The sequence below is a fragment of the Cryptomeria japonica genome, chromosome 5, assembly GCF_030272615.1.
Source record: "Cryptomeria japonica chromosome 5, Sugi_1.0, whole genome shotgun sequence".
NCBI classification, from domain to species: Eukaryota; Viridiplantae; Streptophyta; class Pinopsida; order Cupressales; family Cupressaceae; genus Cryptomeria; species Cryptomeria japonica.
In genome coordinates, this window is record NC_081409.1 from 354,737,588 (window position 1) to 355,314,303 (window position 576,716).

General features: G+C 37.8%; 1 protein-coding gene across 5 annotated transcripts; it reads left to right on the top strand.

Annotated features, from left to right (window-relative positions):
- Window positions 1-61,713: 61,713 nt before the first annotated feature.
- On the top strand, window positions 61,714-369,976 carry LOC131034286 (DNA ligase 4). Of its 5 annotated transcripts, none has more exons than XM_057965734.2 (27): window positions 61,728-62,226; window positions 124,687-124,778; window positions 133,641-133,726; window positions 133,934-134,070; window positions 183,826-183,900; window positions 184,140-184,231; window positions 245,627-245,698; window positions 246,459-246,538; window positions 246,641-246,678; window positions 246,802-246,808; window positions 249,207-249,362; window positions 249,653-249,728; window positions 278,482-278,606; window positions 278,774-278,808; window positions 278,936-278,994; window positions 279,387-279,470; window positions 283,849-283,941; window positions 284,047-284,098; window positions 284,298-284,385; window positions 284,512-284,715; window positions 284,983-285,108; window positions 285,236-285,335; window positions 285,483-285,588; window positions 314,327-314,466; window positions 314,662-314,823; window positions 368,677-368,838; window positions 368,923-369,976. In XM_057965734.2, exons 1-27 carry the CDS (start codon window positions 61,891-61,893, stop codon window positions 369,680-369,682), a joined length of 3,543 nt encoding a protein of 1,180 aa, XP_057821717.2. In that variant the 5' UTR covers window positions 61,728-61,890; the 3' UTR covers window positions 369,683-369,976. The 5 variants fall into 5 exon arrangements, 3 of the variants coding, with proteins under 3 accessions (XP_057821736.2, XP_057821717.2, XP_057821725.2); XM_057965742.2 differs by having other exon boundaries at window positions 284,050-284,098; XR_009103768.2 differs by lacking the exon at window positions 368,923-369,976 and having other exon boundaries at window positions 61,714-62,226; window positions 314,670-314,823; window positions 368,677-368,811.
- The last annotated feature ends 206,740 nt before the right edge of the window (window positions 369,977-576,716 follow it).

Here is a 576,716-nt window from a genome sequence, read left to right on the forward strand (position 1 = left end):
AGCACCTTCTTGAGTTTACAAACCATATTTGGATCTTCTGACAACTTGAATCCATTTGATTGTTCAATGTATAGTTCTTCTTCAAGTTCTCCATTGAATCCATTTGGTTGTTGAATGTATAGTTATTCTTCAAGTTCTCCATTCAAGAATTCTGACTTGACATTCATCTGATATACTTTAAATTTCTTGTGAGCGATAAATGTAGGAGACATCCTTGTAGCCTCCATTCTTTCAACTGGAGAAAAAGTCTCCTCAAAATATATGCCTTCAACTTGTGGATAACCCTTACACAATAATCTTGCCTTAGTCCTTGTAAATTTTCTATCATCATTCAACTTGTTCCAAAATACCCACTTAGTTCCAATCTCATTCTTATCCACTAGTCTAGGTACTGGTTCCCATGTTTGATTCTTTTTTATTTGATTCAACTCTTCTATTGCTTTAATCCAAGTTTCATCCTCGCTAGCTTCTACATAGGTTTTGGGTTCCACTTGAGAAAGAAACAAGAGTTTGCTTGTTCACTAATTTCAACAAGTCTTCTTCTTATCTGAACTCTTATATCCTTATCTCCAATAATCTGTTCCTATAAGTGTTCTTTCACATATACTTTATTGGCGTCTTAGGAGTTTGTTTAGGTTCCTTTTCTTCTACACTTGTCTCATCTTTCTCTTTTGTAGCCACCGAAATAGATTTTATCTCAGTCTCAAATTCAGATACAATCTCAATCTAATTTCATTCTTCATTAAATTTGACATTTTCACTCTCAAAAATCTTATTCAACCTCTTGTTGTAACATCAGTATACTTTTCTCTTTGTATAGTACCCCAAGAATATGACTTCATATATTTTTTCATCAAACTTTCTTAGATATTCCTCATCTCTCCTTTTGTAGCACTTGCTTCCAAAGATTCTAAAATACTTAATTGTAGGAGGTCTTCCATTCCATATCTCATAAGGTTTATTTGTTTGATTCACTCATCTTAATCTTATTAATAATGTAAACAAAACTATGCACAACCTCTTTCCAATACACATTAGGCAGGTTAGCATCCTTCATCATACTTCTAGCCATTCTAACAATAGTCATGTTCTTTCTTTTAATAACTCCATTTTGTTGAGGGGTCTTAGGAGCAATAAAATGTCTTCTAATACCATACTCTTCATAGAATCTATCAAACTCATTTGAAGTAAATTCTTCTCCTCTATTAGATCTTAAACATTTGACCTTAGCATTAATATGACTCTCAACCATAGACTTGAATATTTTAAACTTTTCTAAAGCTTTATATTTTTCTCTCAAAAAAATTTTCCATGTCATTCTAGAGTAATCATAAATAAGAAACATAAAATACCTTTCACCATTTAGTCCTCTTGTCCTTGTAGGTCCACATAGATCTGTATGCACCATCTCCAAAGTTTTTGTAGTAGAATACTCTTTGTTCTTTATTCTCCTCCTTGTTTGCTTTCTTAACTAACATTCACTGCACACAATATCATCAAGTTTGATAATATTTCATAAATCCCCTACAACATGAGTAGAACTAATATTCATGACATTGTCAAAGTTGATATGTCCCATCCTTTTGTGCCACGACTAACATGCATTGCTCTATGCCAACATACAATTGATTCCACTATTATCCTTCACATAGTAAACATTGCCATTAGTTTTTATACCTTTTTCAACTAATCTTCTATAACTTCCTTTTTTGGTCTCGCATCTGGACCCATGAAATATAAGCTTATAGCCTTTGCTACACATCTAACTCACACTGAAAATATCATCAATCATATGTTTACCATCAATTGAAATCGCACCTTTACCACAAATAGGTGTAACTTCCTCACATGCAAATTTTACAAGTCCACGATGTCATACTTCTCAAAATATCATATGATTTGAATATTTAGAGTCAATTATCCATCCCTTAGGCTCTACTTTCACATGCAATGCAATCTTCACATTCACTAGTTTTCACTATTCTCCACATCTTATGGATTATAGGATATTTCATCATTCTTCTCCTCTATAGCTAAGAACAATGAATCTTCATTTGTATCACTACCATATTCTTCTTTAGATGATTAGGTCTCCATTAAACATAAGTTCTTCTTAGTTTTGTCTCTGTCATCTATTCTCTTGTTTCTATTATTCCATCTGTGATTGTATCTTCCCTTGTTATCATCATTAGTTCTTCTACCAAAGTCTTCTCTATAAGTACATCTAGAATCATAATGATCGATTCTTCCATAATTGAAACACTTGAAGGCTAACTTACCTTTATATTTTCCAAATCCTTTCTTCATTCTTCTCAAAAAAATTGCCTCTATCTCATCTTTGTCGTCACTTGCTTCAAGTTTATCTTCAATATTTTTGGTAGCTTTGAATGCCACTTATTTTTTCTCTTTCTAAAAATCATCTAGCTTAACAATATCAAAGTCAAAGAGTGATCCATACAACTGATCCAAGGTGCATTTGTTCGTATCATGATTGTTCTTTAATCTCCTCCTTGTTCACTTTCCCATCTGACAATCACTGCACACAATATCAACAAGTTTGATAATCTTTTGTAAATCCCTTAGAACATGAGTAGAAATAATTTTCACCACATTATCAAAGTTTCTATTTCCCATCCTTTTGTGCCACAACAAACATTCACTACTCTATGCTAGCATACAACGGCTTCCACTATTATCCTTCACATAGTAAACATCGACATTGGTTCTTATACCTTTTGCAACTAATATTCTATAACTTTCTTTTCTGATCTCACATTTGGACCCATTAAATATAAGCTTATAGCCTTTGCTACACATCTAACTCAAACTCAAAAGATTATGTCTCAAACCCTTAACATAATAAACATCATTAGTCTTATGCTTACCATCAATTGAAATGGTACCTTTACCATAAATAGGTGCAACTTCCTCACATGCAAATTTTTTAAATCCACCATCATGTAATTCTCAAAATATCATATGATTTGAATATTTAGAGTCAATTGTCCATGCCTTAGGCTATACTTTCACATGCAGTGTAATCTTCACATTCACTAGTTTTCACCATTCTCCACATCTTTTGGATTACTGAATCTTTCATCACTCTTCTCCTCTATAGCTAAGAACAATGAATCTTCATTTGAGTCACTACCATCTTCTTCTTCATATGAATCTATGTCTCCATTAAATAAAAGTTCTTCTTAGTTTTGTTTCTACCATCTATTCTCTTGTTTCTATTATTCCATCTATGATTGCCTCTTCCCTTGTTATCATCATTAGTTCTTCTACCAAATTATTCTCTATAAGTACATATAGAATCATAATGACCAATTATTCCACAATTGAAACACCTGAAGGGTAACTTACCTTTGTATTTTCTAGATCATTTCTTCATTCTTTTCACAATGTTTTCTTCCATCTCATCCATGTCATCACTTGCTTTAGGTTTATCTTCAATCTTATTGGTAGCTTTGAATGCCACTTCTTTCTTCTCTTTCTACAAATCAACTAGCTGAACAATCTCAAAGGCAATGAGTGAGCCATACAATTGATCCAAGGTACATTTGTCCATATCACAACTTCTTCAATTTAGCATACTTCTTAGGTTCGTATCATTTAGGTAGTGTCAACATTACTTTTCTCACTTCAATTTCTTCTAATTTACCACCAATACCCCTAATTTCACTCACAACCTCATTCACTTGATGTAGATAACCTTCAATATTCTCATCTTCATACATCTTTAGGTTCTTTAACCCATGCTTTATATTTGTTAGCTTAACATTCTTTGTCTTCAGATCACCTTCATATATACTACTCAACTTCTCCCATATCTCTTTAGTTGACTTCAACCATATAACTTTAGTAAATACTGAATCATTTAAATAGCTAATAATTACAAATTTATCCTTCACATTGTTCTCATGTGCCTTAATCTCATTCAGAGTTTGAGGACTATTTATTAGAGCAGTATACCCTTCTGGATACTCTCTCATATTCTAGTCTATAGAGATTCCAAATGACATTCCATCCCTTCCTTCCAATAAGTGTAACTTGTGTCATCAAACTTTGGTGCTTTGAAATTAACTTCCTATGTCATTCTGGATCTTCCTCAAGCAGTTAAGCTTCCCTAAAAGGAACCACGATTTGATACCAATTCTTGAACACACCACAGGATTGAGAGGGGGGTGAATCAATCTGGACCTCTAAATATTTTACTTTTAATTTATCAAACCTTAAACAACACTTAACTTATTATTACAACTATGAAACATGAAAGCACATGAACACAAAATTTACGTGGAAAACCTTAGACAAGGAAAAACCATGGTGAGAATCACACTCACAATATGAATAATTGATTACAATGTTTAGGCTCAAGGCCAAGGAGCTCACCCCTTGAAGAACTTAAAATACTAAGGCATACAACCTTAGGGAAAGATACAAAGGGTTGGACAAACTGCCAAAAGGAACACACCTTCTTTTGGTAGGTGTAGAGGATCAATGAGCTAAAATGAACAACATCTCCTGATCATGAAATTATCCTTAAACCATTGTGTCAAGCAACCAATATCATGGAAAACACATTTGACTTCAAACATTATCTTAAAGCTCTTCACAAACTATCTTTTTCACTTCCACTATACCAAATATTCTTGTGCATCATTCATATCCACTTCACATCAATTCACATTCATCCCATTACCCAACTCATACATCTACACTCCTATATATACAAGATAATTTATTGAAACCCTAGTTGAGGGTCTACCACAGAGAAAATTGACAATATTACATAAATTCGGCCACTCGAACCTATAACATCCATTGTGGTCCATTATAGGAGATGAAGGGGACCCAAACACATCTCAACACATGCTTTCCATCATTCCAACAAAATGCACATGCTATCACATCCTCCAAGTCAGCATCAAATAAAATGTGTAGATAAACAATGTAGCATGCTAAACAATCAGCCCAAAAACAATGTCCAATGTACAAAACACAGTAAAAATATACACACACTATGGTGAAACCCATATCAACATCCAAACTCAACCACCATCAAATATCCAAACCAAAAAGACATGATCCATTTAGGATACACCACCTCAGTCAACTGAAAATCAATCTAGTTGATAACATTGAACTAAAACCAACATAACTTCACTTGCCAATCAAACCATCATTAGAAAAATGAACTGGAACACCGCACAAATCAAATAAACATGTTCTCCAAGCTGCAACACTGAAAAACTACAAATCAAAGAATCGTCAAGCATTCTCCAAACAAGTTCTGGTAGACACCCTACTTTCAGAAACAACAACATCTAACTCAACTATATGAGCAACTGAGGACCTATAAACTTGATAACATATTATACACGGATCATAAACATTATATCCAAAATTTCACTCCATAATCTTCTCATACTGGAGGAATGCAAAGCATTCTTCCACTGGGACATTAAAATCTTTCTTACATAATTATTGTTTTCTGCATATTGAGACTTCCACTACATCAACCTTCTAGAAACACCTCAAACTTACTCAATATCACTACAAAACCACACAAAAAAATTCAAAAAACTCATTTCCATGCCATCTGCAATACATGGTGATATCAATAACGACACATGATAGGTTGACATCATTGCCAACACAACACGACAACTCAAGTTTCAAACAAAAAGTCTAGCCCTAATTTTGACACCTTGATCCTTGAAACTCTATAAACACCTTAAGTAGTGTATTGTCTCAACCAAATCTTGAAAGATTTTCTTGTTTCAAATTACTAATGCACCTTCAAGGTGTAGAAGATTCTCCTCCAGCTTATTTGTGCTACCTTTCTCTATCCAAGAATCTTTTTTTTAATTAATTTTCCGCATTTTATTTTTAGGATTGAATCTTGTTTTCCCATCTAATAATAGAAAACACATGAAAGGATTAGTCATTAACATTCCTAATTCTTAGAATAGTTTCCTTTGACTCGTTATATTTTATTAGAGATGTATTTGACTTGAAAAAACATTTTTTATTCAAGAATTGGGTTATTATTTCCAATAACCTTGATCCAAGTCTCTAACATTTATTGATCAGATATTATTAAGGGAATAAATCTACAAAGGTATTCATTCAAATATTCCTTGACTTTAAAAAAATTATTATTTAATTAGACTCTATCAAGTCTAAAGTAGATTCTGTTCACTGGACATTGGTCATTTAACTAGTTAAAACAAATGTTGCTCTCTTCTTCCTTTGATTTTCTAGAGGATCCTTGATATTCAAAATCCTTTTCGTTTTTTACTAGAAAAAAATCTCATTGCCTTTCCAAAGATTGTATTTACCATAGACATTTCATCTTTGGATTCTATCATAGTGAAGTCTCCCATGAGGATCCAAGGGACCTTAGGGAGGCCATGAGACATCTATTTCTATAACTAACTTCTTTCCTTGTAACCCTTAGGGGCATAAATGGAACAAATATCAAACACATTCCTCTGTTCATTAAAAGATACCTAGGACTTGACTAATTATATAGACAAGAACCATACCCCACAATATTTGGAGCCCAAAATTTGCTAATTATGATGGTAGAACCCCTTGTCCTTTATCATGCTTGGTTGAGAAGGAAACAAAGTCCATCAATGCAAAATTTAGCACATGTTCCAATTAAAATCCCACTCCTCTTGTTTTCTAAATACAAAGAACATCAACACTAGAATTCATCCTACAAAAGGCTCCAAGAATATACTTTCTATTTAAAGATTCTAGACCCCTAATATTCCAATTGACAAAATTCAAGGTTATTTATTAAGAGACAGAAAATGACTAATTTTTGGTTCTTATACAATCTGTCAAAACTTCTCTTCTTTACTTTTTAAAAAAAAATTTACCACCTACTTTCCCATCTATTGTCTTTATTTTCTTGGATTATTCACCTAGTGAATTATCCTTGGGTACTGATGAGACAAGTTTATGGTCCTATTTTCTAAGGATTTATTATGACGTCCATGATGATACTTTAGATTTTGATATTGTGATGACACTATTTACTGTGTTATTCCCTTAGAAACTATTATCTTTTGGGCTTAAGCTTGACCTTGAAACAATTCATGATATTAATACATATGTTATGTAATTATCTATTAAATATGCATTTGTTGAAAAGAATATTGTTTTTAGATGATTTGGGAAATAAGGATTGTTTGTATGTGATAACGTGTTTTGCAGATTTGTACCAAGAAAGTGGTGTTATGATGAAGCTTGCAACAACGAGCAAGACTCTTACCAGTTGGTTGGTTGTTGAAGAGGTCAAGAAGTGATCAACGTAGTGGAGCTTTCTCTACTATGTACAATCAGTTGAGTCGATTTAGGGGCATGTTGCTCTATATCTCTGCTAAGGAAGTCCTTTTTGACTTGGCTAAGCACATGCATGATCTTTCCTTTCCTCTTTTCATGCTTTCAATAAATGGCACCCTCCTTATGTCGTGGAGTTGGTCAAACAGTTAGTTAGGATAAGTTGGTAGTTTTTATTTCTATAAATAATGCTCAGATGATATCTTAAAAAATTTGATCTTCGATGTTGTAAGTTTACTTTTAGCTCTGAAATATAGTTTAAGAACATGTTGTCATATTCTGTGTATTTCTGTTTTGATGAATAAGATGATATTCTGAGTTTCCAACACTTGTGTTAATCTTGGAAGTCTCTCTCAAGGGGGCCCACTTGGTGAGAACTTTGTTCAGTTAGTTTAGTAGTACTTTTTCATTCAGTAATTAGTAATGTTCCAGCAGTGGACTATTCTTGCAGCCAAAGAACTTTGCTCCGTGTATGTTCCTACAGCCAAAGCTGATAGAGTAGTTTCCTGCTTGTTTATCTGGAATTTCATTCTTGTACCTTGTGTTAGTTTAAGATTCACATGTTCACATTAGTTATCAACTTTAGTTCAACTTCCTTTATTAATTATTTGCAGTATTTCAATTCTAGTATTGTTCTTTGCTTAAGTGATAATGGCCATAATAGAGTCTTAGTGCACATACTGTGCTGGCCCATTTAAAGTTTGCATCCCTGGGTTGATAAGTTAAATGAACCTTCATAATGAGTTTGATAGTTTCTTAGTAAAGATGTGTAATCTCATAATCATAGCTTTATGGGCTTAGTTATTGAACCATTAGAAGAGGCTAACATTTTTGGCTCCATTGTTAGGGATGATGTCAAACTAAGAAGTTCTTTAGGGTCATTTTTAGTTTATTCTTGTTAAAATAATTTTGCAAGTTGCTCTTAGAATATTCTCTCACTTTAATAAGTTATGCCCATAATTCTTTCACAATTTTTTTGTGTGGAATTGGATGATACTGAGTTGATCATGTATGCATAGAAGAAGAGATGCTTTTGGGAGATTTCTTCCCAATGACCCTTATCCTGACAATCATTTTGAGGAAGCCTATAATCAGCCTGAAATAGAAGACCAAGAGATAAATCATTTGGCTGATATATTTGCCAAGTTTAATAATTTAGAAGATCCCGCTGACCAAGAACCTATTCATAACCCATTTGCCTTGATAATTCATCGAGAAATAATGGTTGTTGTTGCACAAAATCAGCCTAACCAACCCACTTTTGAATTCCCTATCACTAACCAGCGTGATTGATGGAATAAAGGGTAGAATCGTCTCTCTCTTACCATTCACATATACTTCTCATAGGGTCTTTTGTCTTAACAGACAACAGTAGATATCCTAACCTAGTAGATGAGGATGCTAGGTCTATCTTTGGAAGAAGACAACCTTCTCTCCATCCTCTGTTGCAGAAATTAAAACAACCGTTAAAATAACCCTAACACGACCCATTCCACCTCGTAGTATCTTACACTATGGTGGAATGGTGGTCGATCACATTTTAGACTCTCAAGCTCTTGAACTACTCTGGTTCGAACACTTCCTATCACTGGAATGACAGTAACTACTAATTTCTTTACCCCCGAGACCGTTGTAGATTTAAATGGGCTTTAATCGATGACATGATTAACTGGTCAGAAATTCAAATTTGTAACAAAAAGTACAGATCGTGCAATCCAAGAAAAAAGAATATAGAAAAACAGTTTAAGCAGCAGAATATGAAAATCTTCTATTCGTTCTCCCTTCAATATTTCAACAACAATGTAACAACCAACAACTCCAACCTCATAGCTTTCGAGGCATATAAAAACTTTAGATTCTGGACACCAACAATCATACCATGAGTGTTGGTGTTACAGTTACAACCAATTAAGCTTCTATTCCCGTTTTATTATCATTGACAAAAAAATTAGACCCTACAAGGCTTTATCAAATAAACATATTTGAGAAATACAAAATGATCACCAAGGACATTTATTCAAAACAAAAATAAAACAAGACCCCTAAAACTCCTAGGCCACACTTAGACCAAAAATGCCAAGTTGCGGCTCCTGCACCATACACCCAGAGAAGAAAAGATTTCATCCTCCTGATCAAATGAGATCTTCAACTTTTACTCTGTGTTGGTTAATGTCTTCTTTAGACATCCAGATTGCATCCTCATTTGGTAAACCAAGCCATTTGACCAAGTATTCTTTATACTCCTCCCTTCTTGTTCTCTTTACCACTTTGGAATCTAGGATAGCTTCAAGTTGCATAGGTTGATTAGGTGGAAGATCTTTAATCCAATCCACATCAACATTCTCAGGTTCGCCTACTTCCTAACCTACAACAACAGATCCTTTAAAAGGGTGTAAATCAGCCACATTAAAGATTGGTGAGATGGCAACTCCTTGTGGGAGTTCTATCTCATATGCATTATGACCAAACTTGTGTACAATCCTGCAAGGGCCAATCTTTTTCATCATTAACTTGGTGTATTTTCCTTTGGGAAGACTTTCTTTCCTCAGATAAGAAAACACCATATCCCCAACCTTGTATTGGACATCTTTCTTTCTCAAATTTGCACTCTCCTTATACTTTCCCACACTTTTTTTTAAAGTCTCTCTAACCTACTCATGGATATCTTTCATGGTGGCAGAAAAATCTTCAACATGTGCACTTCTTTTGTTAAACCCACTTATGTCTCTCAGCTCATAGACTCCTCTTGGATGCATTCCATAAACAACCTCAAATGGAATTTTACCAATACTACAGTTGACTGAGTCATTATAGGCATATTCAGCCCGTGACAAGATCAAATCCTAATCTTCCTTATGTTCCTTTGTCAAACATCTTAACAAATTGCCCAAAGATCTATTCACAACCTCAGTTTGGCCATTTCTTTGAGGATGGTAGGTAGATATTAAGGTTAAATTAGTCCCTATCTTTTTCCATAAGGTTCTCCAAAAATGACCAATGAACTTGGGATCTCTGTCTGATACTATAGACAATGGCAAACCATGAATTCTAACAATCTCTCTAAAGAACAAATGTGCAATATGAGAGGCATCATTAGTTGTCTTACATGCAATGAAATGTGTCATCTTACTAAATCTGTCCACTACTACATAAACACTATCAAACCCTCTTGAAGTCCTTGGTAGTCCCAACACAAAATCCATACTTATTGACTCCCATGGTCTGCTTAGTATGGGTAAAGGTTGATACAAATCGACATTGGAACTTGATCCCTTATCCTTTTGACATATCATACAACTATCAACAAACTTTTTGACATCCAAGTGCATCTTTGTCCAATAGTAAAACCTCTTGACCTGTTCCAAATTTTTATTACAACCAAAATGTCCCCCTAAAGTAACACAGTATTTTTCCTCCACCAAGTTCTCCCTCATTGAGCATTTAGGCACACACAACTTGGCCCCCTTCAAGAGTAACCCATCTTGTATCACAAAATCCTCATAGTCCTTATGAAATGAACCTTGAAATTGTTGGCATACATTCAAAGCATCACTGAAATCTGCATTAGTAGCATACATACCTCTAAAACTGTCTATTCCCACACTTTGGAGTTGCACTTCTTATACTAGTCCTTCTCTCATACTCAATGCATCAACTACTTTTTTGGCTTGATCTTTCTTACATTTGATGGTGAATGTATAGGTCTGAAGATATTCTGCCCATTTCATGTATTTATGACTTAGTTTCTCTTGGCTGTTAAGAAAACTTGAAGCATGATTATCAGTGAATACTACAAACTCCTTAGGTAGAAGGTAATGTCTCCATTTTTTAAGTGCTTGGACCATGACATCAAGCTCCAAATCATATGATGAACATTTCTTTTTAGCTTCATTGAGTTTTTCACTAAATAATGCAATTGGTTTTCCTTCTTGACTTAATATTACCCCTATTGCAAACCCACTAGCATCACACTCAATAGTAAACACCTTACCAAAATCAGGAAGAGTGAGGATTGGTTGTTGTGATACCTTTTTATTCAAGAATAAATAACTCTGATATGGTTCCTTTGTCCATTGAAACCTAATCTTTTTCTCCCCCTTAATGGTGTCAATCATTGGTGCAACAATATGACTGAAATTTCTAATAAATTTGTGGTAAGAACATGCCAAACCATGGAAACCCCTAACTTCTCCAACTATCCTAGGTGTAGGCTAACTGATTATTGCTTCCACTTTGGTGGGATCCATCTTTAAAGTTCCTTGAGAGATCACAAATCCTAAATAGACAAGTTCCTCCTTCATCCACACACACTTCTTGAGGTTGATCATTAGTCTTTCCTCATTCGATCTCCTTAACACCCTATCCAAGTGTTCCGAGTGTTCTTATTTTGTCTTGTTGTAGACTAAAATGTCATCCAGGTATACTACTATAAACTTATTGATAAAATCCCTCAAGACCTCATTCACGAGTCTCATGAATGTACTAGGAGCATTAGATAACCCAAAGGGCATCACTAACCATTCATAGAGGCCTTCATTAGTTTTGAATGTTATTTTCCACTCATCAAAATCTCTTACCCTTATTGATCATAGCCACTCCTTCAATCTATCTTTGAAAAGTACCTTGCACCTACTAGGCTATACATGAGGTCTCCTATCCGAGGTATAGGAAGTCTATACCTAATTGTAATTTTGTTTATAGCCCTAGAGTTCGTGCAAAGTCTCCACTTCCCATCCTTTTTGGGTGCCAATACAATTGGCATAACACATGGACTTAGGCTCTTTCTTACTAAACCTTTGTCCAGCAACTCCTGCACCTGATTTTTTATCTCCTCATTTTATTGAGGTGTCATCTTATATGTTGCCTTATTGGGCAGACTTTCACCAGGTATTAAGTCAATGTGATGACTTATATACTAGACTAGAGGTAAAGCATTTGGCAACTCCTCCACTACTATATTTTCATACTTGTCAAGTAGACCCTGCACTTCACTTGGGACTTCTTTCTTGTCACTAGTTGCAGTATTACAGATTGTCTTAGCTACAATTGCATATCCACATCCTTCATCCTCAAGGTCCTTCAAAAAATCCTTCTCCTTCACCACCATGACACTAGGTCCTTCATGAGTTGCACCCATATCTTCTTGTTGTGGTTCAAGGGTATAAGACACTCCAACCTTCTCAATAACATAAATGTTTTTATGCCCATCATGTTGGACTCTCCCATCAAATTGCCAAGGTCTTCCAAGAAGAAGGTGGCACACATCCATTGGAACAATATCACAGATAACTTTATCCTTGTAAGGATCCAACTCTACCCATGTCTACTCATTCACAAGTACCTGTTGTCCTTTATTAAGCCGTGATATCTTATAAGGATTTTGATGAGGTATTCTCTTCAGCTTAAGTTTTTATACCATTTTTAAAGACATTATATTATTTGTTGAACTTGAATCAACTATAACTTTGCATACCTTGCCTTGACATTTGCAAGTTGTTCGGAACAAAGCTTTCCTTTGCAGAGGTTCCTTGATGGTTCATACTTTTATTAGAGTCCTTTTAATCATCGAAGATTCTCATGTCTCTGGTGTGACATGAACATAAGGAGAGTTCACACTCCGTTCATCCTCCTCCTGCACTAATTTATTCCTATTTTCTCCATTATAAGAACTTGTACCAGCTTTATCAGGACACTTCCATGTTGGATGTCTAATTTAGTTGCAGTTATAGAACTTTCTTAGGAAAGTATTAGAACCCCTCCCTGGTCTATTAAATCTTCCTCTGCCTCCCAATCTCCTACCTCTAAAACTTCCTCTTGAATCACCATTAGACTCTTGGTTCATATTCTTCTCACCTGGGTCCTTTGTGGTCCTCTTCCACTATCATTTCCTCTGCCTCTAAAGTTTTTTCCCCTACCTCTTTCTTGTTAATCTTGCTTTCTCTTAATCTTTTCTTCAGCCATACAAGTGAATTGATAGCATTCTTCCATAGTCCTTGGGGTGGCCAAGCTCAATTCATCCTGTATGTTGAATCTCAGCCCATTGAGATACCTTGCAATCTTCTCCACCTCATCTTCATGGTGTATGGATCTCAAAGTCTGCTTGTGGAATTCTTCAGTATAAGACATAACATCCATATCCTTTTGCTTCACATTTTGAAGTTTCCTAAATGTCTGCACAACATAATCAACTGGTAGGAACTGGGCCTTGAGTTTTGAGACCATTATGTCCCATGAGACTATCTTTGGTTTACTTTCACCCTCTCTTCTTGAAAAAAATTCCTCCAAGTGAGTGTTGGATTTTTTAGCTTTGTTTTGGCATACCTTACCTTCTTGGTATCCTCTACCTCCTCAAATTCAAAGAAATTGTCAAGTGCATCTATCCATGCTATGAGCTCTTCACTATTTCTTTTTCCTCCATACATGGGCACTTCAACCTTCACCATGGAGACACTATCCCCTTTCACAGCCTTGAGCATCCTTATCATTCTCAACTCTTCTAGGTCCATTGGTGGCTCTGGCACCTGCTGACCCACAAATGGAGGGTTGTTATCATCACCCCCTTTCTCTTCCTCATCATTTTGGTCACCACTAACTATTCCTCTTCTTTGATTCTTCTCCAAAGCTATTAAACGGTCCAAGGTTGCTTCTTGAGATTCTTTGAAAAGTCTTTCGTTCGAGAGCAACTGATCTTTCAATTCCCGAATCTCCCTAGTTGCAAAATAACCTTTCGGAGGCATCTTGGACTTCAACTTACTTGCACCTAGTTTCATTCACTTCTCTCCTTTGATCTACAACCCTGCTTTGATACCATTTGACGCAACAAAGGGTGGAATTATCTCTCTCTCACCATTCACCTATCCTTCTCATAGGGTCTTCTGTCTTAACAGACAACAATATATATCCTAACCTAGCACACAAGGATGCTAGGTCTATCTTTGGAAGAAGACAACCTTCTCTCCATCCTTTGTAGTAGATCCTAAAACAACCATTAAAATAACCCTAACACGACCAATTCCATTGGGTAGTATCTTACAATATGGTGGAATGGTGGTTGATCACATTTTAGACTCTCAACCTCTTGAACTACTCTAGTTCAAACACTTCCTATCACTGGAATGATAGTAACCACTAACTTCTTTACCCCCGAGACCCCTGTAGATTTAAATGGGCTTTAATCGATGACACGATTAACTAGTCAGAAATTCAAATTTGTAATGGACAGTACAGGTCATGCAAGCCAAGGAAAAAGAATACAAAAAAATAGTTTAAGCAGTAGAATATGAAAAGCTTCTATTCGTTCTCCCTTGAATCTTTCAACAACAATGTAACAACCAATAACTCCTGCCTCATAGCTTTCAAGCCATATAAAACTTTAGATTATGGACACCAACAGTCATACCACAACTATTGGTATTCTAGTTACAACCGATTAAGCTTCTTTTCCCGTTTTATTATCATTGACACAAAAATTAGACCCTACAAGACTTTATCAAATACACATATTTGAGAATTACAAAATGGTCACCAAGGACCTTTATTCAAACCAAAAATAGAACAAGATCCCTAAAACTCCTAGGCCACACTTAGACCAAAAATGCCAAGTTGGTGCTCGTGCACCAATGATAATAATAATCTCAAGAATATCCCTACTTCATTCCTCCCCAAGTTTTATGACCTTGTAACAAAGGACCCAAATACCTTTCTATTTGAATTTGACATCCTCTGTAGAAGCTATGACTACACCACTCATGCTCATAAGCTTAAGTTGTTCCTTGATACTTTGAAGGAAGGAGCCTTAAGATGGTTTATGAGTTTGGGGAGAGATGTTGTTGATAGTTGGGAAGACATGCAAACAAAATTTCTTAAGAAGTACAATGAATACTGTAGAAGTGGTAATATGAGGGGACATGACATCATTAGAATGCAACAAAGGGAAGATAAAAATTTGGAGGATTACATTTCAAGGTTCTTGTTCTTCCTGAAGAAAAATTCAGACCATACTCTTAATGAAGAATCTCAAAAGTTCCTCTTCCTCAGAGGAATCAATGATTGTTATACCAATGCCTTGGATCTAATAGGAGGAGGAGACATTACTCAAGTTACTTGGGGCGACATTAAGAAGATATGCCAAAACTACTCCCTATCAGCTATCAAGAAAGGAAGAGGCTACCAAATAGGAAAATCATCCACTAATGGGGTCTCAAGGATGGAGATTACTAATTTGCTTTCAAATTTTAAGTAGGATATCATAAATGATATGGCCACTCAGCTAGATATGCTGAAAGAAGGAAAGAAATAAGAGGAGGTAGAAGCAATGTTGGTAAAATACTGCCCTAATTGCAGGCAAAAGAAGAAGGATTGCAAATGTAAAATGGTGGCCAACATTGATAGAAAGAAAATTCCACCTAAGTTCAAGCTGATTGAGGGAGATGAAGAATAAGTCTTCTATGTTGCACAAAGAAGACCATGGGCTCCAAGACAAGGTATGCCACCTGATCCATTATCTTTTAGTGGACCTTATATGAATTCTAATGCATCTAATAACTAGTGGCAGTACCAATATCCATCCAATTTTGGGGCATATCCACCACAGTATTGGAATAATCCTCAGAACACTTGGCCTAATTACCAAAATGCTCCACCTTAATGGTAACCTTCTTAGGGGAATTGGCAATAGTCCCAATAAAATTGCCAATAAACACCCCAATGGAGAGGTGGACAACAATGGCCAAATCAGACAATTGGTTGCATGAATCCACCTCCACAACCTCAGCAACAAGCTATCATGCCCCCTCCTAATCCTAATGCTAGTACACCCAGACCTACTCATTTATCGGCTCAACCCACACCTAATCCAAATAATAAACCACAACAACAACAACTCTTTTTTGTTGATCCAAATTTATATCCTGCATATGTTGTGAGTTTAGGTGATATTCACCTACGTTCAGGAACTACCCTGCCTACTCCTTCCACTCCTCTCATAACTGAGCTACCTGAGGAGGAAGAGGAGCATCCAAATTTGGCTGAGGCACCTGTTCAGTAAGAACAATTCAAGGATCCTGAATCAGCTTGCCTATCTAATCCAGAACTACCATTTCGTCAAAGGTTGGAAATTGTCAAGCAAAAGGAAGAAACCACCTTTGACATTTTGGATCAATTGAAACACATATGTGTCAAGATACCCTTGTTCAAGTCTATCAAGGATGTCCCAATCTACGGAAAAGAAATGAAAGAGGCATGTCTCAAAAAGCCATGATGAAAGGCAAAAGATCCCACTACTAGTCATGTGGTAGGCCAATTGGCAGACATCATACTTGGGAAAGTAACTGTCCCCAAGTATGTTGATCCAAGTAGCCCTATAGTGACTGTCATGATCAATGGTATGCAAATAAAGAATGCTTTAATAGACCTATGTGCAAAAATTAATGTGATGACTAAGGAGATCCTACAACAACTAAATATTATCAATCAAAGGCCTACTTCTACCATCTTGTAGCTTGTTGATAGTTCCACTATCAAACCTGATGGTGTAATACCCTAAAAATGGTCACCTAAACCATGGGCCCCTAATCTTGTTTTCATCACCAAGGTCCTAACCAAAGGTAATTAAATCAATCATGAGCACCCAATCAATTAATTCTCTAATCATCAATGTCACGTGGGAAATAAATCATTCTATATTAATTAAATATTTATTTAATTAATTAATCATTCCAATAAAATCATTTTAATCAATTATCCTATTTATTTAATTAAATATCCTAGAATATTTAATTAATAAATCAATTTACTATTAAATCATGAAAAAAAAGAATTAATTTGGAAAAAAGAATTAAATTTGAAAAAAGGAATTAAATTGAAAAATCTCATAAAAGCAATTAAATCAATTGAATATCAATATTGAATAAAAATATGAAATAAATTATTTTTTATGATTTTATCTTAAATTTAGTTCAATTTCCTTTAAAGTTGAGAAAAGTAGTCAATTACATCAATTCACCTGGATTGTGCTTCCTCTTGGAGAATCTCTGTCGCTCGTCATTAATCGATCTTGACCGTTGGTCTCTTTTTGGACTTTCTATAAATTCAGGTTCTCATCTCTCATTTAAAAAAATCTAGAGATTTATTGTTATTATGTTGTTTTGCTCTAATTCCATTGAGATTTTGTGCATTGAGAATATTGCATATTTTTAAAATCATCTAGCTTAACATTCATTCATAGCTTAATCATGTTAGCCTAATATTCATTAATCTTGCATATCTTGCATCCGTTTAGCTTAATTTTGTGCTCATATAGATTAAATCCTTCATTTAGTTGTTGTCTAGTCACTGGTATTGCATAAATAAATCTGAGAGCAAAACTAAACTCACATCTATTAAAAGGCAATAGGTCGTTTGTAATGGTTTTATTATTCATTGATTATTGATTTACTAATCATGCATCTAATGACTTAATTGAAGTGTTGTGTATTCAGATACACATACAGATCCACTTTTCGCACACACATTATTGGCGCCCACTATGGGGCCGTAAAGATTCAAATTTTTTCGGCCTTGCAAATCTTTTTTTTATTTTTCAGGTTTCGTCTGTATAGTCTCTGCAAAATGTCGTATGAGTTTTTGCGACATACAAGATGAATTTTGAGATTTGTCATTCTACTCTATGGTTATCCTCGTACGAGTATCAATTGTGTCATTTCATTCTTTGTTTACTCATTCAGTTCGATGAGAATACTCATTCTTCTCGGTGAGAATTGTCGTACGAGTTTCTGCTTTGTTCGTTTTACAAAAAAATAGTATACTTTTTGTGGTCTTCTTGATTTAGATTCGGATTTACTGATGTTAACCCTGAATTGTCTTTTGTTTGCCTAAGATTTTCACAGCCTAACTGATTTTTTGCATAACGTCTGTTAAAGAATTTATCAAATCAACGCCATGTCAAAGAATCGAAAACAATATGACTACTGATGTGTTGGTTTTGTAGGTTGCCTAAGGACAATCGACTAAATATTGTGTATTCTTTAATTCATTTTTAGGCACTTAAATTGCTATGTGGTTAATGAACAAATCTATCTTTTGTGTTTGAAGAAAAGTCTAAGAGGTAGGAGAGTATTCACTTGTCTACATAGACAATCAAAAATCCAGACCCTTGAAGCTTTTCTAAGTTTGAGATTTGTGTACCTTTTAGCGGGCCTGTCATAGTGGGAAAAAGTAATCACCCTATGAGAACGACCCAAGTGAGTACAACTAAACCCAAGCATTCCAACTCACTATAATAAATAGGCCTTTTGGGATTAAAGTCTCAGAGGGTGGGATTATTTGAGTTTTCTCTTTTGAAATCTCTCATATCGGGCATTTTGTAGGGCCTTGTAGTTTCAATCACGCTTGCATGACCACAACTTGTTTCGGTACCTTGTTGGGCTATAGGCCTCAATCGCGCTTGTGTGACTTCAAGGGGTAATTTCAAATGAAAATCCTTACTAAGAAATTTAAGATAGAAGCTACCTGGTTCACCTCCGAAACGGGGATAATCTTTGTGCAAGAGATATAGTAACTCTCCCAAGACACTTGCCATATCGTGGCCCCATAAGCATTTGGAGTCCGCTAATACGGCATTCAGAATCCATTGCATGAGTGGTGTAGGGCACATAACACTCTAAGTATGAAATTTTTATTTTCTTTCAAGTTTTTGAGTTATCTTTGTGATGTAATAATGGACCAACCATTTAGGACTCAATAGAGCCATGGTTGAGGTGTCCAAGTTTTGGTTTGAGGCAATTGTGTTCAGGATGTTGACAGCTTGAGAAGTGAGATGCTTAAGTAGTTCACAGGTGAAGTGCTCCAAATGAATGTATTCATGTATTAGGGATAAATTGAGTTGTTTTTAGGTCTTTTAGGGTGTTTGAGGACCTTCAAGAGTCTTAAAATGCATTAGAATGCAAAGTTGCATCTTGGATCCAAAAGATGTAAAAAGTTGTTGAGCAACATTTTGCAATTTCTTGCAAAAGTTGCATTTTTGGTTGAAGGCATTAAAAGTTGGTTGAACCAACTAAAAAAAGAGCATAAAAGCCAAAATTAACTTCATTGTACAGGTTGGAGGATTGGAAATGCAAGAGCAAGTTTTTGGATTGTGAAGCAAACAAGTTTTCACTAGTTTTTGATAATTTTTCACTTGTTTTCATTGCTTGTACGGTCTTGTACGGACTAGATGGTGTAAAATCATTGCAATTCATGAGTGTTAATTGTATTTATCTTCATTAAGATTGAATTGCAGGTTTGATTGATCTAGGTTGCAGAGATTTCCTCCATTCTTTGCAACTAGGTGAAAAAACCTTGCAAGTAGGGTTTAAGAGCAAGAAAATGGCTCTAACCTAGGCATTCCTTGATGGAACCTGTTGAAATCATTAAGAATGCAAGGTTAGGGTCTGTACATAGATTTAGAATAGGATTTGTGGTTTTGTAGCTCCTTGAGGAGGAGAAACAATGAAGCCCTAGGCTCACCGCTGGGAGTAGGTGAGTTAGGACAACAAGAAAAGGGTGATTTATGAGCACCTAGGGATTGGTGCAATAACAAGTGACACATGAATGAAAATCCCTCTGAGTTCCCTTGAAGATTATTAAGTTTTTTTGAGTGGGAGTCTTGACTGGTGAAGAGTTTTAGACCCATCTTGCCAAGTCACCTAGTGAGGCCTAAACCCTTCAAAATAGTGAAACATTGGAAACCCCACTTGTACGGATAAACCAGATGCACTTTTCTAGTATTGTCTATAAATTCCAAAAGGGTACTTGAATCCATGATTTCTATCCTTGTTTGGGAATTTTACAAACTAAGACCCTAAAACTGCCAAGGGAGGGCTAATGCAATTAGGCCTATTTTGGAACCAATAGAGACCTAGAAAGGGTAGGAATCTCGAGCGAAGGGTTTGATGACCCAAAAGCCTCAAAATTCTTTAAAGAAACCTAGTAGAAGAAATGGGAACCCATTGGAAGTGGTAGTGTGTTGAGATCCTTGCAGGAGTGGTTGGAGCCCTAGAGTGGAGTGTGTGAGATTGAGGTGGCAGCCTCAGGAGGAGGAGATGAGTGTCCAAAAACCATTGGCTATACCTAGCAGGCAAGCCAAAGAGGTTCAGACCTTGGAGGTCTCATTAGAATAACCCCTACTAAGTGCCAATGGATGGACTTGAGTAGTTGAAGGGTTGAGTGGGACAAGTCACTCAAGAAGGTGTATTGAACCAAGCTCCAAGACTCTCTGCATCAGTGAGACTCAGCGGCCACATTCTGATTAGCTATTGGGTGTGTACCTAAGTCTTCAAGAAAAGGTTTTCTCTCTTATCCAACTTCCTTAGGGTTAGCATGCTATGCTTGGAACACTTTTCATCTTGAGTGTTTATTGTGTCTTCATCCCTAAAACAAAAAAAGAAAAAAACAGGAAAAAATAAAAAAAATAAAAAAAATCAAATTCAGTGGTCAAAAACTTAATTTCCTTGTCAAAAATTTGTCCCTGGTCAGAATTGTCGTACAAGTTTCCTAGTTCATCGTCTGGGTCATCTAAATTATCGTACGAGTTATCTACATTATCGTCCAAATCATCTAGTTTGTCATTTTGTCTCCTCCAAACTGTCGATTTGGGTTCCTAAACTGTCCTCTGGTTAGTAGAGAATTGCCGTACGAGTTAGTAGCAGTTTTTTGTCTGGTTGAGCCTAAATTATCATTCAAGTAAAGACAACAACTCATACGAGTAACTGTCTATGTCGTCCAATGAGTATTAAATTGTCGCCTGAGTTAAGGTAAATTGTTGTCCAAGCCTCTGATCTGTCAGTCTAGGAACCTATAAGTTTGTAGCAAGTTTAAATCTAGTCTTTCTCAATCCTAAAGCATGATAGTCTTGATAGTGTACCCATGTTGTTGTGTTGCACGATTTTGTCAATCATCTCCCAGCTAGTTCAATCAATCGCTTATCAAACTTAATCAACCTAGGTTTCTTAGATCACGTCTTATACATGATAGATTGTTCCTGAAACTAGACTGGGTCTTAGTCACCTTTTTCCATCACTATGTTAAACGCATAACTAGCTTTGATTTGATCTTGACATCTATATCACATCTAGCTCTCGGTCACGTCGATTTTAAATGCCTATTCAAACCAGGAGCTCTTCTAAGAACAAGAACAGGAAAAGAGAAGAGACAGTAACATTGCAAACTAATCATTTTTTTCAAGAACAACCAATTTTTTACGAACCTTTTGAAAAACAAACCTCTAACAAACCTTCGTCGTCAAGTCAACCAGTATTTGATCAATCTTTATCTTCTGAAATGTCTGGACAAAAACAAGAAAAATAATCTTCTAAACGTAAAGCTCATGATGACCTTAGCATCCAGGCTAATGACATTGATTCCTCTTCTAGTGATTCTGAAGTTTCCGAACCCGGAGAAGATACTATAGTAAAATGTCAAAAGGACAAAGACTTCAGAAAGACGATGAAGATTATCATGGCCTGAGAAAAAGAAGAATATTTTTTAGAATTGGCCAAACAAGGAGCCAAACTCCCCCCTGATTACAATGTTGAAAGTCTTATCACCAAAAAAGATGATACTCCACTAGCATTGGTGACAAAACAATTACAAGAACTACAAATTGAGATTAAAGAAATGAAAGACAAAGATAAATCTCCTATGAAATATTCCTTGGATACAATTTGCCTGTTTCCATTCGACAAGAGTCTTTACATGCCTCTGTTTCCTTCCAAAATAGAAATTCCTAAGTTTGATAAATATGATGGCAACTCAAATCCCCAAGACCATGTCCGAGAATTTTGTGCTCTATGTATGGAGTTCATTGACGAACAAACATATCTCATGCACCTCTTTCCAAGAAGTTTAGGAGGACAAGCTATGGAATGGTTTTCAAGCCTACCTGTGGGAATTAAATCTTTTGAAGAACTAGTTGAATTGTTTCTACAACAATACTCTAATATTCATCATCTTTTCACAATGATCAAGATTTGTAATACCAAACAGAAGACAGCAGAACCTTTTCTCACTTTCCTTTTGCGTTGGAGAAAGAGGTTCTCTAGATATTCACGACCCATTCCTGATTATGAGAAGATGGACATCTTTGTCAATAATTTGATTCCTGAGTTGAAATATAATATCCAAATTCAAGTATACCCTTCATTCAACAATATGGTGGATAGTGCTCTCAAAATGGAAGATGTGCTTGTAAGGAAAGGAGATATATCACTTTATAAAGAAACACATCAAGGCTCTAGTTCCAAAGAGAAGAACAAATACTAGTAATATGACAAAGATAATAACAGAAATATTGTTAATGACATAGTGGTTGATAATGTCAAACTAAAATAAAAACCTGTAGTATTCAATCTGACTAGCGGTGCACAAGCCCTCAAAGCAGCTGAACACGCTACAAAAAACCCGCCTAATAAATCAAAAGAGTGGTTTAAAGAGAAGCCTTGGGTTTCAAAACTTAAGCGTGATTTTACTCCCCTGGGAGAATCCTATGAGTCGGCTTTTAAGACTCTATTGGAAAATGAACTGATCACATTTCTTAACAACTCCAAGCCATATGATCCTGAGGTCAAACCTAAATGGTGGAGGGAAAACGAGTATTATGAATATCATCGAAACAAGGGTCATACAACAAATAACCGCATGAAACTCAAGCACGAGATTCAAGACCTCATCGATGCTGGAAAAATTATTGTTGGAAATCATGCAACCAATGTTGATCAAAAAGATTTCAAAGATCCCTTACCTTCTTATGAGCAGGGTGATTCCTTAAAATCCAAGGGAGGTGCAAAAGAAAATGCAAAAATGTGAATGTCATAACCCACGCTCAAAAAAAGGTTACTCTTAAAGGAGCTAGCTCTTCCTATCCTGATCAAACATCATCAAATCCATTGACAGCATCAAACCTACCAACTTATTCAAACAAAAAACATGATACGATGATGGCTAAATCCAAACAACTGGCTTCATCATCTTCTTCTGGTTATAGCATTGTTGAACAATTAAAACGAACTACCACTCAAATCTCCATTCTTGAACTACTTAAAATCTCTTCAGCTCATAGAGAGATTATGGATAAAGCTTTGCTCGCTACTAACATCCCTAAAGACGTAGATTTGGGTCAGTTTCAATCTATGGTGGGCCACTTGAATTCACCTCACTACCTGTCATTCTTTGAAGAAGATGACAATTCACTGAATCATCTGCATAACCAGCCATTACCCATTGAAGCTATGATCCATAAGCATCGAGTCAAGCGTGTTTTGATAGGTGGAGGCACTAGGTTGAATATTTGTACCTACAATTTACTAATGCAGTTGGGATTTTCTGATAATGTCATTGATCCAACATAAAAAATAATAATCAAAGCTTATGATGAAGAAAAAAGAACCTCTAAGGGTGTGGTACTATTACCAATTAGGGTGGGACCTATAGAACGAGATGTTATTTGTCAGGTGCTTGATCTTCCTCTCTCCTACAACATCTTGTTGGGCAGACCATGGATTCATGAAATGCAAGTAGTTCCATCTACTTACCATTGGTGCTTGAAATTTCCCTACAATGGAGTTGAAGTCAGTGTTCCTGCTAATACAACCTACACCTGTAATTCTTTAAAATAGTGTGTCGATACCCTTGTTCCTCATAATAGAGAAGCCTCTACAGCTGAAAGTTCAGAAATTTTGATGAAAGACTTAGAAAAGAAATTGAAAATCACAGGTACCGGCATAGATGGATACAAGATAGAACTCATACTCTCATTGATGTCTCTTCCACCATCACCAAGATAGTCTGGAAAACCATCATAGGCTATGAAGCCATAAACTTCAACTACAAACGTCATCTATGATGGTGTTTTTGTATAGTCCTCTACTTCCCTTGTATATGAAGTAGAAGAGGTGGTTGTTCTCAAATGGCTTTTCAAAGAAGAGTGTGACAATAGAGAAGGGAAACACTGTGATATCTCCCCTGAACAATATGCTCCAGGCTATAATATGATTCAACACATGGGATATTCAGGTACCGGTCCTCTAAGAAAGCGCCAAGAAGGAATCATCAAACCTATCAAGCTACAAACTAAGTCTACAAATGATAAAACTGGACTCAGATACCATCTAGAAGAGTCATCAAATCAAAAAAACACTTCTCATCAACAACCTAAGTGGGGGAAAAAGATACCACATCAAATATCACCTGAAGTAAATACTCAACAAATTCAGGACGAGTATGAGAAAGAATAAGAAGAACTGGAAATCAAGAGAGAAGAAGCAACTTCTAATCAAGTTCCAATTGTATCGATAGTAACACTACAAGAAGTAGATATTCCAGAAGGCATAAGAGAAGAGGTGGAAGGAATTAAAAACATGTTTGTGCCACTAAACATTCCTATCACATTTATAGGAAGAATGCAAGCAAACGATTCAGAGACAGACTCGAATGAGTATGAATGGGGTCCAGAGCTTCTCTCACATACATCTACTGAAGAAACTCTTGAAGAACCTAATTATATCATAGATGAAGCACAAGAGATAGTATGCTTGAGCTGGAAAAGGAAATAGAGGAAATCAGACTAAAAAGACAAGAAGATTATGAACAACGGCTAAAAGAAGGAAAAAAATAGGAAAATTCTCCACCTACTATATCTTCCTCTAATGAGATCGAGAAAATCAGATATGGGACTACAAATGAAGAACTGGAGGCTTGACAAGCAGGACCAGTCATCAATCCAAAGTGAGCTGAATGGGAAAGAAGATAGAGACTAACAGAGTCATCAAGGTTATGTCAACAAGTGATCATTGAACCAAATCATGAAGGAACTTGCATCATTAAAGATGTTGATATTGATACTATACATGCTTTCACTAAGCCACTTGAAGAAGAGTTAGAGGCTTCATTTTCTGACTTTGATCACTCTAAAATCAGATCTATTTATGACATTACCTATTCGACACCAAACTATGACTACTTTGTAATGAATGCCAAAACTATGTCTAGTGAACCTATTACTGTTGAATCACAATATGTAGTCCAGTCTGAAGTAGAAGAAGGTGCTAGTGGTAGGTATGTTGGGTTAGATCCCCTAAATACTAACGTAAACTTCGATAATCATGTTCTAATTCTTCCTGGTCTCAAGATGCCTATGCAAGGTAGTCTTCTAGAACTCAACTTGTCGATCCGAGGTTGTGATGACAATACCGTGAATTCCTTTGAACCTATTGAATCTTTATCCCTGGTACATCCTAAGCTTATTGACTGTACTCTTCAAGATCAACCCTTGAATATCCCTACCTTTACCAACAACTATACATTAGCCTGTTATCTTAATGCAGTCGAACAAATGAGCTCTTCCACCAGTGCACAAAGTGAGAACATTACAGAAGCAGATGTCAAGTATCTTAGTCTCAAAAATTAAAAAAATTAAAAAAGTGTTTTGATGGCTAAAATTGCATTGTGGCGGTGTCAGAATAAAAAATAGTAAAAATAAAGGATGCACCTAACGGTGAAAACCTCTCTGAGGCCCCTGAAGGTAAGATACTTGATATTTTGCCTGATCACTTTCAAGAGTGGTAATCAGTGCTGATTGAACCTACATAGCTAGTGAACATTGGAATAGAATAAACTCAACATACCATACATGTAGCTCAATCCTTATCAATAGAATAATTGAAATAATTTGCTAATTTCTTCACAGAGAAAAAAGATCATTTTTGCATGGACATATGCTAATATGTCGGGTCTGGATCTTAAGCTCATAATGCATCATCTTTCTATCGCTCCTAGAGTTAAACATGTCAAGCAAAAACTCCAAAAAATGCATCCTCATATTGCATTACTTGTTAAGGCTGAACTAGAAAAATTATTAAAAGTTGGATTCATCAGAGCAATTGATTATGCTAAGTGGATATCTAATATTGTACCTGTTTCCAAACTTGACAAATCAATACATGTTTGCATAGTTTTCAAATATTTAAACAATGCATGTCCAAAAGATGATTTTCCACTACCTAACATAGACATGATAGTGGACATGACTATTGGTTATGAAATATACTCTTTGATGGATGGTTTTTCTAGATACAATCAGATCAAAATTGCATCTGAGGATCAAGAGAAAACAACCTTCACCTATGCATGGAGAATTTTCTATTGGAATGTGATACCCTTCGGCTTAAAGAATGCAGGCGCCACTTATCAAAGAGTTATAACAATGATCTTTCATGATATGATGCCCAAAAACATAGAGGACTATGTCGATGATACTCTACTCAAATCTATGAAAAGGTCAACACATCTCTTAGAACTGAGTCCGATCTTAGACGGGATGAAAAAAATCAAACTCAAAATAAATCCTAAGAAATGTGCATTTGGAGTTACATCTAGCAAGCTCCTCAGATACATTGTTTCAACAAAAAGAATTGAATCAGACCCATAAAAAGTAAAAGCTATCATGGAAATGCCACGTCCAAAGAATGTCAGTCAAATGAGGACTCTACAAGGGTAGCTCCAATCAATAAGACTTGTCATTTCTCAGCTCGCAGATAAAGCTCAGCCATTAACAAAAGCTTTATAGAAAAAAGTTACCTACAACTGGGATGAAGACTGTGAACAACATCTAAATCAAATCAAGGAATATCTTTCTAATCCACCTATCTTAATGTCACCGATTCAAGACAAACCCTTGATTCTCTACATATCAACTACTTATACATCACTAGGGGCACTTTTGGCTCAACGGGATGAGCATAGAAAGGAAAGAGTTATATATTATATCAGTTGGATGTTGGTGTCCTATGAGATGAAATATACTATCATTGAGAAATCTTGCTTGGCATTAGTCTTCTCATCATATAAATTAAGACATTACATGCTAGCACATTCTATCAAACTGGTGGCTAAGATAGATCCACTCAAATATCTTCTTAGTAAGGCAACACTTACAGGAAGATTGGCTAAGTGGGTTATGATACTTACAAAATTTGACATTGAATATGTAGAACGCAAAGCTATGAAAGGACAAGTCATTGCATATCAACTTGTTGATGCTCCGCTTGAAGACAATCAACCTTTGCACATAGAATTTCTAGATGAATCCATAATGCATCTTACAAAATGATCTTGTAAAATCTTCTTTGATGGGTCTTTCACTCAACAAGGTTTTGGTACTGGAATTCTTTTTATCACTCCTCAAAGATACTCAATCCCAAAGGCATACAAGATCCTCTTTCCTTGTACAAACAATATTGCAAAATATGAAGCCTTGGTAAATGGAATCAAGCTAGCTATTGAATGGAAAGTTGTTGAGTTATACATCTATGGAGACTCTCAAATGATAATCAACTAGATCAATGATATATATCAAACTCGGGATGAAAAATTGATTCCCTATAAAAGAATGGTTGATGAATTTAAGAAATACTTTACCTTTGTATCATTTTAGTAGATTCCTAGATCAGCAAACAAAGCAACATATGTTATGGCTACACTGGCATCTATACCACAACTACAAGAATTTGAGTACCGCTATGAATTCCTGGTGGAAGAGCTTCATTATCTTGCTTATGATTCCCCTCAGTCCCAGATGGTCTGTTATATAATTGGACATGACTCATCTCACTATAGTCATATCTACTCTCACTTACATGACCAAATTATCCCTGATAACCTTACTCATAATGAGAAGAGAAACCTACTCCCAAATTCTTCATGGTATGTCATCATCGCTAATGATCTGTATAGGCGAGGTTTAGATAGTACTTTGCTTAGGTGTCTAGAACCTAAAGAGTCTCAACGTGCCTTATCTGAAGTCCATGAAGGTATTTGTGGATCTCACTCAAATGGTCTAACTTTAGCTTAGAAACTGCTAAGGGCTAGCTATAATTGGCCATATATAAAAAAAGATGCTATAAAGTTTGCTAAAACTTGTGAGAAATGCCAGCTACATGGGCATCTCATAAATGATCCAGCAAGAGAGCTAATACCTTTTATCACACATTGGCCTTTTCAGCAATGGGCATTTGATCTCATCGACTAAATCTATCCTGCATCATCTAATGGACACAAGTTTATCATAACTGTCATTGAATAATTCACCAATTGGGTGGAAGTGGTTCCGCTCATCAAAGCAACTAGCAAGCATGTGGCTATGTTCATTCTTAACTATATCATCTATAGGTATGGAATACCTTCTTCGATTGTGACTGACAATGGAGGACAGTTCAAAAACAAGGATCTAGATGAGCTCTGCAAAAAGTTCAAAATCAAACAGCATTGGTCTTCTATATATTACCCTCAAAGTAACAAACAAGCTAAAGCATCTAACAAAAATTTGCTGACTATCTTGCACAAAACAGTCAACAAATCTGGAAAGGATTGGCATCTGCAGCTCAATCTAGTGTTGTGGGCTTATCGAACAAGCATCAGAACACCTATTGGGGCTACACCTTTTGCTTTGGTGTATGGGACCGAAGCAGTATTGCCTATTGAAGTAGAGATTCCTTCTTTGAGAGTTTCTTTGCAAGGTCTTATTACTAATGCAGATAACATAATATCTAGATTGCAAGAACTAGAATTGATGGATGAACATCGGCAAGTGGCATTTGATCATCCATGAGCTTACCAAAAGAGATTGTCTAGAGGTTATAACAAGAAAGTTCGACACAAAGAATTTCAGGATGGTGACCTTGTTTTGAGAGAAAATCCTAAAAATCAACAGTTTCGAGAACAAAAGGGGAAGTTTGAACCGAACTGGTTGGGTCCCTACATTGTTACTACAACCTTCAACTCTGGCGCTTATCAACTCTAAACATCGAAAGGAGAACAACTTCACGAACTAATCAACACCATCCACTTGAAGAAATTCTACACTTAGCATTCTTTGCTCTAGCAATCTGTATAGCTAAAAAGTCCTGAAAAAAAAAATCATAAAAAGTTCTGAAGAAAGAAAAAAAAAAAAAAAAAAAGAGAAAAGAGAAAAGAAGCAATAAAATCAAAATATGAAAAAAAAATGCCTTGGTGAAAACCTGGTAAATAGGCACCTTGGTAGTAAAAAAGAGAGAATCTTTTCCAAGCAGGTGAAAACCTGGTAAACAGGTGCCTCTTGCATTGAAGTGCTCCATCTATCAACGCAACTTCGGCATTTCCTACTTTATTTCCCACTTTTTTGCATCTTCGCTTTAGCTTGTATATATCCTTCAGTCACTTTCATGACACCTTGGTTCTTCTTAGAACCCTCATGGCATGAAACCGATCAGCATCCTAGTCGTAGGGTAATCAACTAATCAATTTAAATATCCTAAGCAATTTTACTAACTCATCTTTCTGTCAGTAGTACCAGGTCATCCAATCTGAGTCAGTCACCTGTCTCCTAACCATTGCACAGTTTTACCACTAAGTAAATACATAAAGCCAGAACACTGAAACCAATCACTGAAAACTATTTTAGCTATGATTGAAATTTTCTTTTTACATTGGTTTTCGATTATTTTTCCCTCTGAGTAACTCAGGGAAGTCTATCTTGACTAAGAGGAGCAAGGACTGGGAGCATCATACTTTTCTTTGTTTTATGCTTGTAGGAGTGATTTCGATGATCCGGAAACATCTCATAAGCTGGGTGTCTGTGATTAGTGCCTTCACATCAAGGTGAAATCACCACACATACCTTGACTCCATTTATTTGTATGTTACAAGGAGGTTAGAATCATTTCCTTGTCTATTTTAAGTAAATTTCTTTATCATGCAATCTAGATACATGCTTAATCTGTCCTAGGATATGAACGATACAAGGGTCATTGTGGACAAGATAATTTCAATATTGCATATAACAAGGAAGGAACTCAGCTTTGTATGGTGTGTTTGCATGCAAGCAACATTCAGGTCATCTTGGCTCTTTATACCTTGATTCTTATGTTCAGTTGCTATATTCAAAAGGGTGTGGCATTCAGGACATCCTGGCTCTTTATGCCTTGGTGCTTATGTTTATTCCTACATTTCCGCTCAGTGATGATAAAAAGTAAATTCAAATCCAATGACTAAGTTTTAGGTTGCATTCATACTTAATTTTGTGCATTTCAAGTGATTTCAGCATAATACAATCTCTCTCTTTGTTCTTTTAATGAGAGCCTGACTTAAAAAATATCATCATTTCTTTGTCAAGAGGTCAACTGAATTATCATTGTCGACACGATTGAGTTCTTGAGCATCGAAATCTAAAATCTTACATGAGATACTAGCTACATTCATGAGCATATCATATAGATCCATGAGTCCATTACACATTCCTCTACATTCATACTATTGCATGAAAAAAAAAGAAAAAAAATTATACATTTACATCATTAGCTCATCATTTTTATCATTTATTTGCATATATGAAAAAAAACAAAAAAAACATCCATATTCATCTGCATTGCATACATATTGAAGAAAAATGCATTCATATAGAACAAAGCATATAGAAGGACATCTCACAAAACATCTCATATAAATCAACACAAGAAAAATAAGATTGAATCATGTGTCATATATTTATCTCATCAATGTCAAAAGGGTACAAATGATATCAATTATCGTCAATAATGTCTATCGGGGCAAGAATCGCATAAACTACAAAAATGGGGTATACAAAATAACACAGTGCCTAAAAAAATCTAGCTCTGGCCCTCTCCCTCATCGCCTGGTGGAGGACGAGGTTCCTACTGAGCATCAAACTGTCGAGGTGCTTGTCCTCCCTCCAATATAGCCATGTACTATGAATAAGGGGTCACTTGTCTATTTGTCGGTACTAGTGCACTGTATGCTGCCACATAATAAGTTGCTTGGTTAGACTGATACAGAACCTCACGCTGGGAGGCATCTAACTCTCCTCGCAATTTGTGCACCTCCTGATCATGCTCTACAACCTGGGTCTACGTGACTATCAGCTGTGTCTAGAGATTCATCACTGTCCCTCTCAATGTACGAACCATATCCGCTAGCGTCTATCCATGGGGTATCTCCTCCTCTCCTCCCTTAGCTGGCTCATCCCTCTGCTATTGTACCTATTGAGGGGTAGCTCTCTCTCCCATCCCCCCCTCACCACCAATATCAAATATAGCCTTTGCACCCTAAGCTCCACCTCCCTCACCTTTGACTGCACCCAATGAACCACCCTCTCCTCTCTTCCGTTGTTGACCACCCACTGGTGCCCTACTGCTGCTCACACCAAGATCACCTCATGCCCGCCTAGGTAGATCTACTCTCTGTCCCTATGCCTGAGCCAGTACATCATCTCCACCCTCATCAAATCTGAGGTGCTCACTCTGTAGGATCTATAAAACATGGGAATGGATGTCTCAATAAATCATCCCTATAATCTAGGGTCACCCCCACATCAACAATATCCTCTAAATAGTCCCAGTGCTATGGTTGGAGGGCTATCAACTTCTGTGTCGCTAGGGTGTAAGATAACTTCGGCCCCCATCCCTTCCTCTTGTCATCCCCGAACTAGGCGTAAGTAGTAAACTCCGGTGAAATGGCCTGAACTCACCCGTACTGCCTCATAACTTGGCTAAAAACAAAACACTCAATGATAGTCAGAGATCTCCCAATGAGTGGGTGTGTCATAAACATCAATCTCCGCTCTCGCCTCAATTCATCTCATTCCTCTAAACCCCTATAAGACCTCCAAACAACTGCAATCAGGTCATCCAACCTGCACCTCTAGAAACTTGTCTTCCCCAAGTGGGGCTGCATCAAATAACTTGAGTACTGGCACACGATGGGTTGATGTGGCTGTCTAGAATCATCGACAACTGGCCTACAAACTGGGATATGCTCCCATGCCCATATCTGTAATACAAGAACCCCAGTGGCCTGCACTTCACATCTCAGTATGTGATCTCATGGTACATGTGTGCTAACAAGCAGGATCCCCAACTCAATCTCCTCGATTGAGCAACTAACATATCCAATATCCTCCCCCAGCCACACAAGAATCCCTGATGTCCTTTGTCCGGCATAACAAAGCATCTTATAAGTCCAGCGAGCACACAAGCGACAGGAAATTGCCCTCCATATGTGCTCAACATGTCATCCCACGAAATGGAGCGCACTATAAGACTATCATCCTAGAATACCCTGCGTAATGTTGTAATCCCCACCTGAGGAGAAGAGTCATAGTCCACCCTGCCGCCTGAAAATGGAATCCTTAGAATGCTATATACGTCCTCAGGAGTAATCATCATCTCCCTGATAGGCAGGGGAAAAGTGTTATGCTCTGAATGGAATCTCTTGACTAACGAACTAAGCAATCCATGGTTCACATGGATATCAGGCATCTACAACAAGTAACCAAAACCACATGCATCGATATGAGCCCTCTGAGCATCTGAGAGCTGCCAAACTAATCTCATAGTGGGTGGATAGGTACATCGAAACTGTATGTCCGACAAGCTAACCTGCCAAATTGAACGACAACTCATCAGTATGCAATACAACTTGGGTTAGAAAGCTGTCAAAAGTGCTCATGAATCCAAATAATCAATCACAGAAATTAAAACTTCATGTTTATGCCTTGAAAAACACTTATTGTTTCCCATACGAGTTTTCATAGTAGGGCAGAAACTCATACGAGTAAAGATTTCTGGTAGTACGAGTAAACAAACTGATACAACTAACTTGTCGAGACAAAACGACTAAACAAACCTTGATAACATGTCTCATATGACTCAAGGGTGCCCATAGAATGACAAAACCAATAGCTTCATACGATAAAAGACATTTAAACAGTTTGTCGTGCGACAAACCTTAGTTCGCCATACGACTAAACGAACAAAAATGAGATAAAACAAAATTTTAAACGAGACATTCGTGCAAAAAATTTAAAATTTGGAAATTTAACAGGCTAGAAATCGATCACTTATCGCAAGGGAATAGTTCCTAGATCGATTATGTTGTCTTTGCAACTCAAATCGGTGGGTATGCTCAGGAATCACCATTCTCCTCCAAAGAAGGTTTTTTGAAATTTTGAACTTTGAGCGGTGAAAATGAAATGAAAATGACACATCCAACCCCTTATATAGAAAACCCTAATTTTTAAACTTGCTCTGATGGATGTGAAAATTATACCCTTGACTAAATTGATTGTCTTGAGTCCATTTTCGGGATCGAAATCAAAATCTGAGATTATTTTTCTAGTCAAAATCTCACAACGTTAACCACTTGGTACTTTCGTCTTTAGATCACTTTTTCTCATCATTTTTCGCTCAAATCACCTCTGATTTAAACTTAATTCTCAAATTAATCTTTGTGCTCACATTATCATCACTAAATATTTTTATCATTTCAATTGCCTAACATCACTGTGACCTCATCATCTTTGATTTCACTCCTGAGGGGGTATGATCATTACATCATCATTATCAACGATTGCATCATAAAAAGTCAAGATTTGTTTTTTCAAATCTTCATCTAAAATCGAGCAGAAAACATTTTCAGTCAAAGATTAATCGAACATTAATCAAATCAATCTCTAGGGGCATATCAGTTTCATCACACCAAATCAAGCTAAGATTGTCTTCATCTGAATCAATCTCTTAACGGTAATTAGTTTCATTGCACCTTATCAAGCTGATTATTCGTTTAAACATAATCAAGGGTTTAAAGAGTCTTTTTGAAAGTGATCACATGCTCAATCCAAATCGGTGTTTAGTTTCATCGCATCAAATCAAGCTGGACATTCTGTTTTGCTAATCGGTTCTTGTTCAATCAAGTTCGAAATCGGTTTCATCTCTTCGCTCAATCTAGTTCAATCAAGTTCTAGATCGATACACGTTTCTTGATCCATCAAGTTCAAGATCGATATCTTCGCTCTTCATCAGTCCTAGTTCAATCAAGTTCGGGATCGATATTGCTTTGATCAATTTGTTTAGCTTCATCACTTCAAATCAAGTTGAACATCTCACTCTTCATTGGTTTGTGATTCATCAAGTTCAAAACTAATAATCTATTTGACATTAAATTTTCTTTGAATCAATGCGCTACCCGCACATCAATTCAAAGAGGGGCAAATGTAATACCCTAAAAATGGTCACCTAAACCATGGGCCCCTAATCTCAATTTCATCACCAAGGTCCTAACTAAAGGTAATTAAATCAATCATGAGCACCTAATCAATTAATTCTCTAATCATCAATGTCAAATGGCAAATAAATCATTCTATATTAATTAAATATTTATTTAATTAATTAATCATTCCAAGAAAATCATTTTAATCAATTATCCTTTTTATTTAATTAAATATCTTAGCATATTTAATTAATAAATCAATTTACCATTAAATCATGAACAAAAGGAATTAATTTGGAAAAAAGAATTAAATTTGAAAAAAGGAATTAAATTGAAAAATCTCATAAAAGCAATTAAATCAATTAAATATCAAAATTGAATAAAAATATGAAATAAATCAATTTTCTGATTTTATCTTAAATTTAGTTCAATTTCTTTTGAAGTTAAGAAAAGCAGCCAATCACATCAATTCACCTGGATTGTGCTTCCTCTTGGAGATCTCTGCCCCTCATCATTAATTGATCTTGATCGTTGGTCTCTTTCTGGATTTTCTATAAATTCAGGCTCTCATCTCTCATTTAAAAAAAACTGGAGATTTATTGTTATTATGTTGTTTTTGTTCTAGGTCCATTGAGATTTTGTGCATTGAGAATATTGCATATTAGTTCTTGCATATTTGTTAAATCATCTAGATTAACATTCATTCATAACTTAATCATGTTAGCCTAATATTCATTAATCTTGCATATATTGCATCCATTTAGCTTAATTTTGTGCTCATATAGATTAAATCCTTCATTTAGTTGTTGTCTAGTCACTGGTATTGCATAAATAAATTTGAGAGCAAAACTAAACTCACATCTATTAGAAGGCAATAGGTCACTTTGTAATGGTTTTATTATTCACTGATTATTGATTTACTAACCATGCATCTAATGACTTAATTGAAGTGTTGTATATTTAGATACTAATACAGGTCCACTTTTCACACACACTGATGGTATCGTGGAAGATATAATGGTTACTTTAGATTCATGGGAGTATCCAACGGATTTTATGATACTCTCCCCTAAAGCCACACTAGGAGTATATCCTATTATCTTGGGAAGGCCATGGTTGGCCACAATCGATGCTTATATAGGATGCCATTCAGGAGATATGACCATCTCTGATGGTAGAAATACTAAAAAATTGCTAATCTATCTGCTTGCTCAACCAACCTAAAACATAAACAATCCTATCTGGCCAAATATTGGAGAGGAAGCTGAAGACATTAATTCAATGGCAAAGCTAATAATGATAAACAAAAGTCATTTCTTGCAAAAGTGTGATGGAGATGAAATTTTGTCCCAGATAATCCAAAATCATTATGAGGCTCATGCAGAACCATCCCACCATGCATTTAGTTCAAAAAGTCCTTTGCCAATGCTTCTTCTAAATGCTCCAGCTGCAATAATGGATATTTTGCCCACTTTGTTACCTAGAGAATTGAAAATGCCAAATGTTAGTGAGATAGACATGATAGAATTGACTACACAAATACCAGTTGCCGAAGGAAATATCTGAACATCAATAATTAGCTTAGCCAAGAGCAACAATTGTCCATGACAAACCTATTAAAAAAGTATAAGCAAGCATTTTCTTGGAGTTACCATGACATGAAGGGTCTTGATCCTAAATTATGCACTCATAGGATCTATATCAAAGATGATTGTGCACCTGTAAGACAGCCACAAAGAAGAATCAATCCTGCATTGAGGGAAATAGTAAAAGGAGAGCTTTAGAAACTACTAGATGCGGGATTTATATACCCAATCTCTGATAGCCAATGGGTATCCCCTTTAGTGATAGTGCCCAAAAAGAATGGAAAATGGAGGGTTAGTGTAGATTACATAGAGCTTAATGCAGCTACTAAGAAGGGTCATTTTCCACTTCCTTTTATAGATCAAGTATTGGATTCACTACCAGGAAAACAATATTTATGTTTCCTAGATGGTTTCAGTGGCTACAATCAAATACAAATCGCACCAGAAGATCAGGAGAAGACAACTTTCACTTTCCTATGGGGAACTTATGCCTATTCAGTGCTTCCATTTTGTCTCTGCAATGCACTTGCAACTTTCCAAAGAGCAGTGATAAGTATATTTTCAAACATTTCACATGAATGTATGGAAATTTATATGAATGATTTTACAACTTATGGCACAAACTTTGCTAAAGCATTACAAATACTAGAAAGAGGGTTGCAAACATGTGAAGATCATAATTTGTCTTTGAATAGTGAAAAGTGTTTCATGATGATGTAACAAGAAGTGGTCCTTGGCTACTACATCTCTCAAAAAGGAATACAAGTAGATCCAACCAAGATTGCAGTCATTTCTAGTCTTCCAACACTTGCAAAACAAAAGGATGTCAGGAGTTTTTTAGGACATGTAGGGTATTATAGGTGATTCATAAGGGACTTCAACAAAATTGCAACTCCACTCTATAGCCTTTTGACTAAAGATGCATAATTTCATTGTAAAGAAGATTGTGAAAAAGAATTCTCTAATCTAAAAGAAGCATTATCACAAGCACCTATGCTCAAAGGTCCTAATTGGGAATTTCCATTCCACATTCATACAGATGCATCTGATTATGCGATAGGATCCGTTTTGGGCCAAAAGGGGGCATCATTTGAGCATGCAATCTATTTTGTTAGCAAGAACCTGCAAGGGGTTGAATTTTATTACACAGTCACAAAGAAATAAATGTTAGCAGTCATTTATGCCCTCAACAAATTCAGGCATTGTATAACATGATATCAGATCTTCATCCATATTGATCATGCAAAAATCAAATATCTTATGAATAAATCATTGATCATAGGAAGATTGGCAAGATGGTTACTATTGATGCAAGAATTTGATATCACTATAATTGAGAGGACTGGAAAAGCTAATGTTGTAGCAAATTTCTTGTCTAGATTGACTACATCAGACGATACTCAGGTAATTGATGACACTTTTCCTGATAAGCACTTGTTTTCAATCAATGTGCATACACCTTGGTATGCAGACATAGCAAACTATTTGGTTGCAGGGAAGGTGCCTCCTCACTTATCTTCTAAAGAGAGAAGAATTATCATTGAGAAAACTTTCCCTTTCTCATGGATTGAAGGATGTTTGTGTTAGGTCCAACAATGAAAGCTAATGTACTGAGAGGGGAGGGGTGAATCAGTACTTCAAAACTTTTCTTTAAAAAAAATCTTACTGATAAACATAAATCGTAAACTGTTGATCTCATAATATAAAGCTAACACATAATTATAGAAATAACATTCATACACATTTCACTCCATAACACAAATATTTTGGTTACGCAGAAACTCTTTGTTAGAGAGAAAAACTGTGGTGGGGATGGCACCCACAACCTCACTACTGCAATAATAAAGGTTGCTTGGTTAGAGCTACATGTTTAGCTATTTCTGAATAGCTTACCCTGTTAGGAGTATCAAGATCTTTAGATCTACCTTGCTAAAGGATTTTACAACACTTATACAAAATGTTGCACCTGGTTAAAGGCTTTACAATTTATAGACTTTGTTAGAGTCTTTTACCCTGTTAAAGGTTTCTATTACAACTCAAATGATTCAATAAAATCTTTACAAATATCTACAACTTTACATCTGAAATGTTATAGCAGATTCTATGTGCTCAATATGAAATTACCTTGCTCATAGCATACCTCGGTAATTGATAAATCAACTCGGTAAACCCTTCTGTTTACTCTGTCCCTTAAACTATTCTCTGAAGACTTTCTCAGTGACCTCTGAATATCTCTGTCAGTCGTAGCAGTCACAACTCAATGTGTCCTCTTATGATTTTCCTTTTAACTCTTCTATCACACATGTCTCTCTTTTGATTCTCAAATCACTCTGTATAAATAGATCTCTGGGATGGTGATCTATTCATGCTTCGATCTTACAAACAAGATTCATCGAATGAATAAACATAGAAATTATTTCATTGGATAAACTTCCTCAGAATCATACAAAATCTTGAAGTGCAATTTCCTAGTGATAACGGTTCCCTGTTCCTCGATTCTTGTAACACGTTTCCAAATATGTGTGAGATTCTGTGAGAAGCGAGAATCGAGCCAAGATCTGATGTCGGTCATAGATCACATGCAACTCCTCACACAACAGATGATCGAAGATCAAAATAGCTAAATGAAGATAATTTCAATATGAGAGAAAAATAAAGACAAAGAGGAGAATTTGGAGAAGACTCTCACCGAGCCATCACTCCACTAACTTCACTAGTGAAGGTGAGAGTATAGTGTTTATTATATAGAAAAATATAAGCATATACATCCAAGGGGTGCATTAACTCCTATTCCCCATAAAAAATGGGAGGTTTTAACTTCTTGGTAAATGCCAAAACATGTGGCATAACCTCCTTACATGAAGACAAAAAAGGAGTTGAGAAAGTTGGCACATAAGGCCAAAAGAGGGTGTGAAACCCAACTACCCCATAACCCACTTAGGAAATGACAAAATAGTGGTTATGAGAGGTGGCACAACAAGCCAAAAGAGGGTGTGTAACTCAACTACCCATGTGAGGTGGAGAGTTACACATGTAGCTAAAGTATTTCGCCACGTGTCCTCATATAAACCACTCTTATTAACCTAAGAAAGCTTAAATAATATATGTGTAGGAAAAATAAATACCCCCTAACATAAGGAAAATAAAAAACCTACGCTAACACCCCCCCTTAAGCGTAGCTTAGGTGGGTGAAAATATGGGTCCCGACAAATGCAACCATGTTAGGTACCCATGTACATAGATAGCCCCCCCAAAAGAAGAAGCCCCCCATAAGAGGAATAGCCCCCCCCTTAAATAAGGAGAGAAAGAAAGGAGGACTAAGAATTCCCTCCTACAGTAGACACCTGTCGTATCCCAAGCAGAGATCGCAAATGAAGGAACTTGCTTTCGGTGAAGGCTTGGTGAAGATGTCCGCAGTTTTCTCTGTTGTAGAACAATACTTAAGATCAATGATGCCTTCCTGAATGAGCTCCTGAATATAGTGCATATGTATCTCAATATGTTTCGTCCTCTGGTGATGAACTGGATTTCTTAAGATCTATATAGCACTTTGATTATCACAGAAGATGATAGTAAGCTTCCTAACTAGAATACCAAACTCAGTGAGAATATTCTGAAGCCAAATAGCCTCAGTGGTGGCATTATCTGCCCCTCAATACTCAACCTCTGTTGATGAAAGAGCAATTGCAGATTGCTTCTTACTCAACCAACAAACTAGACTAGAACCAAGTGAGAAGCAATACCCTGAAGTGGATTTGCAATCCTGAGAATCACCTGCCCAATCTGAATCCGTATATCCCACCAAGTCAATATCCATGCCTACTGCATACTGAATTCCATAATTGTGAGTACCCTGAATGTAGCGGAGAATCCGCTTAGCTTCTTTCCAATGCAACTCATGTGGCTCCTGCATGAATCTAGAGACCATGCCCATCGCATATGAAATGTCAGGTCTCGTATGAGTCAAGTAGATGAGGCTCCCAACAATTTGTCAATATAAAGTGCTATCAACCAAGGGTGAAGAGAACTTAGCCTCAAGTTTGACCCCAGATAAAAAAGGAGTAGGTGCAGGCTTACAAACAACCATACGAAATCTAGAGAGCATATCGAGTGCATACTTGGGTTGTCCAAGGAAGATGCCTGAAGAAGATTGAGTAATCTCAATTCCCAAGAGGTAATGTAGAAGACCCAAGTCTGACATCAGAAATCTATCATGTAGAGTAGTTTTCACTACCTTGATGGTGGATGAGTGACTCCCTATGATCAACAAGTCATCAACATAGAGAACTAGAAATGTGAGAGTATCATCCTAGTGCAGAATATAGACATTCGGATCAGAATGGCATCGAGTAAAACCAACTGTCAGAAGGAAGGAGTCCATCTTGGCATACCAAGCTCGAGGAGCTTGTTTGAGGCCATAGAGAGACTTTTGAAGTCGACACATAAGTGAAGGATCTTGAACAAACCCTTGTGGCTGCTCCATGTAGATTTCCTCCTGAAGGTCACCATGAAGAAATGCACTCTTGACATCCATCTAATGAACTTCCCAATGATGGGTTGCAGCAATAGCAAGGACAAGCTGGATGGAATTCATCTTAGCAACTGGAGCAAAAGTCTCAGAGTAATCAACCCCTGGAACTTGGGAAAAGCCTTTTGCTACCAAGCAAGCCTTATACTTATCAACTAACCCATCTGCTGCAGATTTTGTTTGATAGATCCACTTGCATCGAACAAGTTTCCTTCCCTTAGGAAGAGGAACTAAATCCCATGTGTGATTCCTTTCCAAGGAATTAAACTCTTCTTGCATTGCAACATCCCATTCGGGAACACCTGTAGCTTCTCGAAAAGACTGTGGATCAGAAGCTGAAGCAATAAAGAGATGTGGAGCTTGCTAAAATTGTGACCTAGTTCTTCTAGAATCTGATGGATCACCAAGCCAATCTCCTGCTGACTCAAAAGTTTGTCGATCCCAAAGAGGCACTGAAGCTGGAGAGTCTGGGGGAGAATCATCAACCTCTGAAGGATGACTATGAGAAGAATGTGAATCCTCACTATCACTGTCACCATTTGAAGTGGAGGAAGAAGACTCCTCAACAGGATTAGGAGGATTAAGATCCTCAAAAGAACTGTCATCATCATGTAATGTCTCCAATGTGATAGTGGATGGAGAAGTGGTATGAGAAGAAATAGAAGAACTCTCCTCAAAATGAACACTCCTCTCAATGAACAACTCATGTGTAGAGGGATGGAGAAGTCTATACCCTTTGACATCATCTGGATACCCAACAAATATGCAAGGTTTGCTCTGTGGATCCATAGCCTTGCGTTTCTCTACTGGAATGTGGGCCCATGCAAGAGAACCAAACACTCTGAAATGCTTAACTATAGGTTTTCGACCGATCCAAGCTTGAAAAGGAGTTACCCCCTTCATAGCTTTATGAGGAACTCAGTTCTGGATGTAACATGCACAATTGATGGCCTCTGCCCAATACTGAGGTGCCAAAGACTTGGAGTGAATCATACAATTTTCCATCTCCTTCAAGGACCTATTCTTCCATTCTGCGACACCATCCTGCTGAGGACTGTATGGAATTGTGTGCTGCATGTTGATACCTTCTGAAGCACAAAATTGTTCAAACTGATTATTAACATATTCACCTCCATTATCTATATGCAGAATCTTGATGAACTTCCCAGATTGTTTCTCTACAAAAGCTTTGAAATCTAGAAAATTCTCAAATACCTTAGACTTTTGTTTGAGAAAGTAAACCCATGTAAATTTGGAAAAGTCATCAATAAATGTTAAGACATATCTAGCCTTGCTGAAAGATGGTTGTGGAAATGGTCCTGCCGAGTCACTGTGTACCAACTCCAATAGTTGTGGAGCTCTCCATGCTTTGCCTTTATCATACTTCTCCTTAGGATGCTTACCAAGAATACATCCTTGGCAAACTCCATCAGAAAATCGAATAGAAGGCAACCCTGAAACCATGTCCTATTGACTGAGTTGTTGCAAGTAACGATAGTTCAAGTGGCCAAATCGTTGATGCCACAAACAACTAATCTCATCTGCATGAGTGAGTAAAACTGTCGAAGGAGAGTCAGGAACAAAGTGAGAAAACTGATATAATCTGGATTGATGATCTGCTTTTCCCACAACAATAGTAGACCCATTATGCATTTCACTGATTACCACTGTATCTGGTGTGAACTCAACTCGCTTGCTAGAACCAGTGTGAGTGATTTGATAAACAGATAGGAGATTAGTTGATAAAGATGGAACACAAAGGACATCCTTAAATGTTCCTTTGCCCACATCAACAAACCCTCTCCCATGCACTTCAACAGGAGTGTCATCACCCATTAGTATGGAAGGCATAGAACATGGCTCTAAAGAGGTGAAATCATCTTTTGAAGAAGCCATGTGGTGTGAAGCACCCAAGTTAATTATCCAAGAATTAGGTTGCGAAGCAACAACAACTAGGGCCTTACTCTTTCCTTTCCCTTTACTCTTATCTGTATCCTTAGAAGATCCTTCTGATGAACTCTATTTGACTGAATCAGGCACCTTGATATTATTCTTTTCAAGAAGATTTGAAAGGTGATCAATTTGTTTCTTTAAACACTTATGTTCATCATGACCAGGCCTCTTACAATAAGAACACTTGACCTTCTCCTTCTTAGGTTGTTCACCTCTTGATGAAGAGGTCTGATTATCTACTTTTGAAGTAGCAGATTTCTGATCTTTTTTCTTCTCTCCTTGGTTCTTTTGTTTCTTATATTGCTTACTAGACCCTTTTTGTTCTTTTGTGCCTTGATTTACAACTAAGGCATGTGACTTAGAGGGTTTTATTGTACCCATTTGAACCAATTTGTCTTGCTCCCTAGTGAGTTCTGCAGCAAATTCATCCAGAGAAGGCATTTTGAATGTGGTACCTAGGGCACATTTTGTAGCATAGAATGTAGAAACAAACACTGAATAGTTAGGACCAAGCTTAGAAAGAATACTCAAGATCAGTTGCTTATCATCTTTCTTAGTTCCACACTGTTCCAACTGCAATCTTACAGACTTAAGTTTAGTGAAGAAGTCTTGTATAGTATCAAAATTGGTTGGATTCAACCCTATGAGTTCATTCTCTAATTGATGACCTCTTAGCTCATCTTACTTACCAAAGAGGTTTTCCAAAGTGGTCCACACTACATTTGGTGTAGTGGCAGATTCAATGTGAAAAAGAAGGTCTGGAGAGACTAACATACATAGAGTACCAAAAGCTTCATCACATTTATTAAACCATTTAATCTTTTCTGCAGCATCTTGAGGTTCAATTTCAAGTCCCATAGTAACACGATGATATCCATGTCTTTTTAGATATATTATCATCTTAGATTTCCATTCAAAATAATTATATGGTGTTAAAAGTGGAACTATAGATGCATCCATGATAGTAGAAAAGAAGATTGCAAAGAATTAGGAAAAGTGCAAGAAAGAAGGCACAAGAGACACCCCCCCTTTTCACTAGTCTTAGAAATCACCCCCCGCCCCCCACCCCCCCCAAATATTACAAGGTTGGCACTTTATAATTAGTGCATTTACAAGGCTTTTTATCATATTACAATTCTTTAAGAAACTAATAGAGATTTTAAATAAAAATAATTTGAGACAAGATCTAAAACAAATTAGCCTTATAACTGCTTAATTTATCTCAATACCTTTCCAACAACTATTAGTTTTTGAAAAACAGAGTTGTGAGGAGAAAGATATGACCAGTTGAAGAGAAAAAGAAAAAGTTGATACAACCTTTAATATCTGATAGAAAAAGGCAAAAAATTTCAATTAGACCTGCAATAATAAAGAGTGCTCATTTCCAGCTTTCCGTCAAGTATTTGTTTGAAAAAATCTGACACCCAAGGCAAAAGTTGTGCAACTTTTAAGAAATGTTGTTGAATTTCCTTGATAGAAAAACGGCTTAGGACCTATTCAAGCTTTATTTATGCAACATTTATTAATTTTCTGGAAATACCATCTAAAACCCAGACGTTTTTCAATGCTGGAAAAAAAACCCAGAAATTGTTTTTCGTGAAAGTGAACAGAAGTTGGAACACTAAAGCCAAAATGAAAACAGCTCCAGTAAAAAAAATTTACTCTGATTTTGGTGAAGTAAAAGTCACTTTTGACTTTTTCAAGCCTTATGGACACTCTGAAAATTCTTATTAAGCTTCCAATATTACCACAAAGCTGCAATCACCCAGATCTTACAAGAACACATACATGTAAACCAGATTTAACTAGAAGTTATTTTCCTTTAAACTGTTCTGATTCTCCAAATCACACAAGAATGCAGAAGAAGAGCATACTTAGTTTATAAGGAAAATATTAGCTATATAAAAGTCTCAAATCCCTCAAATAAATCAAAAAAAGTAATGAGTTATACCAGACAGTAAGCTCTGATACCATGTGAGATTCTGCGAGAAACGAGAATCAAGCCAAGATCTGATGTCGGTCGTAGATCACATGCAACTCCTCACACAACAGATGATCGAAGATCAAAATAGCTGAATGAAGATAATTTCAGTATGAGAGAGAAATAGAGACAAAGAGGAGAATTTGGAGAAGACTCTCACTGAGCTATCACTCCACTAACTTCACTAGTGAAGGTGAGAGTATAGTGCTTATTATATAGAAAAATATAAGCATATACATCCAAGGGGTGCATTAACTCCTATTCCCCATAAAAAGTGGGAATTTTTACCTTCTTGGTAAATGCCAAAACATGTGGCATAACCTCCTTACATGAAGACAAAAAAGGAGTTGAGAAAGTTGGCACATAAGGCCAAAAGAGGGTGTGAAACCCAACTACCCCATAACCCACTTAGGAAATGACAAAATAGTGGTTATGAGAGGTGGCACAACAAGCCAAAAGAGGGTGTATAACTCAACTACCCATGTGAGGTGGAGAGTTACACATGTAGCTGAAGTATTTCGCCACGTGTCCTCATATAAACCACTCCTATTAACCTAAGCAAGCTTAAATAATATATGTGTAGGAAAAATAAATACCCCCTAACATAAGGAAAATAAAAAACCTACACTAACAATATGTGTCCAGGTTCATTGAATCTAGTAACATATTTCTACTCGGTTCAGATTACTCGGTATACCTTCTTTGCTGCTCGGTAGACATAGAACGTTACTCGGTAGACAGCTCGGTGTATACTTAACTCTGTGACTCCTTTCTTCTATAACCGACTGCTTTCGTGCTTACCGACTGAATATTTCGGTAGTATTAACCGACTAGAGTATATAGGATGACTTTGGACATAAAACTAATGACAACTTAGTAAATAATAACAATCTCCCCTTTTGACATTAGTTTGGTATGTTTGACAAAACTCCTTTCAAAGTCATAACTCAAAATCTATATACTTACAAAATTTGACTAAAATGACAGTATATACAATTGTCAATAAATAGTAATATACTCAAATATATACTCCCCTTATCAATATATTGTACATAACTTAATTTGCATGCTCCTGTGATCAATGCTCGTTGTTCACTGCTCTGTGTTCTATGCTCCCCTTGTCAAATTCAACTATACATTCAGATACTCTGTTCTGCTCGGTACACTCCCTCTTATACTCGGTATACTCCCCCTTTTTGACAAACATCAAAAATAGTTACCATTAGGTGGAGGCAACTGGTCAAAAATAGATTTATACTTTGTACTAGCATTGGTGAGAGCAGTGGAGAGTGCATCCTTGACATTGTCCATTAGGGAATTCTGAGCTGTAATATCAGCTAACAGTGAAATCAAACCATCTAAAGTGCTTCCCTCTAGTTGAGTGGATAAGTGAGTAGCTCGGTTGATCTGCTCTTAGACTGATGATAAGTGGGGAATAAATAAGGTCTGAAGAGTCATGATATCCATCCTTATTTTGTGCTCTTCATTTTGAAGTTCTAACTATTGAGCCATAAGAGTTTGTAGCTTGGTATAGAAATTCTGAACAGAATTTGGCTCGGTGGTCAATTTATTGGAGAGATCGGTAATCTCTTGTTCAATGACTTCGGTCTTATGCTTGATATCCTTAATAAATAATGAAAATGTACAGAGCTTCTGAAATAAATAAAGAATATGTTTGAGTTGAGGGGACAACTCAGCAATGAATCCAACAAGTTTGATTTTACCTATAGCAATTGCTTTCTGCACTTCTTCAATCATTTTGGCAGTTAGCTCTTTGTCCTTCAACTTGCTAAGGTATTTTGATGCGTCTACTCCTGATGCTTCTAATTTAGTGAGTAGTTCATCCAATTGCATATGGATGGTACCATCTTCATTCATGATAGCTTCGGGTAGCATGTCTGTCAATAATGCTTTAACCTTCTGAAGTACTCAGTTCTTCTTCTGAATAGCCATTTGTCTTTCTTGTTCTTCTTTGGCTTTACATAGTTCTCCGAATTCAATAAGTGCTTGCCCTTTCAGTTTTGAAATGTCAACATTTGGCAACACAATAAGCTTTGACAGATCTACCTTGAAACTATGCTTCTTCACTTTCTTTTCTTTGGATGATGAGGCTTTCACTGGTTGAATGAGTACAATGGCTTTGGAGGCTTGTTCACCCTCGATAGGTTGCTCGGTAGAGGCAACACTTTTGTCAGTTCCCTTAGCCTCTGATGTGTCCTTCGGTGATTCCTTGCTTGGGGTCTCAGTGGCAATAATTTCAGTGCATGCAGGTGCTTGAGAAGTCTATTCCCCGGTGGCCTGAGAAGTAGATTCTCCTTTTGTAGATTGTTGACCCTCTTTGCCTTGATCAGTGTCCTGAGGTTTCTCGGTTGAAACTTGCTGAGTTACTGGAGGATAGGACTTGACTTGTTCCAAAACTGATTCTTGATACCAGTTTGACACAGGCATTTCCTTCTATCATCTCTTGTTCTTGTGCCTCAGTGTCCATGACATCCTCATCTTGTTGAATAGTTGAAGCAAAATCTTGCTCGGTAATGTCAACTATTTCAACTTCACCTTGAGTTTCTTCAGTCTAAATTCTGAAGATTTCTTGCCATTTTTCTTTGGTTTCCTTTTCGACTTCAAGATAAAGTCCATTCGTCATTTTCAAGGCTCTATGCTTCACTTGAAAATTTTTCTGGTAGTTTTTCAAATGATTTCTAATATCATCTACCAACATGTCTGGAAAGAGATGTACTAAAACTCTTTCTCTTGTCTACTTCTCCGAGTCCATAGCATATTTCCATCTGTTGTCAATGTGAGAGTATAATGCATTTGGAAGAAAGTTACTTACTTCCAATGGAACTACTCAGAATTTGAGAAGTGTACATACAACTGACTCTTCTATTTGTCTCTTTTCTTCTTTTATCTGGTAGTCATATTTAACATACCTGAATGACCCGAATCCTCCATATTGTTTCAATTTGGCACAAAAGTTGTCAACACTGTGTACATCTTCCTTTGTGCTTTTAACAATCTGAAATTTATTTTTGTCTTTAGATTCTGTGTCACTTGACTCCTTATACAAAATGAGTCTCCTGGTCGACTTTGTTAGGCCAAATATGGAAAGATAATGTACTGAGAGGGGAGGGGTGAATCGGTACTCCAAAACTTTTCTTTAATAATAACCTTACTGTTATGCATAAACATAATAGTGCAGTAACATAAAATAAAGTTAAAACAAACAGATAACAATCATACATGATTCACTCCATAACACATATATTTTGGTCATGCAGAAACTCTTGGTTAGAGAGAAAAATTGCGGTGGGGATGGCACCCACAACTTCACTACTGCAATAATAAAGATGCTCGGTTAGAGCTACATTTAGCTATTTCTGATAGCTTGCCCTGTTAGGAGTAACAAGATCTGTTAGATCTACCTTGCTAAAGGATTTCACAATATTTATTTTGAATGTTGCACCTGGTTAGAGGCTTTACAATTTATAGACTTGGTTAGAGTCTTTTACCCTATTAAAGGTTTCTCTTTCAACTTCACAATATTACAATAAAATCATTACAAACATCTGCAACTTTACATCTAAAATGTTATAGCAGATTATATGTGCTCAGGATAAGATTACCTTGCTTATAGCATACCTCGGTAACTCATATAGTAACTTGGTAAACCCTTCTGTTTACTCTGTTCTTCGACTGTTCTCTAAAAACCTTCTCGGTGACCTCTGTGTCTTTGTAACAGTCTTCCTTCATACATATATGCACACACCTTGCTCTTAATTCATGCTGTATAAATAGATCTCTTAAATGGTGATCTAATTCATTGCTTCGATCTTACAAACAAGATTCCTTGAATGAATAACTAAACAAAATATTTCATTGGTTGGATTGACCTCGTAATCATACACAATCTTCTAGTGCAATTTCCAATGTAATAACAGTTAGATGTGCCTCGATCTTGTAACACGTTTTCATATGCATGTCCAGGTTCAATGTATCTGGTAACATGTTTCACTTGGTGAATATCAACTCGATGTGTTAACTTTCCTGCTCGGTAGCCATAAAAAGATACTCAGTAGATAGCTTCGGTGTATACTGCATTCTTCTGTAACCGACTAGACTGTGCATACCGACTGCATGATTCGGTAGTGCTAACCGACTAGAATATATAGTATGACTTTGAATATAAAAACAAATGGCAACTTGATAAGTAGTAACAAACTTTCTATAAGTCTTTGTAACTTTAGGCAATTCAACATTTTTCTGCCTCTTATCGAGTGATACTGTAGATGATCTAGTGTTAGGTCATTTCACTGGTGGAGTCGGTGATACCTTAGGTGATTCTTGTTTCTTCCTTTTCAATATTTTGCCCTTTGGCAACTCGATGCTCAGAGTGATGGCTGCTTCTTGAGCCTCAGATTCTCCCTCAATTGTAAGTTGATCACTCTTGATAGGAGTGGAGGTAGAACCTTCTCCAAATTTCTCAGTTAAGTCTTTTATCATTTTAGTGGCTTTTCTGGTAGCCTTTGGTACAACTATGCTCATTTTTACCTTCTCTTTTACCTCTTCATAGGTACCATATCTGATTTCGGTCGAGTGCCTTGGAAGTGTCAGAAAGGCATCTATCTATTGTTGAGAAATATCAAGATCCATCTCGTAACCCATGGATGGTAGAGATTGAGTTCTAGGATCTACTACATTGACATAATAGTAGTCGGTGTCCACTTCAAAACATATATCATCCTTATATTTTTCCACTAACTGAGGTGGGATTCTGTACCTGTTATGCATCTTTTCTTGAAATTTGCTGAAGTAATCATCCATTATCTCATTGAAATTATCACCTAACTAATTGATAAAGTCATTTATTTGATGGGTGATTGGTCAGTGTAACTCCCAAACTATGTTACCGACTGATGGGAAGAATTTATGAAAATAGAAAAACATGCACACTGAGAGTGACCCAAACTTTAGTGTGTTCGTCGAGTTATTCTTCTTAGGTTTCCTTATAGTGTTGAGATTTTCAAATAGGTTTTTCAACAACACTTCACATAGATCAATCTTCATACCCTTTTTCACAATCTTGTAGGCCAAATCTACAGCTGCACATGGTACACTGTTCTCTCTTGCCGATTGAAAGAAACAATAATCGATGACTCTAATTGCAAACTTTAGCTCTGCATCTGTAACATTATTCAATTTAAGACCTCTGCAATCAGACTCAACTCTAGTTAAAGTTATCAAATCCTTCTGTGAAATCATTTTCTGTGCTCGGGCATGGTCGTATATAGGGTATCCGGTTATTATGTGAATGATCTCCTTGGTGATTTTGAACGGTTGCTCCTCTAACCACATAAAGTCATCATGAACTCTGCTCAAAACAAATTTAACCCATTGGGGTTTGAAAAATCGAGGGTAGGTTAGGGATTCGGTCAATCCCTTGACTTTGATATGCTCATATTTGTTGTCTAGGATTCCATCGATGCATAACTCATCATACATGTCCTTGATCTTGGTATGACCTAGCTCTTCAACACTACACTTAGTGTAGAATTTGACATCTTCAACCAATAGAACCCTATCCGGAATAAGAGAAAATGTAGTTTTCTCATCGGGTTCAGAAGCAACTTTGGGAGGTAAGGAATACTTCAGTGAGGGCTTCTCAATAGTCTCAACTACAACAGGTTTCTGCAACTTAGGAGCCATTACAAAATTGGATTTCTACTAACGAAAGAGCTTAGGGTTTTAACTAACCAAAAAATGCTTTCGACTTAGTAAATATAATGCAGATGCTCACAACTGATATTGACCGGTTAACTAGCTTGAAAATGTGTTTGAGATTGTTGTATAAATACCTTGAAATTCGCTCGGGAGATGTTTGATTGCCTTTGAATCGCTTAGCTTTGCTCTTTGATAACTAGTAAGTGTAATATGACCGTGCGAAGAACTTTAAGTACACATTTTACTTTATCGAGCTTTGTGCAGTTAGGTAAGAAAACATTAAATGCACTCGGTTCCACTAAACCGAATAACTTCCTTTTACGCTTTTACCGACTAGACAGGCCTCCAACACTTACCAACTTCTCTGGTACTCCAAAAGACTAGATAGAATTTCAAACTTGCTAATGCATCTTAGCTATGCAGATTTTGAAATTAAGTACATGATAAAATAGGAACTGTTAAGATCTAACCTTGAGAGAATGCAGTCCCTTCATACCTTTACTGATTAATTCGAAGTAGATGCACCTAACTTGGTAGGTAAGGTGCTTTCTTCATTTTTTGACTCGATTTTCTTCTCTTTCCAGATTTTCTGTAGTTTGATTTTTATCTCTTCAGTATCTCCTCTGGGTTGATCTCTGCAGTTATTAGCCAAGTGTCCAGCTTTATGACAATGAAAGCATGCTATTCCAGGATTTCTCCATGATCTTCGGTTGTTCATTCCAAACCTTATCATGTAGTTGGCACTTATATGTCCATATCTTCCACAACATTCACACCATATCCTTGTATTGTAATCCCATGGTACTGCAGTATACTATCAGTTAAGATCTGTGTGAGTTCGGTAGCTTCTAGTATTTGCTCGGTGTGAAGACCTCATATAGTTTTTCTGCTTAAACCAACACTTCTCGGTACTGTGTCCATATCTATTGAAGTTTTTGCAAAACCCCTTGAATTTTGCCTTCTGAAAATTGCTAGCAGACTTTGTCCTACATTGTTTAGATGTGTGACCATACTTATTGCAATTGTAACAATAACCATCAGACCTAGTGACATTTGGTTGCTTACCTTTTCTGATTTGGCACATGTTGGCAGTATGTCCTTGTTTTCCATAGTAGTTGCAGATAGGCTTCTTTCCTTTGATGTTCTTCTTATTTCCAGCTTGCTTTGATGATTCCCCTTTCTCGATGGTGTTGATCCCTTTCTTGGTAGAGTTTTTTTCTTTGTAACCGAGTCCTGCATCTTTGTTGGGTCTTCTTATATTTAGTTGCTCATCCAACATCCTTGGTGCTTCATAACTTTTCTTCAGTGTTTCTTTCAATTTCTTCTTTGCTTCAAGTTCATTGGTCAATCTTGATAATTCAAGTTTCAATGCTTGATTCTCATTTTCTTTTAGATTTGCTTCATGATGTGCATAACCCAATTGATCAGAAAGATTATGTTGAATTCCAATCATTCTTTTCAGACACCAATGCTTCTAGCTGTTGTTTTTCCCTTTCCATGTCTCTTATGTTATCCTCAGTTGTTCTTAATGCATCAAGATTTTTAGTCATCTGTGTGCTGAAATGCTCGTGTTCTCTTTTCATTGCTTTCAGTTGTTCAGTCAGTGCTTTGTTCTTTTCTTTCAGTTCTCCAATCATTTCTTCAGTCTCTTCTGATATACTATTCTCAGATGATGTCTCAATTGGTTCCACCAACTCTTGTGAGCCTGTAAATCATCAGACAACCTTCTTTCGACTTTCAGTGATCTTTGCATTTGTCTCTACATATCTGCAATCACTTGATTAGCATGATCCAATTCTTCTTGAAGATTCACAATTCTCCGAGATTGTTTGTAGCCTTCCATTGATAAGATCTTTCTCTTTAGGATGTTAAACCCTTTTCCAAGATTGAACCTCTGATACCAATTGTTAGGTCCAACAATGAAAGCTAATGTACTGAGAGGGGAGGGGTGAATCAGTACTTCAAAACTTTTCTTTAAAAACAATCTTACTGATAAACATAAATTGTAAACTGTTGATCTCATAATATAAAGCTAACACATAATTATAGAAATAACATTCATACACATTTCACTCCATAGCACAAATATTTTGGTTACGCAGAAACTCTTTGTTAGAGAGAAAAACTGCGGTGGGGATGGCACCCACAATTTCACTACTGCAATAATAAAGGTTGCTCGGTTAGAGCTACATGTTTAGCTATTTCTGATAGCTTGCCCCGTTAGGAGTATCAAGATCTTTAGATCTACCTTGCTAAAGGATTTTACAACACTTATACAAAATGCTGCACCTGGTTAAAGGCTTTACAATTTATAGACTTTGTTAGAGTCTTTTACCCTGTTAAAGGTTTCTATTACAACTCAAATGATTCAATAAAATCTTTACAAATATCTGCAACTTTACATCTGAAATGTTATAGCAGATTCTATGTGCTCACTATGAAATTACCTTGCTCATAGCATACCTCGGTAATTGATAAATCAACTCAATAAACCCTTCTATTTACTCTGTCCCTTAAACTGTTCTCTGAAGACTTTCTCGGTGACCTCTGAATATCTTTGTCAGTCGTAGCAGTCACAACTCAATGTGTCCTCTTATGATTTTCCTTTTAACTCTTCTATCACACATGTCTCTCTTTTGATTCTCAAATCACTCAGTATAAATAGATCTCTAGGACAATGATCTGTTCATGCTTCGATCTTATAAACAAGATTCATCAAATGAATAAACATAGAAATTATTTCATTGGATAAACTTCCTCAAAATCATACAAAATCTTGAAGTGCAATTTCCTATGTGATAACGGTTCCCTGTTCCTCGATTCTTGTAACATGTTTCCACATATGTGTCCAGGTTCATTGAATCTAGTAACACATTTCTACTCGGTTCAGATTACTCGGTATACCTTCTTTGCTGCTCGGTAGACATAGAACGTTACTCGGTAGACAACTCGGTGTATACTTAACTCTGTGACTCCTTTCTTTTGTAACCAACCGCTTTAGTGCTTACCGACTGAATATTTCGGTAGTATTAACCGACTAGAGTATATAGGATGACTTTGGACATAAAACTAATGACAACTTAGTAAATAATAACAGTTTGTTCTATATTGGCCTAGATCATGTGTTGAGAAGATGAAACTTATGACGTTTTGCATACATGTCATGATGAACCCTGTGGAGGACATTTCACTGCCAAAAGGACATAAATGAAAATCCTCAACACAGGTTATTACTGGACCACACTTCATAGAGATGCAAGCAAGTACACCAAGAAGTGTGATAGATGTCAGAGAATGGGATGACCAACAAAATCAGATGATATGCCCCTCTACCCTCAAGTTGTAATTATACCATTTGACAAATGGGGCCTGGATTTTGTAGGTCCAATTAATCCACCATCAAATGGTAAGTCCTATATCCTATTATGTACTAACTATGTCACTAAATGGGTTGAAGCTAAGGCAATGAAACATGCAAGGGATAATAAGGTTGCAGAGTTCCTTTATGAAGAAATCTTCACAAGATATGGAGTACCAAGGGAAATAGTGACAGATCAAGGAGCTCAATTCACATCAACCCTTATTACATCACTAGTTAATGAATACAACATTACGCATTGAAAATCTACCCCTTACCATCCTCAAGAAAATGGACAAGCTAAGATCACAAACCGAGAAATTGAAGCAATCTTGACAAAAAATAGTGGCCATTCATAGGAAAGATTGGGCCAATAGATTGCCGGAAGCTATCTGGGCCTACAGAACCACATGAAAAACAACCACTAGTTTCACACCATTTGAGTTGTTATATGGTAAAACTGTTATGATTCCAATTGAGTTTGAACATAAAACTTTAAGGACTGCATTGGATATGGAAATAAACCTGTCAACAACACAAACATAAAGGATCATGCAACTCAATAACTTAGATGAAATGAGGAAGGTGACCCTTCATCACACTAAAGTTGTGCAAGCTCAACGTATAAAATGGCACGATAAATACATAAAAAAGAAACAATTCCAATCAGGTGACTGGGCTCTTCTTTATGACTCTTGGTATCAGGAAGGTGCTGGAAAATTACAAACCATTTATTGCTAGGGCCATATGAGGTAGCACAAGTATTATCAAATGGAGTTGTTCAACTTACCACAATTGACCTTGTTAGATTTAAATTGCTAGTCAATGGTCATCACTTGCGTTTATATCACAAGCCTACTTCAAAAGCGAAGTTCATGCAACAATTGACCACCTCTCCTGCAATCGAAGGAAGTGGACTACGTGTCCATCCTTCTACCTAAAACACATATGCATCAAATCATAATAAATATTTCCACTTCAATGGAAATGAATGTCTTCACTTCATAATTATTCCTCTTCCATTAATCTCTCCATCATCACACTACATCTAGTACTTCATTTATTACTTAACTAATTGATTGACAGGTACTGTGCATGCCATAATCCAAGACATGCAAATGCAATTTATCAGGTACGTGCGAACAATTACTTCTTCCATAATTATCTTAAATGACCTTACTTTTCATCATGTTCATTAATTATGATATTTTCATAGCATATTTTTTCTACGCCACTCTAGCCTGTGTGGACACATGCATTAATTTAGGTTGGGGTGAGGAAAACATGCCCATTAGTTTTCTTTTAGTTGAATTGAACCAATGATTTGACACTTGAGAGGTCACAAGCGCTGTCATTTTTTCTTGAAAGTCTTTCTAATACTTTTATTAATGATTTTTCCTCTGTCTTAGTCCATCTTAGTTGATAAACTTCAAACCAAAAAGGGTAAGTTGTAGGGTCAGAAGAATCTAAAAAAAAAAATTCGCGCAAAGAAGAAGCAAATTTGACTCTTTCAGTGAAGATAGAAGAAGTGAGTGTTTTAGAAAGTGACTGTAAGAAAATGGGTGGTCAGTTAATTAGGAATGAACCTACTATTCATGATGTGATCCTACAAGATGTTGTTTGTCTAGCAGAGTTTCAAAATTATGGTTGGCTAGACTATTTCTTGAAGTTGCAGAGTTTTAATGAAGACATTGCTACAAAATTTGCACAAACTTTTGCAAATAGCAAAGAAGTGGTAAAAGGATTGGAAGTGGTGGTAACAGAGGAAATAATTGCAGAAGTCACGGGGTTGCCTACTGATGGGGAACCATACCCTGCATCTTGAGATGCAATATCAGCAAGGGCAAAATTTACTAAACCTAGTGATCCACGACTTGTTGTGGATAGACAGGGGACAAGGAGAACATTGCTTCCAGACAAGTGGAATCATGCAGCTGTGCACATTTGTAAATAAATTACCTGTGAGGGTCGCCAGTCTTGTCTACACTCCATTCATTTAAAACTCTTAAGCCATCTGAGGCATGGGAGGAGAATGAATGTGCCCAATATTCTCTACAGGTTGTTGGAAATCATGGTGGTTGAAACTAAAAAAGGTAGGACCAACTCTGTGTCTCACCACTGTTTGATTAAATTTCTAGTGGAGAAATATTTATGAGAAGTCTCTAGTATGACATGGGAGGAATTTGAAAATGTGGATCAAGTTAGACCTTAAAATGTGGAACAGAGGAGTCAGTCTCACAGGTCTAGTAAAAGAAGGAAGGTTTCTGCAGCCACTCCTGAGGCTTCTATCTCTGGTGTGAGACCTAGAGCAAGCCCTCCTGCAGCCACGACTATAGCGGTTGATTCTTCTGAATCAAAGGAAGAAGGAACCCCTTCTTCAAGTCATGATGATATTCCATTACAAACTCCACAACGAACTAGAGAAACAACCAGGAAAGAAGAGGAACAACAAAAGAAAGCATAAAAATTGAAAGAAAAGGTTAGGGCTAAGACTTCTAAGACGAAAAAACCTAGCCCTAGCCATTGCAAACAAAAAATTGGAGACACTGTTCCTCCTGCAACAACAGAAACTAGGGAAACCCCTGCAACCAAGACAAAGCCAACTGTACAAGGTGTTGGTGGGACGTTAAGAAAAAGCCCTAAGATAGAGACAACAACTGGAAAGAGGCAACAACTTATGAGGAAGAGATACATGATGAAGAAGGAAACACATTCGACGACATGCAGAGACAAGGCTAGATCAACTTGCCTTCATTGCATAACAAGCAGGAGGAGAAGAAATACCATATCAAGAGTAGAACGAATCCCTTAAGCATGAATTTGAGCAACCACCAGTACCACCATTGGAACATGTTGCCATAAAATTTTTGGTAGGTATTCATAGACCCCCTGCAATTTCATGGAATAGTGTAGTGTTGAAATTGTTGAATGAGATAGAAAATAGGGATGAAGAAACAAATTGAGAAAAAGGATGAGGAGATAGTTAAGCTAAAGAAACAAGTGGATGATGTGGTAGAATTGGTGCCACAATTAATGGAATGTAGAACCCCTCCAAGGGTTTACACATTACATTTAAAGGAGAGGTATCTTACTTTTCAATTTTCTTGGATAATTTTGGGATTAAACCCTTCCATCAAAGCTCCTAAGGAATTCTTTCAAGCTTACCAAGAATCTCTAATAGAGAATAAGAACCTACTTTGTGAATTATACCTACATAATTATGTTGTCCCAGATGACCATCAATGGAACCCACTGATGTATATTGGAGATATCCATTTGAGGGCATTTATGTCTTGGATTGAGAATGAAAACATTTGGGGTGAGTAGTTCAGAGCTTACAGAGAAAAGGAATTACAAGAACCCTTGCCTCTCAGGGTTGATTCTCATAATCCTGAAGCAATGTTTTATGATTGGCACCAAGTTGTGTATGTTCTAGAGCTTAAGGACAGAGTGTTGCCTCTGCAGGAAGAAGTCTATAGAGAATATGAACAAGTGGAGGACACTACAAGAAGAATAGTAGCATGACACCTTTCATAGAGGTGGAATAGCTTGACTGATCAGCTAAGGCAAGTTGAGCCACATTCACTGCACAATTATGTTGCAGCACAGAGGAGATGTCCTAGATAAATACAACTTGGTAGAACACATAAACATTACTGGTTCCCATTAATATTCTAGCCATCCATCTTGTTGTGGCCAGTGCTAGACTACAGGTACTATCTGTATGATATATCAGAAGAAAGGCCAAGGTGGAATAGATTGGAACATAGACATGGATTTAATTGTGATCTTGATTCATAGGGTGCAGAACATGTTGTAGGATAGTTTGGAATTGGTGATATGAGAACCCTGACTAGGCTAAGGAACAATGTTGCTGGAGGACCAATAAGACCTTAGGTTGAGGGGAATGATGAGACAGGTTTATGGTCCTATTTTCTAAGGATTTATTATGATGTCCATGATGATACTTTAGATTTTGATATTGTGATGACACTATTTACTGTGACATTCCCTTAGAAATTGTTATCTTTTGGGCTTAAGGTTGACCTTGAAACAATATTAATGCATATGCTATGTAATTATCTATTAAATGTGCATGTGTTAAAAATAATGTTGTTTTTTAGATGATTTGGCAATGCGGATTATTTGTATGTGCTAACGTGTTTTGCAGATATGTACCAAGAAAGTGGTGTTATGATGAAGCTTGCAACAAGGAGCATGACTCTTACCAGCTGACTGGTTGTTGAAGAGGTCAAGAAGTGATCAATGTAGTGGAGATTTCTCTACTTAATGTTGCAACTACCTTCTTTATTAATTATGTACAATGAGTTGAGTCGATTTAGGGGCATGATGTGTTATCTCTTTGTTGAGGAAATCCTATTTGACTTGGCTAAGAGCATGCATGATCTTTCCTATCCTTTTTTCATGCTTTCAATAAATGGCACCCTCCTTATATTGTGGAGTTGGTCGACCAATTAGCTAGGATTAGTTGGTAGGTTTTCTTTCTATAAATAATGCTCAGATTATCTCTTGAAAAAGTTGATCTCTGATGTTGTAAGTTTACTTTCAACTCTGAAAGTTTTGATGAATAAGATGATATTCTGAGTTTCCAACACTTGTGTTAATCTTGGAATTCTCACTCAAGGGGGCCCACTTGGTGAGAACTCTGTTCAATTAGTTTAGTAGTTCTTTTCATTCAGCAATTAGTACCGTTCCAGCAGTGGACTATTCCTGCAACCACAAAACTCTACTTTGTGCCTATTCTTGCAGCCAAAGCGGGACTAGTAGTTTCCTACCTATTTGTCTGGAATTTCATTCCTATACCTTGTGTTAGTTTAAGATTCACATGTTCATATTAGTTATCAACTTAAGTTCAATTTCCTTTATTAATTATTTGTAGTATTTCAATTCCAACATTGTTCTTTGCTTAAGTGATGATGGCCATAATAGAGTCTTAGTGCACATACTGTGCTGACCCATTTCATGTTCATGTCCTTGGGTTAATAAGTTAAATGAACCTTCATAATGAGTCTAATATCTTCTTAGTAAAGATGTGTAATCTCTGAGTCATAGCTTTAAGGACTTAGTTATTGAACCATTAGAGGAGGCTAACAGGTACCCTAGGCTCTTTTGTAAAGATAGGGTCTTTATGTTCCAAAACAACAATCTTTTTGTTTATATTCAGGCTTTGGGTAGTTTCTCCAACAAGTCTCTCAAAGGACCATTAAATTTTGTCAACACATGTGAAGTCTCAAAGACATGTTTAGCTACTTTCGCTCTATTTTTTTCTAATGCCAACTATTGCAATTTTTTTAAACCAAACTTAGCTCGAGGACAAAAATCCTCTATTGACAAAGTTATTGCTCAAATAATAATATTTTTTTTCTCTTTTATAAGAAATAATTTTTTATCAACATCACTAATGCATGAGAAATGTGTTGTTCTCATTAATCAAGAGACTAAATCCCTTCAATGTTTTTTGGTTTGAATATGAAATTCTACCACCTTATCCAAGATGATTTTTCCCTAAAATTTAGGATTTTATCATTATGAATGGCAGGAGTTAATGAAAACTTTTTTTTGGCAATATAGGGAATCCTTTCTCAACTAATCATTCATTTTACAAAGAAAATGAACACTTACATTCCTAAATAAAATAATTTACATGAAATTACATCATTTTCTAGTTGAAATTATAACACCTCAAAAATGAGTGTTAGGATTGAGATAAATATAAAACCTACCATTCATAGGGAGAGTAACTCTCATTTCTTTGATATGAAGAACATCACCCAAGGGTTTTAAAATTTGTAGAAAAAACTTCCACAATCGAGGAGTCCATTTTTTCAACTCCACCCACCTAGGGGTTGAGTAACTCAAAGACATTATGTTGTTGTGAATTCTCCCAAAGGGAATGTTTCTCCTCCAAAAAAGTGATATCGGAATGAAGAACATGGAGAAGGTTGATGAGATTTCTCCAGAATCAAAGGTAGACCAAATTTTGCCTCAACTAAGTGGCTCTAGCTACTTGGATTGGGCAAAAAGTTGTGGTGTAACTTCTTAAAGGCCCTCTCTTATTGTCTCTTGTGAACCAACAACAATACAACCTTTAGATTATCAAGCTCCGACAGAAGAGTCCCACAACATGGGGGTCAAGGGCTCTCTTTCACCTCAACCTTTAAAGAGGTTCTAGTTGGGATAGGTAGCAAGGAAAGATCAAATGTAGAGAGTTGCCACCTAAAAGAACAAGGATGGACAAAAGTTGAGAGGAGGAAACATACTCCACAACATCAAATGACATTGAGCTCTTCCAAGAAGGGGAAAAATGTGGTATCTTAATTACATTATAACAACCATATGGGTTGGAAGGCAACGTTTGGCCTTTGGACTAGTTGTAGGAGTGATGCATTTAGTATAGCATGGATTATGTTATTGTAAGTGGCAATAGTAACCTTTTTGTTTTGGCCAATAATGACCATTTTTTCGTGATTATCCCTAGTTGTGGACCTTTAGATGCACCCTCATTTGAGGGCTAATGTGATTCTTATTTTTATCATTTATATATGTAGAAGTGGACCCTATGTCCACAACTTCTTATGGATCAAAAAAACCAATGAGGGATAGTTGCAAGACCTTTGTTGCTTTACTAAAAATTCCATTAATTTTCTTGGTAAATAAAATAGATCAAATGAGGCTCTAAATTGAGCAATTTTGTGATACAAACCATACATTAACTATAGGAAATTCCAAATGAATTGAGGTGAGCCTTCTCTTACATAGAGGAGGAAGAATATAATCAGTAAAACATAATCATTATTACAACATAGAGTTTATGTGGTTGTTGTTGCTTAAGGACAAGATTTTTCTAATGAGATAAACAAAAGATTATTATTTGGGCAACATACCAACATTTTTTATTTTTATAAGAGGAAAAAAACCAATCTAATTCTTATATTCTAATTTTTTACTATTTTTGATGAAATTTCCTACAACACTTGTTTTTCTAAAACTTACAATGTCAACTTCTCATACATTGTACTAAATATTATTTGAATCCTATCATATTTATTTTGTTTCATCTCATTTTGAGTATGGGTAGTATTGATTTAGTTTGATTTTATTATTGACTTTTATATCATTCAATCTCATTTTATTTCATTTGTGATATGGAGCATAGTCATTGAATTCAACTTTAGATATATATGGTTGATATTAATTGAAGCATTTAATGTCTTATTTATTGAAGCCTAGAAAAACTCTAATAACTAATCAAATATATATATTTCTCAATATTCAAGACTATAGAAAAAAAATCAAAATCAAAATAATTGATCGAAGTTTAAGAGGCTAACTTAATTTATAATATCTATCTAGATAAATATACTAGTACTACGATACAATTGCTCTTTCCACTAACATAAGTAATTTAGTAGCAACATCTTTTCATGATTTATTTAGCAAGGAGAAGATAGAGAGAACATGAAAGTTTATTATCAAATTGAATAGCAAGATCAACATTTCACAAAGCAAAAACAATAGTTTGTTGTTCTATAGTCATCTTTGGTCTCATAGAACTTAAATTTTTTCCAACAGATATATTGATACCACAATAAAAATTCTTTTCTCACTAATATAAATAATTCAACAACATCTTTTCACTTATTCAATGAAAATAAAGTGAAGAGAATGGAAAGATTCACAATCATATTAAATAACATAAAATCAACACCACTAAACAAAAACAAATAGTCTACTATATGTGTTTTAAAAAAAAAAGAAAACACACACACATATATATATATCTATGTGTGTATGAAAATTTGCGACTTTTTATCTCTTAAGCAAAGAGGTTAAGCTCTATTTTTAAGGAAGAGGCAGTCCCATGAATACAAAAAAATTGTGCTACGGAATTATTTGGAATCTTTTTCAAAAAATAGAAGCCCCTACTTTTTAGGCATGCAAATTTGAGCGAGTGAAAAAGGGGTGGGGCTAGAAATTATTTAAATATAACTACACTACAAAATTCATGAGACCACAAGCTTAAAATTATTTGAATTTTTTTAAAAAAAATTCAATAACATGAATTTTATAACCCCTTTTTGAAACTTGTTTAATTGAATGTGACGTCACTAGAATTCCAACATTCATCCAACCCCTGAACCCACGAAAGAGATAGATGAGCGTTTTAAAAATTTGAATGATATGCACCTTGAAGCCCACCGAAAACCATTTCTTGTAGAAGAAGAAGAAGAAGTTATTTCTTGTATGATTGGTCTTTTGTCGGCAAAATCTCCTGCAGTTCAGCCTTAGAAAAACTAGCAGCTCTCTGAAGGCCGAAATGACAGACTCAACAGTGAATTTCAGCACGCTGTGCGAGATGCTGGAGGCAATCACGCGAAGCAAAAAGGGTACGATGAAACGCAAGCATGTGCGGACGTTCCTGGACCACGTTTACAAGGGCGGTGAGTATTTCAGTGCAATTCGGCTTATTTTGCCTCAGTTGGACAGAGAGCGGGGCGCATATAAGCTCAAGGAAGCTCAACTTGCCAAATGTTTGACGGACGCTCTCGGCCTCTCCAAGGACTCTCCCGACGCGCACAGGCTCATCAATTGGCGGAAAGGCGGAGCCAAAGCTGGCGCCAACGCCGGCAATTTCCCCATGGTCGCAGCCGAGGTATGCACTATTAGGGAAAGGTCTAAAGAATGCAATTTTTTCTCCAAGTATAGAACGGAAGGCGATTTGCTCTTTGCAGACTTTAATATATTCAATTGAGTTACATAGCCATCAGAATCTCTGTGTGACTTTGACGTTATAGATCTTCCAGTCATGGTAGTTTCGGAAATTTGAACTTTGGAGATAATTTTTTAGCAAAATCATATGAATTCAATATATTTCTATTTTGAAAAAATCGTACAAGCTTGTTTATAGGAAAAAATGGAGAATATATCTGCAAATTTATACTAAATGCATTTAGTTTTTATGAAAATTGTTCCAGTTGACAAAAAATAGGCCATAAGATAATCTTTGAGGTATATTTGCCCGAATTGCTTTGTTCTGGTGTTATCATAGCTATGATCGAGAGGCGCTTTTTAATTCACAAGTATGACATAATCTCTTCAATTAAGAAGAGAGCCATACGTTTTGGGTCTCATGTTCTCGTGGTCTAGCAGCCTTACTCCTCGAAAATGATTATTTCAGCAAAGATATCATTATAACGGTATGTCCTCTGTTCCATTCTTTTCTTGTATTGCTTTACTATCACCTTCTGTTTCGAGAACAGAAGTAGTTAAAGTTGTCTTTTCTTTCACCACTGGGATTAAAATCTGCAGAGCGTAGTTTCTGTCGAGAATTGTAGAGTCACGATGATGATTATCAAATACAGAAACAACGAAGAAACCAAAAATTTCAATGGTGTTTGAATTTGGAAGAGGGGAAGATGTAATGTCCCCGATATAATTAAATAATTTAATTAACTATTGTATGGCCCCAAATTTAATAATAAAATCTTTTGGGCCCCTTTTATTAGTTAAGTTTCTACCTTGCCCTGTCAGCCCGTTTGTAACCCTTCAGGAAGTTTCCCAGAGCCCATTTATATGGCCGAGTTTGGCTTAGTTGTAGGTATGCGAATTTGGTGTTTTCTCTGTATGTGCGAATTCCTATTGGAGTTCAGTTGTCAGCATTTTCGGAGGTGGAAGATACTCCCTACATGGCATCCGTAGTTTCGGTAAGAGTAACTCCTCACCCTACTCTGCTCTGCTCTGCTCTCAGTCCAAGATTATTGTAATTGGAAGTGCTATCATTATTGAATCTAAATTTCTGCTTGCATGTCTGGTGTGCTCATTCCTGTGCCAAACTGTGTTAATCCGATTATATTGTCTACCTTGCACTATACGGCATAATATTTTGTGTTTCCCTTCGCATCTCAATACTGGAGTTGTCCGTACACGAAGGAAAGTAGTTGGTAGTGAATCGGCAATCGTATTCATTGCACGAAGGGAAGGGAATTGATGCTATACGACTTCTAGACTGTACGCTGGGGAGAAGGAAGTGATCGTACGGTCACATTCTTGCTGTACGGGCAGCATAACACCACTGTACAGGTGGAGTGTAGCCACCATATGGACCTGTATGCTGAGTGTAGTCACCATACAAACTGTTTTCGTACGGAGTAGCACAACCTGGGGTTTGTCGTACGGTACGGTATAGCACCGTACACTGAGCTCTTAGCCACCGTACGGGGTGAGAGCCTTCGGGGGAGGTGTTGTACGACTGGGGGTGCCGTCGGGACTTTACAATGGTTTTAGAGCTGGTAATCTTGCCAGCCTGTCGGGTAGTGGATGCAAGTGTACACCAGAAGGAGGTATCGTTCTGCTGACAGAATGGGGGAACCATAGGATCCTGCCAAGGAAGTTATGACACTATTAAGGGAGCTAACCAGAAGCCAAACTCAGCTCAACAAAACAGTGATCAGAGGGGAACAACGACAAAAACTCATGGAGGATACACTACGACAATTGGTCGTGGGTAAAACAAATGGAGATCATGGCGATAATTCGGTCACTGGAAGGTCAAACCCACAACGCTCCCATTCCCGGCAACTTATGCTGACATTTCCCCAAAGAACAGAAGCACCTTACGGGGAGCAAGAGCCCACTTTCCAGGAGTTGCAAGAGTAGCTGAATCAAGATTCGAAGGATGCAAATCTCGAGGGAGACATATCCTTCAAGGATTATGTTGAACTCCAGATGAAATACTCGGGCGGTAGAAGTCGTGGCTACTACAACGATGATATCAAATAGAAGGTTGGTAAGATTAATTTGTCATCCTTTGAGGGGACCAGAGCAACTTCTGCACGATCTTGGGTACAAAAAGCAGATACCTACTTCCAGCTCAACCTGATGTTTGAAGATGAAGCTATCAAATTTGCAACACTTCACCTGGAAGGAGTCGCTCACGAATGGTGGCATCATGGAATGGTCACTCTCGGCCACGATCAAATAACTTCATATGTCGAATTCATGAAGATTCTTATAGACCGTTTTGACGGAAAGGATCCAGAACTCAACTTCAAGGAATTGGCTCAATTGAAGCAATTTGGGCTTGTGGATAGTTAGATTACATAATTCCAGAGACTGTCTGTGTTGGTGACAGATTTCTTGGAGAGGAGATTGGTGGTTTTATTCATGGATGGATTGATGGAACCATTGAAGGGTTGGGTAAAAGGGTTCAATCCCAACACGCTCACGGAAGCGATTAAGAAGGCGCATGACATGGTGACATCTTCTTCTTCCAGAAATTTTCCTCATTCCAAATCACCCTTCACCCCGAAGGAGAAGGATAACAAAACCTTTCCGAAGAAGTCAACATTGGATGATGCCACAAAACAGGAGCTCAAAAGGAAGAAGCTATGTTTCACTTGCAGGGAGCCATGGGAGCCGGGACACCGATGCTTGGGCAAAGGAAAGATTCATTATATTGAGGTAATGTCCGATGGCGAGGAGGAGCATGAGGAAAGTGAGCCACCAAAGGAAGAGCCTATACAAGAAACAAGCCAGGCGGAGAGAATTTCCACACTGGTACGGAGGGAGGCGTCATTGCCACACTGGCGGGTACCCCAAGGTGCAGTGTGTTTAGGGTATGCGGTATGCTTCAAGGGCAACGAGTCTTAGTCATGCTCGATAGTGGGGCCTCACTCAACTTCATAAACTCATCACTCGTCACCCGAAGGGGTTTGTGTACTGAAGAGCATGAAGGGTTCGAAGTCAAGGTGGCGGGAGGAAATCTCCTATCATGCACTCACCTGGTTCCGCAACTGAGCATCACCATGGAAAACTACACAGTGACAGATGATTTCTTTGTGGTAGATCTGGATGACACAGATGTCATATTGGGCATTCAATGGATGGAAACCCTCGACCAGTACACGTAGAGCTTCAAAAGGATGGAGTTCTCATTCGAGGTGGATGGCAGGAAGGTGGTTCTGAGGCGAATGTCGAATGGCGGCCCAAGGGAGATTTCAGCCAAACGAATGGAAGCCATTTTCAAACACGATGAAGTTGTTTGGGCAGCACATTGCTTGATCTCGACGGAACTTGTGAAAGGGCAACCGACTTACTACCAGGATGAGGAACTTCAGGCAGTTTTCGATAAGAGTAGTTTGGTCTTCGTTGATATTCCACCTGGTATACCCCCACATCAAGGCTTTGAGCACACCATCGAGTTGGAGGAAGGAGTAAAACCTGTTATCACCACACCCTATCACCACCCGAAGAAGTTCAAAGAAGAGATAGAGAAAACGATCCAGGAACTCCTCGATAAAGGATGGATCAGGCCCAACTCTAGCCCCTTTGCGTCCTCGGTGGTTCTGGTGAAGAAGGAGGATGGAACTCTCAGAATGTGTGTCGACTACCGTGCACTGAACAAGAAAACTATCAATAATAGATACCCAATCCCTAGGATCGATGAGTTGCTAAACGAACTACATGGCGTAGTCTATTTCTCCAAAATTGATCTCCGCTTCGGCTACCATTAGATCCGCATGAGGGAGCAAGATGTGGAGAAGATAGCCTTCCATCGCCATTACAAACACTATGAGTTCTTGGTCATGCCGTTTGGGTTAACCAATGCTCCGACCACTTTCTAGTCCTGCATGAACCACATCTTCAACAAGCAACTGCGTAAGTTCCTGTTGGTATTCTTCGATGACATACTCATCCAACAAGACCTGGGAAGGCGAACAAATCTTGGAGCACCCAAATCTGCAATTGCTCGAGGGCAAGCAATTTTTGGGTTGGGAGGACTGTAATGTCCTCGATATAATTAAATAATTTAATTAACTATTGTATGGCCCCGAATTTAATAATAAAATCTTTCGGGCCCCTTTGATTAGTTAAGTTTTTACCTTGCCCTGTTGGCTCGTTTGTAACCCTTCAGGAAGTTTCCCGGAACACATTTATATGGCCAAGTTTGGCTTAGTTGTAGGTATGCGAATTTGGTGTTTTCTCTGTATGTGCGAATTCCTATTGGAGTTCAGTTGTCAGCCATTTCGGAGGTGGAAGATCCTCCCTTCGTGGCATCCGTAGTTGCGGTGGGAGTAACTCCTCACCCTACTCTGCTCTGCTCTCAGTCCGAGATTATTGTAATTGGAAGTGTTATCATTATTGAATCTAAATTTCTACTTGCATGTGTGGTGTGCTCATTCCTGTGCCAAATTGTGTTAATCTGATTATATTGTCTACCTTGCACTACATGGCATAATATTTTGTGTTTCCCTTGGCATCTCAATATTGGAGTTGTCTGTACACGAAGGAAAGTAATTGGTAGTGAATCGGCAACCGTATTCATTGCACGGAGGGAAGGGAATTGATGCCATACGACTTCTAGACCGTACGCTGGGTAGAAGGAAGTGATCATACTGTCACATTCTTGGCATACGGGCAGCATAACATCACTGTATGGGTGGAGTGTAGCCACCGTACGGACCTGTATGCTGAGTGTAGTCACCGTACAGACTGTTTTCGTATGGAGTACCACAGCCTGGGGTTTGTCGTACGGTATGGTATAGCACTGTACACTGAGTTCTTGTTTACCCTCTTGGGTGAATAACTTAAAGTACACAGATAAAACACATAATGCAGTCTATGCCATAGATATCAGATAAAGTATAAGTGATGTTATTCCATTCATAATTGTTCTTTTTCACAAGTTACATTCGGAAGTATATAAAAATACCGAGGGGGTGTGAGCGCCAACCGTCGCACCGCAACTGCCACCCCTCGGTTGCCAACTAACCAAGACAATTACAACTTAATTAACTAGTTTTATTTTCATGTACAATATTGCCGCCAACATCATCCCCCCAAAAGAAAACAAGTTGTCTCCAGACGACTTAATACAAAAATAGAGATGACATTAAACAGAACTGTTGACGCCAGTCGAGCCTGAAACTTATACACCTGCTGCGTCCTTGCCTGAAAACCCTTTTCTGCTACCATCCGATGCTCAAGTGCGGATTTCACCATTATTGCTTCCTTCGACATCACAGTCCTCCTCTGCCTAAACCAAACTTGTCTGCAAAACACGCGTTTCAGTCTCAGCCTCCACCAACTGCTACTCAAATGATACCGTCTCCCTAGCCAATTTGTCCTTGATAGCCACCTGCGTTGCCCTCTCGGCATCCAACTCTTGGGTAGTACGTTGAGCTAAGTCTCACGCTACTCCTGCCTCCAACCTGTTGGTCAGCTCCTCCCGAGCCCTCTGTGCATCCACCAAGGCAACCTCACGTCCAGCCGAGACATACTCCGAGTTCCTCAAAGCGTACCATTCATGCCTGGAGGTGGCTACAACCCTCTGTCACAAAGGCTATGAGACACCTCAAATCCTCCATCACACTACCCAAAGGCTGATAATTGAACTGAATAACTCTCTGGTGTCGTATGACTTCGCGTTCTTGCAATGCCTTCCCTCAAATTCTTTTTGTTCGCAACCTCCAAATCCGTCTCCCTCTACGGCTTATGGCTTCCCCGCCAATGCTTAGCTGCAGGCTTCTTTCTCACAGTACGGGACAACCCAACACTTACCGTGCCTTCTCTGATGCCCTTCGCCAGACTCAAAAAGTATATTGTAGCTCAAATATAAACTGGGGGTCTGGGGGCAGTGCCCCCAACGGGGTCGAGGGGCAGCGCCCCAGCGGGGTCGCCCCTCGCAGGGTCCGGGGGCAGCGCCCTAGGTGATTCCACCACACGGTGGTTCCACCGCCGGTGTCCCACCGTGGCATCTTCGTTTTTTAATTTTTTTTTTTTAATTGACCATACAGTCAATTGTCGTACGGTTTTTTTTTTCTTTTCTAAGTGTCCAGATTCGGCTTGGCTTTCGTGCCTCTGGGATCGCCCTTTCTCGGTTTGCCTCGCTCGAGAGTCTCCCGCTTTGGTCCCGTGCCTCTCGAGTCGCTTGCTCGGCCTCTTAGGTCCCCTTCCATCCCGTCGAGTTCCCCTCCGGACTCTCGGGTGTCCTTTCGGCCTCTTGGGTCTCCTGCGCGCTTCTTGTGGTAGGGTTTCAATTTGGACCCGTTGGTGGCAAGTCTATTTTCAATGGCCATCCGAAGACCTGGAACCACAAATTCTACAGGGACCACGGTCTCCTTCCCGTACATAAGAAGAAGAAGAATAATAAAGATTTTGAAGGCTGTGGCCTTCCACACAGGTTTCCAATTGTTGCCGACACACATGATCTTAGGATTATCTACGTCACTGAATTTTGGGGCGTCTCCCTTCCAATATTCTCTGTATTCCGGCAGGTACACCTCCTCTGTTGCTTGCGCTGGTTCCTCTACTTCGAGCCTGTAGCTCTGGAACATTTCGTAATCCTCCATCTACTAGTGGAAGAGCCCGTTCAATGACCCTGTCTCATCCTCGGAGCACTCTCCTAGTTTGAGAATCCCTTCGTCATTGGGCTCCCTGCAACCCCGTCCTTCGTCCCTCAGGTCGCCTTTTCCTTCACCCTCCGATTCCGAAGATGATGTCAGTTCCTCGTCAACAACCTGGGTACTCAGAGTATTGGTGTACTTCTGCCCCCCTTTCTTCATAGAAAGGGTGTTCTTTTTCCAGTCGTGGTTCACCTTGGCTGTAACCAACCACCCTTTGCCTAAGATGGCGTCGTACCCCTTCTTCTTGAGTGGGATTACCACAAAATCTAGTATGAAGGGTTGCGTGCCGATGGTGACTGGCTGGGCCATCAGGGTGCCGAGTGGCTTGATGCCGTGCTGGTCTGCACCTACCAAGTTGAACGTGGGTGGCCATAGTGTTGGCTTCCCCAACTTCTTCCACGTATCCTCTGGCAGTACATTCACCCCTGAACCTCCGTCCACGATGGTGTCTTTGAGGATAGCCTCGAGAATTCCCATCTCTACTATAGCAGGATGTTGACCACTATTTAAGGCCAACAACATTGGGTCAGTCGAGGGGCTGACCAAAACTTCCGCTCGTGTGGCACGCAAAGGTGCCTGCACAGTGGTTATTTGGAACTAAAAATGGTGGTTCTTAACTGTGGCATTGTTTCTAGAAGGTCCTTTACCCTTATAGGTACTTCCATTTGCAGTACTTGCCCAATGATGTTATTTTCAGCTTCCGTACGAGATGATGTACTCACCACCTCGTTGTTCCGTCGTTCGGCCGTCATCTCACGTTCAATATTGGCCTTTGCCTCCCGTAATCTCTCCTTCTTCATATGGGGGTCGGGATAAGTAGCTTTTTTTCGTCTGAGCGCGGGTGACCGCCAGTACTTCTTTCTCACCCGTCTTCTCAGCCTTCTCAATGTTGAGGAGATTAACCCCTGCCTTTGGGCAATTTGCGTCCTCATGGTCGCCTGGCCCACACCATCGGAAGAGGTGCTGAGGGGTGGCTTCCTTCGTGCAATCATGGGCGAAGTGCCCCCACTGATTATAGGCCCTACATTGGATCATTGGTCGACCCTTGGTGTCATACTGGATACGGCTTCCGTTATTGTTATTGTTGTTATTCCTTCCGCCGCCGCGTCTGTTGTCCCGGTAACCTCCAGATGATGCCATTGTGTTGGTTTGCTGGGCCGTACCCGCTGGTGCGGATGTTGTGGCCTGCTCAGTGAATAACACTTGGCTCATTTGCGTACTTTGGGTTTTCATGTTGTATGGGCATTCCTTGATGGAGTGTCCCATCACTTGGCAAATCTCACAAAAGGCCTTCTTCGGGCAAGTGCCTTTTGTGTGGCCTTCTTCCTTACAATCAGTGCACCACACATCTTCGTTTTTGCTCATGCTTCCTTTCATGTTCTTAAATTCCTTCAACATACGGTGCATATCCTTTTGAAGCGCTTGCACCTTCTTACTTGATGATTTGTCACTACTGCTTTCTCCCGAGGACTCCTTTTCTCCAGAGGACTTGTCCTTTTTCTTCCGCAATGTTTTGTCTTCACTTTCCAAGTCCATCGCATGGTTGTATGCGTCATCGTATGAGGTGGGCGGTACAATTTTCATCTTCCTCCGTAGGGATGACCGCAACCCTTCCACGAACCATCTCTTCTTTAGTCTGTCAGCCGGTTGGTTCTCCATCTTCCCTAGTAATTCCTTTAATCGTTGGCTGTATGTTCGCACTGTTTCGTGCTTTCCCTGCTTTGTGTTTAGCATCTCCGCCACGATCTCGTTATCATCTCGAAGGAGTCGAAACTCCTTCTCAAAAGCTTTTTGTAGGTCATCCCATGTTCCCACCTTTGTTTTGTCCACATCAGAGTACCAATCAATGGCTACTCCTCTCAGGGTGGCAGGGAACTGCACCACCCAATCCGCTTTGTCAACTACCCTGTTGGCTGACCATATTGTCTCACATGTACGACAGTGCCGTATGGGGTCATCGTTGCCATCTCCATTGAATTTAGGCAACTTCTGTTTGCCCACCGTCGATGGGGGTCGCCTTCCTGGAGGTGGCCGTGGCTGCGTCTGTGAGCTGCTCCCTCCAGCGCCGGTGGTGTGTCTTGTGTGGGTGACTGGAGGTACGGTGCTTTGCCTGCTGTGTGTGGCACCTGCAACCGTACGGTTGTCCTCCCCTCCATTCTCACCCGCACCCACTCCTGGCTCCCTTTGGTGATCCTCACTCTGTGGCGTAAGGGATAAGTTTCTAAACTGATCTCGAGTCTCTTCGACTAGATTCCTGCGCAACCTTGTTTCCTCCAGAAACTCTTCGTGGCTTCTCACCCTACGGTGTTCTGGCGACGCGTAGAAATTTCCCTCGGCTTCTGCACCCTCCATGACACCTCCTTGGTTCCCTTCAGGCCACCCTTCGACAAGTCGTCCTTCGGCAAGTTGCCTCAGCCTCCGTCTACGTTCTACTTGTTGTTCCAGAATCAAGGCCCTCTGTGCGGCCTCCCACTCGTTCGTTTCTGCTTTGTTATTTCTATCTTTATTTAATAGGTTGGGCATTAATTCCCATACATTTCCATAATTCACAACACATAAACCAGAACACGCCTTTATTAATTCATTTCGTCAATACAACTCGTGTCAATATTACGACACCTTTATTTGAATATAAAATGTTCTATTATCCCGATGGGATTTAGGGTTCAATTCCTTCCTGGCCTCGTGCCATCCCGCTCCGCTTCCTGACGGCTGCTTTCTTCGTATTGTTGAAGAATTCGTTGGCGTCGCTCTTCCTGGGCAATCTCCTCCAAGCGAGCTTCTTGTGCCAGCGATGCCTGTGCAAGCAGCCGGGGAAGATGGTTCATCAACCGATTTACTGCCGGGCTAACCTCCAGCGCTGTCCACACGGCACTTGGTGGGATTTCGGCCTCCATGGCCTCTCGTCGAACGTAGGTCTCGATGGCTACCTGGAGCAAAATTGAAAATTCGCTCATCGCAGTGTCTTCTTCGTTGTAGAGATCGGTTTGCGCGTCGTCGGCCTCTGGGTTTATCTCACCAACGGGTAGGCCCATCGTGTCCGTGCGCCATCCGCGTCTTCCGTTCCCGAGTACGTCTAGGCAACAGTGCCAAATGTTTACCCTCTCGGGCGAATAACTTAAAGTACACAGATAAAACACATAATGCAGAATAACAATGCCATATATATCAGATAAAGTATAAGTGATGTTATTCCATTCATAATTGTTCTTTTTCACAAGTTACATTCGGAAGTATATAAAGATACTGAGGGGGTGCGAGCGCCAACCGTCGCACCGCAACTGCCACCCCTCGGTTGCCAACTAACCAAGACAATTACAACTTAATTAACTAGTTTTATTTTCATGTACAATATTGCCGCCAACAGTTCTTAGCCACTGTACGGGGTGAGAGCCTTCGGGGGAGGTGTTGTACGGCTGGGGGTGCTGTCAGGACATTACAGAAAAATTTGTGGCTGTAGTGAATAAGCTTTGTCACAGAGTTTGTCGCATATCAACCAATATGTTTGAATTCTGGAATTGACTATTACGATCTCTAAAAAAATGTTTAAATTCATCTATAATATTTGTCCGTATGAGTTTGTAAGATTTTTTTAAAAACCCTAAGAGATTTTGCTGTTTCACTGTCCAGAAACTCCTGTTGTTTTTTAGAGAATTTTGGATATCTGCTGCATTGGGGCTGGGTTTGTGTGTGTGGGTTGACAATGACCATGGTAGCCCTCAAGTGCCAGAACTAAAACTGAAAACACTGCTGCCAAGTTTGACACTGAACTTATCAGTGGTTTCCTCCAAGCTCTGAAACAAAAAGCTCAACTAGATTTGACAAAGTTGAAAGGAAAGGAGTCTCTGCTGATAGTGAAGATGTCAACATACCAAAAATGATACAACAAGAGCAAATTGAGAGAAGCTGATGCAGAGGCAAGCCCTCGCAGAACTGTGTGGTTGGAATCCGAGCAAACAAATTGGTTGCTCTTGGGTGTTTCTGATGACTGGGCTGTCTTGTTTGCAAATTCTGCTCAAGGAAATGAGACAGAAGGATGGCAGTTGGTAACCATTAACAAATGACACCCGCTTCTGAATACACGTCCCCAAGCTGTTGTTTAAAAGCCTTGCATATAAAGCTGTGGACATGGGGTCCACTCCCATAAAGTATAATAAAAAAGTTAAGATTTGAACTTGCATCAACACTTAGACGGGGGTGCTCCATATTCACAATAACATTGACTAATATTTAGGAAGCATCCTTCATTAGAAGCGAGGCAAGACCATCCCAGTGCTCCGCACTCTCAGAAATCATGATGGGATCGATAAGATCTACCCCGGTGTTGGCCAAAAAATCAGCTGCCTGATTAGCCTCCCTATAAACCGTTATTTGTGTAATCGAGTACTCATCAAACAAGACAAGACAAGACTAAATCTTGTCGACCAAAGACTCTAATCTCCAACTTGCTATTTCCTTTTTCTTATTTGCATTTACACAAATTAGAGAGTCCCCTTTGATATCTATAGCTTTAATCCCTTTCATATGTATGTATATATGGCATCCAACAATGACACAAGCAAGACTGAAGCAAGACTGCATTGGCCACCCTTACCAGGGTGTAACAGTAGCAACTATAAACACTATGAAAACATACTATTCAACATTCCAGAAAAGATAACCTAAGCACATTTTAGACTTATCAACAGACATGTTTATTACTTTCAAACCCTACACCATCACCTATATGCCCATAGTTCCAACGCTCATATGCCTTGTTTTAGACACCTAAAGCTGACACTGGTATATGATCCACTTTTGCATCAACTGGATTCTTGGCCACCTTCGACAGTCCATGGAATTTGAGACCATGCACTATGGAATCCCTACATATAGCATGAGTCAACAAACCGTCATCCAGATATGGCATAGATCACTAGTTATCTACAAAACCTTTATGCACCAACACTACCATATTCCACATTATAATAGGCATATCCTACATGAAGTATTCCAAAACATCCACATGTATTCACATATACTTCATGTTTGCTCTCATCCTTTGTAACCAATACTGCACTTTTGTGCTCACCATTCTTGGTTTTTCCTTCTACAGTTTTGACTCTCTTGAATTCCAATTTGGTTTTGCGGATCTTCTTCCATATCCATCCCATCTGGGACCAGTAGCGCTTAAATGCAGTCATGAAGCTTCACATTTCTGAGCATCTCCGACAATTTCTACCCTTAATCTGCCAATATCATGGCACGTACTGTAGCAAACCATAATCAACCATCTGATGTGAAGAATGTGAATCATTGGCCATGTTTGGCAGTGGTTGTGCATCATTGAGTGATTGTGCATCATAGGTCATGTTTGGCAGAGATTGTGTATCCATGGTTGTTGATCTGTTGAGTGTATTTTTGTACATCAACAACCTTGATTGATGATGTGTTGGGTGTAATTTTGTACATCAGAAACCATTTTTGGTGATTTGTTTTGTGTAGTTTATAATTGTTGCAAGATGTCAAGAGTGATCTGGGTTGAGCATAAGTTGCTATTTGATTGTGAACCTATATTGGGTTCTCAAGAGCGCTTTTGTGGGTGGGCTGAATGTGTTATTTTGGTCATTATTGTTATCAGCAATGCTGGATTTATTGTTTATGTAGGAAATTTGGACCAAGTTGGCTTCTTTGTTTAAAGCATGCATTTGAGCTAATGGTTGTTAATAGTGGACACTGAAGCCCTGGGCTTCTGCATGAGAAATGATACAATCATCATTGTACGAAGAAACAATATAATGATTGTTTTCGCTTATTTTCATTTTGGGCTTCTTTGACAATGGATTTTTCTTTGTGCCAATTTTTCTAAATAATCTTTGGGAAAGTTAAGTTAGAATATTTAATTTTTTTTTCCACCTTTTCTTTGTTGCTTTGAAATTTGTGATCATAATTTGTAGCTTCATCAACATAGCATGGTGCTTCATTTTTGCCAATGTTGTCCAATATGGTTGCATGCCTATCTATATAGTAATAATGGTGGGAGCAAATTGATAATGGGTTGAGGTAATATGGTAGTGTTGCTTATGTTTTGGAGCTCATTAATCAACTATGGTGATGTGCACATTAGACAATAGGTTTTTGTATTTTGGGAGTCATTTGCTATTGATGGTGGGAAAAATGAAGTTCTAAATCTTGTTAGTTGAGAGTTGATGGAAATGTCCCAAGGGTTGGGGTTAACATTGTGTTTTCTATTGAGTGCCATTATGGATAAATCTAATGCATTGGATGCTAGAAGAGGTTTTTACACATTTGTAGTGTGTCAAAAGTCATCTAAAGAGTATGTTGTAAGAAAGTGATAAATCTAGAATCACAACTTTAAAATGAATTGTTGTGGGTCATAGTGTACTTGGTAGTCAAAGGTCTCCTAGCAGAGTTTAATAATTTTTATCAAATCGACAACAATTAAGTCTTGTTTGTTTGAGGCCATTTTTGGAGTATTCGAGTCGTTTGATAAGCCATAATGAGGTAACATTGATGTTTGGATCCTTCATCTATGGGGACCTTTCAAACTTCGGTATCATTAATGAGAATGTTGATGAATGGGGTAGGATCATTGGCTCGAAAGAGGATTTCATTGTCGACCATAACATCTAATGGGACTCCCATGGTATTTTACATGTTACCTATAGTTTTGTCGATTGCTAGAATAGTGGTGAGTTGTAAAGGTTGTTTAGAAGTTTAATCTAGTGTTATTTTTCATGGCCAAGAGTTACCAAAGAAGAAGCAATGTATATTGTAAATTTTTACAAGGCATGATATTGTTTTTGGATCAATAAGTGAGGGAATCTTTTGGGGCCCTGGCCCATAAAAAGGTTGATGACAAAATACAATTAAGACATCCACAAAAACTACAAGCTCTTCAATCTCAAAGAATTTGAAGAAAATTTATCCACTTAGAAGCTTATGTGCTGTTTTGTTAGAATCAAGGAAGAAACCAACTTGAAGAAAGCAGTCCCAAATGTTGATTTTATTGTAGTTGTGGTCGGAATCCATGGGCCGACATTGATATCACAAAGGTTGTGATTATATTTATATTATTATTATGAGATAATTTAATTATATTATTATGTGATAAATCATAATATAATTATATTATAATTATAATGTATAATTATTATATTATCATATAATACAATAATTATTATATTATATTAATAATGTAATAATTGGTGCCACTTGGAAGAGTGGCGACCCTTGGTGTATAGACATCTCTCACATATACATAATGAGATGTGTGATCTCATTCAAAAACAATATAACAATGGAATACAATTGCAGATTGAATATATAGTGCTCAGGGGAGACAATTGTGAATTGTCTATGGCTGGGAGGGCAAATCAGTGCCCGTGGTTAAATGAGCACAAAAAAACAACATGGTATCATAGCGGGTTCCCTACCAGCCTGTGATGTTTCAAAATATTCTACAGGTAGTTAGTCACAACATGTGGATTTTCAAACTGCTCGAATGGCATTCGAGAGCGGCTCCTACAGATGAAACTGATAAAGGATTCTCGCAGTACCTGAACCGTAATGGATATAACTCACACATAACATGGCAGAGATTCTATCGATTTGTGAAGTATGACTGATATATTGTCCTGACACATCGATTCAAGAACAGCTTCATGATATAGTAGCGCCCATGTTTATTGATAAGCATGCGTATATGCTAGAGACTTTACCAAAGTCGATCAAAGCGATTGGAGATACAAGAAGGCGCCAAATGTTGTGTCATCAAATAGAAACTTAGTGGGATTTGATTCAATGCAATGATGAGGCATCGACTGCAAAGAAGAAGTGACTCTCAGACATCAGTGAACCTCCTTATGACAAATGATAACAGTGATCTATATACGTGATGGCAAGTTGTCCAAACTATTAAAATAATCCTGCCGAAAGGCAGCGTAATACAAGTTGATATGAAGACAGCGATGGTAAAGGCAGATTAATGGGGAGTGACTACGTACAAAATGACATAGAAGATAGCATAGTAAAGTTATATTGACATAGAAGACATTGACAAATCACAAAGAATGAATTTGAATTATATTAATAAACAAGGTAGCATAAAGTCACTAAAATCTTGGGCAACACAAGAGTATGAAGACTTCATGTGATTGAAATGTGATTCACCGACATAGTCAAATTATGACGCCCATGTACAGAGCAGTAATCTGGAAAGAAGTATGCATTGATTACCAAGATAGACCCGATAAAACAATAGCAACTCCTTGTAAAGAGTTGAAAAGATATCTGCATTGACAAATAATCTATAAGATTATTACGTATCAAAATAAAGAAGGGATAGTGACTATACAAGGAGCAGTCAGTATGGTCATATTAATATGTAGAAACAACAGCGACCATAATAAAGACATCAGCAACTTTGAAATTGCAGCAGTGTCAATAAAAGTTGTATTTGCAAAGGCAGCAATGTGATAACCCTACGGTATCACAAGATGTAAAATCACTTACGGGGATGAGGATATTGTAAAGGAATAAATTAACATAAATAATACAAAGGAAATATATTTATTTTTTTAATAAAGGGAATGTTATTTAAATAACTAATATTTCAATGAAAAGGTATTTAAATATATTTTTATATACTGTAATGTCCCTACTAGTTAGAGATCATTAACCTGCAAAACAGATTGTTAGAACATAACAAACATATATATACATATATAAGTAATCTAAATTGCAATCTAACTTCAATGCTCAATTAACATAATCATAATTCTCATCTAAAAAAGGATACAATGCCATACGTAAGTATGTCCTTAGGCGGCCGTGAGGCTCACCCTCTTGGAACCCCTTGGTCCCAAGCCCTCTAGGAAATTGAAGTTGAATTCGAATCCTGTCCTCTTACACCCAAGCCCTCCAAGGAAGACCCTTGCCTTTCCTTGCCTTGGGTGATGCCTTCATCATCCAAGTCCTTAGAGGGGATCGGCTCGACCTTTGAGTCCTGTCTTGGGTATAACCTCTTACACCCGAGCCAGCCAAGGAAGACCCTTGCCTTTCCTTGTCTTGGGTGATGCCTCCATCATCCAAGTCCTCAAAGGGGATTGACCCGATCCTTCTCTTCTTGGTTGAGTTTCAGTCAACCAAGTCATATAACATTTTCAGTTCATAAACTTTCCTTTGTGTTACATGAATTCTTAATGTATTCTTTAAATTAACATACATATATATCAATATGATTAACCATCCTTTACATATGCAATATATTTCCTAAAATACCTTGTATTCATAATCCTTTAATATACAAACTTACGTCACAACATTTACAAGATTATATCTTATCCCTATTTTTATGACTAGTGAATACTATACGTTAAAATGTGTATTAATATTTACTAGACCACCCTTAACATTACCTATCAATGGACTTTACCCATTACCCAATGTTCGTTAACTAATATTAACAAGTATTAATGAGCTTTTACCCTTAATGCCACCTATTAATATTAGTAATACAAACCTATCATATATTATACCTATTATTTAATAGGGAGAAATTCTTACCTTGGAACCTGATTACCTTCCTTTTTTTTCTCCCGTAGTCCGCTTTCTTTCTCCCTTCCCTTTAAGCTTGATCACTGCCTCCCTTTATAACCCGTGAGGGGTTGTGCCCCTCCACGGGCCCCTTCCGCATGAAGGGGTGCGGAGGTAACCCAGCCTGTTTGGGACTGTCTTATTTCCCCTTTATTAAGTTATTAAATATTATATATAAATTACAATTTATTTCTTTTTAATATATTAAATGTTAATTACATTTCATACAATATTTATTTCTTTTTAATATATTAAATGTTAAATACATTTCATACAATATTTTATTTCTTTTTAATATTCTAAATATTAATTACATTTCTTTTTAAATATATAAAAATATTATGTATAATTTCCTTTTTAAATATATCCATTTCTTTTAAATATATTCGATAATATATATAAAAATATATTTAAATACCTTTTCATTGAAATATTAGTTATTTAAGTAACATTCCCTTTATTAAAAAAATAAATATATTTCCTTTGTATTATTTATGTTAATTTATTCCTTTACAATATCCTCATCCCCGTAAGTGATTTTACATCTTGTGATACCGTAGGGTTAGCACAGTCCCTCCGTCTCAATTTTGCTTGTCCTCAAGCATTTTTAGATCCTCCTCCCTTTCCCAAGTGGCATCCTCATCTGGGAGATTCCTCCATTTTATCAGGTGTTCGGTAATGGTCCGGTTCCTGAGTTCTCTTTTCCGCGTATCTAGAATGATCTCTGGGTACAATGTGAGTTTCCCTCCATCACCTAGAGGGGGTAGTTCGCTGCAAGGAACCAAGTGTTGTCCGAGAACTTTCTTAAGTCGGGAAACATGGAACACATTATGGATTTTACTGCTCCTGGGAAGTTCAATCTCATAAGCTACTTCTCCGATCCTTCGAATTACCTTGTAGGGTCCATAGAATCGAGGTTTCAATTTTTCAGTCCCATTCTTTTTGAGGGATGATTGCTTATAGGGTTGCAATCTTAGAAACACCAGATCTCCGACCTCAAATGACCGTTCTATACGCTTCTTGTCAGCATAGATCTTTTGTTGGTTTTGAGCTTGATGTATATTCTCCTTCAAGGTCTTCATGATGTCCCTACTCTGCTGCACAAAGTCTTGTGCTTTTGGTACTTTGCTCTCTTGGGTTATTAGTTCCCCAAAGCTCGTGGCTTCATAACCGTACAAGGCTTGGAAGGGACTCATCTTTATTGACATGTGGTGTGTCGTGTTGTAGCAATGTTCTCCTAAGTGTAGCCACTTAACCCAAGCAGTCTGTTGCCCTGTAACATAGTTCCTTAGGTAGCCCTCTATCCATTTGTTTACTATTTCAGTTTGTCCATCGGTTTGAGGATGGTAACTAGTACTAGGGGTCAAGTTTGTTCCTGCCATTCTGAAGAGTTCCTGCCAAAATTGGCTAATAAACTTGCTGTCTCTGTCACTGACAATATTTAGAGGGAGTCCGTGGAGTCTGAAAATTTCCTTGAAGAATAGATCTGCTATTTGGTAGGCCTTGTATTCCGTGGAGACTGCATGAAAATGGGCATACTTCGTGAGTCTGTCTACCACTACAAAAATGCTATCCTTCCCTTGTGTCCTTGGCAACCCAGTTATGAAATCCATAGAAATACTCTCCCATTTTTGATTAGGAATAGGTAGTGGCTGAAGTAACCCAGCGGGGTGGGTGAGTTCCGTTTTATTGCGCTGACATGTTAGGGACTCTTGTACATATTTTTGGATATCCCTTTTCTGGTCTTTCCATGCATATTGTTCCCTAATGTGTTTATAAGTTTTGTAGTACCCGGGGTGTCCTGCTAAGGGGTTATCATGAAATTCTTTGAGAATTTTGCCTTTGAATCTGGTCTGAGGACTCAAGTATATCCTTCCTTTATACAAGATGAGATTTCCTTTAACCTTAAAATCTTCGTTTGGAAGATTTCCCACCAAGATTTCCTTTGTTTGTGGATCTTGGTTATATTCATTAAGGATTTCTTCCTTCCAGTCTTTTGAGATACTGGTGATGACGTTAAGATGAACCTGTCGGGATAGTGCATCTGCTGCCCCGTTATTCACCCCTTTCACATATTCTATATCAAAATCGTAGGCTTGTGTTTTGCTCACCCATTTTTTTTGCCTATCATTAAGGTCCTTTTGGCTCAGGAAGAAGCGTAGACTGTTATGATCAGTTTTCACACCAAACCTCCCACAGACAAGGTATTGGCGAAACTTGGCCAAGGCGTGCATTATGGCTAGCATTTGTTTGTCATAGATAGAATAGAGTCTTTCTGCTACGGACAGTTTACGACTCTCAAAGGCTATGGGGTGTTTCTTTTGCATGAGTACGGCCCCAATTCCCTCCCCTGATGCATCACATTGTAGTTCAAACAGTATAGAGAAGTCGGGGATGGCTAATACTAGACAAGTGCTCATGGTTATTTTGAGTTGTTCAAAGGCCTGTTGGGCCTGGTCATTCCATGCAAAAGCCCCTTTCTTTGTTAGATCGGTAAGGGGTGCTGCAATTTTGGAGAACCCTTTTACAAAGTGTCTATAGTAGCTGCATAGTCCCACAAATCCCCTTAACTGTGTTAAGGTTCTAGGGGTGAGCCATTCCTTGATGGCTTTGATCTTCTCTTCATCTACACTCACTCCCGCTTCACTAATTTTGTGTCCTAGGTAAATGATTTCTTTCATCCCAAATTCACACTTGGAGGCTTTAGCATATAATGATTTAGATTCCAAAATGTTTAATACCTCTTTGATGTGCAGGAGGTGTTCTTCCCATGTTTTGCTGTAAATGAGTATGCCATCAAAGAATATTAGAAGAAATTTCCTCAACTGTTGCCTGAATGTATGATTCATACATGACTGAAAGGTGGCTGGAGCGTTAGTGAGACCAAACGGCATGACCAAAAACTCGAAATGTCCATAGTGACATCTGAATGCTGTTTTGGGAATATCCTCTTCCCTCATTCTAATTTGATGATATCCTGACCTTAGATCGATTTTAGAGAAGTATTTTGCTCCATGGAGTTCATCCATTAGTTCATCAATCCTTGGGATAGGGTACTGGTTTTTTATAGTCTTTTTATTCAAGGCCCGGTAGTCTATGCACATTCTCATAGTTCCGTCTTTCTTTTTAACCAATACTACTGATGAAGCAAAAGGGCTGCTGCTTGGTTGGATGTGCCTCATTTCTAATAATTCCTTTATGGTTTTTTCAATCTCCTCTTTGAACTTGTGTGGGTGGCGGTAAGGAGTGGTAATGACAGGTTTTGCTCCTTCCTCTAATTCAATGGAATGCTCAAATCCCCTTTTTGGGGGTAACCCTGGGGGAATGTCCTCGAAGACCTTTTTGTGTCTTCTAAGGATAGGTTGTATATCCCTTTGGATGACTTGGCCTTCGGTTGGAGATTTATCCAAGATCATACATTGGGCTACCCACTCTCCTTGATCGTGTCTCAGGATTTTCTCCATTTTGTTGCATGATACTATTTTTGGAGAGCCGTCTAGAATTCCCTTCAATGTTATCTCTCTTCCTTCATGTTGGAAGCATATCTCTCGATTTGGACTATCCATGGTGAATCTTCCCAATGAATTTATCCGTGGCATTCCCAAAATGATATCATTCTCTAGGTTTACCACAAAGAAGTTCCTTGTAATGGTATGTCCTCCCAGGGTGACTTCTAATTGGGGTATAATTTGAGTGCACCTGTCCAAGACTCCATTGCCCATGATCACTTCAAACCCTTCAATTCTTGGGTCTTTAATTGTCTCTTTGCTGCTAAATGTTTGCTAATGAAGTCATGGGAAGCTTCGGTGTCCACTAATGCGATTACTTTCTGCCCCTTGATAGTCCCTTTGAGTCTGAAACATCTATTCTCACTTCCTCGAGTGTGATCCAGGTGGATCTACGAAGGCCAAAAATTTACAGTCTCATAATCTCTCAAATTCAGCATCACTGCAAAGAGCTCAAAGAATGGAACCCGACGCAACTTGAACGGGCGAAAAAAGAGCTCATATGCAAAAGCTATGCTTGGTCAAAGTTTGGTCAAACAGGTGAACCAGAGGGCTAGATAAAGGGCGAAATCAGACCATCTCAAAAGTAAGGCCAACCAATAGGCTATTTATGGTATATGTCACAATTGAGGATGAGTTATTATCTATTCATAACAAATCCGCCCAACCTTATTAAATAAGGATTATTTGTTAGAAACGATCTCCCAACATAGCATAAAAAAACATACACCCGAGATTCTTATCAGGATATTTTGATATGTAATTTGTTAAAGGGGCTATTATATGGTTATTTGGTTTTAAGTCAAATATAGCTAAATTTTATGTATTTAAAGGGGAAGTTTTTGGCTTGTAAGGGGGGAACTAGACAATAAGTCTTGGAGAGTTTTTGGTGAATAAATTCTTGTAGAAGAATTATTATAATTCTTGGAGAGAATTTTTGTAAAGTGAGGAGATTTTGTAAGCACGAAGATAGTATCTTCAAGTGCAAAGAAAGAGATTGTAAAGGCTGAAGCTTGGATGTTGTAAGAAGGCGTGTTTTGCCTGGCGACATTAATAAAGCGGTCCCCGAATTGAGAAGCGGACCCGGAGACGTAGTCCTAACCGGACGAACTCCGTTATCAATTGTTTGCGTCTCTTCTATCTCTTTCCTATTCTTTCATTTCATTTTCAGTCTTGTTCTTTATTTTATGTTATTAAACACATTGTTAATTTTAAGTGTTTAAAGCATAAATCTTCTTGTAATTTCAACGGTTTAAGATACATAACCACGCATTTACCGCAAGGATCGGGAATTTAAATCTGTATTTGGATTAAAGTTATAAAACTTGTAAATCCTAGTTTACAGATCAGAGTGATTACTGCCAAGGTACTAGGTGCATTGTTTTCAAATCTGGTTCTTATATAAGGTCTTTCCTCATCCTGTATTTCTTTTGTGTTATTTAACTGACCTCTCTTACAATCATGGCCTCTCACCCATGGGGCTTTGCATTTGAAGCATAACCCTTTCTCCATGAGCTCGTCTCTTTCCCTGCATTGGTGATTAAAGCTCCAAGGTTTTTTGCACAAGTGGCAAGGCTTTTCCCGACGGTCTCTCTGGGGTCCCTCGTTCTTGTGTGGAGTTTTGGTTGAGGTATTCTTGGGGGCATTAAATTCGACCATCCTAGTTTTCTTAATGGCTTCTCCTAAGTTTTGTGGTTCTAGGGGTTTAACAAAATTCTTAATGGGGTCCTTCAACCCTTCTAAGAACATGTAGGTAAGCCTTTTCTGGGATAGGTCGGGGACCATCACTGACAAGTTTTGGAATCGATCTACATAATCTTCAATGGTCCCTACTTGCTTAAGGTGTGTTAGCTCTTGGAAGTACCATTCAGAATCTTTTTAGTCAAATCGGCTGATGAGCCTTTGGGTAAACTCATTGTAAGTGGAGACGTTTTTGTGTCCTAGGGTAATGAGACCGTTATGCCACCAATTATGGGCATTGCCGGTTAAATGTAGTATGGCAAATTTTATAGCATCTCCTTCGGTCATTGGACTGTATGATAGGTAGGTGTCTAATTTTTGTACCCAAGCTTGGGCCACATCTTCACTGCCCCATCAAAACAGGGTAGGGACATTTTGTTAATTTTAGCTTTGAGGTCGTTACTCATCGGTTTCTTCCTTCTACTCTCATTAGTCTTGGACTCACAAAAATCCCTGAAGGACACCACCCTCTGAACTTTTGGTTCCAACCTAGCATAAATTTGGGCGATTTCTTCCACCCCAAGTATGGCCGGTTCCTCCTCCTCTCTCACATATTCTTCCCTAGGAAGAAATTCGGGAATTGTTTGCCTAGAACTCTGAGGCGATCGTTCGTTGTCAGCGTGATTAAAGTGTGTCTCTCTTCTAGGGTTTGACATATCTCTATTGTTGCTGTTGGTACTTTGGAGGATTAACTGGCTCATTCTTTCAAATTTCTCATTGGTTTGCTCCATGAAAGTCTGGAACTGTTTGGCTAATTGATCAGCCATTGCTTTTGCTCCTTTCTTCCTTTGATATGTGATCATAAACTAAGAATCTTTCCCACAGGATGGCAGGATTATGCTCTGATACCACTGTAATGTCCCTACTAGTTAGAGATCATTAACCTGCAAAACAGATTGTTAGAACATAACAAACATATATATACATATATAAGTAATCTAAATTGCAATCTAACTTCAATGCTCAATTAACATAATCATAATTCTCATCTAAGAAAGGATACAATGCCATACGTAAGTATGTCCTTAGGCGGCCGTGAGGCTCACCCTCTTGGAACCCCTTGGTCCCAAGCCCTCTAGGAAATTGAAGTTGAATTCGAATCCTATCCTCTTACACCCAAGCCCTTCAAGGAAGACCCTTGCCTTTCCTTGCCTTGGGTGATGCCTTCATCATCCAAGTCCTTAGAGGGGATCGGCCCGACCTTTGAGTCCTGTCTTGGGTATAACCTCTTACACCCGAGCCAGCCAAGGAAGACCCTTTCCTTTCCTTGTCTTGGGTGATGCCTCCATCATCCAAGTCCTCAAAGGGGATTGATCCGATCCTTCTCTTCTTGGTTGAGTTTCAGTCAACCAAGTCATATAACATTTTCAGTTCATAAACTTTCCTTTGTGTTACATGAATTCTTAATGTATTCTTTAAATTAACATACATATATATCAATATGATTAACCATCCTTTACATATGCAATATATTTCCTAAAATACCTTGTATTCATAATCCTTTAATACACAAACTTACATCACAACATTTACAAGATTATATTTTATCCCTATTTTTATGACTAGTGAATACTTTACGTTAAAATGTGTATTAATATTTACTAGACCACCCTTAACATTACCTATCAATGGACTTTACCCATTACCCAATGTTCATTAACTAATATTAACAAGTATTAATGAGCTTTTACCCTTAATGCCACCTATTAATATTAGTAATACAAACCTATCATATATTATACCTATTATTTAATTGGGAGGAATTCTTACCTTGCAACCTGATTACCTTCCTTTTTTTTCTCCTGTAGTCCGCTTCCTTTCTCCCTTCCCTTTAAGCTTGATCGCTGCCTCCCTTTATAACCCGTGAGGGGTTGTGCCCCTCCACGGGCCCCTTTTGCATGAAGGGGTGCGGAGGTAAGGCTGTGGTTACCTACGCACCACTTCATGCGGAGGTAACCCAGCCCGTTTGGGACTGTCTTATTTCCCCTTTATTAAGTTATTAAATATTATATATAAAATACAATTTATTTCTTTTTAATATATTAAATGTTAATTACATTTCATACAATATTTATTTCTTTTTAATTTATTAAATGTTAAATACATTTCATACAATATTTTATTTCTTTTTAATATACTAAATATTAATTACATTTCTTTTTAAATATATAAAAATATTATGTATAATTTCCTTTTTAAATATATCCATTTCTTTTAAATATATTCGATAATATATATAAAAATATATTTAAATACCTTTTCATTGAAATATTAGTTATTTAAATAACATTCCCTTTATTAAAAAAATAAATATATTTCCTTTGTATTATTTATGTTAATTTATTCCTTTACAATATCCTCATCCCCGTAAGTGATTTTACATCTTGTGATACTGTAGGGTTATCACAAGCAACTACAAAGTCGACATTAATGTTAGGAACTTTCCAAAAGCATCGATGCACAAAGATTTTGGTAAACATTGAGTCTACAATGAATTAGGAGATTATCGTGGAATTCTACTTGTGCTACTTCATGAACAACGATAAAGACTAAGGATGTAAAGACTCTAATTAGTTCATGATAATCAAAAGTCAAATCAGAAATGAAAGGGTGCGATCTTGTGTAAAGCCACGTTTTGATAAGAAGACTCTCAAAGAATTGCCACTTGTTTTAATTCAATGACTTGTCAAAACAAAGAAAGTGTTTATATTAATTATAAACAAAATACAAAGAGTTTGAATAATTATGAGGTGCATAATGAATAGACGGGGTTGGTAATTTATTAAAGTATTCGATTCCTTGAAAGGGTTCAAGTTAGTAAAGTAATCAAAGAGAAGTGCGATCTATTAGCGATTAATGAATTTTGTTAAAAGCTGTGAGTAAAGTATGAAAGGCTACAATTAAGAAAAATGTGGCAATAGTTACTAAAAGCTACAACCATAACAGGGATAAATCGTTACCACCCTCTCAGCTGTTATAGCTTGCGCTTGGGAACGCAAGAGTGGAAGAGCATTGCAATTACCAGAGGCTGTCAGGGGGAATATCTTACAGTTTGATTTGTATGTTGTGAAATGCTCTCATCCTTGTTGCGCAAACTCTACTACTTGACATCATCCAGTTCAAATCGTGGTCTCAGACTTTGACTACATTCATTCCTTGCGAAGCATGGCAGATTTGAAATCAGAGATGATAGAAAAGTGGGTAATATCTTTGAGATATTGGAGATGAACCCTCAGGAAGAAGCCGATCAGTTTCTTGAAAGAGGAAGAATCAACAGTCAGAGGGAGTCTGACAAACCAACTGAGACAACCTTGGACGAGAAGGATAGGAGGTTGATGTTAGTACTTGGAGCTTCAGAGGGAGCAGCTAGAGGATCCGCTTCATTTGATTTCCAAGGATCTTGGTCATATTGGTTCAGAGGGAGTGGACCATGTCAAGATGGTTTCTCTAATGATCAACAGTCAAAGGACTATGATTCATGGGATGGAGTCCCATACATGTAGGCTGAAAGGCCTTTATGCTGACATCTAAGACATGATATTCCTGGATAGATGGATACTTGGAGTGCTTGGGATTCACCAAGAGTAATGAAGACTCCAACCTTGTATTTCATGACTGGTCGAAGCATGTGGAGATCATATATCACCATATTAGAGATATGGTGCAAAAGGATGCTATTTAGTTGAGGTACATTAGCCTTGATGATCAGATGGCTGACGTTCTCACCAAGCCTCTTGCCAAGTGAAGTTTGTGCATTTTCAAGACAAAGCTTGGAGTGGTGGAGAATGAAGCCCTAGCTGAGATTGAGTCTCAGCATCATTGATATATATTTACATTTTATATTGATGCATTCTTCTCTTTGAGAAAGATGTTTAAAGTGTAAACTCTTGTTAACGCATTTCTCTTTGAGGGAGACTTGAGGTGAAAGCCATTATCTCCACCCTCTGATATGGTTCATGGTGGATGTCATGTGTGTGATGCCATGACAATACCACGTGAGAGAGTCCGTGGTGATTTTTTTTCCTGTACTAGTGTGTTTACCCTTTGGATGAGCCATGGTGAATATCATTGTGAGGTGACGATCTCACAATGATGAACACTTGTGCATCTTACCATCATTGTGAGATGACGATCTCACAATAATGGTTGGTATCTTGTGAGGTGATATCTATGGATATGCCATAATGTTGGATATCATGTGAGGTGATATCTATGGATAAGCCATAATGGTGGATATTACATGAGGAGATATCTATGGTGGATATCACGTGAGGTGATATCCGTGGATAAGTCGTAATGCTTGATATCACAGTGAGGTGATATCTTTCCTTTCCACATATGGATGTAGCCATTGTGGACAATCATCACGATGAAGTGATGTAACTTATTAAAGGTTAAGAAGGATTCCTCCCTAGCTAAGAGGGATTGTTGATTTTATTGGAGCTGTGGTCGGAATCCACAGGCTGACATTGATATCGCAAAGGTTGTGATTATATTTTTTTTGAATAAAAGGGGTAAAATTTTTATTGAAAATTAAGCACAAGAATTACAAAGAGAGTCGGAGCCCTGAGGCCCAGACAGAAACCACCAATCCAACCCCAGCTTATCCAGCTTCATAACCATCCATGTCCTCAGTACAGATCTTCTGCAAGTCCTGATAGTAATCCCCAGAGAGGTGCTCCGAACCTTCAACTTTCCAATTACTATCATGTTTCGAGGCCCACTTGGCCAAGCAATCAGCTGCTCTATTCCATTCACGAGGGATGTGGATGAAAGATACTTGCTCCATTAAAGTACTAATTTGGAGAATTTGCTGAACAATCTCTGCCAACTGCCACTGGATCCCACTAACCTTCTGATCATTCAACAAGTTAACAGCCATTTGTGAATCCAATTCACAAATCACCTTCCTTCGACCCAGCTCCCAAGCCCGCTCTAGGGCATAGAGAATCGCAAATCCCTCCATAAAGTTATTAGACTGCCACCCTTTATGCACCGAAAAGAGGAAAACAACCTCCCCCCTGCTATTCGCCTACACCACCAACTCCAGCAGGGCCTGGGTTCCCCCTTGATGAACCATCAGTGTTAATCTTGATAATCCCATCCAGGGGGGGTATCCACCTTCCCACCCTTTGCACCTATAGCCCGTCTACCTCTCCTGACACAAGCTGAAACAGGAGACAACTCCTGCAGGCCAAACCTACTCACTATATCTACCTAATCTCTACTCAGCGGAAAATTCATCTCACATTTAGCTTCCACTGTCTCCTGGATCATAGCAATGATCCTATTCCAAAATTGTGAACAAACAATCTGACCTCACGAAAGATCCTCCTGTTCCTCTCGAGCCAGATCTGCCACAGAATGAAGATGGGTCCGATGTACCAGACAGTCTGGAGGAAGGAGGACAAGATAGGAGGTTTGCCCAAACTGTTCCAGAACTCTACCAGAGAATCCGCGTGGACACAAGGATGCTTCCACACCCCCCACCAATAATGCCAAATAAGAAGAGAGAAAGGGCATCTAAAGAACAGGTGTGAGGAATCTTTTTCCCCATAACCACACAAAACACAGATAGAGGGCCCCCAAAATCCCCTCTTGCGTATATTGTCCCAAGTTAGACATCTATTCAAAGCCAAAGTCCAAGCGAAGCAATTACACTTCGGCCGAGAAACATTATTCCACACCTGTTTCCACCAGTTCACCTCTCTTCCCTCAAGTCTTCAGTTCAACAATTCCTGGTATCCACTAGCCACAGTAAAAGCGCCCTTAGGATTTGGAGACCAAGCAAGCCCATCCCTACTTTTGAGGGAGCTATAGTGTCTACTCGCCAAAATGCCCTGCAACTCAGCACACTCTTCCTCCATCCCATCAACCGACCACTAATTAGGAACCTTCCACCGCTCCAACTCCAACCGACCACACCTATAAACAGCCTTAAAGTCACTCACCCTTGACCATCCCGCCTCTAAAAACCTTTGGCACAGATTCCCAAGGTTAGGAAACTGATCAAGGATGGGAGGATATCCATCCCAAGAGTCGTTCCAGAAAAGGACCTCTTCCCCCCTTCTGCAAATCCAAAATAGACCAGCCTTAATGAGTGAAGCCCCCCTCTTGAGAGTATACCAGATCGATGATCCCTTTCCCTTAAGCGGATATCTAGGGATTTCCTCCAACGGGATCCTCTGCATATATTTGTTGGCCAAAATCCTAGCCCAGCCTCGATCCTTCTCAACACACCACCTCCAGTACAACTTAGCCGCCAACGCTTCCCCAAAAAGAATAGACTGCCTTAAACCAAGCCGAAATTTATCCAAGATACCCTGCTAGGTCTCCCTAGAAGGGTTTCCAGGAGAAATAGGAATACCCAAATAAATCAATGGCAGACAGCCAACTTGGAATCTCAAGATAAGAGCAATCCTCCTTTGAATAGTGTCAGGAGTGTTGAAAAAGAGGATAGAAGATTTATCCTCATTGATGAACTGGCCCGAGGCTGCGAGAAAAACATCCAAGACCTTCCGCAGATTAGTAGCTTCTTTGACTCGAGCAAGCCCCATAAGGGCCGTGTCATCCACAAACTGCAAATGAGACTGCGGCTGCAAGTCATTACCCCATTTCCATCCCTGAATAATACCCAGCCCCACATTATGCTTAATCAGCCTCCCCAGACCCTCAACCAAAAGAATGAATAAATAAGGTGAGAGGGGGTCCCCCTGATGGAGACCCCTAGAAGCACCAAACAACTCCGTATGGTCACCATTGATAAGCACAGAGAAAGAAGTAGACGTAACACAACTCATAACCCACTGGACCCACTCATCAGCAAAACCAAAAGCCCTGAGGATCTTCTGAAGGAAGGACCATCGAACTCTATCATATGCCTTAGCCATATCTAGCTTGATAAACATAGCTTTTTCCTTGGATAACGCCATAGAATGAATGGTCTCCGTAGCAATGACCACACCATCCAAGGTTTGGCGTCCTTCCACAAAACCACTCTGCTCCTTAGAGATAACATTCCCCAGGCACTTCTTCAATCTATCTGCTATCAGCTTAGAGATGATCTTATAAATCACATTGCAGAGAGAGATAGGTCGGAACTGGCCTAACCGGTTGGCCCCCTCACACTTGGGGATTAGAGCAATGAACGTTGCATTCAACGCCCGCAACATCTGCTTATTCCTTTGGGACTCCTAGACTACTTCCAATAAATCCAGTTTGATAATACCCCAGAACTCTTGAAATAATTCTACCGGGAACCCATCCGGTCCAGGAGCTTTTCCTTTCCTCATGTGAAAGACAAACCTTTCAAGCGCTTCCAACAAAATAGGACACAAAAGCTTCTCATTCATCTCCCTTGTGACAAGAGAGGGGATGCAAGCAAGAACCTGATTCTCCGCTACCACTTCCCCCTGGGAGTCCTCCCTGAAGAGGGCCTAGAAAAAATGTAGCGACTCCCTAGAAATCTCCTGCAAGGATAGGCACTGCTCACCTCTATCGTTAACCAGAACAGGGATGGAATTTCCATGTCTTCTTGCTTTTACTGAGTTGAAGAAGAAAGCGGTGTTCTTGTCCCCCTCCTTCAGCGAATCAATACGAGCTCTCTACTTCTAGTATATTTCTTCCCTAAGCTCCCATTCCTCAACCACCTTGACAGCCTTGTCCTCCTCCCTAAGCAAGTCCTCAGACAACCCATGCTCTCTGATTTCACTAGTGATCCCATTCAACACACTTTGAGCAGCTTTCTTAGCATGAAAAATGTTCCCGAATCCCTGTCGGTTCCACTGTTTAAGCTGAAACTTAACAAATTGCAGCTGCTTGGCAAAAGAGTACATGGCTGTGCCAAAGGCCGGCCTCCCATTCCTCCACCACTCCGCTACAAGAACCTGCAAAGTAGGATCCCAAAGCCACATAAGTTGGAATTTGAAAGAAGGTGAGCGAGCTACCCGAGCCGAAGAAGACATCAGCTTGATGGGCCAGTGATCTGACCCTCTCTATTCAAGAATCTCAGAACAAGTGGACCACCCCCCACCAATCCAAAAACTAGAAACCAGAAAACGATCCAACCTCTCTGCAATCCAATACTCTCCCAACCTCCTATTGTTCCAAGTGAACAACCCATTGCCAGGCTTAATGTCAACAAGTTGCAACGAAGATATACTATCCTGAAAAAGGAAAGAGGAAGGTTCCAACCGCATAACCCCCCCCTTCTTCTCACTCAACTCGAGGATGGCATTGAAATCTCTTGCCATAATCCAAGGATGAAAAGGGGCCAGCCTTCGCACACCTGAAATGTGAGACCATAAGTTTTGCTTACCCTGAAAATCAGTAGGGGCATAGATCTTAGAAAGCAAGATAAGTTCCCCCGTCTCAAGACTAGATATAACCCCAGATATCGAAGATCTGAAGGCAACCCACTAGGCAGGGCGAAATCTTAATGGGTTCCAAAGGCAGGCCACCCCTCTAGAGGAGCCAGCTGCCCCAACACACTGAAACTCGCCACGCCCCCACAGGTTTGGCACCAGACCCATCATACTCTCCACTGAAAGTTTAGTTTCTTGCAAGAATAGGACATCAGGTGAATGATTCCTAATCAAATCCCGAACAACTTTTTGTCTAGGGCCACAGTTCAAGCCCCTCACATTCCACGAAAGCACAATCATTTAGGAGGATTGGAAAAGTGAGAATCCAAAGTCTTTACTGACCCTGGCTCAACCAAATTGTCCCCCATCAATTTGATCTTATCCAGATCCTTCTTTCTGCCAACCTTTGAACTCTTCTCTAAAGCACTTTTCTTTATATCTTTCTGATGTAGACCCAGGTGAGCGGAGGACTTATTACTTTTACCCCTAGCCGGTTCCATTTTCAAAGCCATCGAAGAACCCTCCCCCTCAACCAAATTCACCTCAACACCAGGAGTGATTCCCAATTGGACCCCTACTGGCTGATCCATCTCCATCTATTGGCTTCCAACCACTAGCAAGGCCTGGGTAGAGTCCTCAATTACTCTTTTCGAAGCCTCCCCTGATGCACCTTGATCCAAAGGGGTAAACCTCGGATTTACTTCCTGATGGCTAAGGTCATCCAAGACCTCAAATCTGTTGAAGGAATCCTCCTCCTGTCTCTCCTGTAAGGGCCTCTTTTGTCCTCGGTTCCTGTTCTTTGTCTTAATTGAGACAAACCCATCAGCACCCGCAACCTCGATCGACATGGCAACTTTCCCCTTCTCAGCCCTATCTAAGCTCGGGTCCGATTGTTGAGGTTGGTGCACCGCCGGTTTATATCTAGGGCACTTACCCTGTAAGTGACCATACTCATGACGCAACTGACATCAGAAAGGTAAAGTTTCATAATCTAACTGTTGAACCCAAGAATAAGAGCCTGCGCACATATCTATAGCATCTGACAAAGGTTTACTAAGATCAATTTCAACACAGATACGTGCAAAGGTCATTACCTTTCTCCCCACGGTTTGCGTTGAAGATCCCACTGGCCTCCCAAGCAGAGCAGCAAGCATCCGAAGCACATCCTCCCGACAGCATTCCACAGGAAAACGTGGTAACCGAACCCACACTGGAACCCTATTTGGGAGCTCCTCTGAAGGATTAAACCCCGCATGCCAAGGCTTGATGAACAATCTCACCTGGTTGTAAAAGTACGGGCCCCCTTCAAAGACCCTATTGCGATCCTCCATGCAATTGAAAGTAACCATGAAGTAGTTATTTGCCAACAACATAATCTCCATTTCCCCTTCCAGCGCCCAAGTCCTCTGCGCCCAGTTTTCCAAAAACAGCAAGGAAACCCTCATTCCCCAAAACTTGCAGTATAGCGAGTGTTTTGAAAAATATTCAATGTCTTCAGCTATCATCTGAGGAGGAATAACCAACTTCGGCCTCTCGCTACATCTCTCCAGACAACCATTAATCTTCATAATGCAAGAGCTGGCAGCACTCCCAACCCTTGAATTGGATGCAAACAGATTATTGTTAAACGTCTTCAAACTCTAGAGTGGGGGTTTTGAGCCCACCGCAGCACGAAAATCCATGGCTGGAGCAACCTGCGAGGCCTCACCACCAAAACTCGACATCGAAGCGCAAAAATAAAATGAGGGTGCCTATAAAACCACACCCCAAAGGGCTGCTCAAAGAAGCTCGGAGCCCAAGACACCACCCCACCCATGCACCACCAAAGGACGGAGCCAACCGACACCTCAAGCTCACGGGAGACCCTCGTGCCACAACCAGCTAGATCCCCACCCGCGCGCAACCCAAACTCCACCCCCGCGCAACCTAAACGCCACCCCCGCGCAGCCAAAGCTCCACCCCTGCGCAGCCTCAGCCCCACCCAGCAACCCGCGGAACACCCCCACACCCAAAACCGCTCCCTGCCCAACACCTGCAGCCCCGACACACCCCTAATACCCTGCACGACCCTTCCCCGCTGCACCAGCAATGCCACCACCCACAAGCTAGGGCCACAAAACCCTAGCTCGGCCGCACGCAGACGCCCGAACGCACGACATCCAAAAAACACCCCTCAAGATATATGAAGAATTGTAGTATTTAAGTAAAGGTCAAGGTTGTGATTATATTATTTCAGGATTGAATCACCTAGCGTGGAACGTAAGGAGAAGTGAAGCTGAGTATAACAGAGTGAGAATCATCTTGGAACAAGAAGAAGATTGGGCTGAAGAACACCAAAGAATCGCAGCTAGAGAGCTTCGCAATCAAAGGAACTTATAGTAATCTCCGCAAGACAAAACTTCACGCTGGATCGCATTGGTTCTTTCTCGCCTGAGAAACATCAAAGACTATTGAGGTCAACACCAGGCATCAAGAATCTAAGTGAGCTTCAGTTTACTTCAAGGTCGAAGCGAGTCAAGAGAGAAGATACTCCCGAAGAGTTTGAACTAAGATTGGAGGAATCTCCTAAGCCATCACAAGCTCTGTCCCTTCAAGAACAAGTACGAGCGGCGATTCAAGCAAGTATCCAAGCAATTTCTCAACCGACAAGCCAAGCCAGTTCATCCAGTCTCTTGTCAAGTTTTCAAACTCCGAGAAACACGATGGCACACCATGCTCCTCCTCCTCCTCCTGCTGCTCATGCACTTAATGGCGCTACTTGGCTAATCAACAATCCATCACCATTGGAATTTGCAGTCTATCATGATATGCCAAAGAATCCAGAGCACTTTTGTTCCAAATTCAATGTCAGTGATTTCAATCGTACAGCAGAGGATCATATCAAGATGTTCGAGGATCATCTTCGCAACAGACAAATCGAATATGGAGATGTAGCATGTAGACTTTTTCCCTACTCATTGGGAGAAGAGGCGTACTTCTGGTTCATTCATTTGCCTATAGGGTCAATCAGGACTTGGGACGCAATGAAGGATGCATTTATTGCTAAGTTTGGTATACCAACCACGCCGGCCGAATTGTATAGACAATTTGTTGAAATCCGAAGGAGAGAACATGAAGTTATGAACCAATCACCTCTTTCAACAATAGGTTCCATCGCGCATACACGATGTTACGACATCCCTACCTCATTGCTGACCCAAGGGAAATCTATTATGGAGCCCTAGATCATCTTACCGCCATGTTCGTAAGGACACATCCTATACCAAATGATCTAAACGCAGCATATGCGAAAGCTATTGAAGTCAGTAAGCACATGGGATAGAATATTACTGGGCCACTATTACATATGGGACCTGTCGCAGCACCAAATCAAATGCAAGCAGTTGGTATGGCTTTGGCCAACCAAACTCCAGTTATGAACCCCATTCCACAGGCAACATATCCTAATATCCAGCCGGCAAACCAGTTGGTGCCTCATCCCGGAGTTCCACTTTCACAAGCTCCACCAGCACAACCTGTGTACCTGCAAAACGCAACAAACTCATCAAGAACACAGGAAGAAAAGGATGAAATGAAAGAGTTGATTGAACAAGTCAAAAAGTTGTCAACTGAAGTAACTCATCTAAGGAATCAGAATAATCAACTCCAAAGCATGCAGAGGGTCAACCAAGGCCAACATACAAACAATCAAAATTTCCAAGGAAATAATAATCAAGGTTTCAGGAACAATTATCAGGGAAATAACAACCAAGGTTTTCAGAAGAGACCATGGAATACTGCTCCTAATAATGGAAACGTGGTGACGCCACTAGATAACCCATCAAATTCCCAAAATCAAGAAAGTCATCCTACCAGTAAAGTCTTTTTGGCGGAAGCGGCCCTGTCCAGTTGGTGTAGACTCCACAGTACAAACCAGCATTCTGAATTGCAGTGTCCTGAGTTCAAAATCGCAGCCGACATATTACAGCAAGAAATGCGTAGTAATGATCCACCTGAAAATCCACCAACGACTGGATATGAAATGGTCCCAACTACACGGTATGATCAAGCCATGATTGTGGAAAGCTACAGATATTCACAAGAAGAAGATAGTCAGACTCAAAATGGGAGATTTCCACCAGAATCTGCTAACGGACCAATGGTACCTCCGGGTTCCCAGTTCCCACCTGCGTCTGCAAATGGACCCGTTGAAGACTCAGAATATTATTTTCTACCTTTGAACAACAGTGTCCTAATCGAGGGGATAAAGGAGGTATTCCACCAGTCTTCAGGAGGTGTGAACCAAAGGGTATATCATAGAAATCAGAGAAATCAAGAACCCCTAACCACATCGATCCCTCCAAACAATTTCTCTACTCCTCCGGATCCACAAGCCAGTAACAATCCAGAATAGCCACAACACCCGCAAGGATACAGACAAAAGAATGTTGCACCCCCCATGGGTAATGAAATGAAAAGATTGGCCACGTTGGTGTTAGAAGAACTCAAGAAAGTTAAAGTTAGTCTACCACTCTATGAGTTACTCAAGATCTCAGAAATCAAAGATACAGTGATCAATAGCTTAAGTGAGTCTAGTACAGTAAGGTCAAACGTTCAGGACTCGGCCAACAGAGCTCAAGCTACCATCAATATGACCCAAGAGGAAGTCGACAACAAAGAGCAACGTGAACAAGATGAATGCATGGTCCAGACCATAGCTTTCCCAGCCAAAAAAGAAGATATGTTAGAGGGAAAGGTATTACTCAAAAGGGGAGAAGCTAAGAAAACTCATCCTGCCATCAAAGAAAGTCTCACCACTAGTCGGATTCTTCCAGGAAAGGAAATTGCCGTCAAGAAGGATGTGGTCAAGAAAGGGAAATCCCTAAACAAGACCGATCACTCAAAAGAGGAAGGCCTCGCCAAGAATGACAATCCGAAGGTCAATGAAGTGGAGCATCAAGAACACAGTGGAGATTCTTCAATCCTTTCCCAAGGAAAAGACGAACCCGCCCCGTTCCTGCTATCAGTCAGAATTTTTGGGAAATTACTACATAACTGCCTTTATGATTCAGGAGCTTCCAGCAATGTGATGCCCTTAGCTGTCTGTGAGAGATTAGGAATAACTCCTGCTCCTACCAAAAGAAAAGTCACTCAGCTAGATAAGACAGAAGTTCCAGTCATGGGAGAATTGAACAATATCCACATGCAATTGGCCGCGGACCCGAGGGTTCAAAACTTCATAGACATATCAGTCGTGGATATTCGTGATTCATATGGGATGCTTCTGAGTAGAGATTGGTCACGAAAATTGAATGGGTATGTGTCAACTGACTTTGCAATATGTGGCTACCATGGAGAGGAGTCCCAAATCAAATCAAAATCGACAACACTCCGAGACTGAGGCTTATGATAACCGAGTATGGGGAAGACAATGAAGTCCTGTTCTTAGAGTCAGATTTAGGGACATACAAACCTAAAATAGGTGAGATCCTGATGATACAAAACATACAAGACGGAGATGGTCAACAAGAAGTAATAGAATCTACAGAAATTGTTGTGGAAAGTGACCAAGGGTCCGACCAAGAAGATGACGGAATGTTTGAAAATTTTAGAAAGTTCGTACATAGAAACATACAGCAAAGTGTGCAACTTGGCATCCATTCGAGATCTGCTCCTTCCCAACTGGTGTAGGATACACAATGCCGTCCATTCAGAATTGTCCTGTGCTTTGTGCCAGACAGCGTTGGAGCAAGTATACAAAAGGGTCCCACAGATATTGATTATGGAAGAAATGGAACATTCAGAAGATGGAAGCTCTGCGGAAGACGAAACTCTATCCGATACATCAACCGAAGATCAGGAGGACCAAGGAACCAAAGGTCAAGAGAATGTAATATGGACACTAAGGTTCGATGGATCTAAGTCCAAACAAGGATACGGAGCAGGGTACGAATTAATTAGCCCAACAGGGGAGACTTATCTTGCCGCTCATAGATTACAATTTCCTTGTACCAACAATGTAGCTGAATATGAGTCCTTGATTCATGGATTATTGATGGCTATCAAAAAGAAGGCAAAAATACTACAAGTATATGGAGATTCAGAAATAGCCATAAGACAAATCAGGAGGCAGTATGTCTGCCATGACAAAAGGCTGAACAGATATCGAAATCGAGTTTGGGATCTCATTGAGAGTTTTGAAGCCTTCAACATCAAATCTATATATAGGCATCAAAATCAAGTGGCTAATTCCCTTGCACAAGCCGCCAGCTCTTTGATACCATTAGCAATGGAAGGACTAAAGAAGTTCACGGTAGAATTAACATCAGTACCGTCAGTCCCGGATAACATCACCAATTTTCAAGTCTTCGAAGACGACAAGCACATACTGGATTTCTTGACCAACACGGATGTCTTCCTAGCTCAAATCATTGATGAAGAAGAAGCCGAGGGGGCAAAATTAGATGCGGAAGGAATTCTGAATTTGAAGACAAACACTATTCCAAAAGGAATGGTGGAATTAGAAAGAATCTTTGATCCTGACAAATTGAAGGAGATGAAAAGCCACAGTATGGAAGGAAACACATGCGACACAATCAATGTAGGGGATGACATGCAAGTTAAAAATGTGTTCATTGGAAAATCCTGCACCGCACCAGAAAGAAATGGAATCCTGAAAAATATGAAGGACTTCCCAGATGTCATCGCATGGAGTTATGAGGATCTCAAAACTTATGACACTGCAATTATCACTCACACGATCCCTTTGAAGCCAGGAAGCAAACCATTTAGGCAGAGACAAAGGCCAGTCAATCCTTTATTGGAACCCCTGATATATCAAGAAGTTAAGAAGCTGCTCTCAGCCAAGATCATCTTCCCGATAAGACATTCGACGTGGGTCGCCAACCTGGTTCTCGTCAGAAAGAAGAGCGGAGAGATCAGATTATGTGTTGATTTCAGAAATCTCAATCAAGCTTCAGAAAAGGACAATTATCCGCTACCGTTGCTGGATGAAGTATTGCAGATTGTCAATGGGTCGCAGATGATGTGTTTTCTAGATGGATATTCAGGATATAATCAAGTTTTGGTCGAGCCTGAAGATCGACTAAAGACTGCTTTCACTACCAAATGGGGTACATTTGTGTACAAAAGAATGCCTTTTGGACTTATCAATGCCGGGGCCACATTCCAGAGAGCCATGGATATCGCTTTCAGGGACTTAATTGGAAAATGCATTATTATATATATGGATGACATCACAGTTTTCTCCAGAAAAAGAGAAGATCATGTGGATGACTTAAGAAGAGTCTTCCAAAGGTGCAGAAGATATGGTGTATCTCTCAACCCGAAGAAATGCATATTTGGGGTAACAGAAGGAAAACTTTTAGGACATGTCATTTCAGAAAGAGGAATCTTCATCGATCCTGAAAGAGTAAAGGCTATATCCACTATCAATTTGCCAGCTAGTAAGAAGGAACTCAAATCTTTCTTCAGCAAGATCAACTTTGTCAGAAAATTCATCACCGGATTTGCTGAGATAGTCAGACCTTTAAACGAAATGTTGAAGAAGGATGCAAAGATCGAATGGTCGCCACAAGCCAAGAGGGCATTCGAGGAGATAAAGACGGCAATTTCAGAAGCGCCAGTATTGATCAGTCCTGATTACCTCAAGCCCTTCTACCTATATTCCTTCGCTTCTGACTACACTTGTGCCGCTATTCTCACCCAGAGAAGTGAAGAAAGGGACGAAAACCCAATTGCATTCATGAGCACCCCACTGAAAGATGCAGAAATCAGATATCCCAACATTGAGAAACAAGCATACGCGCTGGTAAACGCTGTTAAAAAATTCAGACATTACCTCTTGAGGGCCAAGATTTATGCAATAGTACCAGATGCAGCAGTCAAGACTCTCCTCATGCAGAATGAACTAGGAGAAAGAAGGGGAAAGTGGGTCGCCATTATCCAAGAGTTCGATATTGAAATCCAGCCCATGAAACTTGTTCGAGGACAAGCTTTGCCACAAACATTGGCAATTGGTGGACCCGGATTAATCCAGCAAGTTTATGAATTGGAGGATGTCACCCCTGACGAATGGTACAAAGAAATTGTGACATACCTGCTCAACAACAACTGTCCTGCCCGCATGACACCCACGCAGAAAAGAGCATTAAGAATAAAGTGTCAACATTATATGCTCCAAGGATTTGTTCTATATCGCAGGAATCACGAGGGTATATATCTGAGGTGTGTTGGCAAAGATGAGGCCAAACAAATAATTGAACATTTTCATTCCAAGTTTGGGATCGGACATGGAGCCAACCTCGCTACAGCTCACCAGATCCTGAGAGCAGGATATTACTGGCCTACACTTTTCAAAGACACATTTAATCATATCAGGACTTGCCACACTTGCCAAGTCGCAGCTTTCAGAGAAAGGAATCCGGCCATGCCATTGAACCCAGTAATCGAAGCAAGACCATTTGCCAAATGGGGAATGGATTTCATTGGTGTCATCAACCCCGCATCCTCGGCACAACACAGATATATCATCACTGCAACTGATTATTGTACCAGATGGTCAGAGGCACAGGCACTCAAAGTATGCACTACTGAAGCCGTAATCAAGTTCCTGGAGGAAAACATCATCACGAGGTTTGGATGTCCTTATGCGTTGGTTTGCGACAATGGCTCCGCCTTCACATCATTAAGATTTTCAAATTGGGCTTTCGAGTATGGAATAACCCTCAAATTTTCGTCAAACTATTATCCTCAGGGTAATGGGTTAGCTGAGTCAACTAATAAGAACCTGCTCAGTGTTATCAAGAAGTTACTAGAAAGAAGTCCGAGAGAATGGCATACCCAATTGAGATTTGCTCTCTGGGCAGACAGAATAAGGACCAAGAACGCATTAGGGATTTCACCTTACTTTCTCGTTTATGGTCAAGACCCAGTCTTCCCCATGCAACTCAGGATCCCGACTTTGAGATTTATTCAGGAGTACATGGAAGACACAGATGCTGTTCAAGCCTGATTAACACAGTTAATGAATCTTGAGGAAAAGAGAGATCAAGCATTGGAGAATTTCGCAAAACATCAAGGAGTGGTAAAGAGATGGTTCGATCGACAAGCCAAAGTCAAGGCATTCCGGATCTCAGACCTTGTCTTGTACTGGGATAAAGCACATGAGAAGAGAGGGGAACATGACAAATTTGATAAGCTTTGGAAGGGCCCTTATCAAATTTCAGAGATTTTGGGAGAAAATGCATTCAAATTGAAGACTTTAACCGGAGAGGATGTCCCATTGCCTGTCAATGGGAGGTATCTCAAACATTATTTCCAGTCTTAGGATGCGAAAGGCCTTCCCTTGTACATAGCTAGTTTAGTTTGCTTTTGTTTGCTTTGTTTTCGTCTGTTCTTAGTTTAGGTGTTTTGTCTTAGTTTAGGTGTTTTGTCTTGGTTTAGTTGTTTGTCTTGAGGGGTATCCATTTGAAATTGGGTGATTTTGTTATATAACACTCTGACTTCTCACTAGGTTGTTAGTTGCATTTGGACAATTATGAGGTCTTTTGGAATTACAAAGGGGTTTCTTTTGATAAAACTTTGAGTCAAGTCGTATTTGCAATGAAGCAAGATTAGCTTATTGAACTTAGCTATTTCGTCCTCCAGTTATTATATCTTTTCACACTTATAATCTCCGAGTCATTGTGTTTTCCAGGCAAAGCTGTGATCGGTGAAAAATCTAAAATCTGACTTCAGCGCCACCGCAATCCTCAGACCCTAGTGAGCTTCATTGCTCACGAGCCAAAAGAATTGACGGAACTGAAAAGCAGTATCAAAAGAAAAAGATGAGAAAATGAAAATGAAAAAATGAAAAATGAGAAAAAAATGGGCTGACAAAGAAATATCAAATTGGCTAAAGGGGAATATACGAGTAACTCCATCGGGGCTATAGACGCCTGGCTGGCAATGGAGCAATGTTCGTGAGCTTGCGGCGATAACCTCGTCGGGACTATGGACGTCTGACTAGCAGCGAGGCTCTATCTAGGATGCTTTTGGAGTCCAGATAAACTACGTAGCTTGTCCCAGGGGAACCTGGAGGATCATGATTGTCTTGTTGAGGGGAATTAACTCATTTGCACACACATGGGTAACTGTGGACTTGATACTTTGTCTCAATATGAGGATCTCTTCTTGTAAGTGTTGTTTGACTCCTTGTTTTATTGAGGGAAGTTCTCTGAGTTTTCTTCAAGAAAGATTGATTCCCAAATGTTTACCAACATTTCTCAGTGGTGTCGCCAGATGTTGTGACCATTTCACACATCGCCCCATTAAAATGGGGACCCCCTCTTTTTACTTTTGTTTTGCCTGTTCTTCTCTCTGCTTTTAGGGTTTTGAGTAAGTGAGTGAGTCGTCTGGACTAGGGTTAAGCCTTGGGGTTTCCTTTTTTGATGTTTTCAAGCCGAAGTCCAGTCCAATTTTGAAAGATTATTAAGCATCCTCGCGTAGATTGCAATTTTGAAATAAGATGAGCCTGCCAGGAGGTCAAGTGTGTCTCAGGATGAGTCCAGTCAAGATTTTGAGGGCAAATTCAAGTTAGGTCTAAGTGATAGCATTTTGATGGTTAAATTATGCATTTTGTCTGGGTGAATTTTGACCAAATTCTGGAAGTAAGGTAACCAATTCCTGGCCTGGGAGACGACCTAGCCCTGCATGATGAAGTGATCTGAAGATCTAGATTTTGATGTTTTAACTCCAAAAGGGCAAAATCGCTCCTGTCCCTCTCCCAGGGACCAGGGCGAAATTGATGTTTTGTGCAATTTGGTTATTGACTTGTTTTATTTGCCTTTTGCAGGGTCGCCAGGAGAGACAATCGAGCGTGAATTGAAGATTTTGAAGATTTTTGGGACTCAAAATGACAAGTTTTAAGGTTTAAAGCCAAATCGCTCCTGTCCCTTGCTGAAGGACCAGGGCGAAATGGCTTATTTAGATTATTTTGGGCCTTAGTGGATCGAACGGAAGCATCAAGGACGCAATGAAAGGTGAAACGAACAGAAAGGAGTATCTAGATTTGGTCGTTGGCATTGAAGGGTTGAAAATTTGACCTTAAGGACAAAAATAGCTCCTGTCCCTCACTGAAGGACCGGAGCTTGATTTCCAAATTTGCACTGTCCTTGCAAGACCAGGACAATTTTATGATTGGAAGAGATCAAGAAGGACATGTTTTGCCCATTGAATATACTTTGAGCGACCAACTAGCAAGGAAACATGCTAAGATGACAAAATCGCTCCTGTCCCTCACTGAAGGACCGAAGCTTGAAATCCAAGATCGCCTTATCCTTGCAGGATTTGAATGATTTCGCGATTTGAGAAGAACGAGGAAAGTGTGTTTTATCCGTTGAATATAACTTGGATGGGCCACAATGGAGAAAATCGATCCAAATTGACTAAGGCGCTCCTGTCCCCCTCTCAGGGACCAGGGCGAATTTCAAAGGTAGCTCCTGTCCCTCTCCTAGGGACCAGAGCGATTTTCCTTCAAGACAAGTTTTTGGCCAAGGTAAAGCGAATTTCGAGCTTGATATGAAGGAAAGAGGGCATAGTCATTCCATTGAAGATAATTTTGAAGGTTGCAAGACGCAAAGTGAGCCCATAATTGCCAAAGCGCTCCTGTCCCTCTCCAAGGGACCAGAGCGATTTCCTCATAAGGCAAATTTCCCGCAAAGTTAAAACGAGTTTCATGTTGGAGATGAGTGAGGGAAAGCATAATGAATCCATTGAAGATAGTTTTGAAAGTTAGCAAAAAATGATTGAGCTTATAATTGTAAAAACGCTCCTGTCCCTCACCAAGGGACCAGGGCGAAATATAGATCATCAAGTCTTTTCCTTCGAATTTAGATGAATCCAGGCCAAGGCACAAGGTGGCGATGATGTTGGAAATGCTTCGAAGAAAAGTGAAGTTACAAAGACAACGAAATGTGATGAGAAATGGCCAAAGCGCTCCTGTCCCTCACCAAGGGACTAGAGCGAAATCTTCAAAAAACATAAAATGTTTGCATTGCGAAGTACTATTTCTTGTGTCCAGGACTCAAGGTGGAAGGGAAAGTGATATTCTACGTTTACAAAGCAATTTAAGGATGATACGATCAAAAGTTTATGCCAAGGACTAAAGGACGCTCCTGTCCTTCAGTCAAGGACCAAGGCGATATTCATTAAAACAATCATTTCCTTCCAAGACCACGCCAAGGCAAGGTTGTGCAAAGCGAAAAATGCCTTTCGAAGGACGATGAACAAGGAATTGCCCCCAAAAGTCAACAATTTCAAGCTCAAATGCAAAGTTCGCTCCTGTCCTTCACTGGAGGACCAGGGCGAAAATCCTTGGGAGAGCTCAGTTAGTTTTGAAAAGGCGAATTGGACATGCATGAAACAAACAATAAAGATCATTGCCTACCTCACAACTCGATTTGGCAATTAAAGAAACAAAGACCAAAGGCAAAAGGTAAGGATCGCTCCTGTCCCTCACCAAGGGACCAGGGCGAAAATCCCTAGAATATCGAGTTTGCCTTGCAAAGGACAAGTTAAGCATGTATCGAGGATAAAAGATATTCGCTCCTGTCCCTCACCAAGGGACCAGGGCGAAAGTACTTTAAGGCGCACTCCTTCCACAAAGGGAACGAATTAAGCTCAAGGTTCTCAAGCAAAATGCTATTTTGGACGTCCAAGATGGGACTTTGAACGTAAAAAACAAGAAATGCAAGGCCAAATGAAAAGGGCGCTCCTGTCCCTCTCCCAGGGACCAAAGCGAGGTTCTCAACAAGGTGGTATTTTTACCATGCTTAGGCACCAATGTCATCTTAATCGCATTAAATGCTAAGTCCGCTAAAACTTTGAAATATTTTCAATTAAAATTGGCATTTAATAAGTGCGCATGGTATTTAATAATTAATTTATGCCTTTTAAAAAATCGAAATTTAATTGCAAAGGCATTTAATTAATTAATTATTAAATTAAGTGAAGGGAGTGCGCTTGGGGTTTTATTTTAAATATTTTATAAAGGTCGGCCTCCTTTTTATTTAATTTTGTTTATTATTTGCTTCATTTCCACCAAGTCGGCCTATGGGAGAATATAATGGTAAGCGCCTATATAGTGGGGGTATCTTGAGCGATGTTAATCCATCATTCACTCATTCACTCAAGTGCGATTTGGAGAAGAGCAACAAGGTGCGAATTTTCAATCCCAGAGGAGTGCGAACTTTGCTAGAGGTTAGAAGAGGAGCGCATTTTTCTCAAAGCGTTGAAGGCTAAGGGTGATGAAATTGCTAGAGGAAGACCACGTTGAAAACTTCGATCCACATTTTGCCTAACAAACTTGCTTAATTTTGCATCTTTTTTTGAGTTAGTTCTCAAAGAAAGGTATGGTGAAGATCTTCCTAGCATAATTTTTGAAATTTTGAAATTTTGAATTTCCAATTGCATAGTTGTATTTAGGAAATGATAATTCAAAGATTTATCATGAAGTTTCCTAAAATTAAAGCTTAAACTTAATCTATATTTCTACGTTCCAAGGTATATTGCTCATTATGAAATGTTATGTAGGTGCTAAGATGGCGACCCCAAAGGCAGGAGCATCCAGCAGTCATCCGGCTCTCATGAAGGAGGATCAAAGGAATGAAGAAATGGAGACCAAGATCGTGTCAAAGTGGAGCAACATTGGAGATACCAATTTGGGAAACTTCAGTGTGAGGAAGTTTCGGGAGGTCCCTTACATTGGAAAGCCATCACCTGTCGCGAGGAGAATAATTGAAAGTGGCATTATCAAGGCGGCCGGCTTCCCTCCAGCAATCCAGTGCCATGAGCTGATGATCGAGTGTGCCCGCCATTACGACCCACAGTCAAGATCGATCGTGTCCAAGGAAGGAAACACTTTGGCTTATCTTTAAGAGGAGGCTATCAGTAAAGCTCTTCACCTGCCAGAACATAAAGATATGATTTACAAAAGTTTGGAAGGAGCTAGATCCATGTACGAAGATGATCCAGACACTTGCTTGGGCATCATCAACAAGAATTGGTTACTCAAAAGTCGTCCTCGCCTGAGCAAGATTCCCAACACACCACATCGGATCGACTTCCAGGAGGAGTACAGAGATTTGATAACCTTACTCAATCGAGTTACAGGGGCTCCTCAAGCCTTCTATTTTGAGAAGTGGATGTTCTTCTTCATCCAAGTGATAGTTCAGGGAAAAGGAACAATTCATTGGGCTAGAATTATTAGCCATTGCTTGGACGTGCAGTTGAGAAGACTGAAGGCTACTAAATCCTTCCACATGAGCTCGTACATCATGTATGCATTGATCAGGAGTTTTGAATATGCAGGACTACCTCACAGAGGAGTAATTGGAAGAGGACCCGGGGAAGTCAGAGTTTGTGATTCCTATGTTCATTTGCATCATCCACTAGGAAGCAACTACAAGTTAGTCAATGATACCTTCACAATGAACATCACTAGGACACTGCAAGGCGGGATTCACAATCGGATATCTCAAGAGGCACAGGAGCTTGTAAAGAGGTACGGTGCTTGGTTTATCCAATTCCAGAAGTTTACATATATCAGAGTTCATGGATGTCCTTCACCTCCCTACATGTTGCCGAGATATCCGACAGACAGAATAGTGTTACTTGAGGTAACTAGACAGTTGGCAGCTTATGCGAAGGCATTTAGACACAGGCATGGAAATGGAATTCCTGTACCTATCATACTAGGAAATTCAGTTGAGGTATGTCCTAATGTTCCAGCTTTAGATGATGCGGAAAGAGAGTTGGCCTTATATTCTCTTTCATTCTTTTCATTGAGGGAGAATTTCGATCCTTATGGGTATATAGAGGAGACAATTGGTAGGAAGTACAAGCATGAATGTCAGGTAGAAGATTTTTGGATGATATCTCTCAAATGATTTAGAAGTGAAAAGAAAGATGCATTCCAGATTGCCTTTGGATTTCATCAGGAAATGCAAAGTTTACAGAGTGGCCGATCAAGCTCAGGACAGTGGCAGGCACCTCCAGTCATCTTATGATAGAGAGGACAAGGCAGTGAGGATAGATTGGAATGAACCTGAGATTGTGGACTTAAAAGCTTTGATAGCTCCAGTTTTGTCCTGTACTCGCAGATGGGTTGATGTGCAACATCAAAAGTTGAGAGAGCAAAATATATCTATGACCTTTACTTTGGAGGAAAGATCGACAGAAGGAGGAGCAAGTGCAAGTGAAGGTCATCATCATCCTAAAAGCACAAGCGACGGCAATCCTCACCCCAGAAGCGTAAGTGAAGGCAATCCTCATCCTAGAGGTGCGAAGAGGAAGGAAAGACCTGAGAAAAGAGAATCTTCCAAGAAGAAGCAAGAGGCCAATCGAGATCGCTCATCCGGCACATCGTCTCGACAAGAGAAGAGGACACTTGAAGTGGAAGAATCTATGGAGTCCATGGTTCAGAATGATAAACATGAAGAGGGACAGGCATCTCAACGTTCATCAAGTCAATCTCCCCAGGTCAATGAGCTACATGAAGACAAGAATGATGATGAAGCTACATCTCCTCTCCGGAAAGAAGAGCCATTGCCTAAAGAAATACAAGTTAGAGAGACAAGGTCCGCCATTCCAGATTGGTTGAAGGAGAGATTAACAAGGGTGATTTGTTGGAAATCCTCAGGGAGTAACAGAAAGGAGGAAGGCCACCAAAATGTCCAAGATGATTAGAGATGAGACAGGGTCCAGGAAATTGCAGATAGCTACGCCGGGAGTGGACAAGTACGAGGGTGAAATCCTTGCAGAAGAGTATGATGTAGAAACCGTTGAGCTTGGTCCACTCACCACTGAGCAGGCAATGGATGAGGCAACTGATTCATTTGAGGCACTTAAAGATAAACTTAAGGAAGAAATGGAAAAGAGTAGAAAACTTGAGAGAGAGGTCGGTGCTTGGAGAGGTTACTTTAGCCATCTCAGTCAGCCTTTGGGACGTCAGGATCCAGCAGTATCTCCTATGCAAGCACTTCCCTTAGAATCAGTTGGTGAGGCAGAGAGAGTTAAGAGCTTGGTCCAGCTTATGAGCTCTTGGATTGACAAATCCCATACAGTTGCCGTTGAGTTTACAACAAGAATGATGCAGACCATTCATCGGGCTATCCAGGTCCTTGAGATCATCCACAACCTAATGATAACAGTAGCCGCTTTTGCTCATACTAAAGATGTTATCATTCCTGTTCTTCAAGTAATCAGGCAAACACCAAGGAAGACCTTGGCACAAGAAAAGATAATGGATGGAGGAGCTCATAATTTACTCCAGTGGTCTACTTTACTCCAGATGAAGGAAGTTCTTTTCGAAGACACCAGCGCCAAATGCAATCAAGTGGAGGAGGTCATCCATCCAATCCAGGACAAGGTGTTTGGGGTTTTATGTACTATTCTGGGCCGAAGAATTGAAGTTGAGACAGATGTGGATCTTCAAGAGTCGGAAGAAAGGGTCAAGGTCATCTTTTGCAAAGATGAGAATGTTATTACAGATGAGCAAAGAGATCAAATGTTTGCTACTATGCTCCTGATTGAGAAAATCAAGGAACTCGAACCTGAATCTGACGCAGCTCTTCTCAAGGCCTTTGATCAGATTATTCACTTGGAGGAACGAATGAGGAATCTTCCCGAGATTCCTATGGCTGAGATTGAAGGAATCGTGTCCAGATTCATTGCATATGCTAAAAAGGAGCATTGGAAAGGGAACAAGGTTCTAGAAGAGAGGTTGTTATAGATGACGTGGCACCTTAATTGTCATTGGTCTATGTTTCCTAGATTTTTGTGCCAAATTAAATATTTGGCTATGCATTTAATATTGTTCAATAAAAAGGGAACTTTTGTAATAAAACCCTAATTAGGGTTTAGGTGTCAGAATCTCAGCCATTGATCTTCTTTTGATCTGGGCCGTTCATTGTAATTGAGGATGCTATTTATACCCTCATTCATTTTCATTTTGATATATAGAATTAGAAAGAGAGAGCAATAAGAAATAGTTAGAAGTTTTAGAGCTTTTGAGAGAAGAAAGTATTTGTAGCAAGATTGAGCTTTGAAGAAGGAATTTCAAGCAATTGTTGTCTATTTTGGCTTTGAGATCAATAAAATATTGAAGTTATGGTGTTTTATTGCAATTCTTGTGGCTATCTTCATGGTTGTTTGTTTTCTTGAATCATTCTCAATCGAAGTAGTATTTAAGTTTGAAGGACTAAGTGTTGGGCTTGATCTTTGGTGAGATTCACATTCCAAACCACTAGCTTCTTGCTGATTGTAGGAACGCCTTGCGTGGTCAACTGGAGAGACTTGAATCGCTTAAACCTCCAATCGTCATTGAGCTTTGGATATGTGCCTTTGTGGTAGTGTCCATGATCCTTGATGAATTGAAAACCATTTGTTACCTTAGAAGATCCAATCAATTTCAGTTGAGTTGTTATTTCATGGCAATATTGAAATTGGTAGAATCTTGCCAAGTCTAGCCTACATTGGGTCATTCTTAGGATTAGATTAGATTTTACCCCTTGCAAACCCTACCTTTTGATCATTTTTGAACTTGTTAGGTTAGAGAAATCTTGTTCCTGCAGCTCAGATTGACGTAAGGCCCCTTGATGAAACAACATTCACAACGACCACTGGTGCTTATCCACACGTAGAGACCCTACATAAAAGAACATTGGAGTCACCCTGATTGATCCTTTTTTGCGACATCTTCAGCAATCAAAGGCTTTATTCAAGAGAGGATAAGGTACCCTTGGGTATTTTATTCTGTGTATGATTGTGTACAAAATACACGTCAACAAATCTCACCTTCTTTAGCCATAGGAAGCAATGTGTTGTTTGGAGCAAAATTTCCCTTGTTCAACAAATCCTTACCATTTTGACAATCCACCTCCTTTCTGCTAGTTAGAGATAGTCCAAAATGTTCAAAAAATCTCCCTTGATTTCTTCAAATAATTTGTATTTAGGCTATTGGATTTCAGAATCCATTTCTCAAATCGGAAGGAGTGTGAGCATGAAGGAATTGAAGAGCACATTGCAATTTTAAGGGCATATATTATTACATTGATATCATCTAGAAGTCAATTCCTTGAAATTGACAAACTAGGTCAAAGAACCATAGGATGACAAAATCTTGATGGAGTGAAAAAATATGATTAGAAAAATTAACCAATGAACATACCCTCACGAACTTGTTCTGAGGAAGAGCTTGTTGAAGTTACCCAACTTTTCCACTAAGTCTTTAACTACTATAAGATTTCTCATCACCAGCAGAAGATTGTACGGGAAAATCTACATATGAATCTTTATAATAATTATAGTTTGGATTAGAGAAAAATGTCCATGGGGATTGTAAAAATATCATATTTTTCAAAAAATCAAAGACCCTGGTTCTAAACAAAATCTTAGTCCTCCATATTTTGCAAATGGATGAGGAAAAGGTCTCACTAAAGCAAAGACAAGGGGGCTTTGTGATATCTTTCCATGCTAAAAGGGCCCATTGTGAAAACTTCTTGATAGAGAGTTTTTACCCATACACTCGCAAACAACCAATTTACAATCAATATCATTTGGTATCAAATTTATTAAATCTTTAGAATTCAAACCTCAAGAACCTCTTCTACCCAAGAAAGTAGAAAGTCTTCCAGAGAGAATATAGAGGAACGTGCATCTTTGAATCTTGAAACCTTGACGCACTCGTGTGCTAGAATCAAAAGAGGGGAGAATGCTAATGTTTCTTGAAGAAACCAAAATAATTACAATAGGAGAAGACAGAGAACCTAGAGGTTGTACATCCAGAATGGGGGATCAATTAACCCTTCTGAGAACAATTTGTTGTTTGTAGTAATTGTTTCAGGAATGGAATAGAGTTCAAGCATTCTTGCATTCTTTATAGATGAGGAAATACTTATGTATCTCTTCCAAACGTGCATGCTCTTTCATGGAAGGAGAAAAAAGATTAGAGGAAATAAACAATCCGCATTTAAGCAAAGACTTTGCTGCCTAGTCCCATTAGTGAAGGCCTTTGAAGACTTCGTTTTCCTTCCTTTTGTTCAGTGCAGCTTTGCCAGTGCCAAAAACTTCAGACCTTTTGAGATTATTTGTTATGGGGTTGTGGAATATTGGGAATCATTTGCTCACCATTGCATGAAAATGGTCAATGTCTTCCCCATTTTACCACATCATTTAAGATTCAGCTAGGTGAAGTTTGAAAATATATAATATGGGTAGCAAGCTAAGTTGGTATGATCTTGGGGAAACTCTATGGTTAAGCACCCTTGAATTGGAGTAGTGCTGATATGAGTGACCTTTTGGGAAGTCTTGATGCTGTACTTTTGTGAGCATTACCTAGATGCAATGGGTATTAAGTGGACCATTCATGCACATGAGAGATGGGTTTGTGTGAACCACTACTCATGAAATATAAGTCAATGGGTTTTACTTAAAAAACTATGCAGCTGAACCTTGATAAAACATCATAATATATAGTATGTTATTTTTATTGAGATATTGAATATTGTGTTCATTAGGATATTCCATTGTGTTGGTTTTTGTTTTACATCTTGTCTTATGGTTGGAATTTTGATGAGTTTTTGTTGTTAAAGTATTTGTGGATTTGTCTAAGGTTTTATAGTTGTGGATTGGTCTAATGTTTTATAGTTGTGGATTGGTCATGGGGTTGGGATGATGTTAAGATTATAAGCTATGTTACTGGGTACTATTGATAGAGCTCGAGTCCTGGTATGGGTGCGACCCTGGGTATGGCTTGGACACTTCCTAGGTGCTCGGGTTCACTGTGGGTCCTTTTGTTAAGACCCACAGTAAACCCAAGCACCCAGGTTGTACCCAAGCGAAATGCATGTGAAATAAAATCTGCAGTACTTTTAAATTCTCATCAAATCTCTGTATGAATATACCAAGAAAATCTTTGTGTGAAGCCTTTAAATTGTAGAAGCAATATATGAAGTACCTAGGATTGTGTATGATGCTTCTAATAAAGAAGAATATGAATATTAAATGTCAATTGTATTTGAATTTTCATTGTGTGATAATATTTTGAGACTTGAGTATTTTCATTTTTGCAAATTATGAATATGAGGTATTTAAATATTCATCCACACACACATGCCCACTTGCATGCACATGTGAACACACACACACACACATATGTTCAATAACATTATTTATATATATATATATATATACCAAACCGATTTTTTTGTTGCAAAGGTTGTACTGTGGTGTGCAAGATATCATAATAAATAGTTATTGGTCTCAAATGCTTGGCTATAGCTGCTTCATAACTGCCAAAACTTGGACCCTTTACAACGACCAAACATGAACTATCTAGATAAAAAGAGGATTAGGTTTAGGTTTAGGGATGAAGGCAAGTGAATTGCTGTAGATAACTGATTCTATTTGGGCAGCAAGTTGAGTTAAAATTCTTAAATAAGAGCAAGTTGAGTGACAATGCTAAAAATAAGATCATGATTTTGCATGACAAAAATCATTCAGAAACTGGGGAAATCAGTCATTTGCGCTTTTTAATTTGTTTGTTGGGGCATCCATCCTATTCACGATGATGAAGTGATGACTTATGGGCAAACCCATAAATAAGGCAGAAAACAAGGATTTTTGCATAGGAAAGAGATTGTGAGGTCAACCTTGGTTTACTGGGAGAAGGTGACTAGGCATTTTTCAAATGTGGAATTAGAAGTTGAAGGTTATTTTTGTTTTCATGCCATGTGGTGTCATGAGTTGAGCTGTATGCATCATAGGACTACCTTGTGTGCTTATCCCTGTTAGAATGTTGTCATTGATGTCAAAGGTGAGTATGTTATTAGTTGTTAAGGAATTGGATAACTGTGATTTATATCAAAGAGCTTAATACACAATCCAAATAGTGGTGGAACTATTGTCATTGATGTCAAGTAAACTGTTATTGATGTCATTGGATTAGCAAAGATTGGGGGTGGAATAAAGAATAAAAGTCCATTCCATGTTTGAGACAAGAAGTGTGATTAATATGATGGCCGACTTCATGGAAGATTACATTTATTGTAAGCAGTAAATTTGTTTGACAAAGTAGAGATTACACAAGACAACAATCCGGTCGAATTATTAATCCAAAGACAGCGACCATTCTAAGTGCTGACCGAATTATCCTAGGGAAATATTTAAGGACAATGATCCATGTTATAAAGTCTGTCACTTTGTTAACAGCAATGATTAACAAAAGCAACTTCATCAGACAACATGAAACTTCGTAATAAATATTGACTAGTATGCCAGCCGACTATGTCTTGAAGGAGGTTTAGGATGACGGAGCAAAGGAAACACGATTGGTTTCATAACTTTCATTGCTTGAGAAAAATGTCAAGGAGAATTCGAGGACAGGCTAAAGGTTATGATTATTTTGTGAAGACAACACCAGCAAACATAGAAAGGATAATCATGGATAGTTCTCGAGTTGTCTAACCAAGTGGTGGTTTACTATATAGCAATCCTATTTAGATAAACCATATTGTTGACTCCACAAGAATCATTGATAAGGCAGTGATTACCCAGAAGGTTTGTGTAACATGCAGAAATTTGAAAGAAAATTAAATTCAAATAATCTAACCATTGCAAAAAGAGCCGTTAACATAAGCATAGCAAGATGGATATATATATATATATATATATATTTTTTTTTTAAAATACAAACAAAAGAAAATGAATAACGATACTGAAAGGTTAAGTGAATATAAACTATAAATTAAGCATACATGAAATATTTAAGAACTAATTAACTTGCATGAAATGAAAGAGAGAATAGGGTTTAGAGAGTACTTTTAAACTGATGCTAAATTCTGGACTTCAAACTCTGTTATGCTACTGGTGAGGAGGGAAAGTATCATTAGGGCGCTTTTCCGCCCAACCACGGACTATCTAGTCCCCCGTGCCATATCCTTCAGGACTGGCCCGGTCCTTCGTAGGAAGGTAAAGGAATACGAGAACTCAATGCCATCTGAGACTTGGTGTTAGGACCTACGCACTTAGTCGGTCATACACTAAGGGTAACTCCCTACTAGTATGAGGCTCTGACTAAGGTTGTATCCGGTGCTAAAGATCAGACTAGTGCATGCATTACGCAGCACCATCTTGGCCAAGGTTTTACACTGTAAGCACGAGTTTTCGCGCTGTCAATGATCTCACCCTTCTCGGCAATAAGTCTAGGTTCTAGGAGTTCAACTGAGCTCAAGAGGGTAATCTCAAAAAGATAGAGTGTGTTTGACACTGCTGTTCGGATTGATCCATTTAAGAAAATCTAAGGAAGCTCAATAAGGTATCGACAGTCTTCTAAACACGAGACCTTGCAGGTTTTCAAATCTAAAACCAAAGGATGCTGCTGGCATGATCATATTCAGCAGGTTACGAAATTTAAGGGTTCGAAAAACACTTATTACACTCACACCGGTATGAAGTGTTATATCTCCATGCTTACATACACATACACCCATGCATATGCACGTATCTATACAGATTGTATTTATTTGAAGTATGTATAAACACTACATCTACCCTTATTTGCTTGGTCTGAAGGAAAACAATGATACAAACTGGCAGCCCCAATTTTTTTATAACTGATATAAAATGGACTGCTCCTTTTTAGAGACTTATACATTAACCCATTTTTCTAAAAAACAGTAAGGGATTAAATACATTCAATCATTTATTTCAAAAACCACCTATTATATCCATACATGCACATACATATATATCTTAAGTATGCTGATATACATGTGTGTACATATATAAATATAAATCTGTACGAATCTGGTGTAAGACAGCAAACAGAAACAATTTACATAAGTTCAGATTTTCTACCCAACTTTCCTACGAGGATAACACAGAATTTTTCACAATCTTCTCTACTTTTCATGATATAGAAAAACAGGATAAGACACATTACCCTCCCTCATTTATTTTGTGAAATAGTCAAGCCCCTTTTACCCAAATCAGTAGGGCAGATTGAGAATTCTTTTGCTTGCTTTAACACCAGATTTAAGAGGTAGAAAAAGAATTTTCCAGAAGTATGACATATATACGTATATATTTACACACACACACATATATATATATATATATATATATATATATATATATATATATATATATATATATATATATATATATATATATATATATACAATTCATATGTATACATATCATACTTCTTCTCACGGGGATACCACAAAATATAATATACCTCGAAATACGTTAACCCTCTCCTTACATTCCAGGAACAAAGTTAACACTGAATTTAATAGCAGAATAATGGTAATGAAATACGTATATCTACTTTCCAATTTCAATCTCCAATAAGCCTTAGCAGAATACACAGCATTACATCAGACTGGTTATTTCCTACCAAAAACTGAAACAAAAACTAATATACATAGTAAAAGTGTAGAAGGGTTTTCAACCCATCTAAAATGCCATGAGATTCTCTTAAATACCCAGCCATTTACATACGACTAAAATATCTATGAATTCCTTCCATTATACTTCGAAAATCAAGAAAATAACAGCAAGAGATAAGTTAATATCGCAGGTCTAAGAAGGCAACGTGACCTGGTGGATTATGAAGTTCTGAAACCAGTTTTCCACGATGAGACCACAAGCTGGAACCACTGAAATGCCAAGCTGAAACCCTTGTTCCCTTTCGTTCCAGAAGAAAAATATGCCGTAGATAATAATAAATCCCCCTTTTTTCTCTCTTATCCTTTGGTTTTTATAACCCATGCTGTCCAAAGCCCATGCCCTAATACCAGGCGGATTTTCCAAAACTCCCAAGGAGTCACGCAGGGCATGCTTCCATTTCCCGTGGCTGCCTTTCGTTTTCATCCAAAGCCCTTTCATTTTCATCCAAAACCAAAAAAATGCAAAAATATCTTTCCACCATCATATATAATGGTGCGTGAAGTCTTTTAATTTATTTCCTTTATTTCTTTCTTTGCCCGACAACTCCAAACGAAAGATGGTGATATAATAGGTTTATTTTACTATAATCTTTTTGCTCTTATTACATTCCAACCAACCCGATAAACTATAAGGCTTGCTCCATTAAATAGAATTTATGTAATGGGTTACATTAATAAGATTTAAAAGTTTTATTTAAGTCTTATTTCTTTCAATACTATGAAAGAAAATAATTACATCTATCTAATCATTGAGTTGCCAATTAAAATTGGCCAAATAAAATAATTTATTTAATTAAAATAAAACTTGCCAGACAATTTTTAGTTAAATTTAATAATACATATTTATTTATATTTATATATACGCGACCTATACTTCATACGAATATCTGACTGGGATAGTACGTATACGATCAGGTATATGTGCTACCGTACCTAGGTACTCGTATAAGATATGTCAGTTACGTATATATACATATACTTAAACATATATATTAAAAGGTAATATTAGTCCAGTCAACTTAATTAATAAACGACGAAATAATTTATTAATATTAATAATTAATAATTATTTCAGGAAACGACAACCTCAGATTCTATGCACCGACCTACCGGTTAACTGACACACTGGCTAATCAAAGTCCAACAAGATCCACCTAGGTTTACCTGGCTTAGGCTAGGGTTTTCAAACGACATTGAGTTCTTCCATTCTTTCACCTCCCGACCTGATGATACTTTCCCTCCTTTTGGAGGGGACGACGGTCTCTACATACACTTGGCCCACGGAAATCGGTTAGATCAAATCTTGTCCAGTTTTGACAATTTATAAACTGTGATAAAAGTGAAACATGATATCATATTGCTAACTGAAATTCCTCATTTTACTAAATCAAAGTACATAAATTTTGCATAGAAAACATAATCATCATTATTCACATATGCATAATCATCTGAACAAATCCATCATTTAAAGCATAAAAACTAGGCACATCATACATCATACGAGTATATCAAAATGCACTAGGGTTAACATGTATTAGGAGCCAAGACGAAAATACTGCACAAAATCACTAGGGCACAAGTGGGATGTAATAGTTTGATGTGAAAGATGATTAAAGACAACTGAGAAAATAATGACAATGACTGCAGCGACTCAAGTGACAATTATATTTGTTTGCAAAAAAAAAACAAAAACGTGACTAATATTATGATCAGTGATCAACAAAGACAGTACAAAGTGTGATTCCACAAAAGGATGCCGAACTAATTGTAAGAACGGAATGCAAGCGATGAAAAGAGAAGATTAGACACCAAGTGTATTAAAGAAGTGCCTTAACAAGAAACCAGAATTTAGAAGCAATCGATGGAGAAAATAAATCAGGAAGAATACGATTTGTTTTGGAAAGTGGATTTGTTTATAATTAATAAAGCTTTTAAAATGTGTGATTATTGTTATCAAGTGATGTGATTTCATTGAAGTGTACAATCTATTTAAAAAGTGAAATATCTATTATTCAAAGTTAATTCAAAAGCAAAAAGGTTCGATTACTAACTAGAAGTAATTAGTTTATTGAATAGGTGTAATCAAGTTGGGATACATCTATTTCTTGTGAGAAGGCATGTCTCCTTAAGAGGGAAATGCATGACTTATGACGATATATATAGAAAGAGATTGAAAACAATGGAGTTGAGTCAAGTGTAGTGGAGACTACTGTGTATTGTGCGAGTATGGATCATGAGCATTTAATCACATACACCAAGGGTCTCATACATAGAGAAATGAATTGATAGAGCAGATTTATGAGGAGTATATAGAAGATAACTGCAGACTTATTTTGAAGGTTGTATGGCAGTTTTGTAAGAAGACTTGCAATCAGTTTTGTGGCAAATTTGTTGTCACCATAATAGCAGATTTAAGAAAGAATTTATAGTAGATTTTGAAGTAGAAATTATGGTAGATTTATAAAGAGATTATAGCAGATTTATGAAGGAGTTCACAACAGATTTTGAAGAAGAAATTATGACAGATTTATGAAGAGATTATAGCAGATTGGTAGAAGATAATGTAGCAGTTTTGTGGAAGAGAGTTATGCTAAATTGAGGATCATCCATCATCCATTAAAAGGTGGAAATTTGAATGAGGGGTTGGTGCCTCTAGTGGGAAAGTGTCTCACAAACAGAATGAGGGGTTGTTGCCTCTAGTGGGTCGATACCTACGAATTTGTAAAAGAGTTTCTTGTATATAAGGAAGCTATTTTGCCATTGTTTTCTTCCATAAGGGTTTCCACGTATATATCTTGTGTTCATAATAGTTAGATCTAATGTGAATGTTAGTATGCAATGAATATGTTTTGAGATAAAGTTATTTGCTTATAATATTAAGTTGAAAAAGTAAAAGTTTGTTATACGGATTCACCCCCCTCTCAATATAACTGTGTTCTCAACAATCCCTTTTTAGGCACTTATAGTGTTGTCCCAATCTTATTGACATATGTCTGAAATCAGAAACCTCACGAAAGCATTCAATCGCTGTTGGATATATTTGAAAATCTGATGTATGAGAGACTGAAATCATTGTTCTATGTAGATTTTTAAAGGTTGAGAACTTTGCCAATCACTGTTTTTTAATCAGAGCTGAAAAATACCATATAAGAGGTGAAAATCATAAAACGAGATTCTTTGAAGATGGAAAACCAACAAAAGACCCATCAATCAATGGGAGTTTTAGATTTTTAGATAATTACCTTGTCAGGGCAAATTTCACCTGAAATCTGTGAGCTCTTTCGATGATACATGCCCTTGTACATGAATGAAAACTTTAATTTGTCGAAAATCTGGTTAGCTCCTTGAAGGGAGTGTGCTTGACCATAGCCCTACAACTTTTAGCATATTCAAACTTTGTTTACCTTTGAAATGATGTGTGATCGTGGATTGTCTTTGCAATTTTGAAAACATATATTTGCATTTGGTGAGGCATGTGCTCTTACAAAACGAATTATTGTTTTGTTTTTTTACAAATTTTGATTGTTCACTGTGAGGTCTGTGCCCTTGTATATGCTTACACATTTTTTTAGGGGTACACAAGGACATGTCCCCGTGATTTTTTCCAACGTACATGCATTGGGGACGTGGGGATGGCTTAGGGACGTTTCCTAGCCATCTCCCCAAAATTTGAAAAAACATTGGAAACATTTCTGGGATGGCAAGATGGCAAGGCAATGGGCGTGGGCACGACCGGTTGTCCCAGGGATGTGTTGGCGATGTTTGAGACTTTCACCAACCGTTTCGAGGACGATTGACCATCCTGAGGATGACTGGCCATCCCCTTGCCATCAACATCAGAATGGTGATCTTGATTTATTTATCTCATGACTAATTATCTTATTATCTTGTTCTTTCATTTCATTGTTTAAGTTGCGTTTTCATTTCATTGTTTAAGTTGTGTGGCATGTGATAAACTGGGGAGCTCTATTTTTATTCCATTCACATCTGTGAATAACTTGCTGAAGTGAAGTTGTTCTGTCTATAATATAAACATTGCATGTTAAATGCAACAATATGTAGTCAAGGAACCAGATACTTTGGGGTTGGAGTTACAACTAAATACAATCTATTTGAGATTCCAAGTATTGATGATTGTCTTCAATGATTGCTGTTTAATCTTCTGTACCAAGTTTGTTGAATGAAAGATGGATTTTCTAGCAGGTTAAAAAGCTTGCACTGTAATAGTTTTGGACTATTTAATGACAAGTATTTTTATCAGAATAAATGGTTGTTACCAATCTTTTTGTTTTATGTTTTGGATATCTTAGGCATTTGGATGGCTCCATGTGGAGCATCCATGCTAAAGATCTTTAAGGTAAATACAAGCATATAATGCGTCAAAACAATCCTCTAAAGAAGTTGAATTGGCTTATAAAATCATGTGTATCCATGTTGTGCAATGTAGGATTGACTTACAACTGATTCAATTGATAGTTAAAGATGACTAATGAATATTCAATAACATGCACAAAATGGCAGATTTTATTTCTTGGCCTATTGCCAATCGTTGCTAAACGTTTCAAAGATACCTGGATTGTGAATATAGTATTTTTCAATTTTTTATCATATACACATTGACAATGAATTATGGAAGCAATTGAATTTAAATATTAATTTGTTTGACTCTCATGTGGACTCTATTGTTGTGTTTTAAGGATTCTATGATGTATATGTCAATATGATGAATGCCTTATCAATGTTATCATATGAATATTTGAAAATTTCCTATATTTTTAAATTTTTCGTTGATTTATATAGCTGTCCCCTTTGCCATCCCCTGCTGTCCCCAAAAATGGCCTCAGAAAATCTGTCCCCGAAACACATCGCCCTATCCCGAAATCCCCCCATCCTAGCTTTTTTTGTTTGTTGCAAACTTTTTAACCTTCTTAAAAGTGCACACCACTAAGTTGGGAAGCATAACTTTTTTTGTTTTTTAAATTGTAAATTGTTTACCAAAAAAGAGAAGTCTGGTTACTGTTAATGATATAGCTGTAGGAGATTTCATTTATTTCCTATGATGGTTGAATATTCTTCTTGCTGATATCGTGCCTTTCAAATTTAGCTCATCGTATTCATTCTGCGATTTTGACTTCTACGAGTTCGAGCTGGTATTGTATGAGCTTCCTTATTCCTCGTCACCATCTTGCGTGTGAGCTGGCAGCGTTCTCCGGTTTCTCTTGTCGGTGGTGTAACTAACAATAATTCTTAGCGCATAGCCTTTGGTATTCTTCCGGCGGGAGTTATGTCTAGTCGTGCTCTTTTCTTTCATGTGTTACTTAAGAGCCGTGGGTGCGTAAAGTTCAAGTCTTCCTCTCTATTTATCTCAGCTATTATTCGAGATTGGAGTTAGGATTTTTTGTTTGTCTATATCTGGTTCTTCCTCTACAGTCAATTGAATATATATTCTTCAACGTCTTTCTGTGTCAGAGTAGAAGAAAGCTATCTTTGCAGCTTCCGTGATTTGGTTGAGTTTTTCTTCTATCTTCGTGTGTATGTTTGTAGTGCTATTTCTACATATTGTATAAGGAGTTCATATCGGAGGAATGGTGGTAGTCACTTTTAGAAGGTTATTTTATTGATTGTTAAAGCTGTAACAATCATTGCTTGTGAAGTATATTAGAACTGAATCAGATTTGTGTTGATTAATAAAGTCTATTTTTGTGTGGTTGGGTTTTTCACCCTCAGGTGGAGGGTTTTCCCAGGATAAGTTCTTGTGTCTTAGTGTTCTTGTGAGAAATTCTTGTCTCAGTTTTCTAAGTTTATCTTTCTGGTTCTAAATTTAACAGTTACAAATTTGTGAGCTAGGTGGTCATATCATCAAAGCCCCAACCAAGCTATTCACCAGATTGTTGTGACCTATTTCACACATTGCCCCATCACAAATGGGGATCCCCTATTTTTTTTTGCTTTTTAGGGTTCTGTCCTAGCTCTGCAGTTTCATAGATCCATTGTCTCTGAGAGTTTTGAAGTCATCCCGAGCCAAATAGAGAAATCATGCTCAGATCCATGTTTGAATGTTGTCAAAGTGCTTAGAAGGTCTGAAGGACGAGGATCGCAATTGCTTTGGATCATTTTTGACAACTTTCTATTTTTAGGAATTTTTGCTTTTTTGCTTTTTTTCTAAATTTAGAAAGTTTTTTTTTGGCACTTTGAACCCAATCTGGGAAGCAGTTTTTTTTGGCTTGCTTTTTGCTTTTTTGCTTTTTTTTGCTTTTTTGAAAGTAGGATTAGGGTTTTGTTCCTTAGGTCATATTATCACTACCCATGTTGTCAGAATTGAAAAATTTGGTCTCCAAGTTTAAAAAGTAGGGTAAAAACCCTAATTGGGGTTTTGTTCTAGAAGACCACTCCTTAAGCCATATGATTAGTGCCCATGTCCTCAAAATTAAAAAATTATGTCTCCAAGTGCAAAAAGCAAGGTAAAACCCTAATTAGGGTTTTGTTCCAGATAAGCATGGCATGGACATGGCTGATCAAAATTGAAGATGGTATTGGAAGTAGATCAAAAGGATGGTGTAAACTTCATACAGATCCTCTACCACCCATTCCATGTTGGCTTTATAGAATTCAACTGGTAACCCTCTACAAGGGATTTACCATTTTGAAATGATAGGATGGCTTTAGTAATCTTGTCATTTGATATATCTCTACCCACTTCCTTAGCCATCTCAGGATCAAATTAATTAGGAATCATCTTCTCACACATGTCTTGGGCTTGGAGGCAATTTGTATTATTGTCCTCTGTAGAAAACAGATTCTTGTAAAAGTTCAGAAAAACTTTTTTGCTTTCATTATTGTCATGGCACTACTAGTTCTCAAAGAGAACAGGCTCTATTGCTTCCATAGAGTGCTTAGCCTGAAGCATAACTTTTTTGAAAACTTGTCACTGTATTATGAAACATGCTCCACTTCATTGAGAAACAAATTTTCATGCCTTGATAATTATTTGTCATTTTACTGTTGTGCAAGCTTTGATCTTTGCTTCACCATATACATTGGAAAGCTCCTTTCATTGGCCTTGTAAAGATGTAGATGTGAGATGACAAAAACAACATTGACAATCATGATGAAACTTTAACTACTATTCACAATCAAGAAATGATAAGGTTTTAGTTTGAAACTGAACATAATACAAAAATTCTCGTTTGCATACAACAAACCCTACATTTCTTTAACTTAAAAAGGACAATCATATCTAGGTAGGTTTTAGGGGAGCTATAGCAGATTTAATAGGGGTGAAAAGTGGCACTACAACAAACAAGGGTTGTTCTAAGGACGTGTTTGTCCATTTTTTGCAACCTTTACAAATATGTGAGCTTTTTGTGCTTTGAGACCTCAGATTTTTAGTTATGGAATTAGGAATTCGGTTGAGTCTTGACTTTCTTGTTCATAAGATTAAAATGTATTTGCTTATAAATTATAAAGTACTTAAACAGAGGATGATATACCAAAAAGCAACAGTAGGTGATGAGAAGTACTGCCTCAAAAGAGATGTCACATGTTTAAATTCTTATGATAAAAAACATTAAAAAATCTATAGGTTCATAGGTCAAAGTTCAAACCATGTGCTATCTGTAATGTCCCCTAATGGGGCCCTCTTATATTCGGACCTAAAATCACAAGTTTATTGCATAGTAAATAAAATAGAGGGACACTATCGTCAACTAAAGCTTAACTGGTACCTGCACAACTGGTTGGTCAACATTTCCATTATGTTATGATAGATCATATATTCAACATTGTTTATATATTTCCCAGTTTATATGAAGGATTCAACAACCCTTTCTCTCCCTACACCTGTCTCCATTATGGAGCTCAAGGAGAATCACACAAGGCGCCTCCAGTCTATCCCTCTCCAACAAGCCCAAGAGCACCAAGGACCTCGTCAACATGGCCTCTTGGCCCATACTCGTGGTTGGCGTACGTACTGGAGCCTAGTGCTCTTGCTTCCTTGTATTCTCCCTCCATAATTGGATGGTGAGATTGAAAGGTATTATAAACTCCATCATATAATTTACTTAATCGTCATATGAACAATTAGTCATAGAAAAACATTATTGCACTGTCATACATATTGCAGTCTATATTTTTATTACTATTAAATTCTGCATAAGAACATTATCAGGCGTCATATATTAAGCATACATATTAAGCACATCCACATGCATGGCACCAAGAACAAGGATGTTACTGCCTGTAACTTAATAACAGTTCTGATCTGATCTGATTTTATTCCCTGGTGATGTCCCTAGATGCTTTGATAACTTTCCTTTATATCTCTCAATGTGAGGGAGAGGTCACACCTCTTCATCATGTATGCCCTTTGGCAAGAGACACATCCTTTCACCATTAGCCCCTTTGAAAGAGTGCAGCTCTTCATTATTTCTGCCCTTTGGAAGGGATTCAACCTTCACAATCAGATCTGCACTTTGATTACCAAATTATCTTCCCTCAAATGAGGTTCTCTTCGCCCTTTAATATCTCATGTTTGAGGGAGTCACAACTTTTCATTTTATGTCTTTTGACCATTCATTAACTTAATTAAATCTTAATTATATTTAATTATATTCTTTAAAATTTTAATTTTATTATTATTATTTATCATTAAATTCTATTTCAAAGTGGGGACATTATGCTATCCTACCATTCAAGGCTGATAAAACATTGATATTGAGTATTTGTTTCTACAGCTGGCGTACTTTTCTCTTATTGGGATCAATGATTATAAACCCTAAACTTCAAGGCTTGAATTCTTGACTTTTCTGAAGCTATTATTCTTTCATATTTGTGCATGGGTAAATTGGCCCAGTGTAGGAGATGCATAGTGTAACATGTTACTTCCCCTGTGAGTGGGGAATCAAGGGATGATAACATTTAAAAGTGCCATTCTTGAAATTCTTGTCAATAGAATTTGCGTATCTGTACATTTTCAGCCTAAACTAACTGAAGAAAATTTGTTGTTAATTCAGGTTTTGCATCAAAGGCAAAGAGTAATGTCTGGTGGCCTAAAGATTAAGGATGTAAATGATCTTCTTGACCGATTGGAAGCAGTTGAAAGCAGGTGCATTGATGATCTGTCTTTTATCATGCTATGTAATTTGTAATGACTAAATTGATGCTCCAATTTTGGAATCAGTGGAACATATAATTGAATTAATTATCATGGTTTGACTTTGTATTATTTAAGCAGCCTTGCCATCTTCTATCTACTTCAAGTGGGAAATTAATGTGAGCTATGTTGATAGTTTTAAGTGTCTTTATAACAAAGAACTGAAGGTTGATATAATCTACTGGCTATATTCTGCTGAGCCTCATTTTTTTGATTGAAACAAACTAGTAGCGAGAGCTTGTTATATTTCAATCACTACATTAAACATAAACGTTTATATTTTCTTATACAGAATTCTGCCAAAATGCTTAGGATGAGAGCTTGTGAACTTGATACTGAACGTTTAAAGGTCTTCCAACTACTTAACGATTTGGAAGGCAAACATGAAATGTGTATCACAGATTCCCACAAAGTAATACACATTCTAATTAGCAACATTTTCTTAATATTGAGGGGTTTATGCATATTGTGTCTCTGACTGGCTTATGGTGATATGCATCTTAGACTAAACAATAGTATCAAGGTTTTAAAGGACATGAATTGACAAACAATCCAAAAAGATTTATTAAGGAAAAAATTAGAAACCGTGACCAAGAATGAGGAGGAGGTCAGCAATTTTTCCTATTAATGCACCTGTCTATTATTAATTTTAAAAATAAAAATTGGGACATTTATTAAAATTGTGATTGATTCACAAAAGCATGATTAATAAAATATTTTGGTAACTCTGGAACAAACAGATTATATTTCTGATTTGAAAGAACAAAAGAAAATCTATTGAGGAGGCCACCCCAATGATTTTCAAAAATAGAACTCTGTCAATAAGCTGGAATGTGATGCAAACATAACTAATTAACTAAAGCTACATGTTAACTGAGAAAAGAGTTGTCCTAGACTCCTATGGTTTAAACTTTAACCTATGCTTGTGGGATAGCTGTGTGGGCAGCTATATTTAAGAATCTCCTCTCGTGGCAAGCATTCCCAATAGTTTAATTCATTTTCACCATGAGATTACACCTTTTAATCACATAGTTATGGACACAAGGTGCTTAAGTTAGTTCCTCAAAGCATCATACCATAAAGAGTAAGGATTTAGAATTTGAGTATGAAGTGCAATTCTTGTCCCTTGAGTTCTCAACTTCATTCATGTCACTTCCACAACATATATTGTGTATGAAGCAGTATACGTTGAGAGCTTTATCAAACATTAATAATATATTGTTTAATCCATAGTGTATGAAGCAGTATACGTTGAGAGCTTTATCAAACATTAATAATATATTGTTTAATCCATATTACACACACCTTCTGTAATACCCATTAATATTTTTCACATATTGCCTGTTAACCATGGTCAATGTGTGAATTCTATAATTACTGATATGTAACTTGACATCATAAATATGCCTTGATACTGATTCCTCTTTCTTTTCTTTGGTTTTTTGGAAAATCTTAATATAATTACACATTGATGAACGGCAGAGTCTTAGACTCCCCATGCTGTTACACTTCCCCATTTACACATTCTCTTGCACTTGGTTCCATCATATCAATATCCATATATATTCCCACATATTTGACACTTATTGTGCCCATTATTGCCACTTATATCTATACATTCAATATTTGCCTTGATATTGTCATTTCCTTTTCTTTGGTCAATCCTGTGAGTGTGGGAATGATCTTGTGGTAATGGATCTGACACCTAAAATTCCAAAATTCAAATTCAAAACTGGTCAACTCCTGCCTAAATCACTAGTTGTTATGAGCCAATTCCCAACTAAACACATGTTTGCATGATTTATTGCCATGTTCTTGTATTTAAAGGCATTCATCATGCTTTTGCAATATGGCTCATTGATGAATTTGGTGAAGGAAAGGATAAAATCCCTTGTGAAATTTGTTGGAGAACGTGCCCTGGAGGTGTTGCATGACAAAAAAGGATCGGCAAATAATAAAATGAGTATTGGGTGCTTGCAAATTCTCTGGAAAACTGTGGAATGCATTTTAAACTCATCTATGGAACCCTAGGTCTTCAGAAAGGGAAGATGAGAAGGTAGCAGCAGCATTGATGAGGCACAGAGAAGAGAGGTAGGCACATGAAAATGTGTTTTTGGGTGTACATATGCTCTTGATTGTTTCCCTAACTCTTTTTCTCACCTCACTTAGTCGCCTTTATCTTCTGTTGTTTATTGCTAGCCATTGTGGGTCCTCCATTTTCCTCTATCGGTGCCCAGAAAGACTTGGCATTAAAGATATTAGGAGTCCTGACAAAGGAACTATTGAGATCTGGGCAATTGGTTTGTAGCATGACAGAGGCATTAAAAAACTTAAACCCCTGCCAAACCTCTCTTTCGGGCGTATGCCATTGTAATGACCATCCCTATTTGTTTTTTTGAAATTTCACCAAAGGAAACCACAACAAGAGCCAAGCAAATGAACATGCAATGAAAGATAAACTGTCACAAAATTCTGATATAATGTTTCAATGGCAAAACACCACTGTGCAAGATTTCATTGGGGAATAAATGCTTATGGATGCAGTTTTTATTACGTCAAAGTGATTTAACAAGTGTAATTGTCATGAAGTACCTCAAACTGGAATGGAAGGATAGTTTCAGGTCTGATGTAGTTGTTTACAGGGTATGACTGCATTAAAAAACTTCAATACTCACCAATCCACACACATAAGTCACCTCCCAGCTAGAGTAAATGGTGTAGGACACCACCACAATCACCCAACACTGTTGAAAAACCCAAAGAATTAGTTGCCACTGGACTGATATACTGAACTGAGTATTGATAGGGCTGGAATTTGACTGATATAGTCCCAAACATCAAGAATAATCCTCCAAATCAGTCATCAACATGCTTCCAAGATATGTCTTGCACCAAACCTTCCCAACAGACATCAATTGGCCTCAAATTGACAACAAAATAGGCTCAGAAATTTTCCGATAGACATTATTAGTCATGACAACTAGGTGGCACTGGAACAAATAGGGCGATCTTGTCCTTAAATTCATATCTTAACCACAATGTATTTTTCACACTTGTAATATGTAGCCTAGGTTATTAATCAGCTAGGTGCCTCTTTTGGAGCTGTAAGCTGCCCTCAAACCCAAGTGAACAGACCCTGAATCTTCACACTAGGTCATACCAACAATGCCCATCAATTATATAGCCTTCATACCGAAATAACCTTGCAATAATAATCTTTTAGACCACACAAAATCATGTCTCCAAAGGTGAAGGAGGATATGCCTTTGACAAGTTTCATTGACTTTGGTTTCTTGTCACAACTCCATGAGCGAGGATGGAAGTACGACTCTGCCACGGGGGCTTCACTTAGTGAACTTGGGTTGTATCACGTGTGTTCGTGGCATGTTAAATAATCCCCCAATTTTCAAAAAATATTGCCCTAACTCCTTTCTTGTCAACCCCTCCCAAATCATAGCCTGAATTAAAAACCTCCCTATTTTCACTAGATATTGTATGTATCAATTTTTTTTTTTTAACATTTTCCATATCCCTTTATATTTCTATCTTATGTTATGATAAAGATTTGGCTGGGTTTTAAGCAAAAATCTAGATTTGGTTGAATGTACTAATATTAATCGATGGGTTACATAAGATGTTTTGAGTTAAAATTTTCAAATAACCTTAGGCGGGCTTTTGTTTTAATTTTCAGTTGACCAGCTCAATTGGTAAGATCTCCTCTTAAGTTGTCTCTAAGGGTTTTACATTACAACCATCCGTCACATTGTGTTGGGTGTTAGGCTTTACTCCTACTGCACAACAAAAAGAGGCATTAGAAAGTCCACAACTCTACCAAACTCTGCCTATCGGGGTTGGGCTTGGGGCTCGACACATGCCTTGGTTTCCTCCCTTTCCCCCAACCACTTTTGTTTGTGTTCACCCTTTCCTTCTTCACTTCTATTGTTAGAGCTTATAATGGGAACATGAACTTGGTGGAGGTTTCTAGTTCCTATGGAACCTCAGACCACCTTCTTGACTTGGCCACTGTTTGAATTTCAACTCTGGTGTCCAGCTAAAGTGGGAGTTAAGAGGATCCCGAACAAAAGTATTAAAAACACAATGACCAAATTAAGGTATCTCTAATTGGTTATCAATAATGGGAAATCAAAGGCAAAAATGCATACCATTAGAGTAGAAGAGGGCAAAAATGAGACAAAAAAATCGGATACCAATAAACCTTCAATGATTAATCTTTAAGTCTCTTTGTGTAATAGCAAATAAGAGTGAAAGTTTAGTAAGTGTGTTTACTTGTGCCTTATTCTTTCAAAATGAAGTAAAATAAGTTTGTTTTAGTGTTTCAAAGTGTTCTAGACACCACTTTTAGGGTTAGGGCTCATGTTTTCAAGTTGAATAATCAACCTAGGAGGTTAAAAAAAAGGAACTAAAAGATCCTTGATGGATCATAGACTGTGAATCAAAACATTGTTGCATAAAGCCCACACAATTATTAATATAAGCATTCTCAATCACTTACATCGGATGTGATAATATCTTGTTTCTTTTTGAGAGTAGTCAAATTTTTGTTGGGTTTGACTTGGGTTCTATATAGGTGTTACCGAATGTGCCTTGATTTGCTTGGGTCCGTTGTAGAGTGAGTTTAGCCAATTTTGGATCCATTTTGGAGGACCAAGACTTTCACAACTCCATAGGGGATGAGGACTGGAACCCAGACTTGGATTTGGAGGTTCCCTTGACTAATTTGGTAACATAGCTTAAAGGAATAATCCTGTAAGCAAAAAGATTGTAAAAAATGGAATGAAATTAGTTTGAGAAACTTTGACAGGATCATTTAGCACATTCAAGTGACAAAATCCATTCTAATCAGCAATTTTTTAAGGAGACAATACGCAAGAGTTCATGTATTTGTTATGCAAGACAAAATCATTCAGTTGTCACTGCAAAACTGTTTCGTTACAGCTAAACACAGCCCACTTGAATGTTCAATATCATGCTAGAGGTTGGAAACCCTTGGTTGGAAAATTAATCACTTACATCCCTAAAATTTTAAGGCTCTATTGGTAACCCTTGGTTGGAAAATGAATCACTTACATGCAATCGGTGTAACCAAACTTCTTTTTAAAGAATCCAAACATTATGTATTGCATGTGGTGTGAGATAAAGGAAAAGGGGCTTAAACAAGAAAAGGGCAACAAAGTTTCCCAACCATATAGTCTAAGTCATAGGGTTTGCCAAGTTTCCGCTATGAAGTTCAAAATTTAGGGGACTTAAAAGAACACCTAAAAACTTGCTGTAATTTGCCCTAATTTTTTTTTTATGAAATAGGGCTTAGTTTTTTAATATTAAAATATATGTAAAAAAGTGAGTCTCTGGGTGTAACATGGCGATTGTGTAATGTCCCTGGTAAGGCTCCTCTGATTTCTTAATAATTTTGAAGTATTAATGGTCCTGGAGTTTCTAATGGCTTGGTTTGGAAGATATTAAATAAGAGTTATTTCCAGAATGCTGCTTGAGGAGACTATGCGAATAATAAATATTACTGTATATTTATAATAATATATTAAAAAGACTCTTTCTGTACAGATTCTATATAATGTTCTTAGGCAAATTTGATGTTGAGGTCTGAATTTGAATGTCTCTGTGCACCCGTTCTGAATATTGAGATACACTTCTCTGAGAAGTATTCAGCTTCTGATGACTATGGATGAACCCGCTACCTCTGAATGATCTTCTTCGATTTGCAATTCAATGTAATGGTTATGCTATGATAGAATATAGTGTTTGATCTTTCCTCCTTTTGACTTATGCGATGAACCTGCATACATCTGCCATTCTTGCTGTTGCTTTCCTTTCCTTTTTTCCCCGATGATGCCCGTTGTGGAAGAAGTGATTGCAATTACCTTCATAGTCGACTAGACATGTCTCTTGGATTATAGGGACATGTCCTCTTATTGACCCTAATCACATCCTCTTCAACAAAATCCGATTGTTATCGATTAGTTAAGATAACCTCTTGGCATCGGTTTGATCCTCTCGTGAACATCGGCGATAATACTGTTAAGTAGAAGTCGATAACAATGAATAGTGCTACTATGAACGGATCCTCCTGTGGCAAAGACTTAATCGCATTATGGATGGTTCATCTGATTAAATATTGGATACACAGACAAGTAACTTTGATCTGGTTTAATGTCTTCCTGAAACGGATGTATTAATCTTCCTTCCTAGTTGACTCCACATCCAGAAAGGGGACATTACAGATTGCTTGAGCCTGCAAGTTCAGACATTTTGGGAGAGCTTGAGAATCTTCAAGTGATTGAAAGTTTGAGATTTGGTTTTGTTTTTTAATAGAATTTGACATGATTATTTTCCCAACTTAATATGCTCAGGGCATTCCTCAATTTGGATCTTGGGCCTTCTTGTTGGGCGCCCTCTCCCTATCTTCAGTGTGGGAAATCCTTCACTATACCATCTCAACCATCTCCGTGGGAGGAGATAGATTCGATGAGGAATAGATGCAGTTCTTACCAATATTTCGAGAATCATAACTTGTGTTGCTTGGCTTCTCTCCCATCCAATGCCTCAATTAAAATTTTTAAAATATTTAAAATATAATATGTTTATTATTTAATATATTTAATATTTATATAGTAATATTATTCAAATCAAAATTTAAAACATAAATTATATTATAATGCTCTTAAATTTGTTATAATGTATTCAAATTTAACATAATAGTGTTTTATTTATTTATAGTTTAAAAAAAAGAGGGGTAAACACTTTTGGTCTTGAGCTATAAGCCGGTGAGGACACAAACTGGGGACCTTGTCCCTAGTATAACCATTCAACAATTACACCCCAATGGGGTTTGAACGTTGATGGCAAGAAGAACAGTACTACAACTTTACCATCACACCATGCCAACATTGGCATTTTTGTGGATTTATTATTTATATTTAAAAAAATCAAATTTATATAATGCGAACTCAATCACGATTTATTTTTGTTTTTTTTCATCTTGTCAAAATTCATCCGAATTTTATTGTTGCTGAACATGAACATAACTTGAACCTTGTGAAATAGCCTATAGTCACACAAATGATCATTTTCCTTTTTGATATTAACACTTGACATAATCATAGATTCAAATGGGTGAGAATATGTGGAAATTCAGGAAGGGTTTCAGTCTCATCCACTCATCTCTATTGAATATAGCAGGGAGAATCAGTAGATACTGCAGTTGCTTATAGACAAAGATTTCCAAGCGCTTTTTATTTTTACATCCCTTTCTCATCGTACAGATTTTGAAGGGAAAAAGTATTTGGAGAACATGCAGATACAGCAGTCTGATCAATTTCCTGTTTGCATTTTAATTTCTCAAAGCCATAATAATCTCTTAAGCAACATGGATAAAATGACAAAGCTGAGGAAGGCAAATGAATAGAGACAGAGATATCAATGGGGCAAGGTGTATGAGCATGAAAGCAGTATGCACCTTTAAATGTCTTTCTTATTTACTTTATGACGTATTTCAATTTTCCCAACCCAAATTTGAGAGATCCTATGATTTATTGATAGCTGAAATATCCCATGGCAAGAAGCAGAGGAGTTCTTTGATCCAACAGCACTCCAATAGTCTTAACCTATAGACAGTCTAAAATGTCTTGGCCCTTTTATGAGAAGCCATAGAATAGGAATAAGTGCTAAGAAATCTGTAAGAGTGGTTAGAAATTAAATTCTTTGTAACAAATCTTTATTTAGCTGTTCTTCATGAATACAGAAGTAAAATGATTTTGTAGGGTGAATTCTTGATTTTCTTCAAATTGTCATTTCTCCTTTGTGATCAGAAGTTGGTCACCTACAGGTGTGGGGTAATTGCTAATGCTATTCCACTTAGGTAGTAACCAAGCTTGTTTCATACTTTCCTTGAAGCATTTCGGTATTTTTCTTTTGCTGTATATGAAGGTAAATGAAGTGCATTTCATGACATTGATAGGGAGCATATCTAGTATTGAAATCTTCTTGTATTCTATAATCTAAACTTGAAATATATTCTAATTGTTAATGAAGCTTTATGATCAAATCAAACATCATACTATTCAACATAGATGCTATCTCTCATGTACATGCCTATTTTTGAACCATCAAAACCTGTGCTTAAGCTACTCAGTATTTTAAAGATGCTTGAATGCACATAATGAACAACATTTTTACATTAGACACCTTAACAACTTATGCTAAGTCTAAAGAAGTGGCAGTGGACTGAAGTCACTGGACATATCTAATAATAAAAATTGAAGAGATCTGTTATTGTTTTCAGAAAAGAAGAAAAAATTATGGTATAAAAAATTGTTTTCAGAAAAAAAAAAAAAAATACAGTTTAAAAAGGAAATTACATGTTTACAAACTTTAGACCACAAAATTTCTGGCAATAAAATCATATTGGATTGAAACCAAAATTTTCACCTCTTAAGGTATTGAGTTTATGATCTGAAAGATGGTATCAACTAAATCTTACAAGGAATGAAACTACAAAGTTGCATGCGATATCCTGTCATCGTTAATTCATAAACTGGTCATACGGCTGTTCACAATATTGTTTATTAGTAGACACTGATAAATATCCCATTGTACTTCATTTATACTAATATTCTAGACAGTGTAGTTGCTTTCTTGTCATGTGTAATTGACTTTTGTACTTTGTATGATTGCAATTTATTTTTAATTTCTTATGTTAAAAAGATCTAGAATTTTCTATAAAAAGGGCAACCATTTTCATGAAAGCAACAGCTTTTTCTCAAGAAAATATTATGGCAGGGAGGAGAAGACAACGGTTCTTCAAGAGCTTATCAGCAAAACAAATACCTTTGAAATGAAGTGGATTTTGATGATAATTCTTAAGGGTATGTATTACAAACAAGATTTTTGTGGAGAAGAAAACTGCGTACTATGAAAATAAAAAATTTGGACAATTATTATGTAAATTTAAATACGGAAAAATGGGACGTGAGCTTCTCAACAGTCATAGATGAGGATTATACAGTCTTAAGGTTAGTTTCTTTTTGCTTGTTGTTTCAGTTTAACTTTATTAGGACTCTTCATGTTCTCAGATATGAAGTTGGGTATGGGTGAGAAAAGCCTGTTCCATCAGTTTCATCCAGATGCAGAAGATATGTTTAATGTGACTTGTGACTTAAAGATGGTTTGTGAAAAGCTTAAAGATCGAAATAAAAGGTTCAAAAGACAGGTATGCAATCTCTATCCAGAGAAAAATCTCCTCGATTCATTTGGTAAATCACATAATGCCATGAACCCTTTTAGTTTGAGTGTTGTTTTCAAACTGTTTTAATTTTGTAGAAATTTGAACTGTATAGTATATTATGCTTAAGTCACCTTTCGATGATCCATTTCCAATCAGTGGTCATTTCGTCTTTGGCCTTTGTTTCATGCACGTTGATAATACCAATGACCACAAGGAAAGGAGACCACAAAACACATGAGCACCTCGAAGCAATGCCAATACTGGAGACGATATTATCAACCAATCTGTGGACTTTAACCCCAAAGCTTTCTTGTTCACTGTCAAAGATTTTGGTTCATGTAATGAATTATAAGCCTTCCTTATCTCATGCTTATGACCTGTGCAGATAGAACACTTTATTATTTTTATGTAATCATAGCTTCTGTGAAACATCATTGAAATATAGTATTTTTATGGTATTTTCTATGAGTAATCATTTCATCTCTAATATTTTTCCTCTTGGACATTGTTAATAAATTAATTATCACAAGCCACAAAGCACATAATCATCTTTAAGTGATGTTTCTGGTAGAGCGGAAGACACCATCAATAACTCAGGGGCTTTCATTGCAAAGCCTACTTTTTGATTGACAAAGCTTTTGATATCAGTAATGCTTGATAATGCCTACCTTGTGTCATGATTATTATCAATGTGGAGTAATCCACACCAAAAGTAATGAGAGTTTCCACAGTTCCGCATTATTTATATATTTTCATTTTTTGTGAGATATTTAACAATGACTAGTATGTAATACATGATTTATCCTTTGACGACCTATCTTAAATGTGTAGTCATGTATTCTATGACCTTTCTTACATGTATATTGGTAGGAATCAGCAAGGGAGCCCACAAACCATACAAACACATCTAAATGATTTTAGTAGCAGAGAGGAGGATGCTAACACATCAACCCAAGGGCCTTCACCCAAAGCCTATTTCTGAACTAGGAAAAAAATTATTTTCTTTTTTCTTATTGAAATGTTTCTTGGACATCTAATTGTTTGTAACTACTGCTCCTTAGTTGCTACTATTTTTTTAATTTAAATCATAACAAGTACCAACTTATTTGACCAAGCATCTTTGTTCTAGCTTAGGAGTGTTAACTTCACAATTTCTTCAATCATCGTGGTGGCAACAACTCTACGCCACCAGTGATGCTTACATTCGAAGGTAGTAAGCTCTTGAAGATAGGGTCCCTCTTAGACTTAGACCTATGCCTCGAGGGTTCATTCTGGATGACCTTGCCTATGTATCCCCTCATGGGAAATCAGAGGCTTTGTAGTTCACCGTTGAAGGTTAGAGGGAGTTCATTTTCTTTTTTCGTATGAGATCTTTGATTTCTCTTTAAACCGAGACTATTTGTTAAACTTAGTCCAATAACTAATTGCCACCAAGTAGTGTACAAATATACACAATTACACAAGGGTCATATCCTTTCATGATTTCAGATTTCCCATTCCCATGGAGAGCAACTCAAGCACACATGAAGCATACACAAGATGACTAGCTCATACATATCACACATACACAATAGTTGTTGGCGGCAATATTGTACACGAGAATAAAACTAGTTAATTAAGTTGTAATTGTGCTGGTTAGTTGGCAACCAAGGGGTGGCAGTTGTGGTGCGACGGTTGGTGCTCGCACCCCTCGGCATCTTTATATACTCCCAAATGTAACTTGTGTAGAACACTTATGAATGGAATAACATCTGATACATTGCATCTGATATCTATGGCATTATTATTCTGCATTACGTGCCTTATTTGTGTACTTTAAGTTATTCGCCCGAGAGGCAAACATTTGGCGCCGTTGCCTAGACGTACTCGGGAACGGAAGACGCGGATGGCGCAGGGACACGATGGGCCTACCTGTTGGTGAGATAAACCCAGAGGCCGACAACGCGCAAACCGAGCTCTACAATGGAGGAGACACTGCGACGAGGGAATTTTCAATTTTGCTCCAGGTAGCCATCGAGACATACATCCGACGACAGGCCACGGAGGCAGAAATCTCACCAAGTGTCGTGTGGACAGCGCTGGAGGTTAGCCTGGCAGTAAATCGGTTGATGAACCATCTTCCCCGGTTGCTTGCACAGGCATCGTTGGCACAACAAGCTTGCCTGGAGGAGATTGCCCAGGAAGAGCGACACCAACAGATCCTTCAATAGTACGAAGATAGCAGCCGATGGGAAGCAGAACGGGATGGCACCAGGCCAGGAAGGAATTGAACCTTGAATCTTCTATATTCAAATAAAAGTGTCATTGACACGAGTTGTATTCAACTAAATGAATTAATAAAGACGTGTTTTGGTTTATGTATTGTGAATTATGGAAATGTACGACACTTAATGCCCAACCTATTGAATAAAGATAGAAATAAAAAAGCAGAAATAGACGAGTGGGAGGCTGCACAGAGGGCCTTAATTTTGGAACAGCAAGTAGAACGCAGACGGAGGCTGAGGCAACTTGCCGTAGGATGACCTGCCGAAGGGTGGCCCGAAGGGAACCAAGGAGGTGTCACGGAGGGTGCGGAAGCCGAGGGAAATTTCTATGCGTCACCAGAACACCGTAGGGTGCGGAGCCACGAAGAGTTTCTGGAGGAAACAAGGTTACGGCGGAATCTAGTCGAGGAGACTCGGGATCAGTTTAGAAACTTATCCCTTACACCATGAAGTGAGGATCACCAAAGGGAGCCAGGAGTGGGCACGGGTGAGAACGAAGGGGAGGACAACCACACGGTTGTAGGTGCTACACACGACAGGCAAAACACCGTACCCCCAGGACACACCACGGGCGCCGGAGGGAGCGGCGCAGGGGCTCAGACACAGCCACAGCCACCTCAGGGGAGACAACCCCCATCAATGGTGAGTAAACAAAAACTACCGAAGTTCAATGACAACAGGAAGGAAGATCCTGTCCGCCATTGTCGAACATGCGAAACCATATGGTCAGCAAACGGTGTTACCGATCAAGACGAATGGGTAACACAATTCCCAACAACCTTGAGGGGAGTGGCCATAGACTAGTACTCAGATATGGATAAGGCCAAAGTCGGCACATGGCCTGACCTGAAGAAGGAGTTTGGGATAGAGTTCTGCCTCCTGAGAGATGACAACGAAATAGTCGCCGAAATCTATGGAACAAAGCAAAACAGGAACGAGACTATCCGAGCCTATAGTCGGCGGCTGAAGGTACTGTTGGGAAAAATGGAGAGTCAACCAGCAGATGGGTTGAAAAAGAGATGGTTTGTGGAGGGACTGAAACACTCCCTCCGAAAGAAGATGAAAATTGTCCCATCGACATCATACAAAGATGCATACAATAGAGCGATGGATCTCGAGAGCGAGACCAAGACATCGAAGAAACAAAAGGAGGATAGCTCATCCGAGGAGGGTGACTCTTCACAGGAAAGCAGCAGCGACGACGACGCTGGCAAGCGGGTGCAAGCGCTCCAGAAAGACATGGAGCGAATGAGGAGGGAGTTCAAAACAATGAGAAGCACGGGTCGGACTGAAGGGGACATATGGTGCACTAAGTGCAAAGAGGAGGGGCATACAAAGGGTACTTGCCCGAAGAAAGCATTCTGCGAGATTTGCCAAGTGATGGGACACTCCACCAAGGAGTGCCCATACAACAAGAAAACCCGAAGTACACAAATGAACCAGGTGCTGTTCACGGAGCAGGCCACGACATCCGCACCAGCGGGTACGGGCCAACAAACTAACATGACGACATCATCTGGAGGATATCGGGATAACAGACGCAGCGGCGGAAGAAATAACAACAATAACAATAATAGAAACCGGATCCAGTATGACGCCAAGGGCCGACCAATGATCCAGTGTAGGGCCTGCAATTAGTGGGGACACTTCGCCCGCGATTGCAAAAAGGAAGCCAACCCTCAGCACCTCTGTCGATGGTGCGGGCCAGGCGACCATTAGGATGCAAATTGCCTGAAACCTGGTGTAAACCTCCTAAACATAGAACCCACGAAAGCAGAAGTGTTGGCAATCACAAGGGCGCAGGCCAAAAAGGGTGCATACCCAAATCCCCACACGGAGACAGTGAGAGTGCGGGAAGCAAGAGACGAGATCACAAAGGAAATGGCCGCACAAGGACAGAGCAGCCACCAAACCTCAAATCCGCCACGAACGAGGGGAGAAGAGGAAATCTTACGGCAAATATTGCAGATGGAGGTACTCGTGAGAATACAAGACCTCCTGGAGACCATGCCGCAGTTAAAAATGGCTATCTTAAACTCTGTACCCTCACAGGTGAAAATGAGGGAGGTCGCGAGCCCCACAACCGACCCTGCATTAAGGGAGGTCCTAAGCCCCACGGTCGACCCCATGTTGTTGGTAGTCAACAACGGACGCCAATCGGTGGTGGTAGAAATGGGCATATTGGGGACTACCTTGACAGACACTATTGTGGACGAAGGGTTAGGAGTAAATGTGCTCCTAGAAGCCACATGGAAAAAACTGGGAAAGCCTACGTTGTGGCCCCCCGCGTTCAAGCTACTAGGGGCAGATCAACATGGGATTAAACCCCTTGGTACCCTCATGGGCCAACAAGTGATGATTGGCACGCAACCATTCGTACTGGATTTCGTATTAATTCCCCTGAAGCAGAAAGGATATGACGCCATTCTCGGGCGTGGGTGGCTCATTGCAGCAAAAGCAAACCATAACTGGAAGCGGAATACTCTTTCCTTGGAAAAGGTGGGGAGGAAGTACGTGATCGATCTCCGTACGCAGATGGTGAGTGAGGAGTTGGCATCCTCTTCAACTCGGAATCGGAGGGAGACCAGTTGGGGGAGGGAGGAGATGGACGCCACATGGAGCCTAGTGACGAAGGGGTGTTAGAATTGGAGGCATGCCCAGGGGACGACGGGGACTCCTTGAATGGCCTCTTCAATTGGCAAATGGGAGATTATGAATTATTTACACCCGCGTGCAATGTATTGAGCATCGAGGAAGAACCAGATATATTTCCCCCAGAATATGGCGAGTACAAGGAAGGGGAGGCCTCGGTGAATGAGACGCCGGCACACCAATTCCCGAAGGGGGAGCCCATTAAATATCAGGAAGCCAGTTTAAAGGAGACAAATCTCGGGGGGACGAGTGACCCCAAGATCATCCTTGTCGGAGATGACTGGAATCCAGTGCTGAAAGTGGTGGCCTTCAAAATTTTCCTGGAATACAAGGATGTCTTTGCATAGACGTACAAGGACCTGAAGGGCGTGCCCCCAGAGTTATGTGTACACCGAATAACATTGGTACCAGGAGCCCAGCAGGTAAGGAAGCGGCCTTACCGTATGAACAAGAATTATGCTGCACGGGTGAACGACGAAATTGAGTGGATGTTGGAAGTGGGCATAATCTTCAAAGTTCAGACAAGTGAATGGGTGTCTCCCATTGTGATTTCCCTCAAGAAAGTGGCCAATCAGATCCAGATCTGTGTAGACTTCCGGTGCCTGAACGCTGTCACTGTTAAAGACCCATTTCCCATACCCTTCACCGACAGCATCTTGGAGGAAGTAGCTGGACATGAAATCTATTCCTTCATGGATGGGTTCTCTGGGTACAACCAGATATCCATCGCGGAGGAAGATAAGTTGAAAACAACCTTCGTGGTGGAGGACGGTGTGTATGCATACAACCGAATGCCCTTCGGTCTATGCAATGCACCTCCCACTTTTCAGTGCATCATCTTGCACATCTTCGACAAGATGTCGGTGGGGAACTTCAAAGCCTTCCTGGATGATTGGTCTATTTACAGCGGACATGACATCCACCTAAAAACCCTCGGGGAGTGCCTAGAGAAATGTCGGAGGGCACGGTTGGCCCTCAATCCGAAGAAATGTAGATTTATGGTACCACAGGGAAGATTGCTGGGACACATTGTGTGTAAAGAAGGATTGAAAACGGACTCGGACAAGATTCGGCTAATAGTAGAAATGGAACCTCCTACGAACGTCACGGGGATAAACTCCTTCCTTGGTCATGTGGGGTACTACAGGAGGTTCATCAAGAACTTCGTTGAGCTGTCCCACCCGTTCAATAAGTTGACACGGAAAGGGGAACCATACATCTGGATAGAGCCACAGAGCAAGGCCTTTGAAGAGCTGAAGACAAGGTTGATGGGAGCACCCATACTGGCATACCCGAATTGGTATAAGGAATTCCACATTCACGTGGATGCCTCAAACTATGCCATCGAGGCTACATTAGCCTAGGTAAGAGGATATGGGTTGGACCACCCCGTTTATTTTGCCAGCAGGTTGCTCTCGAAGGCTGAAAAGAACTACAGTACCACAGAACGCAAAGCCCTCGGCATGGTCTATGCCGTACAGAAATTCCGTCATTACCTGCTGGCTACACCGTTCACATTTTACGTAGACCATCAGGCACTCATGTACTTGGTAAACAAGCCTATTATCTAGGGGAGGATAAGCCATTGGCTATTGCTACTACAGGAGTTCACATTTTTAATTGTGGTAAGACCAGGGCGAAGTCATGTCATAGGCGATCAACTGTCCCGGATTAAGTCGGGGGAACCTCCAGAGGGAGTAAATGATGATTTTCCGTATGAGCACTTGTTCCAAATAGCCGTACTTCCTTCGTGGTACAAGAAGATTGGAGAGTACCTGTCGACGTCCCGATTTTCGGAGGGTATGCCTCCAGGGGAACAAAGAAAGCTCGTATTAAGGAGCAGGACTTTTTTGCTCATCAACGGGTTACTCTACAAAATGGGGCCGGACCAGGTATTAAGGCGTTGTGTCATGGAGGAAGAAGTCTCGAGCGTATTAAGGGAGGCACACGAAGGACCCGCAGCTGGACATATGGGCCTAGACACTACAACCCGCAAGGTGCTTCTGGCAGGACTGTGGTGGCCAACTGTACATCACGACGCCAGGAAGTGGGTCGTGGGGTGCGACACTTGCCAACGGGCAGGCAAACTTCTGAAGCGGGACTTCATGCCCCTCAACCCATCGCACGCACAGGAACTCTTCGAACGATGGGGACTCGACTTTGTAGGGCCTCTGAAGGCTAGCCGCACACGACGGTGCCGGTACATTGTGGTTGCGACAGAATACTTGACTAAGTGGGTGGAGGCGAGGGCTCTCCTGGATAACTCTGCAGTAAGCACGACTAAATTTATTTACGAACAAATCATTACGCGATATGGTATACCTATTCAGTTGACCAGTGACCGGGGGGGCCACTTCGTGAACCATGTCATACGGCTGTTAACCTCAGAGTTTAAGATTTTTCACTCATTATTGAGCCCGTACTACACACGTGCCAATGGCCAGGCCGAGGTCACAAACAAAATATTGGTGTCGGTAATTTACAAGTCCTGCGGAGTAGAAAAGGAAGATTGGGAGGAGAAGTTACCCTCTGTACTATGGGCCTACAGAACGCTTACAAGGTGACCACGGGTCAGACTCCGTTCCAACTCATGTACAGGCAGGAAGCGGTGGTGCCAGCAAAATTCATGGTGCCAAGCCTTCGCATTGCGGTAGAGAACAAACTCGGGGATATGGAGAGCCTGAGAGAGAGACTGTATGCCTTAATCAAGTTGGACGAAAAAAGAATGATGGCACAATGGGCCACAGAGGCAGCCCAACAAAGACGAAAGGTCTGGCACGACAAGCATCTTCGACGAATGAAGTTTACTCTTGGGCAATTAGTGTTGAAATTCAACGGGAAGAACGAAATCAAACCAGGAAAATTTAAAGTGCGATGGCTAGGGCCCTTCAAGGTACGCCAGGTCAATGCCAACGGGGCGATCAAGTTGTGGACGCTGGACGGGAAGGAGATACCAGACGCCGTCAATGGGTCAAAATTAAAGGTTAATCACGAACAGAGGGAACCTGGACCCTCCAGTCAAGATGTTTGACAGTCTATAAAAAAACAAAAACAAAACGTTCGGTCGTACAGTGGACCGTACAGTAAAAAAAGAAGAAGTTAAAAGTCACGGCGGAACCACCGTACGGTGGCAACACCGGCGATGGGACCACCGTGCGGTGGCAACACCGACGGTGGACACCATTGTCGTGCGGTGGACACCCGCACTTAAAAGCCCCGCAACACAAAGTAAAAACAAAAAAAAAGAAACCCCCGCAACACAGTTCCGCAGCACAGCCCACGCAAGGGAAAGAAAAAAAATGGAGAAGGAAACCCACAGCTTGCCACGCACGAAGAAAGACACGCAGCCCAACCGACACAGCAATGCAGCCATACACAACAGAAGGAGGTGGTTACGAAGGTGTCCAACGACCGTACGATTTTTAACCAGAAATCAGTTATACCAGAAATTAATGGAGTCAGCGGGGAAACGAAGTTGGAAAAAACAGTTGCAGGCTTCCTCCAGTAGCAGCCAGATGGATAGCAAAACCAAGGTCTTATCGTCAGGCGTATGTGTTGCAGGCAACACTATGGATGCCAGCTCCCGACAGAAGCAAAAGCAGAAAGCACCACAAGCGGCCATAAGTGGAAAAAATACGTTAACACCGCAGAATATCACCTTTGAAGGCCTGAATGGGTCGGAATGTCGGAAATGGTGGCAGGACACACCCGACAATGATTTGGTGAAGCAGAACCTTCGTAAGGCAGAAGTGGAGTGGGCTATTCGAATGCTCGTGTTTCCTATCTGCGAGTATGAGGGTGCCCTATGGTTCATGGTGGACACCTTCGACAGACACACACGCACGAGTACTTTCGAGTATCTCGGGAGGGATGTCACCGTATCCTTCAAAGCGGTGGACTTTACCAGAGTATTCGGCATTCCAGGCAGATAGGGCAGGAAAATAGAGCTGAAGGCTAAGAAGATGAAGTGGGAGGAGGAGTATTGGATTAAATTAATATCGAGGAACTTGACGAAAGCAGAGCTAGACAGCGTGGCGAATGCCACGAAGGGACAAGGAATCCGCAAGACCTTTGTTGCAGAGGGCCACTGGCAGTGCATTATGGATGTCATTAAGAGCAGGTTGACAGGATCGGGTAGGGTGTCGGACATAGCCCTCCCTCAGATTATGCTCATGAACGGGTTGATGAATGGCATGGTGTATGATTGGGCCACGTTACTAGCAGAGCGCATGTATGAGTTCTTGACGATGCAGCATCGCACGTTCTATATGCCCCACTATGCTATAGGGTTGTTCTTGGAGGCCACGCGGGAAGCAGTGCCGGAGGTAGAGTTAGAGGTACGACCACAGGGACCGTTGGCAGCGGGTGAGCCTCCTATCATGTATTGGAGACACTTGGACATTGGGCACTCTTCCGCGAAGCACAAGCGGGCAATAGATACGGCCTTAGGGGAACCTGATAGCGGGAGGGATTCCAGTAGTACAGAGGATTCAGAAGCGGAAGATGAGGAGGATGATAGCAGCGATGGAGGAGAGGGTCCTTTTTGCCCCACCCCTGCTACCGATGGGCACACCTGTGATGACATTTGGAGTGGCCGACACCTTTATTCCGGCATTTGGGCAGAGCCGCATGCTAGTTGCACTTGGCCCCATCCAGCAATAGGTAGCAGCACCGGGACTGACCCCAACCACGGAGGCACTTACCGAAGACATGGCAGAGTCACAGACGGAGGAGTCGCCGCATCGGGTAGTGGTCGATGAGGAGCAAGGGCTGAGGGAGGTGGTGGAATCGGCAGGTACAGTAGGGTCTATTTTAGCATTGCAGGTGCAGGTCCACTTTACACCACCGGAGACTTGTCAGTTGGCGGTGCCGTGGTCATTCGGGACAGTGAGTGTGGTCACCATGGTGCCAGTTCCTAGCTTCGGGCAGCCTCGGGTGACAATAGCGATGACACCACCATGGGTGGAGACCGTGGTGAGTGCAGAGGCTTCCATGGTGCACGATGTGCCAGAGGCTTCCAGGGTGCATGATGTGCCGGATGTGACAGGACAGGATGTGCCAGGGTTGCCAGGCTATATGCAGGAGGCAATGACAGAAGCAGGCGCTCTTCATGATGACCTCACTGCCTGGTTGAGCTGCTACCAACTTACACCTGTGGCACCAACAGGGGAGGCTGCTTTATCTCTAGGCAGGACCATGCATTCCTTGGATATCATTGATCTGGAGGAAGGGAGTTCTCCGAGCAGTAGGGCGCTTTAGAGGGTTGCGGCACCCCCTGCAATTGTAGTCACCAGTCCCTATAGAGAGGAGGAGGTGCCTGGGGGAGTACAACAGGGTACAGGAGAGTTGGAGCAGTTCATTGGCGAGATGACTTTGAGAGCACAGCGGCTTGTGTCATCTGCCACACTCCAGGCGGATGCCGCCATGGTTGAGCGGATCGAGGGGCTATTGAACTTTGCCCGCACCGGATGCAGAGAGGAGTTTGAGAGGTGTTTTGAGTGTGCCGAGTGGCCTAAGACAGAGAACCAGGCAATGCTGGAGGCTTGGAGCCTCACCGAAGGGGTTGGCGAGACCTGGATGCAGTCATTGTTGCGGGTGGTGGAGCAGACCTTCCGCGAAGGTTATCTTGAGCTTCGAAGGACACAACAGATGACAACCACAGTTGAGGCCTTGCATGTAGCAACAGTGTCAGCTCGGGAGGAGCTGACTATCAGGTTTCAGGAGCTGGAGGCTACCATGGCACAGACCCAGCCAGCGATGGACACTTTAGTAGTAGAGAAGTCTGCCTTGCTGATATAGTTGGAAGAGGAAAGGGCATCCAGGGAGCTGTTGGAGACTCGATTGGTCAGTGCACTGGAGAGTGTGGACAAGAAGGATAAGGAGGTGTTGGAGGCAGCCTATATGGTAAAGACCGCTATGGAGTGGCAGATGGTAGCGGAACGAGATCTAAAGAGGACGGAGCAAGTGTATGAGCTCCGTGGGCGCTTGGCGTCCACCGCTACACCACCATCGACGCCTTCTTCATCAGGGACGCCCTCTGCACCCCCTTAGTTTTTTTTGATTTTGGGTTGTGTATTCTCCATTTTGTTGTCAGTCGCCTGGAGATGAGTATTATTTTGGGGGGGATGATGTTGGCGGCAATATTGTACACGGGAATAAAACTAGTTAATTAAGTTGTAATTGTGTTGGTTAGTTGGCAACCGAGGGGTGGCAGTTGCGGTGCGACAGTTGCGCTCGCACCCCCTCGGTAGCTTTATATACTCCCGAATGTAACTTGTGTAGAACACTTATGAATGGAATAACATATGATATATTGCATCTGATATCTATGGCATTATTATTCTGCATTACGTGCTTTATCTGTGTACTTTAAGTTATTCACCCGAGAGGGCAAACAATAGTTAGCTTTAGCATACTCACATATACGCAGTGAGTAGCTCCACATACACCGCATATACATAGTGAATAGCTCCACTGTGCGTCATATACATAGTGAGAGACTGACACATCTACAATGATTAACTATCACTTGGCCCTAGAGCATCCCCAATGAAAGGATTGTCAGTGCATTGTGCACTACACCATGGGTCATATTCTTTTCCCCAGTCTTATGCACCAACAAGCAAGTAAGAATAGTATTCAATGTTTGCCCTCTCGGGTGAATAACTTAAAACATAAAGCACATAATGCAGAAATATGACATAGATATCAGACAAGTATAAGAGATGTTATTCCATTCCTAATTGTTGTCCCGTCACAAGTTACATTCAGAAGTATATAAAGATACCGAGGGGGTGCGAGCGCCAACCGTCGCATCGCAACTGCCACCCCTCGGTTGCCAACTAACCAACCCAATTACAACTTAATTAACTAGTTTTATTTCCATGTACAATATTGCCGCCAACATCATCCCCCCCAAAAGAAAAGAAGTCGTCTCCGGACAACTTAATACAAAATAGAGATGACATTAAACAGAACTGCTGATGCTAGTCGAGCCCGGAACTTATACACTTGCTGCGTCCTCGCCTGAAAACCCTTTTCTGCCACCATCTGATGCTCAAGTGCAGATTTGACCATTATTGCTTCTTTTGACATCAAAGTCCTCCTGTGCCTAAACCAAACTTGTCTGCAAAACACGCGTTTCAGTCTCAGCCTCCACCAACTGCTACTCAAATGATACTGTCTCCCTAGCCAATTTGTCCTCGATAGCCACCCGTGCTACCCTCTCGGCATCCAACTCCTGGGTACGCTGAGCTACGTCTCACGCTAGTACTGCCTCCAACCTGGTGGTCAGCTCCTCCTGAGCCCTCTTTGCATCCACCAAGGCAACCTCACGTCCAGCCGAGACATAATACAAGTTCCTCAAAGTGTACCATTCCTGCCTGGAGGTGGCCACAACCCGCTGGCACAAAGGCTAGGAGACACCTCAAATCCTCCATCACACTCCCCAAAGGCTAATAACTGAACTGAATAACTCCCTGGTGTCATACAACTGCGTGGACCTGCAATGCCTTCCCTCACCAATGCTTAGCTTCAGGCTACCTTCTCACAGTACGGACAACCACAACACTTACCGTGACATCTCTAATGCCCTTCGCCCAACTCCAACAAGTGTATTGTAGCTGAAAAATAAATTGGTCGTCGTGTTTTTTTTTTTTTTTCCGTTTTCCACTGTAATGTCCCCGATGGCACCCCGGCCATACAACCTCCTCGTACGGTCAACAACACTGACACCTCCAATCGTATGACCACCTTCCTGTGCGGTCAACACCCCTCCACCGTACGGCTATGTGTTTGTTTGTGCAAGGGCTACGTGTTTGTTTGCATTTTCTCCGCGCCTTTATTCCTTGCGCCAATGGTGGTTTCCACCGCATGGTGGTCCATCGTCGGTGGTTCCACCGCACGGTGGTCCACCGTCGGTGTTGCCACCGCCGGTGGTCCCACTGCCAGTGTTGCCAGCACATAGTGGTCCACCGTCGGTTTTGCCACCGTACGGTGGTTCCACCGTCGGTGGTCCCACCGCACGGTTGTTCCACCGCCGGTGTTGCCACTGCACGGTGGTCCCACCGCCGGTGGTGCTACCGTACGGTGGCTCCATCGTGGCTTTCTTTTTTTTTTTTTGGTTCCAGCTGTACAGTCAACTGTCGTACAGACCCGTACGGCCGTGCGTTTTTTTTTTTTTTTTTTTTATAATTTCCTAATTTAGTTGTCTAGAGAGTCTTCGGCTCGGGTCCCCTGTCTCTGGGATCACCTTTCATCCTTCTTGGTTTTCCTCGCCCAAGAGTCTCCCGCGTTGGTCCCGTGCCTCTCAAGTCGCCTGCCCGGCCTCTCGAGTCCCCTTCCATCCTCTCGGGTGTCCTTCCAGCCTCTTAGGTCCCCTGCGCGCTTCGCGTGGTAGGGTTTCAATTTGGATCCGTTGGTGGCAAGTCTATTTTCAATGGCCATCCGAAGACCTGGAACCACAAATTCTACAGGGACCACGATCTCCTTCCCGTACATAAGAAGACCACAATGGTTGGGTTCCTTCCAGTGTTAACTTCCAGCAGCATGGGGTCTATTGCAGAACCCCCAGGAACATCTGTGTGGTGGTTGGTATTGGTGCGTGGTTGGGAGAGATTATTCAGCAAGGCCGTTCGTAATTGAGGCATCGTCTGGAGGAGGTCGTGTACCTTCACAGGCACCTCCAGTTTTAATTTTAAAATTTGATTTAGTATAGCATCCTTCGCCTTCGGTCGGCTGGAAGTACTCACCGTACCCTTCGCCTTCGCCCTTTCTCGTATCTCTTTCTCAATTTCTTCCCGTGCTTCCTGTGCCCTTCGCTTCTCCATCTCCGGGTCTGGGCACATTGCGTGTCTGGCTTGGGCGCGGGTTACAGCCCACACTTCCTCTTCTTTGGTTTCCTTGACATTGAGCAAGTTGACGCCGGACTTCGGGCAGGTGGCGTCTTCGTGGTCTCCCGCCCCGCACCATTTGCACAAATATTGTGTGGCCTCTCCCTTCGGGTAGTCTCAGGCAAAGTGCCCCCACTGGCTGCACGCTCTGCATTGTACCATCAGTCAACCTTTGGAGTCGTATTGGATCCAGCTCCTTGTGTTGTTATTGTTGTTTCGTCCTCCCCATCGGTTATCTCGGTAGCCTCTCGAGGTTGCATTGTTGTTCGCCTGGTAGCTGTCGGTACCGCTCAATGTAGTTGGTTGGTCCTGCATAAGCAATACTTGTTGGCTTCGTGTTTTCATGTTGTATGGGCACTCCTTGGTGGAGTGTCCCATCACTTGGCAAATCTCGCAGAATGCCTTCTTCGGGCAAGTACCCTTTTTCTGTGCCCCTCCTCTTTGCACTCAGTGCACCATATGTCCCCTTCGGTCCGACCGGTGCTTCTCATTGTTTTGAATTCCCTCCTCATTCGCTCCATGTCTTTCTGGAGCGCTTGCACCCGTTTGCCAGCCTTGCTGTCGCTGCTGCTTTCCTGTGACAAGTCATCCTCCTTGGACGAGCTATCCTTCTTCTTTTTCTTCGATGTCTTAGTCTCGCTCTCGAGATCCATCGCTCTATTGTATGCGTCTTCGTACGATGTAGGTGGAACGATTTTCATCTTCTTTCAGAGGGACTGCTTTAGTCCCTCCACGAACCATCGCTTTTTCAACCCATCTGCTGGTTGACTCTCCATTTTTCCCAATAGTTCCTTCAGCCGCCGACTATAGGCTCAGACAGTCTCGTTCTTGTTCTGCTTCGTTCCATAGATCTCGGCGACTATTTCGTTGTCATCTCTTAGGAGGCGGAACTCTATCCCAAACTCCTCCTTCAGGTCAGGCCATGTGCCGACTTTGGCCTTGTCCATATCTGAGTACCAGTGTATGGCCACTCCTCTCAAGGTTGCTGGGAATTGTGTTACCCATTCCTCTTGATCGGTAACATCGTTTGCTGACCATATTGTTTCGCATGTTCAACAATGGCAAACGGGATCTTCCTTCCCGTCGTCGTTGAACTTCGGCAACTTCTGTTTACTGGCCATCCCACTGCTCGATCTCGCTCCTCTGGTGCCTTGTGTGCTTGTACCTGGTGATCCTCTGCCTCCGCCTCCTACACCTGACCCTCCACTCGTGGGTCCTTCGGAGAAGGTTGTTGACCCCGAACCAAACAAATTGCCTCCTGTACGGTACCCTTGTGCTCCCTCGGCACAGTCAGCCGTACCGTCACCTTCGGTCCTCGCCCTCCTGTTGTCCTCCAAAATGGACAAATTCTTTAGTAGGTCTCTGGTAGCATCGATCAAGTTTAGATTTTGCCTTGTTTGTTCCATCAACTCTTCGCGACTTCTTACCCTACGGTGGTGGTATTCAGGCGAACTGTAGAGTTCGACTTCGGCACCCTCCGTGACTCCTAGGTTCCCTTCGGGCAACCCTACGACAGTGTACTTCTCTCCGTCTATCTCTGCCTCCGCAACCTCCGTGACACCTCCTGGGTTCCCTTTGAGCAACCCCTCGATCGGTCGTCCCTCGGCAAGCTGCCTTAGCCTACGGCTTCATTCTATTTGTTGTCTGAGATTCGATGCTCTTTGTGCCACTTCCCATTCGTCACTTCGTATCTTTTTATTTTTGTCTTTATTTAGTATATTGGGCATAAATCACTTCCGTACATAGCAAGCACACGCCATGTACACAAAAAAAAACTTTTATTATTTTTCCTTTCGGCCACAATTTATCTCAACATTGTGCCGGGATTATTACAGGGTTCAATTTCCCCTTCGCCGATTGTTCCGTGGGCGCGTCGTCGGCCTCTGGGTTCATCTCACCGACGGGTAGGCCCATCATGTCCCTATGCCATCCGTGTCTTCCGTTCCCGAGTACGTCTAGGCAACGGTGCCAAATGTTTGCCCTCTCGGGTGAATAACTTAAAACATAAAGCACATAATGCAAACATATGCCATAGATATCAGACAAGTGTAAGAGATGTTATTCCATTCCTAATTGTTGTCCCGTCACAAGTTACATTCGGAAGTATATAAAGATACCAAGGGGGTGCGAGCGCCAATCGTCGCACCGCAACTGCCACCCCTCGGTTGCCAACTAACCAACCCAATTACAACTTAATTAACTAGTTTTATTTCCTTGTACAATATTGCCGCCGACATTCAATGTATCCCACAATACACTAAGTGCCCCTCCTCATCCCAACAAGGTCAAGTATAGGTCAAGTATACCATTTCCACATCAAGATATGGTCATAATTATACTATGAGGTTGGTCCAATTATTACGTACCTATTCTTCATTAGAGATTCTCTTCCTTGTAGTCCATCGGATGGCTAAGCAACCAAGGATGCCAATCACCGGTATGCAATTGGTCCCTAGGCCCACATGGTCTTGGCATAATCCGTCCAATACCCTAGATCAATGCGGGGTGTCGCTCAATTGCATGCAACTAGCAATATCATCCTCTAACTAGGTGGTATGGTTGACAGTTTGTCGGCATAGTATGCTCCTTGACTATGCTCCTTGACAGAGGACTAGTCTATGTTTTAGAGGAATGCAATCCTCTACCTATGCCGTTGTAGGGTCCTAACTCCATCCGTTGTTGTAAAAGTTAGAGCCTGTACCTAGCTTAGCACTATAATTGGAAGAGAGGTTCCTAGCTCAAAACAAGTAGATCACAATTGACTCATCTTGGAGTATATACGAAAAGTCTTATAGGTCTGGGACTAAATTTCACAAGTGCGTAAAATCACTTGGGTCCGATACAAGATTGCATCTACTCAATAGATTAAAAAAAATTGACTATAAGGTAGTCAAGCCATTCACTTTAATCAACTTGCTATTCAAAAGCACACTATGTAGAAATATAAGTTATCAGATTTCCTTGACACATTCATAACCATCTAAAATCCATTTTGGTCTCATCTAAAGCCTAATGAAGAGAGAGGGTCAAACCAATTAAGAACAACCCTTAAACTTGGGAGTTATTCCCCCTCTACCCTCCCCTTACGAACTTGAGGTCATAGGGGCATCCTTCACTCAAGGACACCTACACATAGGTTTCTATAACCAAGGTTTCATTAATGTTTCACCACAATTGATAACACATAACAGTAGGTGGGAAATTATAACAAAACTCAGAATATAGTAGATCTATACGATGCAGCCACATGAAGAGACAATACGAATAATTTATGTGGAAACCTAGGATGGGAAAAAACCACGGCGAGAAACGCTGCTAGGATCTACTGTCCTAATCCAGCCTCACAAAAACTGTATACAGTACTTTAAGGGCACCAACCCTAAGGAATCACCAAATTCCTTGCTTGAGAGCACCAACTCCAACAATCACAACCTTTTCAATCTGAGCACCAACTCAGCATCCTTGAGGCACCAACCTTAAGGATGTTACAGCAGGCTAGTAACCGATTTCAAATCTGAGCTTTACGACATTACATATATGATCAGATTGTTACAGAATAAATGTTATAATTCTTCAGACATATATGTATATAAACCAATATTTAATACTTAAGAACATCATTATTCTGCAAGAGAACCCTTGTATTGTATTTGCACTTTTAAGGAAGTCCTGTCACATAACCTTCATACAACCTCATCAAACAAGTTACAGAATGTATGACTGCTAAATCTGTTCACAATCTGGGTTAATCAATGCAATCTGAACCAATCAACATAATCTGAACAATTAACATATGGTATACCTCAATCTTCCTTGAAGGTTTGAAATCTTTCAGCACCCTGTACATGTTTGAGTTCTTCTCAAGAATTCATCAATACCTTTGCTTCATTTACTTCTCAGAACTTATTCAAAGTTATACCATTATAAATGATTCTCTGTGATTTTAGCATTCTCTTTGCTTCAATCTATTCTTAGCATTTGTCTCCTTTTTCTTTTTACGTGTTTCAAGACATCTCTAACATTTTCACTCTTCTTAAAGTAGAACCTTCTAACAAGTGCACAGTTGTAAGGATTCCAAATCAGTTGATAACTGATTTTAGTTAGACAGTTTTTTGTTGTACAGGAATCGGTCGACAGTTTCATTGATGAAGAATAAGACCTTAGCCTTAGATATTAATCGCATCTTATTTTCAAGACGGTACCGATTATAACTATATAACCAGAATATAAACCAACTTAATACAACCCAGTATATGCAGTCGGATGTATTCATTTAATGTTATTCTGGAAACCCAAATTGATGCTTTCATTCGAAGCCACTCTGAACACAAAGACTTCATGAATGGTCATATTTTCATAGAAAATACATATTGAACTGATAAGAGCAGATTTATGATTAGGAATGTCTTTTCACAAATCTGAATCCAACGATACATAGAGTTTGACATGAGTATCTGAACCAAATATTTTGCAGGGACAAATATGTTCAACCATTCATTATCTTTGGTGATAAATGCAACAGACTGATGGTAAAAGCAATCACCATTTTTGCTGTATGTTTGAACTGTTATTTAACGTGTGTCTGAAAAATACAGGTACTGTGCAGATATTTGACTATATAAACCTGAACGATCGAACTCAATAAGACTGCAATTAATCCAATTTGATAATCGAATTTGACATCAATGATAAGTATGCCAACAATCTTCCGCTTCGGCATTGATGTCAAAACTCCAACCTGCAACAAAACTTATTTAAACCGACCAAACCAAAACATAATAATGTGAAAGGTATGAGCACTGTGAAATCAAAACATGACAATCTGAAAGGCATGAGCACTGTGAAATCCAAAATCCAAACATTATCCAAAATTTGAACATATTGGGAACATTCTGAACATCTCTGCAACAACATAAAAAACAAACTGAAATCTCTGCTATAAACTCTATAAACTCTGCATTTTCTCTGTCAAAGGGTCAGGGACAGCAAATTTGTACAATAGCACATTCCTCCTAAGCAGATGCTGATATGGAATCAGAACCAGAGAGAAGGAGAAGCCAAAACTCCAAGCTTCCCTCCATGCCAAAGCCAACATTGATGAACTTGCCCTAACAAACAACTTTTTTTAACTCTCTGAGATCATAGACATTGCTTTCTGTTCTTTTACCTTCTACAATCAACCTTCCTGAATTGATTTCTCTGATTTTACACCCTTGAGCATTAAAAGTTACCATGTATCCATTGTCACACATTTGACTAACACTTCTACATACCAAACATTATGTGTTTCTAATGAACTATTTATGCTCAAAGTACCTTTACCATGAATCGTGACCACTGATTTATCTCCAAACTTGATTGAGCCACCATTCCAACCTATACGCTTGGTGAACTTGACCTTATCACCAGTCATGTGATTCGAGCAACCACTATCTATTATCCAAAGATTCTGTCTATTCGCATGAGGAGCAGTCTGAGCAATCATGGACCTTTCTGACTTCTTGCCTTCTTTCTTCTTCCACACTTTCTTTGTCTCTTTCTTGAAAAACTTGTTCTCAGCCCTTTTCTTTTCTGCAAAACTCACATGACAATTCCTCGCAATATGACCAACATTCTGACATTTAAAACAGATCGTACCAAAATCTTTTAAGGAATCAAAAGGATTTCTACTTACAAAACTGGTTTTGCTTCGTGGTACAACTCTACAATCAATTGCTTTATGACCAAAATAATTGCAGAGGTTACAATAGCCATAAAAAGGATAAAACCTGTTTGGTGTCATTCTTCTTGTCGAAGGATGCCATTGTGAATACCTTTTTTGTCTCTGAACCTTAACAAATCCATCATTAGTTTTCTTTTCACGGAAATGATTGTTAGAATGCTGACCTTTTTCAAAATCCAATCCTGATTTGTTTTTTATCAAACCTCTGGCTAGCCAACATCTCATCCAACATGTTAGAACTTTTAACAAATTTTGATCTTCTTCCAGATTCTTTTTTGTGTTGTTCAAGATCATGTTGTAAGGCTATTAATTTATCTTCTAGAACCAAACATTCCTCTGATTTGGACAAGAATTTAGAATGAATTACCTCTAACCTTTTCCTTGCCTCTTCAATTTCAGCTTTTAGCTTGGTGATCATCTGGTCTCCTTCTTCAAGTTCATTTTGTAGGACTTCAATTCTTTCAATGGTGAAACCCAGCGTTGAGAGTTGTCCTTCAATTTGTTGATTTCTTCAAGGGCACATATTTCTCCTTCAAGATCTATTTCACCTTCTTTGACATCATCTCCATCACTCTAATCTGGTGAACCAATTGCCATGAACAATACTTCACCATCAGATTCATCACCATCCTTTGAGCTTGAACTTTCTTCTTTAATGCATAGACTTTTCTTTTTCTTTGGGAAATTTCGCTGTTTATTATAGGATTGGCCTTTGTTCTTCCTTTTGAAGCCTTCATTGTCTTGATCATCTTTGGCATAGGGACACTTAGCAACAAAGTATCCAATCTTCTTGCAATTTAAGCATTTGAAAGGTAGTTTCCCTTTATATTTTTCAAAACCCTTTTTGAATCTCTCTACAAGCTATGCAAGATCTTCATCCAATTTATTGTCTGACTCTAAACTTCCTTCTTTTGTCATCTTTGTGGATTTGAAAACAGTTTCTCTCACAGTAGTCTCTTCATCAAACATTATCATCTCATAAGCAATTAGTATTCCATGCAAAGCATCAATAGTAATTTGTTTAAGATCTCTAGCTTCTTCTATTGCAAAAATTTTAGCATTATATTTGTAGGGTAAAGATCTTAAAATTTTTAGCACCGCTGCTTAGTTTTCCACTACTTCTCCAAGGCCTTTGATTGCGTTCACTATCTCATCCACTCTTAACAAGTAGTCTGCAATTTGTTCTTCTTTCATCGTTAAACTTTTAAACTGAGCCCTGTAGGCTTGTAGTTTAGCTTGTTTGACCTTGTCATCTCCTTCGTAAATGCTCTTCAGTTTGTCCCACATTTCCTTGGCTGACTTACAATGCATAATTTTGACAAACTCAGTGTTAGATAAACCACGTAGTATAGCTTTTTGAGCTTTAGCATTGTTTTTACAATCCTTTTTAGGGTTTTTGCTGAAATTTGGCTTTATCCTTATGAAAGGATTTGGCTGCAAAAGCTTGTTCTATAGAGGATGAGCTGGTATTGCTGCCGAACTGCTACTTCCACCGATCCTACTGCAGAAGTTTGATGCAAAGATCAGTGAACTTAAGATCAACACCAGTTGAGTTGATGTCGAGTGTTTCGAAAAAATGCTCATAGGACTTCAACAAACTCTTTGTTAAATTTAGTGATTAGATTAGATAGAGAAAAATTCACACAATTACACAGAGTATTCCCTAGGAAAACCTTCCTCTTGAAGGTGAAAAACCCAACAATAAATAGTCTCAATTACTTTCAATAATCTGACAAGAGTTTTTACAATGAGTTGCTTCACACTTTGAAGCTTTATGATCAAATTGATTCACTATAGATCACAGTTAATGCAGCCCAAGCTTCCAACGAAATATAGTATGAGTTCAATCCCCCCTTATGAATGTGATCTGCTGAAGAAGAGATTGGACTGCTGAAGATGAACACAATATGCTGAAGGATGATATACAATTCACTGGAGTATGTATTCTTCAAACTGTTGTAGATGAATACCAACGAATTGCTGTAGGAATATGTACTTCAATCTGCTAGATGTGTGTATGATTCGATGCACTTTGAGTGAGGGATATAAACAACATATATACCCAATCAAGTGTGCCTTCAACCAACATAACTCCTCCAAGGGTCGGCTTCGTATTAACAAACACGTCTCTTGAATAGGAATTGGTTATAATATAATTAACACGTCTTTCAATGAATCGGTTATATTAACACATCTCTTCATTATAGAAATCAAACATATTAAATGTGTAAGGCCTATAGGCCATTCACACATTTGCATTAGCTATGTCAGCCAGAGGATCTGACCATAGCTATATCATTCACACTCCCTCTTAGCTAGGGAGGAATCCTTCTCGATATCTGAGTCACATAGTGACATCCACCATGGCTACTCCCAGTGGGTGGGTCCATCATGGCTACTCCCAAGAATGGAAATGCAAATGAACACAAGTGCCCATCAGGGAATCACTTAACGTGATGTCGTCATCTCATCATGACGTTCACCATGGCTACTCCCAGAGGGTGAATAAACACAAGTGCTAAGTCATGGAGTCTCTCACATGACATCCACCATGGCTACTCCCAGAGGGCGGATCCACCATACCCACTCGTAGAGAGTGGAACAAGGGCTTACACCTTAAACTTCCCTCACAGAAAAGAATGCATTAACAAGGGCTTGCACTTAAAACTTCTCTCACAGAGAAGAATGCATTAAAAAGGGCTTGCACCTCAAACTTCTCTATCACAGAGAAGAATGCATTATAGTACATTACAAGAAATCACTGATGCTGAGACTCCCTCTCAGCAAGGGCTTTATTCTCCACAACTCCAAGCTTGTCTTGAAAATGCACAAACTTCACTTTGGCAATAGGCTTGGTGAGAATCTCAGCCATCTACTCCTCACGACAAATGTATGTCAACTGTACAACATTCCTTTGTACCATATCTCTGATGTAGTGGTATTTGATCTCAACATGCTTAGTTCTGTCATGGAACATTGGATTGATTGATAGCTTCACATAGCTTTGGTTATCATAATGAATAGTGGTAGGCTTTGACGATTGTCCAAACAATCTTGCAAGGAGCTTTTGAAGCCACACTGCTTCGCGAGTTGCTACACATGCTGCAATGTATTCTCCCTCTGTAGTGCTCAATGCCACTGAAGATTGCTTCCTGCTACACCAAGAAATCATAGCAGATCCCAAACTGAAGCAACAACCAGAGGTGCTCTTCCGAATAGTAAGACTCCTTGCCCAATCAGAATCAGAATAGCCTTCTAGATTTAGGTCCACATTGGAAGAATATTTCAAGCCATATCCAATTGTGCTACGCAAGTATCTCAAGATATGCTTGGCTGCAACTAGATGTATCTATCTTGGTTCACACATGAATTGACTAAGTGCACTCATTGCATAGCAAATATTTGGTCTGGTGTTGACTAGATACATCAAGGATCCAATCAACTGCCTGATAGTAGGATCCACAAGATCTGAACTAGCTGTAGCTTCCCTCAATTTCTTCAAGTTAGTTTCCATTGGTGTAGACATAGACTTGCAATCTAACATTCCAAATCTCTTCAAGATGTCAATGGTGTATTTTCCTTGACTTAGGATGATCTCATTAGGCCTCTGCCATACTTCCAAACCTAGAAATGCATGAGTCCTAGGTCCTTCATCTCAAATTCTGAAGTCAACTCCTTGCATCTAAGGATGAGATGATCTTCCTCGGTAACAAATAGGTCATCAACATATAGTACCAAGATCAACATTTCACCATTGAATACCTTGAAGTAAAGATTCAGATCAACATCATTCTTGCAGAAACCCAAACCCACTAAGTATCTGTCAATTCTTTCGTACCATGCACGAGGAGCCTGCTTAAGACCATATAAAACATTCTTCAATTTGCATACAAGAGACTCTTTCCCATGAATAACGAAACCCTTAGGTTGTTCAATGTAGACCTCTTCCTCAATAACACCATTGAGAAAAGCTGTTTTCACATCCATCTGATGTAACTTCCATCCCTTAGCTGTTGCAATGGCAATGATACTCCCGATGGAAGTATAGTGAGCAACAGGAGAAAATGTTTCTTCATAATCTATTCCTTCTTTCTGAGAGAAACCACAAGCCACAAATCTAGCCTTGTACTTCTCAATGCTTCCATCAGTTGCATGCTTAATCTTGTACAACCACTTGGAAGATACAACTGACTTCCCCTCAGGTCTATGAACAATATCCCAAACATCATTCTTAATAATGGATTGATACTCTTCATTGAAAGATCCCTAAATGGATTCTTTTCTGCCCTGGATAAGTTTTAATTAATAAACTATCTTTCAGAGCCTTTTGGTGTTCTTAGAGACTAGATAGAAGATGTAGAAAGTGTTGTTTATTTTTTGGTGATGGGGATTGCAACCATTAACCAATAATAACATAGAATTCAACTCAAAATAAGATATCAACTTCTGATTTTATTTATGACAGCAGATTACATTCAACCATGAGTGAAGATACATTCACCAAAACAATTAGAAACATACCACGGATCCAGTGCTGAGGTTTGTTGCTGATTTGCTATCCAAAAATGGATATAGGCATGAGTTGAAGGTACAAGGGCAGTCCAGATGTACCAATACACTTATACTACCTCCAAATGAATTACCAATAACAAATTGGGCCAAAAACCCAATTACCAGCTGGAAATCCAAATTCTGCCAGGCAAAATTATACAATTTTAGCCTTAAATCCTCAATGTTTTGCTCACCCTGATCTCAATTCAAGCTTGATGATTGTGATTTCTTCTACACAGTCCTTGCTGATCCTAACAATGAAGTTAAGAACAAGAAATGGAGTTAAAACCCTCCATTTTATTTATTATCACTCCACAGCCATTTGTAATGGTACGGCCCCCTTGGGAAACAGTACAACTGCCAAAAGAAATAAGTAATGCACTGAAATTGAATGTATTCTTGCTCAGATCTGATGTAATGACCTTGCTGCTAATGATTACTGAGTTTGTTTGTTAAAATGACCCTCAATATGCCTGAAACAAGCTTCTGATTTGTTCCACGTGCCTCCTGTAGAAGGGATTCCGTCCTCCTGAAGACCAAATCTGAGGTTTTCGTCTCAAACCTGCTTGTTATTGTAAATTGCAGACCTGCAACTTCCAAGTTCTTCACAAAATAATATATCATGAATCAAGAATACCTCTAAGGCTGAATACATGCATTCCTTACATTCCACGTGGGATGTACCTGTTGCAAATGGCGGTCCTAAGGCTACAAGGATCACGCCCAAGCTGAAGAATCAATCTGCCATGCTGAAACCCTTACTCTGCAACCTAAATCCACAATGAAGAATGGTGTACTCAATCTCTGTCAACTATGCACTCTGCCTGAAGAATCCAATGCCAATAACTGTTGAGGGCTACGTCCCAGCCAGTCCAGATCTTGGGGTTTGCGTCCTAGATGAAGAATCACTCACTCAGAGCAAATTCACAAATAAGTTTGATTGTGTAAAAAGATAATGAACAATTAGGTCTTCATCTCCTTATATCTCCGTTCCTTTCCAAGCCAGACCCTAAAAGGGAGTAAAGTTGGTGCATTATGAAAAGAGTGTTATTTTCTAATTATGGTGTCAACTATAGGAAAATAACACTAAATTGCAAATAAATAGCGTCAGGCATCCAAAAAGACTCCGGAAGGTGAGAATCATGTAGCAAAGTTCAAGACCTTTCCAACAAGCTATAACACATAGGCATATCAACCCAGATGAAGCCAGAAACCCCTTATACTCCGAAATGACTAAATACATAGCCTTATTTTAATTTATTAAATCGCTAACTTAGGAAATATTTAAATATATTAAAATATCTCCTGATATCCAATAACAACCCAAAATAACCAAACAATCATGAATATAACTTTGTCACCTATCTGTGACCGATGCCAGAAAAGATGAGCTAACTGGCAGTCCCATCCCTAAAATCTAGGGATGCTCCTAGAAACTAGGAAACACACCCAATCTTCCTGAAACTGAAACCATAGTATGGTCCCGTGGAACCTCAAATATGGAAACTGCCACAACCTCCTAAAAGATAGGGAATCTCCCTAAAAAGAAGGAACCTCTCTTCAAACACCTGTAATTGCTCAAAAGGATCCTGCTCTGCTCCTTGGTCCCCCAAGTGGTCATTCAGTCAACTGCCAGTTTTCCCTAAAAAATAGGAGACCTCGTCCGAAGGTCCAAAACGGCTCATAGAGCTTTTGCAAAGCTCCATGACCCTCAGAATGAGTCCCCTAACCATGTCGTTGACCTACGGGAACTTGAATGGTAGGTCAACCCCTGCTCATCTCATGTCACCTAAAAAAAGGGGACATTAGATTCATCCATTGCATCTTTCCATGCTTTTATGAGGCTTCGTCAACACTAGAAGGTTCAGTCTCAATAAGATTACACATCAATGCAACATAGCTAGAGAATCTCTGTGGTCTTTTACTTTCTCTGAATGTGCCTCTAGGAGTTGCAAACTGTTCTGCCTCCTGCATAGTGTTTTTTGCCCAAAGAGGTCTCTTTCGGCTCACAATAATATCTCTAGGCCCATCAGTAGGATCCAAAGGTTCAATTGGATCATCATCTGCTACAAGTTCAATGGACTCCCTCTGAATCTCAGGAGTGTGATCAATGTCCATGTCTTGAGGAGTCTCATGATTTTCATCATCTATCTCCATGCAAGACCCCTTAGATTTTCTGAATGCAACATCTTCCTCAAATTTGACATCTTTGCTCACTTCTATTTGCTTCTGCCCAGGAATGTAAATTCGATAGGCTTTAAAGGTTTCACTGTAGCCCACAAATATTCCTCTCTTGCCAGAGGGGTCCAACTTGGTTCTTTTGTCTTTGGGTATGTGAATATACATTGGACAACCAAAGATCCTCCAGTGGCTTACATCAGGCTTAATCCCTGAAAAGGTTTCTTCTGGATTCATATTCTGCATTATCCGGTGAGGACATCTGTTCCGAACATACATTGCTGTTCTAGAAGCTTCTACCCATAGAAAGGTTTGAAGGTCTTGATCATGAATCATGGCTTTTGTAGCTTCAACAAAGGATCTATTTTTTCTTTCTGCAACCCCATTTTGCTGAGGGTTGTAAGGGACACATAACTCCCTCCTGATCCCTGCCTCAATACAGAAATCACGAAAGCTACCAGAGGTGTACTCACCTCCATTATCAGACCTTAAAACTTTAATTCTCTTTCCAGATAAATATTCTAGTTGAGCCTTAAACTCTTTAAATCTACCTAGGACTTCATCAGACTGTTTAGACCTTAAGAAATAAATCCAAGTCTTCCTAGAGTAGTCATCAATGAACGTTACATAGTACAAAAATCCACTTAGGGATGGAATTGACATTGGATCACATAAATCTAAATGTACAAGATCTATAATTCCTTTAAACCTACTTTCACTACTATGAAATGGACTCTTAGTGTTTTTACCCATAGCACAACCTTTACAAGTACCATCATGTAGATGACTAAGTTTAGGAATACCTTTAACCATCTTCTCCAATGATGGAAGAGCCTTGAAATGTAGATGCCCAAGTCTTCTATGCCATAGTTCGCTGGAACTGGAAGAATCATGTAGACGAGCTTGAATAGGATGAGTGGAGAGCTTACATAATCTCTCATGACGATTCCCAATCACACGAGCAGTCATGATGCTAGAGTTCTTTGGCCATGCAATAAATCTCCCTTCTGAAAATGCAATATGATAACCCTTATCCTCCAAGGCTAAAATAGACACAAAATTTCTTTTGATTCCCGACACAAATAAAACATCACTTAGGTGAAGAGAGATTCCAGATTCTAAGTTGAGTGATGTAGCACCAAATCCTCTTACTGAATAGCGTGTATCATTTCCAATGATTACTTGGAGATTAGACTCCTCCGCCAAATCTGAAAGATGCTCCCGATAGCCGGTGATGTGTCTAGAGTCTGTTAGACACAATGCACCACTGAGAGGGGGGTGAATCAGTGGTTCTCAAACTTTTCCTTTAACTATCCTTATGTGAGTATACCGATTAACAGATCTAATTGAATGCAGACTTACCAGTTAGTGAGGAGACTAAACACAAATGCATTCACACAAGAGGGACATCACATAACACGAGCTTATACGAGGAAAACCCAAGATGGGAAAACCTTCGGTGAGATATGCTGCCGGAGACTACTCCAATCCAGCCTCACAATGAATCTCTGATTACGATATTTAGGGCACCAACCCGAGGAGCACCAACCCTTGCACCGAGCTCCAACTCAGTGAATACAAAACATAGTCATTTGCAAGTTAATAGCCTTGTTACAAATGGATTTTGTAATTCTTCTTTAAATCTCTGCTGGATCTTCTATCCAGTTAACTACTGGTTCTCTTCCTCACCCAAACACTGCTGCAATCTTATCTCTTGCTGCAACCTTATCGGTTTAGCCTCTTCTCCTCCTCTACGGGTTCTCTCTCTGTCTCTGCCGGTACTCTCTTCTGATTGTCTTTTCTCTCAACTTCTCTATTGCTCTCCACCGGCTCTATCTTCTACCGGTTCCTTCTTGCCTACTCTGCACTCTTCTGCAACTCTTCTCTACCGGTTTGGTCACCATCGGTATACTTCTCTCACAGACTCACTTGCAGACTACCGGTTCCTCATCGTTGCCGGTTGATCCTCTCAACCTGATTCTCACTCTCACACACTCAGTCTCTTTTCAGATACTCATTGAGTACTTGACTGATTTTCTCGTACTTGCAGAAGCAACACTCTCCCCTTCAACAACACTTAACAATATCTTTGGCTTGCATATTTATAGCCGAGTCTTCCTGCCAAAAGCCAATTCGAATTCCATGTGGTTAGGGTTTTCTCATCAACCTCGATGCACACCAAATCCAATCAGATCTTATCCGATCTGATCTCCCAGACAACTATCTACACATCACCGCCATTAACGTGCCTTCAAAAACATGTTTGCTATGTTTAACAAACACGGACAGTTAGTCGGCGAGACACTAGATCAATCACCATAAATGGTTCTTCAGATTTCATCACCAACTTCATTCTGCATCTGGACACTCTGCATCAATTGATGCATCTCATCGATCATCTCTGTTCGACCTTCCTCGAGCCGCACACTTCTGCAACACATCCCATGATTTACGGGGTCTACCATTTATATCGACCACCTGTGCAACAACCTCGTCGGTGCACACTCCATCTACCGTTGCATGTAAGTCCGCCACCTTGACTCCACGTGGCACCTTTGTCGAGCAACTGCCAGCTTGGACCTTTGTGTCGGTTCAGACAGGATCACCGACCAAACACTCAAACGGTTCTTCTTTTCTGCCAGTTCACTAACCTTGTTGGTATCTCACACTTTACCGGTTAACCTTCATGTCTGCACCTGCAGAGTTGCCGGTGGAACACCTTAACCGGTCGCCAGACATGTCTATCCATAGCATGCTCATTCTCATCAGGTAGAAGCACATCTCTTAGGCTCTTGCTTCCTTACCGGTTCTCATGCTTACTGGTAGCCATCTCGATGACACCATGTCATCAACCTTCAACTGATTCCATCTAAGGCATCTGCATACCGGCTGCATACACTCTCTGCAGCTGCTCCACTTTGCCTCCTTCATCAACCCAGACCATATCTCAACCGGTTTGTCAAAGTGACAAACTCATCAATTCTTTACTCTTCCTTTTCTGTTCCGGTGGCATAACATGCCTTCTATGTCGGTCCAGTGCATATCCCTGATTTCATGCACTTGAGGCATCCCTTTGATTCACCGATGGATTCGGTGTGAGCCTTCAAAACCCCAGCCTTTACCTCACCTTCCTTATCTCATAGAACTATGATGTACACTATGCATAATAGGAGATAAGTTCCATTTACCGGTGGAGTGATATCTTGTCATCTGCATCTTGCAATGCACTCATGTGGCTTTCCTGTTTGTGCAGCATATCTACAAACAGGTACATGTGATCCGGTGTGGGCACATTCACTGTTAGTCATCTCTTCACATGGTGACTGCATCCCTATCCGGCAGGATTCTTGCTATTCTGTATCCACATAGCATACCAGTGACCTGTTCATTCTTCTCCTCCGTTGTTGATGTGATTTAGGTAACATTCTGCCTCTTCATCACAAACAACCACTCAAGCACGTTGCTCATCCTGCTTGTACACTGGTCAAGAGCTTGCTGGTTGGCAGCTACTCACTGTCAACACATCACTTATCGGTTGACATATTTTCCTTATCGGTGATACACTGTACCGGTATCATGTCCATTTCGTCCACTTAAGTCAAACACTTACTTGTGTACCGGTGACTCCAATAGTCATTCATTTGAATGACATTCTCTCGCTTACCTTACCGGTGTTCTGCAATACAAGGTGATATCAAAGATATCTCATCCTGTACTCATCGATGACAGTGTTGCACATACATCTCTTATACCGGTAGTCATCCTATACTGGTTGACATCAATGACAACACAATGCCAACAATCTCCTCCTTTGGCATTGATGTCAACTCATGTAGTATCTGACATACTACATAGTCTTTCTCCTCCTTTGTGTGATCCAAATCTTCCCCTTTGTGTAATCCATGGATTCTCACACATGTAGTATGCGGTATGCTACAAAATCTTTCTCCCCCTTTGACAACAATGGCAAAGGGCACTGTCAGGGTCTCACTCCTCCTTGTATCTACGTGGCACTGCCAAAAATCTTTCTCCCCTTTTTCTTTACCAGATGTATCTCCTCCTTTGATACCATTGGTTACATCTTCTCAAGGAGCAGCACTTGAGATGGAGGACTCAACCATCAACTGACACCAATTGAGTATGCAAATCTGATACTATTTGTTAAAGCACTCAATTTCAGAAAGATGTGTTAGTGAATACTATTTACCTGCCGGTCAAACTGCATCACCTCTCGTTTGGTCCCAAATTTCTTTAGAATCAAATGTGATTGTACTATAGATACAACCAACCAAATGACAAGTAGATACCCATAATCATGAAATTCTCCTGGGTATTCCTACTGCAATTTCCAACATCTGCAGTTTGGGCAGTCAGTCTCCTTACAAGTTCAAGCATGCCGGCTCTGCATCATAAGCACTTGAACTCCCCCTGAGTTATACATCTCAAGTCCTCAATGCCTGTCAGGCAATACTGGGGCATCAATCATCTCCATATACCGGTTGAGCTGTGCAACTGTGATCATCTGATGATCTTTCAGCTCCATTATTTCACCACAACCTATGACATGATCCTGGATTTACACAATGCCATGCAATGTCATCATCAAGTCATAGATCAAACCGGTTAGCCCAAAAACATGCGAGTATGCATGATCAACTGCCTGGCCAACATATGTCATTCAGGTTTTCATCAACACCACTTGAGACATAACTTCACATTCCATGCTACCGGGGCTATTGCAATGATCCCTCAACTCATTGACTTACATAACCTACAACACTGATCAACATCCGTGGCGGTAACATGCTACACATACCGGTCTCTTATCTCTACCGGGACACTTTCCTCTTAACCTTTATCTCTCGGTGCCAATCACTTCTGCTACCATTCATTTCACATGTAGTAGTAAACCATCTTCCATGTGTTGTCAAGGCGGTTACTACACACACACTGCCATCTCATTTTCTTCCTCTTACTGGCAGTAGCTTGTTCATGTCCTTTGTTCCTTTCAACCAAGGGGTGAATGATCAGGTCAATATGTAACTCCCCCTGAGTCCTGCATCTCCAATAAGCCATAGGAGATATCACTTGTGCATTGAATGCACAGTGCCGGTCCATGGTCTTCTTCCTCCACATCTGCTTGGTCTCATTCATCTTCCCATTTGCAGACTTGGGAGCAGGTCTTACCATCTTCTGCTGATAGGTCTTTTCTTTTCTGGACACTGCATCACAACCGAAAATAGTGCTATAGTAGCATACAATATCCATCCCAACTTCATGATTGGGGAATCTTTTAGCATACCGGTTTGACCATCTTCTCTTGGTCATGTTGCTGTGACTAGCAACCGAAACCGGTGGAGCAACCGAAACCGGTGGACCTCTTGCTCCTACAGGGACATTTCTCCTTTGGTTCCAAGCTGGTCTCTGACTTCCATATGCTCTGTATCCACTTTTCTGCAGAGCAAAGTTGCTATATCGACCTCTATGTGACTGCAAGTTCTTCCTGCATTCATAGCTTCTATAGCCAATTCCATTGCAATTATAAGAAACATTATTTACATTATTAGGAACAGCAAATGGATTCTTCCTAGCATAACCAGAAGAGGGAATATGCATGTATCTACACCTCGATACATTATGCTCATATGCATGATATTTGTGAGATCCTAGATTATTCCTTCTAGATCTCTTTCTACATTCTTCTGCCCTATGAACATAACCATTACATGCAAAGCAGTAACCGGTAAAGAATGGCATATGAATTACAAATTTATTCTGCCATGCGTACCGGTTTATTATCTCCATTTCTGCTTCTTCAGGGATGGACTCTAGGTTGTCCATTCTTTGCATTTCTTCCATCTGCTCTCTTCTTCTCCCACACTGGCTTTGTCCTGTGGGCAGTAGCACTTCCTTGTCTTCTACTGGTAGGGAGTCTTCTTTGTTGTCTTTTCATGTTCTTGCTTCCGGTGAAGTTGTCTTCTCCCATTTTCCCTTTTCCTTTGGGATCTACATTGTTCCTCCTTGCAACACCGGTCTTCATTCTTGTTTGCAAGTCTTCACCGGTTGTATTTAGGTCAACCTTCTTCCGGTGAGCATTTTTGACTGTGAAGGTCCGTCCCTTGTTTTCTCTATTTGAGGAGACAAACAGAATGTCATTGTGAGGGACATTCTTGTTGGTGGAACATTCACCGACACCACTTCCTAATCCTTCAGTGTCCTTGGCATGCTTTTGCTTTTTCAACATTTTGTTCAAGGCATGACTGCTGCCATCAAACCGGATTCTCACCTTGAGCTCATCCTGACACTTCTCAAGGTCATTTCGAAGAATCTCCATCTCTCCAAGCAGCTGTTGGTATTCTTTATTCTTTACCTCTAGCTCATATGCTAGATCACTGCACCGGCACTCCTTGGTACCTTCTTCTTGAGACTTCAACTCTGAGATACATTTCTCAAATTCTTCAAGGCATTTTATGAACCAGTTCTGCTCCACCACTGCAACATTCATGAATAGCTTGTATTCATTCCTTATTCTTCTGAGTTCTTCTAGTGTATTTACAAGCTCTCCTTCAAGATCAATTTCTGCCTCATCCTCTTCTTCACCTTCACTATCAAATAGATCTTGCTGGCTAGATCTATCTGTCTTATCACCTTCTTCTTCATCATCACTGCCAAACACATCATATCGGTGGGATCCATTTACATTATCTCCTTTTGATGTGTGATACTCAATATCTGTCTCATGGGCCATGAAAAGATGAGTCTCCTCATCACCATTGCTACTGCAACACTTTGATCTACTTCTGTCGTCTGTGCATGTGTCTACTGCATTGTTCTTCTCACTCTCACAAACTGATCCAGTGGTCCAGGGTTCATTTCCATAAAGCTTCTTTAGTCTATCCCATAGACTCTTTGCCGATTTGCACTTATCCACCTGTGAGGGAACATCACCGGTGAGCCCACTGAATATGGCCTTCATAGCTTCTTCATTGCACATGCATCTTCTTTCTTCTTCAGAACCGGTGGGAGGACAAACATTCCTAGGGAGACCATTAACAACCGACATCCATGCATCAAACCCTAGAGAGGACTAGTAGACTTCCATTTCACACAAGAGGGACATCACATAACACCAGCATATACGAGGATAACCCAAGATGGGAAAAAGCTCGGTGATAAATGCTGCTGGAGACTACTGCTCCAATCTAGCCTCACAATGAATCTCTGATTACAATATTTAGGACACGAACCCCTGATTTAGGGCACCAACCCAAGGAGCACCAACTTCTGATTTAGGGCACCAACCCAAGGAGCACCAACCCCTGATTTTAGGGCACCAACCCAAGGAACACCAACCCTTGCACCGAGCTCCAACTCAGTGAATACAAAACATAATCATTTATAAGTTAATAGCGTTGTTACAAATGGATTTTGTAACTCTTATTTAAATTTCTTTGCTAGATCTTCTATCCATTTAACTGTTGGTTCTCTTCCTCACCCAAACACTGCTGCAATCTTATCTCTTGCTGCAACCTTATCGGTTCAACCTCTTCTCCTCCTCTACCGGTTCTCTCTCTGTCGCTGCCGGTACTCTCTGCTGTTTATCTTTTCTCTCAACTGCTCTGCTACTCTCCACCGGTTCTATCTTCTACCGGTTCCTTCTTGCCTACTCTGCACTCTTCTGCAACTCTTCTCTACCGGTTTAGTAACCATCGGTATACTTCTCTCACAAACTCACTTGCAGACTATCGGTTCCGCACCGTTGCCGGTTGATCCTCTCAACCTGATTCTCACTCTCACACACTCAGTCTCTTTTCAGATACTCGTTGAGTACTTGACTGATTTTCTCTTACTTGCAGAAGTAACACTCTCCCCTTCAGCAACACTTAACAATATCTTTGGCTTGCATATTTACAGCCCAATCTTCCCGCCAAAAGCCAATTCGAATTCCAGGCGGTTAGGGTTTCCTCATCAACCTTGAGGCAAACCAAATCCAATCAGATCTTATTCGATTTGATCTCCCAGACAGCTTTCTACACATCACCGCCATTAACGTGCCTTCAAAAACACGTTTGCTATGTTTAGCAAACACGAACAGTCAGTCAGCAAGACACTAGATCAATCACCATAAATGGTTCTACAGATTTCATCACCAACTTCATTCTGCATCTGGAGACTCTGCATCGATCGTTGCATCTCTTCGATCATCTCTGTTCGACCTTCCTTGAGCCGCACACCTCTGCAACACATCCCATGATTTACGGGGTCTACCATTAATATCGACCAACTCTGCAACAACCTCGTCGGTGCACACTCCATCTACCGCTGCATGCAAGTCCGCCACCTTGACTCCACGTGGCACCTTTGTCGAGCAACTGCCAGCTTGGACCTTTGTGTCGGTTCAGACAGGATCACTGACCAAACACTCGACCGGTTCTTCTTTTCTGCTGGTTCACTAACCCTGCCGGTATCTCACACTTTAGCGGTTAACCTTCATGTCTGCACTTTGCTAAACTGCCGGTGGAACACCTTAACCAGTCGCCAGACATGTCTATCCATAGCATGCTCATTCTCATCAGTTAGAAGCACATCTCTTAGCCTCTTGCTTCCTTACCGGTTCTCATGCTTACTGGTAGCCATTCTGATGACACCATGTGATCAATCTTCAACTAATTCCATCTAAGGCATCTGCATATCGGTTGCATACACTCTCTGCAGTTGCTCCACTTTGCCTCCTTCTTGATTAGTCCAGACCATATCTCAATTGGTTTGTCAAAGTGACAAACTCATCAATTCTTTATTCTTCCTTTTCTGTTCTGGTGGCATAATATGCCTTCTATGTCGGTCCAGTGCATATCCTTGATTTCATACACTTGAGGCATCCCTTTGATTCATCGATGGATCCGGTGTGAGCCTTTAAAACACCTGCCTTTACGTTACCTTTCTTATCTCATAGAACTATGATGCACACTATGCATAATAGGAGATAAGTTCCACTTACCGGTGGAGTGATACCTTCTCATCTGCATCCTGCAATGCACTCATGTGGCTTTCCTGTTTGTGCAGCATATCTTCAAACTGGCACATGTGATCCGGTGTGGGCACATTCATTGTCAGTCATCTCTTCACATGGTTACTGCATCTCTATCCGGTGGGAGTCCTGCTGTTCTGTATCCACAGAACATACCGGTGACCTGTTAATTCTTATCCTCCGGTGTTGTTGATCATTCATCTTTCCGGATTGTAGTTTGGATTTATTTTGTAGTCTGTGAGACTCCTTTTGTGATGAGCAGTGCGCTCTAGGTTGTTGGCCTTCTTGCATGTGGGTAGGCTTCCCAACGTGGTTTTTCTCTTCACCAGGTTTTCCACGTACAAATCGTGGTGTTCTGTGTTATGGATGGTTGGTAATTGTTCTGTGATTTATGTTTGTACTTAATTGTTATTTTTGCTATTTCAGTATTTGGTTTATGCATTCCGGTAAAAGGTTTTGTGTGCTTAAGTTTTATAATCTGTTGACATCTGATCCACCCCCCCCTCCCAGTTGTCCACCGGTCATTCTAACACACCTATGGAGAAATGCCTGAAGTTATTGGCCAAATCCGGTTCTCCAGTTGAGAATGAATCCGATTTCGGGCAACTAGTGGGCAATTTAATATATCTCACCGCCACTAGACCTGATTTGAGCTATGCAATGAGTTACATATCCCGCTTCATGACAACTCCTACATCAGATCATTGGGTTGCAGCGAGGCGGATCTTGCGCTATGTCAAGGGCACTTCAGAGTTTGGTATCCTTTATGGATGGCGTAAAGATCCCAGACTCATCTGTTTGTCAGATTCAGATTGGGCAGGGTCTGTTGATGACAGAAAGTCCACATCCGGGTATGTCTTCAGTTTGGGCACAAGTGTTGTCACTTGGACTAGTAAGAAGTAGTAGGTCGTAGCTCTTTCTCGATAGAAGCTGAATATTGAGGAACAGTTAAAGCACAGCTTGTGAGGCAGTTTGGCTTTGAAGGATGCTTTCAGACATCCAGATGTCTCAAGCAGGTCCTACATCCCTCTTCTGTGACAGTCAAGGGGTGCTCAAACTCGCCAAAAATCCAGTCTTCCATGAGTGAACTAAGCATGTTGAGCTTCATTGTCACTTCATCCTTAAGTTGGTTGAAGATGGATCCGTGGATTTGCAGTATGTTTCTATTGAGGATCAGATTGCAAATATCCTCACCAAGGCCCTACATATGGATAAGTTTGTTAAGTTGAGGGGAGAACTTGGTGTCGTAGACAGATTGACCATTAAGGGAGGGTATTAGAATAATATCTTAGTTATTAATTATTAATGGTCAATATTGTAAAGTATTGTAAACATTACTTTGTTTCTAATTTTGTTTCAGTTGTCAACTTTTTCTTTATGGAAACATTGATCTTGTAAGTCTATAAATGATATTTTGATCATTCATTTAGTTTTTGCCAATTACCTGTGTAATAAGGATAACATACAACTTCTAGTACCCTATTAATAACACCATACATGTATCTATCATTTTCCACCTATATCATGATGACATCTCCTTGCAATTAAGTTTAAGTTACATATTCAATTGCACATAAGTCATAGGCACCATTTTATTATTGTGTTTTGTGATTCAACCATATAATAATAATAGTAGTAGTATGTTTTAAATAATGACCATTGACCAATTTTGGCATGAAATAGGATAATGTCATATTACTCTACATGGCTTAATAGAACTTAGTATTAAAATCATATTGTACTATGTTATCATTTATCACTCAACCATTATATCCAACTAAGCTAATGGTTATAGTGCAAGCACAAAAGTAATTTAAATTTACATAAATCTTTTTCTAGGTAGTGCTTGCTAGCACACACTTTAGACACAAAATGGTAATTCATAAAGAAAAAAGTGTCATGTTATTGCACCTTTGAGTTAAGATTTTGTTAGGGCTCATCCTTGTCCATAATTGAGTCTCACAATAAAACCTTGAGCATTCCATCACATACGGGGGCCTAATATAAGGAAATAAATTGCCACTTGTATTGCAAGTTTAAAATGATCTTGTAGTAATTGAAATTGTTGTATTTCATTGGATACAAAATATTACAAGAATTAGCAACAAATATATAATACTATTCATTTTAATTCATGATATCCCCCTTTTTATACATGTTATTCTAGGATCATGTCCACAAAAAATCTTTACATAACTTGCAAAGGCCTTGATAACATTGAAGTATATTTGTTAAATTACTCCTAATTAAAATAGTTCTCAAATAAGACATGTGAAAGTATCTAGTCTTATATAAAGGCACAACTGAATTCAATCTTTTCATGTTATATGATTTTGTGAATATTCTTCTATTAACAAGTGGGCCTATAAATTCTACATGCTCCAAAGTTATCAAAACATTAAAATATGCTCTCTTCATTAAGGTGGGCATGACAATTTCCCACTGTGTAAGAGTTACAAGAATTAGGTAAAATTTCATTAGAATATATATCCCTTCAATATGGCTACCAGACTACCTAGTATGGGAATCTAGCATGTTTAATGCTAGTATCCAGCTTTTCCAAATTATACTTTACATTGTGTTGTATTGCACACACACACCCTATCTTTGACACAAACCCCCTTTGTTTCGCTTGCTTTGTTGGAGTTTTGCAATAGCTTTGTCTTGCAAATATTGCTAGAATGAGAGAGAGGTTAGATTAAAATGCATCATACCATCACTGAGGTGTAATAGGGAGCATAGGAAGCTTGTAGTGTTGTGATAAGTAAGGTTGAGAATCAAGGTAAGGGTTTTCAATAGCTTTGGAATCTTAGGACTTCTGTCTTAGGAATTTTACATATTGCACTTAAATTTTTCCTAGATATGTGAAAAAACATGTAATATTCCCACAAATTTTTTTTGATTTTTAAAGCAATATCACAACCACACCAATCATCTGTTATGGTTAGAATAATGAAATCCAAACAACTGGAATGAACCCTACACCTTTTGATCATCGAGAGCCCAGTCTGGGAGGGTGAGAGCATGCGGTAGCAGGGGATCGTTAGTGATAATTTGCTGAATTGTTGAATACAATAACGGGTGGCAAGCCAGTCCCTTCCGCTTATCCAACGGGAAAGCAAGGAACTTGGCGGTAAACCAGCCAAGAGAATTATACTCCAAATGCAAATCACTCTACCGCAATATTTCAGCGGGAGGACTGAACACATCGAACAATCTCAACTCGACCGCTTATGCAGCGGGAGGATCATTACAACAAATATCACTCAACCACTTATGCAGTGAGGGGACAGCAGGCTGGAAATGCATAACCAACAAGTTAACAACACATAAACTCACTAAAAAGCTTCCAACTCTCTTCAAACTCACTCCACACACCCCACAACACACCCAAACTGACACTAGACACCAAGTGACTAAGAAAACACCAATAAAGAGCTACCAAACACCCCAAAACACCTTACACGCATCCCAATGCACTCCCAAAACCCATGCCTAAGCTAGAAAAGTTCGATTTGTATTATAAAATCTAAAACTCCAAATAAGGGGCTGCAAACTTGCAACATATATCGCCAATAGCATAGAAAAGGTTCAAGCCAGTATCTAGAATGATAAGTCGCTCAAGCAGGGAGGTATGATCGAAATTTTGCTTCAGCCACAGCAAACCAGCAACTCCAGAAAACACACCACACACTGAAAATACTGAAAATGCGCACTGAAAATGTCGCAAGAATACACCACTTAGCTAGGTACTATGTCTCAAGTACGAAACTGACAATACTAGGGAGCCACACTCCGAAGCTTCAAGTTCATTCGCCAAACTGACAGCATAACGATGCAATTTTTCAAGATAGCAAATAAAAGGCCAAACACTTGTATTTATAGCTTTTTCCCTCTGAAATTCAAATGCAAATGGTGCCCAAATTCACCTTTCCCAATTGCATTTCATTTACCAAAGTGGACCCAAAAATGGCGCCATACTTCAAGTCAAAATCACGCCTAGCCAACAAGGATCACGATTTATGACTTAGCAAATACTTTGTTGAATAAAATAAAATCTCCTTTTTCAATATTGGCGCCCCCCTTCAAGAGACAAACAATTTGCCTAGCAACTTAGGAGACATCATGTTATGCACAATTCTCAAAGTCATTAATCAGTAATAAAAATCATAAAATTAATTAAATATTAAACCTTAGGATAAGGAAATAATATTTAATTAAATCCTTTATGACTCCAATGCTGATTATTAACAAAATCTAGGATGAAGGTGAGCAATGAAGACCACTGAACTGTTGCAGGATTAGGACCCTGTCCAAACTGCTAAAAATAGAAATGCTCCATATTGCTACTTACTAAAAATAGTAAGTCATGAATTACTCCTCCGAAAAGCATGATCTTTGCACCCAGAGAAAGAGCTTAGAAAGCTCAGTAAGACAACATCATCCAAATAGCCAAAGCCTAACTTACTAAAAATAGTAAGTTCTCGCTTCACCAAAGAATCCAATGTATGTTATGCCACCCTGGAGTTAATAAAAAACCCAGAAGGAAACCGTAGATAGAACTGAAGAATTCCCTCCTGATAAATCCTAAAAAGCTTGTGCAGAACTCCACCAACGTTGGAAATCCTAATTCTCCTTTCCACATAGCCTACGAGTCTCCGGGATAGGTCAATGGACCACTGAAAGCACATCATTGAGAAGGGGACATTACAGTCCGTCCTCCCCAAAATTGCGTGTCCTCAAGCAACTGTAAGGATGGATGCAGTGAAATCTCTTCATTTTCCCACGTAGCATCCTCTGCTGGCAAAATTTTCCACTTGATCAAGTATTCCTTGATCATCCTTATCCTCAAAGAACGCTCCCTGAAATCAAGGATAGCTTCAGGAATCAAAACTGACTCTCCCTCCTCATCAAGCGGAGGTAACTCTGCCGAAGCAACAACATTATGTCCAAGAGCCTTTTTAAGGTGAGACACATGAAATACATTATTAATCCTGTTGCTCACCGGTAGTTCAAACTCATACGCAACTTCTCCAATCCTCCTATTGACTCTGAAAGGCCCATAGAATTGTGGTTTCAATTTCTCAACTCCACTCTTCTTGAGAGTAGACTGTCTGTAGGGTTGGAGCCTCAAATAAACCATGTCGCCCACCTCAAAGGTGTGCTCAATTCGCTGCTGATCAGCATACGAACTTCTGCTGATTCTGCGTATGCTTGAGATTGTCCCTCAAGGACCTCAAAATATCTTGACTCTGTTGCATCATATCCTTCGCTTGAGGGGTTCTGCTATCACCAAATATCAAGTCAGCGAAGCTAGTAGCTTCATAACCATATAGTGCCATGAATGGTGACATCCGGATAGACATGTGATAGGAGTTGTAGCAATACTCTCCTAGGTGAAGCCATCTCACCCAAGTATTCTGCTGCTTCGAGACATAGTTTCTAAGGTATCCTTCAACCACTTATTCACTATCTCGGTCTGCCCATCAGTTTGTGGGTGGTATTGTGCTTGGAGTGAGCACAGTACCACATAATCTGAAAATATCTAGCCAAAAAGCACTTAGGAACTTGCTGTCCCTATCACTCACAGTGTTCTTTGGCAATCCATGTAACCTGAACACCTTCCGAAAGAACACTTCAGCAACTTGAGCTGCTGTAAATGAGTTGGTGATGGCAAAAAAGTGAGCAAACTTCTTAGTCTATCCACCACCACATATATACTATCCTTCCCCTGAGCCTGTGGCAAACCAGTGATGAAGTCCATGGATACACTTTCCCATTTTTGGCTGGGAATGGGCAAGGGTTGTAACAAATCAGCTGGCAGAGTGTGCTCATCTTTGTTTCTCTGACATGTATGACACTCCTTAATGTACCTCAAAACATCATTTTTTAGCCCCTTCCAAGAAAGCCTCTCTCGGATCAACCTGTAGGTCTTGAAGTAACCTTGGTGACTAGCAAGGGGAATGTCATGGAAAGTCTTCAAAATCTTCTCCTTCAGCTTAGATTCGACCACAACGAAGATCCTTCCCTTGTATAGAATCAACCCCTCAACCAATTTGTACTTTTCATCATGAAAAGTACCCTCTATGATGCTGGTTGCAAACTGATTTTTGACATAATCAGCAAGCAACAACTCCCTCCAATCAGCAGTAAGCTCGCACATAAGCTCAAATGGGGCCTTCTGGACAAAGCATCAGCCACAATGTTATTCTTTCCTTTGACATACTCAATATCAAAGTCGTAAGAATGTAGCTTACTCACCCACTTTTGCTGCCTTTCGTTCAAGTCTTTTTGGTGCATGAAATGTTTAGGACTATTATGATCAGTCTTAACAACGAACTTACTCCCCACAAGATATTGCTTGAACTTTGCAAGGGCATGCATTATGGCAAGCATCTCCTCATCATATATCGAATATAGCCTTTTAGGCCCTCTCAACTTCCTACTCTCAAAGACTATAGGATGCTTGTCTTGCATGAGGACTGCACCAACACCTTCTCCTGATGGATCACATTGCAGTTCAAAAGGCTTGGTGAAATCAGATAGAGCCAAAACAGGTTAGGAACTCATGATCCCCTTAAACTGATCAAATACTGTCTGGTCCTTTTCTGACCACTCAAAAGTTCCTTTCCTTTTAAGATCTGTGAGGGGGGCAGCCAACTGAGAGTATCCCTTCACAAACCTACGATAAAAATCACAAAGACCTAAGAATCTCTTAAGTGTGTTATGTTCTCAGGAGGAGGCCAATCAATGATAGCTCTAATCTTTTCAGGGTCTACCTTCACACCTCCTGCACTGATAATGTGACCAAGGTAGAACAATTCTTCCATTCCAAATTCACATTTGGACTCCTTGGCAAACAGGGACTCGGATTCCAGTATGCTCAATACTTCATCCAAGTGCTCCTTCCAAGATTTGCTGAGTATGAGTATGTCATCAAAGAATATGAGCACAAACTTCCTCAATTGTTTTTGGAAGATTTTGTTCATGCACGACTGGAATGTGGTAGGGGCGCTAGTCAAGCCAAAGCGCATGACTAGGAACTTAAAATGCCCAAAGTGGCATCTGAAAGCAGTCTTCTCCACATTTGAAGCTCTCATCCTAATCTGATGATACCCCGACCTGAGATCGATCTTTGAGAACAACACTGCACCATGTAGCTCATCAATTCTCGGAATAGGATACCGATTCTTTATAGTTTTCTGATTCAGGGCCCGGTAATCCACGCATATGCACATGGTCCCGTCCTCCTTTTTCACCAAGACAACAGCCGAAGCAAATGGGCTTTTGCTTGGCCGTATGTAACCCATGTCAAGCAGCTCCTGGATTGCTTTCTCGATCTCATCCTTCTGCTTTTTGGGGTACCGATAGGGAGTAGTCGTAACTAGCTTAGCTCCTCTTCAAGCTCAATGATGTGTTCTGCACCTCTTTCAGGAGGTCTACTAGGAGGTGGATTCTCAAACATCTTACTTCTCTTGGTTATCAAAGCCTGAATGTTTTCGGGATAGCTCCAATTCTCCTCTAGTGATTTGGAAGGCATGACCATGATCTTACCTTCGAGTTTCCAATGTGGATTGTTAAGATCATGTTCCAAGTGAAGGCTGAAATCCACGTTCTCTTCTTACCTTCGAGTTTCGATGAACTCTTCCAAGCACCAAGTTTCAAGGAGAAGTTTCCAAATCATCATCCTTATGCCAAGTCTGAGGTTCACGCACAAAGTTCCCAATTCTTATCACAGATCCGAGTTTCAAAACTAGGCCTTCTAAGTGATATTCTTAAATTCAGACTCCATAATCAATTCAAAAACCAGGTCTGAAACCAAGAATTCCCATTTGATTCCACTGTGTTAGTTCCAAGACATAAAGGTGCCAAAAGATGAAGAATATAGAGCATAGATTAAAGATGTAGTCAAAGTAAGGAAGCAGTTTGAAGAAGACTACCAAGACAAAGTGGGAAACATGAGATCAAAATTTTGAAGATGATGTCTTTCCAAAGAAGATTGAGAGTAACATACTCACAAAAATGGCTCTATCGAGGAAGAATTCGAGGATATTGGCCAACACTTGCTAATAAAGGACGTGCTACAAAGTTGGAAGGATTCTAGAGGATTTTATTTCTAGATTTCTGGAAAATTGTGACTGATTGCAGAGAAATGCTACAAGAAATATAGAGAAGCAGAGAGATGACAACTAGATATGAGTTGGAATATGATTTATTGTAAAAATTACAACTTTTTGGTTAAATTTAATATAATACAATTAAAGTCAAAAGTTAGTTATTTATCCAGCTAACCATTTTGTCCTTTTGTGACAAAAGGTTGTTATCTCATCTTGGGAAACGTGTAAATCTTGTCCTGTAGTGGAAACAATTAGGATGTTAGAATCATTGATTAAGATTGTTTAGGGTTTCTAGAAGAAAGATCTGGGCTATTCATGGGATTTAATCCTAGCCGTTGATGTAAAATGTAATATCTATAAAAGGAGTCGTTCTCTCCATTTGTAAAGGGAGTAGTAGTAGCTAGCAAGTTAGTAGAATTATAAGTAGAATAGAGTAGTGTAGAAGTTGCTGAACAATAATTGTTGTACCTTCAGCTGAAGCAAATGAATGAAGCATTGAAGTATGGTGTTTTACTGGTTGCCTTCTCTTGTTTGCATGGTTTCTTTCATCAAATTAGTTAAAAGCTTAGTGGTTTTAATGGTGAAGTGTGAGGATATTTGATGGATCTTTGCTTCATACCATTGGGGATTTGCTGATTGTAACTTTCCGTGTATGGTTAGTTTGAGCCTATTATTGCTGTTAGTTCAATTGTGGATGTTTATTTGAGTTGCGCCAGAATTGTGTACTTAATGTATGTCCATGATCTGAATTTTTTTCATTTTCCTTCGTAGATTGCACTGTTCTTGTGGCATTGTGAGTCTTTGGTTAAGTAGGAATCTATTTTGTATGTGGAATTTGTCTATCTGTAGCATTAGCCATTACTATCATTGTCCATAGATTTATGCTAGATTCTTTGAGGCCCATCCTCTTGCTTTTTATTTTAATCAGTTTGAGAAGTGAAGCATCAATCAGATTGCCATATTAGATGCAAACTAGCTTGTCAGATGTGTAAGGACCTTTGTGATTACCAGCAAATCACATTATTACTGAGTCTATCCAAGTATAGTCAAGACGTGACATTTGAACTTGAGGTCATCTCATTTGCTCAAGTCTTGCAGCAAATGAGATTTCCTTATTCAAGAGAGGAAATGATATGCTCCGTTTATTTTATTTTGCATTGATAGAAGTGTAAACTTCCCCATCAAAGAGAATTGGCGTTATATATAGGGCCTTTAGGTCTGTAACAAGCTAAGTCTAGTATGAGCTTTCAAATGCTATATTTGAGATATGTTAGATATCTTCTATATTGAAAAGTCCAAAAAATCAGAAAATCAGAAAAATACCAAAAAAGTAGAAAATCTTAAAATACCAAAAAGTTTTGAGTCTAAATGTGTGGGCAACCGTTTCTTGAAGCCTATCATAGGGGTAGTTCTTTGATTGATATTTCTCAGCTTTGTAGGAATTTGAATGCATAGCTGTATCCTAGGAATTTTTTTGAATTGCATCTACGGTAAAATGCAGAGTCCATGATACAGCTGGAGATGATGAGCTGAATTGTTTGACGTTTTTGTCAAGGGTAGAGTTAGTCTTACAAGGAAGGATCTTCTCTTGGGAGATACCCAATCCAACGGTATTCGCAAAAATTGATGATTTCAGTATTCAAAGAGTTAGATATGAAGCATTCACCATATTCAGAGGATGGATTGAGAGTCAGTTGGATGTTGAAGATGGGCCTAGGCTGGAAAATATATTATTGCCTTGCTGGTGCAAGGTTCACAATATAGCACACTCAGAGTTTACCTGTTCATTATGCGAACTAGCCATCAATCAAGTTCAAATCTAGTTGGGCCTACTACAGCAGTCAAGCACAGAAGAGGAATGCATTACAGACAGAATTTGGAGAACATACCTTACAATAGAGAATTACATTGTAACGGAAGTTAAAAGAGCAGCTGAAGATGCAACAGGTGATTGTGATAATAATCAAGAAATTGCTGCTGTCAACATTTATGATAGCTAGGAATATGAAAATTTTGCAAAGAAATTGCATAGCCTAGATGAATGTCCTAAGCCATTATTGCTTATTGGTTTGTTGGTTCGTATGGAAGAAGATGATTTAGATGAACTACATGAGGAAGACACTGTTGATAAGCATTCAGTTGTGCAACAGAAAAAAGAGGAAGATCCAAGTAAAGGCCTGCCTGTTGGTCAGGATGGAGAGATTGCAGATGATATGAAGATTAAGTTAGAGGAGCATCCTGAGATTATATTTGAATATCAACCTATCAAAGAAGCCTTAGTGTTTGAGGATATGCTTACAAAGCTGCACAAGGATGCATGGTTTATACAATACAATGACACCCGAATGGATGGGCTGTTTCATGCTTCTAAGTTCAAACTTGAATTTGATTTTCAGTGTGCACTGGTCACTGATGAATACGATATTGATTGACATATTGCAAATGCAAGTTGGATGTTGCCCCACCAGTTGCGACCTCCTGAAGCTGCCGAGGATCTCTTACCACATCACACATTGTTGGATGGTAAACAAGATTTGTTGCATGATTTAGAAACACATTAGGTTGTCTCTTTCCCTGGTACTATTAATTCTAAGTCTTATTAATTTGATTATGGATGTTTAGGGGAAACGAATTGCATATGGATTAATCATGGACCCAATGAAATAGCCCAACTGCTAATATTGCCTGATGTTCTGGTTGAGCATGAGAGTGGCCCACTAGAAATTTTTCTTTCAGAATACAAAGACAAACTTACCAAACCTGCCAAACTTAGGACTATGTCCTTTATCTTGTTACTATTGCATATTTTGAGAAATCGTCTTAGGTTAGGGGTTCACACAGGTAGTCCGTAGTTTGTACAGTCAAACTTTCCTTGTACATAGTTTCTTTAGGTTTGCTTTCCTGTTCTAGAGTACATTGCTTTTCGGTCGTTAGCTTAGATTTCTTGCTTTTTGCTTTAGATTAGGTGTCTTTTTTGTCTTTAGCTTAGTTTGTTTTCAGTTCTTAGTATAGGTTTCTTTTAGTTTATAGAGTAGTTTCCTTTAGTCTACTTTAGTTTAGGTTTTCTTTCAGAAGGTTTGGTCCTTTGTCTTTTTGCAAAGGTTTATGTTTATTGCTTAGCTTTGGTGTATGAAGTCAAGGATATATTTCAGTGTGTCTCTTTGATACCAACTTTGGTAGGGCACTTAGTTAATGGTTGCCCCTACATTTAGCTCATTTGGTTAAAAAGCTTATTCATTTTGAAGATGTCATTACTTGTTGTGTCTTGTCACCAATGTTGCAATCATTGAACATTTTACATTTAAATATCTTCTTAAAGTTTGTTGTGATCAATCAAGGGGAAGTTATGCCGAGTGAAAAATCTAAAGCTTTGCTTCAATGACCATTACATTTTTCACACCCGTGATAAGCTTCATAGCTTATGAATATAAAATACAAAATCAAAAAGAAAATGCATGAAGTTGTATTGTTTTAAAAAAAGAGGATTAATAATCCTATAAAGGGAAGATGTGAGCAATTCTATTAGCGTTCTAGATGTTTGACTAACAGTAGAACAATGTTCACGGGAATTACAATGACAATCTTGTCGGGGCAATAGACTCTTGATGGGCAGCAAGGAAATGTCCAAGTTACTTTTGGAGTTAGAGTCATCTACATAGCCTGTCATAACGGAACAATAATATCCCAACACTCCTTGAGCTGGAATGAACTCAATTGTACACACTTTATATTCCAAACATTGTGGCTTGATTGAATTTGTGGTTTCATTTTCACCTTGAATGTCTTTTTGTCATTTAGCTTGGTCTGTAGAGTGTTGACCAGAGATTCTGGGTTTGATTTGGATCGATGTCCTTGAAATGTTTAGGAACATTTCCCTAGCCGAGTTGCGATTTGTTGTGTTGCACACACACACCACGTCTCCGACAGGGACCCCCTTTGTTTCGCTTGCTTTGTTGGAGTTTTGCAATAGCTCTGTCTTGCAAAGATTGCTCGAATGAGAGAGGTTAGATCAAAATGCATCATACCATCATTGAGGTGTAATAGGGAGCATAGGAGGTTTGTAGTGTTGTGATAAGTAAGGTTGAGAATCAAGGTAAGGACTTTCAATAGCTCTGGAATCTTAGGACTTGTGTCTTAGGAATTATCCATATTGCACTTAAAAGTTTCTTAGATATGTGAGAAAACATGAAGTGAGGGCTCACAATGATTTAGGAGGAGAGCAATGGAGACAAAAAATGATTCAAAAGATGAGACAAAGGCATTCAAAGACCAAACTTGATTCAAGCAAATGGACAAGGACCAAAGCCAAACTTGCTCAATGTATTGGCCAGCTCGGACTTGGAAGAGAATTTAGGAATAAGGAAATAATGTTAGGATAGTTCCAAACTCGGACTTTGCATAACAATTTGGGTTAAGCCTTATTCCCAAAAGTTTTCCTACCCCCAAGTTTCACCCTAAAAGTACTCCGTCAAAATCTGAAACTCAGAATTTGCATTAAAATTAGGAATAAGGTCTTAATCCTAAATTCTTTCCTAGCTCCATGTTTTGGTCCAATTTCCTAAAATATTTCCTAGACCCATGTTTTGGTCCAAATTCCTAAAATGTTTCCTTGTTCCATGTTTTGGTCCTTATTCCTAAAATATTTCCTAGCTCCACGTTTTAGTTCAAACTCCTAAAATGCTTCGTAGCTCCATGTTTTGGTCCTTAATCCTAAAATGTTTCCTGGTTCCATGTTTTGGTCCTTAATCCTAAAATGTTTCCTAGCTCCTCATTTTGGTCCTTAATCTTAAAACGTTTCCTAATTCCATGTTTTGGTCCTTAATCCTAAAATGTTTCCTAGCTCCATGTTTTGGTCCTTAATCCTAAAATGTTTCCTACCTCCGAATTTCTGATTGGAGAATCCTAAAACTAGTCTCATCTCTGATTTCCAATAAGGAATTCTAAGAATCAGTCCTTGGTCTGAGTTTCATCAGGGAAGGATAGCAAAGTCAATACAAACTCGGACTTTGTAAGGATTCTAAAAATTCCCAAAATAGTTCCTAAAGCCGAGTTTGCAACATGGCATATAGCAAGTATCCAATTTCCAAATGTTGTCCAAATGCTGAGTTTTGTTAAGAGCATGTTCCAAGTGAATGCTGAAATCCACTTTTTCTTCTTACCTCTGAGTTTCCATGAACTCTTCCAAGCACTGAGTTTCAAGGGGAAGCTTCCAAATCATCATCCTTATGCCAAGTCTGAGGTTCAAGCACAAAGTTCGCAATTATTATCACAGGTCCGATTTTTAGAATTAGAAGTAGAATAGATCTGTGTAGGATTTGCTGAACAGGAATTGTTGTACCAACAGTTGAAGCAAATGAATAAAGCATTGAAGTATGGTGTTTTACGTGTTGCCTTTTCCTGTTTGCATGGTTTCTTTCATCAAATTAGTTAAAGTTCATTGATTTTAGTGGTGAAGTTTGAGGATATTGGATGGATTTTTGGTTCATACCATTGGGGATTTGTTGATTGTAAGTTTCAGTGTATGGTTTGTCCGAGCCTATTATTGCTATTAGTTTAATTGTGGATTTTTATTTGAGTTGCACCAAAATTGGGTACTTAATGTATGTTCGTGATCTAAAAATGTCTCATTTTCCATTGGAGATTGCAATATTCTTGTGGCGTTGTGAGTTTATCTCTGGTTAAGCAAGAATCTGTTTTATGTGAGGAATCTGTCTATCTGCAGCATTATCCATTACTGTTATTGTCCGTAGATTTAGGTTAGATTCTTTGAATGCTATCCTCTTCCTCTATATTTTAATCAGTTTGAGAAGTGAAGCGTCAATTAGATTGCCACATGTGATGCAAACTAGCTTGTCAGATGTGTAAGTCCCTTTGTGATTACCATCAATTCACATTATCACTGAGTCTATCCAAGTACAGTTAAAACCTGACATTCGAAACTTTGAGGTCATCTCATTTGGTCAAGTCCTATAGCATATGAGATTACCTTATTGAAGAGAGGATAGGATATACTTTGTCTAATTTATTCTGCGTTGACTAAAGTGCAAACTTCCCCATCAACACTTTGTGGTCGAGGTTCCTATTTCAGTTTCAGTTCTACTTATAGAGGTATAATTTTATTGAATTCTATTATGTCAAGACTTTGATTTGTGTTTGATGTCTGATCAATCTAACTGTAACATAAATTCTCTCTACAGTTTTGTACATGCAATTTGACTCATTTGAATATACATCAATTCAAATTATAGAGGTTTGCCAAGTTGTTTTTCATAATTATTAATCTTAAGTTGTATAAATATGATTCCAAGATGGAAATGCAATTTCCCCTTTATTGTAGGACATTGAGGTGGGGAAACCTGTGCGCCCACAGTTAGCCTCTAGAGTGCCAGACATTGAGACTGCATGGAAAAAGGTTCGTAATTTTTTCTTGCAACTTTTCTGCATTTTATACTTGCAGCGTCTTTTTTTTGATGATTGTTGGGTGTACACTGGTTTGGTTTTAATAATAGATTGATCTAAAACAAGGAAAACAATGTGTTGTTTCACATGAAACTTTATGGCAACTTTCTGCACACTTTATTGTAGACAGTACACCTTATATTTTTGTCACTACTGACTAGCTACAGCTAACATATTCGTTTTTTGTTTCAGTTACATGGCAAACAGGTGGTTGTTGAGTGCAAATTTGATGGCGACCGAATCCAAGTGCATAAGAATGGAAGAGAAGTGCACTTCTTTTCAAGGTTTTTTTTTCTCATTTGGTGATTCTTATCCATTTTCTTTAGCTAGGGTCTTGGTTCTACTGTTAAGTGTTCAAATGTAAGATAATAAGGCTCCAAATGAATTTGGGATTGAAAAAGATATAATAAAGCCCACTCTTGTAATTGTTTTACAAGCTTTGGCTAGTTGCACATATGAATTAGAAGTGTATAAATTTGTATTTGGTGTGCCATCAAGTGTGAAATTCTTATTGATTGTCTGCAGCATTATACATTTTAAGCATTGGTGGCTTAGACAAATAATCATGATTGTGGGATAAAAAATTGAAAAGAAAGCAAAAAGTAAATGCAGAGAATCCTGTACACATGTTGACTATTAATTTCTTAAATCAACTTTTTTTTTCTTTCTATAAGCTTAGTGTATAATTTTTTTGTATTCGGTGTGTGAAATTCTTATTGATCATCTGCAACTTACACATTTTATGCACTCGTGGCTTAGACAAATAATCATGATCATGGGACAAAATATTGAAAAGAAACAAAAAAGAAAATAGAGAGAATCCTGTACACATGTAACTATTTCTTAAGTCAATTTTTTATTTTTTGTTTTTATTTTTTATGTAGAAATATCCATGTAGGATTAGATAACTGGAGAAAAATGTAATCAGTACAAGTTTTAACAATGACATACAATATGATCTCTTCCCATCTTGCTATTTCCTCATCCAGTGATTAATTAAAATGATAATCTGGACGTACCCAATGCCAAATTTGTTATGGCTTACTGACATACCTGAATCCCAATACCAAAACCTGATCTGTAACTAATATTATTTTAATATTTTCGCTTTAGGATGCAAAAAGTTACTGGGAAACAATGAAATACAGCCAAAACCATCATGCAAGTAGGTATTGTTTCAAGAGCATTTGTCATGTGGCGGTTCTGCACCAAATAGAATGGATATCATTGCAATTATACTGGCCAAATCAAAAGTGACCTAGCTGGTTCTAGATAATATGATATCTATTTACATTTTCTAGCTCTTCATTACTCAACACACTGTTTAAGTACTTGCTTTCTTTTGCCAACTGTTTAGAAATTTCATCAACATGGAAGTCAGAGATAGATCTGTGCATAGAATGTGATATTTTGGTGGGAGTAGAAGACAAAATAGAGTTGTGGATATGTAGAAACCATTGCCCTATAATAGATCCAATTAAATGTTTAAAGTAGCTATTTTAAAGTAGATATAAAAGTGGTAATTGTACTTGGTATACTTGAAGACTAAAGCCCGATCTTTCTTACTACAACAGTACAGATACACCAACATGTGTATTTTTCTTTGACAACATTTGCATCAGATGGAATGGATGGTTCTATATATATGTGTGTGTATGACTAGAGGAGAGTTAATCTTAAGATTAGGTGGGGGCTTTGCTCCTTTTGGTAGAAGATATCAAGTGATGTGAGATAAAGTAGAGGTAGGGGGTTCTAAGAGGAAAAGGGGTTCGTTTTACTTAGTATTATTTTCAAAGATCATGCTTTTTCCTACTACAATAGTACAACAATATGTAACAACCCACCACACTCTTTTATTTTATTTTTTGCAATATAAAGATGAATATGCAATGTCTTCAGCATGTTTTGATAACCTACATCCCAAAGTGGGCAAGGTGAGAGCATGCAATGCTTCTAACCACACAACTATTCTAAATGAGTGCATGTACAAATGGTATGGCAGCAAGCCGATCAAAATATGTAGGTGGCAGAGCCAGCCTAATCAATACCTCTTTGTTAGACTGTTTAAAATGTCACGTAGGTGACAGAGCCAACCTTATCAACACCGCTTCGGCAGGCTGCGTGCATGCAATGCAAACCATTGGCATATTAGGACCAAATTGGTAGATAATGCCAACTTTTTCAATGCCAAAATAGGTTGAATGAAATGCTATGGTGTTTAGTAGCAAACTGTCCAATTCTACAATATGAAATGCATACAAAGGAAGCCTCTTGCAGTACTACCATCAAGAGTTTACAAGATTATCTTGAAATGCATTACAAATTAACAATTGATGAATTGTTTTTTTTTCAGATTGCAGGAATTGGGTAGCCCCCCAATAAACTGCATTGCGTTGGGTAAACTTTTTAATGTGACTAGTGATGCTATTGGAACATGGCCTCCGGTACCACGTGGGCTGGGGGGAGACTAGACCTCGTGAACTTGTGCCTACCACAGGAAGCTGTCGGCAATCGAGCCAAGCCCCAACCTGTAACAATTGATGAAGCTAACTGCTGTTATTAAACTGATATAAAGTTCTGATTATAAAATTAGACTGTTGCAATATACAATAAGGCAAATTAACATTGATAAACATTAAAATCATGTACCCAAATAAATAATACCTTATAATCTATTAAGTTTTCATGAATTCTGTGTACTCTACATATGAAATGTTTTTGGAAACTTCCTTCTTGCTTGTGACATCAATTTCTGCTAAGAGTTGTTGATCAATCAATTCGGCAGTTATTGAAATTTGCCAAGATGAAATACAAATATTTGGGATTCAATGTATCATATATTATTCAAAACAATTTGGTAGGAGTTAAAGATAGAATTGGGGTATTGTTGACGTGTATTTTGTACACTATCAAACACAGAATAAAATACCTAAAGGTACCTTATCCTCTCTTGAATAAAGCCTCTGATTGCTGAAGATATCGCGAAAAAGGATCAATCAGGATGACTCCAAGGTTCTTGTATGTAGGGTCTCTACGTGTGGATAAGCTCTTTGTGGTATGATGTGATTTGCTGGAATCACAAGGGGACTTACATTTGATGATTGAACGTCTGATCTGCTTTGAAAATTGCTGGAACACAGGATTTTACTAGCTTAGATTTGAAAAAAGGAAAAAAGATGAGGGCGAGGAAAGGATCTAATCCTAACACTAAGAATGTAGGAGCAATGATTGATCTTTGATGAAATTCTAACTAGGTCTTGTTTTGACATCGCAGGACCATCTCCACAAGGCTAGTGCGATCTTCGAAGGAAAGCTTTATGATGTTCAAATCATCACTACAGGCATAGACACCATCAAGTTGATGCATATCAATGAAGAAGCGACAATTGAAGTTAAGCTTAGGCTGAACGATTCCAGTTGACTACGCAAGGCAAGTCTGCAATCAACAAACTACTAGTAGTATGGATATACGAATTTCACCATCAATCAAGCACATTTCTTCCACTCATCTAATAACATGAAATCAAATATGAGAAGTATAAAGACCATGCAAATTGTCGAATCGACCCATAAATTTCACCATTTCTTCAATGAAGTTACAAGTCTTTTACAACAACATCTTGGCAACAATCTTTGCCTTCTCTCTCTACTCTACTCTAATTGCTATTCTATCAACTTCTAACTACTCTCTATCTACTAACTGCTTCCAACTATTTCCAACTCTCTAACTGCCTTTACAAAATGAAATGCCAGGGCTTATATAGTGCCCACAATACAATTCGATGGCTAAGATCAATTTGAGATCAATGGCCAGGATTCAATAATAAAAACCCTAATTAGGGTTTGTTACAACCATTACATAACATTTAATGCTTGACCAATGATAAAATTGTATTGCTTGGACACATGTCCTCTCTGGAAAAATCGACCAATGGATAGTCGGGGTAGGTACATCGGAGTTTGTGCCACCTTCCATGAGTTAGGTACACTGAATCTGGAAATGCTGAGGTGGACCACACTGACTGGAGAAGTGATGACTAGGATGCCACCTCGTCTAACACTTGTAACTTGGTAAATATTCAACTTGATGTTGTTGAGAAGCTAGCTTTAATTAATTCATCTGGAACTATCTACTTCTTCAACGAACCCTTGCTCTAACTTCTTGTGTCCTTGATGTGTAGGATGATTGATGTACCTCGCCTTGGAATGCTGGATTGGGAAAGGTCGCCCTTATCTTGATGACGTTAGTCCAAAGAATGCCGTCCTTGTCGATGCTAGGCTGGATCAAAGAAGGTTGTCCTTGTCCTTGCTTGATCGTCCTTGATCTGGCTTGATTTTCCTCGAGGAGAGTCTTCCGACTTGTAGATCTTTCGAGCTTGGAGTCGCCATCTTGATACCTACACAACATTTCAAAATTAGTAATATATCTTGAAATCTAAAATTTAAACTTTAAAAGGAAGATTCAAGATTTTAATTTAGGAAACCTCATGATAAATCTTGAGTTATCATTTCCTAATTAACCATGTAATACTTAGATTTTTCCAAAAAATGTCTAAAAAATCAAACCTTGAATAAGGGTGTCAAGATGATTTTGCCATACCTCCTCTTGGGAATTAACTCTAAGAAATGATGTAAAAATAGATGAATTTTGCTAGGCAAAGTGTAGATCAAAGCTCTCCCTTGGATAAAATGCACCTCCTTTAGCTTGGAAAAGAACTCCACCTTCCTCTTCAAAAATCTGGAAATTCGCCTTCAAATGTCTTCAAAAATCTGGAAATTTGCTCCACAGAAGCTAGATTTCGCACCTTGTTGTTCTTCTCCAAATCGCACTTGTGTGAATGAATGAATGATGGATTAAAATCGCTCAACACACCTCTCTTATATGGGCGCTCATCCTTTCATTTCCCATAGGCCGACTTGAAAAATAGGCCAAAAGATAAATAAAAATTAAATAAAAGGAGAGGCCAACTTGATAAAAAACATTACATAATACCCCAAGCGCTTCCCATTTTATTTTTTAATTTAATAATAATTAATTTTAAATGCCGTCATAATTAAAATTTCGATTTTTTATAGGCATGAATTAATTATTAAATGTTTTGCGCACTTATTAAATGTCAATTTAATTTCAAAAATATTTCAAAGTTTTATCGAAATTGGCATTTAATGTGTCATAGATGATATTGGCGCTTAGGCATGGCAAGATAATGGACATCAACAAGATCGCTCTGGTCCCTGGGAGAGGGACAGGAGCGATCTCATTCTAGACCTCACACTTCTTGTTTTTTTCACGTTCAAAATTTCTTCCTGGACGTCCAAAATGGGATTCTCATTCGTAACTTTGAGTTCGATCTATCCAATTTTTTGAATGAATGCTCCTTAGAACCATTTTCGCCCTGGTCCCTTGGTGAGGGACATGAGCGCTTTTCGCTCTGGATCCTCAGTGAAGGACAGGAGCGAAATTTGACTTTTCGAACTCTCTATCAAGATAATTTTAATGGAATATAACATTTAAGTATAAGAAACACTTATACTTTAAGTTATATTCCATATATACTTTCAGGATGTTTGAGAGTGGTTTCAGGCCTCTAGGAGTTATATTGCAAAATCTAGTTTTTTGAGGTTTTTCAGTTTCCAGACTTAGTCAAATTTCAGGATCAGGACATTCCAGACTTAGCCAAATTTTAGGATCAGGACTTCAGACTTAGCCAAATTTCAGGATCAGGACTTTCAGACTTAGCCAAATTTTCAGGATCAAGACTTCACTCCAGCAGGACCTGCTATCCTATTGATCTCCCCGACAGCACTCAAAATGCAAAGGCTACTAACAAAACCCTAAAAGACCAAAAAACAAACCCTAAAAAGCAAAAAAGAAAGGGTCCCCATTTGCAATGGGGCGATGTGTGAAAATGTCGCAACAGGTATATTGACCTAAAATATTTCTAGAGTAGGATGAGTGCAAACCCTAGATCCCCCATGTTAGAGAGAACCTTCACAAGTGAACTTGCGAATGGAGGAGGATTCCCACCTACATTCCAATGCCTTGACTTAGTCCTTGCCTATGTGAAGAATTATCATGTTGAATCTAAGGAGGTGAGAATAATAGATGGTGTTGTAGTGGTAAGGTTGGATATTGATTTTATAGGGACTACCTTCAGACAACCTAGGTGATATGAATTTGCAAATATGTCTATTGAGATGAGGTCGGAATATTTCTTAACAAAGAAAGATTGTTGCCTTTGCATTGCCAAGCATTGGTTGATATTAGAGAAGAAAGGGAAATCTCAAATCCCTAAAACATTGTAGAGGTCCCATTTCAAAGATGATGTATCATACATGATTACATTACTTCATAGGGTAGTAGGGAGTGATGATTCAAGTATCTTTGATGAATGGATGTGCCAATTTATTTTGGTTATCTATAATGAGACTTAGTACATAGATTGGGCAAAGTTGATTAGTGATCATATACATGATCAACTTGTGAATTTCCATAAATAGTATTAGTTTCTTATGTGCTTCTACTTGTTTTATGCAATAGGGAGCATTCAAACGGTGTGGCTTAGATTGGAAGCTATTGGAACCTTCACAAATGACACTTATGTTTGTGATTATTACCTGTAGCTTCAAGAGGAGTATGGAAATAGTTATTACAAGTCTGTTGATGATTTCAGTGTCAGAAGGATAAATGGTAATCTTGAATCAAGGATTTCTCAAGAAGCAATGCAACTTGTGATCCCGTTTGGTAGCTTTTTCTTTCAATTTGACAAATTCACATATGTTAGAATTGGGGGTTTTGAAAACACTTCATACAAATTGCCAAGATATGTCAGTGATCACATTGTACTTTTGGAGGTTTGTAGGTAGATGGCTTAAGTGAACAAGAGGTGTAATGATCAAAAGAAAGGAGGAAATACTTTTCCTAGATGCATCTAACCTATTATACTTGTAAAATGCATGAGGATGCTAGGAATGTTAGAATTCTTTCTAAATTCAATTTTCATACATTTGTGGCAAGACTGTTCTTTGATAGCGAAAACTTTGTAAAGGAAGTCTATGTACTAGTACGTCATTTGAATATCAACCTCATGCCAAAGACTATTGGGAGGATTGTATTGATGAATCTAAAGTCAGAAGAAGAGATTGGGTGAGACTTACAATAGATCAGATGAAAGCCTTAAATCTTGGTTGAGATATTCCTAATATGGTTGATGTCACAACTTGTACCTAAGATTAGATGGTTAGAAAAGGAGGTTACAGATATTGTTGTAAGATCATCATTTGCGCTTGATGAAAGAATAAGTGGTTGAATGCTAAGATCACTAGCCACACTACAACCAAGTCTCCACATAGAGAACAAACTTCCAGAGGACAAACATCAATCATAGGATCCACCTCTCAACAACCATCTACCAATGTGTATACCACCAAGTCCAAGACTTCTTTTAAGAAGGGAGATGATTGAGATGAAGGAGAGAAAATTGAAAGGTCAATGTGAAGGGGCAATAGGAAGACGAGGAAGAAATTGGATGTGAAAAAGGCTTGAAGAGTTGGCTCTGTAGAAACACGAGTCTGATTAGGAGCAACAACAAGTGAGTAAAGATACCTCCCATGCGTCACTGCCTCAAGGTAATGTGTCTCCTCCTCCATTGCTAGTAAATCAAAGTGCTAATCTGCCCCCTCTATCAATCACACTGAATGCGAGTGTTCCACCATCTTCACCCCCTTAGCAACAAACTTTGCATAATGTTATTTCTGACTTTGTTCTAAAGATTGATAGGCAATTGGTGTTTCTGACCACCAACTTGGTTGAAAGAGATTGTTGGGAAGAAAAGAAGATACACACAAATGATTGACCCTGGTTTTGATGCAGTGACCATATTAGTTCAAGCTGACCATCAGCCTAAAAAGGCTAAGAGAATTTCTAGGATGATGGTAGATCCTCTGTGGACACCAATTTGTAGAGATTGCTGGAACCATAAATGACAAGATTGAAGAGGAGGTCACAGAAGTTGACTTCAATGTTAGCAAGTGAGCTATGAACTCCTATGGTGGAAGGTGATATTCATAATGCAAAGCTTTCCATTGATATCTTGGTTGGAATATTAAAGGAGGAGAAAGTAGAGAAGGAGCAATTGGAAGAGCAAGTAGAAGTTTTGACTTCTTATATTAAATCCAATACTACCTCTCAACCTCTTGATATTTCACTCGAGACCCCTATGAAAGCCCCTTATAGAGGAGTAAGCTCTGATGTAATGAATTAGATTAATAGGTATCAGGCTTTGGGTAAAGCAGCTGAATCATAGGTCGAGAAAATGACTGTTGAAGGACTGTTGTGCATTGATGAGCTAATGAAATTGTATGAAAATGTGTAGATCAAACAGAAAGAAGTAAATTTTGATATTCAAGCTATCAAAGAGGAAACTCTATTAATGGTTGTACTTGTAACTTTTAAATAAGAGACTTGTAGGAAGTAGTAAGAGTAGATGCTAGTATTTTAGTATCTGAAAATATTATCAGTAAACTAGAGGAAAACGAGTTAACCAATTGGCTAAGTGCAATGGAATGGAATATTTTGGTTGTTAAGGAATTCTTGTTTGAATTGAAAAAGTTATTGGAAAACTACAGCTTAATTTTGTTAGATCTCAAAGCTAATTTCCTAAAGCTGGATGCTAACATTCTTGACAAAGGTGAAGTGAACTTGATTTATGTTAATATTGTAAAGAGAAATTTCAAGAAACTAATTGCTGAGGAATTGGTCAATAAGAATATTATTGATAGAGGTACAATGGAGAGCCATTGCAACTTGTCATCTTGCCTCGTAAAATTTGGAAAAGAAATCATTGACTTCCACAAGAAGATTGGTGAGATGAATAACACTATTGCCATATGGAAATTGCTTTTGAACATAACTACAATTCCAAATGTGAAGGCCATCTCTCCTATGATCACTAGTTTCAAAATTTTTAAGGCGAGATGAACTCTTTACAAGTAAAGTCTCTAGTAGAAGATAAAAAGAATAAGCTCATGCAAAATGAGAAATACAAGGAAGAATGAAGCACACCTATTTAAAAATTGTCCTTTTCTTGGAATAGAATATTGTTTTTAAAATGAACTTCATTTTAATATCGACGTATTATATGATGAAAGTTTGTTTTATCTTCCTTTGAAGAAACGGTTACAAGCAAAGACAACTTCATTACATAACCATAGATAGGCCAATAGGTAATATTTTGATGATCTTTTGGCAATGTACATTGGCGATTGATCATCCATTTGAAGAAGTTCTGTAATTTTTGAGGTTTCTTAAATTAGCATACAAATTATATGTAATGACCCCATTTTTTGTCTCTCCAGCATTGTAGTTAGCTCCGACTTTCTCGATGAGCACTAGCCTTGTTAGAAGGGATGCTTGTTGTTGGCAGTGAGTTCAATTGGTCTCGAGAACTCCTATGACACTTTCCAAAGTGAATTGCGGCTTTTGGTGTGTTCTCCAATATTGTTGGAGAGAGGGCATATGTTTCTAGAAAGTCACCTTGTCAATCCTGATTTTCATTATTCATCATCAGCACATTCTAGTACAATCAGATTTTGATTCCAATGCTATTTAGTGTTTTTTGCATCTCGTGTCTATTATCGAGGTTTAATTTAATTATTTCATCAATCTATCTTAATTTTATAAAATACTTTGAAAAACAACTTTTGTGTAATAGCTCGTTGGTGAAAGGAAGCTAAGGTGTGGAAAACGCTTCCTAACACTAATCTAGTGGGGGAGATAGTGCAAATTTTCTTTACAAATCTTAACTATTACAGAAATAGAAATACATCACAAGGAAATAATGAACATGCATAAAGGTTATACCAAATAATACAAGATATATCATGGGGAAAAGCCTTTTGGGAGAAAAATCCCACACTCCAAAAGCATAATACTTTGTATTATTGAAACAGAAAGTTGCAATACAATACTAGTACATTGCTTCTTCAACAAGAGTCTTCAACAATCAATCCAACAACACTTTGAATTGATTTCGGCAGCATAACACTTCACCTGCAAAAATCACATCATTAATACTTTCCAAGGCTACCTTATATAGAGAAATACAACTGAAGAGGTAGCTTCTAGATGAATATACAAGATAGGGTCGTGCAAAACATTTGGCCCTATTTTTCAGCCATCAAAAAGCATGCAAATGACACATGTACATCTCCAAATGACTCCCCATTCAAACTTCCTAAGTTGGGCACTTGAGGTATGACAGATGCTTTTATGCATCTTACTTACAGCTGTCATAAGAATATGTCATAACTTACAACACTTAAAGTGTAAGAGAATCCATCATAACTAACAATTATTAGCTGATTCTCTTACAGCCTGTCATAACCCAACTTGGGCACCCACCTTCTCCATGCAAAGGTATCTCTTGCCACTTGTCCATTTTGTCATAGGCTGTCATATGTAAGTGTGTCATAGAATCTTGTCATAAAACTGTCATAACATGACACTTGTCAAGATCCTCACAGTGGGATGCCTACCTGTTGTGACCTTTTCACACATCGCCCCATTGCTAACGGGGACCCCCCTCTTTGCTAGCTTCCTGCGTCGTTAGGTTAGGGTTTTGGCTGCTTAGTGGGCAATTTTGCATTTTCCGTGCCCGAGTCTCAGAGTTTTGATCATGCCTAGTGCCGTCTACGGTTTTTGAAGTGTTAGGATCAAGTTGCAAAAGATGATATTTTTAATGATCCTAAGTTTTGCTAAGTGTTTGAGCATTTGAATGTTAACGTGTTTTTAAACACGCGCGTCAATGATTTTAAAGTGCTAAGATATTCACAGACCTTTTGGAGTTGTTTCTCGCTCCTAAGGTAATATTTAAATTGGTTTCGCACTTTATTCCAACATTTTCCTGGCGTTTCGCTCAGATTTTTGGAAAATTAGTCTAAGTCCAGTTAAATTTAAAGTCGCTGAGTGATTTTGAGTGGTTAAAATGTTAAAATCCTAAGGGAAATCCATATTCCAAGGGTTAAAGGGTCAAAATCCATGCTAGAGGTGATTTTCCCCTCACATTCCAGACTACCCAACCCATTCCCCCACTCAAAATCCATACTACACATGGGTTTCCCTTGGAATCCATACCGGCCACTAATTTCCCCCACTGTTTATCCCCACCTGGAGCGATTTTCCCCTGGAGATGCTAAAATTTGGCTAAGTGTCAGGATTTATCCAGACACCCATCGAATTTCCCCTGGGAGTGCGGACTGGAGTAATTCCATGCCTGGGTCGTTTTTCCACTAGGATTTTTGTGACAACTAAGGATTTTTGTCCAGACAGGGATCGATTTTCCACTGGGAACATTATGAAGAGTTTTTGAGTCCGGATTTTTGTCCAGATTGAGGTCAAATTTCCACCAGGGAGGTATTTTTTTCAAGTTAAGTGATTTTTGAGTGTGGATTTTTGTCCAGACACCCATCGAATATCCCCTGGGGGGTGATTTTTGCAAAATGAGTGCATTTTTGTCTGGATTTTTGTCCAAACTCATATCGATTTTCCCCTGGAGGGTGATTTATGTGCATTTTGATGATTTTGAGCATGGATTTTTTATCCAAGCATGGGTCAAATTTCCCCTATGGGGCAAATTTTGACACTTACGCGATTTTTTAATCCCAACCTACAGTGATTTTCCCCTAGAGGCTTTATTTTGGATTTAAACTGGAATATTTTAAATAAAAAGCCCCATTTTGATTGCTTTTAAATAATTATTAAATGATTATTTAAAATTTAAAAGCAAATTTAATAACTTGCAACAATTATTAAATGTTTGAATCTTCTAGAAGCAAGTTAGGGTTTCACCAAGCAAGTATTTATACAAGTGTTTTTTTATCCCACATTGCTTGTGTGGTGAAAGTTGGAGGTGAAAGCAAGTATATGAGAGGAACTTCAGCATTATTTTATTATTATTTCTGCCAGGTGTCTCCATGAGAGCGATTTTTTTTTCAAGTTGGGAGAATTTTTTAAGCAAGGCGTTTTTGTGAAATGTGGGATTGAGGATTTATTTTCCTCCATTTTTTCCAGCTTGCTGATTTATTCCTCTTGGCTGCCATTAAAGACCAGTTTCAGATTTTCGATTTTGCTAAGTTTGGCGATTTTTTCCAAATTTAGCATTTTTTGGTGAAAGTTGGCGAATTTGTGTTTGGAGACCTTGGGCGATTTTTCCTCCACCATTGTTGCTTGCTGTTCAGACCTTCATTTCTATAGATTGCTGCCATTGACAACAATTTTCAGAATTTTTAAAATTTCGATTTTTTGCTAAGGCAGGCAAATTTTTGTGTTTGGGGTTTTCAATCCCAACTTAGGCGATTTTTCCAGATTATTGCCATCCTCCATTATTGCAGGTCCGAGCTATCCTTTGGCATCAATTTTCAGATTTCCATTTTAGCGCTAGACTTGGGAAAATTTCGATTTTGCTTGGAGGCCACATTTTGGTGGATTTTTCATGCATGTTTGTTGGCTATCATCATTTCCAGCCTGCTGATTCGCTTCAGATCTGAGGTTTGCTTCAGATTTTGACCTCCATTAATGGCTGCCATTAATTTTGAGACTTAAGTTTTTATTGCCCAACCAATTCTATCTTAAATATTTAGCATTTGGAGACATTTTGTGGAGTTTTCTGTGCACTTTTCAGACCATTTTAATGCTGTTGCAGGTCTGAAACTCCATTGTTAGGCGGTTGTCCTCAGAAATTTTCATTTCCAGCCACCTAACCAATTTTGGCGAATTTGCTTGGGGCTGTTTCCTAAGCCATTTTTCATCATTTTCAGGGATTTAAACCATTTTGCAAGGTGCTGGTAAGTCTGAAGTGTTCGATTTTCAGACTTATCCTCAGAAAACTAATTTTTACCAGCCATACTTACATTCCAGAAAATGATTGTTTTCATCAATAAAACTGATTTTTATTGATTTTATGCACATTTTGAAGATTACAACATATTTTGAAAGTCTGAATTTTCAGGTTGTCTTCAGAATTTTGACCTCCATTGTTGAGTGCGGAAGGTGTCTTCAGACATTCATTGTGTGAAAACACAACCTTTCACACCTTTCCTAAGTCATCATCAATCCGGTATACTCCTTTGCATTCTTTGCTTGCATATTTTCTAAGCGTAAGGAGGTATAAATGAATTTTTATGGAAGGCTTCCATGCCTTAGTGTTGTCACACATTGAACGTAATTGCTAAAATTTACCAAGTATATGGATTATTTTCCTGACTCCATGCTCTAAACTAGCTAAATCTCTAGAAAGTCAGGAATTTTATTACAAGTATTTATTTTTATCCTAGGACTAACTTCCAGTTTCGTATAGGTGCGATGTCGAAGTCAGGATACAAGGAAAGGAAAGAGTTGCTGAAGATGTTGGAGACTGGATTTTATCCAGAGTTCAAGATTTCATCCAGATGGAGGGAGATCACTGATACCAACATGCATTTCCTGGACTTTGACTGGATGCAGCGTCAGATGTTTGGATCCAGAGATCAGGTTCCTTCTCCAGCATATGCGAATATTATGAAGAGTGGCATTTTCCATGTTGCTGGGTTTCCACAATCCATACAGTGCAGTGAGTTGATCCTGGAGTGTGCACGATGTTACGATCCGCTCACAAGAATGATCAAGAGTCCGAAGGGTGTTGTCATCGCCTACCTTGCTGAGGATGCCATTGCTGAGGTATTCGGAATTCCATGCAGTACAGACATGAAGGATGTGACCAAGGAAGATTATGCAGACAGATACATGAAGAAGATGGGTGTATGCAAGAGTTTAATTAATAAAGAATGGATGATTGAACCTAGGAATCATCATTCCAAGGCTCCCAAGACACTTTTGTGCGTAGATTTTAAGGAGGAATATAGTGATTTGATATTCCTACTCAACAGAGTGATGGGAATGCCGCAGGGAGCAATATTTCATGGATGGATGTTCTACTTCATCCAGGATTGTCTTAAAGGAACACTAGTGAATTGGTCTAAGATCATAAGCGACAATCTGGATTTTCAGTTGAGGAATGTAGAGCGGTCCAAGTCATTCGCCATGACTTCTTACCTGGTGTACCTGCTTGCATGGTTTGTTTCATACAAAGGATTAATATGCAAAGGTGAAGTCGGGAATGGGCAAGGACAGTTTAAGAGTTATGAATGCTACCCCCAGTTGAGTATGCACAGAATCGAAGACTAGAAGAGAGTGAATGATGCATTCACTATGTACATCACATGGATGCTGCAGGGCGAAATCCACAGAAGATTGTCCAAGAAGGCAACAGAGTTAATAGAAAAATATGGATCGTGGTATATACAGTTTCCCACTTTCACATACCTTAGGATTCATGGGTTTCAATCTGAACCCTACAGACTTCCTAGGTATCCTACTGACAGAATGATATTGTTGGAAGTGGTAAGACAACTTCTAGAGTTCGATGTTATCCAGAGAGAGAAGCACAGGACAGGAATGACATTCCCTATTTCAATTGGGAAGACATCAGAGGTCTGCCAATCCGCCATAGCTGCCAGCACTGCAGGTGAGGAGATTGCATTCTACAGATTTTCTACCTACAAGAAAAGAGAGAGATTCGATCCAGACAAGAAGGTCGGAAGGATCAGAGGAGAGAAGTTCACTCATAAGGTTGACATAGAGGATTATTGGGCTAACTTAATGGACGAACAAGCAGTGAAGAGAAGAATGTGGTCCAGAATGTGAGTAGATTTCATGAGGAAGTGTGGACTTTTTCTCATCCCTGATCAGGTATTAGATGATAGAGATCATACACACCCACATTATGAGAATGAAATGAAGAAGGCAATCCTATTGCCAAATTGGTCAGAGTCAGAAGAGATTGACCTGAATGTATTGATGAGAGAAGTCTTGAATTTCTCCCGCACATGGGTGGATATGCAGATGAACATATTAGTTGACATGGGTGTTCCCTTCACTTATGAAAGGATGAAGATGGAAGAGTCTACTTCCGAGGATGATTAGAGGACTGTTAGTGATGTCAGGATTCATGCAGACGAAGAGAGTCAAGCTCCCAAGAGAAGGAAGAACATGCCTGGAGAAGTCAAGGCTAGAGGGAAGAAGATTGAGGATGTGAAGAAGAAACAAAAGACTATCATTCCTCCACTTATCATTCCTTCACCCCCTCCCAGTGCCTCATCAATCGAAGTGATTGAAGTAACATAACAGAATAAGGAGACTCAGCAGTGTTCCAACACAGTGATACTACTAGAGAATACTCAGGAATTTCATGCCACAGCAACATCTGCACCTCTTGATGAGAATGATGACCAGCCGGGATCCCCTACTGTCCTTTTGGAAGTTAGTTTGGGAAATGATGTATATGATTGGACCAGGAATAATCCTGATGATAATGATGAAGTTATCTCGGCACTGAAGGACCTTGATTGAGAAATATGTCTTGATGATGGTATGGAGATGACCGCTATTCCTGAATGGTTGAGGAAGAGTATGGAAAAAAGTAAACAAATGATAGAAGTACAGCCTATTGAGGATATTGATGACTACCTAGCTAGGAGTGCTAAGAAGAAGGAGCCCAAGAGAGCGGAGATTTTGTCGCACATAGCTAGAGATGAGACGGGAATGCGGATTGCGCAGATTGCTGTTCCTAGAGCCGGTGTGACAGTGGACACTGCTACTCCCATGGATTTCCAGATCACTTCAGTTGCCCTTGGTCGTCCATCCGCAAGGCAGGAATTTCAGGAGATTGGTGACAACCTCCAAGCAATCAATGCAAAGTTAGACACAGCGATTGCGGAGAATGAAAGGTACAAAGAAGAAAATATTAGACTCAGAGAGTATATTGCAGGGACAAGGCGTGGAGATCCCACCCTTATTTCCCCTATTGCAGTTGACCATGGAATACATTCACACTGCGAGGTAGCGAGAGGTACACACTCAGAGGTGAAAAAGTGGATTGAAAGCACAAGAAAGCAGGTAGATGATTTCCTTACTCAGTTTGTCCAAGCATATGATAAGGCAACAACGCTTGTATTCAGGATCTAGTATTTGGAGGGAGTTTGGGAAGAATTTCGGCCTATCCAAGAGAAGACTATTCCACGCCTCTTGGCATTGAAGAAGGTTCCTAATTCCATTTTGGTCAACGAGAACATTGTGCACAGTGGAGACATATATAATTTCCATGGCTGGTATTGTGCACTAGCTTTGAAGTAATCAGCTTATGAGAATGCCCAATCGAGTTGTATGGAGATGAAAGGATTAATTCAGGACATTCAGATGAAGATCCTTGCCTCGATTGAGGAATTATTGGGTGTTGATGTTAGTCATGCTAGTGGTTTACACTTAGCCGAATTAAGAGACAAGATAAAATTTATGTATTTTTGCCAGTTGGACTCTTTGCAGAAGAGTTAGATAGATGACTTGGTCTCTTTGTTGATTCATGTTCATAATTCGCAGAAGCTCATGCCTGAACGGGAGAATACTTTGAATGCTTGCTCCGATTCATTGGATGTGATTGATTTACAGCAGGATACCTTGCCTAGCATTTCCATGGAGGAGTTAGATTCAGTATTGGCTAGATTCTTGGAGTATGCTAGGAGAGAGAGAGATGCAGGAAGGAATCTTCTAGAAGATTCCCTATATGATGACTAGGTATCTTTCTATTGGGCCATATGTTGGTGGCACCATTTTTGATGTAACCCTAATTAGGGCAATTCCAGGGTTTTGTTGGCATGATCTCGGCCGTTGATCTTAGATCAATCTGGGCCATCCATTTTGTAAGAGACTATATATGCCCCTTTGTCTCTCATTTGTAAGAGAGAGTTTTTGTAGAATTGTTGGTATATGCTACAGCTATTTGAATCCTAATCATTGTTCAATTGTTGGTGATTTTGCTCTTCAAGTGTTGTATTTGCATTCATGGTTCTCAATTCCTCCAAGTTAGATTAGAATTTAGATTAGAATTTATTTTCATGTATGTTAGATTGAATGAAAGATTTGTTGAGTATATTTGTGTGGAATCCTTAATCCATACCACTAGCCTCTTTCCGTTGGTAAGTGCGCCTTGTGTGGTCAACTGGAGTTTGAGTAAGCATAACTTCAACTATTATGCGTCTGTTGACAAGCATCAACTTGGATGGTGTCTTCGTTTGATGGTAATAGTTTGAAAATCATTAAGTATACCTTAGATGATTGCACTAAGCTTGTGTCAATACCTGATTGTGAGACCTTGCCTAGTTTGATTCCATTAAATCCATTCATCATTTCCTACATTCTTAGGATTAGAATAGATTTCCTGAACCCTATTCTTTTTCCCCCTTTTTTAATAAGAAGTAAATCCAGAGCCCTATTGATAAATCTTAAGTTGTCAGCATACCTATTCCGCATCATTCATGATAATCCAAACATTTGCGTAAGTCCCCAAAGTGAAACACAGCAATTCACATCAACCACTGAACTTACCCACTCGTCAAGACCTGACATGTAGAAACCTTGGAATCATTTTAGTTGATCTCATTCTTAGCATCTGAGGTGATTTTGTTCAAGAGAGGGTAAATTACTTTGGTAATTTATTCTGTATTGTTATGCGCATAAAAAACACATCAACACTACCTCAACATGTGCAATATATTTGTCACACAGTCATCGCCAAGTACGATGCCACCAAGCTTGTGGGTCCCACTAGATGACTAGATATTTGCAGGCAATTAATAAATTAAAATAATAAATAAATATATAACAAAATCAATGTTGGGATTTGCAAAGGTTGAGACACCTTAATCCCAACAGTTGGAAAGGGAATTGAAAATTTTAAATCATGGATGCTTGATAAAGTGACTAAAGTGTTGGAAATATTAAATAATGAAATAAGTCACTTTTCAGAGAAATAATGTTTAATTAAATTATAAAGTGATTTTAAATTGTAATTTTCAATGTTGCCGGGTAATTAAGCAATAAGACATTTAATGTAATTAGAGTTAATGACGGCAGTTAACCCGTCGGTTGTCGACAGTTGACACCGGGTAACTGACCGGTCACCTTTATATATTAGCGAGTCCTTGGTCATGGGATGGGGGTTAATATGGTCATTGTCATTGTACTGACATTATTATGAATCAATGAAGATCTGAGTTTCTTTATATTCTGTCATGTCTATTATTTCTGCAATGCATTTAATTACACTTTATTGGCAAAACATTTGGCGTTGTTGCCTAGACAGACTCGGGAAAAGGAGCGGATGGCGTACGGACACGATGGGCCTACCCGCGAGCGAGATTAACCCTGAGGCGGACGATGCACGAATAGAGCTCTAGGACGGAGAAGATACTACAACGAGGGAATTTTCAATCCTGCTTCAGGTGGCCATCGAAACCTACGTCCGAAGAGAGGCCACGGAGGCGGAAGTTCCAACAAGTGCCGTGTGGACTGCACTGGAAGTTAGCCCTGCGGTGAATCAGTTGATGAACCACCTCCCCCGATTGCTCGCACAGGCTTCACTCGCACAGCAGGCTCGCCTGGAGGAAATTGCTTGCGAAGAACGACGCCAACAGATCCTCCTACAGTATAAAGAAAACAACCGTCGTTGGGAAGTGCAACAGGATGGCATGCGACGTGACACTTGAACCTTGAGCCGTACGGGGCGGAATAAAGAACACTCATTGTAATAATTATGTCATATTGTTGACATAGACTTGTATCCCACAGGATGAATGAATAAAAGTGTTCTACTTTTTATATGTCGTTATATATAAAGCCGTATGGGAATTAATGCCCAATACATTGAATAAAGGCAAAAATAAGCAAGAGTATATAGATGAATGTGCAGTAGCCCAACGTGCCTTGATTCTTGAACAACAACCGGAAAGGCGACGGATGTATAAGCGAAGGGAGGAGGAACGCTCCGAAGAGGACGGTGAGGCCGATGGCCACCCACAGAGTCAGGAGGAGTTACTTGCGGAAACCCACCGCAGGATAGAGTGTACTAAAACTCAGTTTAGGGACTTGAGGGACTTGTCACGCACACCAGAGGCTAGGAAAACTCCACGGAGTGGGGAGGAGGCAAGGGAGGGAGAAGACAGCGGGGCTGCCAGGAGTGTCGGAGGGACATCGGGGCACGGCGGTCAAGCACCTCTTACAGGATCTAACCCATTCGGAGTAGGACAGCAGCCACTAGTGGTAAAAAGACAAGGCATGGCGCAAAAACAAAAACTTCCAAAGTTCCATGGGGACGGGAAAGAAGACCCTGTCTGCCACTGTCGCACTTGTGAAACAATTTGGGGAGCGAATGGTGTTATTGATCAGGACGAGTGGGTAACACAGTTTCCCACAACCCTAAGGGGCGTGGCCATCGACTGGTTCTCCGATACGGAGAAGGCTACAATTAGCACATGGCCTGACTTGAAGAAGGAATTTCAAGCGGAGTATCGTCTCCTAAGAGACGATAATGAAATCGTAGCCGAAATTTACGGCACGAAACAGAGGAAGAACGAGACGGTTCGAACCTACAGCCGGCGGCTCAAAGAGCTGCTAGGAAAAATGGAGAACCAGCCCGCAGACGGACTGAAAAAACAGTGGTTCATGGAAGGTCTGAAGACGTCTCTTAGACGGAAAATGAAGATCGTACCTCCCTCTTCATATATCGACGCCTATAATAGGGCAATGGATTTAGAAAGCGAGCAGAAGACGTCCAAGAAAAAGAAAAAGAAATCCTTGTCAGACGACGATTCCTCTTCTGACAAAAGCAGTAGCAGTGATGACGAGTCTAATCGGAAGGTACGGGCTCTCCAGAAAGATATGGAGCGAATGATGAGAGAGATGAAGGCGACCAAAGGAAGCACAAGCAAAGCCGACGAAGGGGATTTATGGTGCACAGACTGCCGCAGCGACGGACACACCAAGGGGTCTTGTCTGAAGAAAGCATTTTGTGATATTTGTTAGATTGCCGGACACCTTACCAAGGAGTGTCCGTACAATATGAGGACCCGTAACCAACAGGTTCTCTTTACGGAACCGTCTGCGCCAGCTGGCACGTCCCAGCCTGCGATCAACAACGCATCGTCTGGCGGCTTTCGGAACAACAGGCGAGGAGGATGAGGCAATAATAATAATACTAATAATAGAAGCCGAATCCAATACGACGCTAAAGGGCGGCCGATGATACAATGTCGGTCTTGCAACCAATGGGGGCATTTTGCTAGGGACTGTACGGCGAAGGAAGTGCCACAGAAACTTTGCAAGTGGTGCGGTCCGGGGGACCATGACGATGGCAACTGTCCGAAATCTGGAGTGAATTTGTTGAATGTAGAAACGGAGGATGTGCTCGCCATAACAAGATCCAAGACGAAAGCGACCACTTACCCAGATCCTCGTACGGAAAAACGAAAGGCACTAGAGGCACGAGTGAAACTAGAGAAGATGTCGACAAACAAGGACGCACACGGGCTTGCAGGTACTTCTCGCTCTGAAGTAGAAACAAATATTATAAACCAACTGCTACAGGTCGAGATACTCGTCAAAATGAAGGATCTCCTAGAAAGCATGCCACACTTGCGGACGACACTTCTGCAATCCGTACTGATAACCCCAGTCGACTGACCAACACATGGAAGGGACAACCTTGGCGAGACGGCAGCAGACCCATTAGCCTTGACGATCAACAATGGTAGACACCTAGCAGTGGTGGAAATGGGTATGCTGGGCACCATCTTGACCGACACCATTGTCGATGGCGGGTCGGGAGTAAATGTCTTGCCAGAGGAATCATGGAAAAAATTGGGCAAACCTACTCTCTGGCCGTCCACCTTTAATTTATGGGGAGCAGACCAACACGGCATCAAGCCGCTTGGCACACTCATGGCACAACTAGTAATGATTGGAACACAGCCGTTCGTCTTGAACTTTGTGGTCATCCCATTGAAGAAGAAGGGATATGATGCCATCCTTGGCAGAGGCTGGCTGGTGGCAGCAAAAGCAAACCACAATTGGAAAAAGAACACCTTGTCCATGGAAAAGGCCGACAGAAGATATATCGACCTCAAAACCCAACTGGTCAGTGAAGAGTTGGCATCAGAGTCAGAGTCCGACGGGGACGACGGTACGGACGAAGGGAAGGATGGCAGAAAACCAGATGACGAAGGCATCTTAGGAATTCAAGCCTGTTCTGAGGACGAGACGGATTCTTTGAGAGGGCTCTTCCATTGGCAAATGGAAGACTATGAATTATTGTACGGGTGCAATGTGCTGGAGATCGAAGAAGAACCTGACGAGAACAAGTTCCCGCTAGAGTACGAACAATACAAGGAAGGGGATGCCCTTGTGGATGACGCACCAGCGCACCAGTTCGACAAGAGTAAGCCCATAAGGTACGAGGAATCCGCACTTAAAATTACAAACCTTGGAGAAACTTCAGAACAAAATAATATTTTGGTCGGCGACGACTGGAATCCGGTCTTGAAGACGGCGGCATTCAAAATTTTCACAGAGTACAAGGATGTGTTCGCCTGGACGTATAAAGACCTCAAAGGGGTACCACAAGAACTTTGTGTACACCGGATCCCTCTGGTTCCCGGAGCCATGCCTGTACGAAGGCGGCCATATAGGATGAAGAAAAATTATGCCGCTAGGGTAAATGACGAAATTGACCGCATGCTCGAAGCAGGAATCATCTTCAAGGTCCAGACCAGCGAATGGGTATCACCCATTGTGATATCCTTGAAAAAGGAGGCCGATCAGATAAGAATCTGTGTAGACTTCAGGTGTTTGAATGCTGTCACAATTAAAGATCCATTTCCCATACCATTCACAGACACCATCCTCGAGGAAGTAGCGGGCCATGAAATTTATTCATTTATGGATGGATTCTCCGGATATAATCAAATTTCCATTGCAGAGGAGGACAAATTGAAGACCACCTTTGTCGTAGAAGATGGCGTTTATGCATACAACCGGATGCCATTCGGGTTGTGCAATGTGCCAGCTACCTTCCAATGGATAATCCTCCATATTTTCGACAAAATGTCCGTAGGAAACTTCAAAGCATTCTTGGACGACTGGTCCATTTATAGCACGAAAGAGGCACATCTCGCCGCATTTGGCGAATGCATGGAAAGATGTCGACGAGCCCGCCTCGCCCTATATCCCAAGAAATGCAGATTTATGGTGCCTCAAGGCAAGTTACTAGGGCACATCGTCTGCAAGGCCGGACTGAAGACTGACCCTGACAAGGTACAGGTCATTGTGGAGATGGAGGCGCCCAATGATGTCACTGGCGTCAAGTCATTTCTTGGACACATTGGGTATTATAGGTGGTTTATTAAGAACTTTGCCCAAGTATTATACCCACTTGATATGCTGACATGAAGGGGGGAACCGTACATCTGGGGAACGGCCCAAGAAGAGGCTTTCCAGGAGTTAAAGTCACGGTTGGTAGGTGCGCCAATCCCGACATATCCAGACTGGGACAAAGAGTTCCATGTACATGTCGACGCATCCAACTTTGCCATAGGGGCCACACTGGCGCAGGTTGGCAGCCACGGGTTGGACCACCCAGTGTATTTTGCAAGCCGACTCTTGTCAAAAGCAGAGAAGAATTACAACACGATGGAGAGAGAAGCCCTCGGGATGGTATACTCCGTCCAAAAATTCCGACATTACCTATTGGTGACACCATTCACATTTTATGTGGATCACCAGGCGTTGATGTACCTGGTGAACAAGTCAATCATCCAGGGGCGGATTAGCCGATGGCTGTTGCTGTTACAAGAATTTACATTCAACATCATTGTCAGACCTGGCAAGAGCCATGTCATCGCCGACCAACTACCACGGATCAAGTCTGGAGAGCCGACCGAAAGTGTTAACGAGGATTTTCCGGACGCCCATCTCTTTCGCATTGCCGTCCTTCCTGCCTGGTACACGAGTGTGGGCGAATACCTATCAACTTCAAAATTTCCTAAGGAAATGTCGTTAGGCGAAAGACGAAAACTTGTACTAAGAAGCAAAACGTTCCAACTTATAAATGGCCTTCTCTACAAGATGGGACCTGACCAGATCCTATGACGATGCATCTTGGAAGAGGAAATCCCAGGAGTCTTGAGAGAAGCACATGAAGGGGTCGCAGGACGACACATGAGACCGGACACGACGGCAAGGAAAGTCTTACTAGCAGGCTTATGGTGGCCGACAGTGCATAATGACGCCAGAGAATGGGTGACAAGTTGTGATACATGTCAACGCGCTGGACGACCATTAAAGAGGGATTTTATGCCACTCAACCTGTCGAATGCTCAAGAGTTGTTCGAAAGATGGGGGTTAGACTTCATTGGTCCGTTGAAACCAAGCCGGGCCCGACGATGTAGATACATTGTCGTGGCGACCGAATACTTGACCAAATGGGTCGAAGCGAGGGCCTTGGCAGACAACTCCGTCGTTAGTACGGCGAGATTCATTTATGAACAGATTATCACCCGGTACGGAATACCTATACAGTTGACAAGTGATAGAGGAGGGCACTTCGTAAACCACATTATCCGGCTGTTGACAACCGAATTCAAAATTTTCCATTCTCTATCAAGTCCGTACTATCCTTGAGCAAACGGCGAGGCGGAGGCGACCAACAAAATCATGGTGTCAGTAATTTATAAGTCCTGCAGGGTTGAGAAGGAAGACTGGGAGGAGCGTCTACCGTTGGTACTTTGGGCGTACCGAACAACTTACAAGGTAACCACTGGGCAGACACCATTCCAATTAATGTATGGCCAGGAGGGTGTGGTGCCAGTGGAATTCATGGTGCCAAGTCTCAGAATTGCCATTGACAACAGGTTAGGCGACATGGAAAGCCTCCAGGAGAGACTATACGCCCTGAATAAGTTGGATGAAAGACGGACGATGGCACAGTGGGCGACGAAGACAGTTCAGCAACGACGGAAAGCCTGGCACGACAAACATTTAAGAAGGATGCAGTTCACCCTGGGGCAATTGGTATTGAAGTTTAACGGTCGAAATGAAATTAAGCCAGGCAAGTTCAGGGTAAAATGGCTAGGTCCCTTTAAGATTCGCAAAGTTGGCGCGAACAGAGCCATCAAGCTGTGGACGATGGATGTGATGGAGGTGCCTGATGCTGTAAATGGCTCCAAGTTGAAAATCTATCACCAACGGAGGCAAGAGACGAGGTTCGCTCGGGCGGACAGGTAAGTGCGGTCGTATGGAAATGACCGTACGGTAGGTCCGTACGACCTCGTACGGTGCCGTAGGAAAAAAAAACGGAAAATTAAAAAATTAAAAAAAATCTATATAAAAATGTCGTCGTACGGAAATAACAGTACAGTGGGTTCGTACGGCCGTACGGTACGGATAAATTTTTTTAATTTTTTAAAAATCAGTACAGTCGTACGGAAACGGCCGTACGGATGTACGGAATTGAGTTAAAAAAAAAAGAAAAAAAGAAAAAAGAAAAAAGGGACGTACAGAAAAAAGTTAAAGTTATTTTTTTTGTCATTAAGTGTTTTATATGGCATGAATACTCAGGAAATTGCCAGGTTAGAAAATTGTCGGGTTATAAAGACGTTCGTACGGACAAATCAGCTACTTGCCAGTTAGAAAATTGTCGGGTGATAGCCGTACAATCAAATCAGCCGTACCACATTAGCAAGGCAAATCCGTACAAAATGAAAGACAGTTAAGGCTCGAAACAATTACAAATCGAACCCCATACAAGGAATTTGTATTTTATTTTGATTAATGGCGACTGAACCTAGGGGATTGAAAAAGCTAGACTGGAGGAAGAAATTGCAAGAAAGAGAAGAGAAAACCAAGAAGGAAGCCAGAAAGAAACCTGCTGTAGCAATGGGCGACCAAGACAAGGGCAAAGCAATTGCATAGGATGCAGGAAAGGGAAGAGTTACGCAGGTCACCGCAGATACAATTCTATTCGAGGGTTTGGCTGGAACGGTGTGCAGGCAACGGTGGGAAAATGCCACGAGCCCGTCAGATATTGAGGTAAAAATTGAATTAACAAAAGCTAGGGTCCATGATGCTATTCAGATGCCCATTTTTAATATTAAGGGATTCAAACCCTGCCTACGACAAATGATTAAAACATATGATCCTGAACTTCGCACATCGTCATTCAATTTCCAGCACACTGACATCATTGTTTCATTTAACTCTGATGATTTTGAGGGAGTATTTGGCATTCCTGACAAGGGTAAAAAGATTGACAAAAAGGTAACAAAGTTGTCCGAGGAAAGAAGAACCCAGCTATTAAAAGAAATGTGTAGGGACAACTTGACTACAAAAGAATGGAGGCGCATCCTGGATCCGAAGGGAAGAGGTCTGAAGAAGACATTTTTAAAATCTGGCATCTGGCAATGTTTACTTGACGTAGTACAGAGCAGGCTGATTGGCGCCAGCAGAGTGTCGGACGCGGCAGTACCTATGATTGCATTGATGGCAGGACTCAGAAAGGGCACGATGTATGATTGGGCTAGTCTGCTGTTAGACAGAGCCCATGACTGTATGATGCTGAAACATAAAGTATTTTATATGTCACATCATGCTATCGGATTATTTTTAGATTCCGTGCGGGTACAGGTAGCACCACACTGTAGAGGATGGCAGCCGCGGGATAGCATCGACTCCCTTAAGCCAGCTATATTTTATTGGTCAGAGCTGGATATTTTGACTACCGCCGAGGGACAGACTAGCAGGAAGAGGAGGAGACAGGTCCACGTAGTGGTGTCGGCCAGTGACACGGATTCAGGACGACATGGCACTAGTGAGGAGGAAAGTGAGGGGTTGGATGATTTAGAGGAAGATAGCACCTTCAAGCTTTCACAGACCGAGCAGCCAGTACGGCCGCAGGAGACCCCCACCACTCAGACAGTATCGTTGGCAAGTGTATCGAGGGGGCATCGTGGAATGCCTGGAGGGGGAGCTGGCAGGACCGGCCAGGTGGTATTTACTCTAGCATTCCTGACCGTCGGAGGCGAGGGAGGACCATTGGCATCATCTGGAGTCACAGTGGGTACCATCTCTACCATCCCCATACTTGGGTTTGGTCAAATGCATCCTCGGCCTCCACCAGTCCAGCCATCGCCAGTCACAGCCAAGATGACGACACCAGCGAGTGCACCAATACGCATGCCCGTCATCCTGACGGAACCTAGGACAGAGGAGGCCCAGAGGACGGTCGAGGAGAGGCCGGTGGGGGACGATGTCGATTCATGGCTAGACAGATATGTGGCTCTACCTTCATCCCCATGCAGGCAGGCACCACCCACACCTTCCTACCCTTGTATTCCTTCACCCCCAGGGGTTATCGACTTGGACAGTGGCACTAGAAAGCAGGGCGATAGAAAGACACCGCTGGTGGAGGAGGGGGCGGTATCACCACAGCAACAACATCAGGTTGGACGGATTGGAGAGGAGAGACCTACTGCCATGGTGCAGTTCTTAACCAGGATGGAGGAGGAGGTTCAGTTACTGGTTGCCTCGATAGTAGAGGAGTCTGTCGGACAGCTCACTTTGTGAAGACTCCTTGCATTTGCTACATCTGAAGTAGCAGTGGCATTTCAGGAGTGTTTTGAGCAGCATGGATGGCCGAGGCTTGATCTTCTAGAGATGCGAGCAGAGTGGCAGAGCCAGGAGGTGGCCGGAGGGAGTCAGACACAGTCTGTGGTCAGACGGATTGAGCAGGCTGTACGAGATAGGTATCTCGAGCTTCAAGAGACTCAGCTTAGGGCAGATAGGGCTCAGGAGGAGTTGGCCACTCACATCCCTACATTGGAGACAGAGTTAGAGCAGCAGCGCACCCATACTAGGAGTACAGATGAGATCCTTGTCACCGTGAGAGGAGAATTGAGTGCCGTGAAGGCAGAATTGGCAGTGCAGTCAAATGAGAGAGCCTCAGCAGAATCGAGAGTTGCTACCCTGGCAGCCGAGTTGGAGGCGAAGCATCAGGAATTGATGGAGGCAGTGTTTCGAGTGAGGAGTTCCCGGGAGCGATAGTTGCAAGCTGAGCATGACCTTCGATACCGGACCGACCAGGTGGTACAGCTTCGGGAGCGGTTGGCAGTAGCAGCCCCAGCCCCTCCACCATCAGGGACGCCTCCCTTACCCCCTCAGTAGTCTGTGTGTAGTTGTTATTTTGTGGGGTTCATAGTTGTTATCTGTTGTAGGCAATATCATTCCCATTTTGTTGTCTGTCGTCCGGAGACGACATTTCTTTTTGGGGGGGATGATGTTGTCGGGTAATTAAGCAATAAGACATTTAATGTAATTAGAGTTAATGATGGCAGTTAACCCGTCGGTTGTCGACAGTTGACACCGGGTAACTGACCGGTCACCTTTATATATTAGCGAGTCCTTGGTCATGGGATGGGGGTTAATATGGTCATTGTCATTGTACTGACATTATTATGAATCAATGAAGATCTGAGTTTCTTTATATTCTGTCATGTCTATTATTTCTGCAATGCATTGAATTACACTTTATTGACAAAACAAGGGTGTTCTCGTTTGGGGAGATTTGTGCCTATAGCTGAATTCCTTCAAGTGGGATGAAAACCCTAGTGGATGCTTGATGGACCGAAACCCGAGTTGAGGACAAAAACCCTTTGACTTTATTAGAGCAGTTTTAAACAAGGATTGACAGTGTGCTGCAAAGGTTTGAAATGGGGACAAAAACCCTCGTTTTGTTGTGTAGGTGGATTTGCAGGTGCCAGTCAAGTTCGATAAATGGTAAAAGTCTTGCAGGCAAGACCATTTATTGAGTATTGACAAATTTTTGAGTTTTTGGAGAACTCTAGAAAAAATAGGGATGCCATGGGTGCAGGTTTGTACAAACTTGTTGGGCGATGATTTTCTTATTTTTTGAAGGCATTTAATACCCATATCATTGGTTTTTTTAACACACTATGTTGGGTGTTGGAACTATATATGAGACTTTGGGCGATTGAGTGAATGTTTGGTGGAGGTGATTGGAGGAGTTTTTCTTAGATACCCTTACTGGTTTTAGCTGGTTGAGTGGCAATTAGTATTTCTAGGAGATTATTTCCCATATTTCTGGCTGCTGTATGGAAGCCATAAGGATTACATAGATGCTAGGTGTTGTTTGATAAGGATTACAGAGGGTTGACTGAGATAGAAGTTCACATTTGCTGATTGTAAGAGTTCATACTTGTTGGCTTTGTACCCTTGGGGTGATTGACAGGTCATGGGTACTTTGGCATTTCAAATCAATGACAGCAGTGGCCTTGGAATCTATAAGGCAGATTGAGGGTCTTAGCTAGAAGGCGTAAGGAATATTGGGCACTTGTACCAGTTGAAATCTCAGTTTCCAAGTTTGACACAGACCTGGGAGCAAATGCCTTGTTGTTTTGTCACATTGCAGACCACCATGTGATATCCCCCCCTTGGTAGGATATTTCATTTGCAATTTTGGCACAATATTTTCAGTTTATTTGATGTTCCATTTATCAAATTCAAAACGTTGTTTGATGTGTGAATTGATTGGGCTCCAATGTTTGATGCAAGAACATGACTGAGGATCAATGTTATGATATTCTAACTGTCAACATGTCTGATTTACATTATATTACTGCCCACAAATTATAATCAGACCCTTATAAAGTCAGAACGATCACTTGAAGGCAATACTATGCACTCCAATGACTATTACATACCTTAACTACCCAACCAGCATTAACAGTTTGACTGTAACAGCAATTAATACATCAATTTCTCTGTGTATACTTGTCTGATTGCAAACTAAGATGACCCAGAAACGTACAGCAGTTAAAAGATTCAGTTCTGAGCATCAATCACACACATCTATGACCAAGTAGAGCTAAAAAATGCACACAGCAGTTCACAATCTCTGTTTTACATATATATATATAGACTTGAACATTTTATAACAGCAACTACAATGAACATAACGAACCTGGAAACATGAAGATTGGTGGCAACAATCTGAATATTGTTGTGCAGGCAGCGAATGGCTCTATCCAACCAGTGTATGAGGGTCAAACTCTATAATAAACTGAATATTATTAACAACGCAGCTTATAGCGGTAGATATAAGAAACCCTTGTCGACTCTAGCAAGACGTTGGACCAAAATACTGTAGCGCGGTACTATTTGCGATGGTTCTGTAGCAATTACTGTAGCGCGACACTGTTCATGCCACTGTAGCAGCAGCAAGCACGGCTTCAATATTAACACCCAGCTAGAAGGATTACTTGCCTGAATGCTGCGATTACTTTCTTGCTGAACTTCACAAACAACCTGAAGTGCCTTTGCCCATCGACCCGTCCATTGCTAATTTGTATTTAAGAATTTCTCAGACCTGGTCTTTCACAAGCATAAGAAATGTTTCACTTGAGGGATTTCGTCCCCAAATGCCAGAAAGACTCCTGAAATTTTTCCAGAAATCACAAATTCGGAGATAACCAATTTCCAAGATGTCACAATCAGCCGTAAAAGCTCTTATTTATAACTCCATTTGGGCATGATTCCCAATGCACCGAGAATGTGGGATAAAAGAATGTTATAATAAAATAATAATATGCCCTTATGTCTCCTCATTGAAAGGGAACTTTTAATTTTTCCCTTTAAACATTAGTCCCAGTATTTAATAATCAATAAAGTTAAATATTTAAATTTAACTTTAGGAACTTTTAATTTAATCGCCCAAATAATTAATGGCTCATTAAAATTTGCAAACCTGATGACGAATTAAGATCACCAAAATACTGACATCTAAAAATGCATCAAAAATTTCAAGTCACTAAGCCGCAGCTGACTTGCTATAAATAGTAAGTATCTGGAAACCGTACCAAAACACCTCCGATTGCCCTGAAACTGAAAATGCCTAGGACAAATCCCTCACTGATCCCTGTAAAGTCCTGGCTAGCCCTCGGGACCAAGGCAAAACGGGCTAACCACACATCATCCGAGGTCAGGCTAAAATGGGGACATTACAAAAGACTGTGCAGCAGTATGAGGTTGCTTTGTAATTATTATCTTGTATGTGGCCACTCAGAATACTGTTCTACAGACAAATCTATCCTATTTATTGTATTTCAATTCATGTAAATGAAAGTGTCTCTATTATAATAGTATTATATTGTCTGAATTGTGTTGTTGTTTGTCAATCATTGTATCTCTCTTTCTATGAATAAATATCAAGCATTATGAATGTTAAATGAAAACATGTGAAACTAACAACACATCATTAAGCAAACGCATACCACTCAATGAAATCTTTTTATAGGAAACTTGCGATCTGTTTGTCAAAATTTCAATCAACCTTGTAGTGGGAGAATTTAAAAAAGAAAGTTGGCACAATAGATTGACCGGATGTTACATAATATTTAGATGTGATCTAAGAGAGTAATTTCCCTTGTTTGGCCATTCCCAAATTCCCAGGGAACTCCAAATACCTTGGAGAGTAACATCCTTATCGGTTTGGAGTTTAGTTATTGACATTGAGTTTTGGTGATCATGTTGAGTTCATTGGTGCTTTTTGGGAGCGGTTTTGTCATCTCTAGCGCAATCAAAATGAGGAAAATTCTATTTTTGTTAAGTATCTATTTTATAGTAAGTTGGATCTTCAGTGAGTTCTTGAGAATACTAGTGCCTTCAGATTTCACTTCCGGACATTGTCTGTATTTTTTGTAACTTTTTTTGTGTGCAGGAAATAATTGAATGATTAAATTAATAATTGTTAAGTTTTTAAAAAAAAGTTAAAAACATAAATTAAATGACAACTTAAATTAAATATCACAAGGTAAATTTATAAGTGTCATAAATGTGGGAAATGTTAATAATTAAATAATCACTTTTTCAGAGCAAAAAGGTTTATTTACTTAAAAGTGATTTGAAAATTGAAATTCTGGAAAGTTACCTAGAAAAGTTATAAAAGAGGTTGACGAGGCTTATTTTCATTCATTCTTGATTATTCATGTTTGGTGAAACCGTTGTGGGAGTCTGAGCTATTGTTCAGCTTTTGGTCTTGGGATGAAAACCCCTACGACATAGATTGGTTTCAACAGTGAGAGATACACCCTAGCTGATTTGCAGGTGGAGTCATTCAGATTTGATGTGTGTGCTGTTTGCAGGATTTGGAGCAAAAGATTTATGTATTCAGGTTTTCCAAGTTTGTAGGTACTAGATTGGGACCAAAAGTTTATATTATTTTTACAAAGAGAGAATATTGTGTTGTTTGTGCAAATGCATTTGAATAGAGTACGAGTGCAATGTGTGCCTTGAAGAAATAATATAAATTTCCTAATATTTAATTCCAAGCTGAGTTGAACCCAACCATACACTTTATAGTATAATAGAGGGGCCAATTTATTTGTTTGAAGACTTTGGAGCTTTTTTCCACATGATAGCATGGCACTCCAAGTCTTCCTAAAGTCTACCATACACCTCATATTCAACCAAGGAGGCTGATTTCATAAAAAGGAACTTCAAACATGAATCATTGAGTTTAAAGGAATCTATTGGGCCATAGAAGGAGACTCCCATGATAATATGGCCTCTGAAGATCTATTGTTGAGGTTAAAAAAAGGGCTTCGTAAGGATTGAGAACTGTTTGTTAGAATTGTCGCGCTTATGTTGCTTAGCTGGCTGTTGCGATGTTTTCACACATCGCCCCATTGCAAATGGGCACCCCCACTTTTCGCCTTTAGGGTAGTCGTTTTCTTAGTTTCCTTGGCTTAACAGTAGTTACTTAAATCGTTAGTCTTTTCTTATTAGAGACAAGTTTTGTCAGGTTTGGGTTAGGGAGGTGTGCGTTGTTGTTCACACGGATGTTGTCAATTGTGCTAAGCTTTCTAGGTCGTCAATGTTGTCCAAGGGATGAAAATTGTCATCAAGAATTGTCAAAGTTGTCTAAAATGCAAGAAAACTTGCAAAAGTGTTGTCATGACGAGTTGTTGAAGTGCAAGCTCAAATGTTGGAGTGGAAAATCTAATTGCGATTTCGTTAGGAATTGCAAGTCTTTCATGTAGATTCTGCTCTACAATGTTAGAACAATCATGTCAAAACAATCATTAAAATTGCTAGAGGCGACAAGTGAAATTGTCAAAAGTGCTCTCGTCGTTAAAGTGTCAAGGCGTCAAGTTTTGAATGTTGCATTTATGTCTAGTGCATTGAGCAACCTAAGAGTTTTGTGCATTAAAAAGTGTGAAACCTGATGTAAGTCCGCCATCTTGATTAGAAAATTGTTGATTTTCCCTAAACTTGATCAAAGCGCAAATATTGTAAAACTTCTCAAACTTCGACGAGCCTATCATGAAAATGTAAATCCCTCAAGAACTCTGACCTTGCATTTGTGCAAATTAGAATGAAAATTTGACATGGAGTCTTTGATCAATGCAACCCCAATTTTGATCAATGCAAAGTTGATTAGAACTCCTACCTGGATGTGGTTCTATGCATCACCCTCCTCAAACTCCGCCATTATGCTTTGATGGAATTATGCTAAGTGAAAAACAATGTCGGACTTGTCTCTAAGTCCGCCAATTAGGCAAACGATGCACAACCCTCATTCAAGTCTGCCACAAATGAAAATGAATGCTGGACTTATAACTAAGTCCGCCATCCATTGAAGAAGGATGTCAAAACATTGCAAAATTCACTTAAATTCCGATCTTTGTGGCAGAAAAATGCAAGACTTGTGCAAATTCTGATCTGGTGAGTATTGCAAGTCCTCCACTAAGTCCACCTTCCTTTGCAACAAAAGGTGTCAAACTTGTTACAAGCTCCGACTTACACCCATAGAGGAATGCAAAGATAGATTGTAGTCCAACATTGAGGGTTTGAAAATGCTAAACTGGTGTGAAGTATGCCAAGGCAAGAAGGGAGAGTGATGAATTTAACCAAAGTCTGACTTCATTCTGTGCACAAACCTATCAAACTCCGATTTACATTTGTGCATAGCTTTTCAATACTCCGATTAGGTTGTGCAAAACTTCAATGAAGTTTGACTTGTTTGCCACATACGGGTAAATGATTAAACGCAGAAAGTAAATGCACAGAACATAATTGAAATATATTAAAGAACCAGTTTCTGTATTAATTCAACAGTCCATGTACATCAAGTGCTTATAACATTACACCCCGATACCACTATCATCATGATGCTACTTCGAAGGAAAGGTATGCAATATATAATACCCGAAGGGGTGCAATCAACCATCGCGGCCAACTGCCCTTCGGAACAACTAATTGACTATCGAAACTCATAATTACCGACGACAACATGACATAATACGACAACATGACATAATGATTATTCTCGGCAACATCATCGCCCCCAAGAAAAAAGTTGTCTTCGGACTTAATACAAAATAGAGATGACATTAAATAGAACCAAGGTAGAGAACTGCAGGAACTGCTGATGCCAGTCGAGCCCGAAACTTATACACCTACTGCATCCTCACCTGAAAACCCTTTTCTGCTACCATCCGATGCTCAAGTGCGGATGTCACCATTATTGCTTCCGCGAGGAGTTCTTTTTTCCTTGACATCACAGTCCTCTTGTGCCTAAACCAAACTTGACTGCAAAACATGCTTTTTAGTCTCAGCCTCCACCAACTGCTACTCAAATGATATTGTCTCCCTAGCCAATTTGTCCTCGATAGCCACCCGCACTACCCTGTCGGCATCCAACTCCTGGGTACGTTGAGCTAAGTCTCACGCTACTACTGCCTCCAACTTGGTGGTCAGCTCCCCCCGAGCCCTCCATGCATCCACGAAGGCAACCTCACGTCCAGTCGAGACATACTCCGAGTTCCTCAAAGCGTACCATTCATGCCTGGAACTGGCCACGACCTTCTGGCACAAAGGCTAGGAGACGCCTCAAATCCTCCATCACACTCCCCAAAGGCTGATAAACTGAATAACTCCCTGGTGTCGTACGACTTCGCGTTCTTGCAATGCCTTCAAACTCTGTTTGTTCGCAACCTCCAACACTTACCGTGACTTCTCTGATGCCTTCGCCCAACTCAAAAAGTGTATTGTAGATCAAAAATAAACTGGGGTCTAGGGGTAGTGCCCCCAGCGGGGTTGAGGGGCAGCGCCCCCACCGCCAACACCAATTTACCACCTTCAGAACCACACGGAAATCCATGGCGCACACCATTTTTGTGATATTTTAAGATGCCAAAAACCTTCTTCGCCACTTTAATTTTTTAGTGTCTTGGCTCCAGTCCATCAAATGATTTTAAATCTGGTCGTCTTTTTTTTTTTCTTCACGTGCCATCACCACCATTTATCTTATCCCTGCCGTGCCGTGGTATTTTCTCTTTCACCCTCTTTTAAACCGCCGCCACCGTGCTCCTTCAGGCCTACGGACTGTAATGTCCCGAGCCCGTACAGAGGTTATCTGCCGGACGATGGAGTGAACTCGTACGACGATTGGGGTCACTCGAAGCTTGGTGCCGTACGGTGATTGGTCTCCCGTACGGTGGTTGGGAAGGTCATACAGTGGATGAATACCCGCCGAGTTCCACCCTAGGTCGGTGACCTCCGTCGACGGTGGTGCATCGTACGGTGTCCCACCACACGGTGGTCGACCGTGGTGGTTCCACTGTACGGTGGTGGTTTCCCGTGGTGGTTCCACTGTACGGTGGTCCCTGGCGATGGTTCTCTTGTGGCCACCGATTTTTTTCTTTTCTTTTTTTTTTTTTTTGTATTTTTCAATTTCCTAATCTAGTTTTCTAGAGTGTCTTCGGCTCGAGACCCGTGTCTCTGGGATCGCCCTTCATCCTTCTCGGTTTGCCTCGCCCGAGAGTCTCACGCTTTGGTCCCGTGCCTCTCGAGTCGCCTGCCTGGCCTCTCGAGTCCCCTTCCATCCTCTCGGGTCCCCCTCCGGACTCTTGGGTGTCCTTCCGGCCTCTCGGGTCCCCTGCGCATTTCTCGTTAGGGTTTCAATTTGGACCCATTGATGGCAAGTCTATTTTCAGTGGCCATCCGAAGACCTGGAACCATAAATTCTATAGGAACCACGGTCTCCTTCCCGTACATAAGAAGAAGAAGAATAATAAAGATTTTGAAGGCTGCGGCCTTCCACACAGGGTTCCAATCGTTGCCGACACGAATGATCTTGGGATTATCTACGTCATCGAGGTTTGGGGCATCTCCCTTCCAATATTCTCTGTATTTTGGCAGGTACACCTCCTTTGTTACTTGCTTTGGTTCCTCTACTTTGAGCCTGTAGCTCTGGAACATTTCGTAATCCTCCATTTGCCAGTGGAAGAGCCCGTTCAATGACCCCGTCTCATGCTTGGAGCACTCTCCTAGTTTGAGAATCCCTTCGTCGTTGGGCTCGTTGCAGCCTCGTCCTTCGTCCCTCAGGTCGCCTTCTCCTTCACCCTCCGATTGCGAAGATGATGCCAATTCCTCACTAACCAACTGCGTCCCAAGGTCTGATAAAATTCCTTCCTCCATTCTCCATAGACAGAGTGTTCTTCTTCCAATTGTGGGTGGCCTTGGCTGCCACCAGCCACCCTCTCCCTAAGATCGCATCATACCCTGTTTTCTTTAGTGGGATTACCACGAAGTCCAGTATGAAGGGTTGCATCCCGATGGTAACTTGCTGGCCCATCAGTGTCCCAATGGGTTTGATTCCATGCTGATCTGCTCCTAGCAGATTTAATGTAGATGGCCATAGCATCAGCTTCCCCAGCTTCCGCTAGGTTTCTTCTAGAAGAACATTCACTCTTGATCCACCATCGACGATGGTATCGGTTAGAATGGTGCCAAGGATACGCATCTCCACAAGGGCTGGGTTCCTTCCAGTGTTAACTGCCAGTAGCCTAGGGTCTATTGCAGACCCTCCAGGAACATCTGTGAGGTGGTTGGTATTGGTGCGTGGTTGGGAGAGATTATTCTGCAACGCCGTTCGTAATTGAGGCATCGTCTGGTGGAGGTCGTGTACCTTCACAGACACCTCCAGTTTTAAAATTTGATTTAGTATAGCCTCCTCCGCCTCCGGTCGGCTGGAAGTACCCGCTATACCCTTCGCCTTCCCTCTCGTATCTCTTTCTCGATTTCTTCTCGTGCTTCCCGTACCCTTTGCTTCTCCGTCTCCGGGTCTGGGCACATTACTTGTTTGGCTTGGGCGCGGGTTATGGCCAGCACTTCCTCTTCTTTGGTTTCCTCGATATTGAGCAAGTTGATGCCGGACTTTGGGCAGGTGGCGTCTTCGTGGTCTCCCGGTCCGCACCATTTGCACAAATATTGTGTGGCCTCTCCCTTCGGGCAGTCTCGGGCGAAATGCTGCCACTGGCTACACGCTCTGCATTGTATCATCGGTCGGCCTTTGGAGTCATATTGGATCCGACTCCTTGTATTGTTATTGTTGTTTCATCCTCCCCACGGGTTATCTCGGTAACCTCCTGATGTTGCATTGTTGTTCGCCTGGGAATTGCCGGTACCCGCCTGATGTAGTTGGTTGTTCCTGCGTAAGCAATACTTGTTGGTTTCGTGTTTTCATGTTGAATGGGCACTCCTTGATGGAGTGTCTCATCACTTGGCAAATCTCGCAAAAGGCCTTCTTCGGACAAGTACCCTTCGTATGTCCTTCCTCTTTGCAGTCAGTGCACCATACATCCCCTTCGGTCCGACGCGTGCTTCTCATTGCTTGAAATTCCCTCCTCATTCGCTCCATGTCTTTCTGGAGCGCTTGCACCTTTTTGCCGGACTCGCCATCGCTGCTGCTTCCCTCGTAAGATTCATCATCCTCGGACGAGCTATCCTTCTTCTTTTTCTTCTTGGCTGTCTTGGTCTCGCTCTTGAGATCCATCGCTCTATTATATGCATCTTCGTACGAGGTTGGTGGAACAATTTTCATCTTCTTCCGAAGGGAGTGTTTCTGTCCCTCCACGAACCATCTCTTTTCAACCCATCCGCTGGTTTACTATCCATTTTCCCCAACAGTTCCTTGAGCCGTCGACTATAGGTGTAATGTCCGTACTAGTTAGAGATCATTGTCCTGCAAAACAGATTGTCAGAACACAACAAAAATATATATACATAACTAATCTAATTTGCAATTAAAGTTCAATTACTTAATTAACACTACTTTCAATTCTTTAAAATAAAAAGGATACGAATGCCATATGAAGATATGTCCTTAGGCAGCTGTGAAGCTCGCCTTCTTGGAACCCATCTTGGTTCCAAGCCATCCAGGAAATCGAAGGTGAATTCGATTCCTGTCTTGGATGTAATTTTTTACACCCAAGCCATCCAGGAAATCGAAGGCTAATTCGATTCCTGTCTTGGATGTAACTTCTTACACCCAAGCCATCCAGGAAATCGAAGGTTAATTCGATTCCCGTCTTGGATGTAACTTCTTATACCCAAGTCATCTAGGAAATCGAAGGTTAATCCTGTCTTGGATGTAACTTCTTACATCCTAGCCATCGAGGAAATCGAAGGTTAATTTGATTCTTGTCTTGGATGTAATTTCTTACACCCAAGCCATCCAGGAAATCGAAGGTTAGTTCGATTCCTGTCTTGGATGTAACTTCTTACACCCAAGCCATCCAAGAAATCGAAGGTTAATTCGATTCCGGTCTTGGGTGAAATTTCTTACACCCAAGCCATCCAAGGAAGACCATATGTCAATTCCTTGCCTTGGATGATGCATCTCATCATCCAAGTCCATCAGAGGGGACCGGCCAGATCCGTCTCTTCTTGGATGAACTTAGTCAACCAAGCCATATATATGCATATAGATATTCAGTATATACTGCCTACCATGGATTATCATAATCCCTCCATTAGGCTAAAGGAATTTCTTCCGTACAGCCTCCATCATATAATCACATTAATATTACATTTTATAATTCATTACTGTTTTCCATTCCATAATTTACGTCTTCATTTACATATTCTTTAATCTTTCTAATGATCCTAAATATACATACATATTCTACATAGATTCCTATCTTTATTGCTACATTCATATAAGTAATCATTAGAGATATATGTATTCATAAAAATGCATTAATATATATGTGTGTGTGTGGCACACATGTCCACACACATATATACCTTAAGGCTTCTTAACCACTCTTACCTGTACGCAGATTGTAGCTTGCGGTTGGAGTTCGCACTGTAGATGCCGCCTGCAGATTGGGAGGCATACCACAAAGAACACAAATGTTACTTCCTGTAACTTGATAACAATTCTGATCTGATCTTATCAACGCTGCCCTCACTAGATGCTTTTGATTCCTTCCCTTTACATCTCTCAATTTGAGGGAGAGGTCACACCTCTTCATCATGTATGCCCTTTGGCAAGAGACACACCCTTTCACCATTATCACCCTTTGAAAGAGTGCAACTCTTCATTATTTCTACCATTTGAAAGGGACACAACCTTTCATAATCAAATCTGCACTTATTATTTAAATCAGATCTGCACTTCTCATTACCCAATTATCCCCCCCTCAAATGAGGTTTTCTTCTCCCTTTTATATATCATTGTTGAGGGAGTCACAACTTTTCCTTTCATGTCTTTTGACTTTTCATTAACTTAATTAATTTTTAATTAATCATATTTAATTATATCATTTTATATTTTAATTTTATGACTATCATTTATTATTAAATTCTATTTGAAAGGGGATATTATTATCATTTATTATTAAATTCTATTTCAAAGTGGGGATATTACAATAGTCTCGGACCGTCTCGTTCTTGTTCTGCTTTGTGCCATAGGTTTCAGCTACTATTTCATTGTCGTCTTTGAGGAGGCAGAACTCTGTCTCGAACTCCTTCTTCAGGTTGGGCCATGTGCCAACTTTGGCCTTATCCGTATCGGAGTACCAGTCGATGGCCATTCCCCTTAAGGTTGCTAGAAATTGTGTTACCCATTCGTCCTGGTCGGTAACACCGTTCACTGACCATATGGTTTCTCAATTGCGGCAATGGCGGATGGGATCTTCCTTCCCCTCGCCGTTGAACTTCGGCAACTTTTGTTTATTGGCCATCCCATCGCTGGGTCTCGCTCCTCTGGTGCCTTGTGTGCTTGTACCTAGTGATCCTCCGCCTCCGCCTCCTGCACTTGACCCTCCAGTCGTGGGTCCTCCGGAGAAGGTTGCTGACCTCGAACCAAACAAATTGCCTCCCGTACGGTACCCTTGTGCTCCCCCGGCACCGTTGGCCGTACTGTCACCTTCAGTCGTCTTCCTCCACTTGGTTGTCTCCCTCCGGTTGTCCTCCGAAATGGACAAGTTCTTTAGTAGGTGTCTGGTAGCGTCGATCAAGTTTAGACTTCGCCTTGTTTGTTCCACCAACTCTTCGCGACTTCTTACCATAGGGTGGTATTCTGGCGAACGGTAAAGTTCTCCTTCGACACCCTCTGTGACTCCTAGGTTCCCTTCGGGCAACCCTACGATAGTGTAATTCTCTCCGTGTATCTCTGCCTCCGCAACCTCTGTGACACCTCCTGGGTTCTCCCTTCGAGCAACCCCTCGGCCGGTCGTCCCTCGGCAAGCTGCCTTAGCCTACGCCTTCGTTCTATTTGCTGTCTGAGATTCAACGCTCTTTGTGCCACTTCCCATTCGTCATTTTGTATCTTTTTATTTTTGTCCTTATTTAGTATATTGGTCATAAATCACTTCCGTACATCGCAAGCACACACCATGTACACAAAACAAAAAACTTTTATTATTTTCCCTTTCGGCCACAATTTATGTCAACATTGTGTCGGGGTTATTACAGGGTTCAATTTCTGTTGCCGGGAATAATCATTATGTCATGTTGTTGTATTATGTTATGTTGTCATCGGTAATTATGGGTTACGACAGTTAGTTAGTCGTCCCGAAGGGCAGTTGGACGTGACGGTTGGTCGCACCCCTTCGAGTATTATATATTGCATACCTTTCCTTCGAAGTAGCATCAGAATAGTTGTATCAGATGTAATTATAAAAGTGCAAGTAATGAGTTAACTTGCATTTCACAAAACATACTTTTACATGTAACTTGTCAGAACAAAATTACAACTAAAGATTACAAAAGTGGAAAAATACAACTAAGTGTTGAAAAACACTTTAAGTTGTAGCACGTGAAGACACGAATCCTTTAAACTTCTGGATGCTCATTTGTAGTTCCTCGGGATTCGGTTCATGGGTGTTCTTGGCAACAACCATGGTCTTCACAATAGTGTCATGACACCGGAGGAGCACAAAGTTGTTTTTATCCAGGATGGACTGGATTTCATGCAAAAAGACTTGGTGTTTCATCAACATTTGAATTGAAGCGGCCGAGAATTGTTCGCTCCTCCATTCATTATGAATCCTCATCTGCAAATCAGCAAGAACTTCTTCTTCTGGAATCAACTCTCAATCCTGACTTAATATGTTGCAAGAGGCCTTTTCACATTGTGAGACAATATCTCGGAAAACTTCACCCTGGAATCTCTTTGCATCACTGATCTCCTCAATGAGGGATTTAAGAACAAGGGCCTTGTTTTCTAGAAGCTCTTCAAATTCCAAGTACATGACCTTGGAAGAGATGATAGCATGCTCCTTTAAAACACTCAGTTGTTGTTGGGGCATGGTATGCCAGATTGTCAAACTATCTTCAACACTTTCGAGATTCTTTTTGAAAGTATCAGAAGTCTGATCCAGTTTCTCCTCAATGGTTTCCAACTTAGACATCATCTGAAAAATGTCTTTCATTACCTGTGCACATAGACCATGAAGCTGATCAACCCAGGAATCCAGTGCTTGTACCTTCTGAGCAGCCCTTTCCACTCCACGAATTGATTCTTGGGAACTAGAAGAACCTATGGAGTTACTCCCTTCAGCAATAGGTTTTGTGATTTTATGAACGATTGCCATAAGTTGTCGGTTTTCCACTTCTAGCTTGTCTTTCTTTGCTAGAAGTTCATCACACCTTTGTACCAGCGAAGCTACAGAAAACTGAGCATCATGTTTAATGACCTCATGCGTTTGTTTGCCCAACTCTATCCTTGTAACCTTATAATCGGCAACTGACATTTCTTCAAGTGGCTTATCTGCAATGGGTTCCACAATTTCAACTACCTTCATCTTGTTGCTGTCAACAATTACTCTGGAGATAGTCTTGGCCTTCTTAGCAACTTTGGATCTGGATTGTTTTAGTTGCTGATAATCAAAGGCATCAGGTGAGATTTCTTGCTTCTTCCTTTTCGGAGTAAAAGAGATGAGCCATGGAGGCAAAGTCATCAACTCCCCTTTCAGTAGCAGCTGTAGGCAAAGGAGAAGTAGTTTTTGTTTGAATCACCGTGGTCATCCTGGGAGGAATATTTGTTTGGACAGCGACCATGGTTTGCTCAGTTACCATCGGGCATGAAGATTGCCTCATAAACTCTTCAAAATCAAAAGTGGAAGTATCAATTTTTGACAACTGGATGCAAGTAGGAATATCCTCAGGAACTTGCAACACACTCTCTTGTTGATGATCAGGAGGTGGCTCGTATGCTGAAATGGGAATAACATTATGAGGAGATTCATCCACAAGCAAATTAGGAGGAGAAAGAGGCGTCTCAATGGAAACTGGGGGAATGATCTCATGAGGCGAGTCTGAAACTGGAGACTTAGGAGCATCATCAGATTGCTGCCCCTCTTCTAGATTATCTAGATCAACCACCTGAACATGAAAATGTGATTTTTCCTTCCCACGAATTGTCATCTCCTCAGGAGGAAGCACTACTGCTCGACTAACTCGCAACTTGATCCTTGTGCCCGAAGATGATGCACCTTCCTTGTTGTCAACCTGAATCTCAGACTTACGTCCAAGAGGCCCCGTAGAATCATCTTCGTTTCCAACCTTGATTTTTATGAGTGTAACAGCATTATTTTTCAGCCATGCGTTGGTGTTAGCCAAGATAGGCTGAAATCTCTCAAGGATGGATATGCACTCTTTGTAAGACCATTGGATCAAAGGAAGTGGAGCTTCCTCAACCCGCCGCGAAATGTATTCAGGATCAAGTATGTGCCCATCATCAATCATCCCTTGTGGGATATCCACCAAGTTCAAATCAACAATTTGCTCAACAGTGAGCCTGCAGTAATCCATTTTTAGAACTTCAACCTCTGTGCAAAGATCTACTCAGATGTCTTCAATACGATGCACATGCACAAAGGATTTCTTGATCTTCTCCTTCATACCCTTGTAATCAAAATCAGCTCTAGGTTTAAACCTTTTGAGCTTGATTTCCTGCATTTCAGTCTCCATGGCCTTAGCTTTCACAGATGTGACAAGGGAATACCGACCTATTTTCAATGGGTTTGTGGTAGAGATCCCCATTCCAACCTTGTGTTTAGCAGACTGAAAAGTGTGGACAACCATGATCTATCTTCCCAACTCCATAAGAATGATCCTGTCAGTCGGGCATCTAGGAAGCATATATGGCTGACCACCATAGCATCCAATTCTCATATAGGTGAAAGTGGGGAACTGTAGAAACAAACATCCATATTCGCACACCCTTTCCCATGACTCATCTGATACTCTTTTGTTCCTCAGAGTTCTGTTAAACTGACACATGAAATATCCGAAGAATGCATCTTGGACTTTTCTGAAATGCAGTTTGCTGGGTCTCAAAGGCAACTGATCGTAATATTCCCAATCTGGTATAAGTGAGCGATCACCCTTGCTAGAAAGACCTGGAAAGTGTCTAAGTGATGCTGCCAAGTATACCAAATATGAGTTCATGTAGAAAGTCATGGTGGAAGGGACTACTGCAAGTTGTTTGCACAAGGCATCGCTGATGACTTCTCTCCATGATATATGATGTGATTGCCTTATGAACATGATGAACTGGTACATCCATGGCTCAAAGACATTAGAATACTCGAGACCCATTATCCTGCTGAGAAGGGTTATGGTGTCTCCTATCTCCCATTTGAAATCACAGTGGTACAACTTAGCCCACCTTGAGAAGGAAGTTCGTGGCTCTTGGATCCACCTGTAGATATGCCGCTTACAATCTTTTTCCCTTTTCACATAGTAATCAGCTGCACTTTCTTTGGATATTTCCATGTAAACAGGTGCGTGAGGTATTCTGAAAACCTTCTCGATCGTATCTGCATCAAGACAAATTATTGCCTCACCATCATCATTTTTGATGACTCTTGTTTCCTTGTCAAAATGATGGGCGTAGGCGAGAACAAATTCAGGTTCTAGGGCAGCCACTGGGAAAGAAGATGCATGATGGATATGGCTGTCCAACAACCGCTACATATTGTTATCTTGTGGATCTTCCACCCTCTTGACAAACTCTGACATATCCAGGTGTCCAATTTTTGTGTCTCTGATACGATCCAAAGGGGAAGAAACTTGGGAAGGTGCAACCTCGTTTTGATACTTGTCATATTTGTGTTTCATCTTTTTTGGAACTGGAGATGACGACAAATCTGACATTGATTGAAAACCTGGAATACTGTGATGAAGACTTAAAAGTGTTAAGGCAACATCATAGTCAGCTGCAAATAATATTCTTCCTTCTTCAAATGGGAAAAACTTCGATTCTTGAACTTCACGATTTTGTGAGAGGAAGAGGGGAAATATATGGAGATGCGAAAATCTTGACTTTGACCAATTTCGGATCTTGGGGAAATTTTTTCAAGTATACAAGTTGGAAAGAAAATATATGCAATCGGATTTTTAAAACCCGAATGCAAGTACACTTGTAAATTTCCAAATGGAGAAATGGATGAAAAATGAGAATTTGACTTGTGGAAAATGACGAAAATGGAAAGTACGGATATGGGAAACATGAATGGATAGAAATGGGAAAATCCGAGAATGTCATTTTCATGAAAATGGGAAGAACTTTTCAACATGTAATCCGGTTTTTAAAACCCAAATTTGAAAGGGATTGTATTTCACATCTTTTCAACTTGGAATTTTAACAAAAAATGGTTAAATTCTTTAACTGTAAGGGAAGAACAAAAATTTCCAGCCAACTTGTAATCGGGATTTAAAATCCCGAATACAAGTAAAGAGGGAAAGTGGGGAAGAACAATGCAATTCAAAAATTGAATATGAAGGGGAAAATCTCTCTCACAAAAACTGATTTTTGGGGGAAGAACAACATATTTACAAAATTACAACTAGAAAGGAAAACTAAGAAAACAAGAAAATAATAAAATGAAACAAGAAAGAAAGGAAAACATACCTTGAATAAAACTGAAAATGCTTCTCCAAAAATGCAATCAATCTTGGAATGAAGAAGACAAACCAATAAATAAAGAGAATCCACAATGCCAAACCCTAGCCACGTTTTTGCAAAAACGCCTTATGTGGAAAAATGTGGCAGCAAATGCAAGGGAAATGGCATGAAAGATGTTTGAATCTCCTTCAACCCTCAATGCCTTATCATTCCAAGCAAAAACGATTCATAACATTGCTGATTCGTGGCATTCCAAATGGCAAAAAACGTGGCTGCTGTTATAGAGCTAAAAACCAGCAATCTTAACCTCCATGTGGCGTGAAAGGTGTTTGAAAATGCATGGAAATAGGAAGGAATCGTAAACGCCTTCCTATTCCATCAAATTCTCCACAAAATTTTGCTAAAAATCGTCAAAAACATTTTTCCTTGCAATTCGGGTTTTTTGGAACAAAGTGCAAGTTCGAAATGCCTAAAACAATGAAAATCGGGTTTTTTGGAGGATATAACAAGTTTAAAATTTCACTTTTTCAACATGTTAAGCAAAATCGGGATTTTTTGACCAAACAGCAAGTTTAAAATGTCAAAAATGCACTTTATAAGCAAAATCGGGTTTTTGGAGACAAAGTGCAAGATTAAAATTGTCACTTTTTCATTTTCAAGGCAAAATCGAGATTTTTTGAAAGAGATGCAAGTTTAAAATCACTTGCAAAGGGGAAATAAAATCCCCACAACAAGTTATAATTTACTTGCACACATGTAATAGGGGTTATAAATCCCTATAACATGTAAAAACCATTAAAGTAGGGGTTTTTGGAAAGAACTACGAGTTTACTTGAAACTTAACCAAAAAATCCCTATTTTAACTGAAAAAGTCAAAAAAACAATAAAAGCAATAAGGGGAAATTTAAAACAAATTACAAGTTTTCATTTTTTAATAAAGTGCACATGTAATAAGCTAAAAATTTCCCTACAAAGACCAAAACAATGGAAATCATTAAAACTTGTAGTTAAAGGAAAATTCTCCACCTGCAGTCAGGGAGAAAAAATCCGATTTTGAAGGAAAGACATAGCAAACGAATCTAAAATGCAACGAAATTCGAAGCGTAGTTTGAGGATGGACTGAGGATTAAGCCAGTCCAAGGACTAGTCAAAATTCTACCTCGGGAAGCGTGCCATAGAGTAATTTTTTTTTCATTTTTTTACAAAAATTTCATGTAATGGTCCCTCATTTTTGAAAACAAAAATGAGGACAACACGTCTATCCCCCTCCACGGGTATAAAACCCATAGAACCACAGGACCAGAGGGTAGGGAAGAGGATAGAAAGGCTGCTACGTGGTAAGAAAGGAAGGTCAGGAAGCTACGACAGTAGGTTAAGGTAAGTTTGTATGAATATTTTTTTATATACGTTAATAAATATATATAATGAACATGATATTACATATGTTGATGAATATTAATAAATATATATAATGAACATGATATTACATATGTTGATGAATATTAATAAATATATATAATGAACATGATATTACATATGTTGATGAATAGTGAATACTTTAATACATATATTAATGAATATAGTAATGAACAATCTAATACATATATGAATATAGTAATGAACAGTTTAATACATATGTTAATGAATATGTATAGACATATGTTAAGAAATACATATCAATGAATAGTTAGGAATATAAATTAATAAATGTGAATATTTGATAATGGACATTTTCTGAATATATGTTATGGAATACTTGTTGAGTTAGGAATATGTAAATGTGAATGGAAAGTAGTAATCAATTATGAAAATGTAATATAAATGTGATTATATGATGGAGGCTCAGGGAGGAAACTCCCTTAGCCTAATGGAGGGATTATGATAATCCCTGGCAGGCAGTATATACTGTAAATGTTTTTCAAATTCCAATTCAATGATCAAGGTATATATATAATGTTGTTGTATTTCAATGTAAATGTTTATCACAATATAATTGTTCAGGTGATTAATTATATTCTGTGTATTGCGGGTGGAGATAGAGCATTAATAATTTCAATGTCTTCTCTATTTATCATTGATTGGTATATATAAAAAAATAGGGATGATCAAGTGACACCTTGATCGGACATGTCTATTAGACATGGCCGATCAAGATGCCACTTGATTGTGCCTTTTCATTTGCAATATGTAACCATTCTAATGTCGATATTAATTGGTGTCAATGCGTAACAATGAAGTCTGATAACTAATCGGTGGCATTAACAATGAAGCCCAATAATTAATCGGTGGCATCAAGGTTACTGTTTATTGTTAGATTGCAATGTTTATATATGAACATAGATCGTGAAATACGATCCTAGCATGATTGTAAATTTAACATCAGTTTGTATGATTATAATCGGTAAAACCGATAATGCACCATATATATAAGGAGAGCATTTATAATAGTAATATCAGATGATAGAACAAAGGAATAAGTGGAGTCTATTATAGTCTATCGATGAGATAGGTGATTGAATGAGAGACTTCATTTATTTCTCATTCAATCATTTATCTTACCGAAGCTATCATGTATCAACACTCCCTCTTAACTCAGGAAGATGAATGACAAACAACATATCTAGCATCACATTTCTGATGCTGATCAATATTCCTTATGTAGTTTTATAATCTCACTCTCCAAAGGATCATATCACCTAAAACACGTGACATGAAGTATCACCTAAACACGTGATACAAGAAGTCAAATCACCTAAGCACGTGACATGAAGTATCACCTAAACACGTGATGCAAAAAGTTCACCACATTAACTTGTGATGACAAGATATCACCTAAGCATGTGATATCAGTATTGCAAAGCAAGCAATACTAAGGATAAATGCATGAGAATAATTAAATCCTCACTTTATCCAAATTGTGGTATGTGCAATGACACTTTCAAATGTCTTTACCACAATATAATCATGGCACATCCATGACATACCAAGAATCACACATAATATCTGGTTTGATCATTATAAGATCGTCACCTTATAATGTCTTCATACAAGTGTTCATTATCTGAGAGATCGTCACCTCTTAGAAATGTACATAGGGTGTGGATCCCATAAAAGTCATAGCACGACAAAGAAGTTTACACATTAAACATCTTATTAATATATAAGTAGAGATTACAAAGCAAATTACCTTTCAATCATACCAAGACCTTTTCTAAAGTGCTCAACCTTCACTCTGGAAAGTGGTTTGGTAAGAATATCTGATGTTTGATCTCCTATACAAACGTATTCCAACTGGATCACATTCTTGTCTACCATATCTCGCACATAATGGTAAGGAATCTCAATATGCTTGGATCTGTCATGAAACACCAGATTCACTGAAAGTTTTATGCAACTCTAGTTGTCACAATGAATAACTGTAGGTTTCATTGGTTCACCCAATAATCCCACAAGCAACTTTCTAAGCCATACTGCCTCTCGAGCAGCCATGGAAGCTGCAATGTATTCAAGCTCAGTGGAACTCTGTGCTACTGATGACTTCTTTCTACTGATCCAGGATATCATGGCTGAACCTAAACTGAAACAACATCCTGAGGTGCTTTTCCTGTCAGTTACACTTCCAGCCCAATCTGAATCTGTGTATCCGTATAAATTCAGATCAACTCTCTCATACTTGAGACCAAGCTTTAGAGTACCTTGTAGGTATCTCATGATATGTTTTACTGCTACTAGGTGTATCTCCTTTGGATCACACATAAACTGACTCAAAGCATTAACTGCGTAACAGATATCTAGTCTCGTATTTACCAGATACATTAGGGACTCAATTATTTGCCTGTATAGAGTAGGATCTATGGGTTGTGATTCTGCTGCTGCTTCCTTAAGTTTATGAAGGTTTGTTTCCATTGGAGAAGTCATAGGTCTGCAGTTCAACATTCCAAATCTCTTCAAAATGTCCAAGGTATACTTAGCCTGGTTTAGTATAATGCCATCAGAATACTGCCATACTTCCAATCCTAGGAAGTAATGAAGGAGTCCCAAGTCCTTCATGTCAAATTCTTTAGCAAGGTCTTTCTTGCACTGATCTATGAGGTGATCTTCTCCTGTGATTAGCAAATCATCAACATATAGAATCAATGCCAGCATATCACCTTTGTCTTGCTTATAGTAGAGATTTGGATTTGCATCATTCTTTGAGAAGACTAGCCCTATGAGATAAGTGTCAATTCTTTCATACCAGACCCTTGGAGCCTGTTTAAGCCCATAAAGAGCTTTCTTGAGTCTACACACATGAGACTCTGCATCATGAATCTCAAACCCTTCAGGTTGCTCTAGGTGTACTACTTCTGCAATCTTTCCATTAAGGAATGTTGTCTTTACATCCATCTGATGTACTTTCCATCCCTTTGCTACTGCAATGGCTAAGACTGCTCTTACTGAGGTGTATCTGGCTACAGGTGCAAAGGTTTCTTCATAATCAATTCCTTCCTTTTGTGAGAACCCTCTGGCTAAAAATCTGGCCTTGTGTTTCTCAATGCTGCCATCTGCAGCATGTTTGATCTTGAAAAGCCATTTGGAGGAAACCACAGATTTTCCAGCTGGCCTAAGAACAATCTCCCAAACATCATTTTTCATAATGGACTGATATTCCTCAGACATGGCATTCTTCCATACTTGATGTTTAAGTGCATCTGATACATTGGTAGGTTTAGCTTTTGAAAGATCATTCATGAGGGCAACATAGCTAGTGAATTTATTAGGCCTTTTGCTTTCTCTAAAGGTTCCTGAAGGGGCAGCATACTTCTGAGCTTCTTCTACAGTTTTGGTGGCCCATAGTGGTCTTTTCTTGAGATTTTCTCTAGGTAGGTTTTGAATCTCACCTTCATTTTCCTCAAGATTCTCCCTCTGAAGCTCAGGGGCAGGATCTTCATCTATGCTAGGGGCAAGAACATGGTCTTCAAGTTCCATGGTACTTTGGGCTCTTTTGAAGGCTAAGTCTTCTTCAAAAATTACATCCCTACTAAGTTCAATATGCCTTTGATCAGGTATATAGATTCTGTAAGCCTTGGAGGTTTCACTATACCCAACAAGTATTCCCCTTTTTCCAGAAGGCTCTAGTTTTGACCTTTTCTCTTTAGGTACATGAATATAAACAGGGCACCCAAATATCCTAAGATGGCTGATATCTGGCTTTGTTTTAGTAAAAACTTCCTCAGAGGTTTTATCTTCAATATAGGAGTGAGGACATCTATTTTGTATATACATGGCAGTGCTGGTGGCTTCTGCCCAAAGATTGGTATTTAGGTTTTGATCAAGGAGCATAGCTTTGACAACTTCTACAATTGTCCTATTTTTCCTCTCAGTTACCCCATTTTGTTGAGGATTAGAAGGTATAGTAAGCTCCCTCTTAATCCCAACATTTTAACAAAAATCTTTAAACAGATCTGAGGTGTATTCCCCCCCATTGTCAGTTCTTAAGGTTTTAACTTTATTTCCTGAGGAGTTTTTTGTTAGTGATTTAAATTATTTGAACCTTTTAAGGATCTCTTCTGATTCCTTACATTTCAGAAAGTAGATCCAAGTCCTTTTAGAGTAGTCATCCACAAATATTATATAATACAAAAATCCTCCTAAAGAGGGTACAGACATAGGTCTACATACATTAGAGTGGACTAATTCTAAAACATTACTTATTTTGCTAGTACTATTTTGAAAAGAACCCTTGGTATTTTTACCTAGGGCACATCCCTTGCATGCCCCTGAATGATACTGCTTTAACTTGGGTAAACTTGTGACAAGGTTTTCCATAGATGATAAAGTTCTGAAATTCAGGTGCCCTAGTCTTCTATGCCAAACTTCATTAGCATCTGCAACTTCATGGATTAGGGCTAGGTTGGGCTTTGTGCACAGCTCATACAGGTAGCCTTGTCTTTGACCAATGGTTTTGGCTTTCTTAATGGACGAATTCTTTGTCCAAGGCAACACTTTGTTGTCCATGAAGGTCACCCTATACCCATTATCCTCAAGTGCTGAGATGGAGACTAGGTTCCTCTTGATGCCTGGGACATATAGTACTCCTGTAAGCTGTAATGATAAGCCTGACTTCAGTCTGATGGTGCAGGTTCCAATTCCTCTGACTGGATGTGCAGAGTCATCTTTGATTGTCACTTCCTCATCAGTCTCCTTTATCATGGAGTCTAACACTTCTCTAAACCCTGTAATATGTTTGGATGAGCCACTGTCGATCAACCATGAGTTAGCTTTGTTTGATGCCTGGTTTGAAAGTGCTGAGTAGAGTGCATATTTCTTGGAGTTATCTTCTCCCTTTGATTTTCCAGCTTTGGCAAATGTAGCTTGTTGTTTAGCCCTTTCAGGACATTTAGCAACATAGTGCTCGAATTTGCACACCTATAACATTGAATATGGGAGAGATCCTTCTTGGAGGTATTCTTGCCTTGATGACTTTTCCTCTTCTTAAATTGTTTCTTCTTGCTTTTCTTTTTGGAGTTCGTATTTAGGACTTGGAGATCTTCATCTATATTCTTTTGTTTGATCCCTTTCTTATTTAACCTTGGCTCTTCTTGAAGACAATCTGCTCTTAGCCTCTCAAATTTTGGATATTTAGCCCTTGCACTGATACCTTGGACAAATGTTTCCCATATACTAGGCAACCCATCTAGGGCAATGAGTGTTAACTCTTTGCTTTGGATCTCATATCCAAGTGTTGCTAGTTCATCCCTTAGGGCTGATATCCGCATGAAGTAGGCATTGACTGACTCCCCTTTGATCATACTTATATGATTTATTTCTCTTTTTAAGGCCAAGGTTCTACTTGCATTGGATATGTCAAATGCATTTTCAAGTGCTTTGAACATATGGTAGGCCGTCTCATGTTTCTTTATGATAGACATAATATTATTCCTCACCCCATCAACTATGATTTTTATGGCCTTTTCATTGACTTCGATCCATGTCGTTTTGTCAGGTTCGTTCTCAGGTTCTTTAGATTCAACTTTTACAAATGATTCAACTTTATTCTCTCTTAGAATCATCTTAATTTTGAACTTCCATGCTGAGAAATTGTCACCTCCTTCAAGCCTATCCTCAAATCTGATAGTGCTGGCCATTTGGAGAAATGCGATGTTAGATATATTCTTCACTGGAATTTTTCACAAATTTGAAAGCCGCAGGTTCGATCTACCAGTGCTCTGATACCATGTAAATGTTTATCAAATTCCAATTCAATGATCAAGGTATATATATAATGTTGTTGTATTTCAATGTAAATGTTTATCACAATATAATTGTTCTGGTGATTAATTGTATTCTGTGTATTGCCGGTGGAGATAGAGAATTAATAATTTCAATGTCTTCTCCATTTATCCTTGATCGGTATATATAAAAAAATAGGGACGATCAAGTGACACCTTGATTGGACATGTTTGACACCTTGATTGGACATGTCTATTAGACATGGCCGATCAAGATGCCACTTGATTGTGCCTTTTCATTTGCAATACGTAACCAATCTAACGCCGATATTAATCGGTGTCAATGCGTAACAAGGAAGTCCGATAACTAATTGGTGGCATTAACAATGAAGCCCGATAACTAATCGGTGGCATCAAGGTTACTGTTTATTGTTAGATTGCAATGTTTATATATTAACACAGACCGTGAAATATGATCCTAGCGTGATTGTAAATTTAATATCAGTTTGTACTGCACTTGTATCCTTTTTATTAAATAAAAATTGAGATTAGCATTAATTAAGTAATTCAAGTTTTATTGCAAATTAGATTAGCTATATATATGTATATTTGTTGTATCTCTAACAATCTGTTTTACAGGATAGTGGTCTCTAACTAGTAGGGACATTACAGTGGTATCAAAGCATAATCCTGCCAACCTGTGGGAAGGATTCTTAGTTTATTATCACATATTAGAGAAAGAAAAGCGCGAAAGCAATGGTCGATCAATTAGCCAAACAACTTCAGACGTTCATGGAGCAAACCAATGAGGAATTCGAAAGAATGAGCCAATTGATCCTCCAAAGTACAAATAGCAACAATAGAGATATTCCAAACCTTAGAAGAGAAAAACACTCTAATCACGCCGGTAACGAACGATCTCCTCAAAGTTCTTGACAAACAATCCCCGAATTTCTTCCTAGAGAGAACATATAGGAGATGAAGAGGAACCGGCCACACTTGGGGTGGAAGAAATCGCCCAAATTTATGCTATACTAGAGCCAGAAGTCCAGAGGGTGGTTTCCTTCAGGGACTTTTGTGAGTCCAAGACTAATGAAGGGAGAAGGAGAAAACCTATGAGTAAAGACCTCAAAGCTAAAGTCAACAAAATGTCTCTACTATGCTTTGATGGGTTAGGGAAGGATATCGCCCAAGCTTGGGTCGAAAAACTACATACATACCTTTCATACAACCCCATGACTGAAGGAGATGCTATAAAATTTGCCATACTCCATTTAATCGGAACAACCCATAATTGGTGGCATAACGGTCTCATTACCCTAGGACACAAAAATGTCTACACCTATAACGAGTTTACCCAAAAGCTCATCAGCCGGTTTGACCAGAAAGACTCCGAATGGTACTTCCAAGAGTTAAGACACCTTAAGCAATCAGGAACCATTGAAGACTATATAGACCAATTCCAAAACCTATCAGTAATGGTCCCCGACCTATCCCAAAGAAGACTTACATGTTTTAGAAGGCTTGAAAGAATCCATTAAAATTTTTGTAATACCCTTGGAACCACAGAATTTAGTAGAGGCCATTAAGAAACCTAGGATGGTCGATTTTAGTACTCCCAAGAACTCCTCCACCAAAACACCACATAGGAATGAGGGACCCCAGAGGGACCGCCTGGAGAGGCCCTGCCGCTTTTGCAAGAAACCTTGGAGTTTGAATCACCAATGTAAGGAGAGAGAGGAACTCATGGAGAAGGGGGTATGTTTCAAATGCAAGGCCCCATGGGGAAAGGGCCATGAATGTAAAAGAGGACAGTTAAATAACACAGAAGAAATACGGGATGAGGAAAGGCCCTATAAACGGGCCAGGTTTGAAAACAACGAACCAAGTATCTTGGTAGTCATCACTCAAGGAAGTGAGAATAGATGCTTCAAACTCAAAAGGACTATCAAAGGATAGAAAGTAATCGCATTGGTAGACACAGGAGCCTCACATGATTTCATTAGCAAACACTTAGCAACAAAGAGAAGGTAAAAAACTCGAGTTTGGAGGGTTTGAAGTGATCATGGGCAACGGAGTCATAGACAGGTGCACTAAAATTATACCTCAATTGGAAGTCACCTTGGGGGGGCATACAATTAAGAGGAACTTCTTTGTGGTGAACCTAGAAAATGACATCATTTTGGGGATGCCATGGATAAACTCATTGGGACGGTTCACCATGGATAGTCCAAATCGGGAAATATGCTTCCAACATGAAGGAAGAGAAATAACATTAAAAGGGATTCCCGATGGCTCTCCAAAGATAGTATCATGTAATAAAATGGAGAAAATCCTTAGGCATGATCAAGTAGAGTGGGTCGCCCAATGTATGGTCTTGGATAAATCTCCGAGCGAAGGTCAAATCGTTCATAGTGAGATACAACCCATCCTCACGAGACACAAAAAGGTCTTCCAAGACATTCCCCCAGGTTTACTACCAAAAAGGGGATTTCAACACTATTGAATTAGAAGAAGGAGCAAAACTTGTCATTACCACTCCTTACCGCCACCCCCACAAATTCAAAGAGGAGATTGAAAAGACCATAAAAGAGTTATTAGAAATGGGACACATCCAACCAAGCAGCAGTCCCTTTGCTTCATCAGTGGTATTGGTCAAGAAGAGAGATGGGATGATGAGAATGTGTCTAGATTACCGGGCCTTGAATAAAAAGACTATAAAAAACAAATACCCCATTCCGAGAATTGATGAACTAATGGACGAGATACACGGAGCAAGATATTTCTCTAAAATTGATCTAAGGTCAGGTTACCATCAAATTAGAATGAGGGAAGAAGATATTCCCAAAACAGCATTCAAATGTCACTATGGGCATTTCGAGTTCTTGGTCCTCCCATTTGGAGTCACTAACGCCCCAACCACCTTTCAGTCATGCATGAATCATACGTTCAGGCAACAGTTGAGGAAATTTCTTCTGATATTCTTTGATGATATACTTATTTACAGCAAGACATGGGAAGAACATCTCCAACACATTGAGGAGGTATTAAATATTCTTGAGTCTAAATCATTATATGCCAAAGTCTCCAAATGCGAATTTGGGATGAAGGAAATCATCTACCCAGGACACAAAATTAGTGAGGCGGGAGTAAGTGTGGATGAAGAAAAGATCAAAGCCATCAAGGAATGGCCCACCCCTAGAACCTTAACACAATTAAGGGGATTTGTGGGGCTATGCAACTACTATAGACATTTTGTAAAAGGTTTTTCCAAGATTGCAGCACCCCTTACCGATCTAACTAAGAAAGGGGCTTTCGCGTGGAATGACCAGGCCCAATAGGCCTTTGAGCAACTTAAAAGAACCATGAACACTTGTCCAGTATTAGCCATCCCAGACTTCTCTATACCCTTTGAACTACAATGTGATGCATCCGTGGAGGGAATTGGGGCAGTACTCATGCAAAAGAAACATCCCATAGCTTTTGAGAGCCGTAAACTTACCGACGCAGAAAGACACTACTCTATCTATGACAAAGAAATGCTAGCCATAATGCACGCCTTGGCCAAATTTCGCCAATACCTTGTCTGTGGGAAGTTTGGTGTGAAAACCGATCATAACAGTCTACGCTTCTTCTTGAGCCAAAAGGATCTTAATGATAGGCAACAAAAATGGGTGAGCAAAATACAAGCCTATGACTTTGATATAGAATATGTAAAAGGGGTGAATAACGGGGCAGTAGATGCATTGTCTCGAAGGGCCCATCTCAATACCATTACCAGCATTTCAAAAGACTGGAAGGAAGAAATCCTTAATGAATATGACCAAGATCCACAAGCAAAGAAAATCTTGGAGGGAAATCTTCCAAATGAAGATTTTAAAGTTAAAGGAAATCTCATCTTGTATAAAGGAAGGGTATACTTGACCCCTGAAACCAGATTCAAAAGCAAAATCCTCAATGAATTCCATGATAACCCCCTAGGAGGACACCCAGGATACTATAAAACTTATAAACACATTAGGGAAAGGTATGCATGGAAAGACCAAAAAAGAGATATCCAAAAATATGTACAAGAGTGCCTAACATGTCAGCGCAATAAAACTGCACTCACCCACCCCGCTGGGTTGCTCCAACCATTACCTATTCCTAATCAAAAGTGGGAGAGTATTTCCATGGATTTCATAATTGGATTGCCAAGGACACAAGGGAAGGATAGCATTTTTGTGGTGGTAGACAGACTCACGAAGTATGTCCATTTCCTTGCAGTCTCCACAGAATACAAAGCCTACCAAATAGCAGATCTATTCTTTAGGGAAATTTTCAGACTCCACAGGCTCCCTTTGAATATTGTCAGTGATAGAGATAGCAAGTTTATTAGCCAATTTTGGCAGGAACTCTTCAGAATGGCAGGAACAGTCTTGAACCCTAGTACCAGTTACCATCCTCAAACCGATGGGCAAACTGAAATAGTGAACAAATGGATAGAGGGCTACCTAAGGAATTATGTTACAGGGCAACAAACTACTTGGGTTAAGTGGTTACACTTAGGAGAACATTCTCACAACACGACACACCACATGTCAATAGGGATGAGTCCTTTCCAAGCCTTGTACGGCTATGAGGCCACAAGCTTTGGGGAACTAATAACCCAAGAAAGCAAGGTACCAATAGCACAAGACTTTGTTCAACAGAGTAGGGACATCATGAAGACCTTGAAAGAGAATTTACAACAAGTCCAAAATCAACAAAAGATCTATGCAGACAGGAAGCATACATAACAGACATTCGAGACAGGAGATCTGGTGTTTCTAAGACTACAACCATATAAACAATCTTCCCTCAAGAAGAATGGGGCTGAAAAATTGAAACCTCGGTTCTATGGACCCTACAAGGTAATTCGAAGGATTGGAGAAGTAGCTTATGAGATCGAACTTCCCAAAAGCACTAAAATACATAATGTGTTCCATGTCTCCCGACTTAAGAAGGTTCTCGGACAACACTTGGTTCCATGCAGTGAACGAGCCCCCCTAGATGACGAAGGGAAACTCACATTGTACTCGGAGATCATTCTGGATACGCGGAAAAAAGAGCTCAGGAACTGGACCATTACCGAATACCTGATAAAATGGATGAATCTTCCAAATGAGGATGCTACTTGGGAAAAGAGGAAGATCTAAAAATGCTTGAGGACAAGCAAATTTGAGACGGAGGGACTGTGATAACCCTACCTCACTACCCGATGTAAGCCTTATAATGATATAATAAATTAAAAGACAATTATTAAAATGATGTAATGTATTAATATATTATGGAATTAAAATGATTTAAGACAATTATCAAAATGATGGAATTAAAATATTAAATAATATTAATATATTATTTACAAGGAATAAACTATTATATTTTAAGATGGGGAAGTACATTAATATATTTATATATATTAGAGGGGGGAATAAATTATTATATTTTAACGGGAAAAATTACGTAGATATATTTAAATATATTAAAATAGGTAATGGATTACGGGAAGGTCACGTGGAGCGCCCCCCCCAATTGGAAGTGGTGGGATGGAAGCCGCAGCATAGGCTGCGACTACCGTCACACCCTTTCCCTCGGAAGGGAAGTGATGTGACGGTAGCCGCAGCTTAGGCTGCGTCCCGTCACACCCCTTCCCATGGAAGGGACCCCGTGGAGGGTCATGTCTATCCCCCTCCACGGGTATAAAACCCATACAACCACAAGACCAGAGGGTAGGGAAGAGGATAGAAGGGCTACTGTGTGGTAAGAAAGGAAGGTCAAGAAGCTACGACAACAGGTTACAGGTAAGTTTGTATGAATTTTTTTTTTATATACGTTAATAAATATATATAATGAACATGATATTACATATGTTGATGAATAATGAATACTTTAATACATATATTAATGAATATAGTAATGAACAGTTTAATACATATATTAATGAATATAGTAATGAACAGTCTAATACATATATGAATATAGTAATGAATAGTTTAATACATATGTTAATGAATGACTTTCAGATGTTAATGAATATGTATAGACATATGTTAAGAAATACATATCAATGAATAGTTAGGAATATAAATTAATAAATGTGAATATTTGATAATGGACATTTTTTGAATTTATGTTATGGATTACATGTCGAGTTAGGAATATGTAAATGTGAATGGAAAGTAGTAATCAATTATGAAAATGTAATATAAATGTGATTATATGATGGAGGCTCAGGGAGGAAACTCCCTTAGCCTAATGGAGGGATTATGATAATCCTTGGTAGGCAGTATATACTGAATGTCTATATGCATATATATGGCTTGGTTGACTAAGTTCATCCAAGAAGAGACGGATCTCGCCGGTCCCCTCTGGTAGACTTGGATGATGAGATGCATCATCCAAGGCAAGGAATTGACATATGGTCATTCCTTGGATGGCTTGGGTGTAAGAAATTACACCCAAGACAGGAATCGAATTAACCTTTGATTTCCTGGATGGCTTGGGTGTAAGAAATTACATCCAAGACAGGAATCGAATTAACCTTCAATTTCCTTGATGGCTTGGAACCAAGATGGGTTCCAAGAAGGCGAGTTTCACAACCGCCTAAGGACATGCCCCAGTACTGTACTTGTATCCTTTTTATTAAATAAGAATTGAGATTAGCATTAATTAAGTAATTCAAGTTTAATTGCAAATTAGATTAGCTATATATATGTATATTTGTTGTATCTCTAACAATTTGTTTTACAGGACAGTGGTCTCTAACTAGTAGGGACATTACATCTCCCTTGTGCACAGGTCCGTCTAGGTCTGATCACTGGATCGTGGTTCTATGGACACCAAAACTCATTCAAATTAATCCCACATGAATCACCTTGCTCCTTAATAGGAATCATTGCCTTCTAACATGAGTTTATGTGCATCAATTAAGAGTAACAAGCAAAATCGGGGGTTGGGGAATGTCTGCACTGTTCAGATGTATGCCTGTAAAACACTTCGATTTCATCCTCAAACCTCCATAATGATATCGCCCCTCCTCAATGAACAATAATGCTGAAGTCAATCAATGATATCTTGCATCAAACATGTCTTCATGGCAAATCATGGCACAAATAAATCTGAAGCAATCTCCAAACTGAAAAACTGGTATGAATCTCCAATTAGCTCTATATGAGAAGCGGAGTGCTCCTCATTCTCTAAGCAACCCCTTGAGAGATCTTTCACTCTCTCAGTTATGTGATCAATGGGAGTTTTTGTTCCCAAAGACCCTTAATCTGCAGACACCACTTGGTCCTACAAAACCAATTCAATTATCAAATCATAATCCAAGTTTCCTTCAAACACTTACGCTCTTCTATTTATCTTTTTTCATAACGCATCATGAGAGGCTTCTAGAAGGGGGTAGGTACAATATATTTATTTTTAATTAAGTGACTAATAATTAATATTTTTTTTTATACTTTAGTCACTTATAATTAAATTAATTAAATATAAAGTCACATTTACATAAACAATTTATTTTAATGACTTTATAAGAAATGAATTTAATTAATTTCTCCTTATAACTCCTATTAGCCTAGCGGCTAAAAATTGGGGACATTACATTATCGCTACTGGTTTCTGAGACAATTTTCTATTACCGGTTGCCTGGACCTATTTGCATTTGTGATCTACCGAATCCCTTCCATAACTTGCAGAGCCCTGAGCGTTGATTGCGATGTTCGTTGGTGTGTGGTCGACCTTTTCTCGTGATCTACACTTCATCCTTTGGATTTTCCAGAGCAATTTCTTTGGTGGAGGCCGACCTTGTTGGTTTTGCACGTTAGGTCTTGTTCTTCGGGTTTTGATCCCTTTTTGGGCCGACCGGATCCCCTTGGATTGTATAAATCATTGTAATAGTGCATTAGAATGTAACCAAGAAGTTAGATTGAGCATAGAAGATAGATCTTAAGATTTGAGGTCCCAGTTGTGACCTGTTTTGTATTTTGAGCATGTTTTAGCAGGCCTGTGAGTCGGTTTCTGTAACCCGGTTGTTACCGGTTGGTTGTAAAAAGTTTTCATGATCTAATTGAATCTGTTCTACATTGCCTCCATCATGTTCTAGTGTTTCCGTTGTGTTTACTCTTGCTGACCATTTTGGACTGATCTCTTTGAGGTCCCTCCTAGCCGGTGACTGCTTGAATATCTCAGATTTGGTGGAGTCTCTCCAAGTAATCATTGGAGATGATGCACGCTATTCAGTAAGGGGATTTGGTGCTAGATCACTCAACTTAGAATCTGGAATCTCTCTTCACCTAAGTGATGTTTTATTCCTGCCAGGAATCAAGAGAAATCTTGTGTCTATTTCAGCCTTGGAGGATAAGGGTTATCAAGTTGCATTTTGAGAAGGTAGAGTTCTTGCATGGCCAAAGAACTCTAGCATCAAGATTGCTTGTGTGATTGGGAATCGTCATGAGAGTTTGTATAAGCTCTCCACTCATCTTGTTCAAGCTCTTCTACATGATTCTTCTAGTTCCAGTGAACTATGGCATAGAAGACTTGGGCATCTACATTTTAGGGCTCTTCCATCATTGGAGAAGATAGTTAAAGGTAAAAAATGGAGCTTTAATGATTGCGGACAGCTCGAAGAATTGTGATGGCTTTGCTGCTTAGCCACCACTTCCTAAAAAGAATGTGGTTATGCAATCTTTGTTCACCCATTCAAAGTGAAGCTTAATAAGAGTATAATATTTCAAGTAATAGCCACCATAGTATAAGGAGATTATAATACTCGCATAGGAAGAAATCACTACTTGTAGTGGATAAATAATATGCAGATGGCACAAATTGAGGGAAATATAATAGGAAACAGCTGATTAAGTTATACCAATGAAATCATTCAATCATTAAGATTGTTAAAGGGGAGCAGAAGTTGTTAAAGTTAGCAGTCAACAAGGACGAACTGCTGTAAATTCATATATGAGCCACTCCATCTAGAATGCCATACAAGTCAATTAATTAGAGCTGCATATTGTTGGTTGCTGTTTGGCTGAAAGAAATGCCAATTGTTATATACAATAGAGGTTAGCACTTGGAAAATTATATCATTATCATTTGTTTTAATGTTATCAACTTTGAAATGAACTTCTGTGTGTTGTTGCCGATAATAGAAAATTATATTTTCATCAATTGTGGAATGCACATAAATTCAGTAATTTGTTACAATGAGTTGTTCCCTGCTGCTGATATTAAGAAATATAATTTTATGGTGACTATTTGTGACAATATGTTGAAATGTTAATTCATGCAAAGTGTTTGATGAAATGCCTGCATGGACAACTGTGAAAAAATTTGGCTAACAATACCAAGGTGGTTATTACAAAGAGACTTGAGCTCTGTTTTTAAAGATGAACAGAGAAATTTCGTGAACTGTGGGTCACGTTTTTTGGAGTTGCGTGTTGTTCCTATGTTGAATGTGCAATTGTTCAATTTTTGAATTAACCTTTTATTATCCTGTGTGATATTAGTAACTTTGACTTTATCTATTGGCTTATCATTTAAGTGGTCTTTTCCTTGTGTTAAAAAACTTTGATGATGATTTAAAATCTTTAGTTCAAGTTTTCTGCAAGTAGATAGTTTGCTCGTGCGACTTTATGCTCACTTTTAATTTTATATATTTGAACTGGAAAATGCCTACCCCATTTATTTCAAGTTTTATGTAAAAAGGGAGCTGCCCCCTTGAAACGCAGAGAAAGGTTGTTTTTTTGATTGCAAATTATTCAACTGTTAGTAGTTTTGTCACTATTCTTGGGCGAGTCTTATATATAAAAGAGTGACAAAATCTGTTTTAGTAACGCTCATTTAGAGAGTCATCAATAATATCTAAATTGCCCTTTTTGGGAAGATGATTGTTGCAAAAACTATAAAGCTATTATGAAATAATTTCCATTATTTTATCTTTTAGTCTATTGGGAATGGACATAGGCTATAGGTCTTCAACTAATCCTTCATTTTTAATAAGGGGACATGACATTTGGCCATGCCAAAGGTTGAGAAAGTATTTAGAAATGCCTACTTTTTTCAAGAATTCTATGTTCTTTGATTTTCACTAGTTTGATATTTTGTGTATTAGCAACTATTCTTATTTGCTTGGTAAAGGATTGAAGGATACTATGTCTTGTTCCACATAGTCTTATCGTACAAAATTCTTACCTTCATGTTAACTTTGGAGAAATTGTTTATCATCATTCTGAATATTTTGATGTCTATGCAGGAACTTTTTTGATCACAAAGAGTATGAAGCTGCAATGTCAAGTGTAATCCTCCAAAATGTTCAAGTGGACAAGTAATTTAAGAACTTCCCAATTTTCTTTTTCTTAACGATGTAAATATTGAATGCTTATTGCCTTAATTAGTTTTCATATTAACAACACTTGTCGCTCTGAATTGGAGTTTGTGCTTGGCAATCAATAATGTATTCTGCATTTGTGTTTCACATGCATATACTCATTTCAATAAGCCACCATGGGGATCAACTTGGCTAACCTGGAAGTAGATAGTCATATGTGGGAAAGATATTTCTTTGTGGCATTCTTAGTTGATTATCTAGAGAATAACAGGACAAATGAATTATTTGTCATGTAAGAAATTCATAAGGAAAGGAACATGGCTAGATATCGGTGTTATTCTATTTTTATTATTGTCATTTGAACCATTATTTGTTTATGTAGCATACGTTGTCTGTTTAGGATAATAATTATCCTGTTTAGACTTTGAAACCCATTCAATATCTTCTTTGTTTTGCATGAAAAGTAAAGATATTCACTTAGTTCTATATTTGGAAGCTCAGTTTTTTTTATTAAGAAACAGTCCCTATAAAAAGGCTTGAATGCGTGAAATTCAGTCATCAAACTGCTTGTGAGAATCATCAGGCCACAACATCAGAAGAACATCAGCAGATGTTCTCTTTTTCTAGCAACTCTTGACGATTTCAACATTTAGGCGTTAAAAAAATATTGATTTCAAGATTTAAATGTTAAAAAATATACTTGTGTTTTGAACTTTGGATAAAGATATTGATCTTCATACGGGTTGATGTTTTTAAGATGTATACTTGATGGTGAAATGCTAGTTTGGGATAAGGGTAGCAATCGGTTTGCAGACTTTGGAGCAAACCAAGAAATAGGTCAGAAAACATTTTCTAATATCTTTGCATCTCATTTTTGGTGGTTTAATCACTTTGTTGATTGGGTTTTCTTTAATATTATTTTAACCTTATATTGGACAGCAAAGGCCGCTAGGGATGGAGTAGAAACCAATCAACAGGTATGATTTTCTCTTAAGAGAATATAAAACCTTGTTGATTTTTACTTGATATGGATTCTGGCATTGGAGCCCCAATATTACCAAAAAATTTGTGTTTAATTGTTTCATTTGTTTATGTGACAGCTTTGCTGTATCCTATTCCGTTGCCAAGAGCAAAATGTTATACTAATGCATTCATGGGACCTGAGTTGCTATTTCAAGGTCAAACTTTTCGTTTCTATAGAATAGATCTATTATGGATATACATGCATTCTTCCTTTTTTTTTTCTGAAATAAAATAGAATCCTAAAGAAAAAGAAACTGGCGAAGAATGCAAATACACATTCCAGCATCCAACTTAGTATAGATATTATATAAGAGGACTGATTTATATTGTGTTGATTGATGCCTTCCCTACCCATATATATTTGAAGGTAGCCCTAGATAGTTGTGTTAGTCAAAGGCATTGTGAAGTAAATCCAATAGTCACTACACATCAGAAGTCCATTCTTGGATAATGTGTTTTGTTTACAAGCATATCTACCTATGCAATTGAAATACAATTACAAGAATTGGACTTGACAGGGTGATTTTCGACTTGGACTTGGACTTGGCACTCAAACTTGGCTGATTGAAAAGATATGAAATATAAATTCTTTTTTAAGGATTTAAAGCTTTTAGTATGCGCCCTTTTAACAAATCAATTTTAAAGACATAATAAACTTATCAATTAGAATACACAACTATACATTGATCAAATGATTACAAAAGAAGATTTGAATTGAAGGACACATCATTTTTAAATATATAAATGTTCTCAAGTGTTTTAGGGGTACAAAACTTATGGATTATGATATCAATGGCATCATAAACAAAATTCACAATATGGTGTCTGGAAGTATTGTAGAGAGGAGCTTGTATCACTCAGCCTAATATCACTAGCTCTATGTATAGCCTTGCATTTGTAGTTTAGACAAGCTTGCAAATGTTGTTATAGTCATGGGAGCATTACTTAAGATAGGGATTGACTTGGAAAATCAAAAGTATAAATAGAATTCAATTACTTGGGATTTAAATGGGAAAAGGTCAAAACAATTAAAAAAAGTACTTTTACAACTGACATTGTGAAGTCCGTATTTTTGGTCATTCCAATATCTTTGAAAAGTCCATCTTTGTTGGAGAGTGCCATCTGTTTCAAAATGGAGTTCAATTAATGATGTTGTGTTCAAGGAATCAAGATAAGTCTGTTGATTCTCTTTGGGGTCAATTTTGTCATTCCAAGTGCATTCCAAACTTTGTGGAGGAACATTCTATTTTTTGAAAATATCAATTTTTATTATGTCGGATCAGCAATGAGCTTTTGAGTAGGTTGGCACATTCAGAAGTCGCCTTCGGACATTTGTATTTTCTGCAACTTTGGGTAGATGTGCAGAAAAATAATTAACATATTAAATAATTATTTAAGTTGTCAAAAGGTGAATTAACAAACAACTTATATTAATTATTTATAAAGGTGAATTTTAAGTGACTAAAGTGTTGGGAGAATTAAATAATAAAATAGTCACTTTAACGTTGCAAAAAGGATTATTATTTTAAAAATGATTTTTACATTATAATTTCTGTGAAGTTCCATAGAGGGTTATAAATAGAGGTTGAAGAGATTCATTTGATTCGTTTTGAGTATTTCATATTTTATCAAATTTATTGAAATCCTGGTTGTGGAGTTGAGCAGATTTGTACTGCTGTAGGATGAAAACAGTCAAACAAAGATTGGTTTCGGTGGTGATGTTCGCAAATAAGGGCTTGCAACAAATTGATTTATCTTACCTGAGTTTGGCAAGTTTGCAACTACAATTTTTTAAAGTTTTTGCAGAAAAATATAAATTTGTGTCTATTATGTGTGCCAGTGTAAGGCATATCAGAAACTTCATGAATGGTCTATGCAAGGGAAACAAAAATTATTAATAGTTCTGTGTGTGCCTGTGGAGAGTATTTAAAGATTAAAATATTTTTGTTTATTAGCTGAGTTTCTGGCCCAGCCGTACCACCTGATTTCCTAAGATCATTAAGGGAGGGGTAGTACATCCTACAAATTCCCTATGGTGGTTGATATGTATTTCAAAAGGTTAAAGCCTTAAAGAAGACTGTCACAGGCCCTTTGAGACTTCCTCAAGCCTAGTGCAGCAGCAGAAAGAGAAGTTGCAGCATTGTTTAGAGGTTGCTGTACAAGTTAAGAGTGCCATACTGTGCTAGGGAATGTAAAACAACCGTAAGGGAAAGAAAAAGAAGTTGCTGATTGGAGGTTTGACTATTCTTTTTTCCGGGTCAGCACTTTGGTACATAAACATTAAAGCTTGATTGATGTTTTATTGCTTCAAGAAATTTCTGAGAATATTTTTTATTCTACAGGAATACCCAAAATATATAAATTTATCCGTGGTTTACATAATGCAATGATTTTGTATAGATGAAATGTTGTCAATAAATGGAGTTGAGAATTCAATGTTATGATAATTATTTTTCATTCAAGCCTTGACTTATCATACCAGACATGGCTTTTGATATTCTATATGTGGGAGATTCTAGTGTGATCCACCAAGGCTTGCATGAGCGACATCAACTACTTTATGAGATTGTCAAGCCTTTGAAGGGACAACTAGAAATTTTACTTCCTCAAGATAATCTAAATTCATGCCTTGCTTTGGGTAAGAATAATTTACCTTTTTGTTGGTGCGTGTCGTAATCTTTCTTAAATTGATGCTAGTTTATTCCTTTTTATTTAGTTGTTTAGATGCAATTAAATTAAATTAAATTAAAAAATTGTGAAGAGAACTATGTACTTTTTATTTCTTCCAAAATTTGGGTTAATATTTTGCATCTAAAGTTTCCATTTGGTGAAGTAAGCACTAGTAATAAATGGAAAATTCATTCTTCATTTTTATCATGCACATTTTTAAATTTTTATGTTGTGTACCACTTCATGATGTCATCGCAGGTGAACATTGTTGGTCATTTGCAGCCCATAATGCAGAAGATGTTGTAAAGTTTTTCCAAGAAACTGTTGAAAATAGGTGTGTTAAGACCTACTTCTTTTGCTAATTATGCAAAAAATATGTATTTCCATTAAATGATTAAGTATATTGTCAAATTACTCAAATATATTGTTGGTTTATATCTTGTCAATTAGTAGCATCACTTGAGGTGAATCCATTCAATGCATCTGTTGTATAGGTATATATGTAGATAATACATGGACAAGACTAATGCCATTTAACAAATACATTATTAAGGGCTTACTAAATTTCATTGTGCATGTGAAAGGTGACTAGGATGGTTTGGAAATTTGAATTTCAAAGCATCAAATTGCAATAAAATTGCGAAAGATAATTTAGGAATCATAGACAAGAATTCAGAGCGTATGTTAGAAACTTGATGGTTATGCTAATCACACAATTTCTTTAAATGAGTGGATGTTACTATTAAATGAACACTTAGCTCTCTTACAGAGCACAAGTATAAATGTGAATACCATTCTGGTTGTAATCATCTTTTTATATATTTATTATGTTTATAATTGTTCCCACAAAGCTTTGTTTCAATCCACATCACAATTTTCTATAAGCTTTCCTTTCTGTTCTTTCTAGCATCTCATTTCTATTTGATTGCATTCTAATCGCCTGGTCATTCCTTCATCTAACCTTACTACATGCATATATCAAAAATTAATGAGAATAGAAAACATTTTCAGGAAGAAAAATGGCAAATGTTGATCAATGTCTATCTATTTTGTGATTATCTCTTTTGATTTTCGTTTCCAATGCTGGCTTCTTGCTATAACCGTATACTATTTTGGCCTATGGTTTCCACTTTTCTAGCATCTTTTTTTAGTGTCTTCTATTATGTGAAAATTGTACTCCATCACTTGTTTGTGCTTGTCTTGTTTGTAAATTGTATCTGTGTTGACACTGTGTGTGAAGTAAGAATGTTACAATTACAAGGATTGGTAAAAAGAAAAAAGTCATAGTGAATCTTGGAATAAAATAAAAACGCATGTAATATTTGGTTTGAATGGATGTAAGATCATTTAGGGACTCATCATGAAGAGTGATGCTAACAAGTTTGATCAGATTTACGAGCAGAAGAAGAAAAGCCTTTGTAATGGAAGTAAAAGTTTAGATTAGATCTAAGTTCAAATTCTCTTTCATTTGTTTATAGTCAATCTATATATGGTTTGCCTTAGATGCTTTGATGAATTGTATGGGTCTTAACTGGTTTTGTCATCTTAAAATTCAAATAAGAAATCTAATATATTGTAATAATGCCAAGAACGAATGCACTTCATTGTGGAGGTTGAGAAAATTCAAATTCATATAATAAATTTCCTTATATCTCTCGAGATTTGTTGAGCTTTGTGACTATAGGAGAGGTACACAACCAATCATAAAGGGAAAAAAATAGTGTCCAGAAAACCTCAAATCTGCAAGAATTCACATCTTTTTAATATCACTAGAAACAAATCATGACTATGTTAGACACAATGCACCTCTGAGAGGGGGGTGAGACAGTGGTTCTCAAACTTTTCCCTTTAACTATCCCTATGAAAGTATACCGATTAGTAGATCTAGCTGAATGCAAACTTACCGGTTAGTGAGGAGACAAAACACAAATGCATTCACACAAAAGAACATCGCATAACGCCAGTATGTACGAGGAAAACCCAAGATGGGAAAAACCTCGGTGAGCAATGCTGCTAGAGACTACTGCTCCAATCCAACCTCACAATGAATCTCTATTACAATGTTTAGGGGACCAACCCAAGGAGCTACAACCCTTGACTTGTTTATGGGCTACAACCCAAAGTAGCTACAACCCCTAATTTAGGGCACCAACCCAAGGAGCACCAACTCCTAACTGATTTATGGGCTACAACCCAAAGGAGCTACAACCCCTGCACTGAGCTACAACTCAGTGATCTCAATGATAACTTTAAATACAAAATTAATCATACTGTTACAAGTGAATCTTGTAACCATTTCATATACCTCACTTTGCCTATGAGACACCTTCTCTGCTACACCAGTTCACTCTTTTGCTGCTCTCATCTGCTGCTGCATTGCCGGTAAACTCTACCGGTTCACCTCTACTCTTCTTCTGCTCTGCTAGATCTCCTCCTCACTGCTCTTCTCTTCAGTCCTCTCAACTGTCTTCCTGCCAGTACAAGCACCCACCGGTTATCTCCTTAGATGTACTCTAGCTGCTATACTGGTTGCTCAAACCATACCGGTTCACTCTTCTTCTTCTATTTTTCCACTTAGGCTGATCTGCAACACTCAATCACTTTACAACAACTCTATCCTCTTCCATTCAGTAGCAACCTTCAATGATTTTGGCTTCCCTATTTATAACCTGGTTTTCCTGCCAAAAGCCAATTCAAAAACATGGGCGGTTAGGGTTTCCTCATCAACCTCGAGGCAAACCAAACCCAATCAGATCCTATCCAATCTGATCGCCCAAACAACTGTTTGCTCATCACCGCCATTGTTGCGACTTCCAATACATGTTTTCCAAATATAGAAAACACGGCCCTGTATCTCAACCTGCATCTGTCAAAACGCCATTAATACTTCTGTTGTTTCCTTCTTGATGTCCTCAACCAATCCTGCTTCCTTACTTCGATCAGGCAGCAACAACTACCTGATTTTTCTCTATCGTTTATTCTTCCTCGAGCCACACTCCTCTGATCCGATTCACAAATCACAGGATCCTTATTAAATGCACACATGTAGAAATACCTATCCCTACACGACACTTCACCGACCTCTGCGAGCTTGCCATTTCATTTCTACTTGGCATCCACATCGACCAACTACCAGCTTGGATCTCCATGTCGGTCTAGATAGGATCATCGACCAAACACTCTACGGGTTCCTCTTTTCTGTCAGTTTACTAACCCTGCCGATATCTCACATTCTACCGGTTAACTTCTCATGTCTTCTTTTTGCTGAACTTCCGGTGGAACTCCTTAACCGGTTTACCAGATGTGTCTATCCATAGCATGTTCATCTCCATCAGATGGGAGTCACAACTCTTAGCCTCTTCGCTTCCGTACCGGTTCTCATGCTTACCGGTAGCCATCCTGATGACATCATGTCATCAACCTTCAGTGGATCCCTATCTAAGGCATCTGCAAGCCGGTTTCATTCTCTGTATTTTCAGCTGCTCCACTTTGCTTTCTTCATCAACAGACCGGACAACATCTCTGCCGATTTGTCAAGATGACAAACTCATTAATTCTTTACTCTTCCTTTTCTGTTCTGGCATCCCAAATATGCCTTCTCTGTCGGTCCAGTACATAACCCTGATTTCATGCACTTGAGGCATTCCTTCAATTCACCGGTAGATTTGATGTGAGCTTCAAACACCTGCCTTTGCCTCGTCTACCTTATCTCACAGAGCTATAATGCACATTATACATAATAGGAGATAAGCTCCACTTTGCGGTGGAGTGACACCTATGTCATCTACATCCTGCAATGCACTCATGTGACTTCCCTGTTTGTGCAACATGTCTTCAACCAGGCACATGTGATCCAGTGTGGGCACATTCACTGTCAGTCATCTCCTCTCATGGTGACTGCATCTTCATCCGGTGGGAGTCATGTTGTTCTGCAACCTTACATTATACCGGTGACCTATTCATTCTTCTCCTTCGATGTTGATGTGATTTAGGTAACATTCAGGCTCTTCATCACAAACAACAGCTCAAGCACCTTGCTCATCGTGCTTGTACATTGGTCATAATCTTGCCGGTTGACAACCACTCACATGGTTGATTTGTCTTCTCCATGTCAACAAATCACTTACCAGTTGACATCCTTTCGTTATCGGTGGTGATACACTGTACTGATAACCTATCCATCTCATCCACACAAGTCAGGCACTAACTTGTGTACCGGTGACTCAAGTGATCATTCCTTTGAATGACATTGTCTTCTTTATTTTACCGTTGTTCTGCAACACAAGGTGATATCAAAGATATCTCATCTTGTACTCCTTCATGACAGTGTTTCACAAACATCTCTTCTATTGGTAGACATCCCATACCGGTTGACATCAATGATAGTAGTACCAACAATCTATCATGCCAGTTGCATTCTTGTATATCGGTTGACATCAATGACAACACGATTACAACAGAATAGTGGATCATATGTAAGGGTATTTAGATAAATAGATCTGATTAAATGCTAGTATTTAGTATTTTATCTTACCTTATGCTATTTGTACATTTTTTTTATATTGAGATAAAAAAGTTTTATCAATAAATATATCTATAGAAGGTTTTAGCATTTTTATTTATTATCTTTAAGACTAGGGGTGTTATCGTTTTAATTTATCTTTTGTAATGCAACACAAAATAGAACAATGTGTGAGGGTAAACCTCCCTTCAATTTTAGTAGGGAAGCTTCTTGAGATCTAATCTAAACCTAAATACTCATATAGGAATGTTAGTGTTTTAATTTATCCTTTTAAGATAAAACATAATAGTGTGTGAGGGTAAATCTCTCATCAATTTCAGAGGGGAAGCTTTTTGAGATCTAATGTGAACCTACACACTAAGCTAAACTGACCCTAAACACATAACTATAGATAATGTATGTATGTATGTATGAAACTATAGATAATATATGTATGTATGTATGCATGCATGCATGCATGTATGTATGTATGTATGCATGTATGGATGCATGGATGAATGTATGGATGCATGTATGCATGTATGTATAATATTGTCTTGGCGATTTTGTGTTAATGAAATGTGTACTTCACTATATTTTTTGCTTTGCATGTATGTACACTTTACAATATTCTCTTGGGGACTTTGTGTTAATGAAATGTCTACTTGACTATATTTTTTGCTTTGATGTAAGTACAATATTGATACTAGTATGTCTTGTGAAAAAGTATGCATGCATGTATGTATGAATGTATGTATGATTGTATGAATGCAGGTATGTATGCATGTATGCATGCATGCATGTGTAATATTCTCTTGGGGATTTTGTGTTAATGAAATGGCTACTTGACTATATTTTTTGCTTTGATGTAAGTACCATATTGATACTAGTATGTCTTGTGAAAAAGTATGCATGTATGTATGTATGTATGAATGTATGTATGCAGGTATGTATGCATAAATGCATGCATGCATGCATGTATGTATGTATGTATAATATTCTCTTGGGGATTTTGTGTTAATGAAATGTCTACTTGACTATATTTTTTGCTTTGTATGTATGTACACTTTACAATATTCTCTTGGGGATTTTGTGTTAATGAAATGTCTACTTGACTATATTTTTTGCTTTGATATAAGTACCATATTGATACTAGTATGTCTTGTGAAAAAGTATTTGTTGATGTTGAGAAATGGACCAACTAGGACTCGAACCTAGGACCTTCCATGTGCTGCTGGATTGCTCTACCACTGAGCGACTGGTCCCTCTTGGACCAGTCCATCGTCGGTCCGGGTGTGGCTTATTTCCAACACCAACACCCCCCCTTAAGCCACACCTCTCGTTTGCTTGGGGCTCCTAGCCTGGACCTGGCTCTGATACCATGTTAATGCAAATTGAACTTATTATAGATATAGATAGATGTGAACTAAATCAAATTCAGTCTTCTATTTGCAGGTAAGTATCTTTAAATTCAGTTCTTTAACTTCTTTAGACTCAAGTAGAGAAAGACAAATCACAGGTATGTAAAGATATCTTTAGAATCTAATATCAAAGAATGCAGTAGATGATTTGCAATTAGTATAGATTCAGTTACTTATCTGTACTTTGGCTAATATGAAGCAGTGCTTGATATATAATATTGCTCAAGTCCACCTTGATCACCGATAGACCTCGCCCAGGTAAGTATACAGTAATGTCTGATATGATGATTAATTCACTAATAGTGAATGCCCACCACTTGAAAATATATATTCAATCTGCAGTATAAACTGCCCTTAATATGATGTCGATCTGTGATATAGAATGCCTTATATATTGTTATCAATCTGCAATATCAAATGAATATATAATGTCGAACTATATCTTGTGAATATGAGTCGCTGGGATTATCTCTGCTGAAGAATGCAAGTCATTTATCAATTCCGATGATTGCATTTTTCCATCGAATGAGGCTATATAGGAATTGTAGAACCGATCCATGATCGGTTGTGTCTCTTCAATATCAAATGGTATGTCTTAATGGTTAGTTACTAACTAACCTGAATCATATGAATCTGATTAGTTAGTAAGTACTAACTAACTATTAGTATGTTAACAATACAAACATGGATCGAACTATAATTCAATCGCATCTCCAACACTTAACATTTGATATTGATTCATATGTCTCAAGTTCATCTTAGATGTGAAGATATTAATCCAAGTCTTACATCGGTATGCTCTATGCTTCAGTTTGTATATATATATGTGAATATATGCAAGGCATATGTTCACATATATATATACAAATAGATCTCTGTAATCTGACCATAGCTACAATATCTTCAACACTCCCTCTTAGCTAGGGAAGATTAACCAAGTATGAACAAGTTTAGATATCACACTACTCGTGATATCAAGGAGTATATTAAATATCAAGTCAGCATGATATTTAAATATCCTGGTTATGGTATGTGTACTGACATCATGATGTCTACCATAACTCATCATGGCATATCCATGGATATTAAGTCTGCATAATATCCACCATGATTCATCCATAAGGAATATTGATACATACAAGATATCAATTCAGCATGATATCTATCAATAATTCCAAAGGATGTTAACTATCAAGACATTTCCATAGATATCAAGTTAGCATGATATTCGTCGTGATAGTAAGCATTGTAAAGTCGTCACCTTACCATACTGAATACAAGTGTTCATTATTAGAAAGATCGTCACCTTCCCATAATGTACATGTTACTGAAATTTTCATTATATTTATAACTCAATGGAAAATTTAAGTATCTGGGCAAAGATTACAGTCACGTAAGTGAAATCTTTCAATTGTTATTTAATTCATTATATTTTATACAGTTGAAATGATTACAAGAAGTAATCTACAGAAAGGAGGAAATGATTACGAGAAGTAATCTAAAATAAATTCTCTCTCACACAAAGACCGTGAGAGTAATCCTTACTTTCCTATGCAAAGGAGAAAAACTGATTAAATAAAGCAAATGCATAGATATGATAAGAAAGGAACCAGCCATTGCCTGGGGGTATATGGCTGGTGTAAGTCTGCTCTCAAAGTTGTAGGTTTGCAATTTTGAAATCCATTCTCCTCGAGTCTCTTCCTGGTCCTGAAAAAAGTCAAAAAGGTGAAGTGGGTTAGATCAAAAGATCTAAGCAATGACTAAATGCTTACTGATCTCACCTATACATTTGCATCATTTAATCAAGCCCCTTGACAGAAAAATAAACATCCTGGAAGACAAAGAATAAAAGATGGTCTTCATTGCCTGGAGAATTATTGTTTTCTAACTGTTTGTTTAATGTGCAAAGACAGGTAAAGAATTGCAAAAAATTCAGAGGGTTTATTATGAGTGGGGTTAAATGAGGCTCCCACAAGGGTTGAGCCCAGCTCATGAAAACTATCTGATTGTTCAGAGGATATTTGCAGGGATACACAGGAAGCATAAGTCATTGAATGGGCAGCCATGAAGATGAAGGCAGATCTAGAGGGGAAAAAGAGAGCCCGAGTTTTTGGAGTCTAAAGGAATATGCCAAGCAATTGCTAATGTACAGAAGGAAAGGAAGACCATATCTATATTGCAAGCACAAGTAAAGCTGAAGCTGTGATAACTAATTCTAATGCAAAAGGTAAAAGGGCATTAGATTGCTTTTAGAATCTTTTCAATCAAAGGCATGAAGAAGGTGAGACGTACATAGGAAGTTGGGCTTAAACAATATTTATCAACAGATTTTCATTCAAGAATGTCATCTTCAGAAAGTGCAGATTTTACAGTTTCTGCCTGTTTCTCAGAAATATAAAGGAATTTCAGAGTTTACCATTCAAAATTTCAGAGATTCCTTCTTCAAAGATACCACATAAAACTAAAAATTTTTGCAGAGAGGGTTTCTTTTAAAATTTGCAGAAATTTTGTTCAATAAAACCATCTAATTCCTCATTTACTTTTCCAGCAAAGTGATGAACAGGAAATTTGCAAAAATTAGTGCGTTAAAGAGACTATCGGCAATTTTTATATCCATAGGAAATTTACAAAATTCTTTTCAGAAGTGCGGAAATAATAGAAAACCATTTTTACGTTTTGTGTTGTAAAGATTTGCATAATTTTCATGCAGATAACAGAGAGGGTTTCATAAAATGCGTAGGTTTCTTCCTTTGAAACTGAAGATAAGATCTTACAGAGACAAGGCATTTTTCCTTTAAGACTGAAATTCAAGCTGTTTAAAAACCCCAAAATTCCTTTTAAAAGAACAGGAAATGAATTCTCAGAAGAAAACTTTTTCGAAAAATGCAGATTTTCAAAGCAAAAGCGAAGTTCATAGAATTTTTTTTTTTCAGAAAATGCAAAAAACACGAAAACCCCACTATCAGAGCTCACGCCAAAAACAAATGCCGATTTCACAGAATTTCGAAGTGCAGAAGATAGCAGAGTTTTTCTAAGAAGAAAAAGATAGGCGAAACTCATAAAAGATCAAGTTCGCAGTTTGAATCTTTGAAGATACCTTTTCATATCTGCGAATGAAGGAATGCCGTAGGTTTTAGAGGAAAACCCTTTTGATTTCTAGTTGAAGCAGACCGAGTGATGTTCTAGATCACTGCAGGTTGAAGAGGAGTAAACGTGCAATTTCCATTTTTCATCAGCAGTCCGAAAACCCTAGTAGCTCGGCAGTTCTTCCTCGGCAAAGTTTCAAAGTGCAAAATGAATATCATTTTAGGGTTTTTCATCTCTTTATTCCCCCTTTCATCTCTCCTTTTTCCTATGTAATGGGATCACATTTTATTAAAACAAGGAGATTAATGCATGGTGGTCGAAGTTTTCATAAACTCCCACTTACATGTTTAATAATAAACTTTGCCTAGCCGTGGGGGGGCTTTAAAACCCTTAAGTCTTTTTAGACTTATGAAATAGTAAAAAGATGTATGTAAATTAAATATTTATTAACTACATAAATGTTGTAAAAAATGGATATTTTCTAAAACAACATTTATATAATTAATAAATATCTAATTAATTATTTTTTGCACATATTAATTTCCTAGCTATATTATTAAAAGGAAATTAAAATTTCTTGCATCTTTTAACTCGAAGGTTCAAATACCTTTCTTTTATATACACGAGACAATGTAAAATGAATATTTAATTGGGTGGATTATAAATCCAATTAATATTTATTATAATTGTGTTTTAAAAAATCAATGGATATGCACATGGAAGGAAAATATTGAACCTTAGATAGGTGAAGTGATCACATGAATTTGGGGGGCGAATTTGGGCTTAGAATGCAGTTATTCATGAGTTTGGGCTAGTTCTCCAGCAGTTAGAGCTTGATTTTGAGTATTTCATGGGTCAACCTTCAGTTGACCAAGAGTTTACACCTGATTTCACACATTCATGCAGAGTTTGAAGCCTTTTTGTGGGGGTTTCTTTCCCTATTCGGAAATGGAGATATTTTTCACTTGCAGATCACTCATGGAGACTTTCAGTTGAACACTAGTCATCTCTTCCTTGCCTTTGGAAGGCTTTTTTGCATAAAGGAAGAAAGGTTTTCAGTTTCAGGGGGTTCTGGATTTTTTTCTCAAGCCTAGCTGAGTTATTGCATCTTGTAACCCATTTTGCAGTTTGACAGAAGATTTGAATAAAAATATCAGTTCATGCCTTATCATTTTCTGAGTTATTTTTCATTGTATGATTGAGAGCAAACTTTCATTTTTGTGTTATTTGTGAAATAACCTTTCTTGAATTTTTTCTGTCTCATGCATGAATCACAGGTCATGCATTGTAGTTTATCAAAAAATTGTTTGTGAAAGTCATTTCTTTTCAAGTTTTTTGAGCAAGAACCCTTTGTATGAAACACTTTATGTGATATGAATTCAGAGATGTCATATGTGTAGAACTGGTGCATTTAAAAGAGTTTTTCTGTTATCTTTCAGATAATTTGGTGTATCACCTTTTTTATATTATAGCATTTCTTTCATCCTTATTTTCTTATTCCCTCTCCCTTTTCCTCAAGAGTTTTCTTAAAATCTCGTTAGAGTAGATGATCCATCAATATTAGGAACCTGCCTAATCCGGAGGTCCAATCATAATAATAGTTTACCCACAGACTCGTGATTGTTCCCATGTTAACCAAAAGTGCTAGGTTTTAATAGCTTAGTTTTTGGGTGCACTTTTGGGTCTTAACAGTACACAGGAGGGCAGGCCCATTAAAGTCATAGAGTCAACACATATGACAACAAAGAGTTTACACATTAAACAACTTTATATATATATAAGTACAAATAAAACAATTTTGAGACTGTGTCTCAATTACATTTCAACCATACCAAGTTTCTTCCTGAAGTGCTCCACTTTAGCTCTTGAAAGAGGCTTGGTGAGAATGTCTGTCATTTGATCGCTTGTACTAACATATTCCAATTGAATAGCATGTCTCTCCACCATGTCTCTTACATAGTGAGAGGGGATTTCAATATGCTTGGATTGATCATGGAATACTGGATTTTCAGAAAGCTTTATACAACTTTGATTGTCACGCAGAAGAGTGGTAGGTTTTAGAGGCTTTCCAAATAGTCCCACAATCAACTTCCTAAGCCACACCGCTTCTCGGGCTCCCATAGAGGCTGCTATGTATTCTGCTTCGGTAGAGCTTTGAGCTACAAAGGACTGTTTCTTGCTTGTCCAAGAGATCATGGCAGATCCTAGACTGAAACAGTATCTAGAAGTACTCTTATAGTCAGTCACACTTCTGCCCAATCTGAATTTGTGTATCCATGTAAGTCGAAATCAACTTTCTCATATTTAAGGCCATATCCAATAGTGCCTTGTAGATATCTCATGATATGTTTTGCTGCCACAAGATGTTTTTCTCGAGGTTCACACATAAACTGACTTAAAGCATTAACTGCATAGCATATGTCAGGTCTAGTGTTAACCAAATACATAAGTGATCCAATGATCTATCGATAATAAGTAGGATTCACAAATTTGGACTTTGTTGTAGCTTCCTTCAACTTGTGCAAGTTTGTTTCCATGGGTGTAGACATCGGTCTACAATTCATCATTCCAAATCTCCTCAATATATCAATGGTGTATTTTCCCTGATTCAAGAAAATACCATCAGGTTTTTGCCATACCTCTAAACCTAGGAAGTAGTGTAAGAGTCCCAAATCCTTCATATCAAATTTTGCAGCTAGATCCCTTTTACACTGGACAATGAGATGGTCCTTACCTGTGATTAGGAGATCATCTACATAAAGTATTAGGATCAGCAAGTCACCATTAATAACCTTAAAATAGAGATTTGGATCTGCAACATTCTTTGAAAATTCTAAGTTCATGAGATAGCTGTCAATTCTTTCATACCAGGCTCGGGGAGCCTGTTTTAGCCCATAAAGAGCTTTCTTCAGTCTGCACACGTGTTGTGGCATCATGAACTATAAAGCCTTTAGGTTTCTCCAAGTAAACCTCTTCTTCAATAATTCCATTTAGGAAAGTAGTTTTAAACATCCATTTGATGAACCTTCCACCCTTTGGATGCTGCAATGGCTAATACTGTTCTAACTAAGGTGTATCGAGCTATTGGTGCAAAAGTTTATTCGTAGTCAATACCTTCTTTATGTGAGAAACCTCTAGCAACAAACCGTGCCTTGTGTTTTTCTATGCTACCATCTGCAGCATGTTTAATCTTGAATAACCACTTGGAGGACACAACTGATTTTGCTTCAGGTCTGGGAACTATGTCCCAAACATCATTTTTCAAGAAGGATAGGTACTCTTCCGTCATGGCATCTGTCCATGCTTGACTCTTGAGGGCTTCACTAACACTTCCAGGTTCTGAGTCTAGGATTTCATTCATCAGTGCATCATAAGTTAGTTTTCGAGGCCTCTTGCTTTCTCCGAATGTACCGTCAGATGCTGCGAAGCTTTCTGCTTCCTCTACTATTTTCCTAGCCCAGAGTGGTTGTTTCTTTTTGTTGATATTTGGATTTTCTTCTTGACACTCCCTCTGAATTTCAGCTTCAGGTGGGTTTTCATAAGAAGTGTCTTCAGGAACTTCTGTCTGAACTTCAGGGAAGTAACATGTTGAGGTTTAGTGGTAGTAGTTGGTGGAAGTGGCATTGTGGTGGTGGTAGTGACTATGCCACTTGCTGATTTTATCCCATTGACTTTGATAAGATCGCATACTTAAGCACCCAATTTTGAACCTATAGCCCTTGGTGACTAATATGACTGAGGGTTTTAACCCATATCAAATCTACCATTGAGGATTTGTTGATGACGCCACGTCTGTCCCGTTGATGATGTCAAGCTTCTACTTGTAATAGAAATAAGTTTTCTAATATTAGAAACTTGCAAATTTGTATTAGGAATGATGCACAACCAATGTAAGTAGGAATATGCTAATTTGTGTAGTGTCGGCATGTAATATCCCCTTTTTGGTCTATTCCAACATCCTTGAAAACTTCCAACTCTCTTGGAGAGTGCTACTTCATTGGGAAAGTATTCTATTAGTGGTAGAGATTTATTGGAGCCCAAGTCATGTGGTACGCCGAATTTCGTCAAACTTAAAAGAGAACCTAAAAATTCGTTCAAATTCGCCAAAAAATTGCTGCAAAACAAGGCTTAGGTTAATCAGTTTCGGTGTTGCCCTGCGACTCTGTCTAGTACCTCCTCCACGACTGATGCCTCCACTTATGCTAGTGGTTCTAGATAAACCAAGTACTCCTGTTGCATATGCTGCCCCCACTTGTCTCCTACTCTTGTTTCAAACAATAAGTCGGATCCATGTATGCTAGCCATCTGTCACTCTCCCATCATATATTAATCAGACATCGTGCATGAGACCTTTTCAAAGTAAATGAATTTAACTCTTGACTGGTGATTGCTTTTGTTTGAATTTTTTTAAACAAAATTTAGTTACTTCATATTTTTATAAATAACATCAATTTGTTTTTTAATTTGCTTTTGTATTCAATATATTAAAATTTAACATTTTAAAATATTTAAATTAGATTTTAATTATAATATATTGAATTCAATATAATTATTATTTATAACTTAGCTTAATTTAAATTAAAAAAATTATATACATTATTTTTATAATAATATATATTTTTTTAAATTTTATTATATTGTATTCAAAATTAACATAATACTGTTTTATTTTTTTCAGTTTATTAGTTATATTTTTTTAAAATGTTCAATTTAGAGAAGGCAAATTTAATAATGATTTTGTTTTTGAATTTTTTTCCCCCATCAAATTTCATTTGAATTTTATTGTTGTTGAACATGAACATGAACTTGAGCCTTGTGACATAGGTTGGAGCCAAACCAAGTACAATGGTACTTTTTTTGTTTTTAAATCCTATATTTTGGGAGAACTCCACACTTCTTGGAGAAGTCCATTGTCTTAGGTTTGCACCAACTTTGATATATGTATATCTTATCCACTTAAGGTTTTGGTGGTGTGGTCAAAATTCATATTTTAGGCTATATTTATATTTTCCGTAACTTTGGCAATTGTTTAGAAAATAATTAAATTTTAAATGATTAAATATTTCAGTTGTCAAAAAGTCAAAAAATTAAAGAAAAGCTTACATTTAATTATTTGAAAAGGTAATTATGGATTTTGAAGGATAAATATGAATATCCAAACAAAATATAAATTTTTAATTACTTTTAGGTTTGGATGGGAAAGAATAAAAAGGGTAATTATTGGGAAATAGAAGTTCATTCTATTCATTGTCAATTTGTAAAACCCTTATTTGTAGAGCTTGGATAGATTGCTCAATTTTACCAGAGGACCAATTCCTTGTTGGTCGATAGTCATGTGGGTGAAAACCTATATTATTAGTAGACGTGTCTTTGACCCCTTGGGATGTGTTGACGAGTGTTTTGTGACCCCACCAACACAGAATAAAGTTTCCAACGGACACTCTAGCCTCTCTTGAGCAAAATTTAGTGTATGCTAAGTTTGCAAAAGCTCATACAAATGATTCCAAGGTTCCTATTGTGAACTTGCGACTTTGTGATGAATTTGAGCTCATTTGGCTTGATGTTTGCTGGTAATCCAATGGGGACCTTACATAAAGTGGAACAATCCTTAAGGAGATTTAACAAATTTACACTTCATGGAAGTATAGTGAATGATATAGCAATGATAAGTGTTTTTTGAAACGTTTTCTCAATAAAATATGTAGAAAGTAAAGGGATTGAGAGATTCTAATCGAAATCTAAAGAACTCAAAAGACAACAAATGCTCAGATGAAATCAACTACACTTTGTTTCACCAACTTCAAACAACTATGCAAAGGGAGGTGCAATCTTCAAGGGTTGTGCAAAAGATTTTCATATTATCAAGGAACACTATCAAGACGAATAATTTTCATTCGATGATCGAAGTTAAACATACACATAAAAAGGCTCAGTCCAACCTTACATTGCAAATAGAAATCATCTATTTGCAAAAGGTGTGAGCAAGTGATTTCGCCATGAAACAATATTATCTATCTCATTCATCTAATTGCTCGAAACCAAATCTAAACTACTAAACTACTTGAGGAAGAGAAACCATGCAAACTTTCAAAATAATACACCAATGAGTTACATCTTATTATCCTGATAGCTTATAGCAACCATCTCATACAAATTCTCCCTCCTTTACAAATGAAGGGGCAAACCCCTTTTATAGGATCCAAAAATGAAAATGGACGGCCAAGATTACATTGAAATCAAGGGCTAAAATATCCCCATGTAAAACCCTAATTAGGGTTTGACCCAAAATAACCTATGTGGTGCAAAGTAGTGGGCCTGACAATAAATAAGACATCACGCACACTATGCATTAAATAACCCATTACTCCAGATAAGGCATCCACTCTGCATTAAGTAGTCCACCACTCCATCATGCATTTAATAAATCATCACCCAAAATAGGGCGTCGACTATATGTCTCTTTGACGGCAAACGTGATGAACCTGGTCATGATGACCTCAAGCTCACCTACAGAGACACTTGGCGCAGTTTCAAACTTATACTCCAAAATGGCTATGTCCTTTTCACACTTGGAGAAAATCTTCTCCCATCATGACATTGTCTTCTGAGTCCTACGCATGATGCTTGAGAATAAGGAAACATTCTCCTGATGACCTTTCGAGAAGGAATCCACAAAGAAGAAGTCATGTAGCCTACTTCTCAAATTATCCACTATCAGCTCTTCGTTAGGTAGTCTTTTTGCAAACAATGTCTTGACAGTATTGAGGATTTCTTCTTGAATTTTCTTGATTGCTCTCCTCAATCAAGCTGACTTTGGATTCGATCTTTTGAAGAATTCCTTCCAGGTATTCACTGCACAGTACCACCGAGGGAAGTCATATGCTTCATTTTCTCTGATGACTTCTCCATCTATCAACATTTGCTTCTAGGTGTGGAATGGTCATATTTTGATAGATGTGTGTGTCCTCCCATGCTTGGTCCACATTCTCTAGTCTACCAAGGATAGCTAGGATTCTCCAATATAACCGAGCCAAGTCCTCAATGAACTTACATGCTGTAGTGGAAATGTCTTCCACCCATTTCTTAGTGCCTTGGGCGATTTTTCCTATCTCTTCAAGTTTATCATGGATTCCATTGGAAGAGTTGTGGGAGGAACAAAAGTCTGGTCTTCTTCCCTGCATGGATGCATTAAGCATTGTACATACCCACATAGAGCTTTGTTCTCACTTTTCAATTTCTTATATTTCTCTTCCATCTCCTTCATCCGTTTTTTCAGTGCCTAAGAGGAATGATTAAAATCTTCTATCACTTGTGCCTTAGTGGCACAGCCTAGATCATCCGTTGTCACGTCATACTCCTTTGGAGTGATTTCACTTCTAACCTTGTCAACCCTTCACACTGCCACATGTAGAGTCCTAGATCCAGATTCATTTTTGGTTACCTTAGAGAATTTTTTTGCTGCCTTCTTTTCTATTGGCTTGTTTATTTGGCTTAGAAATTCTTCAATTTCTAGTGTAGGATCAATTTCTTCCTCTGGCTCCTTCCTCATTCTTTCTTTCAGCCAATCCAGAGTGGCTAATTGCTCATCATGTGTTTCTAGCTGCTCTTGTTCTTGAGCTACTTCCTCAAGGAGTCCTAAGTCTTCCATTGCTGTTTCTTTGGAACAATCCTAGATATGTTGTTCTGTATCCAGAGGAAGTTCTTGTCCGTCATTTCTTTGCTAAGCAGGCCTTCGGGAAGCATTGACACTAAGTATATCCTATGCCTGTGAAGTGTCTTGGTCTTCTTCCCGTGATTGGTTTCTTGTGTTGAGTCCTTCTACGTCCTCTGTGAAGATGCCAATTTCTTGTACACTTGATGAGTTACCAGGCGACTGCACCTCTTCTAATCTTTGTTTCTTTTGCTGTGGCTCTTCTCTTTTCCTTGGTTGTGAATCTCGGGAAATGCTTTTCTCTTTTCCACATTCTGGCCTTCCCTGTGGAATTTCCTCTTCTTTGGCTTGAGCTCTTGATGACTCCTTAGTGGCTTCATGTTGTGATTCCAAATCTACCAACAAATTATGAGTGAGGTGGGCATTCTTTGCTTTCAACTTGCTGATGTGACACTCAACCCAGAGTCTTGTAGATTTTGTAACTGGCCGACTTAGGATATCCAGATCAACAATTTTTGGCTTTGACCAATTAGGTGCTTGGATTGGCTTGTCTTTCTCCTTCTCAGAATCAGGGTGAACAACGTTCACATCCTCCTCTACCTGATCTAGCACTCGGATGATTTCGCATATCGTTATCATTCTGAGAGGCGACCTGGAAAACATTCTTTTCTTGACCTCATAATCATCCTTTGCATTAGCCCAATAATCTTCTAGTTGTATCTTATGTCCATGCCTCACGCCAACCACCATTCTAATCTTGTCGTATGGATCAAAATCTGATCTTGCAGTGTGGGTTGTGAAGTGATAGAATTACAGTTCATTTGTTGACTTCTTTGTTGCTGCTAATGATGGGCACAATTCATCATAATCTCCCATGACGATCGCGAAGTCGATTCCACCTTTCTTCTTCTTTTTCTGATTCTTGTCATAGGCAGTGAGCTATCTTGTTACCTCAAGCAGTACTATCTGATCTGTTGGGTATCTTGGGAGCCTATAGGGACAGGAAGAGAATCCCTGGACCCAGTTGTAGGTGAATCTTGGGAACTGGATGAACCATGCTTCATATTTCTTTATCAACTTCCTCGCTTCTTGCGACAACCTCATATGAACGCTTCCTTGTAAGGACCAGACAATGTGCATGGTGAAGGCATCATTTACTTTCTTGAAATGAGTAGTGCTATACAGATGAAACTGAGGATAGCACTCATGGACTTTCAATTGTCATGGACCACATCCCATGGGTCCTTTGCTTGACAATCCATTGAATTTGGTCGTTCTTGCCAACGTATAAACAACGTATGAGCTCACGTTGAAGGATTGGGAATATATCAGATTCTTCAATTATTCGTCCAGGTTGTTGCTAATTATCCTTTCCCAATCACCATCTTTATTGCATCCATCACTTCCTCAATGAAGTAAAATATCCATGGTTCGAAGATGAATGCCTATGGACATACCATGATCCGACTCATCATCAACACGAGATCATTGTACTCTTTCTTGAAGTCCATGCTGGTGAGTTGCTTGGGCATTTTGAAATGGTGCAGCTTTAGCTTTTGCATCCATTTTCTGTTGATGATACCAACACATCCATCTATTCCGGAGTCATAGAGCATGGCTGCCCTTTCCTTTGTCTTGAACACCATGGATTGAAACGTGGGGATTCCAAAGGCCTCAACAATTGCCTCAATTGTGAGATTTGCCAATAGTATGCCATAATGAGCCACAATCACTCTTCTCTTGGAGTTGTAGTGTTTTGCACATTCGATGATCAATTGCGGCATTGGATGGCAGGAAGGAAACCGACTGCCACCACAATTTCACTTCTAGCTATCTTCTTGGCGACAGCTGACGGAGGATGTCCATTGTGACCAAATATTCTTTTCCTGAATTCTTCCAACTTGAACGTTCCTAAGTTGGTGTCACTGCCCTCCCTCCATTTTGAAATGATCTTCGACTTGGGGAGGAATCCTTTTTGTTCATTTTTTATTTGTGTCTGCCTAGAAGTGTTTGCAACCTTACTTGATTCTGCCATCTAATTTCCTGCAAAATTAAATAACTAACATTAAATTAATGCTAAGGAGATTTTAAAATCCATCATGGGAAGAATTCTACACTGCATATTCCAGACTAGGATAAATAAAACCCTCCGAAGATTAGAATTCTTGGATGAAGGAAAAACCATGCCTTAGTCACTTTTCACACCTTGCTCTTGCTTAAATTCTCCAAAATGCGTTGTGAAGAATGAAATCTTATGGCTTGTCTAAATAGGAAATTCGTCCACCAAGTACCCAAGTTGGCATTGGGATAAATTAAGCAACTGCATCAATTCTTTCTTAAACACATTTCGTGTTTCCATTGTGAGGGGGAGATGACTTGTCGTTCCGGTGGACCTCGCTTGTCATACTTGGCTTCAAAACTAGGAACTTCCATCATATCTTCTTACGCTCCATTAATGAAGAATATTCCATTTTGGACGTTCAAATTTGTCTTCCACATTTTTCTCTCCATCCTGGACGCATATGAGATAAGGAGAAGGATTTTTTGAGTGCTTGGGGCCAATCCTGTTTTGATCGAAAATTCTTCTTGCTAGGATGCATATGATATGATTTGAAGGATTTTTCAATGCCTTCGTAAAATTCCAAATTTCTATGACCTGAGGAATGCTTCGGCGCACATCAAGCCAGGAGGAGGATTTTCTTTATATAGCCATTTTTGCCATTTCCAAGACTTGTGCACATTTGGGGTCTAGGGGAGGAAATTTTCAACACAACCGTTTTCATGATTTCCAAGTTTCCATGCATGCCTGGGTGCATGTTGGGCTTGGAGGAGGAATTTTGGAGAGAGGGACAATTCCTCCTCTCCTTGGGATTTGTGCCCAAGGAGGTCTTTCCGGCACACCTAAGGCCCATAGAAGGACTTTTGCACAAAGGGAGGATTCCTCCCTATCATGGGATTTGTGCCCAAGAAGAGATCTCTGGCGCATTTGAGGAGCAGACAAAGATTTTTGAACAAGCGGGAAATTCCTCCTCTCCTTGGGATTTGTGTTCAAGGAGTCAGTTTGGGCACATCTGAAGCCTGGAGAAGGATTCTTGCATAAAAGGATATTTCCTCCTTGTCTTGGGATTTGCAACCAAGAATTGATATTGTCATGCTCAGTGCTTCGAAGGAGGATTTCCAAACTTAGCTAAAATCTGATCACGTGCTTGCTCATTTGCTTTTCCGGATTTAGAATCAGATGATCTGGTTCTTTTTGCAGTTAGTGCTTTACCTATCGCCAAGGATAGACCTTCTAAAAGATAGACTTACTAAAAGTCATAAGTTCTTCCAAACACAAAATCAAGGCAAAGAGGGACACAATGAAACTTACTAAAAATAGACACTACTAAAAATAGTAATTTTGTCCAAATTCAAAATTAGGCCAATTGGGGCCACAATGAAACTTACTAAAAATAGTAAGTTCTCGGAAAACACTCAAATTTCCTTGGCAGGTCCTTTGAAGGATTCTCTTTTCTATACTTAGCCAAAAATTCAGTATGCCCAAGATGATTGACCTCATTTCTAAGTCTGTACGATAGAAACCCTAAAATAGACAATGATTGCTTCCAAACTTGGCCAAAATTTACCAAAATGCTTGGGGACTTGAGGAGATTGAGGAAATTGCTGCCAACTACCCAAAAAATCACAATCAAAAGACCAAGTGGACAAAAATTTAGGGGTTCCTATAATGTCCCTACTAGTTAGGGATCACTGTCCTGCAAAACAGATTGTTAGAATACAACATATATATATATATATATATATATATATATATATATATATATATATATATATATTAAACTAATCTAATCTGCAATTAAACTTCCATTACTTAATTAACACTAATCTCAATTCCTGTTTAATAAAACGGATACGAGTGCAATGCTGGGACATGTCCATAGGCGGCTGTGAAGCTCGCCTTCTTGGGACCCATCTTGGTTCCAAGCCATACCAGGAAATCGAAGGTTAATTCGATTCCTGTCTTGGATGTATTTTCTTACACCCAAGCCATCCAGGAAATCGAAGGTTAATTCGATTCCTGTCTTGGATGTAATTTCTTACACCCAAGCCATACCAAGGAAGACCATCATATATGATCGATTCCTTGCCTTGGATGATGCATCTCACCATCCAAGTCCATCAGAGCGGACCGGCCGGATCCGTCTCTTCTTGGATGACTTTGTCAACCAAACCATAACATATATGCATATAGAAATTCAGTATATACTGCCTACCAGGGATTATCATAATCCCTGAATTAGGCTACGGGGATTTCCTCCCAATAGCCTCCATCATATAATCATATTATTGCCATTCATTGATATACAACATTTTATAACAATTCATATTATCAATGCCATTATAATTCCTATTATCATTATTACTTAAATTATAATCTTGTGACATACAACATTATGCTAAAATTCTGTAACATACAACATTGTAATAATGATGACATAATTTTGTACATACATATTATAATAATTATGTCATAACTATTAAAAACATATTATAATAATTCTGTAACTACACATTATAATAATAATGATATAACTATTAAAAACTACATGTATATTTATATGTGTGTGTGTGGCACACACATATGTACCTGTGGCGCCTCTGCTGTTTCCTTCTTTTACTCTTTCCTCTGTCTACGCAGCAGTAACTCCTATCTTTTCCTATGTTCTCCAATATACTTTCCTATATCTGCATTATCAACATTTTAATAATTTTCTTTTAATTCTTTAACTGCAGATCTGAATATTTATTTTATCTTCTATTCCTCACGTCTTCACCGCTTTCCTATATCTGCATTTTCAACATTTCAATAATTTTCTTTTAATTCTTTAACTGCAGATTTGAATATTTATTTTATCTTCTATTCCTCACGTCTTCACCACATCTACTCTTATACAGCACACTTTTTAATATGGTCTGTACATTAAATATTTTATCTGGTTGACTCGATACACACAGCACATATGCACAGGTTGTCCTTTTTAAATCACAATTTCTGCATTACACATTATAACCTCACCTCACACATACACTTATATATTTCTTGCCCCTTCCCTTACACCTCACCCTCTTTATGATTTTATATCTGTCCTTTATCAAGATGACATGTCTCTTCCCAAGAAAACTTAAACTCCAAGTAAACAAATCGCACCCTTTCATTATCACAGCTTTTTATGATTTTTATTCTTAACAAATCGTACCTTTTCCTCTTCTCATACTAATTGTTGTTATTACCTGAATGAAGCGCTGACTTCGTTGTTATTACAAACTGCTGTGTACACAAACTGCCGCCACGTTTTAATTAAATATTGAATGCTGCTTTTGCTTCATATAAACAAATCTTTAATAGAATCAGCCATCCTTGCTAATAATTATATTTTGATGGAATTGCTGTCACCACTATATTTAAATCAATGTCTCTTTAGCTTTAGTCGATGTTCTAACCATAATCACAACCTTTAATATCAGATTTGCTACTGACTAATCGTATTTTATTACCTTGCTGTTCATGACTTAGTACGTGATTTTCCAAGAGACTAGTCTCTTCCTAAATTGGTGCCACTTCACAATTAACTGATTTGTTTATATAGCAAATCGCGGCTGTTAAAATATTGATTTATATTTTCGGTTTGTTAATCAAATATTGTTTAATTTTTGATCAGTATTCTGTTGATTCTATATGCATCGGTCATTAAGTCTTGATACTAATCACTGTCTTTTATACCAAGCGCTGCCTTTTATAGTTATTGACTTAATAATAAAGGAAATATGAGATATTAATAAATAATATAAATATTAATAATTAAGATATGAAATACATTAATAATATTAAAACTAATAAATATGAAATATAAATCTTATTAGTCATTAATAGGATTTATTATTGATCATCACTAATATGTATCTTATTTATTATATTATTATATAAGATTTGATTATATCATTCATTTATATATTATAATTATATTATTCCATTATCATCCTGAGATCCGATTTCATGGTCTATAGTTATGCCATCACCTCTACTCATGATTCTTCCGAGACATTCTTTTTTTTATTCTTCATGCCCACGTAATGACATAGCCGAGAGTTGTATTTAACTAATAATCTCGAACTCATTTATATTATATTTTATTATTATATATATATATATATTTATTTTTATTATTTTTTCCCTCTTTTGTATTTTAATTGTATTATTATTTATTATTGAATATATAAATTATGTTGATAATATATAATATTTAAATCATGTTCATAAATAATATTTAATTAATGAATTTTAAATAATCATTCATTGGTAATTGTTATATTAATTAATAATAATAATTTCTTCATTTAGGGTCTCTCTCTTTCTCTCCATATATATATAACGATCCAGGAGGGGACATGACAGTTCCCCATTTGAAATTGGGTGATGTGTGATTAGGTCACAATAGGATGCTTTTTAGAAACCGAGACGTGTCTTTGGTTTGGAGACCTTTCTTGAGATTTCTCTAGTTGCAGGAACCTTTTAGTTGCGGTCTCTCGAAGACTCCCATTGTCTCCCATGCAGAAAGGCACCATCTCCTACACAAGTAAAAACAAAAAAAACCTAAAACTTAAAAGTAAAAGGCATTGGGAAGTTGGAAAATAAATGCACTAGGAAGGGAAAATAGGAGTTGATGTAGGGCAAGAGCCAAATGAGCTGATAAGACCACAATTATTTGCCATGTGGCTTGTGCAATTCGATGCAAATCTCAAAAGATATTCATATTTCCTATATTCTTCTTGCTGTTATTTTAATTCCTTCGCAAACCTCGCGGTATACATTGGGGGTGAAATTCTACTAGATCCTTTGGAGTTAGGAATTTGGTTGTGATAATACATTTTCTTTCTTCATTCTTTTGAGTATGTCTATATTCATATTCTCATAAATATAGTCACATAGAATAGTGAAAGGATTTGCAGTGTTGAAAGATTCCTTTTGTTGGTTTGGGCCCTTGCCTTTGATTTTCTTATACACTTTGTTGATTTTTATTGATTCATATGAAGTTTCCTTTGGTTTTGATGGATTTTTTGGTTCTAGATGAGCTCTTTGCTCCTTTTATCCTATACATATGGATTGTTGTTGGGTGTTTGATACTTACTTTTTCTTATGAATGTTTTTCATTACTTATTTAGAATTTCGGCATACCCTTGCCCAAAAATTTTGCAGTGTTGAAAGTTCAATATCATGATATTTCTATAAACCATTAAATTATATTGAAAAAATTGTGACAAGAACCAAGAGAGAGCTTACAACTAAACATAGAGTGTGCATGTAAGATAGCTCAAATTGCTTACCAACTGTCTAAATACTTATTGATTAATTGGTGAAGAATCGACATGAGGTGAGAATTTCAGCTCAATCTTGATAGGTGTAAATGATGTGTTCCATTCCATCATCTTGAATTTCTTAAAGAAACTTGTGCATATTTGACATGGGATACAAATATTGCATGGTCAATTTACCAAACTTCTACAACTATGAGTAGCCTGAAAGATCAAATCTGCCATGTGAAATGAAGAACGTAAATCTAATCTCCCTCATTGAATTGCATCAGCCTAGCTATAAGTGACATCAAAATCATCAACATACACAATGAGAATCACTTTATCATCATCATCAGTTTGATATGGAGATTTGTAGATCAATGAGATTTCTTTGAATCTAGAATCTTGAAAATATTGGTCAATTCGGATGTACCATGTTCAAGGAGCCTGTTTAATCCAATACAAGGAATTAAGTAATTTGCACAACGGTCATTCCTTTCTTGGCATCTAAAACCATTCTAGCTTCATCATATGCACGTTTCGTTCTAGAATCTAGATTCTTGTTCAAGCAGGATCTTCTGCAATTTGTTTATTGACAATGTATAAATATATTGTCATATGAACTGCAATCAGCTCTGATGCAAATTTTTCATACAAACTGCAATTTATAGTACTGTTGAAAAATGTCTCCATAGCTGCTGTTATTGTTGTACTTTTATGGAGGTTTCTCTTTCCCCCTTCAAAATTACAAATGCATCCAACTGTCATCATAGCTCTGCTATAAAAAATGATCAGATTCAGATGTTTAGAATAATGGAGATGCAATGAAAGAAAACAGATACACTTTGTGCATGGATCTTCAATTAATTGGAAGGAGTTATACACATTTTATGGCTGGTAAATTGTGCCTTGTTAAGTTACATATTATCATATGGTTAATATCATTAACTTAATTTTAACTTTTATATAATTTTATAGCTTTGAAGACATGTGCTTTCATTTTAAAAATATCTCGTGTATTAGAAATAATTCTGAGGTTCTCATGTAAACACATGGAATATACACATTGAATGTTGAATATGTAATAACCCACCATGTTTAACCCAACAAATTTGACCATTCTTTTTTTTTTGGTTTAATTTAATCACTTGTGTTTGATTCAATCGCATACTCTGGGCATCTATCCATTTGGATTAGGCATTCATCCATCCAGGATGAGCATCTAACCATACAGGTTAGACATCTGTCCATAGAGGACATGAGATTTCATCCATCCAATATGGGATAGGCATCTACCCATACGGGGTAGGCATCTATCCAATCGGGATAGGAGGTGCTCTGGCCAGAGACTTAGACTCATTGGGACCATTCGGGTCCTGAGCCACTCACTAAGTACTACACTCTTCTAATAGGAGTGCACCGAGGTCGCCGTCCTTAGGAGTAATTAAATAACATAATACAAGCTTGAATTCTGCCTCGGAATTTGGCTTAAAGCCTTGGGAAGTCAAGCGAATCCATACGAGATTCCTTCCGAGTATGCATTGAATTACTTTTCCCCTTTTTATTATACTTATCTTTCAAATTAGGATTCTTACTCAATCCTTCTTCTTACCAAGCCTAGACCCCACCCACGAACGCCTGAGTACTAGGGACAACTCCGTCCCAAGACTGCCTACATACCCGTTTCGGCACGGGATCAAGGCGTAAAGTACGTAGTTCTATTTTCTACTCTATGGTTTGATGTAAACTGATTAGTGGGTACGCAACCCTTTCTAGGGTCAATGTCCCAAACAGTTTCTCTGCGGTTGCTACCCACGGTGGTAGCACCTAAACAAAGGCTCAAGATGGCCTATTGTTTGTGGCCTAAAACAACTACATCCTAACACCTATCATAAGCGTCACCCTTGACCAAATTGTCAATCACCAATATCTCTTCAAGATTAAATCAATTTCATAAAAGCATTTTACTCAAACAACCTTAAGGGGGTTTACTATGGTTTAACTCAGCGGATGAAAAATCATTTAAAGATTATCTTATTAGATTATCGATCCAAGGGGGATTACCCACCCCTTGGATTTTAACTTCCAAGTGTCCCTTATTACTCCCCGACAATTTATAGGGATGATGCCACAGACGTCGTTGATGCAGCTTTATTAGGCGTTAAGTGCAGTAGTTCAACACGACGACATTACCCGTAAGCGTGACCCAGAGGCACTGTATATACTGAACGCTACTAGGTTTTGGTTTCCATCTTCCTTTATTTAGTTTTCTAACTAAGAGCTATGAAAACATCATACTTGAAAACAATTACTAATTGAACGTGTATAATTTAATTAATTTAAATAACTACTTGATGAATCACGTAGAATAAAACCATAACTAACTTATTTATTATTCGAAACTTGAAATATAACTTGCGTAAAAATGACAATTATGAAACTCGCATATTAATAATTAAACGCGTGACTTGCATGAAGATGAAGAAAATGTAACTTTGTCATTAATAAATGCAAATAAAGTATAAGTAATTCGCATGAAGCAAGGATAGCGTAAGTTACGTGCAAGGTTGAGAAATGTGTTGATTTATACCATGAGAAAAATCACTTGTAGAGCCACTGGTCCCAAAAATAGCAACTCGCTTAGACATTTGGTTCGAATTATATTAATATGAATTAATTGCTATATGCCAACTAAGTGCCCCAATGGATCTTAAATAGATTGAATGATTCTAATTATAACATTTGATATAATATAATTTACAATTATAAAATTTACTATAGATAAACTAATTATGAATTTACTACACAATAATCCCCAATATCTACAAATTTTTCTAAGTTAAATTTAATAACTTAAAGTTTATACTAAGGAAAAAAAATTAAAAATTTCTAAATTGCAATTTATACATTTATATTTATAAAAAAAAACCTAAATAAAAACCTAAATATATTAAAAAAAAAGGGGAAAGATAGGCAAATTTTTTTGAGTGGGGCCCACGGGTCCCATCACCACTGCGGGTCTGCGGAAGCAGGCCCGCAGTGATGAGGGGACCCCGTGGTCCCCTCCACTACCCTGCGGCCACTGCCATGACAGTGACCGTAGGGGTACCCCACTTCCCCGACGGTTACAATAACCGCCTCCCCCATGCACGCCGCCCGATATTTTTCGAAACAATTTTCGAGAACATGTCGTTTGCTAAAATACAATCACTTTGCAACATTTAATATATTTTATCATTTGAAATAAATTTGATATATATATATATATATATATATATATATATATATATATATATGGTTTACATTCCCAATTATTTAATGATATATATAAACAAAAAGAGTCTTTATGAAAATAAGAACATGAATAAAATAGATAATCAGTTATCGCAGAGGTAGGTAATTGTTTTAGATTGACTTTACAGTAAACAGGAGATTAATATTTACAGAGAGAGAGAGTTTATTCCAGCATTCACAGGGAGAGAGTTTATTTCCAGTATTCACAAGGAGAAAGTTTATTTTTCCAACATTCACAGGGAGAGAGTTTATTTCCAGCATTCACAGGGAGAAAGTTTATTTCCAGCATTCACAGGGAGAAAGTTTATTTTTCTAGCATTCACAGGGAGAGAGTTTATTTCCAGCATTCACAGGGAGAAAGTTTATTTTTCTAGCATTCACAGGGAGAGAGTTTATTTCCAGCATTCACAGGGAGAAAGTTTATTTTTCTAGCATTCACAGGGAGAGAGTTTATTTCCAGCATTCATAGGGAGAAAGTTTATTTCCAGCATTCACAGAGAGATTTATTTAAAGAATGAGATTTTCTTTCAGATTTCCATTCGAAGAACCAGAGAAATGAATTAGAGGGAAGAAATAAAGATTAAGATTCAAATCACACAGGGAAGAGTTTTAATCTTAGAAAAAGAGATTTAAAAATAAAGGAAATATGATTTTTGCACAGATCTAAAATCTTTGGAAAAGCAAAAAGCAAGATTATGTGTATATTTTCTAGGAAAAATAAAATAAATAATAAAGCTATCCTTTACATGCATTATGTGAAAGTATTTTATCAATATTTATTCCTAAATAAGAAGAAAAGATTTACAATAAGGGAAGATCTATAAATTATCTTTGGATAATACCATTTCTCATATGTGAATGTGAAATAACAAGAAGAGAACCTGGCTTATCGAAGATTGATGTTGAATCCTCTAGCTATCCTTTTGATCCTTCCTTGCAACTTGAGAGAAATCTTTCAAACAACAACTTAAAAATCCTGCAACGAAAAATAAGACTACCAAAGAAGATCCTACTACTAAAAACTTGGGAAATTTTCTTCAAAACATAATCAACTCCCTTCTTTGAAACTTGCATACAATTTTATAAGAAAAATCCTTCAATTCCACTATGTAGAGAATTTAATTGAAAAAAGAGATTCTTTTCCAATATTGGACTCATGCAAATTGATTAAAAACTTAGTGGGGGAGTTACATGCAAGGTGGTGGAGATTCCTCTAGAAGCTTCTAATTCCTCCTACAACATGTGCCATAATTGGGAGTGGGAAAAAAAAAAATAAAAAAAAAAATAATGCCTTTGAATTATACTCTCCGAGTGTGTGTGTGTGTTTATAATTATTTTTATTCTTTTATAACATTTATTCAATCATTTTTAATAGCTTAACCAAAAAACATAATAGAATTGCATCAAATCAAAAAGTGATAAAGGAGGGTTGTGACAGAATATGTATGCCCTGGGCCGATGATATTTACTTACAGTTATTTTGTTGGTTGTAAGAACTTTGTATTTTAATATTATGCAAATGAAGGCATAATTTTGAAGGATTCTATCTAAATTATTTTTTCGAATTTAATACTGCAGTAAACTTAAAGAGATACAGTTCCAGTTTATCTATTTTTGATTCCTTAATATCAACACCTCACGTAAGCTGTAATGTTTGCATAAAGAGAAGTTAAATATGGCTTACCTCGAATAATGATATCCATTTTCATGTATCTCTATTAAAAGAAAGCTTTAGAGGTTGATGATGTATACAATTTTTTTTGTATTAAATGTCTTGCAGAGATGAAGGCATAATTTTGAAGGATTTAGATTCAAAATGGGAACCTGGTGACCGAAGTGGAAAATGGATAAAGCTGAAACCAGATTATATTAATACTGGATCTGATCTTGATGTTCTTATCATAGGTCCACCCCTCTTATATTAACTAAGTTTTCTCTTTTATTTTAATTTTTAATGTATGTGGTAGAAATAGTTGCAGTCACTTTTGTGATTATGATCTCCTTCACTCTATAACAATATTTCCTTAACTGTGAACAAACATGTTCTTAAAATTTAATGTTTTGTCAAACAGGAGGTTATTATGGATCTGGACGCCATGGAGGAGAGGTATTAATTGTTGCAGGATATATTACTGAAATTCTTAGATTTTATATCAAGATTTTCATTTCAAATTTGAAGTTACCAAACCTTCATTGGTGTTTGTAGTGATATTTGAAAGCTTAAAACCTTTCAGGTTGCACAATTTTTACTTGGTCTTGCACAGAATTCAACACATGTGGGCTACCCCACAAGGTTCTACTTCTTATTATAACTCGAATTTTAACTGAGAATTGTTTCTTTTCATTTTTTGTTGAAAATAAATCCGGAATAGAATGATTGTTGATATGCTTTTGTTGCTGAATTTTTATAAAATTAGAAAAACCTCAAAGATTCTTTTGTAAATTGTGACCTTTGAAAGTGATTTCTTGCTCTTCTCTAATTTGAAGATGCTCTTTTTTGTGTTATGGTCTAGCCAACATTCTTCTTACTTTTTTTGATAAAAGAGTTGGGGATTATCAGCTAGCAGAAATGGACAAGCTATCATTTTTATCTGCCTTATTCTTCCAGCCTTGTATGTTCTCTTTTAATGCCGTACAAAAATCTAACAGTGATAAATTTTAATTTTGGTATGACTGGTCTTGCAGATTTCTCTCATTTTGCAGAGTTGGATCAGGCCTCTCTGATGAAGAATGCAGTGTTCTTGTGAGCAGACTGAAACCATATTTTAGGTCAGTCCATGCCATTATTTTTTTTTTTAGCTTTCTAACATCGAGTAAAAAACTGTTCTTAATCTGATGAAAATTACATTGATTCTATATTGGTCAAACCATTGTTATTTTACATTTTTGCATGAAAAATTGTAAATCTTAAATGTGAACTGTAAAAGAAAATAATTGAGGACTAAAAAAGTCTTTGCTTCTCTGCCTACGCCAACAACAATTGCATTTATCTCATATTGATGCCCAAAATTAAACAATACTACATTTTTTAAGCAAATGGAGCTTAGAACATGTTTGAGTATTGTTTTTGTAGATAAACCCCTTTTTGGGCACCAGATATGGTACACGTATACACACACACACACTACTTGGAGGCAACTAGTGATGTATAATTAGAGGCTTGTTCAGCAGTTTGAACCTGAATAATTGTGGCAGTAAGTGCTCTAGACCAAAACCTTGAATGGTGAATCAATATAAGACAATCTTTTACTTATTTGAAACTTAAAAACCACAATAACAGAAAACACACAAGATCCACACAATCAAGAACACAAGATTTTCATGGAAATCTTTTCGGAGAAAAACCACCAAGGAGGACTACTTGGATCTACTGTTCAAATCCAGCCATAAAAAATAAAATGATCTTACAATATTTGTAGGCACCAACCCATTGAAGGCACCAATCCCCACTTATAGAATTTGCAAGTACCAACTTGTTGACGTGGCTAAAGTCGGATTACCAACTCTCTCCGGTCAACGCAGAATAGAATTTCCTGAGTATCCTATCCTGTCTCGCGTAAGGAATCCCTTATGCTCTTTTAGATGATCAAAGGGGACAACCTCAAGGTCCCAAATGTCAAGTCTTGACTGCGGGATAAACGGTTTAATGTGTTTTGCTGGTAACACAAGGTGAAATATCCCTTGTAGTGTTTTGACTGAAATACAAGGAATATTTACTGATAACTTGTCTTTTCAATCTGCGTATTATGCGGTTTGATGTTTGCGTGTTATGCTGACAGAGTGGCTCAGAAGTTTTCAGACTGATATGAAGGTTATCCAACACATATTTCTCATGATTTTACAACTATTAATGACAACTATTGTTTGAATGATTGCTAAGAGTGCATATACAGTGGTCTGATGATGTATTATGTCAGATTAGGCCCACAATCATAAATTTACAGCTAGCGAACATTATGACAAACAGTTAACATAGAACCTCAGAAAGATCATGCATGGAGATGCAATCAACTCTCCTTCCTTTCTTATTTTGAATGATGATCAAATATGACATTACATTGGCAGCACTATGATCAAACACATTGACTATTATTAGTGACCGCTTTCAGATTTTCTGAAGACAAGTGACAGCTATGGATTCATGCATACAAACTCAGATTACAATGAATTATCAATTGCAAATGAACCTGGAGTATAGCGCTTTGAAGAAGCAAGTGATATCGTTGACTAAGAAGCCTCCAATCAGCTGTTTGAACCTTTGCCTTAGAGATCGCCCCTGCTGCAGTATAGGTGGTCTGATAATAACGGATAGGCAGCAGCTAGTACACAAACTCCTCTCCTAAAATGTTCGCCTTCCCTCCACAAGTGTAGCTCTATCTTCTTAGATGAGATTTGATGCCAAAAAGGAGAGTTATGAGCAAAATCGAGGTGACTTAGCAGTCTGATCCGTTTTGTCTTCAGACCTGATATGAATACAATATGCTCCTTATTACTCCCTCCAAATACTCCTAATAGGGTCGTCTTATGCTTCTATGGCCAGTGATGTGTTCAAAGGTGAACTTCGATGCTCAAATTGAGAAATTAAGGCAAAATCATGGGTATGTAGGCAGAAGTCAACTTTTATCTGAGACCTGCAATCAATCAAGTATCACCCAATTTCACTTCCAATGGACCTTCAATAAGATCGGCTTCCCTTTTCAATCAAAAATCGATACACAATGGCATTCAATCTGACAAATTTGAAAATATCATAAACTCCATCCACCATGGAAATACAGCAAGCTCAATAAGCACACTTTGGAAGACTAATTTGTCTCCCACTCTCAACTGCAACCCCTCGGAACATCTCTCACCTCCTCGGTTATGCTAATCATAGGGAGTTTTCGTTCCCAAATGATTGTCTGCAGAAACCCTTGGCTCCACAAGTCTACACAAGAAGAGATGTCCACAACAACTGATGATGAACAATGAATCAACCTCCTCTATTTATTCTTTTTATATCCAATCATGTGGTTCCTTCTAGAAGATTCTCCTCTTATCCTTTTGTTACACTTTATTATTTTATTACGCATATTAATTTAATTGCACTTTTAAAATATTATTATATTATAATTAAAGTGCACACGTCTCACAATACGTGTAATCTCCTTATTTTGTCATAAAATCAAGTAGACACAAAATGTGAAGCCGTAAATCACTGCAAGTCAACCCCCTAATCAATCTCCTTGGCCTACGAGGGTCAAATGATAGGCCAATCTCGTGAATATCTGCGGACTAATGAGAAGGGGACAGTACGCCCTCCCTGAAATTGTTTGTCCTCAAGCAATCTTAATGCTGGATGCTGCAGAATGTCCTCTCTCTCCCAAGTAGCATTCGCAACCCGCAAATCTTTCCACTTCACCAAATATTCCATGATGACTTTGTTCCTCAATCTACGCTCCTTGGAATCAATGATGGCCTCAGGTACTAATATCAATTTCCCCTCTTCATCAAGAGGAGGTAGCATTGTGGAAGGTACAACGTGATGTCCTAATGCCTTTTTAAGGCATGACACATGAAAAACATTATGCACCCTTGCATCTGCTGGTAGCTCAAGCTCATAGGCCACCTCTCCAACTCTCATGACAATCTTGAATGGCCCATAATAGTGCGACTTGAGTTTCTTCTCACCACTCTTCTTAAGTGTGGACTGCCTGTATGGCTGCAACATCAAATACACCTTGTCACCTACATCAAATGATTGCTCAACTCGCTTCTGATCTGCATACTGTTTCTGCTGATTCTGTGCCTTTTGTATGTTCTCCTTCAATGATCTCACAGTGTCCTGACTCTCCTGGAGAAGATCCCTAGCACTCGGCACTCTACTATCACTGAACATAACTTCAATCCTAATTTGACAAGACATGTTTGCCTCTCATAAGCAAGGGCTAACAACTACTAAACTTACCAAGCTAAGATGACTCGACTTAAACACCTAAGCCTAAGCAAAAAGTGGGGGTCCCCATTTGCAATGGGGCGATGTGTGAAAACGCCACAACACTGCTCTCTTTCAATCTCTTGAAAATCCGATCAAACTTTGATGAATTGAATCCAATGAAGCACAATCATAACCTTTGACTGAGATTATCAAATTGAGTGCTCTTGGGTGATCTTCTACACTCGCAAATAGTGTTCTCTTTGAGGCATTTCGTCTTCAAAAAGCTGTGGCTTTCACAAACCGGCAAACCCTTGCTTCAGCACACTACATGAAATTTGCAAACACAAGTATATTAAAAAACTCTCAAATCAGCTTTTTATATCTCCCCCAAAGCCCATGTCCAACTTGGCTTTTTAATCATTTTAAATTATTTTCTTTTTGATGTTTTAAAACTCCATAGTTGGCACCCCCTTTATGGTTTTTAATTAATCACTTTATGAGATTATTATAATTAACTTTTTTAACCTTTTATAACCCCTTTTCCATAAAAGTCATTTAATATAATTAATAACATTAAAGTCAATGCTTGATAAGACTTTAATAAATTAAATTAAACCATTAAACTCTGATAAATGCCAATAATTTTGAGGCTAATCCCGCAAACTTTCTAGATAGCCATGATGCCCATTGATCATCCTATGACTTACTTTGAATAGTAAGTATGATCCAAACATCGAAGTGACTTACCAAAAATAGTAAGTGTATAAAAGAGTCTTGAATGATCTCAGGAGGGCATAACACAAATAAACTGGGACACTGAGCTGAAGAATAACGAGATAAGCACCAAAAGATCAGCTGAAGAGCCATAGAACACCCTCAGAATTATGTATTTGTTAAAGAAATGTATTGGATTTTACAGAAAATCACAATGTTCTTTCATATTCTCCATTATTCACATATGCATGTAAAACTGTTTTGATGATCATGAAATCTCAAAGAAATATATTCTTAATTTTGTTCTTTCAGCGAGTAAAATCATCATTAGCCTCCCATATTGAGTAGTGTGCTTTATAAATTCAAATTATATGTATGGTATTTTTGTAATATTTAGTGTGATAAATCTGCAGTATGCTTCAGAGAATTTTGAACTTACAATTTTCCCATTTAATTTTTCACTCAGGACTAAAAAAATTGTGTGAATTTATTTATGTATATTTATTTTGGCAACAGGCGAAATGAAAAGAACTCAAAGGTGCCAAGCTTTTATACAGTGACAAATAATTGGAAGGAGAGACCTGATGTTTGGATTGAAAGACCAGAAAAGTGAAAACAATTGTTCCTTTATTTTTAACCCTTGAAATTCTATTGTATGAAGGAGTTAATTTTTGTTGTTTGACGTCAGCTTTTACTTTCATGTGTTTTGTAAAGCAGGTCAGTTATACTAGAGATAACAAGTGATGTGCGGATGATTAAGTCAGAGGTAATGGAGACATACCCCTTATCAAATTACTTCTTGATTTGTTTTATATGTGGAGAGAATATTGTTTTGAACTTTTACAATTCCTACTAGAACTGCAGAAATAACACATCTGAATCCTTGGAAACTTTAATATCCTATTTGTTTTTGTTTGTATAGAACCTTGCTTCTCCTTTTTGTATTTGTCTTGTTTTTTGTGTAGGTCTTTGCCTCTCCTTATAGTTTGAGATTCCCACGCATACGGAGGGTGCGATATGACAAGCCTTGGAATGAATGCCTTGATGTACAGAGTAAGATCTCTTTAAATACTGCCATAGACATCTTGATTATTTATTTATCCTACATAAAATATGTTTATTTGGCTTTCTGAAAATTAAAGAGAAAAAGAACATCACCACTAACTGTGTTTATGGCAGCATTTTTGGACTTAGTACAATCAAGTAGCGGGACCATACAGAAAGCTGATCACTATACAGGTTTGGGTCAACGGAAGCCAAAACATATCAAAGGCACTTCAAAGGGAGAAAAGAGGATGCTTACTGTTGTACCATCCCATATGCTAATGACTGATGTATCTGATGTTAAAAGGGAGACATTGATCTTTAAGAATTTGTTGTTCTGTATCCTTTGGAAGTGGCTTTAATATAAAAGATATTGCTTGAAAATAGGAATGTTCTCCCTGTTACATTCAATAATTTGAGTTGCTATGTTTAGGACTACTTCAAAATTCCATTGACTGAAGGATATGAAGAGATAAGAGACCATTCTTTTCTCCTTCTTTTTTCAAACACCCTTGTTGCTAGCTTTTTGATTCGTGTTCTATGGCTCTATGTTTAAGCACTTTATGTTCAGTTCTTTGATATAAGGTTTAATCCTTTACTATATAGATTTTGTAAATTTTCCTCCTGAATATTCACTGGAGTTTTTTCACAAAATGGTGGTGGAACATGGGGGTTCATTGTCATTGAACTTTAATGATTCAGTTACTCATGCCATTGCAGCTGATAAGAAAGGTGGCCGTTCTTTTTTGTGTTCTTTTGCTCATTGGAACTTAGAAATCTTAAGATATTGCTTTTATACCTTGTTTTTCAAGATCTATTATTCATCTAAAGAGGTTATTATTATCTGCAAAAACTGCAGGAATCAAATATCAAGCTGCAACGAAGCATGGGGATGTCATTCATTACTCTTGGGTCATTGACTGTTGTAAACAGAAGTCTCTCTTGCCATTACGAGCAAAGTTAGGATCAATTAACCGTTTAACCTTTAGGTCTACCTTGAATGATGATAATAGCAGTTTCTGTTCACTTGGTAGCTCTATTTTTGTTTCCAATTTATGAGCTAGTTAATTTATTTACAATATTTTGGTTTTTGGTCTTGGACACAGATACTTCCTTAATCTTTCAGACTTAACCAAGGAGAAAATGAAAGAGGATATTGATGATTTTGGTGATCACTACTTATGGGATCTTGATATTTTAGATCTGAAACAGGTATATCAGGTCTAACTGATTTTGTTTAGCTTGATTCATTTTAATCCCCCAACATACGAAAAACAGGTATATCAGGTCTAACTGATTTTTCCTAGCTTGGTTCATTTTGATACCCCCCTATATGAAAAAAAATAGGAATCTGAATTTCATAGATATGGGAATGCAAGTAATTTCTACTTCTGATAGCAAGTCAGGCACCTAGTTTCAATTGACATGATTATTGGAGGAACCTTTTAATGCAATGGTTTTGAATGACATAGCTTAAAATCCAGGCAGGAAAATATGTTCAATAGAAATAAAGACTTATTAAATTAAATAATTTGAATCTTAATAAATGGCTTTATCTCTTAATGTGAAATTGGAAAACAAAAAAAAATCTGAATAATATAATGCTTCGTAATGCCTGTAAGGGTGCCTATATTGACTGCCTTGCCCACACGGGACACATCCATGGGATCTGTCCAAAGAATATAGGTTCTCACTATTTCAATAACAATAATCTTTCCAAATGAGAGAAAACATGAAACCTAACCTTTGAACATAAACCAATCTTCTCTTGCAAGAAAAATCCAATGTACTTTGTGATGGCTGTGCCATGCCAAGACACACAAAGGTTGGCACTTTGTAATTGCTGTAACCATACAATTTTCTTGTATAGTGTCAACTTTCAAGTCAAATGGAACGCATTGCTTGCCTAGTGAGTCATTGTTGGATCCTTGCTTATCATGTTAATGAATATCATACTTTTGAGCACTAATTACTTTCTTTGCATAGCTGATCAAAGTATCTATTTCCATTTTCGTCACTTTAACACTGATGAGATGTTCATTTGCCATGGAGCACTTTAATACATTGAGTGCCCCCCAAAAGTGAAAACATACAAAAGGTGACCTCCCTTTTTATTGGAACACTGCAATACACTTAGTGATGCACACCAATATATTTTGTGTCCCAAAACTATTGCTTAAATTAAAGTGAGGACATCTAAATCCATGGATTGTGTCAATACAAGGATTGTCCCAAAAATTGAGAATAAAAAAGTGGCCCTCAAGTGTGTTGTCGGGTAATTAAGCATTAAGGTAAATTGTGTTAGCGTCGGTAGTTAACCCGTTGGTTGTTGGCAGTTGGCACCGGGTAATTGACCAGACTCCTTTATATTGTATCTTTTTCCAGTCTTTGGACATGCTATTGTAGTCGAACAAATTTTCTATCATTGTATGTACTGGCTTATCATGAATCAATAGAACACTTGTGAGTTCCATATATTCTGTGTACTTCTGTCATTTATGCAATGTCTTAACCTGACACCCTACGGGGAAAACATTTGGCACCGTTGCCTAAGTAAAAACTTGGGAGCAACGGGAAAAGGACGTACGACATGGCACACGGATAATGGGACAACCATTACTAGAAGGAACGAGTGACCCTGACAGAGAACTCGACGAATTATTCGAGGGGGAAAAGACAAACACGAAGGATTTCTCCTGCATCCTACAGGCGGCAATTGAAACACACGTACGGAGGGAAGCCACCGCCGAAGATGTCCCAAAAGATGCTGTGTGGAGTTCGCTTGGAGTAAGCCCCGCTGTGAATCGGTTGATGAGCGAACTGCCTAACCTTTTGGCACAAGGATTTTTGGCTCTCCAGAATCGAAGGGAAGACATCTACCGAGAGAACCGATGACAACAAATTCTACGAGAATTTAGGGAGCCCCAAGAAGAGGAGCGCAATACATGAACTCTGACGGTCAGCGAGAATAAATAAGAACACTCCCATTGTAATGAGTATATCAGTGACATACATTATGTACGAGGGATGAAGTAATAAAAGTTTTTTTTGTTTGGTTGTGTACATGGTATGTGCTTGCTGTGTACGGAAGTGATTTATGCCCAATATACTAAATAAAGACAAAAATAAAAAGATACAAAGTGACGAATAGGAAGTGGCACAAAGAGCGTTGAATCTTAGACAACAGATAAAACGAAGGTGTAGGCTAAGGCAGCTTGCCGACGGACGATCGACCGAGGGGTTGCTCGAAGGGAACCCAGGAGGTGTCATGGAGGCAGAGATAGACAGAGAGAATTACACTCTCTACACTGTTGTAGGGTTGCCCGAAGGGAACCTAGAAGAAGTCACAGAGGCTGTTGAAGGAGAACTCTACAGTTCGCCAGAATACCACCATAGGATAAGAAGTCGCGAAGAGTTGGTGGAACAAACAAGGCGAAATCTAAACCTGATCGACGCTACTAGAGACCTACTAAAGAACTTGTCCATTTCGGAGGACAACTAGAGGGAGACAACCAACCAGAGGTAGACGACCGAAGGTGACGGTATGGCTGAAGGTGCCGAGGGAACACAAGGGTTCCGTACGGGAGGCAATTTGTTCGGTTCGGGGTCACCAACCTTCTTCGGAGGACCCACGAGTGGAGGGTCAGATGCAAGAGGCAGAGGCGGAGGCGGAGGATCACCAGGTACAAGCACACAAGGCATCAGAGGAGCAAGACCCAGCGGTGGGATGGCAAGTAAACAAAAATTGCCAAAGTTCACAGGGGACGGCAAGGAAGACCTTGTACGACACTGCCGTACATGTGAAACTATTTGGTTCGCCAACGGAGTGACGGACCAGAATGAGTGGATACAACAGTTCCCAACCATGTTACACGGAGTTGCCATAGATTGGTACTCCGATGTTGACAAGCAAAAAGTGGCCACATGGGCCAATCTACAGAAGGAATTCAAGGAGGAGTTTCGGTTGCTCTGTGATGACAATGAAATCATAGCCGAGATATATAGTACCAAACAAGGTCCCAAGGAGACGGTACGGGCATATAGCCGGAGGCTGAAAGAACTGCTGGGTAAAATGGAAAGCCAACCCGCAGATGGGTTGAAGAAACGATGGTTCGTTGAAGGATTGAAATCCTCCCTACGGAAGAAGATGAAAATTGTACCCCTGACGTCATATGACGATGCCTATAATAGGGCGATGGACCTCGAGAGCGAACACAAAATGTCAAAGAAGAAGAAAAGTAATAAATACTCATCTGACAATGATGAATACTCTGACGGGGAAAGCAGCAGCGGTGGCGAATCGAACAAAAAGGAGCACGCACTCCAAAAGGACATGGAACGAATGTTGAAAGAATTCAAAGCCATGAAGGGGAGTACAAGTAAGATTGAAGAAAACGACGTGTGGTGTACGGACTGTAGGAGTGACGGACACACCAAGGGATCCTGCCCCAAGAAGGCTTTCTGTGACATTTGTCAGATTGCCGGACATTTGACAAAGGAATGTCCCTACAATATGAAAACCAGGAGCCAACAAGTTGTCTTCACGCAAGAGTAGCCGGCTGCCGGAACTTCGCAAACCACCAACAATAATGCATCATCTTGTGGATACTGGAACAACCGGCGAGGGGGCAAGACCAATAATAACAATAATAATAGAGGCCAGATCTAATTTGATGCGAAGGGACGACCAATGATCCAGTTCCGACCCTACAATCAATGGAGCCACTTTGCTAGGGAATGCACCTTAGAAGAAACTCCACAAAAACTATGCAAATGGTGTGGGCCTGGAGACCACGATGATGGAACTTGCCCAAAGTCGGGAGTGAACCTGCTCAACATTGACAGGACGGAGGAACGGGTATTGGCAATCACACGGTCACAGGAAAAGAAGGCCACATACCCGGACCCCCGCATGGAGAAGCAGCGGGTGCTGGAGGCGAAGGCTGAAGTGACGAAGGAAATGTTGGCAGAAGGGAACACTCAGGAAGCGGCAAGTACTTCCCGCTCTGAGGCTGAGGAAAACATCCTGAATCAAATGCTGCAGATTGAAGTACCTGTGAAGATGAAGGACCTCCTGGAAATGATTCCGCAATTACGTACGACACTCCTACGTACGGTGCAAGTAAACCCACAAAGTCGGGTGACCCGAAATACGGATGTTCATGGCGGAACACCAACAGACCCATTGGTGCTGACACTATATAGTGGTTGGCACCCGACAGTTGTAGAAATGGGAATACTTGGCACCATTTTGACTGACACCATTGTCGACGGCGGGTCGGGAGTGAATGTGCTTCCGGAAGAAACCTGGAAGAAGCTTGGCAAGTCGACACTATGGCCGTCAACCCTCAACTTACTAGGAGTAGATCAACATGGTATCAAACCTCTTGGAACGCTCATGGCGCAACAAGTGACCATCGGGACACAACCATTTGTCCTTGACTTCGTGGTGATTCCGCTCGCCAAGAAAGGATACAATGCCATTCTTGGCAGAGGGTGATTGGTGGCGGCCAGAGCGAATCGCAACTGGAAGCGTAACACACTGTCCATGGAGAAAGTCGGGCAAAAATTTATTATCGACCTGAAAACACAAACTTGTGAGTGAAGAACTTGTGTCAGAATCGGAATTGGATGGCGAGGGTGGAGTTGACGAAGGAAAGTACGGAAGGGAACCGGATGAGGAAGGCGTCCTGAGAATCCAAGGATGTTCGGAAGATGAGACCGATTCCCTTAATGGGCTCTTCCACGGGCAAATGGAAGACTACGAGTTGCTGTATGGGTGCAACATGTTGGAGGTTGACGAGGAGCCGGACGAAAATGAATTTCCGCTAGCCTACGGGGAATACACGGAAGGGGATGCTCCTGTCAACGAGACACCAACATATAGGTTTGACATGACGAAACCAATCCGGTACGAAGAGTCCGTAAAACCTACAAACCTCAGCATGGAAGCAGAGCCAAGGAACATCTTGGTTGGCGACGACTGGAATCCAGTCCTGAAAGCCGCCGCGTTTAAAATATTCATGGAGTACAAGGATGTATTCGCCTGGATGTACAAGGACCTCAAAGGTGTGCCACCAGAACTGTGCATACACCAAATTTCACTCGTACCTGGGGCCGTACTTGTACGGAAGAGGTCGTATAGAATGAATAAAAACTATGTTGCGAGAGTGAATGATGAAATCGAACGTATGCTCGAAGTTGGGATTATTTTTAAAGTGTAGACCAGCGAGTGGGTGTCGCCCATAGTGATATCCCTTAAAAAGGAGGCAAACCAGATCCAAATTTGCGTGGATTTCAGATGCCTTAACGCAGTCACCATAAAGGACCCGTTTCCAATACCATTTACAGATAGCATCTTGGAGGAAGTGGTCGGTCATGAAATTTATTCATTTATGGATGGATTTTCTGGGTACAACCAGATATCCATTGCCGAAGAGGACAAATTAAAAATGACCTTCATAGTGGAAGATGGCGTGTACGCGTATAACCGAATGCCGTTCGGGTTATGCAACGCGCCAACGACATTCCAACGGATAATCCTTCACATATTTGAGAAGATGTCAGTAGGGAACTTTAGGGCGTTCCTTGACAATTGGTCCATCTACAGTAACCAGGATGCACATCTGGCCGCACTTGGCGAATGCATGGAGCGATGCAGGCGAGCCCACCTAGCACTCAATCCCCAAAAATGCAGATTCATGGTGCCTCAAGGGAAGCTGTTAGGACACATAGTGTGTAAGGCTGGACTCAAGACTGACCCGAACAAGATTCGGGTGATAGTGGAAATGGAGGCACCGACAGATGTCATGGGAGTCAAATCCTTCCTAGGACACATAGGGTATTATAGGCAGTTTATCAAAATTTTTTCTCAAGTATCCTGCCCTCTGGACAAGCTGACGAGGAGAGGTGAATGGTACGCATGGGGGATGGCTCAGGAAGAGGCCTTCCAAGAACTAAAGTCACGGTTGGCAGGTGCGCCAATCCTGACATATCCGAATTGGGACAAAGAGTTCCATGTACACGTCGATGCATCAAATTTGGCCATATGGGCCACACTGGCGCAGGTTGGCGATCACGGGCTAGATCACCCGGTATACTTCGCGAGTAGACTCCTGTCAAAAGCGGAAAAAAACTATAGTACGACAGAGAGGGAAGCCTTGGGGATGGTGTACTCCATCCAGAAGTTTAGACATTACTTATTGGCCACGCTGTTCACATTCTATGTGGACCACCAGGCGTTAATGTACCTGGTGAATAAGCCAATCATTCAGGGGCGAATCAGCCAATGGCTGCTGCTGCTGCAGGAGTTCACATTTAACATTATCGTACGACCTGGGAAAAGCCATGTGATAGCCGACCAGCTATCTAGAATCAAGTGAGGGGAATCGGCAGAAGGAGTAAATGAAGACTTCCCGGATGCCCACTTATTCCGCATTGCCGTCCTTCCTGCCTAGTACACAAACATCGGGGAATATCTGTTGACATCACAATTCCCTAGAGAGATGCCACCAGGGGAGCGAAGGAAGCTCGTACTAAGGAGTAGGACGTTTCAACTCATTAATGGCCTTTTGTATAAAATGGGACCTGACCAAGTTCTACGGCGATGTGTCCTGGAGGAAGAAATTCAAGGTGTTTTACGGGAAGCACATGAAAGTCTGGCAGGAGGGCACATGGGGCCCGACACCATGGCCAAGAAAGTTCTATTGGCAGGGCTATGGTGGCCAACACTGCAGAATGACGCCCGGGAGTGGGTGACGAGTTGTGACACGTGCCAACGGGTAGGGAGGCCGCTGAAGAGGGATTTTATGCCCCTCAACCCGTCCAATGCCTAGGAACTGTTTGAACGATGGGGGCTGGATTTCATTGGACCTTTGAAGGCAAGTCGAGCCCGACGATGCAGATACATCGTGGTGGCCACAAAATAATTGACCAAGTGGGTCGAGGCATGGGCTCTGCTAGACAATTCGGCCGTCAGTACGACAAGGTTTATCTACGAGCAAATCATTACACGGTACAGGATTCCCATCCAATTGATGAGTGACCGAGGAGGACATTTTGTCAATCACATAATCTGGTTGCTCACGACGGAGTTTAAGATATTCCACTCCTTATCAAGCCCCTACTATCCTTGGGCGAACAGGCAAGCCGAGGCGACAAACAAAATAATCGTCTTTGTGATTTACAAGTCTTGCGGAGTGGAGAAGGAAGATTGGGAGGAATGCTTACCGTCGGTACTATGGGCGTACCAGACGACATATAAGGCCACCATAGGACAGACCCCCTTCCAGTTAATGTTCGGGCAGGAGGCAGTGGTGCCAGTGGAATTCATGGTGCCGAGTCTTCGGATTGCCATTGACAACAGACTAGGCGACATGGAGTCTCCGAGAGAGGTTGTACGCCTTGAACAAATTGGATGAGCGACGAATGATGACTCAGTGGACGACAGAGACGACAGAGACGACACAGCAGAGGCGGAAAACGTGGCACGACAAACACCTGCGAAGAATGCAGTTTACTCCCGGACAACTTGTGCTAAAGTTTTACGGACGCAATGAAATAAAGCCTAGCAAGTTCAAGGTAAAGTGCTTGGGTCCATTTAAGGTTCGCGAAGTCGGCGCGAACGGAGCCATTAAACTGTGGACACTTGACAGCAAGCAAATAACCGAGGCAGTCAATGGCTTAAAATTGAAGGTGTACTGAGAACAACGGGAACGCCCAGACTGTGAAAATTGAAAAGCAAAATAAAATAAAATAAATAAATAAATTTGACTTCTCCGATGCCTTCGCCCAACTCAAAAGTGTATTGGAGCTCAAAAATAAACTGGAGGTTTGGAGGCAGTGCCCCAGCGGCGTCTGGGGCAGCGCCCCTCGCGGGGTCTGGGGGCAGCGCACATCATTTTTGTGATATTTCTTTTACAAGCAATCATTGCCAGATCGACGGAAATCATTGCCAGACCGACGGAAATCACTGCCAGATCGACGGAAATCATTGCCAGATTGACGGGAAGCATTGCCAAGTACGGAATGCTACACATTAGTACGGACAGATTAGTACGAACAAAGACCTACTAGTACGGACAAAGACATATTAGTACGGACAAAGACATTCGTACGACATTTTAGTACGTGGTAATTCCGTGCAGACTTGTACGGACAAAAGTGTCAAATGAGCTACACAAATCCGTACGGCCACCCATACGGACAAAAGCGTCAAACGAGCTACACAAATCTGTATTGCCACAAACCTAGACATTTTCGTACGGAACAATTCCGTACAGCTCCGTATGGACGCAACTCTAGAAAAGAGGAAAGACATACAATCCCGTACGGTCATTGGTGTATGAAAAAGACCGTACGATTCATTGGTACAGGAAAAAAAGGGGAATCCTACGAAGGCAAATTAATCCATGGGAAAGAGAAAAGTCCGTAGGGTTTTGAATTGACGATGTTTTGATCTACAGGCCCATATTTCGTACACCATTGCATTAGGGAAAGAGGTCGAAACTTGCCACGCCATACACGCTACGACAGCTGTACCACCATAACGGAATTGGCTATATGCGTACCTGTTGACGTGTATTTTGTACACTATCAAACACAGAATAAAATACCTAAAGGTACCTTATCCTCTCTTGAGTAAAGCCTCTGATTGCTGAAGATATCGCGAAAAAGGATCAATCAGGATGACTTCAAGGTTCTTGTATGTAGGGTCTCTACGTGTGGATAAGCTCTTTGTGGTATGATGTGATTTGCTGGAATCACAAGGGGACTTACATTTGATGCCTGAACTTCTGATTTGCTTTGAATATTGCTGGAACACAGGATCTTACTAGCTTTGACTTGAAAAAAGGAAAAAAAGACGAGGGCGAGGAGAGGATTTAATCCTAATACTAAGAATGTAAGAGCAATGAATGATCTTTGATGGAATTCTAACTAGGTCTTGTTTTGACATCGCAGGACCATCTCCACAAGGCTAGTGCGATCTTCGAAGGAAAGCTTTATGATGTTCAAATCATCACTGCAGGCATAGACATCAGGTTGATGCATATCAATGAAGAAGCGACAATTGAAGTTAAGCTTAAGCTGAACGATTCCAGTTGACTACGCAAGGCAAGTCTGCAATCAACAAACTGCTAGTAGTATGGATATACGAATTTCACCATCAATCAAGCACATTTCTTCCACTCATCTAATAACATGAAATCAAACATGAGAAGTATAAAGACCATGCAAATTGTCGAATCGACCCATAAATTTCACCATTTCTTCAATGAAGTTTTACAAGTCTCTTACAACAACATCTTGGCAACAACCTTTGCCTTCTCTCTCTACTCTACTCTAATTGCTATTCTATCTTATTACTTATCTATCTCTTATCTATCTAATGCCTTTACAAAATGAAGAGTTGGGGTTTATATAGTGCCCTCAATACAATTCGATGGCTTAGATCAATTCGAGATCAATGGCCAAGATTCAACAATGAAAACCCTAATTAGGGTTTGTTACAACCATTACATAACATTTAATGCTTGACCAATGATAAAATTGTATTGCTTGGACACATGTTCTCTCTAGAAAATTCCACCAATGGATAGCTGGGGTAGGTACATCGGAGTTTGTGCCACCTTCCATGAGTTAGGTATATTGAATCTGGAAATGCTGAGGTGGACCACACTGATTGGAGAAGTGATGACTAGGATGCCACCTCGTCTGACACTTGTAACTTGGTAAATATTCAACTTGATGTAGTTGAGAAGCTAGCTTTAATTAATTCATCTGGAACTATCTGCTTCTTCAACGAACCCTTGTTCTAACTTCTTGTGTCCTTGATGTGCAGGATGATTGATGTACCTCGCCTTGGAATACTGGATTGGAAGAGGTCGCCCTTATCTTGATGATGCTGGATCGAAGAAGGTTGCCGTTGATGACGTTAGTCCAAAGAAGGCCGTCCTTGTCGATGCTAGGCTGGAGGAGGTCGCCCTTGTTGATGCTAGGCTGGATCGAAGAAGGTTGTCCTTGTCCTTGCTTGATCGTCCTTGATCTGGCTTGATTTTCCTTGAGGAGAGTCTTCCGACTTGTAGATCTTTCGAGCTTGGAGTCGCCATCTTGATACCTACACAACATTTCAAAATTAGTAATATATCTTGAAATCTAAAAATTAAACTTTAAAAGGAAGATTCAAGATTTTAATTAGGAAACTTCATGATAAATCTTGAGTTATCATTTCCTAATTTAGGATTTTCAAAGCAAAATTTAAATCTTCATAAATGGTGCCAAGGTGATTACGCCATACCTCCACTTGGGAATTAATTCTAAAAAATGATGCAAAAATAGGAGAATTCGCTAGGCAAAATGTAGATCAAGACTCCCTTTAGCAAAATGCGCCCCCTTTAGCTTGGAAAAGAACTCCATCTTCCACTAGCTTCTTCAAGATCTGGAAATTCGCCTTCAAATATCTTCAAAAATCTGGAAATTATCCTCCAATCTAGCAAGAAATACGCCTCTCCAATAGCCTTCAAGATGAATTTCGCCCTCCTCAAATTGCTCTTCAAGTTCGCATGAGAGATAATGCAAGAATGACTTGAATTGTGAAAAAAACACCTCCAATATATAGAGCGCTCACCTTCCACTTACCCATGAGGCCGACCTGGAAAACAAGCCAAAAATAATTAAAATTTAATAAAAGGGGAGGCCGACCTTTATAAAATATTAAAATAATATCCCAAGCGCTCTCAATTTTATTTTTAAATTAATAATAATTAATTTTAAATGCCTTTATAATTAAAATTTCGATTTTTTTAAAGGCATAAATTAATTATTAAATGTTTTGCGCACTTATTAAATGTCAATTTAATTTCAAAAATATTTCAAGGTTTTATCGAAATTGGCATTTAATGTGCCATAGATGATATTGGCGCCTAGGCATGGCAAGATAATGGACATCAACAAGATCGCTCTGGTCCCTGGGAGAGGGATAGGAGCGCCCTTACACTTTAGCCTTGCAATTCTTGTTTTTCATGTTCAACACTTCATCCTGGACGTCCAAAATGGCATTTTACTTGAAATCTTGTGTTTGATCTATTCAATTTTTGGAACGAATGCTCCTTAGAACCATTTTACCCTGGTCCCTTGGTGAGGGACAGGAGCAATTTTGCCTTTTGCCCTTTGTTTTTGTCTTTTCCAATCGCCAAATCAAGTTTGGAGGTAAGCAATGACCTTCGTTCATCTCTTCTATGCATGTTCAATTCGCCCTCTCAAGACAAAACGAGCTCTTCTAAGGATTTTCGCCCTGGTCCTCCAGTGAAGGACAGGAGTGATTTTTGTATTTGAGCCTAAGATTATTGATTCTTGGGGTAATTTCTTTGTTCACCATCTTCTTAAAGGCATTTCTGACTTTGCACAACCTTGCCTTGGCGTGGTCTTGGAAGGAAATGATTGTTTTAATGAATATCGCCTTGGTCCTTGACTGAAGGACAGGAGTGCCTTTAGTTGTTTGTGCAAATTCTTGATCTCATCGTCCTTGAATTACCTTTAAGGCACAAAACATGCTTTCTCCATTTTATCTTAAGTCGTGAAAATGAGAAATGGTATTTCAATCGTTAGGCTATTAGGCATGTTGAACATTTCGCTCTGGTCCCTTGGAGAGGGACAGGAGCGCCCTAGCCATTTTTCATCAAGTCTTGTGGTCTTTGCAACTTCGTCCTTCCTTGAAGTGCTTTAAATATCATCGCCATCTTGCATCTTGACTTGGATTCGTCCGAATTTGGAGAGGAAGGTTAGCTAATGTGTTTTTCGCCCTGGTCCCTGGGAGAGGGACAGGAGCGATTTTGCATTTATAAGCTCACTTGTGTTTTGCTAGCTTCGAAAATTATCTTCAACGGATCGATTGCGTCTTCCTTCATGCCTTTGATGTCTCAATTTGTCCAAACAAGGTCAGGAATGACTCCACTAAGCTTTTTCGCTCTGGACCCTTGGTGAGGGACATGAGTGATTCGCCTTGGACCCTTGGAGAGGGACAGGAGCGCTTTTCGCTCTGGATCCTCAGTGAAGGTCAGGAGCGAAATTTGACTTTTCGAACTCTCTATCAGGACAATTTTAATGGAATATAACATTTAAGTATAAGAAAAGGAAATGTCACTTATACTTTAAGTTATATTCCATATATACTTTCAGGATGTTTGAGAGTGGTTTCAGACCTCCAGGAGTTATATTGCAAAATCTAGTTTTTTTGAGGTTTTTCAGTTTCCAGACTTAGTCAAATTTCAGGATCAGGACATTCCAGACTTAGCCAAATTTCAAGATCAGGACTTTCAAACTTAGCCAAATTTCAGGATCAGGACTTTCAGACTTAGCCAAATTTCAGGATCAGGACATCACTCAAGCCGGACTTGCTATCCTATTGATCTCCCCGACAGCACTCAAAATGCAAAGGCTAACTAACAAAACCCTAAAAGACCTAGAAAACAAACCCTAAAAAGCAAAAAGCAAGGGTCCCCATTTGCAATGGGGCGATGTGTGAAAACGTCACAACAGTACCCCAGGAAACAAAATTCAGTTGGAGCAGGCATCTAGAAAGTTGAAGAAATTAGATTGGCGAAGGAGGCTACAAGAAACTCAGAGAGGACAACACACAAAGGATTCTATGGGTGATCAGCAGGATGCTAGCCGGGGGAAGGCCTTGGTGCAGGTTGTACGCACACACAAAGTCACGCCGGACACTGTGACATTTGAGGGACTAGCTGGCAGTACGTGTAGACAATGGTGGGAAACGGCCCTAATCCCAGCCGACATTGAGGTCAAAGTAGCCCTTGCCAAAGCACGCGTCCATGATGTAGTACAAATGCCGATCTTTTCTATTAAGGAATTTGAACCATGCTTGTGCACTATGATCCAGAGTTGCGTACGTCGTCATTTAAGTTTCAGCATACAGATATCATAGTTTCTTTCAATCTGGATGATTTTGAGAGGGTTTTTGGCATTCCGGATAAAGGGAGAAAGATTGACAAAAATACAACAAAGATGTCCCAAGAACGGAAAACGCAACTGTTAAAAGAAATGTGGCGGGATGACTTGATGACAGTCGACTGGGCAAGGATTCTCGCACCATAGGGCAGGGGGTTAAAGAAAATATTACTGAAACCTGGCATCTGGCATTGCTTGCTCGATTTGATGCAGAGTCGATTAACTGGTGCAAGTAGGGGGTCGGATGCAACGGTACCTATGATTGCATTGATGCATGGCCTGAAGAAAGGTACAGTATATGATTGGGCGAGTTTGTTGTCGGATAGAGCCCATGATTTCTTGATGCTGAAGCACAAAGTTTTTAACATGCCGTACCATGCCATCGGGTTGTTTTTGGACTCCATACGAGTACAGGTACCAGCCAATCTAAGAGGGTGGCGACCACAAGATTGCATTGATTCCTTGCAGCCAACTATTTTCTATTGGATGGAGTTGGACGCACTCATGGCTAGTGGGGAAGGTCAGACCAACAGGAAGAGAAGAAGGCAGGTCCCGGTGGTGTTGTCGACTAGTGAGACCGACTTAGGAGAGGCAGAGAGTAGTGCATACGAGAGTGTGGAGTCCAAGGAGACATCGAGGTGTTCTGGAGGGGACACTACTTTCCGACTCCCGGAGCTGGCCGAAGTAGAGGTGGCGACAGGGACCCCTAGTACAGAAGAGGGCGGTTGCACAGTGTCTTTTGGCCAGGTACCACGTGGAACCCGTGGGCTGCCAGCAGGGGGTGTGGCACGACCTCCAGGAGAGGGGGTTCGGGCAGGGCAGTTGTTATTCGCACCAGCATTCTTGCACGTGGATGGGGAATTGACACCACTTTCGTCGTTTGGGGTGACGACGGGAGTCCTCCCTGGGGTGGCCATTCCAGCATTCGGGCAGAGCCATCCTTGTCCTATAATGTAGACACCTGCAGTGACCACCACTCCTTGTATTCCAGTGCGCTCACTTGTCACAGACTTGGAAATAGGGACGGAAGGCATGGGGCAAGCAAAGGACAATGGGGAAGCAGTGGAGGACACAGACACATGGTTGGACCGGTATGCCGCCACACCCATAGTTCCGGTAGTGCCACCACCTGCTACACCTCGCCATCCTACATAGGCTGAGGTAGTTGATTTGGGGGAGCATCCTACGCAGGTACAGGTAGTCGAGTTGGTGGAGCATCCTGTAGAGTTGGTTTTGCCCACTACTGGCAAAGAGGAGATACCTTCATAGATGGGCCTTCAGGACGGAGGTGTAGGGAGGACCCAACCTACTGCCGTAGCACAATTTTTTTCCGAGATGGAGGGGGCAGTTCAGCGGTTGGTAGCCTCCACAGTTGAGGAATCCATTGTTCAGCTAGCCTTGGAGAGCCTACGTGAGTTTTCTACTATTGGAGTAGGAGAGGCATTCCAGAGGTGCTTTGAGGCATGGGGATGGCCGACCGTAGACCTACCTGAAATGAGATCAGAGTGGCAGTTTCAGGAGGTGGCCGGAGAGAGTTGAGTGCAAACTTTGGTGAGACAGATTGAGCAGGCTGTGCGAGATGGCTATTACCGACTCCGGGAGGTTCAGATCCAAGCAGATAGAGTTGCGGAGCTGGCCGCTCGCATCTCGTTGTTGGAGACGGAGTTGGCCCAGCAGCAGGATCGAGCCGACCGTGCGGAGGAGGTTCTGGACACGGTGCAGAGAGAATTGAGCTCTGTGAGAGTAGCACTGGCGGTTGAGTCAGAGATGAGGACCACAGCAAAGACCCGCGTTACCAGCCTTAAGGCAGAGTTTGAGGCGAAGAAAAAGGAGCTCATGGAGGCTGTATTTAGGGTGAAGCGGTCACGGGAGCACCAGTTGGTGGTCGAGCGGGACCTTGCTTACCAAACTGATCAGGTGATGCGGTTGCGGGCGTAGTTGGCTTCGACATCAGTGGCCCCTTCTTCAGGGACGCCCTCTTGCCCTCCCCAGTGATTTGTTGTTTTGGGTTTCAGTTTTGCTTGTACATCATTCCCATTTTGGTTGTTTGTCGTCCGGAGACGACATTTCTTTTTGGGGGGATGATGTTGTCAGGTAATTAAGCATTAAGGTAAATTGTGTTAGCGTCGGCAGTTAACCCGTCGGTTGTCGGCAGTTGGCATCGGGTAACTGACTAGACTCCTTTATATTGTATCTGTTTCCAGTCTTTGGACATGCTATTGTAGTCGAACATATTGCTATCATTGTATGTAATGGCTTATCATGAATCAATAGAACACTTGTGAGTTCCATATATTCTGTGTACTTCTGTCATTTATGCAATATCTTAACCTGACACCCTACGGGGAAAACAAAGTGCTTTTGAGCATGTCAATACAAACAGCATAAAAGAGTTATAAAAATGTCAAAAAGGGGCAATCTATTGTTAAAAAGAAAAACATAACACTAGGTATCCAAGATTTAAGTGGCAATGACCCCCTTGCTGTTTGTGTGCTTCTACAAAGGATATTCTGAAATTATCAAGTCAAAATTGGCAATGGCCCCCTTGCAATTGCTTGAGGGCAAAATCTTGGGAAGGGTAGACTACCATGTCCCTTTTCAAAACTAAAAATGTTGATTGAGGACATGTAGCATATTCCTTATTTTCTATAGGCTAACAGTTAAATTAATAGAAATATGTTAATAATAATTTTTTTAAGTTGGTCTCAATCACTTTTTTTTCAAAAGGGTTACTTAAATATTATCAAAGGGCATATGTAATATTTTATCTTAAAAAGGGTTTTAAACACAATGCAAAATTTTATTTGAAAAGTCTTGCAAACACTTGGACAAAAATGTACATTCTATATGTAATTCAAAAAGTGTTTTTAATCACATGGAGAGAAAATTAAATTTGAATCGAGGGCCCAAAAGCGAAACTATAAAAGCAAGTTATTTGCTCAAAGCAAATCACCTGCTTTATCATTTTGATATTCCTTTTATTTTGAAGATTGCAGCATTGAAGGACAAAAACTCTTGGTGTGGGAGAGCAAGAGGACAAAAACCCTCTTGGTTTCCATATTTAGATTTGAGGACGAAAACCCTTGTGCATGAGAGGTGATTTATTTGAGAATCACTTGTTAACTAATTTGTTGAATATTTGATCATCAAGGATTGGTTCAATAGGGTATCTGTTAGCAAATCTATTGCTTTCATTATAATATTCATATTTACCATAAGTTAGAGGATACCCATTGCTGTTATCATCATTTAGATTGTTGAAATTGCATCTTGCTCTTTGAATTGCATCATTAAGCTTCTTTAAGGGTGGCTGTATTGGCTGCAACATCCACATTGGACACACATGGGGTTTGTCGAGTGAATATGATTCACACAATCATTCTTTCAATACCTATAATCATTATAATTTAGACTAAATAGAATCCCTTACTTTCAAATATAACCTAATCCTCCCTAGAAAGAATTTTGGATGAATTTTTCTATTCCTTTGTTGTGCCAAACTCTACAAGGGCTGGTTCTTCACCATAAATATGTGAATGGGCAGTAAAATACCCTATGAACAATGCATAAAAACATGATGACCAAAAGAAGTCCCAATGAGGGATCATTCTTCTCTCTGGGTAACTCATGGAGATTCCATCCACTACATTTAGTTTGCCACTTCTTGACAACTCTATACCAATCCATGCTCTCATAGTCAAAACCTAAATTTCATCCTTTCTCAATATGACCAAGAAAAAATCTTCTTTGGAGTGGATGAAAGATTACATTGAACATGATCAAAACATTTGATCATTGCTAAATCCTTCCTTAACATTTATGTTGACACATAAACGTATGATTAGAACATAGTTCATGATCGCCTTTTAACCATAGGGTGAAACAAAAGTGAACACAAAGATGGTGAGATTAACTATGCTCTTCCAATTGAACCCAAGATCAACTATGTTCTTCCCTTTTTCTCAAGAGTGACAACTTATGCTAGCAACTAAAGGAATTTTCTGTAATAAACTAGGATTTATAGAAGTGATAACATACAAGTGGGAAAGATGTAATATTATAACTAAAATGCAATAAGACTACATCTAATAAACTCATATTTGCAGACCAACTTCATCAATATGACTCTAATAACACACGACCTCTCAAATATTATCACACTGAATTGTTAAGGTTCTATGCTCAAGTCAAACTCAAATCAAACAATGGATCAATAATGCAATCAAGGATGTTAACACAATAAATGATCCAAACAGACTAAATGCTGCAATCAAGAACTCACCAAAAGTGATCAATTCATCTAAGATAGGTGAATGTGTGCTGATCGTCATTTAAGTCTTCTTTATCCATTCTTTCCATTAGAAATCCCTAAAATTGCTTTGGTCCACAATACTTTTTATTGCCATTCTCCATTTGATCCTAACACACATGGAAAGCATAGTTAGTGATGCAAATGAGGATTAGGCACCTGGTGTAGAGAAGCTAACCCAAGCAACCTCACACATCACCACTATAACCATTTAGTCAATATTGATAGACAAGAGATTATACCAATTGAAAAATATGCGTGATCGAATTGATAACAGCAAAAATTACTTATACCAATCCACTCTCAGAAAACCTGCTCGCCTCAGGGGCATATAGTCCAGCAAGCATTCTACAATCCTCTCATTCACAAATTATCAATTGCAACAACAACAATCATTTATAGGGATTTCGAATAAAAACATATTATATTTTTCTTTATCCTAAATATCAACTATCCTAATATGGGTGCTTAGCTCAAGCCATAAGCCTAGTGATTTCTTTAATTCCCATGACCCTATTCTAGTTTGTGGTCAACCCTCTCCCTGTATTTCACTTAATCTTCACATCTCTCCCACATGGAAATGAATATCACTAGCCAATAACAGAAGCGATAAGAGAGAGAGAGAGGCTAGGAGGGAGATGTTGGAGGTGTTATTAATTGTCGCTATCATTAGAGATGCTACCCATTATAGCCACTAACAGCAAGGAATCTGTGTTAATACAGTAAAGTAACCACTGACAATGTGAGAGTCTTGCATCGCCTATCAAAGTTACGCAAGATTTAATATTAATGCTTTTATTTCAAGCACCCAACTGCCTGCCATTAGGAAATGTTATCAGCATGGTCTATGGGTAAGCAATAATGTCTAATACAGGAAACCACCCTGCAGGGAGGAATAAATGTCTGGAAGAGTCTTTATATGCAAAACATCCCTAATCAGACAACAAATCATATGAAATGCCAACACAAAGGAGTAGTCAACAGCCCAAAGTAATAGTCAGCATTTGCCAGTTAGAGGAAGAAATACCTTTGATTTTATTTTAATCACCTAGCTTTAAGATAAATTAACCCACATAAAGTTGGCCTAGCAGAAAGATAATAACACAACCAAAAGGATAAATTTGTGGGTCCCAACCAAGCCAAACAACCCAAATGAGGCTTCAGAAGTTTTTGTCTGCTTGGGGCCCAACAACAGTATAATAGTTAAAACAAAGATCCGATTGTCTGATTGGTGTTGTCAGCAAGTCATGTGAACCCCAACATAGTAAATTAGATATGAATTATCCAAGTTTAAATATCTTATATTCTATCATATAATCATACACTTAAGCATTATCTATTATGCACAAGCAACATGTATATATATACCACAAGCAGTTGTGAGAGTATAGAGTGCTAAGAAGGGCAGATCTGAAAATAATATCAGACTAAGCCTGATATGAAGATTAATTCCTTTGATGTATTTGTTGTTGGATGACTAGAGGTTCGATCTGAAATGCCTTTATTTCTTTAATCGGAATTATTTCTCCTTCAATCTGTTGAGTGTCTTCTTTGGTGTGATTGTGCTAGTGTGTTTTCTTCCTCCTCAAATGAGACCTTCCCTTTATATTGTCCATTGTGAGGGAGAAGTCACATGCGTTCATCATGCCTTCCCTTGGCAAGGGTCACAACCTTTCACAATTCCCACCCTAACAAAGGGCCACAACTTTTCATCATTTCTGTCCTTAAAAGTCACTCCCTTATTTTCTGTCCATTCCTTTCTTCTTCCATTAGCCTTCCTTAATTCCTATCCTTCTTCCTCTCGTCAGTCCATATGCTTTTATACTATCCTATTTTATTGAGGAGCACATCTCTTGGAAAAGAGACATCCAGTTAAAGGGTCATGCCTCCTCATTGTTGTCTTATCAGATCTGCACTTCTTATTTAAATCAGGTCTGCACTTCTTATTCCCTTATTCCCCCCTCAAATGAGGTTCTCTTCTCCCTTTTGTATCTCATGTTTGAGGGAGTCACAACTTTTCATTTTATGTCTTTTGACCATTCATTAGCTTAATTAAATTTTAATTATATTCTTTTATATTTTAATTTTTTTTTTTCCTTTATTCTTTTGCATTTTAATATTATTATTTTTATTCATTATTAAATTCTATTTCAATGTGGGGACATTACATAGACCAAAAATATGTGTGTTCTCATTGTCAATAGAAATCATAGCAAGTCTATTATGAAATGCAGCATTGGAAAGGCACCAGCAACCTAGTAAACACTCCTAAACCTCTGCAAATGTAATGTCCCCACTTTGAAATAGAATTTAATAATAAATAATAAAAAAATTAAAATATTAAAAATTAAATTAAAATATAAAAGAATATAATAAAATATAATTAAAATATAATTAAGTTAATGAATGGTCAAATGATATAAAATGAAAAGTTGTGACTCCCTTAAACATGAGATATAAAAGGGAGAAGAGAATCTCATTTGAAGGGGGTATAATTTGGGAATTAGAAGTGCAGATCTGATTTAAATAATAAGTGGAGATCGGATTGTGAAAGGTTGTGTCCCTTTCAAAGGGTAGAAATAATGAAGAGTTGCACTCTTTCAAATGGTGCTAATGATGAAAGGGTGTGTCTCTTGCAAAGGGCATACATGATGAAGAGGTGTGACCTCTCCCTCACATTGAGAGATATAAAGGAAAGGAATCAAAGCATCCAGCGAATTCCATCGATCAGATTAGATCAGAACTGTTATTAAGTTACAGGCAATAACATCTTTGTTCATGGTGGTATGCATGGGGATGTGTTGAGTATGTATGCTTAATATATGAAGCTTGATAATGTTCTTATGCAGAATTCAGTAGTAATATTATTATAGACTGCAATATGTATGACAGTCATACTTAATTTCATATACATTAATAGTACATTGTAAGAATTTGCCAATAATAACCAAGATCTAGAACCCAATGGATAGCACAACACAAGAGAGACAAAGATTAATAAGAACAAGCTGTATTCTCATCAAGATGCAAAAATGGATCAACTAGATAAACTATACAATGAAGATGAGCTTGCTTATAAAGGCAAAGCCATATGGATATCTGAGCACACGATCATGACATGTGGCCCAATGAGATACAAGGGTAGGTGAGGGTAGATAGGAGAAATAATAAAATATTCCACAAGAGGTGGATCACCCATCGAAGGTGGAATGTGAAAACAAGATAAGACCACAAAAGGTGAAATTTCTCCTACAAGCAACTTCCCTATGTGCACACTTCCCTAAGTGTATCATATGCAAACTACTATGAGAGACATTATGCTAAGTCAAATTAAGTAAAGTGTAATTATGAGACATAATTTACACCAACACACCCCCTTAAGTGCAACTTAGGGGAATGTACATTTAAGCTAACAATGCAAGATGAGTCCCGATTACAAGGCCATGGTCGGTACCCATGAACAAATGCAAATGCAATCAAAGCAAAACAATCTCTCACAAACGGAGAAAGGGAGAAAACCCAGTGGGAAAAAACTCCCCCCAAAAGAGAAATGAAAATACAAAAGAACTTTCAAAGAAGGACAAAACCTCAAGAGAGGAAAAAGTCCCCCCATAAGAGAGGAAGGAGAAGTTAGTTGACCCCCCCTAATGAAATATCCCGCACCCCCAAGAGAGCTCATAACTAATGAAACTTACTCTTAGTGAAGGGTCGTGAAGATGTCTACAACCTGCTCTGTTGTAGGACAATACTGGAAATCAATGACCTGCTCTTGAATCAGCTCCCTGATGTAGTGCATGTGGATCTCGATGTGTTTGGTCCGTTGATGGTGAACCGGGTTCTTCGAGATCTAAATGGCACTTAGATAGTCGCAATGAAGGACTATAGGTTGTGGAGTGGCGAAGCCAAATTCTGTAAGAATATTTTGAAGCCAAATAGACTTAGTAGCTGCATTAATAGCCCCTCGATACTCAACCTCGATCGAAGAAAGAGCAATAGCATGTTCCTTCTTGCTTTGCCAACAAATGGGGCCAAACCAAGATGAAAGTTGTAACCTGAAGTGGACTTACGATCATCAAGATCGACAACCCAATTTGAGTTTGTGTAACCAAGGCAAGTTCTGTGCCTACTGCATAGTGAATCCCATAATGATGTGTACCCTGTATGTAGTGCAAGATGCGTTTGGCAGCATTCCAATGAAGCTCATGTGGTTCCTACATAAAGCGTGAAACCATGCCAATCGCGAAGGAAATATTAGAGCGTGTGAGTCAAGTAGAGGAGACTCCCAACAAGCCGACGATACAATGTGGCATCAACAAGTGGAGTAGAACACTTGGCCTCAATCTTGACTCTTGAAAGAAAGGGAGTCTGCACAAGCTTACAATTAGCCATGTGGAACCGTGCAAGAAGATCAAGAGCATTCTTGGGTTGCGCAAGAGTAATCTCGGAAGGTGATTTTGATATCTCATTGCTGAGAAAGTAGTGCAAAAGACCCAAGTTAGTCATAGCAAATCTTTCATGCAAAGCAGATTTGACATTGCCAATGATGGATGAGGTGCTCCCCGTAATGACCAAGTCATCAACATAGAGCACAAGTATCAAATGAGAGTCATCTTGTCACAAAATGTAGATACTCGGATCAGAATGACACCTAGTGAATCCTGTAGAGAGAAGAAAGGAGTCCATCTTGGCATTCCAAGCCCTAGGGGCTTGCTTGATGCCATAGATAGATTTCCTCAATCTGCAAACCAAAGAAGAATCCTAAACGAATCCTTGCGGCTACTCCATGTAAATATCCTCTTACAGATCCCTATGAAGAAAGGAATTCTTCACATCTCTCTGATGTACAACCCAACCATGAGCTGCAACAATAGCAAGTGTCAAGCGAATGGAGTTCATTTTAGCTCCGGGTGCAAAGGTCTCAATATAGTCAACACCAGGAACCTATGAGAAACCTTTCACAACAAGACGTGCCTTGTACTTATCCACACTATCATCCATTGCAAACTTGGTCCGATAGATCCACTTACATCGAACCATCTTTCTCCCCTTAGGAAGAGGGACTAACTCCCAAGTGTTGTTCCTCATCAAGGAACTATACTCTTCCTCCATGGCTAAGTCCCACTCAGGAATTCCTAATGCTTCATGAAAGGTTTGTAGATCAGAAGTGATAGTAATGTAAGCATGTGGAAGCTCTTGATGCTGTGATCGAGTCCTCCGAGTGTTTGAAGGATCCCCAACAAGAGAACCCGTAGACTTAAGTGTCTGTTGAGCCCAACAAGGTCTAGGTGGAAATGGAGGATGAGCTTCCTCAACTGCAAGTGGACCCTGCGAGTCGGAGTTGAGGGAAAATCATCATCTGAGTCACTAACTTACTTGATTGCTTCTCAACATGAGCCTTGAAGGCTATAGATCTGTCAAGCACTTTACTCTTGTGAACAAGATATTAGACCCAAGTGAAGCGGGAGTAGTCATCAATGAAGGTGAGGGCATAGCGGGCCTTGCTAAATGAAGTTGCTGGAAATGGGCTTGCTACATCACTGTGAACCACTTGAAGAACTTCCAAAGCTCTCCAAGATTTCCCCCTATCAAAATTCTCTTCAGGATGCTTTCCCATTGAACACCCTGAACATACACCCTTTGAAAAACTGATTTGAGGTAGACTTGTGACCATGTCCTTAGAGCTAAGCTGCTGAAGATAGCGGTAGTTGAGGTGACAAACTGCTCATGCCATAGTTTACTTTCTAAATTTGAATGAGTGAGCAAGGCCATGGAAGGAGATCGAGTCAAAAAGTGGGAGAATGAATAAAGCTGTGAATTGTGATTGGCTTGTCCCTCTGCTACCAAGGCATCATTCTCAAATTCTTTTACCACAACTGAATCATGTGTAAACTCAACTTTCTTCCCATTTCCATAATGGGTGATTTGGTAGATAAGAGAGAAGGTTGGTGGTCAATTTTAGGAACATAGAGAACATTCTCAAAAGTTCCATCATCCATGGCAATTGAACCTTTCCCTTCAACTTACACTTGTGTATCATCACCAATGAAATTGTGAGGTACCTTAGATGGCTCCATTGAAGAAAACGCTCCTTTGTAGAATCCATATGATGTGAGGCACTGGAGTCAAGTATCCACTATCATGAAGAACCTGTTTTAGCCACAAACACTTGCTCTTTTCCCGTTGACTGGGAGGAAGTGGAAGGAGATGATTCCTTCTTCTTGTAGGCGGATGGCAAATTGATGTTGTTCTTCTTAATGATGTTTGTCAACTCATCAATTTGCTTTGAGTGGCAATGATGCTCATTAGGACCATTTTTCTTGCAATACGAACAAGGTGGTCACTCCTTCTTAGTTGTATATCTCTTCTTGGAAGAGGATGAAGAATTGCCTTGTTTTGGAGAGGATGATTGTGCTCTATCTTGTTGTGGCTTTGTCTTAGACTGCTTTTGGTTCTTGTCTTTCCCTTGATTCTTTTGAGTCCCTTGATTTACCACCAAAGCCTTAAACTTTGAAGACTTGAGAATCCCCATCTTGATCAACTTTGATTGCTCAAGTATCAATATCTCTGTGAATGCATCAAATGATGGTGGAGTAAATGAGGCACTTGAAGTCAGCCGATGGGTGTGAAAGCTAGAAACAAAGGCTGCATGATCTGATGGAAGCTTTTCCAACAAATTGTAAACCAATTGAGCATTCTTCCTATCAATGCCACAATCCTTAAGCTTTACGCTTATCTCAGTTGCTTTCATGACATAATCTTGGATTGTATCAAAATCCTTGGGATCCAATGTTGTGAGTTCACTGTCAAGCTTGGAGCTCCTAATCTCATCAACTTGACCATACAATTTGGCATAGATATCGCAAGCCTCTTTGACTGTAGTACCCTTCTCAGTGTGAAAAATGAGGTCATTTGATACATACTTTCTCAAAGTTCCAAGAGCCATAGAATTTTTAGTGAGCCATTCCAATTGAGCATTAGGATCAACTTTAGTATCTGTTGGTGTTGTTATTGTTCCATTTATGTAATGAATGAGTCCTTTTTCCATTAGCTTACTCCATGCTTTAATTTTCCATGATTCATAATTATGTGGAGTACTTAGAGAGAGGCACAATCGCACAAGAGACCCCCCTAAATTCACTCAATCAAAGAACTCCCTTAAAATGATGATTTGACACTTTATACTTAGAGCGTGTACAATGGGCCACTTGCAAACAAGGGCAAAATGGGCCTTTGATTTCAAGATTACAACTACCTCAAATAGGCCAAACAAGACTCAAACCAATAATGCAAGAGATTTAAACTGAGATCCAAGCAAATTGCAAGTACCAAATAGGCGAAAAAAGACCTAATTTTGAAAGTACAATTTCTATTCAAAATGGTTAAAAATTGATTGCACCATGTGAAAGTAGAGAAATTATCCACTTTAAAAAAACGACACTTGAGGAGGTCATATGAACTTGAACGGAGCTCGAGAAGTTTTAGAATCGAGGATTGGATAGGTATAGTTGTGAAAAACTGAAAATTCTATAAACTTTATCCACCAAAATCAGAAACTAACCATACCACTACGAAGAGAACAAAAGGCACCAATCTCGATCCTAAAGGGTTGGGTTTAGGCGTTGCTCCTAGTCCACCCCTCCCCCTTATTTTAGCCCAATTAAAAAAAATTGCACTGAAAAATGCCTCAAAATGACCAAGATATGAGCCTTCGAAGTTGGACTGCAAAATCTAAAAGCTCAATGGTGAGCGGTCAAATTTTTTTCAAAAAATGTTGATGCAGTGTTGACATCAGCAATTCGCTATGTTAAATTTGATGATCGTATTGCCGTCCTAGCCAAAAAAAACCCTAACTGCATGGTTGTATGAACAATGTCATCAGTAGTATGAAATTGCTAATGTGGCACTGTACAGATTGTATGGATGGTGCTGCGTGGTAACATGGCGTGGCCACCTACTGGGCGCTGACGTGTCCGGTGATGTTGCAAGTGTAGCCAAATTGTTGAGTGACATGTGTCGCTGTCGTGGCAATGTGTATTGTGTTCGGTGAACAAAAGGATGCCACGTGGGTGAATGGTGCTCCGCCACGTGTTCCAGATTGACGCAGACTTTGCTGCTGGAGGTGGCAGACAGGTGGCGGTGAGGCACTATGGGGCTGTTGAAAGACAGAGACAAGATTGGTGGCTTAGGGTCCCAGTGGGAGGGAAGAGCTTGAGTGCGGACAGGTCGGTGGCGAGGCGACACTTGAATAGAGGTGGTGGCTAATGGCGGTGTTCGCAGGAGTAGGTATCGGGGCCGAGAAGAACTGGAGGGCAACAGTCTGGTGGTGTAGGAAACACAAAAACCGTCAGAGAGTAAACAAGGCAGCAGGGCCCGAGCACGACAGTTGGAAAAGTAGTACGACCCCCTATAAAAACTGACAAGAGGTACGGGCAGGGGGATTTAAACCCCCAAATAAAAACAAATATATTTTTTTTTACTTTTTTAAATTTTTATAAACTTCACCAAAATAATAACTGCGGATTAAAAAATAAAAATTTTGAAAAACAAACACTGTAGAATTTTTTTTTTAATTTCTTTTTGAAAAAATCATACCATACCGCCTAGGAGGTGAAATTTTTTCCTGATGCCCTGAAATCAACTTTCACCAAAAATAGTCGAATTTATACTCAAAATTCATGGAAATGGCCTCCCAAACTCGATGGCAAGGTCAGATTTGGCATAGGAGGCTACCAAATGATGCTGCTCCACATATCTGAAAATCAAATGCACCAAGATCTCTCCAAAATGACTACCCAATGGAGCCCCAATGGCTCTGATACCATGTAAGAATTCGCCAACAATAATGAAGATTTAGAACCTAGTGGATAGCACAAGAGGGACAAAGATTGATAAGAACAAATTGTATTCTCATTAAGATGCAAAAATGGATCAACTGGATACCGATAAACTATACAATGAAGATGAGCCTTCTTATAAAGGCAAAGCCATATGGATATGTGAGCACACGATCATGACATGTGCCCCAATGAGATACAAGGGTAGGTGAGGGTAGGTAGGAGAAATAATAAAATATTGCACAAGAGGCGGATCACCCATCGAAGGTAGAATGTGACAAGATAAGACCACAAAAGGTGGAATTTATCCTACAAGCAACTTCCCTATGTGCACACGTCCCTAAGTGTCTCATATGCAAACTACTATGAGATGCATTATCGTAAGTCGACTTAAGTAAAGTGTAATTATGAGACACAATTTACACCAACATACATGGAAGACTATTATATATATAGCCCAATCCTTAGTCTTCCGCTAATGCCTACATTGGGATAGGTTGGTTTGTGTAGGGAAAGGCGGAGTAATTCGGTCACTAGAGGGGTAAATCCTAAGATGTGTAAGGAAAAATATTTCTGAAGCCTTGAGGGAGAGTCCTGAGATGGGCATGAACATAAGTTCCTAGAAAACCTTGAGGGAGCCCGCTCATAGATTATTTCCAAGCGCCCTAACACAACAATTCGACATATTCTGTAGGGTTAGGGAAGAAGTGAGGGCGAACCCTAAATTTGATTAGTTATTTATTGCATTATATGCACTTCTAATCTCAATAACCTAATTTAAGATATAATGATGTTAAATGATGTATGTAACTATTGGGAAATATGTAGCATTCTAATAGGGAACATTACAACAAATTAGAGACCCAATAAAGAATATATCACTTACAAAGCTTACTCTGATTTTCAAACCCTTTTATGAACTTTCCCAACAAATTAAACTGGAGTGACTAGCTAGGGCATGATCAAAATCCCAAAGAACTATGTGGCCAACAACAGGTAGCTTCAAATCACTTTGCGAATCCTTGTTAATCTCTGGAAAAAGAAAAACAAACAAACCCCAAAAACCTACAAACTCAAAAAACTACAAAATCTTCAATTTATTTTTTTTGAAACCTTGAACCGCAAACTTGTTGAGAACACTGGTGATTCTTGTGTTGAGGATCTTTCACCATCAAAACTAGTATATTTGACAAGGGTTTCCATCCTCAATCAATCTTGTTCATTCTAGCGTCATCTTGTTATGTGTGCAAAATTTGAATGAATGAAATGAGAACCATAACTCCAATTTTATAGAGTTTGTTGGGGAATTAGGGCATTTTAAATTTCAAATATTTTATTTTCCCTTGAAAAGCTCCCCTTAGCATTTTAAAAACAACTTAAGTCGCTCTTAACACTTAGGCATCCAACTTTGGGGACAAAAAACATAACACTTTGACATTTAAACACTAAGTTGAACAATCAATCGTCATTTTATTACTTTAGTGCAAATATTAAATAATACCATTCACCTTGCATAAAAACTTGCCAAGACACTCGAAAAGGGAACCGACTATGCCGAAACATATAACTAGTGCTAAAGGATGATGATTGGAGTCAAAAGAAGCACTTACTATAAATAGCAACGTTCTCCAAGCACTGAGGAAAACAAACCCACAAAAACTTAGAATGACTTGTGCTGAAATGAGCACTTACTATAAGTAACAATGTTCTCCAAGGACTGAGGAGAACAAACTTAGAAAAACCCAGGAAGGTCGGTGCCAAAATGAGCACTTATTATAGATAACAGTGTTCTTTGAGGATTGAGGAGAACAAACCCAGAATAACTTAGAATGCTACAAAGAGCATTGTCACCAACTAGAGCATCAATTGAACTCCAAACCATCATTGGATGCCACAAAATCCCTGAAATTGTGCCAATGTTCACAAAATAGGAAGGCGTAAAAATGGGAACATTACACTTTATGGTTGAAGGATGCAAAAAATTTCAGGAAGGTTTTTACCTATATTTTGGGACATTTTTATGACAACTTAGCCAATTTTTTGCATGTTGTCATGTGATCAAGTTTTTTTTTAAGACAAAGTGTTGGGTGCACCTCTCTAAACCGTTTGCTCACTTCTATTACCCAAGTGTAGATTCCGTATGATTTAGCCAGGGAAAAAATGTATCGTTTCTTGCTTGCTGATTTTTGGTGGAGATTTTACCGTTAATGCCCAAAAGTAGAGAATCGGGTGGAGAATGTCATTGGCTTTGCCTTTGAAATTTTGTGCCATTAGAGAAAACTTGTGGCAAAGCCACCTTTGGCATGTCCATGGGCCGTTTTTGCTCAATTTTGATGTAGAGATGGAATATACTTAAACCTATGCCAAAAGGATGGACTTTGAGAGGAGTTTGCCCACTACTTTGCCACTTTGAAGCCCTCATAGCCTTCGCCATTTTAAACTCGCCTTTAATTGCTGTTGACATCATCAATCAGGAACCTCATCAATCTTTTCCTTGGAACCGATTAACCTCGAGCGCTCTGCAATAATCATTAATTGAACAAGACCATGACACAATAATCTTGCAACCTGGCTGGATAACTCTGTTACAGACCTTTGCCTGATAATATGATTATTTATTTTGAGTAAACATAAAAAATTGGAGAACAATGTTATATAATGACTTGAACAATTATTTTTGGGAACAAAATAGAATTGTTCTATAGCTATGAAGACCCGAGAAGAATCAAATGCATAAGTGTTCAAAGTTTGGATATCCATTTTTGTTTCTCTATTGACAAGATGTGCAAGCAGCTTTTTATCTGTAAATAAACAAATGATTAACCTTTATTTTCCTGTTCAGCTTTTCAGTAACCTACAAGATTCTAAACTTATGAAAACTGTCGCACACGCTGAAGATTACAAAAAGAAGTATTGCCCGAGTAATAAGTGGTGCCAGTTTCATAACTGCTCTGTTTATTTTCACCACATCATTCACTCCACGTAAGTTGCCTTCTTTATATACTTTCTTGGAAATAAAATGACTGGGAAAGCTCTCAATTCTTTAGTCTATATATTATAGCTTTGCTAAAATGAATCAAATAATTCCAAGCATCTGGGTCTGTTTCAAATCTTCCCTTACTACTTTCAGGCTCATAGCTTCTTTTAGACTGATTATATAAATTTCCAACTATTTAGAAATGCAGATTCACAAACAGTTTCAGAACTCGTATTGAGAAGGTTAAAGATGGAAATCATAATGCATGGAGGTGTGGTAACTAGCATGCTATGTGATGCTACACATATGATAGTGTTTTCTGCAGCTGACCACCAGGTGCCTTTCGAGATAATTATAAAAAGGTATGGTTGTGTGTAAGGTTCTTAAATGTCATAGATTATTGTTTTCAGTCTTATATAAATGGAAAAAAATTCTCTGTATAGATACTCTCTGTAGCACACCTTACTCAATCGCATGCAATATGTTTGTAGTCTCCCCAAATCGGGATCTTAAACATTGTGCAACTTTTTTATAATATTTGTGGACAAAAAACTAAAAGTAAAATTTATAAATGATGATCATCTATGATAATTTCCAGAATACTTATTTATGAATGCTAAAAATAAATATGGAACTTAAATTGTATGCTACGATGATAATTTATGGTAATTGTTCGAGTGAATACTAAAAATGAGAAGAATAAGCTGTTTTTCTTTGTGTTATTAGAGTGCTATGGAAAGAATGTTGCTGCTGTATGTTTACTCAACTACTCTACTTTGGATCCAATAGACCAATCCATAAGGCTGAAAAAGACTACTCTCAGGTTGAGATAATGTTTGGGTCTATTGTTAAGCATTTTTATGATATGTATCTCAACATTGTAGTGGTGAATGGAAGGTTTCTTTCCAAAGGATGTATTAGCTATCGTAGACGATGCAATAGTTATTATTATCAGCATTTTAGAAGATAAACCCGATATCAAACTTTGTATTAGATGATATGAATTTATACATGAATAAATGAGAAAGCTCGTGTATATGCTGGTGTGACAGGTTCAATAGATAGCTGAAATTAGCTAACAAACTATTAACAAAACATCAATACAACAATAACAAACAATAACAAATAGTTCACGCGGGTAGAGGGATGGAATATCCAACATTCCCCCCTTATTACATCACTGTTTTAAAGTACTAATAAGAGAATCTTGAAAACTTTCAAACTTGACACGAGCAAGAAGCTTGGTGAAGATATTTGCACGTTGTTCTCGAGTTGAGCAGTATTGAAGTTGAATGTTGTTTTGCTAAACATGTTCTTGTATGAAGTGACAATCAACTTCTATATGCTTGGTCCGCTCATGAAACATTGGATTACGAACAAGCTTGAGAACACTCTGATTGTCACAAAAGAGGGTTGTAGGTTCGTTTTGTGGTACACCCAATCCTTCTAGTATGCGATGTAACCAAATTGCTGCAGTCGCTGCACGATATTTTGCCTCTGTTGAAGAACGAGCAACTGTGGCTTGCTTCTTACTTCCCCAAGAAATAGGTCATGAATCTAGGAAAAAAACATATCTAGATATGGATTTCCTATCATCAACAGAACTAGCATAATTTGCATCTGTGTATCCTATCAAGAAGAATTGATCACTCCTTTTATATTCCAAACCATGATTCATTGTACCTTGAATATACCTTAGTACCCATTTTGCTGCATTCCAATGACACATTTTTGGTTCTTGCATGAATCTTGATAGGTAATTAACAACAAAACTAATATCTGGTTTGGTGTAACTCAAGTAAATCAAACCTCCGATCATTTGTCGGTAGAGTGTTGCATTCACCTGAGGAGATGTATCAGATGTAGATGACGACAATCCATATGATTCCATATGTGTAGACATGGGTTTGGAATCCATCATTCTGAATTTCTCAAGCAGTGTCTTGGCATATTTCCTCTTTGACACAAAAATATTGTGATTTGTTTGCCAAAGGATGTATTAGCTATGGTAGAGGATGCAATAGTTATTATTATCAACATTTTAGAAGATAAACCCAATATCAAACTTTGTATTAGATGATATTAATTTATACATGAATAAATGAGAAAGCTCGTGAATATGTCGGTGTGATGGGTTCAACAAATAGTTGAAATTAGCTAACAAATTATTAACAAAACATCAATAAAATAATAACAAATAGATCACATAGGTAGAGGGATGGAATATCCAACATTCCCCCCTTATTACATCACTATTCTAAAGTACTAATAAGAGAATCTTGAAAACTTTCAAACTTGACACGAGCAAGAGGCTTGGTGAAGATATCTGCACGTTGTTCTCGAGTTGAGCAGTATTGAAGTTGAATGTTGTTTTGTTGAACATGCTCTTGTACGAAGTGACAATCAACTTCTATATGCTTGGTCCGTTCATGAAACATTGAATTACAAACAAGCTTGAGAACACTCTGATTGTCACAAAAGAGGATTGTAGGTTGGTTTTGTGGTACACCCAATCCTTCTAGTATGCGATGTAACCAAATTGCTGCACTTGCTGCACGATATTTTGCCTCTTTTAAAGAACGAGCAACTGTGGCTTGCTTCTTACTTCCCCAAGAAATAGGTCCTAAACCTAGGAAAAAGACATATCCAGATATGGACTTCCTATCATCAACGGAACTAGCATAATTTGCATCTGTGTATCCTAATAATGAAAGGTGGGTATTTTAAAGTAAAGTTCGCATTTTTCCTTGAAAAGCTGAATTTTCTCCTAAAAGGCAAAACAACAAATTAAGAGACCAAAGGGGAGGGAGGTGTCTAAAACGAAAGTTCACGCTTTTGCCTTGCAATACTGAAACTTGCCCACTAAATGGTGAAATGTTAAGATAAAATAAATAAGGGTGGAGGCATTTTAAAACATTTTGCACTTTCACCTAAAATTGCCTAAATATCCCCTTAAATGCGAAATGTCAAGTTAAAAGAATGGCAAAAAAAAGGAAAAGTGTTTCTACACATTCGCCTAAAATTGCCGAAGTTTTCCCTTAAGTTGGCAAATTGAGGAAAACAAAGGAGAACTTTTTGGCACTTTGCCTTCAAAATGCCTAAGTTTTCCCTTTAAAGTGGCGCGATTTTAAACCAAAAGTGAAATGAAGTAAAGGAGGTTCGAATGGTTTTAAAATTAAACATCTCTTTTTCCCCTCTTATTTGTTGAGACGAAGCTCAACATTGCCTTAATGACATTTAATATTTGTTAAATTTACTCAAATTTTTGAAGAAGATTAATTTAGGTTGAACTTATTTTTGTAGATCAACGTCGCTGAAAATAGCTGAGGGAAAACTTGAAACGCAAATTGAGGACATGATCGCAATCGAAGCCGGGGGATGAAGATGCAACGCCCGAGATTAAAATGGTGATCACAGAGCACACCATAAAGTCGGGATCTTGAATGCTGGTGAACAAACTTAGAATGCTATAGAAGTATGCAGACTCAGAAGATTCACAGCTAAAAATCCTAGACAATCAGATTGCTTGCAGAACTAAATTGTTTTAATGTAAACAAATGCCTGTGGGCCCCATTAATGCATTTAAAACAAGGGGGTGCATAGGTCAGTTATTCCTCAGCTATCTAATTGACCAAATTGATGTCAAACAGTTGTAGTAGTTGAGAAGGTGGTTGAAAGTGGCAGCTTGGGAGGACAATTGAAAGTTACTAGGCATGGGTCAAAGATGCCAGGCATCTAGAAGGCAGATTGCAACCATTGGATGGTTTCAATCCTAGCCCCTGATCTGAGATGTAAAATCTATAAAAGGCCAAAGTCTCTCTTTTGTAAAGGGTTAGATGGTTAGAATTTTTAGACAGCTAGAAGTTAGAATTTGTTAGATTTTTAGGAGTTAAGAGGTTAGAATAGTTAGATGCAGTTTGCAGATTAGAGGTAAATTAGAATAGGACTATTGTAAGAAATTGTTGTAATGCCAGTTGGAATCAATATATGAACATTGAAGTATGGTGCTTGTTATTTTTGTTTTCTCTTGTTTGCATGATTTCCTTTCAGCTGGTTAAGTAGAGTTCAATGGTTTTAATGGTGAAATGCAAAGGTATTTGATTTGATTTCAGGTTCATCCCATTGGGAGCTTGCTGATTGTAGGTCACCGTGTATGGTTAGTCTGAACCTTACTATTGTGCCTAGTTCAATTATAGGTGTTTGTCTTAGGCTGCGCCAGAATTGGGTGCCTGAATGAGTACCTCCAGTTTGAAAATCCTTGATTCCCTTGTACTATCCCTGTGAAGTTGTGAGTATATCTTTGGCGAAGAAAGGGTTAGTTTATGGAAATCTGTCTACCCACAGCACCAGCCTTTACGACCATCGTGCTTAGGATCCCTAAACCCTTCTCTTTTGCTTTTATTTTCCACTGTCTGAGAATCGCAGCATCATCGAATGTAGACCAGCTTGTAAACGTAAGCCCCCTTGTGTTATGAGCAAAACACATCAACCGCTTATGTATCTCGCAGTCAAGACTTGACATTTGGAACCTTGAGGTTATCCCCTTTGATCATCCAGAACAACATTAGGGATCTCCTTACGCAAGAGAGGATAAGATACTCAACTTTCTATTCTATGTTGACCGGAGAGAATCGAAGGACAACTTTATCCATGTCAACAGGTGTGTTTGTCATTGTTGTCCAAGTTTTGGTTAGTTTTTGCTTTCATTTTCCTAGCTTTTTGTGCAATTTTGAGTTTTGAGTCAGTCATTGCAAGTAGGAACTTTTTGACGTCATTGCAAGTAGGAACTTTTTTATGTCAGTGCAAGTAGGAACTTTTTGATGTCATTGCAAGTAGAAACTTTTTGATGTCATTGCAAGTAGGAACCTTTTGCTCAAATTGCAAGTTAACTTTACTTGCAGTAGGGTCTTAGAAACCCGATTACAAGTTACTTGTAGTAGGATCTTAGAAACTCAATTGCAAGCCTTTCTATTGCCATTATATTATACTTGCAATCGGGTCTTGGAAACCCGATTGCAAGCATGTAACCTGGTTTCCTTCATTGCAAATATCCCTTCCAAGTTCATTGCTTGCATTATTTGATTGCTAGTTTGTGCCTAACTTCCAAACCTTTCACACTTGCAATCGGGTTTCAAAACCCTGATTGCAAGTTGGTTCCATTTGTGCAAGCATGTTCTTCAGATTCACTGTCTTCATATTTCCCTTTCACTTGCAATCAGGTCTTGAAACCCCAATTGCAGGTTTATACCTTCCTTGCAATCTTGCTTCATCTTCACTTGCATTCGGGTCTCGAAGGCCCGATTGCCAATGTAAGCAACTTGCATTCTTCCAATTCCACATTCCAAGTTCGCTTAAATCCACTCACACTTGCAAATTACCTTGCAAAACCCGATTGCAAGGGGTTTCAATACATGTAAGGACAGTAAACAAAAGCCAATGTTGTCATATGTTGGTGATGTAAATGAAAAGAATACACTGTCATATGCATAGAGAGGATCAAAACAACATGAACCATGAAGCAGAGAATAGTGGCTAAGTCAAGTCCTATCTAAAATTAGGGACGGCGGTTCTAGTCTCACCATTGAGAATATTTTCTTTCCTTTTACTAAATGTTGAGGTCAATGCCATGATAAGAGAGAACTTGACAAATGGAGTAATGCAGCAGAGGAATGCATTGTAGCAGCGCTAGGTGGTAAAAAGCAGTGACTTTCACTATCACAGTGGCCAATAAAGAATGTTCATTATCTTCAAGTTCAGAACTTCAGTGGTTGGTCTTCATAAGGTCGCTATCATTACCATTCATGGTCAAATGATGCAAGTTGTTGTTCCTGGACAAATATCCTCACCAATCTTGAATACTTCAAGTGCCAACATCTTGTAGCAGCATGAAGACCTCCTAGACAAAGGATGATGTAAATAAAGTCGTGTCTTGGACACTTAGATTAGTTTCAATTATGCATTTGTAATTTCCTTTTGACAAATTACATGTAATGTCAAAAATTGGAATTGCAAGTAGTCACATTACTTGCATTCTTGTAACTTGTAATTATGTAATGTCCCCACTTTGAAATAAAATTTAATAATAAAATTAAATTAAAATATAAAATAATATAATTAAATATGATTAATTAAAAATTAATTAAGTTAATGAAAAGTCAAAAGACATGAAAGGAAAAGTTTTGACTCCCTCAACAATGAGATATAAAAGGGAGAAGAGAAACTCACATGAGAGGGGGGATAATTTGGAAATGAGAAGTGCAGATCTAATTTAAATAATAAGTGCAGATCTGATTATGAGAGGTTGTGTCCCTTTCAAAGGGCAGAAATAATGAAGAGTTGCACTCTATCAAAGGGAATGGTGAAAGGGTGTGTCTCTTGCCAAAGGGCATACATGATGAAGAGGTGTGACCTCTCCCTCACATTGAGAGATATAAATGAAAGGAATCAAAAGCATCTAGTAAGAGCACCATGGATCAGATCAGATGAGAACTGTTATTAAGTTACAGGCAGTAACATCCTTGTTCTTGGTCGTATGCATGGGGATGTGTTTAATAAGTATCCTTAATATATGAAGCCCAATAATGTTCTTATGCAGAATTAATAGTAATACTAATATGGACTGCAATATGTATGATAGTCATACTTAATTTCATATACGTATTCATAATACATAAGAAATATATATACTTATAGTCTAAATCATGTTATTACTTTCCATATTTAAGAAGATGGGATTGAGATGTTCCAAAGAGGGGCAGTCTAAATCCAAGCAATAGGTTAAGTCCCAAGATATGGTGGGGATCAGCGACCAATAAGCCTTGAGGGTATAGACCCAAGATAGGTAAGGGCTTGGATCTGTAAACTTTGAGGGAACCTATTGTAGTTGGTCTCTAAGCGCTTTGGTAACATATGTCAACCCTTCTCCCTTAAAACTGAAGTAGTAGCAGGGTTTGATATCTATATTAAGAACTATGAATGAAATTAATCAGCTAATGAGGAAAATAGACAAGCACTTGTTAATAACTTATTGAAGAAAATCTATCAATTTTAGTATATTTAAATAGATCAGGTAGGGGACATTACAAATTACATGTAAACAAATTACAAGTTGAAATACAATAGAACTGTAATTTGCAATAAGTCATAGTTAGTTATAGTGGTTGTGGAAAAGTCTTAGTTAGTTGGACTTCTCCCACTTTTTGCTCTCAGCCCCTCTCCTATATATATAAGAGGGTGCTCTATGTAATATGGATCTTTTTGACAAGCAAGAAAACTCAGCAGAATTTTACAGTGATAAAAACTGTGTTTTATACTTGTAAATTGATTTCTCAAGCAATACAAAGAAGGCATTTGAGTTTCAGACTTTGTGTTGAAGCCTTGTTCATATATCTAATGTGTTCTAATGTCACAGCGATATACTTGTTTGTATGTATTTGAGATTCCGGTGAAGTTGTTGAAAAGAGGTTTAATAAGATTTCTTGTTACATCCCATTGTGTCCAGGTTGTTTTATGCTACTTTACGCCATGTTGTTTGTGCCCTAGTTGTTTTATGCGATATTTACGTGATGTTAATTGTGCCCTAGGTGTTTCATGTTATAATTGAATGATGATGCCCTAGATTGTATTTGTTCTCAATACAATGAAATGATGACTCACAACTTTTAAATTGATGTTTTGCTATTTAGCATGATGACATTTAAGATGTTTTTATCTTTGTTGATAGTATTTTTGAAATGTCAAGATTATGACAAGATTGTAGGCTAATTGTTTGAACTGGTCAAGTGTGTGCAGGAGTTCGTCGTCCTCCGAGAAGGGAGGGGAAGTATAATCAGGTCGGGAGGTAAGGAGAGGGAGAACTCATGCCATCTAGAAACCCTAACCATGAGTCAAGTCGTCTCATGATTGCCCATGTTATTTTCGTCACCTTGTTGCATTAGGTAACCCTAATTGGTCTGTTTAGAGGTTTTGGGGTTTCACGACTCTAAGTCGTCAATTAGTTTCCAACTTAGTTGGTTATTATTAATTTATTTAATATTATTATTATTATTATTATTTTTAATAATCAACTAAAAATTGCATTGGCTCATGTTTGGTAACGTAAATATATGAATATATTATATTAATGTTAATTCAGCGTAAGGCCCTCTTGTTCAATGCATTAGCCAATTCTATTATGGCTAATTTAATAAAGTTAAATATATAAATGGGGAGGGGGGAGGAGGGGGGGGGCTTTTATATTTGAAATTGATTATCCTAGATAATTTTGAGCATTGCTAAAGCTCACATTGTTATGTAGCAAAGGTATCGAATACCAAGATTGTGTATAAATCCTATGCTTATTTCCAATGTCTTTTGAATATTTTTATCGGGCATAAATGAGTAAGATAGCCGAAAAAATAAAAGAACAAGAACATAGGCTTTTGGCTTGAATTTCTTATCTTTCTCGTCACGCAAAGGCATGGAATTAGCGTGAGGGGGAGGAAGGAAATTTACGTGATTGCATGAGATTAGGTCGAAATGGGGAATTCGTCTCATTCTCATGGGATATATGGCATGCTTTTGGGAGTGATGGGAGGATTGTGAAAGAGTTTGGGAAAATATCGAGCTCTGCATACTTTTGGGGTTTGGGTCTGCAAAAATAAGAAATAGGAAGAAACACCTTGTTGCTTTTGGAAGTTTTTCCAGCCGAAGTTAATCTGGAAAGTGTTGACGTGGCTAAAGTCGTGTTGCTACAACTCTCTCCAATCAATGCAGAATAGAATGTTAAGTATCCTATCCTCTCTTGAGATAAAGAAATCCCTAATGTTGTTTTTTTAGTTGATCAATGGGGACAACTTCAAGGTTTTTGGTTATCAGGTCATGATTACAGGATAGCTCAATGGTTTGATGTGTTTTACTGGGAGCACAAGGGGACTTACGTTTTGCAACAAGCTAGTCTTCTGCGATTCTCGGACTCTGAAATAAAAGCAAAAGGGAAGGGTTTAGGGAAACCTAAGATTATCCAGATTGGTATGCGGATAGAAAGATTCAGCATAACCAATCCCTGCTTGGCCAAAATAACTCACAACCTCGCAGGAACGGTGCAATCTTTAAAGGGACTTGGAAAATTTTCAGACTGCAAATGCATGGCTAAGACCCCAATTTTGGTGCAGCTCAGACAGACACCTACAATTGAACTAAACGCAATTAAATGCTCAGACTAACCATACACAAGAGCATACAATCAGTATCTCCTCAATGGTATGAGCCTGAATCCATCAAATACCTGCACACCCAAAACAGAAAGATCTACCTAAAATACTGAAAGAAACCATGCAAACAGAAGAGAACAAATACAATAAACACCATTCTTCAATGTTCATATATTTTCTTCAATTGCCATTACAACAATTTTTGCAGCATCTCTATGGTATTGCTAAAATTTAACCTCTACAAAAATCTAACAGCCTAACTGCCTAAAAAATTCTAACCCCTTACAAGAGAAAGGCCCCTGCCTTGTATAGATTTTACAATTTGAACTGGTGGCCACGATCTTTTGCATCTTAGGGTCTTGATTTATCCCACAAAATAAGGCTGCCCATACCCATTTAATTCTTAGTTATCCGGTAGCTGAACATAACTGACCTGTGTCCCCTTGTTTTAAAATATCTTCAACAAAGCCTACAGGCAGCCTTACACTAAACAATTTCAGTTTTTAAAACTGAATTTCTGGAATTAAATCCAGCTGTGCATTTCTTGAGAATGCATACTTTGGTAGCATTCGGTGTGTTCTTCGGTCTTTAATCGCACTGGTGGATTTCAACTCTATGGTTCAGGTGGTGGCCTTTAACTTTGTCGTTTAGGTGATGACGTGCTTCCCAATGCTTGGTTCCAATCTCACACTCCTGCATCTTCTTCTCCAGCTTCCAATGCTTGGCCTTGATCGCGATCCTTCTTCGATTTGCGTTTCAGGCTTTCTCCTGGTTCTTTCCGATGACATTTTCCTACGAACAATCAATTTTAACCCGCATTAATCAATTTGAAAAATTAAGTACATTAATTAGACAAATATTAAATTTAACTTAACGACGTCGGGCTTCGTCTCAATGGAGTTCGGGATTGAGAAGCTCTTTGTGAGATGTATCTTTTAAATGTCTCTCGTCAAACGTGAACTCCGATCCCTCGTCTTGATGATGTTTGGGTGATTTGAATCCACGGAAGCTTCTTGGCTTAATGACTTGCTTTAAAGATGACCAAACTCGGTTGCTTGGGCGAACTTAGACATTCTTCATCTTTTCGGCTTAGATGAAGATTTGGCGAGTTTGGGAAAACCTTAGCTTTATACACCTAACTTTGATAGACTTCGAGTATTTTTCTCCTACTACTCGAGTTTGGTTATGCCCAATGAAATCGCATTTTGTTTTCCTCCATATTCGGCTTGCACAGAAGAAATGCGTAATTCAAATTCGCAGACTTGGGCTCTCACTTCATTTTCGGGTAAAAAGAGGATTTTGCACGTTTTTCTGATCATTTTCGGGCCGAATGGCCTCTATTGCGCGATTTATGTTTTCTTGTTCAGTGTCTTTTCAGCCGAAATGCTTATTTTGAACTTTTACCATTTTCGGGTTAGTTGAGCCTTTTGAAAACCTTCAAAAGTTTCGGACTGAAAGGCAACTTTGCGAACTGTGATGTCCTTTGTTTTTTTTTCGGGCTTGAAGGAGATTTTGTTATTTTCGGCTTTTTACCTTCTCCTTTGAATGTTTTGCGATTTTCTTATTTTTTCTATTTTCAGCCTAGAGGTCGATTTTGGAGAGCTTCATTGAACTTGCATTTCAGAGTTAGAGGCCGATTTGTGAGTGTCTTGCATTTCGGCTTCAGAGGCTGATTTTGGGCCTTTAAATGTGCATTTCGGTCTGGATGACTTATCGCGCGAATTTGTTATAAGCGTCGGCTAGGGCTTCGGGTTCACAGAGTAGAATGCACGCGTTTGTGTTCGAACGCCTTTCTCTTCGTATGGAAGCTCGGGCCTCTGAGAAACAAAATGAGATTTATGTTTCAAACGCCCCTCCATTCTTGTTTTGTGTTTGCTTTACCTTACGAACTTGGGATTTTACAAGGAATGATCGAGTTTGCTTTGATTGCTTGACTTTAACTCAGGCTCTTAAAACACGTAACTCTCACAAACAGGCAGATAGACAAAGGCAGTGGGGGTCCCTGTCAACGACGGGGTGGGATGTGCAATATGCACAACAAAACACGCCACATCTCAGTTGATATTCTTGGTGTTTTTTGGAAAAGGGCATAGTTGGGAAGAAAGCACAGCAAGATGTTTTTCTTCTAATATTCAGGTCATTTTAAATTGTTAAAAACCCAACAAGCTTGTTTATTCTTCTATTCTTTCTTTTAGAGTTTCGAATTCATGGTAGAACTAACTGAAAGGAAGAAAATGCAAAGATACTTTTTGTTATCACTCAATTTGCCTGTGAGTCGGGCATTCAAAAGTAGGAATAATGTATATTCTGAAATAACTTCTGCTCTTATTTGTGTTTACTGAGATTTGAACAATCTGGAGTAGGAAAATTATGTAAATACTCAAGGATGTTGAATAGGGTTTGGGGTTTAAATTATTTGCAAAGAGAATGTGTTATTCTTAGTAATTAGCGCCTAAAGATGAGAATATAAGGTTCTCATTAAAAAAAAAAACTCTGCAATCACTCTGTACAGTATAGGGTTTGACAGAGAATAACTCTTAGCTAAGAGTAATCTTTGCCAAGCAGTATGTTGTACGGCTGTAAAGGCCTCATTAGAACAGTAGATTTGGTAATCAGATATTGATATATTAGAACAGAGAATAAAACCTTGGTTGAGATAAATAGTATGGGCTGGAAATACTAATGTTAGTCAATGGAGACTTGCACCAAAACTGAGTTAAACAAACCCACATAAGTATGGGGTTCATATCTATCTCATGTATACTTAATATGAAAATAGTATAAATGAATACTTGAATGCTTATTTAGCTAAGACAGTCTTGTAATTTAGAACAGTGTTGGAACTGCAGCAAAACCCTTAAATTTCAAAGGTGCTTAATATTCTAAGTTATTCAGAAAGAATATTGTTGAGTTGTTAAGACTAGAATTTAACTCAGCCATAAAGGAATTCATTAAGTGGGAAATTATACTTCAGCAGTGTTAGCTGTCTATACAATCTAAGAATATCTTCCAGAGGATTCAGTTACAACTTATCTTAGTTGGATAAAGGAAAACAGGCTTAAATAGTTTTCTACACTCCTAAATGCAGATTGGCATATTAAGAATTGATTAAGAGCATTTAATAATTGCAGTAGTGGCAAGAGCAATTACAAATGCAGAATACAAAACATTGAATGTACAGAAGAGCTAGTAGCTCTAAAGCCCGTCATTCCTTTATCAAACTAATGAAGACTATTTCAAATCAAGTTGGAGATATGGAAATAGAAATAAACTAATACATCTAATCATATTATGGTCGTAATCTCAGGAAGAGATCGGATAATGGCCATTATATTCAATTAAACCCAATTTTGGATAATTTGATTGTTGCTATTTAATTCAGTGTGGTAAGAAACGACAGGCAAGAGTAGTATTTCAGTACTCATTAATGCAGTTGGGCATAATAAATACCTCAGGTGCACTTAGACATTTAGTAAACTTACCATGGTGCGAAAAGATTGATAGACAAGGGAGTTTATAGTGCTACTTAATGTAGATAGTCATATGTATAGAAATACACAGCTTGATTGCTTCCTAATGCAGTTTGACATTCATATGAAAATTTATAGTTTCACTGGACGGTACAGCAGCAACACGAATGCTCATAATACATACAAAACATAGAAGCTAATACTGATGAGGGAGATAGCAGCTTGTTGTCTATCTCATCTTTCCTCACTAAGCTAAGTTTATCGATTTAAACCATACTACAATAAAACTAGAAAGGAACAATTTACATCAAAAATAATATAAGGCCTTTAACCTCAGGATGAGATAGAGTATTGGCCGATACAATCAACTATGCTAGACTATGGAGAACTATTAACGGTTTGATATTTCATGTAATATTCATGTGTGAAAAGGGCATCATATGTTAATCATTTGCAACCCAATGGCAAATATCGGTTAATAAAGGCCAAGTATGGGTTACTTCTCTTGTGTAAACAACATTGAGATTGTGTGAAATATGAACTATTCGATTATTGTACGCGTGAGAGAGAAGGTTGCTAGCTAAAGGGCACAAGTATGACTCCGTATTAAACTAATCTAGGGTTTTGACAAAAGATAAGTTACAACATAAGAGTATAAGTCACCTCAAGTTTGTTGACCAGCATGTGAAATTGGGTCCAAACCTAAATGACAACCAATGAGCCTCATAGAGTTAGAATGCAATATCATAGAGATAGACATGAGGACTTGGTTACCTTCAGGAATTCAATCCAACCAAGCAAGATTATGAACAATGATTTCATGAATTACTGTGATTGCAAATACGTTAAAACTTTCAGCCAAGGTGATGCTATTTCTGTAAGCGCAATCCAATTTGTTAATCCAGATACACAATCCAGTCAGAGGTCATACTAGTTAGGGGTAGCCTATAGTGTATGACCGATTAGGGATCTGTGTAGGATTATCCACCAGTTCAGATGGCTTGAATCAGGCTTTCTGTTACCTCCCTGTGAAGGGTCGGGCCAATCCAGTCGGATATGGCACGGGGGACTAGTAAGTCCATGGTTGGGCGGAAAAGCGCCCTGGTGATACTTTCCCTCCTCATTGGTCTATTGATAAACTTACGAAAGTTTAGAATTGTGGCATCTGGAAAAATGTATTTTCTAAACCTCTCTTTTCATTTAAATTGAAATGTTAAAGTTACATTCATATCTACTATTTTGCTCATAGCATAGATCTATGTTTAATTCAAGATTTCAATTAAGAACAAGTTTCCTTTTAGTTATTTGATGTTTCTTAAAAAATGGTAGTTTTTCTCTCCTTTTCTGCTACGAAGATGTAAAAGTTGTTATTTCAAATTTGCATAGGTTGTTGCATGTTACATTTCTTGCAGACTTTGTGCTGCAAATATTGAGGATTAAATTATCGTACCTAAATGTTCATAATAGAGAGAGATTATAAGACTTTATGCTTGTAGTTGCTCCTAATTATAATATAGTCTAGAGGTGCACCATATCAACAGACTTTGAGCTGTGAGTTGTACATTGTTATCATACTATTCGTTCTGGAAGGTAGATAGGATAATAGACAAGTGAAGACTTTGAGCTTTTCTTCTATATTCTCATCTCGGGGAAGTGACAAAAGACTTTGTGCTTTCATGGAAACTTTGCTTCCTTTCATATAAAGCATCTTTATTGTTCTTGAAATTTCTAAATTTTTGTATTTGTTACTTTAGCTGCAGTTTCTTTTTTGAAAAGAGAAAAAATATCATCTTTTCTGAAAAAGGAGAAAAGGATGTTGTCCCATCCAAGTTAGATTAGTGTTTAGTTTGTAATAGTAGGAAAGGGGGAGCCTTCCCTTAAAATTAGGAGAGTTTTAACTCACACGCTGTGGCTGAAACCATAAATTTGCACGCCTTCCCTGGTGTACAAAATTTTCGACCAACACTAGTATACCACTTTCTTTAGTTGCAGTTTCTTTTTTGAAAAAGGAGAAAAGGATGTTGTACCACCCAAGTTAGATTAGTGTTTAGTTTGTAATAGCAAGAAAGGGGGAGCCTTCCCTTAAAATTAGGAGAGTTTTTAACTCATGCTGTGGCTGAAACTATAATTTTGCACGCCTTCCCCGGTGTACAAAATTCTCAACCAACACTAGTATACCACTTTGGCAATGGTTTTGTGACATTGGTGGGTGTTGATTGACTATCAACATTCCCATCATTTTTACCATCCATGTTGAATATAGGAGCACTATCTGTAGCAGGTGATGGAGTGGGAGGAGAACTTGACTCACTCTTCTCATAAAAAATTACATCCCTACTAATGTAAATCTTCTTTGTGTTGGGATCCATGAGGCGATATGCCTTGGATTCATTACTATATCCAAGAAAAATACATTGGATTGTCTTTTCATCAAGCTTCTTCCTTTTTTGTTTAGGAATATGCATATAAGCAATGCATCCAAAAATACGAAGATGTGAGATAGAAGGCTTTACCCCCATCCATGCTTCTTTTGGAGTGATGCCATCAAGGGCCTTGGTTGGTGTAGGATTCAAAAGATAAACTGTTGTGTGAACAACTTCAGCCCAATATGCATGTTCTAGTTGAGAATCTTTCAACATACTGCGAATCATCTCCACAATGATGCAATTTATCCGTTCTGCAACACCATTTTGTTGAGGTGTGTATGTTACAGTTAGTTGACAACGAATTCCATGTTCCTTTAGATATGTGGAGAATTCTATGCTGGTGTATTCCCCCTCTCACTTTGAGTAGAGGGTATGAATACAGTGATTCATATATTTCTCCACCTGAGTACAAAACTCTTTGAAATAAGAAAGAGCTTCATCTTTATGCTGCAAACAAAATACCCACATTTTTCTTATATGATCATCAACAAAAAACTGAAAGTACTTGTATCCATTGTGACTAGGTGGCATGGGACCGCACAGATCGGTATGCACCAATTGCAAAGGTTGACTTCATGATGCTCACTGGGATAGAAGGGTGCTCTGTGTTGTTTTCCAGCAATACAACTAGAACAAACAACACTCGACTTCTCAAGTGATGGAGCCCTTTGACCATGCTTTTCTGACCGAGTTTTAGCAGATAACTAGTGTTGAAATGACCAAATCTACGATGCCAAAGTAGAGCAAGATCATTTTCCTTAGTCACTAAGGCTTGATTATTAGAAGTTGTATCAAGCCTAAACATTTTACCAATCTCTGTAGCACTACCAACAATCTTTTTCATTTTTAGACTCTTCTTTGATAAGACAAATTTTTTTATCTTGATTGCTATCAAACACAATCCTAAGGTTGTGGTCAAGAAATTGATTAATAGAAAGGAGATTTTTGGTAAGTCCTGGCACGTATAAGACATTTGTAATCCTGCAACAATTAATTTGAAACTTCAAAGAGATGTCGCCAATACCTTTGATGTCATGGGTGGTATAATCTCCAAGAGTTATTGTACTATGACGAGGTTTCAATTTGTGAAACCACTCCTTCTGTCCAGTCATGTGCTTTGTAGCACCTGAGTCCACATACCATATAGAGGTGGATTGTGAACCATCTTCTAAAGTGTGTGTTGATAGCATGTATTCCTCGTTTGGAGAATCATCTGCTTCAACAACATTGCTTTGTTGCTTTTGTTTGTTCTTCTGCTCCCATTGCGGTTTGCCACCTTGAAAGGGCTTCTTTGGATGTGGTTTGCTGGATGAGCCTTTGTTGAAGGAGTTGTACCAACAATTCTTCACATCATGTCCAACTCTGTCTTAGATTGGACATTGCTTCTGAGGCTTGGATGAATTTCCAGATTTGAGAGGTTTATTGAACTGCTTTATGGGCTTCTTGCCTTTATGACGGGTAGTCATGGCATAATCATCTTGATCATGTTCCTGGCTAATAGATTCTTCTTTCTGGAGAAGATTTACTAGCTTCTTGAATGTGGGGGTTGTCTCATTGACATTCAAAGAATTCACAAATACCTTGTATCTAGATGGTAGTGCTCGTAAAATAATAGGCACCAAAAATGCATCCTCAGTCTTTTCTCCCAATGCTTGTAAGGAAGCTCTCAACTCTGCAATCCTTTTGAGGAAGGATTCTAACTGTTCTCCATTCTTCATCTTTAGATAGTGTAGCTGACTCTACAAATTCAGGATCTGATTCTGTTTTTTCGCGTCATACATTGTCTTGAGCTTGTCCCATGTGTCCTTGGCTATGGACGAGCCGCGGAGAAAGGGCTGAACATCAGCATACACACTGAACACAATGATCAACTTTTCCTTTCTGTCAACTTGATCAATTTTTTTTTGCTCATCAATATCTGTCTTATGTCTTGTTGTGGTGCCACTGACCACATCCCAAACTTCTTCAAGCTTAAGTTGAGTTTTGAGTTTGGTCTTCCAAGCAGAATAATTATTTCTGCATAGCAACTAAGAATCTGGAAGTAGGAATTTTGGAGAATTTCCTGCCATTGTGCTAACAAATTATTTTATCCTATTTCTCGTCACTTAGTTTAGCAATGTGCCACAGAGGAGAGGATAATATAGGAATAAAATAACATGTTTTGAATTTTTATTTTTATTTTTTATAAATTGAGAGTCAGATAATCTCAAATGTATAAGAAAATTTTACAACCAATCATGCAAAAACTTAGCTACTACAACAGGCATGAAAATTGATGCAGAGTTTGAAGATTGGGAAGCCTCCATCGAGATTGCATAAAGATCAAATGGAACAATTAATGCTACAATTGGCATTGCAACTCTTAGGTTTGATCTTACTTTTTAGTGAAATTCAAATAAAAATGCATGCAAATAAAAATGTACCTTCTTGCCCTCAATCCATTGCAAATTCCTTAGACACTTTGAAGACCAAAGACAACTCAGTGCCCTTCTATTATGCAAACTCTGTGAAGACCCAACCCGACCTAGCTCCCGATGAGATGTGCGAGATGGAAACAAAGCGATATATCTCCAACGTACAAAGCCTTCAACTGAAACCAACTATGCAATCCTTTGTCCAAACCAACGGACATTAATAATCTCATATAGAAATCTCGAGTTCAATTGAAAAACATATCACGTAGAACCTAGAATCACCTCATTGAGCTCAGTGCGACACACTAGCGTAACCACAAACTCATAATATTATTCTCCCACACTGTCGTGAATGATGGAGCCGATCAAACAAAGAGATCCCAGACCAAATAAAACCGAAATTGAAGAAATAAACTGTGGAAGAAGAGCCTCTGATATAGGGATTACAGCATGGTGCCAATCACGGATGTTGGGATTGAAGGTTCCAACGTAGGCCAGTAGGATCAAAGTGCCCTCAAATTGGTAATACAACCCGCTGTTGAATGCTCTAAGCTTCTTGATTTGATCACAAATGAGATTCAGGTCATAAATCCTAGCTCCTGATATTCAACCAACAGCAAAACTAATCTTCAGAAGTCTTTGCATGGAACTACATGCCCAACGATGCTAATGATCTTGAGCTATGAATATACTTGCACTTTGGACTCCAACCATGAAACAAATCGACAAAACTGCTCAAGAAAGAAGTGAAAGAAATGAAATAAATTGACTTCTTTGATGGGAACTCAGCTTCTCAGGTCTCCATAACACATGAAGAAATTGGAATCACGCACGATATGAATTGCACTCTCAATTAAATTGGAATTGCCCATGAACTCTTTTAACAATTCTTTGAGATTCAAACAGCTCCCAATCTTCAATCAAAGTTCACCTTAAAATGCCACATTTGTCGAGACAATGAATGACCAACCACAATCTCTTCCCACATAGTAATCAAGAAGGTCAATTTGCAAATTCAAGCTACAAAATAGCCATTGAAATTAAATTGTAGGCACAGTGTAATGCCCCGCCAGGAACCCTAAAGGAAACAACACAACTAGGCAACTAAAGGGTGAAATAATTTTTTTTTAAAGACTAAGTGCACTAACTATAACCATTGCACGTTTAATAACATAGTGGAAGTCTAACATATGATTTCCTAAGGGTTACCAACGAAGATTAATTCGTAGATTACATTAACACCACAGTTAATCCAATTGTCCATTTAATTAGATAAATTAAATGCTTAAGTTTAAAACTAAATATACATCTAAATTCCATAATGAAGAAATGAAAGTACTCCAATGTATCCAATTTCCATAAAACAATTTAACATAAGATCAAAGCAACTGAAATAGCATACATTCCACTGACATACTATTACAATATCCATAAATACACGGCTTCCAATAATGCCACAGATTACAAAGTTACAATATCAAGGTTACATAAAAGTCTGATACAATGACCACAAGGTCTCAACTGAACAATGATCTTGAACAAAAGCTGGTACATGAACCAGGAACCAAGAAACACCAGCGAAGCCTTTCTTCGCCTGAAGATACAATCCAGAATATCCGATGGGAAGTGGCACTACCACCCGACCATGCGATCTCAAAATAGAACCACCCCATCGTGCTAGGAGATAGTAGAAAACCCTCAAGCAAGCAAAGTAAGACAAATACGAAAGGACTACAAGACTCCGCAAACACCCATGTAACTCAACTCACAAAACACAAGTGACTCTAAGGAGAGAGTGTCATCGCATGTCTTATGGTGGATACCATGGTACAACCTCCATAGGTCCTGGCCCCCATCCTGGGTTTCTCCTGGTAACTTCTCCCGAGCCTCCGGTTCCAACTAAGTCTCATGCGGACCCTACCAATCCTTTCGTGAAGACAAGGTGGTAAGTTTGCCATTCCAGGCCTTCTCGTAGCATTATGAGCCCTGTACTAGCACTACACCTATGCACGAGGTACATTATCTTAATTAATATTTATCTCACTCCCTCCCAATATATTATTAGGTTATCACTTTTTAACTAACTTTCGACGGGTTATCCTGTCATCCACTTCGGGCACGGCCCCCGCTCGAATGCCACTCTCTCTCATAGGACACTAACAGGAAAGGTCTCTCTACGAGAACTCTATGACAAAACAGACAGCCATAACTAATCCTGACAAACCACAGGTGAAGGATACACTAACCCAAGATTGACCATTTGGACAAAACACACAATGGCTCACATCAACGGGGTTATACAACAACACCTGACCAAGGAGAAATAACATAGAACATAATGACAACTCAACCAGAATTGCAATGAAATTAAGCTTGACTGCAAACACCATTTACACAAGATCCTAATACAGACAATCTTTTCTTTAAACAGCCAAAAGCATAAATAACTTGCAATTAAAGATTTTCCAGAAAATAAGAAAATACAACTATATTAATACAAAGAAATCAATTTTGTCATTTGTCCAATAAAGTTAAATAATATCACATAAAAATTAACCCCCTAATTACATGTTCATGATTAATTTACAAATAAACCTGATTAGATTATATCAATAATCTAAATTAAATTCCAAATTAAAAATTATATATAATAATATAATATAATTACATAAATATATATATATTCTACGAATATAATATTATATAATTATATCACATTAAAACATATAATAAAAAGATGATTTAATTTGAAATATCTTTCATTTCCAAAATAACATAATTAAAACCACATAAAATACTATATACATATATATATAATATTTTTTTAATTTTTTATTTATTTTTAATTAATTTTTAAAAAAAAATTTTCAATTTATTTATTTTTTTTATTAATTTTTTTTTTAATTAATGTTTTTTAAAAAAAAAATTTAATTTTTTTTAAAAAATTTTTTAAAATTTTTTAAATACAATAACATAAAACTAAATTTCCAATTCCAATAAAATTCACTTCCACAGAATTTTATTTAATACAATTTTTTTTTAAATAATTAAATAAACTATTTTTTTTCCAAAATTAAATAACCCAATAAATTTAATTAATGATTAAATTTATTTCTATAAAAACTAATTATATCACAGAGATACACAAATATTAAAAAGGACTGTCATAGCCAAATATCGAAACAAAAATCAAACAAGAGGGAATGGTTTCTCTGGTAAATCTCATTCCTCCCAAATCTTGCAATTTTCATGCACAATAAAAATCTTGGCGAAATTTGTCATAATAACTTTTTCCAATTTTCTTAAAATTTAATCTACAAACACCTAGGAAATCACTTCTTTCCATAAACTAGAAATTAACTTCAGGAATGGACTTTAGCCAAGAACAAGAAATAATCAGATAGGATTTTAAATTTGACAAACATCTTAACACACACATCATTCAGAAAGATAAAAGAAATAAAATATTTTCTTTAAAACAAACAATCAAACGAAGCCACCCAACCTGGTATAGCTTTCCTGCAAGAAATTTGTAGAAGAGAACCAATCCTTCAACAAGCTTCCAAATAAATTTCTCTTCACCTAAATCCTTGACCTATTTCCTGTGTAACTAAAATAAAGACCTATTCCCCTATTTAAACTAAAATTCTAGGTTCAATAGCTTTTTCTCAAAAAACCTAAATTTAGAATAAAAATAATTTTATTTTCTTTTCTAATTTTATAACAAAAGATAAGCTAACATGCAATAATTAAAAATCATTATTCTTTCTTTTGTTTTCTCATGCAAATTAATTAATTTTCTAAATAAAGAATTAAAACAATACTTTAATTCTAATTAATTCATTTATTCATTTATTTATTTATTAATTTATTTATCCTTTTATTTATTTATTTATTTAAAATTCTAGGAAACAATAAATATAATTAATCTAATTTATTTTTCCACTAAAATTTCAATAAAATATATTTCTAATATCATGCAGCTTGCAACTTAATTTAATTATTTCTTTTAATTAACTAAATTTATAATCTCAATGCATAAACATTCAACTATGAGACAATTCCATAAACTTAATTAATTAATTAATTCAAATCCACAAAAACACACAACTGAGCAAATCAAAGCAAAGACTCATAAGAAGATTAAATGACAAAATACGAAGGCCAAACTAACTGACAGGACGACCAACTGACGACACTCACACGAGTGTAACTGAGTAAAATAGGGTCAACTACTATCTCCTCTACTTCCATCGGAAAATATAAGGCATGCTCAGACTTGTGAAGCCAGGTGGAGACGATACCCCTTACCTACCCGATACTTGTACCTGCAATATCCTGCATCACCGAACCACACATGCATATATACAATATAGAAAACACGGTGTACACACCGATGAAGGAGAATCGCGACGTTCCCTGTCACCGAAATGAGTGAAGGAAAATCGTCCCCTTGCATCCAATACACTCGCAGACACACAACATATAATTCCACATTGCATAAATAAAGTAAAATGTCAGTACATAGCAATAATCCATAAAATGCCATAAATCACAAGTACTGAAATACTGCAAATAAATTATGCATCTCATATCCAGATAAAGCATGAAATGATGTCATAAAAATCTAAATTACACATCATGGTAATGTATCCACTGAAAACAAACAATAATAAAGTATGAGTCTAAAGAGTTCAAACGAGTAGGGGTACTACACACAGAATCTGCATATGCTTTGATACCATATCAGCATTTTAGAATATAAACCCGATATCAAACTTTGTATTAGATGATATGAATTTATACATGATTAAATGAGAAAGCTTGTGTATATGCTGGTGTGACGGGTTCAACAGATAGCTGAAATTAGCTAACAAACTATTAACAAAACAATAACAAATAGATCGCACGGGTAGAGGGATGGAATAGCCAACAATGATATCAGTCCTAGTAGCAGCAAAAATCAGAACCATAACATCATCAAATGTAACAGAAGACTCATATACAAGCTGCCCAATGATAGTGTACTTCTCGCTAGAAATCCAAGACACTATTTGACTTGCAGAGAAAGATTGTATTGGAAGAGTTTCAAGGAGAAAAGCAACAAGCATATCAGTAAGTTTCCTAACATGGTAGAATATGCCATAAGTTTATTTTCTACTTTAATGTTGAAAATTTTATTTGGATATCAAATTTTGCTTGTGGAAGGACTTAGAGAATGCATAGTTTTCCTTCAGAAAGGGTAATGGTTTGGAACATCAGTATCTAGAGTTGGGTGTAGCATGAGATGACGTTTAATGATGCCATTTTTCGACCCTCATATGTGCCATTACTATTCCAAATCAGATCCTAAAGTTGCATCAAGCATGCTTCAAACAGAGGAAATATTTGAAGCAATTTGTGATGTATCCTATAGGGAGTGTCTCCACAACTCTAAGGTAAAGGAGATAATTGTTTCTAAGATTGGTATTCACTATTATGAAGGATATATTTTTTTGTTGTAACTAATAGTATGCAGAAAATCAGATTTTTTTTTTAAAGAAAGGTTGCAAAAGCTTTGGGACTAGTTTTCTTGGTGACTGTACATGTATACAGTTTTGCAAAAAAGTTGAAAAGATGAGGATATTGATTGAAAAAGGTGCAAGGTATGCTATTAAATCTCAATTTATATGAAGTAATATTTTCCATATTGAACATCATCTCATTATGTCAGAGCACATGTATAATTTTTAAGGAATCTTTAGGATATGTGAGAGAAAGAGGCAACAACACAGGTTCAGGATTGCAGTCTGATTTGCATTTTGGAATGATTGATTATTATGGTATCATCTTGGAACATCATGGTTGTAACTGCTTGAGTACTAGCAATTTTTGGAAAGGACTTGTCATGTCCCTTTTTCAAAAAAAATTTAAATAGTAAGCCCAGTTGTCCCGAGATAGCAAATTAGGATCCATTGTTAGTTCAAAAAATAATATCAAATTTGGTGACCTGGTCAGTCATGGATATTATTTTCCCAACAAAGATATCTAAATTAAATATCTCCCCAATTGAGGCATTGGAAATCATAAAACCTCTCATGGCTTGTCTTTTTGGCAATGAGTGGCTTTTGGCAATTTTGAGAAATGGCAAGTTTCTGTGAAAGTTGTAGAAGTCTAGTGACACATGGAAAAAGGAGGTTACTTATAGTGCATGCAAGATTCCTTCCATTTTTGGCATGGGATTTGGGTGCCCAACTTGGGTTTTGGAAGTAATTTTGATATATGTATGGTTCTGGGCCTTTGGCTTCAATTTGTATTATTCTTGTTGCAGATTTTGCTGAGCCTATCCTTGTTTCTTTAGTGGCTGATAAACCAGTGGAGAAGGAGACTATAGAATGAGATTTTGAAAGTTTCCAAGTGATCTAAGGACGGGAGTCAAAGGATTACCATTGAAAAATCTCATTTATCACTATGCTGATTAGTTTAGGATTTCTTCAGTTAGTAGTTGTTTGGAGTGTGATTTTTGACTTGGAGTGCCTCAGTGTTTTGCAGAAGTTCATGGTAGCCTTGAAGTTGTGGGATTGTTGTTATTTTATGTATTTTCATGATATTTTGTTTTTAATAAAGTTGGCTTCAAGTTTTTTGAGTTAATCTTGAAATTTGGTGAAGCTTGCAATGAGTTTTCTTTCAATTTTGCTTCCAGATTTGTATCAGGTTTGCAGCAGATTTAATGTGTTGTTTAAGACAGAAAATTAATGTATTTTTCTTGAAATAAATCTGAAATAATCATTTAATATCAGTTTTCAAAAAGTTTCCTAAAGTTTGGGTGAATTTTTGAGTCTTTCTGTTAGCCATTCGTAATGTCCCTGAAATCTGAAGAAATTATTAGCATCCCTTGGCCAACACCTCCCTTAAAAACCTAAGGAAACAAAAAGATTAAATAATTTTGCTCAGCCACACTAGAGGACAAAGGTCACTAGCAGACAAAAGTAACTAAAAGACAAAATATTTCAAGACAAAAAGATAAGGAAATGTATCATGCCCAGCCGTAAGTGATTATCAATAGGCAGAAATGGTGTTATTAGGTGCTGCAATCAATATTATTAAAAGTCAGCAATGAAAAGGCAGTAAGTATATTATTTAAGGCAAGAGTTAAAAGGGAGTAACTAATAAAGCAGCGCTTTCCTAGAACATGAAATAATCAAAATGTAATTAAGTTTAAGCCAGTCATTAGGAGGAAGGGTTGTGACTCCGTCGAAGGGGTAAAAATGTTGAAGAGTCATGACTTCTCCCTGATAGTAGAGGATATAAAAGGAAGGAGAATAAAATAAGAATGGAGGGGAGAGACATATTGAAAGATCCTTGAAAAGAAATCTTATCCAAATTGCTGATTGTTTTCAAATTCAAATTCTTTGACCAGCGAAAAGTGTTTTTCGGGAGTTTGTGGTTTTTCAATTATTTTGTTATTTTTTGGAATTTTGACAATGCATGAAAATATAATAAATGCAATACAATAAATATTGAGTTGGAAATGAAATTCAAACTTTTGATTTTTAATTGCAGCAAGTACATATAAATTTGAAATGTAATTAGCAAACTAAGCCAATTAAGGCCGACCAGAAGTCCAGCGTTGGCGTTTGAAGGTGGAATATAAGCTTGGAACGAGGAATGACTGAACCAAGCGCCTCCAGTTGCTATTAATGGCTGCAAATGACTTTATTTCACTCTAGGATAATTATCTAAAACCTTTTGATAAAAAAACCCCAAGTTTGGTATGAATCTTGAAATCTTGCTAGGCAAGATCTCCAAAATTAGCCAATTTTCCCAGTATTTTGCTGTTGTAGATCAGAATTGACGTCCTTCCACCAAAGAAGCTATTGGATTATTCTTATTTGCTGATAACAATAAAATTTGAGCACTCAAACCAACTAATTAACCCTTAATTTATTTATTTGCCTTCCCCAGGCAAAGTAAGTGGTACGGCCCTGCTGGGAAAGGTACGACCTGCATAAAACAATATCAAATGTGTTATTTGCTGATGGAACCTTGCCCAGATCTGATCAGTTGCCTCCTATACTACTGTAACTGACAAATGCGTGTTGATTTGACCCTCTATTGGTCATATGAAAGCTGATATAGCTCCCACGTGGTGTCACAATGAAAGGGTTTTCGTCCTTCCACTACAAATCAGAGGGTACCGTCTCCAATTTGCTGTTCTCTGCCATATTGCAGAACTGAACCTTCAAAATTAGATGTAAAAATAAAATTCAGAATGTTCTCCAATTACCCCCAAACCTTCCTTTTACCTCTCCAACCCTAATTCCAACTTCTCATGGCATCTTAGAAAGATTCCCATGGAATCTTAAACCTGCAAAAAGGTACGCCCAATTATGGGTAAGCTCATCATTAAAGTGGGGCCACCTTTTGATTAAAACAACAACTTAGAAAAAGCTGCCATGGTGAAAACATAAAGTTGTTTAATAATCATCTTATAACTTATTTACTTTTTGTATTTTTAGAAAGAGTAACTTTCATAACTTTAAATTATAAAGTTATTTTATTAACTTACCAAAGTCATAAAAATGAATAAGTATAGAACTTTCTTTGGTAAGCAACTCATCTCCAACCACTAAATTCACCTGTGGAGATGAATGACAGGTGAATCTCCATCCTAGTAGATCACTCAGAAAGTGGGGACATTACAGTACTCCCTTCCCGAGATTGCTTGTCCTCAAGCAATTGAAGAGATGGATGCTGCAAAATAGCTTCACCTTGCCAAGTGGCATCCTCAATAGGTAAATCTTTCCATCTGACCAAATACTCCCGGATTACCTTATTTCGTAAATTCTTCTCATGCTGATCCAATATCTCTACAGGTACCATAATCAACTTACACTCCTCATCCAAGGGTGGTAGTAGTGTACTAATGAAGTCACTGTGTGCTGTCCAATTGCCTTCTTGAGGCAAGATACATGAAAGACATTATGAACCTTGCTCTCTGGTGGAAGCTCAATCTCATATGCCACTTCCCAAACTCTCCTCAAAACACGGTACAGACCATAGAATCAAGGCTTAAGCTTCTCTGCCCCACTCATTTTCACAGAACGCTGTCGATAAGGCTGGAGGTGCAAGAATACCATATCCCCAACCTCAAATGTTTTCTCAGTCCTATGGCCATCAGCATATAACTTCTACTGATTTTGGGCTCGCTGAATGTTTTCCTTAAGTGCCTTGAGGATGTCTTGGCTTTCTTGAAGCCAATCCTGTGCCAGTGGTGCTCTATTATCTCCAAGTGCCAAATTCATGAATTTCATAGCATTGTAACCATATAGTGCACGAAAAGGAGACATATCAATAGACATGTGATGTGTTGTGTTGTAGCAAAGCTCTCCCAAATATAACCAACGAACCCATGTACGCTGCTGTCCTGACACAGTTGTGTAAATACCCCTCAAGCCACTTGTTCACAATCTTAGTCTGTCCATCAGTTTGAGGGTGATAGCTGGTGCTAGGTGTCAACTTGGTGCCAATAAGTCTAAACAACTCTTGCCAAAAAGAACACATGAACCGGCTATCACGGTAACTGACAATGGTCTTTGGAAGACCATGGTGCCTAAATACTTCTCTGAAAAACAGATCAGCACCTGTGAAGCTGTATATGCTGCTGCAATGGGAAAGAAATGAACATATTTTGCCAACCTGTCCACTACTACATATATGCAATCTTTCCCTTGCACCTTGGGAAGACCCGTGATGAAATCCATTGAAATACCGGTCCATTTTTGCTCTAGAATGTGTAATGGTTGCAGTAGACCAGCAGGGTGTGTATTTTCAGTATTATTTTGTTGGCAAGTAATACACTCCCTTACATGTTGTAAAACATCATCTTTGAGGCCTTTCCAAGAGAACTTTTCTCTAATCTGCCTGTAAGTCTTACCATACCCTTGATGTCCAGTTACAGGAGTGTCATAAAAAGCATGTAAAATCTGATTTTTCAGTTTAGATTCCAGAACTAAATAAATTCTCTCCTTGTAGTAAATCACATCATGCACAACTGTGTACCGGTCATCCTGAATGATCCCATCCATAATTTCACATTCATGCTGATTTTTGGAATACTCTACTAAAAGTTGAGATTTCCAATCAGCTGAAATCTCACTCAATGAACAAAGGGCAGCAATGGATGGCTTCCTAGATAATACATCAGCAGCTACATTATTTTTCCCCTTGACATGTTCAATGTCAAAATCATATGCTTGGATCTTACTGACCCATTTTTGCTGCCTCTCATTAAGATCTTTTTGTCCTAAAAAGTACTTAAGGCTGTTATGATCAGCTCTAACAATGAATTTCCTCCCCACTATGTACTGTCTGAATTTTGTGAGAGCATGCATAATAACCAACATTTCTTTATCATAGGGAGACTATAATTTGTCATTGTTTTTCAATTTTCTACTCTCATACACAATAGGATGATGATTCTGCATAAGTACTCCACCCACACCTTCTCCAGAAGCGTCACATTCAAGCACAAAAGGTTGGGTGAAATCAGGAAGTGCCAACACAGGACAAGTGCTCATCACCTGCTTAAGCCTATCAAATACCTCCTGTGCTTCCTGAGTCTATCTAAAAGCCCCTTACCGGGTAAGATCTATCAAAGGTGCTGCAAGTTGAGAATAACCCCTTCCAAACCTCCTCTAATAAGCACATAAACCAAGGATGTAGGAACCCACACCTGGTGGACTCTAACCAAACACAATTTTCTGCCTTTGTTTGATTTTTCAATGTTTTCAGTGTTTGGGTTTTGCTTGAGTTTTCAATGATGTTTCACCAAGGAATAAAGAAAGTGCAAATAACATATGCTGCAAACTAGAGTATGGAAATGAGAGCTACAGCCATAAGCATTTTATCGAACATTTGCCATGCAATTCCTATTATGAAATGTTGACTTTCAGCTAGGGACATTAAGACAAACAGTTATCTTGCAAACTGAAATAAATACTACAAATATATCATATGCAACTCCTTTTTATTGATGTCCCAATTACCACAGATATGAAAGGGCCAAGACTCTTGGCTGACAGCTGAATATGATATGAAACAAAATACCCAGGTCTGAGTACAATGACAGCATACAACCAACTTCGAATGTCTATTAAATACTGAAATTAAATGCAAGAGAACCTGATCCAATGAAGCGCCTACGTTGTGGGTAATGTAGCAACTCAAATACCATGTAAATTGTGAAGCAACATGTGTGGCTACTGCTGCTATAGTACGGCCTCCAACAATTATAATTTCTGCCCAAATTCCAATGTCATGACAGCAGCAACTAATCTGGAAATGAGCAGCAATTAAAACCCTTGAAGAACCCTTGAGTAGACTCAACTAAGATGCAATATACTGTAGCGATTTTACTATTCACGTATCACTGTAGCGTTTCACTATTCACGAGTTACTGTTCATGCGCATTGTTCACGACACTGTAGCGCATTGTTCACGGCACTGTAGCAGTGGATGAAATAACTTGCAATCTGCTCTTAAAACCTTGAATAACTTGTTGATAATCTCTCCCAACAAGAATGATATAACTCCATGTGCCAAAGAAGGATGATTCACAACCAACTATAAATGTTCTTCAACAATAAACTTCAAACCCTTGTAGAAAACTTCACCAATTTGCACAAATGAAAGAACTGAAGTATTCTTTCCCACAACTGCAATAATTCAGATGTTATTTCACACCTTCAAAATTGCTATCAATAGGAAGTTTTCGTTTCCTATGATCAAAGAAGAAAATTGCGAAAGCCCTAGGCTCCACAATAAAAATCAAAATACTATTCATCAACTGGATGCCGAGAATGAACTCTTGCCTTTCCTTCTATTCTTTCCTTAAGAGAGCTCAAACACCTTCCTGGCCAATGTGGGATAAAAGATTTATTCCCACATTAAATTATTCACTTAACGCGCTTTATTATATTAAAGTGACTTTATTATTATAAAGTTACTTTAGAACTTTATAATAATATTAAAATATTAAATAAATCACTTAAGTCACCTAAACTTTAATATCTCTTGATGTACTTGTCTGATTGCTAAGCCGTCTGAGCCAGGAGTCGACTCTCCCTGTTCTCCATGTGATTGGATGCCTGTCTAAAAATAGAAACCCTGAATAGTGACTTACTATAAATAGTAAGTATGTGGAACTGAGTCTAGAAATAGCTGCAAAGGCCCAATCAAGGTCGACACTGCCAATAAGCTTTGCTCAGGTGTCTTTCTATTAATAGGAACCCTGACTCTCCCAAAATTGTAACTTACTATAAATAGTAAGTGTGCCAATCTGAGTCAAAAAACCTGTGCAAAGGCCAAAACCTGAATCCAGCTGAAGAGTAATGTCTCTAATCACCAAGTAACTGCCACACGAGGCCCTCTATCAATAATTGTTAGCCTACGAGGGTCAAATGATAGGCTAATTCTTACAAACTCTGATGCTCGCAAAATGGGGACATTACAAAGGAAACCACACAACTCTGAAATATTCTTGGGAGGTGGCCAATCAATAATAGCTTGGATCTTTTCCTGATGGACTTTGACTCCATCAACTCCTATCACATGACCCAAGTATAAAATCTCAGTGAGCCCAAATTCGCATTTGGACATCTTAGCATAAAAGGACTGAAATTCCATAATGCTTAACACCTCTAAGTGCCTTAGATGTTCCTCCCTTGATCTGCTGTAAATCAATATATCATCAAATAATACCAATACAAACTTATGCAGATGCTTATTAAATATGTGGTTCATACATGACTTAAATGTAGCAGGGGTGTTAGTGAGACCGAAAGGCATCACTAAGAACTCATAATGACCATAATGGCATCTGAAGGCTGTTTTGTGAATATCAAACTCCCACGCCTTAATCTGGTAATATCCTGATCGTCGAAGATCAATCCTCGAAAAATAAACTGAGCCATGAAGCTCATCCAACAATTCATCTATGCGTGGAATGGGGTACCGATTCTTAATGGTTTTCTTATTAAGTGCACGGTAGTCAATACACATGCGTAGGGTCCCATCCTCCTTCTTCACCAACACAACTAAAGAAGCAAAGGGACTAGACCTCGGTCTAATGAATCCCATGTCCAGAAGTTCCCTGATGGTCTTCTCAATCTCATCTCTGTAGGCCTTAGGATGGCGGTAAGGAGTGGTCATGACTGGTTTTGCTTCATTGTCTAATTCAATCACATGCTCAAAGCCTCTATTTGGTGGTACTCTAGGTGGTATATCACCAAACACCACCCCTTGCTTATCTAAAATCTGTTGTATATCAATGTGATATGATTTGCCATCCTGACATGAAGGTGCTTTAGATAAAATAAAGCATTGTGTAGCCCAAAGGATATCTCTGTGCAGGATAATAGTCTCCATCCTATGGGAGGAAACCTCCTTGGGGCCTCCATCCGATAATGCCCTCAATATTCTCTTCTTAACTTCAACTAAGAACTTCAACTGCATTCTACGGTGATCAATGACATATCTGCCAATTTTGTGTAACCACTGCATACCTATAACTGTATCATAGTCCTCTAAGGGTAAAACATAAAAGTTATCTGTCAAAGTGTAGTCCCCCATCTGGATACTGAGCTGAGGAATCCTCCTGGTACATCCCAACACTGCACCATCTGCAACCTTCACACCAAATCTTGAAAATTCTTGTGTCTGTAACCCACATCTCTCTACCATATGTTGATCAATAAAGTTATGGGTCGCTCCAGTATCTACTAAACACACTACACGCTGCCCCTGAATAGTTCCCTTCAATCTGAAAGCATGGAACTTAGGATAACTGGAAAGAGTGGCCATGGTAACATTGGTTGTAGCCTATGCATCAATAGAGTCAAGCTCAATCTGGGGAGACTCAATATGCTCTTCCTCATCATCAGTGTCCTGTATGTGCTCATCCTCCACATCTGAGCTCACTTCAATGAGATGAGCTTTGCCTTTGCCAAGGCATATGTTACCCAGTTCCCAAGGTTCCTTACAAGTAAAACACAGTTTCTTTCTCCGTAATTCATTTCTAGTCTCTTGATCAATCCTAGGAGAAGATATGTTACCCTTCTGTGGATTGAAAGGCTTCTGGAAGGGTTTGGAGTTCCTGGGAAAGGTTTTGTTTTGCTGAAAAGTGGATGATGGGGGAGTGGTGTCCAAGTCTAACGTGAGTCGAATAGCCTCCTGCAAAGTCTTAGGCTTCAAAGCCTTGACTAAACCACTGTATCTCTCATGAAGTCTCTCTATGAAGAGCATAACTACCCTCCTATCAGGCATCTCCGGTATTTTCATTGCTATATTCTGAAATTCATTAATATATGTATCCACATGACCCGACTGTTTCAGGAGAGCTAAATCCCTGTAATAAAGTTGCACATCTTTCTTGTCAAATCTAGAAATCAACCTCTCTGTGAACTCTGCGTATGAATGAATGAGAGCGTGATTCTGCATGACCAATCCATGGTGCAACCAGTCATATGCGACACCCTCCAAATGTAGGACAGCAATCTGAATGGCTTCGTTTTCAGCCATGGGTTTCAAGGAGAGACATATATCTAGCTTGTGAACCCACGCTCGTGTAGTAGTGGAACCGCTGCCATCAAAAGTGGATAAAATCAACTTATCTATAGCCTTCTTCAGATCATTATTCCACTGCTGGCTGGGTCCCCTGCCATTTTGTCCCCTCATGGAATCACGACGTTGCATACAATATTGATGCATAGGAAATGCATCTCTAACATGTGCTGGTAGACGTGCCCACTCATCACTGGCAGCCATAACTATGTCCTGGAAGGTGATTCCATTCCGAGGCTCAGCCAATGGTGGTACATCTCTAGGAGTGAACCGTGGGAGCATAAGCCTATCCGCTGTCCTAGTATGGGTCCTATCCCTCCATGGTGACATGGATGCATTACTCAAGGAAGATGGAATTCTATTGCTACCCCTACTTCCTACAACTGATACTGTCCTGCTACGGCTCCTGTGCCTTCCCCTATTATTTCCCAAATCCATTATGTCAAGTGTGTCTCGTTACTTGTTGATTGCTTCAACAATTCTTGGTTGTGCTTCAGCCAAGCTCCTCATAATCTCACCAGGATTGAGTGGAATTTGTCTCTCCTGTCTGGGTGGGCTCCTCTGTCCTTCAGGTATATCACCCATATTAGTCTCAAAGGGTGGTTCTGTTGCAAAATTAAAATCCACTCTAGGTCTCCTGCGTGTGTAATATCTGTAGGTACCAAATCTGTTCCGCTGCATAGAATTACTCTGATGACCCCCAGGCTGTAAAGATAATTGCTCTGATACCATTGAAAGATCCTTGACTAGAAATCTTATCCAAACTGTTGATTGTTTTCAAATTCAAATTCTTTGACCAGCAAAAAGTGTTTTTTGGGAGTTTGTGGTTTTTCAATTTTTTAATTATTTTTTGGAATTTTGACAATGCATGAAAATATAATAAATGCAATACAATAAATATTCAGTTGGAAATGAAATTCAATCTTCTGATTTTTAATCGCAGCAAGTACATATAAATTTGGAATGTCTATTCTTAGCAAACTAAGCCAATTAAGGCCTACCGGAAGTCCAGCCCTGGGGTTTGAAGGTGGAATATAAGCCTGGAACGAGGAATGACTGAACCAAGCGCCTCCATTTGCTATTAATGGCTGCAAATGACTTTATGTCACTCTAGGATAATTATCTAAATCCTTTTGATAAAGAAACCCTAAGTCTGGTATGAATCCTGAAATCTTGTCAGGCAAGATCTCCAAAATTAGCCAATTTTCCCACTATTTTGCTGTTGTAGATCAGAATTGACATCCTTCCACCAAAGAAGCTATTGGATTATTCTTATTTGCTGATAGCAATAAAATTTGAGCACTCAAACCAACTAATTAGCCCTTAATTTGTTTAGTTGGCTTCCCCGGGCAAAGTAAGTGGTACGACCCTGCTGGGAAAGGTATGGCCTACATAAAACAATATTAAATGTGTTATTTGCTGATGGAACCTTGCCCAGATCTGATTGGTTGCCTCCTATACTGCTGTAACTGATAAATGCCTGCTGATTTGACCCTCTATTGGTCATATGCAAGCTGATATAGCTCCCACGTGGTGTCACAATTGAAGGGTTTTCGTCCTTCCACTACAAATCAGAGGGTACCGTCTCCAATTTGCTGTTCTCTGCCATATTGCAGACCTGAACCTTCAAAATTAGATGTAAAAATAAAATTCAGAATGCTCTCCAATTACCTCGAAACCTTCTTTTTACCTCTCCATCCCTATTTCGAACTTGTCATGGCATCTTAAAAAGATTCCCATGGAATCTTAAACCTCCAAAAGGGTACACCCAAGTATGGGTAAGCTCATCATTAAAGTGGGGGCCTCCTTTTGATTAAAAAAACAACTTAGAAAAAGGTGCCATGGTGAAAACATAAAGTATTTTAATAATCATCTTATAACTTATTTACTTTTCTATTTTTACAAAAAGTAACTTTTATAATTTTAAATTATAAAGTTATTTTATTCACTTACCAAAGTCATTAAAGTGACTAAGTATAGAACTTCCTTTGGAAAGCAACTCATCTCCAATCACTAAATTCACCTGTGGAGATGAATGACAGGTGAATCTCCATCTTGGTAGATCACTCAGAAAGTGGGGACATTACACATATGGAAGTATATATGACATACACTAATATATATATCTGAAAATAATCAATAGAGCAGATTTATATAAGCATTGAAAGGCATCCCAGAGAAGGTCAATAAATAATCAGACCTGAATAAAATAAACATTTAAATTAGACTCTAGTAATAGAATACATATAAACAGAAATCTGATCTATGGCTGGCTGCCTCAAAGTAGTAAGTTTACATACGATATGAATTAATGAAAATCATGGAAGACAAGATGAGCATTACATCCGATAAGAATTACAGACTCGAGCGATACATACAGATATCGAACATCAGAGAGGAATACAGAACATTGAATGCTTTAATAATCAGATTAGTATATAATTTGTTATTCCAATCCACTATGGTAATGTAGAGACTTATTTAGTTTTATATATGCATTTATTGCACATATCTGTTGTATATTAATAAGCATTAAAATATACCTATAACACAACAACAATTTGTCACCAAAGGAAAGGAAGGAAATTTGCATTAAGGGAGAACAACTTAGGGCACCTGGCTACAATGGCAAGTAGGAAGAACAACCATTAGGGCACTCCTAATGTGTTTTTTAGGACACCTCTAACACGGAATAAAATACTAAGTATTCTATCCTCGCTTGAACAAAGAAACCTCATATACTAAACGATGTGATCAAATAAGGCAACTCCAAGGTTTACAATGCGAACAATCAACTTTGTGATGTTGGATAGGCTCAGTGTATATAATGTGATAATGCTGGTAAACATAGAGGGACTTACTATTTGCTGGAACATGGAATACTAAACTCATTTGGAAAATAAAAGACAAAAGGGAGATAAGGTTAAGGAAATCTAATCTAAACCTAAGCACAATGATGATAATGAATGATACTCAGATAGACAAACTCTCAATGCTGGTGCAATCCAAATGAACATCCACAATCAAACTATTTCTCAATGAGATTCAAACTAACCATGCACTCTAACTTGCAATCAACAAATTACAAACGGTATGAACACCAAGAAATTCATCACATATCATTGCATTTCTCCATTAAGATCAATGAACTTTATCTACAGCTTGAATTGAAACCTGAGAAGTAGAAACCAATCAACAAGTTGAAATAACACACAAAATCCACCATATCTTCAATGAAAGTAGCATGTTTATTCCATCAAGTCTTGGCAACAATTTCTTCTCCTCCTACTCTATTGCTAACTATTTATTCTCTGGCTATTAACTGTTCACTATTAACCTTTACAAATGAGAAGGTAATGCCTTATATAGACATCCGAATTACATATGAATGGATCAGATTGATTCAAGATCAATGATTGGGATCTAACAATAAAACCCTAATTAGGGTTAGTTACAACCAACTCCTCTTCGACCAATGAGAAAATTACATCGCTTAGGACACATGTCTTTAGAATTCAAACCAATGAGGGGTGAGGTTAGGTACATTGAATTTAGTGCCTTCCACATGTGTAGTTGTCTTCTTCATAGGATGAGCCAGGTACATTGAACTTGGATATGTTGACGTGGCATCTCCTGATTGATTGATGATGATTAAGTGCCAACTCAGCTTGCTCTTTTTAGATCATCACAAAGAAGTATTTTGCTTTTTGAGCAATATCTCTTGATACTCAACATTTTGGATTGCTTGAAGTGATGATGATGGGTCATATTCCCAAATTGTATCATCTTTGATCAAATTTCTAACTTTGCTTACTTCTTTTGAAACTATCACTATTCGTGTTCACGTTCACTTCTCAACTTTGGGAATTCCTTATGATATCTTGCATTGATCTTGGACATCTTGACTCCCTCCTGACGATCTATGATCTTGAAGTGTGGAACACATCCTTGATATGATTGAACTCCTTATAGTAGTTGTGAAATCCTTAGTTGTATCTGCATCCTCTCATATTTGAACCTTCATTACTTGATTTCCTTGGTATAGAGCAATCTCCAATGTTGTAGAGACCTCATGCTTTGTAGAGAAATCCTTGTGTAGCCTTCTCCACATTGTATCTTTTCTTTCTTGTTGATGAGATTATGAACACCCTATTGAGTCCTTCATCGTCATCTTTCATCTTTGCCTTGTTGAATCTTCTACCATTGGCCCCTTCACATGATTTGATTTCCCCATTCAAGTTGTGAAGTCTTTCCTCTTGATTTCTTTGATGGGGTGTGAATCTTGATGTTGTAAATCCTCTTAACATAATTCATCATCACTCGATGCATCTTTCCCTTGTGTCAAACCTGAAAAGAAGATAATTTGAATCAAGAAGAATGGAATGAAACTTACACATTCTGAAAACAATGTTAATCACTTCATCAATGAATTTCCTAAAACTTCCAAAAAATATGGAAATGAATTATCTCTAGGTACTTCTGACCCGAAATCTAATGTTCTTCACCCTCAATCAATCAGAATGTGGAAAGATGATACTTGGTGGAATTGCACCAACATGGCTGAGACTATCTTCAAAATAGGTCTGATTTGCTGCCTCTACAGGCTGGAAGTTAACTTCCTTTTAGATCTGATTCCTAATTCACCCTTTATGCTGATGAAATTTGCCTTAAACAAGTGTGATCTGAATCTTTTCGCTTCTCAAATTTGCAGGTCTGCCCCTCTGCTCCTAATGTTGTTCTCCTTGACTTGGATTGATTGATTTTTGAAATCCCAAATTTTCCCTTTGCTTTATATGATTCAACATCCCTGAAATTGCACTCCTTCATCCAGCCGAACTGCTCAACTGATTATTTAAAACTGGATTAATTGAATACTTATTAATTTTTGTTTTCCTTCTAAGGGCCGACCTAGGCATTTCTTTGAGAAGGTTTTAAGGGTCATGAAGAACTAAGCTGGGCGGCACTTCAATATACACAAGGATTAAGACAAGTCGGCATCTTTCACACACTTTGTCCTCTTTTGAGTCGGCTAGGTTTAGAAGATCATTGTTTTGACACATGCAATCCTAAATCTCCCTGGCTTGCAACTTCGGATCTGATTTTTAAGATCTTAACTCTGATTTCATGTTTTTTTAGGTCTGATGTCATGCTTTTTTGGTCTGATTTTCATTGGGCACATTAAGGGTGACCTCAAGGACAAGGATAAGGTGCAATTTAGGGTCATGGAGGGAATAAGTGCTGAGAGGGTTTCCTTATGGTGTGGGGACTGATAATGAGCACATTTGAGATGTGGAGAGAGACAAATCCTCATGTCTTGGGCGGGATTTCTTAGGGTGTAGGGACAAATATGCCAAGCGAACATGAGATGTGAAGAGGGACAACAAGGTGAAGGCGAGATTTTATGATGAGCAAGGACTAATGCTAAGCAACTTTTCATAGTGTGCAAGGATTTCAAGTCATGGGCGGGATCCCAACCTTAACAAGGAATGCTAAGGACACATATGCAATGTGTCCAAGGAAAAGGTTGAGTGCTATTCCAAGGGGGTGCTGGAATTATGCAGAAGGCTAGGCGCAAATCCTCATTGGAGCTGGACTCATGGGTGCTAATCCCTAGTTGAGCTGGACTCTTGGTTGCCAAAATGAAGGTGAGCTGGAATTCTTGGGCGCTAACCCTTGGTTGAGCCAGAATTTCCAAGGTGACAAGTACTAGGACGAAGTGAACAAGGAATATAGAGCCAAAACCCTTAGTGAAGAGTTGTTTCCAAGTGAACTTTGTGGATTTAAGAGAAATCTTTTAATTGTGCAAATCCACAACAAAAATTAATCTTTGAATTTCAACTTTGAAATTTTACCCCTCACACAAAGAATATCACTACACTGATGTTCAAGGATTTTACAAAATTTTATCATTTCCATCTTGTCACAGGGAAGTTCCCTTGTCTAAGTTTTGAATTTCATCATTTTTTCCCTTTTAACACTTCAAAATCTTATACTTGCAAGCTTGTCAACATTTTTTACATTTTGACAACTATGACAACATTTGACAAGATTTTGCAACTTTTCTTGCTTGATGACAACATTTTGCACTTTCCACTATCTTGCCCCTTAAGCTTAGTCTTGACACTCCACCATGGGTTCCACGCATGAGACATGGCTCCCTGACTTGATTGCACACTAAGGTCAAAACACACTCCAAGTGACTTGAAGTATCAATCAACACATCTTACTTGGACCGACAGGACAAACCTCTCACAAGCAAAAGGTAAAAACTACAACTATTGGCAAGCTAAAGACAACTAAACTAAAACAACTATGCTAGGAAGCAAAAAAGTGGGGGTTCCCATTTGGAATGGAGCGATGTGTGAAATCATCACAACAAGCACCCTATCACACTGTGAAAGGGAGAGAACGGCTAAGGACACCCTATTGCAATATCCCTTCCAACCCCTACGTTGAGGGACCGTTGATGAACCCAAGATTGACCAACCATGGAAGAATGGAGGGGGATTGCATGGAGAGAGAATGGCTGTCTTAAGGCACCTCCCTATTCCATATCTTTTATGACTGAGTTTCACATACAAATCAGACTTGCTGCATAATAATGGATATATGGTTTCCTTGCTCTAATATTAGATTTATTTCATGAACTGTGTCTGCAATGTTACCTAACTGATTGCAGGTTTCTACAACTGCATTAGTTCATCTTATTCCTAAGTAAAGAAATGTTCCTCTAACCATATTATATGCTTTGTTCCATTTGATTTTTGTGAATTTAGGGCAAAATATAGTGTGTTCCAGCAAGGGGACATTACGCTGTGATTCCTGGTGTTTGCAAGATTAAATTCAGTTTATCTTGGATAAGTTAATTTCAAGGGATTTTGTAAAGAGAAATTATTTCCAGCTGATGTCCTTTGCCTCAAAATTGATTAAATTACTTAATTAATTTAATCTGGGACATTGCACCAATCAACTCCAACACTTTGTAATGTACCCAAATTTTGGCGAGATAAAAATTAATTAAATTAATTATTTTAGTAGTTGTCCAAATGAGTTAAATATCAAAAGGATGACTTTATTTTAATTAATTTAATTAAATGTGAATTATTAATCAAATATGAAATGAGACCTAAGGTGTAAATTATAACCTTTTCATATTTAAATAAAAGGAGAGCCACTTAATATTATTTTGGAGATGCCTAGACACCGTTGGGCGATTTAATTATTTCAAAGGCTTAGTGTAAGCCTAAGTCAAATATTATTAATGTAGTCGATTCAATATTTTGAAGCCCGACTTTGTGTAAGGTGGCGGCATGGCAAAGTGAAGAATTGTTTATAAAGTCGAATTATATTAATGGCACAACTTAACTCCACATGAAATATTATTATTATCACATTATGTGATTCGATGAATGAAAAAGGCAAAATATATATATGAAGTCGGGGGGTTGAGAAGAGGATTCATTATTCACGGATATCATTTTATCGACTTGTTGAAAGTGTTCTTCATTTCATCTTGGACGAAAACCCTAGCCAGAATATGTTGTGACGAAACCCTAGCGTCCAGAATACAGCATCATTGTTTGACAAAGCTTGGAGTTTGACGTGGGTAGCAGTTCGTGGTGTCTCAGGAACCATAAGCAGCGCCCAGGCAAAGACGAATTTCTTTCATAGGCGATTTCCATTTTTAGGAACAGCTCAGGTGTAAGGATAGATTTAAAATCGAAGAGCTGGCACCTCATTCATCATCAGCGAATTTGGAAAGGAAACAGGTTTCTTTATGTTCTGAAGATTTCTCCATACCACGGCATGATGTATTGGTGGCTATCTGCACTTCATTGCATGGGAATTATTATATACCACTACTAGGATGATAGATAGAAGAATGGAGTCATCGGCATTTTTTTGGTTATCTTCTCATCATGTATAAAGCCCACCTTCCATAAACTGTGTATGAGGCAAATCCCGAGTATGCAAAAGAGTGACTATGTTTATTTCAGTTCTGTAGAAGCAAGGCATATAATCTCAGTTAGAACAGTAGTCTATCTATTGATTAATCATTAAAGTTTGTGTGCAAAGTGTTTGGAGTAATGCCTCTGAGGAAATGAATGTTTATTCCTGAAAATTATGACCAGACAAGTGTATAATTAAATGTATGTCCAGTATTCTTTTTCTTGTATTGGAAGTTGGAATCAGAATTTATATTGTTGTGTGATGAGCTCTCTTTTGTATGAAATTCCAGTTTGAAACTAAGTGTAACAGTCATAAATTAATGAGCAAACTGTTCTGATCTATACTTCTCATGAGGTATTTTCCTTAAGTTTCTATTGTCAAAATTATATGCAAGTACTAGTTACCGTTTTCATGCATTATTCTATGTCTGGCATCAAATATAAAACCTCAAATTCAAGCAACAAACAAGAAATCAGACAACCAGACAATTCATGCAAAGTGTTTGACGAAATGTCAAACCCAGTAAACTGGAAATTTTAAGGGCAGAATTAGAACGTGTCATTACACACTTTGCACCCTATCTTTTGTTTATTTATTTGTTTGATTTTTTTTCCCTCCAAGTATTTAAAAATGCTTTTAAATTACATCCAAATGCCCTTTTATTGTTCCCAACATAAAATATTATTAATTCCTTTAGTTCTCAAATGAGGACATGATAGTCCGCCCTTTCCAGAATTGCTTGCATTCAAGCAATTGCAAACCTAGCTGCTTAAATGTCTCAATGACAATATGATTATGAAGAAACATACACGCTTATAATGAGAGGGGGGAGTGAATCAATATAAGACCAACTTTTTGCTTATTTAAAACTTTAGCAACTATAAAGCATCCACACAAATACGATTTGACAATTTAGAACAAAAGATGCACACATGATTTACATGGAAACCTTTGCGGGAGAAAACCTTGGCAAAATATTGCTTATATTGGAAATTTCTTACAATCTTTGTAGCGATATACCACAGGTGATGCAGGAGCACCGGTGTAGTTCTTACTGGTTGAGCAATTAGTAGTGAAATTGCTTGGAGATCGTGGCATTTCTCCTTGTTTGAGAGTTTAGCATTGTGGTTTTGGATTTATTCCCTTGAGTTCGTGTTCGAGTTTCATGGCATTTGGATTTAATCCTGGTGAGATATCGATTCTGGTATTGGCCCGGTTGATATATTCTTACCGGTTAATCTGGCAGTGTGTTGAGCAAGATGATTTTGGGTTGCGGTTGATCCCCATGACTTGTGGATCGTTGATTTATGTTTCTTGTGTCTTTTCCGATGTTCCCGGAGAACCGCGTGATGTTTTGTGCATTGGTAGTTGTTCTTAATGATTTTAGCCGACTTGTTATTGTTTACACGTTGCATGAACCGGTTGGTCTCTGGGCCGACTTGATCAAGTTATTATTATTTGCGGACGGTATAAATAGAAGTTTGTGAACCATTTGAGAGGACAAAAGACAAAAGATAGAAGACTGAAGTTAGAAGGGCTGAGGTTCGGATTAGGGCTGAACCGACAGATTGTTTCCGGAAGCCGATTTGATGTGTAGATGATCTGCAGATCTTATATTTGTGTAGTAAGCATTGTTTGTATCCTGGACTGCAATCCAGCATGTGGCATATGTAATTCTTCTATCTGTTATAAGAATTGTTCATACTATTTACCGATTATGTATTCTGTGATGTTACCGGTTGTTTTTTCTGCTATTTTTGGCATTGTGTTACCGACTACCGGTATATCTTGCATGGTGTTGTGTTATGCTGCAAGGATGGGTTGTCCTTCATTGGATCTCCCTACCTTGACTACATCAAATGGTATCAGAGCTGATTTGTGAACCCATTGTTGGAAGAAGACCCGGTTATGCACCGGCTGGTTGGAGAGGAAGTTGAGGCAACTTGTGGACTTGTTCAGATCGCCGAACGTGAGGCAGAGCAAGGTTCACAGGTAGACCGCCGATCCTAGAGCTTGAGCTTGAGGCAGTTAGTGGGTGGAGACTTGAACAGATCGTCGAGGAGAGGCAACCGGAAACTATAGTCAGATCGCCGAACCCCTGAGGCAGTTGCAAGTACCTACTAACAGATTGCCAAACCAGATCAAGTGGTGGGACTCACTTTTCAATTAACCCCAAGAGTCTGATGCAAGAGCACTGGTGTAGTTCTTACTGGTTGAGCAGTTAGCAGTGGAATTGCTTGGAGATCGTGGCATTTCTCTTTGAAGGAGAAAGAGGAGGTGAAGAATTCTGAGTCCTGAGAAAAGTTGCAGTACTAAGAAACCAGTTGCAGAGGTTATACCGGAGGGTGACATGAGTTTGCAGAAGAATTTGACAAATGAACTTGATGGACAGATAGAATCGGATGACAGAGAGCTTATGGTGACAAACCGGATGAAGTCTTGTGGCAGAAGAAAATCAGAGTTGCAGAAGAAAGAGAGCAGTAAACAGAGACAATGCACAGATCTAAAGCAAAGGAAGAGAAACAAAGAGAGTCAGGAGTTAGAGAGGTCGGTTGAGGCACCGAAGGAACTAAAGCAGAGGTTGGCAGATAAAGAAGATGTTTGGATAAAAAATGAGCATGGGGTCTTTATTTCGAATCCTTTTAGATGATCATGAGTTGCCTTGCCATGGAACATCTTTTTCTACCTGGGTTGTCTGATGCAGGAGCATCCCCTGTTGATGAGAAATCTTGCATCAACCAAAAATATTTCCTTTCAGTTTTGTTCTTGTTTAGTTCATTATGCAGTTTTTTGTGTTCTTACCGGTTGGTACCGGTAGTTGCTTGTTTTTCGTGGCAGATCTTATTTTCGGTTTCCAGGCTGGTTCATGTGCTTAATTCCAGATTTTCAATTCATTTGGGTTCTTTTCCGGTCATTTTTCGCTTCTAATTGACTATTTTTGGGTTCCGGGACAGTTCTTGTGCTTACTAGTTGGTTTTCCTTCATTACCGGCACGATTCTTGGCGTGTGGATCTATCTTGGGTCTTGTCCGATGTTCTTTGGCGTGTGGCCGACCTTCTTGCTGAACCGCACTTTGTGGTTGTTATTTTCTGAAAATATTTCTTTAATTCTTAGGGCCGACCTAGTTACACGTTTCATTTTCCTGCATTGGTAAATGTAATCTTATGAGGCCGACCCGGATATGTTCCGATGGGTATAAATATGATATTATGTAATCATTTGTAGGGTTAGAGGAAGTAGAATTGAGAATAAGGATTGAGATTCATATTTTGTGATCCGATCGATTCTTAGAGTCTCGGTTCGATTGTATCTGGCTAATAGCCTGCATGTAATCGGATAATTACCGGATGTTCTTTGTTGATTATATGATGATAACCGGATGGTTGTGGGAAGTTCTAAAGCAATAATATGATTTGTTTATGTAATCTTGTTATGTTTTCTTGCTATTTTCGTTGTGTTGCTCTTGCTGCATAAGCCGGTTGATTCTCTTTGAGGGTTTTACCGGTTATGGCTGCATTAAGTGGTATCAGAGCTGGTTATGGACTGGCTGGTGGAAGAATTGGTTGCAAACATTGAGGCATTCCTTTGGGTGGACAGATCGCCGATTGGAGGCAGGTTGGGCGTGTGTTCAATAGATCGCCGAGGAGAGGCAATTGAAACCGGTAGTCAGATCGCCGAGTTGAGGCAATTCACCGGAGTGGAAGAGGAGATGCCGCCTAGAAGGACAATCCCCCAGAGGGTAGAGCAGATGATGGAAGACTTCAAGAATGAAGTGAGGAACGAAATCCGAAACGCTTTGGCTAGTTTGCGGAGAAACCCTGATTCTAAGGATGAATATGAAGAAACCGGTGAAGAGCTTGAAGAAGCTGAAGGACCGAAAGATGAAAGAGAGAAAAGATTCCTGAGAGCGGTGGCGCAAGCGAGTAAAGTTCATAAAGTTGAAGTTTCCAACTTTTCTGGAATGCTAAACTCGGAGGATCTGATCGATTGGATCAGAGATTTGGAGGACTACTTTGAGTTTGAGGATGTCAAGGACCCACAGAGAGTCCAGTTGGCACTGACTAAATTGAAAGGGCATGTTGCCTTAGGTGGAAAGAATTGCAGAAAGATAGAGTTGAGAATGGTAAATTGAATATCATCGGTGGAGACAAATGGTTGCAAGATTGAAGTCCAAGTTCATACCGGGAGACTATGAATTGGAGTTGTTCAAGAAGTTGCAGAACCTGAAATAGAGAAACATGACTGCGAAGGAATATACTGAGGAATTCTACAAGGTGATGATTAGATTTGGACATAGAGAGATGGACAGAGAAAAGGTGGCGAGGTATATAAATGGACTTGCATTTAACATTCAGGATGAGATGAGTATGTTGAGGGTTTCCACAGTTGAAGAAGCTTACCAGAATGCTATGAAGGTTGAGGAGAAGATGAAAAGAAGGCAACTGAATAGAGGGAAGGAGAAATTCGAAGGACAGATGAGTGACAGTATGAAGAAACCGGTTGAGGAAAATGAATCAAAACCTAAGTGGAGTAAAGAATCGGAGCAGAAGATATAGAGGAAAGGCAGTGGCAGTACCGGTAGAGAGTTTCCTGGCAAATGTTTCAAGTGTGGAGGAACTGGACATAGATTTTATGAATGTAAGGAGGGAATGGCAAGAAGTTGTGTGGCTAATGAGGAACCGGATCTGACTGTGTACCGGAGCAAGGAGAATCTCTTATGTTCAAAAGAAAGGATACCGGATCTACTCAGAGAAAGAGTCTTTTCCAGACTGTGTGTAAATCAGGTAGTAAGTGTTGCAAGGTTATTGTAGATAGTGGAAGTACTGACAATTTGGTATCTGAGGAGATGGTTGTGAAGCTTGGATTGAAGAGGCTTGAGCATCCTTGTCCTTATTAGGTGAGTTGATTACAAGATGATCAAAAGATAGAGATAAAGGAGCAGTGTTTGGTGAATTTTAATATTGGACTGTTCAGGGATGAGGTTTTGTGTGATGTTGTATCTATGAGTGCTTGTCATGTCTTGTTGGGAAAACCTTGGCAGTTTGATAGAGGAGCTATTTATGACTGTAGAAGAAACCTAGTCACTATTGAGAAGGATGGGCAGAAGTTCACATTGATTTCTTTGAAAGAGAAAGAGAAGGAGGTGAAGAATCTGAGTCCTGAGAAAAGTTGCAGTACTGAGAAACCAGTTGCAGAGGTTATATCGGAGGGTGACATGAGTTTGCAGAAGAATTTGACCGATGAACCTGATGGACAGATAGAACCGGATGACAGAGAGCTTATAGTGACAAATTGGATGAAGTCTTGTGGCAGAAGCAAATCAGAGTTGCAAAAGAAAGAGAGCAGTAAATAGAGACAATGTACAGATCTGAAGCAAAGGAAGAGAAACAAAGAGAGTCAGGAGTTAGAGAGGCCAGTTGAGGCACTAGAGGAGCTAAAGAAGAGGTTGGCAAATAAAGATGTTCGGATCAGAAATGAGCATGGGGTCTTTATTCCGAATCCTTTTAGATGTTCATGAGTTGCCTCTCATGGAACATCTTTTTCTACCTGGGTTGTTTGATGCAGGAGCATCCCCTGTCGATGAGCAATCTTGCATCAACCAAAAATATTTCCTTTCAGTTTTGTTCTTGTTTAGTTCATTGTGCAGTTTTTTGTGTTCTTACCGGTTGGTACCGGTAGTTGCTTGTTTTTCGTGGCAGATCTTATTTTCGGTTTCCATGCTAGTTCATGTGCTTAATTCCAGATTTTCAGTTCATTTGGGTTCTTTTCCGGTCAGTTATCGCTTCGGGTTGACTGTTTCTGGGTTTCAGGACAGTTCTTGTGCTTACTGGTTGGTTTTCCTTCATTGCCGGTGTGTGGATCTATCTTGGGCCTTGTTCGATGTTCTTTGGCATGTGGCCGACCTTCCTGCTAAGTCGCACTTCGTGGTTGTTATTTTCCAGAAAGATTTCTTTAATTCTTAGGGCCAACCTAGTTACACGTTTCATTTTCTTGCATTGGTAAATGTGATCTTATGAGGCCGACCCGGATATGTTCTGGTGGGTATAAATATGATATTATGTAATCATTTGTAGGGTTAGAGGAAGTGGAATTGAGAATAAGGATTGAGATTCACATTTTGTGATCCGGTCAATTCTTAGAGTCCCGGTTGGATTGTATCTGGCTAATAGCCTGCATGTAACCGGATAACTACCGAATGTTCTTTGATGATTATATGATGATAACCGGATGGTTGCCGGAATTTTTAAAGCAATAATATGATCAGTTTATGTAATCTTGTTATGTTTTATTGCTATTTTCGTTGTGTTACTCTTGCTGCATAAGCTAGTTAATTCTCTTAGAGGGTTTTACCGGTTATGGCTGCATTAACAGGAGACACCAATCCCCTACAACTGGACACCAATCCGGCAAGAGACAACAATCTGTTTCAATGAGAGGCACTAACCCTACTTTTTTTAGAATGTAATGCACCAACCTTTGAATGAATATATGCAACTTCTGATCTGAAATATCTTCACAAAAATTGCTCTTAACCTCGTGCAAATCTGCCTATAATCTTCAACACAGTCTGCAAAATAGGTCTGCAATAATTCAACTTAGAATCTGCTCAAATCCTTCAACAATTTCTGCTGATAAAGTCTGAAACAAACAGCTCATAAAGTCTGAAATAAAATCTTCAAATATCCTCCTTAGATCTGCTCTAAGGTTTACTCAAATCTGCCTTGAATGGAATTGTATTCAATGAAATGCTTCTCATAATTTTGAATAAGTTCGCCTTGAAGTCTTCCTTGAATGAGATCAAATATATCTAATAAAATCTGCTCAAATAAATGATATGGTTCGGCTGTAGAACTCTGTAAGTCTGCTCATACACAAAAGATATGCTTCAATTAATTCTTTTTGTCCACCAAAATACCTCTATTTATACAATTCACATGCACCTCCTCACCCAACGGTCATGCCTCCTTAGTGAGGTTGGCCTAGGAGCAAATAAAATATTTTTTATTGTTTAAAACTCCTTGCCCAAAGATGGGTGCTAACTCCCATGAGGTCGTCCCACTTTGGGACACCCTAATAAATGCATTAAGAAATAATTTAATCTCCCATTAACAAGGGAAGCTTCTATTAGGGGGTCATCCCAATATAAGTTGTGATTTTTGCAATTTTAATCAACCCTTCTCCTCTTGAGTGCAAGACATGGGTCAGTCCATGTAAGTGTTTGTAATTTTTCTTGCCAAATAAAACTCAATTAGGGTGCCATAAATTTGGCACATGTTAAAACCTTTACACAACTGATTGACCCTTTGACATCAATGACAATAATCTAACAGATTAATCCTACTATGATGTCCATAGAGCTTGGATTTTATTCCTATCAAGTGAAACCACTTTTGTCAAACAACACTAAGAAAACTGAAATGCTCAAGTATAATTGTGCCAACCTAGGTAAAATCTTTTGTATGGAGGTTCTTCCAATGCATTAGGAGTTCCATGGTAGTTTTGTTCCTCAACTTCTCTTCAATGTGGATGATGGCATAGAGCTCCTGCTTGTCCTGATCATGTTGAAGATGATCCTTGAGTGCTCTCAATTTTCCTTGGTGATGCTCATCCAAGTCACTAGTGAGTAGTGCCCTACTACTTCCAAACACCAATTTAACAAAAAATAGAGTATCATAGCTATAAGGTACCATAAATGGATTAATACCTACAAAAGTAATAGGAAGTTTTGTAACTTCTTAAGTGCTTTTTGATTTGTGTTTGCTCCTTTTGTCCATCCTGTTGACGTGGCTAAAGTCGCATCGCTGCAACTCTATCCGACCAACGCATAATAGAATGATCTCGCCGAGTATCCTATCCTCTCTTGTATAAGGAAGCCCTAATGTTGCTTTTAATCGATCAAAGGGGACAACCTCAAGGTTCCAAATGTTAGGTCTTGACTGCGAGATAACTCAACGGTCGATGTGTTTTGCTAGGAGCACAAGGGGTCTTACGTTTTGCAACAAGCTGGTCTGCTGCGATTCTCAGACTGTGAAATAAAATCAAAAGGGAAGGGTTTAGGAAACCTAAGATTAGCCAGGCTGGTATGCGGGTAGACGGATTCAACATAACCAATCCCTGCTTGGCAAGAATGATTCACAACCTTGCAGGAACAGTGCAATCTTCAAAGGGACTTGGAAGATTTTCAGACTGCAAATGCATGGCTAAGCACCCAATTCTAGCACAGCTTAGACGGACACTTGCAATTGAACTAAACGCAATTAAAGGCCCAGACTAACCATACATAAGAACATACAATCAGTATATCCTCAATGGTATGAGCCTGAATCCATCAAATACCTGCACACCCAAAACAGAAAGATCTATCTAAAATGCTGAAAGAAGCCATGCAAACAGAAGAAAACAAAGACAATAAACACCATTCTTCAATGTTCATATATTTTCTTCAGTTGCCATTACAACAATTTCTGCAGCATCTCTATGCTACCACTAAAATCTAACCTATTCTAGCTGAAATCTAACAGCCTAACTAGAGTTTAACTATTTAACAAAAATCTAACCCTTTACAAGAGAAAGGCCTCTACCTTTATAGAATTTACAATATGAATCAATGGGCAGGATTGGTTGCATCCAAGGGCTGCAATCTACCTTCCAGAAGTTGGCAGCTTTAACCCATGCCCACTCAATTTTCAGTTATCTACCCAACCACCTTCTCAACTGCCTACAATTGTTTGGCTTTAATTTGAGTCTATCCGGTAGTTGGACATAAATGACCTGTGTACCCTCTATTTTTAAAATATCTTGAGTGGGGACCATAGGCAGTTTTACATTAAAACAATTTCAGTTTTTAAAATTGAATTTCTGGAATTAAATCCAGCAGTGCATTTCTCAAGAATGTATAGACTTGGTAACATTTTGTGTTCTTTGTCTTTTGGTATCGGTGGTGGACTTCAACTTGTTGTCTAGGTGGTTCAGTAGCATGCTTCCCAATGCTTGGTTCCAATCTCATGCTCTGCATCTTTTTCTCCAACTTTAATCACGATCAAGGCTCCTTGACGTTCCAGGCTTTCGCTTGGTTCTTCTGGACGATGCCTTCGACCTACGAACAATCAATTTCACTTTAATAAATCAATTTGAAAAATTAATTAAATTAATTTAACAAACATTAAATTTTTAACGTCTGGCTTCATCTTGGTGAAGTTCGGGCTTGAGAAGCTCTTTGTGAGATGTATCTTTTAAATGTTTTTCGCCTTCTCTCTTGGATTTCGGGACACTTAGGCAAGTTAAGAGATTTAATTTTGAACACTTCACTTTTATGGATTTCAGACATTTCAAGCGAAATGAGAGATTTTTGATAATGCGATTACATTTTCATTTGGTGTTTTCGGCCAAATGGGAAGATGCGTGATTTTACACTATATTTAAACGCCCCTTTGTTTTGTGAACTTATAAGAACTTTTAGGCTATTGGACGTTTCATGATTTTGACACCTTAAGTTATCTTTTTCGGCTAAATTCACTCTATAGCGCGATTTTGAGCTTTTGTGTTTTTCGGCTTATTTGGCGATATCAGGAGTTTTACCTCACATTTTGGCCTTTTGGGCCGATTTGCAGGCTTGAAGCGGTTTTGGCGAACTTCTTTCATTTCGTCCAAATGTCCTTTATGCAACTTCGGGCTAACTTTGGATTTTAGCGTGACTTGGCTTTCTATCATTCTCAGCATACTAGGTGTTTGGCACGAATTTGGACTTTAGCTAAAAGTTTTCGGCTTGCAAAGAGGTTTCGCAAGCTTTCAGTTTGCATTTCGGCGCGAATTTGAACTTTCACCATTTTCAGCTTCACAAACCTGAGGATTCATTAGTATTTCGAAGGCATGATGAGAGAGTTTACTTCGTATTTTAATGAGAAAATTGCCCAAGACTTCTTCCTGCCCTTTGCGTTGGCAGTTACTTAGCCGAATTTCGCGGTTTTCATTTTTCGGCCTGGACAAACCATTTGCGAAACTTGAGTTTTCCTTTCTTTAAGATTTTTGGGCTATAAGCCTATTTCAAGGGCTTTTGGTTTTCGGCCAAAATGGCCAAGATGCGATTTTACTCTTCATTTTATTTTTCGGGTAAACAGAGGATTTTGCACGATTCTGGTCTATTTTTAATTTCGGCTAAGAAGCCGCTTTTGGAGGCTTAAGTCCTTTTCGGCCTACAAGGCTTTTTTTTGCGAACTGAGTGATTTTGCAGCCTCTGAGGTGAAAACGTGAATTTATCTCCTCCCATTTTGGCAAATAATGATGGTTTGGCACTATTTGAACTTGGAAAGTTTTCGACCTTCAAGCTTGTATTGCACAAATTCTGTCACTTAGCCGATTTTGGGAATGTCGGCCTAAAGGAAGACTTTGGCCTATGAGCTATTTTTGAAAGTCTTAAGTTGTATTCTTCAATTTCAGCTTACTGGCCGATTTTGTAAACTTAAGTTGTGTTTGTGTTTGAATTTGCACTTCGGCTTTTCATGTCGATTTTCCCTTTAAACGATCTCTCACCTTTTGGGCTTGGAAGGCGGTTTGGAGGTTTGACAGATTTTCGGCTTAAAGCCTGTATTGCGCGTTTAATCTTCCTCCTCTCCTTTTTGTCTTAAAGCCTGTATTTCGCGAGTTTGGCTTGTTTCATTACCTAATGGCAACGACACATACTCTTCTCTCACACAGGACAATAGGGGTCCCTATTTGAAGAAAATGGGGTGTGTGTGCGACACGCACAACACATCCCCTAGTGTGAGGGTGGTGAATTATGCTTTGAAATTATCTAGTACCTATCAATTGAAATAGTTCATGCAACCACACACCAAGAAATCTATTATTCCTAGCACTTGCAATATTGTTAGACAATCTATGTAACTTGATCATGGTTTTGAAAATCAATTGGCTCAATTGAGGTGAAAAAAGAAATGTACATGATGAGTTAGTTAATTAAAAAACCCTACCAGCTTTCTTGGATCCCATGCTTGTTAAATGGAACAACTCTTTCCAAAAAGTACAATGTCATCTACCATCTCCATCATTCATATTTTATGCAATCCAAGTAACTTGATCGCCTCTTTTAAAAGCAATTTGACCACTTGAGGGGAAATAACCAGGAAGTGTCCATAATTTACAATAATTTAAATGCACTTTTGGGAGGCCTGTGATGAGACGCGTGATTGTATTTTCCCACTTCTAAGTTGGGTTAGACAAGGAATGTAACCAACTCACCCTATGGCTTTCTTGGATTTGATGATCAAGGTGCCCTCTATCCACTACTTGAATGCATCCTCAAACCCCCCCAAGGACAAGGGTTGCTATATGAGACAAATGACCCCATCCCCAAGCTTTTTCTATGCTCCTATGATTTTATTATGAAACCTTGTTGAATCTCATTCATGGTGCCAATTGCTTCCTCACTTGGAAAAATATCTCACTTGTCTCTTTCATATCTCTCAATGAAATTCTCTACTTGGTGACTATCCCAAAGGTAAAACATCAAATACAGTACTAGGTTTATCCAAAATAGACCAAATATTATCATGATGAAGTGGCTTACCTATGGATAAAGTCATGGTTGTCACCATTTGATGTGTGGTCCAAGCTATTTGCTTTATTCTCTTAGCTCTATCTTGAGACTACTTTGCTCCCCTTGAATTTGAATTCCATCATGAACTCTCCCATAGAATATAACCCCTATATGCCCAATACTACATTGGCCTATCCTAGATCCATTGCATAGAAATCATGTGCTTACCATTGTGATGACAAGTTGTGCCTTTTTTGTGCAAGGAATGGTTAAGTCATCCTATAGTTCCTTATCCATTGTGAATTCCCCTTTGTACATCCAAGGGTGGCAAACTTGTTTGTAGCTTGATCTCCAAAACACTACACTATGGTTAGAAAATCTCAAATTTCGAAATGGTATCTACCTTGCTTACCACCTTTCAACATTGAGCATCTTGTTGTCTCTACAATTGTAACTACCTCCGTTAGACCATAGTCTATATCAGACACCATTGGCTTGTCTTCGAGTGTAGAATTAAGTTCCAAAGGATAAATCATAATTTAAAAGCACTGAACCTTCATAACTCTATTAATATTCACAACACATTCTATATGATTCACCATGAGCTTTCTTTTATCCAATTGCATGGAATGGAGGACATGTTAGAACTATTGATATTCATCCTATCAAAACTTTTATTATTATTGTACTTCCAACTATCACGTAAATCACATATGCATAAACAACTTTGAACTGGATTCAAAGACACTATATAATCTATGCTACAAACTATATCATTCATCCGTTCATTATGCTTAGAATGCTTTCCATGATGACCTAAATCTCCTAATTTCATAATATGGAGCAATAAATTTATGCTAATATAATTATTTTCACACCTTGAACTATAATTATAGGAATAGTCAAAGTGCTTACCTACTTTTGCTGACTTAGATTTTTCTGAAAGATTTGTCTCAACTAATCATTCGTGTGAGTCATAATTTTAGAATTATTGGAATCAATGAAAACATTCTTCTTAGTTTCATGCTCTTCAACATAATTATAAAAAAAATCAATTACTCACAACAATGGCTCACCCTTTGGAAGATCAATGGTCTCAACACTGCTACCTTTTGGAAGATAAATGGATAGTTCATGAATTGACACCTATGTTCCACGACATTTTTGGGATGGTGATGACAATATATATATATATATATATATATATAGAGAGAGAGAGAGAGAGAGAGAGAGAGAGAGAGAGAGAGAGAGAGAGAGATTTCTACAAGGCAATGAACAACAATATAACAGCAGAAAAATGATATTGGAGGATGTCTGTAGAAGCCTGCATGCCAACCACATTCCAAAGAGAAATTGTTTGGTTTGACTTCTCACACAATACCACTCTGTATCAGACCATGGCAAATGCACCTTTAATTTCTTTTGCAACTGACAATAATAAACAACTCTAATACCATATCGAGAATTTTGAAGTTTAATGCTTTTTCAAGTAATGAAATCAGAAATCCAAATGATTGTTGTTAATATTGACTGTTATATAACTTATATCATTATCATTAAATATGAATCTGAATCATGATATCAAATATATGTATTGCTTTTATACTATAGTTTTTGCAGTCACTGTGCCATGATTAATTTAATTGATGTTATAGTGCTGTCATGATATATTTAAGAGTCTTTCTTTTAATGTTAAAAATTGCTTTTCAACAAGGGATGTTTAGCTGTCCCCAGGATGGTCAAGGGATGTCTGAGATGCCCTCAGCCACCTTGGGGATGGCTAGGCATCCCCTATGCGTTTCCTTTTGTCCCCGATTTTAGGGATGCATTTGGGGATGTTTCTGTATTTTCTCAGTTGGAGGGGATGGCCAGGGGATGTCCCTAAAGTCCCCCGTCCTTGACACATTTTCTTCCATCTTGGACTCTTTGCATTCAACAATTCATGCCTTTTTCTCTTTGACTTCCTGAATATATTGTTGACATAGACAAATGTTATAAGTCAATAAAACATCTTTTTCTATCAAAGGACCCTTACCTTCATCTTGCATTGCAAATTCTTTTGTAACGTATTGAACTTCCATTTCTATTCTCTGTTAATTTTCTAAGAACATTTCCTCAGGCTCCTAATGTGATGCAGATGAGATCGGGGTTCCTTACTAGGTGGCCCAGTCACGCAGCCAGCAACATACAACATAAGCACATGTTCCTCAAACACACATTACCATGTATACAAAATGTCCAGAGAATTTGTTAAAAATGAAGTTATGATAAAAGGAATTTTTTAAGATAGCATAATCTATCAATAGTTATAAGCCTTTTTTAAATCATCCTAAGAGCCAACTATACATCCCAGCAGAAATTACAGGAAAGTGCTGGCATTTGGGTGTATAGCTTCATGTACTAGCTTTTAACATTTACTCTGATTGCATTTGGAATTCTAATCTAAATGAGGTCTGTAAAAGGGTATAGCTTTCTTTGAGAAATTTCGAGCTATTTCGAAATTGTTTACATATGGTTTGTTATAACTATAAGAACGCTATCTTGCATAAAAAATGTATGTTGTTATTTGAACAACCACTTGCAGATCCAGTACTAATAATTTCTGGTGTTCAATGATAATTCCACAGCTTTTCTAGTGCAGAAAAGAATATTCTCAAGAAAAAAAGAATCCACATTTTAAGTCATTTATGGGTGGAAGACTCCTTGGGAAATCACATGCAACTCCCAGAAAGTTCCTATAGTTTGTGGCCTAACATGGATTCACATGAGAGTTTACAATCTAACAATATGTAAGTATTTAGTGTGCAGCTTTGGATTGTTCTTCTAGAAAGCATATTGCTTGATTGCTTATGATAAATTTGTGTCTGTTTCAGGGAGGACACAACAGTTGACATTCAGGAAGATGATGCAGCCTGGAAAAATATGCAGGATTACACAGAAAGACCTGAAAATGAAGACGAACCAGAGAAAAGTCCTGCAGAAAAGAGAAGTAAACAAAGAAAACTAAATCTCCATAAGAAATCGAGAAAACGACCAGTAAGGCGATGTACTACTGCCCTCAAACTCAATGACACCTCATCAGAGAGCAATACATCAACTGAGAACCTGGGAAAACACACAAGTATGGAAGGAAAGTCTCCAAAAATACCTGTGGGAAGTGGTCAGGAAGAAGTTGATAGGCAAAAATCTTCTTTTGAGGAAGAAAACTTGCATCAAGATGACATGAATAAAAAGAATAAACTGATGGAAATGACAACATGTAGCAGTAGAAAAGGTAAAAAGATGCAGAAGCGGTCTGGAGAAAAAGGAAGCTCACACAAAAATCACAAGCAGGAAAATGATTCACCAGTTACAGATTACACTAGCAAACTCGAAAACCCAAAGACGACCAATAAAGATGGATCCAAATTATTAACAGAGAATATAGCTGATTCTGTGGAAACCATGCTGGCTGATATGTTACCTGGCTTTAATTTCAAAACTGATAGAGCTAGCAATCCTTTACCTGTTCTGAGTTCTGGACCTCCAGAGGAAAATGATAGGATCATTGCTCAGGGGGAGGGGGTTGCAGCACAAAAGAAAAGGAAAGTGAGTTATAAAGATCTCGTAGAAAAACTGCTGGATGACAAATAAGTTAAGCATTAAAGTTAGAAACGTTTGGGTATGTAAATGCAGTTGTAAAGATGAAAATTTGAACGGTTTGATTTTGTGAGTTTAAATTTGAGATATGATTCTGGAGAGAGTGAAATGGAAAGGAATTTATCTGTGTACAGGGTTTCAACCTTACGAAAATATTGGGAGAAAGTAGTGGCTTCCAGTTTTTCAATTGAAGCCGACGTGTATCTATAGTACTATACTAATCTATATGCACTGTATTTATATGTACATTATTACCGGATAACATAATAGCTAATTTGTTTTGGTCGAGCTCTAGAAACATGTTCTCCAACATTTAAACATCATGATAGACTTGCAGGCACTTGTGATGTTCGTAAAAATACGAATAGAGTAATTGTAAAATATATGGAAGAAAAGCAAAATAAATTAGAATACTTAGAAGTTAAAAGACATTGAAAGGCCAGCCATGGTGAGGATTAGTTTAGTTTTTTTAATTTTTTAATATTAAGTTCTATAGATACATTGATTATAATTTTCCATTATCTCTACTTATGTTAAAAGTTAGACTTAGTGGTCTATGATCTTCTTTACTTTACTTCATCTGTCAACATCACAGCTCAGTAGGTTTCTGATTTTGGTTAGCAGCTACCTTAACGTGATCCTTTCTTGATAAAGTTCAGTCAGAGTGAGGGAGACCCAGGGGTGCAGGGTTCAAATCATTGGCCTCTAACTAGCAAGCGCTCAGTGATTACTGATTAATTTACTGCCCATGCCCAAGTTCAGGTATATAAGACAACGTGTAAGATGTCTATGGCCTATTTGTGTTGATGATACATAATTTATATTGATTTGGTCGAACACTTGATTACAGAATTTTTAAAATTTAGCATGCAAAATCACCAAAATGAGGGCCACTTTTGAATTGCCAGTCAAACTCAGAAAAGAATTTAAAGAAATAACGGAGTAATGCAAAATAATTTTTATTTTAAAACATAGATACTGATATTTTTATTGCCCACCAGCAGAGCAATTTTCATTCTTTAACTAGGCTAGTTTATCCATAGCCCTCTATTTTGATCGCCCGACCTGATTTGGTTTAATGAAGAAAGGCACTATTCTACATAAAAGACAATTTTTTATACTACAGAGAAGTCTTTTTTCTTTTTTAATCTGCTTTGGTGCAGTCCTTTACATTTAGCTTTATTGTCATTGAAGGAAATGGATTAGTATTATGTCCTTTATGTTTAGTTTTAATTATCCTTCTTTACGAGATTGCCTTAGCTGAAGCTGGTGCTTTTACCGTGGAGATATTAGTTATGATCCAGTTGCTAAGTTATTTAAAGAGGCTAGAGAATATGGAGCTGTCTCATTGGCCTGAAATGTCAGTAGAAGAGAAACTAGATAGAAGGAAGAGCACATGGATGAAACAAAATGACAAGTGGATGAATAAGTGGAATTTCAACTTATAGAAGTGGCCAAATAACAATGGAGCAATCAGAAAGTAAGTGGAAGAAAAAGTCAAATAAAGCATGCGAACAAGGCAACTTGGGAGGAAAAGAGAACACTGTACCAAGCATTTCAATCCTTCATATGACCAGGCAAAAGAACTAAATAGGAGTGGAAATCAAGTGGAAAGCAAAAATGTTAATGGCTTAGCTAAGAAATAGTATACACCAACTTAAGTGTGAAACTAGAAGGTGGACGGTGCCTAAATAGAGTAGGTAAATATAATATGCTGCTATTGTACTATGGAGTTGGTGGAGATGGAATGGCACATCATAGTGTCCCGATTATATGGATATCCGGGTCAACTACATAGAGATTTTAAATGTCGGCTCCTTGAGTAACTTATATGGAGAAGAAAGGATAACAAAATTTGTTGGCTACTTCATCAAGATTCATGATAGAAGATCCAAGATCCAAAAGGAAAGGGAGATCAAATAGATGTGATGGTGGTCAACTTGTTTTGGTCTTTTATGTTAATTGGTGTTGTTGGCTAGCTGCTGGTCCCATAGGTTGTTTGGCCTCGTGGATGTTTTTTATTAAAATAGCAATGTTAACAAGGATGTTGACCCTTAACATAGCCAAAATGCTATCAATTAGTATACAACAGTCTATAGGCGGCAAAAGAGAGAAACTAAACAAAGGTGCAAACCCCAAACAAACAAGGTCAAACAAGCCAAACACAGCAAGGCCAAAGGCCACAATGAAAACTTGTCAAACCTACAACAACCCAAAACCCAACTCAAGAATAGGGAGAAACACCCAAAACTTGACAAAAAGGGGCTTGGGAAAAGGAGGGGGATTTCCCCTTCCGCCTGTGACAAACAACCATCTAGGCAATATTGTCATTAGGAACATCCAAAGAAAAATCAAGTGGGGAGGACCCCACAGAGTTAATGTCATGTTGTTGCTATAGAACAACAATAGACTATTGCTATAGAATAGCATCATGAGAAGAATTGCCAAGAGTAGAGCGGAGTTGCAGATTAGGAGCAACAAATGTAGGAGCCTCGGGGGGGGGGGGGGTGGATGAGGCCACAACAACAGAAACAAGAGGGTCGGCAGAGGCTTCATCAACAGTAAGGGGCATCCCATCCCGGGAGGAAACATCATCCTCATGAGAGGAGTCGACAGAATCAAACTCAGAAGTATTGATTGTCAAATGATCAACGGTAGCATCCTTCCAGCAAGTAGCATCAGTTCTATGGCAGGAGAGAGAATAGGTCAAAGCTAAGTAACCCGTTGAGAAGGCATTTGTGGCAGTAAAAGGGGAGGCCCTCATAATCCAACGATTGAGTCCATGGCCTATCCACAATCATTAGAACCACATCCCTAGGGAGGGGCAAAGATTTGTTGATACTAATTAACAGGCGAGCAAAGGTAAAATGACCCATGGAAGTCGTGGCATCATCAAACTTCAAGAAGATGTCAATGGAGTTATCGATGGCCTCGTAACAAGAAAGCTCCCAGAAATGGATGGGAAGATTAGGAAGGTGGACCCAAACCAGATGGACATTAAGAGGTTCATTAAGGGGGTTGAAGGAAGTTGACCAGGGCTTGATAGAGAGAGTGTGATCTCCCCAAGCCCACAACTTACCAAGAACGAAATCGCAATCATGAGTAGAAGTAAAGGAAGCAATGAAAAAGCCTTTAGCACAAGGAAAAAACTCAATGCCATAAGTAACTAAAGGCTATTGGAATCAATGAACACTAAGAGGAGGGGGAGGGTGAATCAGTGTTCTGCAAATTTTAAGCTTTTTATTTTGATTCTTTAATTATCAGATGCATATAAAAGAAAGTAAAGTGTAGCAACACAAGACAAATAACCATGCAACTATATCACCAATATTTTTACGTGGAAACCCAAAAGGGAAAAACCACGGTGGGATTTGAACACACAATATTTTTCTACTATGGCCAGTAGCAAAACAATATTACATAAGGGGAATGCACTTGCATTCAGGCACACTTCCTAGAGCTCACTGCTCAAGTTACAAAAATAGGGCAACAACCCCGGAGGAAGGCTCATTGCCTTACAAGAGATTACAAATTGATTACAATACGTAGTGAACTAGAAAAGAGCATCTAATTATGCCAAAAATTAGTTCTGGTTAAGTGCAAAATGATTTGTTGTAACTGATCTGCTTATCTGCTCTATTCTGCTTTGCAACTGCTTACCGGATCAACCAAGATCAAGATGCACATGTGAAACTACGCGTAATCACATCATATCACACCCTAAATGCATCATCTAAATCGGTCTTATATATCCGCACATACAAAAATTAATCTTCCACAAGTCGGCTTCACCAATTATCAAAATGTAAAACGTGTAGCTGCAAGTCAACTTAGATCTATTACCGAACCATATTCCGGACCCAAAATACAAGATCACACGCTTCCTATAAGTCTCACATATCACCCCAAACACATTTCCAACCACCGGAATCAACTTAAAAAATCCCGACACACGATACACCATCAAACATGAATAATACTCTCCTTTACTGCTCTACCAGATATTGGATCTTCAAACAAGCATAGGAATTGACACCGAAGGGTGGATTGTCGTGATAATCTGCTTCATATACCCAATCAACTAATCACTGATCATCGAAACCAAAACCTGCTTCACCGGAAATGAGAATGATCACAAAACTATATACTGAACTGCACTGACAATCTTAATCCAGGTTCACTTTATCCAAGACATCTGGTTAGCCAAAACTTCATACCGGATTAGATTAGAAGGTTGAGTTGCAATCAATGACAACTCCTAAGAACCTGTAAGCATCAGGAAACACCAATCTTCATCAGAGCATCACCAGACCATCAAATGCCAACAAAGGCTTCCAAGAATTACTCACCCAACGACGAAGGTCCGGAAGAGAAGGTCAAAACCCAACAAATTTGCAAACCAAAGCACGGTGTTGGTAGAAACCAACATTTTCCACAACCTCCTGGTCACCGACCACAATAGGGGAGATCTTGGCACAAGGAAGAGGACAAATTCCCTTGGGAGGATGAGTTATAGATCTAGCCACGTGAGCAAAGCTTCGCCCACTAGCAAAGGAAGGAGGTTTGGGAGGAACAAGATCACCCATGCTAAGGATTGTGGCACCAACAGCACCAAAAGCGTCCGAACCCTCAACGTCCACACTGGCACTAACACCCATATGAAGGGCGGGGTGGGAATCATCCACAATAGGGGCAAAATGGGTTGACCTAGCAGCGATGCAATCGTACAGGAAGTGGCAACGACAAATTTCAAACTTTCCCGAGCAGGAGTGTCATTGAGGGTAGAGCACGAAGCCATCGATGTCCTTGGCCTTGTGGATGTTATTAACCTTTATTCATTCAAGTATTTCATCGTACTTAATGTTCTCCTTGTGTGTTTTGTGAGATCTTGAATATCTCCATTTACATCTTATTTTTTTAAATGATATTGTTAATCTATTTTTTATTGCATCGCCATTGTTTATCGCTTTAATTATGAAATTCCTTTCTCATCTTAATTGTGTTCTATTCTTTTTTTTTACCATTGTTTCTGCCTTACAATTTCTATTGACTCTCAAGTGTATTAGAGGACATTCACTTGAGTTGTTTGTTGTACTCTTATATATTTTTTTAATTTTAGATTTTTTTTTATAAATACATTAAAATTGAGTTTATCTTCTTTTTAAGAGATTCTTCCATACATAATAAGACATTTTTACCAATTTTTATTATATTTACCATCAAATATCTTAATTTTCTATTAGGCTTTTAAATATTTTTTTCAATTCAATTTAACACATAATTATCTCTCCTTAGAAAGTGTGAGCTTTCTTTTCCAATTTTTTATTACAAATTACAATGACTACATATATTATTCCAATGATGGCCTTAAAAATCTTATTCTCAAGCTTTCAAGGTCACATCAATATTTATTTTTGTGATGGGTTAAATTTCTCAATTATATTATCTAGTTTGTGGCACATCCTCCATGGTAGGAAACTTGCATACTAAACATTGCAAATCAAAAGAAAAATTAGGGAGAATGGGAGGCAAGGCAAGCAACGTATTTAAAGTAGTTTGAAAAAAGTTTGGTAAACATTGGTCCTAGAAAAGCTTAAATGGGTTTGATAGAAGTTTGGTGAAATTATGGATCTTATTCTACAACTTTTATAGGGGAATTTCTTTATGGTTTTACAATGGAAAGAGGAGGTTGTTGAATATTTCTAAAAGAATGATTTGGGGAATGACATGTTTCTACTTGGCTCCTTTTCACTAGTGTAACAAGTAGTTAGCTTGGGGTTTATATTTCTCAACTTGAGGGGAGAGAGCATCTAGGTGTCCTCTAGATGGTTATGGCCCCAACCCAACTGAGTAGAGCATAGCAATTGCAGTGGGGAGAGGAGTCATGACCCTCTCTTCTATAGGACATAGCCAATAGATCACCTTCTCTCTCTCTCCCCTTGGGCCATTCTTCCTCTACTCGAGTGAATCCCATTCCTTATTGTGGGGATGTTCCTTAATAAAGAGAACATGGGGCATTATTCATTGCAAGATCTCTCATACAATCTTGCTCGCAATTCATTATCAACATTGTTTTGTAGTTGGGTGTATTTGTAGTTATAGGCATTGATAAAAACTTCAAATTTGTTGGTCAAAGTGAAGAAGTATATAAAAGAATTTGATGGTGGTCTCAATGGACAATCACATTCCATATCAACCTTACTATGCTAATTGGTGCTACTAGAAGAGATTAAATTTGGAAAATTCCATGACTTCCTTGTTATTGCCTTAAGAACGTTAGCTTATCCATCTACCACAACTTTATTTTCACTGTGAGTAGTTGTGCACTTTGTTGGCACAAAATTTGAGGGTTGGGCAGCAATTTAACATAACTTAATGTAGAACTCAATTTGATTGCACATAAGGAGTAGGTATGTCTAGTGTAAAATATTTAAAAATTCTCAAGCCTACCTAAGCATTTTCATAGCCATAGGAAATAATGCTACAAGGCATTTTCATGGGAAATAAGCCTACCTAGGCATTTTCATGGGAAATAAGCCTACCTAGGCATTTTCATAGTCATAGGCATGTTATGTTTGTCATTGCACTTTGAGAGCAAAAATAGAGAAAGCCAAATGAGAGGTGACTGAGTATGTTTCAATGCCTACATTAAAAACATCTTCAATGTATTCCCTAGTGATGAGGTTCTCATGTGGTAATTGTTGTTGATAGTGGATAAATTTTGAAGTAGGAATTTAATCTTATAGGTCGGTGTTGGAGCCTAAACTGAGATGTTAACTTTCAAATTCAAAATTTTGGTATGTTGATTGATAACCTTGTTCAAAATGAGTCATTATGGCTCATGCAATATCATTATACTTATAGGGTTGAATATTTATATCTTATTGCTATGAGGTTAGAGGGATTAACCATTTGTGGTCCATTTGGGGAATTCCTTATGCTTCCTTTTTTAATGTTGTCTTGCATTATACAATGATATTTTGACAATATTAATGCATGTTGTAACATGATAATCATACATATATCCCATAAGCTAGTTATATATAAAAGAAGGGTGTTATAACTTTTAATAGCATAATACATTCTCTTGACTTGGGATTGACATAACTCACTGCATTTTTGTTTTGTTTTGTTGCTATTAGAGTTCATTTATAAGGAGTGAAGCTTGCATTTATTAAATTTTGTCAAATAGTTTGCATTTAGTATATGGGTTGGTGCTTTTTCTCTTGGAATTATGTTAGTGGTTTGTATTTCAAGCACATGCTCTTACTTTTGCATATGTATTTGTTTGGGTAAGATATCATTGCATATCATGACATTCATATTTATCTTTAATGTATTTCAACAATAATATGTACACATATAAACAACTATGAAAAGTTGTTTTGCCTTGGCCATCAAAGGAAGCATATGCCTTACATTCGATTGTTGGGTAGCTATTGGCAATACTTTTATATTTATCACTATCACTATGACATTATAGAGTGTATCATCATTATAATTTTTGGATATTGATTTATAGATGAGTCTTAGAAGCATGTTACAAAGGGTTAAAGATAAGCACCTTCCTTATAGGTTGTCCATGTAAACCAAAAATGTACTATTGATCACTTACACTCATTCTTTTGCAACAATGGCGAGTGTTAAGGAATAATAATACTATCACAATATCTTAAGCAGTAATTTTATGAATGTTTGGTGGGGAGAAAACTTGTTGCTTATCATTATCCAATGCAATAGTGGTAAGTGGTATTGTTTCTTATCAAATCATTGATATAGTTAAAAGGCCAAGAGAATATTGTTACAATTAGTGTTAGAGCTATGAAAGTTAGTCTTGTTTGAAAAATATTACTTATACCATTGATAAAAAATTGTTGTATGCATATAGATATATATAGATCTTTTGGTGCCAAGTTATGATATACCATCATAAGTAGTATAAATGATAGATTTTAGTGTTATCTAGTTTGTGAATTGGACTATTATATGAATGTGGGGTTGCATCATAAGGTAAATGATATTAGAAGACTAAGAATATTATTATTACTAATATTATTTGTATTTTTAGATGTGATTTGATTGATATAGTTTTGCTCACTATCTTGAGAATGATAAATAATGTCATGCTTAAAGCAAGTTTATAGGGAAAAGGACCCAGCAGTTGAGCGCGTTCCAATTCTTGTGATAGAAGTTGTTGATTTAATACCCCCATACTTGCTGATTTAATGTCCAACTTTTGTACAACATTGCACCAATAATTGAGTGAAATATAGCATTTGTTGTGAAAAGTAACCAATCATGTGATGCCACTTCAGTTGCACAAGTATTGGGGCCTTTTTGCACACCTATTGGTCTCACTTTTTTGGGGGCTGTTTTGGACACCTTGGCAAAAAGCATGCTGATGTGGCCCTGAAACCTTAGTTATAAGCAGGGGACTTGCCAAGTAAGCTGCTGTAAAAAAATCAGAGTGATTTGAAATTTCCACATAGGATTTTGAGAAGCGCGAAGTTAGGGTGCACAACTACTGGGTCCTTTCCCCTAGTTATTATCTTAAGTCTTTTAAAGTTTAATATGGTTTTTATGTGACCATGTTGACACATGTTATGTTTCGACTAAGAAGGATGTCATGATATAATATGATTATGATACATGTGTGTGTATTGAAATTATGCTTTCAAAATAGACTGAAATAACTAAGAAAGCAACCCAAAAGCATAAATGAAAACAACATCAAGATTAGGCTAAAAGAGGTAAAAAATATCATAATCAAAGTATGCCAAACCCCTTGTTGAGTAGATTTGCCCATGATATTTGGTTGGATGTGTGCTCACTAAATATGGATAAGGGTTTGATAGATATGATTTGGGATGAAAAGTGTGAATGGTCAAGATTGATTGATGATCTATGGTTGAGGATGAAGGAGAGGAATAAAAAGGAATTAAAAATTCCTTTTAGGGCACATGAGGGGACAAGCCCATGTACTTGATGTGATGGGAGGAGTTGAATTTAACTTAATCAAGGATTAAGTGTGTGCACATGATTAGGGAGTGGGTTAAGTGGGGATTAGGATGCAAGTGGGAGATGTAGGAGAATGCAGGTGGATGAGGATAAATAGAATTTTTGAATTAATTTTAATTCAAAATTGGAGGAAAAGGGGTGATGAAGATTTTAATTAAATAAACAAGGGTATTTATTTAATTAATGGATGAGGGTCTAAGGGGTAGTGTTGAATAGGTAAATTAATTAAATCAATTACCTTAGGAAATAGGGTAGAAGATGGAAGAATAAAGATAATTAATTAAATAATAATGAATTATTTGATTAATAGAAATAGATAGAATAGATGAATAATAGGAATCAAATGATCAAACAAAAGTGATCAATTTTAGATGTCTACATTTTGCCCCTCTTTGAGATGGTGTTACAAAGTAGCATTATTTCAAAGAATATTAAGACATAGAGCTTGGAAAAAAATGTTTAGATTAGGGAAGATGCCCTAGTCATCCAAAAGAGTAATTAGAATGAAAGATGATGAAAGATGAGAGATGAGAATGCCCCCTCGAGAGGACATGCAGGTTCAAGAGAACACACGTGTGCTCTCGAAATGGATCAGATAATGCATGCATGATGGATGATTATGAAAATGCATTATGGATGCAATGGAGTAGGATGATGATGGAAAATGCATTATGGATTCAATGGATTAGGATTATGATGTTGATGAGGATGCTTGATTGGTGATGAAAGGATGAAAATGATTAATGGATAGACTAACAAGTCTATATTATGCATAGGGATGCTAGATGATAATGAAATGATATGATGGATGACATGCAAGGATAATACAATGACGGGATGGACGCAACATAAGACGAATGAAATAAAAGTGGATTGAGATATCAATGCAAAAGATGAGGGCATAGGAAACAAGTAGGGTGATGGAAAGATAGGATGGATAGATTAGAAATATGTGGGATAAATAAATGGGGAAAGATTGAGTATTGTATGGTAATTACCATGAAGTGAGCACTTATTCTGATTTAGCATTGTCTATGAGGCACCAAGGTATGAGGAACCAAGGTGATTTCATAGCCAATACATAAGACTGACACAATAAACAAAAAGGTTAGTCTAGAATCTCACAAAGTTGCAAGGAACCTTGAGGGAAGCAATGCTACAAAAACCACAAGCAAAAGATATTCCCTAGTGTAACATGAGACCACAAGGATCTCATGAGGGAACAACATGAGACACATTAAGAAAACATGCACAAGCAAAAAAGAAAGACGATTTCCCTTGTTTCATAATTCATAGCTCACCATGATATAAAGGATCATGGTGACCATAAGGAGGCAAAAATAGGAAGCTCAGATAGAGATAAATAAAGATCCAAAAGCACCAAAGAAATAACAAGTATCTTAATTACCTTTTTCCATAGGAAAGATTGATGGATGGGATTGATTGGTCTGATATAAGGATACATACTATGAAGACCAATGATCCGTAGCAAACTAGGATTTCTATGACAAGAGACAAGGGAGACACCTGAAACTCCACGAACACCAAGGGATGATTGTTGAAGCACCAACTAGACATGGACACAGTCTTAACGACACATAATTGACAGACACAAAATATGGGACCTAAGGACACATATATACAAATGAGCCTAGGTGGAGACACATGACTACACTATGTACAAGCACTATTTATAAGATGTACAAGATATATAAGGGATTAGGAATGTGGATGATGACCAAAAGAAAAATATGATGTTGCCTTAGTCAAGTTGAAAAGCCAAGATAGATTGATGGTTGATGGCGTGTTGTTGATGTGGGAATGATATATCTTGAAACAACAAAAGGATTGGGAAGGATACATCCCAATGATGATGATTTGATTGTGAAGGATTTCAAAAAGGTTGGGAACAAGATCATGGATGTGATTGGAGGATTTGATAGGTGTTTGATGTTAGATTGCAAGGAGGATGTGGATAGGATTTGCATGCGATGGTGACTTGCGAGGAACATTGGGATTGATGGGATGGATGAGATTGGATTACATAGAGGTAGCCTAAAGTGAGATACCAATGACAAGGGATGTAAGAAGTGATGGAATGGTATAAAAATAGTGATTGAAAGATGGAGGATATGACGATAAGGTTTGGGAGATGAAATGATAATGAGATAAGGGTCAGGAGATGAAAGGATTTTGGATTAAAAATGGAAATAGATGAGGATGGGGATAGGAAATTATTATGGATGGAGGGACAAAGGAATTGGGAGATAAGGATTGTTGCATAAGGGATTAGTGAATGGATGGTGGGTTTGATAGGGTTTTCAAGGACTATGACAAAAAAGAAATAAGATGCCCCTACTTAGTATATGTCGTTCATGATGAGGAAGTAGGAGGGATACAATAGGGTGAATGATAAGGTGACATGAGTATGAGGGATATGGATGGAAGATAAGATGATGGGTGGACAAGGACTATGAACTAGGCATGTGGAATGATTATATGGATGAGAGGAATGATGGGTGGATAGGAGGTGAAATAGATAAAAAATGGATGATGGGGAAATGGATGCCAAGAGGTGTCCAGAGAATGTATACATGGTGGTATTTTCTTTTTATCAATGTCCAAAGGAGGATGGAGGAAATGAAAGGGATAAGATATGATGGGTATGGTAGATAGGATGGATGGAGGAAAAGATGGATGGATAGCTAGAATAACTTGCCCCCAAGTGTGGAGAGATAAAAGGATCTAGGGATTACACATGATGCATGTTTTCTAGGTTTTCATCATGGTACTTGTCCAAGACACCTTTTGCCAAGTTTTCACCATTGGAAGTATATTTTTTTTCTCTTTTTTTTTTGACTTTTTATTTTATTTTTAAGGAGGAAGTTTATGGATGGAGATGAATGTGAATAACTATATTTGGAAGATCTGTGATAATTGGGATGGAGGACTCAAGCATCAAGTTCCATATCAAGGTAAAAGGAGCATGTGTGTAGTGATCATTGGATGTTGATGCAACCTTATCAGGATGAGTGGATTATGCAAAGTCGTGGATTATATGGTTTTGATGGGCGATGTATGTGGTGTGAGGGAGATGGCATTGGAAAGTGATTGGATGGAATGATGGAAAGAAAGTGTGATAGGGGGATGTTGTCGGGATCAACATTGGCACATGTTGTGGGGGTTGTAGAATGAGTGGAGGATAAATTGATGGAGGATATGGATATGATGGAGGAGTTATGATAGGGATTTTTGGGACATAGGGACCCAAAATGGATTTATGAAATGGAGGGGAGGAATTCTTAGATGATGGATTAGCAACTTTTGGTGCTATTGGGAATTTTTCTTTTGAATGCACTGCTTCTTTTTGCTTTTTTTTTAGTGGGCCTTTGTGGCCTTTGGGATTTAATGCATTTTTGGATCAAATCTTGTTTTGTGGGAGCATGTATTTTTTAGGGGACATAGTGATCTTTACATTGTTGTGGATGTTTAGCTTTATGCATTTTTCATTTGGCATCCAAATTGCGTTTATTGGCAATGGTATGAGTGTGAGAAGATGGAAGATGTGGAGATATTATGGATGGATTGATGGATGTATGATGTTGGATAGGATGTAGGGGTATTTGCCTTTGTTGATCCTGATTAGGAATTAAAGGAGTGGAATGTTTGTGATGAGCATGATAGGGATATGGGATTGGTGGATGAGGGTATGATTGAGACAAGATGGAAGATGATATTTTTGGATATAAGGTCCCAAAATAGATTTAGCATGTGAGGGATATGTGATGATGGATTTTGGGATATAGGTGTAAGGAAGTTAAGTAGTGGAACAACTTCCTACACTAACCTTGAGATGAGGATAATGCAAAAACTTTTATAGATCGTTACAACAGTTACATAAAACAGAAATAGACATAATAACACTCAAACCATAACATAGTGATTTTCGTGGGGAAAACCCTTTCGAGAGAAAAACCCCACACTCTAAAAGCTGCCCAATATATTATTCAGCAATCAAAAACAAATTATAATATACTTGCAGAGCAAGATCTTCGCAGGAGTGCCACTAATCAGAGATTCAGAGGGAACTCAATAGCCATAAGACTATTACACACAACCTCTATCTCACACACCTCATATATAGGAGATACAATACAAGAAACCATCAAACTGTATTACAAAAACATGGGCTAAAACCACCCAATAAGATGTAGCTGACCTTATCTCCCTTCTAGATTCCCTATGACATGTTAAAACACACATCAACACTTGTCTCACCCTTTTACAACTCATTTATGTGTTCGATACATTTTATATTTTCTTATTTCAGGAGTACAAAATTCTAGAGGCCATAACTTGCAAACCATGTGCCTGATTGACAAACTGTTTGAAGCATCAGAAATCTTATGAAGTGCTCTATCACCTCATAAACCTCTACACCATTTACACCCACTTTTTTAGGGAGTTTTTGGGGGGTCTAAATTCCCCAAAATTATGTTTAAACCTTTAATTGCACCCCTCCAAAACAAAAACTAGTTGCGATCTTATGACAAAACTTTACCAGCATGCTTATCTAACCAACCGGAAGCTTCTGTGAGAATTATGCACCATTTTGTGCTTAAATGAAAATTTACTATAAATAGTAGCATCATGTAAATGCAAGGTTGAGACACCATTTTCCCAACATTCTCCCACTTATCGAACACCTTGAAAGAGAAAAGAGAGTATCAACACAATGAATCAATTGCTAGGGGCCATAAGGTCCATAAAATCTGAACACCATCTGGACTTCTTTGTGCTCACAGCCTTATTTAAACAATCTACAACATTCATCAAAGTTTCTACCTTAACCAACTTCACTTTGCCATCTTCGACAAAATTATACTAAACATCAATGTGCTTGGTCCGGGCATGAAATGTCAGGTTCTTAGCTAGGCAGACACACTCTGACTGTCACAATAAACTGTCACAGCTCCTTGTTTTATTCCGATGTCTGAACCTGGTCTCTTAAGCCAAATGGTTTTTTTACAAGAATGATTAGCTGCCATATACTCTGCTTCAGTAGTGGATAAAGCAACCACAGCCTGTTGCTTACTCATCCAACTAATTGCGCCACCAAATAAAGTAAACACATAAGCACTGGTGGATCTTTTGCTATCAATATCACCTACCCAGTCTAAATCCACATAACCATGAATATCAAGGAAAATCACGTCTTCAACTAAATTACCATGATAATACAAAGAATACTCTGAGGTACCCTTCAAATATCTGAAGACTCTTTTGACTGCACCCAAATGAACTCTACCAGGATTAGACATATATCTTGACAGAACTCTCACTGCTTGGGCAATGTATGGTTTAGTACAGACCATAGCATACATCAAACTTCCAACTGCACTTTTGTAAGGCACTCTGCTCATTTCTTTCATATCTGATGGGGATGTAGGACAATTTGCAGCAGATAATTTCATTCCAACTGCAAAAGGAACACATAATGGTCTACAATCCTGCATGTTGAACCTCTATAACATTGAATTCACATACTTACTCTGTCCTAGCCATAGTGTTTTGTTCACTCTATCTCTTTTAATTTCCATCCCAAGAATGTGCCTTGCTACACCAAGATCTTTCATTTCAAATTTAGCAGCGAGCTGAGACTTTAGTTCTGAAATCATACCTTTCCCTTTACCAATGAATAACATATCATCAACAGACAATGCAATGTACAGGAAATGATCACCATCAGGTTTATAATAAACATAGTGATCTGATTTAGAACACTCAAATCTCAAACTCAACACATATGTATCAATTTTTTGCTACCACATCCTAGGACTCTGTTTGAGGCCATACAGTGATTTCTTTAATTTACAGACTATTAGGATTCCCAAAGATACTGAGAGGGGGAGGGGGGGGTGAATGAGTATCTAATCTGTAAATAGATTTTTTGTCCTTATTAAATAAATTGCATTCCAAAACAGTGTACCAGTAAACAAGAATTAATGCAGTAAATATGAACAATAAACACAACATAGAAAGCACACCATAACACAAGATTTTTGGCGAGGAAACCCAGTGTGGGAAAAACCTCGGTGGGATTTGTGACCCAAAATATTCACTCACTAGCCAATGGATGGATATTACCTACAATAGAGGCCTGCACATGCAGGAAGGCCAATTGCCTAAAGCTCACTGCTTAGTTACAAAAGGAAGTCTCATTGACTTACAAAATGGATTATGCAAATCCAATATAATGTACTGCTTTAGTTCAGCATCTGCTATGCCAAGTTCAGTACCGGTTTAAGCTCATACAGTAAGCATAAACCTTACTCCAAAATCTGCCTTAATATTCGCACATTACTTCTGTAATATTCGCTTATGCTATAATCTTCTCATGTCCGCATCTTAAATGATCTACAAGATCTCATACTTATATATGAGTCTTATTACAATATGCCATGTCGGCTTACAAAAAGATATTACAATTAAATACAAAATATAATAATGAAAATCTTGTCTGCTGGGGTGTCGGTAATCATCGTTGTCATTGCCGGTGAACTATCTGCTGGTGTAGAGTCTATCAGTGTCGGTGCCTATCGGTGCCATAGGATTGCAAGGTTGTCATCAATGAAAATACCTTCAATCATCCACAATTCTCATTGGAGTGTGCAATGCCAACAATCTCCCCCTTTGGCATTGATGGCAACACCCATGAGAAAAATTCAAAATTGTATCCAAAAATTGAAGTCCAAAAATCTTACCAAAACTGTGTGCTCCCCCTAAGCAGATGATCTCTAAGTCATTGGATTTTTCTCTTCTCTACTACTCCCCCTTTGACATCAATGACAAAGGTTGTCAAAATGTCAATTGAGTGTGGTTATCAGCTAGAACCCTGTAACCGGTTGGTTACAATCTGAAAAAGGTCCGCTAATATAAAATTTAGGCTCTCAGTGAGCCTGTCATTGTCCTTCAATGTTGCCTCTGTTCTTTGAATGGTACCAGTGAGGTGATGCATTTGCTCTTCCAGTGTCTTCAATCCTTGAACAAGTGCCTCTGATATATCTTTCGTTAAAGAGATGAGGTAATCCAATTTGGGACTGAGTCTACATTTAAGTTATTTTGCCTTGTATTTTATTCTTGCCTTTTCTTTCTCTAATTTTTCAAATTTTTCTTCAAATTCAACTATCTCCTGTTCAATAATTGATATTGGTTCAAGTGATCCAATGATGTTGTCAGCTATATCATTTCTTTCTTTCTACACATTACTGATCTTCTTGTCTATATCCACTGTCAAAATATTAGTCTTGCATGTGTCTCTGTACAATTCCTTAAACTCCATTATTGTTTTGCTTAGTGCCGGTAGGAGGGTGTCAATGTGTCCCATGCACTTCTTTATTGTCTCATCAAATAATTTCTCCTTTTCCTTATGCATTTTCTCTCTAAGTGTCTCCTCATTTATCTGTTCCACTGTCAATATGTTACCAGTGATATACTTAGACAATGTGTCTAATTGACTTAAGGAATCTTTATTGTCCACCTTGCACTTGGGTGCAATCAGTTTTAGAATAGGAATGGTATCATCAATAGCCTTATATGCTAGTGCATTACACTCTGTGATTTTCTTAATTGAATCCAATAATACCTCTATTACATTAGTTGGTTTGAATTATGTCATGGAAGAACCAGATGATTGTCCAACTACCTTAACAATCTGCATTGTGTCAGTGTGAGTAACCTCTTTGCTTGTATTGACCTCTGGTAGGTCAGTTTGTGTCTACATTTCTATCAGCAAAGGTTTGTTGGTGGCACTGTCTTTGCATGAACCTATGACTCAACCTTTTTCTCTTCTTGTTTCTCAACATGTACCTCAGTGGGTTTCACTATGCTCTCTACTGTCGATTTCTCTCATGATGTCTCAGTGGTATTTACTGTCGGTTTCTCAGTATGCACCTCTGTACTGTCCATTGTCGGTATCTCAACTGGTTTCTCTGTGTTATCAGTCGGTTGCTCTAACTCTGTAGGTTTTTCAGTGTTTGCATTAATGGTATTGTCAGTATCCATTCCAGTAACCAGGGGATCAACTGATTGTCCAGTTTGCTCAAGTTGTGTCTCAACCCCAATCTCAACATTATCAGCTGGTGTTTCAACTGCAATATTTTCAACCGATGGCTCAGTAGCCACGTCTTTCTTCTCACTAGTGGTTTCCTTATCAACCACAATATTGACCTCTTGTGTATCAATATTCATTGTGTATAAAACTTCAGAATCAGAATTCGTATCCTCATGTGTAGTCTCCATATCCTTAGTTGTCGGTGTGTCAACAGTTTCAACTGGTGAAGTAATAGAAGGAGGTGGTGTCAAATTGTCTGTTACTTTTATGTTGGGTAGTCCACCTACCTTGCCTTTACCTTTGTCTTTAGCCTTTTGATAGACCTTGAAATTTTTGGGTCTATTGAGTTCTTCTTGCTTCTCTTTCTCCACAAAGAAGATATCCCATTTATCTGTTGTCTCTTCAGTGATTTCATTAACTCTGTCTGCCATTAAAGTACATGTTGATGACCACTAGAAAATATTGTCCTGTTAGCTTCACTTATTAACTCATCAATTTCTTCTACTTATTTAACAGGGTGTACAACAAGTAGCTTTTCAACTTTTATTTTCTTATCCAATTCCATAATAGCTAGCCTCTTGGCATCAAGTCATCTATACAAGTCACTGGGCATATCATCTACAACCTCTATCAAAAATTTCTTATAGATATCTAGGTGTAGAATGATACTATTTTCTATGCTTTCCTTTTCCTCATTTGTAAAAGTATCATACAATTTACTAACATTAGACAAGTTTCCATCATCCATTATTTCATTCAAAAGATTGTCTAAAGGAGGGATAACCTGTTTTTCCTTCTTCTTCCTTGGTGTCATTTTCTTTGCTAGAGGCCTTACTGCCTGTTGTTTCTTTCTTGTTTTCTTTGGTGCATAAGAGGGTACCGGTGAAGGTTTTCTTTTCCTTTCTACTCTCTTAAACTCAGCTGGGATTTCACTGTCAGATGAAGTTCCAATTGGTGAGAGGTGAGCTTCCGGTTGTAACCCTTCCAAGTCACTTTCCTTAATACCGGTGATACTCAATACATTTTCCTTGATCTCTTTCACCTGTTTAGTTGCTTTCCTAATATATTGCTCTCTTTTCTTCCTTTGTTTAAGTGTTTGTACTTTGATTTCAATGGTTTCAGCACTACCAAATATTTTCTCTTTAGGTTCTCTAGGGGCTTCAAGTAGGGCTTTGGCATATGTCTCAATTATGTTTACATCAGCCTCATAACCCATTTTTGTCACCCAAACAGTTCTAGGAACCACTTCCTCCATCCAAATTTCATCTTTCTTAATAACAAAACAAATTTCTTTTTTATATTTGTCAACAATGTTCTGAGGTAGCCTTTCCCTTGTTTTCATTCTAGCCTTAAATACTTGGAAATATTCAATTATATTGTTTTCCCTATCTGTTCCCATGCCGGTAAAGATATCCAATAGTTGTTTACCTTCCGATATGTCAAAACCAAATTCTTTCCTACCTATACCGGGAAATTCCTTTGTAATATATAGCATTAGGCACACAAGTAGTTTACCAAATCTAAAAGTACCTTTCTTATCACCTTTAATTTTCTTCAAGTTGTCAATCAATTCATCCTTCAACCATTCACATATATCTATCTTAGTATTACTGTTCACCATATCATAAGCACTCTTGATACATAAACTAGAAACTGAGTTCAGTCTATTAGCATGTGTAGTTTTGTATCCTAGTATCATGCTAATGAATCTGACATTTATATCTTTCACATCATTGACTCTCAAGGATTTGTTGTCATGGGTTGCACCAGTTAATGTCATCACAATGTTATTTGAAACTTTCTTAGTTTTGTCAAGCCTGCTACCGGTGGAAGGTAAGCCAGTCACTGCCTTTATTGCTTCTCTAGTGATCTTATGGATATAATCAAGGCAAAAGAATTCTCCATGAACTCTACTGAGTACAATCCTCACAACTTCCTTAGGGAAATCCAAAATATCAAGTATTTCCACAAAACCTAGGGTTTCTATGATCTTATATTCTGGTTTCACAACACCATTCTCATCACAAATGATAGTCTTATACATATTCATGATTTCATCAGCACCTAGTTCCTCAATATGACAATGTATGTATATCCTAGGGTCTTCTGCATATGCAACTCCTTTAGGGATTTTAGAGAATACGCCTAGGGTATCATCATGCTTCGCTACTTCGAGTATGATCTTGAATACAGGCCTAGGGCATTTAACCACTTCAATAGCAATAGGGTTTGCAATGATTTCAAGAGCAGAGGAGGAAGCCATTGATAAATACCTTAATCTGCCTTTAGGTTTGGATGCTTGAAATATTTTGCTTCACTTCTCGTTGTGGATGCCTTCACTCGGGTTATTCGCGCTCTTAGGAAATTTGAATGCTCAGTGAGTGAAAAAGAGTGAAAAACACTTGCTTTATAATGTCTTTTCCTTCAACTACCACAATAAATGCTCATTGGTTAAGTGAAACTTAACTCATCTGCCGGTAAAGAAGCAATTCATCTTCTTACCATCAACCGAGGGTAAAATAGCATGATTTTCAATTTGTTGCAATACCCCCAAAAAGGTTTCTTTCAGTTAGATAAAGAATCTCTTGCCAGTGGAGTGATACTTTGTTCTACCGGTGAAGGAATAGTTTCATCAACATTCTGATCTCTCTTTCTAATCCATTGTTTTGAAAATTCTTGCTTTACCTCATCAACCTTCTCTTTACCTTTCAAAATGGGTCCTTTATTATTTGTCGGTGATGCCTTCTACAAAATTTTGCAATATGTCCAATCTTGTTACAAGCATAACAAGTCACATTGTTTTTCTGAATAGCCTTTCCATATCCTATGTCGGTTTGTGTTCTGCATTGATTAGATAAGTGTCCAATTCTTCCACAAACATAACATCTTACATTCATTCTACAGTTTTCTGAATTATGACCAATTTTGTTGCATTTTGAACATTGACCGATGGGTGCATTAGTGTTCTGATAGTTTCTAGATCTACACTGATTTTCTCTATGACCATACTTGTTACAGTTAAAGAATTTCCCATTAAATTTGTAGGCATTAGGTTGTCTTACCGTTTTACTATGATCATGATTGTTTGTAGTACCGGAGCTTTCACCAACTTCAAAGCCAAGTCCATTAGTGTCTCCATTAGGTTTCTGACTTTTCAGCATATCATCAAGTTCTTCTGAACTTTTCTTGAATTTCTCTTTATGTTAATTTGCAGTAGCCAACTCATTTTCCAAGAAATCCTTCGGTCTCATGAGTTCAGTTTTATCATGTTCCAAGTGAATCAAATTTGTCTTTAACATATCATTTTCATGACTAAGTCTTAGATTTTCAGTTCTAGCATCATTGAGTCTTCTAGCCAAGTCATCTTCATTCTTTTTTCTGTCTTCAGTGTCTTTACAAAATCTCATAGTCATATCTTGCATCTCAATCCTCAAGGTCATGTTTTCTTGCTTCATCTTGCTTACAATATCATTAAGAGTTTCCTTTTCATCATCATCATTCTATATCTTCTCATGAAGTTCTCTTCTTTTGTTTTTAGCAATAGTAAGATTCTCTTGAAGTCCTTGAATGATTTCTTGTGCAACCTTCAGATCATCTTCAAGTTTGATATTCTTCAACTTTTATGCATCATAATCCGCAAGAGTACTCCTAATTGTTTTCTCAAGTTATCCATTTGTACCGGTGTCAGAATCTTTCTCAAGCTATTAGGCTTTTGAAAATAGAGGACCAGGCTCTGATACCAATTGTTAGGATTCCCAAAGATACTGAGAGGGGGAGGGGGGGTGAATCAGTATCTAATCAGTAAATAGATTTTTTGTCCTTATTAAATAAATTGCATTCCAAAACAGTGTATCGGTAAACAAGAATTAATGCAATAAATATGAACAATAAACACAACATAGAAAGCACACCATAACATAATATTTTTGGCGAGGAAACCCGGTGTGGGAAAAACCTCGGTGGGGATTGTGACCCACAATATTCACTCACTAGCCAATGAATGGATATTACTTACAATAGGGGCCTGCACATGCAGGAAGGCCAACTGCCTAAAGCTCACTGCTTAATTACGAAAGGAAGTCTCACTGACTTACAAAATGGATTATGCAAATCCAATATAATGTACTACTTTAGTTCAGCATCTTCTATGCTAGGTTCAATACTGGTTTAAGCTCATACAATAAGCATAAACCTTACTCCAAAATCTTCCTTAATATTCGCACATTACTTCTATAATATTCGCTTCTGCTATAATCTTCCCATGTCTGCATCTTAAATGATCTACAAGATCTCATACTTATATATGAGTCTTATTACAATATGCCATGTTGGCTTACAAAAAGATATTACAATTAAATACAAAATATAATAATCAAAATCTTGTCGACTGGGGTGTCTGTAATCATCTTTGTCGCTACCAGTGAACTATCTGCCGGTGTAGAGTCTGTCGGTGTCGGTGCCATAGGATTGCAAGGTTGCCATCAATGACAATACCTTCAATCATCTACAATTCTCATTGGAGTGTGCAATGCCAACACGGACCAAATTGCTTTTACCTTTTACCACATGGTTCTCTAGATGTCTATATAAATATCCTCTGCCAAATCATCATGAAGGAAAGCAGTTTTCACATCCATTTTCTCAACCTCTAAATCTTAAGCAACAGCAATAGAAATAAAAAATCTAATGGATGTCATTTTTGCAACAAGAGAAAATATCTCACCATAATCAACACCCTCAAGCTGAGAGTAGCCTTTTGCAACCAACCTCGCTTTATATTTCTCAATCCTTCCATCTGAACCAATATTTTTCTTGAACACCCATTTACAACCAATGGGTTTCCATCCTTCAGAAATTGGTACAAGATCCCATGTGTTATTCTTTTTCAAAGCTGCCATTTCTTCTTCTATAGCAATCTTCTAGGATTCTGCATCATTCATACTAATACCTCTTCTATAGATTTTGGTTCATCCACATTAGTATTCAAAGAAAAAATACATCTCCAATCATCAGGTGAATACCTTTCAGGTGGTCGTCTATGTCTTGTAGACCTTCGAACAAGATGAGTTGGAGGTTCTTCCTCCTCTTCTGAAGATTCAGAGCTAGGCGAGCTCTCCTCAACTTCTTGCCTATCTAGGGGTCTCGATTCAACTCTTTCAGATGTAGAAGGGAATTGAATCACATCTTCCTTTTTAGTCTGTTCTTGCTGCAATGTAACAGAAGGAGACTTAATTTCTCTAAAAATAACACTTCTACTTTGAATTATCTTTTGTGCAATAGGGTCCCAAATCTTGTATCCTTTCACACCATAACTGTACTCGATGAAGATACATTTCACAACCTTGTTCTCCAACTTTGTCTGCTTCTCCTTTGGTACATGTGCATATGCCTCGCAATCAAAAACTCTAAGATGTCTCAATGAAGGCTTGTGACTCGACCATGCTTCTATAGGCATTTTATCAACAAGAGTTGATGTAGGAGATTTGATAATTAGGTAGCAAGTAGTGGCACCAGCTTCAACCCAAAACTTTTTTTCTAGACCAGAACCACTCAGCATATTCCTAGCCTTCTCCATCAATGTCCTATTTATTCTTTCTGCAACTCCATTTTGTTGTGGAGAATATGGAGTTGTCTTTTGTTTGTTAATAACATAGTCTTTATAGAATCTATCAAAATCATTAGAGAAAAATTCACCGCCATTGTCAGTCCTCGAACATTTAATTTTCTTTCTAGTCTGCAACTCAAGCATTGCTTTAAATTTTTTAAATCGATTGAAAACTTTAGATTTACTCTTTAAAAAATATATCCATGTCCTCCTACGAAAATCATCAATAAATGAAACAATATGTGGATTTTCCAATCGAAGAAACATCTACAGGACCAAACACATCAGAATGAATAAGATCCAAAACACCACAAGATTTATGAGAACTTGAGTAAAACTGAATGCGGTTTTGTTTTTCATAAATGCAATGCTCACAAAAATCAAAGTCAAGATTACAATCATTCAAACCTTCAACAAGGTTATTATTTTCCAGGGTCCTTGGACCCTTTTCTCCATTGTGGCCAAGACTTTGGTGCATAACATAGTCTTCTCTACAGGTAACTTTACTTCAGAAGAAAGAGCACCCTTAGGTACCCAAAAGCCATGTCCATCTATTGAAGGTGAAACTCTCAAATTTTTTGACAAAAAATCCACAAATTTACTTTTTACAGAAGTGCTATTACACTCAATAGTGTATGGCTCTATCTTATACAAAGTGTCAAGCTTGACACCTCTAGCAATTACCATAGCACCCTTAATCATTTTACATCTTTCTTCAGAAAAGACTACTTGCACACTCGCATCTATCAGTTTTCTCACAGATAACAAATTTCATTTTAGTCTAGGGATATGCAACACACCATTAATCCTTTTTATTCTACCATCAAAAAACTCGGTTCTAACTTTACCTTGACCAACAATGTCTAAATGTGAATCATCACCCAAGTACACCTTACCTCCATTAAATTCTTCATAATTAAAAAACCAATCTCTATTGGAAGCCATATGAAAAGATGCACTTGAGTCAATTAACCAAGCATCATTACCTACATGAGTCACCAAAGATGCAATAAATGCATCACCATCTTCCTTCTCGGACTCAGAATCAAAATCAAACTTCTTATTTTTCTTCTTCTTTTCTTCTTTGCAGTCCTTATAGATGTGACCTAGTTTATCACAATTCCAACAAATGACTTTGGACCTTCCAGGAGATTTTGATCTCTCTCTCAATTTGGACTTATTGTGCTTCTCATTCTTCTTTCCTTCTCCTTAGGTCTTCCACGAACAATTAGGGATTACTTTGAACTGATGGATGCCTTCCTCTGTATCTCTTCACCAATTAGGGAACCCACCACATCTTTAGACTTCAAAACAACATAAGTACTACCAATAGCCATAACAAGAGAATCCCACGAATCAGGCAAAGAACAAAGCAATATCTGGTATTTCTCCTCTTCGTTCATCTTGACACTGACAGATACTAATTGAGCCACCAACATATTGAATGCTTCCAGGTGGTCTGTAATTTGTCCACCCTCTTCCATTTTCATGGAACACGATTTCTTCCTCAAGAAAATTTGATTTAATAAAGATTTCCCTTGATACATTTCACCAAGCTTAGTCCATAGCATCTTTGCAGAGTTTTCTTCATGGATATTGATCATAACAGAGTCTTCCAGGCACAGTCTGATTAGACACTTGGCTTTTCAGTCCATAACATCATACTAAGCCACCACAGTAGGATCTGAAGGCCTTTGGACATTCACATCAACAACATCCTATAGATCTTGATCTATTAGCAGATCTTCCATCTTCAGCTTCCACATCTCAAAATTCATTCCATTAAATTTTTCCACCTCTATTCTCCCTGACGAACATGCCATCTAAAAATTCCTACAACAAGATCAAAAAGTGTCTTTTGCACAAGCTCCCACTCAAATCTGGATTAGTGCAAAAAACTCAAAAACCCACAACTGAAACTAAAGGTGATCAAGATTTGATACCACTTGAAAGGAAGTAATGGAATAACTTCCTACACTAACCTTGAGAGGAGGGTAATGCAAAAATATTTACAAATCGTTACAGCAGTTACAAAAACAAAAAATAGACATAATAACATTCAAACCATAACACATTAATTAACGTGAGGAAAACCCTTTTGGGAGAAAAACCCCACACTCCAAAAGCCGCCCAATATATTATTCAACAATAAAAAACAGATTACAATATACCTGCAGAGAAGCTCTTCGCAGGAGTATTACTAATCAGAGATTCCGAGGTAACTCAATAGCCATAAGACCCTTACACACAACCCCTATCTCACGCACCTCATATATAGGAGATACAATAGAAGAAACCGTCAAACGGTATTACAAAACCATGGGCTAAAACCACCCAATAAGGTGTAGTTGACCTTATATCCCTTCTAGATTCCCTATGACGTGTTAAAACACACATCAACACATGTCTCTCCCTTTTACAACTCATTTATGTGTCCAATACATTTTATATTTCCTATTTTAGGAGTACAAAATTTTAGAGGTCATAATGTGCGACCCATGTGTCCGATTGACAAATCGTTTGAAGCGTCGGAAAGCTTGCAAAGTGCTCTATCACCTCGTAAATCTCTATACTATTTATGCCCACTTTTTAGGGTGTTTCGAAAGATCTAAAGTTCCCAAAATTAAGTTTAAACCTTTAATTGCACCCCTCCGAAACGAAAAACTTTAATATCCTCAAAACTAGTTGTGATCTTGTGACAAAACTTTACCGACATGCTTATCTAGCCAACCAGAAGCTTCTGGGAGAATTTTGCACCATTTCGTGCTCAAATGAAAATTTACTATAAATAGTAGCCTAATGTAAATGCAAGGTTGAGACACCATTTTCCCAACAATAGGGATCCAAAATAGATGTGGAGGATGAAGGAGGAAGATGGATGGTTGTTTTGGTTCTATATGATGGAGGAGGGGGGATGACGATAAATGGTTTTGAGGAATGATGAGAAGATGTGATGGTGGGTTTCGAAGCATGCTTGGATTTTGCATTAGTTGTACTAACACTTTTGGATGTAGTGCCTTGGGATATGTAACCAAGACCATGAGATCATGGATGCACTTTGACATGGGTGGGCTCTAAAGTACCTTTCTCATGAAGGTCTAAGCCTTTACCTTGATAGTTAATTTTTTGAGCATTCGATCTAAAATAGGGTACTTATTATTAGGGAACAAGATGTGAATCCATTATTGGATGGATGAGGATTGGGACACACCGTATGAAGTGAATAAAAGGTGTTCTTATGATACTAGTGAACCACCATGGATGAAGGTGAGTGAACCAAGGGGATAGAGTGATGGTGGTGGGATGGTTTGAAGAGGAGATGGTGAAGGGTCATGAACTGGAGCAAATGAGATGGTAGGATCTTGATTTGGATGAGGGGATGATAATGGATCTTGAGATGGAGGTTGGATGGTTGGATCATGATATGGATGAGGGTATGATAATGAATCTTGGGATGGGGGAGGCATAATTGTAGGATCAATGAATTTTCAACATGCTCTAGAATAAGATCTTGGCATGATGGGATGGGTGTTAATGGAGGTATAGAAGATGAGTGGATGGACTCTCTAGATGGAATGGATGGAAGTTCTTTGACTGGGGAAGATGGAGTGGATGGAAGGATGGGAGGTTCATTGGATTGAGTTTGAATGATGGTAGGATTAGTAGATGGGCATTGTGGTTGTATGGTGTCAATGGATGAAAGGGTTACGATTGTGTAAGGAGGTGGAAGAGGAACGATAGGTGGGGGGTGGAAGGGCCTCATCAATAGTGTCCTCACATGATGGAGTCAGGTGACATGACTCATCAACCTTGGGGGTTGGGTTTTGTGATGGCTTCTTGGAAAGTGTTTGGAGTGAGAGACTTGCGTATGTGATTAAATTCACATATTTGAGGTTGGGGTGGATGGTTATAATTCATAATGGTGGGAAGATGAGATAGTTCACATATGATGGTGCGAGAGCATCTTGTGAACCTAGTTGATTGGATGATGATGGAGAAGAAGTGGATTGGGATACATCATATGAAGTGGATAGAGAACGATAGGTGGATTGTGGAAGCAAAGTTGCAAAAATGGAGGAGGGAATGTAAGATGATGGATTGAGATAGGATAATGTGGATGTCAATGGAGTGAGATAGGATGAAGTAAATGATGGTGGAATAGGGATAAAGGGAGGATTGTGGTGATGTATTGGAGGACTAGGATTCAATGGAGGGTTAGGATTATGGATTTCATAATGGATTGGGGGATAATGAGATGGTGGATTTACACTAGGGGAGAAGGTGATGGTGTTGTTATGAAAAGATGGAGGTTGGGATATGACCATGGGATAAGGTGGAGGCATGGATGTTGTGTGAGGGGGATATGTGGGTGTAATATAAGAGGGAGATGTGGATGGGTGACATAGAGGATTTACCTTGTCAAAGGTATGATAAGGATTACAAGTTGGTGTGCATGGAGGAATGGTGGGTAGCTAGGATGGATGATTGGATCATGAAATCTAACATTTGGTGCAAGCTTTCTAGGGATGATGGCATCAAAGTTTTCAATTTCATACTCGTTTTGATCAACAATACTCTCATCATCATCAAAATGGGATGAAGTAGAAGAAAATGAAGGGTGTATAAACTCATCACAATAAGATTGCGACATGATGATTAGTTGATGAGTTAGATGGGGATAAAGGATGAAGGATGGATGATAGACAAAATCTCATAATAGTATTGACAACAAGCTCATACTAGGATTTGGATTAATCTCATATTAGGATAGGAATTAAGATCATACTAGTATGAGAAATGACTCTGAGGATGATGGAAAGATAATGAGGGTGACAAAAAGAATTTAGATGAAGAATTGACTTAGTTATCTAAGGATGGATTGATTGATTGATGCTGGATGAAGGATCATTTGATGCTAAAGGATTACTTGACGCTTGGGTGTAAGTTTAAGTACCTAATTGATACTTTTATATGGATGGGATTGTCACCTAATACAAACTCATGTTCTTAGGAAATGGGATAGTCGATTTCAACCAAACCTCTAGACTAAGGTGATTTGGCAACAATAACATATTAGCCTACTCTAGATGAGATTGGTCTTAGAGAAGGAAAAAGGATGATGGTAGATTAAGATGTAAGCATGATCAACTCAAAGACAGGAGGTTAAGCACTAATGCAAATTGATTAGATTTATGATTTGGATTTGTGGATGGGGGCGGTTTTGCCAAAAGATAGGAAGAACTCATTAGACTAATTGTTGAATAGTGGTTGCACTAAGTATATTCATGGTCGCTAAACGACAAAATAATTCCTCTAGACTAGAGAGTGGATCCATTGAATGATGGATTGACTAGGAAAGGTGAATCCATTAGAATACAGAGCGGATCCACTAAAGAATAGACCAACCAAAAGGAGAATCCGTCAGATGACAAAGAAAATCCATTGAATGGTGGACTTACTAGGAAAGAGGAATCTGATGGATAATAAAGTGAATCCATTGGACTAAGGAACAAAACCATTGGAGGAATGATGGACTAGGGAAGGTGAATCTGCTAGACTAGAGAGAAAATTTGTCGAAGGGTGGACTAACTAGGAAAGGATGAATCTACCAGACTAGAGAGTGAATCCACCAAAAGATAGAGCAAATCTATCGAACTATAGGGCGAATCTACTAAAGGAGGGATTGACAGACTAGACTGATTAATATGGTAAAAGGAATAAAGATAGTAGATAAGAAGATAAAAGATGACTCAGATTGGATTGATAGGAGATAAATATTGGATATGCACAAAAAGATACCAAAAACGCTCACATGTCTATGCTAGACAAGTAGGAATACCTACTACATTGGGCTCACAACACAAGCGCTAATACCATAGAGGGTGGGTAGCTAGAGCTCCAGGCCTATAAAGAGAGTTCCCTTCACTCTCTCTCAAGGAGGCTAGATAAGCCCAACCAAGAGATTCCTATCTCAACCCAAATAAGTACATCGAGAGTAACTTCAGGGTATGATCCACATCCCCTGCACCAATGCAGCAGTGGGTGAAGGCTTCTATGTAGGATGATATAGGTAACTATGGGCATCCTAGATATACACAAGGTACATGAGGCACAACCATGAACACCACTCCATCACAATCATGGGTTGGGAAGGTTAGTTAAGCCCTTCAAACTAGCCTTGCACCTCTATCTTGGTATCACCCAAGGTTCGGGATTTTACTAAACACGACATGAAATGGATTGGGTTACAACTTTATTTCTCACCCCTTTATATACCCCACTTATACGCATGGTTGAGGTCATCCTTAGGGGTGATGGAATCCCCAAACAGGCCTCCTAATATATTTAAAGGAGCTAGCGTGTGTTTCTCTTACACCAAGATCCGTGTAGGTGAGGGGAGAGAATACACACACAAACTTCGAAAAACAAAAATGTGCAAGCACACTAGAGACAGAAGACAATCGTTCTTTCCCTTAAGAGATTGAAGTGTTCCTAGATTAGTGATAAAAATATTGTCTTTGGCTATGGACCTGCAGAAGATATGTTAGTAGTTTTGGATTTTGTATTTGGCAATCGAGAGGCAAATTGCACCAAAAAAAAAGAAGCTTAGTGACAATGATATGTTAGCCCAAGGAGGCTTGGAGCCTTAACCCAATGATAAGGGGGGTGTAGGGGAACTATTCAATCCCTCACTGGCGGGTGTTTTGAGGCACAACCCTTGAAGAAATTTTTTGTTAGAACACCCAAAATGATAAAGAAAAATTGAATAGAAATTGATTTAAAATTATTTTTTATACTAATTGTGAATCCACTGAATGACAGTGCAAATCTGTTGATCCTGAGAAAATCCGCTAAAGAACAGAGCATTTTCGCTAATTTACAAAGAATATTCGCTGATATAGAAGCATACCCACTTGTCCTTGAGCAAGTCCATTAGTTCTTGAGTGGATCCACTGATTCTTGACTGAATTTGCTAGTTCTTGGGTGAATCCATTGGTTGTTGGACAAATCAACTGGTTTGTTAGCAAATTCGTTGGTTTATCAACAAATATGTCAGTCTGTAAGAAAATCTGCTAGTCTCTACCAATTTGAGGGCTTCGTATTTGCCAAAAGACACAGCGTATCCACTGAAGGAAATAGGTGAATTAGCTAGTCTACAGAGTGTATTTGCTGGTTAATAGAGCTGATATGTTGGTTTATAAGTTTGCCATTTTTGGGGGTTTTATGCAACAAATCTACCAATCTAGAAGTGAATCCACCGAAGTGAGTGAAGATTCACTGATTTGCGACTTGCAAGATAGAAAGACTAGAAACAATAAATATTATTAAAAGAGACTCATTATGTGGGTCCCATTGGGTGTGCTAGAATGTGTGTAGTGAAAATATGTTTTAAAAATAGATTAAAATAATTAAGAAATCAACCCAAAAGCATAAATCAAAACAACATTAAGATTAGGCTAAAAGAGGTCAAAAAAAGCATAAACAAAGAATGTCAAACCCATTGTTAAGTAGATTTGCCCATGATATTTGGTTGGAAGTGTGCTCACTAAAAAATTCAGCAACATAACGATGCTCCAATGCAAAATGGGTGAGAGAGAATTTGTGTGTGAGAGAGAGATTGTGTGATGATGAGGAAGAAGAAGAGGATAAAAATGGATAACAGTTTGATAGATATGATTTGAGATGAAAATGATGAATGGTCAAGATTGATTGATGAAGATCTATGGTTGTGGATGAAGGAGAGGATTTAAAAGGAATTAACATGAGGGGACAAGCCCATGTACTTGATGTGATGGGAAGAGTTGACTTTGACTTAATCAAGGATTAAGTGTGTGCACATGATTAGGGAGTGGGTTAGGTGGCGATTAGGATTAGGATTATGATGCAAGTGGGAGATGTAGGAGAATCAAAGTGGATGGGGATAAATAGGATTTTTGAATTATTTTTAATTCAAAATTGGAAGAAATGGGCGATAAAGATTTTAATTAAATAAACTAGGGTATTTATTTAGTTAATGGATGAGGGTCTAAGGGGTAGTGTTGAATAGGTAAATTAATTAAAATAATTACCTTAGGAAATAGGGTAGAATATGGAAGAATAAAGATAGCTAATTAAATAATAATGAATTATTTAATTAATAGAAATAGGTAGAATAGATGAATAATGCCATGAATAAATTGATCAAACATAAGTGATCAATTTTAGGTGTCTACAACATGATGTCATTGAATCATTTTATAGTAGGACATGATTTGTAGGTATATTGAGGCTTCATATAATTGTCAAATTGTGAATAGATTTTGATTATTGCTACCATTTGCTATGATATGAGTAAATTTATTTTATATCAATTATAATGTTCTGATTGACTGAAAAATAGGTTTTAAGGACCCGAAACCATTACATCATAGAAAGGAAGAGAGCAACAAAAGGATTAAAAGTCCGCATAAATAATGACTAGCCAAAAGACCAGGGAACAAAAAGAACGGCAAAAAAACAAAGCACAACAAAGAGACCAAGGAGACACTACATAGCAATTTTCTTTAGCAGATCCTCTGCCTTTATCACCAACTCATCATAGGTCACCCCAACTGCTTTTGGTTCCTCCAGATCCTTATTCAGTTTATTTTCCTTCCTCTTGCCTCTGGTGCGGGTTCTGGGACCTTGAGCTTCCCCTGTTCCTTCAGCATCCAGGTCAATTTCTTGGATTTCCTTGTCGTCATCAAGCTTGCTGATGAGGGTATGAGTATTATTGGCCGAGATTTTCAGAATGCTAAGGCTCTGCTCTGCAATATTCTTAAGTTACTCCTCAATTTTTTCCACTTTGATGACTGTGTCCGAGAGTGTTTTTTCACTAGATTCCGCAAGGGTTTTTCTGTCCAGCATCTCCTTTTCAATCTTCTCAAACCCGGGGTTAAAAGCATCTCTAATGTCTTCCGCTTTAGCAATAGTGTTTTTCAGATCCTCGATATAATCGGCCATTGTATTCCCCTCTCCAATGTTAATGGTCTCTAGAATCAGGACTCTGTTGCAAAGTTTTTTATACTCATCTGCAACTTTCTTATACCCATCAATAAGCCATTCAATAGTTTTCATAAAACCATTCAAGGCCTCGGGAGGAGGGCCAGAAGAGGGAGTCACTTTTCCAGGGGTTACCTGTTCATTTTTAGGAATATGGAGGGTGGAAATAGTGTCGGCGGCCCTGAGAGTCTCCTCCATTGTCTCCTTGTCCAGGCTGTGCTCGGCTTCCAGGGTCCTAGTTTGCTTGTCATCTTCTGGTTCCTTGCCAGTCTCCTCTATTTTCTTATGCTTTTTTTGGGTCTGGGCTTGGTTTTTACTTTTCTTCTTCAGCAACCCCTTAGCGTTCTTCTTCTCCTTAGAAAAATCAGAGTCCTCTTCTTCCGAAGAGATATTGATCAAGGGTTTGCTTTGAAGTTTTTTTCTCTTAGAAGAAGAGGGTCTTGATTTCCTCTTCTTACTACTCTCATACTCTGAATCATCAGAGCTATCCTCATTATCAGTTGAGGAGTCATTGTCTGATTCCTCCTCCTCCGAAAAAGCAGAATCAAACATATCTTCCTTAGAGTCCACAGAGAGCTGCATCTGGTTGATTTGACTGGCCTTTAAATGGTCATAAATGAGGACCATAAGACCTTGGTGCATTGCGGTATCGCCCAAAGGATTTTCTTTGTAGGCTTTTAGGGAGGCATTCATTGAGCAGAGCAAGAAGTAAGGAAAATTCACCTTATAATTATGCCTAAAATGGTTTAACAGAACAAAATGATACCCATAGACTTTCGTAAACCTACCATCTAGAGTTATATACCGCATTAAAACAAAGAGAATTTGCCGCCAGGGTTTAGCAAAAGCCCTAGGCGGGTAATAGGTTTTGCTCAACTTTACCAATCTTTTTTTCTCTTTCTCTGTAACCGGGTACCTTTCAATGGCTTCCCTACTAACCTTCCCATCTTTGTAGAAGTTGCAGCCCTCCCTGTTGAGACCCGTAGCTTTAGCTATTAAATCTTCATCAATTTCCACCATTTGGTCACCCATTTTTAGCATGCCCTTCTTCCAATTTTTGCAGAAGAGGCTAGTTACCATTCCATCACGGCCATGGAGTCTCTCTATGAAGCTCGAAAGACCACCCTTCTGCAAAATTCCCCACACCTCTTCTTTCTGTTTCCACTCCTTGCAACTACTTGGCTCATATCATCTCCTATTTCCGCCCATGGTGCCGCTTTTCACAGCCAAATTTTGAAATTTACAGAACTGGTAAAACAGAGAGCTTTTTGAAGCTAAAACAAATAACCAGAAAGCGTGTGTGGCCTTAATGATCTGATAGGTTATAAAACAAGTTTTGCTAGCGTTGATGTTATAATGAGTGATTTTCTCATTATAGAAGTTACTCTAAGTGCTTACATCAGTACTTTTCATAATTACCCTGTCAATCAAGAATCTTTGGGGTACTTCGATATCTTTCATCAATTATAATTTGTCTGACATCTTCGGGGAGACCGCTCTCACCCATCCACATGGTAATAGTCTCATTCTTAACCGCCTCATTTGTAGCCCAGTCAGCAGAACAGTTGGCCTCTCGATAGATATGGGATATATGACATTTTTTAAAGGTTCTAATGATGTCAATAGCAGAAATAATTATATTGTGAATCGACCATGAGGGCTTTGAAATACCATTGAGGCACTTTATTATATTATTAGAGTCCCCTTCTATCCAAAGATAGGGGCAGTTCCATTTTTTGGCTAGGATAATGCCTTGAAGGGCTGCCATAGCTTCTGCTTTATGATTGGTTTGAGTACCAATAGGGACATCAATCATACCTTTGCAAATGCCTCTGTGATCTTTGAGAATAGCTTCACAACCTGAAGGACCTGGGTTACCTTTGGCTGCACCATCGAAAGTGATTTTGAGCCAGCCATGGGGAGGGGTTTGCCATTTAGCTTCAAGCCTTTTATTGTAGCTGTGATTAGGACCATCAGTGATCTTCATATTCCACGCTCTTAAGATATTTGACTCTAGGGAGTTATTTGAGTAACAAGAAACCTCCATGATTCCCATATTTTCATGGATAGCCCTTTGAATTTTCTGAAAAACAGTGTTTTGATTTAGGGACACATCCCTGAATATTCGGTTGTTTCTTTCTTTCTAAAGACCCCACAAAATGTGAGGAAGACAGCTGCCACATACATCTCAGAAAAGAGTTAGTCCGTTGAATTTGCCAGGAGGAGAACAAATCTCTGATGTTACTAGGAAACACCCAAGCTAAACTAAAGCTCTTGAGGAAACTTTCCCAAACAGAGGCTGAGAAGGAACAGTGGAGGGCAAGATGGTCCACTGACTCTTCCTCTTGAAAGCACAACACACACCTGTTTGGAAGGGAAAAACCTCTACATTTTAGGTTGTCAGCAGTAAGGATCTTATTTTGGAGGATAGTCCAGAAGAAAAAAATGATTTTGGGAGTGAGACCTTTTAGCCAAGCTTTAGACCAAAAAGGATTTATAGGAGGGGGGCTGGATAGGATACAGTACATTGAAGACACAGTTAAAATGCCTTTGGGATCATGTTTCTAAATCAGGGAGTCCTCTTCCTTATTCAGCCAAATAGAAAACAATTGGGTTTTGAGCTTAGAGAGGCTAGGGTGAATACTATCAATGTTCTGCCAATTGTTCCCATCCCAGTAATCTGCCACTAAGGAACCAAAAGAGCCAATACAGGAAGGGGCATGGGAGGCCCACTCATGGGAATCCAAAAGGGCTTTATCAAAAAGCCATGGATCCTCCCAAAATCTAATTTTTCTGCCATTTCCAAGTTTCCATATCACTCCTTTAGCAATCACATCTTTACATTTAGAAACATGGTTCCAAATATGGGATCCATTTATGCTAAAATCTTAATTAAGAAAAGAAGAGAGAGAAGAAGATAGAAGAGAATACTTACTTCTCCAAATTTTGCACCATTCAGAATCAGAATGAAACCATCTTCAAGCTTGTTTGGACAAGAGAGCTTCATTTAAAGTACGAATCCTCCTGAGCCCCAGACCACCTTTGCTTTTCGGCCTACAGACCCGATCCCATGCCACCAAGGACATTCTTTGCTTTTCCTCAACCCCAGACCATAGGAATCTTCTTTGAATTTTCTCAATAGCTTCAGCATACTTGACTGGAATTCTGAATAGGCTAAGAGCATAAATAGGGATACTTTGAAGAGTAGCCTTAAGGAGAAGGAGCTTACCATCTTGACTTAAAAGGGCCCCTTTCCAACTTGCAAGTTTTTTGTGAAATTTGTCAACTAGAGAACTCCAAAAGGAGTCAGGAGGGGCAATCCCCATGGGGAGTCCAAGGTAGGTAGCAGGAAAGTCAGCAATCTTACACTTCAGAATTCTGCTGATCCTCTGTTGTCTTCTCTCAGGAGTATTAATGAAAAAGACATCACTTTTGGTCCAGTTAATAAGCTACCCCGTTGCAGAGGCAAATTTGCACAAGGTACTCTTCAGTACTTTAGCTTCTGAGATACTTGATTCCCCCATAATTATTGTATCATCAACAAACTGCTGGTGTGAACAAATAAGGTCAGTAGAAGAAGGTTGGAGGCCCTTAAAGGATCCTTGCTGCACCAAATTTTCCATGGTCTGACCAAAGCATTCTGCCAAAATAATGAAAAGGATGGGGGAGATAGGGTCTCCTTGCCTAAGACCTCTCGAGGCTTGGAAAAAAGTTGAAGGAGAACCATTGACAAGAATAGCAAAGGACACAGAGGTAGTTAGTTGGGAGAAAAGATCCACAACTCTAGGGGCAAACCCAAAAGAAGTGAGAACTTTCTGAAGAAGAGACCAATCAACCCTGTCATAGGCTTTGGAGCGGTCAAGCTTAAGGATGAGACCCTGCTTCTTCGCTCTAACAAGAGAGTGAATGTTCTCATGAACTGTAATAATGGAATCGAGAATTTGTCTTCCAGGAACAAACCCATTCTGCTGGTGTTTAATTAAGGCAGGGAGGATAGACAAAAGTCTAGAAGTCAGGACCTTAGATATGATCTTGTAAAAGGAGTTGCAGAGGCTAATAGGTCTGAACTTGTCCAAAGAGTCAGCACCTTGAATCTTGGGGATGAGAGCAATAAAAGTACCATTGATTTCTTTCAAGACTTTTCTAGCCCCAAAGAATTCCTTAACCCCATTGGCTACATCAATCCCAATTATGTCCCAAAACTCTTGAAACATTGGGAAACCGTCAGGTCCAGGTGCTTTGTTTCCATCAAAGGAGAAAACAACATTTTTAATTTCTAAGATAGAGGGAATGGAAGAGAGGAAGGCATTATTTTGGGCATCAATGAGACAAGGGATGTTCTAAAGAAAAGAGGATTGAGCTTCAGCATCCAGAGTATGATCCCTCTTTAGGAGGTTCGAGAAATACCTCTTAGCTTCATTCCTTATTTCATCCTCCTTGATTAGCTCCCCACTTTCCACAACTAACTATTTCATGCTGTTGGTTGCTTTATGCTTGATACTCGACATATGGAAGAATCTTGTATTCATGTCCCCTTCCTTGAGCCAAATGCATCTCGATCTCTGCTTCCAAAACATTTCCTCTTTAGCAATAATGTCATGGTATTTCTTAAGGATCTCGTTTTCATCAGCAATAGACATAGTACTAAAACCATCCTTCTAGATCTTGTCCTGTATTTCTTTAAGGTTTTCCTGAATTTTACTCTTAGCCTCAAATATATTCCCAAAGTTGTTCTTATTCCAGAGTTGAATGTTGTCCTTCACACTTTTGAGCTTCTTAACAACTTTGAACATAGTCATTCCCTCGACTTGGATACTCCACCATTTCTGAATATTTTTTTTAATGTTGGGGTGAAGGGTCCACATTTTTTCAAATCTAAAGGGATAGTTTCTCCTTCTATTGATCAGATCAACATTGAAGGTGATTGGAAAATGATTGGAACCAACCCGAATATGTGCAGACAAAGAATAGAAGTACTGACTATACCAGTCATCAGAAATGAGAGTTCGGTCAAGACGCACTTGAATAAGGTCATTACCATTTCGCCTATTTGTCCAAGTGAAATTGCAACCCTGTATCTCCAAGTCATTAAGAGCTTGGGAGTTAATAAAATCCATGAGGGCCATCCTACTTTCCAGCTGAGGAGGACTGCCTCCAAATTTTTTCTCCTCTTTCAAAGGCGTATTAAAATCCCCCATAACCATCCAACTGAGATTTTTGAAGCTGTCCCTAGCCTGTCTGATCTTTTTCCAAAAAGAGTTTCTAGCCTTTAAGGTATTAGGAGCATAAATGTTTGTGAGAACCCATGAAGAACCATCTTTAAGATGCTCAAATTTTATACAAGAAAAATTACTTTACTGAATAATGACCTGGCCTTTAACAGTGTTAAGATTCCAGATGGTAGCAATGCCTCCTGAAGCATCCTTAGAACTACCCCCAATAACATTACCATTTTTGAAGAACATCAAAGATTCAACTTTTTCTCTACTCATTTTGGTTTCTTGAATGAGAAAAATGTCAAGATTGCTATCTCTTATCATATTCCTAATAATATCATGTTTATGGGGATTGTTTAGTCCCCTTATGTTCCAAGAAATTATCTTCATAGCTACTTACCAATTCCCAACTCCTTGAGAGTTTTTTGAGTTCCATCTACTATGTTCTTGCTGGCCTCCATGTCTCTAACTTTGTGGTTAGAGGGCCATCCTAGGGAAGAGGAGATATATCCCACATCAACTTGAGCTATTCTATTGGATTTCCTTATCAGAGATGTCGAGGGAGTTGCTGCTTTCTTGTTCCTGTGTTTAGGTTGATTCCATTCCGTTTCTGTCACAGGAGCCACTTCCGGATTGATGAGGATTTTGGGAATTTCTTCTTCATTACCCCATTTAGGAGCTCTGGGATCAGTTGAAACATTGTTTGTTGTTCTTGAATTATGATCCGAATCTGAAAGATTCATACCCAAAATTGCACAATTTTGGGCTTCTTGAATTTCAAAACTAGGTATGGCTACAGAAGAGTCAGTCCTTTCAACCTGGGGATCAGGGATCTCTCCTTCCTTAGGTTGGTAATCTCTTGCTTCCACTGCCTTGTTTTCATATGTGTCTTCAACCACTTCAGCTATCTCATTTGGAGGATCATTCTGATCGTTCATTTCCTTTTTTTGAGTTGTTCCTATGGGATTGGCTTTGGTTGTTTCATTTCTCTCTGCTTCCTGTATAGTGGGACTGAAGATAGAGTTTGAGGCTTCCTTCTGTTCCCCCAAAGGAGAAAAGCGATTGGAATTTTCTTCCTTATTTTCTGTGTTTTCAACTTGCCACACCCGTTTCTCTGGCATCTTCTGACTTTCAATCTGAGGTTTGAGCTGCTTGGGCTGTGCCTTTTGCTTATTTGGGCAAGATTTTGCCCAATGACCTACTTTTTTACAGTGGAAGCACGTGAAAGGAATAGTTTCATATTCTATATGTTGCTTCCAAGTTCCTAGTTTTGAAACTAGGTCTATCTATTCCGGCATATCTGCCTCAGGGGCTACTCCAACACAGAACCTTGCATGGGTTAATCTTCTTTTTGAAGTAGTGATTGGGTCTATAGAGAGCAGCTCGCCAAAAGAACTTGCTATTCCAGAGAAGATACTTTCTGCCCAATATTCAAGAGGCAATCCTGGAAGCTTTATCCACACTAGAACTTGGGCCAGAAGAGAATCATTCATGTTTAGTTTCGGATGCCATTTTCTTAGAACCAGAGTTGTCTTTCCTACCATCTAGGGACTCCTGCACAAGATCTTAACCTTATCTTCTTCACACGAAATGGAAAAAGACAGAAGACCTTTGGTTAGTGTCGAGACCTCAACGTTTCCTTTAAGGGCTCATTTTCATTTGACAAAGGCCCTAACAACTTCAATGTTAGGGCGCGAACCCATAAATTTCCCTACCAAGGAGTTCGACATACTATTGATATTATGGTCCAGAACCTGGTCAGGGATGGAGATAGCAAACTTACCACCAGAAGGTTCAAAAATGTTCTTAACAGGAGGAAGGGAGGATTTACCAGTTGGTCTAGTTCCAAAAAGGGAAGACCATTTTTTTCCCTCCCTCCCGCTATCCACGGGGTCATCTCGTGGAATGGGCCCCCCATTGGACCCTTCCCCTAGATGCCCAGATGAGTCCGATGTCACCGCAAACAGAGTACCATCAGATTGTAAGTCAGCAACAGTGATTGGGAAGTTCGAGGGCTTGTCCTTATCGCCAGTAGGACCAGCGCCATTGATCTGGCCGATCTCACCATTGGAACTAGGGTTCCCGCCTTGCTGAGAATTTGAAATTTGAGCTCCCGCTCCTGCTTCCGCCATAGCTACTAGTGCTGCAAAACTATAATTCAATTATAATGTTATGCATAATTTGTATGTATGGATTTGATTTGGATAATATCTCCCCATATGAAACTATTGTCTAATATGCCATTTATTATGGATGACATTTTAATGCTCAACTAAGTACAAAGATGGTTGATAATGGGGACTATTACATCTAGAGATCATTCAAGAACCTTGTTCTTAGTAATATGCCACCTTAACATGTTGAACTAATTCATTAGAGTAAAATTGTGTGTTTGTGTTTTATTTTTTTGACATGATCTTCCTTTGTTAAGATAGCCTTGACATATTTAGGGAAACTATCTATGTAGGTCAGGAATCTTTGAGGGATATATATTGTAGATGTATGTACCAAAATAGTGGTGTCTAGTATTGTTAGAGATTATCTTAATTTAGGACGTGCAACTTCTCACCCTAGTAGTTGAAATCCTAAGAGAAATACATGAGACTTAAGTCTCATTTGGAAGCAAGTATGTAGGCAATCCTTAGGTGAAGGATACCCCTATGAAACAAGTTTGTAGTGGAGGGATGTAGGGTGTAGATCCATGGTTTGGGGTGGTTCTTAATCTTGATCAATCCTCTCAATTTAGTATGCTTAACTTAGCTTTCAATGAATATGTTATCATAGAGGTTTGACCCAATAAAATACAATCTATTATCATCAAGATTGTCCACTCTATAGTTTTATGTGTTTGGATATTCAAATCTTTTCTCATCTTGGATGAAATTTTCAATCCATCATCATCATGATCTATCTATAATGTGATTGTATAATAATGTCTCTAGACTTTTCTAAGAATGTTTCTTGCATACATGACATTCATATCATATGCATCTAGCTATGCACACTTGTTTTAATATATTTATGTTAATTACACATCCTTTTGAGCTCATATTTTTTTACCTTTTATATACTTAGTCAAATTTAATCACATTTTGTTTTATTGTTTATATGTTATTGAGTTTAGACTTTCTTTCATTCATTCTTAGTGTTTTTCTTTCATTTTTCCTTGATATCATTCATGGGTCCCTCATTCTTCACTTCTCATGTCCCTTCCCCTATCTCTTTTTATGTCTTTGTCTACAATCCTATTCTTCAATCTCATCTTCCCAATGTTGGATCATTGTGTACAATGATAAACGTCAATACAAAAACATACATAGTTGATTCTAGAGACAACCTTTTAAATAGATTAAAATCATAATGATAAATGTCAATACAAAAACATACATAGTTGATTCTAGAGACAACATTTTAAATAAATTAAAATCATAAGAGTTTTGTCTAGTAAAAACTATAGCATTATCTCATTACTCAAAAATAAGTATAAGAAGATGATGATGACAAACCAGGCAAGAAATCTACCTCCACACAAAGTAAAACAAACTCACTATTCTCTCTTCCCTCAGATTATTACACACTTCTAACCGCAATGAGAATACAAAAAGATAGAACAAAAATTTGAGAATGTGATAGGAGGTAAAAAACTATGCATTAAATATTACATTAGCTAAGGCCATAAATAATTTAATAAATCTGAAATCAAATACCCAAATGCCCATTTGTTTCCATAATACAAAATAGATCAAAATTCTTATAAAATTCAAGCATAACCATAATTAATTCTTTATTTGTAGGTCAATCATTCCTCTCATGGTGCCTTGTTTTGGCAAAATAGACTCTACACTTCAATATGATTTGTTTATGAATCAAAGTCAACAAAAAACCTTACTCCAATTCGATCTAACCAACCAAAACATAGCACACTATCTAATCCAAATGGTTTCAGAACAATTCGATACAACCTCTCCACTTCTTGGGCTCTGACCTCATTCATTCTTTTCCTCTTTCCCAAATCAATATTTAATAGTTTTCATTAGTCCCTTACATCAACTATCTCTTCCATATTTTCCAATTGATCCTCCACTTCTCTTCTCTCTCCTACTTCTCTTGTTTGAGCACCCATTTTTACTTCTAACCATTATGTTTGGAAACATCCACAATTGGTTGTTCTTCCATACTATTTCCATAACTAGCCCAACCATGTCATTCCTAAACTGACTCCATGCCAAAACTGACCAAATTAAAGAACTTCAATGGGGAAATAAAAATGATTTTATGCTCTTGCATCATGCTTCGTTAGTGAAATGATTGTGAACATAGCTCAGAAAGAAAGTTGGGTAGTAGAACTATCCTTTCAAGTTGTTGCAGTTTGCAACATACCCCTTATGTCTAGAATAGGTAACTTGCAACAATTTACCTTCTCTACTTTGAAATGTTATTTCCATCTTAGATGATGAGTTTATTTTTCCTCCTTTTCAAATTGTTTTTCCTTCTCCTTGTTGTCCTTTCCTCATCTGAATCAGCTCCATACTTGTATTTTTTTGTTCTAAGTTTCTTGGTTTGCATTCATTTGCTTTCATCTTTCTTCTTGTATCTTCTCATTCTTAAATCTTTTTTCAGTGGCAAGCCTCAAAAACTTTGTCTCATGTTCATATATCTCACTATCGCTATTCATTTCCTCATCCTTTCCATCCTCTTCCTGGTTTTCACCTATGCAAACATGATCAACACTATGCATGAGATAAATATCATGAGTCCAATTGACCTCTGCACTAACTCCTTGTGTTGGGTTTCTTGTTGCTAGCTGGTCATCTTCAAGTAGCTAATTGATAATCATATCCCCCAACAATTTCTCATTCATTTCTTCCTTAGTTCACTCATCTTGTCCTTTCTTTGCAGCTAGATGTTGAAATCCTTCTTTTAACTCTACAATGAGCCTTTGGTGTTGATTAAAACATACCAACAATGGAGGATTGCATATCTCCTCTAATCTCATCTACCTCACTACTGGTAGGCGTCACTTTTTTTTAATGTATAAACTGATCTTAATCCTCTAGGATCATTAACCTCTTCAACTAAATTCTTCCCTTCTTCCACACCTAGAATTCTTCCTCCTTGAGCTGATTTTGTGTACTAGTCATTATTGTGATCTGAAATTTTTCTTCATCCTTTGTTCATTAGGTGTTAAGATCTCTTGAAAACTATCATCCTTAGGTGTCAACTTAGACCCCACTTTTGTTTACTACTATATACAACCAACACCTTCTTCCATGCATTATCTGTTCCAATAATTTCATTCAATAATTCTAAGGCATCATTTCCTTCCTTCTTGCATGTGTTTTCCTCAGGCTTCTTCCAAGCTTCTCTTGGAATTAATCCAATCTTCTTGGATTCTTCTTCAGAATTTTCAGCTTGTTATCTTAAACTATCCTATTGCAATGTCATTTCCTCATTTTTTGACTTATTCATGATCTTTTGTTCGTTGGACTTGACCTTTTATTCACATCTTATACTCTCTTGAAGTGTTTCCTCATCACCATGTCTTGCAACAACACTTTCATCTACTACTATCACATGCTTAACCACCCACACTTTGTTTCCCATACCTTTGAGCCATTGTTTACATATTTTTTCTCTTGTTCTCCTCTTGAACTCTGTCACGAATTTCATTCTTTGTACCTGTTTGATGCCAAAAAATCCATCATAAGAATCCTCTTGTTTACACTTTGCATGTTGGACCTCAACAATTGTATTATTAAGCCAACTTGGCACCTTGTATCCATCAACAACTATCTTATTAATCCAACTTGGCACCTTGTATCCATGATTCTTGGTAGGATTTGAGAAACTCAAATTTTCTCTTATCCCTATTAACTTGCATATTTGTAGCCTTATTTCTACATACATAACCAAAACCAACATTTGTTCTCCCATTTACCTGTTCAATGGCATGTTGTATCATTTTTCATTCATCTTTGACTTCATTTCTTGTCAACTCTTCCTCTTTTTAGGCTTCCTTTCTTTCTTCTACAATGTTTTCTAAGGCATCATGAAACTCTAGGGCATCTTCAATATCATGCTAGAAGACTTCAACATCATTATCATCTGCATTTGTAGATACTTTGTGTAGGTGAGAAAATATTATCCGAGATCTTATGGGAGAAGATTTAGATAGATCAATCACCCAATAATGAAGTACCTACAATGAACACACATGCAAACCAAATATTTAAAAATAAACACACATGCATGCTACGAAATCTACTCCATTGCCCTCCTATTTCTCAAGATTTCATGTTCAAAGTTATTGCTCTCAGATGCACTTCTATGAAAAGCTATGAGAAAATGGAGATTCAAGATGAAAGATTAACAATATATAGATAACAAGATCAAGATATGCAAGATGAAAACTATCAAGATAATGGATGCTAAGAAAATAGAGTCCCCAAGAATGCATAAACAACGGATGGATGCTCAAAATGCCAAGATCACAGATAGAAGAATGAGAGAGGGGCTATGCTTTTATAATAATTCTCCGAGTGAGTCCATTTTGTGGTATGAACATGAGATAAAGCATAAGGTTTGAGGGTTTAATCCCACATGTGTGAGGTGGATGAAAATAGGTAGAGGAGAAAGCATAAATGAGTGGTGTTGCATACGTGAAATATGTTTGTGAAATGGAGAATAATAATTTTAAATGGATAAATAGAATATATGAGAAAATGATAATAAATGATAATGGATAAATGAAATGATTTATAATAATATTAATGAATTGATGATAATATTAATGGGTAAATGAATAATGATACATGATAATATTAATGAATAAATAATGGATAAATGAATAATGATATATAATAGTATTAATGAGTAAATAACATTAATGGATAAATGATAAATAATAATATTAATGATAATATTAATAATAGATAATATTGATGATAAATGATAATAGATGGAACAATGGATGAGAATGAAATGGATCCACTTGGGATTAAAGCCAATTAGGATGACAAATTTCATGTGTCTACATTTTGCCCCTCTTTGAGACAATTCAGCCTGTCGCATTGTTTCAAAGAAAATAATCAACTGAAAAATGGCCCAGAGACATGATGATTGATCGGTTATGCCCCCTCAAGATTTTGATCGAATAGATTGATGGAGATCTGTCTCTTGATAGATTAAAAGAGAGAATATTGGATGATTGATATTGTGCAAGTGATTAAGTTGAGATGTACATTTGATGAAAATCCATAGTTGATGAGGTGTAATTGAACATTTGATGGAAATGAACAGTATAGCCAGGTTGATAAGTTGATTAAGCTAATTGAGATAATTTAACTTGATAAGGATTGATCTAGCGCAAGACAATTTAGTTTTTTTTTTGAATTAGATTAAAATAGATTTTAATTAGATTAGATTAGTTTATTTTTTTAGATTAATTAGTTTTTTTAATTAAATCATTTTTTAATTTAGAGTAGATTAAACTAGTTTTAATTAAAATTAGATTTAGATTAGAATTAAATTAGTTTCTAATTAGTTTTTTTGAGATTAATTAGTTTTTAGTTGTAGTTAATTAGATTAAATTTCTAATTTTGTTGGTTAGACCTTAGTTTAAATTTTTCTTTAATTGGGTTAAATTAGACTAATTTAGCTTAGATTAGTTGGCTAATGGATTAGATAGATTTGTTTTCATTTGTATTTTTCTGTTATTTAGGTTAGATAGCTTGTTTTAGGATAGATTTCCATGTTATTAGTTTAAAAAAAAATTGTTAGCTATAGGGATTTATTTTCTTGTTGTGCTTTGTTCAATCTCGAGAACTAACCCTTGAATTTTCATCTCGTGCAAGTTCCCTTGTGTGGCATTCATTCTCGCTTGTCGAAGACAATATCTTGAAACTACTAATGATATTTGGTGTAGGATGTTTGATGAAGACTTGATTTTGAAACCGATTGTCTTTTAGTATAGCAAACACTTCAATTAGTGCTTTAAAATTGACCAATGTCTTTTGTGTCTTGAGAAATAGGATTTTTGTGTTTGTACCTTTTAGAGGGCCTGCCTCTTGAGAAGCCCTTAAGGTTAGGTGAGAGAGAGCGACTGAAGGAGTCACCGACTAGGAGGGACCTCAAAGAGATCAGTCCAGACCGGTCAGTAAGAGTAAACACAATGAAAACACAGGGACATGATTGAGGCAATGCAGAACAAATTGAATTATATCATGAAAAATGATTACAACCAACCAATAACAACCGGGTTACAGAAACCGGGTCACATGCCTGCTAAAACATGCTCAAAATATAGAATAGGTCACAACTGGGACCTCAAATATTAAGATATATCTTCTATGTCTAATCTAACTTCTTGATTGCATTCTAATGCTCTATTAAAATGATTTATATGATCCAAGGGGATCCGGTTGGCCCAAAAAGGGATCAAAACTCGAAGAACAAGACCTAACGTGAAAAACCAACAAGGTTAGCCTCCACCAAAAAAATTCCTCTAGAAATTCCAAAGGATGAAGTGTAGATCATGGGAAAAGGTCGGGCACATGCCAAGGAACATCAGAATCAATGCCCAGGGCTCCACAAGCTACATAAGGGATTTGGTAGATCACCAATGCAAATAGGTCCAAGCAACCGGTAACAAAAAACTGTCTCGAAAACCGGTAGCGATAACTTGCTGGAAAATGATCCAAATGCTCCATGGTTTGGAAATAAGGAAGATGATCAGGTCTTCAAGAAAAATCTAACTCCACAGGTTCTAGTGAGCCAAATCCGGAACACACAAAGAGAAATGTTGAAACTGCAAACAAAAAGCAAATATTTTTGGTTGAAGCAAGATTGCTATGAACTGAGGATGCTCTTGCTTCAGACATCCAGGGTTGTTGAAAAAGTGAGTCTCTCACTTTGTTGGGGTCAGAGGAAAACCAAGGCGGTCTACCTCTACCTAAGAAATCCAAGATGAATCTTCAATTGTCCTATCCTTCCACTTCACAAGATACTCCTTATATTGACTGCTCAGGGGACTACGCCCAATCCTACTGTCCAAAATGTCTTCAATCTTATCCGGTTCATTCTGGGGCAACTGTTTCTCCAAGTCTGCAATACAGTCCTCACTGAATTTTGGTTCATGATACTGATGAAGATCTTCAATGTTAAATACAAGTGAAATACTCAGACTATCCCATAACTCCACTTCATATGCATTCCTAGAACTGAACTTTCTCAAAATCCTGCAAGGTCCAAACTTTCTCATCTGCAACTTGTTATAAGTTCCAATTGGAAATCTTTCTTTTCTCAGATATACCATCACTTAATCGCCAACTTCAAATTCCTTATGTCTCCTCTTCTCATCTGATTTCTCCTTATACTTGTTGTTCATGTCCTCCAGATGTTGCTTAACTTGATTGAATATGTATGTCCTTCATATGATCTGCAAATTCTTCTGCTTCTAAACCTCCAGTCTTCACTGCTATTTTTTCTTAATTATGGTATACCTCTAGGATGTACTCCGGTAACAATCTCAAAAGGTGTTCTTCTGGTACTCTTATTTACTGAATTATTGTAGGCAAACCCTGCTTGTGCAAGAATCAAATCCCAACTTCCGGTTTTATCTCCAACTAAACATCTCAACAAATTTCCCAAGCTCCAATTAACTACTTCTTTCTATCCATCAGACTGTGGATGAAAAGTAGAACTAAACTTCAAATTTGTCTTCATCTTCTTCCAAAGTGTTCTCCAAAAATAGCCAACAAACTTAGTGTCTCTGTCTAAAACTATGCTCTTAGGTAATCCATGCAATATAACTACTTCCTTGAAAAATAGGCCTGCTACATGTAATGCATCTGATGTCTTCTTACAAGGTATGAAATGAGCCATCTTTGAGAATCTATCCACTATCACAAATATAGAATCATTCCCTCTCACTTTTTTAGGAAATCCAAGTATGAAATCTATGCTTATATCCTCCCAAGGTCTTACCAGTATTGTCAAGGGTTTATACAATCCCATATTCTGACTACTACCTGTATGCGGGAAAAGTGGGCTGATAAAATTTAATATGTGAAAATATTTCAAAATAATAGTCCACACACACACACATGACTTCTTGGTGCAAGATATGGAGTAATAACATATTACTCAGCTTCCCAAGGAGGGTCCCATGGTTCTCTATCTCACAATGTCCCTCAAACCAATGTTTTGCTCTCAGATCACTGAGCAAAATGGGTCAGGGATGGCAAATGTAAGAACGAGGGATGCTTTGATTGATTTTAGTATGAGATGTGTTGTAAGCTATGTATGACTCTAGAAATGCAATAAACTAGATGATAAGATGACGAGATTAGTATGAATACTATCCTAGCATGCTATATTTAATCTATGATTGAGCTAAATGATAAAGAACTTATTCTAAACATGCATATTTAGTCTAATTTCTGATCTAAAAGAGGCTAAATGATGAGCATAAAAATGATATGAAAGCTTGAAAGAATTTGAGTATAAGTGTGATGCTTCAAATTTTGAAAGATGATTGTTAAGAATGGAGGAATGAGAGCTCTATTTATAGCATAAATAGGGCAATGGATGGTCAAGATTGAAAGGTTTAATCAAGGGTCAAGTTTGAAAGTTGGGGATCCATGTGCACAATTGGCACCAATAAAATGGTGACAAGTGTCAACATAGGATTGGGTTGAGAGAAGAGGTTGGAGGCATTAAAGACCTGAGAAGACCTCATGGTTATCTAAAGGCTAAGGGTCAAGTCTAAGTTAGGATTACCCATTGGATTAAGAGTTAATCCAAGGATAAACCTTTGTGCAAATGATTAAGAGATAATCATGGTCAAAGCATTAATGGCCTGATGAGACCCTTGGGTTGGATGAAGTTGAGTCAAAACAAATGTTTTAACCATGTGGGAGGGTTTGAGTTAACCATTAATGGTTATTGGAGACTTTGGGGATTAAGTGGTTGAAGGTTGAAAGCCTTCAATGGTTATCAAAGACTTTGAGCCATTTAGTGGTTGAAGGTTGAAAGCCTTTAATGGTTATCAAAGACTTTGAGGGTTTGAGAAGTGACTTCCCTTTGTTTAGGGATGTGACAAAGTTTAGAGGAGGGGTTAGGCCGATTAGAAGTGATTAGAAGATTCTAGAAGGGATTAGGAAGGGGTTTGGGATTTTGCAAGTGGATGGAGGGATAATAGGATTTAATTGAAATAATTTAATTCATTCAATTTGGTTGCAATTAAATAAATTTGATTTATTCAATTTAGGATAAATATTTAATTAAATTTTGAATTTAATTAAAAGTGGATAGGGGGGATTTAATTGAATAAAATGATTTATTCAATAAATGGTATAGTGAATTTAATTTAAATAAATTGAGTAATTTATTTAATTAAATAGAAGAATGTGGATAATTTAATTAAATTGGATTTAATTAAATAGAGAAATGAACATAAAATATTCATTTAGGAATATGGTCATTTTTATACGTCTACATTTTGCCCCTCTTTGAAGTGACGTGTGTGCACATGTTATTTCAAAGAAAATGATGCCTTATCATGATTTATGATCAAATGCAATTTTTGTGTTGTTCTTTTGATTTGCCAGTCGTGCCCCGACGTTGATTTGATGTGATGCCCCAGATTCGATATTTGATGATGATGCCCCCTCGGGACATGAAGCAATATTTTGAAAAAAATGAAATTTTTTGATTTAAGTTGATGAGTTACGTATGATATGTATGATTTCGGGCATGTAAAATGTGTGTGAATTGATTCATCTCCCGATAAGTTACAAATTTTATGGTATAGGGGAGACCGCGACCATATTACAGGTCCAGTCGGCTAACCCTAATTTCATTTTCCTCCTATAAGAGGGGAAAAGGGCTTGATTTAGGTTCATTTGTGCTTTATTGACTTTGGAGAAAGAGAATTTGCTCTGGATAGAAAATGCCTATTCTTTATCATCGACACTGTTTCGAGCGCGTCCGGAGGTACCGGAGACCTGTGGCGCGTCGACCACCAGTAAGTCAACATTTTTTACCCTTTTTTGAGTTTTTGTTTTGTCGTTTTTAGTCAGTTTTTGAATTTTAAAGTTCAGGTTTAACGGTTTAGCGCGTCTAAGGTCTAGAGTAGCACATACAAAGTATAGAGTGGCGCATCGAGGTCAATTTTAGGGGTTGCGTCCGAAAAAGATAGGTTAGCGCATAAAATTATTAGATTAGCGCGTGCATGTATAATAGCACATGGAAAGTGTTGGGTAGCGCGTCGCGTCAACAGGTTAGCGCATAGGACTAACCTAGCGCATAGGGGCCATAGGGGTTCGCATAGGGAAGGGAGTTTAGCGCGTAGGACTAACCTAGTGCACAGGGCTAAAAGGGTAGCCCCTAGGAGGGGTAGATTAGCGCGTAAGAAGAGTCTAGCGCATGGGGTGGGTTAGGTAGCGCATTGGGTGAAAAATTTAGCGCGTGGATAGAATCTAGCGCATAGGTTAGATAGAATAGTGCGTAGGAGAGGCAACCTAGCGCGTGGGGGTGTTTTAGCGCATTGAAGATCTGTTTTAGCGCATCTGAAAATTTTTGCAGTTTTGGCCGATTTGAAAATTTGTTTTGTTTGCCTATCGTGTTTTGATGAATTTATCCAATATGAGTGTTTGTATAACTTGTTTTGATTTGCAATTTTCCAAGTTATGTATAGATATCAATGTGTTTTGTTAATCAGAATATGATGTATTTGCGTGCTCTGTTTCAAATTCAATGTGTGGGAAGCCTGAGTTGTATTACAAGTCGATATGGGTTGGAAACTTGAGTTGTTTTACAAGCTGATATGGGTGGGAAACTTGAGTTGTTTTACAAGTTTATGTGATTGTGGAGACTTCAGTTGTATTACAAGTTTTGATATGGTTTTTGAGAACTTGAGTTGTTTTACAAGTTGCTATGAAATGATAGGTTTTTGAACTTTGATTGTAGATGAGCAAATTGTTTCATGTTGTTGATGTAAGTTTGATTTTGATATCTTTGTGTTGATGTGGAAACTGATATTGGATATGTTTTGTTTGTTGACAAGAGCGATTGGGTGTTGTTCAGTCGAGGGAGAGATTCTCGAGACCGTGGATGTTGATACCGCGATTGTCACAAGTAGATTTGGACATTATAGAGAGATGTGGATTGACCTCTCTTCTGAATATGCCTCGGTTCACTGTGAACCGGGGGCTTTTGACAGCGTTGGCATAGAGGTGGCATAGCGATACGAACACCTTTCATTTTGCCACTGGAGAGATGATAGTGACACCGGAGGATTGCTACCGGATTTTACGGATTCCTATAGTAGGGGCACTACTTCCTTATGAGCAGTCAGAGGAAGGTGGTACAGAGGCACTGCGCCGCATTTTTCAGGATGACACAGTTTGTGGCTATGAGATCCCCTGGCAAGAGTTTTTGGATTTGGGTTATGCACCACTGCCATCTGTACTGGCAGGATTCATTGGGGGATTCCTTTGTCCTGATCATAGGTCAAAGGGATTCTCAGTGGGATGGGGGTTAGTTTTGGAGGAGATGGTCACATAGGGCCGGAGATTTGCATGGGGGTCAGCGATGCTGGCTCATTTATACCGGAGTTTGCATGAGGTAGTATACCTCGGGTACGGCAGTTTGTCAGCTGGCGTGACCCTATTATAGGTATGGTGCTGGGAGCACATTCCAGCAGCGAGGCCACTGGCAGATATAGACAGGCCCGTAGGTGCAACATATGCCTATGGATATAGAGGTCTAGTTGTCCAGCGTAAGTTGGGCAAACTAGAGCATTGGAGGAGGGTTTTTGATGACATAGATATAGTCACCTGGAGACCGTATACAGGTTGTGAGGTATGGGCAGAGGATGGGCTGGAGATGCCCTTTGTATTTATGACGAGGTATCTGATTGGGAGGACCCCATTCGTCATTGAGCGGTTTGTGGTGACCCGAGTTTTGAGGCAATTCGGGTGCCAGCAGGGGATTCCTTAGGGAGCATGTTTGTATGCACGGTGGCAGCAAGATGTGGCCGATTGGGGGCCGACTATTGATAGTGCCGTGGCAGTGGAGGAGTTTACTGGGTTGGCCGGGCAGATCTAGGACTATGCCCCAGAGATTCAGGACGCAGGGATGACAGATGAGTTCGCCCGTTTGTTTGCTGCGCGGGCGGTGGCTAGGATCTCAGATCCGGAGGAGATGAGGCCAGTGTTTGACTCAGATGAGGAGGAGGGAGATGGGGGAGATGATGGAGATGATGGAGAGGATGGAGGAGGAGGAGGATCCAGAGGAGCCAGAGGGAGGTGGGGAGGTAGAGGTGTGGAGAGAGAGGTACAGCAGGGGAGGATTGAGAGGGGGAGAGGAGGATTGGCTATCGGAGCGAGGAGAGAGGGGAGAGTGGCAGAGGTGGTGGCTGCAGTGGGGGGTGAGGAGGAGCTGAGTAGACCAGCACAGAGGAGGAGGGCAGATGTACTCCCACCTCTAGCATCGAGGAGAGGGTGAGTGGGAGGAGTTCCTCCAGCACAGGTACCGCTGCGGGTTCGAGTGCTAGGTCATGTGGAGGATGCACAGATCCAGACCTTGCAGATTACCGTTCAGCAGCTGCAGGCGCAAATTTTGACCTATCAGCGGCAGATTTCTCAGTTGACCACTGAGAGAGATACTGAGATAGAGCGGTGAGGACGAGTGGAGGAGGTGGTGGTGAGTGTGCAAAGAGCAGCAGCGGGTGGTCCGCTGAGAGACACCCTTAGAGAGCTGACGCGGAGAGTGTAGGAGGTAGAGTATTATAGGCGGCATTATGAGGCTGCAGTACCCAGGGATCGGCGAGTGGAGAGTTTTGCGCAGTTGAGATAGAGTCGATCTTGAGCCACTAGGTCACGATCTGAGAGCCGAGGTGTGACGGGGCCACCGAGACAGGACCCTCCTGGAGATCCAGGGGCGGGTGCATTTGGAGTGAGACCATCTCCGTCAGGAGATAGTCATACTTGAGAGACAGGGTCTCTGTTGTATTTTTGGATCATTGTTATACTTTGTACTGGACATAGTGTTTGGACACATTTTGTAGATTTTGATCATTTTTGAGATATATATACGACACCATTTTTGATCTATGTGATGTGTTTATATGGATGCATGTGAGGTATTTTATGTGATGATGCAATATATGATGTAATGCATGATGCAGGATGTATGCTTTTTATATGCTGTGAGATGTATCTTGAAAATGAGATGTATATTTTAATATGCTGCTAAATGTATCATGATATGTAAATGATGTTAAATGATATGCAAATTATTTGTAAAATGACATGCAATAATGATATGTAACTACTTGTAAAATGATGTGCAACTAATTGTAAAATGATATGTAACTAATTGTTTTTGGAGCATCCCTTATTCTATATTTGCCATTTGATAGAACCATATTTTTGCTTTCGTTGTAGATATCATCATTGAGCATTGATTTGTTTAGGATATGTTGAAAATTTATACAAGCATAATGGTATAATTGAACCATAATGACTTGAGAAAAATTTACATGATATTTAATTTTGCAAGATAGCACAAGCGTCAAGGTATAATTAAACTAGGATGACCTGAGTGTGTATTGCGTAAATAGACAAGATTTGATTATTTGTATGCGTGAAGTGGAATCAGGCCTTCAGTGATATTCGATGTATCACGTCTCGAGGCAAGTATTCACATAGTACAAGTGATCGCCTCCCAAACAGAAGACTAAGAAAATATTGGAAGTTCCCCTTGACCTCTAGCTGTGAAGCATTTAGTGAGACAAGGAAGAGAATCCAATAATGCCAAAAGTTCAAAATGCAAAACTAGTTAAGATTTTACGCTATAATGCAACATTCAGTACTTCAAAAAATCATCCATCCTTGTTATTTTTGATTTGTTTGGTTTTGTTTGGCGATGAAGTGTAGTGGTTTGTTGGATGTCATGCTATTGAGTTTTTCATCTAGTCTTGATGTCTTAAGTGTGTGCAATATTGATATGATTTATATGCCCCTAGCTGAGTGTGCCTCTTGATGTGAATATATACAATGATTCAAGCCATGGTGGATTAGTGGTAAGAGGATATATATATAGACAAATCAGGATAGTGACTACGCTAAGTATGTCCTGAATGGATATTTGCTAAGTGTCGGGCGATGGCCGATAGTGTTTGTATGGATAACATGGTATGGAAATAGCTAGAGGAGCCATTCTTTCACAAGAGCGCCTGTTTACCAGGTTTTCACCCTTTGTTTTTATTGTACTTTGTTTTTGCTTTTTCTGGATTTTTTTTTTTTTTTTTTTTATTTTTTTGTTTGTTTTGAGCTTTTTCCATGCACTAGGCTACTTTAAGTATAGTACCTTTTCAGATGGATGTTGTTAGTTGGTTCGTCGAGAACATCTCCTTCAGAATTTGTTAGCTAATAAGCACCTGATCCATAAACTGATATGATAACATAGGGACCCAACCAGTTAGGCTCAAATTTCCCTTTCTTTTCTCGATCTTGCTAATTTCTTGGATTTTCTTTAAGGACTAGGTCACCAACCTTGAAGTTGCGGGGAATGACTTTGTGATTGTAGCTCCTGCACATGCATTGTTGATATGCTTTGAGATGAGTATAAGCATGCTGACGTCTTTCATCTAATAGCTCAAGTTCTTGCAGGCGGTTAACTCGATACTCTTCATCTAGAATTAAGCCTTTCAAAGAGACTCGGAGAGATGGGATCTCTACCTCCAGGGGTAAAATAGCTTCTGATCCATAAACCAATGAGTATGGTGTTGCTCCAGTAGGTGTGCGGATGCTGGTCCTGTATGCCCAAAGTGCTGGATTGAGTTGTACATGCCAATCTTTGCCTACATCATTCACGGTTTTCTTGAGGATTTTCAGTATTGTCTTGTTAGATGCTTCTGCTTGACCATTTCCCTGTGGGTAATATGGTGTAGAGAACCTATGTTGGATTTTGAATTTTTCACATAGTTCCTGTACATCTTGATTCTTGAAGGGCCGTCCATTATCTGTAACGATTGAACTTGGAATACCATATCTGCAGATCAAATAATTGAGGATAAAAGAGGCAATTTGTTTCCCAGTCACGGTGGTCATGGGAACTGCTTCTATCCATTTGGTAAAGTACTCTGTTGCTGTTATAATGAACTTGTGTCCATTTGAAGATGAAGGATGAATTTTGCCAACAAGGTCCAGTCCCCACTGACAAAAGGGCCAGGATGTTGTAAATGGCTATAGTTCTTGTGCGGGTGCATGTATCAGATTACCATGGATTTGGCATTTAGGACATTTCTTGGCAAAGTGATATGAGTCTTTCTCCATTGTAGGCCAGTAGTATCCCATCCTTCGAAGCTTTTTAGCAAGAGTAGTGCCGCTTGAATGTGTGCCACAAATACCTTCGTGAAGCTCGTGTAAAGTAGAATCGGAATCATTACGATCAAGACAACGAAGAAGAGTACCATCGAGACCTCGACGATACAAAGTATAGCGGTAAGGGTGTAACGGGCAGCTTGTCGGATAAAGTTACATTTTTGGTTGCGGGATTGGTCAATGGGTAAGATATTGTGTTTGAGGTAGTCGTATATTGGTCCATATAACGGAGAATCTGAACCAGTCAAGGCATAGATAACATGGGATTCAGAGTGGTCATAGGCGGGGGAGAACAATTTCTCTACCAGGAACTCATAACGGCTCTGTTGCTCTGGAATTTGTAGTAATGAAGCGATAGTAGCCATTGCATCGGCTGCTTTGTTGTTCAACCTTGGTATTTGCTCGAAGGTGATGTGCACAAAATACTGTTTGAAGTCATCCACCATTTGCTTGTAGGGTAAGAGCTTGTCGTCCTTTGTTTGATAGTCATTTTTGATTTGATGGACAACCAGTTGCGAGTCCCCATAGACTTTTAACTCTGTGATTTTCCATTCTACGACCATTTTGATGCCTATGACCAGTGCCTCATATTCAGCCACATTATTGGTGCATGGAAACATAAGTCTGTATGATCTTGGTATAGTGTGTCCTTCAGGAGTGATGAATAGAATGCCAGCACCGGAACCATGTTGTGTATAGGATCTGTCAAAGTATAAGGTCCATTGTTTGGTAGAAAGAGAAAGAACATCTCTGTCTGGAAATTCAACCTCCATGGTGTGTTTTCCTAGTAGGGGTGCTTTGGCTAACTGATCTGCAATTGCTTGTCCTTTGATGGCTCGTCTTTCTGTGTATTGGATGTTAAATTCACTGAGAATCATGACCCATTTAGCCAATCGGCCGGTAAGAGCTGCCTTGCTGAGTAGATATTTGAGAGGATCAATTTTTGCCACTAGCTTGATGGTGTGTGCTAGCATATAATGTCGGAACTTCTGAGATGCAAAGACCACTGTTAAGCAAGCCTTTTCAATGAATGTATAGTTGAGTTCATAGCCATTCAATATTCTACTGATGTATTATATGGCGCGTTCCTTCCCTTGTTGATCTTCTTGTGCCAATAATGCCCCCAGTGATATGTCTATGGTTGAGATATATAAAATAAGAGGCTTTCCTGCGACTGGTGGTACTAGAACTGGTGGATTCATCAGGTACTATTTGATTTGGTAAAAAGATTATGCACACTTGGCCTCCCATTTGAATGGTACATTTTTGTGTAGTAAATGGTTAAATGGTAGACTTTTATCTGCTAGCTGAGCAATGAATTGCCTGATGGATTGAAGTCGTCCCTGTAGAGATCTGAGTTGACTGATATTCTTTGGTGGTGGCATGTCCATGATGGCTTATACCTTTGTTGGATCTACTTCAATACCTTTAGCTGAGACTATGTAGCCTAGTAACTTGCCTGATGTAACCCTGAAGACACACTTCTTAGGGTTAAGCCTGACTTGGAATTTCTCCAATCGATCAAAGATTTTGGTTAGGATGCCAAGATGTTCTGCTCTGGTGAAAGATTTAGCTAGTAAGTCATCCACATAGTCTTCCATAAATGTGTGCATCATGTCATGGAATATTGTGGTCATTGCTCTTTGATAAGTGGCCCCTGCATTCTTTAAGCCGAAAGGCATAACATTCCAATAGTATGTTCCCCAAGGACAGGTGAACGAGGTTTTATCTTGATCTTCTAGGGCTATTTTGATTTGGTTATAGCCTGAGAAACCATCCATTAGTGAGAGCATTGCATGGCCTGCTGTGAGATCTACAATGATGTCGATACTAGGCAGAGGAAAGTCATCTTTTGGACAAGCTTTGTTGACGTCTCTGAAGTCAGTGCAAATTCTGATACTACCATCCGGTTTTGATACTGGAACGATGTTGGAAATCCATTCCGCATAGTCAATGGGTCGGATGAATCTGACGTCTAATAATTTCTTTAGTTCAGTTTTGACCATGAGTGCCACCTGTGGATTCATCTTTCGTAACTTTTGCTTGACTGGCTTAATTCCGATAGAAATGGACAGATGATGCATAATTAAGTGTGGATCCACTCTAGGCATATCAGCATATGACCAAGCAAAGTTGATTTGCTGTCCTTTAAAGAAAATGATGAATGCTGATTTTTCTTCCTTTGTCAGAGATTCTGCAAGGTGTAGGTTCTTAACTGCTTCTGTGGTACCAATGTTGATTGATTGAGTGGGCTCAATCAATATGGGTGATCGCTCATGAAAGTGCTCAGGAAGAGTGTCAAGTCTCCCATCGTTAGGTGCCTTAAAAAGGTTTTCACCCCCCGATGCATCCTTTATTTTTACTTTGTTATGATCTAGAGCTGCCATTGTCTGGTTTTCAACATCAGATCCTTTATTTAGTTCATTTTTGCGACTGAGAGACTTGGCACTCCCTGGTTTGTAGACATCATTATTTTGTTCACTGGTAGAGCCTATTTCCGAATTTATGGTACATAGGTAATGGATAATAGATTCGTCATTTGGGAAAATTGGTATATTATCGATTTCAGGTTCATCCCAGTCGATGAGGTTAGGAAAGACAAGTGGTAAGGAATCGTTAGGTGGATCAAGTTCGACTACTGTGAGTGTTAGGACAAAGTTTTCATCGTGATGGTTCTTGGTTTTAAAGAAGTTCAGGATTTTGTCGAGGTCTTCGATGGTATTATCCTCTACATATACTTGCTCATAATGTTCTTGTTTGCTTTCCTCGGCGTCATAGATATTCTGTAGTCCAAATTCAAGAGGTCGATCTTTTGCGTTATGTTCTTCTTGGGAGAGAGATATAGAATCAGTATCACTAGAGATATCTATAGTAGTATTAGACCAGGTACCCCATTCATATTCATTGGAATCAGTCTCATAGGCTTCATCCCAGATTTTATCTGTACTATAAACTAGTATGTTGTAGGGTGAAAACAAATCTTTGATGATGGATACCATTTTGATGGTTTTTGTTGATTCTGTGTCAGATCCATCCTCTACTTTCTGAATTTGTTCATAGACTGTGCTTCCTCGGGGAGGAATAATGGTATCTGGAGATGACATGATTTGTTCTTGAGATATTGGTGTCTGAATATGAGCTACTACTGTAGCTAGGGCCTTCTTATGGCTTAAAAGCTTTTCCTGATGTAACTTCTGATCTTGACATTCCCGTGGCTTGCGGATTGTTTCTGCAGATTCAAAGAGTGCTTCTTGCCAGGATTCTTCTTTGTACTTTGTCTTTACTTTCCATTGAGGTCTGATAGGTAGGTGTGGCGGTCGTTTCAATAGGAACGTGAGTTTGGAACCCAATCCTACTTTGTTTCTGTTAGTTTGTGAAGGAAGATCTATAGGTTCAGTGACTCCTTCTTTGTGTTTTCCAATAGGTCCTTTACCATCATATCCCATTTGCTTCATGATTAAATAGCCTTTTCCATACAGGTGTGTTGGTAGAACAATATCCAGAGCGGCTGCTCTATGATTTTCTTCCTCATCTTTGTATAACCAGCTAAGGACATCTTTGTCCTCTGATTCATGTGCTAGAGTACCCAATTGGATGAAGGTACCATCAAATTTAGTGATGGGCTGAGTAGCCAGTTGTGTTGATGTAGTAGGCAAACCATGTGATCTAGGTGATTTTGGCAATTTGGCCAAGCATAAAGGCTCTAGAGAGTATTCTCCCATGCCTTGGTCTTTGATTTACATTTTCTGCTTGAAGTCTCCCCATAAGGAGTTGGATTTTGCTGTGTGTGGATCTGATGTTGAAGATTGCTGCTTTTCTCTATTATGAGGAACCAAACTGTCCTGGGCTGCCCCCATTGCATTGCAATGTTGAAATGGATTGTGATCAGCAGATATGGAAATTTCTTGTCCATCATAAGGAAACTTGACACACTGGTGATATGTAGAAGAAACTGCTTGCATTTCATGTATCCAGGGTCATTCCAACAAAATATTGTAGGTTAGATCAATATCTAAGACTTGACAGATAGTATCTTTTTGTACTGGGCCTACTTGAATAGGTAATATCACTGTGCCTTTAGAGGACCTCTCTTCATCATCATATGCTTTTATGGTAATCTTTTTGCAAGGATCAATAGATTCTTCTGAGAAGCCTAATGCATGGATAAGCTTTAAAGTACATATATTAAGGTCGGCTCCTCCATCTATTAGGACTCTTTTGACTCGGTGTTTGCAAACAATAACTTCGATGTGGAGAGGAGTATTATGTGGATGGATCAAGGAAGCATCGTCATGCTCAGAGAAGGTGAGGTTATGAGGTCTTGCCATATGGGCGACCATGGCTTGAAATCTGTCTGTATCCAGATTTTGAGGTACATTGGTTTCCAATAGTGCTTGTTCCAATATGTCTTTGTGCTTCGGTGATAGTTTCAATAATTCCAGGATAGATATCTGAGCTGGAGTCTTGCGTAGTTGGCTAACCAAGTCATATTGGATTTTTGGTGTGGTAGTTGCAGGTGCAGTATGTCCCTTCAAGACATATTTCTGAGTTCGGGTTGTGACATTGATAGATTCATGATCACGCTGATCTCGGATGGTGATGACATTTACGTGATGATTTTCAGCTGATATGTGGTTGATGGTGTTGTTGTAGATATGATTAATATGAGCTCGCGTGTATCATCTGAAGTGGATGCTCCATCTTTGTTGTAATTTGGGAGAGGATTTTTAAAGGCTCTGTGATCATTATTTGTTTTAAGTCCATCGACCGTTAAGTCACTTCGATCAATCATGTCCTGTACTATGTGTTTCAATCTCATGCACTCGTTTGTTCTATGACCCTTGTTGCAATGGAAATCACAATAGTGTGAATCATTCCACCAAGGTGGTTTGATTGGGGGTTCATAATTATTGATTGGAGGCAAAGACAAAATTTTGTTTGCCAAAAGTTCTTTGAATGCGGATTCTAATGATTGTCCTAGTGGTGTGAAGATGCGCTTTTGGAAATTGTTCGTGTTGTTGCGTGAATTGTTGTTAGGTCCCGGATTCATGTTTTTGCTTTGAGTATCGTTGGTGTTGTTTGTGTTGAGCTATCCTTGATCAGTGTTTGGTGTATATGTGTTAGCATTTGGTGCAGCATTTTTAATATTTTTCATGTTCTGAGGATTTCCAGATAATGCAAGCACTGGTTTCTTTGATTTAGGATCATGTGATTCGTTGTTGCCTTCGTTTCTGTTTTGAGTCCAAAAGCGAGATTTGTCAAGATTGGTGTTGTTTTGGTTATTGTAGTTTGATGAGTTCGTTCCTTCCTTGTAAAATTTGAGTGTTCCCTTTTTGACACACGCTTCTTCCACTTGAATGCCATTTTCAATCAATTTAGCGAAAGATGGTATGCATTGAAGTTTTAGTCTGTAACTCATCTCGCCGTTCAAGTTATCGATGAAGATTTCCATTTTCTCCTTTTCAGGAATATCTCGAGGATATCTGGAGACCATGCGTCACCAGCGTTGAAGGAATACCATGAATGTTTCATTGTTCTTTTGTTTGGTATTGCAAACATCTAGCATGGTTATGGCATGTTGGATGTTGTAGGAATAGTGGGTTATGAATTTGTTAACCAACTCATCAAATGATCTGACAGGTGGTGAGATTTTGGATAACCATTCCATGGTTTGCCCTCCCAAACTTCTGGGGAATAACCTCATCAAATAGGTGTCATCATAAGCAAATTCAAGGCTCAGTGTGCAAAATCCCCACACATGATCTCGGGGATCACTTTTCCCATCATATTTATCAAATTTGGGAACGTCCGAGTTTGGAGGAAAAGGCACCATATTTAAGCTTCGGTCAAATGGATAAGGACAGATTTCATTTAAAGAGTACCACACTGTTGTTACTTGTTGCATATCCTGTATTTTTCTTTGCAACATTTGCATTTGTTAAGTAAGGGCTGCCAAGGGTATATTGTCTTGCTGAGGAAAAAGTTCTTGCCTTGTATTGGTTCTCAGCTGAAAAGGTGTGGTAAATGGTATATGTTGCTCTGGTGTTTCTAGCTCAGGTATACGCATTTCTGGTATGCGTTGTTCTGGAATGTGTTGTTCAAAGTTGTGTTGTTTAGGTATGCGAGTTTCTTCTTCTCTGTGTTGTTCTTGATATGCATATTGTCGAGAACCAGTTTGAAAGATGTTTGGGTCGAAATCTTCAGGAAGTTTAACGCCCTTGCTTGTGAGCATCAACAAATATTTTTCTTTGTCATTTTCCATGAGTTTTTCGACAAGTTTTTGGAAGGAAGGATTTTCTTGACATTCCCGAAGAAGTGCTTCAGTAATTTCAGGTTCTTCTACGGGTGGAACTTCAAAAGGATTTGATAATCTTCGATTCATACTGGACTCAACGTGTGTCTCGCTTTGTTTGTCTCATTGAGAGCGAGTAACAGGCATTTTAGTAGAAACTTTCAGTGATAAAAGGGACAAAAGCCTCCTCGATGTGTTGCTCGGGTGTTGGTGGTTCTGGTCGAGATGTGTTATATGTGATGCACTCGTCGGGCAAGAATGCTGGATTGATTTTCCCGCCACGGTTTATGGTTTGATTAAAAGCAGACTTTTGAGAGTATGCTCTTGTTTTCAAAGGTTCTTTGTCAAATTCGCTAGATTTGTTTTGGATGTAACGTTTGACGTGATGAAGGAATACCCGATGAGATTTGAAGAGTTGACGATTGATGTATAAAAACTTATTTCTCTTGATGAATTTGGAAAAACTAGGTTGTTGTTTCTTCAACGTGATGTTACGATAGAGGTTCTTTCTTCTCAGAATAAGGGGATTAGTCATGCATGAGTGATCAATGATTTCCTTTGATGTGTTTGGATTCAATTGATTCTTGTTTTGAAAAATTTCAAATCTTACTTTATCAGAGTGAAGGTTTAGATGCCCCTTCACGATAAAGCGTGTCAAATGATATGGATAAAAGTTTCCCGATCTGGAAACTGGATTTGACAATTTGAGAATTTTAAACAAGTGTTTTGAGATAGAAATCCGTAAGATGGTAAAGGATTTTGTTGATACTGATGATGAAATCTCTGGATTATGATAGGAGAGACGTCCTCTATTGTGTGATTTGTTTAGGATTCTGACAACTTTGGTTTTGACACAAATTGAGCTCAAGAAATAGTTTTAGTGGTTCGTTTGTCACTCTGGTTTGATGAAAAATGGTTTTTTGATGAAAAAAGCTTCTAAAAATGTTTTTGAAATTTTGAAATTTTTCACGGTTTTTGCTCTCTGTTTTCCTGTTTTGGATCACGCGCTAGAACAGAGTCTACATGCGCTACTGAATTTACTTGATGCGCTAAAATAATGGGCCCACGCGCTAATCTGTCCCTAGACACGCGCTAAAGTTTGGATTTTGGAAAATGGTGGTCTAACAGTTTCAAAAGTTTATGCGCTATCCTGGGTCTTCTAAGCGCTAACTTCTAGACTGCATGCGCTAATGTATCTATGCTACGCGCTAAAGTTAGGACTGTTGAAAATTGTTGTGGAATTTGTTCGAAAAGGCTACGCGCTATACTAGGCCTGTTAGACACTAACTTTTAAACTTTATACGCTAATTCTTGGTACCTACGCGCTAAGCTGTTGCTGCCACGCGCTAGACTGTGTTTCGGATGCGCTAAAAGATTTTATACTATTTTTCCTAATGATAAAACGCTACTGTTTTAACTCCATGCGCTATTTTGAGGTGTAGATGCGCTAACAGAAGTATTCCACGCGCTAAGATGTTGCTCTTATGCGCTAGACTGCCCTGATTTTTCTGTTTGGGTGATTTCTTGAGGATTTTGAATTTTGTTGAGAAATTTTCAAGTGCAATGGATGATTTTCTGAAATAATAAATGCAAGTACGGCACAAAAAATACAACCATTTTGCCTAATCTAACAAAAAGTGTATGTTCTGCGAGGATGTGTTCAAATCCCCAATGTTTTAACAGGTTTGGATACAAGGAATACACTTTAGAAAGACTCTTTACTCAAGGGTCATAAATAACATCATAGCCCACTAGTCTCGATACTCCATCAGCTCAAACAGCCGTGTCACCCCCTAGAGGGTGCCCGTTTTTTTGCCTTTTGCCAGAAATTAACCCAAAGTGAATTGCTTCACAGTTGAGTAGGTATCTTGGGAGATATATGGTGAGTAATCTTGGGGGCGGATTCTTCCCCACCCTTGCACTATGATGTTATAAATGTTCGGTTACTAACTCAGTTCAAAGCTTCTAATTCTATGGTTCGTAATCAGGCTTCCCGTTCGGTCGTCAGTGATAAACTCCCTCAGGAGGCTTCCCAACCTTTAGAACAAAGGCTTTACGTATCTCAAGGATACTGGGGGAAGGCTAATCACTGCGCGCAACCGTTGAAAAGGACTTTCGTCACTTTCCACATTTGATTATAGTGGGTTGGAATTCTTGGTGTCAAAGCCGTTTCCCACTTAGGTCATTTCCTTCACACCGGCCATAAATGGCTTTAAGAGTTGATTGCAACTCCTCGGGAAGGCAAGCTTGCTAAAGGTTTTAATGCTTGAATTACTGAAAGCTGTAAGAGTGGTCTGGATTTTTTCTCACCCAGTTATGGGGAGAGCATATACCTTCCACTTTCGAGACAAGGCAAACAAGGTTCTTTTTAGCCTTCAAGACAATGATTTTCTAACTTCTATTTGAAGATGTTGCTCCAACAAGCATGATGTTCTTTTTAACCCTTAAAAGAAAGATTTTCTGATCTATAAAAAAGAAATGGTCAACAAAGCAAAATTTCCGATTTGGAGGTCAACAAAAGAAATCATTTTTAGCATAAAATCCCCCGCTCTATCTGTAAGAAACTATTAGCATCCTGCAAGCAAACAATAGAGATAAAACGTCAGGTGATTTGGGGGACTTCTACAAGTCTAAAATTTTAGTTCAGTTACAATAATTTTTTTTTATTTTTGTCTGTGATGCGCTACAGAATTGTCTGTACACGCTACAATAAAAGCCAGACGCGCTAAAATTATGTTCCTCTGCGCTATACAGTTGCTTGGATGTGCTAATCTGTGAATTGGAAGCGCTGCTCTGTTCCTTTCTTTTCTCCCGCGCTCAGTTCTGCAGGAAAATTTGAAATATGATGCGCTAACTTCTGAGGTTCACGCGCTGGATGATGGACTATAAGCACCGAACTGTGGATCGGATGCGCTATTCTGTTTACTGCATGCGCTATTCTGTGTTTTGCCCGCGTCAAGATTTACAGGAAATTATTTGTGGAAGTCATGCGCTAAAGAAAAGTCTTTACGCGCTAAAGTATAGGGCCCATGCGCTAAACAGTAAGCGGGATGCGCTAGACCGTGGATCAGATGCGCTATTGAATGTTTCTGACGTGCCGATTCCTATTTCCCGCGGACCTACAAAAGTCATTAATTTGAAAAACTGATTTGTTATTTGGGGTCAGGCCCCACGGTGGGCGCTAGAAATGTATGCGGGAAAAGTGGGCTGATAAAATTTAATATGTGAAAATATTTCAAAATACTAGTCCACACACACACACAGGACTTCTTGGTGCAAGCTATGGAGTAATAACGTATTACTTAGCTTCCCAAGGAGGGTCCCATGGTTCTCTATCTCACAATGTCCCTCAAACCAATGTTTTGCTCTCAGATCACAGAGCAAAATGGTTCAGGGATGGCAAATGTAAGAACGAGGGATGCTTTGATTGATTTTAGTATGAGATGTGTTGTAAGCTATATATGACTCTAGAAATGCAATAAACTAGATGATAAGATGACGAGATTAGTATGAATACTATCCTAGCATGCTATATTTAATCTATGATTGAGCTAAATGATAAAGAACTTATTCTAAACATGCATATTTAGTCTAATTTCTGATCTAAAAGAGGCTAAATGATGAGCATAAAAATGATATGAAAGCTTGAAAGAATTTGAGCATAAGTGTGATGCTTCAAATTTTGAAAGATGATTGTTAAGAATGGAGGAATGAGAGCTCTGTTTATAGCATAAACAGGGCAATGGATGGTCAAGATTGAAAGGTTTAATCAAGGGTCAAGTTTGAAAGTTGGGGATCCATGTGCACAATTGGCACCAATAAAATGGTGACAAGTGTCAACATAGGATTGGGTTGAGAGAAGAGGTTGGAGGCATTAAAGACCTGAGAAGACCTCATGGTTATCTAAAGGCTAAGGGTCAAGTCTAAGTTAGGATTACCCATTGGATTAAGAGTTAATCCAAGGATAAACCTTTGTGCAAATGATTAAGAGATAATCATGGTCAAAGCATTAATGGCCTGATGAGACCCTTGGGTTGGATGAAGTTGAGTCAAAACAAATGTTTTAACCATGTGGGAGGGTTTGAGTTAACCATTAATGGTTATTGGAAACTTTGGGGATTAAGTGGTTGAAGGTTGAAAGCCTTCAATGGTTATCAAAGACTTTGAGCCATTTAGTGGTTGAAGGTTGAAAGCCTTTAATGGTTATCAAAGACTTTGAAGGTTTAAGAAGTGACTTCCCTTTGCTTAGGGATGTGACAAAGTTTAGAGGAGGGGTTAGGCTGATTAGAAGTGATTAGAAGATTCTAGAAGGGATTAGGAAGGGGTTTGGGATTTTGCAAGTGGATGGAGGGATAATAGGATTTAATTGAAATAATTTAATTCATTCAATTTGGTTGCAATTAAATAAATTTGATTTATTCAATTTTGGATAACTATTTAATTAAATTTTGAATTTAATTAAAAGTGGATAGGGGGGATTTATTTGAATAAAATGATTTATTCAATAAATGGTATAGTGAATTTAATTTAAATAAATTGAGTAATTTATTTAATTAAATAGAAGAATGTGGATAATTTAATTAAATTGGATTTAATTAAATAGAGAAATGAACATAAAATATTCATTTAGGAATATGGTCATTTTTATACGTCTACACTACCCTTTGCAACTTGACAAACTCTACAACTTTGCACATATTTCCTAACATCCTTATGAATCTGGGGCCAAAAGTAGTGCTCACTCACCAATGCTATTGTTTTGTCAATACCAAAATATCCGGCTAATCCTCCACTATGTTTCTCCTTACCAGATTATAGCTCATAGAACTCTTAGGTATGCACAGCTGTATTCCTATGAATAACATCGCATCCTAAATGAAGTAATCCAACCACTTACTTCTATCTACCGTAACCGGTTCTCTACATGCTCTCCAAGGTTCTGCGAAATCCAAGTCATCATCATACAAGGTCTTCAATTCCTCAAATCCTAATATTGTCAACAAATTCCTTCTCCTACTCAATGCATCAACAACATTGTTTGATTTCCCACTTTTATGCTTCAACATAAAGGTGTAACTCTACAAAACTTCTACCCATCACATATGTCTCTTATTCAACTTACTCTGACTTTTCAAATACCGCAAAGCTTGATGATCTGTATACAACACAAACTCCTTGGGCAGTAGGTAATGTCTCCACTTCTTCAAGGCTTGAACTATGGCATAAAACTCTTGATCATACATTTAATATCTCCTCCGAACATCATTCAATTTCTCACTAAAATAAGCTATTTCTCTCCCTTCCTGAGTCAAGAATGCTCCTATTGTTGTTCCACTTGCATCACAATCTGCTTGAAATACTTTATTGAAATCCGATAAAGCTAACACAAGCTACTCAGTCACTTTCCATTACAACAGTTCAAAACTTTTGTTTTCTCAGGTGGCCCACTTGAATTCCTTCCGATCTCCCCTCATGGCCTCAGTCATAGGGTTACAAACTGAACTGAAATTTCTAATGAACTTCTTGTAGAAACTAGCCAATCCATGAAATGATCTTACCTCTCCAATGCTTTCCGATGTAGGCCATTCAACAATTGCTTTTACATTCTCAAGTTCCATTTTCAAACCATCCTCTGATATCACAAATCCTAAATAGACTAATTCTTCCTTCATGAAAGTACACTTCTTAAGATTTATCAGCAACTTTCCTTCTTTCAACCTCTGCAGAACTTGTCTCAAATGCAACAAATGCTCCTCTTTTGTCTTACTGAAAATTAGAATGTCATCCAAATATACAATAACAAACTTACCTAAGAATTTCTTCAATACCTCATTCATCAACCTCATGAAAGTACTCGGTGCATTAGTTAACCCAAAAGGCATCACCAACCATTCATACAGTCCTTCATTTGTCTTGAATGTTGTCTTCCACTCATCTCCTTCTCTGATCCCGATCTCTTAAAGTCTATCTTTGTAAAGTATTTGGCTCTGCTCCAACAGTCCATTATGTCATCCATCCTAGGCAAAGGAAACCGGTATTTCACTGTGATCTTGTTTATTTCTCTGGAATCGGTGCACATTCTCCACTCTCCATTCTTCTTAGGTGCTAATATTGTTGGTACTGCACAAGGGCTCAGACTTTCTCTGATCAAACCTTTCTTCAACAACTCCTGCACTTGTCTATTCAGCTCTTCATTCTCTGTCGGTGTCATCCAGTGTGCAGCTTTGTTAGACAAACTAGCTCTGGGAACCAAGTCCATGCAATGACCGATACTTCTCGTAGGTGGAAATCCATCAGAAACATTATCTAAATTGATGTCTTCATATCCTGTTAGCAAATCTTTTATCTCTTTTGGTTGTTCTTCTTCATGATCCGGATTCTCAGTCTTCTTAGGAACTAAGGCGAAACACACATTCTCATGTCTCAATCCATCCAGGAATTTCCTTTCATCCACCAAACAGATTCTAGCAATTGTACAGACTTCACCCTTCAAAGGTTCCTTTAAGGGCAACAAGGTTTTCTTCATCCCATTGGCCACAATAGTGTATGTATTCTTCCTCCCATTATGTATTGTCTGTTTATCAAACTGCCAAGGTCTACCCAACAAAAGATGACAAATATCCATAGGCATAATATCACACAAAACTTCATCATGATAATTCCTAATTTTCAATTTCACCAAACATTGCTCACTTACTAACAACTTATGTTCATCCTAAATCCATGCTATCTGATAAGGCTTAGGGTGCTTCAATCTTTCCAAATTCAACTTATTCACCATCTCTTTTGAAACAAGATTATATGAACTACCACTATCAATAACTTTACAATACTTACCGGATACCTTACATCTAGTCTTGAACAAATTCTTTCTTTGCAAGGGCTCTTCATATCTCTCGGTATGACACAAAGCTCTCCTCATCATCAACAGTTCTCCATCTTCTAGTTTATTATCTAATTCGGTGGGGTTTTCTTCCACCATTGCTTCTCTTTTGGAATTCTCTGTCTTCTTACACTCGAAAGAACGATGTCCTTCTCCTCCACACTTATAGAAAGTTCCTCTAAACACTCTCATGTCTTGTCTTCCAAAATTCTCATTCTGATAGCCATTCGGTTCTCTCTTCCGCTAGAAATTTCTATCATCTTTCTGGTATGAATTTCCTTCTTTGCTCACTTCTTTGTCCTTGTTCTGATCTGTATAGGTTAATTTGCCTTTAATATATCCTCTTCCTCCAGAAAACCTTCCACCTCTGCCTCTCTGCCTCTACTCATATTTTTTGTTTAGCTTCTCTTCTGCCTTCAGGGCATACTGGTAAGCCTCTTCAACACTCTGTAATTTGATGAAACTGAATTCATCTTGTATAGACACCCGCAATCCATTAAATTATCTTGCAACTTCTTCAACTTCATCATCAACATGTCTGGATCTGATATTCGACTTGTAAAATGCTTCGGTGTACTCCTCCACTCTAGATTCCTTCTGTCTCAAATTCTGCAACTTCTAGAATAGATTCACTTGATAATCAGTTGGCACAAGTTTTGATTTCAGCTTAGAAATCATCTGATCCCATGTCTTGATCTTCTATTTACCTCTTCTTTGTCTATCAACCTACAAATGCTCCCATTAAAGAGATGCATGACCTTTGAATCGAGTACATGAATATTTCACCTTCCCTTCTTCTACGGTGTTTTCAAAATCAAAATATTTCTCCATCTTCGAGATCCAATCCATCAATTCATTTGAATCCAACTTTCCATCATATTCCGGTGGGGTAAAATGAGGTTTAGTATTTTCCCTACTCAAAACCCTTAAAAACCTTTCCTCATCTGAAAAAACCACTGGTGGGTTTACTTGTTTTATCGGGGCTTCTTCTCCTTCATCTTCACTTACATATTCAAAGTGTCGGCCTCTTCTCAGGGCTGTCTCCATGGCTTCCAACGTGGTTGCTATTCCTCACAACATTTCCATCACATCAAGGTCTACATTCCCATGCGCTCCACCATTCCTAGTTCCTCTTTGCACCATCTTTACACTAGTCCTCTGCAGCTACAGGTCAGATCCACATTCCGCCACCCTACAACAAAATTCTTCAAACAATGCAATCTCCAGAACAAAAGCTTGCTCTGATACCACTTGAAGAAGTCACTGGCTAGGAGGGACCTCAAAGAGATCAGTTAAGACCGGTTAGCAAGAGTAAACACAACGGAAACACAGGGACATGATGGAGGCAATGCAAAATAGATTGAATTATATCATGAAAACTAATTACAACCAACCGGTAACAATCTGGTTATAGAAAACCGGCTCACAGGCCTGCTACAACATGCTCAAAATACAGAACAAGTCACAACTAGGAGCTCAAATCTTAAAAATCTATCTTCTATGCTTAGTCTAACTTCCTGATTGCATTCTAATTCTCTATTATAATGACTTATATGATCCAAGGGGATCCGGTCAGCCCAAAAAAGGATCAAACCTCGAAGAACAAGACCTAACATGCAAAACCAACAAGGTCAGCCTCCGGAAAAGAAATTCCTTTAGAAAATCCAAAGGATGAAGTGTAGATCACAAGAAAAGGTCAGCCACATGCCAAGGAACATCAGAATCAATGCTCAGGGCTCTACAAGCTACGAAAGGGATCCGATAGAACACCAATGCAAATAGGTCCATACAACTAGTAATAGAAAACTGTCTCTAAAACTTGTAGCGATAACTTGCTAGAAAATGATCCAAATGCTCCATGGTTTGGAAATAAGGAAGACGATCAAGTCTTCAAGAAAAATCCAACTCCACAGGTTCTGATGAGCCAAATCTGGAACACACAGAAAGAAATGTTGAAACTACAAACAGAAAGAAAAATAGAAAGGAAATATTTTTGGTTGATGCAAGACTGTTATGAACCTTGGATGCTCCTGCATCAATGACCCAAGTGGTAATGAGGCTAAGGCCAAGCCCATCCAAGACACTCTAAATAAATTTATCTGTGAGGAAACTTGCAGGCAACAGATGTTGATGTTTCATACTAATGTATGTCTCCCTCAACATTGTGCGATGCATAAAAATCTGCAAGGGCTGGGAGACCTCATTAATTTGAGCAAAACACCACATGTATGGCCACCTGAATAGATGCCCTTACTAGAAACTCATTGTTTTAGCAGCCAAAACCCTTTTATTTGTTGGTGCAAGAGGTCAGACCTTTGAAGTCATCCCACACTTTTGTGGTTCTTAGTAGAGATGGAAAATTTCTTGAGATCCTTGTGGTCTTAGGTAATTTACAACTTGGTATTCCTGAGAAGTGAGTGTCGTGGAGGGGAGCCAATGCTACCAAGTTCCTAGGTCATCCGCTTTGAATAGGCATGAATGGGAGAAATCCCAAGTGGAAACCAAAAAATATTGTCCTTGCCAGCCTAGGGTTATGGTTGAATGTGATTTTATTGCAAACATCAAAACAAAAACATTTTGTCTGTCATTTTTTTCAGTGTGTGTAGAACAAAACAAACATTTCCAATTAAAAAATCAACACCACACTTGAAACTAAAATATTAAACCTATACTCTCATTGGTCCATCTAGAAACACACCTATGCCTCACATCCAAAAATCCCACAAGTTCGTGAAGAAGTCCATATATCATTATCCTAGAAAAAAGAAGTGCAACCCAAAGGTTATTCAGAAGAGGAGATGGTTCTTATACAAAAACCGTAAAATTTTGTTGAAACATCGTACATTTCTACATCATTATCGAGACATACAAAATGGTCTTACAAAAGAATTTGAACTTGAACCCTTGAGATCACAAGCTTTCTTTTTTAGAAGAGCCCTATCACAAGCACAAAATAGAGGACAAAACATTTGACCATCTTATTTCCTAGCACCGGTAATCTTGCAGAGACATCTCTTCCATGTGTCATGGGATATCATTTTGTAGTTCTGATCTTTTTAGGTCCTTGCACAGTCACATCATTATAGCTTTCCATACCTTTTAGGTCCTTGCATAGTCTCCACCTATTCACACCTTTTATCCTTGCATAGTATCCACTTAGTCATACCTATTCCTTGCATATTTAGATCATCCCATTCAATCATACATTTATTCCTTGCACCACATCTTTTAGTCTTTGCATCCTTTAGATTGCTTCATCTCATTGCATATTCAACCCTTGCACTCATTCATTGGTCAAACGAATCTTAGCCTTGCATTTAGGTCTCTCTTAAAAGGTCTTGAAGAAAACATTAGTTATGAATCCTCTCATATCATTGGAGGCACATCATCCTTGAGTGAGGGAACATTTTAGCATCTTTGAGTTGGGTGGTCTACTTGGAGTTCATCATCTCCTACTTAGCACACCCTCTCTTGATCACTAGTCCTTGTGTCTATCCATCATAGCACAAGTAAGACCTTGCATCACGATTTCCTTTAGACCTAGAGTTTCCTTGAATCCTTTCCTTTTATCATACTAGGTTCACTGTTTGTCGTTGGTACCTCATTTAGAGCCTCATATCATAAGTTTCCTATCATATAGTCGAGTTTGCATTTTTAGGGTTTCCATTCCATCCTAATTCTCATACATTGTCATAGCTCTCATCCTAGTTCAAAGATCAAAATAATCACTTATGTCTCCTAACATGAGAATCAAACTATTTCAAAATCGTTTGTTTCAAGATGGAGACAACCTTATTGATTTTGAGGAAAAAGAACACATTAGCATTACGACTAGTGAAACAAGTGAAACTAGTGATGAATAACTAACTCAATCCACCATTAACGAAGCGTTTCACGATCATAAATTTACTAAACATCTTAAAGAGGTGGTTAAACGTGATCCACAAGCATATTTCAAAGCCCTTGCTGACAAGGGAATTAAATTGCAACTTGATTTTGACATATCATTGCTCACAATTAATGACAAATCGAGAGCTATTGAATCTAAACCTACAAAGACAAACAATGATGAGAGGATAAAAGATCACATACCTTTCTACTTGCAACCAAGATACAAGAGGTCTACAAAAACATCAAAACCTATACCTACCAATGATCTTGTTTTAAATGAATTGAAAGCATTGAGACAAGAATTAGATACTCTCAAGAATAAGAAGGCATCATCACACAAGTTTTATATTGAGGATATATGACCCTATCCTTTTGATCTGAGTATTCTGATGCCACCTTTCCCTAGTCATTGGGAGATGCCAAAATTTTATAAATATAGAGGAAAAGGGGACCCTAAAGATCACTTGAGAGAATTTTAATATGCTACCTTAGAAGTTGCAGTGGATGAAATATACCTTATGAGACTGTTCCCTCGTAGTCTTTCAGGAGGTGCTATGGAATGGTTTTCTCAATTACCTCCAACTATCATATATTTCCAAGAATTGGCTGATAAGTTCATCTCACACTATGCTTACAATTGCGAGCATGAGGTGACCATGATGGACCTCTTCAATACCAAACAAAAACAAGGGGAATCTTTCATTTCATTTTTACAAAGATGGAGAAATTTAACCAAAATACCACCTTATGACATTCTCGATAAGCAACTTGTTGACCTCTTTTGTCATAATTTAAACAAGGAAATTGGAAGAGAACTTCACCTCAAGTGTTTGGACACCTTTGATGAGGTCGTAGAACTAGGATTTGAGATCGAACAAACCCTTATCAATGATGGTACTATAAAGATAAATGATGATAAAAATCACAAAGGATCAAGTTTGAACCACAAAACACACTTTTGGGATAAGAACAAGAATGTGGTTAGTGACAGAGTCATTGGAACGAAAAATGCTAAAACATCGTCATCTGTTTACAACCTTAAGGGTTCATCTTCAGGCAAAGGAAAAGAGAAATAAAGAAGCTTCCCTAAACAAAATCTTACACCATTGGGACAACCGCTTGAGTTGGCATTGAAGGACCTCCTTGAGAACGATCTTATAAAATTGCTTGAAATGAGAGAATATAATCCACAAGTCAAACCCCCATGGTGGAATGATGATCACTTTTGTGACTATGATAGACACAAGGGTCACAAGACTAATAGTTGCAATAAACATCAACATGTGATACAAGACCTTCTTGACAAGGGAAAGATATCAGTTTATGGACATACTTCTTCCGCTAACTCCAATTCTTAGATATTCAAGAATCCTTTCCCTAAGAATGACAAGGATAAAGGGAAGGCCCCCAAATCTACTGACGATGTGAACTATACCAATGCTAAATATGATTATACTAAAAACAACATCAGTGAGGCTGACAATCATGTGAATACCTTCATCATAAAGATAAAAGAACCTGATTGTAATGTCACCACCTACAAAGGCACACTTATTCATAGGGGCCCTAATTCTAAATCCATTGCGCCAACTCCACAATACAACTTTATAGAGCATTTAGGGAAGACACGTGCAAAAATTTCTATTCTTGAGATGCTATGCCTATCCCCTGGACATAAATCTATCCTTGATAAAGTGCTTTCTACTACTACAGTGCCTATAGACCTACATGTAGACCAATTTCAATCTATGGTGGGACACATCACCTCCCCTCATACCCTTACTTTCACCAAGAGAGATGATTCATCCATGCAACAACCCCATAATTAACCCTTACACATTGAAGTCCTTGTCCATAGAATCAAGATCAAGCATTTTTTTTATAAACGAAGGAGGTCTTAACATTTATACCTTGAAGTTGACACAGAAATAGGGTTCACTAAGAGTGCAGTTGATCCAAAGAAAAGGATTACCATAAAGGCATATGATGAAGAGGAACACTCATCTAAGGGATTAGTCACATTACCTATAAAAGTGGGACCTATGGTGAAGGATGTGGTTTTCCAAGTCCTTGATCTCCCCCTAAGTTTAACATTCTTCTCTGAAGCCCATGGATCCATGCAATCCAAGTTGTACCTTCTACCTACCATTAATGTATCAAATTTTTACACAATGGTGTCGAAGTAACTATACTAGGAGATCCAAACCCCTTTATGCATTGTAACAATCCGAGTTCTAAGACTGAATCCATCATTCCTAGAAACCCTGAAGCACCTCTTTCCCAAACATACATTGATCCTTAATCCTTAAGAGCATCCACCTCCCAATCCAATGAAGCTAAGATCAAAATAAAAGTAAAAGACCATTGAGTAGGAGAATATTCTATGAGTCATGCTCCCTGCATTGTAAAGCTATCTTTGTCCCCTCACACTTATGGAAAACCACAAATGACTAAAATCACATTGAACACCACTACTTTGGTTTGCAAACCTATAGCTTTGAAAAAATAGGGAGCTTTGTATGATGAGACGGAAGAAGAGGATCTCCTAGGCTAGTTATACAAAGATGACAATATAGAGAAAGAACAAATTGCAAAACTTGAAATCAAAATACCAACTGAACAATATGGAAAGGGACTGAAGATAATGAAAATATATGGCTACGATGGTCACAATCCTCTTGGTTTACAAAAACAAGGTATACTTGAAACATAATGAAAATGTATGGCTACAATGATCACAATCATCTTGGTTTTAAGAAAAAAGGTATACTTGAATCAATCAAGCTTGATGGTGGACTTAAGGTCCCTAGTCTAGGATATGATACACAAAAAGACCTTGAGTACTAAGGGTAACTCAAATGAGGTAGGGGAATATTTTAACAGAACACATACTGATGAGGAAGGTGCCATCGATGACTCTAATGATTTCATTGATATATATGATTATGATTCTATCTATACCCTTGAGCCTATTCATAACCTTGAGCCTAGTCATGATCCTTTACCCCTTGTTCAACCACAACTTATTGATTGGGACCAACCAGGACCACCCCAGCTAGATGTTTTTCAAAATAATGAGACAATCATAAACTTTATTGAAGCACAAAGTGACTTACCCCCCAAAGATCATAGAGCTAGATTCACCATAGAACTCAATAGTGTAGATTACTTTGGAGAAGGTGTCAAGCCTTTCAGCCGTAAAATTATGAATAAATATCAATAGGTATTCTAGTGAAAACCATTATGTGGCATTATTAGACTGAAAAAGAGAAAATAAAGGACACATCCAAAGGTGAAAACCTCTACGAGGCACTTGAGGATGGAAGGCTTGACACACTTCCCCTAGCATTATATCATGATAATTCATCTATGTTAGTGGAGAAGATAGTACCAACAAACTTGGGTATAGAAGAGCAACCAAAGATTATACATCTAGCAAAATCCTTGGTACCTGAAGAGAGAATAGAGCATATCCCTTTTTACAAGGAAAGATAGGCTAACTTTGCATGGTCGTATGTAGACATGTCAGGATTTGATCTTGATTTAGTTATGCACCACTTGTCTTTGCCATTGGGGGAAAAACCTATTAAACAAAAATTGAGAAAAACGCATCCTCACATGGAACTATTGGTAAAGACAAAACTACAAAAGTTGCTAAATGTTGGATTTATAAGATTTGTTGACTATGCCGACTAGATTTCAAATTTGGTACCAGTTTCAAAACCTGATGGGAATGTCTGTGTTTGCACAGATTTCAAAGATTTAATTAAATCTTGTCCTTAAGATGACATCCCACTTCCAAATATTGACATGATAGTGAATTTTATGGTAGGACACAATATGTTATCCCTCATGGATAGCTTCTCAGGCTACAATCAGATTAAAATTGCTCCTAAAGATCAAGATTAAAATATCATTCACTTGTCCTTGGGAAACTTTTCATTGGAACGTCATGCCTTTTGGATTGAAGAATGTTAGAGCTACTTATCAATGTGCAATGACCACTATCTTTCATGACATTATGCATATAGATTTGGAAGACTATGTAGATGATTTTTTGGGGAAATCTAAAACTAGAACAAGACATTTAGCAATCATGGATAAAATCTTCACAAGATTGGAAAACTATAAGGTGTGCCCAAAACCAAAGAAATGTGTCTTTGCAGTAACCTCTGGCAAACTCCTTCGATACATTGTCTCATCTAAAGGAATTGAAGTGGATCCTGAAAAAGTAAAACCCATTCTTGAAATGCCATCCCCAAAAAGTATCTGTCAGCTAAGGTCCTTGCAAGGAATACTCCAATCTATCCATCATTTTATAGCACAGTTAGCAAATAAATGTCAACCATTCCAACACCTGTTGCATAAGAATGTTTCATTCAGATGGGATGACAAGTGTGAACAATTTTTTGATCATATCAAAGAGTACCTGATGTCAGCATCAGTATTGGTACCTCCTACAGATGACAAGCCCTTCCTATTGTAAATATCCACAACCACCACAACAATGGGGGCACTTTTGGTGCAACATGAATCTGAAGGAAAAGAACATGCAATATACTACATGAGTCATACCCTAGTTGGATATAAGCTCAATTACACTCCTATTGAGAGAGCGTGTCTTGCTATAGTTTTTGCTTCAAAGAAATTGTGACATTAAACATGCTTACACACCAAACAAAGCTCATTGGAAGAATTGGTCCACTTAAATATCTTTTTAGTAAAACAACTCTTATAGGATGATTGGCTAAATGAGTCATGATTCTCAATGACTTTGACATTGAATATGTAGAAAGAAAAGCAATAAAAGGACAAGCTATAGAAGATCAACTCGTTGATGCTCCTGTCACAAATGATCATCCACTTATCACAAAGTTACCTGATGAGTCAATATTCAACATGGAATATTCACATCTTTGGACCTTATATTTTGATGGCTCCTTCACACATGGTGGTTTTGGTGTTGTCATTCTCTTTGTCACACCACAAGGGGATTATGTACCAAAAGCTTACAAGATACAATTTCCATGTACAAATAACATTGCAGAATATGAAGCATTACTCTCTGGACTCTATATGGTTGTGCAATGGAAAATTATAGTTGCGTGTTCTTGGTGACTCCTAGTTAGTGATCAGATAGGTTAATGATGATTATAAGACAAAAGATGAAAATATTATGTCATACAAGAGAATGGTGGATGACTTCAAGGTTTATTTTACAACAATCACATTTGAGAAAATTCATTGGGACAACAATAAAGCAGTTGATGCAATGGCTACAATTACATCCCTTGTAATAATGCTAAGTAACACCAAATACTGTGAGTTCTTGGTTGAACTACTCTTGGAGCCTGCATACAATGTACCACAATCTGAAATGATATGTCTCATTTTTGGTCCTAATTTGTAGTGGTATGGAGATAATTATGCCTACTTACATGATAATACCTTACCTTTTGATCTATCCAATAAAGCTCAAAAAACCTTTATTCGTCGAGCCTCCCATTATGCCATTTTAGTTGATACCCTATATTGCTAGGGTCATGATGGTACCTTACTTTGGTTTATTGAGCATGACAAAGCCAACACTACCTTGCAAGAGGTGCACAAAGGTATATGTAGGGCACATTCAAGCGAACCTACACTAGCTAGGAAATTCTTGCATACTAGTTACTACTGGCCTACCATGGAGAAGCGATTATCATTTTGTTAAGAAATACAAGCAATGCCAGATACATGGAGACAATACATGCTTTGGCACAGGAATTGCAACCAATTATTACATCTTGGCTCTTCTGTCAGTGGGGACTCAACCTCGTGGGCAAAATCTGTCCACCCTCATCCAATTGTAAGGAAGTTAAGTAGTGGAACAACTTCCTACGCTAACCTTGAGATGAGGGTAATGCAAAAACTTTTACAAATTGTTATAAAAACTTAACTAATATAAATAAACTATCATGCATACCACAACACAACGTAGTGATTTTCATGGGGAAAACCCTCTCGAGAGAAAAACCCCATACTCCAAAAGCACCTCAATATATTATTCAACAATCAATAACAAATTATAATATACTTGTAGAGAAATCTCTTCATAGGAGTACCACTAATCAAAGATTCAAAGGTAACTCAATAGCCATAAGACTCTTACACACAACCTCTATCTCACACACCTCATATATAGAAAATACAATACAAGAAATTGTCAACGATATTACAAAACCATGGGCTAAAACCACCCAATAAAGTAGAGACGACCTTGTCTCCATTCTAGATGTCCTATGACATGTCAAAACACACATCAACATGTGTTCTTCCCTTTTACAGCTCATTTATGTGTCAGATGCTATTTATATTTCCTATTTCAGGAGTCCAAACTTTCGAAGGCCATAAGTTGTGAACCGTGTGTCTGATTGATGAATCGTTTGAAGTGTTGGAAATATTGTGAAGTTCTCTATCACTGCATAAATTGCTACACCATTTACACCCACTTTTAAGGGTGTTTTGGAACCTCTAAAGTCCTCAAAATTAATTTTAAACCTTTCATCGCACCCTCCAAAAACAAAAACTTTAATATCTTCAAAACTAGCTATGATCTTGCAATAAAAATTTACCAACATGCTTGTCTAGCCAACCAGAAGCTTCGAGGAGAATTTTGTACCATTTTGTACTCAAACAAAAACTTACTGTAAATAGTAACCTCATGTAAATCCAAGGTTAAGATACTATTTTACCAACATTCTCCCACTTGTTGAACACCTTGCAAGAGAAAATGAAGTATCAACACAATAATTTAATTGCTAGGGGCCATGAGGCCCATAGACTCCAAAGATCATCTGAACTTCTCTGTGCTCACAACCTTAGTTAAATAATTTGCAACATTCATCAAAATTTATACCTTAACCAACTTCATCCTACCATCTTCAACCATATCTCTAACAAAATGACACTGAACATCAATGTGCTTGGTCAGGGCATATAATGTTGGGTTCTTAGCTAGGCATATCGCACTCTCACTCTCACTGTCACAATAAACTGTCACTACACCTTATTTTATTACAATAATCGAACAATCTTTTAAGACAAATGGCTTCTTTACAAGCATGAGTAGCTTCCATATACTTTGCTTCCGTAGTGGACAAAGCAATCATAGCTTGTCGCTTACTCATCCAACTAATTGCACCACAAATAAAGTAAACACATAAGCACTGGTGGATCTTCAACTACCAATATCACCTGTGCAGTATGAATCCACATAACCATGAATATCAAGGTAAATCATGTCTCCAACCAAATTACCATGATAACACAAATAATACTCTGAGGTACCCTTCAAATATCTCAACACTCTTTTGACTGCATCCCAATGAACTCTACTAGGATTATACATGTATCTGGAAAGAACTCCAACTACCTGGGCAATGTTTGGTCTAACACTGACCATAGCATACATCAAATTTTCAACAACACTTTGGTAAGGCACTATGCTCATGTCTTCCATCTCTGATGGAGATGTAGGATAATTCAAAGTAGATAATTTCATTCCAATTGTGAAGGGAACACATAATGGTCTACAATCCTGCATGTTGGACATCTGTAATACTGAATTCACATAATTACTCTGGCCTAGACATAGCATTTTTTTCACTCTCTCTCTTCTAATTTCCATCCCAAGAATGTGTTTCATTGCACCAAGATCTTTCATTTCAAATTTAGTAAAAACTGAGACATTAGTTCTGAAATCATACATTTCCCTTTACCAACGAATAACATATCATCAACATATAATGCAATGTACAGGAAATGACCACCATCATATTTATAATAAAAATAGTGATATGATTTAGAACGCTCAAATCCCAAACTCAACACATATGTATCAAATTTTGGGTACCACATTCTAAGACTCTGTTTGAGGCCATACAAAGATTTCTTCAATTTACAAACCAAATTACTTTTACCTTTCACCACATAGTACTCTAGTTGTGTCATATAAATATACTCCTCCAAATCACCATGAAGGAAAGCCGTTTTCACATCCATTTGTTCAACCTCTAAATCATAAGTAACAACAATAGAAAGGAAAAATATAATGGATGTCATTTTTGCAATAGGAGAAAATATCTCACTATAATCAACACCCTCAACCTAAGAGTAGCCTTTTGCAACCGACCTTGCTTTATACTTCTCAATGCTTCCATCTGAACCAATATTTTTCTTGAACACCCATTTGCAACCATCAGGCTTCCATCATTCAAGCAATGGTACAAGATCCCATATATCACTCTTTTTCAAAGTTGCCATTTCTTTTTCCATAGCAATCTTTCAGGATTCTACATCAGTCATACCTAATGCCTCTTCTACACATCTAGGTTCATCCACATTAGTATTTAAAGAAAAAATACATCTCCAATCATTAGGTGAATACCTTTCATGTGGTTGTCTATGTCTTGTAGACCTTTGAACAAGTTGAGTTGGAGGTTCTTCCTCCTCTTCTGAAGATTCAAAGCTAGATGAGCTCTCCTCAACTTATTTCCTATCAAGTGGTATTGATTCAACTCTTTCAGGTGTAGAAGGGAATTGAATCACATCTTCCTATTTATTCTGTTTTGGCTGCAATGTAACAGAAGGAGACTTAATTTCTCTAAAAATAACACTTCTACTATGAATTGCCTTTTGTGTACCAGGTTCCTAAAGCTTGTAACCTTTCACACAATAACTATAACCGATGAAGATACATTTCACAACCTTGTTCTCCAACTTTGTTTGCTTCTCCTTTGGCACATGTGCATATGCCTCACAACCAAAAGCTTTAATATGTCTCAATGAAGGCTTTTGACCTAACCATGCTTCCATAGGAATTTTTATAAACAAGAGATGATGTAGGAGACTTGTTAATCAGATAGCAAGTAGTGGCAACAACTTCAGCCCAAATTTTTTATTCTATACCAACACTACTCAACATACTCCTAGCCTTCTCCATCAGTGTCCTATTCATTCTGTCGGCAACTCCATTCTGTTGTGGAGAATACAGAGTTGTCTTGTCTTTTAATATCATAGTCTTTATAGAATCTATCAAAATCATTAGAGAAAAATTCACCACCATTATCAGTCCTCAAACATTTAATTTTCTTTCCAGTCTACAACTCAACCATTGCTTTAAATTATTTAAAATAACTAAAACTTCAGATTTACCCTTTAGAAAGTATACCCATGTCCTTCTACTAAAATCTTCAATAAATGAAACATAATATGTGGATTTTCCAATTGAAGGAACTGTTGGTGTTTTTTCTTGCTATCCTCAGTCTGAAGAGAAATTATAAGACCATAGGCCATGGGATTGAATTCCTAGGTCACATAGATTCATACTAGCAACAAGCTAGGGACAAGAAAATGCAACATAACAAGGCTTTGAAGCCTTCTTCACTTTGAGCTCCATCATACTCAGGAGGGTATTCCTATTTTGAGCCTGCATTGATAATAACTGTGCAACACCTCAACCTACAGGCTTGTAGAAGATGGATTATTCTCAGATTTAAAAGACACTTAAACATTACTTCAGATTCAAGCTTAATCCCACTCACCGTGCCTTTGAGAAAATCTAAGAACAAATAATTTGATAAAGAGGAGAGGGGGAAAAGGAATATTAATTTGATTTCAAATGGTAACTGACATTGCATTACACCTAAATAGACTAGTCATGGGCCATGAAACTAGACAATACAACTGTTATAAATTCCCAAAGTGAGCTCTCTTGAAACACTTCTCACTGTGCAATCTGCAAAACAAGACAAATTGCAAATGGTTTGACCTTGGAAAACATATCAAACGAGGTCCTGAGAATTTGAGAACAAACAAGGGGGCACAAAAAAATGTAGGAAACATAGGGGAATAGGTTGTTTGCCATGAATATCAACTAGGTGCAAGTTGTAGGCCTCCAAAGTAGGCTACTTAGGCTTTTCTAAAAATATGCAGATAGTGTACACTTGTTGACCCCTCAAATCAGGTACTTCAAAAAATCATCCAATCTAATCATGGGAAGCTGAAACTTGACTAATATTCTTACTGATAGCTGCTAAACACCTTCCCAAATTGATTTTGCACAAAATTCATCTGGCTTTAAAATAGAGCTCTCCAAAGTGATCAACTTGGGTAAGATTATGCAGTTGCTTTTCTGAGTGTTGCAAGGCAAAATTTTATGTGGGTCCTCAAAATTTAGCTAAATTTTGGAGGTCCCAATAGTGGCTCTATTTGGGGATGTATGCCCCTTGCGAGCATAACAAGGATCCAGGTCTTTTGTAGAAGCAAACCATGTGCATATCCCATTGGGTAGCAAAGTCAACCCCCTTTCCTCTGCCCCTTATTATTCTGGTTTGAAAAATCAAACCATAGTTGATTGACCAAGGCCATCGAAAAATGAAGGCCTCAACTTATCTTTGTCATAGATTTGATTTTCATTTGTTTCTATTGAGGATGGTTTAAATGTGTAGCTGGAATCTAGCTAACCAAACTCATTAATCCTTCTCATCTAGCTACCATATTGAAATTCAAAAGTGTATTCACCATTATCAAACATCTGAGGCTCATGCACAAATTGCAAATTCTGATTATTGTGTGACAAGAACATGTTATGCTCATCAAACAAAATACTCTCATGTTGAACATAACACTTCATGATTCAATTCACTGTCACACTTTATGGAAGTCTTTTCTAGTTGAGAAAACAAAAAATCATATTCTAACATACAATTGGTGTCATAGACCTCATTTTGACTACTAGTTTGCATATCAAATATGGGGTTCTCAAAAAAACATTTAAACAAATCATGCACATCATGCAAACTATCTTCACATGTATGAAAGGAGAAAGATTCATACACATTTACTTTTGGTAACTGCAATTCAAGATGCTACTATAAACTTTTACCTACATACTCATTGTTTCCATTATCATCCTTGGCATCTACATCATGCAAACAACACAAACTTGTATCATCATCATTTGATAGCTCACTAAAATCTTGCATCTCTGACCTAGAGATATATTCAGATTTGTCACTCAATTCATCATCCATGTTCATGCAAAAAAATTCAGAATAATTCTCATCTACACTTGAGAACACACAGTCATGCAGGTGTGGACTTGAAGCTTCTTGACTTGAAACATTGTTGTATTCAATCTTACATTAATCAGTTGTCCACACTTGATTAAAATCTGAATTCACATCAACATGTGCATCTTCATATGCATTGTAACTTTCCAAACTAACTGACTTAAGAGTGGAGGGAGATTAAAAAACATATGTGTCATACTTGACATTACCAGGAATACAATCATTATAAAGCTTCATCTGAGTTGGGTACAAATTTGCATACCTTGATACCATGGTTAACAAATCTAAAATATGTTCACTGTTGAGTGAACCTTCTTCTTCTCCCATATCTTCCACTATCTCTTTCTCTTGGTCTTCATTAAAACTACCATCATCATTTAGTTGCAATTTAAACTCTCCAAGGTTGTCATCTGCATCACTAAAATCTAAAAATCCAATGGATTCATCATTACAAACACTATTCTCACCACTTGGAGTTGAGTCCTCAACAACCTTGTTAAGAATGCAGTCATAGCTTGATGTAGCTTTCACACTTTTTGAACATGTATCTATGTCATAAATTTGATTCTTATGAGAACCACTTTGACTTGCACATTCATCTTCTATGGACTGATCACAAACCCCACACTCACTGATTTGGGAAACATCATCATATTTTGATATATCCCCATCATTTTTAGACATTTCATCCTCATCACCAACACTATGAACCTCAACATTTGATGCATTTTTAGAGTTGGTCTTCTCAATAGTATCAATTCAGTCAAGAATTTGACTAATTCTTTCTGGCTTCAAAGGTTTTGCCCATTAGACTGAACTAGGTTCATAAGCTTTTAGAAATAAGTCAATGCATGTAGATTCCTTAGGTCTGAAACAACTAGGGATCTCCTTGACTGCAATTAAAAACCTCATAAACAATTCTCTTGGTGATTCATTTTCCAGTCTCCTTAAATCGAATAATGTACTAACATGCATCATGGCATCAACACTAATTGCAACTAGCTCAAAATGTATCTAGAATTGATCATATTCAAGGCACATAGATGAATTAATTGGGACACTAGAGCTACATTCATCTTGAAGATTAGACTCATCATCTATCTCACTCTTTGACTGTATATATAATGTATTTTTAGCTCCTAGGGTAAATTTAGATTGTATACTATTATCAAAACATTTCAAAAATAGTGTATCAAGGTTCTTCTAGGAAAATACACTTCCCAAGGGCAAGCTACTAAACCATACAAAAAAGGACTTACAAACCTTAAGCTAACTGCAACAGGGCAAGATACATAATTACAACTTATAGAAAATGAACCGCATGAACAAGAGCATCTCAGTATGTTGATCACAGTCTTTGATATAGCACAGTCTATGACCTTACTCAAATATCCAGACCTCCAAGTCTCCAGATTTTTTCTCTGCCATCAACTGTCACCTCTACACTACAAACCCTTATGATATAGAAACTACAAACACATAGACATCCTTACATCAAGTTGCATATACTCATTGTTGAATTCCACACACACCTATTTCACACATCTCTCTATTTCTTTTTAACAAATCATCACGTATATATACCAATCCAAAACAAAAAAAATCCTCACCAAGTTAGCCCAAAAGAAATATTGTAATGTGTATGCATATTTCTAATTCAAGGTATACCACCAGACCAAAATATAAAGCACATAGAACATAAGGCAAACCTAAACAAACAACACCAGAACAAAAGAATACTTCACATGGAATCATCAAACCAAGAAATATATATTACATCAAACTCTGATAACATAACCTTATGTATGTACCAATCATGCTATTTCAAAAATGAAAGAGTCCAGACCAAAACAAACAATACCCAAACCTCAAAGATAAAGCTTCCAATTGTCCTCACCATAAAAAACCAAGTTGATATCAATTACCAACACAATAAAACCATAGAACCAATCATAGAAACCATCAATCCAAAAACATAACTACAAATACTCTAACATTGTAGCTTAACTTTGCTGATGTTTGGACTAGAACTTATATGGACCACACTATTTGAAATCAATATCAGCAAAGCACACATTTGCAACAATCTCCCCCTTTGTCATTGATGGAAAATAACCAAAAATGTTTTCACACTCAATAAACCTTTGAATAACAACCAATAACAACTCCCCCTAACAACGTGTCCAAAACAAATAAAAATAATAATTTAGTATCCTTTCTCCCCCTTTGACATCAAGTACAAAAGTCAAACTAAGGAAACATAACACAAAATCATTAAGAATTACCAAGCCAAATATCTTTGAACTATTTCTTTAACTTGGTCATTGAGGCATTCCAAGAATGAGTAGTAGCATCCAACATCCTACTCTAACTCTCACAGTCAATACATTTGTTCACCACATCATCAAAAGAGGTTATACTATTAGCAACCTTCTCAACACTCTTTGCATAAGTAAATAATCTCTACTAAGAATAAATTTTTAGCTCCATATTAGCTCACAACTCTCCAAACATCTTCATGTACTCATCTCTTTGTCTCCTTCCCATAGATAATTGATCATGCAATTCCCGAGCCTTATCTCTTTGTTTACCATAGGCATCTTCATAGATTTTGTAATTATTTGTTATTTCTCCTAACTGAGACTCAATTTGATTAATTTCATCTTTGAACTTCTATGTGGTAGCAGACCACCTCAAACAAAAATTGTATAACATTTTAGCTGCTTCCATAAACAACCTGAAATTCAATAAATTAAGGATTAGAACCTAATGTGATTTCCTTCATTTCTCTGTCATCTTCTCTTGCAAATTTGTTTATGTAAACTCTTCCTTAGCACCACTATCATCAACTTCAGCCATTCTCTCAACAAGAATTTCCACAAGATCCTCTAGAAGACAATCAACAACATTAGTAGAAAACAATATATTCTAAACTAAGTACTTCACAAATGCTTTCTCAATAACATCTTTCTCATAAGACACATGATTGTAATATAAATCACCAATCAACTGCACACTATCATGATTCCTAATCATTTCAAGTACCTTCTCATCATCATCAATTACCTCATCACCACTTTTATACACCTTTACTACTTCCTTACTCTAAGCAACATTATGTTCTACCTTCTTTTCTTATTCTTCATCATAATTGCCAATAGTCATTGGTTTAATATCCTTCTTCTCTGGAACCATCTTCCTACTTTTTTGAGATTTAGAATTGGAGGTAGAACCTTTTGCAGATAGCTTCCTATATTTCTTTTCTCCTTTCTTAGTTTTTATCACTTCAGACCTTCCTAAGATCTCTTCTTTTGTTCCAAACCATTTTGCATTTGAATCCTTTAGCATCTTAAAAAAAAAATTTGCTAACCTCATACATTCATATTTGGAAACATCATAGGATAACAAAGTTATTTGGGAAACTCTCAGAACCACAACTTTCAAAAAGCAATTATCCTTATCAACTAGAAATACAATGTTATTTGCATACCAACCTATAACCTTAGGAGAAATCCAATTCCTCAAAATCAAAACACTTCTGATTTTCTCAAATAAATTTTTACACATATTTGAGATATCATTCAATACATCTAGGTAGCCTTTAATCTATGACCCAACAATCATAACGCTTCTCCATGCAACATTTTCAACATTGAAAAAAGCATTCAGAAAATAGAAAATTGAACAGACGTTCAGAGAACCATATTGAAATGGATACATTTCACTATTTGTCATCTTGATATTATCGAATAACTGCCATCATAGAATCTCACATAGATCATATTCTGCATTCTCCTTAACCATTTTATAAGCCACATATACTCTGGTGGAGGCACAATAACCTTCTCTATTCCTATAATAGACTTTGTAAGATATCTAAATTATTGCATACCTAATTTCCACATGCTATCAACTCTTAACGCAATTCCATCTAAAATCACTCCGGTTAAAAGATTCACTTCAACATTCTTTACGGATTTTAACATCGACATTTCTTTGGTAGTGCATATCCCTATCACAATTTGTAGCACTTCCTTCCAAATCAAATACAATTTATCAAGCCAGATAAATTCCTCATGAATTCTGCTGAGAACAATTCTAATAACTTCTTCATCGTCAATCATCAAAAAATAATTCAAAGTATCCAAACCCTTGTGCCCTAGACTGTTGAATTCACTCTTCAACCTTTGCGAACTATCAACCAAATAATTATGCCTGAAAGCCCTAATATTTTCATAATCACACTCTTCTAGATCAAAATGAATGTAATGACAAATTTTTTCCTTATGAATAATAGGATCATCAATTCCAAAAAACTCTCCAACCAAATCTACATCCAATGGAATGAAGGGTTTCAACTCATATTTAGGTCTGGGTTCATAATTGATGCTTACAATTTTTTCCATTCTACCAACTCACTGCTTTGATATCTTTTTTCTCAGACTTTCACTTGAATTCACTCCAATGCTCTTATTCAATTCCTAGGTTGCAAGTGCAATAATGTGGATATCTTACAAGTTGGGTTTTCAAAAAGCTAATACACTATTTGTCGAACCTCCAAGAATCACATCTAGACCATAAGATATGCTTAGAACCTCTAAAAAATCACCACACACATATGTCGTGCTGACAAGAAACTCAACATCTAACTAAGAGAGGTCAAAAGATGTTTTCATTAAAGCTCCCCCTCAAGTCTTACTATCTGAGTCAATTACTAAAAGAAGGGACTGCATCTACAGTGGATGTCGAACCATCTTCATAATTACCTTTAGTCTTCTCTTCATATTTCTTCACCCACAATGACTTTCCTTTTCCTCTAGAGACCATCTCATTCTCCATACCAACAATACAATTATAGCATACTAGACCACTTTGTGTTGTATTCCCATTCACATTTCTTCTGATATTTTTATTTATCCCGCATTCAATAGATTTGTGCTCATATCTATTACAAACATAGCAATATCCATTGAAATAATAACTCCTTAACTAAATTTTACATTCATTTTCTTTGTGCCCTATTGCATTACATGAAAAATAATTTCGTCTGAAAGATAAATACCTAGAAGAAACAAGAGGAGGTCTTTGGTTCATCACATTTTGTAACTCGAGTTAGGCATGAAATTCTTCTCATCATCAGTAGCATTCTTCATCTCTGTCTTTTTCTTCAATGTTCTTAGAGCATTCACTAAACTATCCATTACTCTGAAACTACAAGATAGATTTCTTAATCTCCTTTCCACCCTTCAGACTTAAGCCATTACTAATATGATCTTTAGCATCTTTGAGTCCCCTTTTCAGATTTGTCACTTCTTCTAGCTTGGAAAATTCTCTTATCTTCTCATTAAGATTTGTTTCATATTCATTAATAGCCTTCTTTCTTTTGTCTAATAAACTTCTTAAGAAAGTAATCTTCTCAACTGCATTCTTGTATTTGTCTTTGCACTCATCCAGATATGCCAATGTAGATCTTAGTTCTCCTTACATATCAACAAATCCCTCAACATCATCCTAATCACCTTGATCTAAAGCATACATATCATTCAACTCTTCTTCAAACATAGTGTTCAAAACTTTGAATCTACCTCAAGTAGTTAAGCTTACTCAAGAGGAACCTTGCTCTGATACCAATTGTTGAACACATACCAGATGCTAAGAGGTGGGGTGAATCAACATGAACTAAAATTTAATATAACAAACTCTCATTAACAACAAAATAAAGATATCTTAAGATCACTCATATCAATCATACATGAACATGAGAATTTATACATGGAAAACTCAAATAGGGAAAAATCACGGTGAGCACCAACCCATGAAATCAATCCACTATATAGAAATTATTTACAAAAGAGGGAGCTCACTACTTTGGGCTTGCAGACCAAGGCTAACTTCTCTTGGAGCAAGATACAAAAAGAGGACTTGCAAAACTAAAGCTAACTGTAACAAGGAAAGATACAAAATTACAACTTATAGAAAATGAACTGCATGAACAAGAGCATCTTAGTATGTTGATCACAGTCTCTGATATAGCACAGTCTTTGACCTTACTCAAATATTTGGACCTCCAAGTATCTATATCTATTCTTTGCTATCAACTATCATCTTTGCACTGCAAAACCTTCTGATATAATAACTAAAAACACATCAACATCCTTACATCAAGTCACATATACTCACTATTGAATTCCACACTTACATATTTCACACATCTCTCTATTTCTTTTCAAAAAATCATCACATATATATACCAATCCGAAACAAAATATCCTCACCAAGTCAACCGAAAAGAAAGATTGTAACATGTATACATATTTCTGACTCATGGTATACAACCAGACCAAAACATAAAGTGCATAGAACATATGCCAAACCTAAACAAACAACACCAGACCAAAAGAATACTTCACACACAATCACCAGACCAAGAAATATATATTACATCTAACTTTGATAACGTAACCTAACACATGTACCAATCATGTTATATCACAAATGAAAGAGTCTAAACCATAAAAGATAACATCTAGACCAGAAAGATAAAGCTTCCAACTATCCTTGCCATAAAAAACAAGATGATATCAACTACCAATGCAATCAAACCATAGAACTAGTCATAGAAACCTCTGATCCAAAAACATAACTACAAATACTCCAACACTATAGCTTAACTCTAGTGATGTCCAAACTAGAACTTATCTGGACTACATTATTTGGTATCATTTACAACAAATCACACATCTATAAAAAATGTCTCTATGAGTGCCTCTGTCATGGACACTCTTCTCTCTTCTTTATTGTCTTCTTCAAGTGATTCTTTGCACACTTCTTCTTCTCTCCATTCTCTCTTATTTTTCCTCATTTTCTCCATAATGATAATATCCTTCACCTCTTCCAATTCATGTTGCTCACTTGGCAACTCTTTGTTGTCAAAATCTCTATGGGTTTCTCTCATAGTCTCATCTTCTCTTCTCAAGGAAACCATATTATGCTTTTATCTTTTCTTAAAAAGCATCTTAACAGGCCACTTCAACTTCTTTTTCAAAGACCAATGCCAAACATATTCTTAGCTTCTTTCCTACAACAATTGTTGTACCACAAGCTTACACTTCTTTAAATCCATTCTCAACTCTACAATTTCACTGACACTCTAACTATTTCATATTTGTTTTCATATTATCTTTCATCTTGGGGCTTTCTTTCTAAGCATGTTGTTGCATCTTCCCATCTTGTTATTCTTGTCAACCTATCAAAACTTTAGTACACACACTTGTCCAAAACCCTATGAGCATAGCCAACTTCCCTTCCCAAATATTTTAAGCTTTAATACCAAATGATGACGATGAACCAAGCAAGAAGTTGTTGCAAATATGTGTTGTTGTGGTTGTCAATGATGTCAAACTTGTTGTTCTAGATAGTTGTTGGTCTAAAAATCCATGATGCAGAGATATCTTGTTGTATTGGTGTTGCAATTATCCTATTTGTTGTTCCAAAAGTGTTTGGGTCTTGAAATTTTTATTTATTTTGTTTGGTGTTGTTATCTTCATTGGCTATATTTTGGCATTATGGATATGTGAGTTTTGTGGTCCAAAAATATTTTTGTGCTCTCTAGATGTTGTAGTATGTTTCATAGCTAGATGTGATATTCTATGTTAATCTTGCCTTTTGGTCCGGATATTATTTGTGGAAGGTAATTCGATGTGTTATGGGTCTCACAATAGCATGTAGAGATCCAAATAAGAGTAATTTACATTGGAGAATATGTTTTGGCTTGTTGATTGTCTTTATGGACATGTTACGATGTGGGTAATGTTTCAGTGTTTGCAGATTGATGGATTGGATTTAGGAAGATGTGTTTTGGTCCCCTCTTTCTCTTGGAGTGGATCAACTTGTGTGTTTTTGGCTCGGAAGGTTTATTTTTTCTTTTGGCTGACTTGGTTCAAGCCTTGATGATCTATCTTGTATATAAATAATGTATGTGCAAATTGATGTAAGAATGGCAATGTGTGGTAGGGTGTGTGATGTAGGGTGTGTGATGTGGAAATAGATAGCTAAATTTAGTGAAGAATGGAGAGGAAGAGTTGTGTTCAAATTATACACAAGCTATTTGAGACTATGGCAAAAATATGAGATAGTGTGTTGACAAATGAGGTTTGAATTGTGTGTATTGATGTAGATTTCAAGGACAACTTCATGATTAGGGGATCCTTCTTTTAAAATTAATTTTTTGTATCTTGCCTTGTTGTTGTTAGCATCAGATTTGCAATTCATTTTTGTACCTTTCCCCAAGAGTAGTTAGCCTTGGTCAAAAGGTCTAGAGAAGTGAGCTATTTCATTGTAATCTGATAAGCATAATGGATATATTTTGTGAGCAGGTGCTCGTTGTGGTTTTTTCTTGTGTGGGTTTTCCATGTACAACATTTTGGTGTTGATGTGTTTATTATGTGTTGTTGTTTATTTGATTAAGTGTTGTGAGTTACTGCATTAATTTTGATTTAGACTGATTCACCCTCTTGCTCTTAGTCTTGCCTTGGGTTCAACATGTTGTCCTCATTTTTGGCTAAGTCACAAAAACAGGACAACCCCTACAAATTTTGTCCAATTTTCATTCCACGTACTCTAAGAATTCTTTTCGAGGTCTCATGCATGATTTAGGACCCTCAATTCTTGATTCAGAGATTCTAGTCCCTTTCTGGCTCTTTTAAGTTAGTTTTGTGTGTTGGTGTAAATCAGGGTTACAAACCCAAATTACACTTCCCCTTCAAAAATCCTAGTTTGGTGCAAATTGGGTTTGTAACCTTGATTTACACCACCTTATATCCAAGTCTTTCATGTTAGGTGCAAGTCATGGCTATAACCCGACCTACACCTAAAGCCTTAGAAATCCTATTTTTGGTGTAAGGCAAGGTTGTAGCCCCGACTTACACCAAGTCTTCTTGTTTTTGGTGCAGAGCGGGGTTGTAACCCTAACCTACACCAAGTCCTGCCATCTTGGTGCAAGTTGGAGTTACAACCCCGACTTACACCAAGTTCTCTCTTTCTGGTGCAAGGTGGGGTTATAACACTGACCTACACCAAAACGCGCCCATTCTGGTGTAGATCAGGATTGTAACCCCAACCTACACTGTGTTCTCCCCAATAGTGCATGCTAGGGGCATAACCCTGACCTACACTGAGACCTTACCCAATGGTGTATAACCTCGATCTACACCCAGTCTCCCCTTCATGGTGTATGTCGGGGTTATAACCATGACCCACACCATTTTTCCTTTGCATTTTTCCAAGTGTTGGTGTGAATCAGGGTTGTAACCCCTACTTTCACCATGATTCTTTCTTAGGTGTGAATCGGGGTTATAACCCTGATTCACACCAAAGACAATTTCTTTGTTCTTTTGCATAAGTGCAAATCAGACTTATAATATGCACTTCATGATCCCCTTTTGGTCGTTTTTGTCCAACTCTGAGAATTCTTCAAATCCATGTTTGCAACTCCACTCTAGATGCTAGATTCAACACATTGGGACTAGATGATTGTGAAATACAAGCTACCTTGCGACAATTTGAATATTTCTTGAAGAAAAATGGAGACAATGATGAACAAGACAAGGCTCTAGACACTTAGTCATTTTTATGAATCTCTATCCTAGTGTCATTTTGTAATCTCAATTGAAACCTCAAGTGTCATTTTGTATTCAAGTTTTTGCATCCAGAACTTGCACATGTCTTAAGTCAAATCAAACTCTACCTTTGACTTGGTCACAAATTAGTTGTAATTTTCCTAGTTTCATGTTGCACCTCTCCTCTATATATGTGAGGATTTTCATTGTAATAAGGATCTATCTTTTGATCTTCTTGATCTTTTAGGATAAAGGAATCTTTAATCTATATGCCAAAACTTTGCCAAAGTGAAGAGAAAAAAGTGAAACTTTGTGTTCCTATTGTTATTTTGAAAACTTGATTGAATAAGAAGAAAGCTTTTGCATCCATAATTTGTGTTGGATTCATTTGTAGTTTATGGTGAGATTGTTCTTATGTCATTTTCATTATAAATTCTTATTTTGCTCAATTAAAGGTGTAGTTGAGGAGATATTGTTAAAGAGTAGCAACAATTGTTGGTTTGTGGACTTTGTGTCATATTTCAGCTTTTGTTTTTTAGGATTAATAGAAGGAGATAATAACTTGAAGACTTTGAGCTTCGTATTGTTATTCCAAGAAAATATTATCAAAAGTTGTAATAGGATATCAAGATAGAGACTTTGTGCTTTACTTTGTTTTTGATATTAAAAGTAGCCAGAACAAGGGGGCTGACCCAAGAGTAGAACAAAGAAACAGTGGCAAGCCAACTGTCAGCAGAACATCAACAAAATTACAGCCCTCTTACTTTCCTCTATAAAAAACTATGATCATTCCACGTAAGTTCAACAGATATATGAAAGTCTTAATAAACATTTTAAACAATTTCCACACAAGGCAATAGGTGGATAAGTTCAAATATAGACAGAAATTAAAACCATCATCCCATAGGCAACTAGGAACAAACAAAAAACTAGACTTCTGAGAGATAGAAACAAACTATTTCATTTTTCCATGGCTCCTCTTGGGGAGGAGCTTCCTAGCCCATTCCTTGGTGAGGAATTTGAAAAGGGCCCTGTAGTCATCATCTTCCTTTCTTTTTCCTTTGGTAGAAATTTCCTATAAAAGACATAGAGTGGTCGCCGAGCAACACATCACGTTCAAAGCAAACCTGGAGATGTCCTACAACTTGTTTTCCATTGCCTCCATCCTGCTGGAGATTTCTTGCACATTATCAAACAAAACCTCCACTTTCTTACCCAACTCTGCTAGGTTGTTGTCTTCTTCCTCCTTTATGCTGCTCACTTCCTCCACCACCATCATCTTCTCGAACTTGAGAGTCAGGGAGGGAGAATTTGTTTAGGATTTGGGGTCAGTCTCCAGGCTCATAGAATTTTTAGAGATTTTAGAGGCATGGGTGTAGCTGACAGAGTGGGGGGTCAATGTAGAGTAGAAAAAGGCCACATTCTCAGAAGGGATTGAATTCCCAGTTTCATGGGAAGAGGAGGGGTCTCTTAGCAATTTTTTATGGGGTTTGGAGGCCAGTCTCACTGAACGGTGGGGGGTGTTGGACTCATCAGTAATTTCCATATCGGAATCAATCTCCTAGATTCTAACTTTCTTAGGGGTTCTAACATCCTCAGGAGGGCGCTTTTTATTTTTCTTGCTGCAAGAGCCAATTTCAGGTAGTCGAGGAGGGCTTGCATCAGGTTTAATGGTAGCAATAGCAGGGGGCAGTTATTAGCCACATTCTAGACAGAGATAGTTCAAGGTGGGAAAAGGGCTAGGTGGAAGTTGTAGAGACGAAGGATGAGGCCTTGGTGTAGAATGGGGAAGTATTTTCCTTTTTTCTTGGCCTTAGCAATATCCTTAACATTTAAAGCCAACGAATGAAGCAGGAGAAACAAAATAGAGATGTAATCCTTGTTTCTAAGGTAGTTAAGGAATGGGAGGTGGTAATAGTAAAAGATTCCATACCTTCCCTCCATAGTGAAGTATTTCATAATGATATAGCATACCTCATCCCACAGAGGCGGAAGCTCCTCCTGGTTGAAACCACTCACCCTCTTCACCAGGTTTTCACCTTCATAAAAGAACTGGTTCAGACTGGTGGTATCTGAAACGCGACTCTGTTTCTTCCATTTCCTCCCCTCCATAGACAAACCCATCGCTTGAGAAATAACTTCTCTATTTATTTCAAAGGAGATACCCCCCATGATAACCCTTCTATCCTCCCAGGAAGCCACAAATTGCTTAGACAATCTCTCATTGTTCCCTTTCATGCTTTCCATAAATTTGTTGATCCCACCTTCCAAACAAACAAACCATGTTGTCGGCTTAGCTTTAAAATCGTCAATTTTTTTGGGTTCTAGTCTTAGCCTGTCACCCCCCATAGCCATTTCCTCCAGCTTAGCAGAGCAGAGGAGAAACAAGGTAGCAAAAACACAAAGTCGAACCAGAGAAAGAGCAGGGTTGTGATAAAAACTTAGCCAGTCCTGAGATAAAATCACGTAATAAACGGTGTGATTATTTCAACTTATGCCTAAGTAGATATCACATTCATGAAATCTACTATACTCGTGCAGACCCTCAATCCAGCCAATGTGATTTGACCTATAGTTGTTGCCTTTATCGCCGCCAATAAACTCCGTTTGGATGATAATTAGGAAATTACCATTCCCAATATCAGTACTATCATCATTATTAAACCCCTTTTGGGAGTGATGACTAGGCCATCTATTGCTATGTGGTAGATCGAGACCATGATGGGCGGGTTTCCCTTCTAAATTTAAAATTTGAAAATTGGCTCTCTTCATCTGGTAACAATTATATGGGTTCATCATTGGACTTGGTTTTTTTCAATCTCCAAGATCACCTTGGTGGTTACTGGTAGCAAATTGGGTTCCTCCAACATCGCAAGCCATTCTGTAGCCTTCTCACCGCCACCATGGAGTCCGCAACTACAATCCCTTCTCTAAAGATATGACAGATGGTGAAGCCATCAAGGTTAGCCAAAAGCATCCTGGTATCCCTCAAAATGGGATCCACTTTCCACCCAACAACATATCTACCACCCACCATTTCCACAATGATCTGTGAGTCACCTTCAATTTCTAGTTGTTTAATGCCAATGAAAGTGGCAAATCTCAAATCCCATAGGAGAGCCATTCCATCCACCTAGGTGACAATATGGTTCTTTAGGTTGCCTGCGTAAGCCGCCACAATATTCCCCAAGTGGTCACGGATGATTCCACCTCCAACTTGGCAGACATTTTGGGCAGACCCATGAAAATTCAGTTTGTACCAATGGGGTTTTGGGGCTAGCCATTTGGTCTTTTTCCTTTTGATTTTTGCACTGTTGTTGAAGACTTCGAACTCTGGGGGGAGCTTCCAAAGTTCAACAATTTTTTTCTCCATCAAATTAGGAGGATTGGGGGGTGTTTTCCACTTAGTCACAGATATATTATCTAAAATCATTTTGAGGCAATTGTGGAAGACACTATCCAGGGGGGCTTCAACATCTTTGAAAAATTATGTTGTTTCTTTCTTTCCATACCCCTCAGCTGATGTGCGGCAGGATCTACCTCCATAATTGAAGGATCAGGGGGTGGTGGAAGGGGGGAGTTCATCCAGTAACAAACTAACTAATTCTATTCTGAAAGACCCATTGAAGACCACATTTTTCAGGGGTTCTAGTCCACAGGTGTCTAGCGAAGGGGCAGTGGATGAACAGGTGGTCAATTATTTCCTCTTCAGCTTTACAAAGAATGCATCTATTGGAAAGTTGGAAGCCCCTCCTTTTTAGATTGTCCTGAGTTAAGATTTTTCCATGCATTAGGGTCCACCAAAAGAAGTTGACTTTGGGGATTAGTTGAGAGTTCCATATCTCCCTCCAACACTCGACATCACCATTGTGTCTCAGGAGCTATTTGTAAGAAGACTTGACCAAGAAATCCCCCCACTGGGTTCCTTTCCAAATGAATCTATCTTCCTAAGGAGAAAGGGGAAATCTACATTCCAACATAATATCCTGCAGCTCCTTATTGATAATTGAAGAAGAAGAGATTACTCTTATCATAATTGATACATTGCCCAGATGCCTTGGCGTAATCCACTAATAAATTCTTCTATAGTTTGGCCTCCATCATGGATGACATACCAAACAGAAAGGTGTCATCAACAAATTATTGGATAACTAAGGGGGGGATCATAGAAGCGGCTTTGAATCCCTGTAGTCTGCCATTGATCATCATATCAACCACATTTCTACTCAAAACTTCAGCAATCATGATGAAAAGATAAGGTGATAGAGGGTCTCCTTGTTGAATATCTTTTTTAGCCTTAAAACAACCCCTAGGGGTCCCATTAATCAAGATCAAGAACTGGATTGTAGTAACACATTCCCGAATCATATCAACAACCTTCTGATTGAAGCCCAGTTTTGAGAGAGTTTTAAATAAAAAGCACCAGTTTACTTTATCATAAGCTTTTGAAATGTCAAGCTTGAAAGCCATACCTGGGATTCTGCTCCTGTCTATGGAGTGGATTATTTCATGAGTGGCAATGGTAGCATCTAGAATTTGGCGACCAGGGACAAAACCTTTTTGGGAAGGACTGATAAACTTTTCCAGAAGGGGCTTGATTCTACTCACAAGGACCTTTGAAATTATTTTGTAGATATAATTGTAGAGGCTTATGGGTCAGAAGTCCTTCATGCAATTGGGGTTTGATGACTTGGGGACAAGAACAATGTAAGTGTTATTTAATTCTTTCAGTAATTTACCAGTCTTGAAGAAATATTTCACTGCTTTAGTAACATCATAATTAACGATGTCCCAATAATCCTAGAAAAATGTCGGGGGGAAGCCATCCAAGCCCGGGGTCTTGAAAGCACCCATCGCAAAGACTGCCAAACAAACCTCCTTCGAGGAGATAGGAGCAAGTAGCTGACAATTATCCTCCTCCCTAATGGCATTAGGGAGCTTACTCAAAAGATTGTCCTGGAGAGACACATTGTTCCTTCCAGACTTCGTGTACATTCTTATGAAGAAGTCAATGGCATTTTGGCCAATTAGGGAATCTCCAGTGATCTTTTGATCCGAGTCATCCCTTAGACTTCTCCTTTTATGGATGCTCATTGAGCAGTGGAAGAAGGCAGAGTTTCTATCCCCCTCTTTTAGCCACTGAATTTTGGATCTTTGTTTCTAGTAGATTTCCTCCTTAGAGAGGATTTCCTTCTAATTATTATGACATTCTTCTTCCTCAACCAACATAGAGTGGGAGGGGGGGGGGGGTCACCTACTACCATATTGCTTTGGAGTTGCTCCAGTCTAGAGCATAACTCCTTTTTCTTCTTGAAAATGTCACCAAAAGTTGCCTTATTCCAACCTTTGACTTCGCTACGGAAGAGTTTCATTTGCTTAGCAATTTTGAACATAGCAGTCCCTTGAATTGGGGTAGCCCACCAACCCTTGACCAGGTATTTGAAATTTGGGTGTGAGGCCCACATAATCTCATAGCGAAAAGGGGGGGGACCCAGGTAGGTTCTATCCTTCCAATGGAGCAAGAGGGGGTTATGATCAGAAGTTGTCCTTGGGAGAGTCTTCAGGGAGGAGTTATGGCCAATATCCCAGTTGGTAGAGATAAGGAATCTATACATTCTGACTTGAATTAGGTGATTGCCTTTCCTATTATTCAACCAGGTGTAGGGGACACCCTGGAGATCAAGATCAAAGAGGCTAGAAATGTTAATGAGGTTGGCAAGATCTCCCATGCTATCTGTAAAATCAACTAGACCTCCACATTTTTTAGAGGGGTAGAGTGGGGTATTAAAGTCTCCATCCAGCATGTACTGAGACTTTTGGTCCACCAAGATGAGTTTAGAAATTTCCTCCCACAGCAAACGCCTTCCCACTTTGGAATTGGGGGCATATATATTGAACAGGTGACAGTAGTGCTCACCATGTTGAAAAGTAACTGCTAAGAAGTTCTGAGTGCTAACATAAATCTTTCCTTGGATTTTGAGGGGGTCCCAGAGGGTAGTGATTCCCCTAGAAGCCCCCAAAGCATCCACATACAAAAAGGCAACCCCCAGCCATAGTTTACCAGCAATGGTTGCAAAAGTTTGGTAAGACATTTTAACCTCCTGAAGAAGACAAATATCAAGTTTCATTTCCAAGATGTACTGTTTTATAGCGAATTGCTTCTGGGGACTGTTGGGACCCCTTATGTTCTAGGAGAGGAACTTCATTTCTTATTTATGTTGATTCCATCAAGGGTTAGTTGTCTGCCCCTTGCAATGTCCCTTTCCATAACTTTATGTCTCATTACCCTCTCTGAAGGTCTTTCGACTTTATTTTCAGTACCCCCCACATCTGCTTTCTTAGCCTTGGGTTTCTTCCACTAGGTCATCCATTCTTCATTGTCTACCAGAGCAGATCCGGGTGGTGATAACTTCAAAGGAGGAGTTAGTATGGGGGATTTTTCTACTTAAACAAACGTCTCCGTCTTGCTAGGGGAACAAGGGGGGTTGTGATTAACAACTTTTTCACACTTGAGGGGGTCATAGCTCCATCGAGATTGGATTATTGAGGGGTTGTGGGGATAGAAATAGACAAAGGCTTGGGGGAGAGGTAGTCATTACCCATAGCCACAGAGGGGGATGGAGAGGGATTAGAGGATAGCCAGAGGCTTATCACCAAAGGGATTCACCCTTCCAGGGGTACAACTAGGCTAACTTTCTTCTCAAAATCAGCTGAGATTTTTAAGATCTCAAGGATCTTGTCCGTGTGGGGGTAGTCATCAAGTATTTATTTTGCATTAGGTAGTCCTAAGGGGGATGATGAAGAGGGAGAACTTGGACTGATGGGTTCATCAATAAAGGCCTTTTCTTTCAGCTTGGGTTCTACAAACTCCTGGGTCTTACACTCAGTATAAGTGTGCCCATATTTAGCACAATTCTGATAAAAAAAGGGTAGCATTTTCATAAACAATGGCCTAGGACCATTTTCCCCACTTCAAATTTAGAGAAACAAAATTGGGGAGAGCTTTGTTAATCACAACATTGACACAAAAACGTGCATAAACCAAACTAGATTTAGCAAGAGTGACCAAATATGGTGTAACATAGCTATTGAATGAGTTTCTGATCCAACAAAAGATTTTTTCATCCTATAACTCCAACAGTAGGCCAGGTAGTCTAACCCAAATAGGAGCCATGCGGTTGAGTTCAGTTGAGGGTTCAAAACCAGGCTTCCATTTAGCCAAAGTTAGGAAAAGCTTCCCATATGCCCAAGAGCATGAGAGAACAAAGATCAGGTCTTCCTCCGCAGTGAACTTAAACAGGAAGAGACCCCCTAGCATTGCCGATATGTCGACACTACCCTTTAGTTTCCATCTAGATTTGGCCCATCTCCCAATCATGTCAGTAGATGGCCTGAAGGAGAAGAAGCATCCAACAATCACCAAGTTAAGAGATGATGCGATTTTGTCCACGAGACTATCTGGGAGCTTGATCTTCGTTCCTTTGTCTGTTTGGGTAAAGTTAGCCAAGGCCACTTCCAAAGTCATATTAGTGGACCCGAGAAGGGTGTTCTTCCAGTTAGATTTGGAATCTTTCTTACCAAGATCCATATTCATCTATCTGACAGTAGATTCCAGCTCGACGGGGGTATATTCTTCACTCCATCATTCAAGCCAGAGTCCGTCAGTACTGAAGAGGAGGAAGGAATATCAAACTTGGTGGTATTTTTTGTATGACTTGTAGACCGTGGGGTCCCAACAACATGTGACCCGACCATGGTATTAGGTTGGGGGTCTGGTTCTAGGGAGGAAGGGACCTCCCTAGAGGGGGCAGTCATGTAGAAGGTTTAGATTCAAACGCAGGGAAAGACGGGAAAGTTGTAGAGCATATTAGGATATGTTATCTTGGTATTTTATGTTAGAATTGATTTACTTTGTTATCTTGGTACATACTTTGGGTTACAGAAGTTATTTGTAAAAGGTTGATAGGATTATAGTGACTACAAGACTTTGAGCTTGAACATTGTTTTCCCATTCTGGAGAAGCAATGAGGGACTTTGTGCCTTGATGGAAACTTCGCTTCTTTACTTATTTGTATTTGATCATTCCTACATTTTTGGTTAATTTGTAACATTAAAAGTGTAAGAATTATTGCTTCTCCATATTGTAAATTCTTTCCTGAAGAAAGAGGAGAGAATAACATCTATTCTGGAAAAGAGAATAGGATGATGACCACCCAAGTTTAGATTAAAAGTCAAAAGTTGTATTTTAAATAGAGTAGTAAGTGAAAGGGGGAGTCTTTACTAAGAAAGTAGGAGAGATTTAATCTCAAACATTATGCTTGATGCTACAAATTTTGTAAGCTTCTTGAGTTTGCAAAATTTTCAACCAACAGTTTTTGCTGACTCCACTAGGGATACGATACGCATCCAAAGGCTTCATGCTTTTAGTTGAAGTATACCAGTATCCTATTCATTGTAATTTATTTTCTTGTAATTTCTCAAGCTTTCACCAAGGATATGTAAAATGGCTGCCCAAGGCCCTTGGGGGAATGCTTTTGGTCCATTGAATCTGACTCCACCTCTACATGTTCTTCCTGATGGCTCATAGAAGAACATTCCTAAGTTCTAAGGGGATGGAAAAGAACATCTAGATGAACATCTTGTTGCTTTTTACATTGTATGTGGTGTTCTTGGAGTCGAACATGAAGATGTTTCAGTGAGGCTATTCATTGAGACATTCCAAGGTGTTGCTGCTGACTGGTTTTATCATCTTGCACCACAAAACATCACCAATTCAAAAACACTCAGAACAAAGTTTGAAGAGAGGTTCAAGCCTATAGAAGATGCTCATGCATTGTTGGTATAATTGAATCAAATGAAGAAAGTACCGCAAGAACTCATGCAGGAGTTTGTTGATAAATTTAACAAGTTGTCTAACATAATTCCAATGGTTGCTCAACCCATTGCTGAAAATTTGAAGTGCTTCTTCATGAATGCTTAGTTGCCTGAGGTGAGTTTCTTGTTAAGAAGGAAGTTCCAAGAGACCTTGTAGCTACACAAACCCTAGCAGCTAAGATTGAATTTGATCTTATCCTTGTGGATAAGATAAAGATAGAGCCAAATGGGTATAGAGAAAATTTTCCTTTGGAATCATTTTCTACCAAGAGAGCAGATCTCATGGTGCAAAGGTTGGCTAATGAAGTGTTAGCTCTTAAGAAATAATTATTACAAGGTTCTTATTTTATCTCTTACAAAGATATCTTAAGGACTTATCCAAATATTTCTTCTAATTTTGATGCAAGGAACTAAAACAAGCTTCCTTCACCTCCAAAGAAACGTGTACTTGAGGCACCACTAACAAATGCAACACTGGAGAACTCTGAACCTAAACAAAGTGATATTGCTAATCTCTTCTAAGAGGAGGAAGCAGACATAGATGGCGACTCTCATATCTAGTTTATGCAGTACCAGAAAATTATTGAACAAAAAGAAAAGACCATGCTAGATACCATAGGGAATAAACAACAAGAATTTGAAGGTCACTTTACCAAGGTATTAGTAAAGGAGGATAATCACATCATGAGATGTGAAAAGATGGACATGTATGAAGGTACCATTCAAGTTGAACAAAATGAGAATACATCTATATTTCAAAGTCATGAACTTGGACATATTATGCATGAGAGAACTACCAGAGAACCTGATGAAGAAATTTCCATAGTCATAATAGAGGAGTTTTTCTTAAGTCTTGATGGCAATTCTCCCAAATCTGAAGTTTGTGAACATGATGATGAAGTAAGTAGTGTAGCTTTGTTTTCATTTGAATCACATGAGGAAACTCATTCCACTCAACATGAGGTTGTGGTTGAGGAATAAATTGATAAAGGACAATAGGAATGAAGAGCTCAGATTTTGTCATATCAAGGGGATGTCCTATAAGACATCTAGCTTGGTTGGAAGCTAACAAGATCTCAAAGGCGACACTTGTTCCTAAACATGAAGATATAGTTGAGAGTGAGAGAAAAGATCCTTTTGGAGTTGAGAAAGATAAGTCTTGGCTAATTGATTCATTTTGGAATAGTAGTACATTTGACAGTTATTCATTAGAGGTGGCAAGTGCTTTTGTTCATTTCTTCCCAGTAGTAGTGCATCATCTCATTGTACTACTGTTCATGCTTCATCTATACCTGGTGATATATGATCATGTCAAACATGGCACCTTGTTGAAGAAGGGATGTTGCTTTGGAGTACCAGTTAATGGATTCATTTGAAGAAGTTCTTGTTGTTGGTTAGTTTTTAGGCTAGGTTAGTTTCCCTTCCTAATAAGTGAAATTGCACAAAGTTGAGTCTTGTTTCAGTAGATTATTTTTAGTTAAGTCTTGTAATCCTCTTCTCTTTTATGTCTTTTGTTGCTTGAATCTATAGCCCAATGGATGATAAAGGAGCTTAGAGTTTTGAATTCTTCTCCCTTCAATCATTCCAGTGATCAAAGGAAGTTGCTAGTCAGAGCCAGTTGTTGCCCTCATTTTTGGCTAAGTCACAGAAATAGGGTAACCCCTATAAATTTTGTCCAATTTGTAGTCCACATTCTCTAAGCATTCTTTTTGAGGTCTCATGCATGATTTAGGACCCTCAATTCTTGATTCAAAGGTTCTAGTCCTTTTTTGGGTCTTTTAAGTGAGTTTTGTGTTTTGGTATAAATCGGGGTTTCACACCCGAATTACACTTCCCCTTCAAAATTCTTAGTCTAGTGCAAATCGGATTTGTAACTCTAATTTGCACCACCTTATAGCAAAGTCTTTTATGTCAGGTACAAGTAGGGTTATAACTACAACCTACACCTAAAGCCTTAGAAATCCTTTTTTGGTGCAAGGCAGGGTTGGAACCCTGACTTACACCAAGTCTTCTTGTTTTTGGTGCAAAGCGGGGTCGTAACCCCAACCTACACCAATTCCTCCCATCTTGGTGCAAGTCAAAGCTAAAACCTTGACTTACTCCAAGTTCTCCCTTTCTGGTGCAAGGTGGGGTTATAACCTTGACCTGCACCAAGCTATGCCCATTTTGTTGTAGATCGGGGCCGTAACCCCGACCTACACCGAGTTCTCCCCAATTGTGCATGTTAGGGGTATAAGCCTAACCTACATTGAGGCCTTACCCAACGATGTATATTGGGGCCATAACTCTGATCTACACCAAGTATCCCCTTCATGATGTATGTCGAGGTTATAACCCTAAACCACACCGTTTTTCCTTTTCATTTTGCCAAGTGTTGGTGTGAATCGGGGTTGAAACGCCGACTTGCACCGTGATTCTTTCTTAGGTGTAAATCGGGGTTATAACCTTGATTCACACCAAAGAAATTTTATTTGTTCTTTTGCATAAGTGCAAACCAGACTTATATGTTTGATATACACTTCATGATCCCCTTTTGGTTGTTTTTGTCCAACTCTAGGAATTATTCAAATCCATTTCTGCAACTCCACTCCAAATGCTAGATTCAACACATTGGGACCAGAGTGAAATACAGGCTACCTTATGACAATATGACTATTTATTGAAGAAAAATGGAGACAATGATGGACAAGACGAGGCTCCAGACACTTAGTCATTTTTATGCATCTCTAGCCTAGTGTCATTTTGAAATCTTAATTGATACCTCAAGTGTCATTTTGTATTCAATTTTTTGCATCCAGAACTTGCATGTGTCCTAAGTCAAATCGAACTCTACCTTTGAATTGGTCACAAATTAGTTGTAATTTTTCTAGTTTCATGTTGCACCTCTCCTCTATATATGTGAGGATTTTCATTGTAATAAGGATCTATCTTTTGATCTTGTTGATCTTTTAGGATTAAGAAATCTTTAATCTATATGCTAAAACTCTGCCAAATTGAAGAGCAAAAAGTGAAACTTTGTGTTCCTATTGTTATTTTGCAAACTTGATCGAATAAGAAGAAAGCTTTGGCATCCAGACTTTGTGTTGGATTCATTTGTGGTTTATGGTGAGATTGTTCTTATGTCATTTTCAGTATAAATTATTATTTTGCTCAAGTAAAGGTGTAGTTGAGGAGATATTGTTAAAGAGTAGGAACAATTGTTGGTTTGTGGACTTTGTGTCATATTTCAACTTTTGTTTATTAGGATTAATAGAAGGAGATAATAACTTGAAGACTTTGAGCTTCGTATTGTTATTCCAAGAAAATATTATCAAAAGTTGTAATAGGATATCAAGATAGAGACTTTGTGCTTTACTTTGTTTTTGATATTAAAAGTAGCCAAAACAAGGGGGCTTACCCAGGAGTAGAACAAAGAAACAATGGCAAGCCAGCTGTCAGCAGAACATCAACAAAATTATAGCTCTCTTACTTTCCTCTATAAAAAACTATGATCATTCTACGTAAGTTAAACAGATATATGAAAGTCTTAATAAAAATTTTAAACATTTTCCATGCAAGGCAATAGGTGGATAAGTTCAAATATAGATAGAAATTACAACTATCAGCCCATAGGCAACTAGGAACAAACAAAAAAATAGACTTCTGAGAGATAGAAACAAACTATTTCATTTTTCCATGGCTCCTCTTGGGGAGGAGCTTCCTAGCCCATTCCTTGGTGAGGAATTTGAAAAGGGCCCTGTAGTCATCGTCTTCCTTTCTTTTGCCTTTGGTAGAACTTTCCTGCAGAAGACTTTGAGCTTCATATTGTTATTCCAAGAAAAGATTATCAACAGTTGTAACAAGATATCAAGATAGAGACTTTGTGCTTTACTTTGTTATCTTGGTACATACCTTGGGTTACAGAAGTTATTTGTAAAAGGTTGATAGGATTATAGTGACTACAAGACTTTGAGTTTGAACATTGTTTTCCCGTCCTAGAGAAGCAACAAGGGACTTTGTGCCTTGATGGAAACTTTGCTTCTTTACTTATTTGTATTTGATCATTCCTACATTTTGGGTTAATTTATAACGTTGAAAGTGTAAGAATTATTGCTACTCTATATTGTAAATTCTTTCCTAAAGAAAGAGGAGAGAATAACATTTATTATGAAAAAGAAAATAGGATGATGCACCACCCAAGTTTAGATTAGAAGTCAGAAGTTGTATTTTAAATAGAGTAGTAAGTGAAAGGGGGAGCCTTCCCTAAGAAAGTAAGAGAGATTTAATCTCACACACTGTGCTTGAAGCTAAAATTTTGTAAACTTCTTGAGTTTTCAAAATTATGAACCAACACAACAATTGGTATCGGAGCAAGGTTCCTCTTGAGTAAGCTTAATTGCTTGAGGTAGATCCGGTATGGTGTAGGACTTGCATTTCAAAGATTCGATATTTGATGGCACAAACTTTCCGTACTGGAAGGAGAGAATGTAAGAATATTTGGAGACATTACAAAAATGGAATATGGGACATCATTCGAACTAGATATACACCCCCAAAGGGTGGTCCTAAAACTCCTGATGAGATAAAGCTACATGAGACTAATGCAAAAGCTAGAGCTATAATTTTAAGTTGTTTAAGCGATTCAATGTTTGTAAGAGTAAGAGGATCACAAGAATTCAAAATTGTATGGAACAAACTGTATTTGGCATTTGAATGATATCTGAAGACAAAACATGCTAGGCTGACGAATCTAAAGAATAAGTATGAATATTTGAGAATGCTTGAAGATGAAGGTGTTGAGAACTATACACATGGAGTGACTGAACTTGCTAATGATATTAGAGTGTTAGGTGGAAATTTGGAAGAAGGTGATGTTCAAAATATATTTCTGACCCTACCAAAATCCTACAAAGCAATGAGGTGTGTTATATAGGAAAGAAATGATTTAAGAAAGTATATCATTGATCAGCTTACCAGTACCTAGTTAGCTTTTGAGATTTCAGAAATGGAAGAAGAGAAAATAAAGAGCAAACATTTAATGTTTCAAGATATGATGATCCAAAATGCATTAGAGACATGGATGAAGTTGAGGAAAACTTTGTGAGAATATTGGAGCGAGGTACTAAAAGATACAAAGGTAAGATACCTCTGAAATATTTTTCTTGTGGTTGAAATGGACATTATGCTTCTCACTACACTTATAGAGAGGACTATAAGAGACTGGATGATGATGAGAAGAAAAATAAACCTAGAAGATGCAACTTTAACAAAAGAGATAAAAAGGGCTTATGTTCAATAGAGGAACACTCATTTGAAGATGAACTTGATGATGAATCAAATGAAGAATCCTTGTTTTTGGCAATTGAAGAAAAGAATAATGCATCTAAGAAACCAAAAGAAGAGAAAACAATCAATACCACATTGCATACAAAAATAGAGCCAAATACATGGATAATTGATTACGAATGTTCAAATGATATGACTAGTGATAAAGACAGGTTTATTAGTCTCAAGAGATGTGATGGAGGAATATTGAAATTTGTCAAAGAATATGGTTTAGCTATTCAAGGTATTGAAGTATTTCTATTAATGGTAAGAATAAAACTAATGATGTTTATTATTTTGAAGGATTAAGACATAGTTTGTTAAGTGTTAGTTAGATGTGTAGAAAAGCCTATGAATTTTTGTTCAGTAGTACTGAATGTGTGATCATAAAAGAAAAGACTGGTAAAATGGTTATAGAAGGGGTTAGAACAAATGGAAATATATACTACATCAAGGATAAAAGAGAAACAAAATGTTTTCTAACAGAGAGTAATAATATTGGTTATGGCACAAAAGGATGGGGCATTGCCAATTTTGATAATATGATTAAGATTTTGTAGATTTGAAGCAGTTAGAGACTTACCTAGACTTGTGAATGTTGATTAGGTTGAAAGGACCAGAATACTAAGAGGGGGGGGGGGGGGGTGGGGTGAATTAGTATTCCCATAGATATAAAAAAATTTCTCAGACTTTAATCTTCCACAAAGATATCATTCTTCATCAAACAAACTTAATAAATATAAAACAACACATGAATAACATAACCACAAGACAAACACTGGATTTTATACATGGAAAACCCAAATGGGAAAAACCATAGAGAGTGTTAAATCTCAAGAGAATATAACTAGTTATATGGTGTTTACAAAAGGAGTAGCTCACTGCTAGGTGGGTCACTTCTAGATTACAAAAGCGACTCATTGTCGGACTTCTCATTGCAAAGATACAAAGGAACGTTTTACTGTCGAATGCTCACTGCAACATAAATGGTTGAATTGAAAAGAATTGCATCTCCAAATTCATGTGATTAGTTCAAATATTAATCTCAGATTACAATTTACAAACTCTTACAATAGATCCGATTAGAGATCTTTGTACAACTGTCCTGCAACCGATCTTGCGAAGGACTGTTGCACTATGCAACACTGTTGTAAAGTGGGAAATTGGACCCTAGTGGTTCCCCACCTAGGAGAGAGAAAGGAAACCACTAGGATGATTTTCACTTGATGCAAAAATACACTTTGCATTCAAAAAAGGGATTGAATCTACTAGATCCAAATCCAAGGGAAATGAGGATGCAAATGCTAAGTGGATTGCAAGTTATTGGAATGAGTTTTCCCTCTTTTGTAAATAGATATGTTGACTTGTTGACTGTCCAGAAAAGGAAGACAAAATGGATGAAATAAGGAGCTACCAATTTGGGATCGCATTATAACTTTTGAGTTGAGATATTTAGATTGATACAGATCTACCTTGAAAATTTAGAAAAAAAGTCGCCAGGACCGTGCATAAGTTCTCCAAAAAATTCACGAGTCGAAAAGGGTTTTTCTATCTCTACAAATGAAGCCTAAATCTACAATTACAGCCACGCACCTGCAACCTGCACACATAAAAGAAGGGAAGAAGGGTTTTGGATAGGGGTTTGCCTTAGTCAAACCCCGGTTGAGGAATCAACCTTGAAAGAAAGTAATTGCAAATACTTAAATGTGAATAATGGAAATGTATACCTTGTAGATCTACAATTTGTTGATGAAGGTTTCTTTGCTTCTTGAATGTAATCACAAGTGTTGCATGAAATGACATGTAACATGACAAAACCCAAACGCATACACATGCTTGTGAATGAATGTTGTAATGTTTCTCCAATAGATGAGTGAAGAGGACACATGAAGAAGCAGAAGACTTGATGAATGTTTGAAGGCTTGAATGCTTGATGACAATAATGAAGGCCTCCACATGAATATCTCTTATTCTTGCTCCCTTTTTCTTTTCTTTTCTCCTTTTCCTCTTTTCAAATGAGGGAATTAAGTCTCCTTTTATACTTTCCTAGGAGGGTTAATTTTTATCTCACCAAAGGTTGACATAGGAGAAATGAAATCCCTAAAATAAAATTAGGTCCAAGGGTCGAAAGGACCCATTTTGGGGCTAAGCAAAGAGGGAGGACAGGGGCACCACATCATTGTATTGTCCTATTTTGGGGCTTGGACAAGGTTATGAGGTGATACAAGGGCTGAAACACAAGGAGATTTGGAAGAATAATGCAGAGAGGGGTCCCAATTGAGTAGGGAGATGCAGTCACTAGGGTGAGGACCTAAAATGCAGTCAAAATTGCAAGGGTCACAATTTTACGATGCTACATTTATCCCCCACTTTAGCGAGAGTATAGCTTATACCAATATTGTCAGTAAAGTAGAAGAAAGAGAGAGATGAAGATGAGAGATGCAGAGAAATACCACAAGGAGTATAAGACGTCACTAATCTTGAGGAACAAGAGCCCCCAATCTTAGGATCTTAGCTCACTCAAACATATGCAAGAGAACACAAAACAAAAAGAACAAGGCAAACAAAGAAAGACAAAGCACAAAAGACACATGACAAAAACTAAAACACAAGACCACAAATCAGCTAACCAAAGAGACCTCGATACTCAAATGTCTCAACAACTAATTGAAACACAATGACAAATGCCATCACATAGACCCTTGGAGGAGAAGAGATCTTTGCTCAAAAGACATCTACGTCCAAGAGTAGTTGTCTTAGATAAATATAACATCTTCTAGAACGAAGTGCAGAAGAGAACAAGAATTCAAACCTTCCTCCTATTGCTAGGTGAAAGGGATTCTTGATGAAGGATGACTCACTTTTATCCCAATGGGGATGGGTGAATTTATTATAGATGTACATTACCAAGTGTGAAAGAGGTTATAATCAAGGACTTACACCTCTTGTATAAGAGAGAACCCTTGAGAAAACAACAACAATTTCACACAAGGAATGACATCAAGTAATAAAATTCACACCATCCGCAAAATAGGAAAGACTAGATCCTTAGAGAGAGAGAGAGAGAGAGAGAGATCATTTCCCCCTAAGTGTAGGGACAATGAGAAGATCTTACACAATCTTCTAGAGAGAGATTAAACATAAGAAAATGCACAATGTACTTACATGAACACATGCAAGAAAAGACATTAGTATATGTAAAATACACTTCTCAAGAAGTGGTGATCTTCTAAGAGAAGAGAGAAAGAGCATCACATATTCCCCAAAGGGGATTAGTCATAAGAACATACCATTTTAATAAATGATAATCACATATAAAAAATGAATCCCCTAAAGGAAATAATGATAAATGAGATAGAAAGAAAGAGAAAGGAGCAAAATCCTTACCCTCGAAGTGAGAAGAACAAGGAGAAGAATTACACATCTTCTAATGGTGGTTATTTTCAAGTGATATGCCTTCCTAATGGAACAAATCCTCTCAAGGAAGGGACATGTACTTCACGAGAGATCATTCCATGCTAGGGGGCATATCTTACTTGTGAATAACCAAAACCATAGAAGAGGAAAGTTTTCCAAGAGAATGAAGGGAAGAGAAGAAGTGTATCTCTCATTAAAGATGCTCCTCTCCAAGAAAAGAGGAAAACCAAAGAACAATTATATTCTCACATAAGAATAACTCTATGCAAGAAAGGAGATCTAATAATGAATAATGCACAAAGATAGAGATAAATCCATAGAAAGAAGAAGGAAAGTGAACTTTATGTTGCTACCCCAAGGTATTTAAAATTGAAATAACACCACCACAAATGATAAAGAGACCCCAATTAAGTTGGATACTTATGTCATAGGGTGAAGAGCAACATGAAGAGAAAAGAAGTCCTAAGGCACTATGTTTTTGCCAAGAAATACAACTAGATCTATTGTAAGACAAATCCGTGCAAGATCATATTGCTTTTGAACAAATTTCTTAAATGCATGACATTTTCCAAGAGAATGTGAATATGAATCGTGAAAAATGCAATATTCGTCACCTTTCACTTGCTCAAGATTGTTGTTCTGCTTTTTAGGAGGAAAGAAAATGTTCTTATCATATTTCAATCTCCAATAGATTCTTGTAGTTAGTCTTTCAGGATGATAAATATTTTTTAATTCATCTTCTTGACATGGAGGAGAAAAATTGTTAGAAGAAGAAGGATCATTATCCATGTTTCTAATTGTTCCATTGTCTATGCCTTCTTGAATAGATTTCTGAAAATCGGGGCAATCATCAACATTGTGATCATGGGTTTGATGAAATGAACAAAAATGACATTTTGAAGAAGAAGCATTCTTGCGGGCTCTTATGATTTGTTGTCTTTGGAGATGATTTTGAAAGTTTTGAAGCCTAAGGAGTTTGTCCATAGGGAGAGGAGTGTCATTTCCTAGGCCTTTCTATAGTAGCCTGTGGGGGAGGGTTTATAAGGACACAAATTCCTTGTTTAAACTTTCCAAGTCCATGTACTCTAAAACCTTGTTTTGTTATTATATGAAAGCCACAACTATAAGAATGTTGCCAATGACTAGGTGGGGGAATAGGATCATGAATTTCTTTGAAATATGATGTGTAAGGGGGAATAAAGGGACTTGTAAATGAAGAAGGAATATCACTTGAAGGGACATTCTCCTTTCTCTCATCATGCTTATCCTTTTTGGGAGATTGGGAATGAACATCTTCATCATCTAAAGGCTCATTTTTACTTATTTCTATGTGAGGAGAAATATCATTAATAAAATGCATAACATCATCCTCTCTACATATATTTTGATGTTGAATATAGGTCCTAGGAGAATAAGGAGTGTCTAAAGATGTAAGAATGTTAATATTTTGATTTTGCCCCCCTTGCTCAAGGGTATGTGTATGAGAAGAAGATGGGCCCAGGTTTCTTTCCAATGCTTTCTCTCTTTTAAAAAGATCACGAGTTGAAGCATTAGCTCTCATCTCATTCACACAAGATACCCTAGGAGAGGTACAAGGATTAGGATCTCTAAGATTGGGATCTACAAAATCCTTAAGGTGATTAACATATATGAAATTCATTTTGTTAATAACATCACCATAACACAACATAAAAGATACATGAAAGCTTTGAGATCAAGTTGAAAAGGAAATGACTTTGAAATCCTAATTGCGGAATACGACCAAGTGCTATGAATGAAAAGAAGCAACATGAAATGAAAGAAGCTATTATCCAACACATGATTGTAATAACTATATGTTAAAAATAATGTAATCATATGTGAAATAGAAAATAAATATAATCCATTGATTGCCATTGAAGGTCTCTTAATTAAAATCTAAATTTGTTGAAAAAGAAGATTTAAAATTAGGACCCTTTTATGAAAACTAATTTAAAAGTTGAGAGTGTTGAAGTTTGAATTTTTTTTCAACCTTAAGAGGTGTTAAAATTGACAAAGGATGCCAATAACCTGGATTTAAGCAGAAAAATACAGTCAATTTTGACTCCCGAAATTTTAGGAAAAAAGCCATGGACCGTGTGTAAGTTATGCACGGTCCAACCAATTTTTTTCAAAATTTTCAGGGATGATAGGAATTATGATTTTATTGTAGAATCCAAAGAAAAACAACTAATTTGGAGATGTCTAGATAGGTCAAATTAGTAGTCAAAGGTCGAAATAGGAGATTCTTAAAAATTAGGGTTGTGTTGTCTTACCACTTAATTTTCAGAATGAAAAGATAGATTTGAATTGCAATTTTGAAATAGAAATCAGATCTGAAACAAGCAACTAAAATGCTATACTTCACAAGCTTAATTTCCTCAAAATGAAAAATTAGGGTTTTTATGTAATTAACCTCTAAAATTTGCAAAAAGATCAAACTTGAAAATGGAATTTTGAAATTCAAATTGCAGTTATTCAAATCTAACAATAAGAAATCAGAATTAAGATATAAGACGTTGTGTTCACCAAAATATAAATTGGAAAATTGGACCCTAGTGGTTCCCCACCTAGGAGAGAGAAAGGAAACCACTAGGATGATTTTCACGTGATGCAAAAACACAATTTACATTCAAAAGAGAGATTGAATCCACTAGATCCAAATCCAAGGGAAATGAGGATGTGAATGTTAAGTGGATTGCAAGTTATTGGAATGATTTTTTCCCTCTTTTGTAAATAGATATGTTGACTTGTTGACCATGCAGAAAAGGAAGACAAAATACATGAAATAAGGAGCTACCAATTCGAGATCTTATTGTAACTTTAGATCTAATATATTTAGATTGATATAGATCTACCCTACAAATTAGGAGAAAAGTTAGCGAGACCGTGCGTAGGTTATGCACAGTCCTCCAAAAAATCGGTGAGTCGAAAAGGGTTTTTTTGTCTCTGCAAATGAAGCCTAAATCTGCAATTACAGTCGCGCACCTGCAACTTGCATACAGAAAAGAAGGGAAGAAGGGTTATGGATAGGGGTTTGCCTTAGTCAAACCCCAGTTGAGGAATAAACCTTGAGAGAAAGAAATTGCAAATACTTAAATGTGAATAATGGAAATGTATACCTTGTATATCTACAATTTGTTGATGATGGTTGCTTTGCTTCTTGAATTTAATCACAAGTATTGCATGAAATGGCATGTAACATGACAAAACCCTAACACATACACATGCTTGTGAATGAATGTTGTAATGTTTCTCCAATGGATGAGTGAAGAAGACACATGAAGAAGAAGAAGACTTGATGAATGCTTGAAGGTTTGAATGCTTGAATTATTGATGATGATAATGAAGGCCTCCTCATGAATTTCTCTTATTCTTGCTCCCTTTTTCTTTTCTTTTCTCCTTTTCTTCTTTTTAAATGAGGCAATTAGGTCTCCTTTTATACTTGCCTAGGAGGGTTAATTTTTATCTCACCAAAGGCCAACATAGGAGAAATTAAATCCCAAAAAGCAAATTAGGTCCAAGGGTTGGATGGACCTGTAGCGTCGTAAAATTGTGACACTTGCAATTTCGACTGCATTTGGGTCTTCACGATGGCGGCGCAATGTTGAACCTGAATGGAGACCCCGAAACCTATTTACGACACCAAAAACTGCATCTTTCCACACCTTGGCCTGATCCTCCTTGCACCCTGCTGTCCCGAGAGGTGGGACCATGGCACCCTGGTCCTTGGCCCTATTTTGGGCCCAGTCTCTTGTTGGGCATCGGGTCTTCAAGTTTGCAATTTGGAAAATAATGTTCCTAGGTCGGCCTAAGGTCGGAAAAATCAGTCTCCTAACCCTAATTGACAAGTATATAAACTACATTTCCCCTCCCAGAAAAAGGGTAGTAAAAAAGGAGGAGGAAAAACATATATGTGCAAGAGGTGGAAGCGATAGACAAACATTCAAACATTCAAGAATTCAAGCATTCCTTCAAGCAATTGAGCATTCTAGGTCTCCATTCAAGGCTAGGTGTTGCATTCAAGGCAAGGATTCAACCATTGAAGAGGAGATCATCTACAACCTACAACATATGACATACAACATCATTACACCTTCGCATGTAAGAATACAAACATTCTTACAACAAGGTATCAGTACTTGATTACATTACAAACATTTACATTTACAACATTCTCATTTCTTGGTTAATTCCAAAACCAGGGTTTGACCTAAAGGCAAACCCCTAATCCCTAACCCCCCAATCGTCCCCTCTTTTCTGTGTGTAGGTTGCAGGTACGTGGCTGTAATTGAAGATCTGGAATCCTTGTACAGAGACGAACAGATCCCCCTTCATTTCGCGGATTTTTTGGAGGACCGTGTGCACTCTGGGCACCATCGTCCCATAAAATTTTGCTCAAACTTGCAGGACAACATCGTCTCGACATTTTACTGCTAATTTCAGGTCCGTAGCCTCATCCCATGTCCCTATCTTCGTCTACAAGTGAATCTTTCTTACTTTTATATACACTACTAGTCCAATCCTTCTATCTACATTCTTTACAAAAGAGGGTATCCTTGATGTCTCAACCCTTGAAACTCATTTAGAATTCAATCTTGCATTGTGTGGGATTGGATCTTGTGAGTTTCAACCCCTCTTTTGAATGTAAAGTCTCTCCTAAGTGAAAACCGTCAATCCTAGTGACCTCCTTTCTCTCTCCTTGGAGTGGGGGAACACCTAGGGTTCGATTTTCTGCTTTACATTTTGGTGAACCTGATGTGAACATCCTAATTCTGATTATTCATGGTTAGATCTGAAAAAATTTGCTTCCTTAATTACATTTCCATGTTTGATCTTTTGCAAATTTTAGAGGTTAATTGCATAAAAACCTTAAATTTTCTTTTTAGTAATTGAGCTTGTGAAATGTTTAATTGTTAATGCTTGTTTCAGATCTACCCTTCTATTGCAAATTGTCAATTCATATTTGTGCTTTAATTTTGAAAATTAAGTGGTTAAGTGTCAAAACCCTAATTTTTAAAACCCTCTTGATTCAACGTTTGACCGATGATTTCACTGATCAAAACACCTCCAAATCGGCTGTAACTTTGGATTCCGCAACAAAATCATAATATCTCTCATCCCTGAAAATTTTGAAAAAAGTTGCGAGGACTGTGTGCACCTCGAGCGCCATCGTCCCCGACATATTTTTTGAAATTTCGGGAGCTAGATCTTACTGTATTTTTCTGCTAGAATCCAGAATCTTGGCTAATTTCATCAATTCTAACACTTTCAAAATTAAAGTCAAAGTTGGTCTAGTGATTGCTTGGATTAAGGCTTATAATCATTCAAAAATTGTTGAAATTGAAATTCGTGTCAAAATTGTGTTTCTTACTGTCCCAAATCTGAAAAGTGTGTTGGCATTCATTTGAAGTTTCAGTGCTTTATTCAATTTTTTGCAGTTTGTGACTTTTGAAATTAAATGTTTAATTGCAACAACTTTGATTTCCGCTTTCAAAATTGAATTTTGCATGAAATTGAGTCAACTTTTAAATTTCAAAGCTTGCATTGCTTTTAGTATTCATTCTAAAATCATAAAATTCAAAATTTCAGTTTCCCTCTCTTTTTCAAAATTCAAATTTTGCATTTTTCAACAATCTTGGTAGGATTCAATTTTGAGATTGCAACTTTAATTTGGCCTATCTACAGATCGTAAAATCACTCAATTCTTTCAAATTAGCTTTAAAATCATCATAACTTTCATCCCTAAAAATTTTGAAAAAAGTTGCGAGGACCGTGTGCACTCCATTCACCATGGTCCCTGACATTTTTTCTAAAATTTTGGGAGATTGACATGATTGCATTTAACAACTTAAATCTAGGAGATTGGCTGATTTTATTGAAATTTGCTACCTCTAAATTCGAAAATAAATTCAAAATTCAAGATTTCAATTTTCAAGATAACAATTAAAATTAAGTGCTACCCCCTTGGCCCTACTTTTCAATTGTGCCTACCTTTCTTGGAAGTTGTGTTTCCCTCTTCTTTCACAAAGTTCAAATTGGATAATCATTATCTCATTGATCAATTTTGCCAACTTTATTTTCAAAATTCAAAATCTTCTCTCTCTCTCTAGTGCATGAGTTTTACAACAATAAGCCCTACTTACACTATTCCCATTAGACGAAGCCTTAGAATTAAGTCTTTCCAAGGTTTAATTACTGAGGAGATGGAACCTAATTTGAATGGCCTTTTTAACAAGGACACGGGTAATGATGAAGAAGCTCTCCATGAGGTTTCTGTAAAACAACTTTCGAAATTGGATAACCAATTTGATGATTTTCAGCAATGGATGTCTCAAGAATACCCCGATAGTCAAGCTCTTTCATTAATTGAGGGTCTAAAACGTATGGTTCAAAGTGATAAGAATGGAGTTGATATTTTGCGCAGTATTGCACACATCGTAGATTCGAATGTGATGCCTATGAAGAGTTGTGCTGAAACTTTAGGTTATACACAACCTCCTACTCAAGTCAATCATTCTATTCCTTTGACAACTTCTATTGCTAGTATACCTACTTTTACATCAAACATAATGACTACTTCAATACAAAACATTCCACCCATGATCACCAGTCATGGGGGCAATCCTTCTTCTTCAATCAACCCTCTTCCTTCATTCATTCCTTCAATGAGTGTCCCTATTACATCTCCACAAATGAACATGATGCAAGGGGGCAATTCATTTAACCATTCCATTCCTCCTTGTAGTGTTCCTTCTTTTCAATCATCTCCTATGACTAACTATCATAGTGTCCCGCCACCTTACTCTCAATCAATACCTTCTTTCAATAACATAATACCTCCATCACAATCTAACATGTCTAATATGAACTCTTCGACTGAAGCGACCATTAACAATCTTGCACAAACTATCTCTTCTTTACAGCAACAAATTGCCTCTATGAACTAATCTAAGTTTAGTGTGCCCACATTTGATGTTGTGAGCCCACTTTCTCTTGACATTGTTCGAGCTATCCCCCCTAAGCATGTTGAAAACCCGTAATTGGAGCTTTATAATGGTAAAGGTGATCCTCTAACACATGTTAAGACCTTTCAAACAATATGTACCAATTTTGCTCATGACCAAAGGTTGCTTGCAAAACTGTTTACTAGAACATTAAGAGATAAGGCTCTACAATGGTATTTCTCATTGCCTTCCTATTCTATTACTTCTTTCCAACAACTTGCAAATGCTTTTATTCAACAATTTCAAAACAATATAAGTCCTAAAGTTACTTTGATTGATTTAATGCATTGTAAATAAGGTGTTAAAGAAAAAGTGACTAATTTCATTCGTAGATATAAGCATTTATGTGCTCAAATTTCTTTTCCCATACCTGACAATGATATTCAAAGAATCTTTATTTCTAATTTACAAAAAGATATTAGAGAAAAACTTCTATTTTCTAAGTTTACTTCTTTCCAATAGTTGTGCGCAACTCTTCACAATTATCAACTGACTGTGAGTCAAATGGAACAAGCAAATCCTATGGCTCCGAGTGATAAGGGTGATAGTAGTCAACAACCATTTGGGAAGTTTAAACCAAATAGAGGGTTCATTAAGTTCAATGAAAATATCACCAACAACAATGTGAATGCAGCATCAGGTGTGCCTCCTATTTCTAAGTTTTTCAAGAAAGAAAGAAATTTAACTCCTTTGAATGAATCATTGCATAGTATTATGAATAAGTTATTGGAACAAAATGTGCTTACTCTCCCTCCTATAAAGCAAATAGATCCTGCAAAGGTGAATTCACCCTATTTTGATAATAAATCTTTTTGTCAATTTCATCGTCAACCTGGGCATGATACTGAAAAATGTTTTGCTTTAAAGGGTAAAATTCAAGATTTGATTGATAATAATACTATCTCTGTTTCAGGTGTGAATGATAAAGGCAACACATCTGTAGCTCCTCCTAACCAAAATATTAAGATTTTTACTGATCCATTACCTTCTCATACCTCTAATGTGATTGAGACTAATGATTCCTCTTTCTCACCTAATGGTCTTGTGTCTATGACTCCAAATGTGATTAACTTTGTAGAGCAGCAAAAAATCCCTAAAGAGCCTTCCATCACATTTGATTCCAGTGAAACTATCAGGGCACCTGATGGTCCTCTATATATAGTTGCAAAAGTCAAGAATACACCTTGCTGTGGAGTGCTTATTGATCCTTCTTGTATGGTTAATGTCATTACTGAAGAATTTCTTTTTACTTTGCAATTGAATCAAGTGATCTATGACAAAAAAAATGTGGTTGTGAAACTATTTGATGCATTTTCTTCTCTTGCAATTAGTTCTATTACATTACCTATTGAGGTTCATAACAAATCCCTTGATGTGAGCTTTGCTATTATTCCATCATTCGAACAATTTCATGTGAAGCTAGGCTATCCTTGGCTATCTTCCATGAAAGCTATTGCTTCTCCTATTCACAAGTGTTTGAAATTTCCCCATAATGGTGAAGTTGTTACTGTCAATCATAGTCTCTTTAAACCAGCTGAAAGAACTTCTAGCGTTCCTATTGATTATTTTTGGCCTAAACAATTCCAATCTCTTCCACCGCGAAGTGATCATCTTTTTAAATCTTATCAAAAGTGGAAAAAAGATATGATCCTATCTCTAAGTGAACCTCGAACACCCAAACTTGATATTCCTATCATTCTTGAGAAGGAATTTCTTCCTTTGAAAGATAAAACTAATGTCTTTTCTCAAGAAGATTCCCAACCCATCCCTATGGATGTGACTATGTCTATGTCTAATAAACTTTCTAAAGGTAGACCTATACCTCCTCGTCATGATGGACTTGGTCTCCTTCCTAAACCAGCTATTCCTCCCTTATATGGAGCAGTTCCTCCTCCTTCCTCTTATAGAGAGAAGAGACCTTCTTCTTCTCCTATTATCCAACCTAAGAGACCACAACCTAAACACCCAAGTGATAAGGATGAGAACATTCCTCCTCCTCAATCTTCTCAACTTCCTACTAAGACTAGACGAAATCCTTCTGCGCATGAACGCCGATGAAAGCGTCATCTTAGAGCTCGTGCAGCTGCTTCTCAAACTTTGCAATCCCCAAAAACACCTTCAACTAGTATTATTCCATTTTCTCCTCAGCCGAAAATTGAGCCAAAATCTCCTAAACATAAGATACATGATGGTTTTGATCCCGTGTGAGTTAAAGATCCTATTTTTATAAATCTTGATGATGATATAGATGAAAATGTTATTCATGATGAAAATATTACTCCTCTTGTTTCTGATAGTGAATATGAATATGTTGATATTGATAACCATTTATCTAACGAATTTTCTAAAGCACTTATCTTAGCTCCTAGACAAGAACAACGTGGCTTGGAACATGAACATAGCCCTTGTTTGGATCTTGTGATAGCTCCATCTGCTATGTTGGATGTTCCTCCTCTAGCGTGTTTCCTGCCTTCCCGAAATATTGATCAGCAAGATCGGGGGGTGGATGACGTGCTAGACTAGTTCATTAGCATAGCAGACTCTCTCCTCCTCTCTTGATCTCTTTTGTTACTTCTTCTATGTGTTATTCCCATTCTTCTATTTGTTGTCCTTAGTGTTGTCTACTTGAGGACGATGCAAAGCATTGAGATCTCTTTTGGTCTCTCTCATGTTAACTCAAAAGACACATGTGTTCCCTTCTTCTAGGTGACCTTCCTTGATTGGGGAATAAAGAACAATTATGCATACATACATATGATATACATGAATTATCATACAGCATACTGACCCCAAGGAAAGCGAAGTCACCTCGTGATTTGTGTTTTGTGTCTATTATCCTTGGGTTTATCTCACACTTGGGGGCTAAATCTTTGCGATAATGTGCTCCTTTACCTTCTCATTTCTTATGTGTATCGCTACCTTAAAGCAATCACCCCTGATGAGGCATGTGCGATCACTTTAACCTAGGGGGCATACACTCTGTCCATATCTCTTCAAGATTCTTAAAAATTTCTTGGCGAACTTAGCTTTGCCTTGAAAATTTTTGGTATTATTCTTGCATGACTCATAGTGAGGGAACCTTACTACTGACAGTCCTGGTTCTCCCTCATGATCTTCCCTTTTACTTTGTCAATCGAAGTCGTAAGATCCTTAGTCCACTGGGGGCTTGGTGTATCTTGCCTCCTTGATGTGGTGAAAGTCTTTCAATGTTGTTTCCTTGTACTTTACCGGAAGTATGGGCGTACGCTTATACTCCCGCTAAAGTGGGGGCTAAATGTAGCGTCATAAAATTGTGACACTTGCAATTTCGACTGTATTTGGGTCTTCACGATGGTGGCACAATGTTAAACCTGAATGGAGACCCTGAAACCTATTTACGACACCAAAAACTGCATCTTTCCACACCTTGGCATGATCCTCCTTGCACCCTGCTGTCCTGGGAGGTGGGACCATGGCGCCCAGCACCCTAGTCCTTCAGGACCATGGTGCCTAGCGTCCTGGTCCCTTAGGACCATGGCGCCCAGCGCCCTGGTCCTTGGCCCTATTTTGGGCCCGGTCTCTTGTTGGGCATCGGGTCTTCAAGTTTGCAATTTGGAAAATAATGTTCCTAGGTCGGCCTAAGGTCGGAAAAATCAGTCTCCTAACCCTAATTGACAAGTATATAAACTACATTTCCCCTCCCAGAAAAAGGGTAGTAAAAAAGGAGGAGGAAAAACATATGTGTGCAAGAGGTGGAAGCGATAGACAAACACTCAAACATTCAAGCATTCAAGCATTCCTTCAAGCAATTGAGCATTCTAGGTCTCCATTCAAGGCTAGGTGTTGCATTCAAGGCAAGGATTCAACCATTGAAGAGGAGATCATCTACAACCTACAACATATGACATAAAACATCATTACACCTTCGCATGTAAGAATACAAACATTCTTACAACAAGGTATCAGTACTTGATTACATTACAAACATTTACATTTACAACATTCTCATTTCTTGGTTAATTCCAAAACCAGGGTTTGACCTGAAGGCAAACCCCTAATCCCTAACCTCCCAATCGTCCCCTCTTTTCTGTGTGTAGGTTGCAGGTACACGGCTGTAATTGAAGATCTGGAATCCTTGTACAGAGACGAACAGATCCCCCTTCGTTTCGCGGATTTTTCGGAGGACCGTGTGCACTCTGGGCACCATCGTCCTGTCAACTTTCACTCAAACTTGCAGGATAGCATCGTCTCGACATTTTACTGCTAATTTCAGGTCCGTAGCCTCATCCCATGTCCCTATCTCCGTCTACAAGTGAATCTTTCTTACTTTTATATACACGACTAGTCCAATCCTTCTATCTACATTCTTTACAAAAGAGGGTATCCTTGCTATCTCAACCCTTGAAACTCATTTAGAATTCAATCTTGCATTGTGTGGGATTGGATCTTGTGAGTTTCAACCCCTCTTTTGAATGTAAAGTCTCTCCTAAGTGAAAACCGTCAATCCTAGTGACCTCCTTTCTCTCTCCTTGGAGTGGGGGAACACCTAGGGTTCGATTTTCCGCTTTACAGGACCCATTTTGGGGTCAAGCAAAGAGGGAGGACAAGGGCGCCATGTCCTATTCTTTCCCTATTTTGGGGCTTGGACAAGGTCATGAGGTGACACAAGGGATGAAATAGGAGGAGATTTGGAAGAATAATGCAGAGAGGGGTCCCAATTGATTAGGGAGATGCAGTCGCTAGGGTGAGGACCTAAAACACAGTCAAAATTGCAAGGGTCACAATTTTACGATGCTACAACTATCTATCTTCACTGTCTGTAATTCACACTTCGCTGCTAATTTTCTTATGCATATCTCATGCACTTCCTCAATCTCTTTCTCACATAAACTTTCATACCATACCATTACCTCATGCTACTACATATGTATATATATATCGGAGGGCACATATACAAAATAGTGTGTCGGCCAAGCCCAACATGTTAGCAAGACAGTCATGTTGGCCTCCACAAGATCTCTACATGCTTCCCTTTAAATACCTCATTTTCCAATGCATATGTCAAGATTACTGGAGTGGGGCAGGGTCATCCAGACCCAAGAATACTGACCCATTATAACAAAATTAAGTATAATATCTCCAAATTATAGACTCCATGCATACAAAGGATACCTCAACATGAAACTCAAAGAGATACAACTGATATGTTCAAAACAAGTAATACCAGGACACATAACTGATACTGGGATCAATGAGATTTCAAAATTTTGGAACCAAAATCTTCCAGAGATTATCATATTATATTACCTCCATCATACCGCATCATAATGTCTATCCATAACAACAACATCTATCCATAACAAAATAGCTGCACATACTACCTGCATACAACATCCAGACCAATCCGAGCTACATATATTGTCTAGACCAAACTAGATAGCTGGTTTGATATCAATGACAACAATATCAACAATATTCACACAAGTCTAACAATCTCCCCCTTTGTCATTGATGGCAAAACATATCCAAAACATAACTGCGTATAACTTCCCCTTACTCATGTAACTCCTCAAATCTAAGAAACCACATTCATTTCTCCCCCTTTTGACATCAAGGACAAAGGATGTCTTTGACAAAAAAAAATGAAAATTAAAAAAGGAAGAAAAACATAATATATACATCTGCAAAAATGTTAGAACCTGAACACCGCACAAGAACCTTCAGCTGCTCTTCTTCGGAAATATTAACTTGAATTTCTCCTTTAAATCCAGAAGAACCTCCCAAGTATGTATGGCTAGTTTAATGCTAACTGAAAGGCTTTTGCACTCTACTAATAGATTAACTATATGGGAAAAACTATCTGTAGTAGATGGGTTCTTCTCATACTCAACTGCAATCCCAAGCAATGTTGAAAAAGGCACCAATTTGGCCTCAACAATCTCCTTAACCTTCCAAAACATGTTCATAAAGTATTCTCTCTGCCTTTGCAACAATAAGAGTTCATCTTGAAGAGAATTGATTCTTTTCCTCTGCTTATCATTTAGAAAATCAAAATATTTTCCTAGGGTTGTCAGTTCATCTTCAATAGCATCAATTTTTCTTTTGTGCTTCACTGTAGTTGTCGGCCAAGAGATACAATGCCTATAGAATTTGCTAGCACTGTAGATATAGTTCTTCAATTCCTCAATACATCTTGATAAGATATTTTGCACATTAACACATTCATTCAGTAGATTCTGCATATCCAAACCTTTTTCTTCGACTAACTGCTCATAGAACTTCTCCTTTAGAATTTCATTCAGAGATTCTGAAAGCAGATTATTGATATCTTCAAGGCTCATGTTGTTCCGGATTAAATGGTTCAAAAAAATTATTTCAATTCTATTTTCCTCGACTGAATTCAACCACATCACACCAATCTTCTTGATTCCATCCACACTGTCAACCAATTTCATCAAATTAGATTCATCAACTAATTCTCCATATTCTTGCTCCATAAGAACTAAATCTCCTCTAGCTAAAGGGGATTCTAGATCATCAATCAGAACAACATCTTCTATCTTGCTTCTCTTTGGCTTGAAAATACTAATAGGAATAGACTATCTCATTTTCTACTTTCCGGAGGAGGATCCTCTAGAATCGGAAAGGAAAGATACAAATATCGGGCCAACACTCCACATGTCCAGAAACACTTTGAAATAGGTATCACAAGCTTCCTCTTTATTATTTAAACTATTCAAATATCTAATATCTGCCTTACAATCGAAACACCAGACTCCCATATGACATTATCTTTTGCCGGGAGGGATCCCAAATAGTACATAGCCAAACTTACAAGAAATGACCCAAACCAAAAAGCACAATTCATCTCTTTTGTCATCTTGATATTCTCTAATAACAATTCTTTCAATAATTCACACAAGTTGAACGATTTGTTTTCCATTGCAAGCATATGTGCCATAAATACTGCAATTGCCAAGGTAGCACCTTCCCTATTCCTAAAATATATTTTATAAGAGATTACATAGGCAACATACCTCACCACAGGGTTGACGATTGTGTTAATGATTAAAGCTCGCTGATAACCCTTTATGCCGGTTATGGCTTCCACTTTTCTATTCAAGATTGACTTCTTTGTCAGAATTTCTCCACTATCACACAAGTCAGTGATCACACAAATAACTTCCTTCGTGATTGGGTAAGGTTTATCCAACAAGATGTTGTTATCCCGCACACAACTAAGGATCATCCTGATAACTTCCGCATTATCAAACCAAGGGAATTTTGTCCAAATATTTAAACCTTTTCTTTCCAATCCTTTAACCCTTTGCAACTCAACATCACTCAGACTAGCTTCAACATCTCTTATTTTCTTTGGGTTAAATTCATCTAGGAGCACCTTGTCCAAAATTTGAAATTCCTTGCAGCTATATTCTCCAATAATCAATTTTTTGTCCATGATTGCTTGAACTTCTCACTTTGCTACTCCTCTATTGTTTTCAATAATCTCAAACACAAATAACTATATGAAAGAATGAATTCAAAAGGCTGATACTTAACTTACAAAAAAACACTTTCTTAGGGTTTTGCTGCCAAGAACTGTCTTGTCGATGATGTTAGAAAAGATTCTTCTAATTATTGGATAACATGTAAAACACTATCATGTCAGATAAATGACATGATCCACTCAGACGGGGAGGATAGAAGATTTTTCTTTCGGAACAAACTCCCCCTGATCCAAAGCTCTATACTTAGTTACCAAAGGAAGAGGTGTCTGCATCGGATTTTGGTACATCAGGCTCACCTCCTTTGTTCTCACTCTTCTTTCTCCAGACCAAATTTTCTTTCTTCTTTGATTCACCATACTTCATCACACTCTTCTCAGCAGATTTCTCCTCATTTCCACTTCTACATTGATTAGCATAATGTCTGGACTGCTTGCATTTGAAACAACTAATAACTTCCCTTCTGGGTCTTACTAGATGTGATTTGTGTCTACAATGATTAGCCTTATGTTCATAGTTATTGCCAATGTAACCATATCCATGAAAGTTGTATCCCTTATTGTTTATTTCATCTAGATTATAATTCTGATTCATTACATGATTTCTACAAAGACTTTCTTTATGTCCAAACTGCTTGCAACTATAACACTGAATGCTTCTGCAATTTACTGCCTGATGTCCAAATTTATTGCATTTAAAACAATAACCATTAAAATATGGGTACCTTTGTGCATTAGGCTACCAAACCGGTGGTCTTCTTGTATTAGAATTATGATTTCGGGATTTTCTTTCATCTTCTGTCTTTTTCTCCACTTCATCTTTGATTTCTTTATTTTCCTCTTAATCATTCTAATCTAAACACATACCGGGTTGGAAACTAAGTTGATTTTTATCCGAATTAACTTGATGCATGCTGATCAAATCTTCTAGGAGCTTACTACTATCAAGGATCTTATTTTCTACCTTTAGATTCTTCACCTCCTATTCAATATTTTCACATTCCTTAGACTTCTGCTTTATTGTTTCCTTTGGGAATTTCTCCATCTTTTCTTTTTCCTCAATCTTCCGCATCAGATCTTTAATAGTCTCATCCGCCTACTTCAACTGATTGTTAACCTCCTTATGCCTTAGTTTGAACTTCCATATTTTCTCTCTCAGCTTCTACACACATTCATTTGCTATCTTCACATTCTCTTTCAATTCTTCATTCTTGAATTCAACACTTTCCAAATCTTTAAGAGTTGTCTTCAAATATTCATCCATCTGAAAATATTTGGTCATGCATACAGGTACCATGATTCAACCAACATGGATCTCCCTCAAGTGATTAATCTTCCAAGTAAGGGACCAAATCTCTGATGCCAATTGTTTATTAGATTGAAAGAATGAAAATACTGAGAGGGAGGGGTGAATCAATATTCCCACAGATATAAAAACTTTTCTCAAACTTTAATCTTCCATAGAGATATCAATCTTCATCAAACAAACTTAACAAATATAAAACAACAAATGAAGAATAAACATAAAGAACACAACTACAAGACAAACACTAGATTTTGTACATGGAAAAACCACAGAGAGTGTTCACTCTCAGGAGAATATAACTAGTTATATGGTGTTTACAAAAGGGGTGGCTCACTCCCAGGCAGGTCACTACCAAATTACAAAAGCGGCTCACTATTGGACTGCTCACTGCAAAAGTACAAAGGAATGACTTACTATCGGACTGCTCACTGTAATAGAAAAGGTTGAATTGAAAAGGATTTAATTTCCAAATGCATATGATCAATTTAAAGATTAAGCTCAGATTACAATTTACAAACTCTTATAGTAGATCCGGTTAGAGATCTCTATACAACTGTCTGCAGCAGATCCGATGAAGGACTATTGCACTACGCAACATTGTCTATCTTTTCTATCTGCAACTCCCACTTCACTACTAACTCTCTTTCACATATCTTATGGAATTCCTCAATCTATTTCTCACACACACCTTCATATCATACCATTACCTCATGCTACTAGCCTACTATATATATATATACTAGAGGGCACAAATACAAAATAGTGTGTCAGCCAAGCCCAACATGTTATCAAGACACTCATGTCGGCCTCTGGGTAAAAGTACAAAGTTGTGTGACACTTTTATAAAGGAAATGGCCAATGTTGATTTAAACTTTTAAATTGAATCAATAGAAAGTGAAATATATGTTTTGAATTTTGAAATGATGGAAACTAATAAAATGTATATTCTTTTGTGTATTTTATGTTTGTAATTTAGAAAATATATTAAAAAATTATTTGAATATATTTTTTTATAAAGTAAACACTATAATTTAGTTGATAAAATGTTGAAATTGTTGAAATTGAAGTTACACAAGGCGCCACACTTTATTTAGTAAATTTTACCAATTTTTTTTTTGGTGTATATTGATAAATTGAAACTTTAGTGCATGGATATGTTTTTAAATTTTTTTTTTATAAATACATATTTTTCAATAAATTTGAAAAGTTGCTTGTACTGAAATATAACTCTTTCCATTTGGTGCCACTTTTTCTCTTCATTATTTATACAAATTAGAAAAGAATTATATCATCTTGATAGATTCTTTTCTCTAGTGCATCACACTTCTTAAAAAAAAATTAAATTAGTATCTTTCCTTCACAAGATAATCAATCTTATATTCATGAAGATAGTAGAAGATAGTCAAAATCACTAAAGCATCAACTCAGTCATCATAAACATAGTGTAGGGTTAGCATAGTCATAATATCATCAAAATCCCATAAGCAATATGATCCATCATGAATAACAAACACATATAAACCATCAAATATAGGTTCATAATCAATATAGTCCAAGACGTATCAATCATCCTCATAAGTCATCAAATAGTATATGTCCATATAAAGTATCTAGCATCACATAAGTGTCTATACATGTCTATTGATGCATAAATCAAAATGCAAGTCTAGTAGGGACTAATGTCAAAGAGACTATCAGAGCACAAATCCAAAAGTGTTTATCACATCCTCTCATAAAGGATGAGTCAGGGAGGGGCACTACATCGCCCTCCCCTAAAACTCGACTTACTCCTGGTAGTTGCAAGCTTTAAGTGAAGATGCACCCACACATTAATCTAAAACTTCTTTTGAACACAACCATATTATATCTTTCCTATAGAACATTTACGAACAATATACATGATCTCCTTGCTAGAAGATTCATCAATCATTAAAACATCTTATTTCAAAACATTATTGGCTAAAAGTAAGATAATGACAACAAAAGTGTCCTTACCATGCTTCAATTATTCAAGGTGAATGCATTACACAAGAGATAAAACAAATCACAATACTCTTACTAATTACAATAAGCATGCTAAATCATTAAATTATTTATAAGAAAACTTCATCTAACCACGTTTTGCAAAATTAAAACTATAATTCTTATCACCGAGTAGCATTTATAAGCAAAAATCACATTAAATCACACCATTTCAAGCATGGAAACACTCTTTTAAGATCTATTTACATGCAAAAAAGAAGACAAATATGCATTTTACACAATATCTTACTCATAGGAACATCCTTATATTATTAAAGAAGCCACATGTCATACACCTATTGTTAGCAACAATCAAGGAGGAAGAATGAGAGGGGGGCAGGTGAATCAGTCTTCACTAGATCTAAAAAATTAAAATTCAAGACAAGAACTGATAAACTGCAACAATACTCATATAACCAAATTAACAGCACAACACACAACACCAAGATTTTTAACGTGGAAAACCCGATTAAGGGAAAACCATGATGGGTACCTATCCATAGTAAGATGATACTTTGCACATTGCCTAGAGCTCACTACTCAAAAGATATTTGCCCAAAAGGCTATAACTCTCAGGGAAGTCTCACTAACTTACAATATAATTCAGACTATAATCCGGAAGGAATGAACTGCAATGATAGCATCTACAAATGCCTGATGACAGTTTCGGTTAAGAACAATTATCTGGTCTACAACACCAAACTCACCTCAACACTTCGCTAAATGATATATCCTTGTTCACACATTCATATCTCTCTGATAATGCAAACACAATACTAACACACAAATTACATAAGCATCTCACATATATGTACAAATCATCAACCTTGATAACAAGGTTGGCTAAACCCTCAACCCTCAACTTACAATTACAAAAATTACATTGCATGATACAAAGATCGACCACCGGACCAATATTATGATTTACATTACATAGCATGGACCTAATTCAAATTCCCAAATGATCACATCCATCAAAAATCCCACTAAGACCAACCACAACACGCTTCACCACAAGGAATATTGCATAACATGAAAGCCATCACTGGTTCATAAAAATCACCAAAACTCACACAACGATCAATGCAGATCACCAAAACAAATAGGACACAACTAGGAAACACCAAAAAACATGTTAAAATCATCTGAAACAACTGCACCAACACCACTTTTGAAATCTTCATCGATCAACATCTAAGCTCAAGAACACAACCAATCAATAATTGTCACAATGAAAGATAACTTGTGGAGCACCTAATCATGAACCATCTAAAATGAAGATTCACAAGATCATCCAAGACAATATCCCAAAGTCTCAGCACAAGATCTGATCATACCAGAATATACTGGAGGAAATATTGGATTCTGCAAAATAGTGATCAACAAAACCAAACTATAAAACCGGATCAAAAAATCTTCCCAAACTCACTGGAATATATCACAGGAATATGTTGACATCAATGACAATAACATATCCTAGAAGTAGAAATGATCAACTAAATCCAACAATCTCCCCCTTTCCCATTGATGGTAACATATGAATGTGAAAAATAGTCAATGCAAAGAAAGAAGATATCATCAGCAAACTCCCCCTAAGATCTAGATAGATATAGCAATTTTTCACATGATCTCTCTCCCCCTTTGATAGAGATTCCAAAGATCCAACTCTCTCCAAAAACATGAATCTCTCTCCCCCTTTTACATACAGCCAAATGAATAGACTACTCCAGTAGAGGAGCAACACCAACTCATCAATCCAGGTAAAAGAAAAAGACTTTGAATTTCATTGGATCGATGCAACTCAATGCATCTAGTTCTTATTAGGAGGGGTAGATACCCCTAACTTGTCTCTCAAATAGACAAATATATCTACAGGCAAAGGCTTAGTAAAAATATCGGCAATTTGTTCCTTTGTAGATACATATTCCAGCTTCACCTTCTGTTAAATGACTTGCTCTCTCAAGTAGTTATATTTGATTGATATATGATTAGCCTTTGAATGTTGCATCAAATTCTTTGACATGTTTATATCACTGGAATTATCATAGTAAATAACAGTAGGTTCATCATGAATAATTTTGATATATTTCAACATTTGCTTCATCCAAACTATCTGAGTGCAATTACTAGCCACAGTAATGTACTCAGCTTCGATAGTAGATAGAGACACTAAATCTTATTTCTTACTAGCCCATGAGACCAACTACATCATCTACCAATCATCTTGTTTCTTACTAGCCCGTGAATCTTGTTTCTTAATAGTAGATAGAGACATTGAATCTTGTTTCTTACTAGCCCGTGAATCTTGTTTCTTAATAGTAGATAGAGACATTGAATCTTATTTCTTACTAGCCCATGAATCTTGTTTCTTAATAGTACTCTTCTGGTCATCTACATCATCAGCCCAATATGTATCAATGTAGGCACACAACATGAAATCATCATTCTTTCGATACCATAAACCATAATCCTCAGTTCCCTTTAGATATCTGAATATCCTTTTAACAACAATGACATGACTTTCCTTTGGATCAGCTTGATATCTAGCAGCCATACATACAACATGCATAATGTCAGGCCTATTCTAAGTGAGCTTTAACAATCCCCCAACCATAGATCTATACAAGCTCCGATTAGCTTTAGGAGTCATCATTTTTAGACAATTTACAACTAGTCACCATAGGAGTTCCAACCGGTTTGGAGTTATCTAATCCAAACTTCTTCAACAATTCCTTCACATACTTAGTTTGTGATATGAATATACCTTTCTCTGTCTGTGCAATCTACAAACCTAAGAGAAATTTCATCTCACCAATCATATACATCTCAAATTAATTTTTGCATATCACCGACGAACTTCATACTCATATCATCATCACCACCAAAAATAATGTCATCATCAAAGACTTCAACAATCAAAATGTTAGCATTTTCAAATTTAAAGTACAGATTACTATCAACAACACCTTTATAAAATCCCAATTTCAACAAATATTTGTCTAATCTAGCATACCAGGCTCTAGGAGCTTGTTTTAATCCATAAAGTGCTCTCTTCAACTTTGATACCATGTCTCGATCATCCGACAGTGAAAATCCATCAAGTTGTTCAATGTAAACTTCTTGATCTAGATCACCATTCAAAATTGAAAATTTGAAATCCATCTGATATACCTTGAAATCTTTATAAGCAGCATAAGCAAGCAACAATCTAGCAACTTCAATTCTGGCAACCGAAGCAAAAGTTTCCTCTTAATCAATCCCTTCTTGTTGTGAATATCCTTTGCAGGCTAGTCTATCTTTATTTATGAGTACTTCACCAGCTTTATTCAATTTGTTTCTGAATACCCATTTAGTACCAATAACATTTTTATCCTTAGGTATAGGCACAAGTTCCCAAGTGTTGTTCTTTCCAATTTGATCTAACTCTTGTTCCATAGCTCTCATCCAATTTTCATCTTTATAGGCTTCAACAACATCTTTAGGTTCAACTTTGGAAATTAAACATACTTCTTCTGTAGCTAACCTTCTTCTAGTCATCACACCTTTATTCTTTTCACCAATAATTTAACTCTCAGAATGATTCACTCTTACATACTTTGGAGTCTTCTGAATGTTCTAATCTTCATCACCAGCATCAGCAACATCTAGATTAACAGTCTCTACCGGATCATTCTGCTTAGGTTCTTCAGGCTGAATAGAAGCTAAAACAACATGTTGACCATCATCATAACCTCTAATCTCCTTCCCAAGGTTCTCATCCACTCTCACATTTTCACTTTAAACTATCTTTCTCAGTCTCTTATTATAGAACCAGTAGGCTTTGCTCTTTGTAGAATATCCCAGAAAGATACCTTCATCAATTCTAGCATCAAACTTTCCAATATCTTCATCTCTCTTGATATAACATTTGCTACCAAAAAATTTGAAATATTTCACAGTAGGAATATGACCAAACCAAAGCTCATAAGGGGTCTTACCGATATCGCCTTTGATATCAACTTTGTTAAATGTATAGACTACAATGCTAATAGCTTCTCTCCAATAGACCTTCAGAACATTTCCTTCAATCAACATGGTTCTTGCAACATCCAAAATAGTACGGTTCTTCCTTTCAACAACTCCATTTTATTGTGGGGTCCTAGGAGCATATAGTTGTCTTCTAATTCCATGCATCTCACAAAATGAGTTGAACTCACTGAAACAAAATTATCCACCTCTATCAGATCTCAGACACTTCAGCTTCAATCTGGACTTAGTTTCAAATTTTTCTTTGAATATCTTGAATTTCTCAAATGCTTTTGATTTCTCCTTCAAAAAGACAACCCACATCATCCTGGAATAATCATCAATTAGCAACATAAAGTATCTATCACCTTGCACACTTCTAATATTTGTAGGTCCACATAGGTCAGTGTGCACAAGATCTAGCAGTCCATCAAATGTATACTGTTTGTTCTTGAAAACAATCCTTGTTTGCTTACCCAACTGACATTCCTTACATACCAAATTAACAGGTTTAACAATCTTAGGCAGATCTCTAACAGTTTGTGTAGAATAGATCTTGATCAATGAATCAAAGTTTACATAACACATTCTCCTATGCCACAACCAACTCTCAACTATCTTAGCACTCAAACAACTTTTCTCACCAGCATTCAAATAAAAAATGTTACCTTCAGTCTTAGTCCCAAATGACATCTCTATACCAATGGCATTCAAGATCTTGCATTTACCATTCTTGAATTGTAAATCATAACCCTTATCAACCATCTGTTCAACACTCAAAATATTATGCTTCAAATCTTCAACATACAAGATAGGCTTTGTCATCTCCAAATCTAACTATTCCACCATCATACCTTTCCAAGATTACAGATTTGCTTTTATCACCAGTCATATGATGTGAACAACCATTGTCAATCTCCCATTCATCTTTCTCTTCTACCTTAGAAGCTAATGCTCTCTCCTCAACAGAACAACTAGTGGAATCACTAGGTACATGTCTATCTTCTTTAATGGGAATAAACACAATTTCATCTCCTTCTGATTCATCATCTATAACACCTTCATCTGCAGCATAATAACAACTCCTCTAGTTCCTAAACTTCCAATTAGACTTATAGGGCTTATCATACTTTTCATACTTCTCATATCAATCATTTCTATCATGCTTATCAAATTTATCATGTTTGTCATAGTTAGCCATTCTCTTCGGGCATCTAGAAGCAAAATGTTCTATCTTATTACAAGAGAAACATTTCAAAGGCAACTTTCCATCATACTTATCGGCACCTTTAGGCAATCTCTGGGCAATCAATGCTTCAATCTCATCAAGTTCTCTTTCTTGCTCTGTTGTCTCTCTTCTTTCTCTTTCATATCTGGATATCCTGCACTCATTAGGATCATATTTCTTCTTATCAAACACAGATGTTGATTCTTTAAATGTTATCTCAGACTTTCCATGTGATTCTCCAAATTCGCTCAGCTCAAATGCAACAAGTTTATCAACCAACATGTCTCTTGTTACTATGGTCACAGTCTGGTTCTCATCAATGGCAACAACCTTATATTTGTAAGCAGGAGGCAAAGGTCTCAACACCTTAGCAACAATCTCATCTTCTTCAATATTTCCACCGACACATGTGATACCAAGGGAAAGTTCATTTACCTTAGCCATGTATGAGTGTATGTTCTCATCATCTCTCATCTTCAATGTTTCATGCTTTCCTTTCAAACTCTGCAACTTGGCAACTTTCACCTGACTATCAAACTTCTCCCAGATCTCATATGCGGTCTGAAGTCCCATTACATTTTTCATCTCTAAATCAGTCAGGGCACTAAGCAATGCTCCCTTCGCTTTGATGTTATATTCAGCTTCCTTAGTCTCATCAGGAATAGATGGTCCATTATGAGGAACAACATAGACATTCTTAGAGATCTTCCAGTAATCCTCTCCAAGAAATTTCAAGTGCACTTCCATCTGGTTCTTCTATATTGTATAGTTACTTCCATCAAACCTTGGACTGTCCTTCTTGAAAATAATACCTTGAGCTGCCATCTCGGATCTCCTCAAGTGATTAAGCTTCTACCAGAGGATTTAGCTCTGATACCAATTGTTAGCAGCAATCAAGGAGGAAGACTGAGAGAGGGGGTGAATCAGTCTTCACCGGATCTAGAAAATTAAACTTCAAGACAAGAATTGATAAACTGCAACAATACTTAGATAACCAAATTAACAACACAACACACAACACACAACACCAATATTTTTGATGTGAAAAACCCAGTTAAGGGAAAAACCACGGTGGGAACCTACCCACAGTAAGATGATACTTTGCAGTAGTATGTGAAAATATTACAATGGGGAATGCACATGCATTCAGGCACACTACCTAGAGCTCACCGCTCAAAAGATATTTACCTAGAAGGCTACAAACCTCAGGGAAGTCTCACTGACTTAAAATATGATTTAGACTACAATTTGGAAGGAATGAACTGAAATGATAGCATCTACAAACGCCTGATGACAGTTTTGGTAAAGAACAACTATTTTCTCTACAACACCAAACTCACCTCAACACTTCACTGAATGATATATCCTTATTCGCACATTCATCTCTTTCAGATAATGCAGACACAATACTGACACACAAATTACATAAGCATCTCACCTATATATATACAAATCATCAACCTTGATAACAAGGTCGGCTAAACCCTCAACCCTCAACTTACAATTATAAAAATTACATTGCATGATACAAAGATCGACCACCAGACCAATATTATGATTTACATTACATAGCATAGACCTAATTCAAATTCCCAAATGATCACATCTACCAGAAATCCCGCTAAGACCACTCACAACATGCTTCACCATAAGGAATATTGCATAACACGAAAATCTTCACCGGTTCATAAAAATCACCAAAACTTGCACAACGATCAATGCAGATCACCAAAACAAATAGGACATGACTAGGAAACACTAGCAAACACATTAGAATCATTCGGAGTAGCTACACCAACACCACTTTTCAAATCTTCATCGATCAACATCTAGAAGCTCAAGAACACAACCAATCAGCAGCTGTCACGAGGAAAGATAACTTGTGGAGAACCTAATCATAAACCATTTGAAATTAAGATTCATAAGATCATCCAAGACAGTATCCCAAAGTCTCAGCACAAGATCTAATCATACCAGAATATACCGAAGGAAATATAGGATTCTGCAAAACAGTGATAAGAAAAACCAAACTATAAAATCAGATCAAAAAATCTTCCCAAACTCACTGGAATATAGCACATGAATATGTTGACGTCAATGACAACACCATATCCTAGCAGCAACAATGATCAACTAAATCCAATCCCCAATAATCCAACACCTATATGAGGAAAATTTGAATAGCTTCCTTCAAGACAGAATAAAATCAAAAGATCTCACAATACCATAAATCTATATCCTATAATCTCAAGTGAAAACAAGATTTACAGTATTCAAACTTCTTAGTCTCTACCACCCTTCTACTATGCTACTCTGATACAAACATTTGACACATAATTCATCTAATCAAATAATTCAAAGGCACTCTAATCCATTAATTATGCATGTTATATATACATAAATACAAATTGAAGATATGAAATCAACAGTTCCTTTTTGCATTTATGTGTTTCATATATTACAAATTCCTCAAATTCGAATGCACTTCAATCTAACTTTTTATAAGGTCTAAGAAGTTACCAATTCATTTTACTTTATACACATATTTTATTTACTCAACTAATATCAATATTATCTAATTGGTCACTAACTCTAGTGCACTTCTCTATGGTATCCTCCCTTGCACACACTATCAAAGGTACAAAATGAACATGATAGAAACAACAGTTTACTCATGAAAAGGGCCCACAATACTTCAACATTCGGAATGACCACTATAGACAACAACAAAAAAGTAAGTCAAAAGGGAAAGATCTTTAAATCCAACATTAAATCATGAAAAGAAAGAAAATTTTCCAGTGAAATCAATCAAGAAATAAAGTGTGACAAGTGCCACCATAAAGAACAGATTAAATGAAAGAAGAAATTAGTGGTTAGTCCTAGGGTAAAGAAATCCAGAAATTAGGTTAACTCCAACGATACTTCACACAAATCACAAAATAACTCAAGATAAAATAACCAACTCATCCAAATCTACATCATGAGGTGACCAATATTAGTCACACCAAAGGGAGTAATGGATACACAACACCTGTGGATACAACACCCTGAATGTGTTAGATAGTGTATGCCAAACATTTGAAACCATAAGTTTATTTATCTATATCTTTTTTAATGCAATACAATCCTTTATGATAATCTAGGCAAATATTCTTCATGAAAGATAATGTATACAAGGAGGAAATAAAGTGTCTCATATACACACAAGTTATACACTCATACTTGATTAATATATCCTATTTATAAAATAATTTCTTTACCAAGTTATAATAGAAACAAATGTTATAACTTCAATTAATCACTTGATGATATACTATAACATACATACGTCATTTATAGATCAATGCTCAATAAATAGCATGCAAATGATTAGAATGTTCTACATGATGTCGTTAAATAATTTGGTCAATCATATATTTACACAAGAAAATTACTCATAAGAAATAGATCTCATTACTTTATCTCCAACAAAATTTAATATCAAACTTTGATTACTCCTATTCTTATCACCTATGATCATTACCTGCATCTACTACATATCCAATTCAAATGCATACTTTCATTAAACCCATTTCTATCAATCCTTAGCTATTATTATTTGTAAACTAAATATTTTATCATTTGAGAAAGATCGTCATTAAGGAATAGAGTACAACTTCATTCAATTCATTTTCAATCTTTCCTACTAGAGTTCATTGAGAAAGCACTTTCTTTGAAATTAAATAGGGTAAGGAGATACATATTTCCTTAATCTATCCATTCAATCAAACAATACATTTCATCAAGACCACACAAATCCTTCACAAACCTAAGACTATTATCTTACCAAACCAAGTAAAGACATGACGATATAATTTCCAAATTTTCCTAAACTATACATGCAATGCACCAATTTTACTTCATTCAGCATGTACACTATAACATGGTCTTTTAACCTACTATTTCATTAAACCTCCTACATTTATTTATGTAAGAGATATTATATTTAACTAACTCTTCTTTTAAATTAAAACCACAAATACAATGCATATATCTCAATCTTCAAGAAAATTTTATTCTATCCAACTTTTATTTTAATATATGCAATACCATATTTCATCAATGAGTATCCAATTCTTCTACTTAATATCAATAAACTCCTAAGCACTATGAGTCTTTTACCCAAATGGAGGTAAGAGGGAGGAAGAGCACTGCCAAACAATTAATGTATGCACAAAAAAATTATGCATGAACAATTTTAATTTCCTAGATATGTCACATTTATCATACCATGTTACTTACATCATTTCCTAAGATATGTGAATTCAACCTTTCATGAGATCTCCTAAGATTACAAATGTAGTTAGAAATCTCAAGTCCTTATTGAAAGATATGATTTACTCAAACAATCTTTTCATTCATGCAAAATTGCGAACATATATAAACACCTGATAGTACTATTTGGTACCCATACTTTACTAGTTAACTTCCTTACATTTTACATAAGAGAATAGAGAGAAGAGAATGGCATATTTAAACTACTTAATTACTTATATATAGATGCATCCCATACAATTTACTCAATTTTTCCTCATGATCTACTCTATATCATTCTTATATACATGATGCAAACATTTCATCTTACTATTTATTAGGAATTCAATGTATCAAGCTACTTCAATAAACTTAATATTAGTGAAGAGAATACATATAATTCTCTCTCATTCTATAGCATAGTCATTTATATAGGAAAAACAACCTCTGATATTCATGTAAGCACCAAAAATTACAAAGCAAACAAGATCACATGGAATCATATAGACATCGCTCACATCTAGCAGGCATATGTAAGAAATGAATACACATATTACAAAGAATTAGGGAGAAAACACAGAGCATTGACATGTAAGATCTCTAATATTCTAATGACCTTTTTTCAAACACAAATCTCAGGAACAACTCAAGTCAAGAAGACACCATAACACACTAGGCAAGATTAAGAGCAACAACCATAACTAGATATCCCATTGTTTGCAACTTGGCTCTGATACCAAATGTAATGCCCACCAAAATACCCTAGAGAAAATAACTAAACTAACCAACACATAGAGAAAAATTTTATTTAGACATTAACTAATGCTACATAATAACTATCATTACTCCAAGTCATGTATTAACATTACATGAATGCATATAACATCATGAACATAACCATACCCATAACAACACATAACGCAAGTGAAAATAACATCATAGCAATTATCATCTCAATGCTTACATCTAATCTTTCATTCATCCATTCACTTTCTCCCTAGGGTATCTTAACATCACTACTTACTAGCAACATCACAATAATACATCCATATCATGAAATAATTAACATCCATTTTATTTAAGTTCTACTCAAATACTTTCTTCCTATCTTGAGATTATGAGCTATCAAATACATTTGTTCATAACCCCATTAATTTTCTAAGTTCCTTTTAAAGAACCAAATCAAATGTTCTTAATTCCCATATCTTTCATTATTCATATTTCACATCATGAATCTATATATATCCTTCCCTTATAAATGGAACTAGACTATTTCCTTAAGAATATCCATATACATATGCAAGATTATAACAACAAGTATTAATCTTCCTTTCAATTAGGATCTCATGCTACTAGACCAATTCAAGAAACATATGATACAATAATAATGCACATAATCTAATCATTTGATTCCCTAATCCATCCTAGGAGCTCAATCTTAACATAATCAACATTCTTACAACATGGACCATACAATGAATACATCATCTTATTCCATTACAAGATCATAGTCTCTACATCATCAAGTCCTATTACATAAGAGTACATGGTACAAGTACATAGTCTCTTCTACTACATCATATCCTAGTGCATAATAATACAAGTTACACAAGTACATATCCTTCTCTCACATTTACAAGTCATCATGATACAATTTTATCTATAATACATAGAAATCAGCTCCATAGATCATCTACATAATGAAGAATCATGGAATCCATAGTCATGCACACTATTATCCAAAGAAGAACATCCCAATGGAAGAAGGCATCAAATAAATAAAAAATCAAATTCAAAACTATATAAATCCACCGACCAATGAAAAAATTCCATAAAACCATATATTATACCTACCATGCGTGAATACGAGGTAGATAATATAAAACTATATTATTTACTTACCCTCACTGAAAACAACCAATCGGAATAGAGGATAGGTAGAATTTATAATATAATCAGTTATGTAAATAATAATAATAAAGTAGTAGTATAAACATAAATGGGATAATACAAAATCAAATCCCCATAACAAATAAATAAATAAAATCTTAGTAAATGGAAACTTATAATAAAATATAAAATCAAATCAACAATAAAGAATAAACAATAAATGATTAATAAATCAATAGATAATAAATAAATAAGCATTAAACAATTAATAAATAATTATTTAATCAATTAAGCAATAAATCAAATAAATCAAGCTCAGACAACATTACTCAAGTCAATAAAATAAATATAAAATCTCAATAATAAATCATCCAAATAATTAAATAGCCATACTATACAATAAATTAATTTAAACATTAATAAATTATGTTAATATAATTATTAATTAAATAATAACCACATGCTCACAACACCTCAAGCATCTTCACATAGGGTCGAATAACAACACAAGGCTCTAACCACCAACTTGCAACACAACACAAAACCAACAAGGTAGACAACTTGAGCCTAGAGTATGAGAGGGAAACATGTTCCATCTCCAACAACTTGCCATTGGGATAAAGACATGCTCAAACCTGTGAGACTAGGTGGAGTTGATGTCTGGTACCTGCAAACCTGCATCCACCACTAGATGAAATACAACATATATACAAGATATATACATCATAAGTGATTAGGCAAGTGACAGAGAGTCGCAACGCCATATCATTCTCGCAATGAATGGTATGACATCGTCTCTAATCATGAAGACACTAAAAGACAGTCACAATCATCGAAGCATCAAATCAGTCATCAAAAACATAGAGTAGGCTTAGCGTAATCATAATATCATCAAAATCCCATAAGAAATATTATATGTCATGAATAACAAACACATATAAACCATCAAATATAGGTTCATCATCAATGTAGTCCAAGACATATCAATCATCCTCATAAGTCATCAAATAGCATATGTCCATATAAAGTATCTAGCATCACATAAGAGTCTATAAATGTCTATCGATGCATAAATCAAAATGCAAGTCTAGGAGGGACTAATGTCAAAGAGACAATTAGAGCACAAATCCAAAAGTGTTTATCACATCCTCTCACAAAGGATGAGTCGCGGAGGGGCACTACACCTACTAAATTTTGGGACACCAAAAGTCCCCACAGATTGAATCATAAAAATGAAAAGTTTAACACAAGGATCATTATTCGTTAAAGAGTATGATAGGATATTCAAGGAATTATGGAAAAAAATATAGGAGCCTCTATAGAAATTGATAATAAACCACAAAATCCAAGATTCATCTGCAAGAAATACATCAATCACACAAAAGAGACCAAGCAAAGATTTTATGCTCTATAACAACTAAAGTATTCTATATTACTATATAAAACAATATTAGAGATACATTTACAATGATGAATGAATCCTTATAATAGGATGAATTAAATCCTAGGTGCAAACCCTAGTGCTAAAATTAGGAGAACTAAAAAAATCCAAGGTAGAAGCTAAATTAAGCTCAACTAAAACTAGAAAAGCAAAAAAGAAAACTCTAGATAAAAAGCACCTAAGTTTAGCTTAAGTTAAAAAGTAATTAAATGACATAATTAATAAATAATTAGATAAAGTGTACTAATTACTTTAAAACACCCTCTTAAGATTATCTTAGGGATAAGCTAAAGAGCTAATAAGAATGCAAAATGCATGCACGAATGAGTCCCGACAACTAAGCTCGATTAGGTACTCATGTACAATCCAATACAAAGAAATGCAACTAACACCAATGAGGTCTCTCTAAATGGAGAAAATGAGAAAAAAAACACATGAGAAAAAACCCCTCTAGAAAAGCGAGAGATGCAATGAAATAAAAAAGGTACTACATGTGACTAAGATGAAGTACTTCAAGTGGCTCCCCCAAGTACATAATCAGTCATAAAAGTACATGTTGTCACACAAGTTTTCACCCTTTACTAAGCTATTAGCTTAGCAACCTTGTGACACATGGTAACATTCCCAGGTTGTGGGTAACCTGTAGTGAGAATGAACCTCCAGAGTAAGATGAATCTTATGGATACTTCACCTAAACTAACTTTTGCAGAGGAAAGGCTGAGGAAACATAAAATGAAGACCTACTTCCTAAGGTGATCCACCAAAATGATTATTTGAAACTTACATGATTGATTGAAACACAATAAAACTAGTAACAAAAGGATTTACCTACACAAATCAGGGATTCATAATCTTTGCATCAACAATTTATAAGAAGACTAAGGTAATCACAATCTTAGAAGGAGAAAAATACTTTCTCACAACATGAGACTTTTTTTTATCACTGACGCAACTTATAACCTACAAATATGTATGTATTCTTGCATAAAGGTGCTAATATGAGATAATATTACAAGGACAAGATATTTCACATGAAACTACATCAATCACTAAGCACACAATATCAAAGGAATGAGAAGGCAAAACTGCTTTATTACTCTCAAAAAGGTGTTATAATGTTGTATAAATCTTTGAAACTGAGTTGCAAACTTATCACTTCTGCAAAATAACTCTGAAAAATTACAAGTAGCAAGAAATTACTAGCAAGAACTAACTTAAAAAATGAAGCTTGAATCATACTTATTCTTCTTCAAGACAATTGCATGAAAATAGGAACTCAAACTTCCATGGTCGAATGCAACAAAGAAGCCTATTTTTTTGCCTCCCAAATAGCTCCAAAAAGACTTCAAAATGAAGAAAAAGTCAAGCCACATCATCTTCCATCATAAAAGCACCTAAAAATGCTCCAAATGTCCTTAAAATAACTTCAAAAAAACCCTATATACCCTCCATATGTTTGTCAACCTCCTCAACTTCTCTGTATGCTTGGCATTCTCATAAATTTTTAACAATATATTCCTTTGACTCATAAAACAAATGTAAATAAAAAAAACATTTAATAAAGTGATTTATGAATTACCACTTTAATAAATATGTATCTTATTACATTTTACACTTGTACAAAAATCTATAATAAAACATTAAATAAAGTGATTAATATGTACCACCAGCATAGGAGACTAACTGAAGGCGAGGGCATGGCAGCACCACTAGCGCAGGAGACTAACAGAAGGAGCACCACCAGCTCAGGAGACTAAAGTAGCGTCAGTGGGCACAGAGGCACAAAGGCGAGTCGAAACCGCATCAACCGAGGCAACTATAGGACCACCACCACACCCAGACGGAGCAACAACATTCAATGGTCGAGGTGCAGAGGTGCCACACCCAGACATAGAAGTAGCATTCAATGGTCGAGTCACAGAGATCAAACATCTCGATGAAAATGTGGGCCTGAAAAAGTGGAATTGTAGAAATGGGTTGGGACCTGTTTGACAAAATACCTCATACAAATTTGGTATTGTGAAACATTTGATAGAAATCCTAAATCAAATATGAGCTCATGGAACTTATGTCAGCCTATGCTGAGATATAAAGTGATGGATAAGCGAAGGGAATGAACTATTTGACAAAATGTATTGAAGCAAATTGTGGTCACATGACACAGCACATGGTTCAAGGCTAGCCAGGGAGGACGAGCAAAAACCTCGGCAACAGCATCAAAAATGCCACAACAGCAGCAAAAAGCCACGGTAGTAGCATAACACAACAACAGTAACAAAAGAAACTCGACACCAGCGATGAAGGGTAAAAAAAATTTACTGTGAGAGGAAGTTGAGCATTAAGTAACTCAGAGTGATGCAGTGAAACATGCAACCAGGGTTACTAGGACCTGGACCTATGGGAGTTAGGCAAGTTACGTGGCAACTACAGGATGATATATCAAAGAATAGACACTCTTTTGATGGAGTCCAGCGGTTTCCAGATAGGCATTAGGATAAGGGGAGAGAAAGGAGATTCCTGCGACATCGGTTTGCATGCTGACTAGATCGAACACCACAACCCTCGTTTGATATTTGTGAGGGGACACCACCATTCTCACATCATTCTCTATCTGAATCGTAGGCTAATCCTGCTAATCTGCCATCATATGTGACTTGGCCAAACAATACCGAGTTGATAAACCCCAAATTCCTTTCAACCCCAAACAATCTCCCAATAAACAACTTGCATCAAGGAGCACCCTTCAAACCAAAATAGATTACACAGAGCTGGAGAAATAAACCCCTTCCACATTACTTCCCGATCCACAAGAACTTAACTCAGATGCAGAAGGTAATGGGAAAAGTCTAAATGAAATAGCTAAAGAGGGTAGTCGAGCTCCAGTCTTGCCAAAGAACAAGATTGCTGATAACACTGGAAAATCAGGCAAATCTAAAGGTGTGTATAAGATCATTTTGCCGGACCACCTTATTCAGCCTCAAATAGATCTGCTACGTGCCACAGACCTCATTGGTAAACTTCATTCTACTATTTCCTTTATGCAACTTTCATTTTGGGCTAAACAGAATTGGTTGGGCTTGAAGCATATTTTTTTGATGGATAAGCAATCTCTCTTTTTTATTGCCATTTTTTATTCTAAAGAATATAGAAATTGTGTTCATAGATTTAAGGGATGGTTCTATAAGGGTATTGGTATTATCACTTTGGCATGGGTTCCAAATTTTAGCATGGAGTTAGTTCCCCCTCTTTTCATGCCTTTTTGGATTACTCTCTCGGGGCTCCCTCTTGAATATCGTGATCTAGATATTGTGGAAATTTTGGCTAACCAAATGGGTATTTTTATCAAGCACGATCTTATCCCATATGAACTGGCCCATTTAACCGTCAGAGTATGCTTACTGCTAAACCTCACAAAGCCACTTCCCAAGTCCATTATAATGACTTCCTCCATAGGGAAATGGAATCAAGACATTTGCATACAGGGTACTAGAGATATTGATGACCATATAGATAAATTGGGTCATTTTAATTTGCAGTGTCAAGGTTCAAGCATTGATGTTGTTAGGGTCTGCAAGGACTTTGTGACTGATTACCATAAATGCTCCTTTTATCAATCTGCTCCATCTCCTCTTCTACAACAAATGGGACAACAAGTGTAATTAACTCAACAGAGAGCTCTGTACCTCTAAACAATGTTGATAATATTGCAAGACCTTTCCAGGGTGCTCAGTTGTTTCAAGATGTTTCTCCTCTCTCTTCGATCCTCTCTCAATCCTTTTTGGGCTCTATGATGGATGCTTTACTCCTAGCAGAAAAAAGAACAAAGCCCTCCAATTTGAAGAAATCTCCTCACTATCAGATTGCTATTTCTAGTTTAAGTTCTCTGCAAAAAATTGGGGGGAGATATAAGAAAGTATCTTTTAAGATCCACTGCTCTTCAATCCTAGTTGATTGGTTGTATAAGAAAATATTTGCTTCCTCTCTCTTTAGGCAGCCCACTTCTTCTTTTTTGAGTTTAACTTATATGGGAAACTTAGATACTCAACTCTAGGAACTCTATATATCACAGAATGCAAAGGTCAACTTGATTCACAATTTGATGTTTAATTGTCAACTTTTCCATGTGATTCAACACAATCCTCCCATTCTTGGATCCTCATCGTATTCTCCAAATATTGAATTAATGGCACATGATATCCTTATCTCTATTGCATCAAACTTGATAGATGAAATTTCTCTTAAGGAATTTCCAAAAATTCAGGGTGTCCCTGTTGTTGATGCTACGCCTCTTGCTCTCAATACTTCACCACCCATTCCCTCATTCTTGTTAGAATCTAGTCATGTTGAACACCTTGTGGTTGAAGATAATTCATATCAGCCCTTTCAGCCTTCCACATAGCTTGACTCTGATTTTTCTCAACATCTCTCTCTTGTTCAAATGGTTTCTTCATCTCCTTTGTTATATAAAACACCTAAAAAAAGAGGTCGGAAGCCAAAGATTCTTTAAACCCAAGAAGAGATTGCAGCAGGTATCCAGACCACAATTGTAGATAAGTTTTCACCCCACACAAGACTGAGAAGAACATGTTGTTCTTCTCGGATGCAATGAGGATCTTATCTTGGAATGTCAGAGGTTTGAATGCCTCTGACAAGAGGGGGTGGATCAAGCAGTAGCTGGATTCCTCCCAAGCAGACATCATTTTACTACAAGAAACAAAGCTTTCAAATGAAGCCACTCAAAAGATTTTAAAAAAATGGACTTTATGGGATTTCATACATATTCCTACAGTAGGGGCTTCAGGTGGTATTCTGACCTTGTGGAATACTAGGACAATCAAAGCAAAAAATTTGAGTCAAGGGACAAATTGGCATCTTATTCTTATTGAAAATTTTGATTTATCCTTTGTTCTCTTTAATATCTATGGCCCAACAGCTCCTCAAGAGAAACATGCTCTTTGGAATACTATAACTTGTCAGATCCAACAACAGGGAGTTCAGAAAATCATCTTAGGAGGTGATTTTAATGCCATCTTGTCTCAAAATGAGAAACAGGGAGGCAATCCTACAACACCTAAGGTGATTGAAGACTTTAGATCTTTTGTGTCTGATAATGCCCTTTCTGACATTTCACCTTCTAATGGTCAATTTACATGGACAAACTGGAGAACTTCCCTTCAAATTGCAAGTAGATTGGACAGGTTTTTCATTTCATATGAATGAATCCTTCAAAAATATACTTTCAGCTCTAAAATTCTATCGTTCTCTGGGTCTGACCATTTTCCTATCGAATTATGTCTAGATAAACATGAAATTTCTCATCATATACCTTCTTTTAAGTTTGAAAGAATGTGGTTTCGACACCCACATTTTCATGCTCTACTTCGTCAATGGTGGGTGAGTTGCCCCTTCTGCAAGGGGAACAAAATGTTTCAACTTTATATGAAAATGCAGTTTGTAAAAGCAAATATCAAAGTCTGGAATAGGAAAGTATTCAAAAATATCTTTGCAGAAAAAACAAAGGTAGAGAAGGAATTAAAGGATGTCCATGAACTTATCTTTTCTACTGGGATTAATCCAGAAATTTTCTTAAAGCATAAGCATTTACAAAGCTACTGGGAAGAACTGTGCTCTAGAGAGGAGGAATTCTAGAGACAAAAATCAAGGGAATTATGGCTAAAAGAAGGAGATATAAATACTAAATTCTTCCAGGCTTTTGCAAAGATTAAGCAAGCTACATCTACTATATTTTCTATAAATGCCTCTTCTTCGGGGGAAAAATTAACTAATGAACAAGAAATTAGGGAAGAGGGTGAACTCTTCTATAAAAATCTTCTTGCTCCCTCCCCTCCTTTTGTTTCTGAGGAGTCCATTGTTGACATATTGTTAGACTCCATTCCTTGTCTGATTTCACAACGTGATAATGATTATTTGATGCAACCTTTCTCTCTTGCTGAACTACAAGAGGTGGTATTTTTTATGGCTCCTGACAAGTCTCTAGGACCTGATGGTTCCACCATACTATTCTTTCAAAAGTGTTGGGATGTTTTAGGCTTTGATCTTTTAATGGCTTTGGAGGAGTCAAGACAAAAATCTTTTATTCTCAAGAACTTCAATTTAACCCATCTTGCTCTTATCCCCAAATCCAATAACCCTCAATCTTTTTTAGATTTTAGGCCTATCTCCTTATGTAATTCAGTGTACAAGATTTTCACAAAAGCTATCTATCTCCAGTTAAAATCCTTGATACATAAAGTAATATCTCTTCAACAAGGAGGTTTTGTTCCTGGCAGGAAAACATCAGAAGGTGCGCTTGTGGCCCATGAAGTTCTGCACTTAATTAACTCTTCACAGTCCCCTACTTTTATAGATAAATTAGACATGTTGAAAGCATATGATAAAGTATGTTGGTCCTTTCTTTTGAGAGTGCTTAAAAAGTTTGGCTTTTTAGATAAGTGGTGCAAATGGATCAAAAATTGCCTCTCTGGGGCACATTTTTCAGCTATTGTTAATGGTAATCCTTCTGGTTTTTTTCAAGCCACCCAAGGGGTTCAACAAGGTGACCCACTATCACCTTTCCTATTCATTATCATTGCAGAAGCTTTTAGTATATTGGTCAGTAAGCAATTGAGTATGGGTTTCTGGAAGGGGGTATGCATCCCTAATACCTCAATTTCTATCACCAACACCTTATTTGCAGATGATACACTTTTATTCGGTTGTTCCTATATACAAGAAGCAAGGCATATTAAGAAAATATTGGATATATATACTTCTGGATCTGGACAGAAAATCAGTGCGCAAAAATCTAAACTATTCATATTCAATACTTCTGAAATAGTGTCTAACAACATTATCCAGACATTGGGCTTTCCAGTGGATTCTCTTCCATCATCGTACTTGGGTATCCCTTTCTTTTTGGAATTCTATGATTGACAGATTAAAAAGAAAAATTTATGTATGGAAAGCTAGATGGTTATCTCTCTCAGGCAGAATCCTTCTGGTCAAAACTATTTTAGCAACAATTCCAAACTACTACATTTCAGTCCTTCAAGCCCTGAAATCTATTGTCTCTCATATCGAGAAAATTATTCAGAATTTTATTTGGAAAGGTAATCTTTCAGAAGAGAAAAAGATCTCGCTTGTGTCTCTCAACAAAATGACTCCAAGCAAATCTACAGGCAGGGTGGGTTTGCACGATCTGTCAAAAAGGAATAAGGCCTTTGGGAGAAAGCTAGTTTGGAATATGTATGAAAAACCACATGCTTTATGGTGTCAAATTATGCAAGAAAAGTATTTAGATACTCCTACCCCTTCACGTATATTTACTATCCTTGATCCTCCATCAGGATTTGCAGTTTGGAACTTCATGATGGACTCTAGGAATGTGATTACTAGATACTTATCATGGCAAGTACATAATGGCAAAGAAGTCAACTTTTGGCATGATTCATGGAGTGGTCTCCCCCCTCTTAATCTAGAGGAGTCCCTAGTAGATGTGATCCCTATATTTATTTCTCATTGGGGTTCACACCTTTATGATTACATAGATGATCTTGAGAAGCCTTCAAATCGTGTCATTTGGAAGAAGCCAGCTCTACTTCCAATCTCCCCGGGTCAAAAGGTAAAATTTTATTTGATTCTCAAGAACCTCATTATCTTTATCTCTAATGATTTGGACAAATTGATATGGTGTCCTACAAAGAATGGAAAGTACTCTATCAAGGAAGGGTATAAGGCAATTCATCAAATGTCTATTCAATCCTATTCACAAAGAGCCTACAATTTCTGTTGGAATAATATTGTTCTTCCCAAGGCAGGGATGTTTGCTTGGCTTGCTCTACATAAGAGAATACTCACCAGTGAGAGACTTGTTAAATTGAATATTGCACATCCATTTGCTTGTGTACTTTGTGGTGAACACAATGAAACATTAGATCATCTCCTCCTCCTCCAATGTGATTTTGCTCACTATTGTTGGATGTTCGTGCTTGATAAGCTTTCCTTTAGCACACCTCTTCCAGATAATGTATGGGATTTGTTCCAGTCATGGCCAGTCTTATACTCATCCTCTCTTTTTGCATGTATTTGGAAAGTGATCCCATCCATAGTAGTATGGTCACTTTGGTGGGAAAGAAATAAGCGTATTTTTAGAAAGCAAACATCTCCTCTTTCTGAAGTTTTCAATTATATTGAAAAATCAGTATTAGAACTGGTTCATGCTCAAGTTTCAAATCAGTTCAATTCAAATAGGGAATTTACTTCTTGGGATGGTCAACTTATTAACTGCTGGAAGGGCATCTCTATTCCTGTATCACCTTGTCTTCCGAGAATGAGAACTAGTAAAATTGATAGAAATAAAGTGAAATGGTGTCCTCTGGATTCAATACATTTCAAACTAAATTTTGATGGCTCCTCTAAAGGGAACCCAGGTGATGCAGGGATAAGAGTATGCATAAGGGATCACACATGATGTGTTTTAGCTTTGAAAGCTGCTTTTATTCCGTCGGGTACTAACAACTTTGCAGAGGCATTTTCTTTACTTGAAGGTATTCTACTAGTAAAAAAACTAAACATCTCATATATACAAATTGAAGGTGATTCATCTATAATTATCAACACTTACATAAAGAGAAATATTGATAATTGGCAGATAAGATATTTACTTGAACAAGCATGGACACTAATTGATACATTTACAAACTTCACCATTTCACATGTGTATAGAGAAGGGAATTGGGTTGCAGATCCTTTGGCAAATATGGGAAGTTCCAAGGAGGAACTTAATATGATGGGTCCAAATTGTGATTTTGATTCTTATCCAATTCTTAAGGCAAAAATTTTGGAAGATATGGGTATAGGATAATATTACATATAGCTATACAGTGGTATTTTTCATAACGATATAAATTGGTATGTGTGATATTATAAGTGTAGGGTCCTATGGTTTTGTTGCATCTGTATATTGTGAAGGGATATCGATTTGAGAAGTGTGCTGGATTGTAAGTTCGATAAATTCATAAGTGAGATAGATTGTGGACTGCTATGTAAATGTGCACAGCTCTCCTGATGTTTTGGTTTAGAATGCATCTTGTTCAATACATTCTAGAAAATATTCGATGTTGGGGGATGTTTTATGGCACTCGGTATTCTAGACACTATAAGATATTGTATTTCTTGGCATATTTGAGATTTAAATCTCACAACCTTTCTATGTATTGTAGAGCAAGGATCAGAGTTTTTCTTACTGGTTATTTTCTCCAGGAGCTCTTTGAATCAGCTTTATATAATAAAATATATTAAGTGGCACCGCCACCTTGTTTTGAAAAAAAAAAAAAATGTAAACATAATCACTTTATCAAACGCTTTTTTATATTCAATTTTGATGAAAGGCAAAATACATTGCACTCACATAGGGGTATTTTTTTGTGGGGAAAATGAATTTAAAACAAAGAAAAAAATGCCTTTGTTGATTGATCATTCTTAGGGAAAAAACAAAACCCTAAAACAAAAGGAAATTCATTCATTCGATGCATTTTTCTCTTCTGTATACACTCTGCTATAGTGAAGGTGCCACCATGAGGGTTTTCTGTAGAGTTTTTTGGAATGTTTCTTTGTTGTTTTTGTGAATACTCGAGCTTGAAATTGGTAAGTTCATTTGTTCTAAATAAAACACTATTTCAAGTTCTTTTGATGTAGAGAAACATGAAAAATATCAATTGATACTTTGTGTTCTTGAATTCTCATTTTGAGCTCTACCTTAGTTTGTTCTTTCTGGAGAAAATATAGAGGCTTAACTTAATTGCATAGGCTAGGGCCTCAACATTTATGTATATTGTCTTCTCAAGATCACTGTTATTGGTATTTCGAGGGTTTCATGACAATGCTTCGAGCTTGTATTTGTTAGATTTTTACAAGGAATATGTATGGCTTACAACTGTTATTTAGGTCGTGGCTTGGATGTTTTATATTTTTGTCTCACACATGTAAATGAACTCTCTTTATTATGTATGCTCTGTTTTGGGCTGCTAATTGCCATCATTTTCATGAATTCATTCTCTGCTCACTATCCTGTTTTGGTGATATTTCATGCCCTTTGATTGTTGCTCATTCACTGCATTGTGAAACTTATGGACTGTTATTCCAAAACACATTTTGCCACTGTTCTTCCAATGTGTTCTATGCTTATCATATTTAAGCTGACAATGCCCCTCTTGTGACTATAAATGCTTAATACAAGGCCATGATTGATCTATTGTTAATGAAAAAAATCATTCAACATCAGTAGGTTTCCACAATCCATTCGATTGAGTGTATGCTTCTAGATTCAATTGTGTGAGAGTTTTTGCAAAAACTCTCACACAATTGAATCCAAAATCATACACTCAAACAAATCATTGTCTTTGTATCCTCTATCATGGATGTATCTTCCTTGAATGCCTTGAAGATCTCATCAGCTATGTTGACTATGGTGACAATGTGCTGCTATGACCATAATCTTACTGTTTTTCATGCACATGAATCTCTTTGTTCTTGTTCTAAAATTTTCATTAAATGTCTTTAGCATTCGCATTTCTGTAATGGACTAAAATACCTTTAGTTTTCTTAAATCTGTCTTTCTCTAGTTATATTTGGATTGACTGCTCATAGTCAATGAAAGATTACATGAGCTATGGACTCATGTTTGAACTCAAACCTCAACCTAGACCCTCTTCTTGGATTGTTATAATTCTAATGACTAATTTTTACTTTCATAATAGAGCCTTTGTCTTCTTCATCATTGTCTCATTCAATGCTCTGAAACATTGAAATGCTTTGATCATCACTTCCTTCATATACATGAGAATATTGCATTGTCTTTTAAATGTCATTGTGGTGTTATTGAACAAAAAAATGTTATTTATAGCAATGAACTCATCAAATTCACCATTATGAATGATGAATTTCTATTTGATGAAGCTATAATGACATAGAATAATGTTGGGATCAACCCTTATAGGAGCCCATTTTACCCCACATGTTGTGATATCTGACATATCGGTATAAATTGTAAATAATTCTTGTAATGAATATGACACATGTACATGCACAGTGAACAAACATGTTAGATAAAGCAATGAAGTTCTAATCTTGATGAATCCTGATGATGGTTCTCTTCTTTTCTTTGATGCATGAAATGACTTTATAATCTTATCTAATTCCTTATGAGAGTAAATTATATATTTGTTGATGTCACATATGAATTGATTAGGAATCCTGAGCTCTAACTCCACTTTTTCATCTCTTGCAGACAATTCTAGGGCAATAAACCAACTTCTAAAGAAATCCACGTGGAAGGAGATGAAGATTCAACAATTCAACCTTGGGTTTTGTCATTCAGGCAATGATGGATCCCTAATCTTTTCATTGTTCTTCATTTTCAAATGTATAATTTTATTTTGTTATGCATTGAATGAGTTACTCCCACAGCTTGTGTGGGAAACTATACTTTTTTGAAATTATGAATAAAGAAAACAAATTCTTTTATGAAAAGATGTATACTCTTGTTTCTTTTAAAACTCTTGCATTGAATTCATTTCTTTAGTTGATAGAATCTCTTACTTGTATGAACACTTAACATAAATTTGTATGCGCTTTTCAATTTTAATTACAAAAACTTAACCAACTCTACCTGCTTGGGTTGAAAGAAAAATTAGGTAATAGTACAATCAATATCCCACCATACTAGAGAAAATAAGAGACAATGTATCACCCCATAATGAAGAAGCTCTAATGTCAAAGATGTAGGCTCGGGAATGAATGTTGATGAAGATCCAAGAGAAGAAAACCATATTCCTCCCCTTAGAAAGAAACAAATCAAGTGGCAAAGGTTGAAAAAATTACAAGAAAGGAGATGGAAGGAAAAGTCTCATGATGTGTGCCATGGAAGATTGCTCAATTTTCCAACTGAATGCATCATGATATGCCAAATCAACTTAAGAAAATCCAAACAACTATGAAGATAATTGATGAAAAGTCTCTAAAGACACTGAAGATAGGATGAAAGAAATGCTCAAATTGCCATGAAGGAGGAATGGAATATCCTGAATCATGCCCCTAATATCTAGAGTTTGTGAAGTATCTAAGCAGCAACGAAGAAGGAAGACTGAGAGTGGGGGGGTGAATCAGTCTTCACCAGAATATAAAATGTAATGTTTGCCAAAATACCCTAGAGAAATACACTAACTAACATACAAAATAGAGATAATAATTTTTTTCTAAAATATCTATACTTGCATCCAATACAATGCAATAACATTCATTAGCTTGATACACAACTACTCATCATGAATACAAACACAAACCATGGTACGCAAGCAGAAATCAAATACAATACATCAATAACTATCTCTTTCCTAGGGTATCTCAATGACACTACTTAAACTACACACTAACAAGTCCTAATCATGAAAGCATTTTACCTCCATAATCCAAATGCAGTCTACCTTACTATCATCAACTCCTTTCACACAACCATGTATGATTCATTACTTAATCCTAGAATAATTACATCCATTTATGAATACTAAACCATCCCATAAGGTTCATTTTAAGCACCAATACCAAATGTTCCTAATCCCAACCATTCATTTATTTTAACATCAAATAACCATTTCAATACTAATTACCACATTATTAAACCATAGAAATATGAATTAATTGGATCATCTCAATCATAGCACTAAGTACACATCCATAGATTCAATATCCATTAATCTCATTATTAAGCATTCTCAAGATACACATGATACATAATTTTCCCTAATAATATCTACTAGATACATGAATACAACAATGAGCCTAGCTCTCAAATACAATTACATATACATGTCTAATGAATCATGATCGATAAGTTGCTACGAATATCCATCCACGAGTTGAATAGATAAGAGATCCACATCCACACAAAGCATCCAATAAAAATATCTACTGAAAAACATCCCAATGGAAGAAAGGCACCAACCACCTAACCATGTGGAACCAAAGGAACCACCCCCCATGCTAGGAGATGACACAAGATCCCACACACACTCTAGATCTAAGCTGACACCTAGCAACCAAAGAGGAAACAACTCTAATATAAACCAAGAGACCTCCAGAGGTGACTCAACAACAAGACATAAGGAACTAGTATGAACATGTAGGAAAAGAGTGTCATCACATGCTACCATATAGGATACACATGTAGAACCATCTCAATCTTTGAGGAAATCAAGGTAGTATAGTTTACCCGATTAGTAGATCTACCACCTCCAATCTCTGATCCATGAGATGGGTATTACAAAACACATTTATTATCTTTCTTAAATGAGTTACTCTACCCAACCCACCTAATATTAATTATTACACTATCACTTATCAATTACAATGGAAAACCTCCAATGAGCTATCCAAATGGTATACACCCCAACTATATCCTAGCAATCCATTCCTCATGACCTCGGCAGACTCACAGAAGCCCACTCCCCCTAATCATGCATCTAGGCCTTACCAACATAAACAATCAAGCAAGAAGGCCCACAAAATAAAAATCTAGCTAACCAAGATAGAACATCATAAATGCACAAGAACTAATAACGTATACCACATAGGTCACATAGGCCACACAAACATCATAGAGAAAAGAATCCATAGCAAGACATTGCTCCTTTTGCAAAAATACAAATGATCAAATAACTCATCAAAATATTACTCCAGACATCCTAGAGTCACTGAAGACCAAGACAGCCTCTGGAAAGACATCATAATGATCTGAGAAAATTAGAATAACCAACTGAAATTCTGAAAACACAAAAAACAAATAAAAATACCCAATTTAGCGCATACACCTGACTATGCAGCGCTTATAACTAATTAAACAATGCTTCTGCAACATCCTACAATGCATCTACTCAGACTTACAATGCATATACAAAATGTTTCAGTGCATATATAAAGTTTAAATGCTTTTGAATTATTATGCAGCACATATAAGACACAAAACAACGCATATGAAAAATAGAACAACACAAATAAGAAGGGAAACAACGCATATGTCGATATAGCATGAATGCTCAAAAACTTAGACAAAAATAAATAACTTATGACGACAATATAAAATCAAAGGCTAACTAAAAGACTCAAAAATATAATTAATAGGAATGCAAATACAGTACAAAACTCCAGAATAGAGTCTCAAGCTTGATAATAAACATATAGGCACATACACAACTCTAAAATATTAAACTGTTGGCAATGTCTGGCTAGGGAAATACACAGAAACATAAATAGAGACTCCCAACTTTCAAACTTATAATAAAGAGATTATAACCAAGAACTAGACCTCAGAACTTATGTAAGAATCAATCACACAGAGAGCCAACAATCATAGATTCGACACTCACAGTGTCAGCCATTCAAGGCCATAACCAGATTCACAGTAAAATATATTTTCCCTAAACCAAAGTTTTAACTATATAATAATTTCATAATCAAACTATATTCTTTTCCCAAAATCTCTTGAGAAAGCACAACGCAGACAATCTTTTTAAAACTGAAAATGCAAGAGGAAGAATCCTCCAACCTGGTAAATGTTGAATGGAATATTGATGAAGAAGATTGAAATCCAAACAAGTACAAGCAATCCAACTCTAGCAAGCAATCAAAATCCAACTCCAGAAAGTGCATCCAAGAAGTCAACCCCCGTGAAATCATAGAAAAGCAAATAAATAGAAATAAAAAACCAAACTATGCAATAATGTCGGCCAATAAGAATAATAGACCAAATAATAGTTCTTACCAACCCATCACAAAATCCAAGGTAGAAATAAATAAGATATTATTTAATTGACTTACCCAATAATTCAACCAATAGAATAAGAGGGTAGGTAGAAAGAATATATTAACTATCCCAAAGTGTAAAAAGAGAAATAATAATAGTAATAATAATACTCATGGGCACAATCTATACAAATACCAATAAATACAACAAACCAAGGGCTATAAATAAATTAAAGCCACGATAAAATATAATCAAAGGCTATATTAATATAATTAAATATCAAAGCCTTATTTATTACAAAACAATAATAATAATACCATTAATAATTCCAAGAGCCAATAAATAATAAATAATAAACATGCAATGATTATAAAATCATTTACCAATATTACTTCAAATATTATACCAACCATTTATTTATTTTATTATTACCACTATGCATATATATATGTGTGTGTATGTATTTGTTTTATTATTATAAACTATATGTCTATTAATTTAATTTAACATTATTAAACTATATAAATCATTTAATTAATTAATAACTAAATCAACCACTAACATAACAATCCAAGAGATCACTCAACACTGAACAACAACTCACACAAGACTGACAAGGGTAATCAATCTTTAAACCTAGAGTGTAGAATGGGATTTTATGTCACCTCCGATCAACTTTCCATTGGGATAAGACATGCTCAGACCCGTGAATCCAGGTGGAGTCGATGTTTGGTACCTGCAAATCTTGCATCCACAAAGCCATGATAAAACATATACAATATATAACATAGGCAAGGGATAGAGAATCACAATGACACATCTTGCTCGCAATGAGTGATGTGACATCTTCCCTTATCACGAAGACAATAAAAGACACTCACAAACAATCAAGCAATATCATAATTGATCTCACATCATGAATTAGGGTTAGTACATCATAAAATATCATCAAATCATCATAAGAGAGTATCAACAACACATAGGAAGAGATACATATAAGTCATCAAATGAGCACCTACCATCATAATAACCCATATAAAAATCCATAATGTCATCATCTGCATGGAATAGTAATGTCAAATGCAATAAAATATATCCAATATCAAAGATAAAGCATATAATTCACATGTAAATCCATAATAGTCTAATCCAAGCATCACAAGATAGTCTATGCTATGACAAAATAGTCTATCAAAGCACAAAAGGAAAAGATAAATCAGGGAGGGACACTACATAAAAATTTAAGCACAATAAAAAATCTACCGAATTACAACAATAAATAGACAGTCAAATTAATAGCACAACACACAACACCAATATTTTGACATGGAAAACCTAGTTAAGGGAAAAACAACAGTGGGATCCTACCCATAGTAAAATGATAATCTGCAGTAGTATGTGAAAATATTACAATGGGGAATGCACATGCATTCAAGCACACTACCTAGAGCTCACTGCTCAAAAGATATTTTCCCAGAAGGCTACAACCCTCAAGGAAGTCTCACTGACTTACAAAAATATTCGGACTACAATCCGGAAGAAGTGAACTAAAGGAATAGTATCTCCAAATGCCTGATTATAGTTCCGGTTAAGCACAGTTGCCTACTCTATAACACCAATCTCACCTCAAAATCAACATCGAATGATAAATCACTTGTTCACATACAAATATCTTTGATAATGCAGACACAATAATGACACACAAACTATATGAATAATTTACTTATATATACAATTCATCAACCTTGATAACAAGGTCGGCTAAAACCTAAACCTCAACTCATAATTACAAAATTACATCACACGATACAAAGATCGATCACCAAACCAATATAATGATTTACATAGCATAGCAAGGTCCTAAATCAAATTTCAAAATGATTAACTCCATCAGAAATTATGCCAAGATCAACCGCAACACGCTACACCACTAGAAATACCGCATAACATGAAAATCAATACCAGTTGATGAAAACCACCAAAAAATCAGACAATGATCAATTTAGATCACCAAAAAAAATAAGAGATGACTAGGAATCACCAACAAGCACGTTAGAACCATCCATAACAGTTATACCAACACCTCTTTTCAAATCTTCATTGGTCAACATCTAGAACCTCAAGAATACAGCCAATTAACAACTACCACGAAGAAAGATAACTTGTGGAGCACCAAATCACAAACCATCTAAAATTAAGATACACAAGATCATCCCAAACAATATCCCAAAGTATCAGCACAAGGTTTGATCACACCAGAATATACCAGAGGAAATATCAACCTTTGCAAAACTGTGATCAACAAAACCAAATTATAAAACCAGATCTGGAAAAACTTCCCAATCTGCAGTCACCAGAGCAAATCACAGAAATATGTTGACATCAATGACAACAAAATATCCTAGCATCAGTAATGACCAACCATATCCAACAATCTCCCCCTTTGGCATTGATGGCAACATATGAATATGAAAAATAGTCAATGTAAAGAAAGAAGATATCACCAACAAACTCTCCCTAAGATCAAGATAGATAAAGCAGTTTTTCACATGACTCTCTCCCCCTTTGACAACAATGCCAAAGATCTAAAATCAAACTTATTCTCCCCCTTTGAATATGAAACACAAATTTTTATCCCCAAAACACGGACTACTCCAACAGAGGAGCAACACCAAATCATCAATCTGGATGAAAGAAGAAGGCTCTAAAATCCACCAGATTGATGCAACTCAATGCATCTAGTTCTCATCACAAGAGGTGGATACCCCTAACTTGTCTCTCAAATAGGCAAATGTATCTGTAGGCAAAGTCTTTGTGAAAATATTAGCTATTTGTTCATTTGTAGATACATACTCCAACTTCACCTTCTCCTCACTGACTTGCTCTCTCAAGTAATGATATTTGATTGACACATGTTTAATCTTTGAATGTTGCATTGGGTTCTTTGACATGTTGATAGAACTAGAATTATCACAGTATATAACAGTTGGCTCATCATGAATAAATCTGATATCTTTCAACATTTGCTTCATCCAAACCACCCGAGTACAATTACTAGCAACAACAATGTACTCAGCTTCAACAGTAAACAAGGACACTGAATCTTGTTTCTTGCTAGCCCATGACACCAACTTCTTACCTAAAAATAATTCTCCACTATTAGTGCTCTTCTGGTCATCTACATCACCAGCCTAATCAACATTAGTGTAGGCACACAACATGAAATCATCATTCCTCGGGTACCATAAGTTATAATCCACAATTCCCTTTAGATATCAGAATATCCTCTTAACAGTAGTGACATGACTTTCTTTAGGATCAGCTTGATATCTAGCAGCCATGCATACAACATGCATAATGTCAGGCAAAGTCTGAGTAAGATATAGTAGTCCACCAACCATAGAACTGTACAAACTCTGATTAGCTTTAGGAGATTCATCATTCTTGGACAATTTACAACCAAACACCATAAGAGTTCCAACTAGTTTGGAGTCATCTAATCCAAACTTCTTCAACAATTCCTTCACATACTTAGTTTTAGATGTGAATATACCTTTTCCTATTAATTCCATCTGCAAACCTAAGAAGAATTTCATCTCACCAATCATAGACATCTCAAATTCTTTCTGCATATCACATTCAAACTTCATGTTCATGTCATCATCACCACCAAAGATAATATCATCAACAAAAACTTCAACAATCAATATGTTATCATTTTCAATCTTGAAATATAGATTATTGTTAGCAACACCTTTAGTAAAACCCAATTTCAACAATTATTTTTCTAGTCTAGCATACCAAGCTCTAGGAGCTTGTTTCAATCCATAAAGAGATTTCTTCAACTTAAATACCATGTCTCCATCATCCGACAATGAAAATCCATCAGGTTGTTCAATATAAACTTCTTCTTCTAGATCACCATTCAAAAAGGTTGATTTGACATCCATCTAATAAACCTTAAAATGTTTATAAGTAACATAAGCAAGCAGTAGTCTAATAGCTTCAAGTCTAGCAACCAGAGAAAAATCCTCCTCATAATCAATTCCTTCTTACTGTGAGTATCCTTTGCAAACCAGTCTAGCTTTATTTCTGACAACTTCGCTAGATTCATTCAATTTGTTTCTGAATACCCATTTAGTACTAATAACATTCTTATCCTTAGGTCTAGGCACAAGTTCCCAAGTATTATTCTTTTCAATCTGATCTAGTTCTTCTTCCATAGCTCTCATCCAATTTTCATCTTTACAAGCTTAAACAACATCTTTAGGTTCAACTTTAGAAATCAAACATACTTCTTCAGTAGCTAACCTTCTTCTAGTCATCACACCTTTATTCTTATCACCAATAATCTGATTTTCATAATGATTCAATCTTACATACCTTAGAGTCTTCTGATTGTTTTGATTATGAGGATCTTGAACATCTTCAATAGCATCATCAACATCCGGATTAACAGTCTCTACCAGATCATTCTACTTAGGTTCTTCAGGTTGAACAGGAGCTAAAACAACATGTTAATCATCATCATAACCGCATGTTCTGATCTCCTTCCCAAGGTTCTCATCCACTTTCACATTTGCACTCTCAACTATCTTTCTCAGTCTCTTATTATAGCATCGACAGGCTGTGCTTTTAGTTGAATATCCCAAGAAGATACCTTCATCATTTCTAGCATCAAACTTTCCTATATCCTCATCTCTCTTGATATAATATTTTCTACCAAATACTCTAAAATATCTCACAGTAGAAACATGACCAAACCATAGCTCATAAGGGGTCTTACCTTTATCACCTTTGATATGAACTCTATTGAATGTGTAAACAACAGTGCTAATGAATTCTCTCTAGTAAATCTTTAGAACATTTCCTTCAATCAGCATAGTCCTTGCAACATCCAAAATAGTTATGTTCTTCCTTTCAACAACTCCATTTTGCTGAGGGGTTCTAGGAGAAGACAATTGTCTTCTAATTCTATGCATCTCATGGAATAAATTAAACACACTAGAACAAAATTATCCACCTCTATCAGATCTTAAACATTTCACCTTCAATCTAGACCCAATTTCCACCTTATCTTTGAATTTATCCAATGCTTCTGTTTTCTCCTTCAAAAAGACAACCCACATCATCCTAGAATAATCATCAATTAGCAACATAAAATATCTATCACCATGCACACTTCTAACATTTGTAGGTCCACATAGGTCAGTATGCACAAGATCCAGCAGTCCATAAGATGTATATTGTTTTCTCTTGAAGGAAATTCTTGTTTGCTTACCCAACTGAAATTCCTTACATATTGGATTAACATGCTTAACAATCTTAGGCAGATCTCTAACAACATGTGTACAAAATATCTTAATCATTGAATCAAATTTTACATGACACATCCTCCTATGCCACAACCAACTCTCATCTATCTTAGAAATCAAAAAACTTTTCTCACCAGCATTGAAATGAAAAATGTTACCTTCAGTATTAGTCCTAGATGCAATCTCTATACCAGAGGCATTCAAGATCTTGCATTTACCATCCTTGAATTGTAGATCATAACCCTTATCAAACATCTATCAAACACTCAAAAAATTATGCTTCAAACCTTCAACATATAGGACATCATCAGTGTTATGCTTACCATCAAAAGAAATAGAACCTCTCCCAGAGATTACATGGGCTTTGTCATCTCCAGATATAACTATTCCACCATCATACCTTTCCATGCTTACAAATTTTCTTTTATCACCAGTCATATGATGTGAACAACCGTTTCAATCACCCATTCATCCTTTTCTTCTACCTTAGAAGCCAAAGCTTTATCCTCAACAGAACAACTAGCAAAATCAATAGTACAAGTCTATCTTTTTTAATGGCAATAAACACAACTTCATCTTGTTCTGATTAATCATCTGTAACACCTTCATCTGTACCATAATAACAATTTTTCTGGTTCCTAAACTTCTGGTTAGACTTATAAGGCTTATCATACTTCTCATGCTTCTCATATCTATCATTCCTATCATGCTTATCAAACTTGTCATACCTATCATACTTAGCCATTCTCTCTAAGCATCTAGAAGCAAAATGTCATATCTTATTACAAGAGAAACATTTCAAGGGAAACTTTCCATCATACTTACCGACACCTTTAGGCAATATCCGGGTAATTAGTTCTTCAATCTCATCAAGCTCTCTTTCTTTCTCTTCCATATCTCTTCTCTCTCTTTCATAACAAGATATTTTGCACTCATCAGGATCATACTTCCACTTACCTGATATAGACGCAGATGCTCTAAATGTCATTTCAGACTTTCCATGTGATTCTCTAAACTCACTCATCTCAAATGCAGCAAGCTTTCCAACCAAAATATCTCTTGTCACTGTAGTCACACTTTGAATCTCATCAATAGCAGCAACCTTATGTTTATAAGTAGGAGGCAAAGATCTCAACACCTTGACAACAATTTCATCTTCCTTAATGCTTCCACCAACACATCTAATACCTAGGACAAGGTCATTCATCTTAGCCATAAAATAATGTATGTTCTCATCATCTCCCTTTTTCAATGTCTCATATTTTCCTTTTAAACTCTGCAGCTTAGCAACTTTCACCTGTTTGTCACCTTCATATAGAATCTCAAGCTTCTCCTAGATCTCATGTGCAGTCTGAAGTCCCATAACATTTGTCATTTCTGAATTAGTCAAGGCACTAAGCAATGCTACCTTCACTCTGATATTATATTCTGCTTCCTTAACCTCATCCAGAGTAGATGGTTTATTCTAAGGAACAACATAGGGATTTTTGTGATCTTCCAGTAATCTTCTCCAAGACATTTCAAGTGCACCTCCATCCAGTTCTTCCATATAGTATAGTTGCTTCCATCAAAACTCAAACTATCCTTCTTCAAAAAAATACCTTGAGTTTCCATCCCGAATCTCGTCAAGTGATTAACCTTCTACCGGAGGATCTTTCTCTGATACCAATTGTTAGCAGGATCCAAGAAGGAAGACTGGGAGTGGTTGGGTGAATCAGTCTTCATTGGAATATAAAACTTTAAGCACAATAATAGATCTACCGAATTACAACAATAGACAGATAATGAAATTAACAACATAACACACAACACTAAGATTTTGATGTGGAAAACTCGGTTAAGGGAAAAACCACAGTGGGATCCTACCCACAGTAAAATCATACTCTATAGTAGTATGTGAAAATATTACAATGGGTAATGCACATGCATTCAGGCACATTGCCTAGAGATCACTTCTCAAAAGATATTTTCCCAGAAGGCTACAACCCTTAGGGAAGTCTCACTGACTTACAATAAGATTCAGACTACAATCCGGAAGAAATGAATTGAAGGAATAGAATCTCCAAATGCTTGACTACAGTTCTAGTTAACCACAGTTGTCTACTCTGCAACACCAATCTCACCTCAAAATCAATCAACACTGAATGATAAATCACTTGTTTGCACGCAAATCTCTCTCTAATAATGCAAACACAATATCGACACACAAACTACATGAATAATTTACCTATATATACAATTCATCAACCTTGATAACAAGGTCAGCTAAAACCTAACCCTCAACTCATAATTACAAAATTACATCACACGATACAAAGATTGATCACTGGACCAATATAATGATTTGCATAGCATAGAAAGGTGCTAAATTAAATTCCCAAATGATCAACTACAATAGAAATTATGCCAAGATCAACCGCAACACACTGCACCACCAGATATACTGCATAACACAAAAATCAATACCGATTGATGAAAAGCACCAAAAAATTGCACAATGATCAATGCGAGTCACCAAAACAAATAGGACACAACTAGGAATCACTAGCAAGCATGTTAGAACCATCCAGAACAGTTGCACCAACACCTCTTTTCAAATCTTCATCGGTCAACGTCTAGAACCTCAAGAATACAACCAATCAACAAATGTCATGAAGAAAGATAACTTGCAAAGCACCAAATCATGAGCCATCTGAAAACAAAGATACACAATATCATCCCAAACAATATCCCAAAGTCTTAGCACAAAATTCAATCACATCGGAATATACCGGAGGAAATATCAACCTCTACAAAATAGTGATGAGCAAAACCAAACTACAAAACTAGATTAGAAAAACTTCCCAATCTGCAGTCATCAGAGAAAATCATAGGAATATGTTGACAACAATGACAACAACATATCCTAGCAGCAACAATGACCAGCCATATCCAATAGTATCAAACAATGCTATAATATTTGGTAAGTACTCATCCCGCTCTTTTGAAATTGGAAGGTAACAATCAACTTGTTGAACTGAATTGATATCTAAAGAAGCACAAGATGGAGGAAAATCAAAACAAGTCTCAAGAACCACTATGGATGACTGAAGCACACATAGGTTCAAGTGACCAAACCTCTCCTTAGATTTCAGATCCACTCGATGCATCAAAGATAGGACCAGTCAATGGAAGGAAAAAATAGAAGAGGTCTGCTAAATTTAGAAGAGGCCAAATTTAGTTGATCCACCAAAATTAGGGGAATGGCATCGATGTGTGCAGGTTTATATGTATGTGTAGGTCCTTTTGTAGGAAAAAAAGTATGATGGGCCCTTTTCAAAAACTTTGACTTTTCCTTTAAAAAAGTGAGCTCTCTTTTAAAAAAAATTGAACCCACATGAATTCAATAAATAAATAAATAAATAAAAAGGGTGATAAAATAATTTGACCTACGATTTTTGTAGATTGTGCTGGGTACAAATTTTTGTAGGTCCATAAGGATTTTTAAATGGTACGACACAAATTTTTGTGCCCAAATTTTTTTGGCTCAAATTTGTTTGATCTTCGATTTTGACACATTGATAGACATTTTTAGGGTTCTTGAGCCTCCTAAGTGCGATGGTTACCTTTGTTTTACACCAAAGTGACCAAATTTTTTAACTACTCTTGGATTTTTTCTTGATTTTTGTGCCCTTAGCCAATTTGACCCAATTTTTGAACTGCTCAAATTTTGATGAAACAACAGTCGATCTTATAGTATTTTGATATTGTGGACATGATGGAAACCTTTGTTTGAGCCCAATCTACATAGAAAATTCACTCTGGGTTGGATCCCTCAAGCATGTAGATGGAAACTTGATAAATCTGTAGCTCAGATACCATGCAGAAGTTGATGATCAACCACAAGAGCCAAGATTCATCTACAAGAGAAATACCTATCATAGAAAAGAGATCAAGCAAAGATTGTATGCTCTATAACAACCAACGAATTTGTATTATTGCACAAAAATATATTGGAGATACAATTACAATGAATGAATGAATCCTTATATAAGGATGAATGAAACGCTACGTGCAAACCCTAATGCTAAAATTAGGAGATCTAAAGAAATGCAAAGTAGGAGCTAAATTAAGCTCAACTATAGCTAGAAAAGAAAAATAGAAAACTCTAGATAAAAAAGCATCTATGTTTAGCTTGAGTGGAAAAGTAAAAAAAGGACCTAATTAATAAATAATTAGATAAAATGACCTAATTACTTCAATAGCCTCTAACAAAGTAACAAAAATAAGAGTGGTTTATCTCTAGATAGGATTGGGATAAAAGAATTGGCCTGGAAAATAAGATTTTAAAAAATACACAGACTTGATATAGATGACATACATGATAGAGACCCAAACCTAGAGAAAATCGGAGAAGGGAAGGAATACTGAATTGTTGGAGAGTCTACAAGAACAAGTGAATAAATTAACCATACAACAATAAATAAGGGCAACAAAAAATCAAATAATTTGGTGCCCATGTTGTAATAGTGAGGGACACATCTGGAATGATTGTCTTAAGGATAGATCAAAGAAGACACTTATTGAGCTACTATAGAGATCAAGAAAAATACAATATATTGTGATATGAGCTATTTATGTCTCATTTTATGCCTTATTTTAGCCTAATTCATATGCCTTCATACCCATTCCCACATTCCATTTCTATTATGTATCATATCATTTTACTATTTTACACAGCATATGATTAAATATATATAAGTGGTATTTAATATCTGTAATGCCTGCTGAAATACCCTAGAGAAATAAACCAAAATCTACTAACAAAAAGGAGATAAATTTTTTTTTCTTAAAAGCTAACTCTCATTTCTAACATTATTCTTCATTGCATCATTAACTATACATGAATACATGACACAACATGAACATCTCCATAGAGCATATTATGCAAGCGGAATAACTATTTAATCATTAACATATCTCCATAATCAAACCATACAAAGCATGTCCTTTCCCTAGGGTATCTCAATGTCACTACTTGACATAACTAACACATCACATAACCATCTTGAACAATATAAACTATCAACAACCTATCCATTTAATTTTCATTCAACTATATCAAATCATTAACACATAAGCATAATGCAATCACATAACATGTCTATTTGATTTTTCTAAAAGCTACCAAATCAAACTCACCTAATGTTCATTCTTTCATTTACCATAAAAGTAACATAGATAACATAGCCATTCTTCTATTGAGACTAGAACATTCTTTAAGTATCATTACATATCTCAAGACAAGAATCTCAATCTCCTAAGCAACATAATTCATTACATCTAGATGATTTTCATTACTTAAACAAGATTTATGACAACAACTACTATTCTTTAAATTTAATTTCCCATAAACTTATACATACAATTCCATTATACAATATCACCACACCACAAAATACAAATACTATCTCTTCCTTTCACATAAAACTATATCCTAACATTACATAAATGAGTATCCATTACATCAATGAATATACCATAAGAACTTCTCCTACAACATCAATCATATGAAGGTACATAACATAAGGGTACATATTTCCTTTTACAAATTTCATAGCATCATGATACAATGTTTTCTTTTTAAAGTACATAGAAATCAGCTCCAAGAATAATCATATGAAGAACCAAGAATCCAATCCATGCATGCTAGCATCCAAGAAGAACACACCAATGGTAGAAGGAATCAAACCACTTGATCATGTGGAACCAAAAAGGAACCACCCCCCATGCTAGGAGATGACATAAGGTTCCAACTCACACTCTAGACCTAGGCTGACACCTAACAACCAAAGGACTCAACATGACGCCACATGACACTAGCATGAATGCAACAAATGAATCACATGACTACAACATAAATAATAGAGACCTCTAGAGGCGTGTCAACAAGAAAAGCATAAGGAGCTAGGACCTACATGCAAGGAAATGAGTGTCATCACATGAAGTCATCATGGGAACCTAGGAGCCTCTCCCGACATTCGTGATACTCATGCAAAGCCATCTCAACCTATGAGGATATCTAGGGAGTTCGGCTTACCTGGGTCACCAAGGTCTTCCCAACCATTCTCGGATCCATATAATCACCCCAAGGGTATGAGTTGAGGCCACAAAACCAATTCTTATTCTTCTTAATATGAAAACCTATTACTACCCATCCCTCATAGATTTAATTATGTTATCACTTGATTACAAATAAAACTCCCACAAGATATCCTAGTAGTCTAGACGTCGGATATCCTAGATGTCTAATCCTCATGACCCCAATCACTCGCTTGGAAGCCCACTACCCCTAGCATACTCCTAGACCTTAGGGAAACTCATTAACATAAGAACATCTCAAAAGAAACATGAGGCTCAACATGCAAAGCATCTAAAAGCCATTACAACTCTGATACAAATTGAATCATAAAGGATAGTTATAAACATACAACAAATGACATATAACAAGAATCATGTCATAAGATCAAAGCATCACAATGCAACAATAAAGAGAGTCTCAAGAGTGATATAAACACAAAAAATAGGGCAAGAAAATAAATCCAGTGATACCACATAGTCCTCAATAGTGAGGCACAACATAACCTCTCGTTGGAGTTGCATATACTCATCCTCAACAGCAAGGGATGCATACATCTTGCTAGAGCAAAATTTCAAAACTCAATAGACAAGTGCAAAAATACTTTCTAGAGCCCAAATAGGATTCAAAAACACCCAAAAGCATAGATCAATTCCCAAAAATCATCAATACAACAAACCCTAGCCTCTGGAGTCCAAAATCAACAAGAAAAGTCAACCGAAAGATAAAAAACCCTAACCAAAAATGCCCCAATCCTATTTTGGTGCTTTTGTCTTACTTTGGTGCTATTGACTCCCATAGTGGCGCTTTTGTCACTTGTTTTAGTGATTTTGTAATAGGGAACCCACTTGCAAAAAACAAAACAAAGAGGTATACAAATTGGTCCAGGTGTTGGCATATGTGCAAAAGTCTGTTGAGATGATGATATTGTATGTTGTCATTGATGTCAATATGTTGAAGTATGGACTGGTCTATTGAAGTAAGCAAACTGGCAAGAGAACTAGTATGATGATATGAACCAGTATATGTGAAAAAGTGAAGTGGTATGTTTGTTCAAGTGAACCGGTATATGGAAATTTTTGTACTGGGGTTTCATTTGGTATAACTATCGGTTGGTAGTCTCAGCTTCAGGGTTTTCGATTGATGCATTTTAAGTCTGTGTGATTCGATCGACAACATTCTGTGATGGGTTAGCATTGAAATGAAGATTAGATCATGTTTCCACGTTAGCCTTGTGTGCATGAAGGATTTCCTTTAGGATCTTGCATGAAGAAGATTGATCCTATCTACCTCGGGAATGTGCAAAGTTTCAGTAAATGGTGGAGAGCGTGTGATGGGTTATCAGCCTCTAGAAATGGCAAAGAACGAATAATGGAGAACATCTTAAGATTTGTTCAAGACTATTTTATTCAATGCAATGTGTTTGAACGGTCAGGATTGGACCGAGTGTACTGATAACCTAAATATTTAAGGTTTAGGGTTTATGCTACCGACCTATCTGTTTCCTATAAGGTCGATGATTATTTGCATTGTGAAGTTGTTGGCAAATGTTATGTGTGTATCCAAGTGAAGAGATACTTGATTCTTGCCAAACCAGAGAAGTGTGTTGTTACCTGCAAAATGTGATTGCAGAAGTAAAGGAGCTAAAGTGGATATGCCTTGGCATTGAGTGTTGTTATCAGATCAGTGTATTATCTGTTGACTTCTAACCATTTTAGCAGTTGGAAAATCCCTTGATTGGGTAGCTTTAATAGGCTTTGTGTAAATCCTTTAACAGGGTGACTCAATTCAATGAGTTCTTCAAATCCTCTTGCGAGGTAACCTTTAACAGGGTTCTAAACTTTAACCGGGTATTTAGCCATCCCTTAACCGGGTGATCCCTAGAAGGATCGGTTCCTAGCAGAACCTATTGTAAAAGTCCTTAACCGGACTAGGCTCCTAACAGAGCAGACTTCAGAAGAGTTCAAAGAACAACTTGTGGGTATTCATCCCCACCGTGGTTTTTCCTAGTTGGGTTTCCATGTGAAAAATTAGTGTCATGTGTGATGCCTCTTCATGTGATCATTAGTATTTTCTGTTAAAGTGGTAATGCATGCTGATCCAGTGGTCTTCATATTTCAGTTGTATTACTTGTTTATGCATATGAGTGAAGTGGTAATGAGATATTAGGTTATGTGGAGATCTATGTGTTATCGGTTTATGCTTTTCATAGTCATACTATGTTTTACCGATAGTGTCATGTTTTAGATCGGTGATATTGTTTATCAGTTAGTTCAGTCTTTGGAGTCAAAGTGGTTTAAGAAGATTTTTGGCTATACTGATTCACCCCCCCCTCTCAGTATTTGTTGAGTATTTACTATTCATCATTATTCATCACCAGGTTCAAACACAGACTTGCAATTGATCCAAAACTGACCCAGAACTTACCGAAAAACAATAAACAAAATAGAATAGGGGTTCCAAGACTCAATTAAAGCCATTCGAGAAAAAATATAGACTTCAACCAGCAAAAACAATGTACAAAAAGAGTTGCAGACACAACCTCTTCCATACAACTGAATCAATAGGACCCTAAATACAAAGAGGCCTGAAATAGTGTATACAAAGGCAACTTAAGCCCTTAAACATCAAAACAAAACCAAAAAGCAATATTTAAAATCTCAGACAACCCCGGGAAGCATTTTTCCATATCCAACAAAACAACAACCAAATTTTCCCAAATCAGCTGCAAAACAATCCAATCTTTTCCCTTACAGATTTTTGATATAAAGAATCAAATTAATTCCATTCAAAATTCCCCAAGCAATCTTTTGTAGACTTGACAAACAATCTTTTCAAAATCAAATGTTGAGTGCAGGAAAATGAATCCAACTTGGTAAAAGAAGAAAAGAAACAAAATCTGAAGTAGAAAGCTCTCAATCCAACAATAATCCTCCAACAAATCAAATCCAAAGCCAAAGCAAAAACTCTTCAAACAGAATCTCCAAAAGCTCCTGAAAATTCCAACATCTGTGAATGCACATGAAGCCGAATTAAATCAAAAATTAAACTCAAAACTATATCAAATTTTGACCAATCAAAATATTTTATATATCATATATTATACCTACCTTTCTAAAGTTTGAGGAAGGTATTTAATAATTATATTTTTATTTACCTACTTCCCCATCCAACCAATCAAATAAAAGGGTAGGTAGATTATATCAAATTAACCAAAGGGGTAGAAAAAATAATAATTAAATAATAGTTTATACACCCCACAAAAAAATATATTTCACAAATAACAATATTATTTATTCTCCCAATAAATATTAATCTTCCACATGATTTAAATAAGTATCCATGAATAATAATATTCATCATAAATAAAATACCAATTCATAGAAATGATATTAATTAATTAAATAACAATTATTAAATCAATAACCATAAATAAATTATAATAACAGGGCATCACAAGACATCATTAAAAATAAATAAAATAAAATAAATATAAAACTCCATTAATCAACATTAAATAAAACTCAATTAAAATATAAATAAATAATCAATAAATAATAATTAAATCTTAATTAAACATTAAATCAAATAATAGATTAAATCAATAATTAAACATTAATCAAACAAAAATAAATATTAAATAATTAAATAATCACACATCTTAACTAGGAATAAACATAGACTCAAAACATCTTACGCCAAAGGTAAATGAACACGACACAATACTCTAACCTCAACTTGCCTCATGACACAATTGACAAGGTACACAACTTAGACCTAGAGTGTGTGAGGGAAACTATGCCATCTTTGACAACTTGTCATTGGGATAGAGACACGCTTAGACCTGAGAAACCAAGCGGAGTTGATGTCTGGCACCTGTAAACCTGCATCAAACACTAAACACAACATATATAATATATAATCATAATAAGCAAGCAAGTGATAGAGAATCGTGATGACATATCATGCTCGCAATGAGTGATATGAAATCGTCTCTACTCACAAAGACATTCACACAATATAACATCAAGACATCACATAGAATCATAATCATGAAATAGGGTTAGTGCATCATAAGATATCATCAAATCACCATAAATATAATCCACGCATATAAAGAGTCCATCATCAGAACAATCTATGAATATCATCATCCTCATGAAAGCATAATGTCAAGTACAATTATAATATATCTATCATCAATAATGAAGCATCCAAACATAAGTCAATCCATAAACATCTATCAAAAGAATCTAAAAGTAGTCTATGCTATAGCAAAATACTCTATCGATGCACAAAAGAAAAGGCAAATTAGGGAGGGACACTACAATATCATTTTGGGATAAAATTATGAAGTTAATTATTGATTGTCTTTACTAATAATTGTTGTTAGTTTAAGCCTTGCAAAATATTTCTTGCAACATGTTGATGGAGGGAGAAAAACACAGACTTCCTATCATCTTCATAAAAAAGCCTCATTTTACCTTTTATGCAAGAAATTTTGTCACATTTACAGTTGGTTACAATTTTATCATCTCATGGATGACATCAACTTCTGTGATGGCATTGATTACTTCTTTGTGCTAACTATGCATTGTCTAATCCAATGGTGGCCTTACTTTGGCCATTTCATTTAATGCACATATTCACACATGCCTATTTGATTGCCTACATGATTTTTGTTGTTACGTCTATTGGAATTTCCACCTGTGTTCTTCAGCCACATGAATTCATTTCACTCTAAGTTATGTGCAATCCAATATTTCCACGTCCAGTGGCCACTTCAACACCACCTCTCTTGCAATCTTTGGAATCCCACATGGTGGAAGACAAAATTGAAGATATTTCCATCTCCTATTTTTGCTCACTATTATAACAGAACCAATTTTAATCTATGGCTAGCCAATAAGGTTTTGTGTGATCTATTTTTTTGTTGGTTGTAGGCCAAAATAAGCTATTATGTTTTATGTTATTGTTATAGGCTTGAGCTATAAATATGTTATGTAATATGTGCTCAAGGAGGGAGATTATTGTAAGCAGTTTTTTATATCTTTTTATGATAATAAAAATAATGTTTATTTTGATCATGGTAGCATAGAAAATCTCTCATTCATTTCCACCATGCGAGCTAGGAGCAAGGGTCCACTCCTTGGGGAAGCTCAGTGATTTTTTTAGTTTTTATTATTTCAGTTTGTGTGTTTATGCAACATTACCTTGTTATTGATTGGAGTGATTTATTTTCAAGTTAATCATGTAAATAGTTTGTAATTTGATCACGATTTGTGGTATTATTTGTTGAACCATTTATCAATACTTTATCTTACTGTAATCTTTAGATAGAAATGATTTAATGTTGTTCCTGTTGCTAGCAAGTGACAATTCCTGTCAACAAAATTATTTTGATTTGCAATAGGTTTATTTTCATAGGGTTAATTTCATACTTACTCAACTTATGACTCTCAACCCTTTGGCATATAGCCATGACATCTTTCGCAAGTTTACACCCCAAATTGACACATAGACCAAGTTGAATCTAGTTATTAATTCATCTTGTTCTTTACCCTAGTTTTGTTCTATCTGTTGGTATTTTGGTATGGTTTTGTCATTGATGTCAACACCTATAACACTTATCAACTCTGGCACTTTGGAGGATCAACAATGTTCACCAGCAAGCAAGTGACTTATACACAGTCACTGGTATCTGGTACATTGGCAGGATATATTGTTCATCGACACTTGGAATGACATGGAAAACACTTGGTTATGTCGAAGACATCGTTTGGACACTTTGTCTTGGAGATTTGTTCATTGGCATATTCGTCCAGAATAAACACCGGCATGCTTATCTATCCCAGATCAGCATGGCACGCTTTGGAGATGACTTTGCTGTTATTGCAAATGCATTAAGCCGACATGTTGAATCAGATATTGCATCGATTATTGATTTACTTGTAATTATTTTATTGTAATATCTTTTAGAGCCGACCTACTAAAATTGGTCTTAGGTTATGGTATATATGTAAAATCTTATTTGTAAGATTGATAAGCAATTAAGATAAGGAATTGTAAGAAGGTATATGAGAGAATAAGTAGAGCTATACATGCAGACATCATTTGAAGGTGAAGCAAGGTTTTTGTGAAAGCAATCAGAACTACACCGATATTGAATCCAACATATGAAGATGTTATTTTGAGCAGTACATCATCATTGCATTTAACCATCCAATTGTAGTCAGTGTGACTCCTATTTGTGTTTGAGCAGTGAGCTCTAAGCACTTGGCCTTTCTGCATGTGCAGACCCCATTTGTATACACATACTATCTGCAGTAGTATCATCTCATTGTGGGTAAGGTTTCCCACCGTGGTTTTTCCCCTTACAGGGTTTCCACATACAAATATTGGTGTTATGTGTTGTGGATGTTATTGTCTTTCTGTTTTATGCATTAATCTTTACAAGTATTGTAATTAACTGATAAACTGTCTACCGGCATAAAGTTTGGTTTACTGGTATTAAGCATTAAGGTTGGTTAAGCTATTTTTGGTTTGAATTTATTTGACAACTGATTCACCCCCCCTCTTAGTTGTCTCTAGGACCTAACAATTGGTATCAGAGCTTAGTCCTCTTTTTGCAGAAGTTTAACAGCTTGAGGAGATCCAATGTCTACTAACTATTTCAGGAAGGACAGTCCTAAACTTGATGGAACCAACTATGGTATATGGAAGATCAGAATGGAGACACATCTAAATTGCATTGGAAAGGATATCTGGGATGTTACAAAGAATGGCTACATTGCTCCTACTCAAAGTCAGCCTAATCCACCTACTTTAGGTAAATATGAAGAAAATGATTGCAAGGCAAGAGAAGTACTTTTGAGCGCATTATCATATTAGAAATTCATGGGATTATCAGATAGGTCTACTGCTAAAGCTATTTGGGATCATTTGGAAACATTTAATGAAGGAGATTCCACAATCAAAATTGCAAAAATTGAAATCATTTGGGTCAGGTATGAAAATCTGAAAATGGAAGAAGATGAAAGGATTTCTGCTTTTATGGAAAGAGTAAATGAAATTGTTTTGGGTATTAAATGTTGTGGAGAAACCTTAAGTGAAGATGAAATTGTTTCAAAAGTTTTAAGAGGATTGCCACCGACATATAAAATGAAAGTTACTGCTATAAATGAATTGAGAACAATGCCTAATACATCAGTAACTAGGGATACATTGATTGGAAAACTTTCAGCTTTTGAAATTGAGGAATTTGGTCATGTTGCTACTATAAAGACAGATTTAGATTTTAAGGCATCAACATCATCTGCACCATCTTTTGACAAATCTGATTGGAAAGCCTTTTATGCGAGAGAACTTGAGGAAAACAAGAGAGAAAATGAAGAACTTGAAGAAATTGAAGCACTATTTGCAAGGAAAATGCCTAAAGGTCTAGTTGGAAGTAAGTATGAAGGTAAAACACCCTTTAAATGTTTTAACTGTAATAAGATTGGTCATATGGCTTCAAGATGCCCTGATAGACATGCTAGACTAAGAGAAGAAGATAGAAGAACATACAAGCCTAACCCTGAATATCGGAGATATAGATTTACGAAGAATAAAGATAAATCTTGTTATCTTGCTGATGAAGGAGTCACTAATGATTCTGATGAAGATCCGGCAGACAATGGATGGGTTTTTGTTGCTATAACAGAAGATCAACCAACACCTACTATTCAACCGGTAGAGCAGGCCCTAGCAGCTAAAGTTGAAGTTAAGGATGAATGGATCATTGATTCAGGATGTTCACATCATATGACTGGTGATAAAGGTAAGTTCTTGAACTTTCAGGAATATAATGGAGGTCTGGTAAGATTTGGAGATGATAAAGCTTGTCTAATCAAAGGAAAAGGTACTATATCTCTTGATGGTAAGCATAATACTGACAATGTTTACTATGTAGAAGGTTTAAAGCATAATCTTTTGAGTGTTGGTCAATTAGTTGAGAAAGGATTTCAGTTACAATTCAAGAATGGTAAATGAAAAATTATGAACAGAACTGGTTTGGAAATTGCAACCGGTAATCAAACTAGAGGTAATATCTTTCATTTAAATAATAGTGAAAAGACATGCTTGATTGCACACATTGATGAAATTTGGCTATGGCATAAGAGACTTTGTCATGTAAATTTTGATTGCATGGTAAAAATCAGTACTACTAAGGCAGTTAGAGACTTACCTAAGATTGCTAAACCTCACAATCCTGTATGCAAGGAATGTCAATTTGGAAAACAAGTTAGAGCATCTTTTAAAAGTATTCTAGAGAAATCCAATAATGCTCTTGACTTAATTCACACTGATCTATGTGGTCCAACTAGAACTAAAAGCTTACAAGGTGATAGATATTTCATGCTAATCATTGATGACTATTCTAGAATGTGTTGGGTTACTTTTCTCAGAGAAAAATCAAAAGCACTTGGGAAGTTAAAATTATTCAAAGCAATGGTAGAAAATGAAACTGGTAAGAAAACCAAATGTCTGAGATCAGATCAAGGAGGTGAATTCACATCTAAGGAATTCAATACATTCTGTGAAGTGAATGGAATCAGAAAGACAATTATCAGCACCCCGGACACCATAGCAAAATGGAGTTGTAGAAAGGAAAAACATAACTATCTTGGATGCAGCCAAAAGTATGTTATCTGAAGCAAATCTACCACATGAATATTGGAGAGAGGTAGTAAGCACAACGGTCTATACATTCAACAAAGTTCACATCAAAGGAGAAACCGGTAAGACCCCTCATGAACTATGGTTTGGTATCACTCCTACTCTTAAATATTTCAAAATGTTTGGAAGTAAATTCTATATTAGAAGAGATGAGTAGATTGGCAAATTTGATCCTAGAAGTGATGAAGGAATATTTCTTGGTTATTCATCTAAGAGCAAAGCATATAGATGTTTTAACAAGAGATTGCATAAAATTGTTGAGAGTACAAATGTGAAGATTGATGAATATTTTAAAGGAACTTCAAGGTATATAGACTTTGAACCAGCAATAGAGATACTGAAAAATGAACCTACATTGAATCCACCAGTACAAAATGAAGATCCAGTTACACCAGTATCATCTAAAAATTTCACTATAACTGAGGAACAACAGCAAATGAAGATACTCCGGTATGTAAGATTGAACCACTCTAAAAATCAGATAATTGGGAACAAATATCAAGGAGTTATGACAAGAGAAAGACTGGAAAATGAAGAGGTGTGTCTTATTTCTCAAATTGAACCATCATCAATTAATGAGGCATGTGAAGATAAATACTAGATTAAAGCTATGGAAGAGGAACTAGAACAAATTGAGAAGAATAACACATGGACATTAGTTCCCTAGCCTAAAGACAGAAATGTGATTGGAACAAAATGGGTATTCAGAAACAAACTTAATGAAGATGGGAAGGTAATTAGAAATAAAGAAAGACTAGTGTGTAAGGGATATTCTCAGAAAGAAGGAATTGATTATAATGAAACCTTTGCATCGGTAGCTAGAATTGAGGTATTCAAATTATTCTTGGCTTTTGCAGCACACAAGAACTACAAAGTATATCAAATGGATATTAAATGTGCATTTCTAAATGGAGATCTTGAAGAAGAAGTTTACATTGAGCAACTTGATGGATTTTCTTTGATAGATAATAAAGATATGGTTTGCAGGTTAAGGAAAGCTTTGTATGGGTTGAAGCAAGCTCCAAGAGCTTGGTATGCTAGATTGGATAAATATCTTTTGAAGATTGGTTTTTCTAAAGGTAATGCTGATAGTAAGTTATACTATAAAGTGACTAATGATGACATCTTGGTTATAGAAGTTTTTTTTGATGATATAATCTTTGGAGGAGAAGATGGATTATGTAAAGACTTTTCTATTGAAATGCAACATGAATTTGAAATGTCTATGATTGGAGAGATAAAACTATTTTTAGGATTGCAGATCTCATAGACTGATAAAGGTATATTCTTAAGTCAATCCAAGTACTTGAAGGAGTTACTAGAGAAATTTGGGATGGAGAACTCTAAACCAGTAAGCACACCTATGACTACAAATGACAAATTATCACTAAGGGATGAATCAACACCTGTTAATCCGACTAGGTACAAGTCTATGATAGGAGGCCTACTATATTTGACACAAACAAGACCTGATATTATGAATGATGTATGTATTGTTTCAAGATTTCAGAGTAATCCTAGAGAAAATCATGAATCAACAGTAAAAAGGATTTTTCGGTACTTACAAGGCACTACAAATCTTGGTTTATGGTATCCTAGAGATGAAAAATTTGAATTATGTGCATACACAGATGCAAATTGGGCAGGAGATGTGGATGACAGAAAAAACACCACCGGTGAAGCATTTTTTCTTGGAAGTAGATTAATTTCTTGGTTGAGTAAGAAACAAAGTTGCACATCTGTATCAATAGAATTAGAATATGTTGCAGCAACAACTAACTGTACATAGGTATTATGGCTTAAGCAAATGTTGATGGACATAAAGGTAAAATACAAGGAACCTATAACTATCTATTGTGATAACACTGCAACAATTGATATAGCTAAGAATCCAGTACTACATTCTAAAACTAAACACGTTTCTATCAAATTGAACTTTCTGAAAGAGAATGTTGAAACAAAAGAAGTAAAACTAGTTTATGTGATTACTAAAGAGCAGATTGCAAATATTTTCACTAAGCCTTTGCCTAAGGAGACTTTTGAATATCTCAGAGACCAACTTGGGGTCATACCCCCACTAGTAGAGACTTAGACAGTTGATGTTTGTCATCAACTGGTAGAAATAACAAAGAAACCTTTTATTCCGGCTTTGATGAGGAGAGCTACTTCTCAAGGGGAGTAGTTGGCATACTGAATTGGTTGGTATTTTGTATTTGAACCTGGCTTTTGTATTGGCTTTGACATTTGATGTCAAAGGGGGAGAGATTGATATGGAAAAACACAAGGAAAACACATGTTACTCTCAGGGGGAGAGATTGATTACTCTATGTATCTGAATTTTGATTTCTGGTTATGATCTCTTTTGGGACATTATTGGTTTTTAGTTTTTGGCATTTATGTTTTGGCACTTTGATGGTTTTTCCATCTTGTGTTGCCATCAATGCCAAAGGAGGAGATTGTTGGTATTTTGGTATGGTTTTGTCATTGATGTCAACATCTATAACACTTATCAACTCTGGCACTTTGGAGGATCAACAATGTTCACAAGCAAGCAAGTGACTTATGCACAATCACCGGTATCTGGTACACTAGCAAGATATATTGTTCACCGGCACTTAGAATGACATGGAAAACACTTGGTTATGTTGAAGACATCGTTTGGACACTTTGTCTTGGAGATTTGTTCATTGGCATATTTGTATTTTCATATTTGTTGTTACCGGCAAATAGGTCCAGAATAAACATCGACAGGCTTATCTATTCCAGATCAGCATGACATGCTTTGGAGATGATTTTGTTGTTATTGTAAATGCATTAAGCCGACATGTTGAATTGGATATTGCATCGGTTATTGATTTACTTGTAATTATTTTATTGTAATATCTTTTAGAGCCGACCTACTAAAATTGGTCTTAGGTTATGGTATATATGTAAGATCTTATTTGTAAGATCGATAGACGATTAAGATAAGGAATTGTAAGAAGGTATATGCGAGAATAAGAAGAGCTATACACATAGACATCATTTGAAGGTGAAGCAAGGTTTTTGTGAAAGCAATCAGAACTACACCGGTACTGAATCCAACATATGAAGATGCTATTTTGAGCAGTACATCATCATTGGATTTAACTATCTAATTGTAGTCAGTGTGACTCCTATTTGTGTTTGAGTAGTGAGCTCTAGGCGCTTGGCCTTTTTGCATGTGCAAACCCCATTTATATACACATACTATCTGCAGTAGTATCATCTGATTGTGGGTAAGGTTTCCCACTGTGGTTTTTCCCCTTACAAGGTTTCCACGTACAAATATTGGTGTTATGTGTTGTGGATGTTATTGTCTTTCTGTTTCATACATTAATCTTTACTGGTACTGTAATCAACTAATAAACTGTCTACCGGCATAAAGTTTGGTTTACCGGTATTAAGCATTAAGGTTGGTTAAGTTGTTTTTGGTTTGAATTTATTTGACAACTGATTCACCCCCCCCTCTCAGTTGTCTTCGGGACCTAACACTATCATTTGGCTTATTGCCAAGATTGGGATTGACACCTCATTGAGGATTGTCCTAGCCATAGACCTCCCATCCAAAATGGAGGAAATAGATGTTGTTCAAATCATGGTTACAGTCAGGAGGACTAAGATGATGTAGGTTACCAAATCCCTACATGGAAGAATAATTGAAATGTATGTTCAACACAAGGTCATCAAGGTTATCAAGATGATGATAGAAATAATAATTACAAAGGAGGTTAGGGTAGAGGTTGAGGAAATAAGAGAATAAATGATGCTAAATGTTTCAATTGTGGGAATATTGGACACTATGCCTTAGAATGTTGGGCTAAAAAGAGGCTTAAATGTATGGTTTTTGTAGGTGAAGGTCATACCATGTTTAATTGTGAAAAATCTAAATACTTCTATAGAGATGTAGAGAAACCTTCCCAGAGTGATGAATTGCAAAGGAGAGCTAGAGTAATCTAGAGAGTACCAACTCCAGGAATCAAAAGTTTCCATAGGATGGATGTGTGGACCTCTGACACATCACAAGAAGATAACTCTAGAGAAGAACTAGTAGTGAAGAAGAAGAAGAAAAACACAAATAAGAAGAAATCCAATATTGTGACTAGAAAAGGGACAAATATGAAGAAAGAGAAAAATAAATCACTTTTAGAAGAGGGATTTGAAATTTATTATAGGCCGAAGGAAGAAGAAGAAGTAGAAGAAGAAGAAGGCTTTTCCTTGTTTAAATTATATAAAATACAACGTAATAAGATGGTGGAATAAGAAAGGAAGACAATCTAGTAGCAATCGAAGGAGGAAACTGTTGGCATTCTATACTCTAGTAAGAAATGATGGTGTTTTAATTGATGGCAGCCTACCGACAACCTTCAGGCAACCATCGACAAACACTTCACCGGCAGTGGCTACAATGTATACCGACACCCCAGCCGATAGGAATAAACTTTTGTTTATTGCATTTAAATGTAAATATCTTATTGTAAAGACAACATGGCATATTGTAATAGACTCATATATGTATGAGATCTTGTAATTAATTTTCACATAGATGATAGAGACGGAATAGGAGATGAGATAATGATGAGCAAATAACAAGGGAAGATTTTATATAATGTTTATGGTAATAGTATGAACTTACTAAACCTGGCATAGTTGATGTTGATTTGAAGTAGTACATTGTATTGGATTTTCATAATCCATTTTGTAAGTTAGTGAGACTTCTATCTTGTGATTGAGCAGTGAGCTTTAGGAAATTGGCCTTCTTGCGTGTGCAGGCCCCTCATTGTAAGTAATATTTATTCATTGGCCAGTGAGTGAATATTGTGGGTCACAAATCCCACCGAGGTTTTTCCCATGTCAGGTTTCCTCGTTAAACATCTTGTGTTATGGTGTGTTTTCTATGTTGTCATTATTGTTCCTATTTACTGCATTAATTTTTATTTACCGGTACACTGCTTTGGAATGCAAAATACTTAATAAGGTTAAATATTATGTTACCCAGTTAGATACTGATTCACACCCCCCCCCCCTCTCTTAGTATCTTTAGGACTATCATTAATCCTAACAAAAAAACCTTGTTTTATGAAGCAAGATGTTTGATCCTTGAAGTAGTTGATCATAGTAGTGAGGAATAATGACTTGGTTATCAAGTTGAAGCAACTAGGGAAATACTAGAATAGGAAACCCCAATTCAACCATCTATTAGAAGACTAAAGTTTAAAAAATGGTTTGTTGTTAATTGATGTTCAGCTAAAAGACCACAAAGTGAAATATATGATGGTGGGTTCAGGAGAAGACCTGAATACAATACCATATAACACATGGGAAAATTTGGGAAATCCTAAGATAGTAAAAACTCCTATGAACACATGCCTAGTAGATGGATCTATAATGAATACATTGGGTACATGGAAGAACATAGAGGTGAATGTGAAAGGCATTAAACAATGTGTTGACTTTTAGGTAGTCCAAATGAAATAACCCTTTAATACATTCTAGGCACTATTAGAACACAAATGGTTTCTCAATGCCAATAGAATAATTGATTCAAGAGTTGAAGAAATTTCTTTTGCTAATAACCAACAAATAGTGCACATACCACTAAAGAATGAAGATAGATCATATTATATAACCATGTCACTCCAACCAACTACTATGTTATGTATCTAACCCCACACACAAACTCTATGGATTCCAGAGGATATATATGATCATAATTCATAGTCCTACTACCTCTGAACAGATTGAGGACATACCGAAGAAAGCGAACATCAAACTAGGCATCTTTCATATCAAGCTACCAAGATTCTTCAAAGTAGGTGATGTTATGAAATATATTGAAACTATGGAGAATACATTCCCATTAAAATCAATAAGAATGAAAGAACTCCAAGATATACTACTATACAATATTGTTTAATGGTGGAACACCCATTAGAAAAACATCCTGGATTGGCATTATTTTAACATTCTTATTAGAGCTTGGTACAAACCCCAATATGGGGAATACCCTAGCATCCCTAAATATGAAGGCATCATCCCCTTGGAGGACCACCTCTATAATTATGTTGTAACCAAGAATAAGGATAAGGAGTATGATCATTTCCTATGCATACAACTCTTTAATTGGATCTTGGCACCAATGTTACAAACATGGTATATTAATCAAGAAAGAAGAGAAAAACCCAATGATTGGGATATAGTTTGTACGGATTTTAATCACACATTTTCCCTACAGGATAATAATGAACAAGTCTAGAAAACCCTTGCAAGGATCAAGGACATCATATATAAACCAATTCCAAAAATATATCTCTAGAACCTAACCCACCACACCAGAGTGAAGATGTATGGAAATTAGTAGAATGGATAGATAAACAAGCACAACCAGTACAAAATAGATGCTATATAATTCAAATAGAAGACATTGATCCCAAAATAAACATTGAAGTACGAGAAGGAGAAAGAGGGATAGATTTCTAGAATAATTTTGGAATATATTACTATAACCAACCTATCAAACTCCAAGGGAAAAACATTGCTACATTAGGCATCCCAAAATTATCAAAGATTGGAGACTATTGGGATGAAGCTTGTTGAACACATCAGATGTTGAGAAGGGGGTGAATCAGCATAAACTAAATTTCAAAACTTAATATCACAATTAACAACTTAAATCCATTAGACCATATTATGAAGAGTTGAACAATAGCAGCATAAGAACTTACACAAGAACACCAAAATTTTATACGTGAAAAACCCAAATTGGGAAAAACCATGGTGGGAGTTAACCCACAAGATAATCCACTATATATGAAATGATTACAAAAGGTAGAGAAAAATGCTTCAGAATTGCTATCCAAGGCTAACTTCTCATGGAGCAAGACACAAAAAGGGACAAGAAGCCTGAAGCTAACTGCACTCGAGCCAAGATACATAATTACAAGATCATAAAACAAACTATATAAATAGAAGCATCTCAGAATGTTGATTACAATCACTATTAAAGCACACAATTCTACTCTTATTGAAATATTTGATCCAACAAACCTTCCGGATCACTACATCTAAATCCACTGTAAAAGTAACTAACAGACTTCCTTGCATCACACCCTTATTAATCTTTGTTACATCACCATTCACACATCAAACTCACTTCCATATTTTTATGTCAATTTCTCACATACACAACTCACTTACATAATTCAAATCACTTACACGCCACTTCTCTTCAACAAATCATCATCATCATCATCATCATATATATATATATATATAAATATATATATAGAACCGAAAACAAAATTATTCTCACCAAGTCGGCCAAGAAGAAGGATTGTAACTTGCACATACTTTTTTGACCAAGATATACAACTAGACAAAAAACATGAAACATAAACCAGACCAAAACCATCATTTAAACCAAATCAAAAGAACACTCCTTGCGGGATCACCAGACCAAATATACATTATATCCCAATTTGATAATATGACCTAATGCTTCTACCAATTACAATTTTGCACAAAAGAAAGATTTCAGACCAAAACAGACAAAACCTGAACCAATCCAAAACATGCTGATATCATTCTAATGTAACTGCTCAAACATAGAACTAATTATATCCACTAATGCATTTGGTCTCAAATTTCGATGAAGGTTTCCGACAAACAAGGCTTTTTGTGAACAAATGTAATTTTTTTTAAAAATGCCCGATAACGTCGAAATGTCGACGATGTTTTTCGATGATGCCCGTGTTAGTTGGAATTACGACGACTAGAGGCATTATTAAAATAAAAATGTGCGGATTCATTTGAAAACCACGTGCGCCGGATTGAATTAACTCTCGACTTCCTCTGCCTCTGCCAATTCCTTTGTTTCTTTTTCCTCTTCCTCTGCCTCTGCCTCTACAAATCGGGTTCAAAATTTCCTTTACCTCTTTTGCCTCTGCCTCTGCCTCTACAAACTGGGTTGTCTAGCAGGTGAAAATGAAGGATTGAATTAACTCGTTTGGAGGGTATCGAACTATTGGAGATGGCAAAATTCCTATAGATTTTTGCATGCCGTTAAATTCCTGCGGAGTTGCAGGTTGTGTGTTTGAATCATGTAAATTTGGTTGCAAACAAGTTCATTTCAGAGTGCATGTCTCATAAATTTGAGCTTGTCATCCTACCGGTATGTTCTCATTTATCTATTTTTCTTTACTTTCCTAATGCTGCAGTTTCTAGCAGTTCCTTGTTATTGAAAAGTCTTCCAATTATCGATTATGTTAGATAAAGGCTAAAAGTATTGTATAAAAATTAAAAATTAAGAAACCCTATTTACTATATCAGAATCAATCTGCTTGCTTGCTTGTAAATGAATGTGTTTCATCCCTAGTTATTGAAAAGTTTTCCAATTATCAATTATGTTAGATAAAGGCTAAAATTATTGTATAAAAATTAAAAAATAAGTAAACCCTATTTACTATACTAGAATCAATCTACTTGCTTGCTTGTAAATGAATATTTATAAAGTAGTGATTGTATGAATTAGAAATATGATTCGTTAATGAAACTTTCTTTGGAAATACTTGATTCAAATATATAAAATCAATAAAAGACCAATGCCTTGATTCCTTACTGGTTTCATATCATTTCAAATGAAAAATCCTACATTTAACCTTAGAGATAGTTTTAATAACTTGTTAATGTAACAAGACCATCATCTCAAAGGCTTCCATATGAATTGCAATTAAAATGTGACATCTAGTTATTCTTACTGAATTGAACTTTACTTTGAAAGACCAATAAGACAATTCAAAGTTTTCCAACCAATCCTTCAAACTAATATTCCTGAAAATCAATCTTAATTACAACAACATAAGATTGCACAATGAAACAATCTATGTAAATATATTTATCCAAGGAACTGATCAATCCATTGAAAAGATAGATACCATCATCAATGAGAAACACTCAAATATTTATATTGAAAATAAAATACTTAAACCAATTGATTTCAGTGCATATCCTCCATCAACTTGGTACTTCTAGACAACGAGTTCATAAGAAAATGCATAGAGACTGTCTTAATAAAAAAAAACTATAAACTTGTGATATCTATCTCTCCTAAAAAATCCTCCACATATAGATGAGGATTCGGTTTGAAAAATGGAAGGGCATACCCTTTCATTAAACTAAAATTAACAAAAAGCTAACTAGAAACTAACTACCTAAAAACTGCCCTAACAAACTAAAACTATAAAATACAAATTCACATCTTTAAACATCTTTTGATATCTATGGCTGGTATCCAAGCATCTCATCGCACTTCTGAATGTGCTTCAAATATCCCTATGATTTGTAGGTATCTGCATCGTAGATAATATCTCTGACCATAATCTCCAAAGCGATGAAGTTTTTCATCTACTTGATTGTGTCTGTCATGTCAAGTACATCAGATCGAGCAATGTTAAGGGAAACACTAAGAAGACTTTGGTACTCCACAATCCATTTATCCTTATCCTTAAACTATCCATTATGATCTTCAATTTCTAGAAAACCATGTTGTACTATTTCCTTACATTCATTAAATTCTTTTTGAAATTCCGTGTCAAAGTCTTCATGCTTTTTCAATAGCTTTTGTATTCCTTTAATGACTTCAGCATCTATATTGGCCATTGTCTTATCATGAAACAGAATTCCTAGTCTATTATAAATCTGGTTGTGAGATATTGCATTATCCATATTCTTTTGATAAACAACCCAGAAATCTTCAAGGAAACCCTGCAATTTTTCAAATATCTTAGTCAATAAAACAGAGGCTGTGTCAGCCCTCACACTCTGCATTTGCCTTTTCAACTTTTTATTTTCCAGTTGCACTTCCTCACATTTCTTTTTCCACTGAGACCCATCATGGATTTGTGGCATAGGTTGTTCTCCTCTTTTTAACAATTCTTCATATAATCCCTTGTACTGATCTCTTTCTTTGATCACTTTGACCAATTGTGCTTTATTAAATTTTGAAATATCAATACCCATATCAGCAATAACAATGGGATCTACTTCACCAAATTTCAATTTCATCATGTGACCAAAGGTTTTATCCACATCAATGATTTTTGGCCTCTTATTTGGAGGGTAAAGAGCCCATAAAAGAAAAGCCTCTTCATTCTAGTCAAATCTAGAGCCGACATACACATCATTTACCCCCTGAATATCCAATTTAAAATCCTTATTCTCAGAATGTAACATGCTATCAAAAATAAATGATGCACTCATGTCCCATCTTGGAAAGATGATGATGTCTCCTTCACTAAGAAGTTGTCTTTCCCTTTGAGGGGTTATAGTGTTCAATTCTAAATTGATTTATTCCTTTAGTTTCCCAAACAATTCTGATTCTTTTTCAGGGGTTACATTTGGGATAGAGTCTCTCAATTTTTTCCCTTTGAAATTATATAAAAAGGATTTAAACTCTTTTGACTTAATAAAAACATCATCAGATACAAAGGCATAATACTCATCATATCTTGCATCACTATGGATGTTCAGCCTGGCAACAATTTTCTCTTGCAATTCTGGCCCTTTTGCTCTGTCTGGTGCTTGATGCCTAGATACCACCTCAACTTCTTCGGACTCGCCTTCACTCTCTTCTTCTTCAGTTTCCATTTCTTGCAATCTCTTTTTCTTTTCTTCCAATTTCTTATCTAATTCATCAATGGCCGTCTAGGCCTCTTCCTCCTCCATGTTTCTAAACATGTCCTCTGCTTCCAAGTAAACATGAATATAATCTCCTAGATTTTGACTTTTCTTGCAATTGTGAATATATCCCTCAGGGTCATAATTGACCCTAGCAGCATATTTGAACAAATTGTATTCTTCAATTAGTTTCCTATCAATGGATTCATAAGCCTTTGTTGATACAATAGTAAAATCCCCAAAACTAAGAGTCCCAGGCAGGACAGTTTGCTTATGCATACCTCTAAAGTTTTTGGCATTCAAAACACTTAACTATCTCACAATCTCCAGATAAGAAATTATTTCTGGTACAAGTTTTGGCAATAGATATAGGGTTCCCTCAAAACCATAAATCCTAAAGCAAGTAAAATCCTTGTGAACAAACCAATCACCCCAGTTGTGATTGACAATACCTCTTTCATAAAAAACAACAGGTCTAAGAAATATTTTAACTTCAGTGGAAATAGATCCTTCACATGGGACACCATACATCTAGTATAATGGCTTTACTAGTAGCTCTTCAAACTTGATGTAGTTTGATTTCACATATCGTGAATCCCAAACTGATGTCCACATCTGTATTGGTTGTTCTTTACCTACTTTGTCCAGTGTGTTCAATTTTAAATTAATTGGCCACATACCCCTAAATCTTCCATAAAATAAAATCAAATGCATTAACAGCAAGTAAAACTTGAAAGTGGGCTCCCTATTATCTCTGAGGTTCAAGAAACCTTCATGTAATTTTTCTACAACATAAGTAGCATAATCAAAGGGTCTTGGCTCATACATCTATACATTTGCTGCTAACACCAGCGGCCCAATATTAGCTACATCAGGGACCTCTATACCTCCAACCTATTTGCATGACATATAGGTGTACTGTAAGTAGTGTCTGAAAATGTCCATGTTGAATGGGGGACCATCCTATTCAGTTGGAATTCCCTTCTGAACCCTGTGGAAAGATAAGTTCCACCCTTTATAAGTAGTATCCATTTTAACAAATTCCTCCTCTAGTTCTTCAAACGACAAGGGTACATCAGGGTTAGGGTCTAAGCTAAAAATTTCATCTATGGTGCCATGACTAAATCTGATAAACACTTTGCCATTTGAAAACTGAATGCATCTCTTCACATAATTGTAATTTTTAACCAAGACTTCCATCAATTTGATATTTACGAAAACATTTAGAACAACTAGTTTACCTAAGCTGGTTATCCACGAGTTACAAATTGGCACTTCTCTGTCCTTTCTCAGAAAATGAAACGGGAAGAGTTTATAACCTCTCACCTTTGTCCACACATCTCCAACCCCTTTAAACCTTTCCTCAAGCTGGTCTTTTCTGGGCAAATTTTGTTTAGACCTCCTTGATTTTGGGCTGGGGACTGCAATTGATCAATGATATCTTGATTCAGTTTTCGTACATGAGGGACTTCTGTTGTTTTGGATTTTTTAGATGTGGATTCAGAGCCCTTATCACTCCTCTTTCTTCCTAATGAACTTACAGCCTCCATGATGCGTGATTAATTGTGAGCAATAATTCTCACCTTGTGTGTTTTTTTTCTAAGACGCAACCTACATTTGGTTCTTAATTTGCCTCATGTGAGCCATCAATCTACTCAATTGCACGCATTAAATACAGGCTGCTTTGGTTTCAGTTTTGAATTGTATCTGTAATGGCTCATCGGTATATGCTTTCCTGATGAATTACTCCCTTGGCATCATCTATAATATTTTATTCCTTAAGTCACTTTATTTTTTATCGGTGTGTGTCTTCCCGATCCCTTCACCGGGTATCGGCATAACCTTGAATAGTCTCTGCCGATAGTTAATTTTCCCCAATGAATCTCTTGCTCTATTATTTCCATCAGGCATCTGGATAGCTTGAAATGTTACACCTTGATCTCTTTAAGTTGTACCAATGACTAAGGCTTATCTCCCTATCGGTGTAAGTCTTACCGATAACCTTATTAGCTATCAACAAGACATCAATTCGCATGTTTCGATAATGAAAGTCACGCCAATGATACTTTAGTAATGACTCGGTCGGTGTATATCCTTCTGATGTGTCTATCGGGTATCAAGATAACTCTTATCCCCTTTTAGTGATAGTTAATCACTTCTCGATGACCTTTTCCTTTGCTAGGGTGCTTTCTTCGGGGTAGGCTACACCGATGGTTTGATTTGCAGACTTGTGGAGTTCTAATGGACTTCTTCCATTTCTCTTCCACTTCTAGACATCCATACTTAAAGACATCCATACTCTCTTGTTGCTTAAAGAAAATGGAGAACTAAATGGTACTAATATTAAGAAGATACATAATCATCATGAGTAATGAGAAATAAACAAGCTTGTCAAGCTTGAAATCAATGTGTAAGGCTAACTGTGTCATTTTGTCAAAAGTTGTCAAATAGTCCTATTCAGGTCCTGATTGTTCAAATAATGTAAATGTACCCATGGAAGGGTAATAAAGGTTTAATATGTTTTTTTGAGTCCATTCTAAGGTGTTCAAAGTATCTAAGTAATGTTTAATGATCATTCATGTCAACAGACAAAAGTTGTCAAGGTGTCACTATAAAGTTGTAATGCAACAATGCATAAAATGTTGTCAAATTGTACATTTCGGTCTTAGGGCCATTTGGAACAGTTATAGAACCATGAGAGGCTATAAAATATATCATTTATTCAGATTAAGTGTGTGTGACAGAGCTGGAGGAAAGTCTTGTAAGGCTAGATCAAATAAAGCCTCTGACTGTCACTTAATTCTGTAGGGTTGTGACATTTACATGGTTGTATATTAGTTTGAAAGTAAAACTTTCATGTAATTGTTTGTTGGATAAATAGGAAGGAAGTTTATTGCTATAAATTATGTATTGAAAAATGTTTTTGATGAAGATTCAATGAGAAAATTGATATTTTGTTCAATACTTTTAACTGTTGTTTTTGACAGTCATGATTATTTGCTACTTTAGATGTTTTTCCTAATAAGATTTGGATTGAATCCAACCCCTAATAACCTATTTGAGGTTGTATAATGAATATTTATATTTAATTCAAGATAGGTTTGAAGGTCATCCATGTATTATAAAGAAAGTTCTAATGGTTTTTGTCAAAATTGTCATAAAACCCTTGTTGACAGGGTTGCAACAAAAGAATAGATTATAACTCTTAATGTAACTGCTCAAGTTTCTTCATATTTTTTATTCTAATAGTCAATTCAATTCTCTTTCATATGAAAATGTTTTCATGTTGACTTCTTTGTAAATTCATCATTCCTAAGTTGATTCTATTAGATGACACAATAAAAAGGTTTCTCTTTTTTTTAAACTCAAATATTTTTCATCAACTTGCCAAAATCAAGCTTCTTTTTTAGCCAAGAAAACTATCTAAATAAAATAGTCTTCATAATTGAAGAGAGTCTAAGTTTAAGTAACATTTAAACTTATATATAACTAGTTCTAAGAAGACGTTTGTACTTGCGATATCCTTTTTCATAGTTTGTGAATTTTACACACTGAAGTTTCGATAGCTCGACTTTTTTATGTGTGAAGAAAGACCATGCCAGAAAATATCAGCGAAGAACAAAATAAGGAGACAATTGCTAGATTGTGGTCTAACTTGAAAACAAAAGGTGATGGAAAATGTTATTGTCCTTGCAAAATTTGTAAGGGCTTAAAGACTAGAAGACTTCTAATCAAAACAACTAAGAAACATTGTAGGCAACATGGTCACATTGAAGGGAGACATGATTATCATCCATTGGTAAGTTCATTATATCATTTTAACAATTTATATACATAAGAAATAACTTCATGATGAGATCATGATCATGGTTTATTTATGTTGATCATTTTTATATAGATCGAGCTCCCCAGGGGACATGATATGGACCAACACAACCCAGAGAATATGTTTTTCGAAGTGGAGGAACATGGAGGTGTGAATATCGAAGTTGAAGATAACGATCCCATGGAAGATGATGATCATGCGCCAGAAAACACAATTGAAGATGATGGTATAAATATATTGATCCATGACACATTTAGTACTGGCACAGCCGATCATGATGATCAAGATGACTTTGATGTTGTTCATGATTTACCTGTACTTGAGAAGGCATACAAGCCCCTTTATGAAGGCTCCAAAACAACTCTTCTCTTTGTTGTATTGTTGTTGGTGAACTTCAAGGTTATGAATGGTTTATCCAAAATAACAATCTCACATATGTTAAGGTATGTCATATATGTCATTATAGTTAATAAAGGGTGAATCATGTACCATTAATATTCTTTATATTAACAAATTAATATTTTGTAGATTGATAGGTGAGTTTTTGTTACCACTATCAAATATTCTACCTCGCTCATACCAAGAATTATCTTCCACTCTGAAAGATATTGGAATGGAGTATCAAGCAATAGATTCTTGTCCCAATGATCATATTATATATTATAAACAACATGAATTTGCAACAGAATGCCCTAAATGTCATATCAGTAGATATCAAATAGATCAAATAACAAAAAAGGTGCCTCACAAGGTTCTTCGTTATATTCCCATTATTCCACATATGCAACGATTATTCAGGTGCACTAGCTTGGCACAATTTATGGATTACCATGCACGCAATAAAAGTCGAGATGATATTATTCGAATGCCTATAGATGGTTCATCATTTATGGTCATGGAGGAAAAGTGGCCACACTTTAAAGAAGAACCTCATAAAATCAAGCTTTCATTGGCAGCGGATGGTGTCAATCCATTTGGAGAGATGAGATCTGTTTACTCAATGTGGCTAGTTGTTGTTATCAACAATAACATTCCTCCATGGATGTCAATAAAGAGGGAGCACATAATGTTGGTGATGATTGTTCCAGGTATTTTATCATTTAATAGTCATCTACATTTAATTATAAGGGTTAGTGCAAGATCAAGGGGGGCCAAAAAGTGGCGATGTGAAAAAAATAGCCTTCCTCACTCGCCTAAAAACGCAAAAATCCGTGTTGACTTTTTGCTTGGCCTGGGTGTCAATACACCTTGGCCTGGTAATTACCTATGCAAAGATCTCAGATTTTTATTTGTAATTTTAATTTTAAAAATATATTATATGTTACATATTATATTATATATATTATATAATACGTATTATATTATATTATATTATATTATATTATATTATATTATATTATATAATATTATATTATATAATATGTAATATTATATAATATAATATTATATTATATTATATAATATATAATATAATATAATATAATATAATATAATATTACATATAATATAATATAATATAATATAATATAATATAATATTGTATTATATTATATTATATTATATAATATGTAATATTATATTATATTATACATTATATAATATAATATAATACAATATTATATTATATATACTATAATATAATATAATATTGTATTATATTATATTATATTATTATATTATATATTATAATATATATAATATAATACAATATTATATTATATTCTATTATATTATATTATATATAATATAATATTATATTATATTATATTATATTATATTATATTATATTATATTATATATTATAATATATATAATATAATAATATATTGTTATATTATATATGTTATTTAAAAATAATTTAAGTATATAAATCGGATATCTGATTTTCTGAGACTTTTATATTTCAACAGTAACAGTCCCGTGAGTCATTTTTAACTCACGGGTCATGCGAATTCATCAAAATCCGATATCCGCTCCATCCGATATCCGGTGTTTTGACAAAAAATTGCAAAAAAATAGATTTAGAGGTAAGAATTTTATCGTTTTGAATCATTTTCATTCATTTTTTGTATTTTTTGTTAATGTTTATTTGATTTTTCATTGAAAATATGGTTTTTTTCATGAAAACTAGGTTTTTTAAAATCAAATACCTAATTGTTTAAATTTGTTAACTAAATTTAATTGTTTACATTCAATTAGGTTAAAAATGGGGGATAACAATGAAAACACTGACCAACCACAACCACAACTACAACAACCAAACCCTCATTTGCCAAACCCCCCCCTCAATTCAAGATTTGATTGCAAAAAAATTGAATGAATTGAGGGGGATTGCAAAAGTATATCGTAGGATCCCTCGTCTACACCCATTGTTTGATCCTCTCACGTCGATCATAAAAAGTATGGAAACCATGACTGAGGAGCATGATGTTGCCCTTTTGTGGCGAGATTCTATGAAGGAAAAATATGCAGATGGCTTGTCGTATAAGGATAGCAAGGATCTTGAGATATCCAAAGCTGAAATCGCCTCATTGTTTGTCAATCCCCGTACTGGTCAGCCCGTAGATCCCAAAAAAACAAAACTTTCTATCAAATGGTGCACAAATGATGGGATTGTGAAAAACTTTTGGGATTGTTGGTGGATGGTTTTCGACAAACCACCCAACAACAATCTTGATATTCCCTTCTATTTCATAAAAAAATTGTATGCTGAGTTTGTTTTACGCAAACATGTGAACTACTTTGACATCCAACCTTTCCAGGGTGTAGGTTTAGGTATGCCCCAAAATAGACCTGGGGTAGTCAGAGTAGTCCAGGGCCCATATGTCCCCCCTCCTCCTGTTGATCCCCCACCTGCAGTTTAGCATCCTGATATCATTTGTGAGGCGGCTTCACGGACCATATCAGCTATTCACTCTTTGAGTGGCCTTTTGGTTTCTCAGGCTGCGTTAGTAGCTCAGTCTAGTCTTGATGGTAGCAGTGCATCCGGTGTCGGTGACATGTCATCCTAGGCTCCACACATATGCATGCCCCATAGTTGTGTCATGTGTGGGCACGTATGCTTTGGTCCAGTTGGACAACCCATTGATCCTCCTGTGGGCAGTGCAAATTATGAGGTGCATGAGATGCATGATGCACCAGATGTTATTACACAGACTGGAGGATACCCTGGGGAGTCCTCACATGCTAGAGTCGAGGAGGCACCGTCATCATACATTGATGATGTATTGGTAAGATTTGTGTTTTCATAGTTCATGTTATATTTTAATTAAATATTTATGAATTAGATAATATTAAGTACTAATTTTTATTTACATGGTCTATTTAATAGTTGATGACTGAGGATGAGTTGAGATAGATTCAGGAGGGCACCTTGTCGGCCATTTTATTTGGCCTTGATAGCTTGATGGTACATATATTATTGCACCTAGTCTTTTGTATTTTATTGTACATACATGCTCATCATTTATATTTGTATTAATTAGACTATGTAGTAACTTGCATGTATATCTTATTTTACTCTTGTAGGGCACAAGCAGCACGAGTGTGGTGCAGTGTGATTTAGGATCTGGTAGTGCAATTGGAGACAAGGGAAAGGTAATTGAATGCAAATATGATTGAATGAATAGTTTAAATAACTTATAGTGATTATACATGTCTAGACATAGATTGATAGTTTCATATACTTGTTGTGTATATATACAAAGAACTCTTGGCTTCACATCCTTGATGACTACACCTAGTATACCCGAAGAAGAAGAAGAGATGCCTCGAGTAGATGTGTGTTTATTTTATTATTTGATTAGTAGATATAATTTGTTATTATCAGTGACAATTATATGCTAACTTGTATCAATGTCATGTTTCTGAACATATGTAGGTTGTGTATCAAAATATTCAAAACATACCTCCTCTACCAAAGACATACATCAAGAGTCCTGCAAAGCTGAAGAGAAAATGTGGAGATGAGGTAAACATGAATAGTTCAATTATAGTTCATTTTTATGTTAACTTTTCAAATGTGAATTATAAAATATAACTAATATTAATCGTGGTTTGTTTTTCTTGTGCAGGATCCTTCAGAGCCGAGCAGTGCAGCGAAGAGGATCGATTTTGATGATCCATCAGCAGCTTAGGATGTTATAGATAGTTTTGGGATGCTTACATGTCTAGTTGGCATGTATATTTTGTATATGGACATACATTCACGTATTTAGACATATATTTTGTTTTAGTTGGCGTTTATGCCATATTTGTGTATGGACATACATTTGTAATCATTCGACATTTTTATATATACAGAAGTTGATATTCGATCATATAAATTGTTGCTAATCTGTGCATGGTGTTATCATGGAAATATTTAATCTTCATTCCAATAATTAACAATGGCTAATAATGGCTATTTAATGAACAATACAAATCATTTCATTTCATCATAACTATTGTTTTTATAATGAACAATACAATTCATTTAATCAACAATACAATACAATTCATTCAATGAACAATACAATGAATGAATAATACAATTCATTTCATGAACAATACAATACAATTCATTTAATGAATAATACTTGATACAATTCATTATTACCCTATGCATGGTCCTATTTTTCCCCCCACCTTGGTCGAACGCTTGGGGTTTTATTAGGGTAGCAATTTTTCGGTTGGTGAAAAAATCGTCAGTCTCACTCAATCGAATGTTGTCGCATGGCCGATTTCTCGTTCTGCTCATTGTGATGATGAACCGTCAGCTCTGACATGTCCAGTTAGGTATTATTACCCTACGCATGCTCCTATTTTTCCCCCCCACTTGATCCAACACTCGGGGTCATACCCTACCGACATCGTCCCTTGAGCGCCCTAAGTGCTCAAAATTGTCAAACTTTGACGGGCCCTAACTTAGAATCTATGGCACTTGTGAATGATCTGTTTGAACCTATGGGGCCATGAGAGGGGTCCCTACAAAAGCCTATCTCAGTTTTTCAAGTTTCCCTACGGTTTTATTAGGGCAGCAATTTTTTGGTTGGCAAAAAAATCGTCAGTCTCACTCAATCGAATGTTGTCGCGTGGCCGATTTCTCGTTCTGATCATCGTGATGACAAACCATTGGCTCTGACATATCCAATTAGGAATTATTACCCTACGCATTCTCCTATTTTCCCCCCCCACTCGATCCGACGCTCAGGGTCATACCCTACCGATGTCATCTCTTGAGCGCCCTAAGTGCTCAAAATTGTCAAACTTTGATGGGCCCTAACTCAGAATCTGTGGCACCTATGAACAATCTATTTGAACCTATGGGGCCATGAGAGGGGTCCCTACAAAATCCTATCTCATTTTTTCAATTTTCCCTATGGTTTTATTAGGGCAACAATTTTTCGGTTGGCGAAAAAATCATCAGTCTCACTCAATCGAATGTTGTTGCGTGGCCGATTTCTCATTCTGCTTGTCGTGATGACAAACCTTTAGCTCTGACATGTCTAGTTAGGCATTATTACCCTATGCATGCTCCTATTTTTCCCCCCCACTTGATCCGACGCTCGAGGTCATACCCTACCGGCATCGTCCCTTGAGCACCCTAAGTGCTCAAAATTGTCAAACTTTGACGAGCTCTAACTCAGAATCTGTGGCACCTGCGAATGATCCATTTGAACCTACGGGGCCATGAGAGGGGTCCCTACAAAATCCTATCTCGGTTTTTCAATTTTCCCTACAGTTTTATTAGGCCAGCAATTTTTTGGTTGGTGAAAAAATCGTTAGTCTCACTCAATCGAATGTTGTCGTGTGGCTGATTTCTCGTTCAGCTCATCACAATGATGAACCATCAGCTCTGACATGTCCAGTCAGGAATTATTACCCTATGCATGCTCCTATTTTTCCCCCCCACTTGATCCGACGCTCGGGGTCATACCCTACCGGCATCGTCCCTTGAGCACCCTAAGTGCTCAAAATTATCAAACTTTGATGGGCCCTAACTCGAAATCTATGGCACCTGTGAATGATTTGTTTGAACCTACAGGGCCATGAGAGGGGTCCCTACAAAAGCCTATCTCAATTTTTCAAGTTACCCTATGGTTTTATTAGGGCAGCAATTTTTCGGTTGGCAAAAAAATCATCAGTCTCACTCAATCAAATGTTGTCACGTGTCTGATTTCTCGTTCTGCTCATCGCGATGATGAACCATCAGCTCTTACATGTCCAGTTGGGCATTATTACCCTACGCATGCTCCTATTTTTCCCCCCCACTCGATCCGATGCTCAGGGTCATACCCTACGCATGTGACATCCATGAAGGGATATGAAGGGATATTTTGTAAACAATCAAAAACCTTTAATGATAATCAAGTTGAAGCCTTGACATTTATGCAATATGGTTCAAGTCCAAAACTATACCCTGAAGCCACACACTCTTCCCTCTCCTAGCATACACTAATGAGTCACAAGTTAACATAGAATCTAGAAGGATTTGACTTGAGCATTTTGATTTTACTTATGTCTTGTGTATTATAATAAAGACCAATTTGCCAATGTGACATCTTCATCTGAGAGAAAAGCTTCATTTTATCTCAATATAGTTGTACCTATTTCATTATTAGAAAAAAAAAATATACAAAGATCTGTTATTAGCATCCTCTATATTATGGATTTGAATTGATGTTCTCAATTAGTTATTATCTTTTCAGCTTTTCTTCATAAGGCACAATGATCTGGTGGTTATCATATCAAGACAACCATCCATGACTTTCAAAGTAATTGATATTTATTCCTACACCTCACACTCACAAGATTAATAATGAAATGACATTTATGATTCATCAAATGCTAACAAAGTCTAATCAAATTTCAACTTCAAGATGTATACAACATATCATATTCAACTTCAAGATGCATACAACTTACCATATTCAAGCTCATGCCAACCACCACTTGGATATTGTTATATGTCGATTAAAGTACAATATATGTAATAAAACCATATAGTCTTACAAAAAAGCCATCATAGACCATCTATGTCGATTAAAGTACAATTCATTTGTAACAGGGGCACACTCACAATCTGAAGTTGCAAAGCCCTGTGGGAAGCATCAAATTAGAAATTTACTAATCTAACTCATACTACTGTCAAAAGAATCAAAGATGCTACTACTAGACAACACCATTGTGGAGAGAATATTAAGTGCATCTAATGTCAACATCTGAAAATGAAACAATGTTATTCAATTGCCAAAATCTAACTGACTTTATTTTATAAACCATTAATGAATAAAAATAGACAAGGTTACCTAAGTGAAAGTTTGATGACCACCTTGACTAGTAGGTGTTGATGTTGAAGGCCCAACATTAACCTATTTACCTGACTATCAATGTCAAATGTTTGATTCAATAGATCATCTATCATGATAATTTGATCCACTGCAGATGTGTCCTGGCCACATGCATTTGAATCATCTTCATGATAATAAACGATGAAAAGACCCACAATTTAATCTCATTAATGCACAAAGGAATATGTACCATCACCAAGAGAGAGCCTTGTCAACAACGAATGATCTAGCATGAACCTGTATTTTTAAGAATTGTTAGTCTACACATAAGATGCATGGATGAACATAAAGGATTTATGATAATCACTTCAACTGAAATGCATGATAATAAATGAAAAGGTGGGATTATATACCATAAAAATATGTCCCTTCGAATTATATCAACAGAACCCACTATGTTGACGCAAAAATCGTAATGTGATATTGATGTATATCATCAAAAAAGACCTTCATGAGCATAAAGGTTATGCGATAATTATATCATAAAAAATTATCAAATAGTGTTGTCTAATAAAAAAAATTGTAAAGCTCATCAAATGCATGATAATAAGTCGTGTTGCAAAAATGCGTCCCTTCCAATTATATCGAGTGTACTCGCTATGTGCATGCAAAAACCGTGTTGCCAAAAAAAAACATTCATCAATAGACCTGCATTTTGAACACATCCTTAATATACACGTAACAAACTTGAACATTAAGGTTTAATGATCATTGTTTGAAATGAAATGCATGATAAAAAAATAAGGCACCATTAAAGACCTACTACTCAAGTGTGCCCGAAGGGTCATCTCTTTGTTTAAGAGTATCTAGTATTGCTTCATGATCAGTAGTAGTCACTGTCCATAGCTCTTTGGTCTTCGGTTTTGCTTGATGCTTCAACAACTTGACATTTGTAGCTATAATAAGGTGTGAATACATTATAATGGTTTTGTGTCTCTCATAGTCTTCAAATGTAGGTATGCCATTCTTTCTAATCATGTATGTTCGCAACCAAGTTCCCACAACAACAACTGAACCTGTAGGATATGTGAACCCATCATCATCTGTCACTGGTTGTGTTAGCTTTTGTTTTCCCTGTACACATCGTGCCAACCAATATTCTGATCTCTCTTCATTCCCTTGCAGTGCAACAACTGCAAAAACATGTCCTGGTTGTACAAGATCTGATAGACAATCATACTCAAGTGAACTTTCCATGTCATCGTTTGACAAGGATATTGTTTGAGATACAGGAGTTAGATAGTGTGGAACCCACGTATCAACCCACTCACTTGACTCACACTGATCCCAATCACACCGAACACAACTCTGACAAAAATAAGCCAACGCTTGTGTCCAAATGGTCCATGTACTTGCATCTAAGCTGAGAAATGAATGCACCTTTGAATAATCTTTAATTGTTTGACAATCCAATCTATCTCCCACTATTCCCTCCTCAACCAACCAAAAGAATCTGCTCATTGCTGAATCAAGAGTACCTCCATGTGACAATGCTGAACTACACCAATCAATAATAGAACGTGCATTAAATAAATTTGCACCTAAAATCCTCATTTGCTCCTTAACTAGAGCTCTCTTCAAACATGCACCTGCTCCATCATGCTCTCCCTTCCCATGCCCCGCCTAAAAAAAACACCAAATATGATGTATACACCTCTCCACATGCATTCTACTCAACCAATAAAACATACGGGCATTCTTGAATTGACCCGTATAGTTATCTGACCATATTATATGTCGGTCAATTGCAATATCTTTCTCATGCAAGAACTCAAAAAAATTATCGAAAGAATGTTGCACATACTCGGAGGAGTGTGATCTATCATCACTCATATAAAAATGATACTCCCTGATTATCTTCTTGTCGTCTTCTGTACTATTAGGAGCATGTCTATATGTAATGTGAACAAAAATAGCAATCTGGACTGAATTGTAGTACTGAGACTATACCTCATTCTGTGGTTGCAATGTATAGTTCTCTGCAAAATCAACCACCGATACAATAGTGCCAATCGAGAAAGAGTTCTTACACATCCTGAACTGTTGATCCAACCACTGAGACCTATGGGTGTGCCTTGCATACTTGTAGAAAAGATTTTCCTTAAAATCCAAAATAAAATCAGCAATACTCACTTCTCTTGAGACTAATTCGCATCTAGAACCTTCGCCTCCACTCTTCAAAGTATATTTCACTGTCTCGTATCTTTTTTTATCAACATAATTATTTCCAAACTCGTGTTCGCTGCCCTCATGAAAACATGAAACAAACTTTGACAACCCACCGCATTCTGAGCACCTCTATTCAAACAATCATTTCTATAGAAATAGTAGCCATCATCTCTAGGGCATAAAAATAGATCTTGCAAGTCTCTTGATGATCTCGGAAATAGCATTGCACCACACTCCTGCAACATCTCATTAGTATGCATCGTAGAATGAATATGACATAAAAGTTCATGGTACATTGAAAACTCCACATGGTACTTGCAACAATAGGTATTGTGAATCTTAAGAGGAACACAATAAAATGGTTTCAAAGATTCAAAGGCCCTTTGTGATATTTGCAAAGTTGGATGTAATTCACAAATTTTTTTGTACAACATTGTTTGGCTTGATTCCAAGAAATGTTTGGGATGCGGTGTGCGGTCTCGGTTGTCGATTCTTAATTTCAAAACATCCTTTACATTGGGTGACACTCTAGAATTAGAGTGCCAAAATTGTTGAATCTCTTCCTTCACATTGTCAGTCAACTTTCTATCAACACATGGAAGCCTCCCACCAAATGCCCATGTATCTTGCTGAAGTGGATCGTCAAGTCTTTGTCTTCGTGCAAGTGCTCTATCCAAATTTTTACGGTTTATGTTAAAATCAACACAAGTTTGTCTCATTTGATGAGCCTTCCTCAATTGATGGCTTACTAAGGAGGTTGTAATCACTCTTTGAGTGGCTCTCTTATCTCTTTCTTTAGTATTCTTTCCAATAGAATTGAGAGCGTCAAATAGATTTTTTGCAATAATAGAATTTCTCTCCATCTTCTTGTTCATATGAATCTTCAATTTGTTTAGCAATGGTCTCATCTTTATCATCTTTAGCAATTGAACAAAGAGTTGGCATTGCTCGGTCAATGTCTTATTGCTAAAATTTTGGTTGAAAAGTTATGTAGCCCACAACCGAATGGTTCTTGTTGACCTCTTGCCTTCAAGATTCGCAATAATGTTCTCATCGACTTCAAATAACCATTTTGGGGTTCTTGAAGGTCTTGGATTTGGAATTTGTCTTTCATCCATGAGAGGGTCTTCATTTCTAAAGTAATTAGGTGTTACATATGGTTCACTTGGTTGAGAAATTCCACCTTCAACGTTAAAGTTTTCCACATTTTCACCTCCTATGTCAAAATTTTCCACATGTTGAGCATTTTCATTATCACTTTCAACATTTTCAAAATTTTCAATATTTTCACTTTCAAAAATCTACATTTTCATTTTCAATAACTTGTGGCACATTTTCAAATTCAATTTCCTCTTCAGTTGAAGTAACCTTAGCAATATTTAACATACCTTGTCTTCTCCTCCTATGACATTCTCTATCTCTTTCTCTATACACTTCAATTTGGTCATTTGAAAGTTTTCTTTTGCGTTTAGACTTCTGATGATTACTAATCCCCATTTCCCTCCACACATGCTCCTTCATGATTGAAAATGTAATTTTTCACTTTAAGAATCTCCCAAAAGCACAAATTTGTCTCTAGATGTCTGAAAACCCGTGTCCTCGACAGAAAACAAAATATATGCAGACTGTGGGCCATTGGAATCTACAGAATGGCCCACAAACTCTTTTTTTCTCGATTTTTTGTACAAAAATTGGATATCGGATAAAATCGGATATCGGATTTTATCTGATATCTAATTTTAATACAAAAAATTGTGGTCCCCCAAAAAATTCCCATTGCCACCATTTATTTAGTAATCTGCCACATTGCAGAAATCCGATATCCGATTAAATCGGATATCAAATTTTATTAGACATATTTTAGAGAGAGAGAGAGAAGGAGAGGGAGAGAGGGAGAAAGAGAGAGAGGAGGAGAGGGAGAGAGAGAGAGAGAGAGAGAGAGAGAGAGAGAGAGAGAGAGAGAAGGAAGGAAGGAGAGAGAGAGAGAGAGAGAAGGAAGGAGAGAGTGAGAGAGAAAGAGAGAAGGAGAGGGAGTGTGTGTGAGAGAGAGAGAGACCCTTATGGACACCCTATGACCCCTAACGACATGATTTGGTGTCTTAAGGGGTCCTATGGTGTCGTTAGGGGTCATACGGTGTCCATATGGGTCATATGGTGTCTTGGGACACCATAGGACCCCTTAGGACACAATATGACCCCTTTTCCCTACAATATGACACAAAGCGACCCAATATGGTGTCGTTAGGGGTCATATGGTGTCCTAAGAGGTCATAATGGTTCATGGGACACCATATGACCCCTATGAACACCATACAGCCCCTAATGACACCATAGGACCCCTTAAGACACCAAATCATGTCGTTAGGGGTCATATTGTGTCCTACGACCCCGTAGGACACAATATGACCCCTAACCGTAGGACACAATATGACCCCTAACGACATGATATGACCCCTAACGACATGATTTGGTGTCTTAAGGGGTCCTATGGTGTCGTTAGGGGTTGTATGGTGTCCATAGGGGTCATATGGTGTCTTAGGACACCATAGGACCCCTTAGGACACAATATGACCCCTTTTCCCTACAATATGACCCAAAGCAACCCAATATGGTGTCATTAGGGGTCATATGGTGTCCTAAGAGGTCATAAGGGTTCATGGGACACCATATATGACCCCTAATGACACCATAGGACCCCTTAAGACACCAAATCATGTTGTTAGGGGTCATATTGTGTCCTACGACCCCATAGGACACAATATGACCCCTAACGACATGATTTGGTGTCTTAAGGGGTCCTGTGGTGTCCATAGGGGTCATATGGTGTCTTGGGATACCATAGGATCCCTTAGGACACAATATGACCCCTTTTCCCTACAATATGACCCAAAGCGACCCAATGGACACCATACGATCCCTATGGACACCATACGACCGCTAACGACACCATAGGACCCCTTAAGACACCAAATCATGTCGTTAGGGGTCATATTGTGTCTTACGGGGTCGTAAGACACAATATGACCCCTAACGACATGATTTGATGTCTTAAGGAGTCCTATGGTGTCGTTAGCGGTCATACGATGTCCATAGGGGTCATATGGTGTCTTGGGACACCATAGGACCCCTTAGGACACAATATGACCCAAAGCGACCCAATATGGTGTCATTAGGGGTTATATGGTGTCCTTAGAGGTCATAAGGGTTCATGAGACACCATATGACCCCTATGGACACCATACGACCCCTAACGACACCATAGGACCCCTTAAGACACCAAATCATGTCATTAGGGGTCATATTGTGTCCTACGACCCCGTAAGACACAATATGACCCCTAACGACATGATTTGGTGTCTTAAGGGGTCCTATGGTGTTGTTAGCGGTCATACGGTGTCCATAGGGGTCATATGGTGTCTTGGGACACCATAGGACCCCTTAGGACACATTATGACCCCTTTTCCCTACAATATGACCCAAAGCAACCCAATATGGTGTCATTAGGGGTCATATGGTGTCCTAAGAGGTCATAAGGTTTCATGGGACACCATACGACCCCTAACGACACCATAGGACCTCTTAAGACACAAAATCATGTCGTTAGGGGTCATATTGTGTCCTACGACCTTGTAAGACACAATATGACCCCTAACAACATGATTACATGTCTTAAGGGGTCCTATGGTGTCGTTAGGGGTCCTATGGTGTCCATAGGGGTCATATGGTGTCCCATGAACCCTTATGACCTCTTAGGACACCATATGACCCCTAATGACACCATATTGGGTCGCTTTGGGTCATATTGTAGGGAAAAGGGGTCATATTGTGTCATAAGGGGTCCTATGGTGTCCCAAGACACCATATGACCCCTATGGACACCGTATGATCCCTAATGACACTACAAGACCCCTTAAGACACCAAATCATGTTGTTAGGGGTCATATTGTGTCTTACGGGGTCGTAGGACACAATATGACCCCTAACGACATAATTTGGTGTCTTAAGGGGTCCTATGGTGTTGTTAAGGGTCGTGTAGTGTCCATAGGGGTCATATGGTGTCTTGGGACACCATAGGACCCCTTAGGACACAATATGACCCAAAGCGACCCAATATGGTGTCATTAGGGGTCATATGGTGTCCTAAGAGGTCATAAGGGTTCATGGGACACCATATGACCCCTTAAGACACCGTATGACCCCTAATGACACCATAGGACCCCTTAAGACACCAAATTGTGTCATTAGGGGTCATATTCTCTCTCTCTCTCTCTCCTCCCTCTCCTACTCTCCCTCTCTCTCTCTCTCCCTCTCTCTCTCCTCCTCTCTCTCTCTCTCTCTCTCTCTCTAAAATATGACTAATAAAATCTGATATCCGATTTAATCAGATATCGGATTTCTACCATGTGGCAGTTTACCAAATAAATGGCGGCAACGGGAAATTGTTTGGGGACCACAAATTTTTGTACTAAAATCGGATATCGGATAATATCCGATATCCAATTTTATCCGATATCTGATTTTTGTAGTCAAATTTTCAAATTTCAAATTTCAGCTCAGGATTGTTTTGGTATTTGGCTTGGAAGTGACAAGCCTAGAAAGTCAACTGAAAAAACGTGTTTTTCAGTATTCCTTGATTTTCCAAACTTTACACTGGTGGTTGACGACTTTTTTGGTAACCAAAATTGATAAAACGAAAAGGGTTTTTTAAGGACGTTCCCAGCTTTCCAACAATATAAGGCTTGCCTTATTTCGACTTTAATAAATAATTATTATTTATTTTGTAATTGAATTCTGACAATAGTCCTGATTGATATACTAATTGAAAAACACTCATAACTTTCAAATGGTATAACATTTTTTGAAACCGAAACATGTTTCACATCCTATGCTTCATCTAATATAGGGAAAAATAAAAAAAATTAAATTTCATAAGGTTTTGACCAAGTTAAGGTGGTCAGATGTAGGAGTTTCTGAATTTCTGAAAAGCTGTAGTAAAAAATTCATAAATAATTATTTAATTTATTAAAAAAAAAAAAAATATGTGTCACATCCAGACATGAGTCTAATCCTTATATTATAAATATTATAAAAAAATATTAATATTTGATTGTGATTAGGGTGGTCATACATACGTCTACTTCTTATTTTTTTCCTGAAATTTTAGTACCACTGCATTGAAATTTGAAATTTTCATCAAATAGGATTTTTTTTTCCAAAAAAAAACTAGTAGCTTAGAAACTACATTCAATTTTCTATATATTCTCTTCTTACATATTTTAAAAATAATATTCACAACTTATTCAAATTTTCATGTCAAGTTGCATAACTCTGATTTTTTGAAATTTCATTGCCACTTAAGGGCCTATTTTGGCACACCATGATCCTGCACATACCCATAAATATTGTAGTAAAATGGTCATAATAATTATGTAATGTTTTTGTTCATTCAACTAGGTAAGTACCAAGTTAAAGATATGAATGTATATTGAGCCTCTTATCAATGAGTTGTTGGAGTTATGGAATGGTGTCACTATGTATGATGTCTCTAGACTAATAGGACAAAGACAATTTCAATTCCATGCAATGCTTGTATGGATAATACATGATGCCCCAGGGCTAACACATTTTTGTGGTATGTTACAGTGTTCAAGTTGCGCATTATAATTATAATTATTAAAATTAACATATTTAATCCAATTATACATTATCTTGTAGGTCTTCAAACAAAGGGAAAATTTGCATGTCTAGTTTGTGGTCCAAAGATGAAATCCCGCCATTCAAAAAGTTGAAGAAAGTAGGTATTTCATGAGTATAGGCACTTCCTCCACATAAATCATAAGTATCGAAATACTAAAAAATATATTTTCAATGGGAAAGAAGAGACTACATCAAAGCCACAAAGAATGACACCTTGCCTATGGAAGTTGGAATATAATAGAATTAATCATCAAGGTAATGTCATTCCATCTAATGGTTTATGTTTGGAATTTGTATTTTTCTATTGTGTTTTGTTTATTGATGATGTAATTGATGATCATGAAGGTCGTCAAGGCATTAATGACCACCTTCCAAAAGGACTAAAAAGTTATCCGAGACAATTTAGTAGGTTTCCCTACTACGAGCAGCTACAAATTGTGCATTTGTTTGATACTATGCATATTGGAAAGAATATAATAGAGACATTATGGAAAATATTGGAGGGAAGGCGTGGAAAAGAAAAAAATGTCAAAATTTGTAGTGACATTCAAGAACCCAATCATGCAATGAAAAATTTCATTCAATCAAATAGCAATGCAGACTAGATTAATATAAGTGCCCTTCCTTGGTTATTAATGGACCGGAAAAGCAATTCTATAAAAGAAGTCATACAAAAAATTTGATTTTCCATAGGATTTGCAGTGAACATAAACAATCTCATATCAAAGAAAAGTGAATTTGGGCTAGGGATGAAAACACATGATTGGCATACCTTCATTAAGGTAATTCATGTTCTTGTGTATTTACTAAATATTTGTATACTACGCGTGTACTTTTCATTGTATTATTTTAGAAAACAATGAAACGATCATTTGATAATTGTTGCAGTACATTCTACCTCTATCTCTCCTAGACAACTTTGACAATAATATCAAGCAAGTCATATATGATCTTGGAAAATACATGAGGTAAGTAGTGATCTTTGTTCAATTTTTTGTATAGATAATATATTTGCGATTTGTTTTACTTGTTATGTAATATATTGTATATTATTTTGTAAAGTCTCGTTTATATATTTTTGCATCTTGAATCTCTTCTAGGTGGTTTTCATCTAAAGAAATCCATAAAGAAGATATAAAATATTGGAAGAGAAAAATTCCTCATTTAATGTGTGAAATGCAAAAGTGTCTACCTTCAACTTTTTTCAATGCACAAGAACACTACCTCATACACCAAGTTGAGGAGATTGAATTGTGTGGACCTGTACACACTAGGTCAATGTGGATGGTTGAGAGGCACTGGAAATTTTTGAAGGCTTTGGTTTGACAAAGAGAACATCTTGAGGGTTCTATGGTGGAGGGATATATGGTATACCAGACTATGGTGTACATTGTTGAATATCTTCCTAAGTTTGCAGCAGACATCCACGTAGATCGCATTTGAGATCCCAACCCCATTAACAAATTCAAAGGGGATTACTTGATGGGGAAAGGTAGATTGAGGAAAGTGAGAGGTAATTATAAGATGTTATTGTATTTAATTAATTATTAATCTTCTAAATAAATCAGTTCTAAGTCGTCTATTAATTATTTGTATAGTTGGTCGAGAGTGGGATGCGCTACATTTGTATATTACAAACAATATTGATTGGATGATGATGTGGATTGAATGATGTCAACATTCTGGTCACACATTAACATGGGAAGGAGTGGTTTCATTGGTTAAAGAAGCTCATCGTAATGGAGATTCCAATGTTACGCAAAGGGAAATTGATTTAGCATATGGTTTAAGAGATAAATAGGTACGTATAATTCTATTAATCACTGTATGTTTATCAACTCATGATACAATAATTTTAACATGTTAGACATATTGTAGGTCAAACACCACAAGGCTATGTGCTACAAAGGTCATAAA

Bases quoted from the DNA above. Each gene is read 5' to 3' on its own strand.
- LOC131034286 (XM_057965734.2), top strand. From the start codon at position 61,891: ATGACAGACTCAACAGTGAATTTCAGCACGCTGTGCGAGATGCTGGAG. The intron at 284,386-284,511 runs GTAAGATCTCTT...TGTTTATGGCAG, and splicing joins TGAATGCCTTGATGTACAGA to CATTTTTGGACTTAGTACAA. The intron at 314,467-314,661 runs GTAAGTTGCCTT...CCAACTATTTAG, and splicing joins CACCACATCATTCACTCCAC to AAATGCAGATTCACAAACAG.